Genomic DNA, 576,716 nt, shown 5'->3' on the forward strand with positions numbered 1-576,716 from the left:
GTGCATTCCTATCAACTTTACAGCTTGTGCCGTTTCCTTGGCCTTGAAGGCTCCTGAGCCCAGCAGGGGAGAGTTCGCCTGTGTTCTTAACCCTACAGCTCTTCCACTTTCTCGCTCCCCCAGTCTCTTCCAATCTGCCCTGGAGGAAAATTCCTTCCCGACCCCAAATATGGCGATCAGCTGAACCCTGAGCATGTGGGCAAGATTCACCAGCCAGATACCCAAGAAAAAATTTTCTGTAGTCACTCGGATCCCACCCCATCTAACATCCCATCACAGGCCATTGGGCCTATTTACCATGAATATTTAAAGATCAATTAATTACCAAAATCATGTTATCCCATCATACCATCTCCTCCGTAAACTTATCTCGTTTAATCTTGAAGCCAGATAGGTCTTTTGCCCCAACTGCTTCCCTTAGAAGGCTGTTCCAGAACGTCACTCCTCTGATGGTTAGAAACCTTCATCTAATTTCAAGTCTAAACTTCCTGATGGCCAGTTTATATCCATTTGTTCTTGTGTCCACATTGGTACAGAGCTTAAATAATTCCTCTTCCTCTCTGGTATTTGCTTTCTATAAATATATCAGAAGGATAATCATTTCTCCCCTCAACCTTCTTTTGGTTAGGCTAAACAAGCCAAGCTCCTTGAGTCTCCCTTCATAAGACAGGTTTTCCATTCCTTGGATCATCCTAGTAGCTCTTCTCTGTACCTGTTCCAGTTTGAATTCATCCTTCTTAAACTTGGGAAACCAGAACTGCACACAGTATTCCAGGTAAGGTCTCACCAGTGCCTTGTATAATGGTACTAACACCTCCTTATCTCTACTGGAAATACCTCGCCTGATGCATCCCAAGACCGCATTAGCTTTTTTCACGGCCATATCACATTGGCAGTTCATAGACATCCTCTGGTCAACCAATACTCCAAGGTCCTTCTCCTCCTCCGTTACTTCTAATTGATGCTTCCCCAGCTTATAACTAAGCTTCTTGTTATTAATCCCTAAATGCATGACCTTACACTTCTCACTATTAAATTTCATCCTATTACTATTACTCCAGTTTACAAGGTCATCCAGATCCTCCTGTATGATATCCCAGTCCTTCTCTAAATGGGCAATACCTCCCAGCTTTGTATCGTCGGCACACTTTATTAGCACACTCCCACTTTTTGTGCCGAGGTCAGTAATAAAAAGATTGAATAAGATTGGTCCCAAAACCGATCCCTGAGGAACTCCACTGGTAACCTCCCTCCAGCCTGACAGTTCACCTTTCAGTATGACCTGCTGTAGTCTCCCCTTTAACCAATTCCTTATCCTTGTTCTCAGCTACGTCTACCCACCGTCACCTTGTTCTCTTCATGGGCAATAAAATGGACACCACACAAAGTCAAAATACTTATGCTGAATCACAGCATTAGCCCAAGCATTTCATCTCAGTCTTGTTCAGTAACTTCTTTCAGGGGTGCATTTCTGTTTCCCTTGAATTATGTATCTCCGCCATTTTATACTGCTTTTCTGATTGCTGGCAGGCACTGGAAGAGCTACCCAGGGCAAACTTGTCAGGAAGTCACTCACTGTGTCTGTCTATGCTCTCGCTTACCCCATGAATGCCTCCAGCACTCACTGCACTGAATTTAGAAATGGCACACAAGATAACAGTGGCTGTTCTAATTTACAACCAGGCTGCAATAGCCCGCAGCTTGGCTCTCTATGCCTGAACCCTCCCGCCATCCCCATGTCCCTTCAAACTAATCACTTCCTCACATGCCTCTGGCTCTAGGGGCTGTTAAGGATTGTGGTACAGAGCCATTCTATTACCCCAGAGCCACCCAGGGACCTCCTGGCTCCAGGAATATTCCCCAGTGGGAAATTCTGGCCACTTTTGTCCCCTGTACATCACAGGAGCAATGTAAAGAGACCAGAACCAGGGCAATGGCCCCTGTCCAGAGAGCTTACAATGTTACTAGACCCACCCCTGTGTTAGGAGGATGATTCAGATTGTGGTGGGGACATGGTTGGAATTATCTGGCTACTTTTACTCTGCATTTCAGATGTCTGGGGTTTAAGTGTAACCTTCACTTGGAATATCTTCGTTTTCTTCCATTCAATTTCCAAGCCTAAAACACTCTTCTGAAGTGTTTTTCCCTTTCAAGTCAGTGATATATCTTTAGCCTTCGTGCCAGCATAACTAATTTCATGACATGAACATGGTGCTAATTCTGTGATGTTTATAGACATTCTCTAATGATTAAAGCAGAGACAACCAAGTTAATTTTCACTTCTGGCCTAAATCAGGATTTGGATTTAAATTCCCAGAGGAGAAAGGCAAAAGCATTCACCCAGTGAATCCTCCGAAGCATACAGTGTGTGTGAATAAACTGCAAGTTAATCAAGCCCTTGTGGGGCCAGGGCCCTGCCAGTGTACATACTACATTTTACAGTCTGGCCTAAAGTTTCCCACAAGTCTGGAAATAACTATTTAAGTCTAGCCAAGCCTGACAGCCCCACCCAATTTAGAAACTCCCTCTTGACAAATACATGCTTATTACTGCTCTCTTCCATGGATCATCTCTGCTATAAATTAACTGCATTTTCTGATCATTCTAACGCCTTCCTCCTAAGCATATGCCGTCACCTACAGGTTAAACACATGCATCTTTAAGCTCTTTATCATCACAGATGATACTTTTTAATCTCGTTTTACCCTTGACTTTTGACACATCCTGTGCACCATTTCTTCTCCTACTGGGATGCAAGAATTAATGTTATTATTCATTTGTACTGTGGTAGGACCAAGAAGCCCTATACAGGATCAGCACCCCATCGTGCAAGGTGCTGTACATGTACAGAATAGGACATAGACCCTGCCTTGAAGAGCCTACACTCTAATTTAATACAAGGCACAAGTTAAGTTAACACATAATAAGAGGGAAGTGGGGAGGGTGGGGAAAGTAAAAGCAACACGTTGAGACAGGCCAGCTGTGACCACAACTTGTGGGTTTCAGATCATTTTTTAAATATAAATAGAGATCAGCTATTCCTGCTGGCCCTCTAAGTAGCCACTGGACCTGATCCCAAACCCAATGAAGTAAGTGGAAAGACTCCCACTGACTTCAGTGAGCTTTGGATCAAGTCCATTATCTTCTGATTATTCTTATAGCTATTATGTTAGAAGTGGGTCCCGAGGAAGGGTTTGAAGAGGGGCAGGATTGTGTGAGGAGGTGGCCCTTGTGCAAGCAGTTGTGTGGAAGAAAGGTGAAGATGCTTGTGTGAAGCAATTAATCAACATAATTAGCATCTATTGGTGTCTCCTATTCCTTCTGCCAAATTCTGCTCTCAGTTACGCACAGGCAAACGTTTTGAACTCCTTCATGGCTCTATTGCATGGCTGTGACTGAGGACAGAACTTGGTCTCTTATGCAAACTAAACTGCATTGCTTTAAGAATGTGACTAGACCAACCTTTGTAGACAACTCCCAGGGTATGTCTTCACTGCAGAGTTAACTTGGGTGATCGGCAGGGTATCAGCAGCCAAACTGCAAATGCCTACCCAAGTTAGTATCCTCATTGGTGCTGTGCTCACCCGTGTGTGTCGCTAGGACTTCTGGGGGCATATCCCTTGGTTCTTTGTCCTGCAGTAAAATGAGCCACTCTATAGTTCTTCCCTGCTGAATTGTGGGAGAAATTGTCTGTGTTCCCTCAATTCTCTCCTGAAGGACATTCAAGGACTATCAGTACTCGAGTAATTTAGCTAACGTTCCTCACTGCAAAGTCTGAGGTAATATACAAACAAACATAGCACTGGGGCTCTAGATAATACCACCAGCCAGGCCAGCTAGCCCGGGTTTAAAGCCCCACCACAGTTGGGTCAGAGGGTTTGGTATGCGGATAGGAGTGACATTAGACGCAACACCCAGACAAGAGCCCAAGTTAACTCTGCAGTGAGGACTGCTAGGGGTCCATGAGTTTTTAACTGCAACTATGGGCTCAATTCTCTTCTCATTCCACTGATCTCAGTGACATTACTTCAGCCTTACACCAGAGTGAGAGGAGAATCAGGCCCTATGCACTCAGTGTGATCATGTAACTTGATCACCATCTGGTAAGGAGTTGCTAATTTGATAAGTCTTTGAAAGATACTCTGTACTTTCTAAACACGTTGGTATGGAAACAACATAAATATTGTCAATACCCTGCAGTGCAAGCAAGGACTTTTTATCGTCAGCACTTGCAGCTATTTTTATGAACTAAAAAGGAAATTCTAAAATATAGGAAAACCTCAATCATCTGAAATCACAGGGGGCAGTCAGTGCACTTGGCTAGTTGGGAGAGAAATGTGGGAGTTGCCAATGTATATAAGACTCACTGGGGACCAGGCCTCATTTGGGATGACAAGGAGTTTTGCATAGCTCAGGTGTGGGTGGAGCGTCTAGCAGAGCAAGACAGCTGCTTGTATGCAAAGGTTTCTGCTGGTAGCTTTCAAGCTCAGTGGCGTTGGAACAATTTGTACAGTGGGGGTGCTGAAAGCCATTGAACCAAACTGTAAACCCCGTCTCTGATGGAAACTACTTCAAGCCGGGGGTGCTGCTGCACTCCCAGCATCCCTAGTTCCAGCACCCTGTTCAAGCTGATGTATGGAGGAAATATTCACTAGAATGCCTTCAATCCAACAGAAGAGAGCTTTCATATCATACCGTGTGTGCTAACCCTGTATGACACCTACCATATTACAGGTCACGCAAGCTACTCCCCCTACTTTAACATGGGAGGGGACTGCAGTCAGGGCAGTCTCAGTGGAAGTTCCTCAAGTCTGGAATTCATTTCCCCTCTCAGCCTGGCAGATCCCAAGGCTGCTGTTAGTGTTCAGGGTAGCTGTAAGAGACACCTCTTTTCCCAGGCACATGAAGAGGAGAGAGTGGAAGCTCACAAAAGGGCATTGGGGGGTCTAGAAAGAGATTAATAGTCTCTATGTGGCCTTCATCAATATAGGATCTGAGCACCTCACACCATTAATGGATTTTATCATCACACCTGTGAGGTATTTTGAGAACCACTGGATTAAGTGACTTGCCCAAGTGCACACAGGAAACCAATGGCTAATATGGGAACTGATCTTAGGTCTCCTGAGTGCCAGCCCAATGCCCTTATACCTAGACCAGCTGAGTATTGAGTGTTGTCATGGGTGGATTGACAGATCAACTGGAGAACAGGGAGCATGGGAGGGGGGTATTTATCTATCTGTCTCGCTCTCTCTCTTTTTAATTGTACGTAGTTTAAGGGAAAGTGCATTTTTAAAACAAATAAATGAGGAACAGTTTGGCAGTATCACTGACTATCTAATCTCAACAAGCATTTGCCAACATATGATCAGAAATATCTGTTTTCCTACACACAAACCACACAGAACCCCTGCCACACCAAACAAAAGCTTGATTTTGTAGAAGTTCCCTGGGGGCAGAAGAGGGCCAGTTAATGTCGGATTCTTTAATAGACCAAAGATTTTTCATGACATTTGGAAAAGAGACCCTCTGATTTTCTCGTGCGAGGCTTTGTACCTCATGACAGAGACATGTTATGACATGCTGGTGTGCATTCCAGACCAGAGAGGGGCAGCATCACCCCTGCCCTGAAAATCTGGTGCCCCACAATGCTTTGCTGTAGCTCTCACCTGGCTTGCTCACAAACAGCCAAACAGCATGGAGGTAACACCATGAGCGTCCGTGTATTGCTGCAGCTTGCCAGACACACATCAGCTACACTCTGGCTTCCACCAGCCTTGGTTACCACTTGCAGGGTGATCCCAACACACTTTCAGTCCCAGATTTTCCCCCCAAAAAGTGTATTCTGCACTGCCCCAGACAAGGGTCTGGTGGTGAAAGAGGTTCCATGCAGTTGTTTGCTAAAATGCAGATCAACCTGCTCCTATCCCCCTTCCTTGCCAAAGAATGGCCACTTGTCAGGTGACCTCCCATCAACTTCGATGACATCTGGCTATAGGCATCAGCTTGTCCTTTGTCTTTGAGAAACAGACTTAACCACTCCCCAGATTTGTCTGATAACCACACTTCAGACATGAGTCCAGCTCATATTCATAACTTTACATATAATATTGCTATGTACATCACCCCATGATATTATCGACCAGCAAGTTGTTAATTTTCAAATGATACCTTACAAGGCATATTTTGTACAAAGATTAGTACAATGGTGTGTAGGGTGTGTGAATACAGGAGTGCATCTGGTCACACATTTCTCCATTCTCATGTTCTGTAGCAATCCTGTTTGATGGGGAACTACTGAAAAATAAGTAAAATTCAGTCATCTGTACTTCTGCAATAAGACAAATGGATTCAGACTGCTGGGTTCCACCAAAAGACTCTGGGCTCAATTCTCTTCTCACTAAAAAACAGTTTTACACCCATGTACCTACACTGACTTTCACCAAGTTTCTCCTCTGACTTAAGTTGGTGTAAATTGGGAGTGACTGCAGTGCAGTCCGTGGAGTTACATGGGGTGTTTCTCTTCTCTCTGACCCAATGTATCAGGTCCTCTGAACTTAGAGGAAGCTGTATGTGAAAGTTCAGCATTTCCTCTGATGGCATTACGAAGTGCTAACGCACTGTTAGCATGGGGGGAAAATGAAGAAAATAATCATTACAAACAGAGCTTTTCAAATCACTCAATCTGGTTCCTATACTTGGGAAACACAGAACCATAATTTAGGAGATATTAATGATGTCATAACATTTAATGAACAGTTAAAAAATACCGCAAATGTGTGTTAGGTACTGGAAGTATTTGCACATACTTGTCTGTTAGTAGGATGCTGGAAATAGTGGTTATACAATCCATTTTCAGGGGATTATTGATAGAGGCCTCCAGAGCCTTTCACTTCCATGTCACTACTTCAAATCCAAACCTGACCAATAGCAATAGGAAGCTGTTAACATCCAATGCTGTTTGCTGTCCCAAATGAAGTGAGCGTAGAGAGTCTCAGTCCAGTGCCCATTGAACGAGTGTCCATATCACAAATATTGCTCTCAATGGTATTGGTGTCAATCACAAAAGGGAGACCAAGGATGACTGGGTTCAGCGACTGAGCTACCTTCCCACCTCCTTGCTCTCTACGTAGCGTCAGAGTACACTTACATTTAGCTTGCTGTAGCAAATTCTCCAGCTTGCACATTCTCCTCCTTGGACGTACGATTCTGCAGTTGAAAAGTGCTTTTTTTTTTTAAATAAACCAAAAGATTGATGGGAAAATCTTCCTGCCAGAATGATCTACTGGAATATGGAAGTCTCCCAAGGAAACTAGTGGTACCCCATCACTTGGGACACTTGAAGGCAGGGCTTGGATTGGGGCAGATGACATGCAAGCATCTCTTCCATGCTGCCTTCTTGTTCTCCAGAATGTAAGCTTTCACTCGGAGGGGCGGGGCGGGGGGGGGCGGGAGAAGAGGGAGATGTATGTAGGGGTATGTCTTTGTACAGAGTAAGCCTGGGTCCTAACCCTGGTGTTGTCCCTAACACAACCTGCCATTATTCACAAAAACCTCTGGCCCAGATTTGGTGGTGCTTTAAACCTGGGTTAGCTGGACTGGATTTAAGCTTGAGCCTAGTTTCCACTTTAACCTACCCACTTTCCAGTAAAGACACAGACTAATCAATCACACATGCTGACACTCCTCCAGTATCTTCCCACAGTTCCCCCAGGTCATATTTTCTTCCCTTCCACCTACTCTCTTCTTCTACACCAGAAGTCTCCTTCCAGTTTCTATACACAAGGCTGACATTTAACCCCCACACTGCACAGGCCTGGCTACATTTCTACTGCTCTTCCACAGCAGTTGAACAGAGATGCCCCCTGGGAAATCATCCTCCCAGCGTGCTGCCACTTGCTGACACCAAGGATCCGGTGGATCTCTGGTGTGAGGTCAGGAAGACCCAACATTTGGAAAGATGTACCTGAAATCAACAGTGCTTTGAGGATATCTCCAAGAAGCTGGCTGAGAAGGAGATTCACTGGAAGGCTTCTGACTGCAGGGAGAAAATCAAAGCCCTGAAGACCCAGGATCACAATGGCCAGTCATCAGTAACGGGCCTGTTCTCTGATGAGGTGCTTGGCATGGCCCCAAGCACCAAGTTCCCTTTCCCTGCTGGTTGGGGTTTTGGGATTAGAGGCGCTGGAGGGATCAGAGGAGCTGGAGCAGAGGCTGACTGTTTCAGCGCTCAGCCAGGACAATCCTGGCTGGAGTCACAGCACGTCTTGCAGGGTGGCGGGGGGAATTGGGGAACAGCCCAGGGAGGATGAAGCACAGAACTAGCATTGCTGTAGCTGAGTAAGACATGGGCTGCCACTGACTATATGTTATTGTTATAAGGGGTATTTCGACAAGGTAGGACAGCTTTGTTTATGACTAATCTCACTACTTCACTGGGGGACGTGACATGCTATTAGGTGGAATCTGTAAACAAAGATTCACTTGAGGGTGGGTGAACCTCCATTTTCACTGCCACTGCTACTTCCTTTCCCTCCCCGGCCACATGCGATCCAAGATGGATTCTAAGCTGGGGAGCTAAACATGCAACTGGCGATTTAGGGTGGCGCACACTTGAAAAGCAGGGATTACTAGCACAAGCTGAGCAATGCCCACAAGCAGGTGGCTATGTATAACTCTCAGTGTGCTTTTTCCTCACATTGACACTAGCATTAATGTGTTTTTAGAGGCAGCCTAAATACTAAGTCCACGGTATGACCTGTGGGAGTCTGAAAACCAGAGTACTATTAAGATCGAACAGTACTACAGGTCTAGGGGTCCGGCTGCCCTGGGTGGGAGAGAGGGAGTTGCAAAAGCATACCTGGTGGTGATTCTATGCATCCTACTTGAGAGTTCTGATGTTTGCCCAAATTTTACACCACTCCTGGGTTATGATGCAGGAGGACTTCTCAGACAGAAGGAACTCTAGAAACCGGACCGATTGTTTAGGCAGAGACAACTTCCCATGTCTCCTTTTGTAGCTCAGTAGGCCCCTCCAGCTTTCATGGCCTCAGCACCCACAGCACAGGGGGATTCCATAGCTATTAAAACCCACATTAGCTGTTTCCACTACTCCCTGTCCGCATACAGCCTGTGTGATCTCAGCAGGGAACACTGCCGCCGTTGCTGCCTTCTGGGGTGGGGAAGGAACAAGCTGCTGCCAAAATGCCCTGCTCCATGTCTAATGCCCTGCATCTGCTGCTGTTACCAAAAGGAGTTGTATTAGTCACTACAGCAGGGACAGGTCATCTGCCTGAGTCAGTGCCAGGCCTTGCTGCCCACTGGGCATGGTTACTTCAGTGAGTTGCCGGGCTAAGAGCACTTCTACACAGGGGCCCACGAAGAACAGACATGTGCTCCCACAATACACTGCAAAAGAATTCATAGAGCACCACAGCTTAGGGAAGCTCAAAAAGCCGTGGGATATCCCCACAGAAATTCTAGCTCCTTACATGGGTGAATGCCGCACCAGTGTGGACACAGCCACCTGGGTCTGTCCTGGGTAGGGACTGGTAGTGGGGATGCTCCACCAGAGCTAGCCTAGCCTGGGCTAATTGCAGTGAAGACATACCTGTCCCTAGCAGCTATTATATTTGACAAAATAGTCTCAGCATGTGAACAGAGTGTAACTGAGGTAGCAATGTCTGCTCCAGGTTCTTCCAACCTAGGCAATAATTCAGGGAGCTGTGAACTACGCTGTTCATTTCAGTGGGTGCTAACTGTGATTCACAATGACAGTACCTTGTAAGACAACATTGTTAACTATTTCATGGCTCATCACAGTAAAGGAAAGGCGGGGAGGATCATATGATGAAGAATAGGGAGTGACTTGTGTGGGTGGAGCTTATCCTGTGAGTGGAGCTTGAAAGAGTACCAGTCCTCCCACCCCCCACAATTAGACCCCCCCACTACTTAAAAGAAGCCCAGTAGAGAGGGAACACTGCCACATGGGCAGAGCTACTGATGAGAGGATCGATTATGGAGCACACAGTGCTAAAATCCCACTCTGATTTTATATTCTACAAGCTACTGTAGCAGGTAATTTCAGTTCAGGAACAGTTTTGCAGAGGATTTAGAAGAAGCTGCCCCTGAGAGAGGAGAGAGTGTGGGGTAACACAGCCAGGTAGCAGCCGCCACATGTCAGGTTTTCATTTCCACAACAAACCTGACTGCCAGTTTGATTCTCACTAACTGTCCTTGAAATGCATTTGGAAATGCTCTCTAGAAGCTCTCTATAGTCCACCAGAGGGTGGGGGAAGGACAGACTCAGACCAAGGGAGAAGCAGGCATGATGTCTCTGAGACTGAGACCTACAAAAGTAAAAAGGCCATAACTCAGAAGGTTTGTCTACACAAGGAAGTTTTACCAGTTATACTGTTAATTATACTGGTATAGTTAAACTGATAGCTTTATATTAGTATAATCCTCCCTAGGGACACTCAGTCCAGAAAGAGAGTGGCTTTTTTGGTTTTACTTAAACTCCTCCCAAAGTGACAAAGGCTAAAATGAAAAAGGCACTCCTAGGCTAAGCCTGGCCACAGAAGGAGCTAGACAGGTCGAAATTCACACCTTGGGTTATACCAGAGTAACTTTCCCCCGTAGACAAGTCCTCGGATGTCTGAGTCCCCCAGCTAGGTAGTATGCTTCAGTACAATTGAAACATAAACAGCACCAAGTGCATAGAAGAAAGAGAAATCCTTACCTAATTCTTTGAGAAGCACAACACCAGCAATATCTTTCTCCTGTCTCTCTTGGTCACCCCTCTCTGTCCATGCAAGGCCGCTCCCTATTTGGCTTCTAGGCCAAACAAACACTGCTGCCTACCATCCTTCTGCAATAAGAGCCACTGCAGAAAAGCAGCTGTGCCCAGTTAACCACTTTTCTCCAATGTGGTGGTTGTGGCTTTACTCCCCCCAGAGGCCATTCTCTCAACTCTCCAAGAGGCCTGTGCACCCCACAACAATCCTGGAACCCCATAGACCCTTATTTTCCCCTTAACATTCCTACCCCAAGTAGAAGAGAGCTGGATGTTGCTTTGTCTGGCACCTGTTAAATCTGCTCCTTGAGTCAGCTAGCAAATCTACACAGGGCCCTGGGGTAGTGACAGTGTGGTAAGAACCTTAACTTACACTATTTAGCATGATTCTTTGCTGAGTCAGCCATACTCAGATAAAAGGCAGAATCCTTCCTGCTGCTTTGCATAGGTATGAAGGGTCCCAAGCACAGAGGGTATACCTGGGTTCTGCTGTGCAGGTGGGGGAACAATCTGTGGTGATTTGTTCACAGACACTCCACACCTTCTGCACGTTGCAGAGATTTCCTTTAGGACAGAGGGAAATGCTTAGGATGGGCTGGGATGGTGGTGAGTGGATGTGCAACTACCAAACTACTTACACACCTCAGTGGAGCAGAGGGTGGGCTGTGCTACAACGAGTAGTATTAATTTATGCCAAGATTTGCTACTTAAATTTGATGACTTTGCTATGTGGAGCTTCAGCTCCCAAGCTCAACACCCTTCTGGCGAGCCAAACAATGCATAATTGATAGTGTGCAGTGTTATCCTACTAGGGCAGCTACATAGGCGCCGACTTTGTGGACGCTCCAGGGCTCAAGCATCCACGGGGAAAAAATAGAGGGTGCTCAGCACCCACCAGCTCCACAGTGCTGATCAGCTGTTTGGCGGCTGGTGGGAGGAGCTAGGGGGAGTGCGGCGAGCAGAGGGCCAGGGGGAGGGAGCGCAGCAGTGGTGGGAAGAGTTGGAGTGGGGGGGGGCTAGCTGTGGAGCACCCACCAGGAAAAATAAAAGCCAGTGCCTGTGGGCAACTAACAGCAGGGCAGTGGGGGTGAGAGTATGCAGCGTTGGTGACAGAGGGACTCTTGTGTCTCTGACTTATTAACTATCGTTCTACTAGGCCACAAGGAGAACATGGATGCAAAAGGGTATTGGAAGGCAGCAAAGGAACAATTCCAAAGATGTCTGATGGGATCTATCGCAATGCAAAGACCCTAGAGCCTGATTCTCCTTTGTAAAATCTGAGCGTAGACAGGGCAAGTTGCAGTTTCACCTCCATGTAGCTGGCTGAGGTGAATACTTGTGGGGGTCACCTCAACCACATACGTCAAGGTGAAACTACAACTCACTCTGTCTACACTCAGTTAACATTGTAAAATCCAACACAATAGTTCTCTTTGTAAAACCACTTCTTAAAACTCTAGTGTAGACAAAGCTTGTAAGAAACTTTCCATTGATTGTGTCCTTGAAGTATTTATCAACTGCACTGCTGAACTGAGACTGGGTTAAACACTAGGACAGCACTGTGTGCAGTAACACTGATTAATATATTCATTGTTCAGATGTCTGCAGGAAGTGAAGTATCTTGTGGAATTCTAAATGCTACAGAATGTGTCCCCTTTTGTATTACAACAGCATCTCATGAGTCACTCAGGTGAAACTAGTAGATTAGGATACCAAGTGATTGGCTTAGAAGATTTGGAAGGGGACATACTTGCTCTTTACTTGTTCAGATTTTAATGGATTTTGAATCGTAGTTCTAAAATGACTTCAGATTCCAGTTTAAAGATTTGTAATAAAATATATCTACATAGAGAGATTAAGTGTAATGTTACAGGCTCAGGTAATCAAACTTAATTGTGAACAATTCAACTAATGGAGCCTGATCAAAAGCTAACTGATGTCAATGGGAGTCTTTCCATAACACTAGAGAGCTTTGGATCAGGTCTATAATGGTTACTAGTATGTTACATGTGACTTGTTTTCAGTTATAGTAATATAGGAATTGCTGCACTTCTATTACCATTGGCATGGAGAATGCTTTCTCTTCCCTAGTTCATCTCTTTAAAATGAAAAGTCCCTGATTCTTCAGTGAGATCTGTGCGAGCAAATCCCTGCATCTGTGTGAAGCTTAGTTGAAGCCAATGGGGCTTTGCTCATGCAGATCAGGTTAACAGATTTTAAGATCAGAAGGGACCATTATGATTATCTAGTTGGACCTCCGGCATAACACAGACCCTAGATCCTCATCCGGTGACTTCTGCATCAAACTTTTGTTTGGGCTACAGCATATATTTAGAAAGACTTAAAGAAAGAATAAAGAATCCACCATGTCCCTAGGTAAGCTGAAAGCTAATTACCTTTACTGTTAAAATATTGCGCTACATTTCTAGTCTTATTTTGTCTAACCTCAGTTTCTGACCATTGAATCTTATTATGCTTTTTTTTTTGCTAGATTGAAGAGCTACTATCAGGAATCATGCTACTACTTGTACACCATGATCAAGTCACCCCTTAACCTTCTCTTGGATAACCTAAACAGATGAAGTCTCTCACTATAAGGCAGGTTTTCCAGACCTCAAATTATTCTTGTAGTTCTTTTTTGAACTTTTCCAATTTTTCAATATGCTTTATGAGATATGGACACCAGAACTGGAGACTCACTAATATATGTATTTTAACATAGAGGCAATGCTATCTCCCTACTCCTACTTGATATTCCTCTGCTTATCTATCTGAGGCTTATGTTCTCTCTCTCTTAGTTACAGCATTGGACTGGGAGCTCATCTGCAGATGGTTATGTACCATAATCCCTAAATCCTTTTCAGCCTTTCTGGATACTATCTCTCCTCTTGTAACTATGACCTGCCTTTTTTGTTTTGTTTTGTTCCTACATGTATGACCTGGCATCTGGCTGTGTTGAAATGCGTGGTGTTCAAATAAGCCCGTTTTACCAAGCAGTTCAGATTGGTCTGTATAATTGACTCATCCCGTCATTATGTACTCCACCAGTTTTTGTGTTGTCTGCAAATTTTACCATCAATGATTTTATATTTTCTTCCAGATCATTGCTAAAGATATCAAATGACAGTGAGCCAAGAACAGATCCCTATGGGGGCCTCACTAGAAACATCTCATAGGATAAGGATTCCTCATTTACAATTACTTTAAGATCTATGAGTTCACCAGTTTAGCGGTCTTCAAAATTAATGTAGCCCACATTAATTTTTTAAAATTAGAATGTCACACAGGACAAAGTTAAATGCCTTTAAAGTCTACATATATTATGTCAACTGTTACCTTTGCTAACCAAACTTGTAATCCCATAAAAATATCAAGTTTGTTAGACAAGACCTATTTTCCATAAAATACTTAGTCCTGCCTTGAGTGCAGAGGACTAGACTAGAAGACCTCTTAAGGTCCCTTCCAGTCCTAAAATTCTATGAAAATCATGTTGATATGCATTAATTAGGCTACCATCCTTTCATTCTTTATGGACTGCATCCCATAACAGCCTTTCTATAATTTTGCCCAGGATCTCTGTTAGTTTGACTGGCCTATATTTAATTATGTGTCATCCTATTTAAATATTGGCATAATATTAGCTTTTATTCGGGCCTCAAGAACTTCCTTAATGTTCCAAAATTTGTTTAAAATTCAATATTAGTAGTTCTCGGCTGCAAGTTATCTTGATCCTGCATTTAAAAACGTTTAAGATTTTGGGATCAGGACATTAGAAATGTTCAAGTCAACTATGAACCAACAATTATATGAATAAGCACAACATAATTTAAATAATTTAACCCAAACATTTTTTTAAACATGAATATTTACTAACATAAATAAACAGGGTTTTATAACAAAAGGATGGGGAAATATTTACAATTTGCGCATACATAATCAAACAGCAAGTGCACAACTGGTCACTTCAGGATTTTTTCTTTTTTATTTTTTTAAGCCCTCCTCCAAGCCACTAACTTTAATCAGTTCTGCAAAGTCCATGTTTTTTCACAAAAACTACTATAAATGTCAGATAAAAGTTCATTATAATGAATAATTTAGCAGCATGAAGGATTTTCAAATGGAGACAGTGTTACTAACTTCTTCATACTGAACAACAAAATAAGGGTAGCTCTGGTCATCGTTAAAAATGACAAAGATCTGAGGTTCAAAGTAATTGTCCACACAAGAGTCATAAAGGTCACTGGTGATGCTGCCAGGGTTCACAGGTGGAGGTCTTCTCATAGTATGATTGCCCACTGTGTATCTTCCTGTCAGTACTTTAGCCAAAAACATGTAATGAACTCCTTTGGGTGACCTTTTGGAAAAGTTATGAGAGTAGCTCGCCTTCCTGGCAAAGTAACTGCCTTGTCCAAACATGGTGGCATGCTTCCCACAGACTCGTGGATCAAAGTTGTGCTTGCAGATTCCATCCACTACGTCCTGGGAGGTACCATGGAACAGGTGCCTTTCATTCATTATTCTGTCAAACCCTGTCATTTTTTTAGACATATATTCCCTTTTCCTGGAATAGAAAAAGAAAAAAGATGAATTTTCAGTGCAGCTCTATGAATTAAAGGTTCTCCACATATTAGTGTTATCATCTTGAATGTTAGAACTGCAAAAGGGAAAATGAACACTTCTTCAATATGTCAAAATAGAGCACATAACCTTCTTACACACAAGTTTTCAGGAAATATGTACACTGATGTTTATTTTTCAAGCAAAATTATTCCACTTAAAGCTGTTGCTTTTTATCTTTTTTAGACGAGATTTGGTTAAGTTTATATATTCTATTTAACAATCAGATTATATTTCATGTCCAACACCATCATTTCTTTTTTATTTCAGAAGGAAAGTTTTCCAACATGATAAAAAAAGACTATTTATATGGACTCACCTTTTATATTTCTCCCAGAGAAACTGATTTTGCACTCTTTGTATTTTCAAAATTCTGTATTTGGTCTCTGGCACAGTCTTGTGAAACAGATTGTAAATGGTTCTGTAGCTTTTATCTTCCTTAGAAACAGGCACTTGGATGAAGTCCTGAGCTGGATCCATACTAATCCAAGTTTCAGGATAAAGGTTTGGAGAGGTAATAGCAGTCGGAGATAAGACTTGTGAAGAGGCTGGTTCAGCTGATGTAGAAGGTATTGGAGGACTGCCACCCAGAGTCCTAGTTTGAGAAAGAGAAAGATTTTGCATTTAAAAAATCAGAAATAAGACTTTCAAACTATGATTATTTAGTTACCAAGGTTCAGACTAGATTTTCACAATGGCCCTTCTGACCTTAGTCTATGAGAATCTCTTAAATGATTGCTGCTTTACAGCTATACGACAATGCAGAAGTTTATATAGCTCAAATTCTTGTTTAAAAAGAGCATGCCAAACATTGTATCTGTTTAGTCCCTAGTCCTATGTCTAGTCAAACCAATGTCAAAACTCTCATAAGCTTGCCTGAGTACAGAATCAGTTCACTAAGGGGGAAAAATCTCAGTGCAAACACCACTGGTGGAAACCTATTGTCATAGTAATTAGTAAGGCTTCTAATCTGCAGAGAAACTTAGAATGAGTTGCTACATGGGTCAGTGGCAGATAATTGTTTCTAAATCTCTCGTACAGATAGAACGCTACCAAATGGAAGTGGAATTATTTTATAAACTTTCTGTGATTCATTAACCATTTCCGTTAAAAAGAAAAAAAAGAACAAAAAAGAACACTTTGATAACTCCCTTAGAACACCTTTCAAGAAGAAAAGGCATGCATGATTTATGATCCTGGATAAATAATGGGTAAACATAATTAATACCACAAAAGATAGCTGAATTTCAGTGTTGCATATTATTGTCCTGAGGAAAGCTCTCTAGAATTAGTTGCTTTTACTTGCATAGGCCAGAAGCATATCTGCATTTGTTTATTTTCTTGTCTTGGACCAGTCTCTGTTGCGAGGAGTGCTGCCAGGTAAGAAGTGACACGTGGGAGGGAGGAGCAATGCTGCTGTCTGTCAAGGCTGTGGCAGCAAAGGACCATTCATGCCAGAGGGAGGAAAACTGTAAGTGTTTGCTACACATACATTTGGCTGGATTTTTAAAATGCACAAAAATAAATACAGAGGGTGAAATCCTGGCCCTGCTGAAATCAATGGGAATTTTGCCAGGGATTTCAGTGGAGCCAAAATTTCACCCATTGTGAATAATTCCAGTTCTGAAGCATGTTTCAGGCTTGTGGGCTGGTACATTTAAGACTTCCTAAGTTTAGATAACTAGCATAGTATCTGGCTTATAGTCACCTGATTAGGGACCTGAACTTGCAAGCCTTATCCAACTGAATTATGCTTGCTTAGTTGAGTAGTCCCATGGTTGAAGTTGGCTGTGCAGAGTCAGGTTCTATGAGCTTAAAATTTGAGGGCCAGATCTTCAGGCGATGTAAATAGGTGTAGCTCCACTGGAGTCAATGCAGCTATGTCAGTTTGCATCAGCTAAGCACTTGACCTGAACACATTTTATAGTTGCCAGACTCAGGCACTGGGGAAGCAGGCAGGAAGTTGATATGGACACTTTCCTCTGATTCCAGGGCCACGCCACGGCACAGGTGATCAGTAAAGAGTAGTCATGAGTAAGCAATACCACTTGGCCAAGGTCAAATTATGAAATTGCCAATCTCTAATTTAGAGCTTTGAGACACAAGGTACAGCTGTGTATCTAATCCCAAGCAGTGGAGCTCATATTAAGCACACCCTGAAAGTTACTAGGTCACTTTTATTTTACAAAACGTATCACTACTGAACAGGGAAAATCTATGTGCTCTGGCTAGGAGGACAGACAGACCTGAGAACATTCTGTTTATCAATTGGCTACATTAGAGGTGAGTTGAGTTTTGTCTACATCTCAGGCCAAATCCTGCCTGCCTTCCTTATATAAGTAGTTGAATTTAGGTCAGTGAAACTCAGTGGATGGGAAAGGCAAGCAAGATTTAGCTCCCTATGCCATCTTTGTGTTTTTTGTTTTTAAAGTTTACTATGGCACTGTCTATCAAAGAATTTCCTGAAGGCAACACTATTGCAGCCAATTTCCTTTGGTTAAAGTGTAGTTCTAATTGAAAATTGTGTAAAACTGGCAATTTCTTACTCAACCAGTCTGCTCTTTGTGTATTCAGAGACTCTTTACAGACTAAATTATTTTCTCCCTGCCTTTTCCAGCAGAGCCAACAACTATGGGAGCTGGATTCTATTCTTGTTTGTGCATTATCAGCAGAATTGTCAACTAGGTTCTGATTGCAGAATCTTTATTGTTGGTGATGTGTAAGCTAGAAAGAACCCAATGTGACTTTCTGATTAAAGGCTGAATTTACAGGGCTAAAAAATAGTTAGAAAAGGCTGTTTTTTAAAAAAAACTTACCAGATTTGATTTGGGTCTCTGAGAAACAACAACAAACAGTGATCTCCATAAGACCATTTTTAACAAGACAGATTTAAGTGTAGTTCTACTCTGAAAAGTATCTCCTTACATAGCTCTCAGCTGTTGTACAATGCTGAAAAGTAGAACAACTAGCCAAATTCTGGTCTCAGTTACAGCCCTAATAAAAACACAACTACTCCATTGACTTCAGCTCTGGATTTATTTATACCAGTTTAACTGAGCTCAGAATTTGGCCCACTATGTTCATTAATAGTTTAAAGGAAACCCAGAGGATGGATTGTAAATGTCCCTTCCTAATGATTTTGTAGTAATTGTTTGTGATATTACAATGGGGGTTGGGTTGTTGTCCTTTTGCTCATAAGGTGAAAAAGGTCAGTGGGTAACAAAAAGTTACAACAGAACCTCATTAATTCACGCTAGTGATTGGAAGACCCCCTGCAAATTAACAAATGTTACAGATTCGAGAGTAAACAAGCAAACACAATAAAAACATTAAGTGATGCAATATCCTTACTGTACTTTGTTCCTTTATTTTGACAAGTATAAATTAATTGTAGGTATTTATAATACATGAAAAAAGTCAACATTTGTCAACCATTATCAGACATTTATCACCATTCCTATATTAAGTATCCTATCCTAAACTTAGGATCCTATCCTCTCTCTTATTTTAGGTATAGGAAAAAGGGGGCAATCACTGTTTGTAACTGATGGAAAATGTTGACTTTTTAATGGCAGCCACTGTACTTGATAGTGAACTAATGAAGTACTATAGAATACTTTATAAAGTAATAAAGTCTGAATACTAAGACCCCACCAACTCACCCTCCACAGCACACTGCTATCTTTCACTAATAAGTGGTGTGAGATCACTGGTTTATTTGTGAAAATCATCAGGTCTCAGGGGTACTGCCTTAAGAACTAAGGAGGTTTATGACAGGACAGTGGAAATTTCACCATGAGTTCACTAAAGTCACTGGGAGCTGCAGATGCTCAGTATCTTTCAGGATCAGACCCTTAAGCTGTAGTAAAACAGGCACTCAGAGCAAAATATCAGTTGGAGATGAAGGAAAGCACCTCATGTCTTTATTTTCCCCCTAAGATTAGAATCAGAAGTGTTATAACTAGAAGTCCATGTTTTTATGTATTTACTCTTTTTTCCAATTTCGTTTTATAGTTCTTGGTTTTCCCCACACCAGACTATAACTGAAAATATTTCGAACAATTACTTGTTTCAAGGCCCTGAACAAATTAACGTTCACCTCACAATTATGATGCTATAACAATTCAGCGAGCTAATGAGCATTCTAGCCCTAACACAGCAGTTAAATCTTCTTTGATTGGCCCAGCATGACAAGCTGCCAGTCAGACTAATGACTTCCACCCCTTTGCTAAGAGGACAATATGTTCCTAACTACTGGACTCTGACAATAATGTTTCCAGCTGTGCTGGTGAGATCACAAAAATGGCATTTTTATGAGTTCTAATCAAAAAGGACTACAATGCAGCACTTTTCTCATTTGGCCTTTGGGCGAACAAGTTCACCCACAATGCAGAGGATGATAAAACAAGGCATGCTTTATCTCTAATTGTTCTTGAAAATGATAGTGTTTTTAAACATTTGTTTTTTATGAAGCCCGGAGCTGATGGCTTGGTGATCACTAAAGAGAGTGAGAAGCAGAAATATGGACAACAGTTTGGCAAGCTTCAAATACATCTGTACCTCTCATGTTCAGAAGCCCAAAAGGTACATCCGTAAATTATGTCCTTTTTTAAAAAAAAGAAAACAACAAAAACAAGCCAGCATCCCCTAGTGGGAAGGATGTTATTCATCCTGCATGGTGTTAAGTACATAGATGCCAGCATTGTGAAAGCCTTGGATGGCAGGATTCTCTACATAAGCTGGGAGCATGGGGACAGGAAGATACTCAGCCACAGGAGGGCCACGACGGATTGGGGTGAACTTGATGAGGCTTTCCCTCATGACAGCAGGCCGGTCCTTCCCACCTTTCATCCACTCTGAGAAACAGGGGCCAAGAGTTCCCTTTCACTCCTTGCCTCAACCCTTCCTGCTTACATTAGAATGCATGGAATAGCTGAGGCAGGGAGACAAAGGAGGAGCAGTCAGCTAAAGGTTGGCTCTCCACAGTACCACCTAGTAGCCGGAAGCGGAGAGCTCCCAGGCCAAGCCAGTAGAAGTAGGGACTTCAGAAATTACATTGTAGTATCCAACATTGCTGATATTATTGTGACATTTTTTGAAAGTACTGACTTGAAGCATTGGACCAAATCCTGCCCTGACTTACATCCCATGCAGCTGGAGTTCTACTGTTTGCAGCATGTACTAGATAGAAGTACAAGAGTGATCCCATTTAAGTAACTAATCAACAACACAAGCTGCTACTAGAAATCAGTGCCTGCTCTCCCGAACAAGACTTTGCCTGAGCAGAAAGGATACCAGGGGTGGGAGGATTGGAAGGCTCCTTATGCCTTCTACCAAATATGTGCACCTGTGTAGAGTTGCACACTATTGAAGATTAGATTTTGAGTACAGGCTAGAAATCATATTCAAGGGGAGAAGATGGCTACTCATGGGTGCAGTAAGTTAAATACAGACCCAGTTTCTTCCTATCATGTCCCCTACATTTTGTGGCCAGCACTTTCCAACTATTTGCTGGTATGCCTTACTTCACTGTAAACGATAGATTTACTAATACAGCATTCAATCATTACTCAGGCAGAACTCCCAGTGATTTCAATGGATTGGGGACTTCAGAGGTTTGTGCTCAGCTACAGTAGGGTTGTGCCCTGTAGGCATTCACTCCTAAAGAGCCAGGCCAGAAAAGGCCATTAAATGTTGGCATGCCATTTCCCTGCTCCACTGGTCGTGGAACACAATCCTCCATGATCAATAAATCAATATATTTCAGAGATAGGCTTGAACTTAAACCTCAGCTTCAAACATTTTGAAACATAATGCACATTGAGCTCTGGAATTCACAGCTCAGGCTGATTCCTGCTGTGGGACAATGGAGGGTCATTTCAGAATTGGCACTTAACTACACTACAGCGCTATAATTGAGATATTTTGCTACTGTTATTATTTGTTACTTTTCAGTGAACATCTCCAGTCCATGCCCAAGGAAATCTACACTGTGCATGAGAAAGTCAGAGAAAAGAACTTTAAGCCTAATACTGGAGTTATTCTTTGCTTCCACTTCTAAACTGCTGAGCAGCATTGCTGTGGGCTGTTAAATAGTTGTAGAGTTTCACCACAGAGATGGCTGCACTAACCGTGTGCGGGGTGAAGTGATTCTGCTACATGTTTATAAATCCATTGGTGACGTTTGCAAAGCTTTGGGATCTTTCTAAGTGAAATCTATGGTCCTGGTTCAGGAAAGCACTTAAGCATAAGCTAAGCATTAAATATGTGCTTAAGCACATTTCCTCCATAAGAATGCTTTACTAAATCATGGCCCGTATTTATACTTAAAAAATAAGTATTACTCATTCATAAATCCTACTAGATTGAGTACCAAAGCACTTGATTTTGAGTTCAGTTGCAAGCAGTAAATAATACTGGACATACTGGCTAGGAAAATCTAGAAATAATAGATAAGGAAAAATCCCCTCTGTCACGTGTTAAAGAAGGAAAGTAACCATTGTCGAAGGACCTTTGAAAAGTACCCTTTCACAGTAAAAAGTTTCCACCCCCCATAGGATACCTACTGTAAGAATGGCATCAGCACAACACATGAGCGAAGAAGGGGTCTCCTCTTAATTTCTCTTCGGAAACATGCGTTTTGTTGGAAGCCATCTTTGATGTTCAAGATATACTGATTGTGCCAGGTAACAAACCGGACCTCTTTCAGACCCCGATAGTTGGCTTCTTCTATCAATCGTACAACAGGCTGTTTGAGAAAGAAAAGTTACCATAACTTACTTTTTTTTCCTAATGCAAAAGAACTAACGTTGCTTCTATCTTCAACTGTTTTTGTAAAGTGTTTTTAATATAACAGTTCAACTACTCAGCTAAAATGTTAAATGGGTATTTGTCTAATCACATTATAAACCTCAAATGTCTGCTTCAGAAGCACTAATAAAATGGAGAATTACATTTAATGACTTACATATTCATTTTATTCATTTGCATTTAGATTGTTCTTCAAAGATCTCAGAATGCTTGACAAATATAAAATAAGTCTCACTATACTCTTATGAGAGTGAGAAATACTAGCATCCACATTTTACAGATGGATAAACTGAAGCACAGAAGGGTTAAGTGACTTGCTGAAGCTCCTACAGCAAGTCACTGGTAAAGACAAGATTTGAACACAGGAATCCCAGCATTAAACCATTCATCTGCCTTCCCAAAGTGAGTTTTCAGAACAATGAACAGATCAAAATGGAAAGAGTTTTCCTTTAAGGATAGGTCTCTATATAACATTCTTTCATACCTTAAAATCAGATTTTGAGGTATTAGCCACACTCCCCTGAAACTAGTATGTTTTAATTTGCTCTTAAATTTGATAGTACTGTATAGTTTTTTTGTCTGGTGAAAAAAATTTCCCTGGAACCTAACCTCCCTATTTACATTAATTCTTATGGGGAAACTGGATTCGCTTAACATAATTTCACTTAAAGTAGCATTTTTCAGGAACATAACTACAATGTTAAGCGAGGAGTTACTGTACCTGTTAGTCAGCTTCCACATTTAAAATGTTATCACAGGTCACTTGTGGAACAAAAGTTCAGCAGAGCACAGTTCTCATTTTATTGCTGTCTCTGCTGGCTATATGCAATATTGATTCTATTCATCAGTCCCCCTGATGTTTAAGTAATCTTCTACGTTTCTGTGGCTGTTTCTAAAGGAGGAATTGGAGACTAATGCACAGAAATATTATAAACCCTTGTGTAGAAAAGTGCAGTAGTGTTCTCATGATTCTGGTGACACTGAACTAACTAGTTTCATTCTCCGATACCAGAGGATTTTGGAAACATTGCTCTCGGAGCCCATAGAGACTCAAAAAGAGGAAAGCATTACAGAGGTTTAGTGGCTCTTTAGATTTGGTTCTCTACTTCTGTGTTTTTACAGGAACAAGTCTAAGCTAGGTACAAGCTGAAAATAAATCTAATCCTACAGGACCAACCTATACCCAGCAGCTCTGCAGCTATACAAGGCGAAAAGGGCACACAGGAGGGAGTGGTCTGTGTTGTCTGAATGGGTGCTCTGCTTCTGCATGCTGGGGAACTCAGAAGGATTCTGCCTCTTTGAGGCGCAGTCCCTCTTGGCACTCCAACCTGGGGCAATGTGGCTCCACGCTGTCTCAATGCAGGTGCCCCAATGGCAAGATTAAGCTCAGCAGATGAAATTCAATATCCTGCCCCAGTTCACTAAAACCAAGTAAATGAGTTTGAGCAGGGGAACTATGTGGAGACTGGGGCTGGGCAAAACTAAAATACACTGCTAACCTATAGGTAGGGGTTAAGTAGTCACACAGCTGCTACTCCAACCTCTGCACTAGCGTAGGTGATTAAACCAATGGGAAGCACCTTCACAACACTTTGGTCAATGAATCTGGCCAATGACAGAATCACTGGCCTAGTCCCTGTTCCTTCCCTGCCTCAGCTCACAGCCCCTGCACTTTGAAGAAGGACTGCGGTGTTCTGCAGTCCTGGAAGCTTTCTATGGCCATAAGATGCAGAGTGAATTTTGACCACAGAGAAACAAAATCTTTGCTCTGCTATACATCAATAGACTTGCAGTGGAGATGAAAACTATCCAGCCCCCTGCAAATGAAGAGTATTGGCCCCCTGAGAAAGGGCATCAAATATTATACAGATACTACACTTGAATGATACCTACTCCACCTGAGCAGGTGTTTCCAATATAATTTTGGATTTTGGTCCAAAACAGGTTTATGGAAAGTTTCAGATACCTCTGAGTACTCTCTCCAGCCAAAGTGGTCCCTGCAGAAGTATTTCCAGACTGTGTAGTAGTTGGAATTGGAACTGGTGCAGGATGGTGTGGACAGCCTCCGCATTTGGTCAAACTCAATGGTTTCATACAAGTTCATAATATTCAGATCTACCAAAAACTCATGTCCCCTGGAAAGAATAAGAAAAAAAAGAATTTTCAATTTTTAATCCATCCAAGAACACCTTGAGGGGGAGAGGGCTGGAAACAATGCTATTACAACATGTCTCAATTCCACCAGGCTTATCCACTACTGGCAAGCTAAACTAAGGTGGAACTCTGAGCACTCAGGGTCAAATTCTGTACTCATACCTCAAGCAACCACATGGACTTCAGCAGGGCTGCATGGGATGTAAGTGGGCACAATTTGGGTCTCCCTATTTCTAGCCAGATGATGACAAAACATGGCTGTGTACAGCATGAGCTAAAACATCTTGGGTCTGTGCATCGGGGTCAGGAAGTTCCAGAACTCCAGGTTGTGTATCTGCTACTCCATACCTTAGGATGCTGCAGGATGTTTCACTCTCTCTGGATGGCCAATGAGGAGGAAAAGTCATGGAGCCACAACACTGCCTTCTCTCCACCCTCTTTGTAGAAAGTGTTAGGAGGGGGTTGTCACTGCACTCATCCTCTTATTACAGGGACCACCTATTCCTTGCTTAGAGAATAGAAGAGGGGAAGGTTCCTAGCTCTTTCTCCAACACACACAAGGGCTATGTGCAATCTAACCCTTAATATATCAATTAGGACACTGAAGAAATATTGTATAAGCACAGAAAGAAAAGAAACCTTCCTAGTACAGAGATATTTGTTCACTATAGAGAAGTTATGGAAAGATCAATATATGCATCCTTGACATTTGTAGCATACTATCAAGCAAATACATCACACAACCCTGTTTGATGAAGCAGCCAAATACTATTCAAAAGGTTACTCTTGTGAAAGTTAGTGCTTCAGGGAAGAAGCGGAAATGTAAATGTCTCCAGATGAGGAGCATCTGCTGCTAATCCACCGGAGAGTTCAATTATCTTCCATCACATGTGCGGGAGAAAAGAACTGGCATAATATGAAAAGAGAAATTGATTTTACTATTATGAAGCTTACTCAGAGAAATATTTGCTTTTTGTTCTGCGCTGTATTGCTGCTACAAAATCAACACTTCAACATGCAACTTTATATAAAGTAATTTGGTGCTTTCAGAAGTATAATGAGAGAAAATTGATATTACCTATGAGGAGTCGGAGCCTATATTCTTTACCTCAAAGAATTGGTTGTTATGCTGATGTAGGAGTCATGTTTAAATGTGGCGTCAGTATGGTTCAGCAAAAATGGCTTCTAACACCACTTGGCCAGCCATTAGTAAGGGAGATAACCAATGTTTTAAAGAATGTTTTGCTCCAAGCAAACAATTCCCACTGGCCAGCCAAACTATTGAAACCAGTTTCAGAGGAACAGCAAAGATAGTCTTGACCCTCAAAGTTTTGAATTGATCCAATCTAAACATCTCTCTCAAATTTGAGGGTGTTTGGATTTGTGTTCAAAAAGGCTATTCACATGAAGTCTTTAAGTCCCATCTCCAGTTGAAGCTCCATGTACACAGATCCCAAGTAGAGTTTCTAAGCCAGTAGAGACAGGGCATATGGGAATTTTCTTGCAAGACTATAGAATGGGGCCTAAGCAGTGGTTTATGAAATTATGAACTTCACCTCTAGCTGATAATAGCCTTCAAAGATCTTAAAATATTCCATTGTCCTTAATGAATGTGTAATGGTTTATTTACATGACTCAGATGTGAATAACTTTATTTATAGTGGTGGGATAGAATGTTAGATGTTTAGCTCATGTTGAGAAGCAACTTACTTCTTGCATGAGTAGCTCCTAGTTGTAAGCTTTTATGGGCAGGGGATATGTCTCATCTACATTCTATAAAGTGCAGTATAAATTTTTACTGAGATACACGGGTGTTTAGTAATACAATAAATAATATTTCTTCTTTGAAAAGAGATGTTTTTGGGAGCCCCAGCAGCAAATCACAACATTTGTGCATATACTGGACTTTCTGCCTAGTGTTTTGAAAACAGGATTCCATTTTCTATAAACTGCCATAAAATTATTTTACAGCAAGTTTCTGTGTTGTCAGCGAATAAATAAATAATAAAGCCAGGTAACTTAAAAACTACTGCTTAGTAGCCAACCGAGAAATACATCAAAGATCAGAGGTTTATTAGCAAATGGGAGCTTAAACCTGGACATTCAAAGGAACGAACGATTCCACAGGAACACTGATCACAGTGCAAAGAGACAGCTTTGTGGGGGTCAAAGCATACCTATATCTGTCTTTATAAAATAAATGATCGATTCTTGACAGGCTGCACAAAGCTGCTTACACAGTATCACTCCACCCTTACAAGAAGAATCAGATTTCTTTAGTAAATGACTAGGATTAGCATACTGCCTAGCTAATGCTGTTGGTTTTCACTTATGAACTATTTACATGCTTTCACATTTTGATAGTTTTTCACTAAGAACTAATAACTCAGATGAATGAATCTTTTGAGTATTATCAACATAGCATTTAACCCAATGTAAAGTATTTCTTTTTTGCACTGACTATAGCCAGCAAAAACATGGATAATATTTGAAACGTATATAGTTTGTTTAAAAACTCTTGCATGTTCAACTTGTAAAAAAAACCAAACAACCTGCCATATTTGACACTTGTTATAGCAAAAGTAATGGGTACTTAAACATGAGTTAGTGGCACTTTATTGATTTGCTTGAGAAAGGCAGGAGAGACGGCAGCTTATCTCACGTCATTGCTATGCACCTTTCAGTCTGTGTTTTCCTATCAAAGAATCACAAGGAATGGGTCTAAATCCTGAGAGGTGCTGAACACAAGCAACTCTCTTTGAACTCCCAATGGGAGCTGTAAGCACGCAGCACATTTCAGGATTTAGTATTACTGTTTCTGTGTTTTGTTTGCAGTTAGGATCCTGAAGTGCTAGAACAGGGATCGACAACCTTTGGCACGTGGCCCATCAGGCTAAGCCACTGGCGGGCCGGGATGGTTTGTTTTCACAGGTTCGGCCGATTGCAGTTCTCACTGGCCACGCTTCGCTGTTCCACGCCATTGGGGGTTGCGGGAAGCAGCAGCCAGCACATCTCTCAGCCCACGCCGCGTCCCGCAGCCCCCATTGGCCTGCAGCGGACAGTGGGAGCTGCGATTGGCCAAACCTGTGGACGCTGCAGGTAAACAAACCGTCCCGGCCCGCCAGCGGATTTCCCTGATGGGCTGCTTGCCAAAGGTTGCCGATCCCTGTGCTAGATGCTTCCCAGACATACAAGAAGGGACAATGGCGCTTGCTTCCACGAGCTCCCAGTCTAAGGAATTGGCCCAGTATTATTTGAATGAATGCTTCATGGTATTGTTTTTAGCTTAGCTCTCTTTGTTCTTCAGTATGCTTTTATATAATCTTTAAGGACAGGTATGAGAAAAATACAAAATGATTTTTTTTTTTTTATTAACAGAATAGTTCCACCAGTTGCACTCTCCTTATCACCCTGGGCCAAATTCACCCCTTTTCTAACTCCACTGAAGTCAACATGGAGTTACACCAGAGATGAATTTGGCCCATTTCATTTCAGAGACGTGTGATTCACTGCTGAGAACTTTCAGTCTCACTGCAGCAGTAGAATTGTGTAATAGAATGTCTCCATCTGGTAAAAGTTCACCTTTTTCATATTTATAAATTACTACATATAAGGCACGTTTTGCAAGTTAATCAATACTGTTATCTAAATGATATCATGTCATAGCCGTGATCCTAAAAGGATTTCTGTTGAGAAGATAGTATATTGTGCAAAATCTCTAGAATAATCAACCATCTGTTCATTACATGTATTGCCAACATATGAAATCATTCCAACCTGAATCTGGGTATGAAAAATAACTAGATCCTAAAAAGGAGGGCTATTTTAGTACTTTCTGTGTCTTCTTATCAGTACCTCCTCCTACCCTATGAAATCTTGATACACTAATTAAATCTGACGATCCACAGCATATTTTATCAATGCATAATGCACAAACACCCACACTGATTCAGAAATGCGTCCCCTTATCCAGCATTATTTTAAGAGTAATATCCTATACTTTAGAAAAGAACAGTATGTACGAACCAAACATTGCATATAAATGATAAAAAATAGGGCTGTCAGTTAATCACAGTTAACTTATGATTAACTAAAAAAAATTACTCGCCATTAATCGCACTTATAACAATAGGTTTCAGAGTAGCAGCCGTGTTAGTCTGTATTCGCAAAAAGAAAAGGAGTACTTGTGGCACCTTAGAGACTAACCAATTTATTTGAGCATGAGCTTTCGTGAGCTACAGCTCACTTCATCGGATGCATTCAGTGGCAAATACAGTGAGGAGATTTATATACACACAGAACATGAAAAAAATGGGTGTTATCATACACACTGTAAGGAGAGTGAGTATGATGAAAATGAACATGCGTCAGTCCGCATTGCTTTGGATAGTTATCAAGCAAAACCCATGATCAGCATGGAAGCGTATTCTCTGGACTGGTGATTGAAGCATGAAGGGACATATGAATTTAATGCATCTGGCACGTAAATATCTTGCAACGTCAGCTACAGCAGTGCCATGCAAAGGCCTGTTCTCACTTTCAGGTGACACTGTAAACAAGAAGTAGGCACCATTACAATTTGCAGGAGATAATCAACCTTGTTTGTCTGAGTGATTGGCTGACCAAGAAGTAGGACTGAGTGGACTTGTAGGCTCTAAAGTTTTATATTGTTTTATTTTTTAATGCAGTTTTGTGTACATAATTCTACATTTGTAAATTCAACTTTCATGATAAAGAGATTGCACTACAGTACTTGTCTGAGGTGAATTGAAAAATACAATTGTTTTTTAAAGTACAAATATTTGTAATAAAAATATAAAGTGAGCACTGTACACTTTGTATTCTGTGTTGTAATTGAAATTAATATTTGAAAATGTAGTAAACATCCAAAAATATTTAAAATAAGTGGTATTCTAGTGTTGTTTAACAATGTGATTAATTGCGCTTAATTTTTTTTAATCGCTTGACAGCCCTAATAAAAAATAAACCGAATAAAAAACCAGCACTACTTGTAATAAATTACCAGTGTGAACCTGCTGAAATTGAATGCAAGTCAAGAATACATACACTTTCTAGAGTGAAAAAAGCACCTTCCTGGTATGCAGTCATTTTGTTCGGTAACAATAAGCTGAAAACTACTTTATTTGAAAACAATGTGTGAAATCATGAGGATATCATTTCCGTTGAAAAGCAGAGCTATATTATCTGAAGTATTTGCAAGCAGCATTGTAAATGTGAGTTTTTGTGTGTAAAATTTTTCATGACAATTTTGCAATTCTGTTTCAGAGGATTTGTTTTTTACCTTAAAATATACACTTACCTTTGTATATTTTGACACAAAAATTCATCTTTGAATAAAATATCTAATTTTGAAAAGACCAAGCATTTTTTGTTTGTTTCCTTTTCACAATAAGACTGCTTTGGAATAAAACATGGGCTCAGATTCACTCCCAATTTATCTTACTTTGAAGCCAAAGCACCACACATTGCAATTTTTAATCCACAAAATTCAGCCCTATTCACAAAATTGCAGTGAAATGCAAAAAAATAAAAAGCAATTTTAAAAATGTTTGGTGAATTATGTATACAGCTCTATTTAGATGTCAATATTTTCTTTGATAAAGCTCTTTACTTGGCAAATATTGCTGATTTTACTAACGTGAGTATACAGTGGACAAAGATTTACAATAGTCTTATATCAATGCAAATACTGTACAGAGTAAAACATAATCCAAAAACACAAAGAGCCATATTTGCCACCCAAAATGTGTTTAAGACCACAGCCCTGCCTAAAATATCACATAAGTGATTAAGTTCCTTGGAGGACCAAAGTCATAAAATGTTGAATGCTGCTAAACAAATTTCACAGGCATCCAAACCATGGCTGGTTACTGATACATTACTTTGATGTTTCTAATAACATATTTAACGGTGCTAAAATACAGAATCTGACATATACTTTCAACTGCGTTACAAGGTGATGAGAAATAAAGTACTATGCAATATTGATGAGCTGTATGAGAGAAATTTTTTTATTAATTAGAGGGGAATTTACTGAACTCTGTGGTTGTTTTAGTAGTGTCTTGGTTGCAGCAACTTAGACTTAACGGGCCAACTTTCCAAAACTCAGCATAATGGCTGCACATAGAAAACCCTCAATATGAATGCACAAATCATTTAATTGCACCAGCAAATGGCAACTTGGGAGTTTTTCTTATGACTTTTCTTCTGACAGTTCTTCAGCCAGAGCAAAAGGGCAATTTATTCTTTCCCATAGTAACTATGAGGTTTACAGTGTCAGATACTGATCCAATAAACTGACTTGCAATTACTTTCCCCCCCTTACATCTGTAATTATGGAGAGCCTATTCACAGCTGAGTCTGCAACTAGTTCCCATTGTAAGTCCTATGTTTAGTGAACTTATAACTCTGGCTAGCAAAAATAGGTTGGCCTGAAAATTGCTGTTTACTCTGAAGGCTAAGAAGAATTGTTCTGAAAAGCTTTCGTTAAATAAGTCAAGATATTTCTTAGTTTCAGATCATTATTGAAAAATGAGTCTGATTTTTACTGGTGTGCAATGTATTTTGTAAATTTTTAGCTCTATGGTTCCCAGCCTTTTCCATGCCAGATTCCCCTCCCATTTAGCAATAGAAGGGCAGCTCCTTAACACTTGTTTGGCAATTAGGTTGAGATCCCATCCATCCAGCTCAAACACAGTTTATTCGTCCACCTTCAAAAACATTCTTCTTAGTGGATAAAACAGGTTGTAATTAAGAAAATGTAGTAATGATCAGTGTATCTAATTGTAATGGTTACAGTCTGAGAATTTTATCCACTGGTGGCTGGTTGCAGCTTAGATAGAACATAAGAGTCCTTCTATTCTCCACTGTGCCATTCAGGGGCTTTCCCTTAGCACAGGCCTATATTTCTGATGCTAAGAGGCCAAGGTTCTTGAGATGACTCTACATGGTTGTGTGATACATCCAGTCATTGTGGGTGTTTTGGGAGTTGGTTTTCTTTGTAGCGTGAATGGAACCTTATTTATTTATTTATTTTTAATTTCCTGAATTGCCATGAAAATGGAATCCACTACCTATTTCAGGATACAGCATAGTAGATTTTTCTTTAAAAGTCTGAAAGTCAAATCTCTTTTAAATAATAGGTGCTTTAAAAATGATACTTTTTCAATCTATATATTAGAAAGGGTGAAGTTTTCAAAACTGAGTTGGACATTGAGATGCCCACTTCCCAATAATTTTGGTGGGAGCTGGGGGCCCAGGTCACCTAGACATCTTTGAATATCCCAAAATGTTTGACTTTTTTGAGGTCCCTCTAAACCTTGCCTGTAAAACTTCATAATTGACATACATTTAAAATCTAGGAATGAAAATGTTTAGAACAGGCAAGATATTATTTAACACAGGTCCTCTTATTTAAGTTCTGTGGATGGCTTTGAATATTTACCTACCTTTCTATAAATGTTTCCATTATTTTAAAATGCTTAAACCTTTTCAATTGTAACATTTGCTGGTACTCATGCATTGCAACCTGAACAAATGTCCACAAAGTTATTTGTCTGTTAACAGTGCTTCATTTAAAACATTTCCTTCTGTGCCTCAAAAAAAGACCTATTTCGAGTATATGTAATGCAAAGCCCAGAAACAAAATTAGTTGTGATTGATACAGCAGGTGATTGCATGATTATATTCCTGGGTTAGCTCTCAGATACTGGTGATGAAACTAAATATGAATGTATCTCTCAACTGTGCAAGGCCTAAATGTGAGACAAAGACTAAAATCAGGGACTTAGGAAAAGTAAGAGCGCCAGAAGTTTAACATTATATGGGATCCATTCCCTAGCCGAAATAATTTCATGTTTAACCTCAGTATTATGATTCAATATTTCTGATGTAAATAAATAATTAACAATGTGAGATTGCAGCAGGTAAGCGTGGGACAGATAAATGTGGATATAAAATGAGGCTGGTCCTACATAATGTATAATGGACTATGTTTGGATTGGGAATTAAAACCCATCCTAGTGGGGAAGGGATAAAGTGTGTGCCCTCTCAACCCCTCCTTGAGTTTTCCTCCAAATGATTAACTCCATGCAATAGAGTCCTCCATGTTCCAGTAACATTTCTGGATATGTTGTATTATGAGGGAGGGTACTGCTGGTGATGAGATCAAAGGATCACCCCCATCAATGTTGGTCAAGTTATATTATTCAGTTTTTATCTGGAAATGGCACTAGCAGGAATAACAGGAAAGGAAATGTGGACACAAGAGTTCGGTACAGATTTGGGAAAGCAGGAAATTCATTCAAACACTCTGCTGGGTCAAGAGCTACTCCCACTGCATATTTAGCTGTACAACATGTAACCAATAATAAAACAATACTTGGTATTTCTGTAGCACCTTCCAACTGAGACGGTTACTGCACTTTACAAACATTAACAAATTGTGCCTCACAGCAACCGTATAAGGTAGGTAGATATTCTCATCCTCATTTTACATCCAGAGAAATTGAAACATGGAGAAGCTGTGACTTGTCCAAACTAGCTCAGCAAATCACTTGTAGAGCTAGGAATTACTCTTGGGGGAATTCTGTGCCAAAAAAATTAAAAATTCTGGACACAATATTTTAAAATTCAGCAAAATTCTGCATATTTTATTTGTCAAAACAGCACTATATAAATCACACCAGTTTCAATTATTTTGGTAAATTTATTTCAAAATATGTATCAGCAACTATGCCTGTAACAATACAGAGAAAAAAAAAATGTTCCAGGAGTAGAGAGTTAAAGAAACCCCTACCACAACTCAGTTCCTGTTTCTCTGCCCCCCTCCCCCCAGAGCACAGCAGGGGGAACAGACACTCTCACCTCCTCCCCCCAAAGCCCAGCTGCAAGGCGCCCTCCACCCCAGACACCCACACTCCTCCCCACCAGAGCCAGCTGCGGGACCCTCCCCAAGCCAGACACTCACATTCACCCCTTCCCCCTAGCCCTCAGAGCGCCCCCTAGCCCAGACACCCACACTCCCTCCCACTGTAAGTCCCCAGTTGTCCTCCCCAGGCAAATGCTCGCAACACTTCCCCCGCCCCCCAGCCGCACAACCCCCCCACACCCCCCCCCGACACCCGCACCCCCTAACCCCCAGAGCCCAGGGATCCAGAGGGAGAAACAACCTGATGCTGGGCCGGGCTTGTGTGGAGATTCCTGCATGTTGCCTCCTTCCTTCAGGGCATGCCGGGATCTGCAGCTGCCAGGAACCCTCAAGCTCCCTCCCCCTCCCTCTAGCAGTGTCTTCTACTTGTGAGCTGAGCTGTGCTCTGCTGGGTCCAGCAGCCTCTAATGGCAGCCAGCAACTCTGCAGCCCATTTCTGGGAAGGGAAAGAAAATTCTGTGCAAAAAACATTAATTTCTGTGCAAATTCCGCATGCGCAGTGGTGCAGAATTCCCTCAGGATGAAAGGAATAGAGACCTCTTAATAACCCGTCCTATACTTTAACCACTAACTAGATCGTGCTTCTTATTTATAAAAAACTGGGCTGTTTAATGGAATTTTATTTACATTATGAGAGTAAATATTCCGTACTCTCTTTAGTGAACATCGCTTAAGTGAGTATATATATTGCATACACACAAGGAGGGCCAAATTCTGTATTCAGTTAGACCATGAGACTCCACTGATTTCAATGAAGTTGCCCCAGTGCAATGCAGAACGGAATTTGGATAACTGTTACCCTGCACCCAATCCATAGAGAATGGCAACGAAGCCATCTGATATCTATTTTGTATCCTTTAAAGCAAGCTTCTTATGCACCTACTAACAGCAAATTAAAATCACATGTTGTTCTGTTCAAGGAATATGGCCCTCTAATTCTCCTGATGAACTTAAGTTTAATGAGTTGAACGATCTACGGACTATCCAGGCGATTCTATCGTATATACTATGTGCCAACAGAAGTTTAAGAGAAAAAGATTTTTTTTTAATCGGAAGTAACGTGAAAAGGTATGTGGGTTTTAAACTCTGCTCCTAAGTTCAGATACATGTCATGAAACTTACCACATACATTAGACAACAGAAAAAAAAGGTGCACTGATCAACAAAGGTCTGCACAGGAAATGAAACTCAGTTCCCATCAGACCAGCTGTGATATGAAGCAAGATTAAGAGCTAAACACTATCTAAAAGTATGTAACTGTTGATTTCCTCTCTGACTAAACCCTGCTCCTCCCTGAAATAGCAAAAGTCTAAAAGCTATTCAAGAGAACAACAGATCAACTGGGTCTCCAAATAGATATGAAGTCCTTTCGTGCTAAAATTTACAAGCTTGGTTAAATCAAATTCAGTCAAATACAAGTCACAAGAATACTTGTTAGGTATTCACACCTCCTGGGTAGCCCTGCCAATTTTTAAAGTAAGTGCTATCTTCTCTTATTCAAAGTAAATAGTTGTGCAAAGTTATAAGGCGAAATCCAGCCCTGTGGAGATGGCAAGCACAAAGCTTATGAACTACTTAAGCTGCGCTGTATAATGCTGAATTTCACCCAAAGGAAATTATTTTAGTATGGTTGCTAGTCGTTTTAAACATCACAGCCTCAGATCCTGGAAGACATGGATCCAACTCTGCTCCTATTGAAATGGATATGGGCCCAGATACCACAGTGAGTCATGCTCTATAAGTACCTGATCCAAAACCCACTGAGGTCAATGGGAGTCTTTCCAATGACTTCTGTAGACTTTGAACCAGGCCTTAAATATGTAGATTAGATGAGAAGCAGAGTGAGTTTTCCTATTAACATTAATGAGAGCAGGACAGAACCTCATGAATTGTAGTGCCAAATTAACTAAAAGAAAGGGCAAAATTCAAAACTGTTGTAAACAAGTGTAACTCCAAAAACTCTTCAGAGTTGCTCCCAGTTACACCAGGTTTGGATTTGGCAAAGGGAGAGGGGGAGATTGAATGGGATATTGCAAGTTTTTAATTTTGCAATACTTCGATCATCTACCAAATTTTTTTTTAAAAAAATTAAGGTCAATTTTCAAACCCGAGTGCCCAAAGTTAGGCTCCTGAATACATATATGGCAAGTTCAGCATGATTTTCAATGGTGTTCTCTGCTAAGTTGTAGGTGCTTAGCTCTTCTGAAAATCAAGCCTCTTTTACTGAAATACTTATACAGTATCAGCTCACAGGATCTGAAAGTTATATCCAAAAGTGAGTAATTAAAACTCCCACAGGAAGTAACAGTTAAGTATTATTATCCCCCTTATTCTGCAAATGGTGAGCTAGAGAAGTTATGAGACTTGACTCTGCCATTGAAATCCTGTGTGATCCTGGTCAAGAACAGAGCATGGAATCCTGACTCCTAAGTCCTTTGGTCTGACTATCAGAGCCATTATTCCCTCCTTTAAAAGGCAAAAACCCTTTTAGGTATTTCCCACCCCCAAATAAAAAAAAAGTCATTGCAACACATTGTCTCATTTAGCAAAATGTTGTGAAATATCAAGCCAATTAGTTGCAATGAGTCTTAAAGGAATTTTTCTCATCGTCTTGGTAGTGTAGCAATAGAGCATGTGATTGGATTTTGGGTGCTCCCTATCAGAAGAATGAACAGCATCCCCCACAGCTGCAATATCTTGCATGAAGGCAATTGCTAACACTAAAGATGGTAGACATGATGTCCACTCGTGGTCTTATCTTTATTTCAAACATTCTTAAACTAAAAAATGAAAGAGGGTAGTGACAAGCAGGGCAGGAAATTATTTGGTGAGTACTTTGCTTAATCTGTCCTCTCACCACGTCACATAGCTTCTCTCAGCTATGACTATAAGCCATGCAGATCATATACAGTAAATAAGATTCAGAAAGAAAACACGTCACAGCAAGGAAAATTCACCCCTAAATCTTAACCTCCTTCATCAACAATGATGCAAAACTTTTACTTTCTGACTGTAAATCAGCATTACTACTTTCCACAAACTTTGCAAACATTCATCAGCTGAAATTTTTTTTTTTAATTCCTTCATAAAGTAGGGAAGTAAAAGGCCAAAGTTTATTGTTGCACTGACGTAAATGTGCAATAACTACAATGGGCTTGCTCCAGATTTACACATGTGTAACTCAGATGAGACTGTAGCTCCTAATGACACTACTGATGTCAGACTTATGCAAATCTTCCAAACATTACTGGATGTACTGGTTTTCAGAGCGCAATTCCCAGTTGTCCCTTCTATTTGCATTTGAAGATTTATATTTAAATCCTCAGCTGGTGTAAACTAGTATAGCTCCATTTACATCAGCTGAGGATATGGTCTGTAGAGTTTATGGGCCAGATTCACTGGAATATTCTGGTTGCTTTGCACCACTCTGGTGACACAAACCAGCCAGAAACCAAGAGTAATTGACCGGTAGGCTGGGCTCATGGCTGCTTTGTATCACCAGAATGGAAAAAAAGCAGGCCAAATGAACCAAGGAATCTGGTTGAATATTTTTACTCAAAACATTTAAAAATTAATATTTTTTTCAAATACTTGTAGATCCTCAGATGAAAAAGCGCTCAATAAATGCAAAGTTTATTCATGAATAAACACTAACGTGGGCCAGTTTTTAAAGGTCAATGCAACGGGTGTATCTTCAGGAATGCACACCTACCTGTTCAACCCAGAAAACCTCACATGTGTGCACAAGTAGTATAAATGCACATGCAAGAACCCTTCACGTTCAAGGGTGATCAACCTTAATATCAACCTGTTATATCAACCTTTTGAAAATCTGGAATAACAGGTCTGATTCTGCTCCCACATAGGCTACCAAGAAGGAAGTGAAGAAACAGACTGACAAAGCCAGAAGAGTACCCAGAAGTTACCTACTACAGGACAGGCCCAACAAAAAAAATAACAGAACGCCACTAGCCGTCACCTTCAGGCCCCAACTAAAACCTCTCCAACGCATCATCAAGGATCTACAACCTATCCTGAAGGACGACCCATCACTCTCACAGATCTTGGGAGTCAGGCCAGTCCTGGCTTACAGACAGCCCCCCAACGTGAAGCAAATACTCACCAGCAACCACACAACAGAACCACTAACCCAGGAACCTATCCTTGCAACAAAGCCCGTTGCCAACTGTGTCCACATATCTATTCAGGAGACACCATCAAAGGGCCTAATCACATCAGCCACAGTATCAGAGGCTCGTTCACCTGCGCATCTACCAATGTGATATATGCCATCATGTGCCAGCAATGCCCCTCTGCCATGTACATTGGTCAAACTGGACAGTCTCTACGTAAAAGAATAAATGGACACTAATCAGACGTCAAGAATTATAACATTCAAAAACCAGTCGGAGAACACTTCAATCTCTTTGGTCACTCTATTACAGACCTAAAAGTGGCAATTCTTCAACAAAAAAAACTTCAAAACACAGACTCCAAGGAGAGACTGCTGAATTGGAATTAATTTGCAAACTGGATACAATTAACTTAGGCTTGAATAAAGACTGGGAGTGGATGGGTCATTACACAAAGTAAAACTATTTCCCAATGATTATCCACCCCCAGACGTTCTTGTCAACTGCTGGAAATGGCCCACCTTGATCATCACTACAAAAGGTTTCCCCCGCCCCGCTCTCCTGCTGGTAATAGCTCACCTTACCTGATCACTCTTGTTACAGTGTGTATGGTAACACCCATTGTTTCATGTTCTCTATGTATATATATCTCCCCACTGTATTTTCCACTGAATGTATCTGATGAAGTGAGCTGTAGCTCACGAAAGCTTATGCTCAAATAAATTTGTTAGTCTCTAAGGTGCCACAAGTACTCCTTTTCTTTTTAAGTCAATGAAGGTACTGAGAGAGGAATCTGGCCCTGTATGTCTACTTGCCTCAAAAGAGGTGGAGTTTATTACACTGCTCTTTTTTTTCCCCCGAGTACAGAAACACATTCATCAGAGCACTTCTGAATTATGGGTTTCTGTCAAATAAAAGGGCACCTTGTCCCCAACATCTTTGGTCTCGTGTTTGATCCACTCTTTGTGATGACTATGCTTTGATTCATCATCATTGGTCAAGTGGGGTGTTCCCAGTAGATAAACAGAATATAGCAGTTAAGTATAATCAAGGAGACAAATTCTCCCTTACTTGCTGTTAGAAAACAGAACCCTTCATTAACACCCCCTTTGCCTGACTCTTTGTACCCTAGCAACAGTAACTATATAAGTTGACAAAATAAGCAAGGTTTCACCAAAGCAATCAGCCTTAGATCTATGACCTGTTCATTTGGAAATCCAATAAATATAAAACCCATATTATTATTTTGTATAGAATGGGCTAAATTCTGCCCACCAAGGTACTAGTACAACCCTATTGACTTTGATAAGATTGTATCTTTGTACTGATGGGGTGACTTTAGTTCTAATGTATGTGTGTTGCTATAATCTTAAAGTACTATCCAGCCTAATAAACTACCAGATTTTTTTCTTTGCACCTCCCAGGAATACGCTAATGTAAACCAATTAACTTGACTGTTCAGATTCTCTACTGAAAGCTGATGAATCATAAAATTCAAACTCAGGCTTGTGTATCTGAACCAAATGAAGTCTGTGAACCACATAAAAAATGTCAAATAAGAATACGGAAAAAATAATGAATAAATAATCTTAACAACTGGGTCAAAGGTCATCAGATGCACTTTCCCATCCATTATATATGCCGGTATTCTTCCCTAGAAGTTTCTCACAATTTTTTATAGCTCTAAGCAAGCAAGGAAAATATCACATGAATTATTTTATAACCATATGGGATGATGGCCTCATAGTTTATACTGTGGACTTAAATGAATCTATTGTAATTATGGATGTGTCACTGAAAGGGGAATGATCAATAGTATTCTAATCTTCTCTACATTCTGCTGCCCTTTTTTTTTTTTTTTTTTGGCCACCCAAATAGGTATTATTCAGAGGCATTAAAAAGAAACCACAGCAATACAAGATTTATAACATATTAGGTGTTTTTTCATTTCTCTGCTAATAAGCCAATGAAAAAAATCAAATGCTGGGAATGTGGGGGACTTCCTTCAAGGACTAGTAACTCACTTCTACATTACCAGTTTGAATCTAACACAGTTCAGTAGAACCAAAGTTCTGAAAGTTGTCAGGTGCTCTATACAAACTTAGGTTAGTGGTATCAGTGCAATGCAGTCCCATACAGTCCCAGGTGGTAGAGTATAAATCGTCATTTGGTAGTGGAGTTTCTGCTCACTGGTTGCAGTTTAAAGGTGTCAATATAAGGTAAAGTACCACCACCGTAGGTATTCAGGTTGATAGTCTCAGAGTGTCCAAGGATTGACCAGGCAAGGGGAAAATTCAACTGTCACTGATAAATATTAGGACTTGTTGGAAAAATGGAATTTCCATTCCATAGGAAATTCCAACATTTCAAAGAAATTATTTCAAAACTTTCCATGAAATGAAAATTCTGAAAATTTTTTAATTCAGGAACACTGAAATGTTTTGCTTTAATAACATGCTTGAATCTTTTGGTTTCAAAATAATATTTCATATATATAATAAATGCATCATTAAAATATAAAAGTCAAAACAAAATGAATCAAAATGACAAAACTGAAATAAAACAAGAAATTCAAAATGATTCAGTTAGACAAAATATTTCCACAAAAATGTTGTAATTTCAATGAAAATGCATTTTCAGACAGAAAACTGTTCCATCTAAAAGCTTTCAACCAGCTCTACTAAATATGAACTCTCTAAAACAATACAGAGGCATATTAGAAGGATGACACTGGGAAAGCTGCTCTGTGGATAGGGAACTTTAGTCCCCAAGGCTTTAAAACTGCTTCAAGAGTCATACATTCATTTTTAAAAGTGATAATGGATAGAATTTTCAAAAACTGTACCAAGTGCATTAGTATTTGATGATCAGTAACATTTTCAAAAGAGGCCACTGACTCTGGGGGCCTTAGTTTTTGGGTGGCGAACTTACCATCTCAAGTTGGGCATTCAACTGAGATACCCAAAATCACAGGCCATTTTTTAAAATTTGGCTGCAAGGGTCTGCTTGTACAGTACATATTCATATCAAACTCCTACTGATTTCAATAATTACTTGGTGTAAGTTAAAGAGGACTTCAGGATGAAGGCCCCAACTAAAACTATTTTAGTGAATTCTTTTCTGCTATTCATCCTTAATGAACTGCACTGGTTGGCAATTACACAATATTGTGACCGCTGGATTACCTATAAACAATTCTTCCAAGCAACCTGATTTAACACTTATAAATCTTTGCTTTTAGAAAGGATTGTTTTATTACCATAAGTACACAAGGAACAGACTGACCTAAACCAGAAGCCAGGTGACAGCTGCTTTCAAAATTCGAATCTGCTTATTGATGCAAAAGGAGAAAGGGAATAAATGAGTGATTGCTGCTGATTCCTATGACAGCTCTACATAGGCCTTATAACATCTCCAGATTTTTATAGCTAGAAGCCAATTAGCTTTATTTCATACGTAAATGGTAATATAACAAAGGGAAAATAAGAATTCATTGGACTGCATTATCATAAAGCACAAGGCACATTTTAAAAATCACTTCACACACTTCTTGCTTAGTGTCTCTCTCAGGCTTTTTTTATAGCAAAGAATTTTTAAAAAATAAATTCAAATCCATTCAGCTGTGTATAATCAAGAAATATCAAGAAGTGGCAAGACACAGTAAATTTCAGCTGTTCTCTCATCCCTGGTATTATCAATAACATATAATGAGTTATCTCATACATTGCAACAGCTGTGCTGATCAGAGAGATAACTTGCTTAATTTAACAATCCAAACAAATGGTATGAAGTCAGAAGTCCCTGAGGGGGTAAAAAGGCTTCTATTTGGCTATAAAGGACTTTAGAAGTATATGGAAATACCCTAATGACATTTGTAAAAAGTGTCAGGGGCATGTTAATTTATATTTGTCCAGTTTTAGGGTGCTTTTCTCCACATGAACAAATGAAAAGAACCATGAGCTGTTCTTGTTTAACAGTATCATGCAACGTAAGAAGAAAAAAGTACAATGGAATGGATGGCTAGAAATTCCATTGCATGCAAGGATGTCTCCTTTCCAAACAGAGGGGCTGGGATGTTCAGTCAAATGATGGATCTTGTTGGCTAAATATTACATGATGGTTTTATAATGATAAATTTAGTTTTGAAAAGATGATTAATATAATGCCTTTGAACTTTTCCTATTTTCTGCAGAAATAGATGCATAATTTATACAGCACTGAAAAAACCCCAGCTTAACTTTGCAAATATTACCCCTTACTCAAGAGTATCCTAAAATATCATAGCCTGGGCACTCTAACGCTGGAAAGTGGTAGTTGGCATTGTTCTCTCAAATACACAGTCTGCATCTGGACATTCTCTAGGGCTTCTCCTTGCATGTATGAGGAAGACGACTAAGTGCTTCCGAATTTTTGAATCTGCTGAAGTTCATATTCCCAAGTACCTTAGAGTTGTTGATATTTGTTTCCAAACACATTGAAGATTTAAGAGAGAGAAAAACAGAGAGAACCCATTTATGATGAAATTATATATTCAGTTGGAGGCCAAATTGCAGTAACTGAAGGTCTAAGGCATCCTCATTACAATGAACTATTTAAACAAGGTGCATTACATTTCCTATTTTAAGATTGGTTTCAGAGGAACAGCTGTGTTAGTCTGTATTCGCAAAAAGAAAAGGAGTACTTGTGGCACCTTAGAGACTAACCAATTTATTTGAGCATGAGCTTTCGTGAGCTACAGCTCACTTCATCAGATGTTTACCGTGGAAACTGCATTCCCTTAGGTAAAGTCCAACAACTGAATGTTTATTTAGAGGAGGAACATAACAGATAAGGAGAAAGATCCATATAAATATATACCTAAAGAATACAATAATTTTAATTTAGATCTTAAACCCTCATTGAGCCAACACCCAGAACCATGAACTTTCTTGAAGCTCTGCACAATGAAAATATTATGGATACAGAGTGTAATAATGAGTAACTATGCCATGTAAACTATGTACAAAACAAGGGGAAAAATAAACAACTACCACTCGCTGGTTAGTAGTGAGGCTGGTTTCTGCTTGGCCTTTCTTGGCCATGCAAACTGCTGAACAGACATTTCCTTGTTTTATGCAATCTGCATAGATAGGCCTGTAAAGCTAGTCTGACCACAAGAGATTAATAGCTTTAGCCAAATAATGTGGTAACCATGTGAACCATGAGCTGCTCTAGCTTGTTTGTGAACCTCTCAGCAAGGTTCAACATGCCGCTATCTGCAACTTGTTGCCAGGAAACACAACATTGCTTTTGGAATACAGGAAAAGTCAGGTTGAAGTGACCACAAGTGAACTCCATGAAGACTCATATTGACCCCAAACAATCCATATCCAAAGGATTAGGAGGTGTCTCAGACATAAAGAGATACTGTTTGTCAGAGAGAGCTTCCTCCTACACTTCAACCCCTAAAAAGTCTTTTTCAGATTCATTGTACAAAATTAGAAGTCACAATGCTGAGTAAGTTCTGTGTCTAGGCTCATGCTGATAATTATCTTCCAAGGTAGAACCCTCAAGGAACTAAACAGTTGGATGTACAGCATTTGCTAGATCTTGAGTCCACAACAACATAAATCTTTTAATAGAAAGGGTAAAGGATGTTGCAAATTGCTAGTGTGCATTAAGCCTTATTCTGGGGCCTGATTCTGTAATATTGACTAAGGCCAAGATCTCCACTGAAGTCAATGGAGAGACTGAGGTAAAGACTACAGGATCAGCAGCTTGGTGAGGAAGTTTAGCAACTAAAAAGTATTGAACTTATTTATACTCTCAATATGCTACCTCCTCTTTTATCCCCCAAAAACTGAAATGGACAATACCCATTGAGAGGCTGTTGTTTAAAACTGATCCAATTCTGGATGTTCAAAGATCTGTCTCTGTACTTCAGCAAGTCCCTAGCTGGCTATAGAACTTTCAGAGCAGTTCTGACCCAGCATTTCTGGATTTTCCGGGATTACACTGCCTCTCTAACTTTACTCATGGCAACAGATCATAATGTGTTTGACACTAATCCTGACAAATTTCTTTCTGACTAGTTTAGACAGACAGAAACTCCATGTACCAAGATGCCAAAATACTCACCAGACTGGAAATTAGCATCATAAGCGTAAAGGGGGAGGGCACTATTCTGCCAGTTTTACAATCGGAAAGTGGGAGGATTAAAGTGGCTGTGAAGGGGTTTTGAAATTTTTTTTTAATTATTCACTCCTGACACTGATTTAGACTAGCCATCTCATGTGTATAGCAATGGAATTTGTGAGGGATTTTTTTTTTTTAAAAGGAAAACTTAACAAGGAACTTTGTTATTAGCTGAGCTCAGATTTTAGTTACTTAGATCTGTTTTTCTTATTTCCAGACTCTCTCTTTTTTTTTTTTGGCTGATTTATTTGCAATTTTCATAGCCAGTTATATACAATTTAAACTAGCTGAAAAAAAAATGTAAACCACAACACTGTAAAATTAAAATATAGTGGATTCTATCTGATTGAAAGTTACGGTTTTTTGAGGAAAAAGGCATTTTTTTTTCTGAGACTTAATTCCATTTCATGGGTTCTAGATTATTCCCTAAAATATATAATTGCATTTCTTTTTCTCTACCTTGCTTTAATTTTCAATGCAGGTTATGAACTACCTAGGTGCTGGCATTATTTTCCAGGGTGTTCTCAGTAAAAGGGTGAGAAGTTATAATTGATGAGGCTAGGGCCTTAGAGGCTAATTCAGTGCTCAGTAAAGTCAATGGAAAGACTCCCACTGACTTCACTGGGCAATGGTTTGGGCCTCTGGTATCTAAAAGGCAAGCTCAGCATTGTAACTGAAACAGAAACATTTCTGACCCTGAAACATTCAGGAAGAAGGAATGCCACTCTTCAAAGTGTGTGTGTGTGTGAAAAACTTATAGAGATGCAGATACTAGAGACTAAACTCAAGGTTTATTCTATGTATGTGGACAAAAGGGTAGTTCTGCACTCTATCATCAGAATAAGTGGCACTGCAGGCTTCTTAGGCAGGGCACAAAAGATAGCAATAGGAAAATAAGAAAAGATATGAGAAACTACAATATGCAACAGATTTCCTCCAGCATATCTCCAACACTTTGAGCTTTGCATTTATGAGTTCTCTACAATGGCCTTCATTTGAGGCATGAGAGGGAAATATTAAATGCAGCAGACTTACTTTCCAGTAGGACTCATGCAAGTATAGTTTCATTTCCATATCTCAGTCCTCCACTCGAGAAGTGTCTACACTTGAAATGCTACGCAGCTGTGCTGCTGTAACATTTCAGTGTAGGCACTCGCTGTTCTCCCTTCAGCACAGGTAAATCCAGCTCCCTGAGTAGTAGTAGTTAGGTCACAGAAGAATTCTTCTGTGAACATAGCACTGTGTACACTGGGGGTTAAGTCGGCTTAATACACTGCTCAGGGGGGTGGATTTTTCACACCCCTGAGTGATGTAGTTGGGTCAACTTAACTTTTTAGTGTAGACCTGGCCTACATCTTGCATTTACAGGGGTACAGACTTGATAATCTAATAGATCTTTTCCATCACTTATTTCTAACAGCCTGTGTCCTGATCCTGCAATACAGAAGTAAATAGGAATTTTGCCATTCATTTCAGTGGGAGTGGGATCAAGACCAAAGTGAGAACTGAATCTGAAAAATATTTATCCTCTTGTCTTTGATTTTCAGAGAACAATAAACTGTCTATAGAGCAGAGATCTCAAACTCAAATTACCAGGAGGGCCGCATGAAGACTAGTACATTGGCCCGAAGGGCCACATCACTGACACTGCCCCCCCACTGTCCCTGGCCCCAGCCCTTCCCTGCCCCCATTCCAACCCCTTCCCCAAATCCCCGCCCCTGCCCCGCCTCCTCCCCTGAGCACGCGGCTCCCCGCCCCTCCCCCTCCCTCCTGGAAACTGCTAAGTGCCACCAAACAGCTGTTTGGCAGTGGGAAGCACCTGGAGATAGGTAGAGGAGCGGGGACGAGGTGTGCTGGGGGGGCGGCGGGGGAGGGGAGCTTGGCGGCCGCAGGAAATAATGGGGGGTCCCCCCCCCCCAGGGAGCTTTGCGGGCCGCAGCAAATAGCTCCACGGGCTGCATGTGGCCCGTGGGCCGCGTGTTTGAGACCCCTGCAATAGAGGAAACTATGACTTCTAATATGCAGTATGATATTCCTAGGTGAAATTCCTAAAGTTGGAGAATAGCACTTTTAAAAGTTTTGAATAAGAATGTTCACATTCAAATAGCTCAGTTATCACCAAACATTGTATGCTGGTGAAATTTACACCATTCCTAAACTGAAAGGACCAATTGTTTAATTTGAAAAGTTGCTTGGAATTACTAATGAAAAATGTACGTGGAATGTATGTGTTTAACCTGGATTCACATTAACTGAGCATTATAAGTGATTCACACCGAAATAATGCAGCAGTGCTTTCAGTCATTCTGTTGTCCTCTTTAAATAGCTAGAAGTGAGCAGTTTCTAATGCAGAGATAAGTTTGAATTCAGGAGTTGAAGAGCCAATGTTGAACAATACAAGCCATACCAAGATTCTCTGTTGACCACGTTAGTTACTATAGAATATAAGCTTTCATTTTTCAACTTTCTAGTCCCTCTGGTATGAAAACCTTCTAGATGTAAATCCATGTTTGTCAGTCTTACTCAGCCTGCAAACAAGCATAAAATTAAATTCTTAGATTTGGTCTGTGCCTATTGACTAAAAAGGGAGTATTGCCAATAACTCCAATGGGCACTATTGACTTCAATGGGCTATGGACCTTAGGAGAAGTATGAAATGACCCCATTCATGTCAGGTGGCTGTTTCATTCAAGTCTGATAAGTATCACCTTGATCATATTAGCAGAGGCATTCAGATGTTCCAGTACTGTGGACTGAGTGTGTTATTATAGACAGATTTTGAACAAGTAGATTATCCCATTCTTTTTCTCCCAACCTAAAATTCACTTAAACAGATGCTGTTCCCTGGTATGATTATTTATCACTGGGCTAGCATTGACAATGTGCTGCATGCTGTAAAAGACAAAGACAGACCCTTTCCTGAAAAATTCACAGTCTTACAAGTCAGATACAGAGAAGACAAGAGTGTATTCGTAAGGGAAGGAATAATTGGTAGTGGTGTTTCTCTGGAGGAGAGTGGAACATTACTAGTGTTGGAACTTTGACACTCAGCATATAAATGACAAAAAATGGTACTCTGCACAGGACCCAATTAGCTCACTACAGGGAGACTGCAGGCAATATTACCATACATTTCAGCAAATACTGGCATATTTTAAAATCTGAAAAAAAAATACCAATCTGTTCCCCATACGTATGGGAAACAGCATTGAGTTTTATTTTTCTTAATTGCAGTTTAGCTGCGTGCACTTGGCTTTGCTAGTAAGTGAATGCAATTACCTACCGGTACTTCACTTTGATCCTGTCATTGTCTGGGTTGCAGTAGAGTCTTTCCAGATGCTCCTGAGAGTCATTGGTCACACTTTGCCAGGTCTGAGTAGCAGTCCTCCTGATCTGCCAGTGATATGGCAACACAGTATGATGTTTGGGACAGTCACTGCCATAAATACAATTGCCCTGCAGAAAATCCACACAGATCTCTATCTCATCCTCCTGGTGGGTGTGATATTGCAGCTGGTTCAAAAGTTCGAACACAAGATCAAGTGAAGCCTCCTCGCTTTTGTCCTGGAAGAGCCCAGCATTGAATTCATCATTTGGGTTCAAATTGTACTGCATCAAGCAGCTATTCTCCTGGAATAATCCAGATGTGTAGCCTTCGAGTATCTTGTCTGGGCACACTGGACAGGCTGCAGCATCACTTGAGACTGGGTGAAAGGGGTGATGCTGGAATGATTCATTAGTGGAATCAACAGCAGTCCCGGGATTGGTTTCGGATGGGAAGCCCTGAACCCCAGACTGAATCTCCTGCTCAGGGTGACCAGGGGGAGGATGAGTCTCTGGGATTTGACCTTGCACATCTGAAGCTCCTGACATCAGCACAGCCACATTGCTGCCCGGCTGGGGACAAGGGGCACTGAGTCCTAGGGCCTTTTTCACAACGGGTTCACATAAATTGCTATGACCTCCACTTTGGCCCCTGTGCACAAAGACCCCATCCAGGTTCCCAGCTCCCAGCAAACTGGTGAAGATTGGCCGCAAAGCCCTGAGAGTTTCTGTGTCCAGCCTCTTCTGCACTTGCTGCTTCTTCTTGAAGCAAGGCTTTACTGGTGGGATCTTATCAGACAGCCCTATCTGTGGGGGGAAGTCTTCTGAAGGAGGGCACTTCATCCCTGGGCAGTGGGCCTGCTGCACAACACAGGCTGGCTCCAGTTCAGCATCCATCCGACACGAACTCTGCTCTTTCCAAATCACTTTCAAACTCCCAGAGCCTCACAAGAGCCAAGCTAGGGCAGAAGGGAAAACAGGACAGTTAATCTCTCTAATTGTTCAAGGCTGACACAAACAAGATCACTCCTGGAGAGAATTTCAGGCCGGCAACAGCAAACTCCTCCTCTTTCTGTGTTTGTGGGTAGCCCCCAGGCATGTAAAGCATGAAACCAACTAAAGTGAGACTAATTAAGCTCAACCACACACTTGCAGTCTTCTCACACACAGTCTCAGAGACACATTCAGACATGCACACAGTCCCTGGAGGGGGCAGGGAGAATGGATTGAGGGGGACAACTAAAGATAGAACAGGAATGGGAGTCAGGTCACAGGGCTAAATGAAGGGAACCTGACGGGGACACCGAGCAGACAACCCCGGACAGTGCCCACTGCTCCTCAAAGGTGTCAAGGGAGCCAGTGGACGCTGCCCAGAGGAACTCTGCCCAGATGCGCGAACGGACTGAGGAGTGGAAATAGGCCCCACAGTCGCAGGAAATCCCATCAGCCAACCTCCTCTCCCTGGTTTTGGAGCTGGACATTTTGGCCAGGGCTAGGAGGAGGTTGACAAGGAGGTCCCACGACTTTGTGGGGCCACAGATAGGGAGTGCATAGATAAGAAGGGGAGGGAAAAAGTGCAACCAAAAAACACAGGCCTCGCTGTGAGCGTGCCCTTCTTCCCATCCTGATGCATATTACTAAAAAGGGCTTTGGCTCATCATATTGTATAGAAGCAAGCATTGCACTGTTCCTTCTCTCTCTGTCTCATATACACACAGACCCATCCAGAGATTCACACTCTCACACATGCAATGTAATATGTCCCCACCACTTTTAACACGCTCTCATTTTTTCTCTCTCTCTGACACATGTCTTCTCACTCCCCATGCAGATACATTTGCTCTCATACAGTCTCAAATGCCCACATACACACACTTTTAATTCTAGGGTTGAAATTGTGACCTCATTAAAGTCAATGGCAAAGCTCCCATTAACTTCAATAGGGGCCAGGATTTCACCCTTAGTCTTTAAGCAGTACTGCAAATACTTACCCACCACTCCCTCCCACCACACATACACACCACAGTCTCATACATGCCTAGACACTCCCATTTTATGCCCAGATACAGCCTCACACAGTCCCTAATGCCCATATACTCTCTCTCAGTCTGACTCATACATACGTACTGCACTCAATCACCCTTGTGTAACACACCAACAAGCTTGCTTGCCTACTGCACTGCTCAGGAAAGGACATCAAGGAGTGTGAATTTCTCAGGAATAAGGGAAACATTTATAAAAAAATGGAAAAGTCAGTGATTTACAAGAGGGAAAAACCAAATGTTTCCAAAATGCAAATACATAATTACATTTCTAGTGGGTTACTGGAAGACAAAATACTGATTTATTAGCCAAGAGTTTGATATTTGATTACATTTAATTAAAAACTATTCAAACTCACCACATGTAGCCTAAAATCTTACTGTTTAGTACATCAAAATTTATGATTCAATGAAAATATGCATTCAAGTGAGAGTAACTGATTATTCTGAAGCAAAACCTCTGAAAACCCAAATACAATCCAATTATTGTTTCCATGCTGAAGGTCTGTTCTACAAAATGATCTAGTTTTCGTTGCATACTTTTAAAGTAAAGTACTGTATTTATTCACAAACATTTCACATTAAATTGAGTATAGTGTTATCAGGACTGTCAGGAAAAATAAAATAAAATTAGGTAAATGCTGTTGTGTCCTCTGATTTTAAGTTCTTAGGGTTACTTTGAAAGGTGACTCTACCAGTTTGCCAACTAGAACACAAGTTCAGCTGGATCACATTTTTACTCTTCCAGAGTCACTATCAATCAGTTCTCTACTTGAACCATAAAATAACACCTTAAAGCTTCAAATAACTTCAAAGATCCATCTGACTTAGGTTTAAGCCCTCAAATACAAGAGGATCCAGAGTTATGGAAGTTGCATTCTGCTACACCCATGTCTAGCAGCCTGTGTGGTATGTAAGTGGTTCAGGGAGCCTTATGCTGCCGGGGAACAACTGGGGGACTTAAAGACATTTTCAGCTGTATCTTTAATGCTATTTCAATACTGCTATTGCTCACTCGACTACTTTCTGGGTCTGTTATATTTTTAAAAGAACAGTTTGTTATGATTTATAGAACTGAGTTCTTCAACATGTCTATAAAAACAGAAACCAATGGGAATAATCAGCATTACAATCTGTAGCGATCTATATTTAGGCACCTTTCTAACACTACAAAATGACCAATATTATCTTGAAATAATGTTGAACTCAAGTAGCTCTGCGTTGAGACCTTACGTGCCATGTTTCAGCACAGAGACAGGTCTCGTGGGTTGCAAACTAAGCCCCTGACAATTAGGAATCGCCATCATAGAAACCTACTGCCCTTCGCTTTGCTGGGGAAGCAACTCCCCAGCCGCCCTAACAAACAAACCAGCCGAAGACGCGGTTGGACTGGCCACCTGGGGACTTTCTGCCTCCTCCGGAGCTGCGCTGCGCTGCGCCTCCCAGGCAGCGACCCCACAATCAGCGTGGCAACACAACCAGTGCGGATCCTCCCCAGGCTTTGCCCTGCCAACCACACCACTTCTGTCACCCTCTCGCCAACACGCACGGACCGGCCAACCCCTCGCTCAGCTACAGGGAGGCCCCCGCATTCAGGATTAATTTCAAGGCACTTTTAAAACAAGACTCTTAGGCTGGGGACAAGGATTTTACCGCCCGCCCGTCTCAATCAGACATTTACTTTCCCTCCGATCATTTGTTTTCACAATACCTGACCCTCCTGTCACAGCGCAGCCCTGAAGTTGCTCCGTGGCTTACCCGAGAGCCAGCAGCAGCGCCCGGGCTGAGAGGGAGGAAGATGAAGCAGGAGACCGTGCCTTGGGTTTTGTCAGCAGCGGAGTCGCTGCTTGGCTGGAGGGGCTCGGCTGAGCTAGTGCTCTGGAGAGAGCCACAGCCGCCTTCTTCCGCTTGCGCTTTGCAGCGTGTGAAGCTCATCTGGCTCTCAGAGCCTTCCCGCCTGCCGATCTGTACGTGACAAACCACCCATTCCGCCCTCAGGAGCCGCAGCGCCACGGCCCTCCAGATCCCCCTGCTTCTCACATGTTACACTGTAGCTGTTTAAATATTGCTTCCGGAAAGCACTTGCCAGGCAGCTGCACGACTCTGGGAGGAGCTATGAAGAGGCAAGAGATCGGATCTGCACCTCTCCGTACCAGGAATCCACACTCCTCCCTCCTTTAGTGTGTGTGAACGAAACAGGGAGAGGGAGAGAGAGAGAGAGAACGCTCCTGTTTGTTTGTATAGCTCGCATTCTGTACTCTCTGTGCGGCTGAAAGCCCCACAGGGGCTGACTGAAGGGTCACTTTGTTCTGGAGACAGACAGGGAGAGAAGTATGCACGGAAAGACTCCGTTTTCGGTCACATACTGAACAAATCATCATGTTTTAGTCCTCCCCTCCCCTTTCACTGTAATCAGAGCTGCACTTTAAGCAAACAAACCAACCAACCAACCACCCACCCAGTAAAACACAGAGAGCAGAACTGGAAGGCTCCCATAAAGTAATGATCCTGTAATTAACACACACACATCCACCCACCCACTCGCTGGACATAATTTCCTGAGAAAAGAGTCGGCTTCTGCCTGTAGCTTACAATGAGTGTCAGATCTGGAAGGACAAAAAGCAAGGGGCCAGGGGAAATGGGGAATGCAGAAGTGGAGAGGGAGTGATACTATTTACATTGAAAAAAACAAGGAGAAAAAAACGAGGAGGAAAAAAACTTGTGGCACCTTAGAGACTAACTCATATATTTGGGCATAAACTTTCGTGGGCTAAAACCCACCTCATCAGATGCATGCAGTGGAAAATACAGTAGGAAGATATATATACACAGAGAACATGAAAAAATGGGTGTTGCCATACCAACTGTAAGGAGACCAATCAATTAAGGTGGGCTATTAACAGCAGGAGAAAAAAAAACTTTTGTAGTGATAATCAGGATGGCCCATTTCAAACAGTTGACAAGAAGGTGTGAATAACAGTGGGGGGGGGGGGAAGAGAATTAGCATGGAGAAATAGTTTTTACTTTGTGTAATGACCCACCCACTCCCAGTCTTTATTCAAGCCTAATTTAATGGTGTCCAGTTTGGAAAAAAATACTTCCCCAGTTTGGACACCATTAAATAAATATAAAGGCCCCATCCTATATTACCTGTATATTACACCACAAATTCTCACTGTAGCCAATGAGAGTTTAGGGTTTGCACAGAATGTAGGATTAGGTCCCCAAATAGCTATTTACATGTGAATAAAATATGTGCTTAGATGTATATGTGTGTGAGAGAGAGATGGGTTCTATTCTCTTAAAACTGAATAAATGTAACATGACCTCAATCCTCATGGTTTAGGACAGTGGCTCTCAACCTTTCCAGACTACTATGCCCCTTTCAGGGGTCGGATTGGTCTTGCATAACCCCAAGTTTCAACTCACTTAAAAACTACTTACTTACAAAAATCAGACATAAAATTACAAAAGTGTCAAGGAACACTATTACTGAAAAATTGCTGACTTTCTCATTTTTACCATATAATTATAAAATAAATCAATTGGAATATAAATATTGTACTTACATTTCAGTGTGTAGTGTATAGTATATAGAGCAGTATAAACAAATCGTTGTCTGTATTAAATTTTAGTTTGCACTGACTTCGCTAGTGTTTTTTATGCAGCTTGTTGTAAAACTAGGCAATAACTAGATGAGCTGATGTACCTCCGGGAAGACCTCTGCGTGAGCATACCCCTGGTTGATAACCACTGGTTTAGGAGACACAAACCCCATGGATGAAATCCTTGGCCCCAGTGAAGTCAATGGCAAAATTCCTATTGACATCAGTGGGGCCAGGATTTCACACACATGTGGATCTGTGTGGAGCCCCTCTGAAGTCAATGAGGTTCCATGTGGGCAGATCTCTGGACCAGGTAGAGCCCCTTTTACTGTAATGGAGCACCATGTGGCACAGGCATGGGCCTACACTGAGCTCATTGAAGAATTGGGGCTAAAGCCATTAATTAATATTTGTACAGCATTTTAAAGAGGAAAACATTATAGAAGTACTATTACTATAATATACAAGCAATTTGGTCTTTTCTGCATTTTTCTTAGGATATCTTTATCTCGCATATTTTATACATGGTTTTGTAAACAACACATTTCTAATTTTGCTTTTGTGCACAGCCGTTACCATGCTGTCATTTTTGTTGCTATACTTTGTGCATGTGCCAGAACATGACAGATTAGTTCAATATGTTGGTGCCATTGGTTGAGATGTTTCTATGGCGAGTCACATGCATATATTTGATTAGTGGGTTTCAGCAGAAGGCCTGGCTATGTGTCCATCAACTTCAAGGGACTTGATAGCACCAGAATTCCATTTACCTGCGGGGTAATTAACTACCCAGTTACAGTGAATTATAATAAGATAAGTAATACAACATAGAAGCCATTGTAGTGTAATTAATATTTTTTTTAGACAAGGGCTCAATCCTTCACTCCTTGTACACCCAGATGCCTAGTTACTTTAGTGAGAGTTCTGGACGCAGAGGAACATACAGGATTGGGCCCCAAAATTGTGTAGGTCATTTTTAGATTAAATAACTAAACTCAGACTGTAATTTGAAAATATATCTTTTAAATGCAGAGAGAAAAAATATTCTATGTCATTGCTATATTAAAACTAAGGGATTTGTCTTCATAAGCTGGGGGCTGACTTCATTTGAGAGTAGCATATTAAAGAGTGGATTATAAGGGTATCCCATCTGTAGCATAAATGAAACACAAATCTTCATTATAATTATTATTACATATTTATGGAGTGCTGAGTTTCCAAAATGTTACACAGGATCAAGCCTGTAGTCTTTGTAACTACACTATACTTTGACTAACAAAACAAGAGCTTTACAACATGCAGAATATGGAATATGCTGCCATGTTTGCATTTATGTCAGACTGAACTAACTACACAGCTCAGTTTATTTTTTAAAAACTACCAACACAGAAATTATCTAATCTGCTTGGAACAGCATATTTTATATGTAAACTATAAATAACACATACGGTCAAACTCTGCACTTAGAGAAGTATGCACAATTCCCACTCATTTCAGTGGGGTTGACAGAGTGTAACTCAGGTAAGAATTTGGCCCAGAGTATCTATCTTTCTGTAGACAGACATAATTTAAGGAGATACAGCCTGGCACAGTGCAGAATCACACAGCACTTTCAGAGGCTACAGAGCATACAAAGAGAAACCATGAAGATATGATCTCATTTCTATTTACATGTTTCATGCCCTTGGCAATAGCAAGTGTGTTTTAATTAATTCTTTCAAATGGTAAACTGTATCAGAGTGCTGTAATTAATGATTTTGACATCTAAGTAATGGAATACTCAGTATGTGCACTTCATTTCTATATTGGAGTCAGAGAGAAAGCTTCTCAGTTTTAGCCTCAAATGTTCCTATTTAAAAAAAAAAAAGAAGGGTTCAGGCTTCAACATGCATCCTTCTGATAAAAATAAAATCTCCTTGACATTTGGATATTTTCAGAATGACATGTATAATTTCCCAAAACACAAAGCACCACATTAAGCTGATCTTACTGTCATGGAGGGAAGCTAAAGTGGGTGCAACTTGGGAGAATGCTGCAGAAGGAGAAGGGGGAGCAGCAGATGTGCTGCTTACTTCCTTCCCTCTTATGGCCCTCTGAAATTCAAATCTACACAACTGGGGCTCTGTAGATCTGGGTGTGGTGAAGAAAGGTGAGTCAGGAGCCAAGAAAGAATCACTCTGTGGAATGCTTCTATCCTAACTCAATGTACTTCTACTGTCTATCCCAGCAAAAGAGAATGCTCATTATTTCTTTCCCATAGCTTCTACCCCAGCCTATGAGACAAATGTAGGTACACCCAATGGCAGCAAGGCTCACAAAAGACCCCTCTTGCCTAGGGTTACCAGGTGTCTAGGTTTTGACCAGTCTGGTCAAATAGGGGACCTGACAGTGTCCAGTCCATACTACTGACCGGACACCAAAAGTCCAGTTACCTCAGTAACCGACCACAATTGGCTTCCTTTGTGCCGCTGGGAGGGCAGGAAGAGCAGCTGCTGCTGGAGCAGCACTCAGGAACTTCCTTGCTCTTGTAGAAAGAGGTACCAGTGGCTGGCACCTCGGGGAGGGATCCTGAAGGGCAGGGCTTTTGAGTATCGATACCGGTGGCTGGGCTCACTGCCCGGATCCCCTTCTTAGCCTCCTTTGTGTCTCCCCTCTGGTGTGCTGAGTCCTGTTCTGCCCCAGTCACCCCTTCACTCCCGGAGTGCAGCTCTCCCTCTCCCATCTTGCCCCAGTCACCCTCCCAATGCAGTTGCCCCTCCCCCATGCTGCCCCAGTCACCCCTTTACTGCTCAGCTGTCAGGGGAAAGGAGGTGGAGAGAGCAGCAAATGATGGGGGTGGGGAGGGCCTTGAAGGAAGAGGCAGAGCAGGGGTGGGGCATTAGGGGGAAGAGGTGGGGCAAAGGGCAGGGGAGCTTCTGGCACTCAGTGTCTGGTTTCCACAAATTAGAAAGTTGGCCACCTTATTCCTGCCATGGAGGCCCAAAAAAGTCGGATCAATCACATGGATGGTGGGGACGTGCATGTGTTCTGTCTGTGTATGTTCTCAGGATCCTTTCTGCAATCCCATCTGCTTGATCTGGATGCTGCAGAAGAAACTATGAGAGGAGACGCTCAGGTTTCTTCCTCCTCCTATTGCTTTTTGGGGGAAACAGAGTTATCCTAGAGAATCTGAAGATAAAGCAACTTTTTGAGCTACATGCTCCTACTTGTAATAAAAAGGTGCAGAAAGGGCTAAGATTCCCAGAACATGACTATCAAACCGAGCTGTGTTACTAAATAGATATTGTGCCATCAAGTCAGGTGGAAACAATGTTAGTAGTGGGTGTCGCCAGAAACACCTACTGAAAAGATTAAAAACCCATAGCTAAACTTTGGGGGATGCTATGTAGCAGGGCTCTACTACAGGAGCTGTTGGGCAGAAACTGCAGCAAGGGGCCATGACATATGAAAACATACAGCAAACTTTTCTAAATCCCCTGGTGTCGGAGTTCAGATTCCCATCACTTCACACACCATTTACAGATGGTCTCTGTATGCTCAGACACCCTCAGAAACATTTATGTTTGGCAACACCAAGGCACAGGGTTTTTGCTCACAGCAAGTTAAGTCAAAGCAGCATCAATTTATCAGATTTCTGCAGTGATTTAGGGCATGATCTTTTAAGTGTATAGGAGATTTGACAATTACTTTTACAGGAACAAGACAGGACCCTTTCTTTATTTTTCCAGAGCTAATACTCTGGATTTGTCCCACCCACTCAAAGACTTCCTCAGATTATGCCCTCTTTCTGGAGTTGGTAGATCTTTTCCAGATTGTCCACAGTTTTGTATGTCAGAATACTACATAGGAGATTTTAGTTTATGCATAGAACTTGGAGGCAAGCATCATAGCATGTTACTACACTTTCCAGGGCACAAACCATGGAAGCATATGGCCCTAAGTTTTTAAACATACATTTTTACTGACTTCTTAATAATTAGGAAAACAAGTTATTGAAGCAAAAAATACTTTAATCCTTGAAGATACTTTTCCCAACTGCATTATCTAGTTTAGTCATTTGCCTGAAACTTTGTGTTTATATTTTCATTTTTTCAAAATATGGGAATGGTGAACTTTGAAACTACTGAAAAGAAAAGGCTCTGAATGAAGGTCTTGTTTAGCACATATCTCTGTATAGCTCCTGAGCCGGTCCCTTCAGACAAAGGTGTTGCAAGGTCAGCATGCAAACCAGTTTGTACAGTAAGAAGGCTACCTTCCTTTGTGAAATTACAGTGTGATCATGAGTGAGTGCATGTTAAGAGCTAAGCTCTTGTTATTTTAAGAGCTTAGCTTCTAGAAACAGAAGCTCTGTGGCTAACACCCATACTAAGAAAGCCCACATAACACTGAAGTTAATATAGAAAAGTAGTTTTGAGGTTATTTATAAAACTTGGACTCACCTGCTGCTTTTCAGTAGAGGTTCTCAAAGCATTTTACAAAGGTCAAGCTTCACAATACCTTTTGAGGTACTTAAGCATTATTGTTCCCACTTTGGAAATACAGGTTAAGTGATCTCCCAAGTTTATACAACAAGTCAATAGAAGCGTCAAGAATACAGTTCAAGGATGGGATCTTGTCTCAAATTAAAGTAACTGCAAGATTTCCAGTAACTTTAATGAGGCCAGAATTTCACACCAGGATTCCTGTATCATTTCCTTGATCTAACCACCATTTCATATTTTTCATTTACTGTATATAGTAATTTTCACAACTAGCTCTACAAGTGCTTTAAAAAATGGGAAAGTATCATTACTGTTGTAAAGCTCTTTGAGATCTACGGAGACAAAATGCTATCTAAATGTTAAATATTATCAATATTACACAATTTAAACGGTCTGCTGTATATTTTTACCAGAAAGAGTGAAGTGACTCACCCAAGGTCAAACAGCAAACCACTGGCAATGGGAATGGAAACTAGGTCTCCTGACTCCCAGTCTACTGCCCTTTCATCATTGTAAAGGATTCTGTAGAATTGCCTTTTTTCTTTGCTGTGTAGCAGCTCTTATGAAAAGGTGAGAGAAAGGAATGGATAAACTTCCTGTTCTCTTTAATTAAACCACTGAGTAGCTACTAATTATTTATTTACAGTAAGAAGTGGAGTACAAAGCCAGAATTACTTTAATATTTGATCAAAACTCTCCTGTCAGCGTTTCACATCCATTAAATATAATTTGCTAACGTTTAAAAGCTTTGGATAAATGAGATGTAAATACATTGTGCAGAAGCCAAGGAGTGAAGCTAATTATCCAAGGAAATAATACATCTATACAAACTTCTATTTATTAACAAGCTGTCACTCTGTACAAAGTAATCAAATAGTGCCTTTTGAGGCCTGTGCTTGATAGCCTCAAAAGGCACTATCTCGTTAACCTCTGAGGATAGGACAAGAAGCAATGGACTTAAATTGCAGCAAGGGCACCTTAGGCTCAATATTACGAAAAACTTTCTAATTGCCAGGGTATTTAAGCACTGAAATAAATTGCCTAGGGATGTTGTGGAATGTCTGTCATTGGAGATTTTTAAAAGCAGGTTAGATACACACCTGTTAAGGCTGCTCAAAATAATACTTACTCCTGCCGTGAGTGCAAGGGACTAGACTAGATGACCTCTCGAAGTCCCTTCCAGTCTTACAATTCTATGTTTCTAAATGCTAATATCGACCCCAGTAATAATAAGAATGCCCTAGCCCTGTTCTGATATGGACATGTGCCAGCAAGTCAGGTTATATACGTTCCAAGAGAAAAGGAATGTTAATTATGCAGACATTAAACAAGTTAACAACTGGAAAATGAAACTCAGATATCTCAGTTCCAAATGTCAGTGAGAGGTTCTGAATCTGGTAGATTATCTTTTGGGACTCTAATTTATTTGGGTCCATTTTTAGTGCAAAATACTTCATAGTTTGGGTTTTGTTAGACTGCCACTTTTAAAAAAAGAAATTATAGCATTTTCTATAAATAAATAATGTGGACTTCTGGCAAACTCCAGTTCCTGGATGTCTATTTCCACCTGCCCTCTTTATCCTAGCCTTGATAATTGTAACCCTACAGCCTGTGATTTTAATTTTTGATTTTCAAAAATCAAACAATGTACTTGGAATGCTCACATGAAGGAAAGGAAATAAAGAAGATGAAGATCAGTCCTGAATGTAATGGAGATCCGCAGGAGGAAGGCAGCAAAGGTTTGTGAAATAGGTCCAGGGCAATAGCTTTAGCTATGGTGCCACCTAGTGGGTGAATATTGACCTTCTCTACACTGATCATTTTCATAATTTTTCCCAATGTTGCTTTAGCCTCGGTGTAGCTGAAACTGCAAGGTCCAAACAGGATGAGGTGAGATTTTCAAAAGCTCTCAGCATTAGCCTAAAATTGTTTCTAAGTCTGCTTCCAATCTGAGTGCTTAGTGTTGACCTACCTTTGCTCCTACTGGGAGCTGTGACAGAGTGAGAGTAGTCTAGGGCTGGCTCACCACTCTGCATTTTGTAACCGTCCCACTCCCTGCATGGGCCAAATTGGAAGATAATTGATTAGGACTGGGTGATTAACCAGTTAACAAGGGGATTCATCTTACTAGCTGGGGACTGATAAATAGGAGACAGGAAGAAGGACAGGAAGGAAGGGCAGAGGAGACCAGGATCTCAGAGTGGTGAGACCTCTCATCTCCTGTGCCAAAGAGGTAGGCTGTGAAGCTTGGTGAAAGTCTTATGGTGATGGGACATGAAGCTGATAAGACACTGTAAATAAACCATAATGAACTCACCATAAGAGTATCAAGTATCAGAGGGGTAGTCGTGTTAGTCTGTATCCACAAAAACAATGAGGAGTCTGGTGGCACCTTAAAGATTAACAGATTTATTTGGGCATAAGCTTTCGTGGGTAAAAAAAAAAAAACACACTTTTTCGGATGCATGGACGGACTACATAATTAACGTAGTCCTGCTTGTACCCCATTGCTGACTGATGCAGTCACAAATCTCATATAGTTCAGTAGTATCATATATCTGATTAACACATGTCTTTTGGGAGGACAGCAGTGTCCTTCTGCATCAACCGTTTTGAGCAGACACTTCTGTTAACCCATCAGACACACAGATTATTTGACTTTCTGGTACTATCCATGAGCAAGTCTACAATCAGAATCAAGTCTCAGACTAGTCTGTTTTCTTCTGTGCCACCCACTTGGTCTGCCTGTGTAAATGGAAAGTTGGCTAATTTAATTTTTATTTTTAAATTAAGGGTTCAGATGAATTATTCCTGCAGATTAAAAATAAATATACTTGTTTGATTTTTTTTTTTTTAAATACAGTATAGGCCTGATTTTCCTTTCACTTATACTGATGGAAACCAAGAGCAATTCCAGTGAAGTGAATGGAATTACCCCATCATAAAACCACAGTGAGTGAGAATCCCATGGTATTCATGGTTGTAGGAGCTCAGCCCTTGTGCTAGTATGTAACCACATCAGAAGTGTGTTTCCCCTTATGCATCATAAATTCCACATTCTGATTGGTGCTCAAAATCTCATATTAAGAATGTGACCCAACTATGCATTTCTTTTTAGCGAGTAAGGTCTTGAATGCTTAGTGAAACCACTGTATTACCCATAAGAAGTACACAAATACAATATACATTTTCTGCTTGCTCTTTTCTGGCTTGCTCATAAAAAGTATCTGTGTGTGTAGTCTGATTCATTTGTGGGGATGTGGAATTAATGATTCAGACAGTCTCTACCCTGAAAATATTTAGCTGTTGATCATTTTTACAGACACATCTTGGTATTTTAGGATTGTGGGCCTCGAAGCACACTGGCCTATATATCTGCAAGATGGTCCACTGTTTTCAATTTATTAGTACAATGAAACTTACCGATTTTTGGAAATATGTAATTAATTTTGGTTGTAATTTAGATATCAATTCTGCCATGGGAGTTGGTCACCTGAAGAACTGCTCCAAATTCTGAAAACTCCTTATTATGAAAGAAAGAACTTTATACAATAAACTGCCTTTATGCCTCAAATAGACATTGCTTGCCATTAACTCATCAAGCAAACAAAGCCACTTAGTTGTATGCAAAATCCCTCAGCCTTTTTAAGGATGTCTTTCTAGGTGATTTTGTCCACTGCAACTATAAACATCAGTGTTGCACTAACCAAAGAGGGAAACTGATGTCCTGTCTACACTATAATTCTGACCAATGTGGGGGGCCTGGTTCATAGATTCAAAGGTCATAAGGGAGCACCGTGATCATCTAGATTTCTAGTCTGATCTCCTGCACAAACATAAGCCATAGGACTTTTCCACAATAATTCCTGTTTGAGCTAGAGCCTCTTATGGAAAAACATATGTTGATTTAAAACTTACCAGGGATGGAGAATCCTCCACAACGTTGGTAAATTGTTCCAGTGATTAATTACCCTCACTGTTAAAAATTTACACTTTACTTCCAGCCTCAATTGGTTTAGCTTTAATCTCCAGCCATTAGAGCTTGTTAAACCTTTGTCTGCTAGATGAAGAGCTTAATATCAAATATTTGTCGTCGTCCCCCCGTAAGTACTTATAGACTGGACCAAGTCACCCTTTCCAACAGATTACAGCACCCTTAGCATGGTAAACTTCTGTCACGTTTAAAAGATAGTGATCTTGGACAGAATTGTGTTTTATTATTATTTTTGAACCATGCTACACCTTGGTTATTTGTAGGACTGCAGCATCAATCATGGATTCAATTAAAACCTAGTTCCGTACAGTGCAAAACTCAACCATGTACTGTAATATAGGTCTAACAACATGGTATTTCATCAATAAAATTCATGACTATTCACCAAAAGAGAATTTATAAGCACTTTACTGCACACAAAAATTACACTAATTCATCTACATCAGTTTAGAAATTGGGTGGGCACTCTCTAAACCTATTTAAGAGTGTCCACACAAGGGAGTTACACCAATTTAACTAAATCAGTGCAGTCCCTTTGAGTGGACTCTCTCAAATGGGTTTAAGAATGCCTTATATCCATTTAGCTGTATTCGTAAACTAAACCAATATAGGGAACACAAACAAATTTAGTTAAATCTGTACAACTTTTGTGTTTAGACAAGGGCTAATTCTATGCTACATGTGACCTCTAATAGAAGGGTCCTACCACATGGTAAAAATTATTGTGTGGATGGCAGCCCCATGTTTCCTTTCATGTAGGCTGGTGCCTATTTAAACTAAACTGAGTTGGAACATTCTTGGTTTTATAGTTCACTTTAATTTACATCAAATAACACTAACTTAGAAACACTTCCAAGAATTTTAAGAACTAACCTGAGTAGGTGAATTACTGTCTCACATATAAGTAACAATCATTCACTAATAATAGTTTCAGTGAATTCAAAAGTGGCCATCTGGAAGATGACACCACTGCAGTATATTGTGTCTGACAATGTCTGCTAACACTTTTGTTTCTATAACAAATATTTAATAGAGCTTCAGTTGCTAAGTCAGAGGCTGATTCTGCAAATGCTCTGTATACATATACCTTTACACCTATGAGGCGTAAACCAAAGTTTCAGGGCAGGTATGAGGCTCTGTCTGACTGTATGCCTTTACAAAATCAGGGCCTACAACATTAGTGCTTTACTCCATAAGTCAGAGGTGGGCAAACTACGGCCCACAGGCCAGATCCAACCTGCCAGCCGTTTTAACCCGGCCCTCAAGCTCCTGCTGGGTTGAGGGATCTGGGGTTTGCCCTGCTTCAGTGCTCCAGCCAGGGAGCAGGGTTGGGGGCCCTTCCATGTGGCTCATGGAAATCGCGGCATAGCCCCCCTCTGGCGCTCCAGCCGGGTAGCAGGGTCGGAGGTCATTCCACACGGCTCCTGGAAGCAGCGACATGGCCCCGCTCCGGTTCCTATGCACTCCAATGGCGCTCTAATGGGAGCTGCAGGGGCAGCGCCTGCGGACGAGGCAGCGTGCAGAGCCGCCTGGCTGCGTCTCCGTATACGAGCCGAAGAAGGGTCATTCTGCTGCTTCCAGGAGCCGCTTGAGGTAAGTGCTGCCCGCAGCCTGCACCCAAGCCTCTCCCCGCGCCCCAACACCCTGCCCCAGCCCTGATCCCCATCCTGCCCTCTGAACCCCTCGGTCCAAGCCCAGAGCACCCTCCCACACCCCAAACTCCTCATCCCCAGCCCCACCCCAGAAACAAGTCTCATCCTGCTATCCTTATTCAGAACTGAATAAAGTCCCTTATTGTCTGAGAAGATAATGCAGGACCTAACTTTTGGTGTAAACTAATCTAGAAGGCACAAAGGGTAAATTTTCAGCAATATATGTTTGTGTACGGGTGAGGGAAGAAACTAATCACACACAAATCCTAAATTAGGGCCATATTCTCTCCTTACTTAGGTCCAGGTTTGGCCCATTATAACATTAACAGATGCCAGCTACAAAGTCGAGACTTGGATTTAGATCTGAAGTTAACCAATGTTCAGTGGTGTTTAGGTCTCTAGTTTTGGTTCAGGACATTAATACAGGAGACTCTGGTAGAGGCGATCAGAACCAGAGTGACTGGAAATTCATCACTAACTGGGATAACATACAATTTTTCTCAAGAAAGGATGACAGAAAATGTCTGAAAGATAAAGACGCTCAGGCTAAAGGGGCTTATTACAGTGTCTACACTGCAGCTGGGATGCGTGATTGCAGCATATGTCCACACTAGCTTTGATCTAGCTAAAAACAAAGCTAGCTTCAGTAATAATAGCATTGTAGCTATGGCAGCAGGGGCAGCAGCATAGGCTAGCTGTGTGAGTACATATTCAAGATCCTGGGCAGAGTTGTACTCAGGGGGCTAGTTCATGCCATTGGCCATGCTGGTGCGGCTACACTGCTATTGTTAGTCAAGCTAGCTGTGATCTAGATATGTCTACATGTGCTTCAAACACACCTCCCACTTGCAGTGTAGACATACCCAAAGGGCACGTGTACACACTACAGACTGGAGGTCGGGCTCTGAAGCACTGGAGAAAGTGGGGGGTGGGCTTGATAACCCAAACCATATCAAAGCAGTCTACACAGCTATTTTTAGAGCACTAGCAGGTGCCCTACTAGAACAAGTCTATGGAGCTGGGCTTGGAGACTTTCTCCCAGATGAGGTGTAGACATGCTTTTAGTGACCAGCACGGTCCACAGACTGTGAGGTTAGAACATATAGCATATTACAAATTTAAAGGAAATGATGGAAGTCCAAGAAGTCATGCCAGGAAGGACTTGGTGGTGAAACACTTATTGAAACCAAGTCCTTCCTGCAAGTCCTTTTGTTATTGAAACAAAAAGATACTGAATTTGTGCCTAAGGAATGACTCTTTTGGAGGAACAGAGCAAGACAGAGGATTGCCAGACAGGAAAACTAATGGCTGCTAAGTCAGCCAAGTGCACATCTTAGTTTAGGATGCTGATTAAAGGGCAGCTTTCAATCAACAGAAACAGGTGGGTACTTTTGGTATTAGTGGTATTATGAATGTGATTCAGTTTGAAAATATATCATGCTGGAACAGAGGTCACAAGCTGATACAAAACTTGACTGCACAGGTGCAGGAAATCTGGAGGAAACACTCACTGAATTCTTGCTGATCATATTAAAATAACTGAGTTTCATCTTTAAACTGATTTGAAGAGAGGAACATTTGACAGGGTTTGTTCCTAATGCAACAGAAAAAAGTATCACTGATACCGATTTTCTGTTAGCAGGATAGATGCCCTGCTAGCTCACATTCTGCAGCCAGTTGGAATAAAAAAAGTAGTTCTAAAATATCAGTAGTCTGTCGATTTTATGTTCTGTGATTTACTCAGACAATCATGTTAAATAGGGAAAGAACAGAAAGGTCATATTGAAGTCCATGTCAGGGACATATGGTTTGTTATGTTATATGGGTGTGTAACCCAGCAACTTCCACACTGGACACCATGTTTTATACGGTCTCTAAGATAGTTCAAATTGTGCAAACTTCATTGGGATAGTATATTTCACCAAAAAGGTGACATCTGTTTAATTACAGATGGGATTTTCGTAGCTCTCCCAGAGGATGCATTCTAGTTCATATTTCTTTTTGGCACAATTGTTAAAGTTGGAATTTGATAACCCTAGCCTAAAAATCTTTAGCGATACAGTTTTAATTAAAATACTGTATAATTATACAAGATATGAGGAATTGTCATAAAGGACAGAGTAATATAATGGACTATAAGCAGTACAGAAGTGTTCTAATGTAAATGCTGTGTGATCGCAAAAATGGTTCTACTCAATCTGTTCACTATATAAGCTTCTTCAATTTCAGTTTTTAAGTTGTTTAAAATTTCCCAGGAATTCATCAGTGTTTACCACAAATATTTATAAATGGGTGAAAATCAGTGCAAAAAATTAATTTCACAGTTCTCTGGGTAAATGTCAGGTTTAATACTGGGGGAAAGGAGGACAACAGGAAAAAAGCAAAAAACAGAGAAAAGTAAGAGTACTGAAAGTTTAAAAGCAATTTAATACTGTTTGTTTAATGAACTGTATATTAACAGTATTTACACATATGAACATGCATGTGTGTATGTATCTTCCATTCCATGACACTGCATTTCTTTAACAGACAACCTCACATATGCACTTACACTAATTTAAGATTAACATAAACACAGTAACCTAATGTAATTTACTGGATTTTCTTAGCATAATCAGTATTTTCATGTACTTAAGTAGTCCAAAATTTGGGTGAAAAAAATTACTAAAAACTAAATAATAGTTTTTGTAAAACCTGGGGCCTTTTCAGTAAAAATTGAAAACCAAAAGTCTTATCAATGCAGAAAGCTCTTATGAACAAACTATTAATCTCAAGGCTCTTTTCCATGGTCGTGGAGTTATCATGAGTTTTTGAATTAAACTAGAACAGTATACGTTATCAGGCTGTAAAAAAATATTTCATCATCTTAATAGAGCTAAACCAAGACGAACAATACAGGATGTTTGGAGAGCTTGAGAAGCAATATTCATAGTACTCTACTACCTGCAGAAATTATCTCTGTGTTCCCAAGCGTTTATATGGGCATAACCAAGCAAATGTAATCAGAATCTGTGAAAAAGGTCACATTGTATACAAGGGAACAAAGGGAAATGCCTTCATAGCTTGCAATAATCACTATAAGATTTTTTTAATACATGAAAATGATATTGACAAGATGGGGAATGGGACAAGATGGACATGGTTTTATTTTGATGATCTGTAGCACATGCATAACTTAAGGCCCAAAGCCTCCCATCCGGAACATACAGCCCAAACAACAGGCTGGGCAATAGATATCTGTGCATGGGGCTGGTCACTGGGAAGAGAAGGAATGCTCACCCAGTCTAGGGAGCAATTCCAGAGCCACTATATGGCTGGTACTTCAGCACTAACAAACCTTTTTCAAGGATGGAACAAAAAATAGGAAAGCCTGCGTAGCAATAGACTCTATCCTTGACATACCTCAACCTATTGCCTGGGCATTGTATGAACAACCTCTGCACAGGCCCCTGCAAATCCTACCCCTCCTTTGCATATTAGAACTACATTAGTCCCACTGCCAGAAAGATTTGCACACTTAAGGAGCACTTAACTCTGAGTGAAAACTTCCAAGTAATACTAATTATGGAAAAAGAAAAGGAGTACTTGTGGCACCTTAGAGACTAACAAATTTATTTGAGCATAAGCTTTCGTGAGCTATAGCTCACTTCATTGGATGCATTCAGTGGAAAATACAGTGGGGAGATTTATATGCACAGAGAACATGAAACAATAGGGTTACCATACACACTAACAAGAGTGATCAGGTAAGGTGAGCTATTACCAGCAGGAGAGCATGAGGGGGTGGGGGAGGGTGGAAACCTTTTGTAGTGATAATCAAGGTGGGCCATTTCCAGCAGTTGACAAGAACATCTGAGGAACAGAGTGTTGGGGGGGGGGGGGGGGGAGGACATGGGGAAATAGTTTTACTTTGTGTAATGACCCATCCACTCCCAGTCTTTATTCAAGCCTAAGTTAATTGTATCCAGTTTGCAAATTAATTCTAATTCAGCAGTCTCTCCTTGGAGTCTGTTTTTGAAGTTTTTTGTTGAAGAATTGCCACTTTTAGGTCTGTAATCGAGTGACCACAGAGATTGAAGTGTTCTCCCACTGGTTTTTGAGTGTTATAATTCTTGACGTCTGATTTGTGTCCATTTATTCTTTTACGTAGAGACTGTCCAGTTTGACCAATGTACATGGCAGAGGGGCATTGCTGGCACATGATGGCATATATCACATTGGTAGATGCGCAGGTGAACGAGCCTCTGATACTGTGGCTGATGTGATTAGGCCCTATGATGGTGTCTCCTGAATAGATATGTGGACACAGTTGGCAACGGGCTTTGTTGCAAGGATAGGTTCCTGGGTTAGTGGTTCTGTTGTGTGGTTGCTGGTGAGTATTTGCTTCACGTTGGGGGGCTGTCTGTAAGCAAGGACTGGCCTGACTCCCAAGATCTGTGAGAGTGATGGGTCGTCCTTCAGGATAGGTTGTAGATCCTTGATGATGCGTTGGAGAGGTTTTAGTTGGGGGCTGAAGGTGACGGCTAGTGGCGTTCTGTTATTTTCTTTGTTGGGCCTGTCCTGTAGTAGATAACTTCTGGGTACTCTTCTGGCTCTGTCAATCTGTTTCTTCACGTCAGCAGGTGGTATTGTAGTTGTAAGAACACTTGATAGAGATCTTGTAGGTGTTTGTCTTTGTCTGAGGGGTTAGAGCAAATGCGGTTGTATCGTAGAGCTTAACTGCAGACAATGGATCGTGTGGTATGGTCTGGATGAAAGCTGGAGGCATGTAGGTAGGCATAGCGGTCAGATTCTGGTATAGGGTGGTGTTTCTGTGACCACAGCTTATTAGCACCGTAGTGTCCAGGAAGTGGATCTCTTGTGTGGACTGGTTGAGGCCGAGGTTGATGGTGGGATGGAAATTGTTGAAATCATGGTGGAATTCCTCAAGGGCTTCTTTTCCATGGGTCCGGATGAAGATGTCATCAATGTAGCGCCAGTAGACTAGGGGCATTAGGGGACGAGAGCTGAGGAAGTGTTGTTCTAAGTCAGCCATAAAAATGTTGGCATACTGTGGGGCCATGCGGGTACCCATGGCAGTGCCGTTGATTTGAAGGTATACATTGTCCCCAAATGTGAAATAGTTATGGGTGAGGACAAAGTCACAAAGTTCAGCCACCAGGTTTGCTGTGACATTATCGGGGATACTGTTCCTCACGGCTTGTAATCCATCTTTGTGTGGAATGTTGGTATAGAGGGCTTCTACATCCATAGTGGCTAGGATGGTGTTTTCAGAAAGATATGATTTTGATGAAGTGAGCTGTAGCTCATGAAAGCTTATGCTCAGATAAATTTGTTAGTCTCTAAGGTGCCACAAGTCCTCCCTTTTCTTTTTGCGGATACTGACTAACACGGCTGCTACTCTGAAACTAATTATGGAGTCACTAGTATTGTATAGTATATAGTACAGTTTAGCCTCTATAATTAAAAGTAATGTTCAAGTCTGGTAAGGACTTAGCTTTTTTTAGGCTGTCATACTGATGACAATCATTCTTGGGCATTGAGAAATATAGATTCACATTAAGGCAAACAGATGCAACTGTCCTAAAGAGCTGACTGATTTACTATTAACCACAGGTCTCAGAAAATTTTGCTTTTTAATCCAACACTGATTGTGCCTGCAGCCTACATTTAACACAGATAAACAAGACATCAAATAGACAAAACAAATCCCATGTAGGAAATAACAGTGTCCTTGTAAAACACTTTGAACTGTTTCCAGTTTAGAGATTCAAAGAAAGCAGGAGAGTAGCACAGTAGTACAGATAATCTCTGCATTTCCAGAATGCTTACTGCTATTCCCAGTGTTTTACAACTTAAGAGGAGGCCTACTTTCCAAAAACAGAGATGACAGCATTAACATTTATATCACTAGGCAAAATTCTGCTCTCAGGTCAAAATGGCTGATGTTGGCACTGATATTCTATACTTTTGGTACATATGGAAATATTTTGTTTTCAGAGAAAGCATAGAACTCCTGGGAATTTTACACGTATAGGGAGAGTATTGCTGTTGAACTATGGGCTAAATATTCCCCTCTGTGCACAACTTGAGTAAATGGGCTTTACGCAATGCTGCTTTGCAAGGGTCCATTTAACACAATCCTCCACCTAAGATTGAAATGCCAATATACCACTTAGTGGCCCTTTTGGAGCCACTAGGGCTGCAGTGGCCTCTATGATAGCTTTTGCCTTGTATAAGATGGTGGGTTTGGCAGAGCAGAACCCTTCAGTTTCACTACCTTTATTGCTGTCTGCATCTTCAGAATGTACCAGGCTAGTAGCACCACCACAGTGAAGGTTGAGACCAGCTTACTCTTTAAGAACTGATTTTTCTAAGTACTCTAAAATCCACACGCATACAGTAACTCCTCACTTAACGCTGTAGTTATGTTCCCAAAAAAATGCAACTTTAAGCAAAACGATGTTAAGCGAATCCAATTTCCCCATAAGAATTAATGTAAATAGGGGGGTTAGGGTCCAGGGAATTTTTTTTTTTTTGCCAGACAAAAGGCATTATATATATTTTAAACAATTTTTAGCAAGCAATTTAAAACCGGTATTAAACAGGCTGGCAGCCCCCTAGCAGCTCCCCTCAGCCCCTCCCACAGCGCCTCCTGCCCGCCAGCGGACCCTGAGGATCAGCGCCTTCCCCCTGCTCCCCCTGCCTCCTGCCCGCAGCAATCAGCTGGTTTGCGGCGTTCAGGAGGCTGGGGGGAGGAGCGAGGATGCGGCGCGCAGCCTCCCCCCAGCCTCCTGAACGCCGCAAACCAGCTGACTGCCGCGGGCAGGAGGCAGGGGAAGGCGGGCGGGAGGCGCTGGGGGGGGCACAGGGGAGCTGATAGGGGGGCTGCCAGCTGTGGACAAAGCAGGCAGCAAAACGACGTTATAGGGGAGCACTGCACAACTTTAAAGGAGCATGTTCTGTAATGGAGCAGGGACGTTACATCAAAACAACATTAAGCGAGAGGACATTAAGTGAGGAGTTACTGTACTCTGATTTCCTTGAAATTTCCTTTGTCTTATTGGGGCTCTGTGTAGGGTTTATGGTCCAAACCTGTGGTTGTTTCAGCAACATGTTCCGAGATACAACGTCACCTAAAAAAAATCACGTGATATCAAAATTACACTTCTTATAACATTTTTTGCATACACCCGCAGATCAGACTAGTGCACTGATCTACTCCAAACTGGTATCACCAGGGCAGGTTTCAAGTCTGCTAGAGTCTGGCACCCACTGCCCCTTTACAGAAGCAATATTTCAAAAATTATTTAGGATTAAAGTTAGATCTACAAGCTGGCTCAAGCCTGGGTGATGCACTGGAGAATGATTTGCACATGCACTGCGGGAGTGCTACTCTGTAAGAGTAGGTACTCAGGTAAAAATGCTGACCCACTAACTTCCCTCCTCTCTATGACCTCTCCAAGCTTACCAGAGTTAGCAGGAGAGTGGATCCTGTGTATAGAGAGCTGGTAGCTGAATGATGGAGAGGTGTCTTCACATGTACAACAGGAATCTTGGAACAATCTGTGATGCTAATCTGGGGTCACTTGGTTAAAGGGTTCCTGGGAAATAGGCTCCCCTTCCCCGCAAACAAAAATGAGCTGCTTATACTTTTACAGTGCTCTAAAATCCACATGTATGGGTAAATTGCCTTAAAAACTGATATGTGGCAACCAGGGCTGGCATTTGTTGTACAAATTTGGTGTCACTGATCACAGGGTTCCTAAATTCCAGCTTCCCACAAAATTAGCTTCTTTTAATTTTCAAAATGCTGTAAAATTCACAAGCATAGTGAAATTGCCTTGAATATCAGTGTGCCACAACAGGAAAAGGGTGTTCTTTGTAGTACAATTGGAGTAATTTGGTCCAGGGGTTCAAATACAACAGCTACAGACTGCCCCTCCAATAAGGATTTTTATATTTTAATATTCAAATTGCTCTAAAATTCATCTGTATACAAAGATTGTCTTGAAAACTGGTATTCGACAGCAGAGCTGGTGTAGACTTTGAGAGGTGGGCAGAGAACACCCTTGAGATAAATGGGTCAGTTCAAATCTCTCTGAGCTACTGGGCCAGGCTATATTCATCCCTATATTCTTATTCAGCTGAGAACATTCCATTGAGATGAGTGGGGTATGTTACACCTCTGAAATCCTCCGAGGCTGCAAAGGCCTCTCCCCTTTCACTAGCCCCCCTCAACTCCCCAAGAGTAGAGTCTGGAGCTCTCTTGCTTCCCCCCTGCTGCCTTTGCAGGTAGATCTGTTCCTCACAGTCCATCTGTTACCACGTTCCCTCCTCCCCATGGCCCTCCAGTCCAACTGGGTTATGGAGGGCCCAGGAGAAGGGCAGAGCTAGGTCTGAGTTGTTGTGTGGTGTTCCCAGGGAAGGCAATCAATCCTCACTCCTCCTTCAGACACACACAATGCCCCTCAACCATGCCTCCCTCACGACCACCACTTCTTCAAAAAACAACATTCACTGCCCAAAAACTTCATTAATTCAGAGTTAAGGCTGATCGTCAGTGACTTGTACCATTCTAGAATGTGAAATGCATCTCCACTTAAACCTCTGAAAACCAAGAAATAAAGAATTATGGAAAAACAAATGTCTGAAAACCAGGAAATATGCAATTGTCACTCACGACACAACCTTAGCTCTGCATTAAATTTTCGTGAGTGCTACATGCAGGATTCATCACATTATTATTAAGGGTCTCTCACTATTTCACTATATATTCCTATGTGAACGCACTCAGACAGCAGGAATGATGTGCATGGCATAAATGCATAGACAGACAAAATGAACTGTTAAGTGAAAAGATTTTCAAGAACTGTGCATGAAAACCCTCTCAGGATGGGAAATATTTTGTAGTTTAGACAAGACTGAACTAAGGTCCTGATCTTGCAATTGGATCTGATTACAAGATCAGAGACTACGAGGTGAAGAGTAATTCAGACAACAAGTCTTGGCTGATCTTCCAAGGTTTCCTCATGCTGCTGTGTCTTTGATTTTCTATGATGGTTCAATTAAAAAGGACAAAGTGTTAGAATTTTAGCTACAGGTCTGCATTTCTTTACCAGATGCTAATGAAGATCATGACATAGGGCCTCTAAAACTTGTCTTACTTTCTCCGTTTGTATATATAAGCAATAACAGCTTGGGCACATGCAAGCGTGGAGTTTTTTCATAGGTTTGTGACAATGTGGGAACTAGTTGATGGGCAAACACTTGCCAGTTCTACTAGCAAACACAAACTTTAATAGAAAGAATAATATTAAAATTCCCCTCCGGAGGAAAAATGACAAATTTCTAAAACACATGCCTCAGATGAAAACTTACAATTTTTACAAAGATTATTGTTTCTAAAAAAATTTTTTTTTTTTTTTGGAAAATAGCAAAACACAGAAGAGGAGGAATAAGCTTGCACTATGTCCTAATTTTGTCAAAATCAGTGAAAAAAAAATTTTTTTAAACTGTTTCATCAGAAACGTAAATTAAATTTTTTGGACAGCTCAATTTCCTTCAGACAGTGATTAATATCAAAACTATAGGTCTGATCTTGCAAATCCTTCCTCATGCAAATAGACCTTATGAGAGCAGTCCTTAGGCCTGTAGTTTCATTAATTTCAATGGCATTACTTCCATGAATAGGGACTGGTGATGAGAGTAAGTCTTGCAGGGCTGTGACTGGACCCTGTTTTAGATGTGACTTTGTTTTGAATCAAAGGCAAAGGTGTTCAGAAAGGAAATGGCTGTTGTTGAGTTTTGAGCCGCCGACGCCACCCAGCACCAGTGGGCCGCTGCTGCCCATCCTCCCTCAGCACTAGTGGGGTCCCAGGCCACCTCACCCAGCACCCACAGTGCCCCTGGACCACACACTCCCCAAGCACCCACAGCCCTTCCCCCACATAAGTTTTAGTTAGGGGTATATAGTAAAAGTCATAGACAGGTCACGAGCCATGATTTTTTGTTTACTTCCCATGCCCTGTCCATGACTTTTACTAAAAATACCTGTGACTAAAATGTAGCCTTAATTATAACCACTTTACTACAATAAGTTTTCTCTCTCATCCAGCTTTCAACAAATGGCATAAGCGAACAAAGTTATCAAACCAAATAAATGAAAACTAACTTCCTTACCACATGCTCTTGAAGCCTCTTCAGACTGGAGACAAAACTCTTTTAGTCTTTGCAATGTAACTATGTTTAAAAACATATTTAAATATGGTTCAGACATAGTTACAACAATCCCTACTCACAATATTTATTCAGCCAGTTTGGATTTGAAAAGCAAATGGTCTAGTTGACCAGAAGGAAGAAGATACTGTTCCAAAGCGATGTTCTCCCTCCTGTGTGTACCCAGTGCTGGGACAGGAACTTGGATTCCTATCCTACATGCTATATTGCTTAAAAAAAAAAAAAAATTACCCATACTACTAAAACGGAGAAATGTATGTAACGCTCTGGTCAATTCTCTGAGTAATAACATGTCTTAGACAGAAAGTTCCTTTGACTAGAACATTTGCACACTGCTTAGTCACATAAATAAATAGTATCATTAGTAAACATGTGGTTGTTTTACTGTTTGTTTAAAGAAGAACCCACAGGCAAATCTCAATATTCCCAGTCTTTCTTACTACTTTCTTACTTTATATTTAATAGAAATTTTAGAGTGCCATCTAGGGGCAAACAGCATTTGCCAAAGGACTGTTGAGGTCTGTTGTATAGTATAAAGCATTTCCAGAACACATTTAGTGTAACCTAAAGATGCTGCGATGAACTGGGACACTATGGGTCAGATTTTTAAAGGAAGTTAGGCGCCTTAAGACAGACAACTAATGGGATTTTCAAAAGTGTCTAGGTGCCATGGCAGTTAGGCACGTAGGTGTTTTTGAAAATACCACTAAGGTGCCTCTGTGCATCCTTCGGTGCCTAAATACCATTAAAAACTTGGACCTATGGAACGTCTTTTTTGAAGAGTTTATGCTTTTTGTTGTTATTTAATTAAATTTTTCACCCTTTTGGGGTGTGAAGAAATCCTTCCAACTACAACTACAGTTGTATTGTCTAGAGACAGGCAAAAAAATGGCTTTAAGACAAGGGTGAATGGACTATATGGGGAATCTCATTACTAATTCCTGGATTTTACAATTTAGTGAAAATGCAAAACAGTGCTAAAAATAAAACCTCACCGATAGTGCTTAAATTAAAATAGTGTTGTAACAGGAGGGAGGTACAGCATGAACTAATGTTTGCAGGCTAAAGGTACTAAGTGTGAGAAGAAGTAAAGGCACCACCCAATGGTTATAAATGCCCTAGCTATATTTCAAGCCATGACTGACAACTGGGGGAGGGACTCATTTGCTGATGTGTGGTTTCCCCCTTGGCCCATAGGTAGCATGACATCACTGACACTAGCCCTGCTATCACAATACAGTGCCACTCTAAGCAGTCTTGTTGGTCTACATTTTGGTAAATTTCAAATAATTAAATCAACTTTCAGTATGAATTTTCAGTTTAACAAAAGGAGGTCCAGAAAGAGTCAACCATGCTTAGATTTTTTCATGGATGTGTCTCTCAAATTAATTTTGAAATTTTCAGGTACCACTTCCCTACAGCACCTAAGTTTTCTCACATCAGAGAGAACAACAAATTCGAAAATTAAGCAGAGAGCTTCAAGATGGATTGATTTATGAGAAAAGATTAAAAGAACTAACCATTTCTATTTTGGCTAAACAATAATAAATTTTTTGTAAATTATCCTCATGTATGTGTAAATACTAAGGACGGAGAGAAGAACTGCTTTGTCCTGGAGGACATGAAGTAATGGAACAAAATTACACCAAGAAAAATATCCTAATAGCAAGATCTATTAGATTATGGAATATTCTCCCAACCCTACTTGTGAAAGTTCCAAAAGTTGAAACAAGCGAGAGACAAATAGCTGCAAAGGAGCTATGCCAACTACATTTTAAAAGGGTGGTTAGGACAAACAGTAAATGTTGTTTACTAGTGCTCTCTTTCCTCCAGTTTCTCACATACATGCTTTCTTACTGGTTTCTTAGTTTTTCAACGTACTTAGCCTAATTTAGTATTCATAATTAAAAGTGTCCTAGTAGGGCATGTCCTATGACATTATCACAGGAGGTACTCACTCATTACCTTAAAAAAACTTGGTCCCCAATCCTGCAAGCTGGCAGATCTCAGTGCTCTCAGCCACAGTAATCATAGCAGGTGGCAACAGCAGCGTTGCAAGACGATGAGACCTTGAGGCAACGGTTTTCATAACGTGTAATACAGTCCGTACGTTCCTAGGTGACTTTGCGTAGAGCGGCGACCTCCCGACATTGCATGCTCACGTTGGTGCAGCGAGGCGCTTTCGGCGCGAGGTCAGTGTGCTGTGTTGCAGGGCTGACACGTAGGTGCGAAACCACTGCAAGGCCAGCAACGACCCAGCAGGGTGAGGTCACCGTGGGCCGCTGCTGTGGCACTTCAGAGCACAAGCAGGGGGAGGCGCTCAGGGCTGCACTGGTACCGTGGGACAGACTGACCGAGGCAGCTCCCCTGGGCCAGTCCCAGCTGCCATCTCTTGCGCAGCTGCACCTGTGACACTTTATGCAAAAGGCTGCTTGGGCGAATTCGCTAGTTAGAGTTCATTGCTGGTGGTGACAGAGAGGGGACGCGGCGGGGACCGACCCTGGCGCGTCAGAGACCTGGCTCGCGCCAGCGCTTAGCGGCCCGCGAAAGGAGCGAGCGATAACGGCGTCCCCTGACGGGGTGGCCCGAGGCTGTGGAGGGCTCGGCGGGGTGAGGGCTGGCCGTGAACTCGAGGCTCCCGGCTGCGGCCCAGGGCACCTTCCCCCGGGCCCGGATACTGGCGGGGATGCTCCGCCCACCAGCCGGCTTCTTCAGCATCTCTGTGCGCTTACGCCGCTCCACCCCACACCCACGTCGCCTGCCCCTCTCGAGGCACGTGGAAAGTGACCCCTCCCCCCCTCCATCGCCTTCCACGTCGGCCGGGCCTGGTGACCCGGAAGCGATCCCCGCTCTGTTGGGAGTCGGAAATATTTTCTCCGGCGTTTGTTTGATACGACGCTCTTGTCGGAATCCGCTCGTTTAGACAGCGGAAACTAGCCGCTTTCCGGGGCGTTTCGCGGCCGGGAGGAGCGGAGAGGCTGCATGTTGACCCCGGAAGGACTCGGGGCAGAGGCGCCCCCCCCCCCCCGCCCTTCGGCTGTGTGTGCTGAGTGTACGTTGGCTGCCTCAGCTACGGGTCCCGGGCAGGACCAGCGGTTGGGTTTCTCGCTCGGCAGGTCTCGGCGATGGCTCCGAAAGGCGGTAGCGGGGCCCGGCAGCAGTCGGAGGAGGACCTGCTCCTGCAGGACTTCAGCCGCAACCTCTCGGCCAAGTCCTCGGCGCTCTTCTTCGGCAACGCCTTCATCGTGTCCGCCATCCCCATCTGTGAGTGCCCGCGCGGCGAGCCAGCGAGCGGGGCTCTCCTTGGGCCGCCATCCCTGAGGGGCCGGGCGGGCTCACCCCGGTCGCTCCGTGTCTGGCGGGCTCGGCTCCCGCCGCTTCCTTTCCGGCCCGGCGGTCCCGGGGGAGGGGTCGCGGCTCGAGGCAGCCTCCGTGGTGGCGACGTGGCACGTTAGTGGGGGGAGAGCTGCGGGGTGGAGGGGTCTGAGCAGCGGGCCTATCGCGGCTACGTCCTGTGCCGGGGCCCCCGGGCAGCGGCAAGCCCCTGAGCCCATCTTCCAGCGCTGGCAGCCGGCTGCCTCCTGCCCTGGAGAAGGGAGACGTGATGCGTGAGGCCGGAGCAAACCAGCGGCTCTCGTGGAATCTGCCATGGGGCCGTTCGTGTATCCACGGGGGGGATCCCGAGTCACACCGCGCGCTCTGAAATTGCAGCGCCCTCTGGGGCATTTGCTCCAGCAAGGTGAAGGGAGGCATCGCCTTCCAAATCCTGCCGTGACTGACTTGGCCTTCAGCTTCCCTGCACTTAATTGTGTGGCAGAGGCGTGGGAAAAATTTGTGTAGTGGGGGTGCTGAAAGCCATTGAACAAAACTATAAACCCCGTATATGATGGAAACCACTTCAAGCCAGGGAGTGCTACTGCACCCCTAGTACTAGCACCCTTGCTGTGAGAGTGTCACAGATGAGCCCCTAAAAACATAGATCTTCTCTGCCTCAGGAAAGTGACATTTTAAAAAATTGACAGCGCTGTCTTATTTCCGTCCAACACATATGACTAATTCTAGAGCAAATGTAGTGAAGACAAAAATGTTCGGAACCTCTCTCACTTAATGGGGAAGTGAATAGATCTTTATGAATATTCTCGTTTTTTAGGGCTGTACTGGCGGATATGGCACATGGATCTTGTTCAGTCTGCAGTCCTGTACAGTGTAATGACCCTTGTCAGTACATATCTGGTAGCCTTTGCATACAAGAACGTCAAGTTTGTTCTCAAACACAAGTAAGCTTGCTAACAATTTGAATGTATCTTTTCATAACAGAGATAGTGAAATTAACATTTACAGTGGGTTGTTTATTCAAATTTTTATCCAATTCTGGTGTATTGAATAAAGCTCAACTCTCTGAAGCATTATTTGCCTCTCGGAGGAGTATCTTAAAGGATCCAGGGTGTGTCCGCTGCATGAAGGAGATTCTCTAAGAACGCGTCTCCTCTTCTGCTCCAAAATGTAATTCTAGTTTAAAAATTTTTTTGTTTTACATAAGGATTGGATTACTTGAAAATCATGCTTAAGTCTGTTCTTACAATTGTTGCATGTAACTCCTGAGATCACTATAGCTGAAAGATCAGAGGGAAACAATATTTTTTTAGTTGTCTGATTTGATGGCCTTAACACCAAACTTACAAGAAAGTTGGTACTATTTCCCTTACATTGGCAATCAATTTCTCCTGTTTGTGTAGTTCTATCCCATTTCTGTGTGGAAAGACATTTTTAACTAAAAGGAAAAGAACCAACTTTGGTAAAGGTCTCATGGGCAGCTGTAGTACCAGAAACTACATTTGATTAATTCTTTAAAAATCAACTAGCTTTCAGTTGGTGTCTGTTTAATTTGATACAAAGTTGCTAAATGTTTTGGTTTGTTTTTGACTCCCATAATGTAAATGAGAAGAAACTGTAGTTATTAAACTTTCATATTTTGATTCTGATCAAAACTCATATCATTGCAGAGTAGCCCAAAAGAGAGAAGATGCTGTTTCCAAAGAAGTTACTCGCAAACTTTCTGAGGCAGACAACAGGAAGATGTCTCGCAAAGAGAAGGATGAGAGGTAATCTCCTTTAATTCTCACTGTAATGTTTCATAATATTTTGTATGACTAGGATCCTAATTTTAAAGGCTCTTGATAGGATATTAGTCACTGTCTCTTCCTTCATGGCTTGAGAAGACATCTACAGTCCGTGGGAACTCTGCAGCTGATGGATCCCATGGTGAAGCACTTTTGAGCTGAGGCAGGATTGTTAACAGAAAGTCTGTCTTTGGAACCATTTATCAAGACAGGATCAGAGAGGCCAAGACTGACTGTCTTTGGAACGTGAAAACTCAGCTTTTCACAAAAGCCTTCCTATAACTGAGTCTGAATAATGGATTTTTTTTTTTTTTTTTAAGAGAAGCTGTATTAAGGAGTGGTGAAGGTTAGACCCTTGATAGACAAAGTGGATCTCAAATTTGAATTTCATCACTAAGAACTTTAGTGATGGGTATATTAGGAATACTTTGTTTGATAGCTATAAAAAAACAAACTTAAGACACTTATGACTCTTTTGAGAGGTGCTGATGAATACTTCTGGGAATTGAACCATCAGCTTTTTAGAGCAAGGACCATGTTTTCCCTTGGATTGACAGCATGGGCACTGTACTCGCAAAATGAGTATTCATCTCAATCTAGTAATAAAGGTTCAGTTTTTGTGACCTTATGTTTTTCAAGAATCTGGGTCCAAAATGACTTAAGTATGTACGCGTATACTCAATAAATATGGGTTAGTATTCCTGTAACTAGCTTGTCAAGCCTCAAGTAGCCCTGACTGCATTCTCTATTGTAGAAGCAGCCTGAAAACAGTCAGAGGAGCAGTATGTATGCAGCTAGGCAGGGAATGTCCTTCTATAGTTGTTAAACTTGGTTATTTGGGACACAATTGTGCCCTTGTGGTTTCTTCATATTCTGTTATGGAAAGAAGAAGAGACAACAATGTTTAACAGCATTGCATGCATCTGGTTTTATTAATTTATTGGTGACAGAAATGACATATAGTCCTATTATGGTGACTTGATGTACAGTAACTCATTCTGTCATGGTAAAAGGTACTTTATCGAGAGGTTTCTGTGTGTCCTTTTTTTACTGTCCTACAAGGTGCTCTCTCTGAAGGAGTGCTGCAGTAGTGGTGTTAGTGTCCAGATTTGTATTAATCTACAAATGTTTAAAATTTATTTGCATTTATACATAGAATTCTGTGGAAGAAAAACGAAGTTGCGGATTACGAAGCAACAACATTTTCTATCTTCTACAACAACACCCTCTTTCTCGTCTTGGTCATCATTGCTTCATTCTTTCTGTTGAAGAATTTCAACCCCACTGTGTATCCTTTACTATTTCACTGTAAACAAGCTGAGAACTGTTCACAAGCTTTTTATTGATAGCCAGGTAGTTTCGTAATTTAGTTTGTCCAATAACATTTGGGCATTAAGTTATAGAACAGCCTAAATAGAGATTACCAAGGCAGCTCCAACCCGTACTTGCATGCTGATGGTTTTTGTTCTCATTTAGCATTGAACGTTCTTGGGTGAACATTCTCATACGAAGAAGCTGCTGTGGTATGGATAACTTGATGCAATGGTGTGCGCTGCAGTAAGCTAGTTCATGTTAATATGGAACTGCCCTATGGTATGTTCTTGTCAGGAAATGTAAATATTAGTTGCTGTGGGCTGTTGTGCCACAGAATATTTTTTTCCTACTCTGCAGTCATTTCCTGAATGTGAAATCACTTCCTCCAGATCTGAAGTAGCTTACTTTATGCGGCACTGATTTGATGCAGTAGTCAAGATATGCTGCCTGATTAACAGCATTTAAAACTTCTCTTCGGGGGCTAGTCTAGGCTTTATAGATGTTGTTTTTTAAAGTTAACACACTTATAAATAGGCTTAATTCCTAATAGCATCTGTCTCTAAACTAGACTTCAAGTATGCAGTATCTATTACAAAAATCAAATGTAGCAAAACTCTGTTTCCACCCTTTCTCTTCAGACTCCTACTGTAGATGTTTATTGCAAGAGATGTTACTTATGGTAGCTTTAAGTTTACATCCTTAACCTTCTCCCCACAGAAACTACATTCTGTCTATAAGTGCTTCATCTGGACTGATTGCCCTGCTATCTACAGGCTCCAAATAGACAAAACAGTGGTCATCTGTTCATATTTGTGGGTGGATCCAATTTCATTAAAGACTTAAGGGTGGCAAGTGTAAGCAGTCTGAAAACTTGAGCTTTTTTACAACAATAAATGTAAAGCAAACTTTGAATTTAGCTTTGGTTACTTGGTAAGATATTGTAAAAATAAAACTGAATGAATCAAACTTAAGTGGCAGAAGGAAGGAAATATACCAGTTCAAAAACTGTTAAGCTTAACTCCTTGGAATTACTTTGTAATCATAATAAGGATGATTTGTCAAATGTTTCTGTTGGAGTTTCCATAAACTGGATTAGGCTATCACTCCAAAGCACAGAAAATAGCCATGCTCTGAACTCTGTGGCAGACTTGCAAATATGATGGGTTTTTTGATATGTATAAAAGAGCTTAACCCATTAGTTACAAAAAGTGACAATCCATCTCTTACTACTTATAATTTGAAACGTTTTAATAAAAAGTTCAAGAATACTGACTGTAGTGGGCTTCTTGATATTTACCTTCTAAATTTCTAAGATTTTCAGTTGGCAAATTATAAGTAAAGCTCTGTGATTGTGGCAGCCTGACCTTGCCCTACATCCTGCTCGTGTATTTTCACTCCATGCATCTGATGAAGTGGGTTCTAACCCATGAAAGCTTATGTCCAAATAAATTTGTTAGTCTCTAAGGTGCCACAAGGACTCCTCCTTATTTTTCCCTTTTAAGGACCTGCTCTTCTCCAGGCTTGACACACCTCACAGGTGTGCTGGATTGGGGCTGACTGCATAGAGGATGTCTTTAACCCCTTTTTGACTGGGATGGGGATACGCTAGATTTTCCTACCAATGTCCCTAGTCAACAACCCCAAACTGCTCTATTTGCTCAAAGCTCCAATTGCTCTCGTTCTCTTCTCTCCCCCCCCCCCCCCCCCAGCCCCTCTAAATACCAAAACTTATAGCTAACACAATGGCTGTGTTGCCTATACAAATCTGTGGCATCCTAAAAACTGAACATAGGGACAGGTTAAAATAAAATGCAATACTGAAATACAAGATGTGATACTATACCATATTTTCATCTACAAGGAAGATTAACTGCCTTTTTAATATTTAAATAAAGCCTCTGCAGAACTTCCAGTTTGCAGTTCTAGAGTGCTGCAGGTATTAGGTCTGGCTTGCCTTAGAGTATGCAGGGTTTGTCTAAGTATTTTACATGGAGAAGCTTAAAGATGACTTTCAGAGAGGAAAAAGTTTGGATATGTTTTGTTCTTTTCTGCTGCAGAAAGCTATCTTTCAGAAAATTGTTCTAGACTGTTTTCAGGTGTTTTCACCTTGAATTGTGGTCTTTTCTGCCATGGGCCACTGGAGAATGGTAGGCTTGACATCACAGGTAAGGTTTGCCTCTTATTCTGTTTGTACAGGGCCTAGCATAGTGGGATTCATTATACTTTGAGAACAACAACAAACTCCCACTTCTGCACTGAGGTAGAGTTGTGGGGAGGATAGAAACCAAAAAGGAAGAACATGGCAGAATAAATGTCGGGCCCTAATGCATCCAACTCACAAATAATACCACTGACTCTTAAATGGGACTACAGTACTCACATGCATAGTTAAGAACATGGATTTGCAGGAGAGGGACCTAGACTTTCAGCCTTTTAGGAAGTTGCTGGTATTTTTCTCTAGGTGACAGGTTACCAACAATGAAATGCTGTTACTGTCAGCTCATTGAATATTTTACTAACATCTTTTCTCTTTAGCTTAGTTTTTTTGGAATGGTTATGTTTGTAGGCCTGGAGAACATCTTTATCAGGTTAGAGTTTCTCCTGAGAATTATATGATGTTATAGGATAAGAAGCTTAACAAATATTTAAAACCCAAATCATTTTTGGACTCTTAATTTAACACCCCCCCCCCCCCCCATTTTCTCCAAATCATGTCATGCTTGCCTAACCGTTTCCCTCTCTCTCTGTTTCCCTTTAGAGGAGATCAGTGTCTATAAATCACAGCGATGGTAGGAGTGTCTAAAGTGACAAAGATTGTGTGCTATTATAACCTCCCCCGCCCTGACAGCTGGCTTAGAGATGCTCCCAATGTCATAAGTAGAGTGAAGGTTAGCCTAAAAGTTGTTTGTTGCTTGGCATTCCATTGCTATCTGCCAAATTATTAGACCACTTGACTCTTCGTATTAGTTTTCTCTCTGAATAATGGACAGTGCCATCTCCCTTTTTAATGAGTATTTATTACATTAATCTCTGTAACAGGCAAGAATTCTTAATTTTGGCTTACACAGAGAGAGTGCAGAATTCCTGTATGACTGAGGGGGAAACAAGGAATGTGTCCTAAAAGAGAAAAGGGACCGGCACAAATAAGGGAATAGTTCAGTCAGTAGCCTGCAAAAGAGTGCATTTCACTTTTTCACCTTTGTAATGAATACTAACTCCTGAAGCCCTTTCACTTCACACAAGAGTTAAGAAGCCAAGAAATTGCACTGATGTATTTAAATATGTCTTAAACTATGCATTAAACATGTTAAGCATGTGGCACTGATCAGTAAAAAGCTGTGGGTGAAACGTACTGTATGGGATGTCCCCCTCATCTAACAATAATGGGCTTTTTTCTGCTCCATGCGCCCTCTTTTGGGCGGCTGATCACTGAAAAAGTAGTAAGATCTTTGTGGGCCAAAGAAATCATTTACATCTCCTTCATTTCAATGGAAAATCTCATTTAATATTTGTATGGATCTTGCAAAACTATTTTCACCTTGCTACTGAGCGTAATATATATTTTCTTGTCCTAAAAACAAAATAATTAATTGATTGTAATAAATGTTCTCGTTAAAAGGTTAGATGCACAAAATGCTTTTATTGTGTACAAGCAGAAGATAGATTGCGGTTCTAATATACAGCAGCTAAGTTCATTTACACATACCATAGATCATGGGATGAAATGGAAGAAAAACATTTTAACTTTAAAAATATCAGTATCTATGGTCTGTTGTTGTCATCTGAAAAATGTGTGCAACTCTCCTGTGTTATGAAGTTAGGAAAAATGGTATACAAGGGTCTTATATGTACTGTACATAACCGTACTCTTTAGGAAGTGTATACGTATGCAATACATGTGTGAAATACACTTACTTCAGTAACAGTAAATGCATTTTACAAAGCAAAGTGAGGTTACTATATTTATGAAGCTGTTCTTAAAATGGGCAGAATAACTGATAAATGTACCAGTGTTTCCTGTGTAAGGATTAAACACTTTCACAAAACTCATTGTTTAAAAATACTACTTATGGCTGATTTCCAGAATACAGTCAGAGCAAATGTAACCTTTTCACCGAAACAAATATCTGGTTTTCTGATATTTTACACCAACTGTGAATTATATATATAATGAACAGCTGAGCATACTCAATATGCAGAATTCTTAACTGGACTATTTAGAAGCAGAACCATGTAGTAATTAATTTTCTGACTTTTTACTGTAAGGTCCTTTTTCAGCTACAGCCTAAAGCCTATATAAAAATTGCATTTGAAAATTTTGAACTCACTCATTCTATGATCTAGCTGAAGAATTTTTATAGTTGAAATTTCTTAGAATGCATTTTTACTAAAACTGTAAGTTTTGTTTTTGTTCATTGAAAAAATATATCTGTACATCCTTCTTTAATTACCAAGTACCTAAAGGATATAAATAGTTTTTGTGGTGGTTGGGGTTTTTTTTTGCTTGATATGTGTATTTCACTGCATAAGCATGAGGTGCGAAGAGAAAAGTAAGAGTCAATGACTTTAGACAGAGATAAGAATATACAAAGAATATTCTCAGTTGTAAGAGATCAACTGTGCTTTTGAATTTTACTGCAGATTGGTGGCAACAGCACACACCTTGAAAAATCCAGTAACAATAGAGACTGAGCAGCAAGCTGCTGCATGAGTCTAATGACTGGATAGTAAGTCAGTACTGTACTATATACAGAGCACTATTTTAACCATGCAGTCCTGTGTAACCATGCATTGCATTATGATCTGTAGTCCTTCTTGCTGATGGGCTTATTCCCTAGAATATTATCTATTTCACTTACAATGTGTGATGTCATCTTGGGAAGAACCTATAGATGAAGAAAAAATAAAGCCCACATGTTAACAGGATTGCTTAATGGGTATTCTGGATTAAACAGATTTTCCAAAATTAAACCAATTGTATAAAATAATGTAGGAGTTCTGTCTCTGTAGGGTAAATAGTTTACATTTATATGGTGCCTGCCTTCCTTCCTTCCCAAATTGTAATGACTGTATACTAGAAGATCTGCTGTAATTTTCTTCTAAGGATCTCAGGGCATTTTGTAAACTATACATATGTTAAACATAATTGAACAGTGATGGGAGGGAAGTTTGTGGTCAAGGATATCTGAGGAAGCCCCTCATGAAGAATGCTATGGGGTATTTAATATCAGCGCAGACCTCGATTATTAAATTCTCCTGTAGAAGACTACTGGAGATTGGAAAATAATATTTGTGGGCTCCAGTGAAGTAGACTATATTTGTTTCTTTAATTAAAGTTATCAGTAGACTGCAGAGGAACTGGAACTGAAAATGTATTAAACCTTTAAATTCAGGATACTGAACATCCTAGACTCAGGGTATGTACAATGCTACTTTGAAACAACTTTGAAGAGAAGTAAGTAAATGCTCTTGATGTTATTAGGATTTATTCATACACTACTTGCCTGAATGGCTCCAAGATTTTCTATCAGTTGCTGTGGATTGGAAGATCCTAGAAGAACAGAACTCACACCTTCATTTCGCAGGCACCATGCTGGGAATAAATTTACATGACTGTTAGGAACACAGGAATTGTCATACTGCATCTAGATCAGTCTAGTCCAGAATCTATTTATCTGACAGTGGTCAATAAAATGTTTCAGAAGAGGGTGCAAGAAACCCCTTAGTAGATAACTATAGAATAACCTGTCCATAGAGCTAGTTTCTTCCTCATCCCTGTCAGATAGTGGTTGGTTTGTGTCCTGAAGCATGAGAGTTTATATCACTTTTTTTTTTTTTAAAGAAGGATCCCATCTAATATAACTGAATGTTTTAATTATCCATGTAAAAGTCAAATTCCTTAAAAAATGTTCATAAGCACTTGATACGTTGTGGTAATGAGTTCCTCAGGCTAACTAGGCATTGTGTAAATATTTCCCTTTTTCAGTTTTGAATTTGCTGCCTTTGTTTCATTGAATGTCTCCTTGTTCTCACATAGGAAAGGGTAAATAGGACTGCTCAATTTACCTTCTCTATATTATTCGTTATATGGTATAGCTTTATCTTCTTCCTGATTTATTTCCCCTCTCAACTAAACATTCCCAAACTATTTAACATATGGGAGTCTTTCCATGTCTCTGTTTGTATTCATCCGACCCCTATCTATTTCAGCATATATCCTTTTTGAGATGGGATGATCAGAAAAAAAGTGTTCCCAGTGAGCATGTACCACTGATTTATATACTATACTGGTAAACTGCTGAAAGGGTAATTGCCCAGCATCTTGATTTAGTCAGCATTCATTTACTCCCTGTGATTATAGGTAAGACTTTGTCTTTTAGTCTTATGCACAGGGACTAGATATTAAAGTATGAAATAATGATTCTGATGGAAGATCCTGACCACTTAAGCTGCTAATAAACTGATGTAGGAGCAGGATTTTTGTTTGGTGCTAGGGGACAGGAGTGGTTACTTAAGCTATTTAAACTGCAGGATCATTTCTCTGACAGCCGTCTGTGTGCAACATTTCAGTAATGACTCAAGGCAAACATGGAGAAGACAGCACACTTAAAAATGATTAATGACCTCTCCTTTTGAAAAAAGGTGTTTCTTTGCTGTGTTAGATGTATTTTAAAACACGAGTCAATCAGGTCTCTGGCTATTACAAAGGTACCACGTTCCTGGGATGCTGCAAGAAACCAAGGCACTTGTGATTAATTCATAGTAATTGCTAGCTCACTTTATTGCTGTTTTATAAGAAAATGGATATTGTCTTTGTTAGAGGATGATGGGTCAAGAATACAGAGTAGTAGTTTAAACTGGCATTTTACATTATTCTAAAGCATTTCTTCCCTTTCATCTACTCATCATGTTCAGTCAGTGCATGCCTCCTTATAAAGTAGCACTGCATCTTACATCATCAATCATCATCCATCCCCGGCATCCTGGTCTCCGATGAAGTGGGCTGTAGTTCACGAAAGCTTATGCTCAAATAAATTTGTTAGTCTCTAAGGTGCCACAAGTCCTCCTGTTCTTTTTGCAGATACAGACTAACACGGCTGCTACTCTGAAACCTATTATCTAAATGATCACTTGACTTAATCTGTCTTTCTGAGTGATCGCTTGATTTAAATCACATCTTTCTGAAACAGAAAGCTATCTTTACTCACTGTCACTTTGAATGTGCCATTTGAAATGTAGCAGGTCCCAAGGATACTGCTGGTTCTCTGGCTATTAAGGCTTTTAAGTTATCCCTCACTCAGAGACTTAAATGGAATGAGTGAATACTAATGGAGTACCCATGGCTTTGTGCAAGACAGTTGGCAATGATCTGCCAAAGATCAGCAAAGCACAAAATTTAGTATATGTGAATTACTGTACTAGTTTGAGTGGTTTATTTTTCTTTAATACTATGATGTGAACCAAGTCAAGTATCAAGCAAGAGGGGAGAAAGCAGCAATAAATTATACTTTTAGTATTTCTTACCAACTGCTAGCTGAGGTAGTGTGCATCCAAGACGATCTGCAATTGGGGAAAGGTCTTTCAGCTTTATTTGCTGTTTTCTTCCTTCTTCACTTACAATTTTTTCCTTTAGCCACTGGTAGCACTAGGAATCAAGTATATTGGAAGGTTAAAACTAATACTGATTACCAAGACGAGGTGGGTGGACCAACTTCTGTTGGTGAAAGACAAGCTCTTCAGCGCCACAGAGCTCTTAGTGTTTGTCTACACTGAAACTTCGTTGGCAAAACTTTTGTCATTCAGGGGCATTAAAAAAAACACACCCCCGAATGACAAAAGTTTTACCGATGAAAAGCGCTAGTGCGAACAGTGCTTTGTCAGCAGGAGTGCTCTCCTGCCGACAAAGCTGCTGCCGCTCCTTGGGGGTGGAAGTTTTTTGTTGGTGGGAGAGCTCTCTCCTGCCATCAAACAGCAGCTACCCTGGGCGCCTTTCAGCAGTACACCTGTGTCTCTAAAAGATAGGTAGCGTAGACAAAGCCTAAGTCATGTCTCTACAACCACACTGCAAACAGTGATTACAAATTCAATTAAAAATTCAGAGTTGTTACTGGCAGCTTTTTTTATTTTATTTTTTTAAATCTTAGCCCACTCAGGAGGTAGTAACTGAGCTTGAATAATACAAAACTTCTGCTGCATGAAAATGAGTCGTCTTGTAGATTCCACACTGATATTTTGTTTCGTTTACACGACAGATGGGCTAAAACTAAAACCTCGAATATGGACCCTGGAATGTGAAACCACCCCATTCACTTTTGGTTCCTGGTTGGATCCAAACCCAGAATGGTTCTGTTTTCCTATTTGGGGAGGATGCAAGCAAAATCTCAGCCCTTCTCATTAGATTTTGGCTCAGGGTGTTAGGATCCTGGAAGAACAGCTGATTTTATGAACTATCACCATTCAATGTTTATAAAAATTAATCAGAACAATTTGAGATTTCAATTCCCTCTAATCCAAACCTGAACCTTCACCCTCAACCTTGAACTCTAGTGTAAACCTAATTTGGATCCACATCTGAACACTGCCAGTTTACAACATATCTTTATACGTTGATTTGTGAATTTCATTGAGGAAATAGATTCTTTGCGATCAAATACAATATTTTGATAATTCTAACCTTGTTCTCTATGCATATCATATGTGTAATAGAGAGCTGAATTCTATTCTTTAAGTAGATTGGCTGAAATCTATTGAATAGGCAAACAATCTAATTCAAAAGGAGTATAATTTAATAAAGGCTATAAGAAATGAATGAGAATGATCTTCTGGTTGAAACACAAGACTGGGTGACAGGAGAGCTGGATCCTATTGCTAGTTCCTCCATAAATTGTGTGGCTTTGAGCAAGTCAGGTTTTTGTGCTTCACTTTTTTACCTGTGAAACCTAAAGTCTATTGTCTGTCTACTAAGATTCCAAGGTCTCAGGGGCAAAGATAGTGATTTCTTTTGTGTCTTGTGCAGCACCAAGCACTTTATATGTAATTACTTGGTAATAATAAAACAGGGGTAATTTTGCAAGGTTGTTGCAGGCTTTAATGAATTAATATTTGTAGAGCACTTTGAGATCCTTGGAGCTCTTATAGTGCTTCCTATCCCTAGATCTCTTGGTGCTTTGTAGTGGTGGACTAAGCATTATCCTCATTTTATGATGGAGAAACTAAGGCACAGGATCACACAGCAATTCAGTGGCAGAGCCAGGAACACAACCCAGGGCTGCTGACTCCACTGGCTCCTACATGAGCATCTATAAAAGAGTGTGTATGTGAAATGCTTTCAGATACTCATCTTAGTGCTGCTGTATTATTTCTCAGCCTCAAACAGTTGAGAAGAGCTAATGTAGGGAGCCATCCTTCATCCTTTTACATTTATTGCAGAAGGTTGATTTTTACCCATGAGATAATCCAAAAGACATTCTTTATCTTGAGTCTTTTAAAATGTTGTTTAAACGCTGATGTCTTAATGCGGTGCCATTTTTCAAACTGTCAGCCATAATAAGGACAGTACATCAGAGATAACAGCAAGTACTAAGACGGCTTCATAACCAGAGAAAGCGTTGCCTTTTGGGGGGGCTATATGTCATTTTTTACAGTGAAACAAGACATAAAAATGAAAAGTTCTTGGCAAGGTTCCTCCCCCACTCTGAACTCTAGGGTACAGATGTGGGGACCTGCATGAAAAACCTCCTAAGCTTATCTTTACCAGCTTAGGTCAAAACTTCCCCAAGGTACAAAATATTCCACCCGTTGTCCTTGGCCTGGCCGCTACCACCACCAAACTAATACTGGTTACTGGGGAAGAGCTGTTTGGACGTGTCTTTCCCCCCAAAATACTTCCCAAAACCCTGCACCCCACTTCCTGGACAAGGTTTGGTAAAAAGCCTCACCAATTTGCCTAGGTGACTACAGACCCAGACCCTTGGATCTTAAGAACAATGAACAATCCTCCCAACACTTGCACCCCCCCTTTCCTGGGAAATGTTGGATAAAAAGCCTCACCAATTTGCATAGGTGACCACAGACCCAAACCCTTGGATCTGAGAACAATGAAAAAGCATTCAGTTTTTTACAAGAAGACTTTTAATAAAAAATAGAAGTAAATAGAAATAAAGAAATCCCCCCTGTAAAATCAGGATGGTAGATATCTTACAGGGTAATTAGATTCAAAAACATAGAGAACCCCTCTAGGCAAAACCTTAAGTTACAAAAAAGATACACAGACAGAAATAGTTATTCTATTCAGCACAATGCTTTTCTCAGCCATTTAAAGAAATCATAATCTAACACATACCTAGCTAGATTACTTACTAAAAGTTCTAAGACTCCATTCCTGGTCTATCCCCGGCCAAGACGACTACAGACAGACACAGACTCTTTGTTTCTCTCCCTCCTCCCAGCTTTTGAAAGTATCTTGTCTCCTCATTGGTCATTTTGGTTAGGTGCCAGCGAGGTTACCTTTAGCTTCTTAACCCTTTACAGGTGAGAGGAGCTTTCCCCTGGCCAGGAGGGATTTCAAAGGGGTTTACCCTTCCCTTTATAGTTATGACAGTTCTGGATGCACGTAGATTCTGGCATGTCAGATTGATTCCATTTGTAATGTAACAGAGTACCATTAATCTTCATGGTACAGATCAGGACGAAAAACCTTACTCTGCTGTTTTCTTACGCACTTAACCCTAGAGCAGGTCCAGCGTGCAGAAAGTTACCTTTCTGCATCTTAATAGATAAAACAAGTCTGTGCAATGTCTGTGTATAATTTGAGATTTGAATTGTTGGTGCTAATGGCAGGACAGCAGCATGACAAAGAATTAAAGACAAGTGTAATGCATTTGATGTTTCAGCTTTGTTGTGATTGCTCATTGTCCAGGGTGGGTAAGTGAGCTAATACCAACATTCAAAGAGTGAACTCTTACTAAACTCCTTTCTAACCTCCCATTACCTTGCTTTTTTTCCCCAACCCTCTCAATTTCCTTGTTACAGAGACCCTCACTCTGGCCAGAGAATGCTCCCGCTGGAATCCATGAACCCAGGTTGGAGCATCACCCACAAAGTTATTCCTTCCTCCCGACATTACAGCGTGGGCAGGGCGGAGCATGCTGTGTAATGTTAAAGAGTACAAGAGTATAGTGTAGTAAAGTTAGGTGTTGCATTATGAACAATCTATGGGATTAAACTCTAATAATGGAGCTAACACCGTATTTAAATAGATTAAATAACTCACTTTGATAATTACATATCACCAACCAACGAATGAATTGTATCTGAGTCTAGTATGATGTGATGCTCCAGCATTTTAGAATTCAAAAAACTACTGCTTAGTTCTTTAAAGAATTTTGCTCCTCTTTAACAATGGGCTTCTAAATGTAATCTTATCTAGCCTCGCACCTTGAATTGAATTAATAGGGAGTATGGAGAGATGAGGATTTAAAAGGGGGCAAGGAGATATAAAATTAGGATGTTCTGCAAGAAAGTTAATGAAGGTAAAAGCTGCACGCTACTTAACTCATGCATAATATATCAGAGCTATGAACCATTTTTATTACCAGTGCAAGGCGCTTTTCAAGATATTCTGTCAGCATAACAGTAGTTTATGATGGACAAAATGCCCGCTTGCTATATATTTAGAATTTCCTTCCAAAACTACTGTTTAAATGCAATTCTGTGGTAGGGGAATACATTCATATTTAAAACATGATTCCTTTGTTATAAAAGCCTCCTGATGTACCTTGCAAATTCCCTGATGTTTCATATTACGTAATAAAGTCCCTATACTCCCACTCTCTCCAAGCCCCGGCAGTGAGTGCTGCTGACAAAACCTTGTATTTATGCAAATGAAAGGTTTTGTATGGCTTGCTGGAGTAATATAGACTGGTGGGACTGCTGGGAAAGTATCTTTACCCCTATTATTTATTAATCTTCAGATTGCCAAAAGCCCCATCCTGAACAGAGCTGTTACATAGCCAAATTAAGTGTAAGGCCTTTGGCACAGAGGGCTGATTGAAATAGCTCTGGTAGTTACTTTAGAGCAGTGGTTTTCAACCTTTTTTCATTTGTGGACCCCTAAAAATTTTTGAATGGTGGTGTGGACCCCTTTGGAAATCTTAGACAGTGTGCAAACCTCCAGGGATCCATAGACCACAGGTTGAAAACCTCTTCTCTAGAGCATACAGTACCCTGTACGTCCAAGGAATTCAAGATTATTTTTTTGTCATCTTAAAAATTCTGCTGGAAGCACTGAATAGCACTAAACAAACCTGTTTTATGAGTAGTTGCTTTTCAGCTGCTGAGTGACTCGAAAGGTTTACTATTTTCCACTGAATGCATCCGATGAAGTGAGCTGTAGCTCAGGAAAGCTTATGCTCAGATAAATTTGTTCGTCTCTAAGGTGCCACAAGTACTCCTTTTCTATTTATAAAAGGTGCCTTGCAGCCACTAGGCTGCAATAAACTTCAAATACATTTCATGAGAGCTGGCTGTATTTTAAAGAATCCTTATTAAGGTTACAGGGACAATCCATCCTGCTGTGTAGAAAGAATAGTAAATATGGCAGGTGACCAGCTTGGCTTAACAGTGAAATCCTTGCTGATCTTAAACACAAAAAAGAAGCTTACAAGAAGTGGAAGACTGGACAAATGACCAGGGAAGTGTATAAAGATATTGCTCGGGCATGCAGGAGTGAAATCAGGAAGGCGAAATCACACTTGGAGTTGCAGCTAGCAAGAGATGTTACGCATAACAAGAAGGGTTTCTTCAGGTATGTTAGCAACAAGAAGAAAGTCAAGGAAAGTGTGGGCCCCTTACTGAATAAGGGAGGCAACCTAGTGACCAAGAATGTGGAGAAAGCTAATGTACTCAATGCTTTTTTTGCCTCTGTCTTCACGAACAAGGTCAGCTCCCAGACTACTGCACTGGACAGCACAGCATGGGGAGGAGGTGATCAGCCCTCTGTGGAGAAAGAAGTGGTTCAGGACTATTTAGAAAAGCTGGATGAGCACAAGTCCATGGGGCCAGATGCGCTGCATCCGAGAGTGTTAAAGGAGTTGGCGGATGTGATTGCAGAGCCATTGGCCATTATCTTTGAAAACTCATGGCACTCCGGGGAGGTCCTGGATGACTAGAAAAAGGCTAATGTAGTGCCCATCTTTAAAAAAGGGAAGGAGGAGGATCCGGGGAACTACAGGCCAGTCAGCCTCACCTCAGTCCCTGGAAAAATCATGGAGCAGATCTTCAAGGAATCAATTCTGGAGCACTTAGAGGAGAGGAAAGTGATCAGGAACAGTCAGCATGGATTCACCAAGGGCAAGTCATGCCTGACTAATCTAATTGCCTTCTATGATGAGATAACTGGCTCTGTGGATGAGGGGAAAGCAGTGGATGTGTTATTCCTTGGCTTTAGCAAAGCTTTTGACATGGTCTCCCACAGTACTCTTGCCAGCAAGTTAAAGAAGTATGGGCTGGATGAACGGACTATAAGGTGGATAGAAAGCTGGCTAGATTGTTGGGCTCAACAGGTAGTGATCAATGGCTCAATGTCTAGTTGGCAGCTGGTATCAAGTGGAGTGCTCCAAGAGCTGGTCCTGGGGCCAGTTTTGTTCAATATCTTCATTAATGATTTGGAGGATGGTGTGGATTGCACCCTCAGCAAGTTTGCAGATGACACTAAACTGGGAGGAGAGGTAGATACGCTGGAGGGTAGGGATAGGATACAGAGGGACCTAGACAAATTATTGGATTGGGCCAAAAGAAATCTGATGAGGTTCAACAAGGACATGTGCAGAATCCTGCACTTAGGATGGAAGAATCCCATGCACCGCTACAGACTAGGGACCGAATGGCTTGGCAGCAGTTCTGCAAAAAAGGACTTAGGGTTTACAGTGGATGAGAAGCTGGATATGAGTCAACAGTGTGCCCTTGTTGCCAAGAAGGCCAATGGCATTTTGGGATGTATAAGTAGGGGCATTGCCAGCAGATCGAGGGACGTGATCGTTCTCCTCTCTTCGACGTTGGTGAGGCCTCATCTGGAGTACTGTGTCCAGTTTTGGGCCCCACACTACAAGAAGGATGTGGAAAAATTGGAAAGAGTCCAGTGGAAGGCAACAAAAATGATTAGGGGACTGGATCATATGATTTATGAGGAGAGGCTGAGGGAACTGGGATTATTTAATCTGCAGAAGAGAAGAATGAGGAGGAATTTGATAGCTGTATTCAACTACCTGAAAGGGGGTTCCAAAGAGGATGATCGAGACTGTTCTCAGTGGCAGCAGATGACAGGACAAGGAGTAATGGTTTCAAGTTGCAGTGGGGGAGGTTTAGGTTGGATATTAGGAAAAACTTTTTCACTAGAAGGGTGGTGAAGCACTAGAATGCGTTACCTAGGGAGGTGGTGGAATCTCCTTCCTTTGAAGTTTTTAAGGTCAGGCTTGACAAAGCCCTGGCTGGGATGATTTAGTTGGGGATTGGTCCTGCTTTGAGTAGGGGGTTGGACTAGGTGACCTCCTGAGGTCCCTTCCAACCCAGATAGTTTATGATTCTGTGATTCATAAAAGGGTTTTTTCCAGGCACTGAAAGAAAATAATAGAGACGTTTCATAAGATTGACTGGGCTGGGGCTCTGAGATGCTCTAAAATATTAGACAAGAGAGGAAGAAAAAATCTTGAGGTAAAAGCACAGGACCGAAATCTAGGATCCTGAGATTTATCTCTGGCATATCAAAGTCCCAGTATGAGTTTGGGCAAGTCACTACCTCTTTCTGCCTCAACTTCCTCACACAAAACAGTGATAGTGGGCCAAATCAATCTCTGGTGCAACACTATGGAACTAACTGAAGATAAATCAGGGATATTTGCCGGGATGGGCAGGGATGGATATATCTGACCCAGTTATATTTACTATCTTTAGAGGGAAGGTGGGAGACTTAATGCCTTGGTCTTTGCTCCCTTGTTCAGAGCACAGCCAGGTGTGCAAGACGGTGCACTCCAGCACAGTGCAAGTGAGAGTTATGCAAGGATATAAGGTTAAGCGCAAGGTGTAGCCCTCCATCCTGAGCAGCAGTAAGGCTGGAGTTTCCTGTGCACTTACTCCATTACTTGCAAGTGTGCATTATTCAAAATGGGGTGTGAGTGGGGAATGTGTAAATCCGAGATTATAGAGATTAAACACTGTCCACATCATGCTAATAAAGCACTTAGCTATGCATTCCCTTCTGAAGTCCTGCTTTTTTTTTTTTACTATGTAGAAGGGACTTACGGCTAGATTCACATAGGGATTTAGGAAGTTTGTCACTGAGCAATGTAGCACTTAACTTTTAGGCACCTAAAAAATCACAGGAACACCACTGCTTCGCAAAGCCTGAGTAAGGTGCCTAGGCGCCTTATACAACGAATGGGGAGAGAGGCACTTTAGAATGCAATCCACAAAAGCCAGCACCTGGTTAGGGAGCCACTTAAGCTAGTCAATGGGAGATGCTGACCATCGGGTTCTGTGGTAAGCCCCGCCCTTTTTGCTGAGATAGGTGCCTAGCTCTGCTTGGGATTCTCAGCTGTGAACCCTCGCCTGGAGTTAGGCACCTAAGGTGTTTCTTGCAAGAGGGGGGGAGCTCCTTCATAACTTTTAGCGCAGTGGTTAGGGTACTCATGTGGGATGTGGGAGACCCCCCAGCTCAAGTCCCCCCTCTGCCTGATGAGGCAAAGGGATTTGAACAGGGATCTGCCACATCTCAGGCAAGCACCCTAACAACCACTGAACTATGGGATATTCTGATATGGGGCTCCCTCAATCTCTCTTGTTAAAGCTGTATCAGTGTGTATCAAGTCACTGCAGTAGGGGGACTGAATCCAGGGTCTCCCAGCTGAGTGCCTTACCCACAGGCTATAGAGTAATTCTCAGTTTTGCTCTTCCCACTGTTCTATTTCTGGAGTTAGGCAGCCTCCGAGCATGCCTACCAGATCAAGCCCTACCTGTGATTTCAGCAGCCAAGCACCTATCTTCCCTGGTTTATGAACCACACTGGGGCTTAGGTGGGAGATAGGTGTCTGGTTGCTTAGAGTGAGGCAGCCATGCGCATGCTCAGAGGCAGAAATGTAAGTGCCTAGGGAACTTTTACTACTACCAAGTGAGTTTAGGTGCCTATAGGGTGAGGCGGTAGCCGAGTGGGGATTTTGTGAACACCAGTAGCACCTAAATGTGGGTCTTAGGCACCTAATGTAACAGGCACCTAAGTCCCTTTGTGAATCTAGCCCTCAGTGGCCAAGTAACAGTGCTCTCATTAATGCAAGATTAGACTCCCTTGCATTGCATCGTTTTTATCTTGATTCGTCCCAGCTCCAACGCCTGCCTCTCCTTAGCCCCCTGGTATAGTGGTTATTCTGGGGATGGGGAGGGCTGTGACTGACTCACACTGCACTCCAGCTATCCTCAACTGGCATACACTCCCTTGGGGACTATAGTTAGCTGCCTTAGGTTCAGACAGCTTCTTGGCTGTCCTAACCTTTGCCCAGGCCAGCACAGATCTACCTAAGAATCAAGGAGTCATAACTGATTTCCTGATGCCCCTTCTCACTCCTGCACCAAGATGATCTCTTGGCAGGAGAGAAGCTGAGGCTGTGTCTACAGTGGGCTGCAACGTGGACAACAGGGGTGTGAACTGCAAAGGGCACCCAAGTGTTGCACTGTAACTGCCTTGTTTGGACGCTGCTGGCGCAAACTAAAAGGAACTTAGTGGCATGTTAACATAGTCCTTATTTAAACAGGACTACATTAACGCAAACTAGATACTGCTATTCACATGCCCGTAGCGAGCACTGCGGTGCAGTGTAGACAGACCAAGCCATTTTGGTTTTTAAAATGTTCTGAAAGAGACAGCTGCAAAGTGCTTTTGGTTACAATGAAATCTTAGAACCTGTTGGACTAGATAGGACAATACAAAATACTCTATGGCCTGTGGACCAGGTGCCAGTTCATGCCAGAGCCCCAGGCCAATTCACTTGCATATTAGTATAGATCAAAGTGATTGTTAAATGTGTAACTGTATTTGGTGTTTAAACTTCATGAAAACTAGTGGGAGGTTACTTGCATTGTTCTCACTTATCTGTATCCTGTTATAATGTAGTAGCAAACATTTATATTGTGTATACCCCTGTAACTAAATAACCCATGAAATGAGAAAGAAGCCTTATGGAATGCAAATGAAGAACTTTACGAGAAAAGTGCTAATTTCAAAGCAAGTGGTCATTGTGTGTGATGATCGGAGGTCAAAGATTCAAAATGCATTCCTCAGTCTCTGTCATCAAAGGAAAAGCCCACCTGGGTAGTGACACTGTCAGCTTGTTTTCTGTGAGAAAAAGCTATAAGTATGGATTCAAGGAAAGATCCTCAACTCTGGACTGTTTGGACTCTTACAGGGAAGTGTACCAGATGTAAAGCAGAGATCCCCAGAGACAATCTGGGTACCCTGAAAAGATTTTTGGGAAACTGGCAGTTTGTTACATCACTGCCACCATTTGGAATTACAAACTGTGACTCACCTGTGCATATATTGTATCTGTTTTAACCTCTCAATAACTCTCATTTCCTTTTCTTAGCTAATAAACTTTTAGTTAGTTTACTATAGAATTGGCTAGCAGTGGCAAGTTTGGTGTAAGTGACTGGTATCTTGGGACTGGAACCAACCTAAATGTGATGTGATTTTTGGTGAAAGTGACCATTTTATCACAAAGTCCAGTTTGTCTGGGTGGCAAGATAAACTGGAGAGGCTAAGGGGACTGTCTGTGACTCCAAAGTAAGACTGATATAGTGATCCAGGAGTTCACATTCGTCACTGGCTTGGTGAAATCTAATTGTGGAACACACCACCAGTTTGGGGTATCTGCCTGTTTTCTGACAATCTGCCCTGAGGTAGGCACTCAGGGTCATGAGCCACTCCAGACACGCTGACATGCTGCATTCCTCCTCTAGCAGAGGGGATGGACTATGCAATCTGGTGGGTCTTTTACATTTCTAATTTCTAGGGGTGTATTCTGAGTCTTCAGGCAAAGCCTGAGTAAAAAGGGCTTTGTGCAGAGGAATTATGTGGGTCATGCTGAGGACAAAATCCTGCTGTCCTCCAACCTGTAATTATGGCCTGGTGCTCTCCTGCTGCTGGGTAACATTAGTGATAAAAACCTCTGAAATAAAGTTCTCTGTCGCGAACAAACATACATTTGAGAGCACAAACCATTACAATTCCTGCTTTGATTAGACAGCTGCAGAGCATTATTCTACTTCCTTTGGAGTCCTGGACATGGAATATCTGTTATGATCATGTAGGCATAGCCTACATAATCAAATTCCTTCAAACAGGAGAGTGATAGGGTAAGGCACAGGCACTGCCAGAATTGGGCTCCCCTAAATTTTATATCTTTATGTCCAAGATGGTTTTATTAGGCTCTGCCCTCAGAGGCTGGAAAACCCTGTTATCAGAATGAAGAAAAATAAAGAAGGCCAAATCAATCCTTAGTTGGTGTAAACTGGTAGAGCTCTGAATTCAGTACATCTAGGTCAATTCACACCAGCAAGGATCTGGCCCAGAATACCCACATAAAGCTAATCAACAGGATCACAACGATGGACTAAACTGTGGCAGTGAAACTGAGAATTTCTTTAACACAGATTTTTACTCCTACTGGACTATAGTTGCCAGAGAAACTGAGCTGACCTATCAACAGAGCTGGGCATAGGGGCAGCTTTACTACAATGAATCAGTTTATATTTCATTTCAAGCCCTCACAAAGGCAATGCATCCCCTTCTCTTGAGCTCTGGAGAAATACCTTCAGTGAAGCCCTGGAGCTTTCAGGAACCCCATTTCCATATTTCCCGGAGATGATCCCGCAGGCAAGTGGAGACCATGTCATTGCTCCAACTCCTACCAAGCAATCGGATAAGGAAATTACAGTGAATTGGTGACATATTGGTACATCATAAATGTGACTGACTGCAAACCGAAAGACCAAGTGTACCGCTTATTCCTATGACAGTTGTTAGTGATGTTCAGGCAGTGTAATGGTAACAACAGTCTCTTCCTTAAAAGGACCTGGACAAGGTTATTTCACAGTTTTAAAAAAGGCTCTGTGATCCCTCTTAGAGCAACTGGCACAGTCCTATTTGTGGCAGCTGCTTGCCTCATGCTGGCTCCTCTTCTTCCCAGTTTATCGAGGTATCCCAATCCTGCCCCTTGTCTTGGCTCCTGTGTCTCACTGATGGGTGGCAATGCCCCCTACTTCTCTTTGTTATGCTGTCTCACCCCTTTTTCTGCACTGCATCTGGCATCCAGGGAGTGGATCTGGAGAAAAGATAGTCCTGCTGGTGCATTCTCCACAGGAGCAGAGGGGAGGATAAAGTGCACCCTGGCCAATCTGCTCCTCTTCCAGCCCACTTTGTCTCCACCCACCCCTGACCACAGACTCCATGGAGTGGCCTGGAGCCACTGAAGGGGCAGATTGTGCTATGGAGGCAGACGCATCCCCTTCAGCACAGGAGAGATGAGAGGAGTGCAGGGTGGCCCCCCTTTCTGCACAGATGTGGGGTACCATTTGGGCTTTAGAAATTAGCATCTCAAAGTAACAGATATCTACTTTTAGAGCTATACCAAGCCAGTCTCTCTCTTTGGATTGCTAGGCAGATGTTTGTCTTCTGCCACACTTCTATTTAACAGGGACACACAGGAAAGGATTCTGTACCCTTGCCATTAGCATATCATTTCCTCAAGAGTAAGAAATGAGAGAACAGAGCAAATCTCAAAACTTTACCTATTTTGTGGTATAATTCTGGCAGTTGAACCTCCACTTTCTCTCTCTGGAAAAGATGATATTCAGCCTGTTCACATACTGGTGGAATCATATTAAACTGTCTTGCTACAGAATAGGCTTCCTGTACAAAATCAGTAAAATAAAATGAAGTATTAACAGAGACTATCCTTGTGGAATATAACATATCAATCAACTATGCATCCACAAAATCAGTGCATGTCCCAGACCTTTTTAGGTATAAAGAATCTGCTGCAAAGTAGATTCCCACATTCTCGTCAGATGCAATATCGATATTCACGTTTCCCAAGTTTCTTTTCAAATAGCTTTTTGATGTTTTGTTTTCTGTGTATTCAAACAAATACAACAAATTCTCAGGGCATTTTGGACCTGATCCAACTCCCATTATAGTCAATGGAAAGACTCACTAACTTCAGAGGTTCTTGGATCAGACCCTTACTGGTTAATAGTAACCCTAAGAATCAATTATTAAAAATACCCAGCAATTGTAGATTCTGCTCACGTCACACCTGAACTAACCTGTAGGCGTGTATAAGATCTAATGTCACTGCAGTGAAATATAGGTTGCATGCTGACCATACATGCTCACATTGCTTTCATGGTACTTAGCTCTGAAAACACAACACACAGTTGTTCCTTTTTCTCTACAAGGTGAAATCAAAATTCCTCAAACTGATGGATCTCCATCCCAGAAGTCCATTACATTTTCCATTGCTGCAATACTCAGCAGCCTTGGGTTGACTACAACCAACCAACATGTTGATAAAGGTGTTACAACTTGTCTGCATTAGGAGCTAACAAGTTTTTAAACAGCAGTTAATCAACATGGGTTATCCAATGTGACCCTCTGAGTGCCCACTGGCAACGGGTTCTCTGTCTGACTACAACTGTTACCATGCCTGACAAACTCATTATGCATAACACACTGTTGTCATCGTATTTATCCAAAGAGTATTTCATACGGTATCGTATGAAAACTGGTGACTTTCTGGTGATTAATATTCTTGTATGATGTACGTACAGTTAGCATGTCAAGAGTTATGTAGGTGTGCTGGATATATGCTTCTAAAATATGTTTAGACCAAGCAATCCAAGTAAAGTTCATTAACAGATTTGTCCTAGACAAAGGAATGTATATTGGACAGTCCGCCAGGGTCAAGCTTCGTAAGCCAAAGACAATGGATAATATATGCATCTGTGGTAAACAGAGTGATTGAGCTAACAGGAGAAGGAGGAAACAACATGGCTTGATTACAAGCAAAAGACAATGGACAAACATTTGCATCTAAGTGATGACACCAACAGGATGAAGGCCCCCGCTTGCTAAAGAACAAACAGCATGACCAGAGTCTGAACCCAAGGGGGTCATCCTCACTTTGGGAACAAAACAATGATTTTGGGGAAATATAAGGAGAAGCAAAAAGCCATCACTTAAGGGACAAAGAGGCCAGCGCTTTCTGAAAGGTAGATCCCCAGCCATGTGGGTTGAAGGTGCTGAGAACTGACAGTAAGTGAGAAATTGCCTGAGACCAGGATTGTAATCTGTTAACTGTTAGACTCTAGAAAATGTTTTATATTTGCTTTATTTTAAACCATTTACGGTTTCTATTATCCTTAATTACTGTCACTTAAATCTCTGCTCTTTATTAACAAACTTACTTTTGGTTTTACCATAAAATCATCTCAGTGCTATTTAGGGGCAGACTTAAAGCTAACTTAACAGGCTGGTGTGTGCACTTTCTTTGGAGGCAGCGGACTTGGTAATTTCACTGAATGTCCAGTGATAGCAGCTGGACACTGCAGAGAGATGCTCTGGAGAACTTGGGAACAGGGGTTCACTGTGAAGATTTAGACAAGGTTGAGACTGGCAGAGTCTCAAGTTGTTCGCTGGTGAGGCAGACAAACTGGTGTGGCAGTAAGTTGTCATTCAGTTTAAGCTCCAGCAAGGCTCACAGCAGTTTACTGTTCTTGGCTCCCTGGGGAGACTGTCACAGCTATTATGTTTTAAAAGCCTTCCAAAGCCTTTTTCTTATCCTAGACAAGGTTGTGCTTTCACCGATGCACAGACAGTGGATGCCTAAAGTATGTCTGAAAGAACCAAGCCACCGTGGAATCTATTCTTTTTATTGTTTATTTTTCAAAGGGCTCCTCTACATTCAGGACTTACATTTGGGCACTAGCATAACTGTACCCATACGAACAGCCAGTGTAGGTCCGCAGCACTGGTGTCAAGTGGGGCTTGTGCCAGTGCGACTTATCCTGGTGCGAGGGCCAAGTTGCATCTACGCAGTACATATACACTGGTGTGCACTGGGGATAGCTACACCACTGCAAAAATCTCTGATGTAGTCAAGTTCAGAGTCACGGTAAACTTCCGGCTCAGACTTGAGCCAAATGATTTTATAATTTACTGATACATTATTGAGCTCCCGTTGACCTCCTGACTGATGCCAGGCTCATTCGTCTTTTGGCCCTGGTTGACGAAGCAAGAACACCTCAGAATTGAAAAACTGGCTTCAATGTCTATGGGACTTAAACAGTCAGGACTCAAATTCTACAGGTCTACCTTTTTTCATCACAATAAGGGATAACAATTACAGTGTCTTTTACTAGAAAAGTGTCTGCTTCTAGTCTTGAGATTTCTGAAATGGATAGTAATGCTGACAAATCTATTTAATATGGCTGTGTGGCCAGCTGACTGAGTTATCCATGGAAAAACTCTCCCCAATATTGGAATCATATTCAGTGCAACATCATCCCCTGGCACCCAGATGGGACACATTCCCAGATACTGTTGTTGGGGAAGTTTATTGAAGCATCCAGGACCATTGAGCGCATCTGGAGAACTCCAACAGGAGTTGTGAAATCAGTTCAGTAAAAACAGGTCAGGCCACCTTAATACACCTAAAAGTGGGTCTACACAACAACTGTAACTGGTTTTAAAATTGGTTTAGCTGAACAGATTTTAAAACCAGCTCAGAAACTTTAAAACCAGCATCGACAGGTGCTTATTGTTCAACCTTTGCTTTGCATTTTGGCAAATTCTGCAGCCCTGAATGTGATCTAGAGTACGTAACAGAAACTGGCGATACTTTTTAAAAAGTTACATTACCATGATCTCCATAGCACTCCAGCGTGAGGTTCCCCAGTACATTGCCATCCCCTGGTTTATCACATGTGTCATTGCTCGGACAATTTCTGTACAAGAAGAAAAAGATGAGAGCTCTATGAAATTTCATATTAATCCAACTATTTACCACCCAAATTAACACAATATTTACAAACAATTGTAAATAACAGAGCACACGATGGTTTACATGCGAAAGTACATTATATAATGATCACTAAATAAATACCAGCCTAAAACAGGATGTTAATATTACCCATCATTAATGTTTGCTTTTTTAGTACATGCACCCAACTTTACAGGGGAGTCAGGCCCAAACTACAAGGCTTGTTTTCAGATTTCAAACTCAACAATTCTGGGTGTTTGGAACTGGCGTGTTAGAACTTGATTTGAATACACTTTAATAATGTAAATGGGGTGTAACCACTAAAAAGACATGGAGTTCCAGTTATAGAAGATATGTATGAGATAAGAAATAAAGCCCTGGGGTCAGGCTACTATAGAAATAGGTGGCAGCTGCCAAGTTAGCAGCTGGATCCAGGTTGAGATTGTGAATCTCCCAAGGATGGATGATGTCCAGATGGAAGGATCTTCCCTGGGCCCACCCACCTTTACAGTAAATATGTGGCTATTAATAGTTCATAATGGGCTAAGCAGTTTTGGTCAATGATCAACATGAAACTAAAACAATAGCTTTGTAGCCTATGTAATAATATATTCCATCTTCAAACACACCTGTTTGCATCTTTTTTCCTGTATATGGATGAAGCTGCATGGTACATGCAAATTTTAGGAGAATTACCATGGTGGGTAGTGAATGTAAATTTTCTTATTAAACAAAGTATTACATGTGCTCATGCTTATTCATGACATTTTTCAAAAATTTAAGACCACAAGAGGGCAGCGTTGTAGAAGAGGTTTGGGAAACGAAATGACTAAAAACCTGTGCTAAAAACTTCAGTTCAGAAGATTTCTTTTTAATTTAATTTTACAAAACACAAGTATACACGCAGTCTTCTTGCTCTTTACTAAGATTGTTCAGATGCCAGGGATGAAATATAGAACTGGCGAATCAGACTGTTGGTTACATCAGTACAGCCGATTTTTCTTTGTCCATTTACACCGTCACTGTGTGTCAGTCAAAGTATTAGATTATGCCTCCTTCCCCCACCCCTGAATTTTACAGTCCTTATCAGTTCTATGTGGGACTATGGAAGAGGTGATATTTTTTACCATTAATAATGTAATTTAGCACTTATATAATACTTTGAAGTCTATGGAAGACAAAGACCTTTACAAATCTAGGTAGGCATTTTTCTCTCCATTTACCGATGGAGTACCTGAGGTGCAGAAGGTTTAACTAATTTGTCCACAGTCACGCAGAGAGTCAGTGATAGCCCCACAAACAGAAATTGTATATCCTGACTCCTGAGTTCCTTCCTCAGTCCATTAGATCAGAATGCCTCAACCAGAAGTGGGTCAAGCAAAGTTGCTGAATGGATTTCACCTCACTGGTTGAGAAAGCAGCAAAATCTCTGGGTCTCACCAATGGGAGCTATGGAGTGCTCAGCACATTTTAAAAAAAATCAGGCCACTTATTTAGGGTGCCTAAATTTAGGGTGTCAATATCGCAAACAGAGATGTGTTCTCAACTCGGAGTAGCTAACAGCATTAGCTAACTTGGGTTAAAATAGCAGTGACGACACGGCAACATGGCTTTTAACTTAGGTTAGCAGCTTGAGTTCAACTTCAGGATGCCCTATAGGCTTGAACTCGAGTTGCTAACCCAAGTTAAAAGCAGAACCGTCATGTCTTCACTGCTATTTCACAGATCAGGGGCAGCCATGCGCCCTTGACAGATACCGCTGTTGTACTCAAACCAATTGGACATCCTAATACCTCAGTGGACACAGCTCTCATTTTGGTGGTGCATTTCTATGAGAAGGTTGAGGAGCTCGCTAGGCACAACAACAGCTTACAGACAGAGACAAAGTGAATGACGATCAACAAAGTCAAATGCAGATTTTAAATCAATAAAGGCTATATACACCTCATCCTTCCTGCACCAAAACTCTTGGACTTTTTCAGTAATTCGTCTAATGGTAAAAATCTGCTACATGGTTGATTGGCTGGGCATAAACCCAGCTTGATGTAGATGGCATAGATTCCTTATGGTAGTCTTAACACGCTCAAGAAGAACCAGCATGAACAGTTTGCTTGGCATGGAAAGCAATGTGATGCCACAGTGATTAGAGCACACGAGAGCATCACCTTTCCCTTTCCAAAATGAGAGAATAATCCCAAAGTGCCAGTATTGGGTAGTTTCTCATGAATCCATACTTTGTTGATAACATGGGTCAGCCACCCCAAGATCAAAACCTTGCCGTGCTTGATCAGCTTGGCAGCTATACCACAAATATTGATAGCATGGCTGTTCTTAAGCTTGCAGGCTGCACTTGGAAGCTCCTCGACTGTGTCATCTACTACATCACATGGGGTGGGGCAATATATTCAATCAGGGTGAAATTCACCCCTGTGCAGAAGGCCAGCACAAGGCCTGTAGATCTCTAAAGTAGGACTTAAGTAGTGTTTTGGCCTTCTACTGATCATTCAGTGTTTTGGCTTTTTTAAAGCATCAGCTCCTGGAGTCAAGCAATGGTGTGGGAATCACAGCTTTCAGTAAAAGAAAAAAAAGTTAAGTTTCTGGCCCTCGTGGTTGCATAGAAAAGCTAGAAAATGTTACCTGAGTGTATCCTAAAGGCTGGAGAGCAAAGAAAAAGAACCCCAACTTTATTGTTTTTGAAAACGCTCTTGTTTTTTGGGGCCTGACTCAAGATTTTTGAAGATTTGGAGTTAGTAATACTGCTGACCCTTTCCATGGCGGGGAATTTCACACTCTGGGAGTGCTACTTTATTTGGTGTCTAACATTGGAAATCCAATCAGTGCAAGCCCCCGGACACTGAATCAGTGCACACCACGTGTACTGATGACTGGATTTCCCAGTGTCATGGGGTATGGCTACAATTCAATTAAACACCCACGCCCGTGCTATCTGACTCAGGCTTATGGGAAACCAAATTTGTCCTGTCTCAATTCTTGCTCTGTCCCAGTGCAGGCCCACAAGAGGTTGGTTATTTTCATGATCAATCATGATGGGAAAATCACTATCCTGGCCACCTTTAATAATGCTATGTCTATTGCTGAGCTTGGGCACAACGGCCTTTCTGGATGGAATATGTCATTCATTCAGAATCACTATTGTTAATTTAGCAACAAACAAAGGCAAATTTAGTTCTTGGACCCATATATTCAGAACTGTGTGTGTGCAAAAATGAGCAGTTGGACACACAGCCCATAGGTACCATGACTACTCACTGAGGGTGAAATTCACCACTGCACAGAGGACCCTCACTCAGCCTACGCATCACTTTGTTCTCACTTATGCCTTAGTTTGAACTGAGATGTTTATGTATTCACATGACTCCAGAAACTGGGGCTTTAAAACACACCAAAAATCAAGAGACTCACACTGCACAGTATCCTGCAGGATGTCTGACAACTTTAATCTTCCTATTAGAGCTTACTCCTCTGTAGCACAGGACCCAGTAATTAACCCCTTTCCTTGCTTATCTATAAACTTAATGCTGCATGAAACCTCTTTCCAGAAACCCAATTCAGCCAAAAACATCTCAGTATTAAAAAAGAAATAAATCCATTATGTGGAAAAATATTTATCCTCATGATTGATTTTTTACCCACTCTGATAGCATATCATTTAAACGATACCTGACAAAAATAAGCCAGATGAGGTCTGAGAGGCATAAGAAACTATCCCTAATATTTAATAACATATTATCAGTAAAGTACAGGGTGTCTTGCAACCAGCAGGAGCTGTCTTTTTCAAGGAAGAAAGCTGCAAGAAACTGATTGGAGTTTAAATCTATGTGATGGATTTTTGACCTATTAAATTGCAGTCAAGTTATTATGGAATCATAGCTATTGATCATTTAGATGGATTGAGAAAGCCTGGTCTGTGGCTTCTTATTAAATTATACACTACATTTGTAGCAGCATATATAACTGTCTAGAGTATCAGTTCCTGAAGACATGTATCCTTTTATATCACAAGCATTCTCATCCTCTTTGTAAAGGTATCAAGCAAAAAAGCTTGGCAGAGGGTAGATTACTCTGAAAATCTTGGGAGTTTTTATGAGAATTTTTCTGCAGGTAGTGAGAAACAGATAAACATAAAGTCTCCATCTATACTCAGAGAAGAAATCTCATCAAACTAGAAATTATCCCTCTTACCATGCTTTTGTTTCTGTATATTTTATGTACAGCTTATTTTTTCATTGGTAGCTTGTTACATTTTATTTTGATTAGACTCTTTTTTCCCCCCATAGAAAGGAAGGATGCAGTAGATCTTGCAGTCATTTTTTTTCATTTGGACATAGCCACACTGTATTTCACCCACTTTAAAGGCCTAATTAAATTTGTGAGCATTTTCTGGTCCAATAAAGAGCATGATGAACAGGTAACTAACGTGGCACTGAATAGTGAAAGAATTTTGAGTATGTTCAAACAGTGGGTTATATGATAAATAGTCATTCAAAGAGTGTCTACTTTTTAATGATGGCTTTGTTTATTCTTTATTGAAAAGTCATGGCGATCGGGGGAGGTCCCAGATGACTGGAAAAAGGCTAATATAGTGCCCATCTTTAAAAAAGGGAAGAAGGCAGATCCTGGCAACTACAGGCCAGTCAGCCTCACCTCAGTCCCTGGAAAAATCATGGAGCAGGTCCTCAAGGAATCAATTCTGAAGCACTTAGAGGAGAGGAAAGTGATCAGGAACAGTCAGCATGGATTCACCAAGGGCAAGTCATGCCTGACTAATCTAATTGCCTTCTATGACGAGATAACTGGCTCTGTGGATGAAGGGAAAGCAGTGGACGTGTTATTCCTTGACTTTAGCAAAGCTTTTGACATGGTCTCCCACAGTATTCTTGCCAGCAAGTTAAAGAAGTATGGGCTGGATGAATGGACTATAAGGTGGATAGAAAGCTGGCTAGATTGTCGGGCTCAACGGGTAGTGATCAATGGCTCCATGTCTAGTTGGCAGCTGGTATCAAGTGGAGTGCCCCAGGGGTTGGTCCTGGGGCTGGTTTTGTTCAATATCTTCATTAATGATCTGGAAGATGGTGTGGATTGCACCCTCAGCAAGTTTGCAGATGACACTAAACTGGGAGGAGTGGTAGATACACTGGAGGGTAGGGATAGGATACAGAGGGACCTAGACAAATTATTGGATTGGGCCAAAAGAAATCTGATGAGGTTCAACAAGGACAAGTGCAGAGTCCTGCACTTAGGATGGAAGAATCCAATGCACTGCTACAGACTAGGGACTGAATGCCTCAGCAGCAGTTCTGCAGAAAAGGACCTAGGAGTTACAGTGGATGAGAAGTTGGATATAAGTCAACAGCGTGCCCTTGTTGCCAAGAAGGCCAATGGCATTTTGGGACGTATAAGTAGGGGCATTGCCAGCAGATCGAGGGACGTGATCGTTCCCCTCTCTTCGACAATGGTGAGGCCTCATCTGGAGTACTGTGTCCAGTTTTGGGCCCCACACTACAAGAAGGATGTGGAAAAATGGGAAAGAGTCCAGCGGAGGGCAACAAAAATGATTAGGGGACTGGAACACATGACTTATGAGGAGAGGCTGAGGGAACTGAGGATGTTTAGTCTTCAGAAGAGAAGAATGAGGGGGGATTTGATAGCTGCTTTCAACTACCTGAAAGGGGGTTCCAAAGAGGATGGCTCTAGATTGTTCTCAGTGGTAGCAGATGACAGAACAAGGAGTAACGGTCTCAAGTTGCAGTGGGGGAGATTTAGGTTGGATATTAGGAAAAACTTTTTCACTATGAGGGTGGTGAAACACTGGAATGCGTTACCTAGGGAGGTGGTGGAATCTCCTTCCCTAGAAGTTTTTAAGGTCAGGCTTGACAAAGCCCTGGCTGGGATGATTTAGTTGGGGATCGGTCCTGCTTTGAGCAGGGGGTTGGACTAGATGACCTCCTGAGGTCCCTTCCAATCCTGATATTCTATGATTCTATTGCAGTAATAACTTCTTGAAGTTTGAATACAACATTTTCTAACCTTTGTCTCCTACCCTCTTTGGTAAATGATGATTTTTATTCCCCCCTAGCCTTTAAAAAATAGAACACAAGTCAGCATGGCAAAGTGTATATCTTATCTAACAAATGTAACCGTAGTGATGTTTGAATAGTTCTGGGAAGAGGTTTGCGAATAGAGAATAGGTCTTTTGCTCCCTCTGTTAGCTAGCTGGCTGCCTGCACAGGGGAACATAAATATGTCAGCATCCTACAGAAACAGTAGCTATCAGGTTTGCGGGGGGAAGTTGTTGATCGATTGTAAATAAATAATTATTTAGAATCTGGAACACAATCCCCTCCAGACTGTAACAATTTTAAAGTCGATTAAAATTATTTCCTATGAGTCAAATCCTGGTCCCTGTGCCTCTTCTACCACAGATGTTAGGAATATTTATGAACTGCTGTGACATCTCAGATGAAAGGCCAAATGGAAGTGCTTATTGTTTTTGTTATTCATTTATTATATTACTGTTATTTATTAAACAAAATTTGGCCAAAGATAAGCAGCATTTTATAATTGGTGTGTGTGGCAGGAGATGAAATGAAGACAACAATTATTATTTTATAATTAACTGGAATAATTTACTTAGTTCTACTACTTAAGAGTATGAAAGCAAGCCCCAGATATTTATACCACAAATCATAACATTTCCTCCCCTTTTGTATATAAATGCTGTTGTGTACACAGCACACAAGCAATTGCTATTAATCTGTGAATCCCGTGATGTATTCGAAATAAAGTATTGTTAGCATGTGCTTTGCAGAATATTTTAATTCAGCACCTAAAGAGTTAGTCCTGATCCTACCATTGACAATATGTGCAGATTCCCATTGACTTCAATAGGGATCTCTAGGAGTGCAGCAATCCCCTTGTGCATTGTCAAATGTTGGGCCAGTGCCTTACTCCTCAGAATGAATAGACATGGGCTAACCTGGAACTCACATGAGCTGCTATTTTCCAGTTGACTAGAGGTGACTAGGCTCAACAGGGAATGTTGTTTATCTGCTTGCACCTGTATTCTTATTAAGCTGCGTTCTCAGCTGCAGAGAAGAGTGCGGGCTGCTAAGCTGTTAGGCTGCTGTTTTGATCTTACACTCTGGGAATCTCTCTTTCTCTGCTGAACACAAAGATACTGTTAAGAAATTCCAAATGCCTTTTGGTTCTTCTACACTTAACAACAGCTCTCATAAGTAACACTCTGGTACAGGTGAGGTGTCACATCTGATCTAAATTCAAAGTTAATTCCGATTCCATGAAACTTTTCCTTGCCCAGAAGAGAGCAATAACTCATTCCAAAGCCACAGACCACGGCCACAGACTAACAGCAACATAACATCACTTTCCACTTGATAACCCTGAACAAAAGTGATTTATTTTTAGCTAGAAAAAGATTCTTAAAAGCTCCCCTTTCTGTAACCACTGCTACAAAAACTGTGTTTAAAAATCCCATGACATAAGGGGTATAAGAAGTATAAAAACCATGTAGTATTCTTTTGTGTCTTATTAATCACAGGGAATGTCCTCCCCCTGCCTGTCTCTCTGAGACAGAAAAGAAGAGGAGTGGTCCCCATTATATCTTTCTTCCCAAGGCTCAGTTCCATTCTCCTTCTGTCTGAACAGGGAGGACATATTCCACAAACTGATCATCTCACTCATGTGAGGAAGCAGGGCTCAGCTACTTCTGTGGAACCACCCCTCTCCATGGGTCTCATGTCCACGCATGGCTAAAGAGTGGAGACTAGGCTGGCAGGGGAGAGATGCACACTGTTCCCACTTCAGCTCCATGAATCTTAAGCAATAAAAACAACAGAATGCAACCCGCAGGTATATTACCTTTTCGGGAGAGCACCCCTTTTCATGGAGGCAGCCACCAATGTTGAAATCCCTGATAGCATGGCTCCAGTGGAGGTGGGGGCTTCAAGGAAGCAGAACTAGTGCAGAGGCAAAGCACTTCCACGTAGATGGCCCAAGCCTCCTGCAAATCCTCATGGGCTGTGGACTGGCCCTGCAGCCTAAACCTCACTCTCCTGGCCCCCTTTAATGGAATGACAGAGAATGAACTCTGCAAAGGGATCCTTGGAGGGATTGCCTCTTTTGGGCACCTCCCACAGGTTCTTCCACAGAGGATGAGCTGCCTCCATGGAAATCCAAAAATATTTTATTTTCAAAAAAGAAATGAAATGAAGATTCCAAAGTTGGTTTCTGTAGTTTGTATTGAATTATTTTCAATGTAAAGAGCTAGTGCATTCTTTATATTGGTTATTGCTGCTTAAAACTGTGAACTGTTAAATCCCTGTGTTAGAACATCCATAACTGAAGTGCTGGTCTCCTAAAAGGCCTCTTCGTTAAAATTACACACTCTAGAGTTACAAGATAATAAACCAAACCTGATTAATGATGCATGGAGCTTCAAAAATGCAATATACCCACCCAGAAGCCTCAATATTTGTTTTTGTAATCAAGGAATTGTTTCTTTTTCAAAAGGAATTATTATTATAATCATTTAAAAAAGGGAAATCATTTTACAGAAGAGAGAAGAAAATATCTCTGATAAGGAGACTTGGACTCATACTGAACTTTAGTAAATTTTGGAGTGTTCGCATTTAATGTGCAACATCAGGCCACTAGATAAACAGTTCTGAGCTGCAAATTCAGATCCAGATCGTGACTTGGGATTTTGGCCAGAGCCTGTCTCTAGATATTTCTATGAAACTGAATAGCGATTTCTAGGTCCTTGTAAAAGATTATGCTTTTTTTTTTAATTCAGCCACAGAGTACTTGCCATTACAGAACTCCTGAGATTTTAACTGGGAATCCAGAGCCAACCAGCGAGGCTGCTTAAACTGAGCATAGTGGGCTGTGCATTTGTACAGATGACTCACAGAAATGAGGAGCCTACTGGACACTGTCTGCACTAGCAAACTCAGTAGCCGTAATTCACATGGCACATGGCCTACCCCCACTTTTTAGTGGTATTGAGAGAGAGAGGGAGGAAGGGAAATTGTTAGAGGGTTGTTGGGGAAGGTAAAAGAGGACCTGGCACTCTGGAGAGTCACCAAGTGATGTGGGAAATGAAACAATGACAATATTGGGAGTTGAGAGGCAGGGAAACAAGGGGATTAGTTCTTAAGTGAACTAATTTGAGCCTTTCATAAATAAATGTGGGTTGAATACTGCACCTGATATGGAATTACTTTCATTATAAAAATGTTCTAGTATTTGATTAGGGCAGTGGTTTTCAACCGGGGTACACAGAGGTCTTCCAGGGGTACATAAACTCACCTAGATAGGCTACATAAAGAGCACTAGCAAAGTCACTACAAACTAAAATTTTATACAAACAATGACTCGTTGATACTGCTCTATATATTATACACTGAAATGTAAGTATGATATTTATATTCCAATTGATTTATTTTATAATTATATGGTAAAAATGAGAAAGTCCGCAATTTTTCAGTAACAGTGTGCTGTAACACCTCCATATTTTTACGTCTGATTTTGTAAGCAAGTAGTTTTTAAGTGAGGTGAAACTTGGGGATTTGCAGACAGACTCCTGAAAGGGGTACGATAGTCTGGAAAGATGAGAGCCACTGGCTTTGGGTACAGAAAAAATTACTTTTTGATAATAGTAACTATGAGTCTCACCTTTTTAGATTAGCAGAGTTTTGTCTGTCTCCTTGGAGACTACAATCATCTGCACCAACGGATTTTCTGAATGTAAATTAATTAGTCTTCTGAAAAAAATTTAACTCAGCTGTCCAATGCCTAACATAAGAATTTTAAGTGATTTGATACACCTAAGCCCTGGTCTACACTAGGACTTTAGGTCGAATTTAGCAGCGTTAAATCGATGTAAACCTGCACCCGTCCACACAATGAAGCCCTTTATTTCGACTTAAAGGGCTCTTAAAATCGATTTCCTTACTCCACCCCTGACAAGTGGATTAGCGCTTAAATCGACGTTGCCGGCTCGAATTTGGGGTACTGTGGACACAATTCGATGGTATTGGCCTCCGGGAGCTATCCCAGAGTGCTCCATTATGACCGCTCTGGACAGCACTCTCAACTCAGATGCACTGGCCAGGTAGACAGGAAAAGAACCGCGAACTTTTGAATCTCATTTCCTGTTTGGCCAGCGTGGCAAGCTGCAGGTGACCATGCAGAGCTCATCAGCACAGGTGACCATGATGGAGTCCCAGAATCGCAAAAGAGCTCCAGCATGGACCGAACGGGAGGTACGGGATCTGATCGCTGTTTGGGGAGAGGAATCCGTGCTATCAGAACTCCGTTCCAGTTTTCGAAATGCCAAAACCTTTCTGAAAATCTCCCAGGGCATGAAGGACAGAGGCCATAACAGGGACCCGAAGCAGTGCCGCGTGAAACTGAAGGAGCTGAGGCAAGCCTACCAGAAAACCAGAGAGGCGAACAGCCGCTCTGGGTCAGAGCCCCAAACATGCCGCTTCTATGATGAGCTGCATGCCATTTTAGGGGGTTCAGCCACCACTACCCCAGCCGTGTTGTTTGACTCCTTCAATGGAGATGGAGGCAATACGGAAGTAGGTTTTGGGGACGAAGAAGATGATGATGAGGAGGTTGTAGATAGCTCACAGCAAGCAAGCGGAGAAACCGGTTTTCCTGACAGCCAGGAACTGTTTCTCACCCTAGACCTGGAGCCAGTACCCCCCGAACCCACCCAAGGCTGCCTCCTGGACTCAGCAGGCGGAGAAGGGACCTCTGGTGAGTGTACCTTTTAAAATGCTATACATGGTTTAAAAGCAAGCATGTGAAAGGATTACTTTGCCCTGGCATTTGCGGTTCTGCCTTTGCAAAAGGTTTCTGGGGAGGGCAGCCTTATTTCGTCCTTCATGGTAGGACACTTTACCACTCCAGGCCAGTAACACGTACTCGGGAATCACTGTAGAACAAAGCATTGCAGTGTATGTTTGCTGGCATTCAACCAAAATCCGTTCACGCGGTGGGAGGAGGCAAAATGCGACCTTGTAACGAAAGCACATGTGCTATGTATGTAATGTTAACAGCAAGGTTTACCCTGAAAGAGTGTAGCCACTGTTTTATAAAATGTGTCTTTTTAAATACTGCTGTCCCTTTTTTTTTCTCCACCAGCTGCATGTGTTTCAATGATCACAGGATCTTCTCCTTCCCAGAGGCTAGTGAAGCTTAGAAAGAAAAAAAAACGCACTCGCGATGAAATGTTCTCCGAGCTCATGCTGTCCTCCCACACTGACAGAGCACAGACGAATGCGTGGAGGCAAATAATGTCAGAGTGCAGGAAAGCACAAAATGACCGGGAGGAGAGGTGGAGGGCTGAAGAGAGTAAGTGGCGGGCTGAAGACAGGGCTGAAGCTCAAATGTGGCGGCAGCGTGATGAGAGGAGGCAGGATTCAATGCTGAGGCTGCTGCAGGACCAAACCAGTATGCTCCAGTGTATGGTTGAGCTGCAGCAAAGGCAGCTGGAGCACAGACTGCCACTGCAGCCCCTCTGTAACCAACCGCCCTCCTCCCCAAGTTCCATAGCCTCCACACCCAGACGCCCAAGAACGTGGTGGGGGGGCCTCCGGCCAACCAGCCACTCCACCACAGAGGATTGCCCAAAAAAAAGAAGGCTGTCATTCAATAAATTTTAAAGTTGTAAACTTTTAAAGTGCTGTGCTTAAAGTGCTGTGTGGCATTTTCCTTCCCTCCTCCACCACCCCTCCTGGGATACCTTGGTAGTCATCCCCCTATTTGTGTGATGAATGAATAATGAATGCATGAATGTGAAGCAACAATGACTTTATTGGCTCTGCAAGCAATGATTAAAGGGAGGAGGGGAGGGTGGTTAGCTTACAGGGAAGTAGAGTGAACCAAGGGGCGGGGGGGTTCATCAAGGAGAAACAAACAGAACTTTCACACCGTAGCCTGGCCAGTCATGAAACTGTTTTTCAAAGCTTCTCTGATGCGTATCGCGCCCTCCTGTGCTCTTCTAACCGCCCTGGTGTCTGGCTGCGCGTAACCAGCAGCCAGGCGATTTGCCTCAACCTCCCACCCCGCCATAAACGTCTCCCCCTTACTCTCACAGATATTGTGGAGCACACAGCAAGCAGTAATAACAGTGGGAATATTGGTTTCGCTGAGGTCTAAGCGAGTCAGTAAACTGCGCCAGCGCGCCTTTAAACGTCCAAATGCACATTCTACCACCATTCTGCACTTGCTCAGCCTGTAGTTGAACAGCTCCTGACCACTGTCCAGGCTGCCTGTGTATGGCTTCATGAGCCATGGCATTAAGGGGTAGGCTGGGTCCCCAAGGATACATATAGGCATTTCAACATCCCCAACAGTTATTTTCTGGTCTGGGAATAAAGTCCCTTCCTGCAGCTTTTGAAACAGACCAGAGTTCCTGAAGATGCGAGCATCATGCACCTTTCCCGGCCATCCCACGTTGATGTTGGTGAAACGTCCCTTGTGATCCACCAGAGCTTGCAGCACTATCGAAAAGTACCCCTTGCGGTTTATGTACTCGGCGGCTTGGTGCTCCGGTGCCAAGATAGGGATATGGGTTCCATCTATAGCCCCACCACAGTTAGGGAATCCCATTGCAGCAAAGCCATCCACTATGACCTGCACATTTCCCAGGGTCACTACCCTTGATATCAGCAGATCTTTGATTGCGTGGGCTACTTGCATCACAGCAGCCCCCACAGTAGATTTGCCCACTCCAAATTGATTCCCAACTGACCGGTAGCTGTCTGGCGTTGCAAGCTTCCACAGGGCTATCGCCACTCGCTTCTCAACTGTGAGGGCTGCTCTCATCTTGGTATTCATGCGCTTCAGGGCAGGGGAAAGCAAGTCACAAAGTTCCATGAAAGTGCCCTTACGCATGCGAAAGTTTCGTAGCCACTGGGAATCGTCCCAGACCTGCAACACTATGCGGTCCCACCAGTCTGTGCTTGTTTCCCGAGCCCAGAATCGGCGTTCCACAGCATGAACCTGCCCCATTAGCACCATGATGCATGCATTGTCAGGGCCCATGCTTTCAGAGAAATCTGTGTCCATGTCCTGATCACTCACGGGACCGCGCTGACGTCGCCTCCTCGCCCGGTATCGCGTTGCCATGTTCTGGTGCTGCATATACTGCTGGATAATGCGTGTGGTGTTTAATGTGCTCCTAATTGCCAAAGTGAGCTGAGCGGCCTCCATGCTTGCCTTGGTATGGCGTCCGCACAGAAAAAAGGCGCGGAACGATTGTCTGCCGTTGCTCTGACGGAGGGAGGGGCGACTGACGACACGGCTTACAGGGTTGGCTTCAGGGAGCTAAAATCAACAAAGGGTGCGCCTGTACATCAAGGAGTATTTCAGGCAGGACTGCACGGAGGGTTCCAATAAGAAATGGTGCACCTAAGTTATCGTTGTTATTGGAACAAGGAGGTTAGCCTGGCCTCTGATTGATACATGGCTAGATTTACCTCGCTGCACCTTCTCTGTGAGTGACTGCAGTGTGATCTAGACAGGGGAGGAGGCAAATGAGTACAAAACAAATCTGGTCTATTTCTTGTTCTGACCCACTCCATCTATCTTTTACATCTTTGGCTGGCAGCAGACGGTGCAGAAGGACTGCATGCCATCCACATCTCATGGCTGCTCGGCAGAAGATGGTACAGTACGACTGCTAGCCATCTTCATCTCTTGCCTGCCTGGCATAAGATGGTACAATACGACTGCTAGCAATCCTCATCTCTTGCCTGCCTGGCAGAAGATGGTACAGTACGACTGCTAGCAGTCCGTATCGCCTGCCCGCTCACCATAAGACGGTTCAATAGGACTGACTGCAGGACTAAAGAGAATGACCTGGTCAAGTCACTCCAAATTTAGTCCCTGTGCCCATGTCTGCCCAGGCGCTCCCAGCCGACGTGGCCAGGAGCACCTCGGACACGACGAGGACGACTACCAGTCGTATTGCACCGTCTGCTGCCAGAAGGCAATGGGTTGCTGCTACTGTGCAGCAAAGCCGTACCGCGTCTGCCAGCACCCAGGAGACATAGGGTGATGGTTACCTGAGCTGGCTCCATGCTTGCCGTGGTATGGCGTCTGCACAGGTAACTCAGGAAAAAAGGCGCGAAATGATTGTCTGCCCTTGCTTTCACGGAGGGAGGGAGGGAACGGGAGCCTGACGACACGTACCCAGAACCACCCGCGACAATGTTTTAGCCCCATCAGAGTGCTCCATTGTGACTGCTCTGGACAGCACTCTCAGATGCCTGATTGTTTGCCATTGCTCTGACGCTGGGAGGGGCGCTTACAGGGTTGGCTTCAGGGAGCTAAAATCAACAAAGGGGGTGGCTTTACATCAAGGAGTATTTCAGGCAGGACTTCACGGAGGGTTCCAATAAGAAATGGTGCACCTAAGTTATTGTCCTTATTGGAACAAGAAGGTTAGCCTGGCCTCTGATTGATACATGGCTAGATTTACCTCGCTGCACCTTCTCTGTAAGTGACTGCAGTGTGATCTAGAAGAATGAGTCCCCTAGACAGGGGAGGGGGGGAAGCAAATGAGTACAAAACAAATCTGGTCTATTTCTTGTTTTGATCCACTCCATCTATCTTTTACATCTTTGGCTGGCAGCAGACGGTGCAGAAGGACTGCATGCCATCCACATCTCATGGCTGCTCGGCAGAAGATGGTACAGTACGACTGCTAGCAGTCCGTATCGCCTGCCCGCTCACCATAAGACGGTTCAATAGGACTGACTGCAGGACTAAAGAGAATGACCTGGTCAAGTCACTCCAAATTTAGTCCCTGTGCCCATGTCTGCCCAGGCGCTCCTGATCGACCTCACAGAGGCCAGTCGTACTGTACCGTCTGCTGCCACAAGGCAAGGGGTTGCTGCTACTGTGTAGCAATGCCGTACCGCGTCTGCCAGCACCCAGGAGACATAGGGTGACGGTTACCTGAGCGGGCTCCATGCTTGCCATGGTATGGCGTCTGCACAGGTAACTCAGGAAAAAAGGCGCGAAATGATTGCCTGCCCTTGCTTTCATGGGGGGAGGGAGGGAACGGGGGTCTGACGATATGTACCCAGAACCACCCGCGACAATGTTTTAGCCCCATCAGGCATTGGGATCTCAACCCAGAATTCCAATGGGCAGCGGAGACTGCGGGAACTGTGGGATAGCTACCCACAGTGCAACGCTCCGGAAGTCGACGCTTGCCTCGGTACTGTGGAAGCGCTCCGCCGAGTTAATGCACTTAGAGCATTTTCTGTGGGGACACACACACTCGAATATATAAAACCGATTTCTAAAAAACCGACTTCTATAAATTCGACCTAATTTCGTAGTGTAGACATACCCTTAGAACTTCTGGGAGCAATCCAGCTTTGGCAGAGAGTGGACTAGATGACTCAGAGGTTTTTTCCTTGCTAATTTGCATGATTCAATGAGAAACTCTGACATGCTCCAAAAGTTCAAACCTGTTCTCAGTCACAGGTAAATTGAATTAGATTATCTTAATCGCTCAAAAAAATTTATTTCTCAAGACCCACATAAAATTCTCCAGGCCTGGAAATTCTCCAGTCTGGAGAGATCATGTAGATGAACAGCTGTTGAGGTAATCTGCCAGATTGTTCCAGGCTCCCAGAAGGTGAGAAGCTTCGAGGTGGACTGAGTGTTTCACGCAGAATTCCCACAAGCGAATGGCCTCTTGACACTGTGGGGAAGAGTGTGCCCCTCCCTGCTTGTTGATGTAAAACATGGCTGCCATGTTGTCTGTAAGGACTCATACAACTTTGCGTGCAATCTGGGGTAGAAACACCTGGCATGCTAGGAGGACCGCTCTGAGCTCTCTGACATTTATGTGTAGGGAGAGCTCCTCCTGAGACCATAGGCCCTGAGTCCTGAAGTGCTCAAGTCACCGAGATTAAGGATACTGGGGGTTGGGAACTGATGAAGGGAACACCCAAGACCACCAACTGGGGGATCCTCTACCAATCCAGGGAGGTGAAGACCTGGGTGGAAACTGTAAGCACAAAGTCCAAATGATGACAGTTTGGTGAGTGCACCAAGGCCAGCCACAGTTGAAAGGGTCTGAGGCGCAGTCTCGCATGCTGTATCACGTATGTGCATGGGGCCATATGAGCCAATAGTCTGAGGCAGAAATGGCCTGTTATGATGGGCCTTGATCTGCGATATCAGAGATGATATTATCTGGAAGCAAGCCTCTCAGAGGAATGCTCTGCCCCAGGTGGAATCAAACACTGCACCAATGAACTCTATCCTCTGAAGGGGGATGAGCATTGACTTCTGCTTGTTTATTAGCAGGCCCAGTGCTTGGAAAGTAGCTTAGACCAGGTGGATGCTGGCCCTCACCTGGGCCTTGGACCATCCCTTGATCAGCCAGTCATTGAGGTAAGGGAACATTTGCACTCCTCATCTTCTGAGGAAGGCTGCCACCACTGCTATGGATTTCGTGAATACCCGAGGGGCTGCTGACAGGCCAAAGGGGAGGGTGGTGAACTGGTAATGGGTCTGGTTCATGACAAAACTGAGAAATCTTCTGTAGCCCAAAAATATGGAAATATGAAAATAGGCATCTTTTAAGTTGAGGGCAACATACCAGTCCCCTGGATCCAGGGAGGGAATAACATATCAGTCCCCTGGATCCAGGGAGACCATGTGGAACTTCAGTTTCTTGAGATAATTGTTAAGGAAACAAAGGTCTAGGACAGGTCTGAGACCCCCCTGGGCCTTTGGGATTAAGAAATAAAGGGACTAAAACCCTTTCCATCTCAAGCTCTGAGGTATCTCCTCCACAGCCCCTACCTGGAAGAGGGCTTGCGCCTCCTGGTCTAAAAGTGGCTCATGAGAAGGGCCCTGAAGAGGGATGGGGAAGAGGGATAGAAGGAAGGGATGGAAATAAACTGGAAAGTGTAATCTTCCTCCACCGTACTCAGTACATAGCAGTTTGAGGTGATGAGGGACCACGTCGCGCTGAAGCGGGAGAAACGGTCTGAAAACGAAAAGGGGGCAGGATCCAGTACAGGAACTGGTATAATGCCCTCAGGCACCCCATCAAAAGTTCTGCTTGGAGCTTCCCAAGTATCTGTGAGTGAGGGCCCGGTAGCGAGGCTGAAGCAGGTGGGAGCAGTTGTCTGGGTTTATAGCCCCCTTTTGCTTCTTAAACGGATCCTAGCACAGTGGTGGAGCTGAGAAGCGGACCAGTTTTTGAAGCCTGCAGTGTTTCATCGAAGACACCAGGCATAGAGACCCAGGGGCTTGAGGGTGGCTCTAGAAGCCTTCAGGCTGTGAAGCTTCGCATCCATTTGTTCAGAGAAGAGTGAAGTGACTTCAAATGGCAGGTCCTGGATGGACTGTTGGACCTCTGTTGGCAGAGATGTGGATTGGAGCCAAGAATATCTGCACATGACCACTGTAGACACCATGAATCTAGCTGCCAAAACTGCCACATCCAGGGTAGCCCGTAGGGAGGCCCTGGCCACAGATTTCCCTTTGTCCACCAGCGCACAGAACTCCTGTCTTGACTGTTGGGGAACAGAGTCCTTCAACATCAACTCCCAAACATTAACACTGTATCTCCCCAGCAATGTCTGCTGGTTGGAGATGCAGAGCGGTAGACACCCTGTAGAATAAACCTTTCTGCCAAAAAGGTCTAGTCTCTTTGCATCCTGTGGTTTGGAGGTCACTCCTTGCTAACTCTGTCTGTCCCTCTCATTGGCCTCAGAGACCAAGTATCCACAGCCTAGAGCGGGAACAAAGTGTTTCTTTTCAACCCTTTTTGTGATAGGAGGCCGGGAGGATGGGGTTTGTCACAGGGCTTTAACTGGTCTTATAATGGTCCCATTGAGAGGGAGGGTCACTTTCAAAGGGCCTGCAGTGGTCAAAATATTGACCAGGCTGCAGGAGGATTCTTTGACTACCGCCACTTCCAGCCCAAGTTTCAAGGCCACTCTTTTCCAACAGCTCCTGGTGAGCTGTGAAGTCATTGTGAGGGGGGATACACACGCCCCAGACACTGCCTCATCCAGGCATGAAGAAGAAGATGCCTGTACCGGCAGGGGGTTCTCTTCTTCTCCTTCTGCACCAACTGGGTCCATCGATCTAGGTCCTAAGGCTCGATACTGGCTCGGTACAGGAGTGCAGGTTGGGTGCCGGTGAGAGGGACAGGGCCTCTCTTCTTTCTGAGACTACAGAGTATGAGCATCTGGAAGAGGGCCCTTGTATCGGGGAATCCCCCATGTGTTCCAAAATGGACATTACATCTGCATAGGCCAGTGCCCACTGCGCCAAGTACTCAGTGGTACCCCTGCGCTTGGATCCACCAACTTGGGGGTAGGACTGATCAGGGGGAAACTGGCAAATGGTTCCTTGAGTGGGAATACAACCCCACTTCTGAGTCTGACAATGGGCCATTGTAGCGAAGGGAGACTCACCAGCGCAGCGCCTCCTGCTGGTCATCTTGGGAATTAGGTCTCCAGGGTACGGAGCGCCTCCTCCTGGCCGGTGTCGCACCTGCCACTGGCCCCCATGTCCCTCCCGGACCCCCGTGCCCCTTTTCCTCAGGGTTCCGCCCCCAGCAGTAATCCACAGTCTGGGTCTCCCCTCCCAGGGGAACCCCCAACCCTTTATCCCCACCTTGCCTCAGTGACTACTGCCAGTTATCATCTAGCCCCCACACACTAGGCAGACTGAAGTCTGTAAACCACTCATCACTGGCAAGGGGGGTTTGGACCTGCTGCCTTTCCCTGCAGTCCAGTACCTCTTTTTAGGCCTTGCACAAGGCCTGGGGAGTTGCCAGGCTGGAGCTCCCCAGCTTCTCTTGCCTTTCCCCAGCATTTATCTACCTCTGGCACCCTGCTCCCAAGGTTCTTCTCTCTCCACTGCTAGAGAGAGACTGACTTAGCTCCTGTCTCACAGCTCTGATTGGGGCGTGGCCCCTGCTGTGGCTGCTTCCCCTAGCCTTTCACAGGAGCGGGGGAGCTGCCCCGCTATAGCCATCCTCCGGAGACCATGGAGGGGCAGTACCCATCGGGGGCCAGGGAACAGTGCCAAGGTGGGAAGACCTGCGTAGAGGCAAGCAGGGACAGTTTCCCTCTAGATGGTACTGTCAAAGTTTGACTCAGACTCACAATTTATCAGACCACTCTGTTTTATTAGCAAAGCTGCTCTGCTAATACATTTAGAAGTGAGCCCCCAGAGTGGGGCTTGTGTCTCTTAATTTATACAGTTTTTTGGAGAACAAGTTACAGAGAAGTTACAGACAAAAGAAGAAAAAGATTTTAGTCACCACCCTTCGAGATCCCTGAGACCAGTCACGTACCTTCAATTACCTGCCACCCTTAACAATCTCCTTTAACAGCTTCCAGTTAACTTAACTAATTGCCCTTCACACCTTCCATTCTGATGCCTGCTTCTTAGACGTGCTGGCTCTATCTTAATTGCTTCTCCATTCAAAAGCTAACTGTCCCTACGTGTGCTCCCTCAGATACTTTGTACCATGTTTTGGCATGCCCTCTCATATACAATGTATCCAGCATGTCCCCTTATACAACGTTATACTTATACAATGTTATACTTCCACAGTACCAAGGAGGCTGGTACTGAACGGGAGCCCAAGACCACATGCTCCCTTCTGCTCACTGCTGCCACCACTTGTTCCACTTGCGATGGCTACTGATAGCGCCAGCAGCTCCTTGGCCACAATGAACACCTCCGGAGTAGATGGTACTGTGATCCTGCTGGTGCCACATTGCCCCTCTGGTGCTAGCGATGGTCCAGGACTTGACTCCACAGAGCCTGCATATGAGATGGAGTCGACGGTGTCACCCTCAGAGTGGGGGCAGAGGAGTGGCCAGACTCAGGTCACACTCCCCCTGCACTCCCTGTGCTTGGCTCTCTTCAGAGTTGGGAAACGTCCCCTCTTGGCCAGCTGCTTCTGATGTTTTTTCTTTAGCATCAGTGAAGGAGAATGGTGCCAAGATACTCTCATAGCAGGAGGAACATGCCACACCGATGCTGAGCTACTGGGTTCCGAGTCAAGCCACCTCAGCTCCAATGAGGGACGGAGCACTGCCTCCGTCAGGAGGGACATCAATCTGGCCTCCCTGTCCTTCGTATGGGGCTTGAAGTCCGGACAGATCTGGCAGTGGTCCCTGATATGAGTCTCTCTCAGACAACTGGAGTGTGGGTCACTCACAGGCATGGGCTTGTGCAGGAGGCACAGGACTTGAAACTGGGGACCGAAGAATACTCTGGCATCGTAGTAGATGAAACTCCATTAACAGGGTGAGACGTGCTGGCTAGCTATATACAACTGACCTACAACAGTCCAAACTGAGAAAATAAAGAACTGGGATAGAGAAACAAGGGAAAAGGACTAAACTAAGACCACTGAGTAAGAGTTTGCTGAAGTAGGAGGAGCTATTCCAGCAACCATCACAGGCAGTAAGAAGGAACTGAGAGGGTGCGGAGCTGGCTGGGTCCCTTATACCGGTGCATGAGCATGCGGCATCAGAGCACGCTAGAGCCAGCCCCACGAACAGCACTGAGGAAAAAATCTCCAGCAACTGTGCACGCCGCACACACACACCTAACATGGAATGGAAATGAGCAAGCATTCAAAGAAGAACCTCCTGCATCAACAAATATATGGCTAGGAATCTTATGAGAATTGATTTTAACTCAGGATTTCTGGTGATTCCTGTTTCCAATCAGTCTGGAAATAGGTTAAGGAAGAGGGTAAGGAAAACAAAAGTTAAAATTTCAGAACTTTTAGGTTGAGTTCTATACTATTAATACAGGAGGTTGGTTCTTATTCCTAAACTAGTTTGCCTGGCCCTACTTCAGAAATATAGCATACTGGATTTGGATTTCTGGATTTTTTGGATGGGCAGGCTAAGGGAGTGGTATTCAATAGTTTTAAGGCATTTATTATTTACCATTTATTGACAGACAAAATTCCCTACATTTTGGCCACCCATAAAGTAACAACATGATAATGTTATTTACTCACATGTAAGTTCCTGACATTTTGGCCACTGGTACTATAAACAATGTATGCCTTAAGATTACTGAATTTACTGAATGGTATGTACATACTCTTTTACAGCCTATAAACCACTTTCCACTGGAACCAAAGCAGCACCCTAGGACGACAACTGCAGCTTTAATGAAAAGAACAAGAACTGAAGAATGTGCATGGAACTTTGAAACTACTGACTTCCTTAAAAAAACTACTGTGTCCTTACCATTAAATTCTAGCTGCATATCCTGCCATTCTCTGGAATCCTATATAACTGTGCATATTAGAAGGAATTTCTTCTCTCTGCTGTGACTGGATAACTATTTATTTCAAAGGTTTCACTGTGCTTTGTATCATGGAAGCGAGCAAGCAAAGGATAGTTTTATTTACTTGTGGTACTAACATTGAGAATATTGGGAAAAACAGGAATAAATAAGGAGTAGGAATCAGGAATGACTGTGGGTTTATTTTTTTCCCCCCCAAGGAAGTTTAACATGTACTGTGCATGCCAGATATTGCAGAACTGACAGATGGCTCAACAGATGCTGTGGGATAGAAGCAGCTTACTAGGTGAACCATTAAAAAAAAAAGTACATGAAAAGAGTAAACACCACACCATTCATAGTCAAATCCCACCCCCAGAAATCTAGGGTTGTAGAATGCTGTAGAGAAACTATAATTCTGCTGATGCTAATATTGCAGATTGTCTTTAATGATTCAAGTGGAATCAATTTACTTTTCTATCTTTTGACGTATACAAGCTGTCATTAGAGCCAAAGAAGGGGTTGTGACAACATTCCGGTGCACACTATGCTAGCAATCCTTCCTATTCAGTTAATCTGTTCTATGGTGTAGATACATCCATCTAGAGAATGAACTTGTAGGTTCAGGAAGGAATTCCCTCCACTCCATGCAAGGCACTGCACAATTGGCCTACTGCATTCCATGAAATAACTTTGGATCCACTGGGGACAGCAGCTTAATGATATTTTGGCTTCAGACAGACAGGTCTTGGAGGACATAACACAGACTGGTCAGGAACTTTTTCTCTGAGCCTGTCCTCATTAGATAAGTCTGTTTACTTAGGTCTGTACAGTAAGAGGTCATTGGCAACACTGCAGAGTAATGGAAAGGCCTCTCCAGCAGGAAGGACAGAGGATGAGTTAAATCTCAAAGGAAAATCTTGTTTTGAAGTCTCATGGGGTTACACACTTATCAGATTCTGGCCTAACAGCTGATCTCTGCTTCTTACAGTTGAAGCTGGGGGTTGCAGATTACATGAGATAACCATGATGAGAAGTTTGGCATGAGAGGCAGAGACACAGTCAGAATGGATGGTGTGACCTAGATTCATAGATATTTAGGTCAAAAGGGACCATTATGATCATCTTGTCTGACCACCTGCACAACGCAGGCCACAGAATCCCACCCAACACTCCTGCAAAAAACCTCTCACCCATGTCGAGCTATTGAAGTCCTCAAATCGTGGTTTAAAGACTTCAAGGAGCAGAGACTCCTCCAGCAAGTGACCCGTGCCCCATGCTACAGAGGAAGGCAAAAAACCTCCAGGGCCTCTTCCAGTCTGCTCTGGAGGAAAATTCCTTCCCGACCCCAAATATGGCGATCAGCTAAACCCTGAGCATATGGGCAAGATTCATCAGCCAGATACTACAGAAAATTCTTTCCTGGGTAACTCAGATCCCACCCCATCTAATATCCCATCACAGGCCATTGGGCCTATTTACCATGAATATTTAATTACCAAACCCATGTTATCCCCATCATACCATCTTATTGAGTTTAATCTTAAAGCCAGATAAATCTTTTGCCCCCACTGCTTCCCTTGGAAGGCTGTTCCAAAACTTCACTCTTCTGATGGTTAGAAACCTTCGTCTAACTCGTCACAAGAACATCATTTATTTGTTTTCCTCTAAGACTTCTCTGGTTTTCAACCACTTTTTACACCCCCATGGGAAGACTAAACCAAGTCGAGGGGGTACAAGTAGCCTAAGGAAAATTCTGATACACAGCATGCTGCTCATCCTGTGAGGCAGAATATAATTGGGGAAGTGGAGCCGCAAGATCATTTGTGTCAGCATTCAAAATTCTGCAATTCTATTGGTTTCTTATGCCCGTTCAGGTGTGAGATAGGTGATAATCCATCTAGGTAGAGACTAACCCTGTCCACTGAGGGATACTAATGCATTATTGTTTTTAATATGGCTGAATATAAATCTGTACATTTAAGAACAAAGAATATAGGCCATATTTACAGGATGGGGGACTCTATCCTGAGAAGCAGTGACCCTGAAAAAAATTTGGGGGTCATAGTAGATAATGAGCTAAACATGAGCTCCCAATGTGATGTTGTGGCCAAAAGAGCTAATGCAATCCTTGGATGCATAACCAGGGGAATCTCGAGTTGGAGTGGAGAGGTTATTTTACCTCGGTATTTGGCACGGGGTGACTGCTGCTGGAATACTGTGTCCAGTTCTGGTGTCCACATTTGAAGAAGGAGAGGGTTCAGAGAAGAGTAACAAGAATGATTAAAGGGTTAGAACACATGCCTTATAGTGACACATTCAAGGAGCTCAATCTATTTAGCTTAACAGAAAGAAGGTTAAGAGGTGACTGGATTACAGTCTGTAAGTACCTACATGGGGAACAAATATTAGATAATGGGCTCTTTATTGTAACACAGAAAGGTATAATATAACCCCAGGTCTGAAAGTTGAACCTAGACATATTCAGACTGAAAATAAAGGATACATTTTTTTAACAGTGAGTAATTAATCACTGGAACAAGATTTGTGATGGATTCTCCATCACTGACCAATTTTTAAATCAAGATTGGTTGTTTTACTAAAATATCTGCTCTAGGAATTATTTTGGGGAAGTTCTATGTATTCCATTATAGAGGAAGTCAGACTAGATGATCACAATGGTCTCTTCTGGCCTTGGAATCTACGAATCTATGAAACACTCAAGGACTGTTCTTGCAGAGTTGTTAAATGGATGAATTTCCAATTTGGTTGTGGAAGTTTTGTATTCTGTAGCAGAGTTGGATGAAGAATTCACAGTGAACATCTTGTCTATTCACCTATTTTCTGTTTGCAAGTTGTTGTCAAACATCTCACAACTCTCTCAAATTCAATAATTATTCAGAATTACTTGACAAAAATTACAGCTATAGCTCATTCAAACAGTTCGTTGCAAATATTCAAAATTTTAGTTGAGTGGCTTAGTTTTGGGTAGATACATAGATCACATAATGTTTCATTATTATTTATTATTTGTATTGGGGTAGCAGCCAGGAGTCCCAGTCATGGACCGAGACCTTACCGTGGTAGATGCTGTGTAAACACATAACAAAAAGACAGTCCCTGTGCCTATGCTGAATGAACATAACTCTTAGAATCAGGTTTCTGGCTTGTCATATTGACAACTTCAGAATTCACTTCCCAAGAATATTCTCCAATATTCACTTAAAATGTGCTATTTGCATGAACATCATGATCCAGTAAACCCATTTCTTAGAACATTCTCAGAAAGTGAACACACACACAAAGCACAAAACACAGTTGTCAAGGTTCCTCCCCCACTCTGAACTCTAGGGTACAGATGTGGGGACCTGCATGAAAAACCTCCTAAGCTTATCTTTACCAGCTTAGGTCAAAAACTTCCCCAAGGTACAAAATATTACACCCGTTATCCTTGGAATGGCCGCTACCACCACCAAACTAATACTGGTTACTGGGGAAGAGCTGTTTGGACGCGTCTTTCCCCCCAAAATACTTCCCAAAACCTTGCACCCCACTTCCTGGACAAGGTTTGGTAAAAAGCCTCACCAATTTGCCTAGGTGACTACAGACCCAGACCCTTGGATCTTAAGAACAATGAACAATCCTCCCAACACTTGCACCCCCCCTTTCCTGGGAAATGTTGGATAAAAAGCCTCACCAATTTGCATAGGTGACCACAGACCCAAACCCTTGGATCTGAGAACAATGAAAAAGCATTCAGTTTTTACAAGAAGACTTTTAATAAAAAATAGAAGTAAATAGAAATAAAGAAATCCCCCCTGTAAAATCAGGATGGTAGATATCTTACAGGGTAATTAGATTCAAAAACATAGAGAACCCCTCTAGGCAAAACCTTAAGTTACAAAAAAGATACACAGACAGAAATAGTTATTCTATTCAGCACAATGCTTTTCTCAGCCATTTAAAGAAATCATAATCTAACACATACCTAGCTAGATTACTTACTAAAAGTTCTAAGACTCCATTCCTGTTCTGTCTCTGGCAAGAGCAGCACACAGACCCTTTGTTCCTCTCCCTCCTCCCAGCTTTTGAAAGTATCTTGTCTCCTCATTGGTCATTTTGGTCAGGTGCCAGCGAGGTTACCTTTAGCTTCTTAACCCTTTACAGGTGAGAGGAGCTTTCCCCTGGCCAGGAGGGATTTCAAAGGGGTTTACCCTTCCCTTTATATTTATGACACGCCCCCCAAATCTCAGCTAGGGTGAAACACTGGCTGGGATTTCTTCCTGGAGCTCTAGGAAAACAGAGTTAATAAGACACATGCATCTCTAAATATACTACCAAGTACATAAAGACTAACAATATTTTCCACATCTCAAGGACGATTTTAACCAGTTGATTCTGGGAAACTTTCACGGGAGAGTGCATCAGCCACTTTGTTAGAAGCTCCTGAGATGTGTTGGATGTCGAAATCAAAATCTTGGAGAGCTAAACTCCACCGAAGATGTTTTTTGTTAGTTTCTTTGACGGTGTGAAGCCACTTTAGTGCAGCATGGTCGGTTTGCAGGTGGAAACGCCGTCCCCAAACATAGGGGCGTAGCTTTTCCAGAGCGTAGACAATGGCATAACATTCTTTTTCAGTGACTGACCAGTTGCTTTCCCTCTCAGACAGTTTTTTGCTGAGAAACACTACAGGGTGGAATTCTTGATCAGGTCCTTTCTGCATTAAAACTGCTCCCACACCACGCTCGGACGCATCTGTGGTTACAAGGAACGGTTTGTCAAAGTCTGGGGCCCTTAGTACAGGGTCAGACATGAGTGTCGCTTTAAGCTTGTTAAAGGCCTTCTGACACTTTCCGGTCCACTGAACAGCATTTGGCTGTTTCTTTTTGGTTAGGTCTGTCAGTGGGGCAGCGATTTGGCTGTAGTGCGGTACAAATCGTCTGTAATAACCAGCCAAGCCTAAGAAGGATTGAACCTGTTTCTTTGACTTTGGGACAGGCCACTTTTGGATAGCATCCACTTTGGCCTGTAGGGGGCTGATAGTTCCTTGACCCACCTGGTGTCCAAGGTAAGTCACTCTGTTTAGGCCTATTTGACACTTCTTAGCCTTAACAGTTAGTCCTGCCTCCCTTATGCGCTCAAGGACTTTTTGTAGATGTTCCAGGTGGTCTGCCCAGGAATCCGAAAATATGGCCACATCGTCAAGGTAGGCGACTGCATATTCTCCTAATCCCGCTAGGAGACCATCTACAAGTCTTTGGAAAGTGGCGGGTGCATTTCGCAGCCCAAAAGGGAGTACATTAAATTCATACAGCCCGAGATGTGTGATGAAGGCTGACCTTTCCTTGGCAGATTCATCTAGCGGTACCTGCCAGTACCCCTTGGTTAAGTCCAAGGTAGAGATGAACTGGGCCCGTCCCAGTTTCTCTAATAGTTCATCTGTGCGTGGCATTGGATAGTTGTCTGGGCGAGTTACAGCATTTAGCTTACGGTAGTCCACGCAAAAACGTATTTCCCCATCTGGTTTGGGAACTAGAACCACTGGAGATGCCCATGCACTTTCAGAGGGGCGGATTACCCCCATCTGTAACATATCCTGGATCTCCCGTTCTATAGCAGTTTTAGCTTGAGGAGACACCCGGTAAGGTTGGACTTTAATTGGGTGAGCATTACCTGTGTCAATGGAGTGGTATGCCCGTTCAGTCAGTCCTGGGGTGGCTGAGAACGTTGGCGCGTAGCTAGTGCACAGCTCCTGGATCTGCTGTCGCTGCATACGCCCAAGGGTCATGGAGAGGTTCACCTCTTCCACACCACCAGCACATTTCCCTTCGAAGTAAACACCTTCAGGCCACTCAGCGTCGTCTCCTCCCTGGGCTGTAAACTGACAAACCTTTAATTCTCTGGAGTAAAAGGGCTTTAGAGAATTAATATGGTACACCTTAGGCTTTCGGTTGGAGGTGGGGAATGCTATGAGATAATTAACAGCTCCCAGGCGCTCCTGGACTATGAATGGCCCTTCCCACGATGCTTCCATTTTATGGGCCTGGAGCGCCTTTAAGACCATGACCTGGTCTCCTACTTTGAAGGAACGCTCTCTGGCATGTTTATCATACCAGGCTTTTTGCTCTTTTTGAGCATCCTGTAAGTTTTCTCTAGCAAGGGCTAAAGAGGTTCGGAGGGTGTTTTGTAGGTTGGTTACGAAGTCCAGAATGTTAGTTCCTGGAGATGGTGTAAATCCCTCCCATTGCTGCTTTACCAATTGCAATGGCCCCTTAACCTCATGGCCATATACAAGTTCAAATGGGGAAAACCCTAAACTGGGATGTGGTACAGCTCTGTAGGCAAAGAGCAACTGCTGCAACACTAGGTCCCAATCATTGGAGTGCTCATTTACGAATTTACGTATCATGGCCCCCAAAGTTCCATTAAACTTCTCCACCATGCCATTTGTTTGATGGTGGTAAGGAGTGGCAACCAAGTGATTTACCCCATGAGCTTCCCAAAGGTTTTTCATAGTTCCTGCCAGGAAATTAGTCCCTGCATCTGTGAGGATGTCGGAGGGCCAACCTACCCTGGCAAAAATGTCTGCTAGTGCCTGACACACACTTTTAGCCCTGGTGTTGCTTAGAGCTACTGCTTCCGGCCATCGGGTGGCAAAATCCATGAAAGTCAGTATGTACTGCTTCCCTCTGGGTGTCTTTTTCGGAAAAGGACCCAGAATATCCACAGCTACTCGCTAAAATGGAACTTCAATGATGGGGAGGGGTTGTAGAGGGGCTTTGACCTGGTCTTGGGGTTTTCCCACTCTTTGGCACACCTCACAAGACTGGACATAGGTAGAAACATCCTTGCCCATTCCCTCCCAGTGGAATGACCCCCCCAAACGGTCTTTGGTCCTGTTCACCCCAGCATGGCCACTAGGGTGATCATGGGCTAAGCTCAAGAGCTTGGCCTGGTATTTAGTTGGAACTACCAACTGTCTCTGAGGATGCCAGTCTTCCTGGTGTCCACCAGAAAGAGATTCCTTGTATAAAAGTCCTCTTTCTATAACAAACCTGGATCGATTAGAAGAGCTGAGAGGCGGTGGGTTGCTCCGTGCCGCCGTCCAAGCTCTCTGGAGGCTTTCATCTGCTTCCTGTTCGGTCTGGAACTGTTCCCTTGATGCTGGAGACATCAGTTCCTCATGGGATTGTGGACCTAGGCTTGGTCCCTCTGGAAGCGATATAGGGGATGGAGCTGTTTCTGTTGACTGTGAACCGCTCTCCGCTGGTGCACTATGTTGGGATTCAGGCTCCGGCTGAGCCTCTTGTGTAGGGTTATGGGCTGCTGCCAGTTCAGGTTCGGTGGGGCCCTCTGGTGTTGAGGTTGCAAGTACTGGATTCAGTGCTGACACGGGGTCTGGTGTTGGTTGTTCGGCTGGTTCCGGTTCTAGGACTGGTTCCGTCTGGGTCTCTGGGACTGGATCCACTACTGCTGTTGCAGACATTGGCCTGGGGTCCAGGTCCATCACCTCTGACCGGGTCCTGATAGAAGTTTCCGGAACAGAGCTAGGCCTCACGGCTTGTTTAGCCTGGCTGCGGGTGACCGTTCCCACCCTCTTGGCCTGTTTCACATGATTGGCCAAGTCTTCCCCCAACAGCATGGGGATGGGATAATCATCATAGACTGCAAAAGTCCACATTCCTGACCAGCCCTTGTACTGGACAGGCAACTTGGCTGTAGGCAAATTGAAAGAGTTGGACTTGAAGGGTTGAATCGTCACTTGGATCTCTGGGTTGATTAAATTGGGGTCCACTAAGGAAGCATGGATAGCTGACACTTGTGCTCCGGTGTCCCTCCACGCGGTGACCTTCTTCCCGCCCACACTCACAGCTTCCCTCCGCTCCAAGGGTATCTGGGAGGTATCTGGGCCTGTGGACCTCTGGTGTGATTCCGGTGCAATGAACTGTAATCTGTTGGGGTTCTTGGGGCAGTTGGCCTTTACATGCCCCAGCTCGTTACACTTAAAACATCGTCCAGTTGACGGGTCACTGGGGCGAGGAGGGTTGCTGGAGAACGGGGTGGTGGGACGATAAGGGGTCTGGAGGGTTCTTTGGGAGGTAGGTGGGGCTTTGGGCGGCCCCCGGTAATAGGGTGTGGTCTGGGGTGGTCCCTTCTGGTCTCCACTCCAACTGCGACCAGTTTTCTTCTTCTCTGCCACCTCCACCCATCTGGCTCCAATCTCTCCTGCCTCGATTACAGTTTTGGGCTTCCCGTCTAGGATGTATCTTTCTATTTCCTCAGGAACACCCTCTAAGAATTGTTCCATTTGCATTAGGAAGGGCAAATTTACTGGAGATTCAACACTTGCTCCTGATATCCAGGCATCCCAATGTTTCACAATGTGGTAGGCATGTCGGGTAAATGACATGTCTGGTTTCCACCTTAGGGCTCTGAACCTCCGACGAGACTGCTCGGGTGTTATCCCCATTCTGACTCTCGCCTTGGATTTAAACAGTTCATACTTGTTCATGTGTTCTTTAGGCATTTCAGCTGCCACCTCAGCTAAGGGTCCACTGAGCTGCGGCCTCAGCTCTACCATGTATTGGTCAGTAGAGATGTTGTACCCAAGGCAGGCCCTTTCAAAGTTTTCTAAGAAGGCCTCAGTATCATCACCTGCCTTGTAGGTGGGGAACTTTCTGGGATGGGAAGTGGTACCTGGAGAAGGATTGCTAGGGTTTGTTGGTATATTCTGCTGGGCCTTTATCCTCTCCACCTCCTCCACATGCTTCCTCTCTTTTTCCTTCTCCTCCTCCACATGCTTCCTTGCCTCCATTTCCCTCTTGTGGGCAGCCTCCTGTACCTCCTTCTCCAGCCGCATGAGTTCTATCTGTCTTTCATGTTCCCTTTGTCTTTCCTCAGCCTGAAATTTGGCTAATTCCAGCTGTAGTTGAGCTGAGGATTTGGTCATTCTAACCTCTCTGTTTTTAACTAACTTTACACCTGAGGTTTAGAAATAAACAAACAAAACTTGGCTGTAAAATTTTGCTGTGCTGCAATAGAATACCTATTCTCTGATAGTGATTGTCAGCCTACAGAAAAAGACAATTCCCTTGTCTCTGCTCTGGGCCCAAATTAAAGCAAAAAACCTCCAACTGCTTGGAAACCTGCTTACCCAGCCCAAAGAAAAAGCAAATGGGTAGAACACACACCCCCTATTTACTTTTAGGAAGAAAAGAAAAAAAACCCTCTGGATTGGAAGATTTCCCTGCAGGAGTTAAGTACCCTGCCTCCAGGCAAAAAAAACCTGCAATTCACAAGATAATCCCCTTTTGTCTCTGCTTGGCCACAAAGCAGAGAGAAACCAAGCTGCTTTCAGTTTCAAAGCTGCTTTCTGGACTTTCTTTCCAAAGAAAAAAAAATTTTCCTTTTTAAAATCTGTATTTCTAGTTCAAAAAATCTCAACTGGATCTCAAATGATTTCAGGTTAATCCCACCACTGTGCCACCATGTCAAGGTTCCTCCCCCACTCTGAACTCTAGGGTACAGATGTGGGGACCTGCATGAAAAACCTCCTAAGCTTATCTTTACCAGCTTAGGTCAAAAACTTCCCCAAGGTACAAAATATTCCACCCGTTATCCTTGGAATGGCCGCTACCACCACCAAACTAATACTGGTTACTGGGGAAGAGCTGTTTGGACGCGTCTTTCCCCCCAAAATACTTCCCAAAACCTTGCACCCCACTTCCTGGACAAGGTTTGGTAAAAAGCCTCACCAATTTGCCTAGGTGACTACAGACCCAGACCCTTGGATCTTAAGAACAATGAACAATCCTCCCAACACTTGCACCCCCCCTTTCCTGGGAAATGTTGGATAAAAAGCCTCACCAATTTGCATAGGTGACCACAGACCCAAACCCTTGGATCTGAGAACAATGAAAAAGCATTCAGTTTTTACAAGAAGACTTTTAATAAAAAATAGAAGTAAATAGAAATAAAGAAATCCCCCCTGTAAAATCAGGATGGTAGATATCTTACAGGGTAATTAGATTCAAAAACATAGAGAACCCCTCTAGGCAAAACCTTAAGTTACAAAAAAGATACACAGACAGAAATAGTTATTCTATTCAGCACAATGCTTTTCTCAGCCATTTAAAGAAATCATAATCTAACACATACCTAGCTAGATTACTTACTAAAAGTTCTAAGACTCCATTCCTGTTCTGTCTCTGGCAAGAGCAGCACACAGACCCTTTGTTCCTCTCCCTCCTCCCAGCTTTTGAAAGTATCTTGTCTCCTCATTGGTCATTTTGGTCAGGTGCCAGCGAGGTTACCTTTAGCTTCTTAACCCTTTACAGGTGAGAGGAGCTTTCCCCTGGCCAGGAGGGATTTCAAAGGGGTTTACCCTTCCCTTTATATTTATGACAACAGTCAAAGTGAATTTATTTAGAAGAGTGAACCAAATATTCATAGCAAAGTTTTGCAATATTTGCCCATGTCTGCTGTGCTCTAATGTAGGCCACATTGGTTGGTGAATTGTTCATTTCCGAGCTAGGCCCAGATACTTTCTGAATACAGCCGACAACAACAACAGTGACTCAGAAAGTCACTTATGGTTTCTTCTGTTGCTCCATAAAGAACATGAAGGCCATAAGTGAGAGCAGCCATAACATGCTTACACAAAAATACTCTCTACACTGTCTTATATTATAATTGACTGAGCAAAATGGTTATTTCTCCCTCCAAGATACAACATGTCATATTTTTTGACCTTATCACCCATCAGTAAATCTCCCCTTGTCTTAAAATCTCAAGCCAATTTCCTCATCTTCTAGCTGCTGGGAGTTGTCAGTCAGTCTAACGTTAATGTAATCCATTTAGAGTTCAAACTGGAGCCTATCTTAGTTAACAAATGGGCTTCAAAACCTCTGAATTTCAAGCTAACAATTTAGAACAGGGTTATCAAAGTCCTGGGCTGTTTAATGTAGTTATTCTACCACCCATGACAGAATCAGATTCTGCAGACTGCAAGGTTTGTTTGTTTTTTTTAATTAAGTTTTTAGTTCTAATGGTTGAGAAGATAATATTCTTAACTGGAACCTGTGTAGGGCTACATGAGGTTGAAAAACACCTGACAGCTAAGAGAAGTGTTAATGGTCTCCATTCAATAGGGTGCTAACTCTGAAGTTTAATTATAATTGAAAGGCCAGATTTTCAGATGACTCTGTTCCTGATTTACATGTCTAATTACCATAATTGTGCATGCAAATCAGGCAACTGACTATGCAAATGAACAACTGAACAAAGGGCTGGAATAGCAGTCATTTTCCTCCACTGAATGTAACAGTGACTTTGTCAACTATGGATTTCTTGAGACTAGGATTTAAAAGTGTGATGTTAGCACGTGCCAGCTAACACATGCTAACAAACATGGTTTAAAAGTCTAGCACAGTCAAGGCACACTGCTTTTAATGCATGCTAACTGGTCAAGACAAAGCTGAGGTTTCCCCTAGCATTGAAGTGAGGGTGCCTTGTACTCACTGTACTTTAAAAACAAGTTTGTTAGCAGATGTTATCTAACATCACACCTTCAAATTCGAGTCTGGACAAGGCCTGGAAGGGCCACACGCTACCCTTGATCTTCTACCAACCTCCACTTATCATCTGTGGTAGCCCCATAGTGGTAGAACCTTGGTCACAAACTATGTCGCTCCAGCCCATGGATCATAATTAAAAATATAATTTACCCTAACTTTATCCATGATGCCTCCCCTATATTAAGTGCTGCATTCTGCATCATACCATCTCGTAATTCAAGCTAACATCACTGATCACCCTGAGAAATATTTTTTTTTTATCAGTCCTCATCCTGCACCATAGAAGTCAATAGGAGTTTTGTCACCAATTTCAATGGGAGCAGAATCACGTCCGTTTTGAGTGGAAGACAAGAGAAGAGTTCCAACTGTCTACTGCCCAGAAAAAATGCAATCTATTTGATCTGGTTTTGAAGTAAGAATAAAGTTATGGCATTGAGCTATACAGCATACCCTCACTGAGGGCCAAATTTTGAACCCCTTATTTCCATTGGCAAGCAGGTACTTGCTTGAGTACTGCCACTGAAGTCAATGGGAATTACTGCTCACCAATGGCAGTGAGGCATTCACAAACTGGCCCTAAGATGGGCGCCTCAGAAACCATTTTAAACTTAATATCACAGGCACATCCTGAAAACATAAACAGGGCAAAAGATTTATTACATTATAGGAATGGGCAGGCAGATTTCATTTGACATGAAGAAGTTTGGCACAAGATTCAAACACAAATTCATTTTAGGTATGTTTGATGAAATCAGAAAAAGGATATAAACTTGGGGAAATGAACAGCATTACAGCCACCCCAGCAATACAAACCATCCTCAATACCTTCCTGTTTAAGAGAGATGAATGCATTTAGAATAAGTGTAAATATTAAGGACTCCAAGGTCTCAAGAGTGAGGTGTTTTATAGTGAATCTACCTCACCTGAGTACTTAGTAAATAGATTTTCATTTTCCACTATGATTGGTGCAAGCCATTTATCCAGAATCAATCACATTAAAATCTTTTGTTAAAGCTCTCACTAACCTTCCATGGGGGTATTATTGTCTGGTCGATTTGCAAAGACAACATCCACATACTCGAGCTGCAGTCTCTGGAGAGAAGCCTTTAATCCTAGAAGCAGCAAGAGAAAAAAAAGAATACATATCATTAGAAATAGCCAGAATGAAGTTTGGAACACATCACAAAAGAGGTGACAGTTCCGACATATCACAAGACAGAACTATCCTAAATTGTACACTGGAGTTGGACAATGATGTCTCATGTCTGCTCAGCCACAGAAAAAAAATATCAAAGTTTGGCTTCATGCAGAATTCAGAGCACTCCACAAGAATTTTTTTTTTAATTACACTCAAATTTGGATTGGAAAAGACACCATCCTGGTGAGCCTGTCAATTAGCAGCCTCCATGGACAGAGTTCACTGATGCTGTTTCAGTTAATCTAATCAAAATTCTGTCAGAGAGTATTTTTGCATTACCCGATGGCACATTACATTGATACAGTTCCACATAATTAAGCCCTGCCACTCCAGGGGCATTCCAGAAATGAAAACCCAGGGGAGAGGAATCATGACATTCTGTTATATATTTATGATTACCAAGACTAATACAACCCTGAAAAAAATGTGATACTGAACAGGCTCCTTCAAATGCCACCTTTACTAAGTTAAACAGAATTTACCCTCTCTTTGCAAAAGTTATCCAGCAAACTACAACAAGCTAAACTCATAATGTTGCACAAATAGCCAGGCTACAGGCTTGTGGCCACGTAGCCCTGGGGACCAGAAGAGTTGGGTTCTATTCCTGACTCCTACAGATTTATGATGTGTCAGGACAAAGTCACTTTCTGTATCTCAATTTCCTCATCTATAAAATGGGAATAACAATAATGCTTATTGATTTCACAGGAGTGCTGTGAGGCTTAATTCATTATATATGTAAGTGCTTTGAGATCTACAGTTTGATCATGCTATAGGAATGCAAGGTTCTATGTCGTCTTTTCATAGCAGTAAGATGAACATGTAATATGTCTGAGTGCTCCCATGTAGCGTACTGTAATGCTATATTTATTTTAAATTGTTTAATCCCCTCCTTTGCCCACCCCAAAAGAGGACTCGAACCTCAGTTGATGTAAACTGGCTTATTTCCAGAGGGCTAAATCCCCAGCTGGTGTAAATCAGAGCTATGCCAGCTATAAACAAAAGTTCAGGGGTGTTCATAATGACACAATTATAAGAACAATTCAGAAAACAGATAAAAATATACACTTCAGAGAACTAGTGTACTGTATTTTTAAATGGAGAACCTGGCTCATTTAAATTAGTTATAAAAAGTGAATGATCATTTTTGTAAGCACTTGATCAAACTGCATCCCTCTGCCACAAATCACAGCACTTGTCATGTTTGAAAATGTTTTAGAAATCTTTCAGGTAGCTGTACAGTGAAGTCCTCTTGTCAAGGTTCATAGATAAAACCCTCTGTTCCTGACACCTCACACAGGCACTCTGTACCTCTAATTAAAGTATAACTACCACTGGCTATTGCTGAGATAGCATAGCACGGAATGCACAGCTCTACAATGTTCAGAGAGAACTTGAACTGTGTGTCCCTGGGGGCTCTCCACTTTGGTAATTTTAATTCCACATGAAGGTTAGAGGTCCTTTTCCTTTCTCTTTCTTTTGTGTCTAAAATGATCAGTATCTTAACTGTAACAAGGCAAAAGGTTTGCAGTGAACAATTCATTAAATGTATTCAGCCTTTTTTTCCTGCTTGTGAACTATCTGCAAACAGGCTTACTGGGAGAATGGTTCACACAAACGTATTCCAGCTTGTGCACTGGTGGCAAATAATTTGCCACAACTACTACTTCACATTTTCTCCTTATAATTTCCTGTGCATGCTGTGTATAATAAGCCAAAACAAAACCCTAGATCCAGCTACACCCCAATGTTGGGGCATTCCAGATCCAGGTATTGAGGCTTGAGCCCATCTCTATAGCATAATACATTGTTACTGTGCATAGTTAATATTTGTAGGTCTGAACTTTTCTTTTTCTAACTTGCCTTATTTTTAACACCAGCAATGTTTTGGATCAAATGTGAATGCACCTCGAAGAACAGGGCATACATTTTAACAGCTTTTGCAATAGCTACAGGACACCATTAGGTTTTATCTCATATGTGAGAGGCAAGACTACTCAGCTCCAAGATTCACAACTCAATAAAAAGTATTTCATTTTTCACCATGCCTGTAAATTTCCATTACTGCAAAATAAAATCTACTCAAGGGGTATATTTTTCATATGAAATTTGATATTGAAATTTAATAGACAGTATCACTTAGCAAAGAGCTTGGTTGTGTAATGATGCACACCAAACATTTCTCTATAGGAATCTGCAAGATTTTATTTTAGCACATAGTGCATGGAGTTCTTCACTTTAGAATAAGCGGGCTGACATATAGCACATAATTTTGTGGCAGTATAAAGAACCTATCATACAAATTCCTTTCAGAACAGAAGACAGAAGCAGGTCAAATAGGCACAAGAAATGCGTGGTTTGAAATCCCTTTGTGTAGTGTATGAACACAGATATAGGGGCAGATTCTTTCTTGCCAGAATGCAGAAGGAGCCTCCCTTCCTGTAAGCTCCCTCCCCTTCATGAAGGTACCAAACACAATAGCAGCTCTGTACTCTGGGAAATACAGAAATGTGGGGCCCTGGCTGTAGCACCATTCCTTGCAATAACTTGCGGAGGTGAGAGACCATCTGCATTGGGAGTGCCTCAACATGCAGGGGAAGTGTACACATTGCACTGTCTCCCTGTGGTCATGAACTACCCAGAGGGATTTCAGTCTACCCATCTCTCCTAGCTATTTGACCTGCTTCTGTTTTCTCTTGTGAATGGAATTTGTATTGCATATTTTACACTGCTATGAAATTATATGTTATATACGTATCTGCTTACTCTAAAGCACAAGGACACCATGTGCTGGGTGCTAAAATATAATCAGCAGTTTTTGGCATGTACTGTTAAGCAACCAAGCTTTTTTGTATAGTCCTTGCTTAATTTCCATAACAAACTCTATAACAAAAATGCACCTCTTAGAGCACTATCCTCCCACACACTCTCCCCAGAATGGCAAGAAGGCTCACTGAGCTTAACATGGGGCTGAGCTTGTCTGGCACAATCTGATCCTTAATATTTTGGTGCAGTATAGGAAGATCTCGAGAGCCAAATCTGCAGAAACTTCAACCACCTCAGCACCTATAATTGTGTATTACCCAAGTATTTGTCCAAACTCAATTTTTACATACAAATATGTATTATTATTATTAAACATGTATATTGCAGGAGCACAGAGAAGCCAACTGGGTTTCCCATTGTGCAAGGCACTGTCCAGACATGTGCATGTATCCAAGGGATGAGGCATGCAAGCCAAAAACCTGGCCACATTAAAAATTAGAGGCTGGTTTTAAACTTTTGGCTTCTACGGGCCATCTCATCTACTCTCACATTTCAGTCCCATAAACTGACCAAACCCATTGGGTCTATTTCATGTTTCAGCTCCTTTTTGCATGCCCCTCCAACATTCTTCTTTCAGGTGACTCAGAGCAATGCTATCACCTCCTCCTCTCCATGACTTGCATCCTACTGAACTATTGGTATTAACTCAATCACTCCCTTCCTCAATTTTCTCTTTTTACTAACTTATTCACTTTCCTTTTTTTGGTCTGTACTCAGGGTTTTAAATCAAAGGGCCTCCAATACTGCTTCAATAATGCTTTTAAGATGTCAATTTTGGATGAAATCATAATCCTTTCCAAGAAGCTGCATTCTTCCTATAGGAAGTTTTCAGCTGAGACTGCTCACACTTAATACGATGGAACTGAGTCTGGATTTTCTTCTGTGTTCTATATGCACATTACATACAAAAATGACATTAAATAAATTCAGATCAGCTGTCGGCCCCACCCCCTTAGGTCACCCACCATCCAGAGAGACTCAAAAGATGATGGGGGTGGCAACTGGCTGGACTGAGTTTGCTGGGGGGTTCCCAGGGTGTATGCCAGGGACTCCTTGCCCCTCCTGATTAATCACAGCTCAGTTTGGTGGTGTGCTGATAGTGGTATGAAGCCCTCCTGGCTGGAAGGGAGGGAGGAGCTGCCCCCGCTTTTAGACTGAGCGGGGGGAGAACAGAGGCATTCAGAAGGAGGTGAAGTACCACATACAGAGGAGAAATGGGAAGAATACACAAAGGAGAAATGGAACAAATGATAAGAACAATGGAGAATAAAAGAAAGATTTCAAAAGAGATTATGGGTCAGAACCTCAGCTGGTGTAAATCGTCAGAGCTCTGGAGACTTCAATGGAGCTACATTGACATTCACCAACCGGGGGCTTGCCCACAGATTTTAAACTTTTTCATATACACAAAACCAAGAGGAGTTCTTTGTTTTGGTTTGTGTGCTCAGGTCCTGCCCCTCTCAAATTCTCCCTCTCTCCTTTATGCTTCTCTTCTTTCAGTAAAGAGGTCGGTACAATCACAGATTCTTTTCAGCCTTTTTTGCCATAGCCAGTCATTTTTGCCATTTTATTGAACAGATCAGGTGAAAGGAAATTTATCTAGCATGATCAAAATCCCCAGTCAGTAAACAGCCAACAAGAGGTAACAACAGGATAATTTAAAACTCAGTCAGACTTCACAAATGCAAATATTGGGGCTGATCCCATTGAACTCCTATTCATTTTATAAAGAATAGGATCAGGCATATTCTCAAGAACAATGTTTTAAACCTCCAGCAGTCTGCACAAGGCAAGCAATACTGGGAGATAGGTGGTGTAATTAATGAGGGGTTCAGGTGAGCAATATACCTGAAAAAACTGTATACAATAATATATGTCACAGATTGCTGAATGGATTTGTTTAAGAACATAAGAACATCAGAATGGCCATACTGGGTCAGACCAAAGGTCCATCCAGCCCAGTATCCTGTCTACCAACAGTGGCCAATGCCAGGTGCCCCACAGGGAGTGAACCTAACAGGTAATGATCAAGTGATCTCTCTGTTGCCATTCATCTCCACCCTCTGACAAACAGAGGGTAGGGACACCATTCCTTACCCATCCTGGCTAATAGCCATTAATGGACTTAACCTCCATGAATTTATCCAGTTCTCTTTTAAACCCTGTTATAGTCCTAGCCTTCACAACTCAGGCAAGGAGTTCCACAGGATGACTGTGCGCTGAGTGAAGAAGAACTTCCTTTTGTTTTAAACCTGCTGCCCATTAATTTCATTTGGTGGCTCCCTAGTTCTTATGGGAACAAGTAAATAACTTTCCCTTATTCACTTTCTCCACACCACTCATGATTTTATATACCTCTATCATATCCCTCATTAGTCTCCTCTTTTCCAAGCTGAAAAGTCCTAGCCTCTTTACTCTCTCCTCATATGGGACCCGTTCCAAACCCCTAATCATTTTAGTTGCCCTTTTCTGAACCTTTTCTAGTGCCAGTATATCTTTTTTGAGACGAGGAGACCACATCTGTATGCAGTATTCAAGATGTGGGCATACCATGGATTTATATAAGGGCAATAAGATATTCTTCGTCTTATTCTCTATCCCTTTTTTAATGATTCCTAACATCCCGTTTGCTCTTTTGACTTCCACTGTACACTGCGTGGACTTCTTCAGAGAACTATCCATGATGACTCCAAGATCTTTCTCCTGATTTGATGTAGCTAAATTAGCCCCCATCATATTGTATGTATAATTGGGGTTATTTTTTCCAATGTGCATTACTTTACATTTATCCACATTAAATTTCATTTGCCATTTTGTTGCTCAATCACTTAGTTTTGTGAGATCTTTTTGAAGTTCTTCACAGTCTGCTTTGGTCTTAACTATCGTGAGCAGTTTAGTATCGTCAACAAACTTTGCTACCTCGCTGTTTACCCCTTTCTCCAGATCATTTATGAATAAGTTTAACAAATCAATGATTGAAAAGCAGATGTTGAAGACGTAAAGTATTTGAAGTTTCTTGTATGCATTGCATTTCTTCACCCCTTGTGCAGAGAGCTAGCATGAGGCCCTCTGCTCCACTTAGGGGACTGAACTGGGACTGCACAAGAGGTTGGCTGGCTGAGCAGCTGCAGTGGAGTGCCTGAGAAGCCCCAGCTTGCCACAAACTGATCTCCAATCAAGAAATGGAACCGGCATGGAAGATCAATTTGGGGGAGGCCAGCACAGGGGAGGGGCTGTGGATCCACTTTTATGTCCCAATGCCCAAAAAACCATGGAGGGACTATGACTGCTATTCCAGCCCACAGTTTGGAGAAGCAGCTCTGCACACTGGCCCAGGTTGGGACGTGAATTTCACCTCTCTTCATCCTCACACTCCATCTGCACTGAGTCTGAATACTTGGGCTTCATGCAAGTGGAGTGAATCTCATCTTTGTTTTTTCCTTATTCAAAGTGTTCCTTAAGCCAGATGGATTCTTGGAATGGATAAGGCACATTTACAGCACATACCTTCAATGATGTGTTTTCTTGAAAGCCCCCTTTCTGTTTCAGCTCTGCAAAGATACACCAGGTAAAATTACTATTAGTGTGGGTGTTATTATTATTATAAGACTTCTAAAGAACTGATGTTTTTAGATTTGCTAATTTTATATTCCAGTCAGAACAAGCTTTGAATGTTTGAGAAATGAGAAAATTAGAACTCAAATAACAGAGCTACCCTTCACTGGAGAACAAACAACCAAACCCCAGAGACAAGAGCATCCAGAAGCAACAAAATTCATATTAATAATAACCGAGGAACATTCATCCTTTCTATAGTAATGTACAACCTGCCATGCAATGTATCATTCTTTTAGAAGTGGGAGAATGCAGTGATTAAGTTTAATTGGAAGATGAAGCAAAAACCAATACAAGCTTCAATTAAATTTGGTGGACTAGGATTTGATTCAATCCCCTGTCCTAACTGGTCTCTTCAGAACAACCTTATTGAAACTTTCTTGTTCACACCACCTTTTGACAACTATTCCAAAAAGATATAAAATAGAATAATTGCTTTTCCCTCAAATGTAGACATACAGTCAGTTTTATGAACTGCAACAAAGTAATTAATATGGGCTTTCAGAGATACCGCAGTCCTTATTAGGATGAGTCAATAGGAATTTTGCTTGAGTAAGGACTGCAGGATCAGGCCCAAAGTTGTTAAACAATGACACAGTCTCTTTGCGTAGTATATATTCTGTAGACATCTCACTTCTAAGGAAAAACTACAAGAAATTACATCCATTTTATGTGGCCCATATTTCAAATCTAAACTAGATTTAGAGGCAATATTACATTTTATAATCTTTCTTACAGACTGTTTAATTTTGTATGTGTTTGTAGCATATCAACCATATTTTGAGTCTGAAGCAAAGCAATGGCTCAATAAAGTAAAACTAGACCATTGCTATAAATCTACAGTACTGAAATGCATAGCATTCTCTTATTTATATCCAGACTTTGCTGGAGAAGCCAAAACCTATATCCTCTCTCTCCAGCTTCAAAATTTATGATAAATAACTTCAGTGAAATGACAAAATCATTTTACTCTTTTATAGAACATGTCCAAAGAAAACCTCCCAGTTCCACATGTTGCAGTTTTTATAAATTATGATACGGAGTAAACTTTACATTTTTTCTTAGACATTCTGATAGACTTTGATTTCAGTGTGTTACAAAATACATTGCGCAGATCAGATTGGAAGGAAAGCAGACAGACAGAAAGGTTGTACAGAGTTTGAAAAGCAAAACTCGTTAAATTTCTTTGAATAATTTAACCAATAGTTCAAACACTGGTAACATATCAGAAGTAAATTCAGCCAGTAAAAGTTGCAAAAAGAAAAGGAGTACTTGTGGCACCTTAGAGACTAACCAATTTATTTGAGCATAAGCTTTCGTGAGCTACAGCTCACTTCATCGGATGCATACTGTGGACAGTGTAGAAGATCTTTTTATATACACACAAAGCATGAAAAAATATCTCCTCCCACCCCACTCTCCTGCTGTTAATAGCTTATCTAAAGTGATCACTCAAATAAATTGGTTAGTCTCTAAGGTGCCACAAGTACTCCTTTTCTTTTTGTGAATACAGACTAACATGGCTGTTACTCTGAAACCAGTAAAATGTGTGCTTCAAGCCCACAACAGAGGGCAAACTCTCTTTCATTTAGCTCAACACTAAGAGAGAAATGGCTCATTTTTATCTCAAACAAGATGGTCTTTTTTATCTGAGCTCACTGCGGGGAGTGATCTTAAAAATATCTCCCTGACCTGTGGGTTTGAGTTAACACCGTGTTAAATAAAACGTTATCATGTTGGCAGGGTTGGGCAGCTTTCCTCCTGCGTAGTATTATGCTGGTTGTGCTCCTTCTGATTTCATCCATGTTTTGGAAATGGAAGTTTAAGAGACTGTACTTGAACAATCTAAATGAATTATCTTGCATCAAAAGAGTGCAGAGGGGTTATTCCTTTTGGTACCATTTGCTAGGGTCTAATGCCAGGTTAATATCTTTGTTGAGCACTGACTTCTTTAAAAGTCATCTTCAAATGAGAATAAATTAGCCCCGAGATTTCACTAACCTGTATATAACTTGGTTGCCTTAAAGCAGGGGTGGGCAAACTATGGCCTGCGGGCCACATCCAGCCCTCGGGACCGTCCTGCCTAGCCCCTGAGCTCCCGGCCCAGGAGGCTCGCTCCCAGCCCCTCCCCTGCTGTTCCCCCTCCCCTGCAGCCACGCCGCCATGCAAGCAGCGCGGCTTGTGCCCGCCCACTTCCCAGGCTTTCAAATAAGCCTGTCCTGCCGCTCTGAGCAGCCTGGTAAGGGTAAGGGGATGGGGGGAGGGCAGGAGGTCCCGGGGGTCAGTCAGGGGATAGGGGGCAGTTGGATGGGGCAGAGGTTCAGGGGGACGGTCAGGAGACAGGGAGCAGGAGGGATTGGATAGGGGGTAGGGTCCCGGGGGGTCGGGGAGGACAGGGAGCGGGGGGGGAGGATGGATGGGGGTGGGATCCTGGGGGGGCAGTTAGGGATGGGGGTCCTGGAAGAGGGTTGTCAGAGGACAAGGAGTGGGGGAGGGATGGATGGGTCGGCAATCCCAGGGGGCCTGTCAGGGGGCAGGGGTGTGGATTGGGGATAGGGCAGTCAGGGGACAGGGAGCAGGGGGTGTTGGATAGGGTGTGGGGTCCCGGGGGGGGCAGTTAGGGGACAAAAAGCGCATGGGGTTGGATGGGTTGGAGGTTCTGAGGGGGGGCAGGAAGTGGGAGGGGGAGGATAGGTGGCAGGGGCCAGGCTGTTTGGGGAGACACAGCATTCCCTTCCCGGCCCTCCATACCGTTTTGCAACCCCAATGTGGCCCTTGGGCCAAAAAGTTTGCCCACCCCTGCCTTAAATGGATAAAGCCATGCAGAATTAAACTGTATTATCTGGAACAAAACAATTATAAAACTTACTTTCCACCCCAGTAGAGTTTTGTTGTTATGACCAGACTGGACCTCCTATACATAAAAAAGAAAGTGTGTTGCAATTTTGTTTTTAACAGGCATATGGAGTAAAGATCAAAACAAAATCCACCCTTTTTAGGTGTTGTCCCACTCCCAAAGTGGCAATTTCTTTTTATTTACAGCTAAAGCAGTCATAAGGTTTGTCTTCAAAGGAGACTCTCAATTGAAGGTTCTTAACTTTAGCCTGGAGGACAATGCATAACTATGGCTCTATGTTCTGATTGCTTCTCATGAATAACTATATATACACACTTTCTTATACCAGTCCAAGCGTAGATGATCAAACTTTCATTGTTTGATCAATAATGCAGTACAACCTTGTTACATTGTATACAAAATGTGGACCCTAAAATAAATAAGGAAAGTAGCTTCTGTACTCTGAGATATAAGCAAAGTTAGTATTTTCCTTAAGATTTAGGGGCCAATTCTCCTCTCACAACTGTGTAAATCAGCTGCAACTCCATTGAAATCAATGGAGTTAACTAGTGTGAAAGTGATGGTAGTGAGAGAAAAATCAGAAATGCTCAGTTCAGCATTTAACTCTTCCAGAAAAACAAAACATGCTCTGCCTGTAGCTGCTGCTAAGCAGTTAGGCATTACAGTGTCACAAGAACCCACAGTGGTTAATGATAAACATCAAACTATTCTGGCGATTTCAATAATGCTGCTGTGTCAAGAGAAAAGAGTGTAGAAAACGTCACCAAAAGCATCTGATGTAAATTACTGTTATGAAACTACTTTAATGAGAAGCAGTATGAATATTGTTATACAGTGACCTTGAGATATTAAAACCAAAAGAATGATCCATTTGCTAAGTTTGTCTATAAACTCCAATGTACTGTATTACTAAAACAAAGATCTATTGGCTGGAAAATACTTTGCTGTATACAACAAAAATCTTTGTCAACCGCTCTCCAAGGGCCTGACCCATGGCTATTAATCAATAGAAAGGCTCCCAATGATTTAAATGAACACTGAATAGGGCCCAGTATTTTGTTCTGACTTCAATCAGCTGCAGGACTGCAGCAAGAAAGATTAAACAAAATATGTTTCATAGTTTAAAATACTTAAGAAAATAACACAGCAAGTATTAGACACACTTGCTGACAGTGAATTCCATTAAATGTGCACACACAGAACGTATAGTTGAACAAAACGGCTCCACTACATAAACAAGCCTGAACATTTTGGGGGCAAGTTTTCAAGAACAGGGGTTTGTTCCTGGTAAAGTCAATGAGATTTCTGCCACTGACTTAAAAAAGAACTGGCTCTGACCTTATCCCTAGGGGACAGATTTGTAACTCCCTAGGGAGTTAGGCACCTAAATACCTTTAAAAATGTGCCCCAGGTGCCTACGTTGAATATATTCAAAGGGGCAAAAACATGTAGCAGTGTGTACAGCTTAGGCATCCTTTTAGAAAATCTCCCCATTTTTGTTTAAGATAATAAAAATTATTTTAATTTTAGAGTAACTCTTAAAATGCTGCATAGATCCTGAAGAGATTAATGATATAGAGCAGCTACAGGATTTTTTATTTGTACTTTGTACTTTGTTCTGCAGCACACTGAGTCTCTCTTGAATAATCATCCCACTAAAGTATACTTATATTTGATGTGTTGAGAATTGGAATGCCATTGGGATCATTCATTAGTGAAGGGATGAACAGGACAGATAGTGGAGATCTTTAAAGATCATGTAAATGCCACTTAAGCTACACAAATACATTCTAGTGTACACACATGAATGAATCATTTAAATTAGGTCTAATCTCATATGAGGTATTCAAAAAGAAATCCCATCATGCTTTCTATCTCTTTATATATAACATTACATGGGGAAAAAAACCCATTGCTAAGATTGCAAAGTCAAGCAGTCTCAAGCCGGGAACCCAGAAAATGAGGAGCACACAATTAGAGACCACCTATGAAAAGTTTGGTTTAAGTGACTTGCCCAGCATCACATAGAAACTCTGTCGAAAAGGTAGGGATAAAACACCCTCCAGTTTTCCAGAGCAGCATTCAACTGCCTTAACCAGGAGCCCATCCTTTCTCTTCCTGCAATCCCCTGCCTCAATCACTGCACATTCCAGCTTCTAGAACAAATGAGGCTGGAGACCTACAGACAAAAGTCTCCTTCACAGCAACCTGATTGATCCCCAGAACAAGTCCATACTGTGCACTGAAGGAGGCAGGGGTCCTATGGAAAAAAATAGTGTGACAATGATGTTATTAAAGACTGTATCATAATGTAACACCCAAGGGAGCTGAATTACGGTTGCACAGAAAACCTGAATTCTGGTATTTTCTAACTTTTCCTAACAGTAAAAACAACATATTTTTTCCCAACCCGGTTCTCAAAAATGGCTGAATCTTTCCAAAAAAATTTCTGCCCAAGACAGACACCTGTTATGGAAAATTTTATCCCAAACAAAGTTTGGCAAAATTATAAACCACAACTGAAAACAGAGGTTCATAACAGGAAGCATTGGGCAATCTTAGTAATAGGAAGTGCCACCAGCTCTGCCTAGGACTTTTATTCCAGCTTTTCCAACCAGCTACCGGATCCAGCACATGTTAAAAAAGCTACTATTTTTTAAAACAAAAGAATTCAGATATGTTCTGTGGTCCTGATCTTCTACCCCTGAAGTAAAAGGGAGTTTTGCCATTGACTTCAATTGCAGTAATTGTCAGGCAGGCTCTAAAATCTATACAGTACCTCCAGCCCTTCTTTTTGATTATGCTTCCCAGAATCAGCTCAGCCCTGGGGAGGAAAAAAAATGCACTTGAGTATAAAATACTTTAAAGACAAGAATGCACTCAACATAAAGTAAACCATGAAACCAATTATTCATTGGAAGTCTCTGCCATAAGCACCGATACGTAACATAAAAAAAAAATCTGCTCACATTCAACCTTTATTTTTTTCTGTTTGACACATTGCCCCATGTCCTTGCTGACCTGAATGTGCCTTTTTTGCACTGACCTTATGAGGCAGAGAGTTGGAATTTAACAATTCAGTGCCCTGTGCTAAGCCGAATCAATATAAATGTCACACTTGTAAAGTCAACTGTGAGTCAACTGATTTGTTTTTAATTATGGCATTTCTCCCCTCTCCAAACATCAGCACAAAGTCAGACAGTGATTGGTCAGAAACACACTGACATTTCAATTTAGCTATAGAATGTCTACCAAACACATGGCAGAAAATTATAAGCCAAATCCTTAACTGTCTTGCACGGGCCCATATGGCCCAAATGCTGCAGAAATGTCATTCTGTTGGGCGGGTGACCCAGGCAGCTGAGAAACTGTGTATCAGCCTGAGTGAGTACTGCTCAAGTGACATCTATACTGGGTCTACACCGGGGGATGTGGAGGAGGGAAGTTGGCCTGTTACCCACAAATGGGAGAATGGCCAGCAGAGACTACGTTGCCAGTATCGCCTTGAAGCATGTGTTGATGTTAGGGTTTTCTTCCTTCAGACCCATTGTGCATCAGGGCATGTTCATCCAAAACACAACCCTGCAAGTAGGGCTTTGTTCTTTTTAAAGTTAGTCAGTTTTAAGGCTGAGTGGTACAAAGCCACCTTCATGGAGGCCAGGATCTGGCCCATGACATTTTGGGTGTGTACACAAAGTCAGCTGAAGGTCATTTTGTCCATGCAAGAAACAGAGCTGAATATAGAGTGAAATGAAGGGGAGCAATGTAGTGAGCACAAACCAGGGGGATGAAAGCACTTTTAAGTGCTGGTTTTTCTATAAGAATCAGGGAGCCCATGAGAGAAGAGAACAGACTGAGGATTTATTTGTAGTGGAGACTGCAGGAAAATGCCCTCTCTCTGAAGCAGGGGTGGCCAACCTGTGGCTCTGGAGCACATGCGGCTCTTCAGAAGTTAATATGCAGATCCTTGTATAGGCACCAACTCCGGGGCTGGAACTACAAGCACCAACTTTCCAATGTGCCGGGGAGGGGCTCTATTCATCAATAGTGAAATGCACAGAGTAGGTTACATGTGAGATACAAGCAATGCACTTAGACTTGTTAGTCTAATCCAGTTCTCTCCTTCGAGAATGGGAACCCAAAATAGGTTCTCTGTTTATTTTCTCAGTGTGGATACTGAGCTGGAATCTCAGCTGGTATAAACTGGCACAGAAGTTAATGGAGTTAGGATGATTTACCCAGCTGAGGATCTGGCCCATTATCTTCCACTAAAAAATCAGGACTTGATTTAAAAGTTTTTGGCAGGGGACCACTTTCTTCTTTGCCAGCACAATGGCATTGATGTAACTACATATAACTGACACTGGACAAAGAGTCCCACCCCTCTGCCCCCAGCTTAAAGATGGCCATGGCTGTAGGCCCTGCAGAAGTGATTAATGCACTCTTTGGGAGGTGGCCCTGCATATGGAGCCCTCTCTGTTCCCTGCTCAAGTTGAAACAGGGAAAAATGCAGCCAAGTACCCTATTCCTGGCAAGAGGATAGGTGCCTGCCTGAGAGGTGGAAGAGGAAAAAAGAACACAGATGTCCCAGTCTCTCTCATAGGAAATATGAGGTTCCACATAAGCAGCGTTTGTTTTTTAGAAAAATGGTGTTTATTAAGGTATCATTGTAGGACAAGGGCAGGGTGTGGAGTAGAGCAGAAATCACCCCGGCAGCATGGTGAGTGTTTCACCTGGAGGGGAGTGCCAAATTTTCACATCCAATCGCCAAATCAGGAGCTTGGGCCAGGTTTGCTGAAAGACTTGTCAAAGTCTGCAAACCTGAGCTATGCTCATTGTATTGTATGGTATGGTAGAACCTTAAAAAGCACCCAGCGAACTCTGAAAACTGGAGAGGAAAAAACATTTCACAAGAAGCACTATGAAAGAAAAGCCCCGCTTTTCACACAGTTTGTGGCACTTTGTTACCCTGGGTATACGCTAAACCCCAATTTTACTAAGTTCTTGGGGGACCCCCAAAACCTCTAGCGAGATAAAACTGGGGTGAAGTTCAATAACTTCCTAAGAGGCTGGGGGCACAAAGGCACTTGGGATCAAACTGAATTTCATAAAAGGGGAATATGTAACATCAGGGTTTACCTGTTTCTAAAGCCAATCTTTCACATTGGCAAAGCAGTAGGACATCAGACCTCTACAAGCAAGGCCCCATGTTGGGTGATTTGCTCTTGTTTGCAAGGATGTTTAATCTAGAGTTTGAACACGTAACTAAACTGGGAACACCCAAAATCCAAGGCAGATCATCCTCCTATGAAGTGTCTTAGTGCAGTACTCCAGTGCGTCCCAGTATACATTTACATATGTCAAAATAAACCTTAAATGACACTAGTGCCGATCTGCAGTAACTCCATAAAAGTCAATAGGGTTACTCCAGATTTACACCAGAGTAACTGAAAATAGAACCTGATACACTTCTGTAGTTGCATTTGTTTAAAGGCTGAGTTAGGTTGGTGGTGAATAAATAGGTACAGTAGTTAAACAAAGTGAAACTTGGCTGCGTAGAACACTCCAACACCTTGAGCCACACACACACACACACACACTTACTTTCCAGCTGCGTACACCTCCGCTGTATCAAAAAGATTTACTCCACTCTCATAAGCGATTGTCATTAGCTGTTCAGCAACCTTAGGGAAGCCAGAGACATACGATTAGTCAAGTGGCTGCAGAAACAATCCCCAGCATGCCTGACATGCTACTCACCATCTGCCCCAAGGAGCAGGGCTGTGGACCTTTGGTCAAAACGTGATTATCTGAACCAGAGTTAATTAAAACCCTGTTATCCAAAGGTCAGATATATCCCCAAGTGTATTTATTTATTTTTAGCTATATAGTGCTCTAATCAGAGTCACTCAGTGCATGTACAAATGCAATAGAATTTACTGACTCACGTAGAAACCAGCATGAAACCCCAGAATTCCCCATACTACATTCAGACAAAAGGAGGCCAGAAGGCAGTTTGTGACAGATAGTAGGGGAAGCAAGTTCCAGAGCCAAAGGCCCACCATCCACAGGGCCCTGACTCCGTCCCACAGATATTCAAATCTAGGGGCTGAAGGAGCATCTCAGCTGATTTCAAAAGTGACAGAAGCATGAGTGGAGAGGCAGTCTCAGGTAGCTGGGACATTAACCAAACAGGGCTTTATGGAACAGTCTTAACACCTTGACTTGCATTCAGAACTAAGTGGGAAGTGTTCCTAATGGTGACTATGGTATGTTAGGGCCTCATCTGTGGCTTGGGATGGGGGAATGCAGCGCAGCACATACCAAAAATCAATGGAATTGAGGCTGATTTAAGGCTGTGTCCTTAAATCGTCCCATTGTGCCTGGGCACTGCTCTTAAGCCAACATAAGTTGTTACAGGCAAAAAGCAAAGGGCTAAATTCTGTTCTCAGTTTCACAGGTTTAAATCCAACATAATCTACTGAAGGCAGTGAAGCTTCCCTGGATTTTCACCAGTGTTACTGAAGGAGTGGCAGTCAGCATTCAGCCCGAATACGCAGCACGTGTGCTCGGATTCTCTGCAGGGAAGTGGGGGAAAGAATCCTCCCCTACAGGCTGCTAAGCTGCTGCAGAGTTCTGTTCCCTACTGCAGAGGGTCTCTTGCACAACTACCCGAGAAACACATGGGTTGCACGCTATCTAGAACCCCAGTACGTGTGGAGGAGGGGTAGGAATTACACCTGAGAGGAGAATTTCCCATGGGCATTAGTAGTAGTTATACATATATACTGAGCAGAGAATGACCCTCGGATATGCTGCAATACAGTATCTAGGTGAGGAAGTAGCACTGAATGTAATTGCCATTGTTGGTTTCTAACACAATGATGTTGCTTAAACATGGCGATTGTGTGAGTTTTCAACAACAGCTAGACTGCAGGAAATATAGCTAATAAAAACAACAATTCCACAAGCCCTGCTTAGTTCTTTCCTTTCCCTCAGTCATTAAGGCCAGCTGACAAGCCTAGCCATTCTAAAGGCTGTTATGAAGGTCACGTGACTCCTTGCTGCTTCTAGTAAAGAGGAATTGTATAGCCCTGTTCGTCCTATTAGCGTACAAAGCAATAACAGCAGCTATGGCCAAGGCTGTTTGTGTGGTGTACATGTTTGTACAACATATCTGAAGTAACAGTTTTCTTTCTGCAAAATACACCGTGCAGTTTTTGCAGCTGACATCGGACTTTGATATACATTTTGCAGTTCCCAAAGGAGACAGAATGTGGTGTGAGATGAACTACAGCTGCTTGTAACATCCCCTGGACCTACAATTGTTTAATAAGGGAGACTTAGGAGCATGTCTGACTTTTGCACATCTGCGCTATTCTTTTGCTCTTTGTGCAGGAGATTGGAAGACAAACTGGACTGATTTTAAGGTAATTGCTTGGTTTCGGCTGCTTTCCAGTTGAAGTGAATGGCAGCACTGCAGCAGTGAATTGATTGTGCACTGTTTTATTTTGGTAATTTTAACGGACTATTAAAATACAGCGCTGCATTTCCAAATCACTGCTGCGCTCCTCTGAAAGCACCAAGTGCTTCAATGGAGAGCAGCTGCAACGAAGCACAGAGCCCTGGCCAGCAAAAAGGAGGGATGGAGAGGAACCAGCAGTTCAGACTCTCCCGGTTTTCTAAAGGAAAACAATTGTTTTAAAGCAACCACAGCCAGCCCCAGTTAGTTATATGGTTAATTGGTTTTTGACCAAAATGGATTGTGAAATGTAAAGTGGGCTGGCTCAGTGGTCCAGCTAACAGAGCTGCCCAATATCAGGAGGAATCAAATTTCTTCAGCTCCTAGAGGCACCCCTTTCCTAGAAACTTAATTTCATGTCTCAGATGGAGTGTAATCCCCAGAAGTCAGTGTGGTTATGATAGGATCCCCAAGGAATACATGGATGGGATTTTTAAAAGTGACTAATGATTTTGGGTGCCTTGATTTTCAGTGCCCAGCTTATGACATCTTAAAAAGGCCTGATTTTCAGAAAGTGCTGAGCTCCTCTCATACTGTATGGAGTCTCAGGTTGGGCCCCCAAAAATCACTACTCACCTTCTGGAAATATTGACCATGTATTCCTGCCCACCTGTGCATCAGAATATGAGAGGAAGTAAGACATATCTACCATTTCAGTGTGTCCTGAACTGAGGATACAATATATAAAATATTTAAATGATACATACTGTATAGAATATCTACAATACTATAGAATATAAACTTGATTTGTTTTTTAATCGAGACTCAGAAAATGTGCTCCCAGAAGAACAAAATTCAGAGACTTAGGATGAATTCCTAAGCACTGAAAAATTAGAATCACAAATGGAGCAGGGTAGGAGTGTTGTGTCAGCAGGACATTTCAAGACTGGGTATTTTTTCTTAACTTATTCAAAATAGACTCAAACCTGCCACAATGGTACTTACAATCTGACACCAAACACACCACTAAAAATGTTTTTAAAATATGGCGTTTCAGATGAAAACTTGATGGGTAGCAAGCTGCAATCACAGTCCTAACCCTGCACAAATAACTTCACACACCTGAATAATCCTATTGAAATCAATGGCAACTTTTCCTGCCTGTAAAGATAAGCTCATGCACAAGTCAGCATGTTGGAGTCCAGGTTTAGGAGTGCCCTTTGGACTCTGCTCCCTAGATTGAAGGAAATCATGAATCACACACTTTGCAGAGAGGAAATACTGGTCCTCTTGGGGTCATAGCTATTGCTTGATGGGAAATGATGGTGGAAGTTTTATGCAGCACTGCACTGCACTCTTCCACACACACCATATAGGCCCAAGGTCTGGCTAGGCTTGCATATAAATGCACACCTGAAAATCTGGGGGCAGGTGGAGAACTGATATTGACCTCAAAGGCCTACAGAGTTAAAGGTGTTTGTAAACTCTTTCACTCTAACATTTAACAGCAATAGGGTCATGGTTATTTTCTACAAAGGCCTTGGTTTTACTCGGTTACTTGGCAAACTCCCAAAAGCATTCATTCAAGATGAAAGTTTATTGATTAAACACACAAAAAAGGAGCACAGAATTAAAACAAGAATTTATATTAAAACTGTGGTTTAGTGATCATGCAAAACAAATTTAGTTAGACCGTGACAAAGTCTCTCTCCTTTTGGAGTTAAAATATCAGTCTCTCTTTTTTTTTTTTTAACAACCTTTGATGAAAAAGAAAGTTAATTTTACTCTCAGTCCTGATGTGCGACGGGCATTCATTTTTCCTGTTTTCAACATAGACACACGGTGGACGAGAGACAGGATAGAAAAGGTGGGAGAAATATGGCTGTCAATGATGTTTTTTTGAATACTGGACCACTGGAGTGGATGCTTTGGCTGGCAAGTTGAGCATGACACCTACTGCTTGGACTCTGGTTCATGTTCTGGTCAAGGATGTCATCTCTTTGGATCCTTTCTCCTTAGACAAGACAGGCTTGGATGAATGCAGCATAGCTGATGTCGGGATTCGATGAAAAGCCAAGAGAGTGAGAGATAGAATAGGAAGAGAGGGAGAGGGGGGCAGTGGCAAAAGCAACTCAAAAAGGGAAGGGAAAACAATACAGGATCTTATGTGCCTCTGCGGTGCAGGCAATTAGATATCCCCACTGCCAGGCTGAGTACTGGATGTCATGATAATGTGATATGCACTGTTGTTGTCTTAGCAATGTTGGTCCCAGGATAATATGCTGACTTTCAGCACTCATAGTTGAAAACCAAAGTTCCTTAAACAAGACCAACAGCCAGCCTGCTTTCCTCTCAGGAAGAAAGTCCCTTGGCCTGATCTGCTCCTCATGACTTCAGGTTGAAGGAGCTGAAATGAGTCAAGATGAGTTGCAGTTCTGGCAGGTTGGGGGATGCACTGGGGGGACGAAGATTCTTCTTTTTTTCCCAATATCTCTTTTTAAGACCCCCCAAAAGGAGTTAAGTTAAATTCATTTCCATAAAGCCAAACTTGGCATAGGTGACTTCATTCTCACATTTTCTTGTTTACAAAGTATGATCTCACCATAGCCCTTTACTATGGTCAAAAGGCCATTTTTCTTTGGGCTAATTCAATTTTTCTGCCTGGTTTTCTGGCACCTGTTCATAGCATTGATTTATTGAAAAAACTTCACTTATTTTGCATGATTAATTCTCAGGCAGGCAAAAAGTCATAGGCTATTGTGACATCTTATGAACTTTCCTATACTTTTCACAGTTGAATTTAGGGTAAATCTGTTGGCCCAATAATCACAACAGAACCCCAGTCTACTTTAGTTCTGGCTATCCCACAAACCTTCTGAGATGATGTTTTGTAGGGAGGAACATTACGGAGTCTTGCTTAGGAAATAAGGACATGGCCCATTTGTGATAGACATAATGACCTGACCTAGTCTCATGCAGCTTCTACAAGCCACAGTAAAACAAGCCCGAGTAATATGCACACGATATCTGTGCATTAGTGCAAGAAGAGCCAGAATATAGATTTATATCAACATCCCTTTCACCTGTGTTAAGGGAAATTTCTTTCCTGCAGGAAAAGAAACTTTTACAGTTAATAGAGATGAAACCAATAGAAATGTAATAGGGTCCTATAGATATTCATCTGTAACTCTATGGAATGTAATATAGAAAGGATATAGTTCTTAATTTTTTTAACCTTCCTATAAAATTCTATAGCAGGGATATAATTCTCCAATAAATTTTATAGGATACTAAAACCCCATCATTTTCCATTCAACTCTATCTGATTCCTAACATTTACTGAAGAGAGGTTTTCCATTTGTGTTGATTTTTAGTGAATTGATCACTTATGAAATATGCTGGGTTGACAGCCTTGGAGACTGAAGTCTTCTATGGATCCACCAGACAGATCACAGTAATGTGAGCTTCCCCATATGGTCCTGCCAATATGACAACTCCCACTCAGAAGGAGTGCCTCTAGGGATGACAGAGGAATTCAGTCCATGGCTCATTCAGTCCTTGGTAGAATGCAAATTAGTTTCGAATGCAGTGGTGACTGACAGACACTTGCCATCTAAAAAAAGTACCAAGACCACCAACCCACTTCACAATGGCCACTGAGAAGCTATCAGATAACAACTTTGGGTTGTTCCAACCTGGGATAGACCTGAACCAAAGTTCCATCAGTATTTTGAAATAGTTTTTTTCTATATTAAATGTATTAAAATGACCACATTTAGACAAGTGAGAGTACAAGACTTATTAGGCCAGATATATCCTGGAGTAAGCCTACTGAAGTCAATGCACTTCAACCAGGGATGAGTTCAGCCCCTTGTCCCCTGACTTAATGTCGAAGATTAGACTGACTGAATCACAGAATTCCAAGGCAGGAGTTCTATAAAACTGAAAGCACCAATTATTCAAACTGTTTTACTTAGATTTGGTTTTTAACTAGAGATGGACCTGAGCTGCAGAGTTCAGATCTGAACTTTCCCAAAGTTTTGGAGAGGAGGGGCAGAGGTTCAGATCTTGGATTTTGTTTTGGGCCCAACTCTAATTTTAGCTGATAGGCTGCGTATGAAAAGACAAACACCAGAAGTCATGAGGAGTTTTTAAATGATCAATATCAGTGATAACTAAAGGCCTGATCCTACAAATAGCTGATCAGGTTGAAATGCTGGCCCACTGAAGTCAATGGGATTTTTGCCATTGATTTTAATGGGGCCAGGTTTTTACCCTCTGTGTTTAAAACGCTGCAATATAAAGAAGAATCCCCTTTGTTATGCTATTGTATATTTTCATCAGTCCCTTACACACCATTTGTAAGATAAAATGGTTTCTCTCTCTTCTAGAAAATCCTCTACATCTTAACACACAATACTTCTCTCCTTCCACCAAGGTTATTGACACTTTCTCTCTCCTGGTGCTTCGAGTGAGGCTGCTGCAAGTTTTTGTTATGGATAACTAATGTCCATGAAGTTCCCAAAGCTTAGTAAAATATGTGAGTTACACAGCACCTTCAAAGGGTTATTAGCAGAGATTAAGAACCATCCGTTACGGCCAAGAGTCAGTGTTGTCAGTGCAAAGCCCAAAGATATTTTCAGTTGTTTCATCTATACTTTTTATGTCAAAAATCATCTGGCACCTCATTATACGCTGACACTGTGCCTATATTTATGACTGTACTGGATTACTTACATTATGCCAAAAAAAAAAAAAATGTCATACGTCTACTGTGGGAACAATCAGATTCTCATTACAACTGTCAGTGGTAAATGCTGATCCTTCTTTTCATAGCTGTTTGGAATATTTTTTTAATGGAAAGGTTTTTTTTATTAAATTTAACCTTTGGAAATGTCATAATCACTAAGACTTTGTGAAACGTAGCAGAAGTGCAAACTTTCTGTTCCTGTGTATGATAATTCTCTGTCATTTCCTGTTACAGAAATAGACTCTGCTTATTCTGCTATGACTTGACTTGTACAAAACATTTATTCAATTTTATGAGTTTTACTTCAACCAAACATTACTTACGTCATCTGAAATTTGACCTCCAAATGTGACCCATGTCCCTAGAAAGAATAAAATCATTTGTTACTGTTAAGGATTTTGTTTAAATTTACAGTACACAATATAATTATGATACTTTTCCTCAGGTAATCTCTTGATTATTATTTTTTTTAAATGGCCAATCTCTGTAATGAGATGTGCTTGTTTAAATTTAATTGGCCAATGAATCACAGAAAGTCTGTGCTTTCATTTCTTAAAGGGGTGTGTCACAGAAAGGTAGGGTGTTCTTCCATCTGGTGTGAAGGAGGATGAAATGTCTTAAGAGCACACTGCTGATAGCTAAATCAGTTTGAAAATGACTTGAAACTAAAGTGAGCCCCATACTAAGCTCTGCTGAAAACTTTTGTCAAGGATTGATAGATTTCATCTCCCTATCTCCTAGCAATCGCCATAGCTCCTTCTCCATAAACGTCCAACAGGCCTTGCTTCTTCTTAAACCAACCCTCAAGTTCAAGTTTCTGAATTCTGGCTTTCAAGACTGCACAACCCTACTCTGGCTTCCAGTTCCGTTCTCCTTTCTTCCTGTTTCCACACTCACAGGGGTAGATTCTCAGCTGGTGTCAAGTGTTGTGGCTCCACTGCCTGTCAATGGAGCTGTGACAATTTACACTAGCTGAGGATCTGCCCCAGCACTTGGCTTGCTCCATTCAAGCTTCCTGCCTGATCAGCTGCTTTGTATCTGTCTCCCAGTCTCATTTTTGTGCTTGGGACAATTTAGGGGCAACGAGGGGACAATACACATTGCCCCGTCCGCAGGTACCGCGCCCCCAGCTAACATTGGCCGGGAACTGTGGCTAATGGGAGCTGCAGGGGCGGCGCCTTTGGAGGGGGCAGTGCGCAGAGCCGCCTGGCGTTGCCTCTGTTTAGGAGCCAGAGAGGGGGACATGATGCTGCTTCCGGGAGCTGCTTGAGGTAAGTGCCGCCCGGAGCCTGCATCCATGACTTCCTCCCATGCCCCATCCCCCTACCCCAGCCCTGAACCCCTTCTTGCCCTCCAAACCGCTCAGCCCTAGCCTGGAGTACCCTCCTACACCCCAAGCCCCTCATCCCTGCCCCACCCCAGAGCCTGCACCCCGCAGCCACAGCCCTCACCCCACCCCCTGCACCCTGCCCCAGCCCGGAGCCCCCATCCATACCTTGAACTCCTCATTTATGGCCCCACTCCAGAGCCCCAACCCCCTGCCCCTGCCCCAGCCCTGATCCCCCTCCTGCCCTCTGAACCCCTCAGTCCCAGCCTGGAGCACCCTCCTACATCGCAAGCCCCTAATCCCCGCCCCACCTCAGAGCCCGCACCTCCAACCCCCTACCCCAGTCCAGAGCCTCACCCCCCCACCCCCGCACCCTGAACTCCTCTTTTCTGACCCTACCCCAGAGCCTGCACCCCCAGCCAGAGCCCTCAACCCCAATTTCGTGAACATTCATGGCCAGCCATACAATTTCCAAACCCAGATGTGGCTCTTGGGACAAAAAAGTTTGCCCACCCCGATCTATAAGATAATATATCATAAAAGGTCTAAATAAAAACCAACATTTTGATTTTGTCAAAACAAAATATTTTGACCGTTCCTTCCCTCCTCCAAAAAATTCTTTGAGTCATTTTTTTCTTAACAAGCACTGTCTCTCTAACGAGTATGTGTTTCAGTGGGAACTGTGAATGTTATGATTTAATTGGCTATTTATTAAACCACAGTGTTTGTGTTATCATCATTTAGAAGGTTGCTTCACGAAGTATGGATTTTTACTGTCAAAATTAGACAATATAAGTAAAATTACCGTGCCTCTAAAAAGTATCAAAGTCACACACTGCATACTACAATTAAGTATATGCAAATAAGTACAAATAAGTATATGCTTTAACAGCCCTTGCTTCTGTCCTAAATATCTGAGCCTACACAACATGACCTGGAAAGCAAAGTGTTGAAGTGTGAAAAAAGGGAATCATTTCATACTACCATTTGCTCTTTGTTACCTAGTTACCATGTCAGTTTGATGTACAGCACAGTTCTTATTTTTGCAGCTATTCAGGAATTACACATTCACCACATAAAAAATTATTTGTTATTGTTTTAATACAAGAATGAGGACCATCCAGATACAATAATCTTTTACTATGAACTTCATGGTTACACTTGTACATGTAGTATGCATTAAATGTGATGACACAATTACTTTTGATGGGCACCTATACATTTAGCAAGGAATTTGCCACAGGGAAGAGTTAGTTATACTATAGTTAGAAGTTAAAATTTTATAGAGAGAGCCTACTTATATAAAACACAACATATATTATACATTTCCAATTTGAAACTCAACCATATAGAACCTGGCCATGCAAACCTTCCCATTGACAGCAATCAGATTACTCATGTGAATAAGCATTACAGGATCAGGCCTTAATGCTAGAAAATTATATAGGGTTAATTTCATTCAGACAATGTATGGAAAGCTGACCTAAATGCCTTGGGGGGAATGCTAGCACTTCTGAAAAAGAGATTTGGTAAACATAGCCAGGATATTTGCCTTTCTATCTTGCGATTTTATCCAGTGAAGAATCTGCATCAAGTGCAAAATATTCAACACAAAAATCACATTTGAAACGTATAGAAGTGTTTACAGCTTAGTAGTGGCCTGACAAACTCCGTAACAAACGGGGGGCCCTCAGGAGGCTGTCGGCGGGATGGAAGGACAAGAGTTACACTAATAAGATCAGCAAAAACAATGAATACTTGTGTACTGTGTTAATATATATCTTCCTACTGGATATTCCACTCCATGCATCTGATGAAGTGCGTTTTAGCCCACGAAAGTTTATGCCCAAATAAATTTGTTAGTCTCTAAAGTGCCATATATCCTCCTTGTTGTTTTTGCTGATACACACTAACACGGCTACCCCTCTGAAACTAATAAGCTTACACTTTTGATGTAGGTAATTGCATATCTTTTGGTTCACCATAAAGCTGTTTTCAAAAAAAAAGATTTGGCCTCTGTGGCAGGAACCGTCCTCGTGCTCGATGTGTGTATAGCACCTCATACAATAAGGCCTGTAGACACCACCACAATCTAAATACATACATGAAAAGTATTGTTTATTTTTGTGGGCATCGTGGAAGAAATGATTCTTAAGGAGGGACTAGAAACATTTTAACACTCTTAAATACTTTTAACATACCAACCCTTTGAGCGACTTCAAGCAGCTACTCTTTTTAAGAAAATCAGCCAGTGGGAGAAATGTTGCAATCTTTTCCTCAAGAAGTTGGCCCGAATCTCTCTGTGCACTAGTTTACTCATCTTTAAATGGGAGTAGTGCTACTTTTGAAAACCTCCTTGTCTATTTACAGCATAATATTTAAGCTGAAATTATCTGTAAACTGGGATAGGTGCCTGCTTATTGTTTCTCTGTAGAATGTCGATATTCTATATTTATAATTCCGAAAGAGCTATGCCATTTTGAGCAAGCTTGGTTCCTCCCATCCGCAAACATTTTAGCTGATTTCTGAGGACTGTTAGGGATTAACAGGGGGAAGGGTAGAACTGACATTTAACTCTACTTCCATGCTAGTTGTTGGAAGTAAACCATTAGCAGGAATGGATGTACAGTTATGATCTACCCATTTTCAGTAAGAGGATAATAGTCCCTGATGCATATGCATTCATTTTGTTAACGTGTGCACCCAGAAACTATCAGAATAATTCTGGAACCATGCAGTGAAGCTTTTTGCTTGCACCACCCAGGCACATTTACCCGATTTGGTGCTACCACTCCACTGCTTTGCCAGCTGCTATTCCATCTGCTCTGAACAATGTTTTTTATTTACCTTAGCAAGCCTAAGCTATTTCCCAAGATAAAAAATTATAGTACTGACCTCAGTTGCTGCACTATAAACCCAAAGTAACATTATTTTTCCTTCACTGGAGAGCCTCTGGATTTATACCAGTGCAGCTGAAATCAGAACATGATGTGTATGTTCAGTTGCTGATCTGTCAGTAAAGATTGTAAGAGGAAGTTTATCTTTGGTAACAGAGTCATTACCCATCTCTTGATTACCCCTCTTCTTTAGCCCTTCCCCTTTACTTTTGTTTCCCCCTCTGGTCTGTTGTCTAGCCTTCTCACCCTTCTTCACATCCCCTATGGATCTGCTCCTCACTTTGTCATTTCTCTCTGGTTCTTCTCTTGCACGGCTCTACCCTGTTGTGCTGCTGTGCAATCAATGAGCTTCAAAGGAAAACTCAAGCCTTTCGTAAGTTTTGCTTTGCAGCCAGTGATGCACATGCCGCACAAAGGAAGTGGGTGTAGCAGCCCAGCTTAGCAAGTCTTTAAGGCTGCGTCTAAACTGCAAAGTTTGGTCAATGTAAGTTACGTTGGCATACAGACGCCCACTTTTGTACATCACATGGGCACGCACACACTTGACTGCTTGCATTGGTGCTGCACATCCTCACCAGGAGTGGTTGTGTTGATGGAAAATGCAGTACACCACGGGTAGGTATTCCAGAGTGCCCAGCACTACCGTCTGGCACAATGCAGTGCTTTGCATTTTGCACTGCTCTGTGTGATACCAGCAATTCGTCCTGGGATTTCTGAGAACTAGTTTCCACATTGCCATTTTCTCCATCCCATTAGGCTTATTCCATCCCATAATTTATCATGCCATTTTTAATACTGGCACAGTACGGTGTGCCATTTTCCTGTCTTCGCCATTTCTCTGACCAAAACATGGACGCTTCAGAGCTCAGTGCAATTCGAATGACCATTGATAACACAGGATGCACGATTCTTCCATATTCATGGCACGTCAGTGAGTACTATGACAGCAAATGGTGTGGTGAAAAGGAGGAAGAGAATTTGACAGTGATGACTGGATGCTGATGGAGATAGTGAATAAAAATGTCATGTTGCTGCTGGCATTCACAGAGCAACTCCACAGGGTAGATTGATGCTTCTGGCCCCAAGAAATGAGCATTGACTGGTGGGATTGCATCATAATGCAGGTTTGGGATGACAAGCCGTGGCTGCAGAACTTTTAGATGTCAAAGGCCATGGTCCTGGATCTGTGTGCTGAGCCTGCCCCAGCCCTCCAGTACGGGGACACTAGATGAGATCTGCATTCCCAGTCGTGAAGTCAGTGGCGATTGCACTCTGGAAGCTTGCAATATGGATTGCTATTGGTCAGTCAATGGACAATCAGTTCAGAGTCAGCAAATTTACAGTGGTGGCCACAGTCATCCAAGTGTGCAGGGGCCATTAAGCATATCCTGCTGCACAGGACTCTGACCCTCAGCAATGTGCATCAAATAGAAGGATTTGAAGCAACAGGCTTCCTGAACTCTGGTGGGGTAATAGACAGGACGCACATCCCTATTCTGCCTCTATCCCATCTTGCCAGTGAGTACATAAAGGGAAAGGGATAATTTTACAGGGTTATGCAAGTGCTAGTGGATCAGCAGGGATGATTCACTGACATCAGTGTGGGCTAGTCAGGGAAGATGCATGATTCTTGAGTCTTTAAAGAACACAGGACTTTTCTAAAAGATGCAAGCAGGGACATTCTTCCCTGACCAATGCAATCCCATTGGTGATGTTGAAATGCCAAGAGTGATTCTGGAGGACCCACCATACCCTTTGTTCCCCTCGTTCATGAAACTGTACACTGGCTGCCTTCCCAGCACCAAGGAAAGATTCAACAACAGGTGACTGATGAGTGTGCTTTTGGTAGATTAAAAGCTTGCTGGTGATGTTTAATGACTAGGTTTGATCTCAGTGAGGCAAACATTCCTAATGTTATAGCTGCATGTTGTGTACTATGTAATATCTGTGAGGCGAAGGGGGAAAGGCACCAGGCAGGGTGGAGGGGTGAGGTAGACTGGCTGTCTGCTGAATTTGAACAGCCAGACACAGCCAACTGAGGAGCTATACAGCTGAGGGAGGCCTTAAAAGACCATTTTAACTATTAGCCACAGTAGTGTTGTGTAATACTTTGGTAAATTGGTGTGCCTGTGTGTGTAGTGTTTAAATAGGGGAGGGCTATTGATGCCTCTTATGAATTTTGTAATGTGGCATTTATAAGTGGTCTAAACACATATTGTGGAAAGACAAAATAACAAATGCCAGAGTACGGGAGCTGACAGAGCAGGGGACATGTTAAAAAATATCATCAAAGAAAGAAGGGGCTCAGGTGTTTGGGATATGTACAACATATGGAAGACGGGAGATATGCTAAGTAAGCATGGAATTGGGTACCCAGTGAAGTAGGGTGACCATATGTCCCGTTTTGGCCGCAACAGACCCTTTTCAAAGTCCTGTCCCGGCTATCCTGACTTTTTTCTCTCAGAAGGAGGCATTTGTCCTGTTTGCTTTTGTTGACTTGATCAGCTGGCAAGAGCAAACAGGACAAATGCCCACTTTTGTCAAAAAAGTGGGGTGCAATGTGGAAGAACGTGTGGGGGGGGCGAGCAGAGATGCCAGCCGCTCCTCCCCCAGTGGGGAGGCCAAGCTGCAGTGGGGTGAGGTCCCTTCCAACCCTGATATTCTATGAGGATGCAGCGTTCCAGCGGGTGGGGGAGGAGGGGGCACGGCAGTGTTCCCGTGACAAGCCGACAGCCTCCTGAGGGCCCCCCAAAAGGGTTCTAGCCATGGGCAACAGTCCTGCGGTGGGGGGTGGAGCAGCTTGGGTGAGTGGCTGGGGGCATTCTGCTTTCTCTTTGGGAAATGTGGTCACCCTACAATGAGGGAAAGAGCAAATGAGGAAGGCCAAGGAAAAGCTGGCAGAAGACAACAAGTGCACGGGTATCACCTAGAAATAAGTATCACAATTAGTGAGTGACGTAGTCAATGGAGGAACTGGCCTGCCCAATGTGTCAATGGAACAGGAGGAACTAAGGTAAGGTAAATTAATAAAGGTACTCTGTGTTTCAAAAAACAGAACTTTATTGTGTGCAAAAAAATACAGGAAACTAAGATAAAGTACAAATATACAAGATAAAAACATGTTGGCAGCAGTATAAGGGGATAACCCAAACTCATAAAAACCAACTAAACATACAGTTTTACATATTAAAAACATATTACAGTGTTTTATTCATGTGGCAAAACAGGTAGTGCACTGTGCTTGGTGGCTCATCCTCTATTTATCAGAGGTCAATGTACATGTAGTTATGGTTCTCTGTGTTTTCCTCTAGCATGAAATGGCAGGAGAAAGGGTTCATGCCATGCTGACCCTTGTCATGTTGGGGTATATAGGGAGCAGTGTCCATACAGTTTCCCATGGATTTGGAAGGCTGTTGTGTCCAGGGTCTTTGGGCATGTAGCTCCATCATATCCTATGACATCTGAGTTTGTTGCCTGAGCAAAGCCATAATGTCTTGGTTCACTTCCCACCACACATCTCTGTCCCTTTGCCTCTCCTGCAGCAACTGCTCCCTCCGTTCGTGGTCCTTCATGCTGATCTTGGACATTCAGCCCCTCCAATCCCCGTATTCATGGTCAGCAGTTGAGGGGGACTCAAGAGTCTCACAGGAAATATCCTCCCTAGTCTGCTTCTTTCTTCAAGTGATCGGCGTCAGATATCCAGCTTGCAGATGCTCCCTCAGCCTCTCTGTGCTCTGCTTGCAGCACAGGCTGCAAAGTGAAACTTACCAGAGACGCTAATAGATTACACTTTGAAGGCCATTGGTCATACTGCACAATGAAATGGAAGTGTGCACTGAATCAAATGTCGATGGGGCTGTATGTTTGAATCCCAGTTGTATTTCAATGCTCTCTAGCTTGCATAATTCTTTTAAACGCTTGTTTTAAAAAATTCCAATCATGCACCCAGTTCAGAAATGCACCCTGAGATGAATGCATTATGGGTTCAAAACTGTCAGCGTGCCAGCAACAATCACATTTTCTTCTCTCCATGTCATTCAATGTGGTGTTTTGTTGACCCAGAGGATGGACAGAATGTGAGAGATCATAACCCTGTGTATGCTCAGCCAGGAACTGAAGAAGCAATGTTTACTGTAGAATTTTCCCCCATTGCTACCCTAAAATTTCCCACCGTTGCTATCAGCACTAGTGCTTGCTTAGATTGTAAGTTATTCAGGGCAGGGACAGTTTCTTTATATTTGTACAATGCCTAGCACTGTGGTACCTGGTGACACCACAATATAAATAAAAGTGCAGACCAGCAGCCACCTGCATTTTAACTACTGTGTCATCTAGATATTCTCTGAAAAAGGTTAAATGACATGATGGTTAAAATGCCAGCAACTGTCTGTAGCCTTCTCCACCCTTTTGTACTCTCTATTACTACTGCTGGCAGAAATGCAATGGTGCAACATTTTACAGAAAAAGTCCAAAGTAAAAAGTAAAGGAACCATGTTTCAGCTCTGTTGCAATTGGAACATTTTCTAACATGGTTTGGCTGGCACCAAATGGTGTTAGAACTGTCAACAAAAACTTAGGTTCTAGCCTGGACAGTGAAAGGGGCTAGAACATGGTATTAAAAGTGATTTAACACCATTTAGCCTTATCCACAGTGGCACACAAAACCCTGGATCTGATCCTGTGAACACTACAAGGGATAGTGCTTACTACTGATTATAGTCCACTGATTTCGGCAGAACAGCACACGGTCAGAAGTGTTTTCAGGACTAAGCCCCATGTTAGAAAGTGATTTAGCTAGAACTGTGTTTAAATTACATTAAAATTACGTTTCTTAAAGCTTATGCTCAAATAAATTTGTTAGTCTCTAAGGTGCCACAAGTACTCCATTTCTTAAATTGGTCTTCAGCTCACTGTAGACAGTGTTCAAAACTGAAGTTACAGCCGGTCTCTGTGAAGATCTTCTTTTGACCCCTCCTGCATTCTTTACAGTATAGTCATGCATTTTTACAAATCTATCATTAATATATAGTGCTGTATAACACACCCACTTTTTATTTATTTTTAGCAATACACTAGCTATTAATTCCCAAATAAAGGACTACATACAAGTGAAATTAGCATGGCTCTACATCAGTGCTTAAAACAAACTCCCACTTTACAGAAATCTGTCACTGAATTTAATATACACTTGCCTAATTATTAAATTACCGAACTGGTCTGCTTCCAAGAGTTTCTCTTGAGATTAAAGTGTTTAATGGACACTGGCAAGGCTGAGACCAAACCTGCCAACACTGGACAGCAAGAAAACCCATAGGCACATAGTGGGAATGAGTGAATTGGAGCTCTTGAGGCAAGTTATCTCATTTGTTACTATGCTACTGATCTGCCATGGTTTAGCAGGAAGGTCAGTCCTGCCTATGTGCACTGGAGTTGGTACCTGCAGCATTCAGTACATCGCTGTGATTCTGTGAATGAGTATTACGAAATTAATACAATTTGTTATAATTTTTTTAGTGTCAGGACACTAAGCTTGCCTGTACCTTCACTGAGACTTAGGACAGAAGTTCTCAAACTGTTTTTGTGGAGTCTCTTTTGGAGGTTCATGTCCCATGCATGGCCCCCTCCCAGGGGCAGAGCACATGGAGCTTGGGGTAGGAGAGTGTGCCTAGTACCACAGGGGTAGTGCCCGGTACTCATGCGGGGTGGAAGTGGTGTCCAGTACCCACAGGTGGCAGGACAGGGTGCCCTGTACTCACAAGGGAGCAGGGACATTGCCTGGTACCCATGGGGGCAGTACGATGTGCCCCATTCTCACCGGGGCCTGGGAAGGAGGAGGTGCCCAGTACCATGGGGAGCAGGAGGGGTGCCTGGTATGTATGGGGCTGGAAGAGGTGCCTTGTACCCAGAAGGGGCAGGGACAGGAAGGGATGCCCAGTACCCACAGGGGGTGGTGGCAGGAGGGCACCCACAGGGGTCTGGGACAGGAGAGATGCATACAGGTGGCAGAGACAGGAGGGGGTGCCAGGTACCCATGGGGGGCACCCAGTACCCACTGAGGGCAGAAGGGAGGGCTGCCCCTGGTACCCATTGGGTATGTGAGCGATACTCATCATGTAGCACTCAAGGAAGCCTTCCACTCCCTGCAGCAGTCGGGCTGCCAGGACCCTGCCCACCTCACTCACCCTGTGCAAGGGAACTTGGCCATGCTGAAGGGCTGGGGAGGGGAGCGGAAGGCTGCACCCCTAGAGACAGGCCCCCACGCCAGACACAGCCCCCTCCTGACCCTTGTCCTTTAGTGTGGCCCCATCCACTTCCCCCACACAGGCACTGTCTAGCAAGGGAATTGGCTGGGGCTCTGTGCCCTGGGGCCACAGTCAGGAGGGGGCTCTGTCCAGCAGGTCACTACTCTGGGTGAAGCCTTCAGCCAGCTGTTCGCAGAGCCCTTGCCGGCCTCCCCAACAGACTAGGGTATCTGCCGCTTGGCAGCTGTGGCAGTAGGGGAGTGAGACAGGCAGGGAATGTGTGCCCAGAAGCTGAGACTGCCTGCACAGAGCCCATCCACTTCCCCTGCCAGCCACAGCCCCCTCCTGACCCCGGCCCTTCAGCACTGCCCATCAGATCCTCTTGCTCCCCCAATAACCTTGTTGTGTCCCCCAGGAGGAAGTGCCACAGAGTCTGTGAACCTTAATATTTGATAGGAGTCTTAACTGTAAAGACTGTGCTGGGTAAACACAATGTGGCCAAAAGGATTTCAAAAGAAAAGTAACACCCAAGATCCTCATCAAATCACAAAATCTAGAAGTAAAGTGGGTCTCCCCCAGCCCTCACCCTTTTGCAAGAAAAACCTCTGTTTGCGTTTTTAAAATCTTATAGAAAACGTGGAGCTGGGAAGGATCTGTAGAAAACCCGTGTTTATTTCTTAAATGTTGAGATGGCAAACCATTTGGAATGGCATATTTGCAAGTATTTAAACTAAATGCAAACCATCTAATATAATTTGCCATGTAAATGGTAAAATGCTTTATGTACCAACATGGATGGAGTCTAATGATCTTAGTGAACTAATTACCAATATAAGAAGTCTTTGAAGTGTAGAATATTTATATTAATTGGGAATTAGTTAATCAGTTACTGACAGTGTTCAAACAACTCCTTCATGCAGTTCAGGAAGACAAGAATCATCTCTCCAAAGAACTGTAGCAAAAATCAACAACTTCTTTATTAACTATTTAAGCTAAAGACGCTCCAAGAATTATTCAAATTTAAAACATTGTGTTGAGATCTCAAAAAACCTTTATAAAAAGAACAAGAGTGTTTGGATTTTTTGAAAGCCAAACTTCATTTCTTGTTAAACTCCAATGAAACTAAAGAAATCTCTGAAATGGACTGGACTGAATAGAAAGAAAGATTCAGAACTCTAAATTTAAAGATGTTCTGAAACTCTCCGTCCTGAAGACAAAGGAAATAGAACTGACAAGAAAGAATGTACATATGTATTAACTAACTACATAATTCATAAGATGAAGAGGTTCCTAAAAACATGGCATGGAGCCAATAAAAGGATGGCAGCAACCAACTTTGATTCTAACCAAGCCGAAAATAGGGGATTTCTCCTAAAATTTCATGAAATTAGGAAGGAGAAGCGTATAAAACTCTGACGTGAGCATCCCTCATTATATATAGATATAGATATAGATAGATAGATAGATACACACACACACACCCCCTCTGCTACCCTGCTCACACAGCAAGCACTCCGCAACTCATCCTGTATCTCTCTACAAAAAAGCTACCAAAGACAGCTAAGACAACTCAAAAAGAAGCCAACCCAAGGAAAACTTCCCCAAGACTTTAACATGAATTAGTGAGATCAAGTTAACTAAGTTACTTAATTAGGGATTAGATTTTAAAGCTCTTGTAATGATTTTATTGGTATAAAGAAATGCTGTTGGAATTTAAAATACCAGCAGTTTCTCCTGTTAATCACCAAATGGTGAGACCCATTTATTTCTGGAGAGGAGACAGGGGCTGAATATTGGTAAATAGAGAAATAATGGGATTTAACAGGATTTAAGATTCTTAGTATTTGTTAATTGGCAGTTCTTATGACAGCTCCCTAAATGGCATCTTCTGAATAACTCATTTAAATATTGTCTTTGTTTTCATAGGATTTAGTTAAGATTGTTTACTTTGCCCAATTACAAACTGTCTGGTTATTAATAATAACCAACAAGGTTCACCTGCCCTTAAACAAATTATTTTGCCCAACTATAAACAGTTTAATTATCTAATTAGATACTAAAACTGGATTCACAATAATTTGGGGAAACAGTATACTTTGGTTTGAATTTAACACACGAAGAACGCCTCCCCAGATGTAGTTCATTCAAGTGGTAATCTCTGTTAAAAACACTCCATGGAGAAACATGCAGGAGAGATTTAATGAAAAGAAGCATTGCATATCATTTGTGTTCTTTTGTTTAATGTTGTCTTTTCCCTTTTTTAATAGCAAAATAGCCATAGTTAATAATTGTGATTATTTTGCTTGGTTTTAAACATACAGTCCCTACGATAGCCTCTCTGACTAAAAGAGTGGGAGTCACATCCCTGAATTGGCAATAAGAGAAACAGTAAGAGCTGTCCTCCCATTTCCTGTTTCTCTAAACTAAATATTTCAGTAATTTTTAAAATAAAATTACTTGGCATGATTTAAAATTACCCCTTCCTACCCCATAAGTCTGAAAACCCTTACACATGGCAGGTCTATGAGCTTAAAATGTCATCTGCTATATTGTGTATACATTATATATATATTTATATTTGTTTTTATATTTTTTCTTGTATCTCTTTGAAACTTCAACATAAAAATAAATTTAGAGGCTCTTTTACCCCAAGAACAAACAATGTGGTTTTTGATAAGAAAATGACACTGGAAGAATGACCTTGAGTAGAGAAGGCTGAAATTTTTCTGTTCTGAATTTGTTTTTGAAGTTTTCCAGTTCTGTGAAAAACCAGAATTGGGTGGGTTTTTTTCATTTCTTTCAAAAATTTTCACTGAATACACTGACCATTGCCAGCCACCTCTAATTCTGGGTTTAGCGTAGCTGAATTGGGGCTCAGAAGATCTGGATTCAGTTCCCAGCTTTGCCTCAGATTTCCTGTGTGACCATGGGCAAGTCACTTACTTCTCTGTGCCTCAGTTCTTAAAACAGGGATATTAATACTTACTTTCTCCTTTGCCTGCTTGTCCAGTTATACTACACTTCAGAAAACGGGACGGTCTCTTATGTGTTTGTACAGTGCTTATCACAGTAGGGATTTGATCCCAAACAACAATAAAGTTAAAAAAGAAAATAAGATTTATTAATTTGTGGGCAACCCAATGCATCTGTTATGAAGGGGAAAAATCCAAATGGAAACAGACTTCAATTTCAAAGCTTCAGATAGGTTATTATTATAACTGAAAAGGAGTACTTTGCAAATTGAATTCCAATTCAGCAGTTTCTCGCTGGAGTCTGGATTTGAAGTTTTTTTGTTGTAGGATAGCGACCTTCATGTCTGTGATTGCGTGACCAGAGAGATTGAAGTGTTCTCCGACTGGTTTATGAATGTTATAATTCTTGACATCTGATTTGTGTCCATTTATTCTTTTACATCGAGACTGTCCAGTTTGACCAATGTAAATGGCAGAGGGGCATTGCTGGCACATGATGGCATATATCACATTGGTGGATGTGCAGGTGAACGAGCCTCTGATAGTGTAGCTGATGTTATTAGGCCCTGTGATGGTGTCCCCTGAATAGATATGTGGGCACAGTTGGCAATGGGCTTTGTTGCAAGGATAGGTTCCTGGGTTAGTGGTTCTGTTGTGTGGTATGTGGTTGTTGGTGAGTATTTCCAGCAGAAGAGTGAGTTTGTGTGTGTGGTTTTTGGAGGGGGGGTGAGAGAACCTGGATTTGTGCAGGAAATGGCCCACCTTGATTATCATACACATTGTGAAGAGAGTGGTCACTTTGGATGGGCTCTTACCAGCAGGAGAGTGAGTTTGTGTGTGTGTGGGGGGGGGGGGGGGGCGGAGGGTGAGAAAACCTGGATTTGTGCTGGAAATGGCCCAACTTGATGATCACTTTAGATAAGCTATTACCAGCAGGACAGTGGGGTGGGAGGAGGTATTGTTTCATGGTCTCTGTGTGTATATAATGTCTTCTGCAGTTTCCACGGTATGCATCCGATGAAGTGAGCTGTAGCTCACGAAAGCTCATGCTCAAATAAATTGGTTAGTCTCTAAGGTGCCACAAGTACTCCTTTTCTTTTTGCGAATACAGACTAACACGGCTGTTACTCTGAAACCTATTATAACTGAGTTAAATTTTTTCAAAAACTATACGACAAATGTCGAGTGTCCTTCTAACTAATCTTTATACCACTACAGTCTAAGTGTACGTTACTGTTGAGATATGCATGTATGTCTCAAATACACATACAGACTTATTTATATATTTTGTGGATTAGAGATTCTCTTCTAAATATAGATAACCATGATTCTGTACTATAAATCGTACCCCACTGAGGAAAGAAGTACTAGAGAAGAAAAAACTCAAACGTTTAGACATATGGAGATTAGCATGAATGCTGGAAATGTTTCATCTGCACTAACATGACTGGCACAGTCTCTCTTTGTTGTTTACTTTAGAAACGAACAATTGCTCTAGGGTAAATTCACAGTACTGCAGTGCAGATATGATAATATGTGCTTGCTCTAATACTCCAGTTCCACAGCTAGCTTTCCAATAAAATCTAATCAGAATTAATACTATAATTCTTGGTTTAAAATTAATCCTTGTATATCTAAACAAAAGTTCCAAAAGATTTCTCAGGACCCACTTTGCCATGATGCATACACAAATTTAGCCAAATAATATTAGCTCAAGGGGAAGATGGGGAGAATTTCTCTCTTTATGTTTTTAAAATTTGCATATATATTTTTCTGCATTCCTCTACTCTGCCTTGTCTATGTTGCTTATCTTTATAGGCTCCATTCCTGCAAGGAGAACCACAGGGGTGCAATGGGATGCCTTGCGGGCCCAGGGTTCTGGCCACACAGTTCTCAGGCCTTGGATTGTAAGGCAGGGATCATATCTCCCTGTGTGTTCGCACAACACTTAACTCAATGGGGTCCTGAGACGAGTGGTCTCTTTGGGTGCTATAATATAAATAGTCATTCATTTGTCTTTATTATTTATTTTTCTGATGTGTAAGATATATCTGCTACACTATCTCTAGGTGCATTTACAAACATTAAAACAGCACACATGCTTATTAGGAACTAAACTAGGCAGTAGGGACAGGCCCACACTGCAGCCTCTGATTCAACGCCCTCAGTCTTTGAGGATGTCTGAAATGGATCCAGATCTGAAGTTTGCAACGTGAGCTCATAATTGGACCAGGCTCAGAATATTTTCAAACTTGGGAAAAGTTCCAGATCCAGACTTCATGGCATGGACCCTTCTCTAGTTAAAGAGTTGATATGAGCCTATACAAGAACCCCAGATCCAAATGGCCCCTGAATTTTGGGGGCTTGAAATCCAGTCCTGAATCCACCTCCGCATTTCCTGATTCCAAATGTCACCACTGGGGACTCTTTTCAGAGGAACAGCCGTGTTAGTCTGTATTCGCAAAAAGAAAAGGAGTACTTGTGGCACCTTAGAGACTAACCAATTTATTTGAGCATGAGCTTTCGTGAGCTACAGCTCACTTCATCAGATGATCACATCTGATGAAGTGAGCTGTAGCTCACGAAAGCTCATGCTCAAATAAATTGGTTAGTCTCTAAGGTGCCACAAGTACTCCTTTTCTTTTTACTGGGGACTCTGTCTCTCTTTCCCTTTGCAAAGCTCAAGGAAACCTTTATCTATTCTAGAGAAATTGTTTTCCCAAAACCAATACTTCAATATTGTTTTACTGCTATATGTACAATCTGTTCCAGCAACCTAATATTCACAAGCAACCTCACAATAGCAAACTAGAAATGTGATGGAGGAAAAACTACATTGCTTAGGAAAGGAAGATCGGTTCCAAGCTTCGAAGGGTTATTCTGAACAGTGAGATAAAATATTTTTTAAATTTTATACAGTGCTTTGACAGTGTATTTTTTTAAAGATGAACAATGCTCATAAACAAAATATCCCTGGACAGGCATACTGTATTCAAACAGCATGCACAAATCCTTGAGCAATGAAAGCAAATACCAAACCTAAGTAACTTCCCTCTCTGAGTGGTATGTGTTAAATAAGTGCACCCCAGCTGATTAATTGGACAAAGTTGAAAAAAGGTTTCACAGTGCAATGCATGTAAATAAGGGAGCAAAGAGGTGACTGGGGAAACAAACAACGGATGAAAAAGTCACAAATGGAAATTACATGCTGGGCAAAAGATAAAAGAATTAACTTAAAGAATTTGTAAGCTGAGCTAATAGCCTTCAAGAATCAAAATGCATGTAAGCAAAAGGAGAAGTGCTTATTTGCTGCACTTTATTTTAAGGAGCCTACCGGCCACATTTTCAAACACAGGTCCCTAAAGATAGGTGCCACAGCACAAACATAGGTACCTATCTATATGGCTTGATTTTTAGAGCTTATGAAGCTCCAATTGACTTCAGCTGGTCTCTGATATCCACATGACTAACATGGATTTAGGTGCCTAACAGACATCAAAGTTTTAAAATTTGGCCCCAATAAATTTTTTTATCATAGTTGCAGCAGTGGAGATTTTTAAAGGCATAAATGGTGTTCAGATGCCTAACTCCCACTAACCAATTTATTTGAGCATGAGCTTTTGTGAGCTACAGCTCACTTCATCGGATGTAGCTCACGAAAGCTCATGCTCAAATAAATTGGTTAGTCTCTAAGGTGCCACAAGTACTCCTTTTCTTTTTGCGAATACAGACTAACACGGCTGTTACTCTGAAACCTAACTCCCACTGACATGCAATGGGAATTAGGCACTTACCCACCATTTGGGCTATTGAAAACTTCTCCCAGCATCTTCATTGTTGTTAATGTGAAATTAAATCAATATTTGCTCTGACTCAGGCAGAGAGAAAACCGACGGACTAAGCAAGGGGAATGAGAGTTATGAAAATTAACTCCTGGTAAACAGAACACACATTTTTGTTAGATGAGATAACTTTCTAAATATTAGACATAATGGGAAAATTCTGTGCTTCCTTAATCGGAGCCTAAAGCTCCAAAATTCATGTTTGGGCACCAAGTAAGTAACCTGATTTTCAAACATGCTTCCTGCTGGTTGCTCCGCACCTTTGAAAAATCAGGTCACTTAGGCTTTGTCTACACTAGCACTTTTGTCAGTCAAACTTTTGTCGGTTAGGAGTGTGAAAAAACCACATTCCTGAGCGACATAAGTTTCACCAACAAAAGCGCTAGTGTGGACATCTCCCACCAACATAGCTACCGCCGCTCACTGGGATGGTTTAATTATGCTGGCAGAAGAGCTGTCTCCTGCCAGCATAGAGTGGCTACATGGGAGATCTTACAGCAGTGCAGGTCTGTAGTGGTCTGTAGTGTAGACAAAGCCTTATTTAGGACCGGAAGGAAAGATGTAGGAGACTGATTTTAGGCACCTCTTTTTGCAGTTTTTGGGAACAGTACATTCCTTTTATGTACTCACTATGGCTGCAAGGCCACCCCCTGAATATGGGAAGCCTGCAGTTACTTAAAGTTAGGCACAGATGCTGAACAGCTGTGCTCTCTTTCCAATAAATAACAGCCCCCATCTACCCTATCCATCAAACTGAGTTTGAGAACTGTTATTAAAGATGGTCCAGCTATACCAGTTTCTACCTGGTCTGATGCTCCCTGATTCTTGGGGGAATCTCAAGCTACATGATGGCATATATCACATCCACCAATGTGATATATGCCATCATGTGCCAGCAATGCCCCTCTGCCATGTACATTGGTCAAACTGGACAGTCTCTACGTAAAAGAATAAATGGACACAAATCAGATGTCAAGAATTATAACATTCATAAACCAGTCGGAGAACACTTCAATCTCTCTGGTCACGCAATCACAGACATGAAGGTCGCTATCTTAAAACAAAAAAACTTCAAATCCAGACTCCAGCGAGAAACTGCTGAATTGGAATTCATTTGCAAATTGGATACTATTAATTTAGGCTTAAATAGAGACTGGGAGTGGCTAAGTCATTATGCAAGGTAGCCTGTTTCCTCTTGTTTTTTCCTACCCCCCCCCCCAGATGTTCTGGTTAAACTTGGATTTAAACTTGGAGAGTGGTCAGTTTAGATGAGCTATTACCAGCAGGAGAGTGAGTTTGTGTGTGTATGGGGGTGGGGGGGGATGTGAGAAAACCTGGATTTATGCAGGAAATAGCCCGACTTGATTATATAAAGAGTTGTCACTTTGGATGGGCTAGCACCAGCAGGAGAGTGAATTTGTGTGGGGGGGTGGAGGGTGAGAAAACCTGGATTTGTGCTGGAAATGGCCCACCTGATGATCACTTTAGATAAGCTATTACCAGCAGGACAGTGGGGTGGGAGGAGGTATTGTTTCATATTCTCTGTGTATATATAAAGTCTGCTGCAGTTTCCACGGTATGCATCTGATGAAGTGAGCTGTAGCTCACGAAAGCTCATGCTCAAATAAATTGGTTAGTCTCTAAGGTGCCACAAGTACTCCTTTTCTATCAGCTCTCAGTTAGTTCAAAGCAGCACTTACTCCATAGCACACACCACTAGAAAATGAGCAATAATGATCACACTAGCTGTTCCTGAAGTAACGAGGCCCCCATAACATTGGGAAGAGGTGATGCCTGCAGCAGCAAGTTTGACAGCATTTTGTGAACTGTACATATGCAATCTGTTCCTTTCCTGAGTGGCATGGCCACCAGTTTTGCAAGTTGTGCAGCAGGGGCATACAAAGCCATTAATTATTTCTGGAATCCTGAAGAATTAATTCCCATGTGAACAGCTGTAGGATGCTTTGGCATTGATAACACACAATGCAACGAGTTTCACCTCTGTGCTGTCAGAGAAGTGCACATATCCCACTCACTGCATCCCAGGAAGGAAACAGTGTTTGTTGTGAAGTACAAACTGCACAAAAGCTGGCTTGGGATATTATAAGCACTGAAGCACAATGCTACAGGTTATGTTATTAACATTGCTCCCAACAGAAAATAAAATGCTCATTTGGTGTTTCAAACAATGCATGTCAGGTTAAGGATGATTTACAACCTCAGTGAACAGCCCTGTTTCTAAGAAAGAAAATACTGGAGAAAAAAATAAAATAAATAAAAAAACTACTTTACTTCTGTCAAGGCTGATTCCCCACGCTGGCACTTCAAGTGCAGAAGGTGAGGGCCCGCAAGGATTCTGAAAATTAATACTGGCCACTCCAGGCTTATATTAAACTCTCAAGGTTACAGCTTCTCTCTGACCTTGGATGGGTAGATGCTGCCATCACGCAAATGCAAAACCCCTTGAAACTCAGGAAGGCATACTTGGAAGTTCCTTCCTGTGGGGTACCCTTTCACCCCCTCTCCAGGGAAGAACAGAGAAAGAAAACAAAGGGAATTAGCTGTTGTCCACAGCTAATTAAACAACATGTGCACAAACCTCTTAGGACACCAAAAATCCAATCCTGTTCTTAAAAAAGGTAAATTTTATTAAAAAGAAAAAGAAAAAAAATACATCTGGAACTTAGGCTTTTGCTAGATTTAAAAAACCCACTTACAAAAATTAAACATCAAGAATAACCTTCTTGAGGTCCAACTTAAAGGTTATAAGCAAAACAAAAAGCATTTGGGGTTAGCACAGAGGAGTCCACAAGCCAGTAAGAAATAAACAGAAATAAACCTAATCGCGTCTTTCTAAACATTCCTGATCTACTTACGTACCTGGGTTGTTAAATAAGTAATTCTAGATATGATCTGATGATTTTCGTATCTGGCCTTCAGCTTCTCACAGCATAACTACTCCCTGTTCCCCTCTTTCCAGGAGAACAACAACAGCACACAAACGGAAAGCTTTTTTCCCAATTTTAAAAAGTTCTAGCCTTCCCATTGGCTCTTTTGGTCAGGTGCCCACTCCCTTCCTTTTACTGGACTTTTTTAACCCTTTACAGATAAAGCAAGTAGAGAACAGCTACCAAGAAGGACTTTATAGCTAACTGGCTGGCTGGGTGTCCATAAAAGGGAGCTATCCCTCCCCCCGCTTCATTTATGATCACTTCTTTTTAAACAATTAACCTCTTTGAGTATCTCCCTCTTTTCTCTACATTTCCTTCTGCTTCCTTCAGTAGAAGAAAGTCATACTTAAAGTAAGCTCCACCATTTGAAAATTGCCCTCATAACACCATGAAAGAAACTAACACTGCATCAATCAGGCACTTACCAAAAAACGGCCCAATCCTGCAAAATTTACTCATCAGCATAGTCTTTACCCACTTGACTTCATTGGACTGTAGGCATGAGTAAGGACTAGTCACATAAGTAAGAGCTGGCAGGATCTGGCCCATGTGACCAAATTCTGGTCCCCATTAAACCTGTGTAAATTTGAGTATTTCCACTGAAGTCAATGGAGTAATTCCAGATTTGCACCAGAGTACTGTAACTAAGCAGAAATTGGCCCTAAAAATCGGGGTGGGGATGGAGAGCAATTTAAAATGGAAGGAAAGTCTAGGAATGTTGAAGATGTTTAAGGATACAATTTGAAGCACATTAGGGCATTGTAAAAAACAAAACAAAACCAAAAAACTAACCTTTTAACTAACTCATTTTAACTAACCTTGTTAAAAGAAGACTAAAGAAGACCCTTGGCTGCAATGTCACCTCTGACCTTGTCTCCTGATACCAGCATTCATTAAAGAATCATCTATTTTCTGGGACTGCATCATATCTACTAATAGATAAGATCTTTTTTCTGTTTTGAAACCTTAAAGACAGTTGATGAGTGGTGACCCTATCTTTGTGCTTGCCTACACAGGGAAGTTATTTTGTATTAAGGTAGGTGTAAATTTAAAACAGGATAACTATTCTTGATTAACTCTATATGTCCATGCTCTTATTCCAGAATAAGAGTGCCTTATTCTGAATTATCAGTTTATTTCCAAAGTGGATTAAACTAATTCAGAATAAAGCGCTCTTATTCCAGAATTGGAGTATTCACAGACAAAGTTAACCAGGAATAGTTAATCAGGAATAACTCCACATGCAGGCAAGCCCTTTGATTCGCTACATTTAAGTCATTCTTTGTGTATTTTCCATCAACCAAGGGCTAGGATGTACTCCAAGTTGTTTTGTTTTTATGTGTAAAAGTTTTTCAGGTTCAATGAAAACTTAAATTTGGGGGAGAAAAACTAGGGAAGCAGGAAAATCATGCCATTAAAGAGGACCTACAAAAGTTAAATGAAAGCTGAGTCCACCTGAGAGTTATGTGCTCAGTGCCACCCTCATGAGATGAGGGACAAGTTGCTTAAAACAAAAGTTTTACTTCCCCTCAGAGATAAATTGGAACTTCTGGTTCATTGAAGATATCCTGGAGTTCATCAATCAGTGACAGCGTAGGTAACCAGAAGTCTTACTGAACAGCTTCAGTGACCCAGAAATACAAATAGATTTCAAGAAGAGAAATAATAATAATTTTTTCTTTGTTAGTTAGAAGTTATTCTGGAAACCTCCAGCATCAGTCCAGCAGAGCATTCATCATGTAAAATGGGTTGATTCTGTTTCCATCTTATCTCTGGAACTACTTATGGACCAAATTGTGACTCATTTTTATGGAAGCACATGGGTAAATGGAGACTGCCTCGGGGCAATGCACAATTTAGTGACTGCACAGCTCACCTTTCAGAACACAGGCTATTGGCTAAATGCCAGAATTTGGCCCTGTGCAAGCAAGACAACCAGGATATTTGCCTTTTTAGCCCCTCCCAACTCTCTCAAACTAAAGTAAATGCCATGAAACACATTTTGCAGATGGATCAGCCGTGGCATTTGGTCAGTGCACACTGGTGCTGGAAGGTCAGCAAATGGGCTTGTTTTTGCTTTATGTGCATTTGCGTGCAAAACTGAATAGTTTCACTGCAAATTTGATCCCAGAGTCAAATTATGTCATTTTTACCAGTATCACCTTAATTTGCAAAATCTTACCCAAAGTCAAAATCATAGATGTGACCTGGGATCATTTCAGGAGAAAAAGGTCACCCTTTTCTCATCATGAATAGACTTCCATGGCAAAACATCTCTCTGGCTGTGGAAACATCTGTGGTGAGAGGTTTCTGTTGTACCGTTTGGTGAGCTGAATTAATTCCTCTTTTTACCATGGTTACATGGTTAGGTTTATCTAGTTATTTCTTTCCTTGGAAGCTGGACTAGTCATTATGTTCACAGTACTCAGAAAGGGAAGTTAGATAAAAACTAAAATACTCTTATTGGAAGGTTGCAACGTAAACTTGCTTCATTTCTTACAATTCAGGACAGCAGCACGCAGAGAACCCGAAAAGAGGCTGCTCCCTAAGGCAGTGAGGCACAATTCACCCCATCTTGCTTTAAGTTGGCTCATTCGAGACTGACCCTGATCATGCAGGCTTCCCTACACAGCCTCCTAGCGGGACCCGGAGAAACCCCCCACCACACACACACACTCTTAAAAGTAATAGCTTGCCTTTCCAACACAGTCATCTTGTTAGTTTTAGGAAAAGTTTGAGGAAAACCCCAACAGGCAGTTTCCACAGTCAGAAACTGTGACATTTTTCTCTGAACATCTATTCACGACGACAAAAGGGTGACCTTTTCCACCTGGTTTCAGAGTAACAGCCGTGTTAGTCTGTATTCGCAAAAAGAAAAGGAGTACTTGTGGCAACTTAGAGACTAACCAATTTATCTGAGCATAAGCTTTCGTGAGCTACAGCTCACTTCATTGGATGCATACTGTGGAATGGACATAGGGGAGTAATTCTACTTACCCAAGTAAGTGCTACACAAAATGGCCTTTGAGTGGTTGCTCATCCACTTTAGACTTGATTTTGAAGCACCCTCAACGATCATGCCTTTTTTGTGCTTTGAATTGGGCCTTGCATTCATCTATTTAAAAAACTGAGACAACAGCCAAACCCAATACTGAACAAGACTTAGTCCCGTGACTCTCTTACTTCTTCCACTATACGAGCTCTTTAACCCCTAACCCTTACAGTGAAAGAATTCTCCTCTGGTACTCAGTTATAGACGTACTGGATTTTGTGGTACATATACGTGCTCCATGCCAACCAAAACAACTGAAGAGCGACTCAGGATCTTGGGGTGGAGGGAATGAGACGCATGGATCATGTACCAAGCTTGTGTGGGATGATTAATGGATTTACTGTTTCTCTTTTTGAGCAGTAACCATGGAGATTATTCACAAATATCATGCTGTTTACCTGTTATATATGTTACCAAACGCCTCAGGCCCCAGATAGACACTGCTGATTCATTACCAGCATGTGATACATGACAATTCATTTGAGAGAGCGTGAGGTGGGGGAGCCAGGACTTTAGAGAGACTACAGAATAATTAAGGAATATGTATTTCCCTTATCGTTTCCCTCCTTTTATCTCTGCTCTGTCTCGTGTTTTTCTCTATTTCCTTTTCTTTTTTTACAGTACAACATAAAGCATACTTTTATCTTGGTGAGATTTTAGAAACTGTGAGAGCAGATTACTGGGTCTTTGGAAACTTTAGTAAACCTTAAACTAGACTCTGATACTGTTGTGAGTTTAAGCAAATAAGTTTCTCTCTTAGAGACCAGCACAACACAAACTGTTTAGAAAAGTCATTTAAATTAACACTTGACATGGCAAAGATATCTGATTTATCTGTTATGGAAGCTGAAGAGGTGCTACAGGACAGGAGAATGCTTCTGTCTGCAAACCTGAGAGCAAACGACAATTGCCCAGTCAACTTCAAACTTTCTTTACTGCCTAGTTCATGTCAGGGGCTCTACATGGATCGTCACTTACTCGACTGACTTACTCGCCCAGGTCTGTGGATCCATGCCCAGTCGGCCCCTTTTTACATTCCTCTTGTCCAATACGAGAGTGGCAGCCACTTTTTTTCATTTTCAAAACCCAAAATTAGCTAAAGCAGAACACTTGTCCCATGCAGCTGTCCTCATAAAAGAGCTTATTTAAATTTAAATGTCTCTATAGTTCCGTATGTTTTTAATGAATGAAAGCCTCTATAAGCAGCATACACCATACATCACCATAGCAAGAATCAGCATTTTCACAGATGCCCAACAAAACTGATACTGTTCTGTTTAGTCCTGTTGACCCATCATTTCCAAGGACAGTTCACTGAATGCCACCAACTCTCCTAATGGCATTCGTTTAGTGATAGCACCAGGGTGCAGAGATTGTTATATGTACTACACACTGTCTATCCAGCGACTAAATTGGTTGGAAATATTCTGACAGAATGTTTGGGATTTTTTGGGTTGGAAAATGCTGATGTGTCCAAAGCAAAACAGCCGTCGATTGCATTGAAAATTCATTTACAAAACACAGACCTAAGCATTCTGATAAAACTGAAGTGGAACATGCTGATTTTCCATTTCAGAATTACTTTTCATTTCAATTTTTAAACATTTTACATTTTATAATAGAAAATAAAGTCCAAATCTAAATGAAACAATTTGATCAAGCCAAAAAAAAATTAATTGTTTTTGTTTTGTTTTGTTGTTTTCATTCCATTCTGAGATGATTTTTTTTTAAATAACAAAATTTACCACAAGACAGAAAATCTGGTTCCCAATGGCTCTCCCAGCAATCCTCAAACAGGCCTAATCCCCTTCACCACAACATCCAGCGTATAACTCAAGCAGCTACAACAGATATTTGAGTGGAGATGCAACAGACTAAGCAGTGCAACAGGACATAGAAAGGCCAGTCACCTTGGCCTCTCATCTGAGGTCACAAAGGGCCCTCGCTGCAGTAGGACTGTTGTGGTTCTGCTGTATGGAAAGAGGTGTACTAAAATGGAGCGAGGCAGGGAGGGGGATTTATTTGAGGTCAGGCAGGGAGGCTGAATCTCTAACTAGCTACAGAGTTCTGCACTGTGAGGGCCTCAGTGTGCATAGCCACAGAGAGGGTTTTGGATACAGTTAAATACGGGGGCTCCATAATTACATAGATTGTCTGGCTATGATCTCCTGTGTCAAGGGGATTACAATCTGAATACAAGCTACTGGAGCTCTGGGGTTGCAGTACAGACCACGAAGTAATTTTATTACCACTCAGAGGCTTTGAAGATTGGGCTGAGGATTCCCTTCTGGGCACAGACCATGATAGTAACTAGCATCTGGCACAGGTTGGAAACGATATAAATAATTACATGCAAAAAAGACCTCAAACAACCCAGGCTAAAAAAATGTTAAGGTTGCAAGGTCAAGCACTCTAATTTACTAAATACCAGAATTAAGGTTGAAATGAAGATCACACAAACAAGTAGGTTTTCATTCATACATTCCATCACTTCAGGAATATGGTTTGAAATGCTGCTATGACATATATTGGTAGCATCCTGGGAAAGGAAAGAACGTAATGAGTGACAATCATTGTATGGGAAGGAGCTATACAGAGCTCTCTCTCTCTCTCACACACACTTTCTTAAATTATGCGCCTACATTATTGTGTTATAAATCATTCATCCATGTTACTGCATTTTAACACCTTTTTTCACCCTTGACCAACATTATAGCTGAGCTGGATTTCTAGGGAATCATATTTAATACTTCATTCAACACACCTCTAGCAAAAACTGAGCACGTGCTCATGTGCTCTCTCAGTGCTGTCGTCCTCACTTGTTCCAGATATCTAGTACTTCAGTTTCTCACCACAGAACTGTACTTGCAGCTAGAAAAATGAATATGAACTCGTTAACTAACCTGGATCCTAATTTTTTTCCCGGCAGTATATTAGGATGAAATCCTGCTGGCATTATTCCCATGAGTGGTCTCACTGAAGTCAAAGATAATATTTGCAAGACTCAAGACATTAGTCTAAAACATTGTACATGTTCTTATTGGAGAATTTTAGTTTAAGTGATAAAATATTCAAGATAGTGGGGAATTAGCCTTTGTCATTACCATACCTTCAGGACCAGAATGTGTATAATACTTCTTTATTAATTAACAACTTTGTGGGGTTTTTTCATTTTTCAAATCAGGTGTAATATAAATGTAACTAAACATACATTTTGCAAGACTAAATAAAGGCGCAAATATGCACAGACATTATATATAAAAATGCAGTGCCTCAGTTTCTGCATATGTAAAAGGGATTAATGATAACTCCTTCGTGAGGTCTCTGAAGATGACCCATGGTGGTAGTGATTACAAATCTATTACATGTAATATAAAAACATATTGGGCTAGAGCCTCGGCGGATATAAATAGGTACAGCTCCACTTTGAGATCTTATGGATGAAAAATGATATAGAAGAGTTTAGTAGTCGTAACATAATTTATTGTGTGCCAGATCCTAAGGTGCTGTTGAAGTCAATTTATATCAGCTGAGGATCTCTCCCAATATGTTATATTATATGTAATCACGCTCACCATGAGTCATATGCAGAGATTGTACCTTGTACCTTCAGCACCAAAAGAACAGATTTCTACTGCCTGACCTACAAGAGTAACTCCATTAACTGAAAGCTATATTAGGCTCATCATCTTGGTGAGCCAGCCACCAGAGAAGGGACACATCACACTTAATGAGTGTGTTGCAACCTCCTCCTGTCAGGGGAAGCTCATCCCAAATGTTTAAGGTAACCAGGAATTCATACTCCTATGCAAGAGTCACTCTGTGAACACTTATAAATGTCAGTTCAAATTTTGCACTGGTATAACTGGGCATAACTCCAACTGAAGTCAAGACGGAATATTATATATAATAATTTAAACATACTTACCAAGGCCCAGGCATGAAACTCTTAGTCCAGATTTCCCAAGATTTCTAGAACAAACAAGAAAATGATTTAAAGAGAGTTGTATCAGATCCCATTGGAACACACGCAACACTTCAAGAAGGAAAATAGCAGACTGAGAATACTGACATCTAGTTTTGTTTAAACAAATTGTTTTCCAGCCGAAACATCCTCACCTCAAACATCAATTCATGCCCCCATAAAAATAAAACTAAATTCTTGGCTGGGATAATATTAGAAATGTGGTCATTTTGGAATGGGGAGTTTTCTGGCTAGGTAGATTTAGACTTGTTGTTTGTAAAACAGCTTACCGGATGGATGATGAAGTGTGTGAAACTATTTTAAATTTCCATTACTGCTTTACATTGAAAGTTGTTTTTTTTTCTATTCTATCCATGTCAGTGTTGCTGAAATGGAGCAAAAGCAGTGGTTTGATTAATGACAGCTATACTGTGACCCCTAAAGCTCTCCCAGGGTATTTTCGCTCTCTCTCTCAATTTAAAAATGGTACAAATTATAATTTAGAGCAGGTATTAGTAAACAAAGTTTAATATAACACTATGCCAAAAATTTAAACTTGGGTGTCCTACAGGTAGGTTCAAGTGAAAGTCAGAAGGAACTTTGGGGATAGGCTCGGGCTACAATCTCGGGGATATTCTGTCTCTGTGGAAGATCGTAAAAGGCAGGTCCGCCATAAGGGCCTTGAGCTTACCCACCCTCTGGTCCAAGTTGATAGCCTGTTGCGGCCACCATGGTGCTATTAAAATCCCTGTTGCCTTATCCCACTTGATCTTTCAGAGGTTGTGAAGCATGAGGGGGATGGGAGGGAAGGCATACAGCAAGAGGCCTGGCTATTGCACTAGGAAGTTGTGCCCCGGAGCATTTCAAAAGCAATAAGCTGGGCACTTCCCATTTCCTTGGGTTGCATAGAGGTCCCAGAAAGGGAAATTCCCACTGACAAAATATCCACTGGATCACTGATGAGTGGAGCTCCCACTCATAATCCCCATGAAAACATCTGCTGAGGCTGCCTGCGAGGGAGTTCATTACCCCTTGTAGGTGCACTGCAGAGAGGATGATCTGAGCTTGATGCCAGAGCTTGATCACTTCCCTGCGGCGTGGGGCAGACCTCGCTCTTCCCCCTGAGTTTATATAATGAACAGTGGTCATGTTGTCCAGCTTGACTTGGACACGAGTGGACCAGATGAAAGGCTGGAACCTCTTGCACACTTTGTGAGCTGTCCAAAGCTCAAGAATGGAAGGTGTTGGTGCTGGCTCTGGCCAACGAGACGAAGAGTGGGGGGAGGGTCCCAGATCAGACAGGCACCTCACAGAGAGCTCCATTAGATGCCTGTGGAGTCTAAACTCCGGAGACTGGCCAGTGTGAGGGGAAAAGGAGCAGCAGATCTCGTGCTTCAGTGGAATGTGTGATTCCCTGAAGCAATACAGGCAGCTTTCTGTGTGGGTCACTCACCAGGAAGACCCAAGGGGAGGCCAGGCAGGACTGGAAGCCTGGGATCTGGAGCATTCTAAATGACCCATATGGTGGGGGAACAACAGGTGGGGACCTCCTCAACCCCCACCAACTAGATTTAAGCAAAACTACTAACTATCTACTAAAACGAATAAACTGATTACAATATGCTACGGGTAGAAGAGCTAAAGCTGGAAGCTACAGACACAACAGTTCCATCCCAGACTGCGAGTGCTAGAAAGGAACAGGAGGGGTGGACAGTCCAGGACACCCTTCTGCCCTTGCTCGAGAGCACAAGGAGGCAAAGGGTGTGGGCACAGAGCAATGGACACTGCTACTGAAAAATTTCTAGTCCTGGGTGCACAGAGCGCATATGTACCCACGGTAGGACCTGCACTCAAAGATGAACCAGACTTTTCACGGTGATCACTAACTGTGTGTTCCTCATTTTCTGGGTGCCTGACTTGAGACCCCGCAGTCTCATTTGCAGAAGCAGTGAGCTCTCACAGCTGAAGTCAGTGGGAGTTGTGCTTTGAATATATAAAGTGCTATATAATGCTAAATATTCTAAAAAATCAGATCCTAACTGTCTGAAATTGGACACCTAAAGTTAGTGGACACTTTTGACCTTAATCTCCATGCCTCGGCTCCCCATCTGCAAAATGGGGATAATACCACCCTCTCATCTACCAAGGATATTGTGAAAATAAATTCATTAATGATTGTGACGCATAGAGCTGATTGAAAATTTTCTGAAAGAGTTTTCTGTGAGAAAATGCTGATTCAACAGCATTGATATCTTCCTCAGGATTTTTTCTAAAATGTAAAACATTTCACAATGAGGGAATTTCTGTTTTCCAGCCAGCTCTAGTGAAGCACTTTAGTCTTATACTAATGAGCAGCACTGAAAAGCCCATGAAGAAATTAATAATTCTGTATTCAGAATAGGGTTTGAATCGAGTGCAGTAAATAAGGCATTTGCCACACATTGAATGATGAGGAGAAAACAAAATAATGAATAGCTGCTCATTAAGGCCACATCTACACTTACGATGGCATACAGAGAACATACGCTACTTGCCCCCCAGGCAGGGGTATAAAAAGCAGTGTAGATGTCAAGGCACTACTTAGGCAAGTAAAGACATGCCTGAACCCAGTAGGTATGTACCCTACATGGCTCTCTACATGCTGAAGCAGTGCCATCCTCATTTACACTATTTTTAACAGTGTAGCATTCGACTGTCTAACCACTGCCGGAGCCTTTCCCTACCACAGGGAAAGGCTCTGGCAGTGAGTAAGGCTCTGGCCCCGCGGGGGAGGCAGCAGGGAAAGATTTCAGCAGTGAGCAAAGGCCTGGTGGAGGGAGGCAGAAGGGAAACGGCTTTGGCAGTTTCTCCATTGCCTCCCTGCTGCCAGAGCCTTTCACTGCCGCGTATAGGTACACACTGTACCATGAATGCAGCCTGCTTTTCCCTGGGTATGTAGCTACACATACCCTACACACCACCATCAATGCAGACAAGACTTAAGTGAGCATAAACCATCTCGTGCACGAGACAAGAGTCCTCCTGTGGGAAAAACAGTATGTGATCACGTAATTAAAGATTGTTAATGCATGCATACCAGAGGGTCGAATTAAAGTTTCCTGGGCAACCATGACTTTGGCATTTCCTAACTTCTGCGTTTGACTATCACCCTTAATAATGTTCTTTTAACACAGACATTTATATATAAATTACACATAAAACCCTGTATTTATATGTATGTGTCTATAAACACTGATTAATGTATTTCCCTTACTCATAACCAAGTGTCTTCACTTTTCATAGCCATCTTCACACTTGTCAAAATATACATATCCATCATAACAATTAAAGTAAACTACATGATCAACAAAGGATTGTGTCACAGGAAATCAAAACAAGTATATTTATTCAACTATCCAATAAAGCCCAGATTTTGAAGAGCAATGGAAGAGTGCAGTTTTATCTGTAGTAGTGTGTGGGTTTACACACAAAGAGAGGACATACTAGAAAGACAATAACCTTAACAGAATAGGACTGTAGACAAGAAAATTATCTGTGAGGCCAAGAAATATGCCACATTAAACCCTTATCCTGATTTGAAACGATCAGCATAGTCCACAACACCCTTTTAATTATACCCTCCTGCGTTAATCTGTAAATTCTGAACTGTATCCATGGATTATTTTTTGTTGTTGCCAAGGTTAAGGTATAATTTTGCTAACCACGTACCTACCTTTCATTCAAGAGCCCTTCAAGAGCTGAAGCCTTTTAACAATGACCCTGAGTTATGCAGCTGTTAGTGAGCTATTTAAAGTAAAACAGGCTGAACAGCCTCCTCACTTGCTTAGAGCAAAGTTTAGTTTCTATGGGTCAAATCCTCAAGTCTATACTTGGGCCCTGGTCACTGCTTTCTGCAAGAAACTCCATGTGTGTACAGCTGTGCATGTGGGGGGGGGGGGGGTCGCCTCCAAATTCTTTGATTGGGATTGCAGGTTTGCTGTGTTGTAGAAGAAGCAAGGGGGTCAGCCCCACTACAGACCCTCTACACTGACCTCAGGGAGCCTCAAAAGGGTATCTCACTCGGCCTGCAGCACAGTGTTTTCCCTGCCGCCCTTGCAATGCAACTCCATTGTTGCCATCTCCAGCCTGTGATTACCCCTGGAAACTCCACCTTTAAGGAGCTAAGCACAACACTTAATATAGCGTCAGGCTGTGTTGAGTTTTCTCAATAGTCCTTTCAAGATTACAGACAGGGCAATGCCCATCCTACCAGCTCCACCTAATCCCTATAAGCAGGTCTGGAGATAGGAAGGAGGGGGCTGTAAAGTAGCGGATCCTGCCTTTATCCATGCGGGAAGGTGGAGACCTAGAGTTGGTCACAGTTTTTCATCTGAAACTTTTTTGGCAAAAATTGCAGATTTGGCAACACCAAAACATTTTGTGAATTTATGACGGTTTCACGAAGTTGCTGTGGTAAAACAAAACAAAACAAAACCTACAAAATATTCGGAAAAAATTTAAAACATTTCATTCTGACTTTTTCAAAACAAAATGTTTTGATCTTTTGCTTCATAATGACATTTTGTTTCAAAACTTCCTTTAATTTTATTTACAAATCAAAATCATTATCAAATGATCAAAATCGAAACAAAACATTTCATTTGACCCAAAACAAACTTTTCCACTTTTCAATTTGCCAAAATTTAAGAACAAGTTTTATTTTAGTTTGACCCAAAACATTTTTTTAAATTGTTGGTGAACTGAAAATCTGTAACTCACCCAGCTCTAGACCCTCGTGGAATGAAGGCTTCGAAGAGTGTTTGGAGTGAAGAGAAAAAGCTAATGAGCATAGACTCTATCAAAGCTGTTCTGTTGCTCAAGTGAATGTTAGTGACACTTGTTCAGTGCTGGAAAAACTCCTGCACTTCAAGAAAAATGCATGTGTCACCGCTGAGAACTAACAGTAGTTTGACGCCAGCACATGTCAAAAAATGGCACTGTCATCTTTTGCAGGAGCATTTTTTGACTCTGAAAAGTTTGCCAAAAAGTGTCCTGTGTTTTGATTTTGAAAATAAGGTCACCTTAATAATGGCAAAAAGTTTGTCACCAACTACGTAAAAATTATTGGACAGCATGATGGAAACTCCTCCTTTTCTCTCTTAGGAACAACTCAGGGGTACTGATCCTGCAAATCCTTTTTCAGGTCAGGAAGCAGGATTAGGGCCCTCATTTTGCATCATTTAGGCTGGGGAAAAGATGGAAACCATGGGGCTAAGCATGCTCATATGTTTACAAATACTTTATTTCAAAACAAACTGTACATGGAAAAAGTCTTTTTTAAATTTCCTTAGTACCTAGACCTGAATGCTTGTTATCTTAAAAATGAAGGATGGAAGTTTTATAGCTTGGTGAGTTTCACTGACTGATAACAGCGACTTTCATTTAAAACTCAGCACCTTGGAAGACAAGGCAACACTGCCAAGTATGCATAGGGTTGCCAGGTGTCCGATTTTCGACCAGAACGCCTGGTCAAAAAGGGAGCCTGGTGGAAGCCAAAGATTTAAGACCAGAGGTTTATTGGACTGTCATCATGAAAAAAGAGAGGAAAGAAACTTAGAGGGGTTGGATAATTGAGATAAACTTTGCACACACAATAATGTAACTGGGATTTTCATCTGCAATTAAAATAATTTTTTTAAGTGGATTAAAACCCAAAGGAAAAAGAAAACAAATGTGGCCTTTCCATTCATGCCTTGTGAAAAACTTGAGAAACCAAAACCAGGAAGTAAACTGGGCGCTCTTCTTTCACTGACAGGTTTCAGAGTAACAGCCGTGTTAGTCTGTATTCGCAAAAAGAAAAGGAATATTTGTGGCATCTTAGAGACTAACCAATTTATTTGAGCATAAGCTTGCATAAGCTTTCGTGAGCTACAGCTCACTTCATGCATCCGATAACTCCCTGCCTAATAATATCCAGGTAGGGTCCTTTCCTTTCATTTGAAATTCACCAGAACATAGTGTATTGCTGCCATTTGTTTTCAATCAATCAAGATCATGCAACATAACTGACACTGTATCTAGGGATTAGTCAAGGAATTAAGTACATAACCTGTCAGAGGGCAATCAAACAATCTTGGTACTCAACAGAAGCATCCTGATGGTTATAACTGTACATTATCTTGACGGTGGCTGCGTATCTTCTCCGCAGAAAGCCACCTTTCCAGACAGAACTGAGCGTACAATAAGGAACTTTGTTGTTCCTGGAATTGTATGGGAGAGGATTTTGGGGGGAAATCATGGGAAAAGGAAAATACCACTATGTGGCCTAGAGCCCACATTTTTTCCCTCAAAGAGACTTTGAAAATCTTTCATCTCCTCTATTTTTATTTTTCCTTTTGTCACTGCTTGTTTTAGGTGAAGACCAAGTTTACACGTAATTTATCATGTGCCAGGTTAATTTAACACTGTAATTACCCATAGCCCACTAGGAACCAAACAATCCTTGCTTGACTGAGATCTACTTATGTAATACCAAATCTTCTAGCATCTTGAGTCTTAGTTCTACCTCCTTCTGTCTGACTACATATTTGTACTAAACTCATGCAACAATCACCGATTAGCAAGTGATGTGCATCTTTCTGCATACATTTGTCAGCTTAATTTCTTTTTATGTCTTACATGAACGTCCATAAAAATAGGGAGTTATTTAAGTTGGAAACACTGTAGCATTACAATACAAGACATTTTAATCTGAGAGTTCAAAGTCTAAAATGATAACACTGTATTAGTTAATGGATAAGACAAGACAGTTGCTGGTTTTTAAGTAAAAGGGGCATACCACAAAAATGTTTCCTTCCCCCCACAAAAAATGTGGAATTTTCCTTCAAAGTTACACTGGATTTGAAGTCCTAACCTACAATATCCAGTCCTGGACCAGTGACAGGTTTAAGGTCTCATAGCTTGCAACCTCCTTCTTCCCCTCCCACCTCCTCATTCAAACATTTGTTCAGTGTTATCTGCTGCTGTGTTCAGTATAATTTAGACTGTAAGGTTCTCAGGGTAGGATCCTGTCATTTTGGGCCTGATCATATATTTGTCTGTAAAACCTCATGTACGCTTCTGAAGCTGTAAAAACAACAGGCAATTATTAGAGTTGGGGGAAACAATTTTCCGATTGTCCAAGAGTTTGAGATTTAAATTTTTTCCCCGTCCCAAAAAGTGGAAATCTCAATGTTTTGTGACAAACCAAGCCACGTGGAGTCAATAGAAACATTTTATTTCAGTAACATCAAAATATTTCATTTAGATTGTGACCGTAAATTATTTAATTTAAAAAAATGTCATTATGAATCAAAAAATGAAAATTTCATTTAGATAATGTCAAAATGCAACATTTCAATAATTTGGGATTTTTTTCAAAAAAATTTTGAATCAGGAAATTCATCAAAACCAATCCTTTCATGTGAACTCTTTCAGTTTCGATGAATAAGCACTTTCAAACAAAAACAGAAAACTTTACTTGGAAAATTCCTGACAAGCTCTAGTAATTATATCTACAACTTGACATGACTTAATGTACCCCATTGGAGAGCTTGGGTTCATAGCTGTCAAAGGAATGCAGCCTCAATTTCTGACCTGACAGAGTGCATGGTGATGGACCTAACAATTATAAACCCTGATTTACAGAAACATGATTTAAGAGTTCTTAAAATTGTACTAGCACTAACTTTTCTGTCATTCAGTGGCTTATATATCACTAAGGCAAAAAAGCTTTCTAAGCAGAACTTGCAAAAAATAATATTAATTAACAATATTTAAATATTTCTCTCTAAAATATGCTACTACGAAAAAAAAAAGTTTGGTGTCAGATGGCACAAACATGCCCTGCTACTCATGTAGGGTTCCCTGCACAATTCACTCCTGGCCCCAGTGTGTAAGGTCAGACCAAATTCATGCCCATTAAGGCTGGGATGTTTAGAAGAGCCCAAGAGAGTAGGATGCCTAGCTCCTTTAATGCAAATCCCAGCCTCAACTTTTATCAGGCGCACGGTCATGAATACTAGATTTATCCATAAGATACACAGCATATAAATCTTAAAGGAAAAGTTTAAACTGACTGTGATGTGCAGAATGACAGGTAGCAAATACGAGAATGGAAGCTTGGCTGATAGGGCTTGAAATTGCTGATGGCTGGCTAAGAGAGTACTGTTTTTACTGAAGCTGTTTCATGAGAAAAAGTTTATCCATGCCTGCTTCAGTTTCCTTCACAGATGAATACATTTCAAGGCCAGAAGGAACACATTAGATCACCAAGTCTGACCTCTGTATATCACAGGGCATAGAATATCACTTACTCCTACAATGAGTCAAATAACTAGTGTTTGACTAAAGCACATCTTCCTGAAAGGCATCCACAGTCTTGATCTGAAGACATCAAGAGATGGAGATCCATCACTTCCCTTGATATTTTGTTACAATAGTTAATCATCCCTCTTTTAAAAAAAAAATGTGTGTGCCTGATTTCTAATACAAATTTTTCTGGCTTCAACTGCTAGCCATTGTTTCCTGTTATCCCTTTATTCATTACATTAAAGAGCCCTTTTATACCAAGTATTTTTGCCCTGTGAAGGTACTTGGACACCATAATCAAGCCACCTCTTGAATTTCTTTTGATAAGCTAAGCAGATCAAGCTCTAAGTCTCTCAGAGTAAGGCATTTTTTCCAGTCCTTGATCCATTTGTATGGCTCTTCTCTATACCATCTCCAATTATTTAATATCCTTTTGGACACCAGAATTGGATACAGTATTCCAGTCCCACTAATGCTGTATGCAAAGGCTACTGTCCTGTTTATACATCCAAGGACTGCATGAGCCCTTTTTTCCACATCACCACATGGGGATCTTATGTTTAGTTGTTCGGCTTTGAACATTTTTGCTTCATATGCATAAAAGTGGTAAATGAACCAGGGAACTGAGAAATCCAAACAGTTAAAAGGTGTCTATCTAAACCATCTAAATATTTACATCATGCCCATCTGGGGTTATTAGGAAGACCTAACTATGCCATAATGTCATGTAAAACTTCATTTTCTCATTAAGGTGGTCAACTGAAAACAGCTGTGTTGCACATCTAGATAATTTAGTGAAAATTACTGGCCATCCAGCTCAGAGAAATCTTACTAAGAACTGTATTTAAAGTTATATCTAAAGTCTGAAATGAATGATATGTTTGTGGGAAAAAATGATGGCTCCTTGTTTCTTTGACCCATTTTCCAAGGCAGAAAATCTCAACATAATTTTGTTACTAGTAGTTACTGTTGTATCTATGGTACTGATTCAGCCTCATTACTATAATATCTAGTCCTTCACAGCCTAATGCATTTATCCTCACAATACCCCTGTGATGTGTGGAAGTGCTATTACCCCATTTTACAGATGAGGAACTGAGGCACAGAGAGACAAACTGACTTGCCCAAGGTCACATCAGAAGTCTGACAGAGCAGGGACTTGAACCCAGGTCTCTCAAGTCCTACTAGTTCCCCCAATCACTGGACCATCCTACTGGGTACTCTTAACACACACAAAACTCTCCAACTTTTTCCATTTAAGACAATTTGCTTAGTTTACTACCTAGATAGATTAATCCACATCCTCTTAAATATTGCCCCCTTCTAACATAAAAACAAAAACTAAATATATAGAATGAATGAGCCTTAAGAATGAAAACTTTTTATAGCAACATTAAAAGGTAGTACCTTAAGGGGACACTGTCAACTTAAAAACTATCACACCTGGCTGGAAATGTTTGCCAACTATTGTCATAAGTAACACAAGAGACATTTGTAACAAATATTTCTCTGTATTTTTTCAGCTTATTTCATTAATTTGACAGCACTTTGTATATAACTGATTACTTCCATAGTTAGTTTTCTCTAATACATATGTGGTTCTATCACACAATAAATTAGAGAAAAATCAAGGAAAATATGATTGTATAGCCACAAAAATTGGCAGGTGGACTTGGGGAAGGTGTAGTATCAGATACTAGCTTTTACTTTTAAAAAAAATTGTTTAGCTTTCCAGTTGACAGTGTCCCTTTAAAGTGAGGGTAAAGTATATCCATAGAATATTGAAAGGAAGCCAACATTAAGTATATGCCTACCGTGTTCAGCCCTTTCCATTTAGAATGGCTTGATCCTGCACTTAATTCCATATGTGCAACCCGCATAGAGTCTAGAATTTTGCATATAAAAGGGCAAGAGAAGAGACCTCACAGCAACCAGTGATTTTTATAACCTGTGTTGTTATTAACATGGTTCTTTTGTTTTACCTTTTTGTCTATGCACATGCAATATCAACGCCACAACAGCTGTGAGAATGCTATTTAGTTCTAGGTAGGTGTCGCATGAACACTGGGGCCAAGTTCTGCCTCAAATGGGCTTCCACAGAAGTCTCATGGGTACAAATGAAAGCAGGATTGAGCCATGAATACATTTTTTTAATGTTAGAGTGGTAGATTTATTTCTAATAAAATATGATTTAATTGGGGATCGGTCCTGCTTTGAGCAGGGGGTTGGACTAGATGACCTTCTGAGGTCCCTTCCAACCCTGATATTCTATGATTCTATGAAGGACTCAGTGATGGCTTTTATGAGCGAGAGCGCCTCTGGAGCAGACACACCTGGAGGCACTGTGCCTTTGAAAGACATTATACCTCTACAGGGCTTGGAGGGAGCCCAAGGAGAAGCATCAACAGAACTTCCCTCCTTGTGACCCTTTGCCAGTACTGCAACCAAATTATAGCCTGTCCTTTGGACCAAAGGGCTCCCCATGCCCTCTCCCCACTCTAGTGCTCCTGTGCAAGGGGAGGCAAAGTAGCCCCCAAAATTTGGAGTACACTTCCTAACCGATTACAAAATGTGCAGGGCAGTAAAATTTTAGGCTTCACCTCTTCACAATGGCCCTGGAAATATTACAGAAGGGCTGACCTCAAAATGGAAGGAATAGCTCAGTAAGATGCAAAAAAGGAAGAGATACATACGAATTAAAGTAGCACTTACAACTATCCTAAGGCAGTTTCTCTCAGCTGGTGGGTTGCAACCCCTGGGCTGGGGAGGTCACAAAAGACAATCGGGGGGGTGGAGGGGCATGAAGTGTTGAAAAAATTATTACAAACTAAAGCCAAAAGACCTCCCTGCCCTGCAACCTGTGCACCTTACACTTCAAGGCCAAGTCTTCTCTGTCAACCTCTTGAAACCCAGACACAAATAAATGATAGATTATTAGTGTTATCAGAGAGATATTTTTACTCTTACTTTTAGAGTAAATGGAATGGGATTTCAAACGTTTTTACCTTGAAGGGGTTGACAACATGAAAAGAAACATGGGCACTAGGCAAAAGCTAACTCTTGTTCCCCTTTGGGTTTACAAGCTGATCACCATGTGGCATCAAGAAGAAATTTCCCTCCATGGCATAGATAATTGGCCAGGTACAGTAGGCACTGGCCACTAAAGTATTTGACAGAAGTGACTGACAAAGAATGTACTAGATGGCCCATTATTCTGTTCTCTTTTGGTAACTGCTTTGTCCCTGGGAGAGCTTAAAGGAAAGAAAAACAATAAACCATCTTAAACCTCACTAACTCCTCTTACACACACACCCTTTTCCATTCTCCTATATTAAAAAAAGATGCCTCTGGGCTAAGGTCTTGACATGTTATGTGTAAGGGAGCTTTTATGACTGCATTGTAAACAACTAAAAATAGATTTTTAAGATGAAAATACTGATGGACCCTGAAGGAAACACAAAACCCATCACTACCTGCTCAAAGTCTAGCACTTAAAAGTTAAAATGCAAATATATTAAAGCTGTCTATATGGATTAGATACAGAGATATAACATTTGTGGCAGGAGAAATGCATATTGGTCTCAGGGGATTAGAGTTTTGCATTACTACTTGAAATGTTCCACCCACTACAGCATTTTCTTTAGGAAAGTCAAATTCCAATTTGCCTTACTAAACAATTTATAGTTATTTTGTAAAATAAATGAAAAGCCACAGTCCTTGTCATGAGATTCTGTACCTTTCAGGGTCAGATTCTGCCTTCACTTACCCATATGCAAAACCAGTGATGTCAGTAATGAGATTGCATGGATATAACTGAGGGAAGAATTTGTCACACAGAGCTCTATCTTTTGGTCGTGTGCTTACGGCTCAGAATTGCGAGCCAGCAGATCTATGTTCTCTTCCTGGCTTTATCAATCTTCCTGTGTTAACTGGGGCAAGTTAATTGGGCCCAAGTTTTTAAAAGTGGCCTATGATTTTAGCTTCCACAATTTTTGCCCACTGAAAGAGAGAGTGCGGGTGCAGCTCATCCCTGAACCGTAATAATGCAAACCAAGCAGCTCTAGATTTTGCTCAGATTACAGGCCAGGGCAATAGAACCCAGAATCTTAAGGGCCAAATTAATTCAATGAAGCAAAGCTCAGTCACAACCGCACAGGGTCTGGCCTTGACAGTTTAATGACATTCAGTTTGAAGGTTCTGCTAAATATAATCACTAAAATCCCACATATCTGTGTCATGAGGATATACACCTCCCTACCCTTATTTCCATCTATTCAGAACAGTGTGTGGCTAGAAGCCTCTCTTTCTCCTACTGCACTGACTGATGGTGTATTTGCAGGGAACAACAACAACTGCGGTGCTTTTACATATGGAAATTGTAATAGGGGCTCCTTGTTCTATCCTCTGAACTTTAGGCAGCCTATGACGTCCAGTCACCTAGTAGCAGTTTCCTCTTCTAACTAGTAGGTGGCACCATGTGAAATCTTAAAAAGAAAAAGGAGTACTTGTGGCACCTTAGAGACTAACCAATTTATTTGAGCATTTGGTTAGTCTCTAATGTGCCACAAATACTCCTTTTCTTTTTGCGAATACAGACTAACACGGCTGCTACTCTGAAACATGTGAAATCTTATTACTCTCCAGGGTAGCTTAGAATAGAATGGAAAGTAATTGCTACACTTCTGCTGGGTGATTGTAGGCGTATCCAGAGAACAAAGTGCTATCTCTGTCAATGCAATGTAGGGGGATAGTGGGAAAATAGAGGATTTCCAACATTTTATAATTTTATGGTGTTTTTAATCACACCAAGAAATATCCAATTTCCAAATTTCACTTCCTTTTATCTAAGCCACCTTGCTGCCTTTATTCAAAAAACTGACATCAGTGGAGAAACAGCCCCTTACAGCAGCTCACACTTTGTCCCCTTGTTTTTACTTGATCTGCAACACTCGAAAGTGGGTTTGACCCTCTGTATATTTAGTTTTTGTTTTTAAGTTGGAACGCAGAAGCTGCTTTCCACTTATGAAAATTTCAACTAGCCTTTCATGACTTCTGAGTCACTTGTTAGGAATACTGAAGGAGAAGCTCTGCTTGAATTTCCAGCAATTTTCTTTGCCAGGCGCTGTTGCTATTCACTTAGTGTACAACATGCAATGAATAGAATATTTGACAGATTATACACCCACAATAAAGAGGGCTTTGTATGACATCAGCAAACCATATCTTACTGCCAGACACTTGCTTGCAAAATGAGGTTTTGAAGGTATAGTTCGGTGCCTACTTGGCAGCTTATACAAACATATCCATAATATTAAATACAAAACAGCAACTAAAAACTTTAGAAAAATCATTTGTCTGTATATTTAAAAAATAAGCAAACTGCGGGACACACAGTAAAACAGTCTTGAAAAATGTGACACCCTGAGAATAAAAGCACAAATTTAGTCACGAAAGTTGTCCATCACACACTGCTAAGTCAACCCCTACAATGGAATCAGAAAAAAACCCCAAGACCTGCACTGTGGAGCTGGATCATTCGTCAGGAACCTGCAATCAGAGATCAGTCTTGTTACGGTCACTGCATAATGTTAGTAGTGTTCACTTCAGAAGGGCCAAATTAAAGAAGAGACGATGAGAGGAAAAGGAAGGGATATTTGAAAAACTACCTCTCCTACAGCCTGCATCTTTCTGATCACGGCTGTAACTGATATGCAATGGTAAGCTGGTGCTTATTCACTGTGTGGGCGAGATTCTTAGCAGAATAGTACTGTTGAAGAATTGTGAGGTTTTACATTTATCCACAAAAGGAATTATGGAAGAAATACAGTCATCTTCATTACGGTTGTCAAGAGTAAAGCAATTTTATCTACTTAAAAGTAGGGAATGTTGGAGTGGAATATGTCATGGTACATGGAAATAAAAGTGGTAAATTGCTTCAATAGTTCCCACAAACTTTTCAGAATGCTACCATATGAAATATTTAGCAAGCCACCCCACTAATTGACAGAAACTACGTAAATTGTTTAACAATCTCAGTACCATGTAACATATGTCCACCGCGTTTGAAATCTGGACCAAACATCTTCTGACTGCCTGTAAATATTGTACAGTTTCTAATGCCTCTAAGCATGGAGTTTAATGCTGCTCAGCAGATTTTTTTTATTATTATTAACATGGACACAAATATATTGCAGTGAATACTGAAAAATTAGCAGCCAGAAGCCATTCCAAATGTTTTAAATTTGGCCATTTGTGTTTGATTATGTCACAGCTGCCTGTTCTAATTAACATGAAAGGAATGTGGACTGAACTGACGGAGCATAAATATGCCACTGCCACAAGAACAGGACATAACGAAGTGTATTTAAAATGGGTTCTCAGTCCTGGCCTAATGTTATTCATAAAAGTACTATAGTTATCGTGTTGGTTATCTTTAGATCAATGCTTTGTTCCAAACAGCGAGGACCTTGGGACCCTGTATGAAAAAAAAATGGAGGCAGCAAAACTGCCTGCTGAAATAGATTATTTGCTTTTAGTGCGAGAGACTGTAAGAGTCCTTCGTGCTTCAGTACCAGTCTCTGAAGAAGCTTAAGTCATAATACTTCCTAGTGAGTTTTGTTACATGGTGGCAAATCAGCCAGTGCCAGTTCAAGTAGATGAGGGCTCCTTTCCTCGCTGCAGGGCCCAAGATTTACCATCTGACTTGCCAGCCCTCCCCAATCTAACCCACCTCTTCTGCCACGTGAAATGGGAAATTCAATACCAAGAGAGATGAAGAGGGGGCGGCAAAAAGCAACATGTCTGAAACTTGTGTGTTTGTGGAAAGAGTTAGGGGAAGAGTATGAGACAAGGTGGGTTATGTGACCCACTCCATCTCTCAGCAGCCAACCCTTCTCCCCAGTGCTTAATTTGTAATGAAAGAGGTGCTGGGGCTCAAGCAATTTTTTGCTTTAATAACTGACATGGCAAGCCCAGAGGTGCCGGGGCTCAGCCCTGGCAAGTCCTGGCACAAATTAAGCCCTGCTTCTCCCTGGCAAGCACATTCATAAACAAGATCAAGAAAACCTAGAAACATAGCCAGTCCTAAAGGTGAAGTCCACATAGGGACTAGCCAGTTTCCTAGAAGGTAACAGAAATGTCTTCTCTTTTTATTTGGGGAGAGGCTTGGAAGGATTAGATTCTTATCAGTAAATGTAAGTTAACATATTTTGCCATGTATACATAAACCAATGAAAAAATATTTCCATTGATAATCAAAATTTACTGATAGGGAAAGAAAGAAAAATACTGCTTGAGAACCTATTAGCATTTTATTTAAAGATATTTACGTTTTATATTTTGACATGTGATGTTGACAATTTGTGTTTTAATGGCTATAAAGCTTTACGGTTTTGAATCTGCCATTAAATCTACTGTCTACTGTCATTAAATAATTATTGTCTGAGCCCTCCATTGTTGGACCACTCTTAATTTCCTACAACTGTGAAAATTTAAATAAATAAAAATCTGAAAAATTGATTAAAAATACTGTAAATATTATCTGTTGAAATTATGAAAAAAATTGAATTCTGCCAAGCGTGTGTGTGTGTAAATAAAAGCCACATTTTTATTGTATATAAAATACACAAACACACACACACACACACAGAGTGTAAGTATTGAGCCCATTTTCCACATAGGTAATCTAAAACACAGGGAAATTAGGTGGCCCAAGGTTACACAGTAAATTTATCACAGAGGTAGGGACCCAGATTTTCTCCCCACCCCCATCCTAGATTTTAATAATTGGATTTAGTCCTATATTTTTGTCCTTCCTCACTGGAAAGATATACTGGAAACTGAACTCTTTCTGAGAAATCAGAAATCCATCTGCAGCACTTCCACACTGCAGAGAGAGTCTGCAAATATATTGATAAAGTATAAAACTCACAGTGTACTTTATTTGTGGGTACCATAATTATCTTAAAACATTATACACCGTGGATTATAGGTTGGCCCTAGAGAGCCTTAGTTTAGAAATGCTGAACAGGAAACAATTATAAAGGCTCAATTTTACAGCATAGCCCTGTACAAATAAGAGAGTATAACATAAGAGAGTTTGCATTTAAAGATATTATACATTCTCAATCTCCAGGTATTTAAGAATGTCCTGATTTCTGCAGTAAGCAGCTTTGTATCCGGCCTGATGACTGACAGTTAATTATTACATTTCATTTTATTCCAAGTTACATTTGAGTAAGAACATCCGCAACTCCTACAGCATCTTTTCTTTATCCAACTTCAAAAATAATAGAATAAAATTGGCCTTTGTACAGTATATGGGAAGACCAAAAAATTAAGCCTACATCATTCATAATTCTCAGCCCAAGGAGCTGAAATGTCTTAATCAAATTCCTTCAGTCAGCACAAGTGTCTCTTGGTATACATGAGAATGGTTTGATTTACACCTGGGAGTTTCCAAAAAAATCTGACCCATGTTTAGAATCTTAAGTGTCACAGCTAAACTGTGAATGTTGAGAACACTGTGGTGAGAGTTACTGAAGAAATTTGCCATTTGTCTTTTATGGGTACAAAGGAGGATCACTGGGGAGAAAGGGTGGTCTTCATTTAAAGTACTGGGCTAGGAGTCAGGAGAGCTGCCACATACCACGCATGTAATCTTAAGCAAATCCTATTTCCCTGTTCCTGTGGTGGGGACTGTAAGACGATGTTTACAAAGCATGATGGGATCTTTGGAAGGAATGTGTTCTAGAAGTGCAGAGTATTATTTATTATTATATTGTTCATGGTACCAATAAGAACCCCTTAGCTTTATTATAGTTTGCAGTTCTGTAGGTGTCTTTCATTGGAGAATCTCAAAGCACTTGACAGATGTTACTGAATTAAATCTCTCAGAGGCTCTGATCCTGCAAGGCACTTAAGCATATGCTTAATTATTTTGCTTAATCAGGACCTAAAGGCATAATTCAATAACCATGGAAGTCAATGGGAACCTTCAATGGACTTCAGCAGGGGTTGGATCTGGCCCTAGGGGTGCAGAAAAAAAAATCCATCCTTTCCATCAGAGTTGTACTGCCTGGAATGTTATTGCTATGTCTATTATGCTGTTTGGCTGCTTCTCTGGGCCTCTTACAGAGACCTAGGGTATGTCTACACAGCAAAAAAAGACCCATGGCAGTGAGTCTCAGAGCCTGGGTCAAATGACTCGGGCTTGTGGGGCTTGCGCTGAGGGGATAAAAATAGCAACATAGATGCTCAGGCTCCAGCCTGAGCCTCAACATCTATCTTGCAATTGTATAGCCTTGTAGCCTCAGCCCCGCAAGCCCGAGTCAGCTGAAAAGGGCCAGCCACAGGTATTCTATTGCAGTGTAGACATACTCGGAGACTGTCCGCCACGGGTCTTTTCTTGCAATGTAGACGTACCCTAGGTCTCTGTAAGAGGCACAGAGGCAGCCAATAAGCACTTAAGACATAGCAATAACATTCCAGACAGAACAACTTTGATAGGAGAGGCAGAATTCTGATGATGTGGTGTCAACAATGTGACAGTGTCTTTGGTGATCCCAAATGGGCACAGGTAGCCAAAACCCTATCCTACCTATTCAGTTGAAGTATTTATAGAGCAGAATAAATTGTGCAGGATTCATTTTAGGAGACAAAAGGATTTATACTTTCATAAATATGTTTCTGTTAGCAATTAGTTGCCAAAAAAATTGTGATATGGTTTTGTCTTCCTTTACTCCTCATTTGAAGAGAACAGGTAGAGAGAAAATATGAGATTCTACAATTGGCAGTCATAACCTTTTGAAAATGAATGTGTCCCGCATTCTGTTTGTATAACAATTTACAAGGATCATTAAATGCTATTAAATTAGGTTCTGAGCATGTTATTTTTATTTTGTCTCTTTGAACCACAGACTTTACTGTGGCGAGCAAGAAGCAGTTTTAAATCCAGACTAATAGATTTCAAAGATACCCAGTATTGCTGCAGATGAAGTGGTTTATGTTGATATTATTGTAATGATTTTATAAATAAAAACCTGTTCGGATTTTAAATCAAAGTTGCTAAGGAATTAAGTAGTCATAAAAAACAACATTGCACTGCAGGGGCCTTGAATTCCCCTTAGTGTTTTCTTGGTTTCTTTCTTTGGTTGTCATATAAGCAATTAATAAAATCAACCTTTGTAAATTGCTCTCCATTTTGAGATCTCTCATTGTTCTTGTTTCCTAACATCACTGGCAGTTGAACTTTGCTTTATTTTCTCAGTGGTTGCATCTACCGTGAAGATTTTTTCAAAATGGTTGTGTGTATTTTTTCAGTGTCATTATTGATATCTATTACAGTAGTGACTAGAAGCTCCCGAATGAGATGAGGGTGCCATTGTGCCACCTCTTGTACACACACATAGTAAGATGCAGTCCCTGCCCTGAAGAGCTTACAGTCTAAAGTCCCAATCCTAAATGTATCTGTACAGGCAGGCTCCTGTATCCATGCAAAGTCCAATTGAAGTCAATAAGGCACTTCTACCATCTGAGCAGATGCAGTTGCAGGATTGGTGCCTAGATAGTCAAGATAGACAAAAGAAGTGTTATCTCCATTTTACAAATGGGGACTGAGGCACAGAGACAATAAGGCCTGGTCTACACTAGGAAATTAGATCAGTGTAACTATGTTACTCCGGGGTAAAAAAAATCCATCCCCCTGAGCAACACAGTTAAACTCACCTAACCCCTAGTGAAGACAGCGCTAGGTTCACAGAAGAATTCTCCCATCAGCCTAGCTACCGCCTCTCAGGGAGGTGGAGTATCTATGCTGACTGGAGAGCCACTCCTCTGGGCATAAGTAGTATCTTCACTGAAATGCTACAATGGCAGAGCTGCAGCATTTTAAGTGTAGACAAGCCCTAAGCGACTTACCCAAGATCACATATGATGACTGTGACAGAGCTGGGGATCAATTCCTAAGTCCCAGTCCAGTGCCTTAACCACAAGACCATCCTTCTCCTACCATTTCTCTAGCATCACTGCAGCCCCACTTGACTGCACAGTGGTGAGAGTGCTGGGGTGGACTGTCTAAGTGCTTGAACTGAAAGCGTAGTTAGACTGCAAGACTGCAAATATAATATTGCCCTCAATTTCCTTCATCCCAAACCTGTACAACAAAAAAGACTCTTAAAAATACACACCACCTAAAAACCGGGCTCTTTTAAAAGAATACCCTCGCTCCAAATAACTTCCACTCTGCAAAGAAGAAAGTATAAAGAACCTGAGACACAAACATCTTGCATAGATGTCAGAAAATACAAACCTGACACCAGTTCTGATGGTGACAAACTGCAATATAACTGCAGCTTTCCAAAAACCTCAGATTTGCCAATGCCAGTGGGTTTCAAACCAGCATTGGGGGGAAGTGGGAGGGGGGCAAAATCCAGCTGGAAATTGCCTTTCTTCCTTTGTCTCCTACCTGCTGACAATTGATTAGAAGAGAGAGTGTTTTGGGTTGATGTATTGGTAGAACTATTTCCTTACAAATAATTTCTTCCCTTAGATTCACAGTCCAGAAGCTGAAACGATACAATTTTGCCTGATACAAAAACCAGTAAAACTTTAAGGTTTCTCTACATATCACTTCAGTAGAGAGAAAATAAAGAAGAGCCATCCTGTTCACCTATAAATAGTATGCAAAGTCAATTGTAGTCAGTGGGAGACTTTCCGTCAGCTTTAATGAGCTTTGGATCAGGCCCACAGTCTGTTCAGATGTTGTTTTTAAACTTCAGAAGCAAGTGTAGTGACAATTCTCCAATACCTTGAGGATCTGAAACAATACCCCAAAGAACAGGAGCTTGATAGTCCCAACCCACCCGACTTCTTCCAGGTCCACGGACGTACTATAGATACATACATTTAACGTAATCTGAGTTCATTGTGCTTTGGAACAGTCCCTCAGGAGGAGGTATTTTTTCCTTTAAGATGGTTCTGAACCAAGGCCCCAGCCAGGTAAGAGGTCCTTGTACTGTTCCAGGTGTTTTCTCACAGATGAAAGATAAAACTGAGGCCCTAAGTGATGGTGCTCATTAAGATCCCCTGGTATGGTAACGGTGTCCTGGCCAATTTCCAACTCTACTAATTACATCCTGCCTACCTGCTATAGCCCTTGTAGATTCAGGTACATATGGTATTCCCTTCCCTTTTTCAAAGCACAGTTGCGGGACTTTAGTGTCACCGAACTGCTGCTTTGCTCCTTCTCAAGAGACATCTCTGTTGTGGGTGAAAGCATCTCTGTAGTCTGTGAAGCACTGTGGCACCGTTGTGGACGACAGGTGTCACATGAATGTAAAGTGCAGCTACAGTAACACTACACCCATTTTGCTCAGCACTATGTCCTGGAAGGTGGCAGAGGGAGCAACATGACTCAGTGTGTACAGTAAGAACGGACGTTTGTATTTAAAGTTAGTTTCCTATTGCAATGAGCACTTCGAGTCGATGAAATTTTAAGGTTGGCTGTTCATTTCCTAGGGGCTTTGGGCAAATATTTTCTTTGCTGTTGGTAAAGCAGGGCAGGCATTATGGGTGATCGCTGTCTCCCAGAGGTTGTGCTGCAGGGACTTGTTCAGATGCAAGAACTGGCAAAAAAAAATACACAGGGGTCCACATGGACAAATGGCAAACTGTATCTAAACTGTGTCTATGAACCCTGCTAATGATGTACTAAATCTGCACTTTAATTAAGTAACCTCCCCCCATTTCTGCTGGCTAAAGAGAGGGAATATTTCTACCACTTCCTGACCCCCTGGAAGATGCTAAAGGGGGTGATGGTCGCAGCACTCTGTACCAGGCAGGCCTTCCACGTGCCCACAGTGAGAAGATTAGGGGGTGCCAGGTTGCAACTTCCTTAAGAATCTGAGACGGGGAGCCAGGGGAGGGGAATTCAGGAAGCCAGCCCTTCCAAAGGCAAAACAGATAAGATGGAGGCGGGCAGTCTTGGGTCCTGTGTGAGGAGTGGAGAAATAGATCCTACAGGATGGGAGGAAAGGGAGCCACTAAGCAAACTGCATCTGCCAAAAGCTCTCATTCACCTGAAACGATGGCCAGACCCACCACCTACCTCAACCAAAGTAAGGCATTAGCTGAACTGTTGACACAGCCCCAACTCTGACGCCTCCCACCCCCCAAGATGAGAATGTGTTTTCACAAGCCATTTACATAAGTAAAGACTGAGTGAAAACTGATGAAGGACAGCAGGATTTGGTCCCTTATTATTAAAAATGTGGGTGCCTGATTCTCCACAGTTTGTACCTTGTGTAGTTGTTTTCACCTGTGGTAGGTTGATGTTGTGATGGATTTGGAGCTGCTCTGTAATAATTTGTGAATACTGTATGTTGGCCTGGTTATGGGGAGGTTCACTTTATGAATATACTGATTTAATTTAACAGAGGGCTGTTGGGGAAAACAAGCGTGAAGGGAAAGAATGGTTCAAGATGAGCCACTCCTCAGCAAACACGAGAGAGGTTAAGGGACTATGGCAGAGCCACTGGCTCTAAGGCCTCTGGTTCTACCTCCTGCTGAGCCCACAGAACTGGTTGTATCCAGAAGGGCCAAAGCCGAGGAATACAAAAGAGTTATAGCAGGCTCTCTCCCTCTCTCTCTCTCAATCTCTCTTTCTCAAGAGAGATGAAGTAGTTGTTCAGGACAACCAGACAGACACAGGGACCTTGATGGGGTATCTCTGGAGAAGGTAGTCCTGCCTACGTTACTATCACGGTAAGACTTTAGGTAAGATAGACATACGTGTAGACTGTTGTTTAAATTCTTTTCTATAAAAGCTTTGTTCCTACTGTTCAAATACACAATGCCTTGGATTAAGAAGGATGTCTGGTCAGCATATACCACTGGTCATAGACTTCCAAAGTGAAGAACCAGAGGTGTGTGAACACAGTCAGACTTGGACCTGCTGGGTAAGTGCAGTTGACACACAGGGTGCTACAGCCCAGGGCCTAGTCTAAGAGTGAGAGAACTATGGAATCCAACCCCAGGAGAAGTAAAGGCAGGAGGCCTGTCACCTGCGGGGGTGCACTCAGAGACACCCCAAAGGGGACAGATAAACTACTAGTCCTGCAACCATGACAGATGTAATCCCTACCAATCTAATTTGGTCACACTTTGCAGCCACTTTGCACAGGTGTAAATGACAATAGAAGGCACAAAGCTGTGAAGAATCAGGTTTACAAGTGGAAATAACAATAGGCCCTTGACTATAACAATGTTTCTGGGTGCAGCTATATGAAGGTTTCCATAAACCTTTTGACATTCCTAGGCCAGTTCTGTGTATAATTCAGACAAAATTCAGCTTTCCTTACTTGCATGCAAATTATCAGGATCTACCTCACCTCTGATTAGGGTCCTCTTCAATAAACTCATGCTAACAGTAAATAGTGATCTATTCTTCCTGATCTCACTCTATCTCATCAAGAGTAATTCGATCAGAGTTCAGTATGTGGCACTGGAAAAAACTCTGGATGGAATTCTGCAAACCTCATGTTCTAAAGACAAGGAATCTTTTATACTGTATCATCTTTGGGACAACTGAAGTTAAGGGAGCTACACTTGTATAAAGCTGGAGTGAGGTCAGGATCAATTCCTCCCCACTCTTTTTCTTTTAAATAGATGCAGCTATACAGGATGTAACCATTTCTGATGAGTTGTGTTGGCAGACCTGTGAAAATGTCACAGGTACTTTAATACTAGTTCTTTAACATCATATATTATGTTATGTCTAAGTTAAAGCACACGATGAATTCTTCCCCACCCGCCAAATTCAATTACTAAGCAAAAATTTTGTCTTTGGAAGAGTCAGTACTTCATTTCAGATTAGGAGATGGGCTAACTTTGATGTGTGACTGTCATTTCATCTCACAACCCACAGGTAATGCAACTCATGGACAGAAGTGAGCAGCGCATACATGCTGAACAGTTTACTCTAAAACAACCGACATTGCATAAGCACTCACTGAGTGAGAAAAGCTATCTATAGACCAATACAAGATCCCAGAGGAGGTTCACAGTATGGTGGGCAAAGTGCCAGTTCTGAAATGAAATAACTGAAGTGGGTAAATGGCATACAAAACACACAAAGCCAGCTAATGCACTAAGGAATCAATCCTCTTTCCACTGAAGTCAGCAGAAACTTTGCCACTGACTTCAGTGAGTGCAAGATCAGGCCACGGTATAAAATGAATATATAGACTATTATTTAAAAACAAAACATAGAATAATGTGTTAAAGAATAAAGACAAACAAAGGAGGCAAAAGTCAGAATTAGGAAAAGAGAGAAAACGAGTTTGCTTTATATAGGGCCTGATCCGCTGTTGTTTATAGATTGGGTCCAAAACCTATTCAAGTCAATGAAAAGGGCCCTGTTAACTTCAGTGGAGCTGGATCAGGTTCCTACACCATAAAGCAGATGTTACTCTATTGTAGAAATGATTGAGAGTGAAGAATGGTGTTAAATTATTGAGAGTGGAGAACGAGACACAGTGTCTCTTACCTGAATGCTCTGCACCCAAATCTTTTCCCATTGTAAGTCTTTCACTAAAAATTAACTACATCTTATAGGTTTCAGAGTAACAGCCGTGTTAGTCTGTATTCGCAAAAAGAAAAGGAGTACTTGTGGCACCTTAGAGACTAACCAATTTATCTGAGCATGAGCTTTCGTGAGCTACATCCGATGAAGTGAGCTGTAGCTCACGAAAGCTCATGCTCAAATAAATTGGTTAGTCTCTAAGGTGCCACAAGTACTCCTTTTCTTTCTACATCTTATACAACACCTTTCTTCCCAATGTAACCTGAAGTGCCTTTTCTCTGGCTGTGTCATTCTCCAGCTTGATTCTGCTCTCACTTCCACTGAAGTCAATCGAGTAAAACTGGAGTGAGAAGAGAGAACAGGCCCCGGATGTGCCCCTCATTGCAGTACAGTAGGTGTAATCTTTATGCGTTTTTTTTTTAAAGACACAGGAATCACTGTATGCATCCTGTGGGCAGAATAGCAGCTGTTTAGTATCTCGTGTTTACATTTCACATTCATATTCATGTTTAGTATTGTAAGGATACAGCCAGAATAGGGAGAAGACAAGGCAAACCCGAGCCTGCCACTACACAGACCTCTTTGACCACCCAAGAGCACGCTTGTCATCTAAGCACATGCTCTGTCTGGATTTCTCTGCAATGTCACTGTGGCATGAAGAATAGTCTACAGCTAATGTCAGAAACCAGTCTCTTATAACTGACCTGACCATGTGTGTACCTGGCTTTGATTTGCTATGCTGCACATGGGCCCTTCTGAACCAATTTCAAACAAGAAAGGGTCAATATGCAGCCAGCATTCACACCTGGGATCCCACATGCAGCTGTGGCCAAAGACAATGTCACACAACACTGACAACTGCCCTCTGACCATTTTTGATGGTGGTCTAAGGGCTCTGCACTTCGCTGATGAGGCTGCCGCAAACGGGCTTGGCAAGCTCGCACCCGATAAGAAGAAAGTATCTCATAGTAATGCCACACATCAGTTTAGGACCTGAGCAAAAGAAAAAGATGCCTTTTTATATAACTTGGGGAATTTTGGCAGACAGCATATAGTTACTCACTGTGGAATTTGGTCCATATGATGGGATGGCAGAAGTAACTCAGAGCCCCAAAAAAACCTGATTTCTAAAAATTTCTAGACTTTTACCATAATAATGTAATATCAAAGAAACACAAAAGGACATAGCTATCTGAGACATACCAAGCTCAAGCTCTACCAATCTGGAGATGTTTTCCATGCAGTTCCCTAGTCTTCCAGAACATGGGACTTTAACCCTTGCTTACACACTACTATCTATGATCCTCTTGTCACTCCTACAGTCTCCAGTGTGGATTCACCCTTTACAGGCAAGTTTCCCAGCATACTTTTTTGATCATTTTAAATATGGAAGAGACATCTTCAGCTCTTATATTGTCATTCTGCAGCAGATCGTTACAGACTATATACTTCTTTCTCTCTTAACTAGAAAGTACTTTTAGTACCTATTATATATTTTCTCCTTTTTTCTTATTACTGCAAAGGTATATCCCCAGAATTAGGATATTGGGGCTACTGTGAAAACATTTAGTGACCACAAGTGGCCAGAGCTTCATTTTTATGCTTCATCTAAAAGACAGTACCTGTAGTAGCCCAAAATTATATCAGGTCAGTTACAACTCAGGAAAGAACGTCACCTACTGCATCACAATCATAGCATTGGTTGTAGGACTTAGGTTTTCCATAGAGATCTTGTATTGCTTGTGAGGTCTGGCAAAATCACCTCAGGTGATTAGCCCATACATGTGTTTAGAAACAGAGAACAGCATAGATCCTTATCTTTATCCATTACACTGATCAACTTTCTTTCCAACTTTGTGATCAATTTTATCTTGTCTCCTTTTGCTTCCAGTGAAAATGGCTAAAATCCACAGAACACTGCAGACTAAAATTAAAAGCAGGCCAAAATGGATTAAACATCTTGAGAAGTGGTAAAATTTTATTTTCATTTCAACTCAGTGAATGTTCCCTGGCTTGGCACACTTGGGTCCAGATTGTACTTGATCATTGTGTGGAAGGGAAAGGCCAACATACCTCACTCATTCTGCTCCCCATGAACATACAAGGCACTGCTGAAGCCCCCCGCACTGCCCAAGTGCAGGGACTACTGTTTCAGTACCGCCAAGTCTCATGGTATATTTCTTTTTCTTAGAGCCCCAGCTGCTGGAGTCATATGATTACATGAGAATCTCGGCTTTAAAAAAAAAAAAAGTTTCTAGCCCTCTTGATTGTGGTGAAAAACTAGAAAACATGACTCCTAAAGGCTCAAAACCACATGAGATAAAAAAAATTGGGTTATTTTTCTTTACCATGATTGTTTTTATCTAATAATTTTTAAACCAAACACATTTTGGGGGACCTGACTCATGATTTTTGAATACTTGGGGATGGCAATACTGCTCTTTCCTAATGCTCTGGGTGGTACAAGCACCCCAAAAGAGGCAGGGGAACCCAGGAAGAAGCACAGCCATGGCAACCCCCCCACAAGGATCTTGCCAGGGCAGAGGGGGAAATGTTGGGTCAAATTAAGGGATGGTACAGCAGATATGCTCCAGCTGTGTGCCAGGGATTGCATGTGTCTCTGAATGCAAACCCTTCCCAGAACTCCTCCTTGGCTGTTGAAACTCTGCACCGCCTCCAGTTGCTCCTATTGCTTGATGATGCCGTGAAGTCCTACTTCACTGTTTATGACCTCACAAAAAAGGGAAGCAAACTAAGGTGAAGTCACACGCAACTGCACTGCAGGATCCATAAATGAAGGAGGTGGGACAGGAGAGGGCTGCTTAGCTAGCAAGTTGTTTGTCTGGTCACAACTTTATCCCCTTTTATACTGTGCATTTTCTTCTCCTATTTACACAATAAGGGATTAAACGGCTCAATTTACCCAGACAGAATTGGTGTATGCTCTATGCTAAAACGGGCAAAATTAGAGGATCAGGGTTGAGACTGTGGCCTTTATATTTAAGCCTGAAATATCTGAAACTTTACTCCAGTATAAAATTCCATCATGAATGTTAATCTTGCAGAATTCCCCATGCATGATTAAGAGGTTACACTAGTGCAATTGTAACAGGAAAAGCACCGTGTGTTAGATATAGCATTTCTTTCCTGTCAGTTTACTTCTCTGCTGAGCTATAGATCAGAGTTTAATCTTTTCAGGACTTTGATATATTTATCTGTATATATTATACAGAATTTACACTGAGAGAACAAAAGTAACAAAAAATTCTCTCAGTGAAAAATATATACTAAATCTATAAATGGGTCTATATATATGACATACATATATAACTGTTACTTTTAGCCCGAACTGAAGAGCTCTGTGTAAGCTCAAAAGCTTGTCTCTTTCACCAACAGTAGCTGGTTCAATAAAAGATATTACCTCACCCACCTTGTCTCACTTATAATCCATGAAACCCATGTGAATATTGTCAATAACTTAGAACAAACAAACAAAAACTTTCAGGGTCTTCCCCCCCCAAATTTTTTGAATACTTGCTAATACCACAATTTCAGTGTAAAATGTAGCAAACACATACGTACACTTCCTTACAGGCCTTCTCTGGAAGGAATTACCCTGTTCGGTCTCTGTGGAATGGTGACCAAACCCTCTGTAGGGATGCCAGCTCCTTAAAGTTGGGAAACCAGAGATAGTTCCACAGTCTATTTCAAACTCCCCTTGAGTCTTTGAAACAATAGTCTGCAATCTGCACAGCCTGCAGCAAATTCTACTCCTCTTCTTCTTCAGCGGGATGAGGGAGCCTGCAGTCTGAATCCAGCAAAACTGGCAAAGTCCTTACAGAAGACATTTCTGGTCCTTGCACTTTTCCACAGCTGAATTCTTCTGGCTGGTTCCCACTCCTCCTATTTCTAAACTCCTCCCCATCCCCTTGAATTCCCATTGGTTCCACTCTCAGATAGTGACTCTGGGTGAGTCCTGACGGGCTGCTTGCCCACAATGGAAATCACCTCAGAAGCTTGAAACAGTTAATGAACATGTCTGCAGCCCACTGACTCAACTTCTGAATTATTCTGGCCCATCCAATAGTCAACCCACCAGGCTCTGGTAAGTCTGCGGATATATATAGAATACCCCAAAACAAAAACTGTGTCTGCTCCCCACTGTTTCTTCCCTTATTTATACTACTAAACGTTGCAATGCAAGCATGCAGGTAACACAATATTACCAGGCACGGTACTGTAACACTCACAGTATTCTTAGATGATGATTTTCATCAGCAGATCTCCAAGTGCTTTACGAGGAGGACAGTATCATTAACCCTGTTTTACAAAGGGGAAACTGAGGCACAGAGCAGGAAAGTGACATGCCCCAGGCCTCTCAGCAGGCAAGTAGCAGAGCCAGAACTAGAACACAGGTATCCCAAGTCACCATGCAGTGCTCTACCCACTAGACCACACAGCTCTAAATGTTTAGCACAAAAGATATTGAGGCTAATTCTCCATTGCCCTTCACCTTGAGTAGGAGTTTACATTTGTGTGAAATGGCTATAAAATGGTCACAAGATAACGCTGATGATTTTTGTAGACTCCAAAATGAAGTAAAATATGTGACAAAGAAAAACTTGTGCTGACAAAACTGCATGACTCAGGTTTTCAGAGGAAAGGAGGCCTTTTTCTGTGGGACTCCAGCATGAAGCTGCCTATGAAAGAAAAGCTCATGCAGAAGAAAGAAGGGGTGTAGGGGAAAGAAACAATAATGCAGAAGCTGTATTTTTTCTCTCCACTTACTACTAAGTGCATTTAAGAGCAAATGCGTGGAAAAAAGAAAAAACAGTTCACAAATGAGGGTCAGATGAAGCAACAATGACAGTAGTGAAGAGTGAGTCAGTAGCAATTTAGAGGAGTTATAATCCTTTGGGGGAACAGAATGCATGGATAGCATTCCCTGTATATCTCTTGGGGCGAATGGGCTGAACAATCCAGGCTCTACTCAGCTGGTAGCAAACATGTCACAGCCACTGATCTGTGGGAAACATGAGTGTTTACCATAAATGGTAACCAAAAACACTACCACCTACCCACAGCGGTTCTTTGACATTCATGACAAGATCTGGAACTGCACTGAGCAACTGCAATTTTGATTAAACTATTCAATCCCGTGACCTAGCACAATTATACATACAGGGCCAGATTATCAGCAGGTATAAATCAGGATGGCTTCATTGAACTACAATGATTTACACCAGTTGAGGATCTGCCCCACCACCATGCCACTTGCTTGTAGAAAATAGACAGACCCACATATGGGAGATTCTCTAAAATGTGCTGGACCTACAAATATGGTATTGCAGCCAGTGTTATTTAGACTCTTGTTACATCGGCAAAGAGTGGGGCAACTTCTCCCAAGACAGAGCCAGCTTGACTGTATATTAAAGGTTGTGTGTCTTTGTGATATCAAATCTCTAAGGTTTCCTAGGGGAGATGCTTTAATTGACTGAAAACAATGACAGCAGATATTGAAAAAGTTCTTTCCTTACCTCAGTGACCTACTTTTTAATATTTCCTTAAGCATAACCTTTCTCCACTGCCCATCCCCCTTCCACTCCAACATGTCCATATTTAAACAAGACTACATAGGGTAATACCAAATTTACCAGTTTGCTCAAGAGAAGAGGCTATTTTGTTGTATTAGCAACAGTTCTTTATTGGATTATCAATTTTCTGTCTTCTGCTATTACAGAAACGATTGTTTTATGCAATAACACAAAACTGGTAACCCTATTAACAATCCACAGACAAAGTCTCCGTTTGGGAGTGAGGCGGCCAGGTGCTTTTGAAAATCCCACTAGGCACCTATCTGCTTTTCTAGGCACCTGAAGATCTTTTAAAATCTGGGCTTTAGTCTCTGTGCCTCGTTCTCAATCTGTAAAATGGGGATGATAATAGTAATCACAGGAGTGTGGTGAGGAGATATAAAGATTGTGCAGGCTTAGCTACTACAGTGTTGGGGACTATATAAGTAACTTTAGGCCATGTCTACGCTAGGCGCACGATACTGGTAGAGGAATATAAGTCTACCATACCAACAAAGCACTTCTAATGTGGATGTAGGTATACCAGCAAAGCTCTACTTTATACTGGTATAGTAAAACCACTCCCCACAAGTGAAACAAGCTATACTGGTAAAAGCACAGCTTTACCAGCATAGCCTCATCTATACTAGTGACTTTTGCCAGCACAGCTATGTCAGTCAGGGATCTCAGACCTCCTCACACTCATGACCAACACAGCTATGCCAGCAAAAGTCTGTAGCGTAGACCTGCCCTAAAAAGTACAGTAACTCACCCACAGATAATAGTACTGAGTCCTGCCCTGAGTGCAGGGGACTGGACTAGAAGACCTCTTGAGGTCCCTTCCAGTCCTATGATTCTATATATGATAACATGTTAAATTAGGTGCCTTATTAAAAACATATCATCATTTTTGCTAAACATTTGTATCAGCACAACACTGTTTTTTATACTTTCTAAAATTTAAATATCATTGAATTTAAAGGACAGATCCTCAACAGATGTGCATTAGCACAGCTCCACTGTAATTTTTCAAGCTGTGCCTCTATTTACATCAGGTTTCAGGTCTGGCAGAATTCAGAAGTAAAGCGAGGCATCTGAGATTATATTCTTTCGAATAAAATTGTTCACACTATACACTATACAGGCAAAGATCGGGTCCAGAATGCTGTAAATAAAGGAAAAGGGCATTTAGAGGAGCTTTTATTTGCTGTTGCAGCCTTTCAATACACAGAACATGATATAATATTCTAAAACAGTCCCTGTCCTTTGTTAATATACCCTGCATGCCAATATACAATAGCTTTAAAAACAGACTGAAGACAAACAACTTGTAATTTCCCTGAGTTAACAAAATAATTCTGTCATTGCTCACATCTTCACTAGATTGGGATGGGATAACGAGTGCCATGAGTTTAATGCATGTTTCATGGAAAAGGCAGATTGCAATTTAGTGATAGCGTTACAAAATTACTAATGCACAGAAATAACCTATTGCCATGAAAGGCATTTCCCCTGGCAAGGGTTTTTCCTCATGAAATGAACTAAGGTTGTCTTCACAGTAGTAGCTATATAACAATGGCTGCTAGAAATTACTCCTTCAATTTGGGTCTGGGCAGGAGACTGTACCCAGTATAGATATTTACAGGCCTTGTCAGCGTCATCCATGCTGTCATGACTACCAGGCTTGATTACTGTGATGCCCAATACCTGGGAATAAATATGCAATCTGTTAAAAAAAAAAATCTAGATGGCCTAGAATGTGGCAACTCACCTGCGATGCTGACACTTCCAGGACTCCAGTGCTTAAGTCATTATAATGCTTACTCTCTGAACAGCTTTCTGAGCAATGATCATCCCTGCATTTAAAGTTAAGCTTTTCTGCTATTTTTAAAATTTTCATCTCCAAAACAAAGGTCTCATTATTCTGAGATTTCAATTTTGAAAGCTGAAAAAATATCACTCATTCACCTGAAGTACAGTGTGCCTAGTGGGATTATTTTTGAGATGGGGCAAGGTAGGAAGATTAGGTTATACCTGCTATTAACTTTTGATTTGAAATAAATGCCCATGTTTTTTAAAAAGGTAAGATACAAATTAGGATTTTGAAATTAGGAAGAATTATGGATGATAACTAATGAGAACTAATTGTCCCTATTTTACTCTCCATCAATGGAAACAACATCCTTTATTTTTCTTGGCCATCTCTAAGACAATAATAATTTTCCTAATTTTTATAAACATTTTTTGTTTGCAGGAGTCTCTGCGAAGTTTTCGTCTAGGTGCCAGTTTCATTTTTAAAAAACTATTGTCAGATTAGCTGAAGCCTTCCAAGCACTTGGGACATATGGGCAACCCATTTCGCTGTCTCACTGAAGAATGGATTTACTTCATGGAACTTCTTTCTATCCACCATCCCCAGAATAAAATATTCTCATTAACACCACTAAAATGAAACTGCTAATTTCCTTATTTACAAACTGCCAAGAATTAGCAATAGGACAATAGTGATTGAGCCTGATATTCTCTGGTGCCCTGCTCCTCATTCAGTCATTTATACCTCTGTAAAGTGGTGCAAAAATGCTCTCATTCTGAATTGGTAGCATGTTCCATTCATTTTGTACTGGCAAAAAAGACTGCCCAAGGTGCAGGGCAACATAGAATCAGACCCGTTGTATCCATTAAGCTTGGTGGTTTGTCCCTTCCTGTCCTTTCACTATTCTCGTATGATACATTTACTAGTAAATTGTTTTGCTGATTTACTTCTGACCAGCTCTTGGATTTTTCTAATTCACAGGAAGAAGGTGCGTTCCACAGGTGTCTGTTTAGAGCTTTGTTACCATGTCTAATCCCTATTAGTTCCAAAGGTACATCCACGCTAGGAAAAAAGGTGTGGATTTTAGCTAACGTGTGCTATGAGCACACCTTTCTTCCCAATGAATACAAGATCCAAGATTCCCACCATTGGTATAATGATTGCTCCTGAGAGAATTCTATGCCAAAAAATTAAAAATTCTGCACCAAAAAAAAAAATCTGCACACAGTAGTTTAAAATTCTACATATTTTATTTGTGAATAAATAAATGTGGAGGCTCCAGCATGGCAGTGGGGAGCACAGGCCAATGGCTGCATGGAGTTGGGAGATCACCCTACAGCCCCCCATCTGGACAGAGACTCAGCGATGAGGCTGCATTCAGCCCTGACACAGTGCAAGGGCTGGGCCTGCCCCAGAAACACCCCGCGGCCCTGTCCCTCTGCCCCAGGTGCACCAAGATAGAGAGCAAGAGGGACAGAGTCTCACACTGCCTGCCCCCAATCCATGTGTGGGGCAGGCAGACTTAGCCCAGCATAATCCAAGTGTGGAGGGGCTTAGTGTGGGGGATCCAGATTTGGGGTGAGAGGGTTCTGTGTGGAGCAATCTGGGTGTTGGTGGCTTGGTAGGGTGTCTTCGGGGGGGGATTGGGATGCACAGGGGCTTGTTGGGGGTTTCAAGTGCAGGAAGAATGTGACTCTGCAGTGGGGGGTCTGGATGTGTGTGGGGGTGCTTGGCGGGGTAGGGGTCTGGGTGTAGCTGGTTGGTGCTCAATGGGATGGGCTTGTCGGGGTTTGTGTGCAGGGGACTCAGCGGGATTGCTCTGGATGCAGGGGTGGGGATCCAGATGCATGCGGATTGGGTGGATGGAGGAGCAGATCCCCATACATGACCCCTCCTGACTGAGGAGTGATAGAGGCAGGAAGCAGTGTGTGCAACTGGGGAAGGTTTCTGGGGATGGGTGTGTCTGACCCAGCCCAGCCACTGCTTGTAGAAGTCCCCTCCTCCAGCCCAGCCAGGAGTAGCAGCTGAGACCAGCTCAAGGAAGGAACCACTGGCCAGAGCATCCCCAACCCCGCAGTGATTTACCTTTGTTTTGGCTGCTCTGGGCATCCAAAACAATGCACCTGTTGGGGAGGGGTGCATGACGACTCTTGCAGCTCCCCTTTGCTTCCCAATCAGAAATCATTTTTCTGCGGGGAAGCAAAGAAATCAGCAGGGGGCATGAATTCTGCATGTACACACACACACAGAGTGGTGCAGAATTCCCCAAGAAGTAAATGACCTAAGCTTGCTTCTCTAGAAAACAAATTTCTTTCTGAAGAAACACACAGTACCCCTTTGTGGGTATACCTTTCATGGCAGTTATAGAAATCTGGAAAATTGAACTATGATTCCTAGAAATTTAATGTTATATTCTCTTTTGCAGTATTAGAAATGCTTTTGAACACAAATTGTATTTAGGCTTGGCAGAATTCCATTTTTTTATAATTTTGATGGATATCATTTATTTTAAGCATATTTTCCTATTTAAATTTTCACAATTGCACAAAATTATGGGGTTTAAGATTCCTCCCCCCCCCGCCCTATTTTTATCTATTTTAAATTTCCACAGTTGCCATAACTTAAGGGGGAGGTCAGACAATAATTATTTAATGACAGTGGTCATAGAGTCAAGAAGTTGCAGCTTTATAACTCTTAAAACACAAATTGGCAACATCAAAAAATATAAAATAAACAGCCTTAAATCAAGCTCTAGTAGGTTCTCAAATAGCATTTTTCTTATTTTGCCTATCTGTACATTTCTATTATTGTTGATGGAAATATTTTTTCATCGGTCTGTGTGTGGATGGTGACATTGACATTTATCAGCGTTTGCTGATAAAAATCTAATCCTTCAAGCCTAATTATATTTCTCTAAGAACAAATTAACATCTGTTCCATACCCCTCTCTCTCTCTCTCATAACCAGCCTCTCTCTCCCCAGCCCAATTATCAACTATAATTACATTTTCTTGCTGTGTGACCTTTGGCAAGTCACTTAAATTCTCTATGCCTTAACATTTTGCACATTTTGGGCCACAGGAAGCAATAGATCCACTGCTATCAATGACACTTGAGCAGCAAAGAAAATAATCCTAGATTACTGGAAATATTTTTAAAATGTCTTTACCACGGAAGAGTGGCATTGACAAGACAACACTAAGATATTTAAGCTTTTTTACAATTAAAATTAAATTATTCAGTTTATGGTACAAATATTTTTCATGTGTATTAAGTCATATTTACTATTTTCATGTTCAGTAATAGTGGAAATATTAAGAACTTACTGGCCAGTTTTTGCTCTCAGATAGGTATGCAAGACACCCAACAAATCACTGGGCTATAAATCGTGTGTGTGTCACTTTCCAGTCACCTATTCAAATCTCACTCAGAAATGCAGTGTGCCAAAGCTGTGATCATTGTACAGCAGCCATTGTTCAAAATAAGGTAATAGCCTCAGGGCTTATCTAGAGGAACAGTTACTGCATAGCAAACTGGGGTATAAAATCTACAGTACACTACCTATCCATGTGGACCCTGCTACTGTACAATACAATTTCCCCAGTGTGCATTGACCTACTCCAGCTTCAAACCAAGCCTAATTTAGTTCCTAGCAGAGAGGTGTCCAGATCACAAAATCACCAACTTATTTAGTATTAATTGACTGTCTCAGTGGAGAGGCCAACACCCAGATAGTTGTACGGACAACAAGTGTGAGATATAATGTGGGTAAGCGGCATGTTTCATGTGTTCATGTGTGTTTTATTATTTATGTGTTCATGTGTGTTTATTATTGGGTAAGCGGCATGTTTCATGTGTTCTGTAAGGTCATTCTGTAAAAGGTATCCACCAAGAATCTTTCACCAGCACTAAATCCACTACAAACCATTTTAAAACTCACCCCTTGTCAAAAAAAAAAATCTGCATGTAACAGCATGGTAATAACTCATGTTAATTTCATTGCATCGCTGTATTTAAACAAAGTTCTGTAAAATTTTAAAAATATCCCAAAGAAAAGTAAATAATTCTGCATCTTAATGATATTTTTGGCTCTGACAATATTACAAAAACAGGAAATTCTGGACTCCCATCATCACAAAAGAATTCTAGTTGTAACTGACGTCTTTATTTTAACTCTACACATGGGCACATCCCCCAGAACCTGTGGGGGTACAATAATGCTGTGAGCTTTGCCAGGGTGGAATGCCATGCTTGCCACTCACAGAAGGTGGCGTTTGCATGAATCACAGTGCCAGAAATGCTTATTCACTAAAAGCAAAATTGCAACCAGAGTAAATGGGCTGTATGCTGAGGAATTCCACTGAGCTCAGAGAAAGAAGGAATTTTCCCGTCCTTCAGGACTCTTATTGGACAAAACTGCAGAAGCCACATTGGAAAGAGAATGCACCAGGAGGCTTAGCCTTTAGATGAATGTAGTGACAGATGCAGAAGCCATGTTTCCACCTTCCCAAGCCTTCGCCACTCTCCAGCATACTAAGTCACATGGCGCATCCAGGCACACCATGATTCTAGACCCCCCCCAATGTGGGTGCCCCACATTCATGGGGCCTCCCTGCAGAACCATACAAGCTGCCTGTTGGACCTTTCGCACCTGTGGTGGGTGGGATGGCTTTGCTTCTTAGGATCTGATTCTTTTGCTGCTTCTTGCATGGAAGTGCCACCACTGAGGTCATCAGGAGTGGCATATAATCAAGTGAATTGGAATTATACACATGGTGGAGCAGCACCAAAATTGGGCCCTAATGTAGCATAATTTCCCGGAAAAGCTCAGCCTTCTAGAAATGAGGTTGCAGAACACGGGACTGGGCTGGAAGTAGGATCGCTAGAGCATAGAGAAAGGAGGGTAGCTATAGGCTACAGCTATAGGATGGGTATTTCAGTAGCTATTTTTTTCTTTGTTAATTTTTGGACATGCATGTGTGTGCAAGAGAGACAGTGAGTCTACCTGACCATATCTGACCAAGACACAACCTGTAAAGGGGAAAATGTCAGCTTATACATTGACATTAAAAGATATTTAATAAGGTCTTAAATGGGCCAGATTCTCATCCCCTACTGCACAGAACAAAGCAGGCAGAAAAGGGTCCTAAAAGGAGCCACCATGGATTCCAACATAGAACAATCGTCAGATGCCACAGAGCTGGCTACATCGGCTGTACTCCTCTCACTCCACATAGGAGGCAAGTGGGGGCGGGCAAGGTGTAGGTCATGGTGCTCTGCCTGATCCTCAGCTGGCACAGTGGTTTCTATGGGATTGCTTCAGCCTGTGTATTTTATAATGGCCTTCAGGAGCTTTCATATACCAGGGGCTGAATTGGTCCCTGGCTGGCCCAGGATTGGGGGAGCTGAAAAGATAGCCTAGGAGCCATCATTCTCTTCCACCCCTGCTCTCTTCACTGCATGAAGTATAAAACTTGGCACAGCTGAAAATCTGGCCCAATATTTTTTTAATGTAATCAGAAATGCAAAAAGTTTAAGCGCATCTAGTTCATTCCCCTACCAATGTAGGATTTTCCCCTTCAGTTTATTTTTTGTTCAGTCTAGCTTTTAAATGTCCCATGCAATGAGGCTCCCATCACTCTCTTTGAGACATTATGCCACAATTCAGTGCATCTCACGGTCAGGAAATGTTCTCTACTATTTAGCCTAAGTTTTTCTTCGCTTGATTTTATCCCATTACTCCTAGCAATTTGGGACGGCATTTTCATTCTCATAGCTACTTGCAAGTCTTTTTAACTCACTTAAGTAACATTGAAGCATTTCTTCATCAAATAAAATATCCTCTCGCTAGATCACCTGTTTCCCTGATTAACTCATGATGTGTATTGCGGAGAGCCAATTATAATTTGCTGTTCATTAAAGGTCCACAAAATTCATGCTAAGAAAATTTTTGCAAGTGAAAATTTTTGACAGGAAAAAGGTACTGGTTTTAAATCAAATTAAAGATAGGCTGGCAGCCACATAAACCTCATTATGACAGCTATTTCAGCTCCTTACGATAGTCACTGAGTTATGTCCTAGTTCCTTGTAATACATCTTGCATTAAACTAGCACTTGTTTAACATATTCTGTGATCACGATTATTTGAATTATTATTTAGCAGTAAGATACGTGCTGACAATGGAGTCACAGCTGAACAAAACTCAAAAAAACACAATTTCTACCCTGATGAGTTTACAGGGTAAGGGCACAACTGTGCTCTCAGTTGCACTGATGTAAACTAGGAGCAACTCAGATGAGACTAATTGAGTGACAGTAGAGTTTTCATGCATGCAAGATTGGAATTAGGCTGTAAATGACAGACAATGATCAGACACTGAAATATCCTGGTGCAACATTCAAAGTTGGTTTTTTGTTTGTTAACTAACAGTGTTGACAGCGTTTTATTGATATGGGTTAGCATTTAGGGGCCTTGTGGAGGAAGCATGTTTCAAGTAGGGATTTGAATTGAAAATGGCTGTCCTTACACTGGGAAAGGAAGTGGCACCTCCAGACGCAGGGGTCAGCACTGAAGTAGGCTTAACTGAAAGAGGTGAAGGGGAAAGGGATCTGCTACTTGAGCCAAAAGGAAATTAAATAAAAACTCTAATGGAGACAAGAATGAAATTTTGGAGGGCTTTGAAGGAAAGGACAAGTTTTAATTGAACACAGAAGGCAAGAGAAAGCCAGTGGAAGGACTGGATAAGGAAACATTTGTTACATTTTCATAGTTACTCATTTTGAAAATAGGATGGGCTATCATGGGCAAAAATTGGGGATTGGTCCTGCTTTCAGCAGGGGGTTGGACTAGATGACCTCCTGAGGTCCCTTCCAACCCTGATATTCTAGGATTCTATGATCACAGAATACAGGCTGGGCTGTGGCCTACCAACCTCAGAGCCAGAGAATCCACAGGAAATCCTGGCCCCACACCCAGGGATGTCCAGGCATCCCTGTTGAGTGACAGTCCTCTACATACCTACATACCAGCCTCCATCATCAGGCAGCATGATCATTTCCAGGAACACAAAACTACTGGTCACTGAGGGCCAGATTTTTAGAGGTATTTAGGTGACTTAAGTGCTTTTGAAAATCCTACTAGGTGCCTATCTGCATCCTTAGGTGCCTAAAAATCTGGTCCTCAGTCTGCATCTGTTCAAGAACTAGGGTGGTAGAAACTTTGCTCCACTCCCAGAAACCACACTGAACTGACAGGACAGAACACACCTCTTTGGGTACCAACTCCCCATCTTCTTTCCCCTCCAGGTTTTGACACCCCAAAATTACATGGCACTCTGGTCATGATTTTCAAAAATGGAAGCCTTGAATTAGGTTCCTAGTTTCACAGTTAGGTGCTTAAATTAGTGGCCTGATCCTCAAAAGTACTGAGCACCCAGCAGCTGCCCCAACCTCAACTGGGGCTGCTGCATATGCAGCACTCTTGAAAATCAGGCCTCTTGTTAGGGGCTTAACTGAATTTAGGAGCCTAATTTCAGGCTCCCACATTTGAAATGCTTGACTTCTACGCATATGTACCTGCCAAGTAGCTAATGACGTCCCCAAGCCACATTTGACTGGTACTGACACGTGTGTCCTCCTCTTCCTGCTGTGGAATGGAGAGAAAACAGAACATCTTTATAGCGGCATTAGCAATCATTTAATAGATTAGGGCGTGATATGCTGCACTGTTGGAATTCGGGCTGAAGGCTTCTGGTGGCAAAAAAGTCCAGGTAGAGTGAGAATGCAGTAACATGATTTACTCATGATCCACGTCCATCCGAGAGTCGTGTCTGTAGCTGGCCAGCTGCTGACAGTTCAGAAAGTGATCAGGATTGTACTAGTGGGGAGTGAGTCTGGGGCACCTGGGAGATGCATTGAATCAGGGAGACCAAATCTGGGGGCTTTTTAAAATTGACGGTCATTTTAATTAAAGAAAAAGGGGAGTGGGAGGAGAGAGAGTATGTGTTGAAGATACAGCTTGTGCCATATGGCAGGAATGATATTTGTCACCTGTGATGTAGGGGAAGGAAGAGATGGCAATTATTCATTTAATTAATTCATTCATTCTAGAACAGATGAATCAGTAAGAGAGGGTGAATGGCTGAAACTCAAGTTAGAGCTGCCTCCAAGTAATAGAATCCTCTTCAAATGCACTGCTGCATGGCAGTGGATGGGTATGATGGTTATGTAATTTAAAGCTTAAACAGATGCTGGCTACTGTAATGAATACACTTTATTAATCATGCTCAAAATACATAGGGCAAAATGGTCTCCTTACTATACTGAGACAAGTGGGAGAGAAGAGAAGGAGCAGGGCTGGCCAGATGTAGGGTTATTGAGCCATCCTGCCGATGTAGGGCATTCTGGCACTTTTAAGGTAAGATCCTGAGACGTGCTTAATACCCCTAACTCCCATTGGCTTCAGTGGGAGTTAGGGTGTTCTTCCCCTTTCAGAATAGGCCCTTAGAAAGGACCTGCATGCTTCCCCTTCTCACCCCTAGTGCCTGCTACTAAAAGTAGCATCGATGTAGGGAAAATACGGGAATGACCCACACCTTCTCTGTGCCCTCCTCACTCGTCCTTCCCCTCCACCAGTCTACCTTGATGTATAGCTGTAACGCTTACGGAATGAAATAAATCTCTTATATTTAGTGAGCACACACACAACATGGATGTGACCTTGCATCCATTGAACTCAAGTGGTGATTTACCATTCACCTGGGTGGGCTGAGGATTGGCCCTCTCTCCTATTTTACCAACTAATTAGACCACAGTTGATGCACACTTTCTTTACGAGACAAGGTATCATCTAGGGCATTTAGTGTGATTCAGCTGAGATTCCAAAGGTCAATCACCTGAGAGACTCTTCAAAAAGTTGAAAAACTAAATACATTTGTGTGTCTTTTATAGTGGCTCATTATAGTTGCCATTTAATTAAGTCAGCACAAGAAAGAAACACTTACCAAGAATCTTTACTCCAGACACATAGTCCATTAGGTCAGGAAATGAAACGTGCTGCTACCATAATAAACAAGAAATGAAACTTTAGGATGATGTCTCATAAGAAGTAAATATCGTTTCTGGGAGATGTACCATGACGTCCTCTCCTCTTTATGCAGCGAAGTAGCCCGTGTGTGGGCTCTGGCTCGCATAAGATAGCCCAAGTCACTATATGCTAGAGTGTCTGGTGTTCTATAAACTCAGTCGATAGGCTGTATATTGAAGGAGAGCCTCACTCCCATAAGCCAAGGACTGCTGGACAAATGTACTCTGTACAGGTTCTAAGGTTTCCTTCACCTCCTTAGCCTAGGACACCTTTTCGTATAATATCACCAAAGTTTTCCCTTTATAGTGCCCTAACTGGCTTCCTTCCTGATACTCAACCTCCAGGTGGGAAGTGGGCTGAGTGGTCTTTTCCAGGGCCAATTCTTCCTCTTGATCAGCTGACAGGAGTTGCTTGTGCAGATTTTGTTTAACCGGTGCCTATGATGCCCCAGGTTAATTACAAGTAATAAGATGTTACATTAAAAGGAGAACAGGCTTCACTGAAAGGATGGAATCATCCAGTGAATGAGGCCTAAAATATGACCCACCATATCTTTAAATTTGTGGCTTATTACAGGTCTCGGCTTCAGAATTCCCATGACGTGTTTAGTCTCCCCCTTTCTCTCTGTATCTTTAATACACGCCAGTGGGTCAAATTCAGGTGATTGGACACCACTCCCATAGAATTCAGTATGAGCTGCTTTCAGTTAAGACAGGGCTGAATTGTGTTCAATGTGTCCCACATAAACAACCCAGTGCACACAAGGTGTTGGTTTTTTTTTTTTTATTTAGGACAAACAAAAATCAGATGGGTTTGCATTAATTGACTTGAATATAATTTACAATAGAAAAGCAATATGATTCATTATGGACCAGATTAGGGGTATAGAATGGCTTCCGTATGAGGAGAGATTAATAAGACTGGTACTTTTCAGCTTGGAAAAGAGGTGACTAAGGGGGGATATGATAGAGGTCTATAAAATCATGAGTGGTATAGAGAAAGTAAATAAGGAAGTGTTATTTACTCCTTCTCATAATACAAGAACAAGGGGCCACCAAATGAAATTAATAGGTAGCAGGTTTAAAACAAACACAAGAAAGAATTTTTTCACACAACGCACTGTCAACCTCTGGAACTCCTTGCTAGAGGATGTTGTGAACGCCAGTACTATGATGGGGTTCAAAAGGGAGCTAAATAGATTCATGGAAGATAGGTCCATCAATGGCTATTAGCCAAGATGGGCAGGAATGGTGTCCCTAGCCTCTGTTTGCCAGAAACGGGGATTGGGTGACAGGACATGGATCACTTGATGATAGCCTGTAGGTTCATTCCCTTTGGGGCACCTGCCATTGGCCACTGTCAGAGGACAGGATACTCTGCTTGATGGACCTTTGGTCTGACCCACTATGGCCGTTCTTATGTTCTCCTACTTTCAAGGGTGCACAAAGAGAAAAGCACAAGGATCCTCCAACCCCTACCCCTGCGCAGGAACCAGGTGAGATGGAAGACCTCTCATTCATGGACAACAAGGACACTGCAGGTCTACTGTCACTTTCAGCCCTAACCTGTGAAAAGGAGGCAATAAAGGGCTTATAGGAGATCTCTGTGTGGCAGAGTTACCCAGCAGCAGAAGAGAAACACATGCTGCACCTGCTTAAGGGTCTCCTTCTGTGCTGACAACTCATGCAATTTCGTCTTGAGTCTTGTTATATTTAGAGTTTTGCTCCAAGCCCCAGCTTTTGTAGTCCTGTGATTATGTGAGATGCTCAGCCTTCATTTAAAAATAAACTACATTTCTATCCTTCATGTCCATGAAGAAACACATGAAAACGTGAATTATAAAGGCTCAAACCAAAAGGCAAAAAATGTCTCCAAATGTTATTATTGGCTTAAAAACTAGTTTTTTAAAAAAAATCTCATGATTTCTGGAGGCTGGGTTCATAATTTTTGAACCTTTCGGGTTGGCAATACTGTTTCTTGGCTGCATTGCCCCAGGAACTGCAGGAGGAATTGTGCCTCTCTTGAGTACACTGCCTCCTGGAGTTTCTTGTGGGGCAGTGAGACTCCTTGTTTCCCCCAGCATGAGCCAGTGCCATGAAAAGCACAATGAAGCCCTAAATCCCAAAGCAGGAACAACGTTTACAAAGCCCCCAACAATAACAACAAAACCGGCACACGGTGCAGACAAACCAAACCCAAAAGGGAAGAGTATCCTGAGCATGGTCTATGAAAAATATCACCTGCAGAATGTTTAATCAAATAAAGGTATAAACAAATCATGTTATGAGATTAAACTGGGTTATTTTCTTTCAAATCCCTACCCATGTAATATACAACTTTTATAAATCACTTACCTTTATCACTTCACAGTTACAGAATTACCAATATACTATAAATTATCCCAGAGCATCCCACTCAACATTCTCTCTCTTATCTGACATTATAATGAATGATGGTCATTTTCAGTACATGCTATCCCCTCATCTAGACATTATACTTGAATTTTCTTAATACTCAACACTCTCAACTCTTTATTTATTGAATGGCAGCTATGACAAGTCTGAGTATGCAAAGCAGCATAATTTTTTTGAAGGTCCAACGTTGATACATGTAGTGCTGGAATAACAATTGATTTCTACTTGATGCCTAAATCAGATTTTTATTTCAGCTGTATCAACCTGGTTCATAGCAGGAGGTTCATTTGCTGGGGTAGCCACCTACTGACCTGTTCCAGCAGCCTGCAAAACATAGTGCTCCCAGGAAGCATCTGGGGCACAGATGTTAGATTGGTTGAGGGCTTTTGTGTCCTACATAGGACTGGTTTCAGAGTAACAGCCATGTTAGTCTGTATTCGCAAAAAGAAAAGGAGTACTTGTGGCACCTTAGAGACTAACCAATTTATTTGAGCATAAGCTTTCGTGAGCTACAGCTCATTTAATTGGATGCATACTGTGGAAAATACAGAAGATGTTTGTTTTTATACAAACAAATCAATAGCCTTGAGAAAGTTAGTGGCTGGTATCACTCAATAGCCCACTGTGTGGTAATCCCCCACAAAAGGGGACTGTAGGTGTAGAGAAACTTCCTTGCCAGCTCAAATTTTAAATTTCCGTTTCAAATTTTATTTGTGGACTGACTTAGAATCATAGAATATAAGGGTTGGAAGGGACCCCAGAAGGTCATCTAGTCCAACCCCCTGCTCGAAGCAGGACCAATTCCCAGTTAAATCATCCCAGCCAGGGCTTTGTCAAGCCTGACCTTAAAAACCTCTAAGGAAGGAGATTCTACCACCTCCCTAGGTAACGCATTCCAGTGTTTCACCACCCTCTTAGTGAAAAAGTTTTTCCTAATATCCAATCTAAACCTCCCCCACTGCAGCTTGAGACCATTACTCCTCGTTCTGTCATCTGATACCATTGAGAACAGTCTAGAGCCATCCTCTTTGGAACCCCCTTTCAGGTAGTTGAAAGCAGCTATCAAATCCCCCCTCATTCTTCTCTTCTGCAGGCTAAACAATCCCAGCTCCCTCAGCCTCTCCTCATAACTCATGTGTTCCAGACCCCTAATCATTTTTGTTGCCCTTCGCTGGACTCTCTCCAATTTATCCACATCCTTCTTGAAGTGTGGGGCCCAAAACTGGACACAGTACTCCAGATGAGGCCTCACCAATGTCGAATAGAGGGGAACGATCACGTCCCTCGATCTGCTCGCTATGCCCCTACTTATGCATCCCAAAATGCCATTGGCCTTCTTGGCAACAAGGGCACACTGCTGACTCATATCCAGCTTCTCGTCCACTGTCACCCCTAGGTCCTTTTCCGCAGAACTGCTGCCTAGCCATTCGGTCCCTAGTCTGTAGCTGTGCATTGGGTTCTTCCGTCCTAAGTGCAGGACCCTGCACTTATCCTTATTGAACCTCATCAGATTTCTTTTGGCCCAATTCTCCAATTTGTCTAGGTCCTTCTGTATCCTATCCCTCCCCTCCAGCGTATCTACCACTCCTCCCAGTTTAGTATCATCCGCAAATTTGCTGAGAGTGCAATCCACACCATCCTCCAGATCATTTATGAAGATATTGAACAAAACCGGCCCCAGGACCAACCCTTGGGGCACTCCACTTGATACCGGCTGCCAACTAGACATGGAGCCATTGATAACTACCCGTTGAGCCCGACAATCTAGCCAGCTTTCTACCCACCTTGTAGTGCATTCATCCAGCCCATACTTCCTTAACTTGCTGACAAGAATACTGTGGGAGACCGTGTCAAAAGCTTTGCTAAAGTCAAGAAACAATACATCCACTGCTTTCCCTTCATCCACAGAACCAGTAATCTCATCATAGAAGGCGATTAGATTAGTCAGGCATGACCTTCCCTTGGTGAATCCATGCTGGCTGTTCCTGATCACTTTCCTCTCATGCAAGTGCTTCAGGATTGATTCTTTGAGGACCTGCTCCATGATTTTTCCAGGGACTGAAGTGAGGCTGACTTAGTTCTTGTTATATCTTAACTATTCTGAATATTCCTCGTTTATACAGTGGGGCTGAGGCAAGTGGTCACTTAAAGTGCAACTTCACAGGGTATTTCACCGATGAAAGGCCTGTGGGAAGCTTGGTTGGTGCTGCAGCATTGTTACAGTAATCAGGGAGGAATATAAGCATGGAGCGCATCTTTTGGTTGGGATTCTCAATTGCTACACCTAGCGTAGGACTGGAATCAGCTTAACATGGAGGTTGCCAAGGCTCACTGTTAAGGGCTAAGTATATGACGAAAAGATTTTGCCAATTATATTAATGGATAGTTTAAGGATACAGATTCCCTTCAGAAGCTTATAGAATATTGATTTATATACAAATTCTATGGAATCCTGCAACAGAAACATAATTCTCTATGTAACTTCTGTAGGAGTCTTATAGTAATTACTATAGAATCTCATAATTTCATCACTTTAAAATTCTGCATATGTTTTCCATAAGGCTTTTGGATACTGTGATGATGAATTGAGTACAAGAAGCTGAACAGAACAGAGTAGGTCTGAACAAGCCTGGATTGTTTGGAAGTGAACCCCACACAAACCAGGATCACTCAAGCAACACCCATCGACAGCCACGGAAGAATATTGAGGCTTCGAAGGGCTCTACACAAATCAGTTTTGTTTGGTTGATTGGCTGGTCTTTTTTTACAATACAAATTTGATCTTTCAAGTCACTTAAATTAAGGCTCTTATACCTGAGTCACTCTTGATAACAATGCCAAGTAGCAAGGACAGATCCCTGATTGGTCAGTCCTGTTCAAACAAATTGGTTGGATGCAAATTACCCTCCAGAGCCCAGAATACAGTACAACAATCTCGAAGCTTGCTCAACAGGGAAGCTTGCTCTGAATCACAAGCCTGAAAATCTCCATTAAGATTGAATTGCCATGTGTTTTGACCCTCAGAAAGAGAAAGCTATAGAAAAACCTTACCAGTGAGTAAGTGGTAACAAAGGGCTCTGAGCTAGGGAAGAGCTGCTGAAGTGGAAGGTATTGTTCACCACACAATATCACATCTGCATCATGAACTCATATTGAATTTGTGTGAGGCAAGCCCACGGCCAGACTGCTGACTGCCTCAGCAAGAGGGAGGATTGTGGGGGTGGTATAAATTGAACACTCGAAAGGCATTTTTAAGTGTTTTGACTTTCAAAGAGAGACAGAAGAAAGAAAGTGGGGGAGGAAAAGAGTAGCTTCATACAGAGCAGAGGAGAGAAGCAGAAGCAGGAATTGAGTCCTTAGGCCCTGATCCTAAAAGCCATCAGGGTAATCCTCCCCCACTAGAGAGTCACACTGTTTTCCTTGCGTGCCTACTCAAAAGAGTTAGGGCTGGCAGGATCAGTCTGTAGCATCTTTCTGTTCTTTTAACCAATAGTTTCCAAGAGACTGAAGGACAACAAGGACATAGAGGAGAGAGAATGGAATGAGCCATAAAACATGCATAAAACAAACCCCACTGCCACAAAAAGAAAACAGTTTTGGTGAAATACAATGGCCCATATTTTCCCCTGCAATGGGGGCACCTCTGGGCAGAGCCTCTGAATGAGAGAATCTTCACAAGGATCCTCTCATGGACATTCTTCATATCATCCTGATGGGTAGTAGAGTTTGGGCCCACCCCAAACCTGGGGCATCCTGAGGGATCCGTGGAAGACCAGGGCCATCTGTACTTGCTATGAACCCTGATAAGTTCTCCCTACCAGATTTTCCCCCCAGGGGAGACTATGTTGAAATGATAATATATGGTCTGAGGCTGTATATCTTTGTCACCGAAGGGCCCTGGGGCTCTGGGAGGGAATGATGTACGGTTGCCCTCATTCCCCACTCACCACCTCCACTACTATTGTGATAATTGGGGTCTAGCAGGGCTACTTTAATTGTGAGCCTAACCAGTGGAAAGTCAGTACAGGCTCAGGAAAAGCCACAATGACATGTTACATAAAATTATTTAAGAAAAGGTTCACAGATTCCAACAAAATGCTTTATTGGACCCAAACCAAAAAAAAATGTTTTGCATTTTTAAAATAAAATTGAAGGAATTTTGAAACAAAGTTGCTTTGACCTGAAAAATCAAAACATTTTGCCTTTAAAAAAGTACAAATGAGACATTTAGACTTTTTTGAAATTTGTTCGTTTGTTTTAGAACACAAACAATTCGGTGAAATAAACACAAAATGTTTCAGTGACACTGAATCTGGATTTTTTTGCTTTAAAAAGTTTTGGCCAAAAAATTTCACCCAGTGCTAAGTCCTGTTGTTGCTTAGAACATGCCCCAGAGATTTTTTGCACAGAAAATTAATAAAATGTGATTTTTAAAAAAAAAAATGCAACTATTTTGAATTGATCTCAAAATGGAAAAAAGTCATTTCAAATACAGTAGTTCTTATTTCATTGTACATATTTTGTACCCTTCTAGTAAGACTACTTGGGAAGGAAGCAAAAAAGTAGAACACTGGGCTTTTAAATCATGCTAATGCTTAAACAATCATGGTTTTAAAACAACTCAGTGTACTCTTACATCTAACCTAAGCCTCTTCTCACACTCAGACTTGATGTTTTCCCTTGCTTACTTAGTCAAGCTTTTCACGATCTGAAATGTCACTCATCCTTTTGATTTAGGCTTCTTATGTTAATCTAAAACCCTGTAGCTCCTATGTTGCTACTCTTCTCAGTATGATTCATTATTTGTTTTATTCTTTCACCACCCTCCATGCACAAATGTATAACTGTATAATAAACTCCGCAATAAGTATCGTCTTGTAATGTAGGATCTGCTTTTGTTATCCAAGGTCATTCTTATGTACTTGGAAGCAGAACTGGCTTTGGCATTTTTGGATGAGTCTGTGAAACAAGTTCTTAACCCCTCCTCCATAAAGTAACCAACTCCTGTCCTGGTCACTGTGATTATTAATGATCATTTATTTACTATTTGTTAAGTGCCAACAATAAACTTAGTGCAAAACATGGCCAAAAAAATTAGATAGCCCTTACTCCGATGAGTTTAGTCTACAAAACAAGACACACTTGGAGACGCAGAGCCAGATTCTCAGCTGGTATGCTCCAGCAGTCAGTGGAGCTAAGAAGCGTCTCTATCCCATGGAAGTTCATTTTAATGTATTTTTTAAAAGGTCAGTGAGATGATCTGTTGCACCTTCACACTTTACCCACTCATTTTATGTAACAGGACCTGAGGGCCAACGGCATACCATCACCAGCCTCCCACTGCAGGAGAAGTAGAGCCCAGCATGGTTGCCAACAACTAGAAAAGTTTTTCAAAGGCCAGTTCCCCAAAAAATTAGGGGTTTGGGGCTGCTGGACCCCCTGCCATAGGAAAATTTTGTGTGCAAGTGGGAAAATGCTGGCATTTATATAGTAATGTTTACAAATGTTAACTAATGATATTTGACAACCCACATTTGACATTGATAGGGGAGTATTATCCTCCCCATTTTACAGATGGGGTTACCAGGATAGAGAGGTTGAGTGATTTAACTGAAGTCACCGAAGGAAGATGGGTCAGAGCTGGGATTACAACACAAGAATCCAGTGCTCATTCTCTATTGCTTAATCCTATAGACTACATCATCTCATGCTGTTGAGCTCCTTTTGACCATGCTGACTTCTAGGCAGAGGTGCCAATTCTACTACGGCAGGTCAGATACCGGACACATGAAGCCAAAAGGTAGTAAATTATCTGAGTTATTTACAGGTAATTATGTATTTCCTCCTATTCACCAACCTTCCCCACAAATGTGATTGTTTCAATGTCTTCACATATTTTCGTGTTCGAGCTGCAGTTACTCACTCATGTCATTTGCTACCTTTAAATCTGCTACTGAGTGTCCAGCAAGGTTGAAGTGTTCTCCTACAGGTTTTTGTATATTGCCATTCCTAATACCTGATTTGTGTCCATTTATCCTTTTACGTAGGGACTGTCTAGTTTGGCCGATGTACATAGCAGAGGGGCATTGTTGGCACATGATGGCGTTTATTACATGGGTGGACGTGCAGGTGAATGGGCCAGTGATGGTGTGGTGAGAACCAAGCATTCTCAACACTACGATACCCACACAAGGAAATAAGGAAACAGAGCAACAGAGTCAGACGTGTACCCAGAAGCCTCCTGCTGCAAGACAAGCCCAAGAAAGAAACCAACAGAACTCACTGGCCATCACATACAGTCCTCAGCAAAAACCTCTCCAAAGCATCATCAGTGATCTACAACCCATCCTGGACAACAATCCCTACTTTCACAGGCCTTGGGAGGCAGGCCAGTCCTCACCCACAGACAACCTGCCAACCTGAAGCATATTCTCACCAGCAACTACACACCGCACCATGGTAACTCTAACTCAGGAACCAATCCATACAACAAACCTCGATGCCAGCTCTGCCCACATATCTACACCAGTGACACCATCACAGGACCTAACCAGATCAGCCACACCATCACTGGCTCATTCAACCTCGCTGGACACACAATAGTAGATTTAAAGGTAGCCATCCGGCAGCAAAAAAACTTCAGGACCAGACTTCAACGAGAAACTGCTGAGCTTCAGTTCATTTGCAAATTTGACACTATCAGCTCAGGATTAAACAAAGACTGTGAATGGCTCGCCAACTACAAAAGCAGTTTCTCCTCCCTTGGTGTTCACACCTCAACTGCTAGAAGAAGGCCTCATCCTCCCTGATTGAACTAACCTCATTATCCCTAGCCTGATTCTTGCTTGCATATTTATACCTGCCTCTGGGAATTTCCACTACATGCATCCGACGAAGTGGGTATTCACCCATGAAAGCGTATGCTCCAATACGTCTGTTAGTTTATAAGGTGCAACAGGACTCTTTACTAGCAAATATCAGAGGGGTAGCCGTGTTAGTCTGGATCTGTAAAAGCAGCAAAGTATTTCTCACCATCTGTTCATCTCATTTTCTTTTCCTCTCTGCAAATACAAAACACAAAAACTGCAGTCTTAGGGGCCATTAAAACCTGAATGGGCAATTTTCTGGGATTTGGTCTTTGGATCCCATTATCCTGCAACACCCAACCATCATACAATTTTGTGTCATGTGATAACGTAATAACACTTAGGGCTTGTCTACTACACCTGAAATGCTACAGCAGCACAACTGAAGCACTGCACTTGGGCCGGTGGAACGCTACAGTGTAGACACTACCTATGCCAACAGGAGAGGTTTTCCTGTCGGCACAGGTAATCCACCTCCCCGATAGGTGGTATCTTGATCGACAGAAGAATTCTTCCATCAATCTAGCACTGTGTACATGGGGACGTAGGTCAGCTTAACAACGCCACTCAGGGAGTGTGGATTTTTCACACCCCTGAGCGATATAGCTAAAATGACCTAATTTTGTAGTGTAGACCAGGCCTTAGTCTTCATATAGCATACTTCACCTGTAGACCACACAGCATTTTACAAATGGGGAAACAACAGAAAGGGGAAGTGACTTGGTCAAGGTCACACAGCAGGTTAGTGCCAGAGCCAGGAATAGAAGCAATGCCCTGACAATGCTTCTCTATAGCAAAATATTTTTAAAAAATCATACATTTGTATGCATCATTTCTAATCGTGTACCATCATATGGCTGTAATGTATGCCAACATAATTCTGTTTTATCAAGCCTTCTATATACTTTTAACACCTCTTATTTGTAAGGTGTTCTTTTTTCTCCAGCATCTCTATGGTTAAAGTCAAGTTAAAAAATTGAAAAATCCAGAAGTGACATTGTGGAGAAGAGATGGAAGCTATGGCTTTGAAAGTCAAATGCATGCACTGCCAGCAATCCTTTCAATACAGACTCTTGCTCAAGAAAGCAAAAACTAGCTACTATTCCAGCCACATTGAGATGAATAACACTGATTCTGAAAGACTTGTTTTATATTGTAAATTCATTTTCCAAGCATCCTTCTGCTGGCTGGTCTTTTCATTTCTGATATACTACTAAATTAATTAACTGGAAAAGATTTAACTAGCTAGCCAATTGCCAATTTGACTTTTAATAAAATTGTCTCTCTATTACAATCTGATTTCCATGTTTCCCATAGCAATGATCTTATGTTTGTAAGAGGTCACTAATTGCAGTCTGCTGACGGGATGATTACATACTTATTTACCATAACCTACCTATTACTTCTGGAGATTTTATCATACACCTTTCATACTATTAACAATGATATTTTGCTGAGCCATTTAGATATTGTGGCATTTTTTGCCCTATGATTATTTCTAGACCGTGTCCCCATTTGCTGGAATATGTTCAAATGCATTACTTCAAAAGAGGAATTTGCTGAAGGTTGCTCTTTGAAATCTGGTGTACCACAGCATTTGGTCCTGAGATCATTTCCTTGCAGTCTATTTCTTTCACTCTGGTGCAGTGTTATTTAATGTTTTGGATTACATTTTATCTGAGCATTCTTGGAATTGTGATGATTTACAGCTCAGATCCCCATGATTTCTGCCTTTGATTTCAAGGTATACATATTAAAAAAAAAATCCTTGTAAGTGCTACTTAGCCTGAATTTATTCCTACACTTCCTTTTCTTGTGAAATAATTAAGAAGTAAATTTTTAGCACCCTGGAAACAGATTAAAGGACCCAATCCTGCCACTTGCCAAATGCTTACAGATGCTGAGTGCCTTCAGCTCCCACTGGAGAAGGAGGAGATGGTGCTCAGCACCTAGCAGGAATGCGCCCTACATTTGCAATGCTCACTGTTAGCAGAAGTTCGATGTTTATGACTAGATTGTGACAGGCTATACACCTATGCAGGGGAAAGAGGACACTGGACTAGACAAACCCCTGGCTTGTCTACATGGTACTTTAGTCCACAGTATTGGTGTGTAACTTCTAGTCCTCACCAGCACATCGCCCATGACCTGGCCCATGTGGACCCTGCTGGTGCATGCTAAAAGTTCCCTAGTGCACGTTAATGTGCTCCTGTTTCCAGACCAGAGAATTTTTAGCATGTGCCAGCAGGTCCATACAGGCCAGGTCGTGGGTGATATGGTGGTGGGGACTAATGCACTGTTTAGACAAGCCCTAAGCTTAATGTGTTCACTGGGAGCAGCAAATTAAGAGCTAGATTGTGCCTTTATGAACAGCCTGGAGCAAGAGGTGGTGTGTTAGCTGCACACCCCAAGAAAAGCCTGGGAGGTGTTATTCCTCAAAGACACCACACTGTTCCCTCCTTGCTTCCCTCTTACTCCAGAGGAGTAGTAACTTGTTGCACCAAATTAAGACACCCCGTCTGCTGGATCAGTAGTGCCAGTGAGCACACTGGGGGAGGAGAAGACACATTCCCCGGCACTCCCTGCCATTCTCCTATTGGGGAGCAGTAAATTCAAGGTCTGGGTAGCTCACATGTGGGTTGCTTTCTCGCTATTACTCTAGGAATTGCCATCCTGGATCAGTCTGTCAAGCTCTACTTCTGGAGGGCTTGAATTTAATGGTGGCATTATTCTTATTGTTTAGTTTGAGATCGGGGTGCTTGGCTTGAGTGTGGTGTGCGGAAAGAAACATATCAATACATTATACCTGCAGCTTATGTAAGACTTTTCATTTGTCCATGACTGTCCCTGGGGAGAGAAATTATCTAGCTGTCTCAGCACCGCACCAGACACTGAGAGCTCCTGAGTTCTAATTCCAACATGGACTCCCTCTCAGCCTTAGGCAAGTCACTCAACCTCTCTGTCTTCTCATGTGGAAAATAAAACCTACTCCCCAGAAGTGTTGGGAGGATTAATTAATGTTAAGTACTCTACAAATATTACTTGTCCTTATTCAGTAGGCTGCTACAGTCCTGGCTGCTTCACTTTGTACAAAATTCAGCTGCGATGTGGTAATGTTAGTTCTCTCCTTTAATTAACTTTAGTGGTGTCTGGTGTCAATATAGATTTTGACATATTCTTTTGACTGTTCAGTTCAAAAAGCACCACGGCATTTAGAAAATTAACAGCCGTCCCTCTAGCTACCTCTGACAACAAGAAAATGGCATTAATTCAACACACAACCCTCATTTTGGAAAACAGAGGCTGATGCAAGGCACGAGACGTGGTGGTCAGCTTTTCAGCAGCAGCTTGTTACCATGAAAAAGCAGTGACGGGCTTTGCTAAGAAGAGCACACAAGCTGCATGTGCAAATGGAGGAATGGAGACAGCTGACAAATTGTGAGAAGGCACTGGAGGGCTAAGGGCACTCAAGTGACACCACCCTGTGTCCACATGACATAAGGGTTGTGCTAGCAGCTGACAGGTTATGCTCACTTGATCTGTATCCCACGCCCCCTCTCAACGCAAGTTACTGGACTTGAGTGAGGGATTTTTGTATATGGACAAAAGTCAAGTTAAGGGCAACACTCGAGTTATAAAACAAGTTAACTTTTCAGCGAAGACAGACCCTAAGTACTATTTTTCACTGGGGCAAGTTACTGGAACTTTTGGGAGAAAACTTGATCTCAGATTTTTCATCCCAATTTCTAAACCAACGAAGTCTGGTAAGTATACAAAGTTGTGAATGACTATCCATACCACATCTCTATGCTGGTCCACCCACTGGTAGCTTGAAATCAGTGAATTTTCTTCTTGTTTTCCTGCAACTAGTCCTTGTGAACAAAGCAAGGATGTTCTGCTACTGCTGGGCATGCACTGGGTCTGGTTCTAATCTCACTTTAAACCAGAAAGGGTAAAGCAGGAGGACATTATTAGAAATAAAAGGGTTACAGCTGTATAGCGCTAGAATAAGATATTCAGTGGGCCTGATTCTGATCTCTTATTTTGTAAATTTAGCCCCCTTACCAGTCTGGGGGCTTGAGGCAAGGAGCTCCCAGCAGCTCACAGTCAACAGCATAGACACTATGGGAACTGCAGCTGAAACTGCTTGCCTAGCCTGAGCTTGAGGGACATGAACAACCCGTGGGGGCTGCACCACAGTAGCCTGACTGACAAGCTGCAGAGAACACGCATGGCTGGGACCACACAGACATGCGCTGTGCCTGACAGGCTCCATGTTTGGAAAGAGGAGGCCTTACTGAGGCTAGAGCCTGATTGGCATGTGTGGATGACCAACTGCATGCCCTGGAAAGGTTGCATATGGCTTGGACTTGTAAGTTGTGCCAGGCAGGGATCTTGTGACCAGAGAGAGCTGGCTGCAGGGAGTCAGGTTAGAGCAGCCAAAGACCACGTAGCTCCGGGGTTTACTGTCTGCTAAAAAGGTGTGAAGACTGTTTCTCTCAGCTAAAGGACTGATTAGTAGCAACACTTGATGGGCCTCTACTGCCAAGACAGGAAATAGCCAAGGCTTGTGGTTGCCAGAGACTCAAAAGGAGAGTTCTCAGCCTCCCAGAAAGGGACACCCACCTTTTACATCAGTCTCCAACTTTACCATGTAGATGTGGATTTTTAATGTTGGGGAATTGGTTGGGCATCCTGGATTCCTTTGCCTGTTCCCTTCCCCTTCTTTTAATTTCTCCCCATCTTTTCCAGACCTAAAATGTTGTTTACCTGTATTTGTTGGTTCTTGATTCCCTGTTATAAATTCTGATATCCTTGAGGCAAAAGGGGTTGCTATTAGTTTATGCACCCCATCACAACATGGAGGATCAGGCACAAATACCCCAGGGTCCATTGGTCTCAAGGCAGGTTACAGACTCCATGAAGGAGGATGAATAAAGGGCTCTATCGTCTTTGGAAATCAGGTGCCCCAGGAAGGGCTACATAAAGAAAATATGAACAACAAATGCTAGTTAAGCTTGGTCATACTTGAAATTTTAGGTTCACTTTTGTCTGTGTGTGTATATAGTATATTGCAGCACATGCCCTAATCCAACTCTTAAGGTCAATGGAAAGACTCCTATTGTGTTGGGTTAGGCCCATTGGGAGGAAGGATGGTTTTATGGTTAAAGCATGAGACTGGGAGTTAAGAAATGTGTCTTCTCCCCCCCTTGGCTCATTCATGGATTTCCTGTGTGATCTTGGGTGAGACATGCCCTCTTTCTCTTGCATTCTTTTTCTGATATGTCACAGGTGAATAACAACTTTTCCCTGTCTCACAGAGGCACTGTGAGGCCAAACCCTAGTGTATGTGAAGCACTTTGAGATCCCAGGACAGATAGTGCACGAATTATCAAGTAGTATAAAAATATTTTCTTTTACTATTTTTAGAGTGATATTAGGTGCTATGTAGAGCAACTGAGATAGTCAAAAAGAAGCCAGAGGAATGGATCAAAGAGAAACTGAAAAGTACTGGTCATAGTAAACCAAACAAGCAAAAACAAAAGAAAACCACACACACAAAAGGAAGGAAGTGAGTCCTAGAAATATGTAAACACTTGGCAGCAGGTAAGGCACAGACAGCTGGTTTGCAAATGGCAACAGAAGTCTCAGCAATGCCCAAATGGCATCAGGCCCCCTGCTTCAGGGCCACAGGGTACGTAGTTGATAGTTTTAGCTGAAAGATTCCTGTATTTCGGGTTGCTTTTTTTTTTTTTGGCTGTAGCCTCAGAAACATGACAGATGACACACTGAAATGTATATGAAGTGACATGAATGAGCCACAGCCAACAGCAGGAACTGGGATAAGTGGATACTGTGCAGACTTGCCAATGCAATCGACCTCTACCTCAAAGCCAGATCTATGCCATAAATGAGGCTATAGTGTGCAATGCTGGTTTCCAGTTGTGCCGGAATTTCCTATGATCTCTACTGATATGTTGTTTGTAGTGAGATCCACGAACTTTCAGCTCACTATATAGATACTACAAACAAAGGAAGACTGTTTATAGTTGGTCTCAAGCCACCACAGTACAGTAGGCTTTAGTGCTGGCAGACTACCAACAAGTGAAAATGAAAAGGAAAGTTTTTTTTCTTTTCCTCAGCTGAGTTGTTTATTCTTTGCAGGAAATAACTCTGGTTCCTGAGATTACTCTGTTGTTTTCCTTTCTTCCTGCTTTTCTCTCCCACTCTGTCAGAGTTCCCTCTTCTGTATGAATGCCATCTGAACTGGAATTAAAAAGCCCACTTTTCCAAGGGAATAAGTAGAGTAGTCAGTGATACCCTCTAGCAGCGAATCATAGTCCTCTTAAATTATTTTGTTGTGTTTATGTCATTGCCTCTAAGAAGATGAAAGCATGAGTGGGAGCAGGACTACTGAAGAAACAGGAGACTCAATGGTCTTTTACCTGGAGATGGCAAGCTCTCCAAATGATAAAGGGACAAATTCTGAAGCCCTTAATCAAGTCAAGTTCACACTGATTTCAAGCACTGCATGATTAAGAACCATAGAATTTGGCCTACTGTGAGTAGATGGACTTCTTTGTCTAAATCTTTTTCATTGTTGTGATATTTGAGCATGGGCTCATGTGGGAGTAGTAGACTGCCCTGATCATTGTTAACCGTAAAAAGAGATGCTAGAAGGTCAACTTTGAGTAGAGCTTGGTTGCTGGGGCAACTAGGTTCTTTTATAGTGATGGGATTAAAACTGGAAGCAGCGAACAGAACACTGCTGGTTACTTTCACAGGCCAGTTCTTCACACCATTTTGGTATGGCCTAATTTCTTTTTTGCCCTTATAACTAATTCCTGTTCCAAAATTGAGCTGGTGAGCTCTTCCTTCAAGTACTTTTTTTTCCAGGTTTGGCAGTTCTGTAGCGATGCTTTTAAAGTGTAGAATTCAAAATGGCAGAGAAGATGGTAAGTTACTTACTTAAAAATAAAACTACTACTACTGTTGGGATGAATTGATGACAGACTTAGGGTCGGAGGTCCACTTTTCACAGAACAGAAGGAGAGAAGTACTCTTCTTCACACTACTTGTCTTCACACTGGCAGTGTATCTCAGCCCTGACTTGTATGGGTTGCTCCAGACCCTTGAAAGAACTTGCTTTCTCTTCGGAGACCACCAAAAATGGTGTTTACAAGTATCAATTGCGGTGGCGGTTTTTATGACATGGACTTCGTATTCTGCATTTTTTTTCCCACACGTTTTGTATTTTGTCTGCAAATAGTTGGGGTGGGAACCGGTTTTGTGTCTGTAAAGCACCTAGAACACTGGGAACTCACCTGAACCATAAAATATACATCACATGGTAACAGCTTTAGGTCCCTGTTGGGCTGAATTTCAACCTATCAATGAAAGTCTTGGTAGCACATTACCACTTCTCTGAGCCATCTGGCCTGCCATGCTGTTTATTTTTGGTGTGTTGGCTCTTATTGGTAGGTGCAAACAGTTACTTCTTCCAGGTTGTGCTGTATGGCATGGTATTAGTTCTTTAAATTTCTGTAGACTACGAATATTAAAATCAGACAAAATATGTTGATCACTGCGGAACTTCCAAACCTGAAAAATGTATTTCATTGAACTAAACTCAGCAAACCAATCGATGATATACAGTAGCATTTATTATGGCGTTTTTTTTTTTGTTTTTTTTTTTTTTACTGTTAAGGGAGGCAATGTGGTCAAGAAGACAGGCACTAGGCTGGGAGACAGGAGACTGGGATTCTATTTCTGGTTCTGCCCCTGTTCTGGTGAGTGATCTTGGCTAAGTCACTTCACTGCTCTGTTCCTCAGTTTACCCATCTATAAAAATAAGAACAACAATATTTACTTTCCTTTGTAAAGCACTGAGACTTACAGATGAAAAGAGCTAAGTAGCAATGGTATTAGAATGGGTTGAGTGCGGACTGTGTGTTTTGGTGTCATACTGGACATAAAATGAAAGCTGCCTTCACCCCAAAGAGCTTACAATCCAAAAGGTGAAATGGGGAAGGAATGCACTGGGAAGCTCAGAAAGGATGAACATGTGTGTGATTTTACATACAGTAAACAGGTTCTGCTACTTGGTATAAAGTGCTGGAATACATGCCCTTGTGCAAGCAATTCTTGCCATCCTGAAATCTGCTCTAGTTTAAAAAAACTGAATTAGACAAATAATTATGGTTCTTTAGCTTTTAATCAATAGTTCTGTCACTTTTCCACAAAAGAGAACTGTGAAATTAGTCCTTTAAAAAGTGACATTTCACAGCAGGACGCAAGCTTGTAAAATGCCTGCCAAAAAAGAAAGTAATTAAACTGTTATTTTCATTTCTATGGGAAATAACAAAGCTCTTCAGGATACAAGGCCTGACAGAATTGGCTCCATCTGATTGTGGGCTAGGAGAGGATTATATTGCATTTTTTCTCTTTTCATGTCTAAACCCTGGTCTCATCCATTAGCTAATTCTATATAATAGTTTCACTACATACTGTGCAGAACAAAGGATGCAACAAAGAAATAAAAGATTTTACTTTGAAAAACCCTGTGCTATAGCCGGGAAAAAATAATGCATCCTATATATGAAACAGGGACATTTATTTGTTAGATTGCAGCAGGTAAAATGTTTTGAGCAGCTCAGAGTAATGCAACGTTATGTATCTGCAGATCCCTGTTATCAAAAATGCATATAATAAATGTGTTATTAAAGGCATGTTCTGTCATTTGTAAGGAGTCCCCCTTCAGAGATGCCTACCATTCATTCATTCTTTTCCCTCACCAGAGGCCTTTTAAATCTTGTTCTAAAACCTGTTTCCTCTTCATCTTATTGTTGCCAGCTTTTTGTGATACACTGCATGAAGGAAGTTTTTCCACACACACACACACACACTGCAGTGTAAGGTTCTTGGTAGAGCAAAGAAATTCAGAAATAGATGTTTGGTGACTTATCTAGATAGTATTGATTCTGGGAGGTAGGTGCAAACCTTGTTGGAAAGGGAGTATTCTGCAAATTGGGGAAAAATGAGAAACATTTCTCAGCAAATATCACCTCATAAGAGCTTCTGTCTTGAACTCAAGAACCAAGCAACTGAAGGTTAAGAACATGAGAACGGCCATACTGGGTCAGATCAAAGGTCCATCTTGCCCAGAATCCAGTCTTCTGACAGTGGCCAGTGCCAGGTGCCCCAGAGGGAATGAACAGAACAGGTAATCATCAAGTGATCCATGCCCTGTCGCCCATTCCCAGCTTCTGGCAAACAGAGGCTAGGGACACCATCCCTGCCCATCTTGGCTAATAGCCATTGATTGACCTATTCTCCATGAATGTATCTAGTTCTCTTTTGAACTCTGTTATAGTCTTGGCCTTCACAACATCCTCTGGAAAGAGTTCTACAGGTTGACTGTGCATTGTGTAAAGAAATACTTCCTTTTGTTTGTTTTAAACCTGTTGCCTTTTAATTTCATTTGGTGACCCCCAGTTCTTGTGTTATGAAAAGGAGTAAATAACACTTCCTTATTTACTTTCTCCATACCAGTCGATGATTTTATAGACCTCAATCGTATCCTCCCTTAGTTGTCTCTTTTCCAAGCAGAAAAGTTCCAGTCTTATTAATCTCTCCTCATATGGAAGCCGTTCCATATCCCTAATAATTTTGTTGCCCCTTTTCTGAACCTTTTCCAATTCCAATATAAGGTTCCTTACCAAAACAGAAGAGGACAGAGAGGTCTAGAACTTTACAGTCAGAAATACATTGTACATATCATGACCATTAAATATATTACTCATGACCATGACCATTTCAATGTCAGTAGTGTAACAACTCAGAGCCTTCTGTTTCCCGTCCACAAGACCCTATCACTTGAGCTAAAATAAAGCCTTCTTTAGCTGCAGCAGTATCAGGCCCTGTGTTTTACATTTGGGTCTTTCCATCGCCACCCTGAATTTCCACACACTAGACGGTACATTATAATAGCTCAGCAGGAACAAATACCGTGGCTCTCCATGTGCATTAGTCCCTAACACAAGGTTAGTCATTTTGTATCTTCTTTATGTCAGTGGACTGTTAGTTGAATTATTCAGATTAATTATATCCAAATCAGGTTGAAGCAAGCGTGGACAACCTTCCTCTAATCAATCTAGGGGACTCCAAGATAAGCATCACAGCTGTGAGAAACTCCATGCTTTTGCTTAGCAGGGTTCATAGGAATATTTTAATTGGTTTCACTTCGTGTGGGTTTATATCTCCTGAATTTTGCTTTGAGTTTTGGCTTTGCACTTCTCTGCTTGAATTGTTATATCATTCCAACCATTGAACAGTTTCAAATAGCTGCATTTAAATAGCTGCATGGCTAGCCCGTATCACTCCAAGTATAACCTGCTCGGGTGCCTTGAATACATACTCAGGGCAGCTAATCTGTGCAGCCGCTTGCCACTGCCGATGTACGCTACTGTTTTTAGCATGCTCGCTTGATGAGAGCTCAGATGTGTCAAGTCTCACTCACTGGCTGTGAGACACACTCATTGGCATGCTCTCTCACTCTCACACACATTCCTAAGCTTATCTCACTCATTTTGAGTAAATATATAAAGATTTAAAATATGTTTACTTGGGCACTGAAAGAGACAGCAAATACATCCGGGGCCTCAGGCCTGGGGCTTAGAGCTTGGAAAGCCATTTTCCAAGCTTGTGTACTCTGCTAACCATGGAGACTACAGACCCACATTCTATACATAGAGCCCTAAAAATCCGCAGGTATCTACTTTATATCCGTGCATGCGGATATCTGTGGACCATTTTTGCGGATAGTTGCTCGGATGCGGATACAAATTTTGTATCCACGCAAGGCTCTGAAGGTAAGAGCCGGGAGAGCAGCTGTGAGGAACTGAGGCGCAGACCCTCCACCTGCCCTGAGCGTTGGGCCTGGGGGGCAGGGACACGAGCCAGGGGCTGATCGGGTCCCCTCCCAGGGGAGGGTCCGCTGCAGGTCCCCACAGCTTCCAGCAGGTTGCCTGGGGGGCAGGGACATGGGACAGGGGCTCCTTGGGCCCCCACCCACGGCAAGTGGAGGGCTTGCTATGACTCCCCCCAGCTGCCAGCACTGCTCTCCCCATCCCAGCTCCACAGCTGCAGCCTGGCCATGATAAGAGCCGGGCGGAAAGCTGTGGGAAGCCATGGCGGACCCTCCACCTGCCCTGTGTGGGGTGCCTGAGCAGCCCCCAGGCAGCTCCACAGGTCACCGCACAGCAGTGACCAGTGGCGCCAGAATGGGGGGATTGAGGGGGCCTCTCCTGTCCAGTCTTCTCAGGGGTGGACTCCTCCCCCTTCCCCTCTTCTTCCTCCCTGAGGCCCCACCCTCCTTCCCCCAGCCAGACCAGCATGGAGCCTAGCCAGGGAGCCATGGGGAGCTGTGGCAGACCCTCCACCTGCCCATGGTGCGTGTGGGGGGCTGAGATCAGTCCCCGGCCATATCCTCACACCCCCCCCCCCTCGCAGGCTCCCTGCCCAGCCAAGGGAAGGTGGAGGGTCCGCAACTCCATGCCAACTACCCATAGCTGCCCACGTGGCTCACCCCGACCTGGCTCTGGCGGGGCGGAGGGGCTGTGCCTTGGAGCTTCAGCCCAGCCACAGTAAGTAGAACCCTGCAAATCCACAGATATCTGCATCCACGTATGCAGAGATCTGCAGACAATTCTTGCGGATCGGATGCAGATATACAATCTTTTATCTGCGCAGGACTCTATACACACGTCAGAGGAGGCTACGTGGGGAAGGGGCGGGGAGAATTGTTATCTGTCAGAATACTTGACAGTCCAAAAAAACGTGAGCAGGACTTGATTGAAAGTTTGTGGGTTCTGCAAAATACAGCTCAAAATTTAAACCAGACTGGACAAATTCATGGCCCTTCATTTTCCTGACTGCAGGCAAGACTTCTTTTTTTAAACATGCAATGTGTTGCCAGGAGCTGTCCTGTGACCATCAAGAAGACAAAGACGTAATTTGTCATCTGGAAAGTGAAATACACTGCACAAATAGCAGACCAGTGTCTTCACAACCACAACTTCCTTTTGTACCTTTCGTGAATCCCCTCACTGATAAAGGAAGTTGACTGTTTAATAATCATGGTTTGCATTGTGTATAGAATTCTCGTGTGCCCTCGACTAGAGCCTGAATTAGGACATTTAAGTGTTTCATATGCACTATTAAGCACTGTACATTTTAAAACAAACTATTAAGTGCTGGTTGTATTAAAAACCTGGACTATTGGATGTCACCAAGGACCAAAGATGAGATGTCTTAAGTAATGACCTAACACACCACGTGGAAAGTCTAACTCTTTGGCCTTGAATCTCACTCTTAAGGACAGCCAACCATTGGCATCTCTGAGAGCTAGCATGACCATCTACTCGAGCAGGGAACGACACCCGCAGCTTCAAGTGCAGATGTAATCAAAACTTCCTCTAGTCACTCACTCACTCTTTACAGCAATAGTTCTTGAATTTATTAACCCATTCTACAAATCCACATACCAGGAACAATTCTTTTCACTGCATAGTTTTAGAGAAATATTATTTAAAAATTTAAATACCATGAAAGACTGGTGTAAATTTGATGAATGCGTGATAATGTGTGCATCTTTTGTGGCATTGAGAGTGAAGCTGCTATGGTGGGGTGGGCAAACTATGGCCTGCAGGCCAGATCCAACCCCTCAGGACTTTGAGTCCGGCCCGCAGGATTGCCACCCCCGTGGTGCCATGGGCCCCACACGCTCTGGGAAGCGTCCGGCACTACGTCCTGTGGCCGGGGGGGGGAGGAGGGTGGCAGAGAGCTCAGAGAGCGTGCTGCCCTTGCCTGTGGGTACCTCCCCCGAAGCGCCAATTGGCCAGGAATGGGGAACCGCAGCCAATGGGAGCTTCAGGGGAGGTACCCACAGGCAAGGGCAGCATGCGGAGCCCTCTGCCCCCCCACTCTCCCAAGGGCTGCAGGGACATGGTGCCGACCACCTCCTGGAGCAGCATGGGGCTGGGGCCATGGCAGGGAGCCTGCCTTGGCCCCGGTGCATGCCGCTGCCACCCCGGAGCTGCTCCAGGTAAGCAGCGCCGGGCTGGAGCCCGCACCCCTCCTGCACCCCAGCTCCCTGCCCTGAGCCCCATGCCGCACCCTGCACCCCTCCACTCAATCCATTCAATCAAGACTGGGAGTGGATGGGTCACTACAAAAACCAAATCTATTTGTTAGTCTCTAAGGTGCCACAAGTACTCCTTGTTGTGGAACTCACCAGGGAGAGAGGTACTACTTAGCACCCTGGGCTAGCACTACTTAGCAAAACTGGGCTCATAAAAGCCAGCTGAAATGCCAATATTCCTTTGAATGGAATTGGTGGACATGCTTATTCTAAATTTCTTCAGTGGCCTACAAAAAAAGGCAGGGTTTTATCTTTGCTTGGCAACATTTTGCCATGACGTGTCACAAAACCAGCTCTCATGGGTGACTAGAAGTTCCCTTTATCCATCATACCCTAAGTATTCAAAGGTACTGGAAGAAGTATGTTTTGAAGTCACAGGGAAACTAGAACTATAGAAACAGGAAGGGTTTGGATTCCTGAATTTTTGCCTAATAGGTAAATGACATAGGGCCCAAGTTTGCCATTCTTTGTCAGGCAAAACTTCCAGTGAAATTGATGGGAGTATTGACCAAATAAAGACGGCAGAACTGGATCCATATGGTCATTTCCTCTCTGTCCCACATATTTGTTGCCATGTTTTTCTGCTGCAGTTGCCCAAATCCATTCACATGCTTACTTGCGTAGGTAGGCCTGCCCTGACATAAGTAATAAAACACATGGTGGGAGGCCTCGTTCTTTGGAAGAAAGGATTAGGGAGGTAAATGAATCATCAGGTAGAAAACAGAATGTTTGTGCTAAGAATCCCAATAACTTGTATGCCAATCACTTTGAAAAAGATCAAGGTGAAAGCCTGGCCCTGTTGAAATCAATGGAAAAAATCCCACCGACCTCAGTAGGGCAAGGCTTTCACCACAAACATCCACAAATAATTTCTACAGGAAATTTATAAAGTACAACTATTCAACTCTTAAGAGAGATTCTGAGCTGGTCTAAAGCAACATAGCTCCAATTAAGTCAATGAAGCCCACGTACATCAGCTGAGGATCCAGCCATAGTCCCAAAGCTTGTATCTTTGCATAGCACTACAACTTTCTCTCTCTTTAAAGCCTCTCTACAAATTTAATCTCTGGGATCACATCTGATATTTCAGGTGGAGCACTTTCTTTCAATGAACCAAAAATTAATTTCTTTGGGTACATCTTCCACAGATTACCTTTTTATGGTTTTAGTCTAAAATAAAAATAAAGCTGTTCAAAATTCAAACTGTCACAGCAGATTTGTCAAAGCAGCCATGCTAATATAATGCTTTAAAATATGTTGAACTATGTACCACACAAAGTAATTAAATTATCAGTATTTCTACATTAAACCTTTTCTTCCATCCATTTAAGCATTAATGTTGTCTTGCAGTTGTAAACTGGAAAAAATTATTACAATGTATAAAACAGAGAACTCAGTAGATGAGCAAAGTAAGATGCTTTTCAGCAACTATTCAACCCTGCAGTTTAGAAAAATTAAGTATCACTTCCATTGCAGCAAGCTGCTGAGGTATCATGCACTGTCTACAAATTATTTTCCTGCCTACTGTTGGAAACATAGCCATGAATTGTGCCAATCTAGACTCACAGAATAGTGCAGGGTTTGCTTTTCCACTCTGACATATGGATATTATGGTCTCGCAGTAGGGAGACCATAGTTAATGTTGCATCAGAATTTTCTGTTTTACAGGGTACATATATCAGTGTTTCACCTTTTTTGGAACCCTTTTTTGTAATCATGCCATGGGGAATTTGAATCAAATTTCAGCCACTAATTACTGTGTGTGTGGAATGCTCTCCAATGTGCTGTTTGTGTTTATATATTGGTGGGGTTTGGTTTTGTTTTTAAAGGAAAAATGGGGAAAGGAACACTGGAACAGCCTGACTTCCCCCTCCCTCTCCCCTCCACACAATGCATGTTTGCTGCCCCATGCTACTGTCTGAGCAGTAACTTTGTAACATCAGAGATAATCAGCCACTCATCAGTCCCTCCCTCCAGTTCACTAGCATACTTGGAGAGAGTCACTATTGCCCTCGTTGTCATGGCAATGGCTGCCTTTGACAACTGATTTGACTCAGACAACCACAATATTATTACAAAAAAGGGACCCAGGAGGAGCTGTAATGAAAGCAGGCTGGGTCTAAATAAGCTCCTGGGGGTTTGTACTATGGTACATTACACTGTTTCTTTTCAAAAGGTAATTGTTATTTTCTTCAAAAAAAAAAAAAGGTTACATTAAAATAAGATAAAACATACAGGAAAAGGCTGGAATTTTGTATCTGCTTCTTACAAATTGAGGGCTACGGCTTTCTGAATATTTCTCTTCTTTAAAAAGTGGGACATTCTAGCTATGAGCCTCTACTCAATTTTCAGTTATACATTATTTTAAAGATGTAATTTAGAAGTTGCAGTAAACCAGAAGTTGCATTCAAAATGTTATGTTTGAATTCAGTTTAATTTAATTGCTTTTAATATATTGTTCAATATGGCACTGAGCGGTAAAGTTATGGAGCTTCAAAAATTTTACAACAGCAATAAATTATACATTGAAGGCCACAGATGCATAAGCGCTTTATTATTTAAATAGCACACATATAAAAGATTTTTCTTCTATTAAAAGCAAAAATTCACAAACAAAAATCTTCATTTGTTTTATGAGAGCAACCTTAACTGAACAAAAATTTGGGAAATACAAAGTTAAGGATTAAAAAGCTGCACTCAGATTAGGAAATGCCAAATGAACATTGCCAATACAACCTTAATTCAGCTTCATTGCACATATGCATTAGTATACAATCTTTAATTGCATACAAAAATAACTACCTATGAACATTTTGATGTCAGTGACTTTCCCAGCATCACATAGGACCTCAGGGGCAGAGGCATGGATAGAATCCAAGTCTCCATGTCAGCATTCAGCTGCCTTAACCAAGAAAATATCATTTCTCTTTCTGCAATCACCTTCCTCATTCACTACAAACCTTCCAACTTCTGCACCAAAAGAGGTATGGGTCCTACAGACAGCAGACTCCTGCACTGTACAACCCCGATTCATCCCGAGCAGATCTGTCCTGTGCAATGAATGAAGAACCAGGGGCAAAAAGAATATGGGATCATGTAATATAAGACTATCATAATGCACACATACAAGGGGAGCAAATTAAGGAAGCAAGAAAAATGTGCTCTCTGGCTTTTCCAAACTTGAGAGTGCTTGATTTGCAACCTGTTAATATTTTTTTAATTCTTATCTTTCTATTGTTGAGTTTATTTATAAGAGCAACCTTAACTAATGTTAAAAGAAGTTTTTTGTTGTGACTATAATTTGAGATGGTATGCAAGTGAGTGGTGAATTATGTCCTACCACAGTTACTCCTCAGTCTTTTGCCATACTTTTCTGCTCACTTTCTGAAAAATATGTGGGCCCTTACTGTCCTTAACTTCATCTTGCTATCTTGCCATTGTGGTGTCATCAGTAGTTAAATAGGAAAGGCCATCTACTCACTTATCACCAGATTATAACTGACCCTAATGCAGTCATGCGCTGGGGAGCAAAGGGGAGTAAGACCCCTCTGTACAACCACATTAGAGCTCAGTTACGAGTTAGAATTCTCTGTAGTAACTCAGATCCCACCCTATCTAACATCCCATCACAGGCCATTGGGCACATTTACCATGTATAGTTAAAGATCAATTAATTGCCAAAATCATGTTATCCCATCATACCATCTCCTCCATAAATTTATCAAGTTTACTCTTGAAACCAGATGGGTCTTTTGCCCCCACTGCTTCCCTTGGAAGGCTGTTCCAGAACTTCACTCCTCTGATGGTTAGAAACCTTCATCTAATTTCAAGTCTAAACTTCCCAATGGCCAGTTTATATCCATTTGTTCTTGTGTCCACACTGGTACTGAGCTTAAATAATTCCTCCCCTCTCTGGTATTTATCCCTCTGATATATTTATAGAGAGCAATCATATCTCCCCTCAGCCTTCTTTTGGGTAGGCTAAACAAGCCAAGCTCCTTGAGTCTCCTTTCATAAGGCAGGTTTTCCATTCCTCGGATCATCCTAGTAGCCCCTCAGTACCTGTTCCAGTTTGAATTCATCCTTCTTTAACATGGGAGACCAGAACTGCACACAGTATTCCAGATGAGGTCTCACCAGTGCCTTGTATAATCAAAGACCCTAATTCAAGGAAGCACTTAAACCCATGTTTAAGTCCTCCCTATTCATGGCTTCACTTTAGAGTGTGTATAAATCCTATGCTGCAACAGCTAAAAAGGAGTTAATGGACCGGACAGCTACTTCCGCACCTGGTTACTAATTAACTGACTAGCTTCAGTTCAGGCAGAAGGGGGTGGCTGCCAGAGAGGCTGTGGACTACCTTAGGGTCCACTCCTCTGCAGTGGTCTGGCAACGAGCTATCTAAGGAACCGTTCCAGAAACCCTACAGGGAGCGGGATGAAATTGCTGGCGAACAACTATGCAGATATTCCTTCCCCTCCCCCCACAAGGGGTTGGGGAGGAACTGAATATTAAGGTCCTCATTTGTCAAACCCTTGGGAAGATTACGATGCAAGGATTAAAAAGTGACCTGCCTAAGACAGAAGACATGAGAATGGGATCTTTTTGGAGGAGAGGGACCAAGTCCCCTCACATGTTCCCTGTTTCCTAGATAGAGTGCAGCAAGGTTGAGCAGCATCTGCTTGCCAAATACTCCCCCTCTAAACACATGGGCATGGAAGTGAAAGACTGAGGAGAGCCTTCACTCTGCCTTCTGACCTCCCCATTCACAAGGTAGCACAGCTGTTTGTAGACTGGAGCAGAAATCACTATCTTGCCTTCATTCACTTGACATATTGAAGATCACCTCTGCAACTATGAGAGCTAGAGATGTAAATAAATAAATAAATGTTTAGGTTCTGGAGCCCAATTACGTAGCAATTTTTTTTTTAAAAAAAAAGCCATTCAACAGTGATTTGCACAGCCACATAAGGACATTGTGTGTTATATGTGTATGCTAAACAAGATCAACCCACATATAACACAGAAAGGAGGTAATGCTGGTCATATAGTCAGCGGCATGAATTTATGCTCAGCCATATTTTATATTTACCCAATAGTAGCCATCTTTTGCTGCAACAGCAAAATAAGGATGGCACAAGGGAGAACTGCAAAATCTTTATTTTCTTTATGGTTAGTACTGAAATTCAAACAGTTTCTTTCGCAGATAGATAGAACCACATCAGCCTAGTCTTTGGGAGCCATTTTCAGGAGCATAAAGTTCTCTGCATGTTTTGCAAGTGAGCAGAATCCCTTTGTCAGTAACAATATTTCCCACAGTATCAAGTATGTCCACAAAGTAACCACTAAAATGTTGGCAAGTCAAAGGAACCAACAAATTTTGTTAGTCAGCTAGTGCTGCCTTCCAATTTCTGAACAGGAATTATTGTGCAAGTCTTCTAGGACTCTGAGACTCCAACGAGAGACTGCTGAATTTGAATTAATTTGCAAACTGGATACAATTAACTTAGGCTTGAATAGCGACTGAGAGTGGATGGGTCATTACACAAAGTAAAACTATTTTCCCATGTTTATTACCCCCCTCCACCCCCCACTGTTCCTCAGATGTTCTTGTCAGCTGCTGGAAATGGCCCACCTTGATTATCACTACAAAAGGTTGTCCCGTGTCTCCCCCCCCCCAGCCCCACGCTCTCCTGCTGGTAATAGCTCACCTTAAGTGATCACTCTCGTCACAGTGTGTATGGTAACACCCATTGTTTCATGTTCTCTATGTATATATATCTCCCCACTGTATTTTCCACTGAATGCACCCGATGAAGTGAGCTGTAGCTCACGAAAGCTTATGCTCAAATAAATTGGTTAGTCTCTAAGGTGCCACAAGTACTCCTTTTCTTTTTGCAAATACAGAGTAACACGGCTGCTACTCTGAAACCTGAGGGGATAGTGGCTCATTTGACAAGAGAAGTATTTTATATGCTATACTGTATTAGATCTAGCTAACTAGAACTGCTTTTGTCATAGAGAAGAGATGTCACTATAGGAGACCTTCACTGAATTTATATAAAATGGCAAAATCCAGCCCCATGTACTAATATAACCATCCCTATATTCCAATAATGTATGTCACTCAGTACTGTATTGTACTTCTCCATAAACTGGAACCTTTCCAGAGAACATATAATTAAGCTAGTTTGACAGGTGTTTTCAATGAGCCTAATGATTTGGAAACATTTTAATGTAGAATTTAGAACATTGCTGTACGTCACAAAATGTATAGCAGATGTGAGGTGCTGCTGGATCATAATTTGCCACTTGCTAGAGCTTCCTGTGAGTCAGGTGCCTATTTTTGTTTCCATGGCTTTAAAGGAGACAAAGAAAAGGTAGGCATTAGAGAGGGCTGGAAAATTTTTTCCAAAATTTCATCATGTTGAAATATACTGTTTCATCTAAGTCAACCTGTTTCCACAGAACTTTTGTTGGGAAGGGTTTTGGGTCCGGGGGGGGGGAGGGGAAGAGGGAGGGAGAGGGAGAGGGAGAGAGAGAGAGAGAGAGAGAGGCTCCCTGCTTGTCCTGACTTACAGTGGTCTGGAATGAAAAACTGCTCTGAATCAGGAAGAGCAGGGACTTACACCTGGGTCTCCTATGTCCCATGCCAGTGCGCTAACCACCAGGTGAGAAAGAAAGATGCTCCCCACCTCTCCCTCTTAAAAACGTGTGAAAGGTTTTGTTTTCCTTCCAGGGCAGAACAAAAACAAATTAAAAAACCCTGCAAGTGCTGCAAAATGTAACTGTCACCCTCCTGCTAGATCTATTAGCCATATCTACATATCCCCTTTACTTTCTGTCTGAAACCTTAATTTTTAAGGCTTTATTTGTGGAACATGCAAGAAGAGTTACATTTTCAATCTGTGTGCCTGTTAATTGCAAAACCTTTACTGACTGTAGTCATGAGCACCACAGAGGTACTTATACATAGATCAAATAAACACCTTTGACAGAATATGCACCGAACTGTAGCTCCTCATGCATCTCTTTGAAAGGGTGAGCACTACCTTAGTAGCCAGAATGGAGGGAAAAACAGGCCAGGTCTACACTAGGAAGTGAGGCATGTTTTAAACACATGAGCTAACATGTTAAAATCCTAACATAGACAAGGTGCATTGTAGTTTTAACATGTTTGTTTGTTTGGTTAAGTTTAAAGTTTACCTTGACCAACTAACACATTAAAACTACAAAGTGCCTTGTTTACACTAGGATTTAACATTGTTAGTTACCGTGTTAAAAACACACATTTTCTCCTAGTGAAGATAGGGCCTTATGTTAGTGTAAATCCTGAGTAACTCCCATTGAAGCCAACAGTCCTAATTCTCTTCAGTGAAACACCACTGACTGCTGTGGAGTTACTCCCGATTTACACCGGGGTAACTCAGGGCTTGCATACACAAACATTTAGTTCTTGGCAAGCTGGACTGTAAATCTACCCCACACTAAGCATCGGTGTGGACCCTGCTGATATGTGCTAACAGTTTCCGAGTGTGCTTTAATCTACTCCATTTTGAAACCCAGTAGATAATCAAAGCACACTAGGAACCCATTAGTGCATAGTACACAGACACTTAGTGTGTGGCAGGCTAGCACAGTATTATACCCCAGCTTGCTGCGACCTAAATGTTAATGGAAACAAGCCCTCAGAGGAGAGCCAGGCACATGAACATTATGAAGTTAATGGTGCAGGACTGGTGTATGTGAGATCAAAATCAAGCCAAATATATAGCGTGTGGTGTAGGTACTAAACAGTTTTTATTAACACAAGTGTGGGACAACTTCATTATTTATGAGTGGTGGAGGGAGTTTTGCAGGTCTCCTCAAAGTGTAGCAATAAGAATTTGATAGTAGTGCAAACCAGTACCAATTTTGTTTATTCAGTTATTCATTTTAATTTTATGTCTCCTTCCTCTTTAACCTGTTTAAAGTATGTTAATTTCTATGGCTCCAGTCATGGAACCATCTTCAGTGTAAATCCAGAGGAAGCCCATTGGCTTTGCTGGAGTTGCTCTGGATTTTCATCAATATGAGTGAGGTCAGATTTTGAAGAAAGTTATGCTTATTTTGGAAGTTTCCCATGCCTGAGGATTGACTCTACAAAGACTTCAGGATCGGGTGCTTTGGAAAAAATTATGGAATTTTATGGGAGGAGCTTATTAACATTCCCACCTGCCATATAAAGGTATTCATAATATGAATCTCTGAATTTATGTGATGGCTGCTATGACCACTGTATGAAGTATAATATGTGGGGATGGAAGACAAGACCTGAAATACAGTGAGGAAGCCTTTCCTCACAACATTTCCATTTCTCTGGAAGCATGAGACACCTGAAATCTCGAGAGTATTTTCTCTTATTTCCAAACCAATTTTGCAGACCAAAGAGTATTTCCTAACGTTTAGATAAGCATCTAAAATTGTGTGAGTTTATCCAAACCTGACAGAATCAGATGAAGTTTGCTTACACCATCTAAATACCTCATTTATAGGCTGTTGTGCTTCCATGTATATTTCATAGACTCCACATGCAAAACAATATTTAAAAAAACACTGGACTGGGAGTACATCTTCCCCTGAATTTGCACAGTGCAGAGCACAATATTAGTGTTCACTTAATAAACTAACCCTTTTACATGACAATATTGTATCTTAACTGTGTTTAAACAATTTTTGGACAAAGCCCAATGCTGCTCACGCAATGCACACTGTAATGAGTGAAAGAAATTACTCGCAATAACAATGGGTACAAAAATTACTTTCCTGGTAGTAATATCATAAATGGCCTTGAATGTTTACAAAGCTCCATTCTCAGAGTGCAGCAAGTATTTCCCCTAAAGTATTTGGCAGGTGTGGCCAAAGGCATTTTTATCCCCCATCAGCTCCTGATGAAGAATGTGACCTATGCTGTCCAATGAAGGGATCTTGACACAATTCTCTCTCTCTCTCTGACCTTGAGGCAGGGGTGAAAGTAAGTCGAGTGATTTACCGGTACTCTGGGGCCAGCTCTGGCCCCCGGAAGGGGCGAGGCCTAGGGCGGAAGGGGCGGGGTTGAGGGGGTCAGAGCCAGCCCCAGCCCACCTTGTAAGGTAAGTGCTTCCCCTCCCCGGGGTAGCAGCAGCAGCCTGGGGCTCCAGGGGCTATTTAAAGGGCCTGGGGCTTCCCTCTTCTCCCACCCTGGCACTTTAGATAGCCGCCAGAGCCCTGCAGCCGCTATCCCAGGGCTCCAGCAGCGGGGCTCTGGAGGCAATTTAAAGGGCCTGGGGCTCCAGCCACTTCTGGGAGCCCCAGGCCCTTTAAATTGCCCCCTGGGGAAGCCGGGCTGCACCAGTAGGGTGTACCAGCTCTTGCTGGTACGGTGTACCAGGGCGTACCGGCTTACTTTCACCTCTGCCTTGAGGTTAGATTAGATTGCTGTAATGTGCTCTGCGTGGGGCTACCTTCTGAGACAACTCAGAAACTGAAGCTAGTGCAGAATGCAGCGCACAGCTTATTACGCAACTTCATGTCAACAGCTTGTCACTCCAACGTTCTGGAATATGCACTGGCTGCCAGCAGGTTTCTGGATGGACTACAAGGTGTTAACGGTCATGGTTTGAGACCTGATTATCTGAGAGATTGAGTCATAGAGTTCAGGGCGAGAAAGGACCACCAGCTCATCTTGTCTCACCTCCTGTATATCACAGGCCACCAACACTACCCAGCGCCCACACACTAAACCTGACACCCAACATCAGATCACAGCATTACAGCTCACAGGAGATTAGATTATTGGTGCCACAGGCACAGAATAGGAGGGGCAGAGGTGCATCAGTGCCTGAGGTCCCAGCATTGTCAGGGAATTAATGTCCAACCTAAACCTCCCTTGCTGCAATTTAATCTCATTGCCTCTTGTGCTATCCTCAGAGGTTAAGAAGAACAATTTTTCTCCCTCCTCCTTGTAACAGCCTTTTATGTACTTGAAAACTGCCAACATGTCTCAGTCTTCTCTTCTCCAGAAGAAACAAACCCAGTTTTTTCAGACTTCACTCACAGGTCATGTTTTCTACACCTGTAATCATTTTGTTGCTCTTTTCTAGAGTTTGTCCAAATTTGTCCACATCGTTCCTGAAACATAGTGCCCAGAGCTGGACACAATACCCCAGTTGAGGCCTAATTAGCACGGAGTGAGCAGAAGAATTACTTCTCCTGTCCTGTTTACATCACTCCTGCTAATAAATCCCAGAATGGTGTTTGCTTTTTTTGCAACAGTGTTACATTATGATCTCATTTGCCTTTTTCACAGCCACATCACATTGGTGGCTCATAGTCATCCTGTGATCAACGCACATACCCAGGCAATCTTCTCCTCTGTTGTTTCCAACTAATGAACCCCCAGCTAGTCACAGAAATTCTTATTAAACCTTAAGTATATGACCTTGTACTGTATAGTATTGAATTTCATCCCATTTCTGTCACTCCAGTCTTCAAGGTCATCCAGCTCTTCCTGTACAATAATCTGACTCTTGTCTGTATTGGCGATGCTTCCCAACTTTGTATCATCAGCAAACTTCACTACATGCATCCAATGAAGTGAGCTGTAGCTCACAAAAGCTTATGCTCAAATAAATTTGTTAGTCTCTAAGGTGCCACAAGTACTCCTTTTCTTTTTGCGGGTACAGACTAACACGGCTCCTACTCTGAAACTTCATAGGTGCACACTTACGTTTTGTGCCAAGGTCATTCATAAAAATATCAAATAAGATTGATTCTAAGATGGATCCTTGAGGAACTCCACTAGTTACCTTCCTCTAGTCTGATACAGATCTTCCCTAATTTAAATAAGAGTGTCCCATGAAATACCATGTCAAATGCTTCACTGAAGTCCAAAGTATATTAGATCTACTGCACTTCCTTTATTTAAACAATCAGTTATTTTCCTTAAAGGAGGACATAAGGGTCAGATTTTGAGACCAGAAGGAACCACTATGATCATCTAGTCTGACCTCCTGTATAACACAGGCCCCAAAATTGGCCCCAAATAGTTCCTAGAGCAGATCTTTTAGAAAAAAACATCCAATCTTAATTTTAAAATGGTTAGTGAAGAATAATCTACCATGACCCTTGGTAAATTGTTCAAATGGTTAAAAAATTTACACCTCATTTCCAGTCTGAATTTGTCTGACTTCATCCTTTAGCCATAGGATCATGTTATACCCTTATCTGCTAGATTAAAGAGCCCATTATTAAATATTTGTTCCCCATGTAGGTACTTACAGACTAATCAAGTCATCCCTGAACCTTCTTTTTGTTAAGATAAATAGCTTGAGCTCTTTGAATCTATCGCCATAAGATTTTGTAATCTTTTAATCATTCTCGTGGCTCTTCTCTGAACCCTCTCCAATTTATCAGGTTAGTCTGATATAATCTACCTTGGATAAGACAATGTTGCATTACATCCTTTTTTCCCATTTACCTCCATGAATTTAATTCGTCTTTCCTTCACAATTTATTCTAAAGTCCTACATTCTACTGATGTCAGACAAACAGGTCTGAGTTTCTGGATCACTGTTTTCCCCTTTTAAAATATAGATATGATGTTAGCGATTCTCTACCCATATGGTACTATCCCCAAATAGATACATTTATTCAAAATCCTTGCTACCAGACTAGCACTCTCGTGTGCTGTTCTTTCAGTATTCTGGAATGGAAATTATCTGGCCTCCCTGGTTTGAGCACATTAAGCTCTAAGTTTTTCTTCCATCTCAGATGTGGTAATTTCTATTTCTAGGCACTCATTTCCATCAGTCGTACTGCCTTCATGCATATTAATTAATCAATCCATATTATCATCTTTATTAAAAACCAAAGCAAAGTACTCACATGGTCACGTTTGTGATCAGTGGAGGTGCTCAAGCTGATGTTGCCACACACTATAGAGAAGCGGACTGCTAGCAGGGTATTCTGCAAGAGGGGTCTTTGATTTTCCAACTCTCTGCCCACCTTGGTCTTCTAGATTTCAGATTTGTTAACCTTCTAGACACACAGAAAAACGTATCTATCCCCTCCCCTGACACACACACACACTTACTTCTGGGGTTAGAGTGGCCCCAAGGACTGGAGAGGTTTGAGTTAACTATACTATTAAATAAATATCCATCTGCAAATATAATTATGTACAAAACTCAGAACATTTCTTTCTGTTGTATATCTTAAGTATGCCCAGGAGATAGGATGGACACATATAGAGGCTTTTATAAACCTAAATAAAGAGCTTTATAAGCTTAATGGTGATCACCAGTGAAATGCATCCACCACAGGGGTAAAACTCATTAGTGTCCATTTAATAATTCACACTATAACCCAACATTGTAGGGCAAGCAGTGAAGAAAAATGCACTTAAGTACCCACTTAAAACTGCAAAAGGAGTTTAAGGAGGCAGAATGTAATTATCCATGTTGGAACTGGGCCAGGACACCAGGCTCTACACCACGGCTGACACAGAAAGAGGCTTGGGAACATCAATATCACAGGTGGTCAAGATCTCCATTTTACACCTCATGCAAAGCACAGCACCTCCAGCAGCAGTGTCCCCTGATATCACCATGTTCAGGCACCAGTTCAACTTTGGCTCAGAGAGCCACTGACTCTCCTTGAGCACTTCCTCGAAGGTCTTGCAGCTACATACTGATGTGACCCAATGGCGTGTTTCGTTTGTGAAATAAGACAGGATTGCAGCACAGACTGCTACATCTACAGGTTGTAAAGAAGTCCAAAGGAAAGAGTCCGCTAAGGCTGAAAATGTCCTTAACTTACCCAGTCCTGCCTAGGCACGGCCGCGTGCGTATAACGACACACTGTTCAGATACCGAAGGTGCCTTGGTGGAAGAACTTGCACGAACAGAGTTTTATCTTATCTTTGCTTAATCTAGACCCTTAGCACAGATTTTTGTAAGTGCACACCCCCATAGTTCATTGAGTAACAATATGATGCCAGCTGCTCTTGTGTCTCCAGGAAGAATAGGATTAGGTTCATAATGTACAGTCTGTCTTTTTTATGCAGCATGACAGAAGAACTTGTGACCATTGAATTTCATCAACAGATATCCAGCTCTCTGTGAAATGGACCCAGATCAACCTGGCTAAAGAAAAACTGTAACAGAATCTTTATAAATACAAGGCACTTTTAAACTAAGCCATATGGTCATGATTAATAGCAAAAGGTCTCACTCCCTCTTTCTGAATAAACGGCAATGTCTATTAAAATACCATTTACACAGAAGTACTTGTTATACTGACATAAAGATTATCAGGATTCAAGTAAGAAAATGGACAAAATTGGAGCTATGATAATAAATGCCTGGCTCAAATGGAGAGAGATAAATCACGTAGTAGTATGTGACAAGAAGATATGAGTTATATCAAAACGGAAAGTCTATAAAACCATGGTCTGCCCAGTTTTAGTGTATCGCACTGAGCATTGGGAAACAAAGAAAAAGCATAAGCAAATGATCTGTTCAACAGAGGTGCGAATGTTGAGATGGATGAAGGATGTAAGTAAGATATACCATGCGAGGAACACGTAGTTACATGTGAGGAACATGCTCAAAGTAACACCCATAAACGAAAAAATGAGGGGAGTACAGACTCAGATGGGTCAGTCATGTAAAGAGCAGTCCTGGCAACTATGTGGGTAAGAGAGTCCAACCGATCAAGACTGAAGCAAAAAGGGAGAGAGGCTGACCCAAAAAGAAGTGGTGGGATGTCATAAAGGAAGACATGTCAGCAGGTGGTGTGGTAGAGGATATGGCATTGAACAGAGGGAGAGGACTTGTAGAGCAGACCCTATTTCAAGAAGTTTGCACAGGGAAGAAGAAGAAGAAGAAGAAAGGGTCAGAAAAGCATTTGCCATCACTACACCTGAACTCTATCTCCTTCACCACGACCACCACCACTCCCCAACCCCCGTCTCTGGGAAACTTTAATGGATGTAGAACTATATTATTTATTTTCAAAAATTAGGCAGCAGATTGAAATTTTCCAAGCCAAGCATCACGACAGAAATTATGTTCAAGGAAAGACTTTCAACGCTCCAGAGAACATTATCTGAGCATATGGGCAGATTCTGAACTGTAATATTAATGGCATTAAAAGGGGTGTGGCCATTTTCACTTGTTTGTCAGGCCACAGTTTTTCCATTTCACACAAAGAATGTAAATCCAGTAGCCATGCAAATGTAATTAGCGGTAACAATGCCTTTAAAATAAAATACCCTCCTCTCTCCCCGCAATAATGTGCTTGTTCTTGGAGAGAGCTCTGCCTGAGCAGCATTGGTTTAAGCCACACGCCGTTTCTCTCTGCAGCCTGCAAGTGGAGCACTCACACAGGAGCTGGGTGCATGTGCTGCTAAATTTCCATTATGCTTCCAACGCAAAGAAAGTGGGAGCCAGCAGCTGGCCAACTATCAGATTGCCCTCCTATCACCGGTCTCTTTGATGGCAACTTGATGCCTCCAATCCATTGAAAGGAAACTAAATAAGATCTTAAAAGTAAGGTCCTGATCATGCTCCCAGTGAAGCCAAGGGCAATGCTCCCAGTGATGTCAATGGGAACAGGACCAAGTCCTAATATTTTAAAGATTCCATGGTGCATATTTATTTATTCTCAGGACACTTTGCACTTAAAATTCCAAGCTGGTTTCTGATCTGGACTGGCTCAAAAACACTGACTTGATAAGGAGCCACAGAACTGGTTCTACTCCCACCTCCACTGCTGTCACACACATACTCATTGTCTCTCTCTTTTACATAATCCACTGACAGGATCATTCTCGTCAACTGCCTAAAATCAAAACCTGCCAAGCAGTCGTAGGAGGCAATGCACTGTGGCTGAGATAGAAGCACTACAAATCATGCTGTGAAATATGCATGGCAACACAGCCAGTTATATCTTTACAGTTATCTAGTTATCTACAAAGCCTTGGGGGGGGGGGGGGAGGGAATAAGTATTTGTTTTTAGCATAAAACAAGGCATCTTCATTAGCACATCATTTTAGATAGCATTTAAGTTTGTCAGAAATGACCTAATTAAAGCAGAAAATGATCTGGGAAGAACAAGAATCTTCAACCTGAAATATAAGGGAAATGAGGGACATGGCACAATTCCCACTAAAGTCACTGGAAACACTCCATTTGACTTCACAAAAAGAAAAGGAGTACTTGTGGCACCTTAGAGACCAACCAATTTATTTGAACATAAGCTTTCATGAGCTACAGCTCAAAGTGAGCTGTAGCTCACGAAAGCTTATGCTCAAATAAATTGGTTAGTCTCTAAGGTGCCACAAGTAATCCTTTTCTTTTTGCGAATACAGACTAACACGGCTGTTACTCTGAAACCTGTCATTTGACTTCAGTGAGAGTTGGATCAGGCCTTAAATCTGTGTGATAATCATGTCATTTGTAGAGGAGCCAGAGTGCATTTATTAACATGTATCAGCTTCAGCATCTCCCTCGACTTAGGGTTCTTTTTGTGTCTATTCACCAATGCCAGAATTATCCTTTACATTTGGATCATCTCTTTCTCCAAACTTCCTGCCCATTTCTTCTCCTCAGGAAGGAATTGCTTCTCACTGTTCTAGGTATATTTGGGATTGTAAACAAGGATTAATCATAAGGATGGACATCCATCTGGTTACAAATTAGGTTCAAATCCTGCAGTCTTTACTCAAACATTATGCAGTCAAAACTCCCATTGAAGTCAACAGCACTTTAGTCTGAATAAGGTCTGCAGAATTTAGCCTCAGATTTCAGAATTTTTCTAGAAATAAGCTATAAATGTCTCTTAAAGAAGCCAAGGGTCTGTTTCTGTGTGGGTCTCTGGATGGGGGTGAGTAAGAGAGGTGCAGTTATTTGCATTAATGCATCTGCAACATAATGTTCCTTTGGAAAACCAACAGAAACCAACAGGAACCAATTTAAAACACTGTAGGCTGTAAGTGTAACAGCTGCACTTCTCAAAGGAAGCTGTGATTTTATTTTCTCTACAAACAAACATTCTCTCAACACCCCTGCCATGTAGGTAGGCATGTACCGGAGAAACTAAGGCAGAGAAGTGGAGAGATTTGGCCAAGGCTACACAATGAGAAAATGGCACAGACAGATTGCAGGAGTTCCTGACTCCAAATCTGTGCTCATGCCATGAGCCTACACTGTCTCTCACTTCATACTAGGGCTATTAGAATCTACTGAGCTATCAAACAGTTACAAAAGGGAATTCTATTGATGTGATAACCTCTTTAGTGTTGCCTGGCAGATCCTACAGCTGTCACCTACATATTATTCCCATTAGAGTCAACGGGAGATTTTCAAACATAAGAACTGCAAGATCAGGTCTTGGTATAACAACACAGTATGATGCACCAGAGTTTAAGAGCTGCACTGTGCAGTAAGCTTTGGTTACCCACTTCCCCTCTTTGCAAACCTATGCATGCCCAGTGAGCCTGACCAGCCAGACTGTAATGTCATTCTCAGAGGGCAGTACTTCTGGGAATCTGTCACAGTAAAAATTAATCAGCAGGTTTCTGACTCTGCAATGTCATTTACAGATCCACTACCTGTGTTCCCTGTACTTACTTATAACACTGGTATTAAAAATAACCCAATCTGTGATGGTGTCCAATGATCTTTGAACAAGGGTGCTCAGATAAAATTACCCATACTCACTGAGAAATTATTCTGGACAACTGGGGTTCTTCAGAGTCTCCCAGATCCTCTGGGGATATTACTTACTAGCAATTCCAGACTCTACAATGACAAATTACACCTGACTGTGTAAATTAGGAAGTTATGTGGCCCTTCAAATGCAATCTCTTAAAGGCCAACCTCTTGAGCTATCTCTGTTAAACTATCATAACTGCACAAATGCCTTACATCAAACTCTGTGCTCAGGTGCACACATGTGTAAATTTGGAGTAACTTCAGTACAGTCAGTCTGGATTTACATCAGTCTGAATGAAAGTAGAATTTGGCCTTAATTTGGTCATGTTAAATTCCATCGTATCCAAATACCTCTTTCATAAAAAGAGGATAGCTAGCAAGGGCAGAAATTGCTGGCCATGAAAATTAATCAATTGCAAATATGCAAAACAAAAGTTACCAATAACTCTAAACACACTCCATCCCCTACTCCTAAGGACAAGATTCTGCCATCCATACTCCTGTTGAGTCATACCATTGTACAAATAGCCTTGTTGATTTCAATGGGGCTACTCATGGAACAATTCAGAGCAGAATCTGACCTTAGATTGCTATCTCCTCCTTTCTAGGAATCAAGTAATTCCAACACCACACAAAGGATACGTTCAAGGTCTAGCAGAACAGACATGCTAACGTGTCGAATACATACAAATTAAATGACAAAAATGCTAAGTTTTCCAAATTAAAGTCCTTAATAAGTACTTGAATCAGTTGATACAAAGAAGCTGTCCAGATATAGCAGACTGAACATCTGAGAAAGATTAAAGTGACACTCTTAATTACACTCTTGTACATTTCTGTGTTAAGAAAAATTTTTGTAAGAAGCATTAGATTTTCTAGGAACATGGTTATGATTTTGTCTGCATTTCATTTAAAATAGATTCCTCCTTGTCCTCACTTAGCAAGTCAGATGAAAGGTCTGTAAGTGATCATCATGAGGATAAGACACACTAACTAATTTAGAGACATTCTACCCAACATGCGCTGGAAAAATGAAAACTTTTTCTATGCAGATATTTGAACATCATTTGTAATTCAATCTTTTTACATATAAATACTAATAATAGCTGTACAAAACACTACTTTTAACACCATCCACAAATAATGGTGCTCAATTTATTTATGTTTGATATCCTAACTAAAGAAAAGAAAACTCTTTGTATCAAATAACAAATGTGTATGCCTGCAGAAACACTTGGACACAAATGCCACTAAACAGAGCTAGTTTTCTTGTAAGTTTAAAACTTAGTATTTTTAGTAGGATTTTTTTAATGTCCCTTTTTAAAAAGACACTGGGATTTTGGAATAAAGAATTACTTTGTAAGCAGATGAGTCATCCAGGGTAAAGAGATATGACACAAACATTACGAACAGTGAATATTGTGCCCATACCTATATTTCATGCCAGTCTGCTTTGCAGTTGATTCTTTTAAAGAGATATGGTGCTGAGGGGTAAATGTCCCCAAACTGCGAGCAATAATAGCCACCGTCCGGAATTTTGCCCGGGCTGCATTCACTACGTTTGGGGTAGTGGTGTTCTGTTTGCTGATAAGCCTGTCTTCACCATTTCGATTCTTCAAGTTATGTTCTGTACAAGCTATGGAAACTTGCATGGCTCCTGCAATAAATCTTTATTCACAGTCCAAATCTTAGAGAGTACTCAAACCTTCTCAGACTCTGAGAACAGGACTATAGGACACTGAATAGCTGGAGATTTTAGTCCCAAATGCTGCTAAACGAGTCTTCAAATCTGGACTCAAAAGATGACTGAAAGTAGTAGAAGCAGCAGTGGTAGATAGTGCAGGTAGAGGAGAACAGTATGGTGTCCCTGGTGTACAAGTCAACATATAAGCACTGAACTTGGTTAAGCAAGCAAGAGAGCAGACAACTTGATTTTCAAATCTTCCTTTGCAATAATATCTACTGCTTAGACAAAATCATCCATCTAGTCAAGTGCTTTCAGAAACATAAAGCTGTACCTTCATAATTAACCACAAGAAGCAACATCCACTCCGTCTTGATGCAGGCTTGCATCTGCTTGCTGGTTTTAAATCAATGCAGGCATACTGCAAGATGTGTCTTGAACACCCTCTGGATCACAAAATGCTGAACAGGCAAGCTTTGGAACTGAAGAAATGTCTAATCACAAGCAAGTCTCTAAAAACCAGGAATATCCATCTATTGTCTTTGTCAGATGCTGCAAAATACAACATCTAATCAGGACCCTTTTCACACATTCTTAGTTTCAAGCCCTGTAAAGACAAAGCTGTAAATCTGCACCGATACGGGTTTGCAGCTGCTCTGTGGAACATGCAGAGCTCCCTGTAAGAAGCTTGCAGAAAGCATGGGAACGGTTGCTTTTTCTTTTGTGTGCAACATAGAGACAGGCACTAGAAGCAGATTCTTCCCATAAAAATAATTGGCAGCACTGCTAATCAACCAGAGGACTCATCACAGTGACAGAACAAATTGATGTAAAACATGTTAACTATAAAAATAGGGGGGAAACACTCTGCTAATGTGTGCTGGTGAATTAACACATTAATCCCTTGTCTGGCTCACTAAGATACTGCTTTAAATCCCATGGTATCAGCATGCTAGGGTTAATCTTTTCTTCGTACAAGAATCCTAGCTAAATTAGCGATGGTGCAAACTCTTCAAACCAATTCTGACTCACAACTTGCTGAAAATTGGGTTGCAATTAAACAAGGAAAGACTGGCACAAAGCTGACAAGTCATTGTCCATGCTCCACCCTGCTATGGAGCCACGTTTTCAAAAGGGTGTGCATGCTGGGCACATTGAGGAGGTGCATTCAAATGGCTGAGTTGTGGGCATTGCCCAGGGGGTAGGCACATGAAACCTATTTTCAGAACTGCACAGGACTCCCTCAGGATATGCTTAAGAACTAGTCACAGGCCAGGTAGGTGTAAAGTGGAGACACAGATGGATTCTACTTAGCCCTCCATTGGCTGCTGCCAACCACTACAACTTAAAACAGACAGAATCTGGAGGCTGATGAGATGAGGGCAGAGTAGTGGTTAGAGATAGTAGAGGCTCAGATACCATGGTGATGAGCAGGGGTGCTGGAACAATTTATACAGTGAGGGTGCTGAGAGCCATTGAACCAAACTGTAAACCCTGTATATGGTGGAAACCACTTCAAGCCAGGGGGCTTGGAAGCACCCACCACATCACTAGTTCCAGCATCTAAATGGTGATAAGCACAAGAACTGCAACAGTGTTACGGATTAGATGTGGAAGAGAGACAGGCTCTCTGTATGTTGCTGTAGGAGATGGTTGTGGGAGACAGAGGCAAGCAAGATTTTTGGAGGGGGAGCTAGGAGCCAAGAGAAATACTGAAATTGTTTGCTCTGAAGTTAATAAGTCAGAGCAGTGGTTCTCAAACTAGGGCCGCTGCTTGTTCAGGGAAAGCCCCTAGCGGCCCAGGCTGGTTTGTTTACCTGCCGCGTCCACAGGTTTGGCTGATCGCGGCTCCCATTGGCCGCGGTTCGCTGCTCCAGGCCCATGGGGGCTGCGGGAAGTGGCACGGGCTGAGGGATGTGCTGGCTGCCCTTCCTGCAGCCCCCATTGGCCTGGAGCGGCGAACAGTAGTTCAGAACCACTGGAAGGAGCTAGGAAGCTCCAGCCACATACCTTTTCCACCCATAAATCACATTCCAGCCTTAAACTCCTGCCCCGTGGAGATGCAAATATAAAGTGCCAAAATGAGACATCACTCACAGCAGGTTGTACAGATGTTCACTCTATTGCACCCAAGCCCACAGCAAGTTGTTGTGGTGAGTGCTGTGCTACACCAGCTCGTAGGTGTCTGGCAGCATGCTGGGTGCACCACACACTGGGGGGCAAGTGCTGGAGGTGCTCCAGGCATGGGCTCTTCAGGGTCTAGCCCTGCGTGGACATTCACACACTTTGCTTAACTGAGGATTCCTTCGTTAGCGCTGCCAGAAAGAAAAGTTGCAAGTACCCTGGGTGCAGCGACTTTAACAGTTATAAACAAATGAGATGATCCCAACAGTTCCCAACCCATCCCCTAGCTGGAAGCCCAAGCCAGGGGTACAAGCAGTAACAAGCTCCTGCTATAATCCCTTTGCATTGTCTTCTTGACAATGAGCCGCAAATGCAGCTACTGCTGACCCTTGTCAGCAACAGGGTGTGTCCTCAGCCCAGCTCTCAGGCCTGTTATCAGAGGCTTCCTTCCACAGCCAGCTCCCAGACCGCTGCCTCTGGCCTGCTATTCCTAGTCTCATGCAGCCTCTGGCACTTTCTCAAACCAGTCCCCTTCTGACCTATTGTAGTTCTTCCCTTTCCTGTGCTGGAGGGATTATGGATCCCCTCTGCTGGCTGGACATTGATCTGGGGGTAAACACAGTGCTCCGTAATGGCCCAACAGATTCATTACAAACTGACCATGTGCACTCTGCCTAGCTTCACTCACAACTCAAGTGCCACCTGTTCAGAGGTCAAAATGAGACGCCTGGCGCTCTTCTTCCTTGTGCATGGTGATCATCAATGAAATAATTAACGATATTAACATTTAAATAATGATGGTTAGGCTCCAATGTTAACTACCCCTAAGTCCACACCGTGGAGAGTCAAGCTGCGATCAGTAACACTCAGGTCATGTTTTCAAAGCTATCTTCAAAACCATAAGGGCTAGATGCTTAAAAAAAGAAAGCTACAACTCTGGAATACAAGGCAGCAGTGTCCAAAAAAACAACCAACTGAAAACCCACCCTCTGAGCTGCCACAATCCAACCTAATTCAGTCCCAGCATATCTTGCACTGTACTTATTTAGGGATGCAGCAATTAAAATGATAGTGACCTAGAAGTAGGGTTGCCAATTTAGGTTGACCTATTCCTGGAAGTTTCCTCACATTAAATAAAATTCCGGGAGACTCCAGGGCACTCCTGGAGGGTTGGCAACCCTGCTTCGAAGCAAATGTTATGAACCATGTAGGGGCTTGGCTAACAGAGCCCTACTCATTCAGCCAGAGTAGGGCACAGTTTCTGAAAACTGGCCTCTCAGAAGGCCCTGTAAGCGGTTCCTTGGCTGTTGTGAGGCTTACAGGTATCCTGTGACTCTGCTTTTCCACAGAACTTCTGCCAAGAATCTTCCCCATCCCCTTCTACCTAGCTTCCTGGTACATATTTAAAGAAAGTCTAGAGAGTAAAGAAAAGGGCAGAACAAGAACAACTGAGTGGCATCTCACATACTTCTGTGACTGTAGGAACCAGCATGGGTGTAGAGGTGGGCATGCCCTGAAGAGGCACAGAGAAGCAGGCAGCAACTCTTCAAAATGCCTGTGTTGTAAGCAGAGCCAAACTCCGAGTGCACATGTAACGCCAACAGACTCCAGTCACTGGGCAGGATCGAACGTGGGACCTCTGAAGCCTAGAATATATGCCTCAACTGCATGAGCTAAAAGCCACATGGCTCTTCACCAAGGATGTAGCAGACTCATCAATTTCTAGCAGGCCTGACTGCCACTAGATGGGGACAGAGCACCACACAAAGCAGGCATGGGTCACACACACCTTGAATCACTGATTAAAGGTCATTTTCAGCCTGTCTGAGCACCCATTCAAAAAGATTGTTTCTTTGGAGGTACAGAAGAGTGCCCACCTACAGGACCCAGTCCACTTGTGCATCTGGGCCTTTTAAAGCAGGGCTCTTTATGAGAGCTTAGACTTTAGCAGATTAACGACAACTCCACAGTAAACACGGAAGAGCCACACCAGTGCTGACAGGCTGAATATCTTATTAAGACTCCTCCACAACCAATTTAGTTAATGATTAGTTAATGTGTGTACAGTACATTGCTTTTAAGATGAACAGCACTATAGTAATGTTAAGAATTGTTCTTGGGTTTTTTTTTTCAAAATGGGGAGGAGGGTTCTGTGAGTGTAATTTGTTGCATTACCATTAGCACCTAAAAGCCCTACCAAGGTAAGGGCCACATTGTGCTAGGCTCTGTATAAACACAGAGTAAGAGATACTCCCTGTCCCCCAACAGCTTACAATCTAAATAGATGAGACAGAGTGAGGGGGCAAGGCTGACCTGGTTTGATGGGTTCAACCCCAAGTTATAGTTAAACTTTGTAAGCCTTACTCTCTGATGCATGTTAGCTTTGAGCCAAGCAGGTTATGAGCTGACTAACTAGACAGAAGTCTAAAATACAAACATCCATTGCTAAATGCCCAGGAAAGAAAAAAAATATTAAAAATGTTATTTTGCAAGCTTATTTCCAGGCATGTTTCTGATGTTTACCATATATCTAATGAAGAGAATCAAAGCTCTGTCAAAGGACAGAGTAACATGATCATCCCAAACTAAATTTCTTTAGAATTTAGTGTGTTGTTTTAAGCTTTGAAAGGGATACTCTGGTATCAAGCCAGCAGCTTTGATGATACTACAGACATAGGTGCTTTCTGTAGAAATGCAGCAACCAGTGTCTAGAGCACAGAAATCTAACATTCAGTGTTACAAGCTTTCAGTCCTCATCACCTTGCACAAACAGGTCACATGTTAATTAAACTGAGAAAATTAGATTTCAACTGTTTAAATTGTAACACAAACAGGCTTGAAGAATCTAATTTAGATTTTTTAAAATATGTTACCAGAACATGAGAGAGACAAGGTAGGTCTCTTTTATTGGACCAACTTCTGCTGGGGGAAAATACAAGCTTTTGAGCTTTTTAATTTTTATTTTCTTTGTGCGACTATCGGCCTTATTCTGCTACCCTTGTTCATGGGCACCAGCGCACTACTCTGTGAGTAGTACCATGGGTAATACTCTTAATACTTTGACCCTCTCAAAGAATTCTGACAGATTGCTGAGGCATGATTTCCTTTTACAAAAGCCGAGTTGACTCTTCCAACAAATTGTGTTCAGCTATGTCTCTGATAATTCTGTTTTTACTGTAGTTTAAACCAATGCCTGTTACTGAAAGTAGGCTTACCAGTCTAATTGCCAGGATCAAATCTGAAATCTTTTTTAAAAATTGGCATTTCTTTAGCTATCCTCCTATCATCTGGCACAGAGGCTGATTTAAGTGATAGTTACATGCCTCAGTAAGTAGTCCTGCAATTTCATATTTGAGTTCCTTCAGAACTCTTGGGTGGATACCACCTGGTCCTGGTGATTTATTACTGTTTGACTTACCAATTTATTCTAAAACCTCCTCAACTGACACCTTAGTCTGGGACAGTTCCTCAGATTTATCAGCTAAACAGAATGGCTCAGGTGTGGGAATCTCCCTCACATCCTTTGCAGTGAAGACTGATGCAAAGAATTTATTTAGCTTCTATGCAACAGACTTTTCTTCCCTTAGTCCTCCTTTAGCACCTGATCACCCAATGGCCCCATTGATTGTTTGGCAGCATTCCTGCTTCTGATGTACTTAAAAAACATTTTGCTGTTAGTTTGAGTTTTTTGTTAGCTGTTCTTCAAATTATTTTTGTACTAATTAAAACTTTTATATTTGACTTGCCAGTTTATGCTCCTTTCTCTTTTCTTCAGTAGAATTTGGCTTCCAATTTTAAAGGATGCCTTTTTGCCTTTAACTGCCTCTTTTACTCTTAACAACGGTGGTATTTTTTTGGCCCTCTTACTGTTTTTTTTTTATTTGGGGTATACATTTAATTTGACCCTCTATTGTGGTGTCTTTAAAAAGCTTCCATGCAGCTTGGAGGCACTTTACTCTTGTGACTGTTCTTTTTAGTTTCCATTTTACTAGCTTCCTCATTTTTGTGTGGTTCCCCTTTTTGAAGTTAAATGCTACTGTGATCAGAGGCGCTGTCTTTCTGAGTTGCCAAGGGGTGCTCAATCCCTGCTCTACCCCAGGCTCTGCCCCCTCTTCACCCCTTCCCCGCCTCTTCCTGCCCCATTCTGCCTCCTCCCCCGAACGCACCCCACCCTCGCTCCTCCTCCCTCACCAGCACCTCCTGCACACCACTGAACAGCTGATCCATGGTGAACGGGAGGCACTAGGAGGGAGGGGGAAGAGCTCATCGATGGGTCCGCCGACGGGCAGGACGCGCTGGGGGGAAGGGGATGATCAGGAGGCTGCCAATGGGTGCTGAGCACCCACTATATTTTCCTCTGGGTGCTCCAGCCCCAGAGCAGCCATGGAGTTGGCGCTTATGACTGTCATAGCCTTCTTTGGCATTTCCCCCCAACAAGGATGTTAAATTTAATGACATTATGGCAGCTATTACCAAGCGGTTGAGCTATATTCACTTCTTGGGCCAGATCCTGTACCCCACTTAAGACTAAGACAAGAATGGCCTCTCCCCATGTGGGTCCAGGACTAGCTGTATTTTCTGACTTTCAAACACTCATTTTCTATCTTGTATCTCAACCTGAATTTCCAGTGCTTTACATTTTTAAAGATTCAGACAGTGCTGTTCTAACATAACTAATATTTGTTGACAACCTGAAGTGCATCTTAAGGGAGAGTGGGTGCATGGGTTGCACATAGGATTATGTTTGTAGACACGTCCTAAGTGTTTTGCAATGACTCACATGCAGATGAAGTGCCCACTCCTGCTGTCTCTGGAAGCGAACAGGAATTAAACAAAAACAAAAAAACTTTGATTAAGCAAAACTTGTTGTCAAAAACTCTTCATCCTAGAGAGCTCTCTGGTGACAACCATGAGCCTATAGATTGAGCTAAAGGGCTAAATCCAACACGCGGCAGTTGCGACAGCCAGCTATCCCTGTCAACCAGCTGTTAGCAGGGAGACACAAAGCACATTGAACAGTAAGTGGCACATGTAGCTATCCATATGCACAAAACAGAGGCCTGGTTGAGTCCACTTTGAAAAGGTGATACCAACCGTTAAACTGACACTGAGGGTGTTATTTTTAAAAGGGTCACAATTTTGCCTCCTGTTTTGTGCTTTTTTGCTTTTCACAGACATAGTCAAATACTGTGGTTACACATCTAAGTGACAATAGAGGTCTTCACAAGTACCTTGGAGTGAAGAATGGGGCTGGTAAAAATGTGTGTCTCCAAGTGCATAAACAAGCCAGATTTTTTTTAAAAAAAAAAAAATCTGTCCCTAAATATCTATTTATAACATACCAGAGCAAGTAGATTTTAAAATAAATGGTGGAATTGCATCTCTATCAAACCTCACTGTTCATAGGAAAAGTACTTTGTATTGTATATAATGGCCCCCAGCGGTACTTAGACACAAAAGGCTCATTCAATGATGGAGTTTCAGACTTAATAATCAGCTTCCTAGCTCTCTCAAGTCAATCCTTGACCTGCTGCTCACAAACCGAGAAGAATTAGTAGGGGAAGCTAAAGTGGATGGGAACCTGGGAGGCAGTGACTATGAGATGGTCAAGTTCAGGATCCTGACACAGGGATGAAAGGAGAGCAGCAGAATACGGACCCCGGACTTTAGAAAAGCAGACTTTGACTCCCTCAGGGAACTGATGGGCAGGATCCCCTGGGAGAATAACATGAGGGGGAAAGGAGTCCAGGAGAGCTGGCTGTATTTTAAAGAATCCTTATTGAGGTTACAGGGACAAACCATCCCGAAGTGTAGAAAGAATAGTAAATATGGCAAGCGACCAGCTTGGCTTAACAGTGAAATCCTTGCTGATCTTGAACACAAAAGAGAAGCTTGCAAGAAGTGGAAGGTTGGACAAATGACCAGGGAAGAGTATAAAAATATTGCTCAGGGATGCAGGAGTAAAATCAGGGAAGGCCAAATCACACCAGGAGTTGCAGCTAGCGAGAGATGTTAAGAGTAACAAGAAGGGTTTCTTGAGGTATGTTAGCAACAAGAAGAAAGTCAAGGAAAGTGTGGGCCCCTTACTGAATGAGGGAGGCAACCTAGTGACAGAGATTGTGGAAAAAGCTAATGTACTCAATGCTTTTTTTGCCTCTGTCTTCACGAACAAGGTCAGCTCCCAGACTACTGCACTGGGCAGCACAGCATGGGGAGGAAGTGACCAGCCCCCTGTGGAGAAAGAAGTGGTTCGGGTCTATTTAGAAAAGCTGGACAAGCACAAGTCCATGGGGCCGGATGTGCTGCATCCGAGAGTGCTAAAGGAGTTGGCAGATGTGATTGCAGAGCCATTGGCCTTTATCTTTGAAAACTCATGGCGATCCGGGAAAGTCCTGGAAGACTGGAAAAAGGCTAATGTAGTGCCCATCTTTAAAAAAGGGAAGGAGGATGATCCTGGGAACTACAGGCCAGTCAGCCTCACCTCAGTCCCTGGAAAAATCATGGAGCAGGTCCTCAAGGAATCAATTCTGAAGCACTTAGAGGAGAGGAAAGTGATCAGGAACAGTCAGCATGGATTCACCAAGGGTAAGTCATGCCTGACTAATCTAATTGCCTTCTATGATGAGATAACTGGCTCTGTGGATGAGGGGAAAGCGGTGGACGTGTTGTTCCTTGACTTTAGCAAAGCTTTTGACATGGTCTCCCACAGTATTCTTGCCAGCAAGTTAAAGAAGTATGGGCTGGATGAATGGACTATAAGGTGGATAGAAAGTTGGCTAGATTGTCGGGCTCAACGGGTAGTGATCAATGGCTCCATGTCTAGTTGGCAGCTGGTATCAAGTGGAGTACCCCAAGGGTCGATCCTCAGGCGGTTTTTTTCAATATCTTCATAAATGATCTGGAGGATGGTGTGGATTGCACCCTCAGCAAGTTTGCAGATGACACTAAACTGGGAGGAGAGGTAGATACGCTGGAGGGTAGGGATAGGATACAGAGGGCCCTAGACAAATTAGAGGATTGGGCCAAAAGAAATCTGATGAGGTTCAACAAGGACAAGTGCAGAGTCCTGCACTTAGGACGGAAGAATCCAATGCACCGCTACAGACTAGGGACCGAATGCCTCGGCAGCAGTTCTGCAGAAAAGGTTACAGTGGATGAGAAGCTAGATATGAGTCAACAGCATGCCCTTGTTGCCAAGAAGGCCAATGGCATTTTGGGATGTATATGTAGGGGCATTGCCTTCAGATCGAGGGACGTGATCGTTCCCCTCTATTCAACGTTGGTGAGGCCTCATCTAGAGTACTGTGTCCAGTTTTGGGCCCCACACTACAAGAAGGATGTGGAAAAATTGGAAAGAGTCCAGCGGAGGGCAACAAAAATGATTAGGGGACTGGAACACATGACTTATGAGGAGAGGCTGAGAGAACTGGGATTGTTTAGTCTGCGGAAGAGAAGAATGAGGGGGGATTTGATAGCTGCTTTCAACTACCTGAAAGGGGGTTCCAAAGAGGATGATCTAGACTGTTCTCAGTGGTAGCTGATGACAGAACAAGGAGCAATGGTCTCAAGTTGCAGTGGGGGAGGTTTAGGTTGGATATTAGGAAAAACTTTTTCACTAGGAGGGTGGTGAAACACTGGAATGCATTACCTAGGGAGGTGGTGGAGTCTCCTTCCTTAGATATTTTTAAGGTCAGGCTTGACAAAGCCCTGGCTGGGATGATTTAGTTGGGGACTGGTCCTGCTTTGAGCAGGGAGTTGGACTAGATGACCTCCTGAGGTCCCTTCCAACCCTGATATTCTATGATTCTAATCCCTTTGCATTTCTTTTACACTTATACCAAACTGCTAGGTAGGGAAATATTGTCCAGGAAAACATTGTGATTTCTTCCCCCAGTACAAATAGCCAAATTACCCCTTAAATAATAGATTCAAAATGCAATATAAAGCAAATGTTCTGTAACATACACAAGCTAATTATATTTCCCTATTTTACTTTTTCCATTTTCTCTATTACTACTATTTATTATTTGCTATTCATGACAATGCACTCATTGCTGTACCAACACAAACATAAAAGCTGTGTCTGCCGAACAAACATAAAGAAGACAGGATGCCTTGGGAAATTCAGAAGCAAGAATAGTTTCAGTTTTATATGTATTTATTCAGGGGTGAAAGTAAGCCAGTACGGGCCAGTACGGCATACTGGTAAAAAGTGGCCGCCAGTAGCGGCCTCTACCCAGCAGACTTTAAAGCGCCCTGCTTAAAGCCACGGCAGCCCTTTAATGTTGCTGCCCCTTTTGCACCCCCCATGGGCGGCCCTGCCGGGACCCTACCAGCAGGGCCACCAACAGGGGGAGGTGCAAAAGGCGCAGCGACCTTAAAGTGCTGCTGCAGCAAAGGACTCTGCTTAAAGCACTGCCACGGCAGTGCTTTAATGGTGTTGTCCCTTTTGCGCACACAGCCTCCCCGGCCGCCGGTGGGGCAGACAGAAGGAGCAGCTGCCCTGGGGCCGGCAATTTAAAAGGGCCTGGGGTGCCGGCTGCTGGCCGGACCCCCGAGCTCTTTAAATCGCCCCTGGAGCCCCAGGTGGCGCGGGCCAGGCAGCGTGGAAGGGCTGGCTGGGGGACACTAACCCCTCCCCCCCGCCTGAGGCCCAGCCCCCGTACCGGTAAGTCTTCAGCTTGACTTTCACCCCCGTATTTATTATAAATTGGTTGACTTGCTGCAAAGTCCATTTCTTTGTTCAGGATTCTGGGGAGGGTTGGGTGGAGGTTTCTGGACAGAAAATTTTCTTCAGACCAGAAGTGCCTGGCCCTTCCCTGGGATATGTCTATACTTTGAGCTGGAAAGTTGTAAATTCCAGCTCGATGAGACACACCTGCAGTAGTTTGATTGAGGGAGTGCACTAAAAACAGAGTGTAGCTCAACTGGTGCGACGAGCTAGTATATACCTACTGTCTTGGATGGGTACGTATTTAGAGCAGCTAGCCCCTTCCACTGCTCACACCACCACACCTACACTATTTTTAGCATGCGAGCTCAGTCAGAGATAGCGTAAATATGTCTCCTCAAGTTGGAATTTACATCTCCAGCCCCACGCTGAGACATACCTTTGGGGTGCAGTTCTATCTAATCTAGCTAGGTACCTACATAGCCCTCATCACCCTATTGTCTGAGTGCAGTTGAAATGAACAATAAACAAGCGCTCTCCTCTACCTCCAGGGATAGCTTGAAAAGTAGAAGAGTTGTGTCTCTCAATGTGCTTAGTTGCTTATTGAGAGCAATGGCAGGGGCTTTCCTTCCCCCCCCCCCCTTACATTGCTCTCACAAGGGTCAGGCAAAATCACAACACTTGCTACAACAATTATCCTTCTGTGTTGCCCACAAGTTGTGCATACACACACACAGAGCATAAGCGTATACGTAACTTATTATGAATGCACTTAATCTATCATGTCCACAACTAGTGAGTTCTTAGAAGGGATTTGAATGAGGAAAAAGAGTTGCCCATTTTTTCGTATGTAGCTTGCTGTGTTTTCACTTCAGACCCACAGTCTCTCTCATGGGCATGCTCTACAAGTTGACATCCTTTTGGAATTTTAATTTTTTTCCCTACAAACCTCTCTTTTCTGATTTGGCCACTCTCCTCCTATCTCTTTTATATCTTGAGTGCTTTCTTTTCTTCCTTTCCTTCACTTCTCTCTCTTCCCCCCTCCACCTCTGTCTCCTACCTACTTATGCCTGTCTGCTCCATTCCAGATCTTTTAGTAATCTCGGAATGGATTTCAGAACATAGGCCTTGCTCTCCTGCTAATAGCCTCAACTTATAATTTTTTAATATGGGTGAGGTCGGGGGGGGGGAAGAGGAGGGGGAGAAGAGAGAGAGAAACTATTCTCAATTTTCTAATTTCCAACGCGCACCAAGGACTAGTCACATGACTAAAGATTACTGGCATAAGGAGGGGTTGGGCCCAATCAAGTGTTACTGAGGTTGAATGGATATGAAGTGGATTTGTACTTTTCACCCTGCACAGGCAGGTGATTTCACCACCCCGCAGTTTTCTAGGGGCACATTCTCAACTAGTGTAAATTTTCATAGCTCCACTGACTTTGAAGAAGCTATGACAGTTTACACCAGCTAAGGATCTGCCCTACTGTTCAGCCTTGTCATAAACACCCTGTGAGTTATTCCAAGAGACTTCAGACTAATACACTGTCGTGGGAGACAGTGAGACAGACCCTAACTCACTGCAGTCAATGAGTGCTTCTACCATTGATTTAAAGCGAAAAAGTATTGGGCCCTGAGTCATCTTTTCTAAAGCTCTGAGTACCTTTACTGAGAGTCACTGCCTTTGTCTTGTTCGATAGAATGTGATTTATAGAGCTAAAAGTCCTGAGACATTCGGCAGCCTAAAGCTTATTTTAAACTGGTCAGTCTTCTCTAATCTCTCCCATTCTCATTTTTGTAAATCTCTTTTTCCTTTCCTTCAAGAAAGCAATTACATAACTGAAAAATATTGATCCTACCCCCAGTATCATAGCAACTAAGTTATTTTTAAGAGACCTGTTAGTCCTAAACTAAGACAGCTAGACTAGCACCTTTTTGACCATTGAAGGAATCTAAAAAATGACTTCCTACTGCTAGGATACATCCCAACATTATAAAAATTTTATTGTATTAATGTGGCTCTCTGACTCTGACCTCAGATTTTGCGTCTGATCTCAGATTTTGCTTTGCCGTGGCTCATTTACAAACCATTTAATCTGTTTGTGTTGCCTTAGCTCCATTTTGAATTGAAGCATATCAACAAACAAAAATCAGCTAAATGGTTGTTAGCTGAACCAGTATTTGGAATGTATTGATATGCTGCATACAGACTATAGAAAATGTATGTTGATCATTTAACATGGCAGGTCTTAACATTATTGTTTCTTGTGCTTAAAATTCCACAGCAGAGAGTATTAGAAACAGCAAGATTCCTTAATTAAGCAATAGGTGCTGAATAGGGAATGTGGTTGTCATAAATATAAAGGGAAGGGTAAACCCCTTTGAAATCCCTCCTGGCCAGGGGAAAGCTCCTCTCACCTGTAAAGGGTTAAGAAGCTAAAGGTAACCTCGCTGGCACCTGACCAAAATGACCAATGAGGAGACAAGATACTTTCAAAAGCTGGGAGGAGGGAGAAAAACAAAGGGTTTGTGTCTCTCTGTATGCTGCTCTTGCCAGGGACAGAACAGGAATGGAGTCTTAGAACTTTTAGTAAGTAATCTAGCTAGGTATGTGTTAGATTATGATTTCTTTAAATGGCTGAGAAAAGAATTGTGCTGAATAGAATAACTATTTCTGTCTGTGTACTTTTTTTGTAACTTAAGGTTTTGCCTAGAGGGGTTCTCTATGTTTTGAATCTAATTACCCTGTAAGATATCTACCATCCTGATTTTACAGGGGGGATTTCTTTATTTCTATTTACTGCTATTTTTTATTAAAAGTCTTCTTTTAAAAAACTGAATGCTTTTTCATTGTTCTCAGATCCAAGGGTTTGGGTCTGTGGTCACCTATGCAAATTGGTGAGGCTTTTTATCCAACATTTCCCAGGAGAGGGGGGGGTGCAAGTGTTGGGAGGATTGTTCATTGTTCTTAAGATCCAAGGGTCTGGGTCTGTAGTCACCTAGGCAAATTGGTGAGGCTTTTTACCAAACCTTGTCCAGGAAGTGGGGTGCAAGGTTTTGGGGAAGTATTTTGGGGGGAAAGACGCGTCCAAACAGCTCTTCCCCAGTAACCAGTATTAGTTTGGTGGTGGTAGCGGCCATTCCAAGGATAACGGGTGTAATATTTTGTACCTTGGGGAAGTTTTGACCTAAGCTGGTAAAGATAAGCTTAGGGGATTTTTTTCATGCAGGTCCCCACATCTGTACCCTAGAGTTCAGAGTGGGGGAGGAACCTTGACAGTGGTTATCATCAGATAATTGTTCTTTTGGGACATTATGAGGCATAAGGTGCAGCAGAGTGTCTCTAACTTCCCATGTTGTGTGATAAATCTATGGGGTCTGCTTGCCACAAGATTAGTTTAACTAGTTTTATTAATAAAAAAAAATACGTCTTTTTGCTATAAAATGGTCTCCAGTTTAGAATGTTGAGCAGCATTTGTAATTGTTCTGTAGAACTGAACTGTCTGTTCTCTTACAGAGCTGGTCAGAATGATCCTTAATCCCATCAGTTTTGTAGTCTGTCTTTTAAAAGTATGGATCCAAGTTCTCTGCACTGAATGCGCATGTAGGCACATCATTTCCCTGTATGACACATCGCCACCATACAAATGTCACAGGCCAGTATGATCATTGTGTGGATAGGAGATGGTTAAGTCTAGGGTTAGGCCAAAAAAAAAAAAAAAATCCTCTCAGAGCTATCCTTAATGTTACAGACAACTGCCAACATCACCCCTATTAACTTAATCCATACTGACTTTTCAACAGAAACAGAAATTTGTGATGGGCACATCTCAAGTTGATGGATTCTCTTTATAAGACCCTCAGATGAGACCCTTCCACCCACACAGATGCTACAGAAATGTGAGTGAGCAAGCCTCAAAAAAGAGTAACAGGGCTAAGCCCCATGTCTCTATTGGGATGTTCTGACTGATAGTACAATATCGTCCTGATCTGCTGGCATCTTATTATTGCTAGGACCAGTGATGAGCTGCCAAAATCTTAACAACCGGTTCCCTATAAAAAGTTCTGAATTAAGGGATGTGCCCCAGTATGTATTTTTTGTACCAACAGGGTTACCATACGTCCATATTTTCCCGGGAGGAATTTTTAAAATTTAAAAATTCCTCCCGGACGGCGATTTAAGAACCAAAAAGCCTGACCTGTCCGGGAAACTACAGATGTATGTTAACCCTGCCTAAAGTTCTTTTTTAAAAAGATGGGCCTGAACTAGAAATGAGCTCCGTTTCACATGTGTGGGTCCCCGCCACTCCCTGGGGGTGTGATAGGGTGACCAGATGTCCCGATTTTATAGGGACAGTCCTGATTTTGGGGTCTTTTTTCTTATATAGGCTCCTATTACCCCCCACCCCCTGTCCTGATTTTTCACACTTGCTGTCTGGTCACCCTAGGGTGTGCACATGTGTGGGTCCCAGCTACTCCAGGCCCCCCTCATTGAAGCAGGTGTGCAGGGTTACTGCCCTAGGAACTGCAGGGCACCAGTGGACGTGGGGCCAGCTGCAGACAGGGGCGTGGGGCAGGGCTAGCTGGAAGCACGGGGTGCGGGGCTGGCTGCGGGCAGGGCAGGGGGTGCGGAGGTGGCTGGAGACAGGAGGGTGCGGGGTTGGCTGGAGACAAGGGGGTGTGGGGCTGGCTGGAGACAGGGCAGGGGCTGACTGGAGGTAGGGGCTGGTTGCAGGCAGGGCAGGGCGGTGCAGGGCTGGCTGGAGACAGGAGCTGGCTGTGGGCAAGGCTGGAGGTGCAGCAGGGGCTGGTGCGGGCAAGGCAGGGGATGCAGCAGGGGCTGGTGTGGGCAAGGGCAGAGGGCGCGGGGGGCCGGCTGGAGGCGCGGGGGGCCGGCTGGAGGCGCGGGGGGCCGGCTGGAGGCGCGGGGGGCCGGCTGGAGGCGCGGGGGGCCGGCTGGAGGCACGGGGGGCGGCTGGAGGCGGGAGGCGCGGGGGGCGGCTGGAGGCGGGAGGCGCGGGGGGCGGCTGGAGGCGGGAGGCGCGGGGGGCGGCTGGAGGCGGGAGGTGCAGGGGGCGGCTGGAGGCTGGGCAGGGGGTGGCTGCAGGCAGGGTAGTGGGTGCTCACAGGGAGAGCGGCTTGGAGCAGTCTGAGCAGCAGGACGCAGCCCAGGCCCAGCAGAGCAGCCGGGGACCCACCATGCAGCAGCGGGAGCCTCAGGGTCAGGGGAACAGCAGCAGCAACAGGGCTCGTGCCCAGGGCCAGGCGGCAGCCCACATGGCTCCCGTAGCGCAGCGCCCCCGGTGGCCGGAGGAGGAATTATGTCACTTCCCGGCCGGAGCCCATCAAAGCCTCAGCGCCCCCTACAGGGAAGCGGGTTAACACCCGGTTCTAAAACTGCTTCAAAACTTAACAACTGGTTCACGCGAACCGGTGCGAACCGGCTCCAGCTCACCACTGGCTAGGACCCTATCAAATTCACAGTCCATTTTGGTCAATTTCACAGTCATAGGATTTAAAAATTGTAAATTTCATTATTTCAGCTATTTAAATCTGAAATTCCACAGTGCTGTAATTGTAGGGGTCCTGACTCAAAAAGGAGTTGTGAGGAGGGGGTCACAAGGTTATTGTAGGGGGGTTGTGGTACCGCGACCCTTACTTCTAAGCTGCTGCTGGCGGCAGCACTGTTATCAGAGCTCGGTGGCCGGAGAGCGGCGGCTGTTGGCCATGAGCCCAGCTGTGAAGGCAGAGCCGCCGCCAGCAGCAGCGCAGAAGTAAGGATGGCATGGTATGGTATGACCACCCTTACTTCTGCACTGCTGCCTGCAGAGCTGGGCCCTTGGTCAGCAGCTGCCCCTCTCTATCCACCCAGCTCTGAAGGCAGCACAGCAATAAGGGTGGCAATACCACGGCCCCCCCTAAAATAACCTTGCGACCCCCCTGCAACTCGCTTTTGGATCAGGACCCCCAATTTGAGAAACACTGGTCTCCCCTGTGAAACCTGTATAGTATAGGGTAAAAGCACACAAAAGACCAGATTTCACAGTTCCTGACACATTTTTCATGGCCTTGAATTTGGTAGGTCCCCAATTATTGCTATCTGCAGTTTAACTGAATTCATTAAGGGCTGAGTGCTGCAGTGTGTGTGTGTGTGTCATCAATCTCCCATGCTAATAAGATCTAAACACCAATCATCATTAATTTCCTTAACTAGTTAAAGGGTTTGGATTGTAAACAGCAGTCCATACCATACAACTGTCCAAGACAAGGGTGCAGTGTCAGCCATTTTAAGATACAGAATTGAAGTTTGACTTTGTTACCCTGTAGACACTGAATTCATACTTAGTAAGAAAATAACATTGAAAAATGTTATCTTCAGATCACCTATTATAAGGTTAACTATATAACAGCAGTGGGAATAGGGCCAGAACCCCTAGCCAAGTTCACAGCAGCTAATAATCCATGTGCTTTATGGCTAGGAAAATAGACAGAAATGAAAGGTTGCTATTTCAGCTAAAAGCATTTGTTCTGAACCTACATGCCCTATTCTGCCTTCCCTTACACTAAGGTAAATCTAAAGTAGCTCAACTGAAGTCAATGGAGTCTTCTCAACAAGAAGAAGAGTGGAAGTGGGAGCGGAATCAGGTCCTCCTTTTTTCCAAAAACTCTTCTACACAAATTTAAGGCTAACTTACTGAATCAGTCAAAAAGAACTGCTAATAAATTCTTATGCAAATCGGTAAGTTAACATGTAGAGTAGCATATTTAAAGATGTTATTCTCCACCAAACATGTCTGAACACTCATTAAGGTTACTTCATGAGGAGGGATAATCTTGTGTGTACGGCACTGCTGTGGGACTCAGGAGAGATGAGCTCAGTGTCCAGGTCTACAACTGATCTCCTCTGTGATTTTGGGCAAGTCACTGGACCTCATCTGTCAGATAGGAAGCGCAACGCTTCCTTACCTCACAGAGATGTCAAACTGGTATTTCACTAATCTCTGGGAGGTATTCACAGATTATGCTAACAGGGCAGTATGAGTACCTGGACAGGAAGGTTGGAGACAAACACACAATATTATGCTTCATGTTCTTCCTTCTTTGGCTTAAATTGGGTGTTTACAGGTTTCTTGAAGGATTTTGAATTTGATCCCTGACATTTTTAATAGGAGATCCTCAACTGGGCTTTAGAAAAACCCTATTATTCACGGTCAGAAGTAAAGGCACACAGGCAGGGACATACCCACAATGCACTGGACTTCTCTCTTCCCCCCCCCCTTTAAATATTGCATAATAGTTGTTCTAGACTCTGTATTTTCTGTCCCCATGTAGCTTGCTTTTGATTTAATCTGTGGTTCTTCTACTCAAAACAGAACATGCCTACATTTTCTGCCTCTGAACTGCTGATGTGGCAGGTCAAGTTACCAGGAGTTACAGACTGTTTTCATGGAGCAGGAGCACAAATTCTGACTACTGAATGAGGAGTATCCTGACTGCCTTTAGTTCTCATGTCTAAAGTAAAAAAAGGACGAGAAACATCAAAATACAAGTTAAGACCTACAAGAATTAGTGAATGCAGTGGAGGAAACACTGCAGGACCACATGAGGAACCAGAGAAGAGCTACTACTACTGATTGCCCTCCTTCTTTTAAAGCAAGTAGTGGCAGACACTAACCACTCAAGTTATTCAAAATTAGGAGTGCTATTTCTTCTAATAATTCTTGAGACCAGAGAAAATAGAAGATGATGTTTTATCTGAAGAGAGCGCTAAAGCTTCAGTATGGCTAGGATTTAGTTCAATTAAGTCCTGTTTTTTTCCTAACAAGTCTGCTTATCCCTACTTTGTAATGCTCATGTGGAAATCAAACTGCTTGGACAATGACTAGAGAAAAAGGCAAAGGGGAAGGATGGTTTCTAAAATAACCAGTACCAAAAGCATAAACATACTCTAGGACAGTGGCCAGAAGAACTGGTCTGACACACAGGAAGGAGTATGCTGTACCCCAGATGGTTGTAACTATGGGTATGCTACCTACCTGCCAGAAAGTTCCAAAAAAAATTCCTGAAGCATAATTGCCCACAGAGCTGCCCTTGGTCCAGTGCGCCTCTGTGGAGTCCCTTACACTGTGCTGTGCCTAAATGGTATGATTAAGCCCTAAACATGAAAATTGACTTAATATTTTCCTATAATGCTGTCTTATATGTATGCAAATGCTTGTACAGAAGATAACAATTCTTACCCTTTGCATTTTCCATGTCACTGCAATATTGCATGCAATTAAATGTTTAGGGTTAACGTTACCCTTATACAGGCAATGTATATGATCCACATTAACATGAGTGCTACATAATTACATGCAACATGAAATGGGAAATCTAAACCACTTTCCTCATTGCCTAAGAAATGGCCTTCTCCTTTTGGTTACTATTCCTCTCTAGATGCATTTTGGCAACATATCTCAACTTAATTACATGGTATCAGCTGAGCAACTTGGAAATTTCAAGATCATTTATTTCTGTAGAAAAGCACACAGCCTCGGATTTAGGACACAATCTTGCTCTCAGATCCACAGGTACATGCTGCATCAGAGTGTGTAAAGTCAGTCACTGCATTCCACTGTAGCTGTATTTAAAAGATCTGCCGTAAAGCTTCTGCCCACGTATCTGAGAGCAGAACTTGAGATTGTAATGGCATAAATGAGGGTGACATGTACCCAGACTAAAGCAACTTTTCACTTCCCATCATTACTGTTATTTTCTATTTGTTTCCCACAGCAATACCATAGTGCGTACAATTAAAAGTTGTTTGGTTGTATGTAAGTTAGAGATGACATAGGTGAGATCTAATTAATATATTTTTGGTGACTGGGGGGGGTATGAGTGTGTAAAAACATCTATATTCTAAAAGAAGAGATTCTGAGTGAGAAAATTTCCTTTTTGGTCAGGAGACCAATTCCTAAGAGATTATTTCTTGCTGTTTGTCACAGAGCTCTGAGTGTGGGACATTTACAGTGGCACAGTACCTGTTGCACACTTAATGACAATCCTATTCCTTGTTTCTCTCAAAGATCCAAACCAACTGTAGAGGTAGAAGGCATAGAAGTGACAGGAGAATAAAGGCTCTAGATCATCATTTAAAATTAGGCTACACACAGCATAAAACACTGAACTATACTTGCACTTTGCTCCAGGGTCTAAACCAGAAGAAGTCACTGGTAAATTGGAGTAAGACGAAAAAATAAAACTGTAGCTACTTTCAGGTTTGATGCACGTTAAAAATATGAATTCATCATTTGTACTATAATTTTAGCTAAGTTAGATGTTTTAACAGGTTCTCAGCAGGGCTTCACTTGCAGCATAATTGGATAAGCTAAACTTTATAAATGTTCATGGAATGGATGAGAATTTAGTCAGTGTAACTACTACATGATCTTGCCCACGGAACCACAGTTCTGATCAGAAAAAGAGTACTTGTGGCACCTTAGAGACTAATGCTCAAATAAATTTGTTAGTCTCTAAGGTGCCACAAGTACTCCTTTTCTTTTTGCGAATACAGACTAACACGGCTGCTACTCTGAGTTCTGATCAGGGAGCTTTTCAATTCTAAGTTCATATTTCAAAAGATCTTTACATTGATTTTATTGTATAAGGGACTATACATTTATGCAGCTATCTGTGTTCCCTCAGTAGCATTTCCAAAGCCCACAATGCACTGTCTTTTTAAATTTTGTCTCACTGCAATGAACATCTCAGTCTTTTCTTCTGAACACTATAACACTTGTCAATGTAATATCAAGAACCAATTTATTTTCAGTGTTCTGGATAATCATTTATATAGAAAGCAGCAGGGCATATCAACACGCCAGTTACATTCCAGGTATGTCCCAGTAAATGATTGGGTAGATCATTAAAAAAACCTTTTATAAGTACAATCATCTGAACTTTACCATCCAAAAAACTGACCACTGACAAAAACCACAGCCATTCTAAATTTCAGTGCATTTCTCAAACAAAATTATCAGTGTATTTATTTCAGTTAACGGCATGGGCCCCAATCCAGCTAAGTATTTAAGCACAAGTTGTCCCTTTGAAGTCATCAACAGTACAGAGCCCATATCTATCTGCTTTTCATTCACTGTATACCTAAACTTGCAATGAACACTTTACTAAGTAAAGCCTTCAGCTTTATCAGAGGTTAACTTAAAAACAAAATCAAAACACTAGACTCAACTGGGTAAAATATATCTTTTTTGTTGGTTTCAAATTAAACCACCACCACCTTTTAAAATTTTATGCATCACAGTCTTCCACAAATGCAAATAGACATTTTCATGAACTCATTCACTATTATTCACTATTAGAATGGCTTAAAATGTCACAGCAAGTATGCGTGTAACTTTTATGCAACTGAGCAACAACCCACCAGCCTGAAAATGAAAAATCACATGTTATTGGTTCTATTTCCCTAACTGGCTAAACCTAACTAGTCATGAGGGTTAACAAAAGACATTTTCACTCTTTCTTTGAGCCTAAGCTGCTTCTTTCCAGAGGAAAGTAAAATTACAGTGTGGGGGGGAGGAGTAATGACTTATTCACAATTTATATTTCTTTTTCATCACATTTAAATAGCGAGCCTCCTGTGTGTGTTCCTTCTTGGACCATTGATAGGAGTTATCCCCTGTATGAAGCCTACCTCATAGTGACTGTGATCATCACCCACAGCCAAAATCTGTTCAACGCAGCTGTCGGCACTGAAGAAACGAAGTCACATCAGCAGCAGTAATAGTGCTAATAGTATACTGGCAAAGGGGGAAGAAATTGCTACAGGACAAGCATGGATATCAATAGGCCACAGCCAGGCAAGCAGATAAGCTTCACATCTGCAGTACAGCTTTGTCATACAGTGGGCATCTCCCATTATTAGCAATCCTTCAGCCCCCCCCACAACCACATGGCAGATCTCAGGAAGCTGTGGCAACAGAATTTATGGCCAATTTGGAAAGAGCAGGCAATCAAGGACTGGTGACCACTTTTTGAATGGGGGGGATATCAATCCATACTTCAATCACTTCCTTGCATCAACCAACCACCCCACTCCACTCCATCCCCTTTGATAAGTGATTATGTCAGCCCGATATCCATCCCAGGCAAGATAACGGAGGGGCTAATACAGGACTCAATTAAAAGAGCTAAGAGGAGGGTAATTTAATTAATGCAAATCAACATGAGATTATGGAAAATAGATCCTGTCAAGGTAACTTGATATCTTTTTTGATGAGATTACAAGTTTGGTTAATAAAGACAATAGTGTTGACTTAATAGACAGGCTTCTGTAAGGCATTTGACTTGGTCCCACGTGACATTTTGACTAAAAATCTAGAATGATATCAAATTAACATTGCACACATTAAATGGATTAAAAACTGGCTAACTGATAGGTCTCAAAATGTAACTAAACAGGGAACCATCATCAAGCAGGTGTATTTCCACTGGGCCCCACGTGGATCAGCTGTTGGCCCTATGCTAGTTTGCATTTTTATCAATGACCAAGAACAATATAATCACTGATAAAGTTTGCTGTGACACAAATTGGGGGAGAGGTAAAACAATGAAAATGATACTTCATTGCGTCAGAGTGATGTAGATTGCTTGCACCCAGTTTATCAAGCAAACAATATTCATTTTCATAGAGCTAAATGTAAATGCATACATCTAGACCAGTGGTTCCCAAACTTGTTCCACCGCTTGTGCAGAGCAAGCCCCTGACAGGCTGTTAGCCGATGGCCAAGGATGTTTGGTGAGGTGCCAGCTATGCCCGTTTTATACCATCAGTGACTTTAACCACTAGGACGCACTGTCCCTTCACGGCGGGCAGCCCGGGCTAGGCTGACAGATGCCCCAAGGTCCTAAACACCCGTGACTTTAACTGCTAGAGCTCAGAGCTCCTTCGCAGTGGGCAGTCAGGATTGACTGACAGGCGCCCCAAGAGTTTGCCCCTTGGAGGCGGCACAACTCAACGCTAGGCTCTTAGTACTCTCACCTAATGGCCAGGCTTTATAGCCAAGATGGCTGAGGTTCTTTAATTGTGTTGGCTGCTTTACAGTAAACCAGAGAAACAAGTCAGGCTTATGCACAAATGGTTACCAAAATTTATTAAGCTAGATTCTAATCATGTGGTTACAAAATTGCTAGTGCCTACTTATTTAAATGTAGAGATGTTACACACACAAACAAGTTACAAAACTGAAGCCACAATCCCAAAGAAAGAAAACAAAGTATAGAGCTCTATTTCAAAATATGTGTACACTAAAGATAGGAGATCAGGTGTGGGTGCTTCTTACCCTCCTTGCATCTCTCGATTCCAGCGGTGCCAAGCCAGGATCGGTCACTCAATTCCGCGGAAAGACGAATAAGGGACAAGGCTTAGGGACCCTCTTAGCTGCAGAAGCCTTGGAAGGCTGTCACTTATCTGACCAGCAGATAGATAGTGAAAAGCCCTCAAAAATCATGGTGCTGTAGGTCCCATACTTATACCTCTGTACTCCTTTATTCTCTTTCCCTTTCTTATGCCAAATTGGGGCTGGTCTGTCTGGGCGACGCCAGCTCTCGCAAGAGTAGTTTACACTTGCAAGGGAGAGAAACAATAAGTTTCGACTACTGGACATTCCTTTTATTAGGGTAAATATTTTCCCACCTAGGATGTTGGGGTGTGTGCATCACGCTATTTAGTAGGGGCTAAGAGCCATGTCTGTCACAGCTTCTCCGTCTGCTGGGAGCCTAATCGTTGTATATGTTCCCAGAGGCACATTGTAGCAGCACACCTGTGCTTCTCACAGCTTCAAAGGCTGTGCTGGAATTGATGTTAAGTGCCCTGTTGTTTTGGCTCCCTTGTGTTCCCAGAAATGCTGGTCTGGGGGGGGGGGGGTGTGGCTGTCTGGCTACACAGGCCAGGCCGGTTTGTATACCTGCTGCGTCTGCCGGTTCGGCCGATCGCAGCTCCCTGTGGCTGCGGTTCGCTGCCGCTCCCATTGGCCTGGAGCGGCAAACCGTGGCCACTGGGAGCCGCGATTGGCCGAACCTGCAGGGGCTTTCCTTGCACAAGCAGCGGAACAAGTTTGGGAACCACTGATCTAGACACAAAAAGTAAGCCATGCTTACAGGATGGGGGACTATCCTGGGAAGCAGTGACTCTGCATGAGATTTGCAGATCATGGTGGATAATCCACTGAACCTGAGCAGAGTATGACACTGTGGCAAAAAGAGCTAATGCAATGCATAAACAGGGGAATCTCAAGTAGGAGTAGAGAGATTATTTTACTTCTATATTTGGCACTGGTGTGACCGCTACTGGAATAGGATGTCCAATTCTGGTGCCCACAATTCAAGAATGATGTTGAGGGTTCAGAGAAGAACCACAAGAATGATTAATGGTTTAGAAACCATGAAGAGAGACTGAAAGAGCTCAATCTATTCCAAAGACAGCTAAGGGGGGACTTGATTACAGTCTATAAATACCTACATGGGGAACAAATATTTAATAATGGACTCTTCAATCTAGCAAAAAAAGATACAACACGATCCAATGACTGGAAATTGAGCTAGATGAATTCAGAATGGAAATAAGGCATACATTTTTTGACTGGGAGGGTAATTAACTATTGGCATAATTTACCAAGGGTCATGGTAGATTCTCTATCACGGACAATTTTTAAATCAAGATAGGATGTTTTTCCAAAAGATCTGCTCTAGGAATTACTTTGGAGAAGTGCTATGGCCTGTGTAATACAGGAGGCCAGACTAGATGACCACAATGGTCCCTTCTGGCCTTGGAATCCAGGAAAGTATGTATGTGGCTATGGAATGCTCCCCAACCCATAGAGTAGCCACAAGGTCACATTCTGCCCACAGATGGTAATAGCAGCAATGACCCAATATGCTCCTCTATGCACAGCTTATGGCCAAAGGCAAATTTTAGAGCAGATTCGGTAAGTGCAGTGCAGTGTAGCCACAGCACAAGACAAGAATCTGGTTCAGCACTTCTATTACACATCACTATAGATTTGGTACTTTTTGATAACAGTAGAGTTGTAGACTGGAATCTGCCTCAACCCAATAAAAGACCAGAAAAGTGAAGAGAAAAAAATATTTTAATTACGTTTTCCAATTACATGTTGGATTTTCTTTCTAACATCTCAATGCTAACTAGACTTGAACAAATAGTTCATAAAATAACTATACGTTCAATTTAATCTCTGTTGCAATTCATGATTTTTTCATGAACAGCACAACTTGCTTGAATTAATCGGATATTTGAAATTATTGTATAATTTTGCATATTATTATTGGCCTGACCTGGTTTACACTGAAGGTATTCAATATTTAAATGCAAACTGTTTGGACTAGACACAGAGGTTGCATGGTTTGTTTCAGTTATCTAACTGGATAACTCTTAAAATAAGAAAATAAGAAAAACATTGTAGGGAGAGTGGTCGCTTTGGATGAGCTATTACCAGCAGGAGAGTGAGTTTGTGTGGGTGGTTTTTGGAGGGTGGGGGGGGTGAGAAAACCTGGATTTGTGCTGGAAATGGCCCACCTTGATTATCATACACATTTTAAAGAGAGTGGTCACTTTGGATGGGCTATTACCAGCAGGAGAGTGAGTTTGTGGGGGGGGGAGGGGGAGGCAGAGGGTGAGAAAACCTAGATTTGTGCTGGAAATGGCCCAACTTGATGATCACTTTAGATAAGCTATTACCAGCAGGAGAGTGGGGTGGGAGGAGGTATTGTTTCATGGTCTCTGTGTATATAATGTCTTCTGCAGTTTCCACAGTATGCAACCGATGAAGTGAGCTGTAGCTCACGAAAGCTCATGCTCAAATAAATTGGTTAAGTCTCTAAGGTGCCACAAGTACTCCTTTTCTTTTTGCGAATACAGACTAACACGGCTGTTACTCTGAAACCTGTCTTAAAATAAGGTTTCTTTTGTGAAAACTTTACATGAATTCACATATGCTACATAATTCACAGTTTCTTTGACCATTCCTGTCAGTAAAGTCATCTGCTGGAATATTCACAGAAAGCGAACATGATAAAGGGGTGAGAATATAATCAAAGTGCAGGCATTTTTAATAAATTGAGAGGGTAATTGTGTAAGGGTTTTGCATTACTCACTCAGCTCAATTGCCAACACTACTTAAATAATGCAATGAGCTGAGCTTGTTCCTCAGAAGATTCAACGGTGGAATACACAGACCTATAGCTTTTCGTATCTGACACAGAAAAATTATTGGACAATTTGATTAATCAACAATTGATAATATGCAGAAAAAAACACCACTGATACCATTAACAATATTAACTATTCTGCTGCCTATTCCACGGCTGGCAGTTCAATTTCTCTGTATTATTCATTTCAGATTCCTGAAGACTAAAAGCCTGATCTGGCAGTTCTGGGCAGGAGCTTGCAGGATTGGAGCTATAACTGATTATTGTTTTAATGTAAAATTATTGATTTGTCTAGGTTAAATCTGAACTTAAGCATTAACAAAAAATGTTAAAGTAAGAAATACATTGTGCCAATAGCCACCTCTAACTCACTGGTTAGAGTGGACAGGGCTTGACTCAAGTTTCTTTTCCCCTTTTCAGTTTTAGTGTGTTCACACTCATTGGTTTCAGACCCAAACAAGGTTCAACTCCCAAAGTAAAACTTGAGTGACCACATTTTGCCTGGAACAGTTTGTGAAAATTCATAAGTTTGAATGTTTTTCACTTGACACCATACAGTAGCACTGGTTAAATCAAAAGTTAGTGCAAGTTTGCTTGAAATTTAGCCAAAAATATGTTATGAAGCTTCACCGAGCTTTTATGGAAGTTCCGTTGCTTTATATTCAGATATTGTGCCCAACACCATGGCATTGAGTGATGCTGTAACTAAGCCTTATTGGAGGTCACAGACTCAAAAAATAGGTTATTAGGAAAATATCTTATTTCTCAAAACATCTCAGGTTGCTTGCTTTTGAATAACACCATCATCTAGAGATCCGTCACGCATATTTCAAATCAACCTTGGCTTGAGGTTCCACTGAGTTTGCTACCATTAACGGTTTTTAAAAAAAAATTATGCCCACCAGATCTCTTAAAATTTTGTGAACTTTTTTCCTCTATCTAGATATCTACATTTTAGGTTGCTGTTTGTGCTTTATTTCAAATTAGACCTGATTTTCTTGGAATAAGTTACATTGGACAAGTCACATCCTTTGCTTCTAGTTCTCTTATCTCTTCAGAATGTAATATTGTTACCCTTTTTGACTCATGTGGTTAGCCATATTGAAGATGATGTGGATTGTTCCAGTTAGAAGGAGAAATTGATGACTAAGTCAGGTATTTTCTTTGATGCATTTTTTTTTAAAGCAGGAATGCACAACGGCCTGTTGAAAGGCCCCAGGGGCCTCAAACCCAGGTCTGTGGGGGTCCTCCTGAGAGATATACTCCAATCTAGCACCTGGTATCTGGGATGGGGTCTAGGTAACGCAACTCGGGCACTAGCCCTGCCCCTATGCCCCAATTAGGAGAGCTCCAATGCTCCTGATTTGGGACCTTGGCTCCTATTCAAGCCAGAGGAGGAAACAGGAAGTTGTTTGTAGAACTAGGCTTCATCTTGTTACAGACTGCTGGTCTGGTGTGTTTACCTGTTCCTGCCTTCCTGGTATCCTTACTCTCAGCTTGACTCTTGGTAACTGCCTCCTAGTTCCTGCCCTCTGGTTCTGTCACCCAAAACTGGCCTGCTGGTATTCTGATTCAAACTGACTCTTGATCCCTGCTCTTGTATGTCTCTCAGTTCCAGTCTAATGTTCCAACCCAGCCTGATTCCTGACAATTGGCTCCTGTACCCGCATCTGATGCTAACCCCTAAGCCAGGCTCCCCAGACCCTGCCTCTGACACCTATTTCCCCAAACACAGGAGGAGCTATACAGAAGATAAGTTCTTTGCTTACAGCCCCAAGCCTCTTTAGCCAGCACCACACCCACAAGCCCCCTCACTAGGCTGCTCTCAGGGTCACACACTGTGCTTGTCCAGGCTGTCTCTGTCTCAGGGTACATCTACACCGCAGAATAAAAATATATAAAAAAATGCAGCACTGAGTCTCTAGGTCAACTGGCTTAAGCTCACAGGGCTCACATTACATGGCTAAAAACAGCCGTGTAGATGTTCCAGCTCAAGCTGGACCCTGGGCTCGAAGGCACTCGCCATTCGGGTTTCAGAGCCCAGGCTCCAGCCCAAGCTGGGACATCTACCTGGCTATTTTTAGCCCCATGCATGAGCTCGAATGAGTTGACCTGGGCTCTGCGACTCGCTGCCACAGGAGGTTATTTGCAGTGTAGACATACCCTCTGTCTCACCCTGTGTGCTGTCTTCCTGATTTTCTCTCTCACACATACACTTCTGAGCAGACTTGAATGCGCCTTTGTTTTGAGCAGAGACATGCACCTGTGCTTTGGGTTTGGAGACTGCTGTTATTTCAGTCACTTTGCCTTTCCTTCAGGATGAATTTCGTGGTTGCACCCAATCCATAATAACGTTTAACCCAACTCAACACTATACTCAAATGTAGAGAGGATCCGAGTTTAGTCTGGGAAGTTAAAAAGTTTAACCAATATCTACGTGGGAAACAATTTATTCTGGTTACAGATCATCAACCTCTAGTTTCAATGTTTAACCCAAAGAAAGGCGTACCAGTAATGGCAGTTGTACAGTCATAGAGATGGATTCTATTCTTCAGCATTCACTGTGATGATATTGAGTTCAAAGGTACTGAACAACATGTGAATGTCTTTGTCAAGCTTGCTTTTGGAAGCAGCAGGTAAGGATACTGAAATTGAACCAGACAGAGTAGACATGTTCTAGAAGTCTCTAATCAAATCCTTGCCAGTAACAACCACCACAGTCCAACACAAAACTAAGAAATGTTCCAGTGACAGCTGAAGTGCACAGTATGATGAATGGATGGAATTATGCACAAAAACAACCATTTCCAATGTTCTTTGCTCTAAAAACAACAGTTATGTGTATATCAAGATTGCCTGTGAGTGACACTAGAGCAGTTATTCCTACAAAGCTCCTTAGGTCATGAGTACTCCAAGAATTACAATAAGGCCTGGGAATTGTAAAAATTGCTAAGAGCTGTTTGTGGTAGCCAGGGATTGATACACAAATAGAGGAAAAGCAAACCAATATCAAAAGTTGTCAGCAAATAACGCATGCTAAACATGCTCCTTCATTCCTTGGGAGTGACCAGAGTTCTGTGACAAGTTTATACATAGACTACACTGTACCATATATGGAACATTGATTGCAGAAGATGCCCATTCTAAATGGCCCGAAGTATTCTGTATGAATTCAACTAATTTAGTGCAGATGATAGAAGTATTAAAATTTTTTGGAGGGCTGGAGTTCAGTGACAATGAAACTCAATTCACATTCAAAAAGAGTTTCCATTGTTTGTCAAAAAAAATATAATGGTATCATACATGTTGCATCAGCTCCCTACCAGCGCAAAAAAGTGATTGGCTGAAAGATTTATCCAGACAGCCAAGTGAGCAATTAATGCTACAACTCCAGATAAATGCAGCTTACAATACAAGACTGCAAATTTTCTACCCACCTACAGAAATACAGTCCATATTACTACAAATCCGACAGCAATGTTTTAAGGGATGAAATTTAAGATCTCACCTGAACTTGTTAAAGTTCAATCTACAGAGAGACATTCAAAAGGAACAGTGTGATGAAATGGCCACAGTCAAACTCAGCTGTGCAGTCTGCAGAGAAAAATGTTTATTAAGAGATAATTCACAGAAATCTGGGAGTTATCACATCAGAGTGGTCCACTCTGTCTTATCCGATAGAAATAGCACCAAATGTATCCTGGAGAAGATACATAAACTAGTTTTTAAAACACAATTTCAGCAGGATGTTCTACATTAATACCACCGATGAAAAACAGCAAGCCTACAATATAGCCATCAATGATACCAGTGAACCTATCCCTGTTTCTGCTACTTGTGATTCTAACATTATAGAGCAGGAAGATGTTACTGATTCAACTACATCAGAAAGTGCAGCCACTGTCCAAATATTGTTGTGATGTCTACAAGGCATTATCCAGAAGGAAGTCATAAATCATCTCTGGGACTTACTTTATAGCAGGTCGTATATTTAGTGACAGCAGTTTTCTTAGTAATGTGTTTGTAACTTCTTTATGTCCCTTTTCATAAAGAGGTAGGAAGAGCATGCTTTCCATAGTGTGTGAGCCCTCTAGTGGCACTCACTATGTTCTAGCTTTTAGAAACCAGCAGAGCAGCAGGTTATATATAGCTGGGCCTTGCTTGTCTGTGTATAGTTAGTAAACATGGTTATTTGGAACCTAGCTGTGCAAGTGTGGTTTCTTCATATTATTGTTGTGTGACGAGCAAAAGACAACACAAAGCGAACATAAGAAAATTCAAAAACTTCAAAAGGTCCTGTTCCCTAATATTGTCAGCGAGAAAAAATTCCCTGTAGCTCCCTTATTACTCAAACGCTAAGGATGAATGCAACAAGTCCTTTCACAGATAAAATATCTGATAATCAACTTTAGAATCAGTAAGATAATACTGAATTGTATCCATGGATTCTACATAATGATGTGTATTCAATTCATTATGAATATTTTCCTCTCTCTACAAGTAGCAGCAAATAAAACAAATCTGTTTCAATTGTTTGGGGGGAAGGGGCAGGGTTTTTAATAGAAATGATAGAAGGGTCTCATGGTTCACAAAAGGCCTGAGAATTTTAAACAAAAATCCCCTTGAAGCCATGGCATCTGGCAGTGTACCAATTGAATTTCAAACCATTTTATAAACATTTAATTAATTATAATATTTACAGAATCCAGTGTTTTTAGTAAAATATTCAGTGTTTCATTATTGAGCCATCTGGCTCTGCATATGACTCATGACTGGATCAAGGCATATGCCCTTGCCAAGGAGCCTAGTTCTTGGAGTTACCTGAGAAGGTCACAGTCTCTGCTTTCACTTTTAAAAAGAGCTTGTTTCTGGGTCCTGATGGCTGCAAAGACAATCTCAAAAACATGATCCAAGTTTAATCAATGCAGTACCATCTGTCAGACTCTGCAGACAGCCTGAGCCAATAGCTCTGTTCATTTAACTCTCATTCATTGTCATTTAACTCCAATACCTGCTACTCTGCTCTAGTGGAGCCCCCACACCAACACCATCCCAACAGAGTGCATGTGGGCTGGAAGAGCTTTGCTGCTACCATCCAATCATGGCTCTGCTAGTGTGGTATCAGCAGGGAACCTCCCCCCCACCCCATACACACAGTCCTTTGCTCATGGGGGTGGGACAGACCCCAGTTTTCCTAAAGAGAAGCAGCAGCAGTCTGGAGGTTGGGGAGGAAGGCTGGCTCATCTGCCTATCCGCCTACCCCAAAAGATGGCAGTCTAGCAGACAGTTCTTGTATGAGTGTCCTTTGTAACTGCAACCCTAAAGAGAGAAGGGGTTTCAGTATTGTGATGGGCAGCGGAGGGACCCATGAGGGTGTGCCTAGGGCCCTGAATTGCTTTCATCCAGCCCAAACAATGATCCTGCATAATAGTTTTAAAAGACACTACATGAGCTTAGGGAGCAATTATTGATATTACAGCTACCGCTGCTCCCACACCACACGGACCTGCACTCTGCTGTAAGGTCCAAGAGTCACAACCTGTTCTGCACATGGCCCTGCTTACAGTTCCCAGGGGTCCCTCTCTGCATCCAGCTTCTCTGCAGCACCCAGCTCACGAAGCAGCTGCTGCTTCCTGACACAGCCCAACCACTTCCTGCCACAAGACCTTTCACCCTACCCAGCCATAGGAAAAGGATGTGCAGTGGGGAGGGGGGCTCATGCGAGTCCTCATGTGCTGCTTAGCAGATTCATCACCCAATCTTATCCCCTAACCCTAGCCTGAGGCCCTCTAGTTTACATATGACGCAGCATAGGAGAGCAAGGGGAAAGGTAGCTCTATGCCACCTTTCCACTGCACTCTGCACCTGCTATTCCCTTCATCACAAGATTCAGCTTTTTAAGGAGAACTTTGTTTATACTGCGATCCAACCCTTTTTCTTTAGAAGCTCCTTGCAGACAAATACCTCCTCTGGGCACATCTACAAGCCAGCGCTCCTCTTGCATCAGCAGTATACTCTCTACACTCTGGAGCTCACTCACTGTGCCCCTACCCTATTCTGAAAGGGTCAGCTCCCATTTCTCGGATATAATTTGTATCACGATTAATAAAACGAACAAATATGCAAGATTACTAAACTAAACAATATGAACCTGTAACATCTATTCCAGGGATGACCACCAAACACTCCATCCTCCCAGCCCCGCTGAGCAAAAATCTGATCAGATGGACCATATAACATGCCCAAAAGGTCAAACTACTCAGGAGTTCTTGCACCAGAAGAGGAAAATAAAATACAGGGTGTGAAGGACCCTCTATTGAAAACACTTTTGCCTCCTCCCCTCTAAGTTCAAATGTAAGAGCTATCACCAGGAGCATTTCAGCTGATTTCTACTGCGGGGATGGTTTATGGTGTGGACAGACCCCGACCATATATAGCTGTATAAATTAAACCTACATCTTGAACTGCAGCTGGAAGCAAATAAGAAGCCAAAGCAGCCTAAGGAGTGTAACTGCAGCCAGAGGAGTCAAGAAACAGTGACATCTGCCAGGGGAGTTATCTTTTGTCACCCTACGTCATCTGACTGGGGCCAGGAAATAAGGACCAGTATATCATGAGCTCCCTATGCAACACACAGACAGTACAAGCAGCACAGATGATGTATGACTTAAAAGGCTTATATTGCTAAGCAGATATGTTACTGCATTCTGCATTGGCTCGAGCTTATTAGCGTCAACTAGATTAAGTAGGCAGAAGCAGAATGCTTTGCAGTAGTCCAATCTGTAGGTGATAAAAAACAGTCAATCAATCTGTTCCACCATTAAGGCATAGGCCAGAATCAGGGCCAGCGCAGAGCTGCATACATTCTCCCAGAGAGGGAATTCCAAGCACAATGATATATATCAGCAGGTGCACTAGTCCTGGTATTACTTGTTAGCAGACCTGCTAAAACTTTAACTGCAGAGAGGCCTTTGGAAACACAAAGATTTGTGAATATCTATTGTCTAGATAATATATTATAGATGAGATAACAATCCCAAAGCATGCCAGCTACAATGGGCATTTTTGCACATCTCCTACATTATGGGACAACATAATCCCTATTGTGACTCCAAGGTATTGATTGATTTATATTTCTTACGAGGGCATATTGATATACAATTGTTTCAAAACCATCCGCTGATGGTGGTCTCAGTGCGAAAGCCCACTGAAGTTTTATTTTATTGTTTTTCTTTCGTATAAATGTGGTGTATTGAGAACTGCCCTGCCCGCACCCTTGATCCTGTCTCTCTCCAGGGAATCACTCCCACCTCCCTTCTATTCAGGTGAGGGTAACAGGCCATCTCCTTGAGGACAAGCAGAACCCACTACCTGCTTTCTCATCAGAAACAAGATGATGTTTTAAGCACATGTGCCTCATCTTTGACATGTGTATAATCAAATACCAGCTCGGCATAGTTTGAAAATGCTGAGATATTAAACACCTAAATCAAGGTATATAATGAAAGATGTCGCTAAGGTCACAGACTCATATACTGAATAGTAAGAAAACTCCCTTCTACTACTTCTCCTGGACACGCTGCATGCAGATGCATGACTGGTCACTGAGAAAAACTGATTCAATTTCAGGTCTGGCAGAATTCAGAAGTAAAGCGCGGCATCTGAGATTATATTCTTTCGAATAAAATTGTTCACACTATACAGCCCAGTCAAATGTCCCATTTTGAGCTTCACTTGATATTTAGCTTCACATTATAGGCTAAAGGACCCGGAGTGCTGCCGGGTGAGTAAAAATTAAAAAAGGCGCCAAAAATTTAAAAAGATGCCACTTGTGCTCAGTGGGGGAGCAGCCACTCCCCTCTTCCCCCCCCCCCCCAAGCTATGCTACTGGTTTACATGCAAACTGACAAAGCCCCGTCCAACTCCTACTCAAGTCAACGGAGTCTTTCCAGTGACTTGAGAGTTGGATAAGGCTGTGTTTAAACTAACACAGAATAGTCGAGTGCTATTAAAGTAGCAGTTTCTTCATACAGAGTATTTTGTAAAAAGAGCCTCTCTCATTTTGTAAAAAGAGTGTCTCTCTCTCTCTCTCTCTATCAACGTAACATTTGCAGTTATTAAACGAAGTGCAATGATATAAGAATGCAATCCATTATGACCAAAAAAAACCCCTATGTGGCTGCATACTATTTAACTGATACAATAGCTGATTCCGCGCTGTAGAAAGGAAGCCCATCAAGTAGGCCAGATGTCTAAAAATAATTTAAAACCTGCATTGCGTAAATTAATCTCTACAGATAATTACCATGTAAACCAGAATATAATAATTTGCTGAAATACATCAAATGCTAAGCAAGCCTCAGAAACAAACAATCTTCAATCAGTGAATAATTTTAATCATGAATTTTTGAAGACTGCTAAACCTAGAATTAGGGTTTTAAGACACTGGGATTGAAGATGTGAAATTTTAGTTCAATGGAAGAGAAGAACTCGGGTGTTTGATTTTGACTCAAGTTCTGCTTCTTTTAACCAGGGATAAATTAGAATGAGCTCAGCCTAAAAATCCCGTGAAGCCTTGTCTACCTGCATGTTTAAGGTCCAATCCTTTTGCCCCTCCCTTACCACACCAAGCAAGAGTTGCCAGGCTTGGAACAGAAGGGTTCTACAGAAGTTGGGGAGAAAAAGGAAGCTGAGTAGCCCAAGCTGCTCCTCTTTCCAGCTCATTTCTGCCTCTAATCCCCACAGTACAAGAAAAGGAGGGAGCTTCCCTTTGTTCAGTGGAATTTCACAAGTTCAAACAAATCTGGAGTCCTCTGTGGTTACAGAGGTGCATCAAGATTTGGACCCACACTTGCAAGCTCTGCTTTTACTAAGATTCTGTAGGTCAGGAGAGGATTTAGAGTCTGCGTAAGGAACACTCTTAACTAGTTCTGAAATGTTTTCAAGACAGTCTTTGCCAAGTCTTCTGCTCACAATGTAGAAGGAACATTAGAACACTCAGATATTTGAAAATCTGCTTCTTTCAAGGAATCTCTCAAGACAAGTGAGCAAAGACTATGTAATGGGGAAAATACCATTCACAGTAACAGAAATCTGTTGTAAAGGTTCTATTATTTCAAAGAAAAATTATTTGGGGAAGTTTAAAAAAAAACAACCAGTTAATAAAAGTAGATCTCCTACAGGACCCCATGAGAATCAAATGGAGAAAAAAGAAGGCTAATAGCTCTCTGAGCATTTATTACATATATTTTGCAAATTTTGTTGAGAAAAAAATGTGTTCGTTGGGTAGAATAAAAGTGCAAAGTGCCCAGAGAGTTAGCTTAAATACCCTTCTGGAAATTCCACCCCATCTTCAGCCCTCAGTATGATGTGATAGCAGTGGGCTTCTGAACTCTGGTATTCCCCAATTGCCAGAACAGCCCCTTAGGTCCACAGTCAGACAGGCACAATTTAACACAGCCCTGGCACTCCCCTACACTGCAGGGTTCTTTCAGCAGGGTATCTGTAACGCTCCTAGCATGGGTATAAAGTTCAGTATAGAAAGCAAGGCACAGATTAAGTCAGCAAAGACACAATTGAGGGGCGTGGGTTTGTACCCAGAGTACATAACCTACACATTGTCTGCTGGCCCAAGACATATCTCCTGTCTCCACTACTATTTGGAGCAGTGTAGAGTCCCCTTCTCCTCTGCAGGAAACGGCTCTGGTGGCAGGTGGTGGGACAGTGGGGAAAGGCTGCCAGCTCCCCACTGCTGGAGCATCTCTCCTCCACAGGGAAAGGCTCCAGCAGTGGGGAACAGGTTCAGCCTTTCCCCACTAAAAGAACAGGAGGACTTGTGGCACCTTAGAGACTAACCAATTTATTTGAGCATCAACTTTCGTGAGCTACAGCTCACTTCATCGGATGCATGCTGTGGAAAATACAGAAGATGTTCTTATACATACAAACCATGAAAAAAATGGGTGTTTACCACTACAAAAGGTTTTCTCTCCCCCCACAAACCCACTCTCCTGCTGGTAATAGCTTATCTAAAGTGATCACTCTCCCTACAATGTGTATGATCATCAAGTTGGGCCATTTCCAGCACAAATCCAGGTTTTCTTCCCACCCACCTCCCCCACAAACCCACTCTCCTGTTGGTAATAGCTTATCTAAAGTGCCTTTCACTAACACACACAGATGCACACAACAGTGAATACATGGTGTGCTTTTCATAGCAGTGTGTAGCTACAACTACCCTAAATGCCCACAAAAGTGGTGTGTAGTGTAGACATAGCCTAAATTGTGGCAGGGAATGAACTGCCCCTTCACAGGCCCCAGGTTCAGTGAAAGCAAAGATGCCATGAAGAGGTACATAGCTCAGCTAGATCTGAGAATTAGGGTCTTAATGTTAACTATATACACTGAAGCTCAATCACACAGTCTTTACATGTGTTTATAGCACTAATTGCAGTAAAAGGCTGCAGAAAGAGCTAGAATACTGCATATATATGTATCTGCAAATCATCAAGCAACATCCATTGTTGCTAAAACCACTTAAAGTAATAAAAAGTAAAAAGCCTCCATTATTACTTTTATTATTACAAGCAGCACAGAAACAGTAGTCTTTAAATAGCTATAGAATGTTCTAGATGAGTGAATATCTGAATTGTGTGTGGGTATACTTTACTTCAGAGCACTTATAACTTAAACAAGCAAGAGCTTTTTAAATATTGCCAAACAAGCAAAACACAAACATGTACATTTGCTTTCAAGAAGTAATTTATGGACCATATTCAGATCTTGGTGTAAATCCAGAGTAACTCCACTGAAATCAACTGAGTTACTCTGGATATACAATGCTGCAACAGGGATCAGAATCTTGTTCCCCATTTCCTATTTAGTTTGAACACTAACATTCAAAGCTGAATTTGGGCTACTAAAATAAGCTGTGTTGTATTAATAGAAAGCCAGTAATACACAAAAGAATGTGACTGCTCCTAAAACAGACTTCATGGCAAAGCCCCTACCTTCACCTAAAATATCCCACATATTATGCTCCACACAGTGGCACATAGACTAATAGGATTGGCCCATGACTAACACAATACAAAGGCATCTACAGCAATGTTCCCTCTAATTTTTGACAGTCCAGGTGCGCAAAATATTTCTTCTGTGCAAACTGTTGTGCTTCTGTGCAAATTGTTGTGAGCACGGTGTTTCGCCGTGTGCATGGGATTTAGGATCGGTGTGTGCGCACACACGCGCACAGCTTAGAGGAAACAGTGATCTACAGCCTGTTAAAAGTGTGGATTATTATGGTCAAGCTGTACAATTTGGGAGCTGGCTGCGGAGAAGGTCACCACTCCTCTCTTGTGATACAGCAGAAGCTGTGATCAGAGGAGGTGCTCAAGTTAACAGCCCTGCTGCTTGGTGAAAAGGGGGCGAGCTGACAGCACTTCATTTGTTGTGAGAGGTTCTCAATTCTGCAACTTACCCCAAGAGAGCTGAGCTTTACTTTTTTGGTTCCTCAGGGCATGCCGAAAGGTATATCTAGCAGGCGTTTCCTGAGTTATTGATGGGGTGAGGTGGGAAGAATGAAATAGGGTATTGAGGGATATAAGATTATGATTTTTACTGGGCCTTTCAGATTATTTAAGAGCTTTTCAATAGTCACAAGCCAATGTTGCTCCACATTTCATACTGCAGCAAATGATGCAGGCACAAGACAAGCACCCATCTCTCCTACAGGCAAAGTAGAAGTGATTTTGAATGATTTTGTACTCTGATCACATTTTCACACTGGACCAGTGCATAATTTACTTAGCACAGGTGTTTAAGATGAGAGATTGGGCTATTTCCAAATGACGACGATTTTGGGACTCAGTATTCCTTTATGTCTCTTCACCGGAGACGGAAAGCAGGCAGGATTCGGGTTAGCTTCAAAAAGCCGAGAATAAATATTCTTGCACTTTATGTTGTGGCTTTATTTTTGCATTTCTACAATGTAACAAAATACGTTTCCAACGCCAGCTTTGAACTAGAGTGTCAAAAGACTTGCCAAAGAGCAGGTGAACTGAAAAATAGATTTGGGTCAGCAGTGGTTCTGCCATTGAGGTATGTGGGAGACTGTCACACTCAGAAACAAAATAAAATCAGTAAAATGAATTTACGTTCATCCCTAGTCTAGGTGTAATTCAGAGCTGTTAATTTAACAGAATAGCTCTTCCAGATAAAGGGTCTGTGCAGGGTCACTGCTCCAGAATGTATCACACAAATTCCTGTAGAAGGTTCCAAAGCTGCATCAGCAACTTCACTGAATAGCCCACCAACCACAACAGAGCATTGTGAGGTACTTTCAAATGTGCCTTTAACGTGCCATTTATACAGCCAAGTTGAGATATTACATTTTTAACTTAAATCCACCACTTAAATTTGCTGGGGTGTAATGAGATAAAGTGTTATGGGTAGAAAATGATCCAGATACACTTGGAAAGCTGTGATAGATTGGGTTCTTTCTTTTCTTTTCTTTTTTTTTTTGCAAGTAGCATTAGAAGGTTATGTAAGTGAGCTGCTACACTTCTAAAATGGACCATAAAAGAATAAAATGTTGTGCTCTATAGTTATTAATTCCTTTAATCTGCTCTCATTTTCACTGCTTGCTTTTATTAATTATTAATCAGTATTACCTCACCCAGGACACATGGATTTTCTAAACTGGTCTAGTCCGTTGCTTGTTTTAAAGCTATGCCTCTCCAGGACAAGCTCCAACTGTTTTTTTTTTTTTTTTTTTTTTTTTTATTGAAACAGAAAAGAAATTTATTTGTAACAGTTACAGAGAGTACAAAAGGATAAAGAAAAACTGAGCAACAAAACAACGCAATCAGAAGGTATAACACAACAGCTTTCAGGAGGGAGAGGTGTTCAGGTTAGCCCAGGCCCAGAGCGGGGGGGCTTCCTCCAGAGTGTCTTTAAATGACTCCTTAAGAATGTTTGTGCTACTGGAATTACACAAATGCCTGGAATTTTGTCTTCTGGGTTTCTTCTAGCACAGGAAAATGCTAAACAGGAGAACAAACTCGTAAAACCATATCAGGAAAGAGCAGTTCTTCAGCAAGCATCTCAGCCACACAAAGTAGTGAAAAATTGCCTTTCAAGTCAATTTTCTTAAACAGCATAATATAGAGAACTACTTAGAATTTGAGACACCATTTTTAAGCCTGTGACTGGAGTTTCTGAGTGGCCTTTCCAATGTTACTGTGACAGATAACCGCTTTACATTTTTATGCATGTCCAATTCTGAGAAAAATGAAGAATAAATACATTTGTGCAGGTCAAAAGAAACCAAATCAAGCTGTAAAAATGCAATCTATAATTTAACAAATCGCCCATGCAATCACTGTGCTTACATCACTCATTCACTGGTGATGCAGAGTGAGCTGCAGTTTTTATATAAATGCACAAAAAAGATACATATTCAGATTGTGAATGACAGATACCCCAGAAGATGAAAAATATGATAAAATTAGTTCTACATAAAAAGTAATCTCACCTATTCCTCAATGGAGTATGTATAATAATTCCTAGGAAGCAATATATACAGAAGTCGTGCAAGTGTGCCTTCACTACCGGATATTTCTTGCAACAAAATTCTTGCACGTTTTAAAGGAAATATTATTTAAAATAAGATTAAAAGTGGAGTCATTTATTCAGTGTTTGGGGATGAACACTCTGCACAAACCTTCTATTGTACTGGAATCTGGTGGCCTCCCTCTGATTCTACATTATTAATTTGTGTAGTTATTACAAAGCACCCAGAGGCCCAACCTGAGATCAGTGCCCCATTGTGCTAGGCACTGTACAAACAAAAGAAAGAGTTCCAGCCCTGAAGAGCTTACAGTCTAAATAGGGAAGACAGCCTGAGAGTGGGAGTAGGGAAGGATTATCATCCTCATTTTTCCAGTTGGCAAATGGAGGCCCAGAAAGATTAAATGTCTTGCCCAAGGTCATACAGGAAGCCTATGGTAGAGCAAAAGTGCCTTGATCATAAGGCAACCCTTCCTCCCATGGCAGCCTTCTCCTTGGGAGGAAGGGGCCCAACCAGAATTTTCCTAATGAGATGGCCCAGAGCTCTCCCTCCCCTCCCCACACTCCCAAGTTCTCTCCCCCTTCACCCAGTACACTGCCCCCCCACACATCCAACCCTAAGCTCTTACCCAGAGAGATAGTCAGGCCAAAAAAACCCAGATACATCAGGGGCCAGGCAGTTCTGCCAGCCCCAGATCCCATCCTCCTTCTGTGCCTCTACTTTCCCAGGAAGCACTAAAAGCCCTGATCCATTCCTGCCAACCTCTGAGGGTGCCCACTGCTCATGGGCACTGGACAGACTCTAGAGGTTGGGGAGCCAAGCAGGCATGTGGGTTTGCAATGCCCCTCACTTAATTTTGGCCCGCCACCTCTCCTTCATGACAGAGGGGCAACCAAGCCAAATTTGAGTGAGTGGCAGTACAACCTGGCCAAATTTCCAGCTCCACTCATGGGCCAAAGGTGGAACTAGGGGCTGTGTCCCCTACCCCCTCCTTATTGTGCTCCTGTTTGGAGGTCTCTTTTCCCATAATCCTGCACGTGGGACTCCTGCACTTGTCACTTACAGTCACTCAACCCTCCTCCCCACCCTCTCTCTTCATTTGAAGTGTCAACACACCTACTCCTCTCTCCTTTCTTCCTGAGGTGACCATAATCTACTGTCCCCAGAAGTCTGCCTCCACCTTCCTCTCTGACTTTGATACTTGTATCTTTCTATGGCTCTCTCCTCACTCTCCTACCCTTATCCTCAATTACGTCATCCTTCATAACAAGCATTGGTTTGACTCTGCTGCCTCCTAGTCCCTACTGTCTTCTTTGTTCTCCAGTTATAGACAGTTTCTCTTGCTCATCATCCTATTTATTCTCCTGATCTGGACCCTGTCTGACTTTAGAGTAATTCCTAGGAAAGGGAAAGGTATGATGATCTGCTGATAGGGGCTCACAGAGCCATTTTTAGAAGTTCTGTCACAAAACTGAATGGCGGGTTGTTGCTACTTCCTTAACTTACATAGGACCAATTCTTTGGATTCTGCTAAATCCATACCAGAGATTAAGTATTTAAATGATCTTCAGGACTAAATTATGAGCAAATGTTTTGCCTTTGGAATATGAGAGCTTAGAAAAAAGTATCAGATATTTCCATATAGTTTCTCAAGTAAAGAGGTCCACAGGCCCCCTTCACTTTGCCTTCTAGCCACATTATCCACCATTTTGCTAGACTATCATACACTCAGTATAGTTTTCAGGAACAAACTCCAAATGCTTCCAGGCAATGCACTAATATACATTTGTTTGCAAAGTGGTATTGCTTCACTGAATGAGAAAGCAAAAGAAGAGAGTAGCTTTTTGGAGCATATAAACCCCTGGTACATTGGATTTATTTTAGGCTAAGTGTTAAGAGGCATTTATATGAAAATACTGGCATAAGTAGCAGAAAGAGAGGTAATAGAGTTCTTTTGAAGAAAAGGACATGGATGGGGAAAGGAAGGAAGGATCTAACTGCTGGAAAGGAGAAAGACTTAGAGACAACAGTTTTAATTGGGTTTATTTTATTTACTTGAATTAATCAAAGCTTCCAAAAGTCTTGAGCTTGCATCAATAAAAGATTTGTGCTGAAGTTTGGGTCTAAATTTTTATTTCATCTGAAGAAGTTCAGCCATCTGTGATATGAAACTCAGATTCAATCATCAGAACACACATTATGGCTGGTAGTACAGAGAAATGCACTTGGACTAGTATGAAGCTAAGAATTACACCATCAAAACGCACTTCTCAAAACCTTTGCAGAGCCTGTATTTTATATTGAACTCGACTGACATTCTTGAGAAAGGAAAAAAGCCCTGTAGTAAGCCAACATACTTGCCAGCTGATGGAAAGAGTGTATCATGCATTTTACATTTTTTAAAATTCATCTACTGGTAGTCTACTTGTGGCACTGTAATTTACAGTGAAATTATTATTTTAGTTGAAACCTGTTTGAGGCGTGATACTGTTCTTTACTACACCAAGGCATTGAAGAAATTTTAAAAAGCCTTTACATTTTTGAAGCACTTCAGTTATCTTCCACTCAGTCATGATAGTCATTACTTGCTGTGTATATGTTATGTACAGGCCCGGGACCATAGGACTTCAACACAGCCATAGAAATGCTTGGTATTCTTATCTTTAGTCTCTGTTATAAGCAACAACTTTCTTCTTTATAGCACAAAATACTAATGTGCAAAAATTCTAGGCATGGGCTCTGCTGCCAACAGCAAGCTACATTTACAACCAGTTTATGATGAACTTTCTTTCAATGTGTATTTAACACCCTCATTTATATCGCTGCTGAATTCAGTTCAGTAACTTCCAAAGGAATGGCAACAGTTTACTCCAGGCTGCATTTGACTGAATTTGGCCCCAGAGCACGTACAGTAAAGGCAAAATTCACACTGGCCACCACTTAAGCCTTCAAAATAAGGGTGATTTTCACCCATAGAGAATTTCCATTACCTGACAAGTCCAATAAACTTGAAAGTCTGTCCAACATGGACAACAAAAGAGAGCCATAGGTCACTTATGACACTTTGCATAGGATAGCCAAACGCTTATAATGCTTAGAAGAAAATAAAGGTTTTTAATCCTTGAATAAACTTATGTTTTTGTTCTGATGGGCTAGGTCATTTTTACGTCAAAATGTCCAAAACTTCCAAGTCTCCCTGCTGGAAAAATACTACCAAACAACAAATCCTGTCCAAATGACTCTATGGACACGCAGTCTGTGAAATGCAGTCAACAGGCAGTATTCTGCCTACATTGCTGATGACTCTTTTAGTATCTGGCAAAGTAAGCTTTAAAACTAGAGTTTCTCACAGAGCCAGAAGGTATGTGACAAATAAGAGCAAGCAAGCAAATCACTTGCCATCAGCACAAGCTGTTTCTCTACATAATGCTAAGGGTGCAGTTGTGACTTTTTCAGAAAAAAAGTTATGAATAAATCACATTTCCCATGTTTACCATGGAAAAATGGCATCCATATACTTCAAGCCTGCCTGGCATATTTGTGAATAAAGTATGGAAATGAGTGCATGATGTACAGCAGAGTGAGTTAGATTTATATATGCACATTTTGTTGTTCTTTTTGTTAACTGGGATTTAAGTATCTGTTGTAGCACATTCAGAGGCATTGGTGACGTACTTTCAGTTATAGAAGCATTTTTACAAAAAAAAAAACAAAAAAAAAAACTGGCCATCACTATTATATACAAACAAGCAAGTTCACTTAGCTAAAGAGCTCCTCCTGCTGAAAGTCTAACTAGGGAATTTGGTTTAGTGCTTTGTGAAATGAACCATATACAAACAGAATGTCTTAATGGATGCTCTCTCCCCAGCCTCACCCCAGTACTGTTCCTGTCTCCATTGTGCCTGTTTTTTCATTACATACTTTGTTTTCAAAGGGGAGGGGGAAAAGCCAGGTAGTGAAAGGGAAGGCAGTTAGAAAAAGAAAGAGGAGAATAGGGCTCTAACTAAATGAAGGGGAAAGAGGGGGGAAGAGACCTGGATGAGTGGGTTTATTTTGTGTCCTACAGCTGGAAAATAAAGGAAGACCTGTGAAGACTAAAGACTAAATATTTAAAGAGGAAAACATGTGGATAGAGGGACCAATTGCTACAGAGGGAAAAGAACACACTAAAACAATTGAGGCTAAATCTAAATGAATATGAGCGTGACTGTGCTGTCAGTTGAATGGCTCAAGGAGCTCCAAGGGTCATTGGACTGATGGCTCAGAGACTTTCAAAGGGACACAAAAAAAAACCCATCATGACCCATTTTCATTTCGACCCACAGAAACGGAGACCAATGTTACAGACGTCTGAATTAGGGCTGGATTATCTCACAGATATTATAGGCTCATGGTTTAGGGCCCTGGCTCCTGGTGTCACATGATTACATCAGAATCTGAGCTTTAAGATTAAAGTATCTAGCCTTCATGGTTGTGAAGAAAGCTTTGAACTATGAAATGAGCATAACCAATGCAGCGGTGTCTGCCAGAGGCCCCTCCAGCAAAGAGCCAAAAACCATGGCTCTGAGTGATGTGAACTGTTGCCCCATTCATCACAATCAAGTATTAGATACCAAGATCCACTGTCCTGGGGAGCCCTGCAGTGCCAACTCCACAACACCTGAGGGCTGTGTGTGTCACTGGAAAAGACTTGTGCAGGTGGGCTAGCCCACCTGCACAGACATGTTACTCCCTTCCTGATGCTGGGGTACGTACTGGGGGGCCATCCTGCTACCAGTGCAGTCTCTCTGTAGGTGAGAGGCGGGCCCTGCTGCTGCCACTACTGCTGGAAGGGAAGGGGGGCACCATCACTGCTCTTCCGACCTGGGTAGGGGAAGGGGCCACCCCAGCACCACCACGGTGCATGGATGCACAGCCATGGAGAGCCCTCGAAAGGCCCTTTTCTGAGCTACTCCTTTCTGAGTGTGGAGGAAGAAATGGACAAAGGCTTGCCAAAGTATCCAGAATTATACAAGACAGATGCTCTTTGTACAAGCCTCTGTGGAATTGCCAGAGCTGAGAAGGTCATAGCTACAAAATTCAGATCCAGATTTCAAGCAGCCCTAATTTGGGGGTATTGAGCAGCAGGGTTTTCATTCAGGTCCTCCTCTAGAATAGAAAAGCTCTATCAAATATAAATATGGAAACAAGAAAACAAAACTGCAATGACTCAGCTTCCAACCTCCATTTCTCAGTGTGTGGCCACTGCAAAGGTAAAGCCAACAATCAAGAAGAGGCTTGACTCTGAGAAACTTCGTCAGTCTTTTCATGGATATTCCCTCACCTGCAACCCTCAGGAGTATCTTGTATTTTCAGGTCTTTGATAAATGCCCTATATCTTTCCTGTCTCCCAATCCTGTACTCACCACTAGACAACGTGGCTCTAAAGGTCCCTTTTGTTGCATATTAAGTGTTACAAATCTGTCTGGTCAGCTAGAAAAATGGTGACCTGTTCTAATGCAGGGGTTCTCAACTTTTTTCTTCCTAAGGCCCCAAAACATGCTATAAAAATTCCTCTGTCTGCCTGTGCCACGACTCTTTTTCTGCATATCCAGAAGCTTAAAAGTCAGGACCAGCATTATTGGATAGCAAGCAGGGGAACTACCTGGGGCCCCACACGGCTTTGTTGCTAAGTCTGCGGGTTTAGCCATACACCGCGGGGCTTTGGCTTTCTGCCCTGGGCCCCAGCAAGTCTAATGCCAGCCCTGCTCTCTAGTTCATTCTGGTGGATCCCCTGAAACCTGCCCACAGCCCCCAAGGGGGCCCCAGACCCCTAGTTGAGAATCACTGTTCTAATGGACATAGGAAAGTGAGCACATGCTGTCTTTTTGTAATTGCTTTAGTCAAAGTAGCTAACTTTGTTGAAGAGGTAAAGCACTCATTTTAGTATTGCAGAACTGCATACTTTGCTTGTTCACTGGTCTTGGTAAAGTAAAACTGCAAAAACTAGTTTGTACATGAAATTAAAAACAAATCCTATCCTTTTCCAATATTATCGTCCCTTGAATTTTTCATTCTAATTGTATTTGTTTTAATCTCTATGTGTACTTTTATTTTTCAGAACAAAGAAATGCTGTTTAACCAGCCCCAGTAATCTTTTCAACCAATCATGGTAGGACAATTGTAATCAAGTCATTCTCTCAGGAAAAGAGACACTGGGATTGACTCTTCTCTTACCTACGCTGATGTAAATCAGGAGTCAGCAGAGATACAGCCGTTTAAATCTGACATGAGCGGTGACTCAGGCCCATGGAATCTTTCATTACAGTTACTTCTTAAGAAGGCATCTAATGTATTTCAGGGTTGCTGCTGATTTCTTAATCCATCACACTATTGCAGCCTGTTAGCAGCATTTAAATTTCTGACTGACATAATTAGGAGGCTGAGGGTAAAGAGCAGGTTTCCCATTCTTTCTGTCACCTAAAGCATAAGTCCCTCTGTGGTAAAATACAGTGTGCAAGGTGAAGCAGTTTGAGAACTGAGGTTAGTATCTCAAAGCCAAAGCAAAGGGCCGAGCACTATGAGCACTGTAAAACTAAATAGATAAAATACCACCAATAAAAGAAAACAAAGTACTGATCCGTCACTTGTTAATAGCTGAGAGATCTTTGAGGCAGGGATCATATTTTCATGCGTGTTTCTACAGTGCCTTGCCTTCCGGGGGCCAACTGTGTTTTAAAGATGCGTGCAGCTGTACAGGGGAGTTAGACTGCCAGGTACCTACATAACAGCATTAGTGTCCCATTTTCTCTCCCCCCCTCATGGCTCCGGTATGAGGGGGCAGAACATTGGGCTGTGTGCCCACTACTCTCTCCCAGACAAGTGGGCCAGAAAAGGGCAAAACAAGGGCAGGAAGTGGGTGGCGCCTTGGTTCTGCACAAGCCTCAAAGGTGTTGACCAGCAGAAGTGAATAGGAAAGTAAGATACATCTTGTACAGGAGTGTTAAGTTACTTCTCCATTAGAGCAAGGGGGGACCCTCTAGGTGAAATCCTGGCTCCTATTGAAAGAAATGGCAAAATGTCCATTGATTCCAACAGGGAAATGACTTCACGCTCTGATCTTTGATAGGGCTCCTCATGGGGCAATGCACCCCTGGGACAGTGTCATTAAGACATACCATTGCGTAGGAGTTGGTGCAAAATCTTCCTGCCTTAAGAGGAGCTGTGGGAGAGATTGTGTCTCACATAAAAATATGTAGTTAAATATTAAATAAGAAAAGCGGCATTAGAGAATACTACATATGTGCAATGTTGCAGTTTACATTGTAAGAATCTTAGCTTTCACACTTCCAGTTTTTAATTGTACAGTTAAGGTTGCAATACACAGCTTAATGGTTTGCATATTATACTGATCAAAAAAAACCCAAAAACTTTTACACATCAAAATAGTTCTTATTTAATTCCAGCATGTTGACCCACCCTTTTGAGTAAATCAGTAAACTGCAAAGCTGAGTACTGGTTTCTTTTGGAATTTCTTAGCTAAATCAAGGCTAAGATTGGGTGGGGAATAGGTGGAATATCTATTAATGTTGCTAACAAGATCAACAGGGAAGGCCAGATCTTTAAAGTATTTAGGAGCCTAAAGATGAACATAGCTGCTTTTGAAAAATCCCTCCAGCTGCTTCACCACATTTGAACATTTTGGACACTTCCCTGCTCTGCATCACAAGTCCCTTATGAATTTCTTTACAATCGATATAATCCATCCTTTGCAATCAAGGACAGTTGGCAGGAGGCCCCTCTGGCTTTTCCTGAATTTCTTTTAGCTCAACATATATCATTTCTTGCTGTTCTGATGTTTTGTTTGCCTTTCAAATTCTTCATTGATTTCAATTAGTCTCACTTAAATTAGAATAGAACAGTGAGGATAGAACAAGTTATTCTCAGGGTATTTCCCCCCCAAATAAACTTTTATTAGGTGGATCTTCCCCCAGGTCCTGCCAGCTTCTATGCATGTTATACAATCTATGATGTTAATAGGAGAAACTATCTGGGGACAGTCTCCTAGCTCTTTAATTGCATCATATCTCTAACTGCAGGGAAGAGCAGCTAGGCACTCTAATAATGCTAGGTGGACTACAGATATTTGATGAAAGCAATTTGATCATTTTTGTGTAACAATGTAACAGCGTAAAAAAAGGGGGAATACAGTGTTTTGCAACTACTGGGCCAAATTCCGCAAAGCTTTTGCCATGAGAATACAAATTTTACTTCTCTCTGCCAGAAAAGCTCCTTGCACGCCCCAGGTTTAACTTCTTCTGTTCCCCCTCAGCCCTCCTGTCCTACCCCATAACTGAGATTATAACCTCTTTGTGTCTCTACAAGTTGACAGTGTTGTCATTTGAGACCTGTGCCAAGGGTTTGCACCAGCATGTGCTGAATAGTCCATTATGTGAACTGAAGACATCTTTATTATTTTGGAAAGAAAGCAAATCATCCAAAGACACTCTGACATCAATGTCTGTTCTTCAAGGTAAACATTCCTGAAGAGTTTTAGTATGCAGACTTACATACAAGTTTCACAGATAGAAACACTCTTTAGTACACCCCCTTAGCATGTGGGCCCTCCCTCACTTCTAGTAGGTGTACCAAAATATATAGCATTATTGGATGTCATTGCAGTATGATTGCTCATCTTTTCTTTAAACTTAATAGTGGCTGCAGTCCCTTGCTTCTGCAATTCAATGTTCAGCATTATTGTACAATGTTGTATATGTGGGTGGTAACACTGCAGTAGGGATACAGTCATTTAAATCCAGCCATTGATTTGTCTCTGCCTTTAGCAGTTTGTTTTCACAATGGGTAAAATTCACCTCGCTTTAGAGTTAAGTACTGCCTAGCCCTTGTGCTAAATCCCACTTCAGCCTCAAAACAGGGCCTGTGTGAGTCAGGAGTGAATTTCACTATGTAACAGTAACATTTGCAATTAAGGTTGGCTGGAAAGCAAGAATTGTATTTTGAGAAAGCTTGAGATTTTGGCATTTGGTTTTGTTCTACAATGGGGCCAATACCAAGACTTTTTAAAAAAAAAAAAAGTGTGTGTGGGGGGGGGAAGAGACACACCACGGAGTAGCCAATAGTCTGGCAGTTAGGATTCACACCTGGAATGTAGGAAAGATAGATTTAAGTCCCTTGATGTAGACTGGAGACTTGAACTAGGGTCTCCCAGAATCCAGGTGAGTGCCCTAATCATGGAGCTATTAGCTATTCTGGGGTTGGGGGTCTCTCTGTTCGGTTTTTATCAGAGATTCCATCCTGGACCTGAGAAACTGTCCTGAATAAAGTTTCATCAAAACTGATGTTTCTGCAAAAGTTTTGATTTTGACAAATCTGTATTTTCCAATGAAAAATGTTTTGTCAAAAAATTCCCTGACCAGCTCTATTTACAACTCATTCTAGAGAATCACTAATATGGAATTCCTATACCTTCATATACCCTCTACAATTGTCAACCATTCAATTACTGAAAAATACTTAACTTCTGTTCAACCTATGGACTTTTTGTGCCCCAATTCTGTAGCATGAGGAGTTTACTGTTTTGATCTGATAAAGAAATACAAATGTTAGGACTTAAAATATTTACTATATTTTTTTGTACAACTATATGGTGACAAATCTAATTTTCCTGGTTTAATTAGCTTGAAGAAAAACAATATATATTTGTAGATGTCAGATGCTTTCTACAGGAGAACTGTGGTTTAATAATTGAATAATTATAGTCTCCAATTCTCTTGAGAGTTACTGAAGCAAAGTTTGGAAGAGAAAAGAAAATTTATACTCTGCAAAAACAAAATGGACTTTGCCAATGTTTTTCTGAATTCCCCTAGAATGACATTCATTTTCCTGGACAAAACCCAAGTAGTTGGACTACAATTAAAAAAGAAAAAGCTGGCATTTTCAAAGGAATTTAAGAATTTCAATGGGAGTTGTCCAACAACCTTAGACTCCTTTGAAAATCCGAGCTCAGCATCCAAGCATTAGGATCCTAAAATCATATTTAAGCACTCAAATATGCAGCTTCATTTAAAAAAAAAAAAACATTGAACAGCAAATAACTCCTACTGAAGCCAACAGGAGCTAGTTGGTGCTCATATTTTGAAAATCAGGCCATTTATTTAGGTGCATAAATATGCACTTACGGACAGAAATTTAGCACTCATTCTTTAAAATCTTGTGAAAGAATGGAATAAGGATGAACATATTCTTTGAGTAGGCCATGAAGTTTAATGGGCAGATGCCATAAAATTTGCAGAGGACACCAAACTGGGAGGGGCTGCAAGAATTCTGGAGGATAGGATTAGAATTCAAGACAACCTTAACAAATTGGAGAATTGGTCTGAAATCAACAAGATGAAATTCCATAAAGACACTGCATAGTACTACACTTAGGAAGGAAAAAAATGAAGTGCACAAATACAAAATGGGAACAGGAGGCTTAGGTGGTAGTACTGCTGAAAAGGATTTGGGGGATTTTAGTGGATCACAAATTGAATGAGAGTCAATGTGATGCAGTTGTGAAATAGGCTAATATTCTGGCATGCGTTAATAGGGGTGTTGCAAGTCAGTCATTGGAGGCAGTTGTTCTGCTCTACTTGACAATGGTGAAGCCTCAGCTGTGTTCAGTTCTGTGCACCACACTTTAGGAAAGATGTGGACAAATTAGAAGGAAAAAGAGTGAAGAGGAGAGCAACAAAAAATGATAAAAGGTTTAGAAAAACTGACCTATGAGTAAAGTTTAAAAAAAACAAACAAACACACTTTAGTCTTGAGAAAAGATGCCAGAGCGGGAATCTGACAACAGTCTTCAAAATATGTTAAGAGCTGCTATAAAGAGGACTGATCAATTGTTCTCCATGTCCACAGAAGGTAGGACAAGCAGTCTGCAGCAAGGGAGATTTAGATTAGACATTAAGAAAAACTTTAACAATAAGGGCAGTTAAGCTCTACAATAGGCTTCCAAGGGAGGTTGTGGAATCTCCATCATTGGAGGTTTTTAAGCACAGGTCAGACAAACACCTATCAGGGACGGACTAGGTATACTTGGTCCTGCTTCAGCACAGGGGCTGGACTAGATGACCTCAAGGTCGTTTCCAGCCCTACATTTCTATAACAAGGCATCTGACTCATTCGGCAGATAGGGCCATTGTGTGTTTTTACACTGGTCCATGGCCCATGTAAATTAAGTAGGGTAGTCAACCTATGTTGTAAACATAGAGGCAACATGCGAGGGCACAAACGGGGTCATGTGCCCCCTGAGATTTCTGCCACGGTTTGTAGGCCCTGCTTGGTTACATGGTGCAGTTGGACCCCCTCCCCGTACAACAGCTACCAGAGCCTGCTAGCTGCACCCAGTGAGGAGAGGTAGGAGCAACAGCTGGGAGCTGCAGGGAGAGGCCAGACTTGAGCTGTTCTGGGGGTGGCCGAACCTTTAAATTGGGCGCCCCTCCCCGCTATCAGCAGGTATGGGTCATCTCTGCATAAACATGCAATTACTCAAGCAAGGCAGGCTTAGGATCAAACATTTCTTAGTTCTTGCAATTATTCCTTTTGGACCTTGGCCTGCTCACTCAACCTTTCTCCCTCAGTTTCCTCATCTGCCAAATAGAGATGATGATAATGCCTCCCTACTTCATAGGGCTGTTGTGAGGATTAAGTTAAGGGTCAATGTGCTTTAGACTTCACAAGCATTTTATAAAAAGTAAATTCATAGTAATATGTAAAAAACGTAGGAACTGCATATGTCACATGGAACTGCACATTTCGCGACTATGTCAATCTATGGCCCCATTATCCACCTTAACCCTGTAAAGTCAGAATGCGCATAGGTTTAGAAAAAACACCAGATCGTACTAAATTGGCATCTGATACAATTTCAGTTCCAGCCCACGTCGTTTAAGTCTTTAGAAGGTTAAAACCAACAACGATGTAGAAGAAATCTATATGTAATAAAAGCCCTGCCATATAAGGAAATTGGATCTATGTACTGAAAGCCATCTCAGAGGGACACAATTATCAGAAGCAAAATTAACAGTGGTGTAGTTTCAGATGTTCAATATAGGCTAAACTAAGCTGCATTTGTTAAGGCAATGAAAGGAAAAAAAGACTAATCACCTTATAAATAAACCAGCTTACAGGTATATAATGAGGGTTCCTTATTAAAAATGCATTACTTTCCATACTAAATTAAACAGCTTTTAACAACAAAAGGGTTTTCTTCTTACCTTTACTTAAGTGAGATAAGATAACTTAAGTGAGTTTAGACCCTATGAAAAATCTGGGAAACAGATCTGGCAGGTAAACAAGCATATTAAAGCACTAAAAAGAAAAGCTCCAAAAAGTCACCACAAACCCAGCAAAGATCTCAGCTTAGCAGAACTCAAAATCGAATACAAGTCAGAAAAAAAAGTAGCAAGAGCTATTTAAAAAAACATCTCCAAATCCTCAATGGGAGGAGCAGTTTTCTCCCCTTCCAAACCAATGGTCCAAAAAGTCCTTATTCAGCCCTTCAGAATGGGTGAAATTTGCCACTGTGTACACAGCCAATATAAAGCCTATCCATTACTTGAGCCCTATTTTGAGAATTGCATAGGCCTTATGCCAGCCCTCTGCACAGAGTTTCACCTGAGTAAAGGCTTCAATATTTGGTCCAATGCCCTTTCTCTAACTCTCCAATTTGTCAAAGTCATTTTGAATTCTAGTTGTGTCCTCCAAAGTGCTTGCAACCCCTCCCAGTTTGGTATCATCTGCAGATTTTATGAGCACACTCTTCACTCCCTTATCCAAGTCCTTAATGAAGATATTGACTAGTGCCAGATGTTAGGACTAACCCCTGCAGGACCCCAATTTGACAAGCCAGTGGCAGAGCCAGGCATAGAACCCAATCACTGAGCAAAATGCTGTTTGACTAGTGTAAGTATACAAGGTACAGATGCAGTGTATCTCCTATAAACCTTAAAATTACAAATTCCAGAGGCTTTGCTCTATGGTGTTATAAATGGAACCCTGAGTGAGTTTTCGTATTGGGAACCCCTATAGGAAATTTCTCTCTAATCACAGACTAGAACTGGCTCTTCTATTTTAGGTATATTTTCTATACGGCATGGGGCGGAGATAGAGAGGTCTTCATATTTTTGGCCTAATATTTTGTTAACTTTGTGGGAACTAGATCCATCCATGAGCAGGGTATATGTAAAACATGCATTTGGAGGATAACCTCTAATGGAATAAAAACTTAATTGAGAGAGAGCCACAACTGCATTTTTGGAAGCAAAATGTGACTATGAAATGGCTGCAGCCTTTTGGTCAGTTGCTTGTATAGTTTTAAAAACTGCCAGCAGGTCAGGAACTGGGGTATTCACTTGACTCCCCCCCCCCTTTTTTTTTAAAGGCAAAGTGTTCAATATATGAAATGGCAGGACAAAATGAAAAGTGGGGAATTATTGTTGAAGTAATAAAGCTAATAAGGGGAAGCCATTTTTCTTTAAATTTTATACTTGAACCAACCAATTCAAATCATAAATTATTTAAAGGGTGGAAGACTAATCTTTGGAGGAGCTAAAAGGAACTTTCCTCAATGAAGGGAGAAGTGTAGGAGAGAATTGGTTAGTCAGTGCATTTGGGGAAAAAATACATGGACAGCGTATCTCCAATAAATTTTATGGATTCACACCAGGGATAAATTCTGCTCCTTATTTTTAAAGTAGCCCTATTCAACTCCTGGAACTGTTTATCACATTTATGTGGCATTGTTTTATTGTCATTGGATGCGTTGCCTCTTTATACTGCTTTTAGATCACATGGGCTTTCCTGGGTTTGCTTCTCTTCCTGGGCAATCAGTCTCTGAAAAAGACCACATTTCCCTGGCTGGCAAGTGAACAGTAGAACTGTGTGACAGCTTTAAATAAGAGAAAATATACTCTTATTTCAATTTTCCTCACAGTTTTCTGCCTGGTCTCAGGCAAAAGGAATCTCCAAGGAAAGTAAACATTTTGAAATGCCATTTTCCTTTTATTGTGGGTACAGAAAAAAGTTATTTACTATCCCTGTTTGACGTCAAATGTAATCAGTTAAATTAAACCTTTGCGGGGAGGGGGAGAGATGGGAAAGGTCACTCAGGTATTCATTTTCCCCTCCCTCAGTCCACCTTCTTTCTCCCAGCCTAACCAGTGCCCTCATCACCATCCCCACACAGCCCTCCCCATGCTTTCTGCTTCTCTAATGCAAGCAACATCTTCACAACACGAAAAGGCTGAGCTAGATTCTGGTGTCACTTACATTGCTGTACATTCAGGGTGAATCCACTGAAGACAAAGAAGGTTCTCTTACTGTACACTGATGTGAATGAGATCAGAATCTAACCCAAACATAATAACCATAGGCAAGAAGAGCTCAAGATAAAATTATGTTCTGAAAGTTTCCTTATGGTTTCAGTACCACTATTGGCTTCTGTATGTATTTCAGAGGATTTGGTGGATCAGTAGGATAGTTTTTGGTGGATATTTTGGACTATATGCTTCCTGATGCAGTCTTAGATGATGCATGGAAATGAACTATTTTGGTCCTATTTTTTTTTCAGTTTGTGCATTATTGTAACATAAATGTTGAACCAAAAGTCAGCTTGCTAACTTGGGGGAGGGAGGCAAGCCTAGAGTTTAAAGGCCTGATCTTGCAGTGTCTTACTTGAGCAAGACTCCAATTGGGGGAGTTTGAATCCTAATTTTGTGGCTCAAGCCCATCTTTAAGGAACAGCCACACACAAAAAGTTCTGACCTGTCCATATTTGCAGGGCTTAATCACGCGCACGTGCCTTGGTAACAAAATCTCCACACTTTGACACCAAGATCAATGAACAGCAGAGGGTTAAAGCAGATTCTACAGTTTATTGATCTTTGGAAGGAATGTAAAGTCAACCACTTAACATTCATTTTCAAGCAGTAGACACATAGTCTGAAAATTGTAATATCACTTAATGCAGGATATGCACTTGACATTTTGAAACAAACAAAACTATCACTCTGCTTACCACAAAATAGTCAATAAATTCAGACCTATTAGATGTTTTTAGTAACGTGTCTAAAAACATTGTTATAGGTTATTTTTCCAATTCCCTATAGTATTTCATTGCTCACTATAAAAGTTCCCCTCATGCTTAGGCTGCAAAAACTAACTTTTAATCAAGTAATTATGAATTGTATTTTCCTTCAGCTGTGCAGATTCCTCATCTCAGCTTAGGGAGCTCAGTCCTTTTCTTATCTGTATGTACTAGAGTAAGTATGATTAGCAGGGAGAAGAAAACAATGGGAGAAGGGGAGGAAACAGCAGGGACGGGATCCAACTCCCACAGTGGGAGTTAGATTATTCCCTAAGAAAGTTTGGGTTTTTAAATCAGAAATTATTAAAGTCTTCACTAATTTTTCTTCTAGGTTTTAGGCAGTTGTTACTCAGAGTCCCATTGCCAGAGAAAAGACCAGGAAAGAAACTCAGAATTTCACCCTTTTCCTCAGCCCCTTTTTCCTGCATGCCAATTCTGTCCCCATAGAAGTCCATAGGTGTTTTGCCATGGACTTCAGCAGAATAAGATCCCAAGACCTTGTCTACACAGCGTTCCCCTCATTTAACCTAACCAGTTTAGAAATCTGTTTAGTTAAATCTGTGCAACCCTCTTGCATAGACTCTCAGAAAGCAGTTTTAGAGCACCTTGTATCCAGTTTGCTTAAATTTGTAAGGAATGGATATAAGCTAAGTCAATACAAGGAAATCTTAAAACCCATTTAAATGTCAAACAGCAGGGGGTTTTAAGAAAAGAATGATTTAGTTAAGACTTATATGCAAGTTGCACATAAGACAAGGCCTGAGTTTTGCTCTTTAGTTTAAACAGCCAACTAACTTTAATCAAGTAATCCAACAACATAAAATGCTGATTAGCTAGGAGAACTAGATGGAAATGGCCCTATAGAAGAATGCAAGGGAGACATCTGTGATCAGGGCCGTCCCTAGCTATTCTGGGGCCTTATGCAGCCCCCTCCCCACCCCCGCCGGGGGGTGGGGGTTGGCTTGGGGGGCAAGGGGAACCACCCCCCAGCACTCACCAGCGGCACAGCTAGGGCCAGGTCGCTGTACTCCTGCTGCTGGTGAGTGCAGGCCCAGACCTGCCGCAGTCTTCAGGGGAGTGGGGGCGGGGCAGAGCAGGGGCGGGCTTTGTGTACAGGTAAGGACGGTCCGGTCTGTGATGGTAACATCAAAGAGTTTCCTGTCCTTTGCACAGGTCTATTTCTTGGGTACAAATCAGAGCCTTAGATTGTAAGAAAACCCTTATGTTCTCCAAACAGTTCATTTCATCCCTATATAGAAGAGCAGAGCTAGGCCTTTTGCAGCATATATAAAGTCATAAGGTATAAATCTGGCGTAAGTGGAGTTTGTGGGGTACAAAGGGCTTTCAGAGAGATTTGCACTTGGAATTAATTTCACCCATGAAGATTAAAAACAACTGAACAATCTATATGTGGACAGGCGGCCCCAAGTGGCAGGAATGGTTCTGACTTAGTCCTGCCTCAGGGCCCAGGGTCAGAACAGATGACTGCTTGATACCTGCTGCTGCTCTTCAATGTACAGGAAAATCATCAAGGGACCCATGGGGGAGTGTGGCATGTATAGGTTTTGGACAGCATGGCCAACTGCAGCATACATAGGCACAAGCAGAAGGGGGGAGCACTAAGCAGGCCTGTGGCATCTCATTGTGCTCCCTAGGAGCATACATGGTTGTGGGGCATCTCACCACCACCTGCCTCTAGCGTAAAAAAGTCTCGTCTGCACTTGCTGTGGATCAGTTCCTTGAAACCACTAGCCTCCAGCAGCACAAGCTCTGCCTTTCAGCTCCTGCAGGCCTTGCTCTCTCTGCGTAGGTAGCAATCATCATACACCAATGCCTAAGTCCTCGGAGTGTCCCTGCTGTGATCAGCCCCTTATCCACTGAACACTCACAGAATTACCAGGCCTGGTGTTCCCAAAGAAACAGAACACACACTGGCTTCTAAGATTCAACTCAAGACCAGCACTTTGCTTAACACCACAGCACTTCGATATATTTATAGTGAAAACAAGAATAAAGTTTATCAAAGATTAGCGATTCAGGTGACATCAACTAAGAATATTGGAAATAAATGACAGGTTTCAGAGGAACAGCCGTGTTAGTCTGTATTCGCAAAAAGAAAAGGAGTACTTGTGGCACCTTAGAGACTAACCAATTTATTTGAGCATGAGCTTTCGTGAGCCACAGCTCACAGTGAGCTGTGGCTCACGAAAGCTCATGCTCAAATAAATTGGTTAGTCTCTAAGGTGCCACAAGTACTCCTTTTCTTTTTGGAAATAAATGGTTACATATAAAACCAAAGCAGACAACACTCAACTAACAAGTTAAAACTTTTCACCTAAAGTTCTCTCCAGCATTTTCATCCAAGCCTGCTTGAGATCTCACTTTCATGAAGCAAATTCATTGTCCATTTACTTACTTTCTAGGTGAGGGATGACACTGGAAAGGTATCTTCTTTGTCCCCCAAAATATAGTGGAGCAAACCTTTGATATGTACCTCAAAATACCCCTTCCTCCCCACCCCCATTTTCTCTTCCTGTTTTGTTTTGTTTTTTTAAGTTCTCACAATACCTCACTTACATTCAGTTGGACTGGTGATAGGAGACCCCTTGTGAAACATACAATACTTAGTTTACCTATAAACAGCCTGTTAGATAAAGGTTTGTCTGACAGCAAAGCATTTTTTTCCCTCTTTTCTAGTGAGAAGTCCCAAGAATATAATGTTCACGGTATAAATGTAACTCCTCATGCAACAACGGAGCATGCATTTTGCGATGGTATCAGTGACCAGTGTGACTTTTGAGACCCCACATGACACTCTTTGGTTAACTAGAATGACATGCCAAATCCAAAAGAGATCCCTGTAACTCTCCTGCACCCCCTTGCCAGCTGGCATTAAGAGGTTCTTGGGTCACTCATGCTTACCCAGTGCTAATATAGGCTTACTTTAGCTCAAGTCTCTCCCAGATGCAGATGGATTCCAGGCAGATTCTGGAGTGCCATAAGACAATACAGGATCCTTACTGATTAAATTTCAGTAAACGTTTAGATTGATGATTTGATTTTTTCACATTTTCTCTGGCTTCTGTTTGCAAAGTTGCACAGAATAATACAGTTGCCAAAAATCTATTAGCAATCACTTTTCTATGTTTTTTCCATGTCCCAGTTTAGCACATTACTTCTGAATGTTTTGACTAGAGAATGTGAGATGAAGGATAAGATTGAGCATGATAAAAACTAAGAGTGTCACAGAAGTCATGACTTTCTGGGACCGCCGTGACTTCCACAGCTAGTGACTGGTGCACCCCTCTCCCCTCCCCAAGCAGCAGCCCCAGCCATCTTCCCTCCCCCTCTCCCCCACAGAGCAGTGGCACCCCAGCCCTGCCCCCCACCCCCAGAGCAGCTAAACTTTAGTCAGGGATATTTTCCGTAAAGTCACGGACAGGTCATGGGCCATGAATTTTTATTTATTGCCCATGACCTGGCCATGACTTTTTACAAAAAAAATACCCCTGACTAAATGTTAGTCTCTGTTTAAGAGCACATTATATGAAATATGGAAACAAACAGTCTTTTTATAATTTGGCCCATGAAGAACTGTAAAATGCACAGAGACATGACTAGTCAAGGAAGAAACATGCAAGACATACATACCCCACCCCATCAGCCCTATCTGAATGATGAGACACTAAGGGCCTGATTCTGACATTTACAGTTAATCGTACCTTACTCCTTGGTTAGTCCTACTGAGGTCAATGAGACTATATTCATGGAGTTAGGAACTACTCAACATGAATAAGCATTCAATATCAGGCCCCCAATTTTCACCCAAAAGGCTGTGCCATTGGACCAGCAAGCAAGACAACATACTCACCACAACATTAACAGGTCACAATAAATCCCTGTGTACTTTAAAAAAACTCTCTCAATTGGACTCCACTTGTGAGATATACCTTTCAATCTGTTTCCCAGTTCCCTAGTGATAATATAATGAACCACAGCTCTGTCTGCACTGGTGCTGTGCTATTAATAAGGCTAGCAACAGAAAGATTAAGTGTACTGTTTAAAATCAGTGTTAGCTGGTGGGTTTCTGAGTCCAAGTCTAGACTGGTAGCATCATCTAGAGTATATAGTTGTCTGTGGTAATTTTTCTCTTAAGTTTCTGTCCCTCTCCCCCCACCCCTTCCCTCCAATTTTCAGGGACAGTTCAACATATCCAGACAAAAAGGAATAATATTCTCTTCCCTTTTAACGTCAAATACTATTTTTTAAAGAATTGGTAACGTGTGTTTCTTCAACAAGTGACTATCTAAAGTGAGGTTTACTCCTGCAATATATTCATTAAAAAGCATGCAATAAACAAATTCAATAAAAGCTGCAAATTAGCACACACAAAAAGTCAAATTTCATAATTCTATACATATGCCTGTTTTAGACAGACGCTGCATTATGCATTCAATAACAATTGGCTAGAATGTAAAGTGTCATACTTCTTGGAATCAACATTTTACTTACATGTTTTTCATTGTATTGGTCATTTGTCCTAGTTTTGCCAAGAAAAGTTAAATTTCCTTGAGGAAAATTAAGATCTGAATTTAGATTATACATTATGCAGAGTACATTTACTCTAGACAATGAACATTTGTGAGAGAGAGCGTGCGCGAGAGCGTGCATGAACAGGCAGATAGATTTTAAAGGTACATATACTATGTAAATGAACTATAGATATGTTCTAGTAAAGACATTTATAAATAGATATATTTGTATTTAGCTGCGACATTAAGTACATTTCCCAGACCAGAAAAGTTCTGTGTAGCAAGAAAGCTTGTCTTTCATCAACAGAAGTGGTGCATTAAAAGATATTACCACAACCACCAAGTCTCTTAACATCCTGGGACCAACATGGCTACAACACTGCAAAGATACGTTCTTTAAGACATGATGTATAATGTACATATAATCTATTTATAGCCATTTTATTGTCATTCTTTGCTGTAAGAGTTTTATTGGGCCAGACCTCCCCTCATTTCAGCTGTTTCTTAGTAATTGTACTGGACTATGAAGATAATCTGACAACAAGTATATGAAAGTACCTGTATATCATTCTTGTCCCAGCTTTGACAGTTTCATGTAATGACACTCCATGCATATGCAAAAACTTCTCTAGTTGTTTCAGTTCTGCTGCTCCACTTAGCCTTCCAGCCCAGCATCTTGCTGGAAGGCAGACTTTAAGGGTGGTGCTTTGCCTTTTACCCCTCAACAGTGCTTCAGTGGATTTCAGCACACTTGGCTTGTGGGGTGGGATTTCCGTGCAGGGAGGTCTGTACAAATGCATATTCCAAGATAAAAGATTCTCAAAGTCCAATAAAGCATTTGAGATTTAGATTACTGGTAGTTTCCACTTTTCTGGCTTCTCTATGTTCTTTTGTAATGCAAGTCTCTTGCCATTATATTTCTATTAGGAGATGCAGCTTTAACTTAGTAATATTTGCCTGATAGAACCATGGGACTATAAAGAGTTTTCCTCCCAGTCACTCTGTACCTTATTGCTACTGGCTCATTTTAATTGGTGCCTAAGACGGATCCTAGCCAGGATCAGTGACCTTTTTCCCCCCCATCAGTTAAAACCTCTCATGGTCAAGTACTCAAAGGGACTGTGTATTGCCCCGGGAAGAGAATGGCAACTGTTTCCCATGTCTTATATTTAGACAAAGAAAAAATATTTGTTCTGGATTCAGTACAAGGCTGATAAATAAAACCCATGAGAACTTGCATTTAAGTCCTTGGGCAGGATACTTAAATGTTGTAATGTCCCCAAGTCAAATCAACAAGGCAATTTAATTTCTTGTAGAGTACATTATAGCCTCACATAAATCTGGTGAGTTGGGCTGTCAGTTTCTTTTCTTATTATCAAAAGGTCCATTCAGGGTTCCTGACCGTTATGAAAATGATGGCAGAACTGGGGAGGGGCCAAAGAGTCAGAAATGTCAAAAACGTTTCTATAATTTTAATAAATACAAATTCTCCATAAGATTGAAACACTTCGTTTTCTGGACGTGGATAGACTGTAAATTAACGTGCAACTGTGGCTGGTGGCAGTCTGAGAGTGGTCTTTTTCTGCTAGCCTGGTAGGGACAGGGAATGGTGTGGTAGCTCAGCAGCTGGGTGGGCTATTCAGCAGCTGGCGGCTCCCTCGGAATTTAGTTTGCCTGGAGCTTTGAATAGTACTGACAGGCTCCAGATGAGAATATTTGCATATGAGTCTAAGTGCAGTGTCTGTTGACATGTTGCTCTGCCTTTAGAGGAAGTAAACCAAGGGGTTGGCTTAGTGGTTTAAGCCTCAGATTTGCTATACCCAGATTCTTCAGAATCAGACTGAAATCCTGTCAGTATTAATTCAGCTCTTCATACTTCTGAGGGAGAAGAGCGGCGTACCATGCAGTTTTTCTGTAGACTATGTGGATAGCACGCTTTACAGTAGGGTCTGTAAACACAAGGCCCCGGTCTGTTCTGTGTGAACCGTAAAAATTCCATCGTGCTTCTGTAGCCAAAATTTTTCTTTCCCCTGCATTTTTGTGTAGCATGCAACACATCAATTGTCAGTCTTACTGCCTTCCTTCACCCTCTAGCCTAGACAGTATATATATACAAACATGAGTTGCCTTTAAACCCCCACTTTCCTCCCACTCCTGCACCAATAAAATCAACACTTTCAAACAAATCAGCAGATAATTCTCTAGTTTTAAGACTAGAGAATTGTTGGTATCTCAGACATCACTTTGTGCCAAAGAGAGATAAATGTTAGCTTTTTAATGGTACCCACTGTATGTAATTTGTAATGTGTTTAAGATATAATTCAGGTGCTCTATAAATATAAAATATCAAGAGAATTAATAGACATCCCAGATTAGCCACCCAAGCCAAATAAACAGCTCAATGAGCATGAATCAGTATAATGCAAGGAATACCGTTACTTCTCACAGAATCACAGTTCTGCAGCCCTTTGTTACAACTCTCTTTCAATCACTAATACAGAGTATGATTAGATCATCAAAAGATTAATGTACCATGGATTCAGCTTATCCTCAAATCCTTCAAAGCAGATAAACAGACGGATCTCAGAAGAGAACATATTTGAAAAGATTATAATTCAATGTCACAGAGGATGATTTTTGCATGGAAATGTGTAGGACTCCAATTATTCGGTCTCTGCAAACTGTGGGTGACCAAAGACCTAAGGAATTCAGATGCCCTTGTCAACACCAGTTGTAGTGCTTCATCAAGTGAATATATTCAAATATATTCAAATATATTCACATTCAGTCAACTCTATGTTATCTTTTATAATGTCCTAAACTATTTTTAGGATCTGCATATAAAAACTGGTTCAGATTCAAGTAACAGTAAGTTCTGTTTCCTGCTCTCTGAAAGGCACACTAAGAAACAACCTGTTCCCTGGAGCTCCATGTATTAACATTGGCATTGGAGACTGGTACATGGAAGCAATTTGTCGAACCAATCTGACCCTTTTGTATTCTCTGAAATTAGATTTCACAGCAGTTAAAATAATCATGATCTAGGGAAGTCACTGGGATGGTTTCTAAATATATCATTTAGCAATTGACCTTATTTTTACTGCCACCCAGGTAACGTAAAAAAAATGTACAAATATTTTCATGGCAATTCAGTGTAGCAGCACAATGTAACTGGTTATCCTAAATAGAAATAGCAGAGATTTATCATGGAGCTGTATATTAGATAGCTTTAAGAGTTCAGTTTAAAGAAAAGGAGGCTGAAAATGTGGAAGTCCAGTTCACATCCAGTTTACGAATAAATTGCTTCTATAAAGAAGATACCCGGGTTAGAACCAAACCCTACATCCAGATACTGCTAAACTTTGGGTGAGGGAGGTTCAGAATTCAAAACCAAATTACAGTTTTACAACTGGCATGTCTCTCTGCATTGACCAAACCAAAACACTACATCGGAGCGTCCCTGGGTGACACAAACATGGTTCTACATCTGATCTTTCACTATCAGACCCTACTTCTGCAAGGACCCAAACAAAACTCCTTGGTCTAAACCAACAGATTTTTGGTGGGCTGGAAATGCAAATACAAGCAATACATCTTGGCCTCAACTCAAGTGAGTTTTCCTTGCTTTGACTCACTGGGAATCACTAGCAATCAATGCCAATGTAGTTTAAATATTCAAGCTGCATTATACATTTTTAATACACAAGCATGCTCAATAGGTTGCCAAAAAAAAAAAATACTTCCCTTAGCTTTCAACTCTCTGGCCCCAGATATCTCCATCTTCTGGGTTTTTTCACTATCGTGTAAAACTTATGATTTTGTCTACACGCTTTCCTGCAGCTTAATTCTGATAGACTCATCCTTTCCCAACCAAGTCTCCTTTCATCCAAACATATCCTTAACACCTCAGAAAGATCTTCTGTTCCCTCCTATTACCACATCCTGGAGGGCTTGATTGTATTTTCCTTAATAATGTTGCATCCTGCATGCAGCTTTACTCCAGTGTTAAGTAAATATTGCTACCAGTTCTTCATGAGTTTTAAAACATGAGGCTATTGTATTTTTAGAAGTATATGTAAAGACTTTACTACATTAACAACTCAACTCCTGCAAAATAATTGCATCCTTCATAGTGCTCTGTTAACACATCATTCAGCATTCAGGTAGCTTGACCATGAGTTTCACATGACTAGTCAATCTGTTTTAATGTGTTTTTTACTCCACATTTATTTGACAACTAAATTTAGCCACTGGGCTAACATTTTCCTTGTTGGATGTGGTCTGCTACTAATTTCTTAGCAATAGTGTATGCAAAACAGTCTCATTTCTGTACTAACTTGCACACATTTTCCTTTTAGCTACTTTCTATTTTCAACCCTTCCCCCCCACAGTGAAATCCTACTGATTCTAGTGTCACTGTGGAAAGGTCTCCCGTTCACAGTAGTCACTTTAGACACTTTGCTTTGAGATTTTGGATGATTTTATCTGGCAATGGGGTTAGAAGCCTGGCTGTCTGCTAAATGTATTAAAGCTGGGCAGGGCAAAGCACTGCAAAACAAACACACACACACACACCCCAACACTCATTGATTCAGAGATGGACTAGATAAAAATGCTTGTTATATTTTCCTTCTGCCACCTACTGAAGTAAGTAGGGTTATCAGAGTAAGATCCCACTCAATATGGATAGGGGTGGCAGAATCTAGCCTACAGGTTGTATCATTTTATGACAGCTGGGCTGAAACATTAATAACCAATTTATATTAAAGCCCTACCTAATTAGGGCTCATTAGAGGTTCTAGATTAGAGACCCATAAACCTAAGCCTGGGTCTTATTTGCGCTGATGAGGCCCCTTTACATTTAGAATTAATGAAAATCAGGCTCCCATATGCTTTGAGATTTTAAAAGGGCTTAGATTAGAGGCAATTTATTGAATAAAATGAAAATGTTCCCTTCTGTCTCAGAAGTGGCTTGTTTTCAAGCTGGCATTGATACACTCCCCCACAATTTAGGAAAAACTAACAAGGGTTTGCAAACGCTTTCATTCGGTATTCTCAGGTCACCTCCATAATCCTTGCACATTAGTAGTATATTGTGCACTAAACTCAAATGAAATCACAGTCACATTGACAAGATAGCTGATGAGATACAAGTCTGAGGATTCAGCAACTTTTACATTCAAGTGACTAATAAGCAATCGCCTATAATTGTCAGTTTTGTAGTTGGCAGGGGTGTACTCTGTTACATGCAACCAGCCCCACTGTAAAGTGATTAGAAAATGTCTAACAACCAACCAGGTACAAAACACAGAGCTTTCTGGGTTTGTTTGGGGTTTTTTGTGGGTGAAAACACTTATTTGAAATTTCTTTTGAAGACTAATATGTTTAGCTTTCTTACCTGTGAGGCATTCCGGTAGTGTATGCGATTGTATGCTCATACGATAAGTCACATATTTTCAGATACCAGTTCATCTCCAGTTCTCGCATGAGTGCCAGTCTCCATCCCCTTTGCTGTATCTGACCTGTGGTATTGAGTCTGTTGTCCTTGCTCTTTTCAAAGGAGCTCTTTGGAGCTTTTTCTCTACTCCCTAAAGAAAGGACAGAGTGTTTCCTTAACTTGGCTGTCTCATCAAGATTTTTACTCCCCACTGTCCCAGTGCGTGCTGCAAGCATTTTTGTGGTCTTGCCTGTCTGCAAAGGAACCACCACCTAGCACTAAGTCACTGTCTGCAAGTCATTTAAACTGATTTCAGCATGCACTTTCCTCCCTCTATAACCTTATCCTGGCCACAAAGCTGTAATTAGATATGCATCTACAGGGCTTAACCAGAAAGAATAGCTGTAACCTTTTCATAGGGAAAATCTGTAAACTTCCTACCAGTTGACATACTTGAATACACAAAGTAGTAGTATCCCACATTTCACAACAAACAACACTCATAAACACACTATCATTTTACAAGAACAATTTTGATGTATGTGGATAACCTTTTATATATAGTTACATCTAAAGCAAACAATCTCACCTGCATACGTTTCACTCAATTGTTTTGTTATCATGTGTATTTGAAATTGAGATCCAGCTCAGCTGAAAACAACTTTAGTGGTTTAGAACAGCTATGCAAAGATTTAACATGTGCTTAACTTTATATAATGTGAATAGTCACACTGAAGTCAATGGGGAAAATTACAGTGTGTAAAGTTAATATGTATAAATTTTCACAGGATTGGGCCGTAGTTTTATGATTGCTCCCTTTTTAAATAAAAAGATAATCCTACTGAATGAAATTACTGAATAAAGTAATCAGTACTCTGGTTCCCTGGCTTCTTTCATATTGTAGCAATTTTTTCACATTCCATAAAAGAATTTTGAAGATTGAGAAAAATAATTTAATACCCTCTGGACATGATGATAGAAGGTTATCCTTTTTAATGGTTATTCTGATATCCAGAGATTATTAACTGGGCCTTAGGGCAAGTAAAAATATTATAAATAAAAAGAACAAATCCCAAAGCTGGATCAATTTCCTTCTCACTGTTGGATATAAAAGAGGGTAGAGAGATTTGAATGCAGTCTGCTTATTGCACAGATCAGCTGTGAAAGTGATATTTGGAACCCCCGAAAATATCCCTGTTTGGAAAAAAATTAACATTTTGGACAAATTGTCCAGTTGTTCATTGTGTTTGAAGGATGAAAAGTCACCAGCTCCAGAGCTAATCCCCACATTGGACCACATCATATCATTCATTTTTAAGGCGAATACCTGAAGCTTTAACTGACAGAGGTTAACGACACTGGTAGCCAGTGCAGTCTTGTATAGACTAGGGTTGCCACTAGTGCGAACAGCTGAAAAAACTGAATCAGTGGCAGTACCACTGGGAATTTGATAGATTTGCGTAATGTGGACAGCCTGTGTTTGCCTCAGGACATTTCTTGGAAGTTTAAGGTTTGCTTAGATCCTGTTTCTGGAGAAGGGGCATTTAAAGTTCGATTCACTGTTCCTAGACAGTCTTGACAAGAAGGCAGATTAGTTTTTCCATCATGCTCAAGTGAGTTTTCTTTATGGGCTGATAAGCTTTCATGATACAGTTTTACAGTCACCACTGAGTAGTCCCCATCTTTCAGGTTTAAATATTCTATAACCTGTTTGTCACTTTTGTAGACTCCATTCATATGTTGGGTCCTGCAACCTTTTCTTACAAGATTAGGGCTTAATCAGGCAAGTAATCTATCTGCCTTGAAGAGGTCTACTTGCACGAGTGAGGATTCTTTGGGTGCATGTATATTTGGGGCTACTTTATGGGCCTCGTGACACAGACCTGCAATGATGTTGGTGCAGAGCTTCACTGCCCAGGGGAAGCACAAGGAGGTATTCTAGTCTGCTCTGCACTGCTTCTTGGGGTGCAGAGCGTCTCCTTCCATGCATGCTAGTCCCTCTCTACAGGCTGTTTCTGGGGAAAAGGGCCATAATCCTACCCCTTCCCATCCACTATGGGGCACCCTGTGCCCTAACAGACTACACAGGTAAGGCAGCTCCTGAGTGAAAGAACACCAATCATGCCTGACCCTTATATGCTGAACTCTGGAGAGCTGACAGAGCTATATGGTTACCGGAGGAGCATGGGGTGGGATTGTGCTTCCTGAAGCCCACTGTTGAGGAAGGGGACTGTGCCTTACTCCACTGTGTGCTAGGTTACCTCTGTGTAAGGTGACCATACATCCCATTTTGGCCAGGGCAGTCCCTTTGTTAAGCCCTGTCCCAGCCGTCCCTACTTTTCTGGCAAAAGGAGGCATTTGTCCTGTTTGCTCCTGCCGACTTGATCCCTTGGCAAAAGCAAATGGGACAAATGCCCACTTTTGTCAAAAAATGGGGTGTGGAGGAACACGCGGGGCAGGGTGAGCGGTGATGCCACCCCTACGCAAGGGGTGAGGGAAGGCTGGGGTGAGCAGCAACACCAGCCTCAGCCTGGCACCGGGGCCAACCCCGGGTGGGGAGGTGGGCTCGGGCTAGCCCCAAACAATGTCCCATTTTCCCTTTGGGAAACATGGTCACCCTACCTCTGAGCTGACGAAACAGGGGAGCAGCTTCAGGGTATCTCTTCGTCTCTACCCCCTTTGGGGTGGCTTGGGCATTATTCCTACTTAAAAAATATGGGTGTGGGGAGCAAGGTTTAAAGAGAAGCATAACTATAGTATACCCACCTACACCTCTGGCCCGCCACACAATTCCTCCACTGATTGCTTCTGAGGTTTGTCGTTGTTTTACCTGTTATTTTATTTTTCTGCTATTTGCATAACAAACGAACAGTTTTCACACAGATAAAAAGCCATTTGCAATTTTGTTTAATAAATCAGGTCCATTCCTTTATGGAAAGAGGAATGATGAAACTAATAAGTTTCCTGGAAAACAAACAAACAGAGATTCTACAAAAATTACTCTGAAACCCTCCCAAATGTAACAGAGAAAGATCTCCTTTCTATCTTGTATTTTTAAAGATGGTTTAAAAATTCTAAAGTATTCTATCCCTATTATAGACTTATACAGGATGTGTCGTTAACTCCTACACCACTTCCCCATAAGGGTTAAGGCCAGAGCAAGAGCCCACTGAAGTCAATGAGAGATTTTCCAGGGGCTTTGGATCAGACCCCACATTTCTAAACTAAAGTATGCTCAAATTACAGATGTCCAGTTTCAAACCTTACAAACTTCTTTAGAGTCCTTCATTTGAAGTTCAGGAGTATGTATTCAAACAAGTTCAGGAGTATGTATTCAAAAGCAAGTTGGCATTTGGTTTCAGGTTTTCCATTACATTAAACACACATTACTTGTTCCCGAATGCAGTACAGACCTTAAAGAGGTAATTATCCCACCAAAAATAAATCAAAAGCACATGCTTGCAATTAGTTCCCTTCTAAATAGGGCATTGTTCGTTTTATAATAGACTTGTCAAAGTAGATGTTCCCTTGTCAGTTTAGCTAGGTAACATTATAGCAAGTATAACTGTCCAAGTGACAGTATCTTATTAGCCAGAGAAGGTAACTGACCTACCTCTGAAAAGTGAGCAGATAACTTTGCTTCCAGAAAAGCAATACAGCTATCTTTAAATATTGATACCAGGACTCTGCCACTGTATTCAAACACACTTTGGTTTATTACCAGACAACACAGCAATGATGGCCAAACTTTCAATACAATTTATGCTAGAGTAAGTGAGCTGCCCTACATGCTTGCACAAAGCTAATGCTGCTCTCCTATTCACTTGCTGCTGGCTAGTTTCCCAAAGGGATAAGTGGACCCTAAAGGTGCTGCAGCAAGAAGGGAAAATCTGAGGCTTTTGGGAGATACCCACATCAAGACTCTTACATGAGGCATGTCCTAAGTTACTGACCCTACCACTCCCTGTTTGCAGGGTCCTGCTCCTTCCTTCAAGGCAAGAAGCAGAAGGAGCAAGTGGCCTGGATCAGCACCAGTAATATGTGAAGTCAGGAAGGCGTGACCTGCAGTTCAAGCTCAGGACTAGCAATTAGGAAACCCAGATTTTTTTCCCCCAACTCTGTTACTGACATCCTAGTTGCCTAAGGTCATCCTAGTTGCCACCTGATTTAAACTTCTTTATGCCCAGCTTCCCACATTTTAAAAATGGGACAGCTAAGGCCTACTTGCCACACAAGTGCTTGGAGGCTTAATTTATGGTTTGCTAAGTACTTTGCAGTATTTGGATGGAAGCAGCTACCGAAGGGATAAGTATTATAAAAAATACTGATGGGAGGAGTAGGGGGATGCAAGAGAGAGGATGGAATCTCCTTTTAGAGTAAAAAGAAAAAGCAGGGAATAAGCATGTAGGCCTAAGATGAGCCTTCCAGCAGAAGGCACTGAGGGCCATGTAGAACAGTTGTTCTCAAAGCCGGTCTGCTGCTTGTTCAAGGAAAGCCCCTGGCAGGCCAGACTGGTTTGCCTACCTGCTGCGTCTGCAAGTTTGGCTGATCGCAGCTCCCACTGGCCGTGGTTCGCAGCTCCAGGCCAACTGGGGCTGCGGGAAGAGCGACTCCAGCACATCCCTTGGCCCGTGCCACTTCCCGCAGCCCCCATTGGCCTAGATTTGACTAAACCAAATAAAAATTTTTTGTGAAGTCATAATGATTTTGATCTATATACTGAAAATAATTGAAATTTTTTGTTTTCAGAATTTTCATTTTGCAGGAAATTTCAAAATTTTGTTTTTTCACTAATTCAAAACAAGATAAATTTCAACATGTTAAAGTTTCCCCAAGAGATAGAACTTTTGAAACTTGGAATTCCTAATATACATTGGTCTAAAGTCCATCCCTATGCAATCCTCCTATCCCTTCAGGTTCCCCATTAATTTCTTGTGGTAATATCTAGGATTAGCCTATATACACATTTTTTAATGGACTATCACCTCAAGTGAGCCAGTTCAGTTAGCCTCAAAATAAGCCAGTCCTCAATATAAGCCAGGAGCAGGAGGTATCTTGTGAGACTATATTTAACAAGGTGCTTTTAATAAATAAAGAAAATCAAACCTCAGACATTTACACATTCAGTTGTAAAAAACCTGTAATGAGAACTGACTGAATAAATATATCCATTGTATCCTACAGGCAAACATGTTCAAATGCATAGTACAGTAAGAAAAAACAAAAAAACAAACAGTCTAAGCTATAGTCTCTGGTCCCCAGCTCTGACCACACAGCCCTAACCTCCAGCTGTGGGGCTTTGGGCTCCAGCCCTTGGTTCCAGTTATGTAGCAGCAGGTGCCGGCTCCAGGTGCCAACCCCCAGTCCCAGCCACACGGCAGCAGGCTCTAACTGTGGAGATTTGGGTGCCGACCCCGGCTCTGGCCACTTGGCCCCTGGCACTGATCCTCTGGCCCCAGCCACACTGCCCTGGTCTCCAGCCATGGAGCTTCAAGCTCCAACCATGTGCTCCTGGCCCTGGCCACTCAGCCACAAGCACCAGCTCCAACTGCATGGCAACAGGCACTGACCCCCAGCTTTGGCCACAGGCATTGGCCTTGGTGGCGACCCACAGCTCTGGCCATGCAGCAGCAGGCCCCTATCCCTGGCTCCAACCATGGTCTCTGGCTGCAGGCACTGACCCCTGACTCTGGCCATAGGGCAGTGGGGCTCACCACCCACCCCCATTTTCCCTGGCCTCCCCACTGCCTCCCCCAGCCAGCATCTGTCCCCATCTCCAATGCTCCCATCCAGGGCTTAATTTGTCCTGGGGCTTGCTGAGAAAAATGATATTAACAAACATGCAAGTATCAGTTTTCACAGCAGACTTACTAGCTAGCTGGGAGGCTGTAAAAAGGGACACTTAATATTTGCTAATATCACTTTTCACAGGCTCCCAGGTAGCTACTAAGTGTCTTGTGAAAAGTGATATTAACCACACAAATATCACTTTTCACAGCATTATTTAGTCTGCAAAAAGACCGTATATAAATAAATGACAATGATTTGGAGGTGTCTATGTGCACATTTTAGGAAAAAGTGGCATGCAACCACCAGCAAGAGTTGGTGGCCATACTGTGGGCGTGACGTTGCACCCCATAATGCTTTATAAAAATATGCTTATGAGTGGAAATATGACATAAGTGGAATTTGTTTTATGCTAGGTATTCCATGAAACATCTCTTTGTAAAGGTTATGTTCTTCTGCATGTATTCATCCTATTTGTATGCACGTATAATTTTTATATCTGAAGTTATGAGTGTTGGCTCTATGCTTGCCTATAAAGTGTTTGCTGTAGAAAGTACCTAAAGCAGATTTGGTCACATGGAAGTACTTGGCGAACAATCAACTTTGAGAGATGCCAATCCACATCTGAGCTTTCCTGGGAATGTGGCATCGGCTGGTAAAGTTCCGAGTCATGCATAGACATGTGAGTTGCCAATTCTGAAGCAGCTCTGTTCCCAGATGGGAGTTCCAAGATTCATACCCTTTAGAGCTTACTTCAGGGTGTTCATTTTTTACTTTTGGAGGTTGAAAGTGTAGCGTATGGAAAACTTAAAATTACAAGCTATCACTTTAAGAGTAAGGGGTTTCCTGGTGCTGCTTGCAGGCTAGAGGGGTCTGTAGGGAAGCATGTAATTCTGGATTTTCACTTCTATAAGACGTGAGCTTAGAGAAAGATGGGGCGAGTTGTACGCCTCTGCCTTAAGGAGCAGCCTGCTTTACCTCTGTTTTTGAGAGTTCTGGATTTTAAGAACTAAAGTAATGTTACATTGCAGCCTTCCAGCAAGAGGATTTTATTTTTTAATCTAACTTTTCTGTCCTGTTCACAGCATGCTCATAGAGAGCACACACAGTACTTGCCTAGTGGCCTTTGTTTTCAGGCACCAAGCTTCTAAGTCACACAAAACTCTTCAGAGAGAAGACTTTGGGGAGCCACTGAACTGCAGAGCTGCAAGAGCAACTTGAAAGATGCACATGTCCTGCCGATATCCTCTGGGCTCATCCGGCTAGGTAGCTGGACAATCCTCAAAACATTTTTTTCACTTGAACGACCACTGCCTTTGGAGCGGTCTCAGTCCACTGCAACCTACTGTAGTCCTTCTACAGCCTATTCACTCTGCTCCTGCAGTCACCCAGCGGTATGGGGAAGATTACACTGGAGTGAGATGCCAGACCTCATCCACGCAGGGAACATTTCAAGGCCTCTGCAACACCCCCACAACCTTTTGCCCCAAGCAGTGAGGGACTGTTCTCAGGACTCCAGCTTGGACTGCCACATGGCAGTGGTATGTAGGGCAGGTGTTCAGTTTTTGACCAGAATGCCCAGTCGAAAAGGGACCCTGGAGGCCCCAGTCAGCACCTCTGACTGGGCTGTTAGAAGTCCGGTTGGCAGCGCAGCAGAACTAAGGCAGGCTCCCTGCCTCCACAGCTCCCAGAAGCTGTCAGCATGTTTGGCTCCTAGGCAGCCACTGGGGCTCTGCCTGCTGCCCCCTGCCTGAATGCCAGCTCCACAGCTCCCACTGGCCATGAACGGAGGCCAATGGGAGCTGCAGGGGCAGCACCTGTGGGCACGGGTTGAGCCCTCTGGCCCTGCCTACACCTAGGAGCCGGACATGCCAGACACTTCTGGGAGCCCAGTGTGCGGTAAGCGCTGCCCAGCCAGAGCCCACACCCCAAATCCCCTCCTGCACGCCAACCCTGCCATAAGCCCCCCCATACCCCAAACCCCTCATCCCTATCCACACCCCAGAGCCTGCGCCCCCTGAATTCCTTCCCCCATCCCAACCCCCCAGCCCCAGCCCAGAGACCCTTCCCACACCCAGAGCCCTCATTCCCTGCCACACCCCTGGCCGGAGACCCCTCCTGCATCCTGAACCCCTCATTTCTGGCACCACCCCAGAGCCTGCACCCCCAGCCAGAGCCTTCACCTCAACCCCAGCCAGGTGAAAGTGAGTGAGTTTGAGGCAGAGCAAGTGATGGAGGGAGGGGATATGGAGTGAGAAGAGGTGGGGCCTCAGGAAGGGGTGGGGCAAGGTTGTTTAGGGTTGCCAACTTTCTAATCGCACCAAACCAGTGGTATGTGGTATCAGACTACAGTTGATTTAGCAAATCAAATCAGTTTTTAGTTACTGCAGAGCAAAAAGTACATCAGAACTCCACACACCTGACAGTTTTTTGCACTCTACAGTTTAGGAAGTCAAATAGATTTTATTTCTACTTTAGCTAGGTTTGGTTTTTAAATCCAATCTTTGAAACCTTGTGTATGAGAAGAAATTTTTACAGCAGTTTTAATAAAAAAAGTATCTAAGAGAAATGTCAGACTAGACAATGAGTGGCTGCTTGAGACTAACTCTGAATATTCTATAAAAGTCACACAGCTCAGCGGTCAGTTTGTAAGGAAAAGATGCTCATTAATTAGCACTGAATTGTATCCACCAGAGGCCAAGAACTAATGCCCATTTTTGCTTCTTTAGGATGTATAAGAAAAAAAAGTCTGTTACTTCTACTTACCTCAGGGCTTGTCTACATGTGGAAAATTACTGCAGTAGCGGTCTGAAACAAGAGTATTTACACAGGATGCTATTCCAGAATAGTTATTCCTTGTGTAGACAAGCTCTTAAAAATGTTAGGCATGATCTTCCCTTCTTGGGCAACCTAGTAGTTATGTCTACAGTGTGATTTAAGGCATGAATGAAGTACAGGTAAGCACACCAGCACTAGACAGCATGGGTAAAAATAGCATTGAAGACATGGCAGCACAGACCCCAGCATGAACTAGCAACCTGAGAATGTACCCAGGCTCCCCACTGGGCTTCTACTGGGGTGACTAGCCTGCACTAAAGCCAGCACTACCATGTCTTCAAAGCTACTGTTATCCCCATTAAAGCTCATGCAGGGATGCCTACTCATGCTACAGTTGCATTTTAAGTAACACTTTAGATGTATGCAGATATGGGACTTGGGAGCTCTCAGCTTTTAATTGGAAGGGAAGGTGTTGCATCTTTAGAGAAACAGCTCTTCTTCCATTTATTCCAATACTTGAGTCAAATAGGTGTTAAAACTGAATTAAAAAGTAATTACCCCTCTGAATCAGCTTTCACTGCCTTGGTAACTGGCTAGCAAAGTTAGCAGAATTATGAGTCATGTGACCTGATGTAGCAAATGTAAGATTAGTGTCCCATTGGTATGTGTACTTTGTTGGAGCCCTTAACAACCTATGACCACAATATCTTCTCTGCAGTGGTTTAGCAGGGTGGCTGACTGGGTTCAGTACAGCCCAAAGGACTCACAAGTGGGGGAAGGTGGTAAGTCCCTCCACAGGTTTAATATGCAGCAGGTTATAAAATCCCCAAACCCTTACTCCCTGGCTTGAGGACACAGTTCAGGGAGTAGGGGGTCCCCAAATAAATTCCCTGACTAACTAAAAGATGGTGCACTCACAATGCACAACATGAATGATCCTCAGGTTCAGAGAGGACTCTGACTCCTCAGTCACTGCAGAGGGGCTGAGCTCTGCTGGCAGGGATCCTCTTCAGGCAGGAGTCAGGCTGCTTCGGTCCCAGGATTTCCCCCACCACAAAGGGGTGCAGGGCTCAAGGTGCAGGTTACACAACTGTACTAGAATCTAAACTGTTGTCTCCTAGCCCAGCATCCAGACACACTCACAGCAGGAGCAGCCCTGGACTAGCAGCCAGAGCAGAGCCGACTATGTGTGACTGGTCTCATCTAGGGAGCTGGAGGGCAAACTCAGCCTGGCTGGGGAAGTTTCCCAGCAAAACTCTACAAAGTGGGAGTCATCAGCGGAGATGGAAAAGCCCAGCTGAGGGATCTTGCCGTCAGGTCCCTAGAGGCCAGTTCTCAGGGGGAACCCTGCATGCAGGCCTAGGACTCACCACCTCCCCCACACAGCCACTCTTGCCCTTAGCCTGGCTGGCTCCAGACTGACTCAAAAATGGCTTCTCCCCTTTCTTGAACTCCCTGGGAAGGGGATCTTACTCCCTATTTGTTGCCGGGCAGACTTTGTCACTGGTAGGGAGGGGGAGCCAAGGCAGACTTAGTGTGCCCCTCTGAGCTGCCAGCAGATAGAGCGCTGGGAATCTAAGTAATCCTCTTGGGGGTTACACTTATAATTGAGCTCAAAGCCATTAGGTAAAAGTTTTCCTCCCTAGAATGGGGCTCAAAATTCACCCATCATTCATGCAGGCAAATTGCAGTGAAGAGCCCCCCCCAAAAAAAGTCTGCTTCAGAGGAGGCTATGGCAGCAGAAAGTGCCTATAATCTCCATCGCCTGCAAGTTCTGTATGGAGTCAGGACAGCTGGAAAAGAAATAATGGTGTTGATCATGACTAAGCGTCCGTAGGATCTGCTGATCAGTGCATCTGTTCAGCAGTCTGTCAATGGACTTCTATGGAGTAACAAGCATAAACTAAAGCTGCTTACCTCGCTCTGGTAGGAACCACGTGAGAGCAGGTGTTCTGAGTGCCGATTCTGCAGATAAGTTATGATTATAAAACTGACACGGCCAGATCTTTTGGTCTGGCCAATCTGTGCTCAGTGCAAGCCCAGAAGCTGGCAAAGGCAGATGATCTAACTTACAGTCTATAGCCCCCAGGGCCGGTCCTGAGAGTGCTGGGGCAGAGGAACATTGTTGCTACAGTGGCCAGGAAGAAGTGACATTTCCTACACCAGTTCTACAATGCCACTTGATGATACCTCCAGTCGGGGGACTCTTCAGGGAGCTGAATCTGCCAGCTTTATGGCTGCTTTGCTATATCAGTAGGATGTAAATCAGCCAGTGGAGTGGAGGATCTGAGTCACTGTTTGCCATTTAGTTCCGATTCTGAATAGAATACAAATGTTCTGAATATTCCTTCCACATAGAAAGGAAAATATGTAGGGCCAGATCCAGGACTCTCTGAAGTCACTGGCAAAACTCCCATTGACTTCAGTGATGCAGGATCAGGCCCATACTGTCTAACTCATTCCTAGCCTTATGGACATTCTACCATATATCCACTCTTTCCACCAGAGAAGACTTATTCATATAACATTTAACCCAGAGCACCATTGCTTAGAGGAGATATAGTCTAACAATACATCAGAGCAAAGGATGCTAGGAACCCAGAGTCCCCCACAGCCAGCATTCTCCAACACATTATAGTTAATTTCACTTGTAGAGGTTGGCTGTAGGAAGTGACAGAGAAAAGAATACATTAATAGGCTCTTTAAGGCTACTTAGTATATTAGTGACATTTGCAGCTCCTTTTTGGGGTACTTTCTGTGCCTGAGATCAATGGATGAATATTGCTCATTTAATGTCAACTAATTTATCCCCTCTCTCATGTACAGAGTTTGCATTAATCGGTGGATGAACTCCAAGAGACAAGACAAAGTTAACCCTAACAGTCTTATTTTACTGGAGTAAATGAGGTCTTTTCTGAAATGGTTTTTCAAAGCAGTAAATGTCCCATCTGCATTATGGCTTTTTCTAACATGTCTATATGAAGGTTTGGGATGAGAGCTGAAATATAAGATGTGTCCTTGTGGCTGTAAGTTGTTCATATTAGCTCCCATTCTGCTCCATCACACAATCTTTTGAAAATTTTGGAGAGCCCTTTTCTTATTGCATAGCTCCCATTAAGTGAACATACAGTGCTTGAAGTCCTGTACTTAGGACAGAAGAATCCCATGTACCGCTACAGGCTGGGGACCAACTGGCCAAGCAGTAGTTCTGCAGAAATGGACCTGGGGATTACAGTGGACAAGAAGCTAGATATGAGTCAGTGGGCCCTTGTTGCCAATAAGGCTAATGGCATATTGAGCTGCATTAGTAGGAGCATTGCCAGCAGACCAAGATTATTCCCCTCTATTCAGCACTGGTGAGGCCACATCTGCAGCATTGCATCCAGTATTGGGCCCCCCACTACAGAAAGGATGCAGGCAAATTGGAGTGAGTCCAGCAGAGGGCAATGAAATTGATTAGGGGTCTGGGGCACATTACTTTGAGGAGAGGCTGCAGGAACTGGACTTTAGTCTGCAGAAGAGAAGAGAGAGGGGGGATTTGATACCAGCCTTCAACTACCTCAGGGGGGATTCCAAAGAGGATGGAGCTAGGCTATTCTCAGTGGTGGCAAATAACAGAACAAGGAGCAATGGTCTTAAGGCGCACTTAGGGAGGTCTAGGTTGGATATTAGGAAAAGCTATTTCACTGGGTGGGTGGTAAAGCACTAGAATGGGTTACCTAGGGAGGTGGTGGAATCTCCATCTTTAGAGGTTTTTAAGGTCCAGCTTGACAGAGCCCTGGCTGGGATGCTTTAGTTGGGGTTGATCCTGCTTTGAGGAGGGGGTTGGACTAGATGGCCTCCGTGGGTCTCTTCCAACCGTAATCTTCTTTGATTCTAAGTAGACCATAGCCTTACAGGACCTAATGTCAGCAGTAAGTGCAGCATGTACAGGAAAGTGAAACACTGCTCTCCTCGGACAACTGGTATACATGAACTAGAAAAACCCAAATGTATCCAAGAATTTTTAAAAGATACTGAAAATATCTGTAGTATAGATTATACAATAAATGGAAGAATAATTTCTTCTGGGTTACCTGGCCCACTGCTGCAAGAAGACTAATTTATGGTAGAAATATTTAAGACAATTCCAAATGGGGCTCATAACGATGCCATTCAACTAGAAAATACTGAGCTGCATTCTGCCCTGGCATGACTGTACTGAAGTCAGTGGAATCAGATTGTCTAGCTATTTAAATGGCCAGGTTCTCATTCCAGCTGCAAACCTGGATTAACCACTGATTTGGCAAACCTGCTCCAGATTTACACCAGCACAATTGAAATCAGACTCTAGCCCTGATTTTATTTTGGGGAAGTGATGTGTTATTTTTTGGTAATAGCAACGCAAGTGACAGGATTCTGTCCCAGAAAATGGTCACAAAAGAATAAGGGGCAAGACGAAATGCTGTATTTGCCTTGATCTTGAGAATTCTTTTTTAAAACATTTGCTTCAGGGACCAGCGAGAACTCTGATGGTCAGGGGTGCCAATTTTGGTGAGACATATTCCTGGAGCTTGTGTCACATGACAAATCTTTAATTCCTAGAGACTCCAGGCCAATCTTGAAGGGTTAGCAACCCTACTGCAAAGGCAGGAGCCTTCCTGCATGGATAGCTGCTCCTTTATGTGGCTTCACTGGCCCACACTTCTCCTGGCAGCACAGCTCCAGCACAAGCCATGCTAGCAGAGCCCCTTGGAGCAGCTCAGTAGCAGCCAAAGAGGGGATTCAAGTAACATTAACAGAGGCAGAGCAGAGGTCTGTTTTGCAAAGAAAGAATAGGCACTACTCCTTTCCCTTCTACCTCCTGCCCTCAAAATCCTGCACAGCTTGGTCCATATGGTGCCCCAGTGGAGGGCCTCTATGGTCTGAAGGAAGATGGGATGAAGAGGATGAGCTGGGCCATGGTTTTCATTTAAGGTGTTTGAACTGGGCAGGGGTCTACAAGTAGCCGATTAGTAAACTTGTAAAAACAGAGGGCCAGATCATCAAATGACCCAGTTCCCTACCAGATAACAATAGAGCGACACCAATTCACACCAGCAAAGGATCTGGCCCAAAGCCTTTGTGCCAAAACAGGCGACAGATTTTGGAGTCCTGGATCATGCGATTACTTTGCTCTCTTTTGTCCTTTGGTAAGTGGGATGTGTGTATACATACATGGATGTGAGAACGGGCATGTCATTGAAGCCATGTGGCAGTTAAGACAAAATTTAGAAGGTGAAAGCCTGGCCCTATGGAAGTGGGTAGCAAGAGTCCCATTGACTTCAGTGGGGCCAGGATTTAACCCAGAAGGAAGAATCTAGAACTTTGTTATTAGGGTTCAACAAATGGTTTGTTTTCATTGTAGCCTCCATCCCTAAAGGGCGTAATAGTGTCAAAGTGACTCTTATTCTCACTGCAAAGTGTGCACACCCATTTAGACAGAGGGCATCTGGCTGTTCCTTTCTCCCAACTATCAGAGCAAGAAAAGAGTTACTGAAGACATTCCTATTTGCTAGAATTCAACTAGTGTTTGTGAAATCCATGTTTATTTAGGATACTCATCTTAGATCAATTAAATCAGGGTGGAGGGTTTGTCAGAAGAGGGATATTAGAACACTTGCCTAGAAGACAAAAGTTAGTGGACATTGGAGACCTCCCTTGAACTGAATTCAAAGTCAGCTCACCATACCCCCTCTCACCATTTGGTTCATTAGATCTTTGGGAATAAGTGAGGGAGTCATTTCCAAGTGGAATAACTCAACTGACACATGGCCGTGTCTATACTGCCACTTTCAGTACTAAAAGTTTTGTTGTTCAAAACAGCAAAAATTTTCCGGGGGGGGGGGGGGGGGGGGGGGGGGGAAGGAGGGAAGAGGAGGATGTTTAGGCAGCTAAAGTCTTGCCTACACTAAAATGCTGCAACAGCATGCTATAGCTGCTTCAGGGTAGATGCTACTTACACCAGTGGAGGGTTCCTCCCCCATCCGCATAGGTACTCCACCTTCCCGAGAGGTGGTAGCTAGGTCAACAGAAGACCTCTTCCATCAACCTAGTGCTGGTCTATGGGGGGGGGGGGCGGGGGTTAGGTCAGTATAGCTGGATCTCTCAGGGTGTGGATTTTTCACATCCCTGAAAGACTTCGGTATACAGAAGTAAATTCCTAGTGTAGACCAGGCATATGTCCCCATTGTGAATCTAGCCCTAGAAACTTTGACATTTTTTCAAAGGGAAGTCAATGAGAGCTAGGCACCTAATTTCCTATTATGCGGGAATGTATTAATGGCTGCCATTAATCACAGAACTGGTGGAAGCGGATTGGTGTGCTAACCACCCTGTTTAGCCTGAATGAAGGAGCCAGAGACATTTCACGTAGTTAAAGCTGAAAAGATGACAGCTACCACCTAAGCATGAGGGCACATGGCAAAGTCTGAGCAGAGTTAAGCCATGTGGTCAGAGGGGGTTTCCTGGGACTGACTGCAAGTGGAGGGGCCAGGGGACTCATTAGCCCCAGCTGACAGTCTGAGATAGAAAGTAAGTAGGGAGCGGCAGTGGAGATTCAAGTAGCTCTGTGAAGAAGCAAGCAGGGAGAAAGAGCTCCTGGGGCTCAGAACTGGCTGAAGAGGCAGGCTTAAAAACTGTAAGCAAGGATAATGGCTGGTGTTTGCCTTTCTGTCCCTGAAAAAGGTGGAGAGTCAGGAAATGTATACATTTTGTAAGAACAGAATTGCACTATGAAATCGCCGACTTATGTAATCCAATTTCTCCTGGCAACAGAAACAACCTAGCAAGGCCCTGAATATGGAGCTGAGTGATTAGCCAAAAAGCAGCAACACTGCACTTTGTTCCTTCAAAAATCTCCCTGTAGGCTGGTAGGCCAATCCCACAGGAAGCAAAGGTGAAATTATGCTTCAAGCAATGGTTCTGACTCTCCCACCCACCCCAAAGGCTTTTCTTAAACAGTGCAAAACAAAGCAACCCAAACATGCATCACCTCTCCATCAGAGGACTTTCTAGCCCTTGTCTGGATGGCTTCAGTGCTTTACATTTGTGAAAGGAAGGCTCAGTGCAACGAAAACTACTTATAGTACCACAGGGTGGGTACTTGCTTCTTTATTCAGCTGTATAGTCACTTGGGGAAAAAGTTCCCTCCACAAAACAAGAAGTCATGGAGTGGAGCATTGCTCCAGCCCATAATATTCTGAGCAGCTCAATTAACTCCTTTATGGCCACTTCACTACATCTCTCCCTTATAATTTATAGCCCTGACAGTGTCAAATTAGGTCTCTTCCTACTAACAGGCACCTCTGCACAGTAGCCAGGGCCACCTCTGGGGGTCGAGATTCATTTCTCAGTCTCCTGAGACAACAGCTCAGTAGATACCCCCAACTCGGGCACTCCTGGCAAAATGGTGCTGTCCTAGACTGTGCTCCTCCAGACGATGGACAAAGTCTGTGGTGTCTGCATGTTGCTCCACAAGCAAGTACAAGCCTCATGTTCTTTCACACCCTTACAGTCTGTGTGGTGGTCAGTATGCCTCCACTGCAGCCAGGAGCATGCCTCCAAGAAATTCATGCTGGTTCTCCAAAAGCTAGCATGCTAATGATAAGTGCGGATATTATGGCATAGACAGTAGCTTGAGCTAGCCACCCAAGTCCAAGCCTACCTGCCTCCCCATCCCTACTGGTCCAAGTTTGGTGGCTAACCCAAGCCATCACCTATGCTGCAATGTCCACACTGCTATTTTTAACGCACTACCATTAAGCAAAGCTAGTGCAAATCCCTACACCCAGGCTGGAAGGTGGCTTCAAGGTGCAGTAGGGATACTCTGCAGACAAGGGTCTTGTTTGCTCTCAGATAGTACCTGAAATCCATGTTGGCTGGTGAATACTGAAACTTTTGGAATAGGCTATGTTCTTTGCACCAACTCTTTGGCAAGATAGTCATGGTTTTGTTTTTGACCAGCTTGCATCCTTAATCCATCCCAGCACAAAGGGAGGAAGTGTTAAATTCCAGTGAGTTCTCATCTTACTTCCCATCAAAAGCTGGGCCAGAACTATGCCTTTGTGGTTTGAGGAGTTATTCTCCATTAATCAAAGAAATCAAGCCAGGTGGATTTCCAAGTTCCCATTCATCCTTTTCTTCATGCCCTATTCAAAGTTCCAATCACTCCCTGTACTAGGCCCTTGGAATCTGGATAACATTGGGAAGTTTGTTTAGGCTGAATCCCATTCTTGCTCAGAAAGCTTTAAGCTCCCTGCTTGTAAAATTTAGTTTCTTGCCCATGACAAGTACTACTCAGTAGTTCATGTATGGCATAGTCCCAGCAGAGGTCCTCAAACACTTCTAGCCATTTCAAACAAACATTCTTCCCATGTCTGGCCCTGCCATGTCTCCATGTGTGCTCCAGTGTAGAGTCTGCTGGTGTGCTTGACATTGGTGACATCTCTTCACTACTTTTTCCGGGTCCTCATCCATATTTGGCCACTATACATACAGGTCAAAGGTTTCGAACAAGAAATGCCAGGGTAATATTCTGTCAGGACTTGATCTTATCCTTGTGCGTGGAGAACTGTTGTGCCACACAATAGATACCTATGCTCAGTTCTGTACTCTCAGCACTAAAAGGTAGAACTCTTCCCCCTGATGTTTTTGGCCAACCTTCTGGTATGTGCTGCTGCAGCCAGGACAGGATCCTGCCCAGTTCATTTCCTTATCTGAGAAGCCTTTAAGGATGTCTAGTCGTGTTCCCCTCTCTCCTGGAAGATGCATAGAAACACATTGTTCTGATAAGAACAACTGACTGAAGGCATCTGCCTTGGCCCTGCCTTAGGGACTATCCTACATTCATAAGAAGCGAAGATCAAAGCTCAGAGCTTTAGCTAGGCAGCTGCTATTGCCAACACACCCTTGTTTTAACAGAAGAGTCCCACTTGTGGGATATTTGTCAGAATGATAAAAGGCTTCCCATACAGGTACTGAGGGAAGTTTTGTATTCCAGAACTAGCTAGACTAACTGCGAGTAAACCCATTCACTTTTAGTCTGTGACTGGAGACTTATCTAATTGACCATTCTGACATCTCTCATGTTAGAGGACAAAACTGCCCTTACCCCATATGTGATGCTTTATCATGACAGCATTAATTCTTTGCCTGGGCCAAAATGAACAGGGAGCACTGAGGACTTCAATAGCTTTTTGGACTCTGAAAGCTCTCGTCTTTCTCCAATAGCAGGGGAGATGATAAAAGTACTTTGAGAGTTAAACATATGTGGGGGGAAAACAGGTTATTTAACATATCTAAATATGCTCATTGTTCAATTGTGTTCTAGGGGCCTGGGACCTATTCAATTGCTAAGACCTTGTCTGCCACAGGATGAATTCCCTCCTTGTCTATCCAGTAGCCCCAAGTCATTAGGTGTTCACTCTACCATTACTTTGTAAGGTCTCATTCTTTCCCTTTTGGCCATACACAAGGTGTACCTCCTCCCCCTCGGTAAAGTGTCTCTGCTTTATTAGTTTACCTCTGGTTTTATGAGATTTAACCTCCTCAGCTTGAGATGCTGTTTTATAGCCAGAAAACACAAAGGTGACTAAGTGTCCAATCTTGAGAAATTTAGGACACTGGGCCATCATCAGTTTACAAATAGATACAAAATGAGGTTCTCTACAGAAGAAAGCCTGCTCAGAAGCTTGACCCCCTTTTGAATCAGTTTTGCATTTGTTTAGTGAGTCAGTTTGACTGGCCCTATTTTCTAAGTGCAAATCTTTCAGCTGCTTCTATTGCTGTTGCTAGTTCTACTACAGGTTGAAACGCTCTAATCCGGCACTCCCTGATCCAGCAACATCCATGGATCGGCGTAAGCGCCGATTCAGTGGATGCTCTGGGGCTGGAGCACCCACAGGGAAAAATGAGCATCCACCAGCGCCAAGCTGCCCCCTCCCACTGCACCTCTCGTGCGCCGGCAGCCCCATGCTTACCAACTCCTCCTCTTCCCTCCTAGAGCTTCCAAAGCGCCGCGAACCGCTGATTCATGGCATTCAAGCTCCAGGAGGGATGGGGAGGACCTGGGGTCAGCAGCTGGGACCAGCATCAGAGCCTCCAGGCAGAGGGCCAGCAGCCAGAACCGCAAGGCCCACACTGGGAACAAAATCTGGGGGTGCTGCAGCACCCCCCACACTCCTACTTACTGCACCTGTGGAGACCCACAGGCACTATGCATTGACCTCCTGTGGTTCAGCATGGGTCAGGTCCTGAGGGTGCCGGACTAGAGAGGTTCAACCTGTTCTTTGGGTCAAGTTAGGTTCCCTTCTGCCAGCAACCATCTCTGCATTCTCTCATTAATAACACAAACTAATCTGTCCCACAGTACATCTGCTAGGATGTTTCCAAATGAGCAATAGTCAGTCAGTCTTTTAGCTTGGCAACATACAGAGCTACAGTTTCACCTTGCCTTCTCATCCAACCATGAGACTTTACATGCTGTATTGTACTGTTTGGCTCTGGTGTGTAGTGCTCTGTCAGATATTTTGCCGGTCTTCTAAACCTTTATCTTCTAGTTTCTGAGTTTGTAACCAACTTCTAAAGACTTTAGGTTTTACTGCTACAGCTGCAGAGGAATATTGATTTGTACATGCCCATCACCATTGCTCCTAGGAAGGGAAGGAGAGGAGGGAGTGCAGCTGTCCTGAGCAGCTGGGCTCTTTAGCTTTGGGTTGCTGTGAGGAGGAGGAAAGAGCTCTGCTCTCAGCAGCACTGGGTGCTTATTCTGCCCCAGGAGGTAGGTGGGGGAAGGAAGCAGACAGCCTATGCAAGGCTCAAATTCATTAGGGGGTTGGATATTCTCACCTCATGAGCCTGGCTCCAGCCACAGCCAAAATCATGTCACTCAAAAAAGTCAACCCCATAGAGACAATAATCTACAAACTGAATTTTGCACAAGGCTCCCACTGACATCATTAGGAGCCCCCCTGTAGATTAAAAAGGAGTACAAATAGAAGAGTGGACTCACCAAAGGCACCTCCCCTCATGGCCAGAGATCTCCTCTTTCAGCCTTGTGGTGATTGGTCTCATTTCATAATTCACCCCCCTAGCCAGGTTACTTTAAAATTTCTCCCCTTCCAGGCTAACAGAGTTCAGCAAACAAGAGTTCAGTATCCTTACGTGAGATCGTCTGGCTCTGGGCCCTGTGGTCCTTACGCCATCTCACCTCAAGACTTTCAAAAATCCTTATCACCTTATATCAGGGGCTTCACACCATATTCCCTGGTAGCTGGCAGGGGAACCCAAGCCCACCCTCTTTTCTGGGTTCCACCATAGAGACCCTGTAGTGAGCAAGTAAAGTCTGTCTAGTCAGACTCCCCTTCCCCCACAACCCCTTCCTGGCCCCACTGTGTAGCCGTATTCTTCCCAGGCTCTATAGACTCAAGATTCACTCTTCTTTTTGGGCTGGGCTCAGAGGACTTACCCCACATCCTCCAACAAATCCTAACTGTAGTTGATGCAAATTTTTACCTTCTAGCCGTCTCAGGCTTGAGCTTTTGTTTTTCAAGTTCCTTCTACTTTATTTCTCTGCTGACTACCTGCCAGGACTCTCTTCCCAGAAGGTCCAGATCCTGCTCTTTTATCAGGGCTTACCACTAGAGCATACCCCTACCCCCTTTAGTAACAGCTGTATAGCTCAGCTGACCCTGCACCAGACCTTCTTCACAACAGGTCCTAAGGTATAATCTCCCAGCAGGGCACCCATCCTGAAACCATTCCGTTATAGAGCCACCCAGCTCCTCTCCAGCTGAGTCTCATCCTAAATAGGTCCTGGCCCATCCTGCATTTGCAACCAGGTGCACTAACTGAGGTCACAGTGCCCCTTAAACCTTTCAGTGCCAGTATGGTGTTTACACCACTTCACAGTATGTAATCCCAAAGACCACTGACCATAATTAAAAATGAAATTTGTCCCTCTCCACAGATTAAGTCTGACACAAAAGTGTTTTCCAAAAAAATACCTGTATTAATGATCCAGTTGCCAACTACAGGGCAATGGAAAATAAAAGTGCACACTTTGGTTACTGTCATGACATATCTCATGTAGATAGTTTTCTGTGCACTGCAGTATGCAGTAAATAATACTGTCAGCAAATTAACCCACTGATGGTCCGTGGAATCTGAACAGCAAAGGAAGATCATTAGAACCAATCTGCTGATAATTACAGCCATTTACTATTTGCTGCACTGTTATCTTGTTGCTCCAGCTAGATTTATTACATTTGATGGAAAGACCAGTGTAATTAAGAGTGACGGACTGCAAAAAGGGCCTTATTTCTTCACCAAACAAAGTTGCAGAACTTGTGTGTTACAATATGTGCAATAAATCCTGAAGATTGTACCCTGAAAAATTCTCTGTTCTTTGCTTTCATCATTTTGTAGGGTATAATGAAGTTGGTCAACTTTGTATGTACATAATAATCTTCAGCTGCAGTGGAAATCAGTTGTCTGTTGAATAACTTGAGCATTTACTTGTATCTCCTCCATACAGTTTCTAGTAAAAAAGCCTCTGGGTCAAATACTGCCCACTCCAAATACCTGTCAAAGAAGAATCCTTGAGGGTTTTAATTAGCATATTTCTCTTCCTTGCTGATCCTTCAGTAGAAAATGCTGAAAGATGGCTATATCCAGTGATCATCAGCAACTGTATGGCAATTATGGGGGAGATTATCAAAGACACAAAGAGCAGTTAGGATATGCCTTCCTGAATGATCTTTGCTGAAATACATAGTCTCCTCTTTGCAAGGTCTTTTTAAGAACTCAGGAGATAAATGTCATAATGAGAACATTGAGTGGATGTCTGTGGAGTTAGAACTACTCTGTGATTGCCTAATATAACAAGTCTTGTATTGAAATATTGAACCTCAGTGTAAACTTGGAATGTCACTGAACCATTCTGGTGTATGTGCCCTGAGAATACTCACAGCAACAGATTACCACACCAAAGTCTGCTGTCAGTTGCCAAGATTCCACTGAGACTCGGGGACAAGTGTTGGATTTCTGGGTGTATTGAAACAGAACTCTGCACCTGGAAACTATATAGTGTGTCAAAAGTGTCATTAAGCTTCTTCACAATATACAGTACATAGAGTTGAAATAGATATTATGCAATAGGCTCTGCTAAATGTAAACCTGAAGCTGCAGTTTTGGTTACTGCCAGGCTTAATTTTCTACATGAAAACAAACTTTATTTCTTTTTAGCTTTCCCTTTTTAAGGCAGTAAAATGGGTAGATTTCAAAACTTTATGGTGAAGTTTTCAAATGTATGCACATATATTGCACCTATATTTACTGCACACACAAAAATACACATGCAACATATATCTGTGCATGCATTATGCAGGTGAAATTGTAGCTTTGTCTCCCTGATTGCTAGTTGAATCTAAGACAGGTACTTCACAGTACCCCCTAACAATCTCTCTCCCAATAAATACCACAAGTGGAAGCTGAAGTCATCAAACTTTATTGTTCTTGAAGGGTTTTTTTTTTTGTTTTTTGTATTTTTGATGCACAGGAGCAATCCTCACACACAACTATATTGTCCATTAAACAAAAGTTTGTGAAGATGGAACATTTTTTGTCACACAGGTGTCCCTCATGTGAAGTCCAGCTAACCTCCCTTTCCCAATAACAGCTGCATGTCTCCACCTGCAACAAGCCCATAGCTAGCCACTTCTCTGGGATGTTCTTTGTGGAAGTTAGAGTTCAAACAACTCTAATCTTCAAGAAAATCTGCAGGGTTTTCTCCACTTCTCACTTTTGCAAATCAAACAGCAGAGTTCATCTTGTAACCAAATCCCACCTGGGTTCACACAGCTCTGCCTGTCTTCTCAAACAGCGCAACCAAATCAAAGCCGAATCTGATGTCACATTGTGGGGGTGAATGATTCAGTCAATGATTAAAGATACTGAAGTCACTGGGGGAGGCCATGATAAAAAAATATCATCCACAGAATAAACTGTGATAGCCACACTGACTATGCATAGTCCATTCTAGTAGTGGGTATAGAGGTGTCAAAAGCTGCACAAGAGTCTGACACAGACGTTTGACATGGTTTATCGGTCTATCAGCAATGCATAAACAAAATCAACAGAATCTTAATGCACAGGATATGATGCTGACTTGTTATGGCTTATTTATTTCCATTGAGGTATCTTGGCCACAGTGGTATGATATGCAAGTAGCCTGGGTTCATCAGGTGAAGTGATACTGTATATCATAGGCATTATTAAATCATTGGTGATACTATCTCTAAATATGAGAAATTTCATATTATTTGGTATCACCATGTTTGTATTTAATTTATCACTAACGCACTGAGGGCACAACCTTGTATCCATTACTAATATGTTGAGGTCACTAGAAGTTAACTGGAGTCCAAAACTGAGAACATAAGTTGACCTTAACTCTTCCCCATATTATGTTCCTTGTCGCTTTCACTGAAATAAAGTAGCAAAGTCTTTGTCTAAGGTTTAGGATGAGGTCACATTTTCAGTAAGGTAGCAAAGAGTCTAATGGTTATGATCTGGTTGCATTGATTGACTATATTTTCAGGGCTCATAAATAATAACTGTTTAAAATTATTTCTTTTTTATTAAGGGAAAATGTGAATAAAATAGTTTTTGTAAAAAATGTATTGGTCTTTCCCAGAGACATAGCCTTATGTATTGTCAGGAGGAGGCTGTCTGGCTGGTACCTATATTCCTAAGAAAAAGGGAAGGCCCAAAAGCTATGTTTTTACAATATTTGTGACTGCGGGGGGAGGGGAATTGGTCTTCATTGTGTTGGCTAGATGGCTTTGCAAGCTCTCGAAATAGAACTGTGTGTCTGTGTTTACAGAAAACAGCAAATACCACAGCACTGCAGGTGACACCCACAGCACAGTCTAATGGGCATAGAGGTGATTTTAATTCCTCACATCTTCCACAGTTCACTGAGATTATTTTACAAAAGGACAACACGTAACCTGAAAGGAAAGGACGGAGGAAGCCTAAACCTGTTTTCCTGTGGTGAAAGGTAGGCATGTTTTTAGCACATAATCACATGGTTATAATCGCAAAGTACAATAATAGATACATGACAAAAGGAATATTTTAGAGTAAATTGCTCAAATACTAAGATAATGGGCACAGTATAAAAAGCTAGATAGATTAGCAGACAGATTAGGATAATAGTAGTTCTGTTTATTGGCTGGGTGTATTGGGAACAGGTTTTATTTCAAGCTACCTTCACAAGTTGCACAGATTCCAAAGTCACATATCCTGTATCTGGAGGTATAATTGCTATTTAGGAACTCTTTTCTTTATTGCTGAAAAAATTAAAAATATATACACTAACTGACATTTTGATATGACACACTAGAAAACACTGTATGCATTTCCATGCTGTTTTAACAAGCGCTAAACCCAGAACTGGAAATATATGTACATGGAGAAGTTTAAAAACAGTGTAAGTCTTGAGGTTTATGCTCCATTAGAAACGCAGCAAAGTTCAATATTTGTCCAAGCAACTAGGAAGACAAAAATCAACTACAAAAGAAATATTACCTTCAAACTTCTACAAAAAAACTTACAAATCACAAAGTGCAATACATAACTATAGATTATGTTTATTATAAAATACTACAAGTGTGCATTTTATGCAGATAGTTAAAATGGTATTATACAAGTTTGCCTGATATGTTTAATTTTTTTAATTAAAATTTATTTTCTGTAGTTATTCTAAAGCAATCTCATATCACAATTACAAACTGTTGCTTTATGTATACACAAACTAAAAGCATATACAAAGGTGTGGTATGATCAGGGCCTCTGAATTCTGTGACACTGTGGTGCAGTGGACTGATAATTCAGGGGCAGCTTCATTTAAATTTTAAAAATGAGTTTTTTAAACTATTAAAGATTAACTAGATGACATCAATTAATACAGAAGAATGTGCCCATGTTTTTAGTGTGCTGCAGGTTGTTATACTGACAATGCATTACTTCCCCATAGATGTTTGCAGCGGGAAACCGGACATTTGGCTGCTGGGCAGGAGACAAGTGGGTTTTCTGCCATCCGTGAAGGCATCCATGAAGGCATGGGGCAGTTTGGGATTGATTCTGGACTGTTCCACAGTTTCGTAAGTACCACCCCAAAATGTGCACACCAGGAAAATGACAAGTTTCAGGCTAGGATTCCCCTCTTCCCAATAATAGGCCAACATTTCTCTGCTTTCCTCTTCTGACCTTCTGTAATGAGGCCTACCCAACCTGCCAACCCCAACCTGCTCCCTATCCTAACTTTTCAGTGGGAGTGGCACATCCTCTTCCCCAGTAAGGTATCAAAAATCTGCGAGTTAGTGGAAATATCAGGGAGTTAGTAGATTTCTCTCCCCAGCCAATATGAGCAGGACTGGAAAAGCTCCATTGGTCCCATGGCTACTATTTTACTAGTAGCCCTTTAATTCTCTGGCAACTGAGACACAGATCTGCTGGGAAACACAAAGTTGTGTGGAAGGAATCACCATCCCTTCTCCTGTCCCGAAAATTAAATGAGATGGAAAACAAACCCTACATGGCTAGGAAAAGCGAGATTAGGGAAAAGTGCAAATCCCCTGAATACATCAGAGGAACAGAAGGCCACTGGGCTTCTAATGCTGGAAGACAACTGAAGGAAAGAGAGGAGCCCACAGCTTGATAGGGGAAGGGAAGTAATGTTGGAAGGGGAATCCAAGTGAGTTTTGTTAGTTTCTAAATTGAACTGATAAAGCTCAGCATGTTTGCACAGATTTATCTGACCCTTTGGTAAATTTTTTAAATGAAGCCAAAATTTAAGATCAATGCTGATTGTCCCAAACCTGTGTAAACCAAACCTATAGGTAGGATTGCCAGGTTTCTGGTTTTCGACCGGAAAACCTGGTCAAAAAGGGATGTTGGCGGCTCTGGTGACTGGGCCGATAAAAGTCTGGTTGGTGCGGGGCTGGCAGTACCCTACCCAGCTCTGTGTGGCTCCCAGGAAGTAGCCGGCATGTCCCTCCAGCTCCTCGGCATAAGGGTGGCCATGGGAGCTCTGCGCACTGCCCCCACCCCAAGCGCTGGCTCCGCAGCTCCCATTGGCGAGGAACCGTGGTCAATGGGAGCCGTCGGGGGGGCGCCTGCAGGGTGGGGGCAGTGCATGGAGCTGAAGAGACATGTCGCCACTTCCTGGGAGCCACCTGAGTCTGCACCCTGAACACCCTCCCACGCCCCAACCTCCGACCCCAGCCCTAAGCCCCCTCCTGCACTCCGAACCCCTTGTCCCCTGCCCGGAGTCCCCTCCTGCACCCCAAACCCCTCACCCCCAGCCCGACCCCAGAGCCTTTACCCCCAGCCAGAGCCCTCACCCACCCCGCACCCCAACCCCCTACCCCAACCTGGTGAAAATGAGTGAGTGAGCGAGGGTGGGGAAGAGTGAGCAACAGAGGGAGGTGGGGTGGAGTGAGCAGTTGCAGGGCTTTGGAGAAGGGGCGGGGCAATGGTGTTCGGTTTTCTGCAATTAGGAAGTTGGCAACCATACCTAAAGGCAAAGTTTGCTGAAATACAAAGAGCGAGTAGGTTTCACACAGCCCTAAAGACAAGCATTTAATATCCCACAAGAACATATCTTCTCTCATTCCATCTCTCTCACCCCACACAAACCCCTATTTATTTAGCAGAAAAGCAAAAATCCAACCATAAAAGCTCCCCAGTGATGACCTGCATTATTTTCTCAGCACATATAATATGGTGAGAATTTGTTTGTGTCATCTTTGCAATATCCCCCGAGAACCAGAATCCATAACTTCCACTGGAAATAATGGCAATCTGATGATACATGAGAATCTACTGGAGTTGTCTGTCAATACTGAGGAAGATAAAACACATCATCACTGTAAATGCTGAAGAGCAAGAACTAAAAATACCTACTACTACTCATCAAGTACCATTGTGGAGAGGGTACTGTTGCTAATCTCCCTGGTGTATGAGGCTGAGGTGGGTGGTGCACTCTTGTCATTAGTAGTAGCTTTGCCCGAGATTATTTCCTCTGTATTCCTTTCTGGCTTCAATAAAATAATGTAACATTTTGGCAGAAATATGCAACCAAGCAAACCAAAGCTTGATGCCAAAATTGCAAATATCTCAACAGCTACTTTGAATTTCCCTCTTGTGCTTAAATAGGCGGGAACAAAAGAAATCCAGAAGAATACCAGCATCCCAAAAGTGATAAATTTAGCTTCATTGAAATTATCTGGTAACTTGCGAGCTATGAAGGCAGTGATGAAGCATAATACAGTAAGAAATACATCAAACCCAAACAAAGTACATAAAAATTCTATGGAGCCTTGATTACACTCAAGAATTATCGTTACATTTTGGAATTCCATATTTTTGCACACATATGGAGGTATACATGTGAGATAGGCCGTGCAAACACACACTTCAATTACCACAGAGATTAGCACAAGAAGTTTTTGATGAAGAGATTGCATGGATAGATGGTCATGCTTCTCCGCAGCCTTCAACTTGCTGCGTCTATACATTAACAGGAGTGCAACAGTTTTTCCCAGTATACAGGACAAGAAAAGAGAAAACCCCAAGGCAAGAGTCACTTGGCGGATCTGACACGACCATCCTTCTGGTTTACCAATAAAGAGGAAGGAAGTTAACAAAGTAATGACAAGAGATAGCTGAATGAGAAAGCTCAGCTCTCGGTCATTGGCTTTCACAAGAGCAGTGTCCCTATGCATCCTGTAAACAATGGTCACAGAAAGGACAATACAAGCTCCAAATAGATAGAGATCTACCAGTGTGGTCCCTAAAGCTTCATCATAAGCCAGAAACTCCACCTCCATTAGCACACATTCATTCTTGAGTGTACTGGACCAGTGATCATCAGGACATGGAAAGCATTCTCTTGCATCTGTTAAATACATAAAAGAGAATTTTAAATTGATTTAGGCATGGACTGTTAAATGTATCTGTTTGAAAAAGACTCTCATTACCAAGTTTGCTACAGATGTGTGTTTTCCTGGCCGGGGGAGATACAAAATAAAGCTTTTTCCAGCCCAGTGAACCACTAAGAAGTTTGACCAGATGGATTCTGCCTGCTAATGGAATCTCACCCCACTTACCTAGGATAGCTGCTGGGGATAAAATTTAGCCAATGCATTTAATTAATTGAAAATAGCTGGTATAAGGCATGCTATGTCATTTGAATAGCATTCTTCAAGTTGACATATTCCTAATAGTTGAAGAATTATAGAGGGTTCAGAGAAGTGCCATGAGACTGATAAAATGATTGGTAAACATACTTTATACTGAAAGACTCAAAAAGCTCAATCTCTTTAGCTACCCAAAGAGAAGGTTATGGTGACTTGATCACACTCTAAGTACCTTTATGGGGAACAGAAATTTGGTAATGGTGGGTTCTTCAGTCTATATAACAAGATATAACAAGATCCGATGGCTCGAAGTTGAAGCTAGAGAATTTCAGACTCAAAATAGGGTGCAAATTTTTAACAGTGAAGATAATTAACCATTGGAACAACTTACCAAGGGTTGTGGTAGATTCTCCATCACTGGCCATTTTAAAATCAGACTGGATGTTTTTCTAAAAGATTACTCTAATTCAACCAGGAATTAATTCAGAAGTCCTGTGGCCTAGGAGATCAGATTAGATGATCAAAATGGTCACTTCTGGCTCTGTAATCTATGAATTAACAGCTGGTATTTAAAATAGAGCTGCCTGGGAAACTGAATTTCAGTTTTGTGAAAAATTTTGAGTTTTCAGAAATATTTTCATGCTGAATTGGAGTGTTTAGGTATAAGTACCTCAATACAATGGTGAAAGGTGTTCTAGAAATACCATAGACAGAGAGAGATTTTATGAAGCCCTGAGTTTGCCGGTTACAAAAATTCTACTGTATCTGAAAGAGAACTATGGTAACTCTAACTTTATCTCATGTAGATCTGAGTGATCCAGGCCTTTACTATTATATTATCCAGATGAAATCAGTGATCTGTCTATACCTATTTATTCTTACAGGATGCTTTTGTGCTGTCCCTGTTTCATTACTTATCTCTCCATCTGCCTATGGAATACAGACAAAACAGCAGGCAGGCACCCCATGTCAGATCCCCTTTCTAGTACCAGGTTAGCAGTTTTCAGTACACACAGAATGGGGAGACTAAAAAGAACAGAATACAATGTCAAATCTATTTCTTCTACAGATAAATGTATTAGGTATATAAATATGTAGCTAAAATGGATCATTCCCAATGTGCAAGTCTGGGCTCCCAAAAAAGTTCATTTATTACAGTCTACATTGGAACCTTGTCATCTTTTCTCCATCCCTAAAACTTAAGAGCTCAGCTTTGTGCTCCAGATCAAATGTATTTTTGTTATTTTTCCACCAGATGTGCTGGCCAGACTAAACTACAGCAGTGTGTATTAAATAATTAATGTGCTGCTGGAACACTAAAAATGCAAAAAAAAAAAAAAATTATCCATTACGGAGAAAGGAAGCAAATGTCACCCAAAGGGTAAAATAATACATTTTTATAAAGAAGAAACAGGTCGTATTTTAAATGAAAATAATATCCTGTACAGTAAGTTCTACAGCTCTGTACACAATCAGACAGGCTGGTTTCTAGAAATAGGGTTGATTTCTAAACAAAGATATAATGTATGCATTTGGACAAACAGATATATTTGTGTATTAAATATGTGACATCAAACACGTTGAAAAATGTTCAAAAAAGCTTTCTAGGGGGCCAAAACCTGCAGTCCTTACTCAGGCAACACTTCCACTAAGTCAGTGAGTAAGGACTTCATGATAGGGCCAACACAAAGTAGTCATAGGCTAGTTTGCACTGTCTTTTATTAATCATTATTATTATTATGTATTTCTATCGCGGAAGTGCCTACTGACCATAATTAGGGATAAGAGCCCCATTTGTACCTATACTCTGTGCATACAAAACAAATTACAGTCCCTGCCACAGAGATTTTACAATCCAGTATTTTGACTTTACACAGCAATTAAATAAACAGACAAACAGAGGTAGGGAAATGACTAGGAGGTGGGATAACAGCAGGCAAAGTAACAGTAAAAAAAATTAGTTTGCATAACACCAGTCTCAGCAGTCACAGAGGTATGTTAAGAAGAAAAGATGCAAAGATTACTAACTTTTAATATTGGAGTGTTCCAGAATATGGAGTCGTTATTATATATCTTCATCTCGTGCCCATCTTTTATATCATTATACATTCCAATCTTCACAAAGGAGATTTCTCCAGTCTCATTCAACTGCCAGTTTATAATGTCATATGTCACATACACATCTCCATTGTCATCTATCTTTACTGCTACTCTGAAACCTGTCAAAGGTTGTAAATTTAACATTCTTCAGATAGTACATTAACTATAAAATGGGGAAAAAGTGACTGTCAAATTAATTTACAGAGTTATGTATACTGGTTACGTAGTTGGGAAGGATCTGAAGTAGGACATGGACCTGTCATGTCTAGAATTGCCTCAAAGACTTTAAAAACTTAAAATATCATAAGTTTTAAAATATATGTACATATAATCTTATGCCAGAGAAGTGGTCAAGTAATCCCTCCCATGGGAAGAAAATCATGACTAATGAAAAATCCCCTTCTGTGTCTCCAAAAGGATGGGCTGCTTGCTGCTTATTACACTACCAAACTCCTTTTAACTCGTTAAATTCTACGTAGTAAAACTTCTGTGTAATTCTGCTCATCTCCATTAATACTACTTGATGTGACCACCTCAGATGGAAGTTCATTTCACCTACAGCATTCACCACTCTCTGAGTAAAATAATGGCTTCTTAAGTTCATCTGACATGTATTGGGGCAGATCCTCATCTAGTGTAAATTATCCTAAACCCATTAATTTAAATGGGCCTGTGACAAATTTACATAGCTAAGGATCTGCTTCATTCCCTCTTAATGGGAACGTGTACCTTCTATATCTGGTGTGTCCAAGTGGTAACATTGTGCCATTTTCTGCCACCCTTACTCACGCTGGGTAGAACCTTACTCCTCAAATAGTCCCCATGAAATCAGTGGGGCTACTTGTGGAGCAAGGCCCTACTCAGTGTAAGAGTATCAGACTCTGGCCTAGGGCAGTTATCTCTCACATCATTTACAAAACCCCAGAACTTGAAAGCAAGGAAAAGACATCACAAAATGTGCACTGACAACATAATAAACACAGTCTCAGCTAACAACGACCTATGTTCAAAGGAGCTGATTCTGATTTCATACCAGCATAACACCACTCTGTTATCTACTTACAGCCTATCTACTTACATGCTCACCAATATTGTCTCATCGTTTCCTTGTACACCCCTATCGGTCTGTCTGTATCCATTGATCTTTTGTCTGACCCCTGATTGTAAGCTCTTTAGGGAAGGGACTATCTTTTTTTTCTGTGTTTGTACAGCACCTTGCACAATGGGATCCTGGTCCATGACTGGGGCTTCTAGTTCTATGGTGATACAAATAATAATACCTGAGCACCTCACATCATCCCTGTGGGATAGGGAAGTGTTATTATTAACTCATATAGGTGACTGACTAGCCCAAGGTCACACAGGAAGTCTGTGGCTGGGCAAGGAACTGAAGCCAGGTCTCCTGACTCTTAGGGTAGAGGCCCTAACCACAATACCATCCTTCCACCTGGTTTACACAGGTGTAAGCAAAATCTGAATCAGGCTCATTTAGTGAAAATCATAACTCATCACTTGGTTTCAGCATATATTTCAAATTTACCTATTCCTCATTTTATTATTTAATTTTTCTGCTATTAATATTGAATTTGTTTTCTTTACAGATACACTTTTAAAAATTAAAAGAAAGTTAAACACAATTGCAGACACCACATTGAAGTTCTTTATTTAATTCATTATGTAAAATTATGATAGGGAAAAGCAATGCTTACCTGCCAGGGCTCAAAATCATATATAACTGCACAGGACTTTTTTTGGAAATGGTCCGTTTCCTTCTACTCAGATGTCTAAATTGTTAAGGGTATGGGCCACAGTGAACACAGCATTATAGACATATGTTATTCTGAGCTCTGAAACATCCAGGTAGGTATTTTTTATGTCCTCCCTTTCCATGTTTCTCCTTTCCAGTACAGAGCTGATCAGAAACAGGATGTACTCCTCTCTCTCGACCTGTTACATTTATTCTAAAATCTGTATTATAAGGTACGCTGCTGTTAGGCCAAGTGCAATTGAAAACAGTCTGCCAGAACTCAATAGTCAAATCATCACTAGCATCGTTATCTGGATGCACATCAAGCTGAAAGTCTTTTAATCCTGGTATCTCACCTCGCCATACTCCAAAACCAATGGTTCCACCAAGGAATGAAAAATATTCAGGTTTAGCAATTAGTGCTGATGTAACCCAGGCCTCACTTGCAATCCAGGTTTTGCCAGTAATGTTACTGTGTGCAATTTCGTCCATTAAGGGACTGAGGTCAATATCAGAGGAACACACTACAATGATATTTGCTGTGGATTTTTTTATAGCTTCCACAACTGCTAGTATTTTTCTCCTGGAATATATTTTTGGAATGGTCTCAGAGAAAGCAATGCAGATTCCAGATTTCTCTACATTTTGTTTAAAATACTTTATTCCGTATTTTCCATAGTCATCATCTGCTGCTATTGTTCCTATCCATACCCAGCCAAACTGTCGAACAAGTTCTGCCATAGCCAGTGACTGATGGTTATCATTCGGTATAGTGCACAGAAAGGAAGGGAACTGAGCAGGAGGACGCATAACCAACCTACAAAAAAAACGTATTGAGGCAGGGATTACTGGCCCAGTTGCTGCTTTGTTTTTCACTTTCTTTTATTTAACGACCTTTGGTATTTATAGGGCAATGTTCACCATAGCCAGGGCCCAGTGTATAATGTGACTATGCAGCCTCATAAACTGCTGCATCATTAGAGATTATTTCTATGTTGCTGTGTATGTGTATTCCAGAACCTAAATTTTCATTTCAAATAAAACTAAATAACAAGCCTTTATGGTTATGGTGAAAATTTTCAAAAGGTAAACCAAGTGTAAACCAATGCAATACAGACAGTTTGAAACAATAGTGCTGAGAGAAGTGTGAATGCTCCTAGTCCTGGGTGTGCACTCTGAAGCCTAGCAATGACAATGTAATTATCAGGAGCCGGGGTCACCAGCATTCAGAGGAGCCTTGGTCACACCACTCTTTGCCCAGCCATGGTCCCTGCACTGTCTGCTGGGAAGGAAACAGTATATGAACTACTGGGTGACTCTGAGCCAGCCAAGGATTCCCCTAGACAGCAGTGGTCCTCCAGTAGCCAGTTACGCCTGTTTTGTAGCAAGTAAAATGGTGAAAAGTTCTTACAATGTGTTAGACCACTGAAAGTGAAGACCATTCAAGGTATTGACTGGCCACTTCACCTTGAATGGTGTCTTAACTCAGAGAGACAAGTTGGGTGAGGAAATAACTTCTCTATTGGACCAACTTCCGTTGGTGAAGGAGACAAGCTTGTGAGCTCACGCAGAGCTCTTCTTCAGGTCTGGGAAATTCCACCTTGTGTTTAACTGTGGCACTCTGAGCACCTTTCTCAGGCCTGAAGAAGAGCCCTGTGTAGCTTGAAAGCTTGTCTCATTTATCACCAGAAGTTGGTCCAATAACAGATATTACCTCACCCACTTTGTCTCTCAAATATTGGTATTTTGCTCATTATATTTAGATTTTAAACAAATACCACCTTCAGCTACCTCAGGGAAATAATAGAGCCCTACGATTCTTGAAGAAGCAACAGTCAATGTTGATCCACTGGCTCCAATGACTGCTACGAGAGGTGCACCAGCACTGCATCTGAAGTTGGGCATTGTTTCATTTTGTCCAGTCAGGTATGCCAAAGTCTCTTCAACGGTTTTGGATGTTGTAAAGCAGGTATCATAGATGTGATAACCCAGTGTTATATTTGGTAGAATATCTAGCCTATTGTTAACCTCCTGGATGTCATGTATCATGGCTCTGGCCCAACGGAAACCTCGGAAGTTAAACCTGCAGAGACAAAGTACTTGTCAGTGTTGAACACATTTGCCAAAAGCACTTCCACACAAAACACACTTCTTGTGTCTTTCCTAAAAGCAAAGCAACACATTTTCTGAGTGCATGGTTTTCCCTGAAAATTAATGGGTTTTGTTGCAATCTGATCCTGTAAAAGTTGATCTGATTGGAGAGTGTTCAGAAACTTCCTAGAAGGTACTCAGCACCTCCCAGGATCAGCTCCAAAATGAACAGTAACTGAATTATCCTGGAGGGTCTAACCCTGCAGCCCTTACTCATATGAGTAGTCTCATTATCTTGGTTATCCTATTGAAATCACTGACCATTCAGCTGAGTAATGACTACAGGATCAGGTCCTTATTTTGTAGTCACTCCATCATCCTCAGAGCCAAACTGACTGAGAACCAGCCACTTTTTTCTGATAAGTCATTTTCCAGTGACACTTTGTTCTCACCTACATCATCTTATATTAAGAATAGCTCGATAAAAGCCTTTCATTAGCATCAGACCAGCAGTGGAGTTCCTCCCAAGAATCCCAGTAGATGATTTCTTTCAAGTAGAGAAACATAGGAGGTTGCAAGCAAAGTTGACATTGCCTTTATTCTTCATTGCTACCTCCCATGGACATGTGCTTTTACCTACATCTCCTCAGTGCCTTAGCATGAGCTCTGTGCAAACTTATAAATTGTGAATTTTGTCTTTGTGGCTATTACTTTCAGCCTTTGAAATTATGATTTATTCATGAGATGGTCAAGTTCAGGATCCTCACACAAGGAAGAAAGGAGAGCAGGAGAATACGGACCCTGGACTTCAGAAGAGCAGACTTTGACTCCCTCAGGGAACTGAATGGCAGGATCCCCCAGGAGAACAACATGAGGGGAAAAAGAGTCCAGGAGAGCTGGCTGTATTTTAAAGAATCCTTATTGAGGTTGCAGAAACAAATCATCCCGATGTGTAGAAAGAATAGTAAATATGGCAGGCGACCAGCTTGGCTTAACAGTGAAATCCTTGCTGATCTTAAACACAAAAAATAAGCTTACAAGAAGTGGAAGATTGGACAAATGACCAGGGAGGAGTATAAAAATATTGCTCAGGCATGGAAGGCCAAATCACACTTGGAGTTGCAGCTAGCATGGGATGTTAAGAGTAACAAGAAGGGTTTCTACTGTTTTTTTAGCAACAAAGAAAGTGGGGGGCCCCTTACTGAATGGGGGAGGCATCCTAGTGACAGACGATGTGGAAAAAGCTAATGTACTCAATACTTTTTTTTTTGCCTCTGTCTTCACGAACAAGGTCAGCTCCCAGACTACTGCACTGGGCAGCACGGTATGGGGAGAAGGTGACCAGCCCTCTGTGGAGAAAGAAGTGGTTCAGGACTATTTAGAAAAGCTGGACGAGCACAAGTCCATGGGGCCGGATGCACTGCATCCAAGGGTGCTAAAGGAGTTGGCGGATGTGATTGCAGAGCCATTGGCCATTATCTTTGAAAACTCATGGCGATCGAGGGAGGTCCTGAATGACTGGAAAAAGACTAATGTAGTGCCCATCTTTTAAAAAGGGAAGGAGGAGGATCCGGAGAACTACAGGCCAGTCAGCCTCACCTCAGTCCCTGGAAAAATCATGGAGCAGGTCCTCAAGGAATCAATTTTGAAGAACTTAGAGGAGAGGAAAGTGATCAGGAACAGTCAGCATGGATTCACCAAGGGCAAGTCATGCCTGACTAATCTAATTTTCTTCTATGATGAGATAACTGGTTCTGTGGATGAGGGGAAAGCACTGGACGTGTTATTCCTTGACTTTAGCAAAGTTTTTGATACAGTCTCCCACAGTATTCTTGCCAGCAAGTTAAAGAAGTATAGGCTGGATGAATGGACTATAAGGAGGATAGAAAGCTGGCTAGATCATTGGGCTCAATGGGTAGTGATCAATGGCTCCATGTCTAGTTGGCAGCCAGTATCAAGTGGAGTGCCCCACGGGTTGGTCCTGGGGCCGGTTTTGTTCAATATCTTCATTAATGATTTGGAGGATGGCGTGGATTGCACCCTCAGCAAGATTGCAGATGACACTAATCTGGGAAGAGTCGTAGATACACTGGAGGGTAGGGATAACATACAGAGGGCCCTAGACAAATTAGAGGATTGGGCCAAAAGAAATCTAATGAGGTTCAACAAGGACAAGTGCAGAGTCCTCCACTTAAGACAGAAGAATCCCATGCATTGCTACAGACTAGGGACCGAGCGGCTAGGCAGCAGTTCTGCAGAAAAGGACCTAGGGGTTACAGTGGACAAGAAGCTGGATATGAGTCAACAGTGTGCCCTTGTTGCCAAGAAGGCTAACGGCATTTTGGGCTGTATAAGTAGGAGCATTGCCAGCAGATCAAGGGACATGACCATTCCCCTCTATTCGACATTGGTGAGGCCTCATCAGGAGTACTGTGTCCAGTTTTGGGGCCCACACTACAAGAAGGATGTGGAAAAATTGGAAAGAGTGCAGTGGAAGGCAACAAAAATTATTAGTGGGCTGGAGCACATGACTTATGAGGAGAGGCTGAGGGAACTGGGATTATTTAATCTGCAGAAGAGAAGAATGAGGAGGGATTTGATAGCTGTTTTCAACTACCTGAAAGGGGGTTCCAAAGAGGATGGATCTAGACTGTTCTCAGTGGTACAAGATGACAGAACAAGGAACAAAGGTCTCAACTTGCTGTGGGGGAAGTTTAGGTAGGATATTAGGAAACACTATTTCACTAGGAGGATGGTGAAGCACTGGAATGGGTTACCTAAGGAGGTGGTGGAATCTCCATCCTTAGAGGTTTTTAAGGTCTGGCTTGACAAAGCCCTGGCTTGGATGATTTAGTTGGGGTTGGTCCTGCTTTGAGCAGGGGGTTGGACTAGATGACCTCCTGAGGTCCCTTCCAACCCTGATATTCTATGATTCTAACTGAGTGTAAATCCATGCTCCACTCAAAGCCCTACGGCTCTGCTTTGCCATCATTTGGGCAAACCCAGAGGGAAAATGCTTTCATTGTTTCATACTGCACCTTATGAGTCTTTCAAGACACCAAAACAAAAAGAAGCAATCACTGCTGTTGGTTGCATGAGAGTCAAAAGTTCTTTTCTTACATTGTAAATATTTTAATAAATAGTTTAAGGGGGGAGAGAGATCATAATTAGAAACAATTGTACTTGTCCGATTTCTATATACTACGTGATTCTGAGATTTAAAATCAACTTCTGCTCTCTCTACACTACCAGAGTGAATTTGCTACAAACCTTTCATAAGGAAAATACTGACTCAGTGATGAGCTTGGAGATAATAAGCTACCAAATAATCCACTTCCATGTGACTCTTCTAAAGTGACTTTGATCTGTAAGGCAGTAAAAGAAAGTTTTGTTCCTGTTCTGGAGAAAGCTGATATGCTTACGTGTTGGCACAGTGGTGCCCAGGTACTACACAGACAAACACCCTCGAAGCTTTAATAACGATAATAATTTGTAAAAGTCCTGCCTATGGAAAGTAGTACCAAAATAGAGAAGCTGAAATGTTTCATTGCTGAGTTTTCAATATGAACCAATATACTTCTCCAATATCGCAACTAATTAATTAACTAAACATGCCCTTTCCCTCTGAGTTTTGTCTTGAGATTCAATAAGAAACTCAGAGGTTATGAAACCATGTACACCAATCCCCTGGAGATGTTCTGGGAAAGTCACATGAACTCAAACCGAGGAGTGTTTGCCTAGGCTTCAAGTCTTTCCTCTCTAAACCTTTAACAGTTCTAGGTGGAGCACCAGATGCCAGTCACATCCATGCAATCCATTCTAATGGAGTCACACTCCACACTGTGCCTGGAACTAGCATGCTGGGTTAAAACCTATACTAGATGTTGGTGCTTCCTGGGAAACTGAAAAAGAAGCCAGGATGTCACCAAGAAAACCTAGCAGAAGCACTCCAGCCCCTCCTGCTTTTATTGGACTGCAGGAAGCAGTAGCAGCAGCAGACCTGCTATTTGCAGACATGGCCACGATGTGCCCATGACTGGACAACAATCCTGAGGGGCCCACTGGTGATGGGATTTGTATTTCCAGGAAGGAAGGATCAATCGACCGATCCCAGGATAAATTTACACTCAAACAAAACTCCACTAACACAACAAATCACTATCAGAAAATATTTTATATATTTGCTTCTTAACCTGCTATCCCTTCCCACCTCCCAGTCTTGTGTCGAGCATAGCACAGCCAGACCAGAGACTGTGGCCCACGAATTTTATTCACTTGTCATAAATATGCAGTGCCTTTCCAGAGAATGAGGGCTGATCCTGCTAGGGGCTGAGTGCCTTCAACACTTTAAAAGATAAGGCCCTCAGCAGATTAGTCAGATTGCTGGAATTTTCTCTAAGCCTTTCCAACCAGGCTAGAATTAGAATGATTAGAAGCGGTCATCGTGAAACATGAAATCTGCTTAGTTTTAGCTTTCCTTGAAAACTCAAGCCACACTAGTTGGAAAATTTACAAAGATTTACAAATTTTTCTGACAGGCTCGGATTTGGGCATTTTTGTTCAAACCATTTTTTAGTGCAAACCAGTGCTTAATTTGTGCCAGGGCTTGCCAGGGCACCTTTAGGCTTGGCAGTTCATAGTCCCAGCACCTCTGGGCTTGCTGCATCAGTTATGAACTTTAAAAAATTGCTTTAGCCCCAGCACTTAATTGCTTGAGCTCCAGCACCTCCTTCATTACTGTCAAGGCTGATTCCCTACTCTGGCACTTCGAGTGCAGAAGGTGGAGGCCCGCAAGGATTTTAAAAATTAATACTGGCCACTCCAGGCTGGTATTAAACTCCCAAGGTCACAGCTTCTCTCTGACCTTGGTGAGATAGATGCTACCACCACCTAAGTGTAAGAAAAACCCTTTTTAGAGAACCCAGAAAGGCGCACTTGGGAATTCCTTCCTGTGGAGTACCCTCAAGCCCTTTCATTCCCCCCCCCTCCCCCGGGGAAGAGTGAGAAAGAAAAACAAAGGAAATCAGCTGTTGTCACCAACTAATTAAACCTCTTAGGACACCAAAAATCCAATCCTGTTCTTTAAAAAGGTAAATTTTTATTAAAAACAAAAAAGAAAGAAAATACATCTGGAACTTAGACTTTTGCTAGATTTAAAAAACCCAATTACAAAAATTAAGCATCAAGAATAGCTCTCTTGAGGTTCAGCTTAAAGGTTACAAGCAAAACAAAAGCATCTGGGGTTAGCACAGAGGAGTCCACAAGCCAGTGAGAAATAAAAGAAATAACCCTAATTGCATCTTTATAGACATCTTTATAGACAGTAGGGTTGAGGTATGATCTGATGCTTTTTCATACCTGGTTTTAAAGCTTTTTACAGCATAGCTCTAGCCCTGTCCTGCTCTGTCCACTCTCCGGAGAACAGCAAAGGGAAGTTTCCCCCCATTTTAAAAAGTTCTAGTCCTCCCATTGGCTCTTTTGATCAGGTGCCCACTCCCTTTCTTTTACCTATGGGCTTTCTTTAACCTTTTACAGGTAAAGCAAGTAATGAATAGCTACAAAAAGGGATTTTGTAGCTAACTGGCTGGATGGGTGTCCATACCCTCTACCCCCTTCATTTATCACAATTACAAATTAAGCACTGGTGCAAAACCTTGTTGATTGAAACAGGAGGAAACATGTCCAAAGACCCAGGCAAACTGGAGAATTCGCCAGAATGGAAAGTGAATTCTGATCCTGAAAGCCTGAGTTTTTATATCAGTAGTTTTGTACAAAGAACTACATTCATTCAGTTAGGGAACAGAAACCTAACACAAACATGTGTCCTCTGTGCTCAATACAGACTCATCAACACAGGATACAAAATTCTAATGAAAATTTTAATGAAATGCTCAGATGTAATCTATAGACCTTATTCATGGTGGACAATTTCAAATAATAAATACACTTGATAAAAATGGCTGTTTACAGGCAATTCACACTGAAAAAGGGGTGAGACGCATCATGTAAACTATACACTATGTATTATTCACCCAGCTTTACTTGCAGCCGGACAATTTAGATTTTTTTTCTTTCTCAGAACAAACAACTCGTATACCAATCTTATTTTATATGATATGCTTCCTCTTCCTCAAAAGCAGCAATAGAAATCCCTGAGGAAACATAAATGGATCTATTGCTATTCCAATCTATGCTGTAGGTACTATAGAGAAGAAGAAAGCATAATTTCTGTTCTGTTTTGCATTCTGTGGGATGTGTGCACAATTGTTTTACAATACATTCAGAAATGTGATATCATTTCCAGCAATACTGCTTCTATTTTCTACTCAGCAATGCCAGAAGCCTTAACAAATACTTTATTGTGACGGTTACTGGGGCAAAACCCACGCGACTCACAATTAATTCTTTGGGAGTTGCTGGCACTCAGCATTTCTCAGGATTAGGATTTTTTATTTACCATTACAGAATAATAATTGAAACATTTTGCAACAAAGTAATCATAGTGGCAGGTTTACAGGGAATTACTCGCTAGCAAACTTTAACAAGTATAAAAATTACATATTGTTTAAAAGGACAATGCAATAAAATTAGTGGAACAAATGTTACTGGCATTTTTTCAGGCTTGAGGCTACAAGGATTCTTTTTTGGCCCATATTCTATTGTCACTTTTTGTGCAAAATTCCTGTTGACTTCAATGGAAGTTCTGTGCAAGAAACAAGGGTCTATATAGCCTCCAACCAGCATCCATTGAAGTCAGTGGGAAGAAGATTAGATCCTTGTTCTATATTCAAACAGTATGCAATATGGGTCTGATCCTGGAAAGATGCTGAGCACCTGCAATCCCCATTGACAGTGATGGAAACTTCAGGAACACAGCACCTGCCTGCATTGGACCTATGATCCTAGTAGTAGCGAAGTGTTCAATGCCATTTTTGTCCCCTTTCAGAATCAACTTTATTGGCTCCTAAGACATATAGAACAAAATATGATTAATACATGGTATGAATTACCTTTATTCATAAACTCACTGCAGTGGTCTTGGTACAGTCCCCCTGAGCATTTCACAGCACAGACTACCATACAGTTCACTGAATGTGGTGAATAGCCCTGGCTTAAACTGAGTCTTAAACCCCTTAAGCATGCATAATGCTCTCTCTTTGTTGAGAATGGCTTTCCAGAACAGCACAAAGATGTATCAATAAAATCTGTGACATTTTAGAACCCTCACAATGTAGACACTATTTCATAGTTACTGGACAACAAAAACAGGTGTGATTTTACTCTGTGCTGTAAATAATGGGGCATGAGAGAAGAAATTACACCTTCATAATGTATTGGCCAGGGCATAATCCTGCCAGGTGCTAATCTATTCTACTTTATTCCATCAAGTTTTTCATGCTGCAACCATTGCAGTGGTGTTTGAGCACCTAGACTCTGATCCAGCACTGCATTTAAGCAGATGCTTAATTTAAAACTCATTTATAGTCCCACTTAAATCATTGGGATTAGCTGTGTGCATAAAGTTAGACACCTGTTTAAGTGCTTTGCTGGGTCCGGGCATTGAGCATCCACAGTACCCTCTGGCCAGATGCTGAGCATCACAAGTGCTCAGAATAATTAATAAATGACGTTAGAAAATTCAGGTTTTAACACAGGCATTCTACTGACTGCATATTGGTGGCTAGACACAGGAGTCAGCTTTATTCACAATATTGAGCAAAATCTTCCATAAAAATGGATGCACTTGCTGTATCTGTCTCTTGTACCCAAATGAGCCATGTCTAGTCTGTAGATAGCATTTCTGCCAGGTGAGTCTAAAAGAGTTGCGTGTACACACACACACACACCCCTCCCTCATTTATCTGCCAAGCTGCTACCTGCACAGGAGGAAAAATGTCTTTCCCTTCACATTTTGGTGACACTGGCTTTGAAGTAGTTGGTTCTTTTTCTGGTATAGTCCTGAAGTGAATGGGAAACATTCCTCCTATTATCAGCATATGGTTCTCAGATTCCAAATAGCCATGTAAATCAAATTTTCCTAGCAATGTACATGTACCTTCTGCACCTTGAATGACCAGCATATGCAGAAAGAATACAAACAATCCTAGAAGCAAGTGCAACTTCATGTTGGCCATTTTATTAGGAGGCAGTTTGGGGAAATGATCAATGTAAAACAATACTCAAGCCTTTATGAGGAGAGCTCAGTGGTTTGAGCATTGGCCTGCTAAACCCAGAGTTGTGAGTTCAATCCTTGAGGGGGCCATTTAGGGAACTGGGGCAAAAATTGGGGATTGGTCCTGCTTTGAGCAGGGGGTTGGACTAGATGACCTCCTGAGGTCCCTTCCAACCCTGATATTCTATGATTCTATGAGGCCCTTGAATATATATTTACACCTATTAGCCTATGCAAGAATAAGTAGGTTCCCCAGGGACATAGCTTGCTCTCCTCACTACCTAACTGGCAAGCCACATCCCATTTGCAAGGCACTATATAGAGTGAGGGCTATGCTGTTATTTTGAAAAGTACCTAAAATTTGCCCTGTTCCTTAATAACCAAATAAAATGCTACAAAGCAAGTTATTTGTATTATTTTATGTGCTCTCTACTGCTGAAGTGACAGAATTCTGGCTCTGATGTTTCCATAATGAGTTAGGACACTTAGGGATCCTTTTTGGAAGGTACTAGGAGAATGTTTTTTAATTATCTCTTCATAAGTCTTATTTAGGTGAGCTATTACTGAGGTGAGTGGCAAAACTGTGCAGGATCAAGCACTTACTTTTAATACACATCCCAGAAGGAGACAGACAGGTCTGATCCAATTATGTTTTATACAGGCGTGTCTGCTGCAGGCATTAGACACTCAGTAAAACAAGCTGTTGAGGTCTGGTGAAGATATGGATACGCTGGGGGGTGCCTACTTCCTTCCTTCATCAGAGATCCTGCTGGTGTGAATGAACCTCTACCCACATATTATGGGTGTGTTTCTTTAAAGATAGATGTTGACAAGGTTAGAATAAGGATCAGTCTCCAGAGGATTTGGGAGCCAGCTGCTCCCCATTTGAGCTTCAACAATCAGATTCACCAATACCTCAGCACCTGGGTACCTTGTCCCTAAAAGCTAGTGCAGCTTTTCACTGTAGTCTGGCTAAATATTTTGATTTGTAATGTCCAGATTTTAGAAAAAGACACTACTCATCTCGATTACTGGGTTTCCAAATTGTGGCACCTAAACCTTGAAACTTATGGCACAGCTCAGCTACCTCCGCCTCCTTCGCTCTTTCAGTCATGCTCTATATTTTGTTGAAAGAGAAACTCCTAGTGCCTCTGAGAATGTGTTTCCCATTCTTGTGGAAAACATTACCGCCCATTTGCCAATTCAGTTAACACAGAACCACCTAAGTATGCACAAAAGTGCAGGGAGAAATCATGAGACAAATAAGACACAAAAGAGCTGGACTGGGAATAACCTTCAAAACATGCAATTCGTGTTTTCTATTTCAGTTTCTTCTCGAAGGGAACATCAGTGATTTGTGAGCATTACATCTCATTAACTGTTACTTTAAATGTTATGTAACTGTAAGTGGAACTCCACCGCAGGGCCCACCACTGAAGCTAGAGAAATACTGTTCAGTGGTTCATGACATGAGTTTGACGATCTCAGTCCAGCTCCTGTAGAACATATGCCATTTCCTAAGCACACTGAAGGCAGTGGAAAGACTTCCATTGACTTTGTTGGGATTTGGATCAGAGGCAAACATCCATTTAAAATGTCTAAAACCCTTCCTAGCTGACACTGCTTGGCATTTTTGCTGAGCTCCTTATAGAGAGGCCATGGACTGAATGGGCACAGAGACTGCTGTATCTTCTCAGGCTCAGAGATGGCTGCTCTGGGTCAGAATGGAGACACCATGCCAGGACAAAGTGGGTGAAGTTTGGGTTGCTGCTGCCTTGTGCTGTACCTGTTCTGTGGTCCGAGGACATCGGTCTCCTGGTTTGTCAGTTTAGACCTTATGCAAGCACTAAATTTCCACACATTTTTTTAAAATTAAAGACTAGAGAAATGTGCTGCTTGTTCAATGCGTTCAGAAATAGGTACAGATTCTTCTCTGGTTTTGCTTTTCCTGCTGTGTATTAACTGCTCTTCATTCCTATCTGCTACAAACCATTTCTCCGTTGTTTAATGTGCTGATGGATTCTAACACTGTGTGCACCTGAGCCTCTCTCTCACTCTTTCTAGGTCACATGATCTTCTTAGTTTTTAACACAATACAATATACTTGTCACGCCTTGTCTTTATCTTTCAGCAACAGAAACACCTGAACCCAGAAGGATATGAAAGGCATCTTAGGCATCAGGGGACTGAACAATGATGGGAAATTAAATGCTGCTGTTCTTGGTACAGTATTTACTTTGAGTGACTTATTAACTCTTTCAAGGAAGATCATATTATTTGCATGAAAAAGCTCCTTGTAGCTCTTAAACGTGAGTGGTTTAACATAGCGGCCTATCCCTGCAAGAGAAGAATGACAGGAAAACACAGCAGTAGTGTATTACAGTTACAACTTTATACAGATGCTGGTTATGTTTACAAACCCTATATGAGGGACCCCATAGTGGCCACAAATCCTGCTTACGCTCAGTCCCATTGCCTTGGGTTTATGGGTATAGCTACACAGCAATTGAAGGTGTGATTGTATCACAGGTAGGCATACCTCTACTAGCTTTAATCTAGCTAGAGAGGATAATAATAGTAGAGTAGACATGGTGGCCAGGCTTCAGCATGGGGGAGGTGCCCCAGTACAAGCCTGCCAGGGACTCTCGGTATGTACTTGGGTTGCTAGCCCATATGGAAGTCTGTGCCACCACATCTTCAGTACCACTGTTACATGTGCCAGCTAGATTAAAGCTAGCACAGGTATGCTGCATTACAATTACTCCTTCATTTGCTGCGTAGACATACCCTAAGTGAATGAGTAAAGGGAACAGGATGAGGCGATGGTTAGACTTGAGTGAAGCACCTTTCTCAAAACCAAGATATTCAGTTCACAGAGAAGAAATATATGCTTTTTAGCCGTAGTAAAATGGAAAAGGGTTTTACCGATGTTCGCAAAGCTTTTAAAATTATTAATGGACATCAGCAGTGGTTCCTATTCAACATGTTTAACATTTCAAATAGTGATTGTTGTGCTAAATGTTTGTCTGACAAATAGGTTCACGTCAGCCCTGATCTCCTTGGGATCTCCTGTAGGGTCTGAAATTTCAGAGGATTTCATGCCAGTGCTTGTGGAAGGGTCTCCAGGGGCTCCCTTATTATTGCTGTGAGATTTGAGTATTCTAAATTGCACACTGTGTTAAATGCATTATGGGATGCTTGTGTTACTTTGCTGCTTCTATAGCAGTCAATAATCATTGATTACAAAGCCAGAAGGGACCATTGTGATCATCTAGTCTGACCTCCTGTATAACACAGGCCAGAAAACTTCCCCCACAATAATTCATAGAGCGTATCTTTTAGACAAACTTCCAATCCAGTTTAAAAATGGTTAGTGATGGAGAATCCACCATGACCTTTGGTAAATTGGTCCAGTGGTTAATTACTCTGTTAACATTTTTTGCCTTAGTTCCAGTCAGAATTTCTCTAGCTTCAACATCCAGCCATTGGATCATGTTTTCCTTTTCTCTGCTAGACTGAAGAGCCCCATTGTTCTAGGCATTGTACAAACACACAACAAAAAGACAGTCTCTGCCCCAAAGAGCTTACAGGCTAAATGCACTATCACCAAAACATCCCCATTCCCTGCTAGCCAGTGAACAACAATGAATTACCTGGAGAAAGAATAACAAAGATGATGAATCACTACACTACTCTTGGTCACTCTTTCATTCCATCACTAACTCAGATACTGGAGATTGTTGTAATTTATTAGGAATGTCTGATGAAAAAATCACTCTATTTGGAGGTGGTATTTTCCCTAGGATTTTTGCCAGAGAAGACTGCACTGAGCTATCCCTTAGACTAGAACTGGTTTTTATTCCTTTCTCCAGAATGTTACATTTCCTGAATCTTGCATTGATTTAGCATTGAATCCTGCTAAAACCGTCATTTAACATACATCTCTCCATAAGGAAAGTGAGCACAGGCATCACAAAACACTATTCCAGGGAGGTCACACATTGCTCCTCCCGATCCCCATCATGTTTCGCCTATCTCCTGCCTGCTGCTCCTGCCACTGGATGCTCCTCAGAATCCACAACTAAAGGCATTCTGTGACTCCAGCAAAATTAGTGCATCCCCTTCGAAATCCAGGTCTGAGCGAGGAGAGCCAAGCTTTCCCACTGAGCCACTGTGCCATGCAACAGGCTACTTAAATATCTCTTAATGAAATGGTGAGAAATCTAACACAACTGACTACAGTGATTATCTGGCTTTTCTATACAGAAGCACTAAGTTCTGTTCACATTTCGGTTTTCTCTAATCTAACATCACAAAAGCTAGCTACCGAACTTTGCTATTCTTCTTTTGGAACACAAGGTGGCGGCGGTACTGCATTGGTTGGTCTAGCACACAACAGAACTTTAAAAATCAAATGTGGTGTTCATTGGTGCATATCACAGGTTTACATAGAGAAGGACCCAAACTGCAGTATTCAGGTCTGGATTTTGAATTCCTCATACTTCTGCAGTCTTTGGACAGAACAGATTGGCTGGAGATCTGGGACCAGCCATGAAATTTAGAACTAGGCCTAAGTTTTGATTCTGAACTCCCCAAATTTCGAAGATGTTTGAATACAGAGCCTTGATTTGGTCCTATCTCTAATTATACAGAGCACATCTGGCAAGGGACTCTGGCTGCCTTTACTCCCTAATGGCAAAAGACGTTATCATACTAAATCTAATTTTAAAAAAAATCAGAGAAAAGACATGCTAAACCCAAATGAATACAAAGAAACTAAACTATAGACATTTCTGGGTATTGCCTTTCCAGCTGAGACAAGCTTAGCACAGCTGCTTGGTCCCTGGTGGTCCACAGGTCCTTTGGAGAATCCTGATATGAGTCTCAGATGCAATAAACTGTAGGCCATACACTCATTTAATCCAGTCACCAAGAGGATCTGGTAATTGGCAGTTTGCTTCAGTGGCTGGAATCAACAGCTGGCAGACAGAAGAACAAATTTTACTCACTGAGTTACCCTTTCCTCCATGTATTTGATTATTTCCCAGCAATCTTAATAATAATACTCACCTCCTTTATAGGGATGTTGTAAGTCATAATTCATTCATGATTACACAGCTATATTACAGGAAAATAATGCTCTATGAGAGCTTGAACCAGCTAGGTGCTGAGCACTCTGCCTCTGATCTGATACTTAATTTCAAGCACTTGAGCAGTCCCATTGTGTTCATTGTTAAAGTTAAGCATGTGCTTAAGTGTTTTGTTGGACTGGAGCCACAGTGCTCAGCACCTTGCAGGATTGAGCCCTCGGTGTTTAGGAACAGACAATAGCAATGTCCTTGTTCTTGTCTGAGTCCACAGTACATTTGGCTCTCTAGTTGCCACTTTGGTTCCCCACTAAGGGTAATCACAAGGTACACAACAAGAACGTAACTGCCTTGCAAAGTGCTCTGTTCTGGAAAACATTGCTTCCCCACACAATGCCTATGTCATTTGCTTTTAGGAAACCCATGTTAATTCCCTTATTGCCCATCAGTTCACAAATCCCTGTGTTTGACCTGATAAAGTATGAAAAATATGACTGAACCCCTTATGTAAGATCCAACTTAGCTCATGTGGAGATTCTACCACCTACATCAGACTACTGTGACATCATAGTTTAAAGTAGCTAATGTATACTGTACTAGCCCTCTACTCAGTTGTGGCCTGTTTCTGCTCTATCATCACTACAACGTCCTGCCATCTATGCAGGAGACTGTAATAGCTGCACCAGGCTACCTGGGGCTATAGAGAATCTGATCAAACTGGGATAGGTCCGAAATGAGGCATCCCTTAATGAACTACACCTTCTTCCTCTCCCTAAGCAACCAGCAACTTTTCACTCGCCCCCGCTGGAACCTGGGCTACTCCCCTGACCTCAGTTTGGTCACTTCTGCTGGAAGGCTCACCTTACCAACCACTTCCAGGGTTTTTGGAAATTTTCACCATAGCCAGCACTGCCCCATTCTCATACGAATAGGGGTTACCATACCTATAGTGACCACTAGCCCAAGACTATGCTGGAACTACAGAAAGGCAGACTGAGACAATTTTATACTAAGTTCATTGATCAAATACAGTCTGTATCCTGCAGAACATCTCAATAGATCAATCACACTCAAGGTTTACCAAAGCAATCTTCAAGTCCATTCCACATGGCTGCCAAAATATCTATACACCAGACTTCATGAAGAACATGCAGACTTCCTTAAACAGTACAAAAAAATCTGGTGATCCAGACATAGCCAACCACTTCCTAGAGAGCCTGAATGCAGCTCAAAGAGCATGCTGGGAAAAATGAATCTGAGACATGGACATCAAGATCTAGCAGGAAAACAGGGACACGTATCAGGCAGTTCGGTGCAGCACAAAATCCACCAGTTATAGAAGGTCTCTTCAACCAGCATTGCCACACACCTGACCAACCTTGCTAAAGCAGACAAAAATAATGTTTTTGAAGTGTCAAACGAAAAAGCATGTCATCAATGCTACCATCTCCACTGCTCACCCAGGATGAAAACTTCCAACCCATTCTCCAGGGAAGAAATAGAAAAGGCACTGAAATCAATGGAAACACAGAAAGCCTGTGACCTTGACAGTGTAATACCAGAACTACATCATCATCTTGGGAAGAAAAGCCACCATCGCCATCTCCCATGTCATCCAGGAGAACAGGATATAGTGGAAGAGCTGGCATTCTATTGTGTGGGTCTGTTTTTTAGTTTTCCTTTGTCCTCCCATGGTGGAAACTGATGCTTTGGCAGCTCAAGAGAGAGATGTGCTGTAGGTAAATCTGGACTATTTAAGTCTCCACAGGTCTCAGAGGCAGGCAGAGATCCATAGACAGATATATGGCACCATCAGCTCCTTATGCGGCAAAAGTTTAGTTTTTGTCCACTTTGGGGGGAAATATTTAGTCAGCATTGTGACAATTTAGCCATATGATTCCCATAAGTACTGGGAGCCTGAGGCAGGAAGGAGACCACTCCTACGGGCAAGGTACTGCTAAATAACCTTAATGGGAGCTAGTGTAGTATACAGACAAATGTACTAAATATGTGCCCTGCAGGCTCTACTGGTAGAATGTTCGAACTGCTCTAGTGTTCAATTAGAGGCTACAAGTCCTCCTCCTGCTGCTATGTATTGAACATCAACAGCGTGCTTAGCCCTGAACAAACATAGGGGACAAATACAATCCCTGGCCTGAGTAACTCACAATCTCTGACTACACTACTGAGCCAAGGCTGAGAGCAAATGGGCTTTGTTCCAAGGGTGCTTCTGAAATGCAGCAAGTTGAGGAATGAATCCTCAGTCCCAGACTGGGCTTCACCAACATGTTTAACTAGGGCCAGGTCTACACCATCAACTCACATCAGCATCACTACATCACTCAAGCGTTTGAAGATCCACACCCCTAAGCGACACAGTTATATTGACCTAACGCATGGTGTAGACAGCACTATGTCCACAGGAGGGCTTTTCACGATGACACAACTACTGCCTCTCGAGAGGGTGAATTAACTACACTAACCAGATAATCTCTTCTCTTGGCATAGTAGCATCTTCACTAAAGTGCTGAAGCTGTAGCATGGCAGCTTTTAAGTGTAGATCTAGGTTTATTCAAGATTAAGAACATAGATATAGATTAACTAGAATACTTTAGCATGGAATGATTTCATCAATCAATAGGTGATCTTTAGCCTTAAGAAAACAACAAACTATAACTAAGAGGGTCTATTAAAAGTAAAGAAGAGATTTAGTTTTATGCATTTTCAGTGTATTTCTACTATTGGAACATGTGGTCCATAGGGTATAGGACTATTTGAATTAGTTATTTACACAGGAAAAATTTCCTTCTGGTCCAATTATGTATCCACAGATATATGCCATCTTCCTCCAGATTTACTACTGATTTGGGTGTGCAATATGCAAAGCCATAGTGAGTACTCAGTAGTGTTAAAAAAATTACATTGTTCCTAATACAATGTTTTTAATGCGCACTAAAAAGACCCAAAATGGGATTTTTCAAAAGCACCTAATTGTTTGTCCTAGACCCAGTTTTTGAAAAGTATGTAGACACCTAACTCCCATTAATTTCAATGAGAGTTAGGCACCTAAGTACCTTTGAGGAGCCTATTGATTTTCAGTGGGAATTGGGCATCTAACTTGCTTAGGCACCTTTGCAAATCCCACCCACAGTGATTAAAATCTTCCTCAAGTTGACTAATTCTACAGTGCAAGAATATTTGGAGGTGTCAAATCTTAAACTCAGTCCTACTCTGACTCCACTCAGTGGCAAAGCTCCTGTTGACTTCAATGAAAGCAACAACTACAGCTCTTCGGGATGTTTTCTTGTAATTTTCCCTAAGAAGCATAACGTCATCTTATCATGCTGCCAGGATGTCACATTTATAGTTGCAATATCCTGCAATAGAACATTCTTCTTTCTGGCTTCATGCTGTGGATTACTATCAACAGAGTGCTTGTGTGAGAGCTCCCTCATGTGATAGTCATACTTGAATCATGCATCACAAGAATAATCAATCAGTGCATGTTTTTAATCAAGAACATGATACTGGTTATCTAATCAAATCTGGCAAACTATCATTTAAACCACACTTCAAAATGAGTTATGTACCTTTTCCAGTTATACACCTGTTTGAAAGGAAAAGAATGGCCACCTATAAATGTATTTTATAAACAACTTTTTAAGAAGTTTACTTCCTAAAGCTTTAATTATAATTAATTTCTTCACTAGCTTTATTCAATAATTAAATATGTGAAAATTAGAGCTGTGTGGAGGATAGAAATTCAGCTTCACAAAGGATTTGGCTATTTCAAAGTTTCTATGAAGGAAAATGGCTTCAGGTTGATCTAAAGATTAGTTTTAATTTTAACTTTATTTTGTATAATAATAAAAAATATAAAACATTTCAAAATAAAAACTTGAAATGTTTCATTCCCAACACGTTAAAATGGGACATTTTGGCATTGTCTGAATTTTTTCTTGTTTTCTTCCAAAATGAAATTCAGGCAAAATGAACCCAATTGTGCAGAGCATTTCCATTTCCAAGGAACTGCATATTCCAACAGAATATGGCCCCATCAATGTTTTTCCGACTGGCCATAGTAGAAATAAAATAGATGCACATGCCTGATTACCACAAAGTCTTAAGTAAAATCAAAGCTTCCCATACCTTGAATTCTCTTTGTTTCTGCTCTCCTTATTTCCACATACTCTTTTACTTTGTTCTTTACCCTTTGTGGTGTCACATAAGGAGGCAGCATAAGATTTGGGAAAAAGTGTTTCCATCTCCATATGTTAAGGCATTAAAACATGCATCTCTTCAGCAATTATTGAGACCAGTGATTTCCTAACAATTGTCGGAATTATTGATAAATTACATTTTTATGAACTGGCAGACATATTATACCTTCTTGACAATGCTGAAAATATTTTCTTATAACTCTAGCTGTCGATCCTCCTATAGGACATACCATAGCATAGAACATAGAGAGACTGAGATTCCGATTAACTGCGGTATGTTCAGAGTACTATTCGATCACAAAACAAAATCTGACAATTTATACTTTCCAAATTAAATTGAAGCTTTTCAAATACACCAGGTTTATTTTGCAACATTTTCTGGTAGAGCTAAGTGTCATGCCTGGTGTCACACATTAATGGAGTAGGTGGAAAGGATACAGTCAGAAAATGATTAGTCTGATTGAGAGGAAAAATCTTTCCTATAAATAAGAATATCTTCTCTCATACGAGAGTGTCAGCATTTTCTGAAGGCAGCAGTTTAGATAAAATGCCCCCTGACATGCCAAGATTATGCAGAATTGTGATATGGCTTAGGAAAATGATACACATTTTATTCAAAGCCATGCTGTTTGTCATTCTGCAATTACTTTGCAACTTTATGCAGGCTGTCTATCTCTGAGCACCAGTCACCTTAATATCTTAGTGTCAAATACATTAGTCAGACTCCCATGGGGTTCTGATTGCTGGTCTTTAAACAACTCCATGTTTATTATTTAATTACTGTACCTCAATAGGATTTCAAATTCTTACCATACCCAGCTGATTCTCCCAGAAAGGAGCAGTACACTGTATTAAGAGCCATTTCAGTTACAATTCATTAAACTAGATTAAATAAAAGAGTTTGGGGCCTCCTCCCAGAAGCCGAGAGTCTTACTTTTTCTTCTGATGGACGGACACATTCCTTTTAAGGCACTTCTTTCACATTGGTATATTAGAATATTTGCAACACTCTGATCACATTTGTATTAGTTTATATTATGAACCATATCTATTCAGGGGCTTATAAATCAGATGTAAATACTGTACCTTGCACAGGGAAAATCTCAGCTTGGGAACCTATTACGGAGCCAGTAGGTTTAGCTATTTTTACAAAATAATGGAAGTTACTGGGTAGAATCTTCCTGATGATTATGTACCATTGTACCGTAGCATAAAAATATCATACGGGTTTAGATCTTTATGTTTCAAATATTTTGCAAATAATGTTGCCCATTTTTGACTTGAGCAGCTAGTCAAAGTTCAGGATCTTGGAAGTTCCATTAGAAATAGAAATGTATGTAGTCTAGTATTTTCTTTGATGCCATCTTGTTTATTTACAAGAAATATACAAAGTCCCACTTCACCGAACGCACGAGGAACCAAAAACAAAAGAGCAGTTTCTTAGCTTTTGGCCCTAAGCCTCTTTAGCCAACACCAAACCCAAAAGTGCTCTCTCCTGCTCTTTTCCAGGGTCATACACGGTGCTCATCAGCAAAATCCCTCCACCCAAGCAAACTCTAGGTTGGGTTCACAATCCCTTTTTGTTTTAGGTTTCAGAGGAACAGCCGTGTAAGTCTGTATTCGCAAAAAGAAAAGGAGTACTTGTGGCACCTTAGAGACTAACCAATTTATTTGAGCATGAGCTTTCGTGAGCTACGTGATCTGATGAAGTGAGCTGTAGCTCACGAAAGCTCATGCTCAAATAAATTGGTTAGTCTCTAAGGTGCCACAAGTACTCCTTTTTTTTGTTTTAGGTGAGGGGCTTCTGATTAACTCATCCCGACAGTTATGTTAATTGAATGGTGCGTTCACACCGAATCTCAAAGAGGTTCCTGATCCAAGCAGTCACCAGTACCTCTTAGCATAACAGTAGCATCCCAAACTTCAGTCATATCACTACAGACTAATAGTTCATTGTAAAGACATCTAATAGATACTTTCAATACAACATATGAATTACAGCACAGAGGAGTTATTATTTAGGATAATATGGGAGGGCATGAACTCCATGCTGTGAATATATAATTTGAGAGGCTGCTCATGAATTAAAAAATAAAAGAACCTCAGCATGACCTGACTTAATAACCCATACAGTAGCATGTCATAACTTTCCATTATAACAGCACCATCTGACTGACCTAAAGAAAATAATATAAGAACAAGGATAGGGTAGGACACAAGTAGTAAGCCAAAGCACATGCAGAACAAAATCCTCTATCTAATCTGCATAGCAGAAGTTACACTTAACCTGTAAAAAGAAAGAAAAAGAAAAGGAGAACTTGTGGCACCTTAGAGACTAACCAATTTATTTGAGCATAAGCTTTCATGAGCTACAGCTCACTTCATCGGATGCATTCAGTGGAAAAATGAATGCATTCGATGAAGTGAGCTGTAGCTCAAGAAAGCTTATGCTCAAATAAATTTGTTAGTCTCTAAGGTGCCACAAGTACTCCTTTTCTTTTTTGCAGATACAGACTAACACGGCTGCTACTCTGAAACTTAACCTGTGCGTGCCATTGTGGGGTCTGAACACCAGTTCTGTACTTTCTAGCCTCCCAGTCTGAGCCAGATTTCAAACCTGATACAAAGTCTCCTTCCAATATACACCTTAAGGATAGATGATTAGTGATGGGTAAGCTTAGCACTGGGAGAGAGAAGCCCTTATACAAATAATACCACCTAGTTCTTACACAGTGCTTTTATCCACAGATCTTGTTAATTAGATGGGCCCTGCAAGCCTTATTCAGGCAAAATTGTTCCATGTAACAACTGCAGGGTCAGGGCCATAATTAGAAGAGTGAACTCAAACATATGTACATAGCATTCCAGCCAGTACTGTAGCACATAATTCAGAACAAGTCAAGGGATATTAGTTATTCATTAATATTAATAGATTTTTTTTAAAAAGATAAAACCATTATCCATATCCAGTATTTTCTGGTGCTTTTTGTAAGCACTCACTATAGGGTTTTAGCCTCTCTGGCATTCTCCAGTTTCATCTAATAGCTCCAAACATCCTCCAAGTTCTAAAAATATAAGCATGTCTAATTTGTTTTTATCTTAGATGATCAGATATTGGAATGCTGAGGTACTGCTAAGGTTATGGAGTCCTTTTTCTCTCACCAATCAAAACATCTTCTCATTACCAGCCTGGGAGTGTATTTTTGGTAAACAAACTCCCATCTGACTTAACTTCTAGTCTGTCCATAAATCTCGCAGTAGCAAGAACAACATTTCTTCATGTAACTATTTTACTCATCACCACAGGCCTCAGGTGATGGGCCACCACACCCTATTTAGCAGAAATTCTTTTGGCCAAATGTAATCAAAAGGTCACTTCAGGAATATACTGTGGCATTAGGATTTCAGCACAAACTGTCAGTTTTACATTTATAATTAAAGAACAATAATTTGTTAACTATTACTTTTTATATTGATTCTGGTAACACCCAGACACATTCTTTGTTGGTTTGTTTTGTTTTTAAAGTAGTGGTATTTTCTGGAGAGGGATTGTTTTGTTTTTAGCCGACTAAAATTAGGAATGTCAACTCTGGACTCATTGATTATTATGAGCTCTTGCATCTTACCAGCAGAGATGGGAACAGTTGAATCTTTAACAGACACATCTTTTTTCCAAAGAGTTCATTAGTCCCTGGAATTAAACGGATTAACAAAAAAGACCCCAAACCAGACCACAACCTTCCATTCTCCAGACGTTATAGTTACTATAGTTCTCCGGTCTCGAAAATAATTTTCCAGGATAGGCCAGACCGGATTAGGGGTTTGTGGGGTCCTGGGCCAAAGCAAATGGGGGCCCTTCCCACCCCTTCCACTTTCAGTCCCCCCGCCCCCTCCCTGTGCACCTGCTGGGGAGCTGGGTCGGAGTGTGGGTAGGTGGGCGGAGTGGGTCAGGGCACTGGGATGCCCTTTTTTCTGGGAGCCCTCCAATTGGCAGGGGCCCCTGGGCACGATCCCCGTTGGTCCAGTGGCTAATCTGCCACTGAGCCTGTATTAATGTAAAAAATAAAAAAAAGAAGCAAAAACCTTTCAGGCCTGTTTCATACATTGTAAAGATTTATAAAAGAGGAAAAACCCTTTTTGTTTTCTTTGCAGGTACCAATCAAAGGTAACGTCAGAACCAGAAACTGAGCTTCCCAGATCACAACCTCTTGAATTAATTGCCTCAATTTTCTGGGGTTACTCTTCACATTTTTTTCATAAGGAAAAATCACTTCCTGCAGAGTGCCAAACCTTTTGTGCAGAACCTGGAGACTCCTGGTAAAGGCTGAAGTCTGATAATGAAAGGTTCTGGGGCTGCCAATGGAGGGGAACTTGGTTGGCTGCCTTTTGACTGTGAAATGAGACTTGAAGAATTTCTCCTTTATGGGCATGTTGTTCTGTTTGGAAAGCATACTGAGCAACAAAAAAGTCCTTCAAGTGTCCATAAGAGAAACTTGTTGTTTACCTCCCAACAGCAGGTATCCTGATTCAGGTTGCTTCCAGCTACATTGAAACTGGCTGTGGCTCTTTTGGGAAGCTCACTTAGCAACTCAAACTATCACTGCCCTTTCTCCCTATGCATGTCATATTTAGGGCTGTAATTCTGGTCTTAACTCGGTCCATTGTACCCAGCTGTTGCATGGTCTATAAACCTATACTGGGGGCCTTGTCTTTAATTAAGATGGTAAGCTCTTCAGAGCAGGAGTTGGCTTTTACTACCTATCTGTACAGAGCCTAGCACAATGGGATCTTAGCCCTCGCTGGGCCTCTATGTGCTACTGTAGTACAAGAAATATTGTGAGCTGTCGCTAATACCTGGACAAAACTGAATGCCAAGGTTGTAATGTAGTTTCAGCCTTAATTTTGAATTTCCTGGCTTAAATCATTTTATTTTGCATCTGAAGGAATTTTATGAACCCTAAGGATGATAGGTTTGGGGATACTCCCTTTCATATCTTCAAATAAAGCTCTGAAAAGCAGTACAAGCAAAATCAGAATGGAAATTATTTGTGCAAACCCCCAGCCAAATTGTTCAAATTAGTAAGATATTTAATTTATGAGAGGTAATTTCATTACAGTACTAATTCTGTTGTCTGCTTTATGTTTTAAGACAATTACAGAATCAGAAATAATAATTAAATCCTCTCCTCGTGAATTAGTTTTATATACCCTAAAGCATTGCACAGCACATAATGCACTTATAAGGAAGTGGCTAGCCTCATGACAACAAAATTACTTTGTCTGAAGTCTTCTGCAGTGAGACATGTGATTCAGGGAGAAATTAAATTAAGAGTAATTTCCAGCTGCAAATCTTAAAAGACTCTTGAACCAATTGTTAGCTAAAAAGCCACAAAAATAGTTTAGAGTTGAGGCTGCACTCCGTAATCCCACTTTGTATCTTTTACATCTAGGTTTCTTTGTATCTATGCTTTCAGGCCACTAACCCTTCTTGTCCATCTAATTAAAATAAAAAACAAAAACAAAAACCCTTCAATTATTTAAGGAAACCTAGGCATCTAAACAATTCAGCAAACAGAGAACTCTAAAAATTTTAAATGGTTTGTGGCATATGAATGCTAACATTGTCATGCCAAGAACATGGATGAATTAATGAATTATTATTTTATTCTAGATGTTGAATAACTATTTACGAAGTCATTCAACACCTAGAATAAAAGAATAATTAATTAATTCATCTATAATCATTCAAATTATTAGCTGTCAATTTCCCTTTAATTTCTTAATTCTTCTAAGAGCAAAATTTTGGCATTATCACACTTTTAAAAATACATTTCTTTTCTCCAGGTATAATACACCAGTTTGCAGGAGATAATATGAAAGCTCATATTCCAAGAGAAATGAAATCAATTTTTTAATTCAATCGATCTTTACATTGCAATTGTGTTGCTTCAGGGAATATGCAAATTCCTCTCCCAGGTGTATCCAAATAACCGTACACTTCTAAACTCACTACATAGCATCACTTTTTCCAAAATATGCACAAAAATAATAAGTAAAGCTCCATAAATTTTTGAAGAGCCAAGCAAGGTAACCAGAACCACCTTTAATCATTTTTTTTTAAAATACCATTTAAAATCTGGATGGAATGGCTGAGCGCAAATTCCAAAGGTATCTCAAGAATCAGTTTCAGAATTATCAGGTTTACCTGGAACACAAACAATGCAAGATTTTAAATTGTTCTATATTATTTGTGGTTTTGATGGAGCAACAGGTTCAGCCAGATTCTTATTTACACTAAGGACCCTTGATACTGCTCTGGCACTGTAAAGAAGCCTAAAAGTATAATTGTGCTTACTTTAAGGGCTCTTATTACCATCAGAGTGATGTAAAAGGACCTTAATCTGAATGGGAATCTGTTCCTTTGTCTTTTATAATAACATAAGTAAGAATTTTAAACTCTCATTCTTCATGTGCAGTTCAGACATTTTATTTTCTAGGTTGCTGGTGCATTATTCCAGAGAACCAGCCTTATTCTACAGGTCACTGAGTTTTAAATTTAGAGTCTAATTTAGACACTGATCCTGAAAAATGATCTATGCAGGTGGATTCCTGTGTCCATATGAAGTAACACTGACTTCAATGAATCTGCATGTCTGGGATCAACTTTCATGATCAGGGGTCTTTGAGTCTATGCAAATCAAACCAAGGACTTGACTGGCCAAAAGAGCAGTCCTGTTATAGAAATATTATGTAAGTTGCAGTTTGACAAGGGGGTGATAATTTTTCCAGCAACTTTCATAACATTAAAAGCAGTTGCAAGTAAGGGTTGGGACGAATCAGGGAATCTTTTTTTATACCTTCCTCTTGGAACCAGAGAAATAGCTGGAAGTGAGTATTTATCAGTGTTTATTCTTTCTGTATTTATTAGAGGCCAGGGCTGCATTGTGCTACGTGCTGTACCAACATAACAAAAAGACATCCCTGCCTTGAAGAACTTATGATCTAATAAGATCAAAGACAACAGGTGGATACAGACAGACGGACAGAGGAAGCACAAGGAAACAAGTATAATTTTTCATGAATTTCCTTGAAAGGTAATTTATTTCTTAAACAAATGCAGCTAAAAAGGATTTTAGAATGACAGAGAGCCCTCTGTAAGCTCAACAAAACAAGAGATTTAAGAGCTGAAGTATTTGATGAACAAATGTATTTGCTAATTTTTTTTTTAATTAGCCCAGGTTGGGGTGTGTCACCATGAAACAGTAAACATCTCCCCAACATCCTGAAGCAAAACCAGCCCAAAGTGAGCAACCTCATAAAGTCAGCAGGAAGTGCTCGAGGGCCGCAAAGCAGCCCTTTTGCACCTAGGCCTTGGCTATACTTGCACGTTATACCGCAATAAAGCCGCCCAGAGCGCTCTAGCTCACTCCCCGTCCACACTGGCAAGGCACATAGAGCGCTCTGACTCCCTGGCTATAGCGCTGCTGGTACTCCAGGGATAAGGTTTGTTGCGTATTGGGTGAGATGCTACAACGTCAGTGTGAACGAGGAGTTACGTTACAGTGCTCTGATTGCCCTCCGGAAAGTCCCATAAGCCCATTAACTGAAGTGGCCTTTCTTGTCTTTGTTGTGAACTCCGGCACGAATGTGGAAGTGGCCCTTTCATGTGGAAGTGGCCCTTTCGAAGCTCCGTTTGGGCCTGCCGGCTGCTTATCAGCTCCAGGAAAAACAAACAGCTAATGTTTGCTTTGAGGGAGTGAGTGAGAGATGTGGGGGAGAAAGCGGGGGGGGTTCTATACTTACAAGACAAGCTGACACTCTCAGCACCCCAAAAACCCACTCTCTCTTCCCCAACGTACACACAACACACTCCACCCCACCCCTCCCCATTTGAAAAGCACATTGCAGCCACTTGAACGCTGGGTTAGCTGCCCATGATGCACCACTCCCAATGCAGCTGCAAGTGCTGCAAATGTGGCCAGGCCAGTGTGCTTTCAGCTGTCAGTGTGGACAGACTGGAGCATTTTCCCTACTGCGCTGTACAAAGGCTGGTTTAACCCAAAGCGCTCTACATCTGCAAGTGTAGCCAAGCCCCTAGTTTCCTCCAAAAAAGGTGAAGGAGGTGGGCAGCCCCAGGCAACAACAGCCTAATGAACAGAATTCACAGTCAAATTTACATAAAGGCATTAGATCACAGCAAATAGTTCATTTGTTTCATGGGGTCAACCATAAGTTGATTTCAATTATTTTTAAATGCTTCCTGGATTCCTCAGGGAAAACCCCACTGGATCATCGGAATATTAGCATTCTGACACACAACACAGACCTGAAGTTTTAAACTTCCTATAAAGAAGAAAGAAAAAAAAAACCAACCACTTCACAATGCTGAGTTTAGCTAGAAGAGATATAAAAAATATGCCCTTTCAAGTAAACAGAGAGCCTAAAGCTAAATTTTAATCTGCATACAGTAGTTGAAGATGACTGGCTTGTGCCCACAGGCTATTGACCAGGGGCATGGGCTGAATGAAATAAGGATTTAGAAACTTAAATAGCTTTTCATAAAGTACTGTTCAAAGACAAGACTAGACCATCAATATAATAAGATACCCAAAGTTTGATAACGAAAGAGTACTTCTATAAGATTAGAGATCTATTGTAAATTATTTTCACTGAGAAAATCTATTTGTCAAGACAGTACTTTCCTCATTCAAATCCCTACTATAAACCCACTTCTGCAGCACTGCCCACAAACCAATGTGCGTAAACTAAAAACCCAAACATCAGACCCTTGATATTGTCTATGTATATACTGAGGCCAGGTATGTCGCTACAGGGTTGAACCCGCCCCCTCCCCACCCCCCAAGTGATATAATTAAGCTGACCTAACCTGTAGGGCAGACAAGCCCTTGGGAACCACAATCTCGCGTCCCTACCCCTGACCCTCCTCACTACTTCTTTATGAAGTATGTTAGTGCTTCACTTGTCTGTCTTTTCAATACAAATCCCTACCTCAAAGATCATGTTTCTTTTATAGCACCTCACAGTAAATATATTGTTACCCCTTTTGACCTAAGCAGCTAGCCAAAATTCAGGATCTCTTGAGTTTTTTTTCCCAGTTGGGAGGAGAAATTGGTGAGTCAGATGTTTTCTTTGGCATATTCTTATTTATTTACAAAGAACATACAAAATCCTGTTTCACTGAACACAGGAGGAACCAAACAACAGGAGATGGTGCTGTGAACAAGGAAACAAACTCTCTGTCAGCACCCCCCAAGAGCTTGCTCTCTAGGCTTTGTCTCAGGATTGTACCACCAGCTTCTTTTTCAGGCTATGTCTCCCTTTCTGATCCTTCCAAGTCGCTCCCTCCTACTTCTCACTCACACAAACCCTTAGGCCAAACCATGCCCAGCAAAAGCCAATATGGCTCAGATTCCTGGATTCTCTCTCACACCCCCTTTGCCTTAGGTGGAGGCTGTCTCTTTCAAATATTTTCAATGACAGGTGGAGGTCACACTCACCATTTTAAGCAATATTTAACCCAACCCACAACAATACAAAATATGACTGATGGGTATTTTGTGTGGTTTGTTTTAAAACAAAGCTGAACTTTTGAAGCATTCACATAGAAGTTGTTTTAAGAGGGAAAAAATAAAACAAAAAATCTCCATTTTAACAAGTCACTCCAACTATGGTCCTTGAATGTCAAATTTAATAGATAGTTTTGTTATTCTTTAGGCCACAGGTATTTCCACTATCAAAGATTAAGGGAAAGGGTTAGTTTGCAGAGAATGCTGCTGTTTTTTCATGTAGCACTGCAGCAATAAAATTAACAATTTAGGAACACAGGCATACGAGGGTTGTGTAATACACTGGAATATTTGTAAGCAATGCTGGAGGGAATAATTTTGTGTGATCTAAGCATCAAATAGATTTTAATCTCCTCAGGACATGGTGGGGTGGTTTTTTTTGTTGTTGTTGGTCATTTAAAGCAGCGAACAGACTACTGGCACTCAGCAAATAAATCTGAAGTACATAGTGCCGCTGGAACTAGAGGTTCAAATCCTGGCAGGACTCTCTGTGCTTTCTTTCTTTAAGGTACCTGCATAAGATACGTTTCAGGAGTACTGGCAACACGTCCAAATGGATAATTGATATATTTTCTCATACATAAGTTCAATTATTGAGACAGATTTTACAGAACAGTTTTACAGCTGTATGCCTTAAAAAAATGCTTAATTCATTCCAAAGGGGAGATACATGATCAAATGTTCCATGTTCATTTATGCTATTAGTGCTGACAGGAAGCACTTAAGATTGCATGTGGAAATGTGTTTTGTGAGCAAAAGCATTTCAGCTGCCCTTTTTTTTAAAGCGGCAATTTATATGCAGTACTGAATTTTCAAATTAGGAAGAGCATAGGCTTATCACTATTGTAATACAGTCATAAAAGAGAAATAGAGTTTGAGGATTCATAAAACAGTACAGGTCCATCAGCTATAGTTTGTTTTTTATATTTAAACAAATGCCATAAGTATAAATGTAATGCTCTTCTTCTCTGAAGGAATTTCACATGAGAAGCTAGAGAATAATGTTATAATCACAGTAAAGGAGAGACTAAATTCAAACCTTGTATTTCACTGAAAAGTTTAGGACAAGTCTATTCTCCTCTTTGAACATTACACCCATCCTCCCACCAATCTTAGGAGTTAGGCACAATCATCAATGGGACCACTTTAAATGCATCTCACACAATATTTTGAAGGGAGGCAGCACTTACAGAGATGCTTTCTTGCTCCTGAATGTTTCTCTCGCAAGTGGTTCAGGATTTAAGAACAGTGATTTCATCTTTTTTGCTCTTCCCTCCCCTCACCCCTGGCTCCAAAATGGACCATCCACTCAAATGCAATTCCTGCTTTAAACCCCACAAAATAAATCACACACACATTCAAACAAGTAACATACTGTATATTTTTTATTTGTGGATAAAAATTAAGGCTCACAGTACTTGATATCATTTCACAAGCAGAAAAATGTTTAAAAAATTGAGAATGATGGGAAATACCTCCCCCCCAATACAAATTCCTTTTAAAATGTTGACATGTCTCACTGAAGACCTGAGGTGAACAAGTTGTACAGGGCAGCTACACTTCTGTTTTTAGTCAACTATACACTAAATTTACTTATGACCTAATGTAAAAATGTGCTATTCTCCCTTTGCATCTGGCTGTACTACATATGTCGACTCCATAAAGTACATTCAAGAACTGCTGGGATGGCAATTGATGTCAACCCACTAAGAATAACCCAACACTTCCCAAATGTATAGTATGGGTATTGAACAAAAAGGGTGGGAGATATTTTAAGACCTAGGAATCTTATTGAAATAAGACATTCTGTTCATAATGCAATATTTTATATACCCTAAATATATTCTAATATTCATTTTTCTAGTAAAAAAGATGTGCCTAAAAATATGGGGTATGTCAAGCTCCACTTTATTAATAGAGACCTGAAAGCAAACTACTATGGTATAGATCAGATATGATGAAAATATGTACATCAAACTTCAATACACACCCCCTATACGTGTATATACTGTAACCGTAGTTAAGATGCAACTCCTATGACAGTTTGACTTAAGTATCTGACATGCACCACATATGAAAAATATTCTTCCTGAATGTATGTATGTTACAGTCAATAGGATACAATTTATTTAACCCTCTGGATGCTATGGCCAGACTGTGTATTGTATCTTCTTTTGAGTTACATCATAACTATGAGACTATATACTCCATATTTATTTACATGGATGCCAACTAAATAAATGCCTTAGAAGAAGAGTCAGAAAAATGCCAGAATTCTAAGAGTTAAAGAGATGCCCTCTAATTTCGATAACAAGCTTCAGTGCTTCATTCCCCATTTCCTCTCCCCCCTCTTTGCTCTCAAGGTCTAATTTAGAACATTAGCAGAACCGGTGACAACAGCAATAATAGCAAGTTTACGTACAGAAGCGACAAAGGCTACATAGAGAATATCAAGTATATTTATCGAATATGAAGTATCTCTACAGCTCACTGAAATGGAATTGCCCTTATCTACTTGTGATTGTGTCATTTGTGTATTATACATCTCTACATTCATGAAAATAACTATCCTCAGTACTGTTATGACAAAAATTAAATATATAATATTAAGGCCATAATTTGATCAGGGAGTTTTGTTAAAATTGAACTACGGAAGAGGAGTTAAAATGGCGGTTTTCAATAGGACTGAAAGATGGAATATTCGTCTGTCCCAATGAATACTTGTTAACTTTTGGTGATTAAAGTTACTCTAATTGAAAGGTTTTACAGCTCGTAGTCCAACAGTGAGACTGCATTACATATAATAGCAATACTTCACTTACATAGCACTTTTCATCCAAAGAGCTCATATAGCTCTAGAAGGATGGGTATGGTAATTATTATCCCCATTTTATAAATGAGAAAACTGAGGCACATAGAGGTTAAGGTTACATGACTACCCAAGGTGTCAAAGCAGGAGAGTTAGGATTAGAAACTGGTCTCCTGACTTCTGGTCATGTGCTCTAGCCACTAGAACCTTCTGCCTCCCTACCACTAACAACATTTCTATGCTGTGAGATGTTCATTAAACTTTTCAAAAAGCTGGAAGATGCTTCTGTACAATATCCCACCCCATAACTAAGATACATACTCCCAAGTGGCATAGGTAAAAGTATTATGACACTAAAAAGTGATTAATTAAACTAAACTTTTATAGTATAAGTTTATGCAAGTAGTACTAAAAATCAAAAACATGTGGAATCAAAAGGTGGTCAACTTGTTAAAATAAATGTTTATCAGCCATTATTCCAGTTAAAAAAAATCTATGTAATGGAAAATAAGTGATCAGAGACAGCTCTGAACTTCCCCACTTTATAACAGATATAAGGTAATTTCACAGCTGAATGAAATACAGTTTCAAAAATGGACATGATGAAAAGAATTAATCTGGATACATAATTAAGGTTCCAACTGTACAAGTATCTAGTAAAGCTGCTCAGGTCAGAACCTTTAACTGTTACAAGAATAAACACTTCAAGCACTGCAGTTATATGAGATTACCAAACTTCTTAGGTGGCTGGAAATACTTGGCCTTTGGCCTCAACATACTAGAGAAATATGGGCGGTCCAATGATAACTATATCCCTTCTTGTGAGTTACCCCTTACTTAAATAGAAAACAGCAATATACAAATGACTGAAGTAATTTGTATTCTGCTTGGCTAAAGTCACCTCTGATGACAACTAGATATTCAAAGAGCATAACAATCTCAAAATCAAACTCCGTACAACACACACAAATACTTCCCCTGTAAAAGGAAATCTCTATACAGTAAACTCTTACCAAGTATAAACAAAAATGCAGGGACAGGCAGTGGGAGGGGGATGGATTGTTGTGCAGGAGTTTAAAAAACAGCAAAACTGAACTAGGTTACACTAACTAGAACTGGTGGGTCTGATGCAATGAGCTGCTCAAACTTCACTCCCACTGTTACCATTGCATCAGAGTCCCCAGAGTATATACTGCCTTATATTTTATAGTACCAGATATCATTAAATGTATATTGAAGCTTATTGGGAAGTATAGATGTACGTGTTTGTTGTCCACATACATATTCAATCTGTCAAGAGAAAAGTGATGTAAGAGGGAGTGAGCAGAAAAAGGAAGATGAAAGGACATTTCATATTATTTTAGCATCAATCTTTCAGAATTCAGTGTTATTGCCATCGGCTAATACTTCCAACAACATAGAACAGGCTTACCAGTACACAGCAAACAGATACACATTAATTCCACAACTCAACAGTACCCACTACTCCATTTGGCAAAATATTTATTTATAATAAATCTGTTCAAAAGCAGTTGGTCACATTAATTATTCATTTTACATTTTTAGGCTGTAACAATGATTTTGGTAAAAGTAAATAAACTGTCTCTTTTTACACAGTGTACAAAAACAGAGACATTGAAATGACAGTAACGATAAAACACATGAAAACAGGAAGAATCAGTAAAGGCAAAAGCAATATGAATCTGTCTGCGCACAGGCAATGCTGCCATGATTATTTACCCGTACAAATCCTCAGCCCCACTTACAATTATCCCCAACATAGCTCTTAACTGCAGATTTATGCTCCAGGAGAGGAATCAGATGTTATGTAGCAGCTCCAGTCACTCTTTTCACAGTACTGCATGTCAACACTGGGAATGGTTTCTGATATAATTTAAACTGCACACAGTACTTCAATAGAAAAAAAAATTAGTTACTCCCACTCAGTAGTCCCTGGTGGCTTTGATGTCAAGTCATACATCACCCGAGAAATGCCAGGAATCTTCTTAATCTCTGTCACCATCTTCAACACAACCTATGATTAAAAGGAAAAAAGCACTTGTGACAAATTTACTTTGGAAAAACTGCATCCTATAAAAATGGAAATATTTAAAAGAAAGTTCTTTACCATAGTAGTCTTGACGCAAACAGAAGAACAAACAGATACTACAAGTACACAGACACCAATAAGAAAATACCCCAAAAAATCCTTACCTTTACTGACTTCCCCTGTTACAATTAGGATACCAATCAAAAAGTGGGAGCTAAGTACAAAGTATCTCACTTGACAAAATAAAATTATCTTGAAAACATTTTTAATTTATAAAAATGAAGCAATCATACCAAATTTCAGTGCCTCATAAAATACTACAGCCAATAATTTCAAACAAATTGGCAAAGTATAAAAATAAAAATGTACTCCTCAACATGAGCGCCACTCACACGAAAGTAACAGCCTGAATAAAAAGATGAACTGTAAATCATGCTCTGGACAAATGAAGTCTATAGGAACAACAGAGAAAGAATGTTGCAGAGAAAAAGGTTCTCTATTTAGAGCCTCCTGTCTTCCAGAGTTCAAAACCTAGTTAGTGTCAGCAAGAGTACCCCAGAATGAGTATTGAATAATAATTTGTGGATCTGATAAGAAAGTCTTATCTTCCTTGCAAAAGAAGAAAGCTTGCCAAATAATTTCCACAGCTTGAAGTGCACTGACAGTGTAATTATATATTTTGTTCCAGGTATCCTATTAGTGTGTGCTGTAGAGTAATATACAATTCCATATGCCACAACACAATATTGCTCTCCACAAGCACCTGGAATTTTAAATCAACTTCAGTTTACTTCCTTAGGTGTACATTTCTTCCACACATTCAATGCTATTTTCTTACAATGCTACTAATCAGCATGGATTCACCAAGGGCAAGTCATGCCTGACTAATCTAATTGCCTTCTATAACGAGATAGCTGGCTCTGTGGATGAGGGGAAAGCAATGGACATGTTGTTCCTTGACTTTAGCAAAGCTTTTGACACGGTCTCCCACAGTATTCTTACCAGAAAGTTAAAGAAGTATGGGTTGGATGAATGGACTATAAGGTGGATAGAAAGTTGGCTAGATTGTCGGGCTCAACGGGTAGTTATCAATGGCTCCATGTCTAGTTGGCAGCCGGTATCAAGTGGAGTGCCCCAAGGGTCGGTCCTGGGGCCGGTTTTGTTCAATATCTTCATAAATGATCTGGAGGATGGTGTGGATTGCACCCTCAGCAAGTTTGCAGATGACACTAAACTGGGAGGAGAGGTGGATACGCTGCAGGGTAGGGATAGGATACAGAGGGCCCTAGACAAATTAGAGGATTGGGCCAAAAGAAATCTGATGCGGTTCAACAAGGACAAGTGCAGAGTCCTGCACTTAGGATGGAAGATTCCCATGCACCGCTACAGACTAGGGACCGAATGGCTAGGCAGCAGTTCTGCAGAAAAGGACCTAGGGGTTACAGTGGACGAGAAACTGGATATGAGTCAACAGTGTGCCCTTGTTGCCAAGAAGGCCAATGGCATTTTGGGATGTATAAGTAGGGGCACTGCCAGCAGATCGAGGGATGTGATCGTTCCCCTCTATTCGACATTGGTGAGGCCTCATCTGGAGTACTGTGTCCAGTTTTGGGCCCCACACTACAAGAAGGATGTGGAAAAATTGGAAAGAGTTCAGCGGAGGGCAACAAAAATTATTAGGGGACTGGATCACATGACTTATGAGGAGCGGCTGAGGGAGCTGGGATTGTTTAGTCTGCGGAAGAGAAGAATGAGGGGGGATTTGATAGCTGCTTTCAACTACCTGAAAGGGGGTTCAAAAGAGGATGGATCTAGACTGTTCTCAGTGGTAGCAGATGACAGAACAAGGAGTAATGGTCTCAAGTTGCAGTGAGGGAGGTTTAGGTTGGATATTAGGAAAAACTTTTTCACTAGGAGGGTGGTGAAACACTGGAATGCGTTACCTAGGGAGGCGGTGGAATCTCCTTCCTTAGAAGTTTTTAAGGTCAGGCTTGACAAAGCCTGGCTGGGATGATTTAGTTGGGGATTGGTCCTGCTTTGAGCAGGGGGTTGGACTAGATGACCTCCTGAGGTCCCTTCCAACCCTGATATTCTAGGATTCTGATTCTCTGATTCAACATTTTGAGACACCGAAGCTTTATAGCACAAAACGTGCATTTAAGATATAAAATTAGAAATGTAAACTCCCAGTTAAAAATGAAGATTCCCATGTGTGTACATTGGAATGGTTTAATACATTATGTTTACGTTTTAACTATCAATATTTTTAAAATCTTTTACATAAGACTTCCTTGAGCCAAGTCAAAGAATTTATAATCATACGTATTTATGCTACTCTGACCTATGCAGGAATAATTTCCAAACACTTAAACTTAAAAAAGTGTGAATTAGGATTGAGACAATAACAAACAGAAAACCCAAGAAACTCAAAAGGTCAGATTTATACCATTCTTTACAATTACCATATTTTTTTAAAATCTTGAAAGTACATGAGAATGGTGGGAATGGCCAAAATTAGCAAAACAAGTGCCTAAAGTTGGGCTCCCAAATCTGTGTAAGCCCCTCAATATAACTAGTCAGTTTTTATGAAGTGCTGAGCAACCACAACTCCCACTGAAATCAATGACTTTTGAAAGTTGGGCTGCTTCTAAATATGGAAGTAAGCACCTAATTCTAGGCCCTCAAAGGCTTTAATGTTTTGGTGAATATTCTTAAGTAGTAGGATTTTTGACTACTTTTACCTTGTTTTATCAACCTGTCACAACATCCTTATGGGCTTATCCTATGGCAGGGTTTCCTTTAAGTAAAGTGCACTGACAAATCAAAATAGTAAACAAGAGTCAAGTATTACATAACATTTATAAAAGTTATCTTAAAGTTATAAATCACCCAAAAAACAGACAATATGAAAATCATCTTGGGTTACCAGCTCACTCCAAAAAGAATTTAAAATAAATAAATAAATAAATAAATAAATAGGAACTATTACCTCTTCTGGGATCTCACTGCCAGGAGTTGCTGCAATGCCTGTCATGAAGTCACTAGTGATAAAGGTTCGAATAACCACAGATCTCTGGCAGGAAGGTTGTTTCTGTAGGGGGTCTCGGTCAAAATGCAATGGTGTCAAAATTACTGGCATCTGGCTGATTTTTCCAGCATAACCTTAAGCAAAATGGTGATAAAAGCTTGATATTAACAATGTTGTCTAAACAGATTATTTTACTCCAAATTATGCTACGTTTGTAAGATATGCATAATAATGGAATAAACCTTTGCATCATTTTCATACATAGACAGACAACATAATATACAATGAAATATACTGAAATGGACAAGAAGTTTTTTGAGCTATAGTTTTGCAACCTTCCCCCAAAAGGTCATGTTGCCCCCGTGAAGGATCATCGTGATCATACTTTCATATAATATTAATGGTCTATACATTTAAACTGCCAGTATTGCCAAATATGGTAGGAGCCCTTTTTACATAGAACAGGGAATGCAGAACTCATTCATACAAGTGGCTAACTTTCAGTGAAAATTATGCATATTGGGGGTATTATCCAAGCAACTCTTCTCCCATTTTTCAGTATCGGATAAGAGGAAGTATGACATATCTGGCAGTGAGCTCAGGGAGGGTTTCTTCCTTCTAGCAGGGTTAACTGAAAAATATTACAGAAGGGAAAATTCAGATTGAATATCAGGAAGAGCTTCCAAGTAGTGTTGTGAAACAATAGTCAAAGAGTAGTAGTGGAAGCCTTGCGAAGAGAGGTTACTTACTTTGTATATTCCACCAAGAGCATGCATGTGCTCCATGCGCCTGAGATCAGAAGATTTTAACTAGCAATGTCGATTAGTTAGTCACCAAATCACTCTGATTAACAGCTTCCATGCAGAGAGGGGTAGATCTTGCTCCCCCTTGTTTACTCATTTAGAAAACTGTTGTCATGCAGTCTAACATCATTGGAATGTGGTGGGTTTACAAGAGTGGTTGGAATTGTTTGAAGCCCTTGCAGACTGCTTACAATTCTAGGTGGTTTATATGTGCATCCTGGGCTCTTGGGGAGTCCATGTCCCTTACACTGTATGCTCTTTTGGATAGGCATCCCACCACAGCAGAGAAACATATATGATCACTGTCTATTCGTGCTTCATCCACCTAGGTCACATGGCTTCCTGCACCTGTGTGATGCCCTTGATGAGGCTCCGCCTTTGTTGAGGCACAAATAGACTGACATCTATGGGCTCAGTCTGAGCAGGGAGACGAGATCTTTTATGGACTGCAATCTGTCCTGAAGAAGATATTCCTTGACACCAATAGAGTTCAGTGTTGCTCCAATAAACTCCATAGTCTGTGTGGGACGTTTCTGTTTACGCAAAGTCCTAGCAAAGAGCAGGGATGAGGCTGCTCTCTGTACCTCCAGCTGAGATCTCTCTATCACTAGGGAATCGTTGAGGTTGGGGAAGACTGATGAACTGTGGCGCCAGAAGTGAGCTGCCACTACAGACAGCACTTTTGTAAGTTCTCTTGATGCTATTGCTAGGCCAAAGGATACTATCTGATACTGCTGGCGGTTCGGACCTACAAGGGGTGGGATGTTTATATGGAAGTAGGCATCCTTCGGATCAAGAGCTGTGAACCAGTCGTCTGAGTCGACAGTCAGCCGTGATCTAGGATGGGTCTCTATCCTCCCCCTTTCTTTTTGTGGATGAGGAAATATTTTGGATAAAAACTTTCCCCAGTACTGAGGTGGTACCACCTTAAAGCTCACTGATGGAGGAGGGAGCTTCCTCTTGCAAGAGCATCCTCTCATAAGAGTGATCCCAGAAGCCAAACAGGATAGGTGGTTTCGGAGGGGGAAGGGAGAGGAATTCTATGGCGTAGCAGCCATCTGACATCCTCAGGGCCATACAGGTAGTATATACAGACGCTCCCCAACTTACACAACCAATCTGTTCTGGAACGCCTTGTGTAACTCGAATTTTGCGTAAGTCGGAAACGTATCTCTGACCATTACACAACAAACAAACAAACAAACCCCCTCCTATTTCTAGCTTACGGAACTTTTTCCGTAAGCGTGGATTTGCGTAAGTTGGATTTGCGTAACCAGGGAAGTGTCTGTACATCGTGTGGATGCAGCCCACATAACACAGAGAGCTGCATATGCGGTCCACAATGGTAAGCAGGTTGAGAGGCACTGTGCTAGGGTCAGATTGGGCCTCATTACACAATCAATACGAAATTTCCTGTCTGTAGTCACATGCTTGGTGAGTTCAGCTGGGGAAGGATTGGCAAATAGCACACTTCAAAGAGACATGAGCTTCTCTGAGGCAGTAGAGACATTTCTGATAGTTGACACTGATCAGGAAAGCCCAGGGGCAGGAAATACAATTTTTGAAGCCTGGGATATTGGGCATAATAGTTGCCCCATGGGGAGCAAAGGGACAACTGACACTGCTAGCAAAATTCTTCTGATCTCATTCACACACAGCACATGTGTACCCACAGTGGAATACAAATAGCGACCATCACTTGAGGAACAACATTTAGAACCAGACTGGACAAAATGCTACAAAACAAAGAGTAGGAAACAATTCTGCATTGGTAGGGAGATAGAACTACATAAAGATGTGAATAAATTGTTAAGCTCTCCATTATGTCATTGGAATTCATAGATTCTATGACCAGAGGGGCCTTAATCTAGTTTGACATGCATAACACAGGCCATAGAATGCCACTTAGTAATTCCTACATCAAGCTTCACTTCTGAATGAACAAGAGATGTATCTTTTAGCAAGACACCCAATCCTGAAAAACTGAGAAGCCACTTCATCCCTTGGCAAGGGGTTCCAATGGTTACAAATGTACACCTTATTTCCAATTTTAATTAATCTAGCTTCAACTTCCAGCCAAAGGTTCTTGTAATGCCTCTGTCTGCTAAATCAAAGAGACCATTAGTATCTCTTCTCCCCATTTACGTACTCATTGTCCCTGATCAAGTCACCTCTTACCCATCTCTTAGATAAACTACGTGGATTGAGCTCAAATCTCTCACCGTGAAAACGTGATGGTTTTTCACACCAGTTCATTGAAAGATTTTGCAGTTTCTCATATTTACACTCCTTGAGTAGAGACAATTTGCAATTGGCATCTCTCCAAGAATTTATTATCTGAATAAGTGCTTGTTATTAGTGAATCAGACTGATAAGATCTGTTTAACAACTATGTTAACATAGGCAAGATATATACTGTCATAAAGGTGTGTAATCACATTATAATGATCTTAAATGATTTAGAGTCACATTTTGTCTTTTAATTCTTAACTCGTCTTTGTTAAACATTTTCAGACCCATCTAAGTCACTTAGGAGCCCATGTCCCATTTTTAAAAGTGACAAACACTGAAAGTCAATAGGACAGAAGAGCGTAAGTCATTTAAGTGCTTTAGAAAATTTTACCCTTTATGTTTTGCTAGTGTTGCTTTCTGGGTTTCAATGTTTTTTTAACTTCGCAAACAAAAAAGAGTCAAAGTCTTATTCCTCAGTAACTTGATTTGCAGATAATGGAAGAAAAAATATTTAGGTGAATTTGATTAATGGTCTCACATACACTTACCATGAACCTCTCAAGCTCTGACATATAACTGAGCAGTGAGCTATATTAGAAGTTAACTGAAACTGTACATTATCATATTCCCAGACTCACTCTGTAGTTTAGGCATTAGAGGAAATTAAACATTTTTTCAGTGGTAAGTGTTGATAGTGTTACTGTGCATAGGCTTGCAATTGTTGGTTTTACAAATGCAGTTTAGCCTTTTTATTTTAAAGTTAAAATTAAAAAAAAAACTTGGTAGCAGATGGTGTGAGGATCTGTACATTTGGCTTATTCTTGAGAAGCTTCCTTGTTCTCACAAAACAATATGATCTTGGAAGAAATCTGGAGGTTTTTCTTTGCACAGTTCTTTTACTCCTGGTAAACACAGATTATTCCTGTACATATAAATCATTATTCAGCCATTTCCTTAGAAGTCTTCTATTTGAAAGCCCATTGAGAAGTTATCTAGCTGTCATTCTTTTCTGTTTTAACCAGGTTGATTCTAACTTCTTGAGATGAAATTGAAAAATTGTCATCTGAAGTTTGAGATTTCTTCAAGCTGAACAGTAGTTTTTCCTAGATTTATCTTCTTTGATGGCTTGAGAAGCAAAAAATTAATATGAAGAGATGGTTCAATAGTGGAGAGTGGGCTGAATGTGCTAAGACTTTTTTTTGCTCTCAGCAGGTCTGGCTACACTTATTCATAGGTTTCCATTGTTTAATATTTTAAATCATCTCTCAAATATTTATGTTTGGTTAAGGAATGAATATCACTACAAGTGAACATGGTAAGAATATCATACGTAATTTCTTAACATTGTGATTCATTCACACAATTCCATAGAGAAATGGAAAGTACAAGAGGAAGAAACTGTTATCAGACAAATAAAGGATGAATTCATAATCAGGCACTATGTAGCGTCAGAAAATTACTTTCTGAAGTGATTTCTGTAGAGTAATAATGTTAAAGACCCTCTACATTTTACTCTATTTGGACAACATCTAGCGACTCATGCCATTTATCTCAGGATTCAAAATAAGGCTACCACCACATTAAGTAGTGATTTTTTGAAGATACACAGCACAATTCTTGTATAGTCTGGCTCTAAATCTGTAACTACATAGTGATTTAAGAATTACAAACATTTTGCGACAAGCACAAGCTAATGTATCCAGGCCAAACACTTACCAGACTCCCTGAGAATATTATGAGCCTCAAAATCAGCTTGGCGTAAAGTGCTGAGGACTCCGGTTGTCAGGAAAGTGGGTGTAACATCTGTAGGAGGTTCTTTGACTGGTGGCCCGAACACATAGACAACTCTAGGAAGATAAAGTAGATTGTAGAAAAATAAATTTTATGTCGAAAGAATTAAGTAGGTTGCTTGGAGATTGCATCTTTAGTGTTGCAATGAAGCACATGAGACCCAGAAACTATCAGAGTATGAATTTTTAACCTTGGCCCTTATCCACTACCTTGAGTTTAAAAAGAGAGACAAGACATTTCAGCTGGATATATTCTGTAAACCTGATGTACCTTTTATTTTTGGAACTCAAAAGGTATTTACTTTTATTTATTTTGGTTTCCTATGTACAGTGCCAATAGCTCTAGGCTTGCTTTTTCCTTAGAACCAAACAAAAATGCCCATTCATTGATGTTACTGAGAGGGTTCTTCACTTTTCCATTGATGACAGTGAAAGTTCATACTGTTCCAATAATATTTAATAAAAATTTTACATTTGCATTCTTTCTGCTTCGCCTGGAATCTCCTTTAAAAGAGATCAAAGCCTCCTTAAGGAGGCTAACCTCACAGTTTGAGAAATAACATACTGTGACTACATGGCTCTATCGCTATTTATAAACCTCCGGTGGCTTATTATATTAATAATTCATCTTCTGAATTCAAGCTGTGTATTCACTCCAGCTTCATCTTTTTATCTAACTGTACTTTGTACTGTACCAAAAAATACAACATGAAGCTGTTCAGATTCATGAATAGAGAAGAAACTTCAGTTAGTACAGGCTATTTAATTAAACAACAAATCCCTCATACACAGAGCTTCTGTAACAAGAAATGGGAGATTGCACTACTGCAGATTATAAAGACACTCCCCCTTACAATGTATGTGATAATTTAAATTTCAGTGGCAAAACTATGCAAGTTAGGACATACAGTGGACTCTCTTTTTCCTTCCTTGCTCTAGAGTTAGGTGAAATATAGGATAAAGGACTGATGGACAGGACAAATTAATACATCTTTAGGATATATTATAGTTTAATACTGTAAACACTTACTTTTAAAGGGGTTATGTCCTTGACATGCCTAACAGAGAAGTACTAAACAGAAATCTGCCATATCAAATGGAGAAATTTGAAAAGTAAAAAAAAGTAAAAAAACCTCTCAAACATGAGTCTATATTTATTACTAGGGTAGTTCAGAGATTCATACAGCAATAATCTTTCCTCATGGGATAGTTCAAAACTTCAGAGCTAAATTAGCTAAAAGCAATTTCTAATTTTTGCTTTAAATTTTTAAGCACGCTTTGTCGGAATGTACATGTAGACCTAAGCATCCACGTGTGCCAATGTGAATGCATATAATTTGTGAGCATAAACAAATAAATAAAATGCAAGCACACTTGTGTCCAAATAAACTCCAATTATGGGCAAGCATGTATTCTCTCAATTCTATTTTTTTGGTTATAGACTAAAATCTGTGAAATTATGAGGTTGGAAGACTATTTTGATACACTACTCAAAAGTTAACTTCCTCCTCTCCCTTTAAAGCCCCTATAAACACAAAGAGAAAGTTTGAGAATCAGGCACTGGGAATCAGACAATGCCCAGAGACATGACATAAAACTGAATGAACAGAACAGTAACATTCAGTTATGCAGTCTATAACAGAATAACATTACACACACACACAAATATATTAAAGGAACATTATTAAACTTGTAAGTCAAACACTCAAAAGTTAGGAAGTGCTAGAATTAAGGTTGCTGCTGTGCAGAAACATTATGAGATAGTATTTAATCACCACTATTTTTTCCACAGGAACCCTGCCTCATTCAGTTCATGTATTTTGTTTTCTTCTTGTAGTTAGTTGTGTGGCCTTATGCCTTATTTGCAGCACACTATTCAGACCTGAATATAGAATTATTAATTTAATTTTATAGTGCTCATCACTATAGTATCAGCTTTACAAATATTTTAAATTTATCTTCACAATACTCCTGTGAGATAAGGTGATATTATCTCCATTTAACAGATGCGAACTGATTAGGCTGATAAGGCACTGAGAGATTAAGATAAACATTTTGCACTAATTTTATTTTTCTGGTTTGACATGCCCAGGACCCAATTTTTCAGAGTACTTAAAATGTTCAAAGCACAACTCTCATACACTTCAGTTGCAGCTGTGAGCACTCAGCACTTTTGCATATCAGACCCCAGGGTATCAAGCTGGGCAACTGGAAAGTGAGAAATAAATTAATGACCCACTGTGAAAGGTTTTGTTTATGTGATTTACTCAGCATCACACAGGAACTCTGTGGCAGAGGTAGGGATAAAATCCAGTTCTCCAGAACCACATGCAATTGTCTTAACCAGTTCTTTCTCTTCCAGCAATCCCCTGTCTCACTCACTACCTACTATGCAACAAGTGAGGCAGGGGTCCTACAAACAACGGCTTCCTTCACTGCATCACTCAGATTCACCCCCAGAGCAGGTCCACTCTATGCACAGCCCCCCCTCTTTCTTCCCCAGCCTTGGATCCTTGTCTCAGTCCCATTCTCCTTGCCTACCCAGTCCCAGTTTTATTCCTCAGGCTTCTTATCCAAGACCCAGTCTTCTTGCCCAGCCAGTCCTAGACAGCGACCCCAGTGGGGGAGTCTGAGTCCCAGTCTCTCCTCCCCACACCTAGTTCCAGTCTCCTTTCCCAGAAAGTCCCAGGTCTCCTCCCTCACCTGAACTCCTTGTCCCACCAACCCCAGTTCCCTCACCATGATTTCATCTGATCTGTCTCCGCACCATGCCCCTGGCTCTCAGTCCTAGTATCCCCTGCACAATTACTTCCTCATCTGCTTGCTCTAGTCTCTTCCCTCCCTGGCTCTCTGTCCCAGTCTGTTTGCTCAGCCACTTGCACCTTTCCACCTGCACTCTACTCCTTGTCAGAGCTCCTCCCCAACCCCGCCTACTGATTCCTAGTCCCAGTCTCACCACAGCTCCTCACCCGATCTCAGTTACTTCCCCCATCACTCCGCAAACTGGCTCACCTGCCTCACCCCAGCTTTCAGTCTCCCTGCCCAGCAGTTTGTGTCAGTTTTTTCCTCCTCCTCCAGTCCCAGTCTCACCAAACTCCTTATCCCAATTTACTTGTTTTTCTCACCCCTGATCTGGCTCTTGTTCCCTCTGCATTTGAATCAAACGGCTTCTACCTCCACACTACCTGGATGCCAGTTGGGGGATCATTGAGAGTACTGGAGAGATAGGCTCTCTGCTCTCAGTTCCAGTGCCTGGCTCCACACCAGCAAGGAGCAGCCATTACGGGGAAAAATCAAGATTTGTCCCTGTAGCCTTGGGCTACAGCATGCCCTTTGGGGATGGTGCATGCATAGTGTGACCAGTGCTAGGAGCTGCAAGAGGCTCAAGCATGCTCAGTGAGGATGGAATTTTCAGAGATTGTAGCTGAGCATGTGCGAACTGTGATTTTTTTAAAAGGCCAGACTTGGGCAGATTTTCACAGGGACAGCAAAAAGGCACATCCTGACACAAAGGCCAAGCATCCGCCAAATATCAAATCCCTGCACCAAAGCACGGGTGCGCAAGAGCTTTTCAAAATAGAGGTCACCAGAATTTAATATGGACAAAACATATTTTTCCCTACCCTCATTTTTGGAAATGGCTGAACCATGTTAGCTAAAGGTTCCCCCCAAAAAAAACCAGCCTGAGGCAAACACACCTGGCATGGAAAATTTCATCCTGAACAGTTAAAATTAAAAGAAACTGAAAACAGGATCTTATAATGGGAAGTGTCATGCAATATTAAAAACAAGCAGTGCTACCAGGTTAATTACAATATAATATACGGAAGGAGAACCAAAGGACATTTTTTTCCCTTCAAGCCACAACTATTTAAACTATTAGCTTGAATGGCAGACCTGCTATATTGCCTTGTATAGATTTCTATAGTAACATGCACCTAGATCTTCCATAGGCACTTTCTGATTAATTCCATCTATTTATCATTGATTTAATGTTTCAGACTATACAGAGAAACATGTCTTCAGACACTCAAAGGGCTATTTAACAGAGGTAGTTTTCTAACAGAGATGGAACAAGTTGGATTATTCAGATTGCTTAGTGTTGGCCTAACACTGGTCCTATTTTAGTCAATAAGAGTTTTACAAGTGACTTCAATGACAGATGAGTTAGGACAACTCAAGAGATGTTCTAAATCCCAGCCCAATAAATCTATTCATTGTTTGGAGCAGCCATGCAAGACAGTAGGTTGCCTTGACGAATGGGGCTTTGTACAAGTTTTACTGTATTTTGTCTTATCAAGTGATCATCAAAAGGAGAGAAAACTTATTGATGAGTATTTCAAGTTTGTGCATCCTTGGAATAACTACACATCAGAATTCATTAGGCAGTGGTTACAAATAAATCTCAAAGTACATTTTATGAAGGCCATAACATTTAAAGGAAAACTTAGTTATACTAACTACTTTCAGTTCTCAGCTTCTAAACTGTAGTCTAATTTCTGCATAATATGCACAAAAATTATTAGTAAACAGATTGCCAGAAACAAAGGTAATTGCCTACCAAATTGAGAACGTATACCTGTTAATGTTGTGGCACATGCGTGGTATGAGCCTGGCTAGGAACATAAGAGACTCCCAGTGTGGAGCATCTTTACTGGAGATCCCACATACATAGCTATATGAGCGACAGTCACCCTGGGAAGTAACAGAAAGTGAATGGATATCTCTTAAACAAAACAATATAATACTTTCCCATTTATTTTGTAGCAGCTAAAAATCAAGTTAGAGAACTAAATTTTAGTCAACAAATCAACATTTGATTAACGGTTATAAGCCCACCAAAGTCAATGTGACTGCATGGATATAGCTGAGAGCAGAACTTGACCCTGCGTCTTCAATATGCCTTGTAATTCCTGGGTATTGGAAGGGCCTCTAAACAGTGAGCTTAAATACTCAGCAAAATTGTGGCATTCTACAGAGAATTTAAAAGGCATTTCAGTCTCAGCTTCCAGTGCTGCCATCTGTTTAAATTATACCTTTGATGCTTATTTTAAAAGTTCAATCTCATTCTATTAAAAATGCCAAAAACTACAAAATATCTTAAAAACATAACCAATGCCATCTAACAGAAGCTTAACAAAAAATTTGCCAAACATAGCAGAGCACACCTCCTCCCACTAAATTTAAGAACCCTGCCATGCATAATACTCTAAGAACAGCCTATCAAAATGGAAGAAGGCATTTAGCTTGCTATGTCTGCACTTCTGTTTTGCTAATAAGTAAAAATTAATTTAAATAAAAATAAGTTATTTTTAAAAACTCATTGACATTAGAAGACCACTTGCAAGGATATCCTAACTGCTATACTAATGCAAATGCAGAAAACACTTCCATTTAAATCAAGCAACCAAGACATTGTATCTTTTGAATTTGATCTCAACAAAACTAATTAGAACGGATACAATCAGAGATGCCAGTAAACCCCCAGTCATAAAACAACGTCAAGAGAACCCTTGCTGTTTCATGTCAACATGATAAATTATATTTGGAGCTTTCAATATTGTATTGTATTCCTACTGTCCACAAAATGAATTTTATTTTCACAAAAATGGGTTTTAAAGGTAAGCTGTTTAGTGCCAATGCTCTTGTTTTTTGGGTATTCTTTTTAATTACAATGAGCATATAAATGGATTGAATGGGCAGTATGAGTCTTTTGGAACAGCAGCTGATGAGTGTTATTGATTCTTAAGGACCTGAGACAACTGGATAGTCACTTTTGTAAGGCCTGGATAACCTTCCTGAGGACCTAAGATTACTGGAAGGCCCACACACCAGCAAAAAGAAGATAAAAATAAAAGTGATTTATCTTGTGGATTCTCCTTTAATTTTCTTTTCTTGGACCATGATATTTTCTTTATTTTTCTTACAGCATTAATTATTGATTATACTATATTGCAGCCTTCTATACTCAGCATAAGCAACCTTCAACACCTCCACAGAGCCACTCCACTAACCTGCACTCCCACATTTTTGATTGGCAGCAAGAAGGCATTTAGTGAATGTAGGCTTGTGATCTGCATCAGCTTCTCCTGGTCCTCTTCAGTTGTGCATGCTTTGACCCTTTGTAACAGAGTGTGTGGCTGTGCAAGGGGGCAGAAAATCACTTTTCATAAATTTTGTAAAAAGACACATTCAGATAAAACTTATAAATGATTATGCAGCCAAATGTTTATGTTCACTTTAAATTTATGACAGCTTTATACATTGTAGAGTGATTTGCAGTATGGTTTTCATTTAACAAAGTTCAAGCATTATGAGGAACAGTACAATCTATAAGTCTCTGTTCTGGTAACCAGAATGCATACACGCTTAGCAGGTTTGAGTCACGGCTCTCCAGAACAAGAAGTGGGGTTTTTACTCACAAAAAGCTTATGCTCAAATAATGATTCTATGAAATCTGTTAGTCTTTAAGGTGCCACCGGACTCCTTGTTGTTTTTGTGGATACAGACTAACATGGCTTCCCCCTGATACTTAGCTCTCCAGAAGTAACAGACTGACTTACTTTTCTTTCTAGGTTTGCTCTCTAAAGCAGGGGTGGGCAAACTTTTTGGCCTGAGGGTCACATCGGGGTTGCGAAAGGGTATGGAGGGCCGGGTGGGGAAGGCTGTGCCTCCCCAAACAGCCTGGCCCCCGCCCCCTATCCGTTCCCTCCCACTTCCCGCCCCGACTGCCCCCCTCAGAACCTCCTACCCATCCAACTCCCCCTGCTGCTTGTCCCCTGACCGCCCCCCCCCCAGGACCCCACACCCTACCCAACCGCCCCTGCTCCCTGTCCCCTGACTTCCCCGACCCCTATCCACACCCCCGCTCCCTGACAGGCCCCCTAAGACCTCCAACCCATCCATCCCTCCCCCACTCCTTGTCCCAACCGCCCCCTTCCAGGACCCCCGTCCCAAACTGCTCCCCCAGGACCCCATCCCTTATCTGCCCCCCCCCCGAACCCTCTGCCCCATCCAACCACCCCGTGTTCCCTGACTGGTCCCTGGGACCTCCTGCCCTCCCCCGTCCCCTTACCCTGCTCAGAGCGGCAGGACAGGCTTATTTGAAAGTCTGGGAGGTGGGCGGGTGCAAGACGTGCTGCCCGCGCGGTGGCATCTCTATGGAGGAGGGGGAACATCAGGGGAGGGGCCGGGGGCTCAGGGGCTGGGCAGGACAGTCTTGCAGGCCAGATGTGGCCCGTGGGCCGTAGTTTGTTCACCCCTCCTCTAAAGGTATCATTCACTGAAGTTTCTATTTATGCTATTTCTTCCAGATGCACAAGACCAGCATCCTCATAACGAAAGCAGATCTGTATATAACCTTGGGACTCCACTTACACTGGTGATCAGGAGTATCACATGCTCAGGTAATTCTTCAGCAACTTATGGGCAGGTGTGATGAACACACTGCTCTTAGTGCAACGCCTGATAGCTAATCTGTAGCCTTTTTCAGCTAGACAGAAGATGCAGCTGAGGTTATCATTAAGGTAATGGCTGCAAACAGAGGGAAATGATCCACTACTAATTTACTTGGGTTCTCAGAATTCCTGCTTATGACATCTCACAAGTATATCAGACCCTTATTTCTCACATTATGATCTAGCTGCCCATTGACACTTCATGCAGGCAAACCTAGAAGATTACAACTATTTTGAGGAGCAACAGCTATTTTCTGCCAATACTATATGGCTGGAAACAGTCTCAAAAGTCCTCTTAGCATAGTAATTTTTAGATTGTTCTAGCTAAACAACTCATTCTGCTGCTGTAGAGTAGTACATAATCAACTTTTCTTTTTCTAAAAGACATTAAACATTTAAATGCAGTTTTGTTATAGCACCAATAATGCTATCTGACTACACAGAAAATCTTCAAGCTCACACAAATGAAGTACCAAACAACAGCTTTCAAACCAAGCAGCAATACTATTTGTAACAGGTACATTTTAATATACTATAAATCTCACCGGTAATTCACCAAAGAATTAGTTTTCATATTTCTTTCATGTTATTGGTTCCCGTGAAACCCACCTTTAATTCCAATAATATTTAATTACCTTTTTAACACTTGCAGAAAAATCTGCTACTATTTTCAAAATGTTGTTAGTTTCAGGGAAGTCTTTGCACACATAAGGTTCTTCAGCACATATTACTCTGATTGCTAGGCCAGGACCTGAAATGCAAAGTTAGAACAGCATTACAGTAAAGAATGTGCAAGTGAACAGTCACATTTAATATGTATTATAAGAATCTCAGAAGATACAGCTTTATCACTAACTATAGTTTGTTCACTTTACAGTATTAGTTAGCTTAACAACATTTCGACCAAGATTGTACAATATACAAAATCTATTCTGAAGCAGCACTTTCGTTACTTAACTTGTACACTCAGACATCATTTACCTACATCCTAAATTGTATGGTTGTGTCAGGCAGTGGTTAGTGCCTCTGACGTTTTGCGACCAAGAGAGAGAAAGGATTGTGATTACAGCAATAAGGAGACAGTTGCCACTGCTGCCTCCTGTTATACAATGTATATGCAAAAGTTGTGGAGATTTGACAAAAACATTACAATTACAAGCTGAACACATCACTGAATAATGCTGACAGTGGAACTGCCTTGAAAGCTGATTAACACAAAATTGCTTGTAATTTGGCTTGAAGTGTCCTATTGACAACTCTTCTAATAAAAGGACAGTGGTACTCCTAAACTAATTCATAATTTTATACAGTGCCTGTGCTACTAATAGGCTGGTCTGTGCAAACTGCCAGCTACTAGGCTAATTTGTGGCACCTGCCAGCTACTACCTACAGCAAGAACTATAGGACTACTTTTGTTCCTTGCATTTTTTAAAAACAATGACATCCCTGTTAGGAGGGTTCGGTTTTCTAAAATACAATACAATTCTGAGGCTGTCTGGTCAAGAACTGTTGCTATCTCTTATAGTCCCTCATTTCTACAAAAGATAAATTGCTCTTGGGAAGGAATGACTTATATTAGTGTTCCAAGCTGGACTGTGCAAATAATATTCAGTTAGATCTCACTGTTAATAGAGTTTTTGGCCTATGGAGCTGAAAGAGAAAGCATATTAAAAAAAGCTACTGGACTAATATTTCTTTTATCACTATAAACAGCACAGTGGCTCTCTTATAAGGGGTGCTTCATCTCTAGAAAATATAAAATTTGCTTGAATATAAAGCCATGGTAGATATACCAAGTTACTTTCTCAACACTGTAGTAGGGACATAAATACTGTTTAAAAAATTAACCGTGTAAACGATTAAAAAATATTTTGTTTCAACAGTTAACTAATTAAAGGGCTGGCCAGCAGGCGCAGCTTGTGCCGCTGCGTCCAGGTGGTGCAGCTGGGGATTAATGCATGATTTAATGGGGGGCTGGCCAGCCCAGGGGTTAATGGTTAAGGTGAGTTAACCGGTAAGACTAATGCTCATCAGGTAACCAGTTAACATTTTACATCCCTACATTGTAGAGGTGAATTTTTCTTATATTCAAATATAAAACTTATTCTGAGGATTAGAATAAAAACATTAAAGACATTTGTAGTCCTTGACTTTAATGAATTACACTAACCCTAACTCCCATACCTGGGAATGGATGCCTTGAGACCAGTTCTTCTGGGAGACCAAGTTCTCTCCCTAGCACTCTTACTTCATCCTTGTGGAAGTCCTTCAGTGGCTCTATTACTCTACCCTACATAGAAAATAAAGTAATTTACATTCAAGTTGCCATGTTCAAATAGCACCTTAGTAATAACTCCAACCATCTGTTGACAGATAATGTTGTTTTAATCAAATTAGTCCTGTGAAAAGTGCCAGTACTGGGGACTAATACCTGAAGCAGAAAGGAAGGAGTGCATATGAACATTGCTTTGAGAAAATGCTTAATAGAGGGAAAATTGGATGAGAATGAATCTTCACCACACATTTAGCTTCAAAGATAGGAAAAAAAAACAGAACTGTTCCATCAGCTGCTAGAGTTGATATGCCTCTGGTCAAAGCTGGTTACATTATTTGTTGTGAATAAGCCATACAAATTTAGCCGCTTTTTCAGTTCAATCATCCACAAGCCAACCCAGAAGTCTTCAAATACATTCATTAGTCACCAAAGACTCCGGACAAAATTTCAGGTTATGGGCCAGTCACATCAACTATTTACTATATGTGTGGTGTGGTCAGTCACCTATTCTCTATAGTTCTTATATTGCATTTATCACTATAGTATCTAAGAACCTTCCAGTCATGCATTAAGCAACATGACTAACATCTGTCATGTGTTTGTTCTCTTATCCTTTGCCCGGGTGGAGAAGAGTATGGAATCAACAGAAATATAGAGCTGGAAGGGACTATGAGAAATTACCAAGTTCAGCCCTCTGTGCTGTGGCAGGACCACGTAAATGGAGACCATCCCTGACAGCTGTCTGTCCAGCCTTTTAAAAGCTGCTGTCTGTCCAGCCTTTTAAAAGCTTCCAATGACATGGATTCCACAACCTCCCTTGGAAGCCTATTCCAGAGTTTAACTGCCCTTATAGTTAAAAAGTTTTTCCTAATATCTCACCTAAATCTCCTTTGCTGCGGATTAAGCCCATTACTTCTTGCTCTACCTTCTGCAGACATGGAGAACAATTGCTCACTAGCCTCTTTATAACAGCCCTTAACTTTCTTTTAACCTTATATTATAGATCAGGTTTTCTAAACCTAGTATCATTTTTGCTGCTCTCCTCTGGTTTTTCTCCAATTTTTTCTTAAAATGTGGTGCCCAGAACTGGAAACAGTACTCCAGCTGAAGCCACACCAGTGCTTAGTAGAGTGGGACAATTACTTCCCATGTTTTAGACATAACAGTCCTGATAGCACATCCCAGAATATTAGCCTTTTTCACAACTGCATCACATTGATGACTCATTCAATTTTTTATTCACTATAACCTCCAAGATCCTTTTTAGCAGTGCTGCCACCTAGCCAGTTTTGTAGCTGTGCATTTGACTTTTCCAACATAAGTACTTTGAACTTGTCTTTATTTAATTTCATCTTGTTGAATTCAAACCAATTCTCCATTTTGTCAAGAACATCTGAATGCTGTGTCCTCCAAAGTGCTAGCAACCCCACCCAGCTTGGTGTCATCTGCAAATTTTATAAGTGTACTCTCCACTCCATTATCCAAGTCATAAATAAAAATATTGAGTAGTACCAGACCCAAGACTGACCCCTGCAGGACCCCATTAGATATGCCCTCACAGTTCGAGAGCAAATGACTGGTAATTACTCTTTGAGTACAGTCTTTCAATCAGTTGTGCAACAAATTTACCGTAATTTAATCTAGACCACATTTCCCTAGTTTGTTTAGAAAACTGTCATGTGGGACTGTGTCAAAAGCCTTACTAAAATCAAGATCGATCACATCTACTGCTTCCCCAGTAGGCCAGTAACCCTGTCAAAGAAGGAAATTAGGTTAATAAGTGGAGTGTCTTGTTTTAATAGTTTTAAAAAATATAAATAAGGGCATGTGCATGCGCACACACATTACTATATGTTTATGTTAAGGAAGGCAAGGTTAAAGAAGTGCTCCTTGTATGTGGAGTGGAAGGTGATGAGGTTTGTGATGGTGCTGAGTTCCTGTGGGAATTCATTCTACAGTTTCGGGTGAGGCCTTGAGAAAGCTGTCTCTACCTTAAGGGTAAAGCTCAAATATGAAAGAAAACTCCATTGCGACAGAGAAGTGAACTTGTTAAGCATGGTCTTCATCCTAGAGTTTTAGAAGACCTTTTGATATCCTGGGTTCGGGCCACCAAGAATCTTGTGAAGTACCAAGATCTTGAACTTGATTCAATATTCTATGAGAAGCCAGTACAGTAGAACCTCAGGGTTAGAAACACCAGAGTTATGAATTGACCAGTCAACCACACACCTCATTTGGAACCAGAAGTACAAAATCAGGCAGCAGCAGAGACCAAAAATAAAAAAAGAACAAAAAAAATCAAATACAGTACAGTACTGTGTTAAACATAAACTACTACAAAAAATAAAGGGAAAGCAGCATTTTTCTTCTGCATAGTAAAGTTTCAAAGCTGTATTAAATCAATGTTCATTTGTAAACTTTTGAAAGAACCACCATAACATTTTGTTCAGTTATGAGAGTTACGAACAACCTCCATTTCTGAAGTGTTCGTAACGCTGAGGTTCTACTGCGTAGGAAGCGTTATGCATGTGATGCATTCAAGCGTTAAGCTGTGATGCATTCATGGCAGCCAGTTTTTGCAGAGATGTGCTGTAATGTTTTGTGTCAGTTGAAGTTTCCTAAGCACTGAATGCTTCATGCCCAGGTATACTGCATCGCTATAGTACAGCTGGGCGGTTACGAAGGCATGAGTAACCAAGGGCAGGTCACTACTTGCCAGAATGGGATGGAGTCTCCTAGCCAACAAGAGTTGGTATTAAGCATTACTCTAATATGCTGCTGTGTGCGCTTAGTGTCAATAAGGAATCCCGGAGCACTCCTAAGCCATGGACTGAATTGACAAATTTTGAGTGTGTCTCTTCAACCAAAGGAGACTGCACTGTGGTTGAAACTATTCCGAATGCTTTCCTCTGCCGACCAGCATCATCTCTATCTTGCTCAGGTTCAGCTTCAACCAGCTGTTCTTCATCCATGGGCTAATTTCATCCAAGCCCTGAGCCATCTTGATGGTAGAGTTGTAGTCATATGTGGTGAAGAATAGGTAAAGCTGTGTATCATCTGTATATTTTTGGCACTTAATCCATGTGGTCTGACCAGCTCACCTAGTAGGTGCATGTAGATGTTGTACAGGACCAGTGAAAGATAACTTATCTTTGTGGACTCCACAAGTGAGGGGTCTCATTAGTGGAGGTACAGTTTCCCATCACTACTTGTTGGATAAGTCCCTCCAGAAAGGATTCAAGCATTTTAGTGTATTACCCTGGATCCCTCCTACCACTCTCAGGCACAAGAACACTATCTTATGGTTGACATTGTCAAGTGCTTCAGAGAAGTCCAGGAGGATTAAAATGGATGTCTACGTTCTATCCACTGACAACAGATCATCCATCAGTACTACTAAAGCGGTTTCAGTTCCATGTCCTGGCCTGAATCCAGACTGTGCTAGTCTAGGATAATAGCTTCAATTAGATAAACCAGTAGTGGCTTTTGGCTAGCTTCTTTATGAGCTTGCTCAAGAATGGAAGGGCTGAGTTTCTTCAGAGTTGTTTGAATTATTGTGTTTGAAGAAGAAGGGAAGATTCCTTCTTGAATGAGGGGTTGGCTGTTTCAGGCCTGAATGGCACCAATTGCCCATGAATCTCTCTCACAAGCCAAGAAAGGTAAGGGTTGGATTCACAGGTTTGGGTCAAGGCTCCCTTAGAGAGTATCCAGATCTTGTTGGAAAGTTAGTGTGCTGAACTCTGGGAATGCAGGCAGGCTACTGATTAGCGACTTGCAGGCGGGATAGATCCAGGTTGTTTGGGAAGCCTATACAAACTAGTTTTCCCCCTAAAACACATGGTATTGTTTCTGCTTTCTTATTGGGAAACAGTTTTTAAAATGGGAGAATGATGAAAAGCAAAATTTCTGATATGAATTTTTGAACAAAATCATTCATGCTGAAATTCATCAAATTGACAATTTATGAATATTTTCCTAACTATTCAGTATTGCACAAATACTCAACCCACCAAAATTACTTTAAGAGAACCATGAATCTAGAAAGATGAAGAGTAAATTAATTACACCCATTTTTATATATATATAAATATATATATTTTTTACAGTAACACCTAGAGGCCCTGACCAAAATAGGGCCCCATCACACTGGGCTTTGTACAAAGCCTCCCTAGTGTCAACAGTTATATTGATAGGAAGGTATACATACTATTTGTTTTTTCACATTTAACTTCAGATTTGGGTTACACCAAAAATAAAATAAATGTGATACTCTCATTTTTATTTACCTCTTCTCTCAGCTTTCTGATCAGCTCTGTGTCATTGTGATGAGTTTTGATTACTTCAGCTTTGCCACTTGCAACAAGGGAAGCACTTTCAATAAGATCAGGTCTTAGGGTTCCCTGAGCAAGAAAGACATCTTCAGGTTTCAGATTCATTTCTCCAATTACCTCATTGGCAATCTATAATACGGAGGGAAAAAATAAATGTTTTACATTGATCCTGAGGGATCCAAAATCATGTTGCAAACATACTTAAAGGATTAGTGAATTGCAATCCCCTCTGCTTTAGACCAACACTGATTAAGAAGAAGATTGCTCATGATAATACTCTATTCCTGAAAAGGGGAAGCCAAAAATCCTGCCCCACATTTGTCTGTTATGTATTTAGCTGAATGATTAATAAAAATAAATATTTTTTAAAAATACTTGAATTAACACTAATAGTAACAGTGCTCCTTAGCCATGTACACATCCTCCCTAAATCATTAATGATAAAACAGAAGTTAAAGTGGCTGAAAGTTGATGCAGTATTAGAAACACACCAAAACCAAGATATTAACTATCAATTTAGTCATTTGCCACTTGGTAAAAGTATGTTATTTTTAAAGCTTGTGTAATGTATATTAGCCTTTATACACAAGTCAGCCACTAAGCTGCATAGTGGACAGAATTAGCAGATCTACTCAGCTGTTTGTGACCATCAGACTATGATCAGTGGCAAACCTAATTCTGCTTCAGCTAACAGATTCTGCTTGAAGTTATGTGTTAGAGACTTGGGCTCTGGAGCAAGATGTCCTACGTTCTATCCTCACTATGTCCAACATCCACACACCAAAATATACGTGATAGCTGATGTCCTGAAGCATACATTGCCTGAGAATGGCTCTCTCGAGTGGAGTAAGACTGCATTTAAAAAAATATTTAATTGACAGTGTCCCTTTTAAATGCTAAAATAACTATAAAGCGATTACCTTCACAAAGGTGTCACCAATAATTTTTCTTTTTTCCTCAGGACTTGTAGTCATATTTAAAGTCTTGCTAATTCTTTTTCGGGGAGTTCTGTCTTCATCAGAGATTGGCAGAGTTGTTGTACCATTGTAGAATGAATGGGCTGCATTTACCACTGCACAAAATACAGAAACGTATTGACAAAACCAATGCATAATACTAAACAGGATTGCAGAAAATAAGTCTATTACTTGAAAAAGATCACTTGGAGGTCATATCTTCAGATACTCTGCATTTTACAGGGCTACTCGAGCACTCACTCATTTAAGGATTATCTGAGGTGAGGGTATTTCATCCACCTCCCTTACTAACCTATTCCACCATACAATTACTCTTGGTGAAACATTCGACCGACTATGGATGGACAAAGCTTAGCCTATATTGGGTAAGGTTTTCCTTTTGAGGAGTTGGAAGGTACAGAGGTTGCAGCTCTTTGCACTGTTCACTACTAATAGTTTAACTGAATGTGTTGTCTAACATATACCATGTTACCAGATGCCTTGACAATCTGAGCATTAGACAAAATAGTATTCATTGCCAGATTTATCAATATGCAAAAGCTACTCATGAATTACATGACTTTATGTAAACAGTATGAATGATGTGGTACTTCACTGCCTAACTTTGTCTCCTCTGATCCCATCACATCTCTGAGGAGAAACAAGCTGAGACCTTATTGGCCAAAAGGGATACCTTCTGATCTCTCACAATGTACTGCTTGTAACCCCTAGGGTGCTTCCCAGCCAGCTTTTCTGAAAATAGGTTAAAATAAATAAGTAGGCTCCCCGGAAGCCATCGTTACAACACACACCTCAAAAAGAAACTTGTTTATGAAAAAAAATTTGAAATCAGAAAGGTATCCCACACGCAAAGTGGCTTACAAAGTTAAACAATTAAGACTTATTGAAGAGTTTAGCTCACAGTTCTCTAGCTAAGAAAAAATGCTTCATATGAACAGGGAACTGCAACCTCTGAAGGCAACTGACTCATTTGCCAGTGGAAGAAAAGGAACTGATGGTTGAGGCAGATGCCAACTGTCATACAATTCCTCAATATGTACCACTGGTGAAATCGTTTAATCTCTCAGTTCAGGACATCATTTTTCACTCATCTGTGAATTAGAATCTATAAATCTAAACTTATATTTTAAATTATTTGGCTCTGGGCTTGTGTTTTCCTATGCGTTTTTATACAATGTGGCCTCAGTCCTGATTTGGATCTCTGGGGACTACCCTAATATAAATATTAAATAATTATAGTACATTTTCAGGGCTTCTAACAACTACTTTTTGATATTTAAATTCTCAAAATTTCACACATCAGTTTCATTAGACAATAAGATTATGATTAATTGTAAGCTTATGGATTTTCCTTTAGAAGACTAGCCATACTACCCTCATTTACATGAAGTATAAGTAACATGAAACATAGTACCTTTGACTTGAATTCCAAGTTTTTTGAGTGCCTCTTCCACAGATTGACTTTCCCTCTTGCGCATGAATCCATTATCTATGTGTACAGCTATGATTTGGTCTTGGTTTAAAGCCCGATTCAGGAGAGCAGTACACACTGTTGAGTCCACACCTCCACTGAGTAAAACCTAGGTTAGGGCCAGAGGGGGAAAAAAAAAATCAAACGTGTCCAAACATCTTTAGGAGAATGATCATTAGCTTAAAACTCGGACTGAATATAAGAATTACCATGATCAGAACAAGGTGTTCGGTTGTCCAATAAAAGATAATTAACTCACCTACCTTGTGTCTCTAACATCCTGGAACCAACATGGCTACAACACCACTGCAACAATAACCTACATATCACACTATACCCAATGCTTTGGAGGAAAATGAAAAGTGAAACAGTGCACTAGGCAAATTGTGCAGTACGTGAGAATGAACTTCCTAAACTGCTAGCCCAGTTTATACCCTGAAGCATGAAAACTCATTTTTTTAAGTAATCAGCATAACTACAAGTGTCAGTTTTATTCATAAGACTGGAAGTTGCAAAACCTGTTATAAACCTACTTACCAGGACTTTTGATGAACCCACTTTCTCTTTGATATCTTGAATACACGCAAGTTGTCTATTTTCTACTGTGAAGTTACCACTGCATCCAGCAATATCATAGAGAAAATTCTGCAGTATCACTTTTCCATTCTCTGTAAGGCCAACTTCGGGGTGGAACTGAACTCCATACAGTTTTTTAGATTCATTTGCTATACCTTCATGTAAAGAGATATAGTATTAAAAATTACAACAACATGAAAAGGCCATATATAATTGTAAAAATGTATACTGTGTCCTCCTCAATACTCTGGTTTGAGCTGGCAGATTAATTCATAGCAAAATATTTTAAAAACAATAGTCACTAGAATTAGGTTGATTGTACAGCATCCTAACACTTTTCCTTTTACACACAAAATTCATGTGTTTTAGACATTTCTGTGACACGGTTCCTTTGCTCAATGAAGATATTTAAGCAGTAATTTGGCAGGTGTTGCTGAACTGAGACTCTACACTTTCCACATTTGGGATGAGGTGTCAATACTTAGGAGGAGGTAAAACCCCACAGAGCATGAACTGCTGCTGCTGAACTGCCTTTCCCACGTACTGGTGTTATTTTTTTGTCCTCGTTAACTTTGTTCTTTGAGATTTTAGGTGGGATTTCAAAGTGGGCAGCTATTCTTTAAGTTTCTTTCTTCGGTTTTGTCTATTAACAGTAGATCACTAGTTATAGTAGAACCCTGTTTATCCAACCCTCCCTTAACCAGCTCTCTGCATTTACTGAGCCACCAGGACTCCAGGGAAAGAAGCAGATGATCACTCCTGTGACCACTAAATGGCACTGCAGCATCTCATTTTCCCATTCTCCCGTTTATCCAGAGTTTTTGTTATCTGATCTGGCCCCGGTCCCAATTAGACTGGATAAACAGGATTCCACTATACGTAACGTTCTCCTTATGTTTGAGGGTGGGTATATTTATGGGTGGATTTCCCTAAAACAACTCAGAGATTAAACTATATCTGGAGTCCATTTTTCTCCTTGAAATCATTAGAATTACAGACTCGAATCTGCATTTTTGTGCTTTAAAGAGACTTACGTACTTCATCTGCTTGATTATGTTTTCTCCAAGAAAGCAGAAAGTCAAAAGAGAAGGAACAATTTAAAAGTTCCAATCACTATACCATGACACAAAAGGTGGTGTAAAATGTGAGGGGAAAATGGTTACCTACTTAGAACAGTTGTTCTTTGAGATGTGATACAGATGTGTATTTCATGTGGGTGTACGCTCCCCATACACCAGAGCCGGAGAACTTTGCTTTATAGTACCTATAGGTGCAGCACTTGCACCCCATGGCCATAACCTCTCCCATGTGTAGTAAGGTCCCACAGAGGATCCAGCTCTTTAACCAGTGAGTAGAGATGAATGGCTCCTTTTAAGAACCTCATTGCCATGGAGTTTGAACTGACTTCTGATGGATAGGTGGATGAAATGCCAATATTGTCACCAGGTGGACTCTCAAAGAACCAAGCACAAGATCAGAAGACTGAAGGTAACAGGTACTCTAAGATGTCCTGGATACAAGCCCGGGTTGGTTGAACTCCCTGGGCTAACGATCAACAATAAGAATGGTTTCCTCTTGGCTGAACAGGCTGGAGGCTTCCTACTGTTGAGCAAGACTTGCCAGACCTCCTCCAAACATCATTCCTCCTCCTCATCAAATCATGAAGCATCCATGCTGTAAGATGCAAGGAGCTGAGAGCTGGAAGCAAAAACTGACTGTGATGCTGACTCAGGAGGCCAGGATGAAGAGGAAGGGATACGGGAGGCCAAACTAATAACACGGGGAGGTTGGAGAACGAACATTGTCTTGGCAACATTGATGGTCCAGTGTCAGCTTGAGAACGACATGTGGGCATGTGGGATTATTGGAATTGGAGGAAAAGCACACAAGAGTACTGATTCTCAGATCAGGTGAAAAGCATCGGTCAAGGAGCCCGGAATGAGACTCCCTCGAGAGCAGAATAGACGGCATTTCTTGTTTCTCTTGTGGCAAACAGGTTGTCGGGATGCCTCAAACTGCAAAGAAGGACCGCAGGACCCTCGGCTTCAGAGACCACTCGTGATTCAGGAACAAATTCCTGACGAGGTGATCCGCTAAGTGATTAGTCATGGGGGTAATATTTTCCCTGGTGCAAAACTGCCAGAGCCTGATTGCCTCTTGACAAAGCATGTTGGAGCATGCTCCCCCCTGCTCGAGGACCAGTGTTTCATGAGAGGGGTCCCCAAAAAGGGATCAGGTAGGAGGGTAGAGAGGAACTATGAGACATAACCTGATCTTAAGGTGCTTAAGTCTTAGTTCTCTGTTGTAAACAAGTCCCAAACACAGTAAAAGTTGGCCAGCCTGTCCGCAAACAGGGGAGACAGAGAAGGAGAAGTTACTCTTGGATCACTGTCCTGGACATACAAGTCAAAATGGGCACTTGCTAGATTCTGGAGCAGTGAGAAGGGGAGGGGAAGAGGGCAGTGGACATCTGGTTAAGCCCAGAACTAGAAGACCTTCTCCTTTGAGATCTGTGGCTCTCTCTGGAGTAGTCCTGCTGCCACATAGAAAGGGCGGGGCCAAAGGGCCAAAAAAACCCCAAACAATGCTGTGAGCAGTATTGCTGTTGAGGCTGCTGACTGCCATAGTGGCATCTCTTCGTGGCTGGAGTATATACTTCCAAAGCATGCGAAGTAGCTTGGGAGTGTTTAAAAGAGTGCAAGGTTTTGTCGGTCTTCTCTGAAAATAAAACCCAACCACCAAATGGTAAGTCCTCAATGGTCTGCAGCAGTTCAGACACTATGCCGAAATTCCATAGCCATGAGGCCTTCTTGTGGTCACAGCTAATGCCATAATTCTGGCTGCAGCATCTGCCATGTCCAGAGCTGACTGCAACAAGGTCTTGGCCAAAATATGGCCTTCTGCAACGAATGCCATAAATTCTTCCCTGGAGGATTCCAGCAGCTTGTCCGCAAACTTAGATATGGCTGCCCAACTGACAAAGTCATATTTAGAGAACGCCTGCTGATTCTTTATGTGCATTTGCAGGGAAGAGGAGGTATAAATCTTCCTTCCCATTACATCCATCCTTTTGGACTCTTTGTCCTTTGGGGTAGACTTATACCTTCCCTGCCAAGCTCTGTCACTTGCTGCAGTCACCACCTGGCAGTTAGGAGCTGGGTGGGAGTAGAAACTCTCAAACCCTTGCATAGGAACGAAGTACCATTTCTCCAAATGCTTCGCTGTAGGGGTCAACAAAGCTGGTGTAATTCAGAGGGCCATTGCAGGCTCCAGGAGAGCCTCATTTATCGGGAGCGCTACTCTTCCTGGAGTTGATGGTTGGAGAATATCCAGCAGTTTAGGCATATTCTCCTGCAGGAGTTCCGCCAGAATACCCAAGGTAGTGACCATCAGCATCAGGAGGTCCTGGTATGCCTTAAAGTCCTCGGGCACCAAGAGAGAGGAAGATTCTCACATGGGAGTCATCCGGGGAGGACGAGGAGACGGTCTGCTGCACCAATGACAACACCTGTTCTTGTACCACAGAATCTGGTCAGAAGAGCCCAGCAAGTCCAGGGAGAATTAACTCAGTGGTCGCTCACAGCTTAGATGGTATGGGAGTGGAAGCCACCATTGGGACCAGTGATCTTGTTATGGAGCAGGTTGAGGATTGGGACCTCAGGGATCAAGGAGTGTCCCAGGGTTCCAAGGGGGCCACTGGGCATACAGATAAGAAACTGGTGTCCATAGGCACTGGGCCAAAAGCCCATCCCGATTGCAGGACAGATGCTGATCTTGGTACCAGTGATGATCCAAAGGTAACCTCTGGATCCTATCTGACAAGGAGAGGGAAGAGGGATAGGATACAGAAGGACCTAGACAAATTGGAGGATTGGGCCAAAAGAAATCTGATGAGGTTCAATAAGGATAAGTGCAGGGTCCTGCACTTAGGACGGAAGAACCCAATGCACAGCTACAGACTAGGGACCGAATGGCTAGGCAGCAGTTCTGCGGAAAAGGACCTAGGGGTGACAGTGGACGAGAAGCTGGATATGAGTCAGCAGTGTGCCCTTGTTGCCAAGAAGGCCAATGGCATTTTGGGATGTATAAGTAGGGGCATAGCGAGCAGATCGAGGGACGTGATCGTTCCCCTCTATTCAACGTTGGTGAGGCCTCATCTGGAGTACTGTGTCCAGTTTTGGGCCCCACACTACAAGAAGGATGTGGATAAATTGGAGAGAGTCCAGCGAAGGGCAACAAAAATGATTAGGGGTCTGGAACACATGACTTATGAGGAGAGGCTGAGGGAGCTGGGATTGTTTAGCCTGCAGAAGAGAAGAATGAGGGGGGATTTGATAGCTGCTTTCAACTACCTGAAAGGGGGTTCCAAAGAGGATGGCTCTAGTCTGTTCTCAATGGTAGCAGATGACAGAACGAGGAGTAATGGTCTCAAGTTGCAGTGGGGGAGGTTTAGATTGGATATTAGGAAAAACTTTTTCACTAAGAGGGTGGTGAAACACTGGAATGCGTTACCTAGGGAGGTGGTAGAATCTCCTTCCTTAGAGGTTTTTAAGGTCAGGCTTGACAAAGCCCTGGCTGGGATGATTTAACTGGGAATTGGTCCTGCTTCAAGCAGGGGGTTGGACTAGATGACCTCCTGAGGTCCCTTCCAACCCTGATATTCTATGATTCTAAGAGAACCCCAACTTGGATCTTGAGTAATCCTAGAGGTTCTGTGATAACAACATGGGAGCCAGCCCCGATGGGGCAAACAACTGATTGGATTCATCTGAAGCCCAGTAAGGTGGTGGGACCAGTGTCAAAGAAAAGTGGGGAATCGGCAACAGTGGTACTAAATGAGACACATTCCTCCCTAGTACCAGGAGAGGCATCAACACCAAAGCCGGGAATAGACTTGATGATGGGATCTGCTGCCAAGATAAAGAAGGCACTGAAGGATGTTCCAGCATCAAGGGCGCCTTCGATGCCAGTCCTGGCCTCTACTTGATAGTCAGCTGCCCAGATGGTAAGAGCTGTGGTGCCAACAGACCTGGTGGCTCTGTAACATGGGCAGAAGGTGCCAAGGGCACAACAGAGGACAAGCTGGCAGAAGCCAAAGCACCAGAGGACTCCTGAACCAGCAGAGGGTCCGGAATTGAGAGGTAAACCATGTATGATGCCACCTGGTATGTTGTCAGCATGGAAAGAGTTGGCACTGAAGCAATGTTGTTGGTACTGGACTCAAAGGACACCTCATGGCCAGAACCGGAATTCACGGTATGGGCCCTTTGCTGCTCTTGGTATGGTACCGGGGAGCAGCTGGATGGATCTGCTCCATCCCATGTGCTGAAGGAAGTATGGTGCTGGTCAGCACTCCTCCTAGATGAGGAGTCGGAGTTTCCCTGAATCCTGGAATGATCCCAACTTGTTTTACTGGACCTCTTCCTCACCACACCACAAGTGGGTGAACAACCCTTTTTCTCTTGGGGATAAACAGATCTGAAGACAACTGCTGATTACATGAGGGCCTCTGTGCCGAAGCGGGCCTCATGGTCTGCTCCAGAAGGTGCTGCTTCAGCTGCAAGTCTCTCATCACCTAAGTCCCCTTGGTGAATGACTTGCAGATGGAACACCTCTCTTTAATGTGTCGCTCGCTAAGATACGACAAGAACCTCGTTTGGAGGCTGCTGTTGCAGATGACCCCCCTATATGACAGACAATGAATGAACCCTGGTGAGGTCATCACACAAGGCAGCCAACTACTCTACTAACACTAAACTAACACAAACTAAACCTAAGGTACTACTGTTATTATATACAGAAAAGTTATCAGAAAACAGAGCAGAAATGTGAGGTGAGGACCCACACAAAGCTCCAACTCTAGCCACAGGCAGTGCGAAGGAACTGTGAGGGTTCAGAGCGGCAGTGACCTTATATGACTGGAGGTGTGGGGGATTTGCTACGGCCACTGGGCATGAATGCCCCCCCTATAGGTATTGTTAGGCAACGTTCCCCAGCTCCAATGTACAGGGCACACAAACCTACATGGAACACATGGCCACATCTACCTGAAGAAGAACAGACTTTCTTTCCATCTCTACTAGTCATTACTGCTTTTGAAACAGTACAATTTAGAGTCCTGCAACCTGCTCTGAAGTCAATGGGACTCGACTAAAAGTGTCAGATCTAGGTTGGAAAACAATTGGACTCTGTTGGGCTTGGGTTGAGTTGGCTCTCCTCCTGCCTGTGGGGGTCAGTCGGGTGGCTACAGCATGCCTTGCTCCTGCTAGCCATTGTCACCTCACTGTGCTGTGTGATCTGCGGCCTGAGTGCGCTGCTGGTGCATGCAGCTGTCCGCAGCCACCACTGTGCCAACCCCAGGCAGAAAAAGAGCAGAACACATGGGCAGGAGGCAGTCATGGCACTGACTCAGGTTTGCGGGGGAAGGGTTGGGGAGGAGTCAAAACTCAACTCTACCATCTCAGGTGGAGTGGGGTTGGGTCTGGTTCAGGTCCAGCCTAAAAATTAGGCCCAACCAGACTTCTAATCTAATTACCTTATCAGAAAAATACCCCTAAACAAACTGAAACAGGGATCATTTCCAAAGTTTCACTAGAAGCCATACTAGCAGCTATTCAAACCCTACAGTATAAAGTTTGATGTGTTTGAATCAAAGTTGTATCTGTCTTCAGCAGAAATATACCTGGAATAAAGAACCCTAGCTGTTGAGAAAAACTTGAAAAATCTAGGTGAAAAGGTTAATGAAGCACAGATGCAAAAAAATTCTCTAGAGGTTTTTTTGTATTTCTTTAAAAAAGAGCTTTTTTGGATTAGAAAATTTAGTTTATTGAAAACTTTATAAAAGCGACTCATAAGAATATTAGGTTTTCTAGAATCTTTTGAAGGAAAGGAATTATTTGAAATAATTTTGTGTTTGCCAAATTCCTTTACCAAATTTGACTCTAATTACATATTGTAAAAATATTCCATATACCTCTCAAATCTCTCCCATTTAAATTGCCTACTTCATCAGTGTTATAAGGAGGTTAGACTAGAAATAATAGTGGTCCCTTCTGGTGTGTGTGGGTTTTTTTTTTTTTTAAAAAGCTATGAATCTATCTTAACTCATACATTTTTAGGCCCTGATCCTGCAAACAGTTATGCATGGAGTCACTCCATTGAAACTATGTACTTGGATAAAGGTTTGCATATAAGTGTTTGCAGGATGGGGCCATAGTGAATCTGTCATCACCATGGAACTAGAAATGTATTTTGGACTATCGTATGGAAAATGATGGCTACAACACAATTTATAGATGAAAAGCTCTTTATTTGTTCTGATATTAGCAGAACAACTCAGAATCATAGAAGAAAATTGGTGGCACTACATCCTGAATTCCTGTCATCAGGTTTTCCAGCTAAGATTGTGGCAATAAAACTAAAGCTTATAAACAAAACACCCAACCACCCCAACCCACACACACACTTAAGACAATGCCAGTCTTGCTGTTAATACAATTAGGCTGAAAGGAAGCTCACCTCAACTACGATAACATAATAGTATGTAGATGATCTGGATAATTCTGTATTGCATGGCTATAAAAGGGTGACGTTCAAAAGTGATCTGATTTTTGTATTACTCTTGCATTTTGGTGTATTCACTAACAAAAAAAAACTTCATTAAAGCACAGTTCAGACTGTTTAGCAGTACTTTGTTCCCTTCCAAAACATGGAAGTTAGCTGTCAAAAATCAGATACCTTGGAGAACCAGGAAAAATATTCAACCACACAATACAAATACTAGGAAACCAGGAAATATAGTTAATGTCATGCTTTCCACACGATAGCCTCAAAGAAATTTCAGGCCTCATCTACAATTAAAAGTTGTACCAGTATTACTATTCCAGTTAAAAAAACCTATACCCCTAACAAATAGTTATATTGGTACCAAATCCTAGTGTGGATGCAATTATACCAGTTTTTTTAAAAAAAGATGCCTTACAATGGTATGGTTTATTCTCCTTCCTGTATGGGAATAAGTAATATCAGTATAAGCAGTTCTATACAGTATATAGATTTTACAGCACTTTGGAAACTGGCTCTAAACCGAATACTTTGCTTAACCTCAACTATGATTAGGCAAGGGCCCCACCATTATACAAGAACTTTTGGATGTGCTTGAGAGTTCTACTTTTTCTTCTTTGCCCACACAATGTTTTAAAGGATTTCAAAAATTTGGGGGTGGGTTGGAGTTTCTTATAATGAGAATCTATAACACTTGCCAGTTTCCTTTTTAGTAGTTACATAATTGTAATTTTATTTAAAAGCTGAATAAGGACTTCAGAAAAGTAATCTTGACTACTGGCTATAGTAGGTTCGCTATTCAAACTGTATTTACCTACACATCCTGCAGGTGACAGTGCTACAGATCAAATATAGCACTGTGCCTGACTGGTGGTTAATGGAGACCAGCCTACAGAACGCTGGTCTTCCAACAATTCAGCAGTTTCTATCCTGGACCTTTCCTCAAGGATTTAAAGTAAGAGTCACATGAGTGGCTTAAGATTTCACAAAGTGGCTCAGTAAACATAAGACTAACCTATAATCTGCTGGCTGCAGAAAAGGTGGTTTGAGTCAGTGAGTTGCAAGCTGGGTTAATAATTTAAGTACGTTTTCTAAGTTAACTTTCAGGGCCTACATCTACACACTTCCCCTGTGACCTTCTATGCAAGAGATTTGAAAGATTTCTTTTAATACTGCAATTCTTTTTACTCCGTTAAAAAAAGTTAAAATGACAATAGTAAATAGTAAAAATAGTAAATAGTAAATTAGAGCAAACTAATTAAACACAATTGATAATCAAAACTAAAGAATTCTTGAAATCAAGTTTACTTTTCTCTGATGCCTTTTCTAACATTTCTCAACTTGAACATTTAAATAAAACAAGTCATTTCTGCATCAGTTTCAGTCTTTTTCTTTACTAGCACAATGGTACAATGTTTGGGTTAAAACACTAGAGAAATGTAATCTTGAGTTTCATAAAAGCTTATTTTTACAACACTTAAATTCTGTGCCACAATTCACCAGATAACTTCCCTTTAAAAAAAAAAAAAATTCAAGAGACAAGTGAGAATTGTATAGAATACATACCTGCTACAATGTTCCCAGATTGTGAAACGATTTTGAACCCATCAGCTACTTTATCGACACTATCACCATGAGTGAGCAGCACAATCTCCTCCTTCTGAAGGCCCCTAAACACAGGATAAAAACAGAATCAGTGAAAGTACAAACAAGAACATCTAACTTTATTTGTATAGTTAATTGCGAAATATTAAAAATTTTAGTACACCACAGATTTTCTGATACAACTTCAAATTTCCATTTTAACTTTTTGCTGACAGACATTTTAGTTCAGATTGACTCATGTTCTGATGGTTCTTTTGAATCCAAGCCTATTCTACTTGGACTTCTGTGGATAAAGGGGGGGAAATGGGCAGTGCTTAAAAAAAATTAATTAACAAAGCTTCCTTAAGCCTGAATTTAGGAAAGGTGATAAGGACAAACTTGTCCTGATGGTCCTTAAACTTTACAGGATAGGGTGTGAAGCTCCATGATGCTTCTGGAAGAAGAAATAGTCACAGGAATTAGGACCTTTTGGTACAGTAAATTGATTGGATTCTTACAAGGGGCTGAAAGAGAGGTGCTCTGGCAATACTCAGAATCAAATTTTCTTTTATAGAATACTAAGAACCAAGTTTAAAGGGACAGAAGTCCTCAATGGTTTCAGTTTTTCCATGGCTTTCAGGAACTTGAAAAAAGAAAAGGAATACTTATGGCACCTTAGAGACTAACAAATTTATTTGAGCATAAGCTTTCGTGAGCTACAGCTCACTTCATCAGATGCTCAAATAAATGTTAGTCTCTAAGGTGCCACAAGTACTCCTTTTCTTTTTGCGGATACAGACTAACACGGCTGCTACTCTGAAACCTGTCTTCAGGAACTTGGATACCTATGGATGCTAGCTAATACCAAAGTGACCTACAGTACAACACAATGCTTCAACAGCTGTAGAACTTGCCTTAATGCAAAAATTCCCAGGCTGTGGTCCCTGGCACACTTTATGGTGCCACACCAATAAAGCATTCCTTGTTTAAATTAAACATTTAAAAAATGTTTTAGACTATAACAATACAGCGCACTCTCAAGTAACATGCATTTAAAGATCCAAGGGTGAAGAATATAGCAAAAAAAACCCTTACCTTTACAGCAAATGTAAGTATGGGGTGATTATTCTTTTTAAAAAGAAAACCACATAGGGGTTTGCTTGTTTTAAAAAGACAGAGACCGGAGTTCTCCATACAAATATGCATACCAATATGTGTGCTTAATTGGGCCATTAACTGCCTCAATATTTGTATGTACAACTGCCTAATTTACATGCATAGTTGCAATAGCTATATAAGCAAATGGTGGGCAATTTCATATAAGCATGGGTGAAACTCCATTTTCTACCGTATAAATCTAGCCTATGTCTATACTGTCACTAGCTTTCAATTCTAGAATGGCATTTCCCCTACCATTTTTGTAGCTAGAAGTGCCTGCATACCTGAACAGTGAGCACGTGTTATCCAGAGTAATGCTGAAAACTCCATCTTCTCTAACATCTTTTTTGTGCACTGTACCTCCAAATACCTTATTCATCATCTGTCAAATCAGAAACATTGTAATTACCTTACAATATAAGTTCCAACTGTCCAACATAATTTCCATTTAATATATTCACCTTGCTCTCCCTATAACTTTAACCTGCTGGCCAAGACAACCGTTAGTCACTGAAACCTCCTGCAGAAAAGGTCACTCTTATACCAGTTATAGAATGTTACTACTATCATACAGTCAGAATCTTCATTATTTCTCACTATTCAATGATCAATCTCCTCTTCTGCTGGCTTCCTGGCAGCACAGCTTGGAACCATTCCTATTATAAATTGACTAAGTAGGCCACCATTAATGCTATTAAGTCAAGAACTTTAGTGGCAGGCTTTGGATTCTACCAATTCTTCTATTTGCCCTTTTGTTCTTTCAAACCAATCAATATGGCTTCTCTTTGCACTGTAGCATTCTCTTGGCCAGAAGAGAATCAAGAGGCCTATTTTCACATATACTAGATGCAATTTATACCAACATTTCAGAACTAACAGGAGTTCCATTAGTATGCACTCTGGCCTAAATTCTGACTTCAGAAACATGCACCTAGCTCTCTTTTACGACAATGGAAGATGTGCACATGTGAGAGCAGATTGTAACGTCGTTTCAACCCAGACCTCTGTGAATAATCATGTCTACATAAATACTTACTTCTGAACATACTTTCTATGTATTTATGCTTCTTCCCCACCTAACTTCTTGAAATGAAATCATAATACAGCCTATATCACTTCTGTTGATTGGCTAGTCGGCCATTTGTGTACCATAAAACAGATCAAACAAAAGTTATGCATCCTAGGTCCCAATAATTCTGAAAGCAAGGAGCCATACATAAATGTGAGACCCTCCTATTCTGGCTGTAAGAAGAACATAAGTAGGCTTGGCAGAATAAAATTCTTATTTTATTTTTTTATAATTTCAACAGATAATATTGATATTTAGTTTTAAGCATTTTTTAGATTTAATTTTCAAAATTGCAGGACAAAATGGTGGGGGCGTAGCAGTCAGACAATAATTATCTAATGACAGTAGATACTGAGATTTAAAAAGTTAAAGCTACCTACATGGCCCTCCTGCTCTGGCATCACTATCAGTGGACTCTAATAAGTCCTCAAAGAGCATTCCTCGTATTTTGCCGAGGTGTAAATTTTGATTCATCATTGATGAAAATTAAATCTAATCCTTCCAAGCCTAAATATAAGGCATGTAATAAATAGCTGACACTATAAAAGAATGGATGCATATTACAGGTGAATTATAATGTAGTGCGGGGGAGGGAAGAGGAGGATCAACACTGAATGCCTAAATGCGAAGATTTATTTTTATGACTCACTGAATAATAAAAAACATAAAATACAGAACTCCTGTTCTTTCTGATCTGAAATGTTACAACAGCCTTAAAGAAGAAATATTCTGTAGTGTATATTTTCTATTATATGGTATTCTTTTTTTCCTGTTCTTGCTAATTGCTTTTTCTGAGAATCAGTGAGAACTGTAATCAACCATTTTGAAGAACACACTTGATTTGGCAATATTAGTGACTAGCATATTGGTAATGATTTTAAGATTAGACATTGTTTCTACTACAATATCAACTAACCCAATTTCTAGTTTCAAACAAACATGAAATCTGTTTATCTATTTTTCCATCAGTAGAGTTGCTCCTGAAAACTATCCTAAGGAGTGTTCTACATGCAAAAACAAAGGGATGAGCTATTTAAATGAGCAAACTACTCCAACTGTTTGAAGAAGAGCATTCCTCAATACCAGCTAAACTAAACAAGTTAATCGCTATGCAACTTCTTATTAAAAACATGATAAATGTATAGTAGAATCCAAAGTCAGCATAGTTAGAAAGGGAGAACATAAGTATTTCTTATGCTATTTTCACGACAGAGCCCAGAGAAGAGTATGTATATAATATACTCAGTATCTTCAAAACTACCATCATCTGCACTTTTTCTAAAATGAAATTCTGCATGCAAGGTTTATTTATCCTGTTAATTACACTTAAGCTACATATGAAAAAGTTATTCTAGTAGTTAAGACTTAGATGAGTGTCAGAATTAAGACCTGGACCTAAAACAATATTTGTAGACAAACAGATCCATGATTAGCACCTGCATGCCATAGCAGATTCCAAGAACCGGTTTCCCTATTGTAAATATTGCTGGGTCAAACCAAGGTGCATCTTCCGCATACACAGAGTTTGGTCCTCCAGATATGATGATAGCCCTGCAAACAAGATAGATTAAAAAAGATTAAGGGAGTTCAAAATAATAAACATTTACATTTTAAAAACTCTTTGTTTGCATTAAATGTTGAGAGACTTATGGTGATCCCTTGCATACTTACAGTTTGCCTGGCGCTTACACCCTAAAGCAAAGATGCTCACATTTCGCACACTGGGATGGGTAAAAATGGCAACTTGCCAGAACTGAGAGCATATCAATTTGCATAGCTTTTGTACCAAAACCAAATAATAGGTGCAAGCCACCCTAAAACATGATTGTAACAACTGTGTATTTACTGAACTGGGGTTTCTTTGTTTGTTTTTTTTGTTTTAAATGGTAGGGCTAGATTCACAAAGGGACTATGAGATATTCAAGCATGGGTCTCAGTCTCTCCAATTGAAGCTATTGCATTGTGTATTATAGACTTAAAAAAATAAACATGCATTGGGCCAGAGAAAGAGAATTAGAATTACTCTATAGTCCAATAGTTATGGCACTCACTTAAGAGGTGAGAGAGCCACATTCAAATCCCTTCTCCTCAGAAGGCAAAGGAGTCTTCCACATCCCAGGAGAGTGCCTTAACCACTGGGCACTCCCCACCACCTCCTCTCCCACCAACCCATTTTGTGTGGAGCTAGGCATGCACCATCACCTTGCTCCAGGAGAGAGTTCACAGCTGTGAATCCCCAGTGGAGACAGGCACCTCTGCCTCCCATCAGCCTGGACTTTGGCAGGAACATCCTGAAAGAGGCAGTGCTTAGGACCCACCCCTCTCCTTGGCATCTGCTATTGGATAGGACCCACCCCTCTCCTTGGCATCTGCTATTGGATAGGTTAGGCAGCTCCCCACTCAACTCACTGTTTTTTCCCCATTCTCAAGCACCTTTCCCCTCTCCATTCACTGTAGAAGGAGCCTACGCACTTAACTTAGGGGTTTTAGATCCTAGATCACATTCATTAATTGAAGTGACAGTTGCAAGACTGGGGAGAAGAAAGACACTGGGTTAAAGATGTCAATAAAAGAAAACCTCTCCTAACATTGCATATAGTGCCTCCAAAGGCCACATCGCTTTCCTCATTAGTTGAAAGGGGCAACACAATGCACATGGGTGACACCCATTAACACAGGCAGAAGTTAACCATGTAAACCCATTCATGCATTTGTGAAACAAAGGTCCTTTTCATTGCAACAGTTTTCATTTTAAAACAAACAGCATGTTTGTCTTTATATGTCAGATACTTAAATTATAAATTTATTAACAAAGGTACCACTTGAAAAAGTATTCTATGAACTACTGTAAAGCTACAGGCATGAGCATAACAAGGAATGTCTACAGGTAGGAGTAGGGTCTGTTCTGCTAAAAATCAGAAGTAGTCATAATGCTAAATCTGATAAACTTAAAAGCTGGCAGGGAGACCCTGAAAATATATCAGTCAAGAAATTATTGCTTTTGAATCCCTCACACAGAATTACTTGCTCATTAAGCACCACATGTACAGAACATTTTATAATATTTGAAGGAGCAAAAAGAACAGGGCCTCACAAAACTTTCAGCCTACTGAGGTCAAAACAATTAATTGCAGCCCTAAAAAACAGGGTATACTCTGAATTTTTTATTTTTCCTATTGATAAAATTCTACTGCAGGATTATTTTGAGTTGGTTTACATCAGGGTATCCAACCTGTGGCCGACTTGTGTCTTGAACAGAAAGTCTGCATTTGATTATGAACTGAAAATGTGATCCCTGAGCTGCATCCTACAAGTTTAAACTGAAGTGACTGAATAAGCTGCCACTACATGGAGGAAATAGGGTCACTGCCATTCCAGCTGTCCTACCAGCTCCCCTGCAGCCCCTGGTGTAGCTCTGGTGTGAGCCTGGAGCGTTCCTTCCCATTTACAGCTACATAGCAGCTCCTCTAAGCAGCCCTGGCTATTTCATTGCTTGCCTCCCAATGCTGGGCTGTGGGAGACACAGATAGAGCTGAAAAGCAGAAACATGACTGCCTCTGCCTCAGCTAAAAGAGAAGCTGAGACTTTTGAACCAGATACAGCTCCTTGATTCTCTGCTCCAAGGCTGGGTAACTTCCACAAGCTGGTTACATTGCCTAAGAGACCACATGCTACCTGGGGATAACCAGTTGGTTTCAACACCAATCACTCCCTCTCCCCACTTGAACCATCCCTGTGCCAAAGGTTGGGGAACGAAGAGCAGAAACCAAATATACTGATACGACACTCAATGGAGACTCCTCCCATGTTTAAAAGGGATGAATTCAAACTGGAACAGGTACAGAGAAGGGCTACTAGGATGATCCAAGGAATGGAAAACCTTGTCTTATGAAAGGAGACTCAAGGAGCTTGGCTTGTTTAGCCTAACCAAAAGAAGGCTGAGGGGACATATAACTGCTCTCTATAAATATATCAGAGGGATAAATACCGGAGAGGGAGCGGAATTATTTAAGCTCAGTACCAATGTGGACACAAGAGCACATGGAATAAACTGGCCATTGGGAAGTTTAGACTTGAAATTAGATGAAGGTTTCTAACCATCAGAGGGATGAAGTTCTGGAATAGCCTTCCAAGGGAAGTAGTGGGGGCAAAAGACCTATCTGGCTTCAAGATTAAACTTGATCAGTTTGTGGAGGAGATGGTATGATGGGATAACATGATTTTGGCAATTAATTGATCTTTTAACTATTCATGGCAAATAGGCCCAATGGCCTGTGATCGGATGTTAGATGGGGTGGGATCCGAGTTACTACAGAGAATTCTTTCCTAGGTATCTGGCTGGTGAATCTTGCCCATATGCTCAGGGTTCAGTTGATCACCATATTTGAGGACGGGAAGGAATTTTCTTCCAGGGTAAATTGGAAGAGGCCCTGGAGGTTTTTCACCTTCCTCGGTAGCATGGGGCACGGGTCACTTGCTGGAGGATTCTCTGCTCCCTGAAGTCTTTAAACCATGATTTGAGGACTTCAGTAGCTCAGACATAGGTGAGAGGTTTATCGCAGGAGTGGGTGGGTGAGATTCTGTGGCCTGCATTGTGCAGGAGGTCAGACTACGTGATCATAATGGTCCCTTCTGACCTTAATATCTATGAGTCTATGAGAAGGAATCATAGGTGGTTTGTGTTTCCTTTGCACCACCATAGTGGTGAGGATGTAGCAGAGTGGAATCTGTCTCAAAACACTGATTGAGCTGGAATTTTTTGAAATAATCAGTTTGGTGCTTATGTTGGACACAACAGGTTTACGAAACTAGAATTATTTTATTGATTTTGTTGAAGTATTAAAAGCCTAGATCTTTTCCCTGGCAGATTCATCATCAAACCCAAATTCATGGCTACCATTTTTCCCTCACTTAACTCTTGACCATTCCCTAACTGCAACCAATTTCCTGGATCTAAAGGCTTGTCTACACTAAGCTATATCCGTAGGGTATGAATTTAAAGTGCTATAATTATACCAATCTAATGCCCTGTGTGGACACTCTTAGGCTTGGTCTACACTACAAAGTTAGGTCAACATTAGCCACCTTGCATCAATGTAATTTGCATGTGGCTACCTTAAATTTGTCTCCCACCTCGTTACAGCAACGCAGTAACACCACTGCCCCAAGCAGTGTCGAGCCAGGATTTATGTACTGAGGTCGACGCAGAGTGAATATCGAAAATGTGTTAACTATGTCAACCCTAATAGTCCTCCAGCAGTCCTTCAACACTGACCTCTTTGGTCATAATTGTGAATCCACTGCCCAGATGGTCATGCAGACCGGAAGCCCCATCCCCCATTTTAAAACCCCACAAGTTTTTGAAATGTCTTTTACTGATTGTTCATCTTGGTGAGCACCCACTAGCAGCTCTCCGTTGTGTGACGCTTTCGCCTAGAATAGACAGGAAATATTGGATTTCCTGGGTCTGTGGAGAGAAGAGACTGTGCAGGCACAGCTACGAACAAGCCGTAGAAATGTGGACATCTATGAGCAGATTGCACAGGGGATGTAGGAGAAGCACGACAGGAATCAGCAGCAGTGCTGTGTGAACGTGAAGGAACTGCAGCAAGCATATCAGAAAGGCAGGGAGGCCAACAGTCAATCTGTTGCCAAGCTGCAGACATAGGGCTTTTACAAAGAGCTGTACGCCATACTTGTCTTAGACACCGCCCCTTCTCCCCCCTCCCCTCACTTCCCCAAAGACCACCACTGACACTGCTGAGGAGTCAAAGTCACAGGCTTCTGCCTTGAATAGCAAGGATGAGGCTGTGGTGGCGGAGGAGGGACATGCGACCAGGCAGTCCAGGAAGCCAGGACCTGTTTGAGACTCCACCACAATCCAGTCAGTCAAGCACAGGCTAGCCTGATGCAGGGGAAATAAACTTGGGTAAGTGTGTAAATGTATTTACCAGTACAAGGATGTACCGATAGCACCCCCAACTTAACACTACACAACTACTGACTTTTCATCAAATTACTTGTACTACAGAGATAGTGGTAAGACAATGAGCGGCAGAGTTGTTAACTGCTTTAGTTCCCCTGTAGAGTTGGGCAGGGGAGGTCATATGGAGCATTTCGTTTATATGCACAGGGATATCCCTTGAACCCTCCTGAAAGATCTCAATGAAACTTTTTCGGAGGTATTCTGCAATCCTCTCCCAAAATTTTCTAAGGATGGCAGCCTTATTTTTTCCTCCGTGGTAGGACACTTTCCCATGCCAGTTCACGATTACTGCAGTGGTGCTTGCTGAAGTTAACAGACTAGTAGCACATGGGCCCAGGCAGCTTCGGAATCTAGCAGCAGCTGTGCTCTCTGTGCCTTTGTTACTCTCAGAAGTATCAGCTAAAATTAGCACCGCCTGTGGAAAATGGTGCCAGTATTCAGTGCCATTGCCCTACATGCATCATTTCATGCAACCTCTCCCCTCTATCCCAGTGGCATCTTTTCCTCCCTTTGCTTCACAGGTATTATATGCAGGACACAGCAGGCAGCTATAACCACTGGGATGGGGTTTTTCCCCCCACTCATATCCAATCTTGCGAGTAAACCTGACAGAAATCCCATCAAACTACCAAAAGCACATTCAACTATCATTTTGCCCCTGCTGAACTGGTAGCTGCATCTCTCCTTGGTGCTGCCGAGGTGGTCGGTGTATGGCTTCATTAGCGAGCGAGCAAGGGGTAGGTTGGGTCCTCCAGGATCACTTTTGGCATTTCAACATTGCCAATGGTAATCTGCCAGTCACGAAGGAATGTCCCTGTTTACAGATTTCTCAACAGTCCTATGTTCTTAAAGATGAGAGAGTCAGGCACCTTCCCTGACCAGCCAACACAGATATCGGTGAAGCGTCCCCAGCGATCCACCATCGCTTACATAACCATAGAAAAGTAGCCCTTTCTGGTGATGTACACAGTGGCAGGTTGGTCTGGTGTCAAAATAGAGATATGCACACTATTTACTGCCCCACTGCTCCAAATCCATCCATTATATCCTACACATTGCAGAGAGTCACAGTTTTGCATAGCAGGAGATTATTAATGGCCCTGCCTACTTGCATGACAACACCCTTCACGATGGATTTTCCAACTTCAAAATGATTTCACACTAACCGGTAGCAACCCAGGTTTGCAACCTTCCACAGTGCGATCGCCACTTGCTTTTCCACTGACAGTGCAGCTCTCATTCTGGTTTTCCTGTGCTGGAGGAGTGGGTTGAGCTCAGCACACATATCCAGGAATGTGGCTTACACATCCCAAATTCTGCAGCCACTGCTCATCATCCCAAGCGTGTATTACAGTATGATCCCACCAGTCAGTGCTTGTTTCTCAGGCCCAGATGCAGCACTCCACCATCTGCAGCTGCTCTGTGAATGCCACCGACAACCTTGAATTGGTTCTCACTATGTCCCACAGCAATTTGTTCCCCACAAAACCATCATGTTCCCCACTGATTCAGTTCTTTTTGAGGCTCTGCAAATACTGGAGGATCGTGCATCCTGTGCTTACAATGCTTATGACAACAGCACAGAGCTATGCAGGCTCCATGCATCTGTCAGAGATGGCAGACGACAAGATCTCCACAGGTTCATGGGATTTTTTAAAAAGGTACAAAAATTATGGGATATAGAAAGTTGCATGCTGGGAAGTGGACCCTTTGCTCCCAGGCAGCCCATGTGACTTGTTTCTGCCTCACCATGCATTCCCGATCCTTCCCAAAAGACACCATGCATTTCCGATCCTTCCCAAAAGGCAGCATGTGCAAGTTGCACACTGGGATACCTACCCAGGGCGCACTGCATTGTTCATCCACACAAGCACTCATGGTGAGCACATGCAACACTGATGCAAGGAGTCAAGTATTCACGTGCACAAGCAATATACTAACTGCAGCGGCTTTATGCGGACGTCACCTGCATCAGCCAAAGTTGGAAGTGCAGACATGCCCTTACTCCAATACAAGAATGCCTTTTTCTGGTTTAGCTTGTGTTGCTTATGCCAAAATAAAAGTGTCCATGCAGGGAGTTATAGCCATATATCTACAATGGTATAACTTCCTATGTAGACAAGCCCAAAGACTGATCCAGAAACTTTCTATGATTTGCCCATCTGGGAATTCAAAGAACAGTGAAGCAAGTTTACTTACATCCCTATAGACCAACTGTTCCCACAAATGAGTTTTCCACTGCTGGAGAGTGGGCATCTTGTTGTTAATAGTGGATGCATGGGATCTTTTTTGAAAATCTAAGCAAGTTATGTGCTAAACTCACTTAGGCAATTTTGAAAATCCCATCCAATATCTTGCAAGGTAGACAAATCCATTGTCATCTTGAAGATCAAATTTGCAAGTTTTGCTCTTCTCTCTTTTATGATGCCCTATAGCCACAGAATAATTACAATTTAAGCAACAGCATTGACACATGCTTATTTCCCCGACTTAGAGTCACAAACAAGTACATCTCTCCTCTGCAACAGGGGACCAACTTCAGAGGTGAAGACAGCACAACTTCTATGACCATTCAATCCAGAGAATGTCAGCAAGGAAGACAGATTATTTCCATCACAATTGACACTCGGTCATCTAGGAACTAGAGTAAAACCACCAAGTAATTTAACAAATATCATTAGAAAGCCACAAGTGACTACTTTCAATCATTGCTAACATGATCCAGATTTAAATGAATGTCTGTAAAGGTAGAAAGCTTTGTATCCTGTTACCAGTTACCTAAAACAACCAATAAACCTGACATTGTAGATGTTCCTCAGCCTTGGAACAGCGACCCTTTGAATGAAAGTGTTTTGCCAAGTTTTAAAAAGTAATTATTTGCAGTGCCACAAACCTGGTAGCTGACAACACAACTATTGTATCTCATGACAGAGGTTCTGAAAAGACATCAGGTTGTGTGATGGAAGGAGATTTTCTTTCTTTAAGATAAGAAACACAATACCTGTGGACCCCACGTACAGCCCACACAGTTCCATGCTGGACTGAGACCATAGATAGTGAATTTTAAGATACCACACTGGAAACAATATAACATTTTCTTTAAGTTAATTTAATGAATAAAAAGTTTTTTAAAATAGACTTTAATAGGTGTCCACTTTTCAAAGATTTGATTGTGGGGTCTTAAAACAAGATAGTGCACTTACAAGTATTTTCCAGCTGCAATTCTAAAAGGGAAAGAGTTGAGTACATTTCTATATTAGGTATGCAATAGTGCAGTTATGTCTACTATAGCATGCCACCTGTGTTTTCTAAAGAAGTGTAGTGAATTCAGATTTTTACAGACTCATTAAGTTATACTGGCATTCTACTAGAGCAACTACAGTCTTTGGCTAGAGAAAAGCAATTCAACGAAGCAATTTCTGTAGTGTGCTACTTCCAGTACAGTAGTGGGATGTGTGTGTGCTGCATTCTTGGGATTTTTACTGGCCTGGCATTATGGTACCATGATACTAGATACTCAAGTGATTTGTATAAATCTGTAAGACAGGGATAGCAATTTTTTCCTTAAGAGAAAAGGACATACATCTGTAAGCTCTTTTTTAAAAAGCTAAAACAAATGTGTAAAGCATTAAGCAAATTGCCAAAAAAAATTATTAAATAAGCACTATCAGATAATATTTTACTCACCTCCCAGAAAGAGTCTGGCATGATATAGCATACCATTTCCAAGTTATATAATTCTTTGATGGAACTACAAATATTTAAGTGTTATGTAATTTTCTGTAAAAGGAATGATGCAAGATTTCTTATTTACTATCACCAGTATTACTTTAAAAAACCCAAATGTATTTTCCTGTTGAATGGCTATCCAAAGGTTAATGTTAGACTTATCACAAATATTTTACATACAAAAAAGTTACCCCTCAAAAGACTTACATAACAGAAAGTGACCTTAGGAAATCAATATGTTTTAACAAAATTAAACCAAATGTCAGAATATGTAGTAAATGAAAGCACTAGGCAAGTCCTTGTGCTAGTTTCCCCAATGAAACTCATGTGTCCCTGTTAAATTAAAGATAACATAAGCAGTGTTATCACCACAGTGAATCAACTAATTTTGTTGCTGAGATCCACAGATTTATTTGCAATTAAAAAAAAAGGAAAAAAAAAAAAAAGAGCCTACCGGAATCCTTGCTCCTTGATTGCAAAGGCTGGTGTCTCCAAAGGAAAGATCTCAGATTGGACAAACAATTCTCGTACTCGACGATCTATGACTTTTCCATACTGAGCTCCAGCATCGAGTATTACCACTGCACCCTCATAGTGATATTGGCCATCCTGGAGATTTCCTCCAGCATTCTCCTGCTGCAAACATTATTGACATAAGCACTTTATCAAAACAGTTAGACTATTAGCGCAGAGTCAAGACAACAAATCAAAAGCAAGTCTCTTTAAAAAGAACACTGATTGGAAAGTTAATTATTAAGGGCACAAATTCAGCCACCGGGTGTGGAAAGTTCTTTAAAGGAATTCTTTAAGATGTAAAGTAGAACATTTACATTACATTACATTACATTACAAAGGAAAAACATTTTAATGAAAAAGCCTTATTATAGACTATATACAGTAATACATGAAATAGCAGGCTATAGGCAACCTAAACACCACATGGTAACCCATGTGTGCCATTTGCATGGATAACAGTTTTACCAATGATTAATATAGGGTGCAGCCGTTTTCTCCCCACCCACATCTGCTCACTCACCATGCCAAACCCTGGGGAAGAAAGGATACTTCTACCACATCCTTCCACTTGTAAAAGTGGTGCACATGACCCACCCATCAATACCGTCATTCCAGCTTTTGGAGCAGTGGAATTTCAGAGAACATAAAAATAGCGTTTCATAAAAAGCCTAAAACAGAATATAGTAATTTTAAAAGTGCATGAATTGAGCCCTATTAAAGAGGTACTGAACTGACAGCCCTAGAGACTGAAAGGATAACCCAAAGTCAGTAGCAATACAACTTTTCCCATACCATCCCATTATGTATTCTCAACTCTGACTAGAAGTGTCCACCTATAGAAGGTGAAAAGGTAGTTCACATTCTATGCTTATTCAGTCTGATCTATCTACTAAGCTTGCCAGAAGTCACAATTCCAAACTTTCCAAACAGTTTGCATGTCACTTTTGTTTCAGGGTAGTTTTTTTGACATTTTAATTACATGTAGCTTAAGAAACCTGTTCCTTGTTGATTTTAGATTGGGAGAAGGAAGAACTGAAGCCTTTCAGCGTATTTCTCAGGCAGACATTACCCAAAACTTCATTCAGACAGCAACCCTCCTTAACATTTTATGTTTTCATGTAAGTGCCAATTTATACAATTGTAAAGTAATTGTAAAGATGAACCAATTACATAAATAGTAGCTCCAGAGTCATTCTGGGAGAAAAATACAGTATAAGCTCAGACTTACGAACACCAGAGTTACGAACTGGCCGGTCAACAAACACCTCATTTGGAATCGGAAGTACGCAATCAGGCAGCAGAGACCAAAAAAAGCAAATACTGTACAGTATTGTGTTAAACTTTAAACTACTAAAAAAAAAAAAAGGGAAAGTTTAAAAAAAGATTTGACAAGGTAAGGAAAGTGTTTCTGTGCTTGTTTCATTTAAATTAAGATGGTTAAAAGCAGCATTTTTCTTCTGCATAGTAAAGTTTCAAAGCTGTACTAAGTCAATGTTCAGCTGTAAACTTTTGAAAGAACCACCATAATGTTTTGTTCAGAGTTGCGAACATTTCAGAGTTATGAACAACCTCCATCCCCAAGGTGTTTGTAACTCTAAGGTTCTACTGTACTTTGTGTATTGGGACCACTGCAATTCAGGATTATAACTGCAGTGCAGTGACCTTTCCCTTAAAATCACTGAACGCTCTGTATATCAAACATGTATTACCAATACTACGTATTTATTACTTAAAAACTTTTACTGATAGTTAAGCAAAAGTGCAAGAGCTCTTGTCAAGAGCAAGAGAGCTAAGCTACTTTGTTCAATGGCCTGCAACAAACCTCACAGAGACGAAAGGGACCAAACACAGAGACGGTATTAATACTATGTCCTCTTTCAGACATCAGCAGCCTTCAAATAAGGGAATCTCCCCTTCAGCTCTACAGACAGTGCTACCCTTTTGGATATGAAAAGTTCCTCTCCTCCAGGTCCCACGTGGGATGTATTCCCCATGAGTGAAGATTCTATCTACTGTATTTCCCTTGTATTGCTACTGTGAGGCAAGAATGTTCTTCAACTTCTACAGCAACACAACATTCCAAAGACAATTGAGATAAACACTGAAGCATCTTTTACTTGTAGTCTAGCTAGCCCCGAATTAGTTTAGAGTGGAAGATGCACAGGAAGGTTGTACGGTGATCATAGCTCAATAATCTAGAGCTGTAAACTTTGCTGGTGGTTGCTTGAATTCCCCTGTAAAGAGAGTAAGGAAAAGAAAAAAGCTAAGACTTTCTATAGACTGTTTCAAGGTTGGAGTCTGTCACTTAATTTCTCTCATTAATAAGAACACCGGTGGAATTAAAGTGGTAACTGCACCTCTGAGAAGAAGCAGCTAGTAAGATGGTTTCTTAGTCTTAGGCCAGATAACTAAAGTTACATTGTGTGTACATAATGTAGTGAGGCCTTACTGGAAATCCTGGGAGGTGGGTTGGCGCAAGCCCGCCCACTTCTAAAGGCTCCCCTCCCCACCCCCCCAGCCTAGCAGGAGGGACCACTGGACCTGGGTTCCAAACGAAGACTGGGGACAACTAATGAAAAACAGGGTCAGGAGTGGTGGTCAGAGGTTCAAAACAAGGGTACCGGATGGGGAGACACCGAGCAGAGGACCCCGGACAGCGACCACTGCTCCTCAAAGGTGTCTAGGGAGCCAGTGGACACTGCCCAGTGGAATTCTGCCCGGAGCCAAGAGACTAGGGAAGACCAGAAATAGGCCCCACAGTCGTAGAGCACCTCCTCGTCCAGCATCCTCCTCCTGGTGTTATAAATGGCAACCTTAGCTAGGGCCAGGAAGAGGTTGACGAGGAGGTCTCACAACTTTGTGCGGCCACGAACAGTTTGTGTGAAAATGAACAAGTGTGGGAAAAGTGCAGCCAGAACCTCAGCTGCAACCTGGCGCATTCAAGGTAAGCATGCCCCAGGTTCTCCCTCATGCCACAGAAGGGGCAGGCCTCAGGAATGGGGCTGAACCGCGCTAGGTACATGCCCATGCTCATGGCTCCATGAAGGAGCCACCAACCGGTATCCCCGGCAGGCTGTGGGACCAAGGTGGAGTAGAGGCTGGTCCACCGGGGCTCCGTACCCTGCACGGGTAGTAAGTAGTCCCGCCATCTGGTGTTGGGGCAGGACACGAGGATGAGGAAATCCAACGTGTGGAGTACGAGCGTGTACAGTTGGTCTCTGGTTGCGGTTCAGAAGCGAACCGGCTGCAGAGCACGCAGCCGGCTCTAAGTATGGGAGTGGGGAAGCCGGGGAGCTCAGAGAACAGGGGCCCGATAAAAAGGTCCAATAGGCCCGGGGTGAGGAGCTCCCTCTTGCATAGCCCGCTGTAGGAAAATGAGAGACGTGGGCGACAAGGCAACCCCCACCTCTTGGAGTAAGTGCAGGGGGGTTAGGAGAGTGGAGAGCCCCATGCGTCAACCGAGCACACGGGGATCTACCTAGTACCCCTTGTCGTGGTCCAGGAAGTCTCTGGTTCTGGTGTTTTCTGCCAGGACCAACCAAGGGCGCACTGAGGGGGACTCCGCCACCTGCACATGTAGGTTGGGGCTGTGTAGCAGGGGCTCCGCGAGGAGGTTTGCCCCCCTCAGTGGCCACAACAGACCTGGTCGCTGAGAACAACTTCCAGGTCTGGAGGAGGTCCTGGTAAAAGACCGGCAGCTCGGAGAGGTCTCACGGAAGACCCCTCAGGTGGAGAAAAAAGAGCTGCTGGTTTTATCGGAGCCCTTGGAGGCGGCGGAGGAAGGTGTGTGCCAATGTGCTCCACGCCACACCATAAAGGAGTCTCTGCAGGGCCTGGAAGCGGAAGACATGGACCTGGCTGCGAAGGCAGACGAGGCCCTGCCCTCTCTCCTCCAGGGGAAGACTCAAGACCCCTGCAGAGACTCAGTGCAGTCCTGGCTTGAAGAACTCCAGAGCTACCCTCTGCAGCCAGGCCAAGATCTCCGGAGGTGGGCTCAGGGTGTTGAGCCAGTGCCAGAGCATGGACAGGACTAGTTGGTTCAGTACCAGTGCCCACCCCTGCAGGGAAAGGCACCGGAGGAGTCCTGTCCATCTCTGCAGCCACTCACCCACCCTGGCCTCCAAGTCCTGCCAGTTCTCCGGCGGAGAAGGATGTGTGGCAGAAAGGTAAACGCCAAGATAGAGCAGTGGACCCGTACTCCACCAGATGACTTGAAGCACGGGTGGGAGGGAACTTGCCTGCCACCCATCCCCAACCACAAGGTCAGAACTCTTGATCCAGTTGACCCGGGTGAAGAAGGCGCCAAATAGATGGCTTGGCAGGCCTCCACCCCCACCAGGTCGCCTGAGTCCTGGACCACGAGGAGCACGACGTCGGCATACGCTGACAGCACCAGCCACAGCTCCGGCTCCCAAAGCACCAACCCCGTCAACCTCCGGCGGAGGAGACAGAGGAAGGGCTCAATCACCAGAGAGTACACCTGATCCAAGATGGGGCATCCCTGCCGCATTCCCCGCCCAAAGCTGACCAGCTCGGTCAGGGTCCAGTTGAGCCTGACCAGACACTCCGCGTCAGCGTACAGCACCTGGAGACAGCCCACGAACTGGGGCCCAAAGCCGAACGCCCACAGAGTGCCCAGGAGATAACCATGGTCCATCCTGTTGAATGCCTTCTCCTGGTCCAGGGACAGGCGGGCTAATGAAACACCATCCCTTCACCCGAGCTCCAAGAGATCCCAGACCAAGTACAGATTATCAAAGATGGTCCGGCCCAGGACAGTGTAGGTCTGGTCAGGATGGACCATGTCCGCCAGCATGGACCCAACCTGCAGCGAGATGGCCTTCACTACGACCTTGTAGTCCATGCTGAGGAGCGAGAAGGGATGCCAGTGCCGAAGGTCGTGGAGGTCCCCCTTCTTCAGCAGTAAAGCGAGTATGGCTCGCCTGCATGACAAAGGGAGGACCCCGCTCTCCAGGGACTTGGCCCAGATGGTGCCGAGGTCCGGGCCAAGGACGTCCCAGAACATGCGGTACAACTCCACAATCAGCCCGTCCATGCCCAGGGATTTGTTGGTGGGCATGAGACAGAGGGCTTCTGAGAGCTCAGCAAAAGCAAGAGGCAGCTCCAGCCGGTCTCAGTCACCCACGCTGACCGTTGGAAGTTAAGTCCAGAGCACCCTGCGTCAGTCAGGTCCGGGGAGAAGAGGCTGACATAAAAGGCCAAGGCCCTGGCCCTTCCACTCATCTCCTCCGGATCCATGATGGGGGCATCATCCTCTGTCAGATGACATGCTTTTTGGCCCCCCTCTTTTTCTCCAGGGCATAGAAGAAGTGGGAGCCACGATCCATCTCCCGAAGGAGATGGATGCAGGATTGAACAAAGGCACCCGGGCCTGATGGTCCTCCAGGGCCCAGAGCTCCTCCCGCTTCTCCTGGTACACTGTGCAGAGGGGTGGATCCTCGGGGCCGGAGGCCAGACACCTCTCCAGCTCCAAGACCTCCCGCTCCAACTGCCCTATCACCGCATCCCTCCACCAGCTGGTGCCCCAAGTATAGTCTCGGCAGAACAGCCGTGCATGCACCTTCCCCACATCCCACCACCGCCATGTGGAGCGAAAGGCGCACCGCTGCCCCCACCAGAACTCCCGGAAGGATGCCACAAAACCCACATCCTCCAGCAAGCTGTTGCTGAAATGCCAATAGGCAGGCCCTGGCCTCATCGAGCTGAGGAAAGCCATCATGGTCACCAAGTGGTGATCCGAGAACGGGGCTGGCCAAATGCTGGAGGTGTGGGCCCGTGCCAGATGGAAGCGTGATAAATAAATTCGGTCCAACCGGGAGTGGCATGACCAATCATCCTCCATCTGGACATAGGTGAAGATGGTATCATCGCCCGGGTGGTGGTCGCGCCAGATTGGGCCAACTATGACAATTACCCTCCCAAACCATCAATTTAAACACCAGTACTAGTTTAACTTCTTTTGACAGGACACACAAATTACAAGAGAAGTAGATTATTAAGAGTTCATACACCAACATATAGCGCAAGAGAAAGTGTTGAAGACAACAGCTGTTGCTGGAAGAAGATAGGTAACACATGCACAGAGGCCCAAACAAGAACTTTTGTTTCTTGCTGACAAACTGCACAGGTCTTGGAAGATCACAGATAAGACTTCTGGATCAGATAACATGCAGAAGAAGTATCAGTCTGATGTCCATCTATCTGGGTACTTCTATAGCTCCCTGTGAGGTAATGAAGTATTATCCTCATTTTAAAAATGAGGAATTGAGGCACAGAGAGATTAAGTGACTCACTCTACATCACACAACAAGTCTATGTGAACTGAATCAAACACATCCAAGTCCCAGTTCAGTGCTTTACCTGCAAGGCCATCCTTCCTCCCTAGGAGCTAAAAAACCCATCTGATGCTTAATATCCGATGCTTCTACTTTGCTCAGTATTATGTATTTAGAAGTCAATTTCAGAATAACACAGTTTAGAATTTAAATTGTGGTGGGAATGTAAATCTGTATTTCCTGCAGTTTTGGAGTTAAAATGTCATTCTTAGAATCACAGAAATCTAGGACTAAAAGGGACCTCAATAGTTCATCTAGTCCAGTTCTCTGCTCTGAGGCAGGACTAAGTATTAACTAAAGCATCCCTGGCCTTACCTGTTCTTAAAAACCTCCAGTTACAGATTCCACAACCTTCCTAGGTAATTTCTTCCAGTGCTTAACTACCCTTACACTTAGGAAGTTTTTCCTAATGTCTAACCTAAATTTCCCTTGCTGCAATTTAAGACCATAATTTCTTGTTCTGTCCTCAGTGATTAAGGATAACAGTTCATCACCATCCTCTTTATAACAACCTTGTATGTATCTGAAGACTTATGTCCCCCCTCAGTCTTCTCTTCTCCAGACTAAATAAATCCAGTTTTTTAATCTTTTCTCATTTCTACATCTTTAATAATTTTTGTTGCTTTTTTCTGGACTTTCTTCAGTTTGTCCACATCTTTCCTGTAGTTTGGTGCCCAGAGCTGGACACAATATTTCAGTTGAGGCCTTATCAACGCTGAACAGAGTGGAAGAATTACTTCTCGTGTTTTGCCCACAACACACCTGCTAATACATCCCAGAATGATGTTCACTTTTTTTGAAACAGTATTACACTGATGATTCATATTTTTTTGTGATTCATTGTAACCCCCAGATCCCTTTTCTGCAGTAGTCTTTCCTAGGTTATCATTTCCCATTTTGTATTTGTGCAATTGGCTATTCCTTCCTATGTGTAGTACTTTGCATTTGTCCTTATTGAATTTCATCCTATTTATTTCAGACCACTTCTCCAATTTGTCAAGATTATTTTGACTGCTAATTCTGTCCTCTAAAGCACTTGCAACCCCTCCCAGCTTGGCATCAGCCACAAACTTCATAAGTGTACTCTCTATGCCGTTATCCAAAACGTTTATGAAGATATTGAACAGAACTGGACTCAGGACAAATACCTATGGGACACCTCTCAAATGTATCCTTTCACCTTGACAGTGAACCATTGATAACTACTCAAGAGTACAGTTTTCCAACCAGTTGTGCACCACCTTATAGTAGGTTCATCGAAGCTATATTTCTTTAGTTTATGAGATGTTCACATGAGAGAGTATCAAAAGCCTTACTAAAATAGAGATACATCACATCTGTTGCTTCCCCTTATCCACAAGACTTGTTACCCTACCAAAGAAAGATATTAGGTTGGTTTGACATGATTTGTTCTTGACAGATTCATGTTGACAGTTACTTACCACTTTGTTTTCTTCTAGGTACTTACAAATTAATTATTTACCCTATTATGTTTCTGTGTACCAAAGTTAAGATGACTAGTCTCTAATTCCCTGCGTTATCCTTATTCTTTACAAATAGGTACTATATTTGCCCTTTTCCAGTCCTTTGGGATCTCTTCTAAACTCCATGAGTTCTCAAAGATAACTGCTAATGGCTCGGCGATCTCTTCAGCCAGTTCCTTAAATATTCTAGGATGTATTTATCTGGCCCCGCTGACTTGAGGAAATCTAACTTGACTAAGTAATTCTTAATTTGTTCTTTCCCTATTTTAGCCTTAGATCCTGCACCATTTACACTGATGTTCAGTATGTTAGTCATCCAATCACTGCTAACTGTTTTTGTGAAAATGGAAACAAAAAAGGCATTTATTTAACACTGGCCATTGCTGCGTTTTCTGTTATTGTCTTTCCCTCCTCGCTGAATAATGGGCCTACCCTGTCCTTGGTGTTCCTCTTACTTCTAATGTATTTATAAGATGTTTTCTTGTTACTCTCTATGTTCGTAGCTAGTTTAATCCCATTTTTTGCCTTGGCCTTTTCCATTCTGTCCCTACATGCTTCTGTTGTTTTTTTTATATTCATCCTTTGTCATGTGACCTAGTTTCCACTTTTTGTATGACTCTTTTTGAGTTTCAGGTTGTTGAAGATCTCCCGGTTAAGCCAGTGGTCTCTTACTATACTTCTTATTTTCCCATGTGTTGGGATAGTTTGATCTTGTGCCCTTAATAATGTCTCTTTAAAACCTACATTCTTATATATGTTCCTGTAGTATTTGCATTTAACATACATGCAAAAAATAGAAAAGCAGCTTTAGGCCTTTGACAGGTAATTCTGAATTCATTAAGCAACTGTACGTAGCTCTAATGGGGTGCAAATCTAAGTTAGTCTAACTCACATATTAATTCTAAATATGGCACCATGACAGCAATGGGACTGCATGTGTGTTTAAGTTAGGACAGAATCTTATTCATTGATTTACATCTTGGCTAAAAATAAGAGATCTCAAATACAAATTAGATAAAGGAAGCTTTAGTTAATAAAACAACAGAAAAGCATGGGGAGGGTGAAGAGGTAGTACAGAGCAAAAATACAACAGGGCCTTTTCATCTCTCTTGGGATATTAAATATTTCTATTCTACTAATTTAAGACACAAGAGTTCATATTAAATACCATATCATATGTGGAAAATGTCAGGGGCTATCAGCCAAACAGACCCATTGCCCTTCTACAAAATAGTCATCTTATGACTTGAATTTGCTGGCAGTTTCACAGACAAAAATCTAAGAATTCTGAATCCTAAGACATTCAAAAGTTGAAATTCAGAATCAATATATTGAAATTACATTATCATCAGTTACAGCCCTGTGAAGTTTGATCCCCTACCCAAACTGCCTTATATTAACTCTCTCATGGCAGTTCTGAAACAGTCTTTGTTCTATTAATTAATATTGTGGTCAATTTTTTTAAATGTAAACTAGCCTTGCAGAAAACATGAACTGCTGCTTAAGTACATAAATATATATACAAATCAATTACAAATGTCTTACTCATCAACTTCTCTCAATTTCTGAATATTGTTCATAAATATATATACACATACATACACACAAACACCCCAACACAGTGTTAAAGTGTGTAATGTTGCAGAGACATTTTATACATATACGCTATATTGCAAGACTTCTATTAACCCAGTTTTAAGTTTATGCAGTACTCAGCAGCAAATCTGAGTAGCTCAGACCAAAGAATTCATACTTGAATGCCTAAACTCTGGCACCTGAATTTATATTCAGGTGCCTAAATAAGTTGCCTGACTAAACACAGGTTCTAACACCCACAGCTCCTATTGAAATCAGGGGCTTAAACAAGCCAAAACTGAGTTTTGGACGGTCTTTTCAAGCTAGTGTAGGTTTTATTTTGGTTAAGAAAGCTATAAAAAATGTATCTGGACTTTTACATAGTACAATAGAAGAGCACCTATCCAATGTTCTTGTCACCATTGAAAATCTTTTTAAAATATACATAAATGAAACAGACCCATCAGTTACCGCAGATCAAGTCAACTAACCCAGCAACAACATTAATACAACAAATTAATCAACCCCACACTTACCTCCCCAGACCCAGGCCACCATTACCTAATCCTATGCTATACTTCATTTCCTCATAGACAAGGGATAAAAGATGGGCCTTGCATAGGGTGACCAGATGTCCCATTTTGCCTCGGACAGTCCCTTTTTTAAGCTCTGTCCCAGCCATCCCAACTTTTTTGGCAAAACTGGGCATTTGTCCCATTTGCTCTTGCCAAATGATCATCAGCTGGCAAGAGCAAACTGGAAAAATGCCCATTTTTGTCAAAAAACTAGGTGTGACCCCTAGTAGGAAATAGAGGAATGTGCAGGGGAGGGGAGCGTAGCAATGCCCTTTGAGGCTGTCTACAGCAGAAACTTTTGCTGCTTTATCTGCACTGGTATAAAGTGGCAAAAATACTCAAACCTAGTATGGACACAGTTACATCAGCAAAGCTTATTCTGGTTTGGAAACTAAAATAAGATGTCCCAGTATAAAGTACCTTTATAATGGTGTACCTGTGTCAGCAAAAATCTCACACCCTAACAAATATAGTTATACCCCTAAAACTTAAGTATATAAATGTGAATCCATCAGTAGAGACAAAACCAAGTGAAATACATTTTGACTTAAGCTCTTATGTACATTACCTGAGTTCATGAATTACTGTCTGTAATACGCTACGCTGAATATTATTTATTGTCGAAGTGTGGTCCTGAATCATTAGAAAAGGCATTCCAATCATGAGAACTCACACTCCCATCCCATTGCTGCAAATACAAAAGCACTGATCTCCAAAGAAGTCAACAGGGCCTCCACAGGCATCTCTCACATGGAACTGGCTGCAGCACTGGGACCAAAATTTTTAAAGCATTATGGGATTCTTCAGGATCAAAGCACTATACAAATATAAAGTATTATTAATAGAACTGTCTTGTTTTCTAGTTAAGACAAAATAAAATTAAAGGATCAAAAAGAAGAAATAAGGAAACTTTAATTATATAGTGCTAATGTGCTTGTGATAGCTTTAACACACTTGGCGGAAACGAGTAAGCTAGTTAAAAATAAAAAAAAGGTAAACTGAAGTAAAGCTCCTCTGAATTGGAATTGAGCTATAATGAAGTCACTGTGAATTTCCTGCCCTATACATCCTCAAGGCCTATGAGTAATAGAAACAGCAGAGGAACCAGGCACATGCAGCTCTTTACATTCAGAGGTTTTGCGGCAGTACTGTACAGGGGGCTCATAAAAATCTGATAGTTAATTCCCAATCCCTTCATGAAGATCATGGGCTATGAAATACCAGACACTACCCCTCCCCATTAAGCCCCAGGGATCACAAAGCATCCACTATATTCAACGTTTTCTGCTTTATTTCATAGATTCGTAGTGTTAAAGGCCAGAAGGGTCCAAGCATTTAATCTGGCCTCCCACATGCCATTAAACTGCAACCATAGATACCCCTGCACCATATCCAACAACCTATGCATGACTAAATCATAACTTCACTGTAAATTCAGGTTGGGCACCACCTACAAAAACTGGGAGAGCAAGAGGTACCCTTCCCCCAGGAGCTGGGAGGAATATTATTCAGTCTACTTGCTATGCTAAGGGAACAGCAGCTTTTGGCTCAGAAAACTGAGAAAAGACTATTTTGTCCGCACTGTGGGATTATCATTTGTACAAAGCTATTGAGCAAACAGATATTGGGAAGGTTGGAGATGGGGAAATCTGTGCTCTTTTCCCCAGTGGAAGGATGGAGAAAGGAAAAGACCAGGACTCTTGGGAGCCACGCTCAATCCAGCAATGGGGACCCCTGCCTCAAGCCAGCAACATGGGGAAAGCACTGGAGGCAAGTGTGCTGTTCCCCCCATCCACTGCGTGGGGCACCCAGACTCCACCACACTCAGGCGGGGAGTGGGTGTGCTGCTGGCACCTCTACTGTTCTCATGCCAAATCCCTGGGCTGGACAGTGGAAAGGCTCAACGGCTGGACACTTGCGCGGCTTCCCCCAACCTGCAGCTAACACAGCGGGGGCACCAGTGTTCCTCCTTCTCCCCTTTACCCCGCCCTCATGGGGCACCTGTGGGGGGCAAGCGGCAACAGCGATCATGCAAAGCCCCGGCCGGGGGAAGACACGGGCGCTGCGCAGGGCAGCTACAGCCAAATGTCCCCTCCACTGCCCCCTTCCCCCAGCGGTGCTGCTGCCTGCGCTGGAGGTTGCGAGCGCCAGGCACGATGCCCCCTCCCCCGCTGCCTGTACCATGTGCCCCGGGCGGCGCTTCCTCCCGCTGCAGGGAGTCCGGCCGGGGACTCACATCAGGGTGGCAGCGAGCTCCCCGCGCTGGGGGCGGTCTCGCTGCGGGTGATCCTGGGCGGGAACCCGAGGAAGGGCCTGGGCGCGGAGCGCACAAAGCGCCCCGGAGGAGGCTGGCAGGCCCGGCGTGGGGAGTGTCCTGGGGCGAGCGGCCGCGCGGCCCGGGCTGCAGGGGGAAAGGGGCAGCGCGCTCGCTCCGGGGCTCCCGCCGCGGCACTGACCTTGGCCTCTCCATTGCACAGAGCCATGGAGCCGGCTGGGGACGGGCCGCCGCGCCTCACGGCCGGGGACAAGGAGAGGGCGCCCGAAGCAGGACGAGGCTGCCGAGGAGCCGCCGCCGCCGAGATGAGCTAATCCTGCCCGTGTGCGCCTCCGCTCCCCCTCTCCCGCCACTGGGAGGAGCCGGCCCCAGCACCGCCCCGCTCCCTCCTCCTGCTGCTGCTGCCGCCGCCACCGCCTCCGGAGGGGCAGGCGAGACGAGGCGAGGCGAGGCGGTCCGTTCCGCTCCTGCAGCCGGGGGACTGAAGGGGAGGAGCGCGGAGTCCCTCGTTCGGCCCAGCGGCGCGAGCGGCTCGGCTCCGCGTGGGGAACGTTAACGGCTGGTTTGGGTTTAGCGGAGCGAAGGGCTGTCGGCGAGCGGCCTGTGCACAGCGCGGCTGCCAGCCTCTCGGCGTTCCCTCTAGCTGGGGTCCTGGGAGGAGCTGCCCTGGCACCATAACCCCTCGCCCCCCGTCTTCCCTTGGCCCTGCTTCCTTCATCCCGTCTGCTTTTCTATGCCTCATTGCAGAGGTTTCCCTTGTCTCTCAGGGTGGTCCCACTGTCTGGGCTGACGGGCTTCATTAATCCCCTACGCCGGGCCTCTGCGCCTGCGAGACCAGGGGCCGGGGTGCCTCTCGCAACAAGCGCTCGTGATGGAGGCGCCATCTCGCTCCAGACCCTTCTACCCCGCCTGAAAGCCCAAGTACAGGCGCGCGCGGGCCTCTCCGTGCCTCCAACTTGGACAGACCTGCCTAACCAGCGGTGAGTGGCAAACCAGGGGAGACTGACCGCGCTTGGGAGGGCTGCCTGCGCCGGGCTCCACGCACCGAACCGCTGCAGAGCTGAGCTCCCCGGCAAGCGGCAGGTAGAGGCTCTGTTGTGCTGCTGTTGCTTCTGTGTACAGCTAGATAACTTACAGATAGGAAAAGGAAAAGAAGAGAGACTAATGAAACTGGAAACTGCTAGGTCCTGAGCGTGGCTTTTAATGGACTGTCTACAATTGTCTAGGCGGAGTGGAAGAGCTTGAGGGCGGCAAGGGAAAGTAACGATCAGTTAAAGCACATGTAAAAAGAGAAAAGTGCGGGGTGGGAGGCGGCGTAGAATAAATGAAACCCTTAGAAGTCTTTAAAAATTTCAAAATACATATCAGATGTTAAGGGTCTTCCCCCTGCAATTAGCAGTATATGACAGTGTACCAGATTTCAAGATGCAAAAAACCATAGAAACTAATAAAGAAAAGGAGGACTTGTGGCACCTTAGAGACTAACAAATTTATTTGAGCATAAGCTTTCGTGAGCTCACTTCATCGGATGCATCTGATGAAGTGAGCTGTAGCTCAGGAAAGCTTATGCTCAGATAAATTTGTTAGTCTCTAAGATGCCACAAGTCCTCCTTTTCTTTTTGCGAATACAGACTAACACGGCTGCTACTCTGAAACATAGAAACTAATGTTGTTAGTCAATTTAACAAGCATCAGTATTCTATTTAAATATAAATTAGCTGATGTGGTGATATCTATGTGATAACCTGCATTTAACATGGAACTTTGCTTTCTCACCTGCACTCAGGCCACAAAATACCTGCTGCTATTTCTAACATTCCAGAACTCTGAGTAACTTCCAAGGGCTGCCATTTTCCTCCAAAATCAACCTATCACAAAATGTTTCCTCCTTTTCCCCTGGAAATAAAAATTTCTCTCACAGTTCACACCAGTCTGTAGTAAAGGATGGGCCATATTCAGTCCTGGAATGCTGATAGCTGCCTCGTATGGAACAGAAGAGCTCTGTGTAGCTCAAAAGCGTGTATCTTTCACCAACAGAAGTCGGTCCAATAAAATATATTACCTCACCCATCTTGTGTCTCTAATATCCTGGGGCCAACCTGGCAACAAAAACACGGCAAACAGGTATGTTCCACACATTCTAGCACATATCGTCTGATATCTTTCAACCTACAAGTTCTAAAAGCAGAAACATATACGATTGTTACAGGGAGATTCCCAACTACATCTGGCCAAAGTTTTTTTTTTTTTTTTTTTTTTTTTTAAATGAAAAGTTTTCTTTGTTGAAAAGAAAAGTGAAAGTTTTTTATTTTTTGAAAAAATGCTTTTTTGATATTTTTCAAATGGTAATTTTTATATATGTTTTGAAAACTATTTTTAAATATTCATAAAAACTTAAAAACAAACAGATGGCTCTATTCTGAACACTTTAAGATGAAAGTTTAAAGTGTTTAAAATAGTTTAAAGTTTAACTTTTTGGGGGAAGATGAAAATAAGTTTTTAAATTTTTCATCCAGCTGTATTTCCAACTTTCCAATGGATATGCAGTACTTTCTTCTATCCCATTTAGGAACCTAGGCCCCAATCCTACAAATACTTAGGCACAAATTAGCCCTCACTGACTTCAGTAGGACTACTCAGGGCAGGAAAATTAAGCATAATCAAAGTATTTGTAGAATCAGGGCCTTATTGTGTAATAATAATAGTAGAAAAACTATCTTGGGTTATTTTTTGAGGTTATTTATTTGTATTGTGGTAGTACTTAGGAGTCCCATTCATGGTCCCAAGGCCCCCTTGTTGTAGGTACAGTATGAACACTTTTTTGTGTAATGACGATATGCTGAATACATAATGCGTTATAAGGGTTTTATTGGCACTCATTTGGGGTGACCTATATAACTCACCCTTTGCTTCACCTCTTGTGAGTAATAGAGCCATCCCAAATTCTTGTCATGCTTTTATACCATAACATCTTATCCACTCCCTCTGCCTCCAGTATTATACATTAATGCTGCTTTTTCAGACGTTTCAGAATAGGCATAATAGTCTCATTGGCTTCAGCAGCACTACTCACAATGAGTAAAGTTAAGCACGTGCCTTTCAGCATTGGGGCCCAAGTTTGGAGGCAAGAATTCCTTAGACTAGCATGTCTTATTGCTTAAGAAGTGCACTGACTAGCTATGCATAAATTAAGATTCTCTTTCCATCTCAGGTTTTTCATGAAATTTACAGACTACTTGAGCATAATTGACGATGCCATCAGAACCTCCTCAATGGAATTATATCATCATTATGCATATTTGGGGTACATTGTTCCTCATATTAATAGTAGTCTTGCTAATAACATTTGTAATTAGTATGTATTCAGTTACTAGTAAATAAATGTTCGAATGCATACTAATTACAAAGCCTATTAATTATAAGTCCTAGCATTGTATTTGCTTTTGACTCTTATTTCTAAATTTGCTAAATATTTTTATTTATTGATTTGATGCTTGAAATGAGCCCTTTTTTTGTTTTGTTTTTGTTTTGGTCCGTTTACACATTTGATGTCAAATTCTGAATTCAGGCTGTTTCTATGCCCCCAAAATGTGGTGAAGGAGAACTATGGGATGCAACAGTTGTAACTCAATTCGAGCTCCCCCAAAAAACTTCAAAGTCAACTTTTCTCAAGCCTGTGCATTGAGGTCTGAACCAGAGTTGTGGGACAAAAGGTATTTCCACACATTGCTCAGACTCTGCAACTTCTGTGCACACTCAGCAATGTGGGTTACTTATGTTCCTTGCACAACTAATCTACATGGACAACTGAGTACTCCTGGCCTGCCCAAAGCAATGATAGAAATTTAATACAGGCAGTGTTGCCAATTCACACGATTTTATCATATGTCTTCTTATATTTGGTACTATTCTAAAATCTCCAGCTCCTGGAATAATTTGATTACATGAGAATCTCAGCCTTCAATTAAAATAAATAAATAGAAATCTAGCCCTCATAATTGTGGAGAATAGTTTGAAAACATGATATATAGAGAAAAATATAAAGAATCCAAAAATAATTTTTAAAATCAGATGATTTTAAAGCCAATAGTTATATTTGACACTGGCTTACGATTTTTCAACTTGAGGTTGACGTCACTTTTACCCTAAAATGGGCTCAAATTAATATAGTAAAGAGAGGAAGACTTTGGTACTTTAATCAATAGACAATTTTTCTGGGAATCTCTTTATTAAATACCCTTTTAGAAAAGGACTTTCCCCAGTCCTCAAGTATTTTTCATTATAAGAACTTTCACTGGTACACCATCCCAGAGAGAAGATTTAATTACTTTTCATCTTTGGAGATTTGGGGTAAAATCCTGGCCTCAGTGAATTATAAATTAGAATTAGCCTGCTTTTCTAACAGAATGCAAATAATATCATAGATTCCAGTAAGGTTTTGTTATAAGGATCATAGTATAAGTTTATTTTACCCTAAACATTTTAATCAGGTCACGCCAGCCAAATATATTTTTCACGAAATCCACAGAATTTAAGAATCGGAGAAGAACTGATCTCAAAGTAGCAGTATTAGTCAAAAGAGAAGTAAAAAGCAGTAACAACTTCAGCACTAAAGTTAGCAGAGAGAAAATGTGTGTTTGTGACAGTTTTGTTAACGTAACAGTATAAATTGAGACATACAGATAGAAAAATGAGGTTAGTTGAGTGGATGGTAGGTTTGAGCAACTAGCAAAAGTGGCCAAACTGAGGGCTGCCGGTTAATACTGTTACCTGTCTAAATATACTTAGAAATTTCATTGAAACTTAAAAAAAAAATCTTACTAATTTTAAGAAAAAGAATCATGGTTAAAAATCAGATTAAAGGGGGGAAGCCATAAACCTCAAGTTAAAGTGTACTGATTAGAAGCCCAATCCTAGAGCTACAGCCCCCATTACTCATTGCAGCAGCCCAGCACCTCTCAGGGTCAGGCTACAGACCACATGACTAAGCTAGACCAAAGCAAAGAAAACAAGACCTTCTCCATGTTGTGCATACAAGTCATGCAGTTCTATCTTTTATTCACTAGAGGTGCCTCGTTGCCCCCCCTTTTTTTTTTCTTGTATTCATTACAAGGAAGTAAATCTTTTCCCTCAAGAAATCTCTTCAAGGAGTAAGTCATCTTCATAATTTGCAGGAGGTTTTTTTTCAGATGTTTCATGTTAAATATTTCTTTATTCTGATAATTTCCTTTATATTTAAGGTCGCTCTAGTTAGGGGCTCTGTGGTCTTCATGGGGACCAAAAGTTAGTTTTGCTTAGAAAGTTTGAAAAACGTGGAAGTTACCCCTACAGATGAACCAACCTGGGGGCACTGATAGCCTTGAAAATATAAGTTGATATAAAATTATCAAGAGGATTGATATCCACTTTAGATGTTCAAATCACAGCTTCCATTGACTTCAGTAGCAGCTGTGAGTGCTCAACACTTCTGCCTATCAGACCCAAGGTATGTCAAGTTGGGCCCCCAGAAAATGAGAAACACACAGTGTGACAGTCTCTATCCCTATGTTCACCCTTTTTACAAAACTATGATAAATTTTGTACAAAATGTACCTTGTGAGGTATCATTTGAAAACTCATAATTTGCTGATCATTATTGTCCTGGTGAAGTGTGTGGCAACATTGTATGTAAAGTTATAAAATTCTACTGGCATGACATTGCTGAGATGTGTTCCAAGTTTAGAAAAGCACGCACAAACCAGTTCCTGAGAGACAAAAGGCAAACTGACACCTCAGCCAGGTGTCAACAAAATCAAATGGACTGGCACCTGGTTAAGCAGCCATTCTTTGGCAAGAAAAAGGGTGTGAGCAAGAAATCTATTTTTTGACAAAGAAACAGCTGGAGGCCCCCAGCACCACAGACTTGCTGTCTCCTGAATGTCAGCTGGTGATGATTTTCAAAGTATACGAAAGGGGAACAGATGCTCCAAAAGTGCTGTCCCTTCATCTCTACTCATGCATCGACAACACTTGAAGAACACAAGAAGCATAATTGGACTGGGGAGGGATCCTGGCAGAAGAAATTCAGCCAGTAATAGTGCCCAAACATGGTGAGAGAGACTTTTGCTTTGAAATCACTTAGCTTGTTAAGTTAGGTGTGAGTTGCTTTTTACCTTTTATTTCTTTGTAACCAGTTCCGACTTTTATGTCTCATTACCTGTAATCACTTAAAATCTATCTTTCTGTAGTTAATAAACTTGTTTCATTGTTTTATCTAAACCAGTGTGCTTGGATTGAAGTGTTGGGGAAATTCTATTTGAGATAACAGGATTTGTGCATATTATTAATAAAATGACAGACTTTATATGAGCTGGAGTTGTCCAGGAGAGGGCTGGGCAGTACAAGATGCACATTTCTGGGGGGAAGCCTGTGGCTGGGAATTTGATTGTGTTGCTCTGCAGCGCAGTACAAGAGTGGCTGGTCATAGCTGAGAATAATTTACATACACTATAGCTGTGAATAAATTACATGATGGAGGCTGTGTGTGAGCAGACCAAGGGTGGTTACTCTCACAGTGAAGCAATGTAAAAGACACTCCAGGTTGGAGAACTGAGGGGTCACAGCTGTTCAACAGTCCAGATTGCTTCCCTTGAAAGGCTGTTCCAGAACTGTATGAGTACCATTTGGCCTTTGGATTTAATAAAGGAATGTATGGTTAAATTACTGTCATGGTAATACCCTGCACTAATAATACCAGTGCTTGGGAATCTTGAGTTCTATTCCAAGTTCTAGAAGGGGATGTTCTCTAGTAATGGATGCATACCCTCCTGTCCTAAGTTCCCTTTAAGTTGTGTGGCCGCGCAGCTGCCTATTAAGCCCCGCCGGCCCCAGCATGGACCTGCCCCGGACTTGCCATCACCAGGGGAGAGCACCCCAACACAGACCTGCCCCGGACTTGCTGCAGCCGGGGAAGAGGAACCCCTCCCTCAGCCCAGCCCTACTGGAGCTGCTGCAGCCAGAGAGAGGCGGCTCTCCCCTGGCTCCAAGCTGCTGCAGTGAGAGAGGGCTGGGGGGAGTCCTCTCTCCTCACCGCAGCCCCTGGAGAGCCTGCACCCCCCTCCGGCCCTACCCCAGAGCCTGCACCCTCCTCCGTCCCCATGCATCGCAATTTCCTGTCTCCTTGTCTAACCAGTTTCAGTCATCCCCGAGCCCTGGCTCCTCTTTCCTTTCATTGTCTCTCCCACCAACTGGTTCCTAGTCTCCCTACCCCATTTTCTTTAGTGGCTCACAGTCTTCCCCCCTGTGGCTTCCAGTTCCAGTGTCCCCTCCCCCATCCCAAGCTCAGTCTCTTTGCCCAACCAGTACCTGCCTCTTTTCTCAGCCAGACCCAGCTTCCCCTTGCCATCCAGCCACCATCTCTTTGCTCAGCCAATCGCAGTTTCCCACCATCACCTGGCTCCTGGTTCCAATCTCCTTGCCCAACCAGTCCCCATCTTTGTTCCCAGTCTCACCAGGCTCCTTGTCCCAATCTATTCTCCACCCCCATTCCCTGAGTCCAGCTGTTGTCCCCTTTGCTTTCAAGTCAGTTGGCTTTCTCCTCCACACTGAATGGGCACATAACAGGGAAGTAATTAAGACCACTGGAGAGACAGGTTCCCTGTTCTTTGTTGCCATGCCCAGCCTCTCCTGGCTGGAGTTGTGAGGGGACGGAACATGCTCAGTGAGCAGTCTTTATCTGCTAAACTCTAAGGGTATGTCTACACTTCGAACTGGGGTTGTGATTCCCAGCTAGAAGAGACATTTCCATGCTAGTTCTGACTGAGCTAGTGCACTAAAAATAGAGTGTAGCAACTTTGGCATGAAAGGCAGCAGGGGTTAGGCACCCTGAGCAGTACTTAACATCTTGGATGGGTATGTACTCAGGGTGGCTAGCCTCTCCTGCTGCCCGTGCCATCATGGCTATGCTCTGTTTTTAGCACACTAGCTCTATCAGAGCTAGGACAGGTATGTCTCTTTGAGCTGGGAACTGTAACATTCCAAGTTTAATGTGTAGAGGTAACCTAAGAAATCTCTACTGAGAATCTGAAAAAAAAATCTCAGTTTGCAAAGGCTTATAACTTGGACAGATTTTCCCAGGAATACCAAAAGGCACATTCCTGACACAAAGCCTCTTTGCCAAATTTAAAGTCCCAGCTACAAAATATGGGAATGCTAGAGCTTCTCAAAGAAAAAGTTGCCAGATTTATTAATTTTTTTACATTGCAAAACAATGTATTTTTCCTTAGTTGTACTAGTGTCATTCTTGAAAACAGCTGAACCATTTTGTCTGAGACTTAAAAATAGCAGCCTGAGGTAGATACCACCATGGAAAACTTCAGCCTGAACAGCTAAAGTTTGGCGAAGTTGTAACTCGCTGAAAACAGATCTTATAATGGAAAGTTTCAGGGAACCTTAATAATAAGTGATGCTACCAGTCATATAATTTTGGTTTCTATCACAGATTGATTAGCTTGGGTTAGCCATATCTTATATCTTGTTTATCCATATATAGACATTCCTAATACTATTCTATATGCCTTTTGAGGCTTCTAAAGAAACAATTGGAAATGGGTCCCATATGGACCCATGGAGTAGGCATTTCAGGTTATAAGATCCACTTAATAAAGATGGAGAGCCTTCATTCACTCTATCTAGTTGCAAGACAAGATTTGTAGTAAGGACTGTATAATTAGTATGTAAGAGGAATTCTACTTTATAGTTATCACAAAATCTGGGCCACACCCTAGTGTTTATGATGATCTTACAGTTTTGCTAAAATGGGAGGCAATGAATACTTAGCACTTACTTAAGTTACATTTGGAAACATTACCAAATTACTATGAACCCTGATGTAGGTAAGTTTTATTAGCTCTGTGTTACTGATGGTGGCCCAGAGACCCAAATCCTCATTGAAATTAATGGAAGTTAGAAGCTTAAATACCTTTGAGGATCTGGGCCAGAGAGGTTAAGTGACTTGGCCAGATTAACAAAACAAGTCAGTGGTAGAATAAAGATTAGAACTCAAGAGTTCCTAGCTCCCCATCCTGTGCTCAGACTCCCTACAGCACACTTCCCCTCAGGATATGACTCCATGTGTTTGCAATGAATGGCAGTAGCAGGTCTTGATAGGTTTGCCTAACACTTTATTAATTAAATTGTTTCCATGTTACACCCTCTCCCGGAGAATTTTTCCTTTTTAACTAGTTACCTGACATCACAAATGTAGTCATATTTTTAAATATCAAGAATATTTATCTTAGAAAAAAGATTTCAAACATCCTTCTTCAATGACTGATGTACACAGCTCTTCACAGAATGAAGAAAGTAAGTAATTTGATTTGGTTCAGCTACAGCTTTTCCTTGACATCTCTATATGAAATGTCTTTTTAGTTCTTAATTATCAGTTTAGTGATCTGCCTACAGAATATTATTACTAAACTTTCAATGACTGTTTAATAACACATAATTTTACTATATTATTATAAATTAGGTCTAGCTTATCTTTCCTTGCTTAATTGTAGCAATTTATTGTGTGTGGGAAATGTTACATACTTTTGCTCATACTACTGTATATCGATCTAAAATGTTTAAAGATGCTGTCCTGCTAGTCTTTTCTTGATCAGAGATCCTTAAAAATATAATTTTATAACTGCTTTTTCTGCTCTTCATACATGTCACTGTATTACAGATTTCTAACTTATTTCATGGTATATGCATACTCTGGGAGCAATGTTCAGTATTATCTCCCTTTTAATACTAGATACCAGTATATTGAGTCATTTCAAATTATAAGGTTCTGATATATTCAGTTTTACATGTAGCTGCATGGTTGAAGGACAACTAGGTGAAACTGTATCCGCTGAGAAATTCCTTGTCTCCTATATTAAAAATGAGACACTGGAATACATTATACGAATGATATGAGTGATATTATTAGAAAGTGGATGTGTATTCACATAATGGCCTCACCAGCAGAGAGACTGGCAGTCCCCTTGCACTTCTTAAAGTACCCTTCTGACTACTTTTTTTTATATCAATATCCAGTTCTTAACCACTCAGATTGTAATATGCCTGTGTTGGCTCTTACAATTGAATTGTTCACTACTTCTTTATTTTTCATTGATGTGCCCCCAAACAGAAACCTGCTGTGGGGGCTCTAGAAACATTCATAGCCAGACTTTACTTGGATGAAGAACCAGGCTCCCCAGGGTGCGTGTCAGCATCTGTGGCCACTGGTCACCCATTTGCATTTGGATTATCAAGATCAGGCACCAACCAAAGATAATGCTCTTAAGGGCCAAGTAGGATCTTTTCTGAATTCTAAATGGGCAGGCTCCTTAAATACATCCAGGCTCCAGAAGCCAAATTTGACCTATTTGGTAAATTACAACAATTCTGGGGTTTGTGTGCCCAGGAAGCCTAACTCTTCCACCAGTTCTCCAGTGCTCAAGAATGTTCCTGTCCATGTTTGATTGAGACTTCCCCATAGCACAGGAAAACCTTGTGGGGTTGCACTTCCTTCCCATAATCCTCATACCCCCACCCCACGCCCAGTGTTTGGCCACATCTTGTCAGTATTATAGAAGCTGATATCACTTCTCTGGAAGACCCCTATCTCCCTGATTATTTGTAAGGTGGTGTCAGGGAAGGCAAACACAATCCCTTGAGAAAGGGACAAGGTCTGCTACTCTCGCCCCCCAAACGATGGAATAAGTAGGGGACAGAGGTATCCATGATGGACCATGAGAAAACAGAGGCCTCCAGTGTGGGGACTGCAGGATACTGGAGAAGCCGGGGCAGAGGAAGGCCTTGGACGGGGAGCAGCTGGTGGGGGTACCTGCAGCTGCAGGAAGCGTTGGGAGGGAAGCCCTGAGGAAGGCTGGAGTAAGGGTTAAGCTGTGGGAGGGGAGGGAGAAGGGGGAACCCCAGAATAGCGGAGTGGGAAGCTGAGGCTGGGGATGTAGAGCGGGGAAGAGAGGGCAGCGCCTGCGAGACCAGGGAAGTCCTACTGGTAGCTGAGCGGACAAGATGCAGAGCTGCAGTGGGGCCTGGAGAGGCTGGCGGGGGCGCTGCCGCAGAGCGGGGAGTAGTTCCCGTGGCGGGGGGTAGAATGCTATTAAACAAAGCGGCCTCGTTTGACCCAAACGTCACCCACCTCCCCACCAATGGGGTGGGACCACGCCTGCTAGGCAGCGCAGCCGCGAGATTTCCGTTCTTTTCCCCTCGGGGGAAGCATTGTGCTGGCGAGTATTTCCGGGGGAGCCATTATAGGACGGACCCAGCCGGACAGGGGAGCCGGAAGTACTGCGTTGAAGCCCATTGATAGCACCACAGGGATGCTTGGTGGACAGAGAGCGGCCAGTGCCGGACGGGAGCGGAGCGGAGCGGCGACTCCGCGAAGACACCGAGCTAGGCGAGAGGAGCTGTAAAGGGGAGCGACACCCGTCTCGCGCGGATTACGCTGACCAACACCGCCCCCCTCCGGCGGACCAGAGGGCCCCCTCGCAGTGCACACGCTTCCCGGCAAGGGGAAGAGCTGAACTTCCTTGTGCCTCCTCGACATAAAAGAGGTGACCTAGTGAGTGGAGACTGGCGAGCAGAGGGCGCTGAAACTCCCCTGCTCTGTGGTGGGCAAAGGTGAGCAGCCCTGTCCTTGGGAAGCCTGGGCGTGAGTAGAGTGGCGTATGCACATCCCGCGCTGGCCTGCGGTGGGCGGAGCTGGGAACTTGCGTCCCAAGTGAGTGACAGTGCGCAGGAGCTTCTCTTTGCCGTTATAAGGTTGTTGGGGAACAGTGGAGCCCCCCCTCCAAAAAAATTCCGGACTTCGTGTGCAACATGAGCCCAACCATCTCTTACAAGGACAGCAGCCGGCAGCGCCGGCCTGGCAGCTACCACCAGTCCATGGACATGGAGATTAAGCCTCCACCACCAGCTCTGTACATGGATAATCACACTGCGAGACCAGGAGAAGATGACACAGAGGCACTGCTCCAGGGATTTAACTCACCATCCTACATGGTATCCCGGGGATATCGGGCAGAACTGGGTAGTATCCTGCTCCTCCTTTTTCTGTATGTACTACAGGGTATCCCATTGGGGCTGGCAGGCAGCATCCCATTCATCTTGCAGAGCAAGAATGTCAGCTATAAGGACCAGGCTTTTTTCAGCTTTGTCTTTTGGCCTTTCAGTCTCAAGCTGCTCTGGGCCCCATTGGTGGATGCAGTCTACTTCAAGAGCTTTGGCCGCCGCAAGTCCTGGCTTGTGCCCACTCAGTACATCCTGGGGTTTTTTATGATGTACCTGTCCACACAGGTAGACTTCCTCTTAGGCGATGTGGAGGGCAAGAGTCCTGATGTGGTGGCCCTCACTGTGACTTTCTTTTTGTTTGAGTTCCTGGCTGCCACACAGGACATTGCTGTGGATGGCTGGGCACTGACTATGTTGTCCCGAGAAAATGTGGGCTATGCTTCCACTTGTAACTCTGTTGGCCAAACAGCTGGTTATTTCTTGGGAAATGTCCTGTTCTTGGCCCTTGAATCTCCCTCCTTCTGTAACAAATATTTGCGGTTCCAACCTCAACCCAAAGGAATTGTTACCCTTTCAGGTATCATCTATACTATATTGAAATTCAAATCGTGATAGTTGTAATAGATTTTGGAACCTTCAACCTCTGTTTGTTTTAAAAGTGAATGTTATCCAGGTTGAAAATGACTGAAAGTTTTTTTTTTTTTTTAGGTGAAATGTGGGGTCTTAAGCTAGGTCCCAGTGGTTAAATGAGTGCAATTGGCAATCTCTGTAAAGAGGCTAAGAGGGATGGTCACTACCCCTTAAATTTAGAGGTCATCCTTCTAGCTCAGGGTTAAGGTATGCAGAATGTTTTGGGGAAACTTTGAAGTGTCATTACCTGTACATTTATAAGTATAGAGGAATTGCAGTTTTCAGAGCTGTCAAGTCAGCACTACTTTGAATTTTAAAGGTTCATTCTGTTTAGATCAAAATAATGTAAAGCTATTTTGAGCTGATCCTCTTTTAGACAAACATCATCTTTTTCTTTCTTGCTGTTTTTTCCCAAGATTATAAATCGTATTGTATTTGCATGAACAGTGTTACTCCTTTTATGGTAGCCCCAAAAATATAAATGTTCAGGACTAGATATGCTAAGAATCTTTCCAAGCCTTATTAGTGGAAATGTAAATAACAATTTTTTTTTTTTTTAAACCTCCTTCCTGAAAAACAGTATCCCTGAATCATGGCATAACAGTCTGTGGTATTGTCAGTCACTAGGCTCTGCGTTTTTGTTCTTAGGTATATGTAGGCTGTATTTATTACGTATGTTGCCCAGGTATTTCAGAAGTTGTTAAAGCATAAATATTTGTATGTGCTGTGACAACCTTGAGCATTGGCAACTAAACTTCCCAAGGAACTTGGATAGCTCAGAGGATCCGAATCTGAGCTATCCAGCTCAGGGAACCGGGAACTGTTCCAGGTCACTAGTCTAGTGTGGTCATGGTTAGTAGTGAACTGAAACTTTTAACATGGGTTGGCTGTTTGAGTTGGATGGTCACTCTTCATTTGTGGCTATATCACAAAAATGCCACCACATTTGGCACCCCATATGGCAGCCTCAGCAGAGAGGCTAAAGAACCTGAACTCTCCTCTTCTCTCTAGGGGTGGGCTTCTCAGTTAAGAGTTAACAGAGGTTTGTGCTGTCTGTCCACATGCTGTCCGTGTTCTGTGGATAAATGGGGGACTTCAGTCTGCAGGGTGTCAAGCTGGTCCCTTGCCCAGGCACTAACATTCTCATGGTTGGTTGGTAGGTATGGTTTGTTCATGAATGCTAATTTATATAGGAAAAATACTATCATACAGTGACAGTACTGCCCTGGGTGTTGCATACATGGCAATAGGCTTGTGTGTGCATTTTCCAAATGGAACTACATATCCATGATTTTGGCGCTCTATCGTTTTCCACCCTGCAGCTTCCTTGTTTCCCCAGTTCTGACACTTTCCTGGCTCCTTCCACCATGATTTTGTGACAGGTTGTTCTCCTTCCAACAGTTGCTGGATAAGGTTGTGTGCTCCTCCTTTGCTAAGAAGGTTCATTTCTGCTCCACATACCCACAATGTTCAGGTCACCTTAGTTTACATGAATAGTATTATTTACAAAAGAGATCTGTGACTATCACAGAAACATTCATAAAAAAAATAACCAAACCTGTTCAACCTGTCCTTGAATTCTAAACTGGATGAGGGTGGGAAAAGCAAGTTACCTTAGTACACTTAATCATCAGCTAGGGAAATTTACATTTCTTTATGTTCAATCTCTCATCAAAATAAAATTTACACTAATTTAGGTTTAGAAATAACACTTCTTTCATTAGTGTATTTACTTGGAAGTAATCAATGTCTTAAATGTTGGCACTAGCAAGAAACCTTAGTCATTTATTGGTTGGACATAATGACTGTAGAATAGGATTCATAAGGATGATTAGGTTAATAACTGCTTAATTGCCCCAATATGTTTCACTGAACTTTTATCATTATGGAATACTGTCACTAAGTGTAATTCATTTATGTGCTCTCTTAAATACAGGCTTACTAGCCTTTACGTGATATTTTTAAAAAGATTTTTCACATTTTCCCCCCTCTGCATACTGATCCGTAGTGGACATTTTGGATGGAAGGATATGTTGCTTTTACCAAGTTAAATTTAAGATTTCCAATCTTAATTAACAGTTCATTGATTTTCATTTGTTTCTGCATACTTTTCTCAGCTAAACTAATCACTGCAGCTGGTGCAAATTGACTTGATTAGAAGCATGTGTATAAAATAGGAATTTCTTTGATTACAGTTTTGAGCATTATCTCAATCCTAGTAAATTGGTCTAGCACTGCAATAGCAACTGTCTGCCCTCTGGCACCTTTTTCCACTAGTACCACAGTGCAGTTTTTGTACATGCTGAGACCACTATTAGTACAACACAATGAAAACTGTATATTTTACATCATATAAAAAATCATTTGAGGCCCCTGTGTTTTTTTTTCTGGAAGAGGAGGAGGAATCTAAGAAGTTGGGACTAACTAAATCAGCAATGTAGGCTTGTCAAACCACATGGCCTTTTCCTTTTTATTGAAATATTTGAAGCATTATGGAGGGAAACGTTATGGAGGCAGCAAATAAGAGAAACAGTTTAAATGATCTTCTTCTCTCCCCTCTGACCCAGAAATACTAAGATGTGGTAAAGATGTGCTGTAGGCCCTTCACGCAGTGTACTGTCTAGTTATATGCCAGGGGAGTTGTCCAGAATCAGGAGGACATAAGGGTGGCGGAAGGCTGCCTTACCCTTTTCCCTGGCTATCCTACACCTCTAAAAGGCGCAGTACAGATATCACCTTAGGTGAACTAATTTACAGTACTTGATTGTTTTAATAATTCAGAAAGCTACCAATCTTTTCCTTCCTTTTAAAACAAAATCTATTAATATAATTCCCCCTCCAGTGACAGTGCAAATATTGTAGTATAGTGAATTTTTAATTGACTGTTTTGTACCATCTTTCATCTTTAAAGTGGATCTTACACACTTTAAACTTCTTGTGATATAAGTAAATATAATCCTCATTTTGTTGGTGTAGAACTGAGGCACAGAGAAGTTATACTGTGTATCCCCTTGAGTTAATGTCTGTGATAGAACCGAGAACAACATTCAGAATTCTCAGATTTCAGAGTAGCAGCCGTGTTAGTCTGTATTCCCAAAAAGAACAGGAGTGCTTGTGGCACCTTAGAGACTAACAGATTTATTTGAGCATAAGCTTTCGTGAGCTACAGCTCACTTCATCGGATGTGAAATAGATTTCCCGAAAGTTAAGTATCCTCACACCTTCTTGTCAACTGTCTAAATGGGCCATCTTGATTATCACTACAAAAGTGTTTTTTTCTCCTGCTGATAATAGCTCATCTTAACTAACTAGCCTCTCGCAGTTTGTATGGCAACTTCCAACTTATCTGTATGTATATATATTTCTTCTTACTCTATGTTCCATTCTATGCATCCGATGAAGTGGGCTGTAGATGTCTAACTGGTGGCTAACTGGTGTCATTACAGGGATGTATATACAAACATCCCTGTAATGACACCAGTTAGCCATTTTTTCCTGCAGGTAATGTGGAGAACAAACAGTTACAGAGTTAGGAACATTTTATGTCAGTTTTGGGGGGGTTACATGAGTTTTAATGCTATTGATACTCATGATTGGTATGATTGTAATTCCCATCTACTAAGGTATTGTGTATATTTCCCATATTGAGCTGCTAATTAACAAAATGTAGACAGTGATATATTTGAATTATGATGAGGTAATTTAATTTCAGATTTCCTATTTTTCTGGGGAGCTGTCTTCTTAATAACTACTACTTTAGTTGCCCTCTTGAAAAAGGAAAACAAGGAAGTAACACCATCAAAAGAAGAAACAAAGGGCATTACTGATACGTACAAACTGCTCTTCTCGATAGTAAGAATGCCAGCAGTTCTTACTTTCTGTATCCTGATTTTAACAGCAAAAGTGAGTAAACATACGTATGAATAATAATTGATAACGTGGGCCATATTTTCAAACTGTATTCCCCTTTCATGGCAGAAATTTTTTTTTCACTGTTTACTTGTTGCAAATTATCTAAAGTGTGCATAATTCTTGTTTTTAAGTAGAGTTGTACAAAAGACTTGCATCTAAACCTCCCTTTTTTAATGATTTGATATGAATTAGGCAGGAAGACTCTATTTTAATCATGGTTTTCTACGTAAGAGTGCATTCTTGTTGGTTGTTATAACTTGAATACATATTCTTCACAACTTTGAGATAAGATGTAGGTTTCATTTTTAGAAGGTACACACTATACATTTTTAAACCATGATTTATTTTGAAAACTTTTCAGATTAGTTTTATAGCTATATCAGAAAATGAATGATTGTTTGGTTATTTCATTTACCAATTGAAGCAGATATTTATGAAGTCCTTGGGAGGTGAGCTATCTCCAATTCAACAGATCAATCATTAGTATTTGGAGGATTTTCTTGCCATGGTGTATTAGGAGGAGAACGTCACCAGACAGACATTTACATTATTTTATTTAACTAAAACAACAATGTTAAGTATTCTGGAATTTTTTTCTTCTACAGCAAACATATAATATTTTAACAAAACAAGCATATGTCCCTCGCTTCTCGCATTTATCTCCAGACTTCTTCTCCTTGTCCAGATCTATTCCACCCCTAATAATCTTCTATTAATTGAACTTTTTGAAACTTTGCACTTTTAGAGAGGAGAGGGATTGACTCTGAGTACATAAATTTGCAGAGGGACAATAGGGTTGAGGTCTGTTATTTCTCACGTATGTATGTATGTTTAAAAACGTTTTTTGCTGTTAACAAGCATGTTACTTCCGGAGACTCAAATCCACAGTTTGAGAACTGCAAAACTAAGCATCTCTGATGGTATCTTCTAGACTGAGCACTGAGTCCCATTGGTTGGATGGAAAGATTAACCTAAATAATCTATACAGAAGCCTGTGGAACCCCATAAGATTGGGTCCCTAATCCATGAACTATTGGAATTTATTTACAAAGCTTTTCTTAAACATTACATTGTCTCATACTATAGAATTAGAATTAGAATTTATAATCCCTATTCCATGATGAGATATCTTTGAGCTATAATGTATCTTAAGTAAAACTATCTTTAGATACGTGTTTTCCTCAAAAAGCATTTTATCAAAAAAATCCAATTTAAATAAAATCAGTTTGTTTATTTATTTATTTTTAAATCATTGATTTTTATCCACCCTGGAATTAGGTACATTGTTTACAATATGTAAAGACATTTTTTTTTAAAATTAGAGTTGCAACACGATTTTCTTTGAGGTTTGTGTGAACTTCTGATTGTATCTCCAGTATATTTTGTATTTGTATCTCCAGCAAGGCTGTTTCCTCTAATTTTGGAATTCTAAAATCTGATCTGCAATTTGGAGAATGCTTGGGTATTTGCAGGGTCTTTGGAATTCTGTGGCACTGTCGGTTTAATTTCTATTGCAAATAAAATTGTGCAATGTACTTTTCTTTAGTTTTATATTGATAGTCTTCATTGTTACCTGCAGCATTCATATGACCAGGAAATTTGTTGCTGCTTTTAACTTTCTCAGTATGGCCTTGATCCTACAATAAGCAGTGTGCAAGTGCAGGAGTCCTCCCATGCAGAATTTGCAACAGGATTGGATCTATATTTGGAAGTGAACTATAGCGGGGGAAAAAAGAAAATTGTAGTTCATGTTAAGTGCCAAATTACTCAGTATTAATGAATATTTGGAGAAATTTAATTTTGATAGTTTAGCAAAGTTTGTCATTGGCTTTCAGGATTTTATTCTCTTTATAACTTACATTGCAGGTTGGCTTCTCAGCAGCGGATGCAGTAACAGGACTTAAATTGGTGGAAGAAGGAGTACCTAAAGAACACTTAGCTCTACTAGCTGTTCCAATAGTACCTTTACAGATAATATTGCCTCTGATCATCAGCAAATACACAGCAGGTCCACAGCCACTGAACACATTTTACAAAGCCATGCCTTTTAGGTAAAAAAGTAGATGATAGATTTTAACTTTGCATGTTTATACAATGTATTTGAATTGTGTAGTTTGAATAAATAAAAATAATATGATGTGAATTGAAGGTTGTACTTTTCAAACATACAGACATAAAGAATTATGCAAGTTAAGATTCTCATAGTAAACTTGCTCACGTTTCAGGGCACAATTTTTACCTCCAATACACCTGTGCAACTTCTGTTGAAGTCAGTTAGTGTTGGACATGTATATTTGAAAGCAGAATTACACTGCTTTTGCTTTAAGCAAGGTGTACATCTGACAGTACAGGGTGATATTCTTCCACCCTTACTCGAGTAGTACCTTACTCTACAATTAGTTTCACTAAAGTCAGTGGCTGTATTTGTATAGCAAGGTACTTCTCAGTGGTAAGGATGGCAAAATCTGGCCCATAACTAGTAATCCAAAATATTTCATCTGCTAAATCCTACTTGATATACTCATGCTAGTAGTCCCATATACCTCACTGGGTTCAGTTGTGAGAATAAGGGAAATGGTAGTCGGCCTATTTATGCAATATGGGTGCATCAAGGATGAGAAACTTAACATTTGCATTTTATGTCTCTTAAATGTCTAAAATTGTCACACAGTAGTCTAGTATTTTAATACCTCTTTAAATTGTAGAAAAAGGGAATTAGATTCTGCTGATTTCACTGTGTACTTCCATGGTTGCAGCACCGTCAAACAAATAGAACTCCACAGTGATGCAACAGCACAAACCACATCTATGCAACTAATATCAATACTGTGTATTTGTTCAGTAATTCAATAAATAGTAAAATTTCAATTTTCTGAATATAAAGTTCAGCCATTTTTTCAGGATATATATGCACAAAAGTCTCTCTTTTTTTTCCTGCAGTTTAAAAAAGGTATTTCTTTTGCTCTTGCATAACTGAAAAGTGAATAAGTAGTCTTTTTTTGCTCCAAATTTAAAAAAACAAACAGACCCTTAGCTAAGTTGTGTGGTTGCTTTCACCCAAAAGAGAACTTTCTGATAGTAATGAGCATTTGAAAATGGAGAGGGTTATTTCTGGAGACTTTCCATAACCTTAGCTATACCATTCACAGCCAAGCAAAACTAGCTTCGTACGAAATGTTTATAACTTCAGTTGATATATACATACACACAAATGAATTTAAAAACAGTTGGTGTCCATCTTAGAATCATTTTTAGGTATATTTGAAATAAGTTTTTACTATAATCTTTCAGATAAATGGATTCACATCACTAACTATTTTAAAAAGCAGCTTTGCTCACACATGAATGCTATAGATTTTGCAAGATACGCAGTGGTTCATGTCCACATATTTAAATTCAGAAGCTAAAAATTAGTCTTTTCCCCTTTGTTACAGGTTACTGATAGGCTTGGAATTTGCTCTTTTGGTTTGGTGGACTCCTAAAGTACAACATGAAGGAGGATTTCCTATCTATTACTATATTGTGGTGTTGCTGAGTTATGCTTTACATCAGGTAACAAGTTGCTACATTTTGTTGTCATAAAGATAGTCCATTCATGCCCCCTGCAGAAAAATTCTATCTTTATAACTTATCCTCTTGTAAAAATATAATTATCTGGCTTTGTCCTCATCTTAATTATACTGGTGCTTTTATAATGGGAGACTGAAATAAAGTTATGAAATGGAGTTAACTAATAACTCCATTTTATAATCCTAGTTAACTGAATAACAAAACCCATGCAGTAGAACAGATCAATCAGCCTGCTCAGAGGATTTCTCTTTGCTCTAGTGTGGTTCATCAGAGATTTCTTGCCACATTTTTATTCACTAGATCAGCTTTTTTTTTCTCCAGCAATTATTTTTCTGAAAGAATCCCATTTGAATGGGAGTCAGGGGAACCATTTTCCTTTGAGTCTGACCAACATGATGATTATGTAGTTCCATAAAAGTACACAGAAATTCATGTGAGATTCCTGCCCTAAAAAGCTTATAAAGTTGCATTTTATTGACTGATGGAAATAGCACAATTGGTTGAAAACAAAGCCTGTTGACTTCAGAGGGCTTTGAAATGGGGCCAATGTTTGTGAAGTGTCTTTGAAATAATCTCATTGACAACTCTGTATTTATTAAAGCATATTCAATCTGATCTATCATATCTGAAATCTATTTCAGATAATTCCAAAACATCTGAGGCTGGGTCTACATATATATGAGCCAAACCAAATGGCAAGATTTCCTCGTGTTGTTGAATGTAGACAAATCCTGACCACAAAGCAACATTTCTAGTGATTAACCGCACAGATCTCTGGAAGAACTGCAATAATATAAAATAAATGTTACTATATTTCAAGTAATATGTTTTTAGATTTAAAAACAGTTAAGAATAATTGAATCAATTTTATTATTTTTTCCCCCCATCAGATTACGTTATACAGCATGTATGTTGCTATAATGGCTTTCAATGCCAAAGTTAGTGATCCATTGATTGGAGGAACATATATGACACTTCTAAACACTGTGTCGAATCTGGGAGGAAACTGGCCTGCTACGGTAGCTCTTTGGCTTGTTGATCCACTTACAGTGAAAGAGTGTATAGGCGCACAGGAACAGAGTTGTGGAACTACAGCTGCTGCAGAAGTAAGTTTGGAAAGTGTGATGGTCTCCACTCTGATGTGTCTAAATATTATAATAATGGTTTCTCTTAATGTGTCTTGCACATTCAAAGGCCTTCAAAATGTCTCAGAGAATCCTAGAAGATTAGGGTTAAAAGAGACTGCAGGAGGTCATCTAGTCCCCCCTGCTTTCCCCCTGCTTAAGGCAGGACCAATCCCCAACTAAATCATCCCAGCCAGGGCTTTGTCAAGTCGGGCCTTAAAAACCTCTAAGGATGGAGATCCCACCACCTCCCTAGGTAACCCATTCCAGTGCTTCACCACCCTCCTAGTGAAATAGTGTTTCCTAATATCCAACCTAGACCTCCCCCACTGCAACTTGAGACCATTGCTCCTTTTTCTGTCATCTGCCGCCACTGAGAACAGCCTAGCTCCATCCTCTTTGGAACCCCCCTTCAGGTAGTTGAAGGCTGTTATCAAATTCCCCCTCACTCTTCTGTAGACTAAACAAGCCCAGTTCCCTCAGCCTCTCCTCATAAGTCATGTGCCCTCAGCCCCCTGATCATTTTTGTTGCCCTCTGCTGGACTCCCTCCAATTTGTCCACATCCTTCTTGTAGTGGAGGGCCCAAAACTGGACGCAGTACTCTAGATGTGGCCTCCAGGGCCGAATAGAGGGGAATAATCACTTCCCTCGATCTGCTGGCAATGCTCCTACTAATACAGCCCAATATGCAATAAGCCTTCTTGGCAACAAGTGCACAATGCTGACTCATATCCAGCTTCTCATCCGCTGTAATCCCCAGGTCCTTTTCTGCAGAACTGCTGCCTGGCCAATTGAAGGCCAGCCTGTAGCGGTGCATGGGATTCTTCCATCCTAAGTGCAGGACTCTGCTCTTGTCCTTGTTGAACCTCATCAGATTTTTTTTGGGGGGGGGGGGGGTCCCAATCCTCCAATTTGTCTAGGTCACTGTGGACCCTATCCCTACCCATGTCCAGTTGCTTTTTATATTCCACTAACATGAAGTTTGATTTTTCTACTGAATCTACTCTTCAGTTATTAAACACACACATATGCTCCTGGTGGAAAACTACATCTTCAGGATGTTTACTACTTTCTTTATAACTGGGGGGAAGGGGGAAGAGACGGGAAAATAAGAATAAGAGGCTTCTCAGGGATGCAATGAAGGACTGGATTAGTAGCAGGAGTACAGAGGATGTGGTTACACCCCTCAAGCCTGGGTGGATCAGGATTTTGTAGTTTGGAATGTTGTGATTAGGTGCTTTTTAATTATTTTTGGCAGGATATTTCCCCTTCCTCCTCCTTCTCCCCCCAACCCCCATTGCTTTTCCTCTCTTTCCTCCTCAGTGGGTTTTCTGTTTTATCACCTTCTGATTCTTTCTTTCTAATTTGACTTTTTCTTTACTTCCCCCATTTTTGATCATCCCATCTTCCTGACCATATGATGTTTCACTGCTTCTAGAGCAGTGAAATTGGCTCCACTCCCCCTCTCTCTAATGCTCTCGTGGATGTTCTGGAGAATAGAACACGCTGTGCTACTGCACACAGGGTAGAGCAAAACAGCACAAGCAAGTAAAGAACTTTGGGGAAATGAGGGCTTCAAATTCACGTCTTTGCTGAAGCAAGAAATAACTGGCATCTTATGACTCACTTGCTTTAGTCAAACCCCTTGTTGCTCATGGCTCAAACTTCACCATAGAATGCTCTTATGTATGTAGAATACTGTTTGGGCTGTAGAAGCACACTGATTGCACAAAGCATTCTAGGGATATAAATATTGGATCCAAACAATAGGTATGGAGTAAAGCAGGATTTCTTTAAACCAGAGCAACTCTCCATTCTGGAAAAAAATTGATTCCAGCCCTGATAAATCTGAGATTCCTAGGTATACCTCTCTTCATTCCTGTTACTAATTAGATCTCCCATCCTCTTGCCCTCCTCCCTGAAATAGGTGAGTGAATCTCTTCCTCCTCCAGTCCGTTTCCATGTCTCCCCCACTTGTATCGTTCCCTTTTGCTTCCCTGTCCACGTGTTGCTGGTCTGGACAGCACTTCAGAAAAGGGGGTTTGCTTTCAGTACTCTCTCATTCCTGTTAAATGCATAGTGACTGCAATGAATTTGCACTATAAACACTTTTTTTGGGGGGGCGGGAGGGAGTGCTTTTTAAAAGGTATAAGGAAATATGCTCAAGATGTGCTTCGTAGGCATAGCCATAGATACCAAGAATAGTTGTAGACAAAATGAATACATAATGTTGTAGATCTGCAGACAATATAATGAGAGGTCTGTAATACAGTATAATGCAAGAGTTTGACTTCCAGAAATGAGTCTAGGCTTCTGAAATATGAACGTTTTTTCATGGGCTTTGGAATACTGATTGCAATTTTTCCATCTGTATGCAATGCACAAGCTGGGCATAGTGGTTTTTGGTGTTTTTGTTTTGTTTTTTGGTAACTGAATTGATCCCCAGGCCTGTATGCCCCCATTGCCCAAAGCACATGGGGATAGAAGGTAATTTTAATAAACTCTGTAGGGTTGTTGACCATCCAAGAGGAGGGAGTGAATAATGAAGTGGAATCCAAAGATCTGTGGGTAATGAAGCCCCCAACCAAGAAGATCATAGTTGTTACTCAGGGTTGGCTCACTGCCCCATAAAGAAGGATTCTCTGACTAAGGTTTCCCCTCTGTGTTCCTTGTACTCATGCTCCCATTGAATGCCAGTCTATGGCTGCCCTCTGTGACCCTACTCTGGAGGTGGGAACACCGATAACTGTGGCAGTCTTGGTGTAGGTACTTTATTGTATTGGAGAAGATATACTTTGTGTGGCTCATCTCCCTGTACTGATTGTTTTTCTTCTTGGCCAAGAAACTCATGGGGGAGGGGTGGGGGGGAGGGGTAAAGGCAACTATGGAGGGTAGCATAATTGGGAATCTAAAATATGTGCTTGTTTAAAATATACTTAGATAACAGCAAAAGTCCTTTCTGTATTTGAATTTTAAGCACTTGTCTCACTATAAAGAAATACTGGGCAAATGTTTCAATTTGTTTAATAAATATGTTTGTTTCTCTCTCAGCACTGTACAGAACTTGGTGGTTCTTGTGTTACGATGCTGGATGGTTATTATGTAGAATCCATAATCTGCGTTGCTCTGGGATTTTTCTGGTGGTTCCTCCTTGGGTCAAAACTTAAAAAGCTGCAAGATGAAGGACAATCTTCATGGAAATGCAAGAGGACCAACTGATGTAATTTAAATACTGGATGGAACTAGCAAATTGTTAGAGCTTAATTTTAGTGCAGAGACATTTCATACTCATTAAACAGGAGTATACATATTTTTAAAATGCCAAATGGCTGGGAAAACTAAGACCACTAAAAGTGGCATTTGTGTATGCAATACCATTTGCTCTATGTGAAAATCTAGTTAAGGTCAGAAAAGTAATTCTCAAAAATGGCAAGTTCGTACTACACATTTATGTCCTCATGGCTGCCTTTATCTGTTTAGACAAGCAACACTTAAATTGCAGTGCAGTAGCTATAGAAGAGCAAACTGTTCCACACATATACATCTCAAAATCAGCATTTTCAGCAAAGTTCTATGTTCTCTTTATATATAAAAAAAAAAAAAAAAAGTTAAGCAGAAACAATTTTGGCTTGATCAATTAACAAGTTGGCCTTGGCAGTGCTGTCATTTAAAAGAATATTTAATTTTGTAAACTAAGCATATATAAACTAGCAGTGATTGAGGAAGAATAAATGTAGAACACGCATGTCATTTTCTTATCACTTTCCTGACCACAACCACACTTCAATGGATCAAACTGTGTTTAAAAGCCTCTTTTAAATGTATTTTCAGGCTTTTATAAGCTTTAAAGATTTATAAGAAACATAACATTTTTTATAGATTTGAAAGTTATGCCTTTTAATTTATTGTCTCCTCTTGTTTCAAGGCACTTTGTTTCGAAAAGTAAATCAACTGGTTTTTGTTTTTTTTTCCTTTTCAGTAAAACTAGTATGAGGTGGGATTTATATGATGAGTGCCGCACAATGCCCTTAGTAAGCCTTGAGTGTTGAAGGGTCAGATCGAGTGTTGAAGCTTTTGTGCGTTAAAGGCTAAGCTTCAAAATAATAAAAGCTGGCGTAATCCTTACTGGGTTCTGTTTGCATTTGTGAGGGAGAAATGTGACTAGCTGTATAGCTCTTGTATTACGAGAGAATTGGAACATACAGATTAGAAAATGAGTGAGAAGTCATAAACATTTATGTATAGCCCAAAGAGAAGGTTGAACAAAAGACATTCAGTGCCTTTGAAAGATGTAGTGTGTGGTGGTGATAAAATTGCTCATTACACACATTAATCAGTTAAGAAATAGATTGTAACTAACTGTACCAAGCAAGATATGTTGCATCATCTACAACAATTCCTTCAAAAACTCATAAACTGGTACTTTGTAATTGAGATTTGCTTGCTACATTCAGTATCAGATGAATCAGCTTCTTGAGTGCCTTAATGACGCACAGTGTGCTGTATATCCAATGAAAAGGCACTTATATATTTTGTTGGATGTATGTTATACATCATTACTTCAATTGAATGATATTAAAAATACCTTGTAAAGGTATGACAGGTAGGTTAATATCCGATTCCTTATAATACACAATTAAATATCAGATGTTCCACCTGTCTTGTGTGCTTTTAATATTTTTAAAGGAAACCATTTTTTGCTGAAATATAAATTAACATTAATTCTTGATTCTAATTGAATTACAAGTAAACATAAAGGTAGGGTTTTTGTTCAGGTCTGGGGAGTAAAAGATTATTGATAACAGTTGGGAGGGAAGGTTTGTTTGTTTCAGTACTAAAGATTGCTCCCCTACCTTCTCTCACCCTCCTCGTCACCTCCACCCACAATAAAAAAATAAGCTTGCATTCGGCTGGATGTCATCAGAGAGCACAGAAGCGCAGAATTGAGACATAGCTGGAGTTATGAACTCCAGTTTCCTCTTGCTGCAGTGTGTTGGTCCAGTTTAGCAATAGCACATTATCCGTATTTTAATTCTCTTAAAATAACTGATTAAGAAATCAAGCCGACTTACTTGAATATAAAAGCACAGCTCTCGCATGAAATATTTTCATTTTCCAAAATCTTTTAGATAAAGCTTAAATTATTTGCATTAATTTCAACCCATTACTGTCTTCTGGATAAGTGCAAACAGAACATACTGCCGGGTTTAGTAGCATAGGAAAGCAGTTGTCGGTTTCAGCCATGACCAAAAGTCCTCTAATGGCTTGAATGTGGCTTTTACTTTTTCCCTGCTTTTACAAAAACTTATGGACTGCAGAATATATACAACTAAATGCAGAAATTTTTACAGTTGGCCCTCCTTTTGCAATTCTGTATTACTGATTCTACATGTGCCAAGGTGATTCTTATTAATAAAATGTTTTGTATTTGAAGTAGCTTAATCATCAGAGCATCTTTTCAATTTCTAAATAAAACCGAAAACCAAAATCAGTAGTAAAACAAAGTAATGTATTTGAAATGTACTTTCTTTAGGTAAAAGACATAGTTTAATAACTACTTGCAATGTCTGGTCTGTCAAATGAAGGACTATCTTGTGCTGTGTTTTAACATTGCTTAAATTGGAAATGCTGCAGTTATAATATTTGAGTGGCAGATTGCTAAATGATCCTGTTAACGGTACATTTTTTCTCTCATAAAGAGGAATAAATTGTTGTTTTGAAGGGGAAGAATTAACATCTAAAAAATATAACACCAGATCAGAGATGCTAAAAATGGTAGCTACGTTTTATTAAGATTTAGATGTGCACAGATTTCAACTGGAATGATAACTTACTATTTAATATTTAAATGGGAAATTGGGGAAAGTGAAGCACATTCTAGGTACTATTATGTGGAAACATTGCATAATGTAAATGGGTAAATATATTGCCTCTTAGTCAATAGATGTTTTATGGCACCAAGTAAATAAACTTTTTTCCACAGCACACCTAGGGGGGAGCAGAATGACTAGTGATCTTTGTACACAGGCACATCTAGCTCATTAGTCTGAATCTAGTTCTGGATTGCAGTGATCAAAAGTCCATTATGATTTATCATCTATAATAAGGATCTCAGCCAAATAAGTTGGTGTTCTCAGACCCTTTCTTGGTAGGTAGGTGGTCTTGTCATAAATATTAAGCACTGTAGTTTAGCAGTCACAGCAAAGAGCTGAAGGATTGATAGGCCATGTAAACTGAAGTTATCTGCTTTGCTTTGTTTCCAGATCTCTCCAGAACAGAGTTGAGGTGCATTGGTTGGGTAGTGTGGAAATGTTCTTGTATTCATTTTGTAAAGAGGTTTTTTAAAAAAAAAAATCTAATGCTGTCAGTGTATTACCCTTTCACAAGCATTTAAACCTTTTTCCCTTTTAAATTAACAATTAGTGTCTCAAGTTGCTTAGAAATACTTTATTCTTAACTAGCACTCAAGTAGATTAGTCTAGTACCAACTTTTGTGATGTACCAATAATAGCGAGTTTTCTGCAAAGTTTTAATATTTCAGTGTAGTTTTGTGAAATTACATTGAAAGCTACCTGAAAACAAACAACCAGTGATCTGAAATATGGTATAAATATATAAGTGACTGATAAAGGATGGTGTAGAGATCTCGAGTCTTAATAAAACAGGACAGGGAGATGTTAGACTGGGGGATCTCAACTTTCATGAGCCAGGCCTTCCCTCCTCCTGCCCCCCCCCTCTTTTTTTTAATATTGAAGCCTTGCTTCACAAAATGGGATTTTTCCAATGTAATCAGGATGGAACTGGACCTATTAATATATTGATTTCTAATAAAGGAGATGCTACTTTACATAAATCAGACAGCAAGATCAACAGACTAATTGTGCATAGGCTAGGAAACCTTGTAAAAGCATAAACCTTAATACCCACAAAGTTTTCAGGGCAGTATTTCTCAATGTCCGCATTAAAGAATGCTAGTGGGCTCTGCAACCCTGTGTGCCAGGTCACATTGCCACTTCTTCAAATTTGGCCCAGATGACCCTCTGTTGTGATGGAGGGGTGACCAACCCTAATTTGAGTGGCTGCAATCCTGTGTGTCAGGACACAATGTTGCTCACTCCTGTGGTCGTAATGCCACTCATTCAGATTTGGCCTGGCACTCCCCTTTGTCATGATTGAGGCGTGGCCGGGCAAAATTTGAGTGAGTGGCACTGTGAATGAGTAAGACTTGCTGCTGGCCCCACCCCTATGTTGAGAACTGCTGTCACACAGTCTATATTACAGAATGGATCTTAGTGCATTAATCCAACAAACTTTTTAGGATTCAATCCTGCAAGGTGCTGAGCACCCTCAACTCCCATTTGAAGACTGTAGGAGTTGAGGGTTTGTAGCATCTTGCAGGACCAGTCAGAATTCTTAACATAACCATTTTTGCACATCATCTAAAGCTACGGCAAAGAGATGCTTTGAAGGCTGTCTGTACATGGTTGGGTGTGTGATATTTTATAACTTATTAAATATCATTCTGATATAAGTCACTACCTTGTAATTCTATCATGGAAAAATCCAGGTTTAGAGGATTTATATTTTGTGAACTCAACTTGATTTTTTTTCCACTACAAGTTAATTGAAATGTTGTAAAATGTTCAAACGTAACACAAATTTCAAAGAACATTTTTTCCAGTGAAAATCCTATAATACTTGGTTACTTCTAGTTCGTTACTAGATCTGCAAGGCTGAAATCTGTTGTGTGAAACATTTTAAGTTTGAACCCTCTACATAGCATTAAAAGGTTCTTGATAAAGGAACACAAATACTCTTTTCATTGTTGCCTTGGTTTATAAGTTTGACTGAACTCTGTACTGTATCTGAAATGTCATGACCATATTGGTATTGTCTAATATACTGCTTTTTCCTGAGAAGCCTAAAACTGGTAATTTGAGATAGACCTGTAAGATATAAAAGTGGATATGGCCATTGTGTATAATGATTACTTCTGTACTGTTAATGAAAGCTGGTAGAATGTACTGCATAAATGAACCTCTTCATATTTAGCACTGGGGAGACGCGATTTCAGCAGTTGGCTGATATCCAGGAACTCTGGTTAAGAATGAATTTATTATGAAATTCAGTTACTGTTGAACTAATATTGGGAAAACAATAAAATAGTATGTGTATGCTGGAATATTCCAAAAACATTGTTTTTCTATTAAGTGTACTGTCCTGGAGATACATGTTAATAAATGGGGAGATTTAATAATCCTATGCAGTCTGCTTACGATACAAGAGAAATAAAGCACACACTACTATTTTAAATTATTATTGTTTAAAGTAAATTAAAGTGAATATTAATCTTGTTAAACTGGAACAAAACTACAGTGGAACCATAACTAACATGCCCAGGGACCATTGTAAATGGCTGATTTTATTTAAAGTTAAATCCAAATCCATTTTGCTAAAATGAGAAACTATTGTTTTAAAAAATATTTTTGTTAAAGGATTCATTATTGTTTGTAGTGCTGTAGCTGTGTTGGTCCCAGGATATAAGAGAGACAGGGGGATGAGGTGATATCTTTTCCTGGACCAACTTCTGCTGGTGGAAGGGACAAGCTTTTGAGTGTCTCAGAGTTCTTCACTCTGAGGAAGAGCTCTGTGAAGCTTGAAAGCTTGTCCCTTCCACCAACAGAAGTTGGTACCACGAAAAGATATTGCCTCACCCATCTTGTGTCTCCAAGTTTATGAAGTCTGTTCTGGGACTCTTAAAATTGTTCACTTATTAAAGTGTGACAAGACACCAGATGGTTACTTCCTTGCTCATCATTTAAATGCTGAATTTATGGAAACATTAGACTGGAAGATCTTTGGATTCATTTGTTCCACTTATTTCAATAATGTGATGCTACAATTTAAATGGTTTTTTAGGTATTTTGTGCATTTCACTTTGTTTTGCAATGAAAGCATTTCTTGAAATACTTTTTTTCTTTTTCAAATAAAGGATAATTAAATACAGACTTGCTGGTAACTGGTATTGGACCCCACTGAATAGCAGAAATTGGTAGTACAAATGCATTTGTATTACATACAGCATTTGTTGTGGGGTCTTTCTAAGACTCTATCTCCAAATTGGCAGAAAGGATTTTGGCAATCTCTCTGAGCTTCAAATTATTCCTAAGAAGATTTCAGTTCTACGTCCTTCCCCTAACTTGTGGATGGTTGGAGAAAATTTAAAGGACTGTTACTTACAATGATGTTAATCAAGATTAACTTTGAAATCAATGAAGTTGCATTGTTGTAAAAACAGTGAGAATAACAAAGCCTGAACTTCTGAATGCTCTGGAACATTATGCTGGTTGGGGAGCAGCCACTATCTGTCTAGTTAGTACATACCTACAGTATCAGATTGCTTTTTCACAGCTGGTGGGTAGATTCTACTTTTTATACTATTACTCTAAACCAGTGGGTCTCAGCCTTTTCAGACTACTGTACCCCTTTCAGGAGTCTGATTTGTTTTGTGTACTCAAGTTTCATCTCACTTAAAAACTACTTGCTTACAAAATCAGACATCAAAATTCAAAAGTACCACAGCACACTATTACTGAAAAATTGCTTACTTTCTCATTTTGTCTACTGAAATTTTAGTTCTGACTTCACAAGTGCTCTTACGTAGTCTGTTGTAAAACTAGGCAAATATTTAGATGAATTGATGTATCCCCTGAAAGACCTTTACTTACCCCCAGTTGATAACCACTGCTCTAAAAGTTACACTCTTCATAGCTCTTCCAAAAGCAAAGCTATAGCTTTTAAAGATGACCTGTGATGGAATAAAGTGGTTCTGTGCCCCTTTTCCTTTTTGTTGCTTTATCTGGTATACAGGTCTGAGAGGTATTTTTAAAGCTCTTTTTCTTTTGCTCGTTTACCATAGAAGTATAAGGAAAAAACTATGCTCTTGAGTTTTGTTGGAATTGTTCTTGGACCAGAGAAGTGGAGTGGGAGTTTTCTGTGCTTATTGGACAAAGGTGGGTGGTGGTAGATGCCTGGGTGGAATCTCTGACAGAGTAATCTTTCAACAGTTTGTCCAATGTTTGAGTTAAATAAGCATTAACAAAAACAAATAGTTCTAAATATATGAAATATCCTGTTCCTGCAGTAGTTCACGTCTCAGTTCCTTGGTTCCTGAGATATCATAATGCTATTATGTCTCCAGTCCTGCACAGAATCTCCCTGGAAGATAGGATAGACAACATTTGAATTTTTGTGTGTGTGGCAGGGGGAGTGGATATTTTGGTCTCCTTTATAGAACCATAGGACTGGAAGGAACTTCAAGAGGTCATCTAGTCTAGTCCCCTGCACTCATGGCAGGATTAAGTATTATTTAGACCATTCCTGGCATGTATTTGTCTAACCTGCTCTTAAAAATCTCCAGTGATGGAGATTCTATATCTATGTATTGTAAAGATGCCAAAAAAGGACAAAGATGCTATAGATTTCTCTACAGGTAACTTTAAAAGTAGCTGTTTATACTTTGCATTAGGAAGCTGGAATTTTTCTGTAACCCAGTATCTCCCACAATGCTGGACATCTGGGCTGCGCCTCTCCTTTCTGCAGCTCTTGGAGGCAGATGAAAATGTTGGTACTGTGCGCTCTGGCCAAACCCCTTCTGCTTCTGCATGCTGCCAGTTTCTCTGCCTCTGCGGCAGTGGTCAGTTGGTGGTTTGATTGTTGCTGCCTCTGTTTATTTTAATTTTTACCCTGTTTTGGAGCAGTGGTAATTTTTTTTTTCTTTTTAGCTTCCTCCTCCTTGTCCGTTGGTCCACGTGAGCAATTAAACCCACTCTGACACTTGGCTCCAGCATCTCCCTGCTGGCTCTTCTGCCCCTGTACAGGCATGACAGAGCAGCCAAAAAAGCACTGGGCTAAATCCATGCAGTGCTCCATTTCTAAGGCAGCCTGCCCACGCTTGACAGACGCTGAGTTGGGCCCAGCCTGCACCCACTGAGCTAATTCAAAGCCTCAGCACCTAATGGAGTTGGATCAGATGAGCATGTGGAGTCCCTCCCACCAAAGCAACCATGTCTCCAGCATGAGGAAAAATGGACCAGGAATCCTGGAGCAAAGCAGGGACCGGCTCCAAAGATGACGAGGATTCCACCCAGCTGACTTGGGTAACTCCCGGAGAACAAAGAAGGGAGACTTATGTGGGCACAAACACACCCATTTGATCTTAAAGGTCCTTAGTGCTATGGGAAAAGGGCCAAGACTCATAACCATCCCCTCTTCTTCTCAGTTTGACCTGGAGGTCTCTGACAATGCATCCCCACACACCTCCCAGGTGGAATGGGACCCAGTGGGGAAGAATTCAAAGAGCAATCTCTTGAGAAGGCTTCAGGCCCTCAAGCAGGTAAGTCCCAAAAAACCTCCCCAAAGCTGCAGCGGAGCTATTACACTCCCAAAGTATAGAAAAAGACCTAAGAAATTTTAAAAAGGAGGAGAGTAGAAACAGGATATCCAAGAAGTAGGAGTTCTCTGACTTTTTTCCTTCTCCCTTCTCTGCTGATGAATATGAGCTGTTGGACTCTGAATCTGAATTGGAGCAGGAAAATATATAGCTGGGATTTTTTCCTCCCTGAGAAGTTTGAGATAATATCTCTGATTCAAATTCAATAACACCCATGGGCTCCTGAGAGGTAAGCCTCAGAGTACATTTCTCCCCTCAAAGTCCTCCCTTGAGACTGCGATACCATCAGGAGGTGGCTTTGGTTAAACCAAGTTGAGGCCAAAGCCTTTTGGCCTCCTCCTGCCCAAACAAGCTTGGCCTCTTCAGTTAGACAAGAGAACACTGAAAGCCAAGTGCATGTCCAGCGACATGTCCTGCTGTCCTTCCCCTTTCTAACTGAAATGAGGAGCTGGACCTACCTAATTCAGTACCAAAGGCTGCTGTATTTAAGACCCCCTAGTTCCTGTTCAGATGCCCATTTATGGCAGCACTAAAATCCCTCTGCTTTGCAAATTAATGCTTGGGTGCTTGCTCTTCAGGGGCCAGTGGAATTTTGTGTATTTTATCAGAGGTGACATTTAAAAAGGAACCTCTCTCACATTGTTCCTGAGACAATAATATTTTGAGGCTCCTCTAGCTAAAGGAACACAGTTCTTACAAACACCAAACTTTTCCCTCAAGCTCAGACATAAGCTGGTTTTTAAAACTGAACTTTAAATCCAGAATTATTCTTTGTTCATTATAACTTATTCTGTCTCTCCAAGGAAAAGCTGATGGAACTGCCAGGTTATCGCAGTTACTCTCATTTTTGGATGCTGCTACCTTGTCTCCCTGAGTCCCTAGCTCTGCTCATCAAACACCCCGAGGAGCCAGGGAAGCAGATTAGATAGCAGGGGCTAATGAGGATGGGGGAGGAAGACGGGATCAGGGCTCCGAGAGGGCAAGGAAAAACTATGGCTATGCAGGAGTAGTGCTTGGGGTCAGGAGCAGCTTTATGTTACAGAAGGTGGAGAAAGTCATTAGGGGAGAGGCTGTTCTAGATTTGATTCTGACAAATAAGGAGGAACGGGGTTGAGAATTTGAAGGTGGAAGGCAGCTTGGGCAAAAGTGGTCATGAAATGAGAGAGTTCATGATTTTAAGGAATGATTGGAGAGAAGACAGCAGAATAAAGACAATGAATTTCAAGAAGGCAGACTTCGGCAAATTGGTAGGTAAGATCCTGTGGGAAACAAGTTTCAGGGAAAAAAGTTCAGCAGAGTTAGCAGTTTTTTAAAGAGATGTTATTAAGGGCATAAGAACAAACTATCCCAAAGTGTAGGAAAAATAGGAAGTATGTTAACAGACCACCCTGGCTTAACCAGGAGAACTTCAACAATGTGGAACTCAAAAAAGAATCATAAAAAACTTGGAAACAAGGTCAAATTACAAAAGATGAATATAAAAAACACAAGAATGTAGAGACAAAATTAGGCCAAGATTTTTACAAAACAAGATTAAACGAGGTAGGGACATAAGGGGTAACAAGAAAACATTTTACAAATACATTAGAAGCAGGAGGGGGACTGTGGTGGGGCAGCTGCCCCATACAGGCAGGAGAAGGATTAAGGCAGCTAATCAGGAAAGGGTTTATTGGGAGAGCCAGTCAGGAGAAGGCTTGCTGGAGCAGCCCATATATAGAGGGCTGCTCAGCAGAGCAAGGGGCAGCCTCTTCCTGGAGGGCAAGGGGGAAGGACTGTCTGCCAAGGAGCACCAGAGATACTGCAGTGCTGGGAAGGGTAGTGGAGCAAGAGGGGAGTGGTTGGCTGACCATGGCCAGACTGAGGCCCTGAAGCAAAGACAGGGAAGGTGCTAGGGCTATGGGGGAAGTGGCCCAGGGAAAATAGGCAGCAGGAATAGGAGGAGGAAGGGCAGTAAGTAGCTGCCAGCTATAGGGTCCCTGGGCCTGGGTCCCCCTTTACCCCTACTTGCCAATGAGGAGCATGACCTAAATCTAGACTACAGTTTGCCCCTGAAGCCAGGGGCTAGACTAGAAACTGTAGTTGTCCACTGAGGCATGTGGAAGGACTGAGGACTGCCTGTCCCCCGAAATGGGGGAGACAGCAGGCTGGGGCACAGCTGGAGGGCTGTGTCCTGAACAGGACACCGTGGTCTGGGAGCGATGCGGGTCTAGACAGTAGAGACAGTGGAGGAAGTGGAAGTACTGGTGAGTGAGACACCGCTAGTAAAAGGCGCTCTGGTGGTCTGAGATAGAATTCCCAGCACGACCAGCAGGAGGTGCTGCCGAGGTGGGTCTGAACTGCTACAGGGACAGAGGACAGAGTAGGCCAATTACTCAATGAGGGGTGAAAGACAATAGTAGAAAGACAATAGTAGAAAAGGCTTTGCTTCAGTCTTCACAGCTGAGGATGTTAGGGAGATTCCCAAACCTGAGCTGTCCTTTGTAGGTGACAAATCTGAGGAATTGTCACAGATTGAAGTGTCATTAGAGGGAGTTTTGGAATTAATTGATAAACTTAACAGTAACAAGTCACCAGGACCACATGGCATTCACCCAAGAGTTCTGTAAGAACTTAAATGTGAAATTGTGGAACTATTAACTATGATTTGTAATCTGTCCATTAAATCAGCTTCTGTACCCAATGACTAGAAGATAGTTAATGTAACGCCACTATTTAAGAAGGGCTCTAGAGGTGATCCCGGCAATTACAGACTGGTAAGTCTATTGTCAGTACCAGGCAAATTAGTTGAAACAATAGTAAAGAATAAAATTTAGACACATAGAAGAACATAAATTGTTGGGCAAAAGTCAACATGTTTTCTGTAAAGGGAAATCATGTCTTACTAATCTATTAGAGTTCTTTGAAGGGGTCAACAAACATGTGGACAAGTGGGATCCAGTGGACATAGTGTACTTAGATTTCCAGAAAGCCTTTGACAAGGTCCCTCACCAAAGGCTCTTACATAAATTAAGTTGTCATAGGATGAGAGGGAAGATCATTTCATGGATCAAGAACTGGTTAAAAGACAGGGAACAAAGGGTAGGAATAAATGGTAAATTTTCAGAATGGAGAGGGGTAACTAGTGGTGTTCCCCAAGGCTCAGTCCTAAGACCAATCCTATTCAACTTATTCATAAATGACCTGGAGAAAGGGGTAAACAGTGAGGTGGCAAAGTTTGCAGATGATACTAAACTGCTCAAATAGGTTTCAGAGTAGCAGCTGTGTTAGTCTGTATCTGCAAAAAGAAAAGGAGTACTTGTGGCACCTTAGAGACTAACCAATTTATTTGAGTATAAGCTTTCGTGAGCTACAGCTCACTTCATCGGATGCATTCAGTGAGCTGTAGCTCACGAAAGCTCATGCTCAAATAAATTGGTTAGTCTCTAAGGTGCCACAAGTACTCCTTTTCTTTTTGGGAAAAAAGAGGCTGGAAGGCCCCAGTCCATTTGCAGCCATGGGGTGGGAGCTGTGTTTCGTAGGCGACATGCTCTTGTGAGGCAGAGACAGGAGTGCACTGACCCTCCGCTGCTGCCCGGCCCCTGGTGAGGACGCACGGAGGGGGTAGGGCAGGTGCTCGCTGTCCGCGTAGCCGTGCGCTACCAGGCGGCCCCGGCAGGTGGCGCTGCGGGCAGGGCGAGCGGAGCCGGCGTGCCAGGCCGCGGCCCGGGCGAGCCGCTGAGCGGGAAGCCGAGGCTGGGCCATGGCTGAGCCGCAGGGAGAGCCTGGGAATTACGTCGCTCGCATCTCCGAGTGGGCGGACTCCCACCTCACCGTCCTCCGGGTACCCTGCGGGGAGGGGCGTGCGGGGCAGGCTGGGTACAGCAGGGCGGTGGGGGGTTGCGGGCCAGGGGTCTCTTGAGGCTCCCTTAGAGGCCGCTCCGCCCCGCTGTTCCCGGCACCGCCCGCCCTCGGGGCCCTACCCAGCGGTTGGAGCCTGGCGTGCCGCGGCCCCGGGCGCTCAGCACCCCTGAGATCCCCGCGCAGGCAGGAGGCCGCTGGCAGGGCCCGGCTGGCTCCTGCGCGGATGGAGCGGGACACGTTACACGCCCCGTCCTGGGGAGGGAGGAGCGATGCCGGCGCCCTCCCTGCCACTGGCCGGATTAGCCCCCTCTGCCTTGCGGCTGGGAGCTGGCCTGGGCGCCTCCGAGCCCGAGCCCGCGCCCGCTCCTTGGGGTCGTTCCCCTTCGCCGCCAGCCCCGGAGCGTTGGGGGCCGCCCCGCGCTGTTCCGGGGGAAGAGGGCGCGCGCGGGGTAGTTAGCGGTGGCGGGCACAGGCGGGACAGTTGAGGTACCCACCGCTGACATGGCTGGGACCCAGCTGGCTTGGAGCTTGTGAGGCTAGGCAAAGCCCACCCGTTCCCGTGACAACCGTCAGCGGAGGCACCATTGCTCAAGGTTCATCCCTCTTTTTCCTCTGCTATCTGCTCTGGCTTTGAATCGGTTCACTGGTCATCAGAAGATTATCTGATAACATTTTACATCGCTAGTTTATTTAACTGGTAAGCATTAGTTCAACCTGTTAACCCGCCTTAACAGTGCACTCCTGGCCCCAGCTGCTTAATCGGTTAACCATTTAAATGAAATATTTTAACTGTTAACTTTTTAAATGGTATTTACATCCTTAAAATAAACATAAATAAAACAAGATTAAATAGAGCCCAGGAAAATAAATTGCAGCATAATAGGCAACCCTGCAGGGAAGGTATTAGGCTGTTCTTGAGCACTCCTTTCTCATAGACTCATAGATATTAAGGTCAGAAGGAACCATTATGATCATCTAGTCTGACATCCTGCACAATGCAGGCCACAGAATCTCGCCCACCCACTCCTGCAATAAACCTCTCACCTATAGCTGAGCGATAGAAGTCCTCAAATCATGATTTAAAGACTTCAAGGTGCAGAGAATCCTCCAGCAAGTGACCCGTGCCCCATGCTGCAGAGGAAGGCAAAACCCCCCCAAGGCTTCTTCCAATCTGCCCTAGAGGAAAATTCCTTCCCGACCCCAAATATGGCGATCAGCTAAACCCTGAGCATATGGGCAAGATTAACCAGACAGATACCCAGGAAATAATTTTCTGTAGTAACTCAGCTCCCACGCCATCTAACATCCCATCACAGGCCATTGGGCCTATTTACCATGAATATTTAAAGATCAATTCATTACCAAAATCATGTTATCCCATCATACCATCTCCTCCATAAACTTATCGAGTCTAATCTTGAAGCCAGATAGGTCTTTTGCTCCCACTGCTTCCCCTGGAAGGCTATTCCAAAGCTTCACTCCTCTGATGCTTAGAAACCTTCATCTAATTTCAAGTCTAAACTTCCTGATGCCTAGTTTATATCCATTTGTTCTTGTGTCCACACTGGTACTGAGCTTAAATAATTCCTCTCCCTCTCCGGTATTTATCCCTCTGATATATTTATAGAGAGCAATCATATCTCCCCTCAACCTTCTTTTAGTTAGGCTAAACAAGCCAAGCTCCTTGAGTCTCCTTTCATAAGACAGGTTTTCCATTCCTCGGATCATCCTAGTAGCCCTTCTCTGTATCTGTTCCAGTTTGAATTCATCCTTCTTAAACATGGGAGACCAGAACTGCACACAGTATTCCAGATGAGGTCTCACCAGTGCCTTGTATAATGGTACTAACACCTCCTTATCTCTACTGGAAATACCTCGCCTGATGCATCCCAAGACCGCATTAGCTTTTTTCACGGCCAATATCACATTGGCAGCTCATAGTTATCCTGTGGTCAACCAATACTCCAAGGTCCTTCTCCTCCGTTACTTCTAATTGATGCTTCCCCAGCTTATAACTAAGCTTCTTGTTATTAATCCCTAAATGCATGACCTTACACTTCTCACTATTAAATTTCATCCTATTACTATTACTCCAGTTTACAAGGTCATCCAGATCCTCCTGTACGATATCCTGGTCCTTCTCTAATTTGGCAATATCTCCCAGCTTTGTATCATCTGCAAACTTTATTAGCACGCTCCTACTTTTTGTGCAGAGGTCAGTAATAAAAAGATTAAATAAGATTGGTCCCAAAACTGATCCCTGAGGAACTCCACTGGTAACCTCCCTCCAACCTGACAGTTTACCTTTCCGTATGACCCGCTGTAGTCTCCCCTTTAACCAATTCCCTATCCACCTTTCAATTTTCATATTGATCCCCATCTTTTCCAATTTAACTAATAATTCCCCATGTGGCACCGTATCAAACGCCTTACTGAAATCTAGGTAAATTTGATCCACTGCGTTTCCTTTGTCTAAAAAAATCTGTTACTTTCTCAAAGAAGGAGATCAGGCTGGTTTGACATGATCTACCTTTTGTAAAACCATGTTGTATTTTGTCCCATTTATGATTGACTTCAATGTCCTTAATTACTTTCTCCTTCAAAATTTTTTCCAAGACCTTGCATACTACAGATGTCAAACTAACAGGCCTGTAGTTACCCTGTAGTTTTTTTCCCCTTCCTTAAAACTAGGAACTATGTTAGCAATTCTCTAGTCATACAGTACAACCCCTGAGTTTACAGATTCATTAAAAATTCTTGCTAATGGGCTTGCAATTTCATGTGCCAATTCCTTTAATGTTCTTGGATGAAGATTAGCTGGGCCCGCCAATTTAGTCCCATTAAGCTGTTTGAGTTTTGCTTCTACCTCAGATATGGTAATATCTACCTCCATATCCTCATTCCCATTTGTCATGCTATCATTATCCCTAAAATCCTCATTAACCTCATTAACGACTGAGGCAAAGTATTTGTTTAGATATTGGGCCATGCCTAGATTATCCTTAACCTCCACTCCATCCTCAGTGTTTAGCGGTCCCACTTCTTCTTTCTTTGTTTTCTTCTTATCTATATGGCTATAGAACCTTTTACTATTGGTTTTAATTCCCTTTGCAAGGTCCAACTCTACTTGACTTTTAGCCTGTCTCACTTTATCCCTACATGTTCTGACCTTAATAAGGTAGCTTTCCTTGCTGATCCCTCTCATCTTCCACTCCCTGTATGCTTTCTGCTTTTTCTTAATCACCTCTCTGAGATGCTTGCTCATCCAGCTTGGTCTATAACTCCTGCCAATGAATTATTTCCTCTTTCTTGGGATGCAGGCTTCCGATAGCTTCTGCAGCTTTGACTTGAAGTAATCCCAGGCCTCCTCTGCCTTTAGATCCATAAATTCTTCAGTCCAATCTACTTCCCTAACTAATTTCCTTAATTTTTGAAAGTCAACCCTTTTGAAATCAAAAACCCTAGTCACAGATTTATTTTTGTTTATCCTTCCATTCAGTTTGAACTGAATTAGCTCACGATCACTTGAACCAAGGTTGTCCCCTACAACCATTTCTTCTATGAGGTCCTCACTACTCACCAAAACCAAATCTAAAATGGCATCCCTTCTTGTCTGTTCAGCAACTACTTAATGAAGGAATCCATCAGGTATCGCATTTAGGAAAATCTGAGCCCTATTATTATTACTAGCACTTGTCCTCCAGTCTGTATCTGGGAAGTTAAAGTCTCCCATGATCACGCAGTTTCCATTAGTATTTACTTTATTAAAAACATTAAAGAGGGCTCTATCCATATCCAAATTAGATCCCAGCAGTCTATAGCACACCCCAAGCACTATCACAAGGGAGGCTCTAGTAGTAATTTTTGCCCAGACAGACTCTGCCTTATCCATTCCATTGCTTCTTATTTCTTTACATTCTACCTCATCGTTGATATACAATGCTACTCAACCACCTTAACCTTTATTTCTGCCTTCCTGTCTAAAAATACTGAGACGTTTAATGACGTTTTAATTATAATATACTACATCTGGAATCACGAGCATTTCTAGGAAGGTTCTAGACCGGGGTGGGCAAACTTTTTGGCCCGAAACCACATCGGGGTGCAGAACTATATGGAGGGCCCGGTAGGGAAGACTATGCCTCCCCAACAGCTTGGCTCTGCCCCCTATGCACTCCCTCCCACTTCCTGCTCTCTGACTGTCCCCCTCAGAACCCCTGACCCATCCAACCCCTCCTGCTCCTTGTCCCCTCACTGCCCCCTCCTGGGACCCCCCCAAACCACCCCCCCGGGATCCCACCCCCTATCCAACACCTCTGCCCCCTGACAGGCCCCCCGGGACTCCCACGCCCTATTCAACCCCCCTATTCCCCAACCCCTGACTGCCCCGAAACCTCCGCCCCATCCAACTGCTCCCTGTCCCCTGACTGCCCCCCGGGAATTCCTACCCAACCATGTCACCACCGCGTGCCGCTGCTGCCCCCTTACCATGCCCCTCAGAGCGGCAGGAGCTCGCAGCCCCGCTGCCCGCATGGCAGCGTGGCTGCGGGTGAACAGCAGGGGAGGGGTCGGGGGCTAGCCTCCCGGGGCAGGAGCTCAGGGGCTGGGCAGGACAGTCCCACAGGCCGGATGTGGCCCGTGGACCATAGTTTGCCCACCTCTGTTCTAGACTGAGGGCCAAAGCTAGCCCTGACATAAGCAAGGAGGGCTGCCTGCTCTCTACACTTCTGAGTTTTGCTCTAGAAATCCAAATGGTAAACCCTTGCTTCTGGGTGCCAAGAGGGGATTTATTAGACTTGTGTTAAAACTTCTATTTTTAGTAATGCTACAGCAATGTATTTAATGCAAAGGTCTACAATTTAGAGGACAGTTAGAAATTGTAATATGCTTTACTTTCTAAAATCAACACATTTATCATTGTGAAAAGCGGGCACAGGTACTCTAGCAACATAAGAAATTACATCTATTTAAAGGAATGTTGTTATGGGATTCAGCACTTAAAAAGAAATACCAACACTTCCTGGAACAGACTTTGCAATGAGGGGTGAAGTCAAATAGAACTAAAATAGCTGTACAAAATAGGCGCAATTCCTATGAGAATTCGTAGTTTGATTTTCTTTTCATCTCACTTTTTTTTTTTTTTTGAGAAGGTATCGCATGAAACAGGGCTACATTCAGTGCTTGATTACAACTGTGAAACGTTTACTTTCCATGTTGTAAGCAATGGCAGCATTTGGGTTAGTGAAACTATAGATCAAGATATTTCTAACTCTGAAGAAGTCACTTGTAAAGAATTTTACAATCTGTATCCTGAAGATTCCATTTTTGAGATAATTAGTATACATTTTATTATTATTATTTATTATTACATTAATTATATTTATTATTAAAACAGCAATTGTAATTTGAATGGGCCATTTTGCCTGCTTTTTTGGGAAGAGGGGGAGAATGGAGCTAAAAGTAATACAAATAGTGGGATTTCCCAATAAAATGCAATGTGCCTTGTTGGATCGTATTAGCTGGATCGAGATGTCATGTTATGGAAGGTATTTTTAAGTACTCGATGTAGCTCCTTTGCTGAATCTTCAGGTAGACTTGAAAATTTCCTGCATTTTTCTGTAATGTGTGTTTTCTTAAATTCATCTACTATCATGAGCAACTTGCTTTATTAACGTCTTAGTAATATGTATGATCTGGAAAACTTCTGTCGGACATATTTGGTTGTGAGCGAGATCAGTTTTATTATTATGTATTATTTATTAAATCATTTGTACTCTAGATTCACTAAAATACAAAACAGAGAACTTGCGCAAGATCCCCCAGTGAGTCAATTCATATTAGAACTTCTTGATTGCCTGTTACCTCTTCGGTTTTATTTTATTTTTGCTTTAATGTTTTTAATCCGATGAAAATAATGAGAGGTGAAAAAAATTAAGGATTTAAATCTGTTTTTTGCAGAACATTAGCACTGGAATGGCAATAGCTGGAGTCATTTTATTTGCAAAGAGTATTAAATTGGTAAGTTGTGAATAATTTGTTAATGAGCAGTCTTTATACCCTTTTGTCTCGTTTAGCTGAAGATGTATGGGGTCAGATTGTGTCACTGTTCCATCTTCTTTGTGTCACTCTGGCATAACAAAACAGGCAGACAGCTAGGGTAACTGATCAGTGGGGGGGGGTGTTGCCTGGGCATAAGAGAATCTAGGAGGTGACATAGGGCTGGCCTGTAGAGGAGGGGATATGAGAAGGGTGTGGCCAAAGTGCTGCTGAACTCTATTGATCTTCCAGAGATGCTCCTTTAGAGTCATTGCAGCTGGAGCAATTCAGATCTGCTTGAAAGTATTCTCAGTTGATTCTCAGAACTGGATCAAAAGCCTGGGCATCAGTGGGCTACAAATGTTGCCAACAGCCATCTTTGTGGGCTCCACAGGCAATTTGTTCTGGGCAGAGAAGACCTACTCCCTAATAGCTTGCACAGTATGTTTATACTGTTCTTATTTCAAGTGTTTCTATAAATGAAAGTTTGTGAAAACTTTACATTAGGGTTAGAGAGCAATTGAAAAATAATCCCTATTTTTAATGATCTTTCATTCATATTTGAAAAGGAATCTTGAAGTGGTTGGTCTGGTGGATTGGAAGATTACAGGCAGTCTGTAAATTCTCTCTTCCACTGGTTTAATATTGCTGCGACTGTACTGAGGTTGTAGAAGTGGTTCACAATCAAACTGTGTAATCTCTAATTGACAGAAGAGTAACTTTAAGATTTCACATGTATTTTATTGTACTTCATCTTCAAAAAAGCTTTAATTAGATGTAGCAATAATAAAATAGGGTTTTGGCAACATAATTATACACACATCTCTTGACCTTTCTTTACTTTCAAACTAAACTTTACTTCCGAGGCCAAAAATCTTGTCAGCTTTGACTTCAGATTCCCTCTTACCTCCTATGTCTCCCTTGTCTATAAACCTCTTTCACCACTTCCAGAGCATTGCTAGAATTCCTCCTTATTTTGACTCAGTCTGCTGAATTTCTTATTCATCTTGTGATCACATTCTGCCTTGATTGTTTCATTTCTCTTTTTTGCATTTTCTAAATCTTTATTTTCTAAACATTTGATGATTCAAATGCTGTGCTCAGGCAACTTTTCCCCTGGAGATTGGACTGTATCATCCCTGTCACCTTCATTCATGTCCTGTTCCTCTCCAGTTCCATTTTGCCCTCGTTTTTTTTAAAAAAAACTTTCCATAGACTTGCTCCTTCTAGTTCCTGTGTCTTCCTACTATATCTTCCTACAGTCTTCTAGATAGACTCCTACTCATCTGTCTGTCCTTTCTACTCTTCCAGTCTTGGGACCTTTTTCAGTTTACTAGTGTATGTAATCCCAGTTGAGTCAACAGAAGCACTCATGTGACTTGAACACTGATGTTTGTTACCTCTGTTCCTTTCCCATAACTCTTCATAGCAGGCAGTTACTCGCCACATGTTGTTCTACTTCCTGAGCTGTGATATCCTTCCTTCTCTTTATACTCACCCTAAAATCTTCCCTCACTCGTATGACTGACGCATCGGGCCAGCTCCTGGCATTTCATAAGACTGCTTTACGCCACATTGGCAATATAAAGCAGATCTTAACATTGTTCTGTCTGGCAGTTAGCTGGTGTAGAAGTGGCATAGTCAGTTGAATTCCACTCTCTCCTTACGATTCCGAGAACCATTTTCTTACAGTTTGCAATATATCTGCCCAAACAGCTCACAAGAGCACTTTTTAATTCCAAAAGGCAATTGGGGTTGCAGTTGTTTTATGCAGGGACTGAAACTATAATGATTCCCAAAGCTAATTTTACCTCATACTTTGGAGTCTGAATATGCCTAATGTTCTTTGAATTCTTGTTTGGTTATTACTGGAACTGTATTCCGAACTGATCTTTACATGTCCTAGAACTCTATAAGATTTTAGATGTAATGTTAATGTGAAGCAGTACTGAATAGTCTTTACTGCAGTCATTGCTTTTTTCTCAAACCTGGGTATTTGCGTATGATGGTATTTAAAAAAAATTCAAGTCTTTGTAAATACACTTAAATGGCTGTTGGACCTTGGAATGCAAATTAGATTTGACTCTGAGCCACTTCTCAACCCCATTTTATTTTATTTATTTACAAAACCTTCAAACTCTCTGCCTGCAAGGTCCCATATTTCTCAATTCCTAGTTAGGGGACCTTGCAGACAACAGAGTGAAGGTTTAGTAAATAGAATAAAAATGGGATGATGGGATGTTCAGCTGGCTTTTTTAGAGCGTGATGTGTCATTCAGTGAGAGCATCACTTAATAACTATGTGAATAGATTAATCTGAATATATCCTGCATATGATCTTAAACAATAGGGGCTTTAAAATTAAACATTGATAATAAAGTTTCTTCATTTCTAGGATTTGTCTTTTTCTGTCAGTCCTCACACCAAATCTCTAGTTTATGCCCCAATTATGTCCCACTTTGGTCCCTCCCAAACACACACATTGTCCTCCTTCAATCCATACAAAATGCTGCTGCTAAACTCATTGCTCATCAGATTGATCATGTAACCTCCCCTTTTTGAATCTCTCAATTGATTTCCCATCTGATGTCAAATCAGATTTAAATTTCTGTCTTGGTGTTCAAAGTTCTACATAACTCTGCCTCTCCTCACATATACTGCCTTGTCAAGCCTCTCCTGCTGCCAGCGTTTCCAAAATTGTCCACCCTTGTGTGAGAATCTGACAAAATCACTTATGTGCGCCTTTCTTGCACCCCTGCACCATGCATGGGATAAACTCTCTGAGCTCATCTGCAAGACTCCTACCCTTGTTGATTTTTAATCTTCTCTTAAAGATGCACTTCTGCCATTCTGCATATAGTGAATCAGATTGACTTGTGTATAAATTGTATATAAAATGGATATTGTTATTGTCTTTCCCCTGATCTCTGTCTACTTGCCTGTACTTGATTGTGAGTTCCTTGGAGTGAGGACCATTCTTTTTAATTGTGTGGAAAATGTCTAGCAATAGCTACAACAAATTAATAATAATAATAATAAAGTTCATTAGTATAACGTAGTGGAGTTTGTAATTTGCAAGATTCATCTTGACAAAATATGGGTTCAGTGTGATTGCATTTTTTCAAATAATGTGTAACTGCTGTTTTTATTTTTCCTAAGACTTTGTCTTACTCTTCCTTCCTCCTGTATCAACAGACAACAAAATTTACGAGTGCTTTGGATATACCAGTAGAATTTATAGAAAAGAATGTGAAACTACGAGGAAGGTTATGTCACATAACTGAGAAAGGACTAGAAGTTGAACATGTTCCCATTAGCCTTCCTTTCCTGTCATCATTACAGAGAAAATGTAAGTAAAAGTTCAGGAAGAATGAGACTAATCATGACAAAATTAAATGTCCTCAGTTGATACAATTGATATCCACTAAATGAGCAAAAATCTGCAACATCTGAATTGTTCCTTTAAAAACTTTTTTAGTTAATGTAGTGCCCTTAGAAAGCAGTTGGGGAGACAGCTTAGAAAATGAAGTTCTGTTCACACACAGAACAGTTACTGTATAAGCAGTGGTAGAGGAAGGGTTGGGAGTGAAGAGGGCCTGAGTTCTGATTCTGGCTCTGGCACTGACTCTGTGTGAGGCTGAGGCCATGTTATTTCACCTCTCTGCTGAAGTTTCCCCACCAGTAAAATGAGGTAATATTTATCCAAATACTTTAAAAGTGTATTGTAAGGATTTATTAATACTGTGAATTGAATATGCATCTGTCTAGACATCTTATGTATTCATGTGGTCCCTGTTACCATAGTATCTGAGTGCCTCAGAATCTTTAATGTATTTATCTTCACAAGACACCCATGAGGCAGGGACTTATAGTTTTCCCACTTGGTGGCTGGGGAACGGAGGCATGAGAGACTGAGGCCTCGTCAATATTAGAATCTTTCATAGGCATAATAATGTTTAAGGGTGTGAGGTTTTTTTGACACTTTTATACTGACAGAAGCCCCAGTTTAGTTTGTTATATCCGCAAAAAAGTGCTTTTGCCAGCATAACTTATTTTGTTCAGGGAACTAGTATAAGCTATATTGGCAAACGCACGCTATTGCCAGTATAAACTGCACCTACAGCTGCAGTAGGAGGGTTTGCCAGTATAACTGTTTAGAGGGATTTGATATAGAAATTCACTGGGGTTTGAGCACCTAAGTCCCGTAGATTCCCTAGAATATCCTAGCTTGTACAGATAATGATAATTTCATTAGATAGAATTAAAAAAAGATTGGAAGGGCTATAAACTCTGATGCTTCAAGGCACAAGCCTATTTTTAACTGAAGGGACGTAGAAGAAACTTCCATATGGAAGTTCTATAATTGTCCATGTCAGAGTTTCTTGCACCTTCCAGAAGTAGATGCTATCAGCTGCCATTGAAGACAGCACACTAATCTAGATGGACCACTGGTCTGACCCAGTTATGCAGTTCCTATGTTCATAACTCCATTGATTTCTGTGAGGTTGTATAACTCCATTGGATCATAGCTGAGTGTGTGTTTACTGCAAATGCTGTCAGAAAATGTTAATATTTAAAAAAAAAAGTCATTCATACATAGGGAAGATATTTATTCAAACCAGAATATAAAGTGGACACACTAAACTTTTGATGATGCATCTTCCCTCTGCTGGGCAATTACTTTTATATGTAGTTTAAATAGAATTATTTTTGTTGGATAAATCATGCTGTAACCAAAAGAGGTCTGGATTTCAGTCTTCTGAGTACATCATCGATAGGTTAAATGTCAACAAAATAAAAACTTGGGCTTGATTTTAATTGCACACAAGTTTCACACTGTTGTAGTTCAATGTAGTTTAATGTAGTTACTCCTGACATATACTGGGGAGAAAGAAGAATCAGGCTTTTTTAAGCAGTGTGATTCTCTAAGAAAAAAATCTGACATTAGGCATTACAGTCTGATGTCTTGGAATCTCTTTTCTTAATGTGTACATAAATTTTCTAGGAAAATATTTTCTGACAATTTTTAAGCACATTATTCTGAAACAGGAGATAAATATCATGTCAGAACGTATGAGACCAGATCCTCTGCTGTTGTAAATCATTGTTGTTCCAGCGACTTAAATAAATATTCCATGTAAGTCAGTGAAGCTACACTTTTTGCAGACACTAAGGATCTGGCCCATTGTGTGGAATTGCATCTTTTTCGATCATGTTGTAGTAAGAAAAATGTTTTTTATATATGTAATATATTCAGGGCAATCAAATGGTGTTTTGCTGGTCAGACTTGCTGGAGTGGAGCTGACACCGAATGCTATGGCCTGGTTACAGGAAGAGTTAAAACCTGCACAAATGATGTGGTTCCAGCTTCTTGGAAGGGAGGATTTGGTGCTTGATTGCCTCATTTTAGTAAATAAGGTAAACACAGTAACAAGAAGGACTGACAGTTCTTTAACTTTTATTTATATCCTAAGATTTGCAGTGATTATTGCTATTATTTGCTTAATATGTAAGATATAATGGTATTATATTAAATTGATATTAAACATTTATGCAGACATTTTATATGTTCAAATTGGAGATAAAATAAATATTTATACTTTTGCGAACTCACGTAAAATGTGAATGAAGCTTTTGAGTGGCTAGTTAGCAATTCTCCACGCAGTCATGGTTTGTGGCATCTGAAAATACAGTGCAAGCTCTGTAGTCTAGTGCTCTACAATGTCTTAAGAATTTTGATTGATCGAGTATCTGGTGTATTAAATGTTGTTCCACAGATGCCTGCATATTTCATGTTTTAATTTATAAATGCTAAAAGCAATTTGAATGCTCTACAACTTTTAACTATTTCTGGAGTTCCCAACACCAAAAGGGTATAGAATTAGCCAAAAAGAGGTCATTCCTAACTCATAACATTCAGACAATTCACACAACAGATTAATTGAAAATGTACTAATAGTGTTAATATCCTTTGTAAATGGCCAAGTGAATACATAATGTGAAATGCTGCCTTCACTTAATCTTTTTGTAGGGTAGATTTTTCAGTGTGTGCCTGAATGAAGAGATCTTGAGACAAGGGCTTGGCAAAACAACTCGTATTGAAGGACTACATCATGACTCTCCATTATACTGGAAGCTTCATAAAAGACTACTTCAAGCAGAACTAAAAGCCCTGAAGAAAAATAAGGGAATATGGAAAGAAGAAAGTTATGTTGAAAAACTTAAAGATCATATAAGTAATAATAAATTTGTACAGAAGTTAAAACAATTTGCAAACTGGCTACGAATACGTATTTAAAAGTGAAATGGGAAGGACTTAGATGGAAAAATGCTATTTGGACATCGATGAGTGTCTCTTTGGTGCGTGCTTTTTATTAACAATGAGCTTATGAAGGAAAGCCTGAGCCTTGATTTTTGAGGCTCCTTCCTCAAGGAAAAATATAGAAAATAGTCCTAGTAATATCACTTAAAGAGATGTTTAAATATAGTATAATTCCTGTATAAAAATAAACTTCCGCATGATGATGCCTGCTAAAGTGTGTGAAGGCTAACATTATTCAAATATAGGAGCCTAAAGTTATGCTTCTAAATCCTTAATTTAGGCTCCTAAATAAGTGGTCAGATTTTCAAGAGTGCTGAACACCCAGATGTCTTTATTTACCTCAGTGGAAATGACTGAAGATCCTATTTTTGAACATCTAAAATATTCATGTCACACTTCACTTACATTGCAGTGGAATATAATATGTAGGAGGACTGCTTGACAACTGAATATTAATTATTAGATATCACCAAAAGAATATAACTTTCCAATACTTCTGCTTTCTTGGACCTTTGTTGTACATACGTATTTTAGTTTGAGTCCGATATAAGGGAACACATATGTACTATGTTTACTATTTGTGTGTTTTAAAAGTTTAACATGTTGAATAACTAGTTCTACTATGTAATTAATAGAAAAGGTGAATTGACACAGCTGATCTTAAAAAGAAGAGTGTATAGAAGCTCCTAACCACAAGAATTTAAATTTTGAAACACAGTAGGTGAGCATAAGTTAGTATATCAATAAACTACTTATTTGCTTGTAGTATAAATAATTTTTTTTATATATTTGTGAAGAGTTGCACAATTTAAAGATTATAATCTGGTGGAAGTGACCTTTTGAATATTCATTGTTTGTTTCTGTATCTAGGTTAAATCAAGTGAATTAGACATGTTTTGTAGTCAAGAGCACTAAACTCTGTGCAACCTTAAAAATTAAACATGGCACATTAAATGTCTTCTTATCCTCTGTTCTTATTCTTAGCTGCAGTTTTTTAAAACTGAGGACACTTATACTTTTGAAGGATGAAATAGCCAAAAAACCTATTATGAGAGCAGTATACTTGTGTGTGTGTTGAACTTTTATGATCTTGATAATAACAGTTTGCCACCAGAACAGATCTGACATTCTGGCTTTATGAAAAGGTGTATTCCTTTTAAGAGTAGGGCAGGCTGATCACCCTTTCTAGGATATAAAATAATTAGGGCAGTCAAGCAATTAAAAAAATGAATTGTGTGATTAATTGCAATGTTAAACAATAATAGAATACCATTTATTTAAATAGTTTTGGATATTTTTTACATTTTCAAATATATTGATTTCACTTACAACACAGAATAAAAAGTGTACAGTGTTCACTTTGTTTATTTTTTATTATAAATATTTGCACTGTAAAAAACAAAAGTACTATAATAGTATTTTTCAATTCACCTAATACAAGTACTGTAGTGCAATCTCTTTATCATGAAAGTTGAACTTACAAATGTAGAATTATGTACAAAAAATAACTACACTCAAAAATAAAACAATGTAAAACTTTAGAGCCTACAAGTCCACTCAGTTCTACTTCTTGTTCAGCCAATCACTCAGACAAGCAAGTTTGTTTACATTTGCAGGAGATGATGCCCGCTTCTTGTTTACAATATCACCTGAAAGTGAGCACTGGCATTTGCATGGCACTGTTGTCACTGGCATTGCAAGGTATTTATGTGCCAGATGCACTAAAGATTCATATGTCACTTCATGCTTTAACCACCATTTCAGAGGACGTGTGTCCATGCTGATAACAGGTTCTGCTTGATAATGATCCACAGCAGTGCCGACTGACGTGTGTTAATTCTCATCATCTGAGTCAGATGCCACCAGCAGAAAGTTGATTGGTGGTTCGGGTTCTGTAGTTTCCGCATCAGAGTCTGGCTCTTTTAAGACTTCTGAAAGCATGCTCCACGTCTCATCCCTCTCAGTTTTTGGAAGGCACTTCAGATTCCTAAACCTTGGATCGAATGATCTAAGATTTCTAAAGATAGCTACATTGGTAGCTTTTTTGCATTCTGTCAAATCTGCTGTGAAAGTGTTCTTAAAACGAACAACATGTGCTGCGTCATCATCCGAGACTGCTATATCATGAAATATATGGCAGAATGCGGGTAAAACAGAACAGGAGACATACAATTCTCCCCCCAGGGAGTTCAGCCACAAATTTAATTAATGCATTATTTTTTTAATGTGCATCATCAACATGGAAGCATGTTCTCTGGAATGGTGGCCGAAGCATGAAGGGACATACGAATGTTTAGCATATCTGGCACATAAATACCTTGCAATGCCAGCTACGAAAGTGCCATGTGAAGGCCTGTTCTCACTTTCAGGTGACATTGTAAATAAGAAGTGGGCAGCATTATTGCCCATAAATGTAAACAAACTTCTTTGTCGTAGTGATTGGCTGAACAAGAAGTAGAACTGAGTGGACTTGTAGGCTCTAAAGTTTTACATTGTTTTGTTTTTGAGTAAAGTTATGTAACAAAAAAACCCACTACATTTGTAAGTTTCACTTTCATGATAAAGAGATTGCACTACAGTAATTGTATGAGGTGAATTGAAAAATACTATTTCTTTTGTTTGCCATTTGTATAGTGCAAATATTTGTAATCAAAAATAATAATATAAAGTGAGCACTGTCTACTTTGTTGTAACTGAAATCAATATATATGAAAATGTAGAAAAACATCCAAAAATATTTAATAAATTTCAATGGTATTCTATTGTTTAACAGTGCTATTAAATCTGAGATTAATTGCGATAAATTTTTTTAGTTAATCGCATGTGTTAACTGCAATTAATTGACAGCCATAAAAATAATGTATGAAAATGTTTTCTTTAATCTCTGTTAATGGTCATTTTAGATGTTACTTGTAAATAATTAGCTTCAGATAAGATGTGGGATTTTGAAGTTCTTGATGTCCCTTTACTGTTATGATTCTTAGACTGAAATGTGGTATGTTAATTTTAAAAAAAAAAAAATCCTTGGAATTATCCTGATAGTTTGAAAGGGATCTTAAAATATATTTTTAGAAAAAATTCTGTTTAAAAAGAACAATAATATACAAGCTTCTATTTTCCTGTCTTTAATTTAGATGATGGTGTGGTGGTTTTGGTTTTATTTTTTGGGGGGGATGGGACCTGTTACTTAGGCTTTGCTATTTCTGTAGACTTTGCTTGAGTCAGAGTGAGTTCTAAACATCCAGACACAGAGATTTGAACATGGCGAGAAAAACTACCACACCTTTCTGCATCCAGTTTTCCAACCAACAGGATGAAAAAATATAATGGGAGTGTAGCAAGATTTGTCTTTGAAATAAATTCAGCCTAGCAATGATGTAGTGAAATAAAAAAAACTCTGTTTATTGTGTCCAAATCAGAGAGAGAGCAAGCTTGTGTCATACCATCTGCCTCAACATGCAGCATAATAGATGAACATAAGAACGGCCACAATGGGTCAGACCAAAGGTCCATCTAGCCCAGTATCCTGTCTTCTGACAGTGGCCAATGCCCGGTGCTCCAGAGAGAATGAACAGAACAGGTAATCATCAAGTGATCCATCCCCCGTTGCTCATTCTCAGCCTCTGGCAAACAGAGGTTAGAGACACCATCCCTGCCCATCCTGGCTAATAGCCATTGAAGGACGTATTCTCCATGAATTTATCTAGTTCTTTTTTGAACCCTGTTAGTCTTGGCCTTCACAACATCATCTGGCAAAGCGTTCCACAGGTTGCCTGTGCATTGTGTGAAGAAATACTTCCTTTTGTTTGTTTTAAACCTGCTGCCTATTTGATGAGCCCTAGTTCTTGTGTTATGAAAAGGAGTAAATAGCACTTCCTTATTTACTTTCTCTACACCAGTCATGATTTTATAGACCTCAATCATATCCCCCCTTAGTCGTCTCTTTTCCAAGCTGAAAAGTCCAAGTCTTATTAATCTCTCCTCATTTGGAAGCCGTTCCATACCCCTAATAATTTTTGTTGCCCTCTTCTGAACCGTTTACAAATTCAGTATATCTTTTTTGAGATGGGGCAACCACATCTGCACACAGTATTCAAGATGTGGACATACCATGGATTTATAGAGGCAATATGATATTTTCTGTCTTACTACCTATCCCTTTCTTAATGATTCCCAACATTCTGTTCACTTTTTTCACTGTCGCTGCACATTGAGTAGATGTTTTCAGAGAACTATCCACAATGACTCCAAGATTTCTTTCTTGAGTGGTAGCAGCTAATTTAGACCCCATCATTTTTTATGTATAGTTGGGATTATGTTTTCCAATGTGCATTACTTTGCATTTATCAGCATTAAATTTCATCTGCCATTTTGTTGCCCACTCAGCCAGTTTTGAGAGATCCCTTTGTAGCTCTTCACAGTCTGCCTGGGAGTTAACTATCTTGAGTACTTTTGTATCATCTGCAAATTTTGCCACCTCACTGTTTAGCCCTTTTTCCAGATCATTTATGAATATGTTGAATATGACTGGTCCCAGTACAGACCCTTGGGGGACACCACCATTTACCTCTCTCCATTGTGAAAACTGACCATTTATACCTACCTTTTGTTTCCTAACTTTGAACCAGTTACCAGTCCATGAGAGGACCTTCCCTCTTATCCCATGACAGGTTACTTTGCTTAAGAGCCTTTGGTGAGGGACCTTGTCAAGGCTTTCTGAAAATCTAACTACACTATTGTCAAGGTTCCTTCCCCGCTCTGAACTCTAGGGTACAGACCCTCTAAGCTTATTCTTACCAGCTTAGGTTAAAAACTTCCCCAAGGTACAAACTTTGCCTTGTCCTTGAACCATATGCTGCCACCACCAAGTGTCTTACACAAAGACCAGGGAGACGTCTTCCCGCAAAATATCCCCCCAAGCCCTACACCCTCTTTCCTGGGGAAGGCTTGATAGGAATCCTCACCAATTTTTACAGGTGAACACAGACCCAAATCCTTGGATCTTAAGAACAATGAAAAATTAATCGGGTTCTTAAGAATTTTAATTAAAGAAAAGGTAAAAGAATCACCTCTGTAAAATCAGGATGGTAAATACCTTACAGGGTAATCAGATTCAAAACATAGAGAATCCCTCTAGGCAAAACCTTAAGTTACAAAAAGACACAAAAGCAGGAATATACATTCCATCCAACACAGCTTATTTTACCAGCCATTAAATAAAAGGAAATCTAACACATTTCTAGCTAGATTACTTACTAACTAACAGGGGTTGTGAGGCTGCATTCTTGATCTGTACCCGGCAAAAGCATCACACAGACAGACAGACCCTTTGTTCCCCGCCCCCTTCCAGATTTGAAAGATCTTGTCCTCTCATTGGTCATTTTGGGTCAGGTGCCAGCTAGGTTACCTTAGCTTCTTAACCCTTTACAGGTTAAATGGTTTTGCCTCTTGACAGGAGGGATTTTATAGCACTGTATACAGAAAGGTGGTTACCCTTCCCTTTATATTTATGACAACTATATCCACTGGATCCCCCTTGTCCACATGCTTATTGACCCCCCTCAAATAATTCTGTTAGACTGCTGAGGCATGATTTCCCTTTACAAAAACCATGTTGACTCTTCCCCAAGAAATTATGTTCATCTATATGTCTTACAATATTGTTCTTTACTAGGGCTGTTGATTAATTGCAGTTAACTCATGCAATTAACTCAAAAAAATTAATCGTGATTAATCACAGTTTTAATTGCACTGTTAAACAATAGAATGCCAATTTAAATTTATTAAATATTTTGGATATTTTCTCATTTTCATATATATGGTATTCTGTATTTTATTACAAATACTTGCTCTGTAAAAATGATAAAAGAAATAGTATTTTTCAATTCATCTCATACAAGTACTATAGTGCAATCTACTTGTCATGAAAGTGCAATTTACAAATATAGATTTTTGTTTGTTACATAACTGCACTTAAAAACAAAACAATGTCAAACTTCAGAGCTTACAATTCCACTCAGTCCTACTTCTTGTTCAGCCAATCACTAAGACAAACAAGTTGTTTACATTTATAGGATATAATGCTTTCCTCTTCTTATTTACAATGACACCAGAAAGTGACTGTAGGCATTGCATGGCACTTTTATAGTCGGCATTGCAAGGTATTTACATGCCAGATCTGCTAAACATTTGAGTGCCCCTTCATTCTTCAGACACCATTCCAGAGGACATGCTTCTATGGTGATGATGCATGTTAAAAAAAAATGCATTAATTAAATTTATGCCTAAACTCCTTGGAAGAGAATTATATGTCCCCGGCTCTGTTTTACTCGCATTCTGCCATATATTTCATGTTATAACAGTCTCGGATGATAACTCAACACATGTTCATTTTAAGAACACTTTCACTACAGATTTCATAAAACACAAAGAGGGTACTAATGTGAGATTTTTAAAGATAGCTATAGCACTCAACCCAAGGTTTAAGAATCTGAGGTGCCTTCCAAAATCTGAGAGGGGTGAGGTATGGCGCATGCTTTCAGAAGTCTTAAAAGAGCAACACTCCAGTGCGGAAACTACAGAACCCAAATCACCAAAAAAGAAAATCAACCTTTTGCTGGTGGTATCTGACTCAGACAATGAAAATGAACATGCATTGGTCTGTACTGCTTTGGATTGTTATCGAGCAGAACCCGTCATCAGCATGGACGCATGTCCCCTGGAATGGTGGTTGGAGCATGAAGGGACATATGAATCTTTAGTGCATCTGGCACGTATATATCTAGCAACACCAGCTACAATAGTGCAATGAGAACATCTGTTCTCACTTTCAGGTGACACTGTAAACGAGAAGCGGACAGTGTTATCTCCTGCAAATGTAAACAAACTTGTTTGTCTGAGTGATTGGCTGAACAAGAAGTAGGGCGGAGTGGACTTTCAGGTTCTAAAATTTTACATTGTTTTATTTTTGAGTGCAGTTATTTTTTTGTACATAATTCTATATTTTTAAATTCAACTTTCATGATAAAGAGATTGCACTACAGTACTTGTATTAAGTGAACTGAAAAATACAATTTCTTTGGTTTTTACAGTGCAAATACTTGTAATCAAAAATAAATATAAAGTGAACACTGCCCACTTTGTATTCTGTGTTGTAACTGAAATCAATATATTTGCAAATGTAGAAAACATCCAAAAATATTTAAATAAGTGGGTATTCTATTATTGTTTAACAGTGCAATTAATCATGTGAATAATCATGATTAAGTTTTTTAATCGTATGATTAATCGCAATTAATATTTTTAATCCCTTGACAGCCCTATTCTTTACTATAGTTTCAAGCAGTTTGCCTAGTACTGAAGTCTGGCTTACCAGCCTGTAATTGCCGGGATCATCTCTGGAGCTCTTTTTAAAAATTGGCGTCACATTAGCTATCTTCTAGTCATTTGGTACAGATGCTGATTTAAATGATAGGTTACAGACTACAATTAGTAGTTCTGCAATTTCACATTTGACTTGGATGAATACCATCTGGTCTTGGTGACTTATTATTGCTTAATTTATCAATTCCAAAACCTCCTCTAATGACACCTCAATCTGGGACAGTTCCTCAGATTTGTCACCTAAAAAGAATGACTCAGGTTTGGGAATCTCCCTCACATCCTTCTCCATGAAGACTGATGCAAAGAATTCATTTAATTTCTCCTCAATGGCCTTATCATCCTTGACTGCTCCTTTAGCATCTCGGTCATCCAGTGGCCCCACTGGTTGTTTAGCAGGCTTCCTGCTTCTGATGTACTTAAAAAAATGTTTGCTATTACTTTTTGAGTCTTTGGCTAGCTGTTCTTCAAATTCTTTTTTGGCCTTCCTAATTATATTTTTACACTTCATTTGCCAGATTTTATGCTCCTTTCTATTTTCCTCACTAGGATTTGACTTCCACGTTTTAAAGGATGCTGCCAGAGAAGCTCATCGCTACGGCATCTACTCCCTTTTATTATATATCTTCCTACTTTTAAAAAAAAAAAAGTAGTAGACATCCTTTTAATTGGGTACTGAAACGTGAAACAGTTATACAAAATTTAGTTTTCAAAACTAAAGCCAATGAAAGTTTGGCTATTTTTAAGTCATTGAATATTTTTATACCAACTTTTTCCCATTGTTCCTAGTTGCTGACTTGTCTAATAAATAGGGTGGGGTCATGAGAGGAAGAAGTGGACACGCGCCTTCAGAACTCAATCTTATCAGCTGGACAGGAAGCTTTTTGGCCTACATTACAGACCTCAAGTCATTGCAAGCATAAAAAAGCATTTAGACACACACGGAGATTTTCAATGGGAGCTGGAAGCCTAACTGCTCTTTGTGCCTTTGAAAATTCCCTCAGTTGTCAGATGCTATATAACACACAGGAATGAACACAATATCAGTATTCACTAAGTAGTTACAGATGTGGTATCTGGGGATGCAAAAGTCATAGAGGTTACAAAGGTGTCAGGATGTCTGCTGTCCCCAGCACAGATGGCCAAGAGTAGCATATGCTTACACCAAAGTACATACCACCATTTACTAATTTCTCAGTCTCAACGGTGATCCCATTTCCTTCTCTGCTGTCACTTGTGGATGTTCTCTAGTTCCTTCACTTGCCTTTTAAAATGAGCTTTTCTAGCCTCACACCCCAGTTCTGTTTTTTAGTTTATTTATAGGCTGTCTGTGGGACTTATCACTGTAGAATCAGAATTCCTCACAAACACTATGATGAATGTGCAGTATTATCCCCATTTTACAGATAGGGAAATGATGATACAGGGACGTGGCCGGTTTCTCACAGAAAGTCCATGTCAGTGCTGAGAACAGAACCTATGGGCGAGATTCTGTGCTGCACTTCTAACAGGTGCAGCACAGAATTCAGTGCCCAGGGCAAGGGGTGGGCAAAGGTGGCTTTGAAATACCTGTGAATCCTCCTGATTCTAGACTGCTCTGAAGACTGGAGTGGCCCCCAGTGTAACATAGATAGACTAGGGGACATTTCTATGTTATGGGAGCCTCCCCAGTCTCCCCTTTGGACCCAGGTCTGCCCTGCCCATGATATACTTCCTGCAGGGCTTGCGAGCCTTACACATGGAGAAATGGTCTGAAGTAAATAGGATGAAATTCAACATGGACAAATGCAAAGTAATCCATTTAGGAAGGAACAATCAGTTGCACACATACAAAATGGGAAATGACTGTCTAGGAAGGAGTACTGCGGAAAGGGATCTGGGGGTCATAGTGTACCCTAAGCTAAATATGAGTCAACAGTGTAACACTGTTGCAAAAAAAAGGAAACATCATTCTGGGATGTATTAGCTGGAGTGTTGTAAGCAAGACACGAGAAGTAATTCTTCTGCTCTATTCCGTGCTGATTAGGCCTCAATTGGAGTATTGTGTCCAGTTCTGGGTGCCACATTTAAGGAAAGATGTGGACAAACTAGAGAAAGTCCATAGAAGAGCAACAAAAATGATTAAAGGTCTAGAAAACATAACCTATGAGGAAAGATTGAAAAAATTAGGTTTGTTTAGTCTGGAAAAGAGAAGACTGAAAGGGGCATGATAACAGTTTTCAAGTACATAAAAGGTTGTTACAAGGCAGAGGGAGAAAAATTGTTCTTAACCTCTGAGGATAGGACAAGAAGCAATGTGCTTAAATTGCAGCAAGGAAGGTTTAGGTTGGACATTAGGAAAAACTTCCTAACTGTCAGGGTGGTTAAGCACTGGAATCAATTGCTTAGGGAGGTTGTGGAATCTCTATCATTGGAAATTTTTAAGAGCAGGTTAGACAAACACCTGTCAGGAATGGTCTAGATAATACTTAGTCCTGCCATGAGTGCAGGGGACTGAACTAGACGACCTTTTGAGGTCCCTTCCAGTCCTTTGAGTCTACACCTACTACATTACTTGTATTGGGGAATCCTCCCCCAGACAGATCTGGAGCTTTTGAGTTCCATGTCTTATCGACACCTTTCTCAGGTCAGTTGACAGTAATGGGAGTTAGGAATGCAGGATCAGGCCCTAAATCAGACCTGCTAGATAAGCTCAGTCTAAATTACCAGCATTGTAACAAATGGCTACAGTTATTTGTGTTTAATTATATATCTTATAAAGAATAACATAGCCCTGATGGCACATAAGGCTGCATTTCCATTCAGGAGTTCTGCTGACAAAAGCCCACAAAAGCAAACTCCTCTATTTGTTTATGTTTATGATGGGGTTTTTTTATTGTCATTCAGGACTGATCTATAGAAAGGCTCCATTCAGAAAAAAATAGCTGTGGTGTTCCGGGCTGTGCAAATCTTGAAAGGTTGCAGATCTTGTCTCTGTGGGAGGCCTGTCTATTCAGAAACTAATAATAGAGTAGAAACAACCAGCTCTGTAGCAGCAAGTTGTGGAGCTGACTGGGAGGTAGGAAAAAACTGTTTTCCTTGTGTGCCAGTTAATGTCCTATTCTCTCTATACTGAGCATCCTCCAGTTCTGCCCTGCTGCCTTAGCAGCAATGCACATGATGAGCATTTCCAGCCTTAGGGTGCTGTACCCGCATGATCATGGATGGGGGAAAAGACAGATGAAACTACATGGCCTGGAAGAAAAGGAGTACTTGTGGCACCTTAGAGACTAACCAATTTACTTGAGCATAAGCTTTCGTGAGCTACAGCTCACTTCATCGGATGCATTCAGTGAGCTGTAGCTCACGAAAGCTTATGCTCAAATAAATTGGTTAGTCTCTAAGGTGCCACAAGTACTCCTTTTCTTTTTGCGAATACAGACTAACACGGCTGTTACTCTGATACATGGCCTGGGCAGCTCAGTCTCTGAAATTCAGTATACATTATAAACAAACCTCTTAATAGGGATGGTGGAAGTGGGAGGTGATGCCTCCAAATGGCCTGTTAGATAAAAATTGTCAGGTTTGAATTTCCCCTTTACTTCTATAGGGGATGTTACAGACAAATGGTTGTCATAAATAACTCTTCCTGATGGCCATAGCCAGCTCTCCTAGAAGTTTGTCAGCAAATTTTGGGTCATGGCCTTTTTAAAATACTTCCTTTTGGACTAATAATAAAGCTTACGTTGTGGATTGAGTCCTGCCTATGAAGTATAGGGAGGGGTTCACTGAGCATGTAGCAATGATTATCCCTGGTCGGAGAATTCAGCATTGTGAAAGCTGTGCTGTTTATTGCGCACGCACAATGTTGAACTCACTGAAGGCAGGAGAGAAAGAAACAGCAAGAAATATTCAACCTATACAAGCATCATATGAAAAGAAAGAAAGTTGATAAAAACAAGTGTCTTTCTTTCCTTTCCCACACCTGGCTAGCTAGAGATCATGCAGATTCCCTTATGTAAAACTCTCCACACCCACTGTATAGATCTTTAAATATAAAAGAAAAATTACTATACTGAAAATAAAGTTTTGTTAGATTTCCACTTCCTCATCATGGGGGTGATATTCTGAGCTCTCTGAGCCAGAGGGAAACTCAAAAGGTTTTTGAAAGGTCAGAGATATTCTGTATTGAAGGGGTGTCAAATTCATTCTGGAGACAGGACCAAATTCCATTTTAATTATTGTCCATGGGTGAATGTAGATCAGGCATATATGTCTCCTCCTTTCTTCTCTTTGAATTTCCCACTGTGCAACTACTCTCAAGTCCTCCTTTGTGGTAGACTTCACTCCCACCCCCTTCCTCAGATCATCTGCTAGAATGATCAGCAATCAAATTGTTCATGGTGACATTTAAAGTGTCACCACTGGACTTTTGCATTAAAGCTCCAGTTAGATTAATGGGGTGGGCAGGAGAATCTATCACAGTCAGAGCCATTGCTGTGTATTGAAAACTCCCTTAAATAAATAAATAAAATAAATCATTCTTGAATATATCATGCAGGCCACATAAATATGTTAAGTGGGCCAGATGAGGCATTTGACATCACTGCTGGATCAAATATCCAAAAGGGGTTATAGAAACAAATTAATGTTTTGTATTTATTCAGAGAGCTCTGGAAACTTAACTGTTGCATTGTACAGTCTTGAGACAACAGGAGGCAGGGTCTTTCCAGTAAAGGATTGTGATGGTGGAATTCTTTCTCCCATTACATTCTCTGGGGCTACACTTGATTTATTTGTTTATCCTTTTTCTTTCCCCTCCCCTCCTTCCTAACTTGGTTCCTGTTCAGGGATTTACTTGGACTTGTCTAACTAGTTGCAAATTATGGGCCATATTATGAGTACTCTTCTGTGAATGTACTGGAGACAAGCATGCACAGGAAGCCCTTTCACTCCTCTGGCTGCTACATGTAGAAGCTAGTCATAAGTCAGTATGTAGCACAAGAGAGGAGTGGTGCGAGTTTGCTGCTAGTGTCAGTGGTGGGTAGGTACAGAGTTGGTCAGTAACAGAGAGGCTGGAACAATTCCGGGGGCTGCTGATGATGGAAACCATGTAGTCGATGTTTGTTATTACTACTTCAAGCCAGGGAGTGCAGCAGCCCCTCGTTCCAGTACCACGGGTGAATAGTAAGTTTATGGAGGGTGAATAATGATAGTGAATGAAGGGTGTGTGAGAATAGAAGGTGTGAGTGCTGTGTAAATACAGGTGTAAGGAGATGAAACAGTGAGTAGGTGAACTTACCTCATGTAAAATGATAAGGAACTACATGCATTTAATAATGTATTCAATGGATCAGATAGTACATATATATAAAAGATAGCTAGTAATATTATAAACAAGTGCATAACAGTATAACTGATGGGAGGACTAGTTTGTAGGATGGCCTTTGAATAACCTTTTGGGAGGGAATGCAAAACAAAGCTGTTTGGCTACTTAAGATTTGATGTACTATCTATCCTGTTATTCAACTCTTGAATTGTCCTTCATTTTGGGTACAGAACAAGGATTAAGTTAATCGGTGGTCATGATGACCCAGACAAGTATAATCAGGATAAACAAGGAAAGTCTCCAAAGATCCTGTGAAATATTAAGATTAATAGTTTTTATGGCTAATAAGTAGACAAACGTTACATAATCTAGTGTTATGTGGAATCTTATATTTGGTCATAGATATTGTTAAACATTATTATGTAACAGATCTGAGATGAGGGGTGCTGACAGAAAGCAAAGTGTCATCTTGGGCATAAAAGAGGGTACGGAGACATGTCTTTGCCTTTGTTTATGTACAATCTTGTTGTATGTACTCAGCCAGATCATTGGTCTGACATGCCTCAAATGATCACTGGGATGTGGCTCTCTGTACCTATGCTGAATAAATCTGTTATTTGGATCTGAACTCTGGAGTTAGCAGTGGTTGTCAGCTTTGCTAGGTTCGTAAGGTAACCTGTGGGCCTGGTTGGTGATCCTGAAAACATCTTCAAAACAGGTAGTGCAAACGTGAGTTTGAATGAGTGCAGGGGGAGAGAGTGAAAATAAAGTGTGAGATGAGGAAAGGAAGATTCTTGGGGCTTGATTCTGCGCTCAATCCAGTTTTACCGTCTTGTTTCTCCACACCTCCACTAACTTCAGAAGTTATGATTTGCACCAGTGTAATCAAGTACAAAATTTTGTCCATGGATTAGGATGGAGAGCAAAAGCAAGAGGTTGAGAAGAGAGGGTGAAAGGCAGAGGGCTGATTCTCCACTGTGACACCAGTTTTGGGTTTATATAGCTTCAGTGATTTCAGTGGAGTTAGACCAGAAAAAACAGAGAATCAGGTCCAGTCTGTGCAAGCCTACAAGAAAAGAGATGAGGAAGAGAGAAAGAGAATAACATAATTAAGAGAGGGAGAGAAAGGAAGGAAAAGATAAAAAGTTGAGACAAAAAATAAAAGTGGGATAGAGAAATTATAAAGAGAAAGAGAAAAAACTATAAATGATACAACTTAATTAAGGTAACATTGTAGCTTTTATTTAATTTTCCTAAACTAACCTACATTTTAGGGACAGCACTAAAGATTATTTTAAAAATGCAACTGATATCATTGTTCACACAGTTTTCCCCTTTTGCCTCATAAGGGAGACATTACATCTTATTAAGCCATGGCACCAACACATCTACAGTAAGCTTAGTTACCAAAAGTCCAACAACACAGGTGTAGCTGATCAGGAAGACAATTATAGGCACTGCCTACTGATGGAGGGAGGAACTCCCAGTGCAGAGGCACCTGCATTTGTTTTCAAGCTACATGCCATCTTTGTAGTAATAATAATTAAAAGAAGAAGAATAAAAAGAATAATAAAAAAGAAGAGCTTAGCTGGATTACACCTAATAAGTAGATAAACATGTTACATAATCTAGTGTTATGACAGAGACTCTAGGACCCGGGAGGGGGCGGTCAGGGAACACGGAGCAGGGGGGAGGGGATTGGATGGGTGGCGGGTTCTGAGGGGGGCAGTCAGGGGGCAGGAAGTGGGAGGGGGCAGAGAGGGGGCGGGGGCCAGGCTGTTTGGGGAGGCACAGCTTCCCTACCCGGCCCTCCATACAGTTTCGGAACCCCGATGTGGCCCTCAGGCCAAAAAGTTTGCCCACCCCTGCCCTAGGATATTCTTTGATCAGATCAATGTTTAAAATAGAACAGGAAAAAATAGAGATTCAATACAGAATGTGGAAGAGTTTCAGCACTACTGGAAGAAAATCTGTTCTGAGGATGTACAACATAATTAGATAGCAGATTGGATTAAAAATGTGAGAGAGAAAATTAAAAATCACAGAATCGAGGAATACACAGGAATATCTAAGAAAAAAGAGATAAACTATTGAGAGGAACAAAAAATTGTAAAGCACCTGGATCAGATGGGGTGTATAGATTCTGGCTGAAATGCTTAATAACTCTCCGTGACTATTTATTTGAACAATTTAATAAATGTTTGAAGAACAGATGTCCAAGATGGACAGGGAGAACCGTTCTCATATGGAGAAAAAAAAAAAGAAGGCCACAATGATCCTATGAATTATAGACCAATCATATGTTTACCAATGATGAGGAAACTGCTAATGGCAATTCTGGCGAAGATGAGATCCAGATAGTGCTAGCTTGCAGTGGAATGAAGCACTCCTGAGCAAAAAGGCTGGATAGTAAACATGAAAGGGACAAAAGGATATCCACCTCTTGATAAACAGGAGGATCACAGAAGATGCAAAACAAACAAAAATATAAAAATGAAAAAAAATTGAGATTGTTTGGATAGACTAACAAAAAGCATATGATGGTGTCCTGCCCACATTCGTGGATCAAAACTCTCAGGGTTCATCCAAAGATAATTTTTTTCCTGCTGCAATCTGTGGTGAACTGGAACACTCAACTCTACCTCGAAGGGACTCTTGTTGATGAGGTCTAAATTAAAAGAGGAATATTTCAAGGAGATTCCTTATCACCAGTGCTGTTCACAGTAGTGATGTTGCCACTGACATGGATGAGCCGGAGAGACATTGTGTTTACCTTATCAGCAAAGAGTAACAACCAGTTACCAGTTAACCATTTGTTACGTGTGGAGGATTTTAAACTATCCGAATGGTCACAAAAGGAGATATAAAAATTGATGATGTGTAGAAAAGTTTGGTCAAGATATAAAGCTTGGCTTGGCTAAATATGTGTCAGCGTGTGTAAAGAGGGGCAAACTGATACAATCACATGGCATCTAAATTAACGAAGATACTATCCAAGATTTCTCTCAGCCTGGCTCCTACAAATGCCTTGGATTCAGGGAACGGTTGGAGTTACAACATAAGTCAAAGTAAGAGTGAGAAAAGAATATTACAGACAAATAAGAATTACTAAGGACAAAACTCAACCTGAAGGATTTGATTCACCCTATTAACATGTGTGTGATACCAGGAGTACGATACACTTGCAGAGTGATCAAGTGGAATCGAGGAAAAGAAAAAAACTGGCATCCAAAGAAAGTTCCTGGTGATGCATAGAGAAGTGAGTAGCTATCAAGACATGGACAGGATGAAAATTCAATGGTGTGATGGAGGAAAAGGTCTGCTATCTGTGGAGGAAGCAATTGATATTGAAAAATATAACATCGAGACATATAAGGAGTCGGCCACAGTAAAAGATCATCTGGTTGTGATAACAAGTGAGGGCTGAGTGCACATCTCAGTCCTAGAAAGCATAAAAGAAAGGAGAAAGCAAATTGCCAAAGAAATGCTTGAAAAATTTACACAGAACTCAGTGCACGGGCAGTGGTGAAGAGAGATTGAAGTGAGCGAAGATTAACAAACTCATGGTTTGTAGAAAGATACCTCAAAAGAGGGGCAGCACACCTCATTATGAGTGCACAAGAACAGTCCTTAAAGCTTAATTACATTCAAAACAAAATTGATTGACGGAACTGCTCCCCTAACTGCAGAATGTGTTCCAAAAAGGAAGATATCGAGCATGTGTTGAACACCTTCAGGAACCTGGCTGGGCTGGGAGAGAATATATGAACAGAGACAATGAGGTTGCCAAGTGTTTGCATTGCAACCTCTGTGGAGTGCTCCAGAGAACGAAGAGTCTAAGATTTTTATGGGCTCTGGTAATTGTCACAGAGTAAACGGTGCAGGCAAACATGCCAGACATAGTTGCTGTAGAAAAGAAGACAAATAAGATCAGGCTAATTGATATTGCCATACCAACAGAAAAATAAAGAACCAGAAGAGAAGATAAAGAAGTATTAAGAACTCTGCCACAAGATGGAACGATTGTGGAAAACTAGAACAGAGATGATCCCAGTGATTATTGGAACACTTGGAGCGATCCCTAAAGGTATGAATGAGTAGCTTAGGAACATGTTACGAGTGAAAGACATCAGGATCAGTGACCTCCTGAAAAGCGCTTTTAGGTGCTGTGATGAAGATCAAATGAGAATGAATGCATTTGAACTCCTTAAATGAGGGAATTATGTGGAGGGTTTAACAAAACTCCTGAACTCCCAAAACTACAGAATCGGTTTGTGGTGACTCAGGGAGAGAAATTTTAGACAGTAGCTTTCCCCTTTTTATGCTTAAAGATCTTGTATATTGTGAAAGTTCTTTGTTTAAAAAAAAAAACAGCTACAAGATGTAATAGTGAGGGATAATATATATTCAAAGGCGAAGCTCCCCCCAACCCCTTTTAAAGGTGACGAACTCACGTTTCACATGCAATTACTTTGAGGATAAATTTCAGAGTAGCAGCCGCGTTCTTTTTGAGGATAAAGTTTCTTCCGTTTGGCCCAGGATGCTTTGCTGTGCAATTGTAATAGCCCGTGCTGAATTGAATGACAACAATGGATTGTTTCTATGGTATCAGCCAATCAGTCGCTGGACAGAGATGAAAAGGTGAAATTTAAGATGCTGCTCCAAGAGGTCACATTACTCCCTCTGCAGCTCCCCTCCGCAGATCTGCCTCCTAGTCTGACAAACTGGACGGACAATCATGTCCTCACAATCTGTAAAGCCCTGGAAAACCGTGGCATACCTTTCAGTTTGAGAAAAGGACAAAAACTAAAACTTGATCACTTCTTCTTGGCTTTTTTGACAGTGACTGAGTATGCTATTCATCTATTTGATGCATGCTCTGTGAAGGGAATTATATCATTATTCCCTGCACTGGCAGGGGATGGGTGGGATCTTCTGATAGGGCTTTTCCATCTCTAATTTTTTTAGCTCTTTACTAAAAGTATTTTCTTGCCTTTTGAATGGGCAGTAACGTTGTTACTGCTTCTCTGTGTAAAGTGAAATACAAAAATGACTGGCACAATGTGACCCATACTTTCTTGGACCCTTCTTATTGGAGGAAAATTTGAAATAGAAGGTGAATGAAAAGCTGCTTAGTACTCCCAGCAGACTTTGAACTAGCAAACAATAGGAGCATGCTGAATAGAAGCGGAGACAAGAAATGCTGGAATACCTGGTGCTGGATCACTACTACTTCAGAATCCTTTAGATACATTAATCTCCTGTTAGAAAACAGAAACCAAGTTCGTGCATTTTAAGTGTTCAGGGTGGACACACAAAAGAGCTGCGGCAGCTTGCTTCGCTTTTCTACAGAAAGTGCCATTCACCCGGGCAAGGGGGGACCGTGGGACGGAAGGCCTCCAATGCAACATAATCACAGTAGTTCTGCTCTCTGTGTCTCGTATGTGTGTAGGGGACATTTGAGGGGAGATGCTTGAGGAGCAGGAGTGGAAAGAAGCTAACTTGCCCCTCCTGACTGACAGAAGTAGGCTCTGCACCACCTCCACATAAGCCATGGCAGAGAGGAGGTTTTACAGCAGGTTGGGAGAGAAACAGAGGGCTAGGGCCAGTCCTGTGGCCACAACCCGGACCCTCATGCAGAGGTCTACCCCAAGGACTCAGGTAATATAGATGAGCTAGATAGTTGCAGTGGAGAAGGGGCTGCAGAGCTGCTGTCCGCAGGTTGGTAATGGATTTAATTCTCCCACCACCTGCCTCTGTAGTTCCCATTTACTCATACTTTTCCAGGGTGGGGTGAGGATCCAATCCTCCTCTCCCTGTTCATGAAGCCGAACTCCCATTGACTTCAGCTGGAGTTCTGCCCGAGGAAGGACTGAAGAAACTAGGTTAGACTATCAAAAATGACACACACCCCCAAGTGTCTGTAACTGTCCTGATATAATGGAAATGGCAGAATAACACCCAGCACGCTGGGGCAACTGGGCTGCGGTCAGCACAGCCCCCCCCCCCGCCCCCCAGCGGGGAATTGATCTGCCAGGATCGTGGCCTTACACTGACTACAGCGGGAGTAGGATCCGGCCCCGCAGCTCCCGCACCCCTTTCCCCGACTGCTGCACGGCGTCTGCGGCCCCGTGTGCTCCGTGCCCAGGGCAGGCGGCGCGGGGCGCTCCGGTCCGGCCGGCTCCCGCTCCGGGTTTCTGCTCCTGTCGCCGCGCTGCTGGGGGGATCGCTGTGCGTGTTTGAATGAGGACGCAGGTTGTGGCGGCGGCAGAGCGGGTGCCGGCCCCTTCTCCGCTGCTTGCTCCTGCTGCGGGGCTGGGGCAGAGCCGTTCCGCAGCCGCTGCGGGGGGACGTGCCCTGGCGAGAGGGAGCCGCTCAGAGGTACGAGCTGCCCTGGGGAGCGGCTCGAGGGAGAGGGGCGGGGGGCACTGGCGTGCAGGGCTAAGGACAGGCACCAAGTTCCCGTCAACTTCCCCGTGGCAGGCGGTGGCGGCATCCCCGTCCGTTGTGTGGCGCAGCCCCCCGGGCAGCCGGTTTCTTCTGTCGGGGTAACACGCTCGGGAGATGGGTAGGCGCTGCTGGGCCGGTGCAGACGCCTTGGAGCCATCAGCCTCCCTCCCAGGGGAGCTTCACGCCAGCGGGCTGTTACCAGCTCGAGGTGCAGCCCAGGGGAGGCAGGTTTTGTTAGCTTCCTTGGAGTAGATGTAATCGCCTCTCCGAGTGTCTCGGCCCCAGGGAGCCAGGGGAGAGGTCATTGTGTCCGCGACAGCCCCCACGAACTGTTAAGCCCTCCGTTTAATGCCATGGAAATGAGGAGCTCACGCTAGTCTCAAATGGCGTGAATCATTGGCATTTAATGGAAGGGGGACAGAAGGCAAAGAGAGGCGAGGAGGGTAGACAGAAGAAATGACTGATACCCAGTTACTAGATAGACCCTAAGCAAGCGTCTCAATTATTTTTGAACAGCTACGAATGTGCCTTCGTTCGCCTGGGAGCTGGAAAGCCGCAACACTGGAGTGCGGATCCCTCTTGAAATTGGTACATCTTTTTCATTCATCTGTTGTCTCTAGACTAACCAAACATAATTGGCCTGGCAGATATTTTTTAAGGATAAGTGTTCTCTTGTGTTGCTGGTTTGTACTTTTCCAGTTTGCCACCTGCTGTGTGACCCAAAGTGGGCGCTTGAGAGAGACAGAACTCTTTTGCCTTGTATGTTTTGATTTTAGATAACATTAATTAAGAATAAAAAGTAGTTGTGCAAACAGTGATGGATCTGATTAAATTCCAGTCAAGTAAAGTCTTCTTGATTTAATATTTCCTTCTTTGTAATACACTTGTATTGAGCGGATGAGTTCAGAGATGTAGGTGAAAGAGAGAGCAAAAAGTTAGCCTCTGAAGAAAGGTTAATTGCTTTTCTTGTGGGTCTCCCATCTCATTTTCTGTACCCATTTAAGTCTTTTGCAGGTTAACTGACTCACCAGAGCCATAAAAGTTAAGATAGCCAATACAGATTATCCCGTTGTTTGGGAAGCATATTTCCTTATTCTTAAACAATATTCTCAGTGAATGGGAACAGAGTTTGTTTACCAGGAGTGTTAAATTTGGTACATGTACATATTTCTTAGATTATGATGTTAACAGGCTTATATTTCAGGTGGCTCAGCACAGCTTTTGTCCTTCCTGCTCCGCTCAGTAACCCAATGTGGTTATTTAGCTGATGTATGGTACGCATCATATATGAGAAAGCCGATGAGCCTTTTCTAGCAGTTATTGCCACAAACAAGAAACATGGATTCCTAAATGGAGTTAGGGAATTCTTTAGCTGTAGTTGGAATTGATCTCCTTGCCCTGTAAAAGGAATTAAATGACTAGGGCCTTACTTTTTGATTATATGGAATAAAGTGCAGTATGTTGCTATATAATACGTTATTAAGTGCTTGGTCTCAAGGACAACAAAGACATCTGAATTAAATAATCATTTTTCTGCTTTGTAAGACTAGTTCTCTTATCATATCCTATTAGTAAATGGAATAAGAAATGGTGTGTTGCCCTCACATCTCATGGTTAAAGAAAGTTTTGGCATTCAGATAGTTTGTGATCCTGTTTGCTGGTTTGTATCTTGCAGCAATTCCCTAATTCCCAATGACATGTGTTCCTATTGGTTCCTGGAGGTAAATTGCAAAGAACAATGTTAGCAGGGAGTCAGATAATTAGATAGAAAAACCTAGGGGGGATGGGGCTGAAACAAAGGCAGAAGGGTTTGATGCAGTCTAGATTTATAGCCAGGCAAAATTGGTTTTGAAAGAACAATAGGTTGAGTAATTTGGTCCAGGATTTTTTTAAAACTTGCACCATTGAAAGAATTTCTGATTTGGTCATCGGCTTCTTAAAAGTTTATAGCCAAAGTGTCTAAAATAAATATGTATAGTCAGGCTTGGAAGAATTTATTTTATTGGTAAATGTCAGTAAAGTCAATTTCACTGTATGCATACAAACTGACAAAAATTTTGCATTGATGATAATCAAAATTTACAGATAGGCAAAGAAAACTGCTGCTTGTGAACTTATTAGAGTTTGACTTAAGAATATTTACCTTGTATACTTTGACATGTGATGTTGACAATTGTATTTTAACAGTTATAAAGCTTGAACTTTTTGAATCTCAACATCTACTGTCCTTAAATAATTATTATCTGTAATAATTATCCCCCCATACTTTCCCGCAACTGAGAATGTAAATTGATAAAAATCAAACAAAAAAGCTCAAAATCCATATTTCTTCACAACCATGAAAATTTAAATAGATAAAAATAGGGAAAAATGCTTAAAAATAAACATTGATATTATCCCTGGACATTATTTAAAAAATTGAATTCTGCCAACCCTATCTACAGTATTTGACATCTTTTTTCAGTTAGAATGTTCTTCTGGTTGATGAGATGCTTTAAAGTTCTACAATACGTCAATACGCTGAGGCTATAAATAAACCATGTCTTTTATCTGAGTTCCAGTGAAGTCCTCTATAAGTACCATCTTTATTACCTATATCTCACTATAAGGAGCTCATGCCTTGTTCATATGAATAACTTTGAAAGAAATATTGAGCCTGGAGAGAGAAATTGTGTTGGCAATTACAACATTAATTCAATGCTTCTTAGGCATTATTTGATATTCAAGATACAGTTGATATGAAGATAAGTCATAAAGAGCGGTGTATCTCTTCCAGGGTCTGTTTCAGGAATTGTATTAAATTGTATTTATTTTTTCAGTTCAAAGAGAAAATATGAAATAGAATTCCTATTGTTCATTTGGACCCTCATGTACAAAAGTTTATTTTTGTCTTGTTGAATAAGAAGAGTGTGAGATTCAGAAGGCTACGGCTTCCAGGAAGCTGCAGGTCCTCAGCATTTCTCAGCATTAGACCCTCAGTTTTGTTAGGAATATTTAGGGATGAAATCCTGGTCCCACAGAAATAAATGGGAGTTTTGCCATTCAGATAGGAGACCCTAACTGTTGTAGGTTTCAGAGTAACAGCCGTGTTAGTCTGTCTTTGCAAAAAGAAAAGGAGTACTTGTGGCACCTTAGAGACTAACCAATTTATTTGAGCATGAGCTTTCGTGAGCTACAGCTCACTTCATCGGATGCATACCGTGGAAACCGCAGAAGACATTATATACACACAGAGACTATGAAACAATACCCCCTCCCACCCCACTGTCCTGCTGGTAACTGTTGTAGTTGATCTTACCGTTACAGAGGTCTTGTGATTAAGAAAAAGGACTGAGAGTCTAGAGAGCTGGATTCTGTTTGCAGCTCTGTTGAAGGAACTGAGGCATTGAAGTCAATATGAGTTTTGCTATTGACTTCAAAGGGATGAGAATTTCACCCTGAGTGTATTTTTAGCATCTATATGTAGCACTTTTTGGTCCAATCCTATAAGATGCTGAGCACTCTCAGCTCCCACTGACTTAACCTCAGCACCTAACAGGATTGGGTCCTTTCTGAAAGCACTTTACAAACATCTAATTAAGGCTTTTTTAAACTGAGTTTTAGCCCTAAAATAAAAATTAAGAAAACAAAAAAACAAACAACCCTCCCCCCCCAAAAAAACCCAACCTCCCCCCCCAACATTATTTCGCTAATTGTATCTTCATCCTTTGTGATATGTATGGCTCACAGCTGTGTGTCTGTTGTAATTATTCGGTTTAGTTAAGTTGCTAGAAGATACGGCACATAATTCTGGAGAGCAAAAGAAATGAAGAAACCGTCCAAAAGAATCATGCATAATTCTTAAGTTACCAAGACAAATGTAAGACTGTATCAGTGGTATCAAATGTACTATTCAGGGCTTCTTTGTTCAAGAGATGTCTGAGTTATAAAGTACAGTGTTTGCGTCCTTTACATACACTCTGGTTATATATTTGTTCTTAAGGTTCATGACCCATATTTCACAAAGCTCCAGAAACTATTAAATATAAATATGGTTACTATTCAGGTACCCATATCCAAAACATTTCCGCCATAACAGTACTTAAAAGAAGTCTGGGCCCAATCCTGCAAGACTTACTAACACAAGTAGTCCCACTGAAATCAACAGAACTACTAAAATAAATAAAGATTACGCATTGGTGTGCGGGTTGCAGGTTCTATACAAAAGAAAAAAATCTACTACTACTGTAATGTACACAGTGTTGAAATCTTCCTGCATTGTTGAGCAACAGCCCCTGGAGTAAGCCCAACAGAGTGAACAGATACTTATATCTTCTATATAGCCTGTGAAGGATTCAGTTTCTGGATAAAAGGTTAGGTTGTATAGCAAAAGAATATTATGATTTATCATCTGACTATCAATGATTAATTAAAAGATTTATGGAACTGGCTGAAAAACATTTTCCCATTTTAAAAGTCTATAAAATAGGGATCAGCTGGTACTTCTGGATCAAGTGGAGTGGAACTCATTTTTGTAACAATACCAGCTCAGCTTGGGATGTTGCCTAGGGAATTGAGTTAGCGCTTCTGTCATTTCACCCTTTAAGGCCTGTGTTCCAAGATGACTTTGGGAGCAAGCATCAATATTTTAAAGGGAAAAAAATCTCTCTCCATATGAGTTGTAGGTGAAGTTATCCACTATTGATTTGCTGCTAGTAGATCCCAAGCCTGCCGTTAAGCAGGAGTGCCCTTTGCATTGATATGTTGTCAAGAAATACTAGACATCAAAATGGTTTGATCCTCAAAATACAGGGGAAAATTCTCATCTCAGGTCTTTATGTTAGTACTCAGCTTCAGTATTCAGAGTTTCTTCGATTTGTGTGACTTTTCTTGTGATGTTAGGGAATGCTAATACTGTAGTTGAGTATTACTATGTGGATCTGAGGGGAGAATCTTTCTGTTACTACAAAGAAGCTTAGGCCCTGTCTACACTACCAAAATGTATGTTGCTCAGTGGTGTGAACCCCCACCCCCATCCCTCCCGAGCAACGTAAGTTTCGCTGGCATAAGTAGTGTGCATAGCACTATGTCTGTGGGAGAGCTTCTCTCTCCAATATAGCTATCACTGCTTGTTGGGGTGGTTTAATTAGGTAGACGAGAGAGCTCTCTTCTGTCGGCATAGAGCAGCTACATGAAAGATCTTACAGTGGCTGGCGCAGCTGCATCGCTACAGTTGTGCCGCTGTAAGCTCTCTACTGTAGATGTAGCCTAAGCGAGACAAGTTGCGTGAGGTAATATTTTTATTGGAAAAACTTCTGATGGTGAGAGAGACAAGCTTCCGAGGCACACAGAGCTCTCAGGTCTGGGAAAAGAAAAGGAGTACTTGTGGCACCTTAGAGACTAACCAATTTATTTGAGCATGAGCTTTCGTGAGCTACAGCTCACTTCATCAGATGCATACCGTGGAAACTGCAGCAGACTTTATATATACACAGAGAATATGAAACAATACCTCCTCCCACCCCACTGTCCTGCTGGTAATAGCTTATCTAAAGTGATCAACAGGTGGGCCATTTCCAGCACAAATCCAGGTTTTCTCACCCTCCACCCCCCCACACAAATTCACTCTCCTGCTGGTGCTAGCCCATCCAAAGTGACAACTGAAACCTGAGGTCTGGGAAAGGTACTCCTAGCTAGCATCACAGCTAAATGCAAGGTGGAACAGATTGTTTAGCATAAGCAGTGAGCACATATTCCAAGGGACCATTCCAGTTAGAGTGGCCCATTAACACCTTGAATGGTCCCTTAGAATATGTGCTAACTACTTACGCTGAACAATCTCTTCAGCCTTGCATTTAGCTGTGACACTCAGTATCTCCTGAAGAAGAGCTCTTGTAGCTCAGGAAAGCTTATGCTCAAATAAATTTGTTAGTCTCTACGGTGCCACAAGTACTCCTTTTCTTCTTGTAGCATGAACGCTTGCCTCTCTCACCAACAGAAGTTGATCCAGTAAAAGATATTACCTCACCCACCTTGTCTATTTAATATTCTGGGACCAGTACAGCTACAACTACACTACATAAAAAGAAGCTTGTCCTTTAATGAACACTGAGTAGGGTTTAATGGTTATATCACCTAAGGACCTACTCATGCTACAATTGAAGTCAACAGTAGTTTTGCCATTTAGATCAGGTCATAACTGTAGGTCCTCTTGAAGTGAGCTGTAGCTCACGAAAGCTCATGCTCAAATAAATTGGTTAGTCTCTAAGGTGCCACAAGTACTCCTATTCTTTTTGCGAATACAGACTAACACGGCTGTTACTCTGAAACCGGTCCTCTTACAGTTAGGGATGTCTTTGCAGCTCTGTTACAGACGTCCTGTGTAAGTTTGGGAAGCACAGTCTGTCTATGCCTCAGTTTCTTTCTCAGTAAAATAGGGTTGATAAAACTTACCTCCTTCACAGACTTATGTTGAGGCTCAGTTCATTAGAGCTTGTAAAGTACATGAAAGATGTTTGAGATGAAGATGCTTCAAAAATGCAAAGTAGCCTTATTGTGTCTTCCTCTCTGTATTGTACAGTGCTGAGCATATTGTTGGCACTCAGAAAATAATAAATATGTGGTTGTGATTCATACTTTATATCACTATTTCATTTGTAGTTAGTCACATTTTTAGTTAGTCACAAATTTTCATTCGTACTATTTGGTGGGAGCTAATTTAAAATAGCTTTTATTTTGCCTTTAAGAAAATTAGGTCTGGTTTTCTGGGCAACCTTTATAAGAGTCAATGAAAATTAATTACCTCTTGTATGTCAATAGATAGTCACTAGTACTACAGATCATACCATCCGTATGGCATGTAGGATATAGGCACATGAAGCAAGCATCTCTGATTGCTGTATGGATTTCCATTTAAGCCTTGAGTTATATACTGAGTTTAGAATGCATCCACATACTTTTTCTAGGAGAACCATTAACTCTTAGTTGTCAGACTGTCACTAAAGGAGTATTGTTTGGTTCAGCGGTAGTAAAAAATAGATTGTTTGGTTAGTGAAGGCCGATAATTTTGTTTGTGTTTTAATGGGGTAGTATAGCTGTCTGTGTCAAAATGGTCTTGTTAATATGCAGCATCTTTGGCTGTCAAGCTATGATGGCCTATTAAAATGCCATGTGCTTTCTTAATTAGAGTTTTAGTATTGATATATGATTCTTTGTATTAGTTCAGATTATTATTATGAAGGATGAATAGTAAAAAAACGACACAAGCAGGTAGGGACAAAATTATAAAGGCAGGAGTGTTGTAAGCAAGAGATGAGAAGTAATTCTTCCGTTCTACTCAGCACTGATAAGGCTTCAACTGGAGTACTGTGTCCAGTTCCAGGCAACAAACTTGGGGAAAGATGTAGACAAACTGGAGAAAGTCCGGAGGAAAGCAACAAAAAAGATCATGTTTTCTAGAACTCTGACCTACAAGGAAAGATTGAAAAAACTGGGTTTGTTCAGTCAAGTATGTAAAACGTTGTTATAAAGAGGATGGTGATAAATTGTTCTCCTTATCCACTAAGGATAGGACAAGAAGTAATGGGTTTAAATAACAGCAAGGGAGATTTAGGTTATATGTTAGGCTTCCTAATGGCAAGGGGAGTTAATCATTGGACCAAATTACCCAGGAAGATTGTGGAATCTCTGTGATTGGAGGTTTTTAAGAACAGGTTAGATAAACCTGTCAGGAATGATCTAGATCGGGGAAGTCAATAGGCAGAACACGGGTCAAATCTGGACTGCCAGATGCTTTTGAATGGACCCCAAAATCTTCTTATTTAGTTGTTATTATTATCATTACTGTTATTGCTGTGTGAAAAATGTTTCTCTGGAGTCTGGACCTTGACTATATCTTGACCAAGAAATTTGGACTTTGACTAAAAATGCTTGACTACTCCTGGTCTAGATAATACTTAGTCCTGGTTCTGTGTAGAGGACTGGATTAGATGACCTGTCAAGGTTCCTTCCAGTCCTACAGTTCTGTTATTCTGTGATTCTATTTTTTCCCTTTAAAAAAACAAAATTCTTAATCACTGTTTCCCAAACTATGGGTCAAAGACTCAGAGGAGGCCTGGCGAGATCCATGGAGGCTGAGGTCAGTTATCAAATAATGTAAATGTTTTTTGGGAAAAAAAATCAATAAATATAAAATAATAAAAGTAGATACCCACTCTAAGTCCTGTCATGATGTGTCCTTATAAGGGTGATCAATTTGCTTGTCCATTAAAATACCAGCTGATGGTTTACTGTAGACAGTTTCAAGAGGTGAGTGTGTAGGAGGCTGCTTTTCCCTCTGTTAGTGAACATGTGTGTGTGTGTGTGTTTGAATTTATTTTATACAAAACAGGAAAAGCCCCATTACAAACATTGTTTCCTAGGTATGACACAAAGTGCAAGTAAATTTATTAGAGCATAAGTGCATGTAGCCATGCACACAGACCATGACCAAATGTATCACTGCATTGGAATACCAGATGAGTCGAGTGTAATTGCTAAGGGCCAAAAGCACTACTGAGCCTCATGTCACCGTACATGTTGCGTACATCATTCACTCTTTGTTTGGGCTCAGGTCTGGCCCGAGGTGATTCAGAAAGATTGATCATTGCATAGCAAGCTGTTCCAGTGATGGTGAAAAAAGAAAGTGAGGAAATACAATGGCAAAAACATGATGTATGGTTTCTGTATTGATTGATGCAAAACAACTGTGTGTGGTATGATAGAAAGTGATTGCGGCTGAGAACAGGAAATCTTCAGAGTTGACACAATATTTAGAAACCAAACTTCAGTCAGTGAAAGACAAATCTGAGAATATTAAAAAAAATAAAATAAAAAATCAACAGGGTCTGATTACCCAAACTGGCAATATCAGCATGAACCCCACTCAAGCATTTAATGGTTATCCCCATTTGAGATGGGTGCTATTCCAGAAAATCTTACCGTTCTGTGAGCAAGAGGTATGGTTTCAAAAGTTACAGGGCCTGAAGCAGCTACCAACTTGTAAACATTGGGCTTCTCAAATAACAACTGTTTCATGCTATGTTAGTGATGTGGCTGAGGACATATGAGAACAACTGCTTTCCAAACTCAGGAAGTGTGACTACTTAGCAAGTTGGAAAGTCTCTGGTGCTGCACAACTCCTGGCTTTTGCAAGGTGTGCCTCTGGTTGTTTTGATGAAGAGGCAGGTTTTTTCTAAAGCTATGCTAGAACATGGGAATGTTTACTGAAGGCATTTCTGGAAACAGACAAAGATTTACATGGTTCTCAGGTGATGATAGGTAAGCACAATGTAGCCTTGTTACCATTCTGAATCAGCGCACCTATTGCTCCATAGTGTCACTGTTTCATACACTGCTATGCTCTTGTTATTAGGAAAAGGCCTTAAAAGCTGTGCCAGGTACTTCATGAAGCTGTTAAAGATGTGAATGTCATTAACAGCTGTTAAATGGATTCTTTATGTTCTTGGATCACTCTGTGAGGACATTGGTTCCTTTCACCAGCATTTACTGTTTCACACTACAGTGAGGTGGCTTTCATATAAATAAAGTGCTAACAATGCACTTAAGACCGGAGTTGCATGCTTTCTTGAATGATAGCAATGTCCTCTTGCTCACACCCTCAATGATTCAATATTAGAGGCCTGCATAGCCCACTTTGCTGACATCTTTAGGCACTGAAATGAGTGGAACTGTTTTCTCCAGGGGCAGAATAGAATTTTCTGTCCTTGAATGATAGAACCATTCATCAGAAAACTTGAATTTTGGTCTTCTCAAGCATGATGAGTAAACTTGGAGTCTTCAGTCTTCATTGAAGGAGCTGAAGACCTGGTTGGGAATTATCAGGAACTCCTAAATTGGCATCTGAGGGAACTTAATTTTCCCAACGGCGGAACTATTTCCTAATGACCCCTCATGGGAAAAAGCATGGGTAAAGATACTATTGATTCAGTAGCACCGGGTAGGCCCTGGTAAAACAATTTGGCAGACCTCTCCTGAATTCCTTTTATTTGTAGTACAGGTAATGAGTGTAAGAATTAAATATTAGTACACTAGGCTAAACATTCCAGAATGTAGCTTATTACAAAATAAGAGGAAATACAGCTGTTAGCAATATAATTTGTATTGCTCTGATATGATTTAGAGTTATTGATTGACAGACTTACATTTTCTTTTTTTTACATGTCCAAACTTTTACACTGCATGTTCACTGAGGAAAGTTTATTAGCCTTAAGAAACAATGGTCTGTTTTGTTAAAATTTCCTCATTATTTATTGTGCATTCTGAAGCCTTGAAATGTATTTTTAATTTTTCCCTGTCCCAGGGGTGACCAACCTGAGCCTGAGAAGGAGCCAGAATTTACCAACGTACATTGCCAAAGAGCCACAGTAATATGTCAGAAGCCCCCACATCAGCTCCCTCCTCTCCTGCGCCCAGTGCCTCCCACCGTGGCCCACCAGCAGCCCTGCCGGTCAGCGCCTCCCGATCAGCTGTTTCGTAGCGTGCAGGAGGCTCTGGGGGGGAGTGGGGAGGAGCGAGGGCACTGCAGGCTCAGGGGAGGGGGCGGGAAGGGGTGGAGTGGGGGCAGGGCCTGTGGCAGAGCCAGGGGTTAAGCAGTGAGCACCCGCCACACACTGGAAACTTGGGGCCTGTAGTTCCAGCCCTGGAGTCGGTGCCTATACAAGGAGCCGCATATTAACTTCTGAAGAGCCACATGTGGCTCTGGAGCCACTGGTTGGCCACCCCTGCCCTATCCAGTGTTTTTTCAGACACTTTTTTTCACCATCCAGGGTGCCTTGTACTACCCCGTCTGTCTGTCCAGGGATGGCGAGTTGTACTGGCCCATGGTGCTTGCCCGAGCTCCAGGAATATTTAGAGCACAGGGGCCCAGCTGCACCAATGTTCGGGGCCGGGTCTCTCCCCTGACCCCACCTGCCGCCCCCGTGCACCTCCCCCCGGATTGCTGCCAGCCGGGTGAGATGTGCTTCCCAGCCGCTGTGCATTCCAGCCCCGTGCAGTCTCTTCCTCTCGGCAGCCAGCCCGCGCGCCTCCACCCCACCCAGTCCCGCCGGGCTGACCGCTCCGCCGGGAGGGCTGCATTCAGTGCTGGGCTGCGGGATGTGGGGGGATGGGACGGAATTCCATTGTTCAATGGGAGGGTCCACTTTGCGGGGGGTGGAGAATGCAAAGGATACTACCAACTCGGCGCCGCCTGGCCCACCTCCCCTCACGGCAGCGGAGAGAGTCACAGGTGAGTCCCCCTTCCCCGCAGAGACCCCAGCAGATGTAAAAGGGCCTGGGGGCCCCGCTGCCACCACCAGCGGCGCAGCGAGGTTAAAGCGGCTTCCTGCCTGCCCTCGCTGCGCACGGCACGCCACTCCCGGAAGCAGCCAGCACGTCCCCTGCGGCCTCTGGGAGTGGGTGTGTGTGTCTCCGCACGCTACCCCCGCCCTGAGTGCCGACTCTGCCATTGGAACTGCGGCCGATGGGAGCTGCGGGGGCACTGCCTGCGGGCGGCGGCGCGCGGAGACCCCCTGCCCCCTTGCCTAAGAGCCGCTGCCAGAGGGGTGGGCAGGTCGCTTTCGGGAGCTGCCTGAGGTAAGTGTCGCACCCCCTCCCATACCCCAACCCCCTGCCCCAGCCCAGAGCCTGCACCCCGCACCCAAACTCCCTCCCAGAGCCCTCCCCCTGCTGCATCCCAACCCCCTGCCCCAGCCCAAAGCCCACACCCAAACTCCGTCCCAGAGCCTGACCCCTCACCCCTCCCGCACCCAAACTCCCTCCCAGAGCCCTCCCCCTGCTGCATCCCAACCCCCTGCCCCAGCCCAGAGCCTGCACCCCGCACCCAAACTGCCTCCCAGAGCCCTCCCCCTGCTGCATCCCAACCCCCTGCCCCAGCCCAAAGCCCACACCCAAACTCCGTCCCAGAGCCTGACCCCTCACCCCTCCCGCACCCAAACTCCCTCCCAGAGCCCTCCCCCTGCTGCATCCCAACCCCCTGCCCCAGCCCAGAGCCTGCACCCCGCACCCAAACTGCCTCCCAGAGCCCTCCCCCTGCTGCATCCCAACCCCCTGCCCCAGCCCAAAGCCCACACCCAAACTCCGTCCCAGAGCCTGACCCCTCACCCCTCCCGCACCCAAACTCCCTCCCAGAGCCCTCCCCCTGCTGCATCCCAACCCCCTGCCCCAGCCCAAAGCCCACACCCAAACTCCGTCCCAGAGCCTGACCCCTCACCCCTCCCGCACCCAAACTCCCTCCCAGAGCCCTCCCCCTGCTGCATCCCAACCCCCTGCCCCAGCGCAAAGCCCACACTCAAACTCCATCCCAGAGCCTGATCCCTCACCCCTCCCGCACCCAAACTCCATTCCCAGAGCCTGCACCCCCTCCTGCACCCAAACTCTCTCCCTGAGCCTTAGGCAGGTCTGTTTGGGGACGGGGAGGGGTGGTGGGACTTGGACCCGTTCTGGGCACCACCAAAAATTATACAAACCTGCCGCCCCTGTGTCTGTCTGTCTCCAACTATTGTCTCTTGTCTTATATAAAGATTGTAACTCCAGTGAATTGGAGGCTCTGTCTGTATCACTTCTGAACTGTGGATAATTTTATGAAATTAAGTCATGAAGTTACGGTGTCTTGGAAAGTTTATATGGATAAGGCCCTAAGTGTTTCTCACATCTACCATTGAATCTTGGCCATAAAATGTTCTTTGTCATTTTTGGCAGAGAATGAAGTTTGTTTACAGATCATAATTCCTGTCACCGTAACTAAAAGAGAAGAGAGAATAATATGTTGGGCATGTTTCTCTTTTCTCTTTGTTTATATGAAAGCAAGATTTTAAGTTCCCAAATGTTATTAATATCCTTACTGTAAAACAAATAGCTTGCGTTGTATACTCACCAGTACCCTTTATTGCTGACTAAATTATTAAAATGACAAAACTGATTTTCTATTAAACCATAGAGTCAAATTATCTACTCCTATCTGCACTGTGACATAGGTGCTGAAACTAGGCTTGAAATGGTTTCCATCATGTACAGAGTTTACAGTTTGGTTCAATGGCTCTCAGCACCCCACTATACAAATTGCAATACAAACCCCCTGCATTGTGTCTCTCTTTTGCACTACAGAACAGATCTCTTACATATTCTGCATTTGTCCTACGTGCGTAACTTCATTGATGTCTATTGCCCTTATTCTCAATGTTAAATGAGTGCAAAATATATACCACAGACCCATAGTGCTGATCAGAGGAGAATTTTGCACAGAAAATATATGGAGCCCTTCAAATTCTACATTGCTGGTTCAACTTCAGCCTAGTTAAATACTGGCCAAAAGTTGTCACCATCTAGTGCAGGGGCGGGCAAACTTTTTGGCCTGAGGGCCACATCAAGTTTCCAGAATTGTATGGAGTGCTGGTTAGGGGAGGCTGTGTCTCCGCAAACAGCCAGGCGTGGCCTGGCCCCTGCCTCCTATCCGACCCCACCCTGCTTCTCATCCTGATGGCCCCCCCGGGACTCCTGCCCCATACAACCCCCCCTGTCCCCTGATGGCCTCCGGGGACTCTTACCCCATCCACCACCCCCTGCTCCCTGTCCCCTGACCTTCCCCGGACCTCCCACCCCTGACTGCCCCCTGCTGCCCTATCTAACCCCCCCTCATTCCTGACTTGCCCCCCGGGACCCTTGCCCCATCCAACCAACCCTTCTCCCTGTCCCCTGACTGCTCCCAGAACCCCTGCCCCTGACTGCCCCCCGCTGCCCCATCCAACTCCCCCCTCCTTCCTGACTGCCTCCCCAGGACCCCTGTCCCCATTCAACCCCCCTGTCGTCCGCCCTCTGACTGCTCCGACCCCTATCCACACCCCTGCCCCCTGACAATCCCCCCAACTCCCCTGCCTTCTATCCAACTATCCCTGCCCTGTTACCGCACTGCCTGGAGCACCGGTGGCTGGCGGCACTACAGCTGGGCTGTCCAGAGCACTGGGTCAGGCCGCGACCCTGCAACTGTGCTGCCCGACTCTGCAACTGTGCTGCCCGGCTGCCCAGAGCCTTGCACTGACGGTGCGGCGCGCTGAGGCTGCGGGGGAGGGGGAACAGCAGGGGAGGGGCTGGGCAGGAGAGTCCTGTGGCCTGGATGTGGACCGCAGGCCATAGTTTGCCCACCTCTGATCTAGTGGGTATCTGGTGGCCTAAGTGCAATAAGTAAGTGGTCCTCATCCATATTTTAGTGGGACAGATGGGTACATCACAAAAGCCACCACCATAGTCAGCACTAACTGGCATCTTGGGTATTCACCATCAACTTAATAGTTACTCCACACTGGGTTTCTCTAAAAACATGTTCAAGGACAATGAAAAGTCTTATATTTGTAAGCAACATTCAATTTTTATGTCTTAGTCTTTTAAAATTATTTTCCATTCAAATTTAGATACCTACTTTCCAGGGCAACTACAGCAAACTTTTTCAGTTGATATGGTGGTTACTATGTCTTTTAGATATAGTAAAAAAATATTACTTATAATCTGATCAGTGCAGCAGCTGGTCTTCTTGCAGAGGTTTGAAGGTTGTTTTACCAGAAGCAGCTGTGTGATTTATTAATTAAATATATTGGTTAGTAAAAACATGGGCTAGAAATGACAGCTCCTTTTCTTGCATTTCACAATAAGGCAGATTGGCGCTCAGGTCTATGGGTGATTATAAACTTTGATGCAAGGAGCAACATGTTAAATATACCCCAATTTGTCAATAGGTAACAAAGCAAGGTGGGAGTGTAACTGGGTGTCACTGTTTAGCAGTCTTGTGCAAGTAATGTCTTCCCTCTCACTTATGACTTGCTCAGCATATACTGGTATTATAAAGTGCAAGAGAAATTTGAATAGCCCTAATCTTTGGATTGTGTGACAGCATATTCTAGGATATTAGAGAGACAAGATGGGTGAGGTAATATCTTTTATTGGATCAACTTCTTTTGATGAGAGAAACAAGCTTTTGAGCCGCACAAAGCTGAAGAAGAGCTTGCTCTTCTGTCTCTAAGCTCTCTTACCAACAGAAGTTGGTCCAAAAAAGGATATTACCTCACCCACCTTGTCTCTCTGATATCCTGGGACTGACACGGCTACAGCAACACTGCACACTCTAGGATATGAGAGTAAAAGTGCCGTGCTGTCCTCTGCTTTGGCTTTACCAAGCATTTTCTCCGTTTGTTCAGAGCCAGATTCTGCCACCCATACTCGTCTAAAATAGACACCCAGTCCAATATGAATAAAGATAGCAGAATCTGGCCTTTAGAAATGTAGGGCTCGATCCTGAAAATGGCGTATTCACATGAGTAAGAGGATGTAGGACTAGGTCCCTAGTGTAGAACACCATATGTAAATGGCTAAACCTAATTTACACAGCCAAGCAAACTGTATGAAAACAGTATTAATAAAAACATGGTTCTGGCTAACATGGTCCCTCCTACTGCCTGCATATGGTCTAAGTACAGGAGTATGAGATGAGCAACGCTGGTTCCATTTCTGACTTTGCCAGAGATTTCCAGTCATACTCTGGATAAGTCACTTAACTTCTCTGTGCCTCTGTGCCTCCCCATCTATAAAAGGAGGCCAGTAATACCAATTACACAGGCATGTTGTAAATTCCTCAAGCACTTTGACATTCTCCAATGGAAGGTGCTGTACAAGTGCAAAATATTTTCACTACCTCTGTCTTTGTGTATTCTGGGGGCAGTTGAAAGAAACACATTATACAAATCGATGGGGCTGCACAGGGTGCAAATCAGCACAGAATATGGCCTGCCACCATACAGGCTCACTCCTCTATCCCAACTCCAAAGTTAAAAGCCAGTGTTTTTCTTGTGAGCACTATATTCCTGCTAGCCAAACACCTACCACTATTGCTAGACAGTTGGTCTAGAGGTATGGGTTTTTTTTCTGATCCAGTTGTCTGTGGTACTTATAAGAGTGGTTCTCTGGAAATTCCTAAAGCTAGTATGTTATTACTTCTAATCATGCCTCTTCTGTGCCCTGAAACTGAGTCTCTTGCTTGGCTTTGTTTGGTTTTCTTGCATGCTGCCTGACCTGTAGGATAATATATTTTCAATTCTCTCCCCATTCCTCCACCCCCTGTTGTTGTACCCACTCATTTTCTGAAAGTTCTCTGTAGCTTTCAATAGTTTTCTGAGCTAGGCCCTCTCTAAAGTTTCTGTCAGTCACAGGGATTCACACCCCCACCCATCATGGCCTGAGGGTTGGTGCCTTTTCCATATTATTGCCTCAGTGCTTCACAGCATTCTTACTGGTTTACTTTTTGTTTTGGAGTAAAACATAAATCAACCAGGCACAGGAGGTTATTGGACTCCAGTGTGGCGCCTCTTGGAAGGTCTCAATATTGATTTATTTATTTTACCATCTGTGGTTCCCTTTTTTCTAAAGAAAGGGGGAATATTGCATTTGATGTTTGCAAAAGATGGTAATAGGTACTGGGCTGCAATAGTAAAATGGAATAGTAAGATTGGTTTTTGGCAGTGGGGGAGGGGATTCAGTGGACTGTCATCTGCTCTGATCAGTAGGAATCCCTGATGGTCAGCCAGTCAGTATAACTGGTGTCTATTGAAGTGTTTCAGGAACAAGGAGGGAAGGGGGGCAGTTGAGAGAAAATGGGATTAGTAATCTCCCCATCCAGTGCACTGCTCACTTTAATGTAGTTAATCTGTCTGAACATTAGCAAGGATATGAGACAGGGAAAATTGGTATGAATTCTCAGCCTTTTAGTGTGAAGTGGTCAGGTGCTTAAAACCCCGTCTGCACTACTAAACTGCAAAACTTCAAGGTTGAATATTGCTGCTGAGCATTTCTAGTACTGTTTGTTCCTGAAACATTAACCAGTCTGGTTTGTGTAAAGTGGTTCCTTGTGAGCACATATAGCATTCCCTCCAACTATTGCTATACCAGTGCATTGTGGGTCTGCAAAAGTAGTGACCTACTTCCCTGAACAACTCCCCAGGGGACAGTTTTTGTGTGAGAGAACCTGCAAAGTACTGTGGAACCAGAAAGTTCTTCTAACCTTGTGTTCTAGGGATATCAAGTTACAAACCTTTTGGGGTTAGGAGTCCCTGTTGATCAAAAACTAGGTGTATTCTTTATCGAGTATTTAACAGAGGATTCATATACCGGAGTTACATACATTGATGCAAAACCGATTTGTGTACACAGACACACATGTTGGTGCAAAACTAATTTTTACACACACAAACAATTTTAGAAATGGAATAACTTAGTAAAAGCTTCCAGATAATAAAAAGAAACCCTCAGCCTGAAGAGTTTACTCAGTCCACCTTCCATTGTTTCTATTTCTTACTGTTTATGAACATATGTCCTTTTATTAGGGATGTCGATTAATCACAGTTAACTCACGCGATTAACTCAAAAAAATTAATCGCGATTAAAAAAAATAATCATGATTAATCACACTTTTAATCACAATGTTAAACAATAGAATACCTATTGAAATTTATTAAATATTTTGGATGTTTTTCTACATTTAAAATATATTGATTTCAATTACAACACAGAATACAAAGTATATAATGCTCACTTTATGTTATTTTATTACAAATATCTGTAGTGTAAAAACGATAAAAAATAGTATTTTTCAATTCACTTCATACAAGTACTGAAATGCAATCTCTTTACTGTGAAAGTGCAATTTACAAATGTAGGGGTTTTTTTTGGTCACATAACTGCACTCAACACAACAATGTAAAACTTTAGAGCTTACAAGTCCACTCAGTCCTAGTTCTTGTTCAGCCAATCGCTAAGAGAAACAAGTTTGTTTACATTTATGGGAGATAATGCTGTCCTCTTCTTATTTACAATGTCACCTGAAAGTGAGAACAGATGTTTGCATGGCAGTTCTGTAGCCGGCATTGCAAGGTATTTACATGCCAGATATGCTAAACAGTCATATGCCCCTTCATGCTTTGGCCACCATTCCAGAGGACATGCTTCCGTGCTGATGATGTGCTGGGGGAGAATTGTATGTCTCCTTCTCTGTTTTACCTGCATACTGCCATATATTTCATGTTATAGCTGTCTCGGATGATGATACAACACATGTTGTTCGTTTTAAGAACACTTTCACTGCAGATTTCACAAAACACAAAGAAGGTACTAATGTGAGATTTCTAAAGATAGCTACCACACTCAACCCAAGGTTTAAGAATCTGAAGTGCCTTCCAAAATCTGAGAGGGATGAAATGTGGAGCATGCTTTCAGAAGTCTTATAAGAGAAACACTCCAATGCGGAAACTGCAGAACTGAACCACCAAAAAAGAAAATCAGCCTGCTGGTGGCATCTGACTCAGATGATGAAAATGAGTAGGCATCAGTCCATACTTTTTGGATCATTATCGAGCAGAACCCGTTATCGGCATGGACGCACATCCTCCGGAAGCGTGGTTGACGCATGAAAGGACATATGAATCTTTAGTGCATCTGGAACGTAAATATCTTGCGACACCGGCTACAGCAGTGCCATGCAAATGCCTGTTCTCACTTTCAGGTGACGTAAACAAGAAGCAGGCAGCATTATGTAAACAAATGTAAACAAACTTGTTTGCAGATGTAAACAAACTTGTTTGTCTGAGCGATTGGCTGAACAAGAAGTAGGACTGATTGGAATTGTAGGCTCTACAGTTTTACATTGTTTTATTTTTGAGTGCAGTAATTTTTTTGTACATAATTCTACATTTGTAAGTTCAACTTTCCTGTTAAAGAGATTGCACTACATTATTTGTATTAGGTGAATTGAAAAATACAATTTCTTTTGTTTTTTACTGTGCAAATATTTGTAATCAAAATAATAATATAAAGTGAGCCCTGTACACTTTGTATTCTGTATGGTAATTGAAATCAATATATTTGAAAATGCAAAAAACATCCAAAATATTTAAATAAATGGTATTTTATTATTCTTTAACAGTATGATTAAGTACGATTAATTTTTTTAATCACCTGACAGCCCTACTTTTTACCAAATTAGATTCAATGGCATATATCACAAACTTTGTCCATCAGTTGGGCTGCATAGAGCCAATTACATTAGCTTTGATACTTTCAGTGCTTAAAGTTAGGCTTTTATTAAGAGACTGGATATTTGGGCTGCTGTGAATCTGGTTATGTTTCACCCTGACCTTTCAACTAGAAAAAGGGCTGGGATAGCATAAGACCTTCACATATGGGTGTTCAGTAATCACATTAAAGTACTTGGATTAAAGAGAAATTCCTTTTATAAGTATTCCATGCCATTCAGTATTAAAAATCTGATATTAAAAAAGTTACTTGCACAATTGTGTGCGTACTTGCTATGTGTAGTTAGTGGGATTGCACATAAGAATCAAATATTTGCATAGGCAAATAGATATACACACACAATCAGAGTATTGCATATGCTCAACTTTTTAAAGAAATCCGGCCTTTAAACTTGAGAAAAATGTTGGAGGAAAATATTTTACTTAATTTGTCACACTTGTCATTTCTAAAGTGTGTGTGTATATATGAGAAAAAGAAAGTGGTCAGAAGTCAGCAGAAACTAGTTTATCTACTCATCTAGTTGTAAACCCCTATTATTTCAATTGCTATATGTCCCTTGATATGAATTATTTACATTAAAAAGTCTCCAATTATCCAGATAAATTCCTTATCCCCCATTTCATTGGGATAAATGTGGATCTATTCTAATTCCTTTGACTATTATTTTATTACATGAACTGAAACTAATGAGAAGCAAACTCCATAGTGAAATCTGTAGTTTAATTGTGTTGAATTCTGATGCCCTTTGCTAGGGTTATGGCTTATTAGGTGCAGCAGTTCCCATTTGTCCTTTCTTGTTCTTGTTTAACTCATGGTCATTTTTATGAGTTTTTAATGTCTCTTAAAATCATGGCAGATGCTCATTCTCTTGTTAAACTAGTCCACATTTTAATGACACCAGTAAATAAAGTACACTCTAATAGAGTGTACTGAATCCAGTGCTTATATATTTTATTGCAAGATGTATAAAACATTAATGAAGAATTAGATTCTGATTTGTTCTGTGCATAAGAAGGCGGGGGCGGGGGAAGAGGAGTGGGAACCAGAAACCTCCATTGCCGGTTATATTCACAGTCATTGCACCTAGCTAGCTAACATTCATAGTGCCTACGGGAAGGAACGATCAATTGTGAGCATGGATATCTTCTTGCCTTCACACCACAGCAGCAGAGCAAAGCCATCATAGGGGGTGAGGAGCATGTATTGTGCCTTTTCAAAGGCTGCTGTGACCTATGCTTCCCCTGTGTCAGTGTACCTCTGAGCTCCTGTATGAAGAGCTGTGGTTAAAGCTGTAATTTAATGCTAACTGTAGAACCGTTGGTAAGTGGACACATAAGTAAACTGTAATTTCTTGTATAAAATAAACAAGTGCTGGCAAACTGAATTTGAAGATAAATTGGTTTTGCTCAGGTAATGTCATTTTGTGAAGTACCTTGGAAGGCTTTGTGAGTTACAGTACTCAAGGTACCAGAATAACCTTTGCTGACTCACACACAACTTTTAGTTGATTCATTTTTATTGAAAGAATAGTTCTTTTAACTTCATGTATTTCTAGAGGCTGCTTCATAGAATCCATCACTGAGCTGAGTTTAGGTGTTAAGTACATTTTAACTTATTGTATTGTATTGTGAATGGGTTCTTGCCGATTTACAATAACCTCTTTTTGCTGAGGTAGGACACTAACAGAGATTTGTCTTGTGCCAGTTCGGGGGGGCTGACCAGTGAATTTTGCCTCTTGTGAAATAGCGACATTACAGCTAAATTACAGCGCCAACTACTGATTACTTCAGAAGATTGTTTTATGTAAATTAGGCCTATACTACACACAGATTTTGTACTAGTGTAACAATCATGGTTATGGGTGTGATTTTTACATTGAAATAGTTACATGGTACAACCACCAGTATAGATGCAATTATACCAATATAAACAATGGTATAGTTTATTCCCCTTCACATACAGAATAAACTGTATTGTATAACCATTTTTATACTGTTATAATTGAGTCCACATTAGGAGGATTGTACCACTTGAGGTAGATCAGTATTGTTAAAGAAGAACAACTTTTGTGTGCAGACAAGCCCTTAGTATTTGCCTTTATATTTTTTAGTCTTCGGGGAAGAGACCAGTCTTTTACTCTTTGTTTGTACAGTGTACATTACTCAGGACCTGATCCTGACTGGGGCTTCTCAGAGCTACCATAATACAAATAATAGTATAGATGAAAATGAAAGTACTTTTTAGAAGATTTTCTCAAATGTGGAGTAGTTGCCTTTCCCTTATAATTCCGTCTTCATCTCTAACATGTAGCAGAGTGCTTTTTTTTTTTTTTGGTAAGAGTTTCCTGTGGTATGGGAGAATCCTTTGTGCTAAGAATCAAAGGGGATATTGTATCAGCGTGGGACACAATATAAGAGCTAGGCTGAAGCATTTCTTTGAAAGAGACTAAACGTATATTGGAAGTAATATTTTTGTTAAAAATCCCCAGGCAACGTGAACTCTGTGGGTGCTGAGAGGGGCTAAGAAATTATCTTTTCTTTCTCACATAATCTTAGTGATGAAGGATTGATAAATAAAATGTATTTACTTAATTAAAACATAACTTAGTTTTATCTTTTTCTCATTATTTGATGATTAGCCTACAATTTTAATCTGATGAAACATGAATAAATATGGTCTGCATCACCCCCAAACTTTGGGAAAACCTGGATCGGAATTTCTCAGCTTGGGCTCCTTATTAATTATAACTAGGAGAGTGATTTTACTTCAGCAGTTTTAATGAAAAAATTCATGTGTGATAAGGGCAAAAATCAAAGAAATATAGAAGAACACAACCACCAGCAGAAGTCACAGGTATTGTTGCTTAGTATCCAAGACAATCTTAATAGATCTAATTTTTAGTGTAATTAACCACATATTAGTGTAGGCTGCCTGTCTAGTACTTTCCTGAGGGAGACTTTTAAACCCGATACATTGGGATAAAACAGAAAGAGACTGCATCAGAACACACCAGTATTTCACAGCAATCAAAAGGAAAGTGACTTAAATTATTACTGTTGGCCACAGAATTGCCCAGAGACAGCAAAACTCAATTTCAGAGTAAAGACAAAATTTGAAAGATAAGTAAACAGGCCTAACATACCTGCCTAATTAACCCCCAGGGGAGAAAACAAAGTACACTTGTGCAACAGAATGGCTTATTAACAAAAACTACAACAGAAGCATGCATAAAAAGTCCATTATCACCTACTCAATGCTAACTGTCTGACATTTTAACCAACAATATGCAGAGACCACTTCTCCCATGCCACGCCACCTCGCAGCTTCAGAGTAACATCCTGTGTCCCACAGAAAGAAACTTACAAACACACACTAACTGCTCCCTCTCCCTCCCCCTATCCACCCACCTACCCACCCAGAATGAAAATGTGCTGTATCTAGTTCATGAAATTAGGGGCAAAAATCCTGTTGACTTCAATAATAGCAGGATTGGGTCCAGAGTCATGACGCCTCCATCATAAAGAAGTAGGCAGAAAATTCTTCAACTGAGCTACAAAAAACTTGGGATGATAATGAGATTAAATAACCAGAACTAGCAACAACTCAAATTTGTAAAAGTTTGTATGTGCAAGAGGGATGTGCAAAACACCCCTTTAAAAATTGGGGTCAAAAACTTCACATAATAAAAGTAAAGAAAAATTAACATAATTTTATGCACAGACAATGCTTTCTGCTCTCTCTTTTCTTTCTCCCTAAATATTATGCATGGTTTTCTTCCTTGCTTTCCCCAAACAATCTGTTTTCTAATTCTGATAGTGTGTAAACGCCCTCAATCATTGCCCCCTGCACTGAAAACCCATGAAAACCTTTAACACCTTCAATGTGTAATTAGAAAAATACAAAGCTCTTTGTGCGGTCTACCATGTTTTCTGCTTAATTTTTTTTTTACAACTAACCATTCCATGGATGCTGTTGTGAGACAGTGGATGACTTCCAGGCAGCCATGCAGAGCTCTCCTGAGAGGAGGAGTGACTTTTTAGCCAAGCTTGTACAAAACCTTTTCCACACATGCATCCTTTTGCCTATGATCATTTCAGAGAGGCTTATGACTCAGGTTTGGAGACTGTAGGTTGTGTTCAGGTTAAAAAAATAAATCAAATCTGGGGCCCTATGCTCCTGCTACTGGATATGCAGTGCTGTCAACCCTAAGGCTTCAAAAACATGGGACAAACCCAAATAAATTATGTGATTGGCTTAAAGATCACAAGATTTTTTTTTTTTAAATTGCTGTTTTGGAGAGACCTGATTTCTAATTTTCACACTTTTTATGGAAACCTTCATCTTCTTAATTAATTTTTTTATATCATGGTAGCACTAAGATCAGGATTGGGCCTTGTTGTGCTAGGTGCTCTACAAGCAGAGTGGTGGATCCCTGCCCTGAAGAGTTTATAGTCTAGGTGGAAGGTAGACACAATGTGAAGGGTTGGGGAATGGGAAGACAATTAAATATATCTAAAAATTTTATACATACATTTCATTTGTTTTTTCAATTTTGTAATTACATAAGTAAAAAGACATCAACTGTCCCTCAGCCAGCTCCTCCAGCAGCCCCTCAGTCTAGCTCTGAAATGGTGACTGATTTCTTGTAGGAGATGTGGCGGAAGTGTGTCTGCAGAAGAGATTTGAAGGAGAAGTGGGAGCAGCCTTACAGATCAGTTCAGAGGGTGTTTCAGGATAAGAGGCAGCATGGAAGAAAGGGGAAGAAAGGGTATTTGCAGGAGGAGCAGAGAAGAAGGTAGCTGAGGCAGGCAGCACTGGAAGAGTGGAGGCGGGAGGGTGATAACTAGGTGACAAGAGCATGTTTATAGGAAGGGGGCAGAGCTGTGGCAGGCCTTGAAGGTAAAGGCAGGAAGCTTGTACTTGATATGATGGGAAACTGGAAGCCAGTGGAAGGACTGGGAAGTTGCAGAGCAATAGGCTAATGAGATTATTTTAGCAGCAGCATTTTGTCTGAATCAGAGAAAGGCCTTTACACTCATTTGTGCATGTGGAGAAAAATTCAGCTTGGAACGAACACAAAATGCAAGCACGGCAAACAGGGAGAAGGGGATTCCCCCTCTTCCTTCTGGCAGACTGAACCTTTCCCTCTCAGCCCCTTTCCTTCTCGGACCATATGCCCCCTTCTCTAGACATGAGCATTCAGCAGCTCCTTTGATTATTGTTTGTATTAATCATGTTTATTACAGTGGTGCTAAAGGGCCAACCAAGAGTGGTGCCCCATTTCGCTAGGTGCTGTACAGAGAGTCGTAGACGCTCCCTGCCCCGAAGAGTTTACAATCTAAAAAGATAAGACAGACACCTGGTGGGGGAAGAGGTAGAACACAGAAGCAGAGTGAACTGTGGGATGGCAAAAAGAAAAGGAGTACTTGTGGCACCTTAGAGACTAACCAATTTATTTGAGCATGAGCTTTCGTGAGCTACAGTTCACTTCATCAGGGATGGCAGTTACATGTTTGCGGTGGGGATGAGTTTACTTAGGAGGGAAGGCAGTGAGCGGGAGAGAACAATAAGGGGGCAGGTGAGGAGTGAAGCTGACTGTAGAGACTGAGGGTGCGAGGAGTGGAGCAAATAGCCAGTCAGCTCAGGGGAGAGGAAGTCCAGCTAAAACTGTAGAAAGTTCTTTGAATGTGCCGAGGTCCCTGCTTTTCCTGCACCTGCTCCTACCAACTGGAGTCTCTGGCTGGCCGCTCTCTGCAGTTTTCTCCTAAGGCCACATGGTGGTGGGGACAGGAAGCACCCACCTTCCTGGGGATGAGATGGGCAGAGACCTCATCCAAAGGGGCAGGAACTCAGTGCAGCTGCAGAGCATACTGCAGGCTCTCCACCTGCAAAGGGGACTGCTCTGCTGGAGACTGGGGAGGATGCTGCACTGCTAAGATTACTCCTTCCCCTGCTGTTCCCCTTTCCTAGCACCTACCTGGATTATGACTCCTTGTAGTACCCCAATGGGGAAAGGAGGAGGAGGTAGGAGAGATGGAGAGACTGGTTGTGCCATATGGCCAATTCAAAGGCCTTGCCTGCCTTAGAACTTTGCCCCACTCAGGAGTGCAGAAGAGGTGAACAGAAAATGCAGGCTGCGGAATCTAGTGTTAGAGAGGCAGGGTGGTCCAGTGGTTAGGGCACTATCCTAGGACTTGAGACACCTGGGTTCAGTTCCCTGCTTTGCCACAGATGTCCTGTGTGACTATATGTAAGCCACTTAGTCTCTCAGTGCCCCTCTGTAAAATGGGGATAACAGCACTTCCCTGCCTCAGGGGTGTGATGAGGATAGGTACATTAGAGATTGTATGGAGCTCAGTTACTATGGTGTTGGGGACCATATAGTCTTAGTGAGGGAGCTGGAGGCAGCTCAGTGAAAATTCTTGGGTTTGCCTCCTGCTCACTCATACTAATGCTGATTGGCAATAGAATAAATGTTGGCTACGTGGTGCCAGATTTTCAAATGCTGAGCAGCCACAATTGAGGCCAAATTTTCAAAAGAGCTACAATCCCCTTGAGGCACCAAAATAATTGGTCAGATATTATTTTTACTACAGTGCCTAGGAGCCCTAGTCATTGACTGGGACCACATCAAAAGTGTTTAGCATCCAGCCCCCATTTTCATCTTGGAGGGTACTTTGGAAAATCTGGCTGCTTATTTGATGCCTAAATGGGTTCTGAACTCTTTTGAAAATGTGGGCCTAATAGGGGTTCTGAGCTCTTTTAGAAATCTGATCTTTAGTAAGTAACAAACCCCATTGTGAAGGGAATATTCATGACAGATCTATAAACCCCTTTATTTGACAGATTGAGCCTTAACCAAGTCTGTACTAACAGGCCCTGTTATGATGGGATGGATTTTGCAAGGCCAATTTCTAATAAACAAAAGGTTGGAATTTTTCAAAAATGAATTTAATAAAATGGGTTGAACAAATAAAGCCTTGTTTTGAGCTATATCCATCAGCTTTTTAAGAGTTACATTTTATCTTCTCTGGCCATGTCTACACAGCGGCACAGCTGTGCCGATGCAGCTGCACCGCTGTAAGATCACTCATGTAACCATTGTGCACCGGCGGGAGAGAGCTCTTCTGTCAACAAAATAAAACCACCTCAACCAGCAGTGGTAGCTCTGTCAGCAGGAGAAGGTCTCCCGCTGACATAGCGCTGTGCACACTACCACTTATGCAAATGAAACTTATGTCGCTCAGTGGAGTGTTTTTTCCGAATCCCAGAGTGACATAAGTTTTGCTGACATAAATGGTAGTGTAGACATGGCCTCTGATCCCTGAAAATAATAGTTCCAACTGTTTACATGGTCTTCTCTTGTAGCAGTGGAACAGAGGACTAACTCGTGGTCCAAATACTCATAAGCACTGAAGGGCTGATTTTTTTCTCAGCTACACATGTTTTTCACTTAGCTTGTCTTTTTTAAAATTTGATTAGAGTGCATTTTCATTTTAACTGACTTATAAATATTAATGGGCTGATTAAGCAAAATTGGCTGCTGGAGCTGTTAAGTTCTGAGAAATTTCTGGGGCCTGTTATAAGAAAGGTTATTGTCTGTTCTGAGGGCTATCACTGCTAGCATTCTGTAGTAAATTCCCCTTGAAGACCTGTCTTGATAGGCTTGCTCCTGCTGCTCTTGAAAACCCACACTGCCTTCAACTGGAGCAGGATTGGACTCTGAATCCTAACACAAGTGGGTATTTTTCCAGCCGCCAGAATGTCAGTCAGCTGAGGAGCCAGTGTAAAGGGGCCATGGCTTGAAGTTTTTGGAGTCACCTTGACTGACTACTTTTTTCCAGAGGTCAGCTAAGGAGTGGGTGAAAAGGGACAAAAGACACAAAGATTAGTCTCCTTCCCCATCCCAATCAAGCTGCTTGGGGGAGGTGGAATCCCCGTCTGTACAGCAGACAGGAAATTGAGGTGTGAATTAGTATAGTCTGGAGGGTTAAACTGTGGCTATTGTGTGCTGTGATAGGTTCTTGGGTGCCTAGATATCTTGGAGATGGGCACATTTCTTTTTGTTTAATAGAGAGAGAAGGTATGAGGTAATATAGACACCTTTCTATTATCTATAATTGTATTCTGTTTCATTTTGCAGGGTAATTGTCTTTGATGCTGAGCAGGAAGTCTTGTTACAATGAGTTATTGGAGCCTGGATAAGAAAAGTTGTCTGCAGTACTGCAGACATTTTTTAGTGGACAATGGTGTATTTCATGGTAAGCTACATGTTTTCTTTTCATTTCTTACTTCACTCGGATGCAACTGAAATTTTATAGTGGCATATAACTAGGTAATAATGATCTTCTTGTAGATAAAAGTAGATTTAGTAATGGTTTTTAATGTTTTGGAGTTACAATTTTTACTTGGCAAGATAACAGAGCATATTAGTTTGTTATGGAAGTGCTTATTGAGGCATACAGATATACCGCTTTAATTACAATTTACTATAATAAAAATGTATTGATTCATGGTGTAGGTCAGGGGTATGATGTAAACATATCAGGGAAAATTCTGCTTTTATACTACTGATGATGACCAGAAATACTGGAGAAAATCCTGCTATTTAGAATTTTCCCCTTGCTTTGGGCACAGTCATATTCTGTGTCTTTTATGTTTAAGACAAACAGTCATATTCCGTACTGAGTGTTTCCATTGACTTCCATGGTGTTGCACCCAGTTATATCAGGGTTGAATTTGGGCCAAAATCTCCAAGATCACTTAAGCACTATTAAACTGCAAGCTCCCTAGTGAAGTGGCTGTTCAACAGGCAGTACTTCTGTCAGTCCTTGATGGAGATGTAGTTTCCATTTGTGCTGAAAGAGAACTGTGTGGGAAGTGGGAGGAGGATTTCTGGCTGGTGTAGCTGACCAGGTCTAGATTAAAGCTGTGTTCCTTAGGTAGGCAGCTTTGTATCTGGCCAAGAGGCTTGTGAGGAGCCCTGTTTTGAATAATGTGCTTTTAATTTCTTGTCAATTCATATGACTGTCTATTTTAATGAGTATTGGAGACATTCAAGGTAACTGCTTTGACTAGCTGAATCTACAGTCCAGAGTTTTTTAAAGCAGTAATCATAAACTTTTCATTTAAGTCTTTTTGTTAATGTCAATATTTTTCCCAGTTCATCTTGCATTTTCCCATTTGTCTCTCAATATGGATAGCATGTGTCTGAATGGATGAGGTGCAGCAGGTTGCTTAGTATGTAGTGCTCAGCTACAGAAGGGATAGAGACTGCCTAAGGGCCTGCTTATGCTGCAACTCTTAACTAAGTTTGTAACTGGTTAGTGACATGGCTGTAACTGCACACAACATAGTTAATACTCAGTAAGCATGGCAGCTAACACTGTGTCACCCTTTTCAGAGACTAGGCTGACATATAGTTGTCCTCCTGTAACTGGTTTGGCATGCAGCTTTTGTATATTATTTCCATGATACCCCCACCACCATACACATGCCACCCAGGCCAGTCATCCTTCCTCCCAGCTCTTGGTGTATCCTAGAGTGCACTGAACCCACGTGATGATGGTGCCACTCTGTGTTCATGTACTCCGGGTATTATATTCCCCTGCTGAAACACTGGAGATAGTTGCCCAATTTTTTCCAGAATGCACCAATACAAACAGTTGAACATAGCGGCAGGTGTGAATGCACGCACATGGCTATGCTACGAATAAGGTTTCTGTGAGGACACAACTCAGTTGTGTATTTTGTAACTACGTTAGGTGAGTGTCATGAACTAGTTCCAAAACACTGTATTGGTAGTTCAGACAGGGCCATAGTTGGGATCATGCTCAAGGCTGTTCACCACCTAACAGTAGTAAAACATGTTTTTGTGATATGTTCAAAGTGAGCCATAGTCACTGCTCTATTTCATCTCTGCAGCCCCATGGACATCACTGGGGTTGGACAGGTGCAGCTAATGGCTGAATATTGCCCCAGTACATGAAACAACATACCTAGTGTGGACTCATACCACTCCTGTGATGATGGTCTAACACACTGCAATATATTTATGATAAGATGTAAGGCCTGATTCTCCTCTGACTTACAGTTGGGCAAAACAGGAGTAATACTACTGGAATCAGTGGTTCTGATTCTGAGTGTCATTGTTGCTGGGTCATAGGAACCCCAACCGCTCTTGAGTTCCCCATGGTTTAAGTTAAATGTGGACCATAGGAAACAGAGATGCTGGCTCACAGGACACTGGCCATGCGCACCTCTCTGCCTGGAACATCTCCTCCTATCACCTCCTTCCCCCTTACATATTCCCTATGGCAGAGGCTGGGAAGGGGAGTGAAGCAGGGTCCTTATGTTAACTGTATACTAGCCAGAGGAGGCCATCTGTCTTAGGGGTGTTCCCCAAAGGCAGTGTCCATCAGCTTTCCAACCCCTGTGCCCCACAAGAGTGGTGTCCTTGGGGATCACAGTGGAGAATCAGGCCCAGTGTCTTATGCTATTGGTGTAATTTAGGCAACAACCAGACCCATAATCTTACAGCAGTGATGCTGCAGTCATCTAGGCAATTGCTGTGGAAAACTGGAGTCTGTATGGTTTTTTTAAATTAGATTCGCTATTTTAATCACTAAGTGCAGCAGGACTAAGCAAGGTGAGGAAGTGTTCTCCACTTACAAAAGGGGCACAGGGTAACCAATTCCTTACAGAGTGGTCCAAGGTTATTCTCTGTAGGAAAATATTTGAAAGCACATAATTTGATGGAACCTGGTGGATTCCAAAGTAAAACCTTCACCCTTCAGAATTAACTTTTACCTCCGACTCAGAAAGTTATCTTGTTATACCAATAAATTAAAAACCAGAAGGATCTTATTAAAGGGGGAAAGGCAAAATTTACACACATTTATTGTGAATACAGAAAGAATCATAGTAAGCAGTTAGTTACAGCTATAACATTCCATTCAATTTCATATTTATTCACACATTCATTCATACACACACACACACACAGGTTCTGCAAGGTTGTTATCATAGTTACCAGCCTTAGAGTTGCTCATGGCAAGCCACTGGCCAGGTGGCCTGGACATGAGGAGGGAACAGGGCCTTGTCAGATGCTCATCTGATGCTCCTGGAAGTTGGTTTGCAGAATCAGACCCCAAAGTTCTCACTTTCTAGAGTCCATTTTTATAGGAATTTCTTCCTATGCCAGTCTATGGCAATTGCTTCTGATTCATGCTGTTGCTGAATCAATCAGCAGATGGTTCACATTCCTGACGGCTCTGTGCTGCCAGATGTTATCTTGTTCTTTGGTTCTCCCATTCTTGAGGCTGTTGGGTGGATTCCAGTCTGCCCTCCGGGGGTCCTCTGGTTATTTCCACTTGACGCCTTCTTCAGCCGATGGACACTGGATTCTTAGGCTGGCACCTCCCTGATCATTCAGTTATTATCCACACCAAGCATCCATCCACATACATCCTCTATCTCTATTTTAATCACAATTGTTAACAAAGCGAGATGAATACAACAAAAGGGCGGGGAGTCTCTGGGTGCTGTTTCTATTGTTACAGAGTATTGCTTTGAGTCTCTCTCTGTGTGAGTAGTTGTTGTTACAAAGAATTGCTTTGAGAGCAGACTCTGTCTTAGAATGTACTAACACAATTAGCAGCTTGCAAGTTTCACACATAGAGGGAGAGAAACAGTACCAAAACCCAAGAGACCTCTTAATTAGTAATACCCTGGAATTTAAACTATGGAGAATCAAACTCATTTGTGATTTTAATACAGAACTTCTTTAATATGATCCAACAATCTCTGGAGTTATGGTTTAGTATATCAAGAGGACAGGGATGAACTTCATCAGCGACAGAAAAATCTCTGTGTATCCCTCTTCTCTTCTAACACTGGTGCAAAATTATGGGTGTTTCTTTCAGGGCTGGCTATTAGTAAAAGTGAAGTAGATGATTGATTAGGGCCCTGCCATTTTGGGTTTTGTGCAAGCTTTGTGATTCATGAGCTGGCTCTTCTGATGTAAGAGCTGGCTGGGAGACAACGCATAAACTGATCCCCTCCCTCCAGCAGTTTGGGCTCCTGCTGTTGCTTGGTTGCTGCCAGTCATAAAGTTGATCCTGCTTATTATGATCATAGTAAAACTTATATTTAATATAAGGGTCTAATTTAAACCAGCCAAAGCAGAGAGATTCAAGAGTTATGGCTGTCACCTTCTGTATCTGTACTCATGAAATCCTTGCCCTGTTGAAGTCAATGGCAAAACTCCTACTGACTTTAATGCGGCCAGGATTTCACCCATTGTATCTATGTAGTGCAGGAAGTTCACAAGGGTTTTTGTGGAACTATGTGTAGTCAATGTGCTAAAATAACGTTTGTGCTAAAATTTGCAGTGCTAAGTTTTGTGCTGAGTTACTTGAGTTTGCACATATGTCACTTAATGCAGGATTTGGCTTGAAATACTGCACAAGATTTTGCTAGTGTCACTGCCTCTTACTATATAATATATATTTCTTTGGCAGCTTTAGCTGTTTAAATGTTAGACAGGTACACAAGGGGGCAGTAGAGGACTTAATATAAAGTTGCATTCTTTTAATAAATTTAAACGTACAAAATATCTAAAAGATTGTACATCTTTAAACAATGAAGTGTGTTTTTGGAAATAATAGGGACTCAGAAGCTTACAGTTATCAAAGTGCATCAGAATTATGTAACTATTAACATAGTCATTTTTAAAAGTTTTTTTGGATATCAAATAAGCATTTCAGTTTCCAGCTTCTAAATAGACTCATAGACTTTCAGGCCAGAAGGGACCATTGTGATCATCTAGTCTGACCTCCTGCACACTTGCAGGCTGCAGAATCTCACCCACCCACTCCTGTAATAGACCCATAACCTCTGGCTGAGTTACTGACGTCCTCAAATTATGATTTAAAGACTTCAAGTTACAGAGAATCCACCATTTACTTTAGTTTAAACCAGCAAGTGACCCATGCCCCATGCTGCAGAGGAAGGCAAAAAAACCCAACCCCAGGGTCTCTGCCAATCTGACCTGGGGGAAAATTCCTTCCCGACACCAGATATGGCGGTCAGTTGAACCCTGACCACGTCAGCAAGATCCACCAGCCAAACACCTGGGAAAGAATTCTCTGTAGTACCTCAGAGCCCTCCCCATCTAATGCCCCTATCATGTCATTGTAGGCAACCTCATCATACCATCCCCTCCATAAACTTATCAAGCTCAAAGTCACACCATTAAAAAAAATGCCTCAGAAATGTTTCCTCCTTTTCCCCGAAATAAGGAATTCCCTTCCTCCATTCTCCCTGCAGCTTCCACAAAAGTTACATTGGCCCAAGGTTGAGTATGGGCAATATTCAGTTCTTCCCCAGTTGTAAGTTTAAGGTCTGATATTGTGTGACCATGCAGCGTGCTACAAACTGGAGTTTTATTCTATTCAAAAGAAGCTTTCCACTTGCTTCTAGCTCTGTCAGATCCTGAAATATTAGACTTTAAAGTTATGGCCTTTTTATGTCTAGAAAAGCTACTTTTAGATATTTAAAATTTATTAATTTTAATTTTCCATTCCCTGCAAGTATGTCCAGTTAAACTTGCTAGGCACTGAGGCTGTACAGACGGAGGGATATGAAAAATATATATTTTAAAACATTTTAAAAAAATTGTATGTGAGAGACAATGTAACTGTAATTATTCCTTACAAACCTAAAGAAGGTCTTCTGTACAATATAGTGTGGAGACTGTTCAAAGATAATTTTTTTAAAAAAAGGAACTTCTGAGATTCTGCCACAAATGTAAATTACAGTGTTTCCTGCAGAGGGGGAAAAAGTTCCTCTTTTCATTGTAAGCTAACTTGAGTTAAGAACCCACCTTTTTAGTTCAAGTGACTTGCCTGTGGTTACAGAGGAAGTCTGTAGCAGAGCAGAGTTGAACCCCAGTCTCTGGCTAGGTTTTCTCAGGTAGAATTGTTGAGTCATAAAAAGGACATTTAAACAGTCTGTTGAGAAATTTGGCTCCTCCTGGCACACCTGGAATACACTTTGCATTCACACACACAAGGGCTCCCAGTGGTACACATATGGTCGCACAAGCATTTGGAATAGAGTTGCTTTGAGCACAGCTGCTGATTGTTGCACTAGCAGTGTAGACTGCAAGCATGGTATAATAACCCCATTGATGAAAGTAGTACTCTCAGTACTTCCCTGCAGTGAGTGGCCTGAGTGGTCTACTTTCAGCACTCCACAGCACAGGTGTCAGGTTTGCCAAAGACACCTCTGCTAACACCCTTGTACATACTGTAGAGCTCACTGTGCACTATTTTACAACATTGCCCTGCATTTAACTCCTTTAGCATCAGCCAGGCCTCAGGAACAGGTGTCCATATTCTGTGACCACAGCAATTTTATACCCATGTTATTTGCTTTAGCTTAAACTCTTTGTAAATATTTGGAACTGAATAGTGTTTGTGCATATAAAATGCTATATCTAGTTTTAGAGCTTTTAACCCTTGGCTACTGAGTAGGATGCATCATGAGTTAATACAGTGTATGAACTAATTGGATTAATTAAAATAATTACAGGTGGCCTGTAATAACTGAGGACACCAAGATAGTAGTTTTTAAAATAAGCTCTTTAATTTAACTTTATACATAAAAAATCCCACTATAGTCCAACTCCTTGAGTGCTTATACAGCCAAAATTCCCATGGGCCAAATTCTTCCCTGACTTGTATCCCATGCAATCACAATGCCTGCAATGTACGAATAAGATGTAAAGTAAATGGAGCTCCAACTGGGGTGTAAATAGAATGGAGTTCAGAAGATCTAAATTTCCTGGCACTTACTGTTGTTGGTATTTGTAACCAAGGAAAGGATTTGACTTAGTGAGAATTTGGCTAAAGTAGGGGTTCTCAAACTTCATTGCACTGCAAGCCCCTTCTGAAAACAAAAATTACTACACAACCCAGGACATGGGACTGAAGCCTGAATTCGCCCAAGTCCCACCACATTAGCCCATCTTGAGGGCCAGTTTCAGTCCTGCTGTGACTCCTTTAGGCCAAATTCTACTCAGTCACTCAGTCACACTGGTATAAACTGCACTGATTACAGTGGAGTTACAGCAGGGATAATTTACCCATAATATTTCCAATAAATATAAATATTAAAATCTAATGCAGTCTGTATGACTGGCCTGAGTCCAAGGAGTCGGCCTCTTCCTGAGAACTGCAGTGCAGTCTAAAGTAAAGACCTTTTCTTTGAGCAGATGCAGGGCTACAGGGCTGCTTTACTATGATTCTCTAGTAAGATCTGTTATCAGGCAAAATTTTTTATTGCTTGTCACATTTACCAGGAATCTGTCCCAGACAGTGTAGGGAGCAGTCCTGCACTGGCTGGGAGAGGCAGGAGGTGAGTTAATAGGTCTGTTTTTCCTCTGGAGTCTATGGGCTGGTTCCTCAGCTGGTGTAAATTGGTATAGCTACACTGAAGGTAATGGGGCTACCCTGCTATACACCAGCTGAGGCCTGGCACTATGATTCTTTGGCTGCTTCCAGGAGCCAACTTCTTGCCCAGCTGCGGTAGAATCAACAGCAACTTGCTCCCTTCACCTGCTCTTGTCCTATTCTTTGCAAGAGACACTTGCAAGGAGGCGAGAAGTGTGACTGCTGCTTCAGAGGGAAGGAGCTGGCTCAGGATGAATGGTGCTAAATAAATACAAGATAGTTCTACTTTTATTTTATGTTCTTATGGTTGTTACTTTCTGAAATGATGGCGATATTGCAGAAATCCAAGACACCTGTAAAATGAAGGCAGGTATTATCACGATGATCTGTATTAAATAATAAATAAAAAGTAAGGCAAATCCTGCAAAATATTTCTTAGTCTTTGCTCTATCAAAACTCCCAACAGACTGAGGGCAGGTTGACACTTAAAATCCTGCACTGATGCAGCTGTACCACTGTAGCTTGTAAGTGAAGATGCTCCTATGCTGCAGGGAGAGCTTGTCCATCTCCCGGAGAGACGATAGCTATGTCGGTGGGAGAAGCTTTGCCATCGACATAGCGCTGTCTATATGGGGGTTAGGTTGATATAACAATGTTGCTCAGGGGTGTGGATTTTTCACACCCTTGAGCAACATAATTATACTGATATAGGTCGTTAGTAGTGTAGACCTGGCCTGAATAAGGATGAAAGAATTTGGCCCAACAATAATTTAAACACATTGCTTTTCATGCAAGGATTTAAAAGCATGTATTGGATTTCTGTCTGTATATAAAGGCATAGCCCAGGACAGATACAGAGTAGAAATAATGTCCAAAATAAAGGAAAGAAGGGAAAGGGTTAATCAATAGCTTTCACTCTTATAGGGCATGATCAAAAGGCTGCTGAAGTCAATGGGGATCATTCAGTATGTTTTACATCAGGCATCTAAAGAGCAAAAAAAAGGTATTCATTCATATAAAGAAAGTTACTTTTGTATTAGAGAGAAGCATGAAAAGTCTTGCAGCCAAAAGGCTGCCGTCGGCAAGACTTGAAGGTCCTTTCGCATGGTGGCAGTGATGAGAATATAAAGCAAAACTTGTGTAATTATTATAGCAGTGTCTGGCAAGAAAAGCTTTTGCCTTTTCATCCCAAGAGCCCACTAACACCTAGCCCCAGATATAGTGAATGCTTGCCTGAGGTGGCTTATGTAAGGCCATGTCTACACTTACCAGTAGATTGGCACTGCTGCAATCTATGCAGCGAGTATCGATTTAGTGGGTCTGGTGAAGACACGCTAAATCAATGGGAGAGCACTCTCCCATCGATTTGTGTATTCCACCTCCAAGTGTAAGGGAGATCTGCAGGAGACGCTCTCCCGTTGACACAGCACAGAGTAGCCACGGTGGTAAGTGGATCTGACTACGTCAACTTCAGTTACGTTATTCATGTAACTGAAGTTGCGTAAGTTAGATCGATTTGTCGTGGTAGTTTAGACCAGCCCGAAGTCTCGTAAGTCATGTGAATATATTATATGAATACTGAAGTAGAGAGGAAGTTTGTTGAAGAAAAGAGTAATTGTAGAGTTTCCCCTGGGCTAGGCAATGAGACTCAGCACCATTTTCATTACAGGTCTGTATATATCTAGCCCTATGATCTCCCACTAATTTAAGTTATTGTCTTGTATTGATGGAGGATGAGATCCCTGTGTATTCTTATTTATTTTCCACCTTTCTTTGTAGTAGATGTTATAATACACCTGACTTTATGAACTTTTATGAAAGAACTGAAAGCAAATATCCACTATTGTTCTAAAGGTTGAATTACAATTCAGATTAATTTATTGAAATCCTTATTAATTTAGAAATCCAATATCTTCTGGTCTGGAGGACCCAAATTTGCTAGAGATGATAATTATCATGAGATCTCCATGTCTGTGAGCAAAGCAAGAAATGTTTGCAATTCACTGAACAATTATATAATCCCTTGCATAACTATGTGCATATCTGTTTTTTGTCATTTGAGCAGTGCCAATGTTTACTGAAGTTAATGCTTTAGTTTTGGTGTGTGGATTAAACATTTGCTAACTTGTGCATCCCTTTAATAAAAGCCTATTCAAAGGTAACATCACTTTTTCCTGCATTCGTTTTCTTGCCTTTAGGTGCTTCTAGTTCTAGTTGAAGAATATTAGTAACTTTCTTGTAAAAAAGCATCTCAAGCATCCACATTATAATATTTTTCAGCTGTGTATTACAATTGATACCAACATTGTAGGAAAGACTTATTCAGTTTTTACGAAGACATTTCCTAAGGTAATCACAGCAAATCTGGAAGAGCGAAGTTTTGATGTGTGAGCACAGTCTCCTCCAAATGCATAAATAAGCGCTGCCGTGCAGTGATAGAAGTGAAGACTGAATCATGGAAAAGAAGAGAGAATGGATAAATATGGTGCTTAATATTTTTATATCTCTGACTTGGTGACGGCTGGGTCACAGAAACCCCTTTGGGACTGCCACCTGATGTGCCTAGACTACCTCTGAGCCTGTTTTCCCTGCCAGCTTGGGACTTCAGTCCCTTGACTGGTTTGAGCCAGACACACTTGCCTGCTGCAAACATAGATCCAAATCTGAATCACATCCCTCACAAGCTGCAGGCTTAACTGAAAACAGTTTAAGAAGTGGTCCTGTCTCCAGCACGCAGATACCCAGCTCCCAATGAGGTCCAAACCCCAAATAAATCCGTTTTACCCTGTATAAAGCTCTTGTTCCAGCTCAGATGGTAGCTAGGGGATTTCTCATGACTGCAGCCTCCTTTTTTCTCTTCCGCCCCCTTATATATCTTTTGCACAAGGCGGGAATCCTTTCTCCCTCTCTGGGTTCCCATCCCTCCTTCTAAACGGAAAAGCACCAGGTTAAAGATGTATTCCAGTACCAGGTGACATGATCACATGTCACTGTAAGACTTCATTACCCACTTGCCAGCACACAGGTATACAGGAAGACTTACAAGTAAACAGAGCCATCTGCAGTCAATTGTCCTAGTTGATGGGAGCCGTCAAGATTCCAAACCACCATTAAGGGCCCACACTGTGCATAATTACAATAGGACCTCTGAGTTATATTTCACATTTCTAGTGTCAGATACAAGAGTGATACATTTATACAAATAGCATGAACACACTCGGTAGATTATAAGCTTTGTAATGATACCTCACAAGATGCCTTTTGCATGAAGCATATTCCAGTTACATTATATTCACACTCATTAGCATATTTTCATAAAATCATATGGAGTGCAATGTCACAGACTTATTTATATGTAAGAAGTTCAGTCAGTTATTGTGTACAGTGTACCCCATCTGATGGTATCGTCCCTAGCTTCTGCTTGCCAGAAGCTGGAAATGGGCGACGGGATGGATCACTTGATGATTACTTGTCCTGTTGATTCCCTCTGAAGCACCTGGAATTGGCCACTGTCAGAAGACAGGATACTGGGCTAGATGGACCTTTGGTCTAACCCAGTATGGTCGTTCTTATGTTCTGATAATCTCAGATCTCTTCATAAATCAAATGAAAATAAACATGCAAACTGAATTCAATTTAGAAAGGTATCATCAAATAAAAATGCCATAAGAGTATGCAATCAGAGTACTGTTCCTATGTATTATTTACTGAGTGCTGACAGTGTGCTTCGTGTTGTACAAAACAGAATGAAAGACACAGTCCCTGCCCCTAGAAGTTTACAATTTAAATAGACAGACAAAACCACACAGCCAACCTCTGGAACTTGTTGGCAGGGGATGTTGTGAAGGCTAAAACTATAACAGGGTTCAAAAAAGAATTAGATAAGTTCATGGAGGATAGGTCCATCAATGGCTATTAGCCAAGATGGTCAGGGATGCAAACCCATGCTCTGGGTGTCTCTAGCCTCTGACTGCCAACAGGGACTGGACAACAGGGGATGGATCACTTGATAATTGCCCTGTTCTGTTCTTTCCCTCAGAAGCATCTGGTGCCAGCCACTGTTGGAAGACATGATACTGGGCTGGGTGGACCATGGTCTGACCCAGTATGGCCATTCTTATGTTCTTAACAATTTAGATACAAAGGGTGAAATTCGCTGCACAAACCCAGGAATCAGTATGTTCTGTGCAGGAAAATAAGTGGGAGCTGGGGGATGATTTTAATGTATCAAACCAATGGCCTGACTATGCACCAGTGGCAATGCAGCATCTTACCAACTACTAGTCCTCCTGGTGACCTGCAATTGGATACCTGTTCATTTCCCTTTAGCAGGTGTTTTGGTTAATTGGAACCATGTAAGTGTGAATCCTGTGGTCCCTTCCCTGTTATGCTCCCAACTCTCTTCCATTCCAGTCTGAGGGACCCCCCCCCTTTCCACAGATTGCAGATGGTGCAACCCCGGCTGTCCTCCATGTCCCAGATCCACTTGGACCCCCTCCCCAAGGGGCCATGTGGTGTGTGGCACGCCAGGGGTGAACCCTCAGCAGTGGGTGAATTTTGCCCTAATACAGTGGATGACCCAGAGCATGGTTCTGTCTTGGAGTGGACCAAGGATTTGGGGGATTTTTATTAGATAGGTGTATGAAACTATTTTTTCTTGGCTGGCATATTCTTGGTAGGATTTGGTAGGAAGAAGTGACTATCAAGGAGGGATTTGAATGAGAACATCATAAAAATAAGAATATTCTTGAAATTATCTATGGTCTCCAGGGGTGAATCATCCCCCTAAGCCACTAAACTTGTATGTGCAAGAAAGCATTCTTCTTACAAGTCAGGAAGCTAGGTTGCCCCCTGATTGGCCTATACAAATGCAGAGTTTGAGGCAGATTGAGACTGAATGAAAATTTGACCCCAATATCTGAAGGGGGGAGGTGATGGGTGCCATAAAGAAGGTGTAAAATGAATAGAGCACCCAAGACCAAATAAAACAGCACTAATCTAACACACAATACAGTTTCAGAGATTGAATGAATAATACACTAAGCCTTGCGGTGGAAAATTAGTTCAAAAAGACAGGAAGAAGCAAGTCTATGGAGAATCCTGAAGTCAGCTCTTCTGCACATGCTAAGGCATAGAAATAATATGCTTGAGATTTTAGTACCAGTGAGCATCTTAACAGAGAGTTTTGTATGTGCTACACACACCCATTAGGAAAAAGATTAAAAACCAGCAGATAATGAACTAACTACTGTGATCCAGCCAGGAGGACACAGGCAGATCAGAATGCTGGGATCCTGGCAACAAAACTATGGCAAGGCTGTTTCTTTAGATGATAAAATGACGGATCCAGGTTTTCCCTGAGGGTGAGTCTTAAAAGAAAATCCTCAGAATTAGTTTGATTCCACATCATAAACCTCAGAAATAGAGATGATGGGTCCAAACTGTGAGATTCAGTTCCAGACCTCGATTATGAGCCCCCAAGAGTTAGTAGAAACATGTTTATTTAGATCTAGGGTTTTGGTTTAGGAGATTTGGATCCTCCTCTTGTTAGATAGGGTGGAGTTGGGTGTGTGAGAGATACCCAGATGGATGCATAGATTAGATAAGAGCTGGGCCTGGATTTCAAACATCTCCAAAAGTCTAGAGGTGTTTGGTTCATGAATTGTGGTTTGGGCCCATCTCTATTTAGAAAGTATTAGAATAATCAACTAAAGTAACCTCTGGAAAGAGATGGAGCAATAGATGCCATGTTAGGAAAACTTACCAAGAGCTATATTTCATCAACATTTGGCTTCAGAAGATTAAATTAGCTGGTACTGAATTCATGACATCCGGAAGATAAAGCACAGTGAACATCTCAGTAGGTGTGAAAATGTAAATCTGTATATCACTCACATACATGTACCAGCATCCCATACACAAAGATAAGAGCAACAAAGAAGGGTGGACTCTTAGATGAACATGGACATTTTTAGATTATACAAAGTATCCTTGCAGTTGCAAATTCTGCCAGGACCTATTCTGTGTGGTACCATTGGCATCAGAAGGCTTGTTCAGGGGGTAGTCAGGGCGGAGTATGTCCCAGTAAAGCTATGGTTTGATTTTACTCATATGGCTCAGTGTAGACATTCAGGCAATTTTTAGGTAAATTCTTAAGTTTGTATATTTTAAGTAATCACAGTTTCTTTGTAGTATTATGTAGTATTTCAGTGTACTCTTTATTATTTTGTGTATTTTCTCTGTATTTACTAGCTAGGAGTTTTGATTGGCATTCATTGAGATACACAATAAGAATATGCTAAATGAATAATAATAATTAATAATTAATAGCAGTAAATAATCAGAATAAAGTCTCTTCTTTCCTTGTGAAGGCCCAGTTCTACTACTCTTAATCATGGTGAGGTCTGTATTACTGTGTGAATTATCCTGATAATTTCAGTGGAATTGCTTGCACAGCGAAATATATCTCACCGTGGGTTAGGGAGACAGAATTTGGCCCAAAAGTATCTTCTGTTCAGCTCTCATGGAATGAGTTTGACCATTGTTGTAGCATTTTATAGAATGGCTTCTTATAATACTTCTCTCCAAGCAAGTATCAGATCTCTGATACCAATATTAACCAGGAATAGTTCCATTGAAGCCAGTCAAGTTACCATTCTCCTGTGTAACTGGGAGCAGAATCTGAGGGTATGTCTACACAGCCGACGTTAACGTGGCTGTGTAGTTGCGGCTCCAGCCCTGGGATAAAACCACCTCCACAAGGGGAATAGCTACCATCTCTGGGAACACGGCTCCCAACTCTGTAGCACTCTCTGCACTGCCACTTTACAGCCCTGAAACTTGCATTACTCAGGGAGGTGTTTTTTCACACCCTGAGCGAAGAAAGTTTCAACGCTGTAAGTGGCAGTGTGGACAAGGCCTGACCCTCCACCTGTACCTTGATCTGGTATTTTGTAGTACAACAAAACATTTTAACACTACTGATAGTGAGAACTCTCAAGAATGGCCTATTACCACAAACTCCACTAATCCTTCAACAGCCATGAAAGCGATTAGTCTGCAAAGGTGATAATCAGCTAAAGTAGAAGACGTAATTAACCGACATCCTAAAACAGAAAAATTCTGTTGCCTAATTTATTTGGCTTTTGTTTGTGACCATACAGGGTTAATCATCATTCTCCCCCACGGGTCCTCCTGTCCTCCCACTTTTAAACACTCCTCACGCCCAGACTGTCAGTGCCACTTTGCAGTTGGACAAAGGAGCTGCTACTAACTTGCACAAGACACCCTGTCCACAGGGAACTAGTGTGTTGCTTCTGGAGTTCTCCCAGTCCTTGCCAGCCTCAGGAGGACAAACTGGGATTGAATATTGAAGTTGAGTCTTCCATGGGGCATACAGCTAAGGGAATAGCCAAATAACAGCTGAATTGGAATTTCTTATCTCTTGACTGAGACTGCGTTTGGGCTAGCAGGGTTAGAACACAGTAGTGGTTAGAAATCTGGTGGCCCGTCTTTACTAGGATTCCCCCTGTTGCTTGCAGTGGAGTAACTGCACCATGGTAAATTTTAAGAAAAAAATCTGGTGAAGGGACTACTCATGAAGTAAAGTGATCCTCAGTAAGAGTGAGGGCATCAGGATCTGGCCCAAGTGATTTTCTGTCAGCTAAGCGTTCGTGTTATGCAGACCAAGAAGTGTATTTCTCATTTAAGCATCTCTTCTGCAGTATTTTTTCATTAGAACTTCATGTTCTGGCATCTGGAGTCTTGGCTGTTTACTGGGCAGGCACACAGAGCACCACTGATTTGCCTATTCTTCTAGATTTAGGAATGCTAATATTCTGTAATTGCCTAAGTGAAAGAAGACACAATATGTTTAACAAGCAGTGAATTTTCTCTCACCAGGTCTGAAAACAGCTTTTCATTTTTATCATATTAGAGCTGTTTACTTAAGACAATTATTTCCTCTGACTTATCAGAAATTTCAGCCTTTTGTGTAAACTTCATTTCCATAATTGTCATTAATTCTCCTTTTAGTCTCTAATCTGTCCTTTTGTCAGCTCCCTCTCTACTTTCAGACCTCAGTATCAATAGTGATTTGACCGTTATTGGGAGGCTGTAGTGTTAAATCAGTCTTGCTCAAATTATCCTAGCTGGTGCCCTCTCACCCAGTGCAATGCATTAATTCAATTGTATAGGGCTGTCTATAATTTTCACATTATGCCATGATTATTATTATTCGTGACTGGACTTCTAATCTGGAGAAACTGTTGCATTTCATGTCCACTGAACTCAACATGTTTGAAAAGTCACCTCATCAATTAACTTATTTTAAAATTTAGTGTCATCTGTCTCCTTGGAGACTCTAGGACTGGAACTGTCTCAGGAGATGTACAGTTTAGAATTTGCCTCCTGCCTTTGCCTTTTTATGACATTTTTTCTGCCGCCTGTCGAACACAAATGGTTTCACTGAAACATCTGAAGATGTGATTTTTGTGGGTGAACTTTATAAACAAGAGCTCTGAAACCTTGCATTTAACTGGAGTAATTTAGCTGGTTTGCTTTCATAGTAACACCTTACAGCACTGTGCCTCATTTGGATGTTTCATTCTGTAAGTATAAATATCTTCCTAATGAATAGGGACTATACCTTTCTCACATTTCATTAGCAATATGACCACTGAGGAACTTCACAGTTGCTACTTTGCTCCACGTCATTGGCTACAGTACACTCTGAACATCCTGGTGACATCAGGGATAGAACTTAGATCCCCTGTTTCAAAAGCACACTTGAACTAAAAGTAGGTCTCTACTAATTCTTAAAGAACAAACAACTTGGCATTTCTTGAGTCTCTTCAGAAGAGAACAGTGGTACACATATACACAAGACATCTCATTACCATATTATAATGAAGTCTGTAGGTATCTACATATGTGTGTATGTTATTTTGCAGGCCAGGAGTAGACCTAATTGTATCCCTTCCACATGGGTCTAACAAGTTGTGTTTAAGTAGTAGCTGAACATTCCATGCATGTTACGCTCAAGCATGTAACATGTCTGCATTGCTTCAGGATTTCTTATCCTTCTCTAATTTTATTAGGAAAAGCTGTTACTAACTGCATTTGCATGATATTAAAATTCTTGTCTGCTTATGTCTGAAATTTCTGGTCACAGAAGTGGAGGCTGTTGCTGATATATCTTGTACTCCAGGGAATCTCTGCATGTCCTAAAGCAACAATGTCAGTTTTCTTCACTAAAGGAGAGATACAGTAGTACGTATGTGTAGAGAATAACAAATTAGAGACACAGCTGGGCTCAAGCTAGTTAAAAACAGATGTTTTAGTAGTTTCCCATTACAAAACCTGGCTCCAATATGAAAAATAGGTTAAATAGTTATGTTTGTAATAACTCTCTTCAGGACTGGATGAACCTAATCCTCCACACACACACACACACCCTCGGTCTAAACGGATATGAGCCAACAGACACAAAGTACCTCCAGTCTCCAGGCTGTGGAAACTTGCACAAGGCAACACAAGAACATTTTATCAGTGGTTTTATAGTATAAAATGTATAATTGTTTTGTTTGCTGGCCTCGGACACTGTTTGGCAAATTTTGGCTCTGTCTCTCTTTAGGAGGATAAAACAAAGCTCAAAATTTCAAGTCAGAAGCTACTTGCTATATTTGAACATCATTAGCCATGGCTGTGTATGGGAGAGTCAGGAGTCTACTGTGTGTGTGTGTGTGTGTGTGTGAGAGAGAGAGAGAGAGTGAGAGAGTAGAGGAAGGTAGATGTCTCACAAGACTGTGTGCACCTGTGTTTGGGGCGGAGTTGGGGTCTCACAAGGCTGTGTGTGTGTTTGTGAAGGGAAGTTGGGATCTCTGAAGACTGTGTGTGTAGCACAGAAGAATGGGTGGAGGATTTGGGAGTCCTCCCAGGTTGTTGGCGTGTGGGGAACAGGGGAGGTCCCCAAGGCTGTTGGGTGCAGGAGAGAGCGTCTCCATGACAACTGGCAGGGTTGGGAGCAGGTCTCCACAGATAGAGGTGGAGTTTCTGTTCAAAGGGATGGGGGGAGGCAGGGGAGGCAAACACAGAGGTTCTCTCTGTAATATGACCAGATGTCCCGATTTTATAGGGACAGTCCCAATATTTGGGGCTTTTTCTTATACAGGCGCCTATTACCCCTCACACTCTGTCCCGATTTTTCATCCTTGCTATCTGGGCATCCTAGTTCTCTGCCAGGAGAAGCAGCTGCTGCAGGGAGGGGAGTGGTGGGTAGATGGATTGCCTCTTTCTTACCCCTAGCGGTGCTGCTGGGCAGGCAAAGAAGCTAGGACAGAAGCCGTTGCTCGTAGTTCCTGGAGCAGAGATGCCCATAAATGATTTTTCACTTGCTAGTGTCAAGCTGACCAGCCCATATTATAAACCTGATTTCAAACAAACCAACCCCCTCCTCCCTCCCCCAGCCTTGCAGGTGGCCAGTTAGTTCATGTTAATATATGTGATCAGACCAGCAGATGAAAACTGATCATTTTATGTGAAGGTTCAAAGAGTTCAGCGTGAGCAACTGGAAATGACTTGGATTGCTACTCCATTGTTTTTGTGTCTCCTGGAGCAGATCAGGTACTGAGCTTAGTCCTCAGTTCCCTGAGTCAGCAGGAACAGAGAACATTGTGGAGAGGTGAGAAGGGAGAATGAGAGATGTATTATTCTACTCTTTAAGATCAAGGTGAGGCCTTGTTCAGGAAAGCATTAAAGCATTTGCTTAAGTGCGGTCCTGATATGGATACTTTTGTGAATCGGAGCCTTAGACTCCAGTGCCCCTTGAGGCAGGGGCAGTGTCCTCAGGCCTATTTATTAAAGCACACAGCGCACTGTTGGCGCTAAACAAATAACTTTGAAACATAATACTTACTAACTGATGCTGTGCAGTGACCCTTCTGCCCAACACAGGAGCACCAGACTGCAGACCCATCCAGCCGCAGGCAGCAGGGCTGCTCAGTGCTGGTCTACATTATGTATGACTCCGGCCTTTGCTATTATCTGTCACTTTCAGGAGCACTCAATTCAACCACCCCCGGCCCCACAATTTACTCAAATTCCTAACCTAAATATTAGAGACAAGGGGGTGAGGTAATATCTTTTATTGAACCAATTTTTGTTGGTGAGAGAGAAGTTGATTCAGTTAAACATATTACCTCATCTACCTTCTCTCTCTAATATCCTGGGACCGACACAGTTACAACTAGACTGCATGACTTAAATATAACTACAGTTAAATTTGTACAGTGCAACCTCCCTCAAAGATTGGGCCAAGATTCCCCAAATGTAATGAGTACAGTTCTGCTCCATCTTTATGAGACAAACACCTACCTTTGTTAAGCAGCCAGTCTTGGAAAGTTTCTTGAGAGATTGCTTAAGACAAAACATACTATATATTTCTTCCATTTCTTCTAACCATTGTGCAACTTCTTGTAATATTTTTTGCTCCAATGGTCTTGGATTTTTGTACTCAAGGAATAGTAACATAACACAATACTTTAGGCTATATTTGTGGAAATGCTGATTATTTTTCATTTTTTACCAGTAAAAATCTTGCCTAATTACTAGAGCACAAGAACTTTACTAAAACATTATTAAATTATTTTCAAAATAGCACATATTTGTTAGGCTTCATTTCGCTGATGGGCAGTGCTATATAATGAGCTTGGTTGAAGCCTTTTTCAAGCCTGAACTTAAGGCTACAGTGCCATAAGTGCCTGATGCAGATTGCAGAATTCACATTCTTAATCAATTTCAAATTATAAAGACACCTGAGGGAATTAAAACAAAGATCTAATGCAATAATTTGTGCTTGAATTTACAATCTGACTACAGAAACATGTAGAGAGTTCATTCATTCATCTGCCTTTTAAAGAGCCAATTATAATTGAGGTAAACAAATTTATGGAAAGATAGCAATTAAATATGCAATTTTAAATTAATAAATATAAACAATGTATATCAAATTTATGAATTAGCTGCCTCCCCATCTGCCATCAAACACATGCACACCTTTCAGATGTCTGTGAATATCAAATGGTATATCTCTGGATGAAGGCAGGACATTTCACTGCTTCTGGGATCTCTCTTGCATAAGAGGTTTCCAAAAATGCACCAGACCGTTCAATTCTGTTCATGTGTATATCTCTATTCCCTTCTGCCATCTTTCCAAAGAACATCCTCTTCACTTGTCACGTACAGAGTAGAAAAATCAATATAAACCTTTAATCTGATAAAGATGGCAGATTTCTGATGCAGATAATATGAAATTTTATTCATTGCTAGATGACTTTTCATGAAGAGATTGTATTACAGTTTAGGTCAAAATTAGATTAAATTTAGATGAAGTGCTAAAATATTATTGTTTTCTTATTTCATTATTTATTGTAGGAGAGAAAAGTTCTATATATCTGCTCTCCATGCTCGTTAGCAAAATTAGCCTTTGTAACTGTTTCCAGCTACTTTGACAGAGAAGGAGACGAACTGGTGAAGCAGAAAATTAAAATTCTTGTGATGTTGTAATTTCAAGATCTAATAATTAAGCCACAATCTCATTTATTGGTAAATGAATACTTTGCTGTAGAGTGTGCACCATCTTTTTCTCTTTTTCTTGTGCATATTCCTGTTAAGATGTCTTTTTGGTGCTTAAAATTCTTGCCTGTCAAGAAGCAATAGTTTTTGGCAATGAAAATTAATATCCTTATACTAAATATACAACAGAATGTGGTATTTTCGTATTGTTCAGGCACAAAGGGGCAAATCGTAACCCCACAGGGTTTAGGGAGGGGAAGGAAACGTCCCCTCAGTCTGTGGAATGGTATTGGGTCATGCAGCAGCTGCTGCTGTAGCCTCAGATTCTGCAGTCGTCTGCACTACTGCTGTGTTCATCCTTTGCATGGGAATGGATAGATGTTCAGCTGGTAGATCCTATCGGGCCTACTCACCTCCTGTGTCTACCCCTTTGTGTGCTGGGATGGAGGGAGCCGCATCACAGCAGAGTTCTGTGGTGGAGAAACCCTGTAAGGGCTTCCTGCAGCCCATCACCCACCTCACCAGAATTGCACCAGTTCCAGTATGTTTAGGGCCTTCGGTGATCATAGAGCAGGAAGTAGGTGTAGGATTTATGCTTCTGAAATATTTGTTTAGTTTCATAGAGTGACAATTTACAGCCCAGGGGTGGGTATGTAAGGTGACTCTTTCTAAAGCATCCTTTGCAGCTACCAATCCTAGGCTGCTGTGGCTGTTGGAGAGGCCTCGGCATAATTTAAATAGTCCTGGGGATCCTGTTTAAATTAAGTCAGCCTCTTGGTGTTGCCTAGTGGGCTGCAGTGTTGCCTGAAATCTTTGCCCTCTTGCCACCCTGCTCCTGGCATACCCTCTACAGCAGGACTTATGCAGCCCTCAGTGAGCAGCCTTAAGGATGGCTTCTGCAGTGCCAGTGCCAAAGATCCTTTTCTCAGCAGGAACCAGGATGTTTAGAGCCCCTTTTAATTCTTTTAAGCTACTCCTGCCTTTTTCCCCAATGTATAGGGACTGGAGTAGGGGTGAGTTTCTCACTCAGAGATTTTAAGGCCAGAAAGGATCATTAGGATCATCAGTTCTGATTTCCTGCACAATGCAGGCTATAGCATTTCTCCCAGTATCTTCTAACCTGAGCCTGATAACTTGCTTTCTGAAAGATATACTCTAGTTCAACCACATCTAGCCCAGAAGACATCAAATAATAGAGACTCCACCACATCCCCTGATAGCCTATTCCCGTGGTTAATTATTCTGTTTGCCTTATTACTAGTTTGAATTTTTCTAGCCTCAGGATCCTGTCACTGGATCATTATGCATTTGTCTGCTAGATAACTGAGCCTTCTAGTGTCAGGTATCTTTTTCACTAAGAAGGTTTACATCATGCAGTGCATGCACACAGTAGGTTGCAGGGCTGCTGTACCAGATATGGACTGGCCACTGAGCTTCCTTCTCAGAGAGATACACACTGGATATGACAGGTTTCAGAGTAGCAGCCGTGTTAGTCTGTATTCGCAAAAAGAAAAGGAGTAACTGAGGCACCTTAGAGACTAACAAATTTATTTGAGCATAAGCTTTCGTGAGCTACAGCTCACTTCATCGGATGCATTCAGTGGACTTTTGAGAGTGTGTGGCACAAGCTGTCAGCATAGTCTGTGTGGTATGTAGATTGTAATGGATTTTTTACCTTCAGTCCTTTTGGTATGATGTCCATCTGTTTGCATTTGGAAAGGAAGATGATGTCTGTCTGTATCTGTACGAGTTTTTTCATGAAGTGGACAGATTTCCACTCCATACGGCTAAATTCAGTGCCTTGCATAATGACAGGTTTCAGAGTAGCAGCCGTGTTAGTCTGTATTCCCAAAAAGAAAAGGAGTACTTGTGGCACCTTAGAGACTAACAAATTTATTTGAGCATAAGCTTTCGTGAGCTACAGCTCACTTCATTAGATGCACTGAATGAAGTGAGCTGTAGCTCACGAAAGCTTATGCGCAAATAAATTTGTTAGTCTCTAAGGTGCCATAAGTACTCCTTTTCTTTTTACATTGGATATGTTCACTGTAAGAGCCTTGAATGCTCTGTCAGGTATGGCTGAGGTTAGCTTTATAAGGTATGTTACACATAGCACCACCTAGTGGCTAAATAGTATAATGCACTTTAGTATTCTGTTATACTGATCTTTAGTTTCTTTGCGTTCTAAATCCTTTCAGATAGTTACATTTTATTTATAAATTATATATATATATATTTAAAACCATAATTTGCGACAATATAATACAGTTTTTATGTGCTTACCCTGCAAACACTGACAGGCATAGCACTTAGGCCCTGCCCTAGCTATTTTGCATCTCAATTTACTTACAGACTGTATCTCAAAATGCTTTACAGAGTTAAAATAATAGAACGATAGAGTTGAATAACAAATAAGAGTGGAGGGAGAGAGGATTAAATAAGAATATTTCATTTTCAAGGCAAGCATTTGAATAAATGTGTATTTTGTGGAATCATAGAACTAGAAGGGACCTCGAGAGGTCGTCTAGTCCAGTCCCCTGCACTCAAGGCAGGACTAAGTATTATCTAGACCCCCTCTGACAGGTATTTGTCCAACCTGATCTTAAAAATCCCCGATGATGGAGATTCCACAACCTCCTTAGGCAATTTATTCTAGTGCTTAACCACTCTGACAGGAAGTTTTTCCTAATGTCCAACCTACACTGCCCTTGCTACAATTTAAACCCATTACTTCTTGTCCTATCCTCAGATGTTAAGAAGAACAATTTTTCTCCCTCTGCCTTGTAACAACCTTTTATGTACTTGAAAACTGTTATCATGTCCCTCTCAGTCTTCTCTTTTCCAGACTAAACAAACCCAATTTTTTTCAATCTTCCCTCATAGGTCATGTTTTCTAGACTTTTAATCATTTTTGTTGCTCTTCTCCGGACTTTCTCCAATTTGTCCACGTTTCCTGAAATGTAACTTAACACAATACTCCAGCTGAGGCCTAATCAGCACAGAGTAGAGCAGAAGAATTACTTCTCGTGTCTTGCTTACAATACTCCTGCTAATACATCCCAGAATGATGTTCACTTTTTTTGCAAAAAAAAAACTGTTGACTCATATTTAGCTTGTAATCCACTATGACCCCCAGATCCCTTTCTGCAGTACTCCTTCCTAGGTAGTCATTTCCCATTTTGTATGTGTGCAACTGATTGTTCCTTCCTAAGTGGAGTACTTTGCATTTGTCTTTATTTAATTTCATCCTATTTACTTCAGACCACTTCTCCAGTTTGTCCAGATCATTTAGAATTTTAATCCTATCCTCCAAAGCACTTGCAACCCCGCCCACCTTGGTATCGTCTACAAACTTTATAAGTGTACTCTCTATGCCATCATCTAAATCATTTATGAAGATATTGAACAGAACCGGACCCAGAACCAAACCTTGCGGGACCCCACTCGTTATGCCCTTCCAGCATGACTGTGAACCACTGTTAACTACTCTCTGAGAATGATTTTCCAACCAGTTATGCACCCACCTTATAGTAGCTCCATCTAAGTTGCATTTCCCTAGTTTGTTTATGAGAAGGTCATGCGAGACAGTATCAAAAGCCTTACTTAAGATATACCACATCTACCGCTTCCCCCCATCCACAAGGCTTGTTACCCTGTCAAAGAAAGCTATCAGGTTGGTTTGACATGATTTATTCTTGACAAATCCATGCTGACTGTTATTTATCACCTTATTATCTTCTAGGTGTTTGCAAATTGATTGCTTAATTATTTGCTCCATTATCTTTCTAGGTACAGAAATTAAGCTGACTGGTCTGTAATTCCCTATGTTGTCCTTATTTCCCTTTTCATAGATGGGCACTATATTTGCCCCTTTCCAGTCTTCTGGATACAGTATTGGCCTTGGAAAGCTGTACTGTTATGTACCAGGAACATTAATATTTATTTAACGCAGCTAGTAGAAACTAATTTTATACTGCCAAATTCTTATCCTGAACATATATGAAACATATTATACTGTTTGATACATTTTATACTGAAATTGTGATATTTTGATGCAAAATTGAATGTTCAAGGCAGAATTTTGTTTTCAGTGTTTCACATTCAAAACTGTTAGAGGATCCCATGTACATTGGTATTCCTACCATTAAGTTGCTGGTTCTTTTCACTGTTATTTATAGTGGTTTGAGCTGAAAGCAGGAAAACTGGAACAGTATGAGGTTGACTCAGCTAGTATTTAAGTAAGACCGGGATATTGTATCAGGTGGTGCAAAATGAGTTTGTTGCCTTTGACTTTTCCCTTTCCAGACAGCCTAACTGTAATCTAGAGGCTGTCTTCATGTGTGCATCAACTTCAGATCCCTCTCTGAATGACAGTGCTAGGGATTTGACATAAATCTGATATGTCACTACTGAGTTGTGTTGATATTTCAAGCTAAATATAGCTACAAGCATTTCTCATGTAGGTTAGCATAGATAGTTTGAATTATGTTGATATCTTTATTGTGATGTTCTTGCTAATTCATTCACCATACTTTAAATTTTAAAATGGCTTGTCTTTTAAGCCGTTATGCCTTTAAAAAAGAAAAGAGAAGTAATATTTTAAAGCCCAAACATCAAGGGATGGATCAATAAATCACCAGGCAGGCGTTCTTCCAGAGGAAGTGTCAAGTTAAAGGATGCATTGTATAGATGATATTATGGAATAAAACAAAATTATAGTTATAATGGAGCTGAGATTGTTTCTGGGTACTAAATCATTAAAGCATGTGCAGTAATTAGTACCTAATAATATGTAATTGAGAGTAGTCTGATTATATCAAGAATTTAAAATTGGAATTCAGTGAGACAGTTTATTTTAATATTTTTTGCGTGTATAACAGATCACTACATTGGAATGTAAATCTGTGCAGCTCAGATTATAACTAACAGCTTCACTGTGGTGCTTCTATCGAATGAAAGTCTTCTTGCAGACTGATAGCCAGGTACTTCAGTGCATGTATTGTGTACCATATAGGTCTCCTGAAATGCTGGGGGAAGGCAGCATATTGGATTGAGGCTTTTATTGTTGTTTTGGGGGTCAATATAAAAGACTCTTCATCTGTTGTTTGTTTGCTGTTTCATCTTGTGAGAGGGTGATATATTAAGTGTGAGCAAGTCCTTTTCTCATATTCAGTTGGTGATCCATTGAAAACCCTCAGGAGTTCTTCTCTAAAACATCTTGGAAAAGGTGAATGGTATAAATGTAGATGAGTTTGTATAGGGCCCAATATCTGCAAGCTTGCTTTGTGTGAAGCTGCCATTGGCTTCAGCAAAGATACAACATACGGCGTACCCATAGTTACTATGAAGTAGAAGTGCTGTCTGCTGTTTTGAGTATTGGGCTAGGAGTCAGGAGCGCTGAATTCTAATTCTGGCTCCAATAGCAATTGTAGTGGTGGGAAAATCACATAGCTTCTCTGTGCCTCAGTTTCCCCATCTGTAAAATGAGGATGATATTACTTAGCTATCTCATAAGTTTGTATGAGTTAATTAGTTTGTAAATCATGTTGCATGTAGTTGAAAGAGTTAGTAGAAGCACAAAGTGTGAATATTATTAATGACAATGCAAAGCTGGGTTTTAGATTTCTTTTGCAGTCTTTGCACCTGCTGGGTATTCTGCGTGCCTGTTTCCTGGTATGCTGCAGTCCATCATGAATATATCTTGAT

The 576,716-nt window shown here is 41.7% G+C and overlaps 7 protein-coding genes, 2 long non-coding RNA genes and 1 pseudogene across 27 annotated transcripts in view; 6 read left to right on the forward strand and 4 right to left on the reverse strand.

The window, feature by feature from the left end:
* Positions 1 to 14,642: 14,642 nt before the first annotated feature.
* On the reverse strand, positions 14,643 to 75,772 carry TIPARP (TCDD inducible poly(ADP-ribose) polymerase). Of its 3 annotated transcripts, none has more exons than XM_048862844.2 (6): positions 74,936 to 75,772; positions 46,917 to 47,916; positions 24,189 to 24,357; positions 21,979 to 22,160; positions 15,732 to 16,007; positions 14,643 to 15,356 (listed from the first exon to the last, which is right to left on the reverse strand). In XM_048862844.2, exons 2-6 carry the CDS (start codon positions 47,852 to 47,854, stop codon positions 14,909 to 14,911), a joined length of 2,013 nt encoding a protein of 670 aa, XP_048718801.2. In that variant the 5' UTR covers positions 47,855 to 47,916; positions 74,936 to 75,772; the 3' UTR covers positions 14,643 to 14,908. The 3 variants fall into 3 exon arrangements, with proteins under 3 accessions (XP_048718801.2, XP_048718802.2, XP_048718803.2); XM_048862845.2 differs by lacking the exon at positions 74,936 to 75,772 and adding an exon at positions 50,758 to 51,058; XM_048862846.2 differs by lacking the exon at positions 74,936 to 75,772 and adding an exon at positions 50,711 to 51,058.
* Positions 75,773 to 75,974: 202 nt separating this feature from the next.
* SSR3 (signal sequence receptor subunit 3) lies at positions 75,975 to 80,672 on the forward strand. The gene is made up of 5 exons (XM_048862850.2): positions 75,975 to 76,234; positions 77,121 to 77,247; positions 77,974 to 78,072; positions 79,247 to 79,378; positions 80,122 to 80,672. Exons 1-5 carry the CDS (start codon positions 76,096 to 76,098, stop codon positions 80,186 to 80,188), a joined length of 564 nt encoding a protein of 187 aa, XP_048718807.1. The 5' UTR covers positions 75,975 to 76,095; the 3' UTR covers positions 80,189 to 80,672.
* A 2,352-nt stretch (positions 80,673 to 83,024) lies between these two features.
* On the reverse strand, positions 83,025 to 326,821 carry KCNAB1 (potassium voltage-gated channel subfamily A regulatory beta subunit 1). Of its 4 annotated transcripts, XM_048862849.2 has the most exons (15): positions 266,996 to 267,555; positions 185,347 to 185,390; positions 184,183 to 184,289; positions 158,459 to 158,496; positions 151,528 to 151,607; positions 148,703 to 148,747; positions 145,936 to 145,980; positions 142,959 to 143,002; positions 136,453 to 136,539; positions 102,368 to 102,453; positions 99,238 to 99,358; positions 98,260 to 98,354; positions 86,929 to 87,049; positions 84,909 to 84,997; positions 83,025 to 84,290 (listed from the first exon to the last, which is right to left on the reverse strand). In XM_048862849.2, exons 3-15 carry the CDS (start codon positions 184,208 to 184,210, stop codon positions 84,201 to 84,203), a joined length of 969 nt encoding a protein of 322 aa, XP_048718806.1. In that variant the 5' UTR covers positions 184,211 to 184,289; positions 185,347 to 185,390; positions 266,996 to 267,555; the 3' UTR covers positions 83,025 to 84,200. The 4 variants fall into 4 exon arrangements, with proteins under 4 accessions (XP_048718806.1, XP_048718804.1, XP_074988272.1 ...); XM_048862847.2 differs by lacking the exons at positions 184,183 to 184,289; positions 266,996 to 267,555 and adding an exon at positions 326,466 to 326,821; XM_075132171.1 differs by lacking the exons at positions 184,183 to 184,289; positions 266,996 to 267,555 and adding an exon at positions 325,888 to 325,925.
* On the forward strand, positions 142,497 to 167,581 carry LOC125642102 (uncharacterized). Its single transcript, XR_007358270.2, has 3 exons — positions 142,497 to 142,787; positions 142,903 to 143,019; positions 165,902 to 167,581. It is a non-coding gene; the product is annotated as an uncharacterized LOC125642102 (long non-coding RNA).
* Positions 326,822 to 357,374: 30,553 nt separating the features above from the next.
* On the reverse strand, positions 357,375 to 373,196 carry LOC125642738 (vomeronasal type-2 receptor 1-like; annotated as a pseudogene).
* A 20,308-nt stretch (positions 373,197 to 393,504) lies between these two features.
* On the reverse strand, positions 393,505 to 456,151 carry GMPS (guanine monophosphate synthase). Of its 2 annotated transcripts, none has more exons than XM_075132173.1 (16): positions 455,988 to 456,151; positions 443,480 to 443,658; positions 434,747 to 434,861; positions 432,526 to 432,623; positions 431,066 to 431,169; positions 421,898 to 422,091; positions 421,304 to 421,469; positions 419,833 to 419,984; positions 418,868 to 419,041; positions 414,491 to 414,596; positions 412,942 to 413,057; positions 410,864 to 410,989; positions 409,429 to 409,544; positions 404,776 to 404,906; positions 399,986 to 400,158; positions 393,505 to 396,981 (listed from the first exon to the last, which is right to left on the reverse strand). In XM_075132173.1, the coding sequence occupies exons 1-16, from the start codon at positions 456,012 to 456,014 to the stop codon at positions 396,880 to 396,882; spliced, it is 2,079 nt and encodes a 692-aa protein (XP_074988274.1). In that variant the 5' UTR covers positions 456,015 to 456,151; the 3' UTR covers positions 393,505 to 396,879. The 2 variants fall into 2 exon arrangements, with proteins under 2 accessions (XP_074988274.1, XP_074988273.1); XM_075132172.1 differs by having other exon boundaries at positions 443,480 to 443,661.
* A 33-nt stretch (positions 456,152 to 456,184) lies between these two features.
* On the forward strand, positions 456,185 to 462,064 carry LOC125643119 (uncharacterized). The gene is made up of 2 exons (XR_007358605.2): positions 456,185 to 457,930; positions 459,018 to 462,064. It is a non-coding gene; the product is annotated as an uncharacterized LOC125643119 (long non-coding RNA).
* Positions 462,065 to 467,067: 5,003 nt separating this feature from the next.
* Positions 467,068 to 486,094, forward strand: SLC33A1 (solute carrier family 33 member 1). The gene is made up of 6 exons (XM_048865266.2): positions 467,068 to 468,428; positions 472,194 to 472,384; positions 474,260 to 474,444; positions 475,828 to 475,945; positions 476,854 to 477,069; positions 480,140 to 486,094. The coding sequence occupies exons 1-6, from the start codon at positions 467,660 to 467,662 to the stop codon at positions 480,305 to 480,307; spliced, it is 1,647 nt and encodes a 548-aa protein (XP_048721223.1). The 5' UTR covers positions 467,068 to 467,659; the 3' UTR covers positions 480,308 to 486,094.
* Positions 486,095 to 492,204: 6,110 nt separating this feature from the next.
* Positions 492,205 to 505,695, forward strand: C9H3orf33 (chromosome 9 C3orf33 homolog). 6 transcript variants are annotated; one of them, XM_048865269.2, is made up of 6 exons: positions 492,232 to 492,360; positions 493,035 to 493,077; positions 498,339 to 498,398; positions 501,611 to 501,764; positions 503,673 to 503,833; positions 504,447 to 505,695. In XM_048865269.2, exons 3-6 carry the CDS (start codon positions 498,354 to 498,356, stop codon positions 504,711 to 504,713), a joined length of 627 nt encoding a protein of 208 aa, XP_048721226.1. In that variant the 5' UTR covers positions 492,232 to 492,360; positions 493,035 to 493,077; positions 498,339 to 498,353; the 3' UTR covers positions 504,714 to 505,695. The 6 variants fall into 6 exon arrangements, with proteins under 6 accessions (XP_048721225.1, XP_048721226.1, XP_048721227.1 ...); XM_048865270.2 differs by having other exon boundaries at positions 492,276 to 492,360; positions 493,038 to 493,077; XM_048865268.2 differs by lacking the exon at positions 493,035 to 493,077 and having other exon boundaries at positions 492,205 to 492,360.
* An 18,060-nt stretch (positions 505,696 to 523,755) lies between these two features.
* PLCH1 (phospholipase C eta 1) overlaps positions 523,756 to 576,716 on the forward strand; it is a 158,769-nt gene continuing 105,808 nt past the window's right edge. For 5 of the 8 annotated variants that reach the window (XM_048865253.2, XM_048865254.2, XM_048865256.2 and 2 more), the window contains exons 1-3: positions 523,778 to 523,806; positions 524,392 to 524,463; positions 551,126 to 551,243. In XM_048865253.2, coding sequence (XP_048721210.2) covers positions 551,165 to 551,243 — 79 coding nt within the window. In that variant the 5' untranslated portion in view covers positions 523,778 to 523,806; positions 524,392 to 524,463; positions 551,126 to 551,164. Of the gene's footprint in view, positions 523,807 to 524,391; positions 524,464 to 551,125; positions 551,244 to 576,716 lie in introns of all 8 variants that reach the window. The other 3 variants (XM_048865260.2, XM_048865261.2, XM_048865258.2) reach the window with 2 other exon arrangements.

Source organism: Caretta caretta, chromosome 9 (assembly GCF_965140235.1).
Source record: "Caretta caretta isolate rCarCar2 chromosome 9, rCarCar1.hap1, whole genome shotgun sequence".
NCBI classification, from domain to species: domain Eukaryota; kingdom Metazoa; phylum Chordata; order Testudines; family Cheloniidae; genus Caretta; species Caretta caretta.

What these genes read in the sequence shown, in the direction of transcription:
- SSR3 (XM_048862850.2), top strand. Translation starts at nt 76,096, where the DNA reads ATGGCTCCGAAAGGCGGTAGCGGGGCCCGGCAGCAGTCGGAGGAGGAC. An exon ending in CGTGTCCGCCATCCCCATCT is followed by an intron (nt 76,235 to 77,120) that starts GTGAGTGCCCGC and finishes CTCGTTTTTTAG; the next exon opens with GGCTGTACTGGCGGATATGG. An exon ending in AAGAATTTCAACCCCACTGT is followed by an intron (nt 79,379 to 80,121) that starts GTATCCTTTACT and finishes TTCTCCCCACAG; the next exon opens with AAACTACATTCTGTCTATAA.
- TIPARP (XM_048862844.2), bottom strand. Translation starts at nt 47,854, where the DNA reads ATGGATGCTGAACTGGAGCCAGCCTGTGTTGTGCAGCAGGCCCACTGC. An exon ending in AGGATCAAAGTGAAGTACCG is followed by an intron (nt 24,358 to 46,916) that starts GTAGGTAATTGC and finishes TATTCTTTCCAG; the next exon opens with GGGACATGAGTTTTTGGTAG. An exon ending in CTCTGGGAGAAATATAAAAG is followed by an intron (nt 15,357 to 15,731) that starts GTGAGTCCATAT and finishes TTTCTATTCCAG; the next exon opens with GAAAAGGGAATATATGTCTA.
- SLC33A1 (XM_048865266.2), top strand. Translation starts at nt 467,660, where the DNA reads ATGAGCCCAACCATCTCTTACAAGGACAGCAGCCGGCAGCGCCGGCCT. An exon ending in TACAAAGCCATGCCTTTTAG is followed by an intron (nt 474,445 to 475,827) that starts GTAAAAAAGTAG and finishes CCTTTGTTACAG; the next exon opens with GTTACTGATAGGCTTGGAAT. An exon ending in GAACTACAGCTGCTGCAGAA is followed by an intron (nt 477,070 to 480,139) that starts GTAAGTTTGGAA and finishes TTTCTCTCTCAG; the next exon opens with CACTGTACAGAACTTGGTGG.
- GMPS (XM_075132172.1), bottom strand. Translation starts at nt 456,014, where the DNA reads ATGGCTCTGTGCAATGGAGAGGCCAAG. An exon ending in TGGGTTCATCAAAAGTCCTG is followed by an intron (nt 421,470 to 421,897) that starts GTAAGTAGGTTT and finishes GCCCTAACCTAG; the next exon opens with GTTTTACTCAGTGGAGGTGT. An exon ending in ACTTGGAATTCAAGTCAAAG is followed by an intron (nt 419,985 to 421,303) that starts GTACTATGTTTC and finishes TATTTTGTGCAG; the next exon opens with TGGTAAATGCAGCCCATTCA.
- KCNAB1 (XM_048862847.2), bottom strand. Translation starts at nt 326,707, where the DNA reads ATGCATTTGTACAGACCTCCCTGCACGGAAATCCCACCCCACAAGCCA. An exon ending in GGGACAAGAATGATATACAG is followed by an intron (nt 185,391 to 326,465) that starts GTACTTTCATAT and finishes TGTTTGTTCTAG; the next exon opens with AAATCTTGGGAAATCTGGAC. An exon ending in CAATAATACCCCCATGGAAG is followed by an intron (nt 102,454 to 136,452) that starts GTTAGTGAGAGC and finishes CTTCTTGTACAG; the next exon opens with AAATTGTCCGAGCAATGACA.
- C9H3orf33 (XM_048865268.2), top strand. Translation starts at nt 492,280, where the DNA reads ATGGCTGAGCCGCAGGGAGAGCCTGGGAATTACGTCGCTCGCATCTCC. An exon ending in GTCATCATTACAGAGAAAAT is followed by an intron (nt 501,765 to 503,672) that starts GTAAGTAAAAGT and finishes TAATATATTCAG; the next exon opens with GGCAATCAAATGGTGTTTTG. An exon ending in GCCTCATTTTAGTAAATAAG is followed by an intron (nt 503,834 to 504,446) that starts GTAAACACAGTA and finishes ATCTTTTTGTAG; the next exon opens with GGTAGATTTTTCAGTGTGTG.